The sequence below is a fragment of the Opisthocomus hoazin genome, chromosome 7, assembly GCF_030867145.1.
Source record: "Opisthocomus hoazin isolate bOpiHoa1 chromosome 7, bOpiHoa1.hap1, whole genome shotgun sequence".
Lineage (NCBI taxonomy): Eukaryota > Metazoa > Chordata > Aves > Opisthocomiformes > Opisthocomidae > Opisthocomus > Opisthocomus hoazin.
Window position 1 is genome coordinate 20,634,093 of NC_134420.1, and position 541,418 is coordinate 21,175,510.

General features: G+C 40.6%; 7 protein-coding genes and 1 long non-coding RNA gene across 28 annotated transcripts; 5 read left to right on the forward strand and 3 right to left on the reverse strand.

Moving 5' to 3' along the window:
• Nucleotides 1-2,186: 2,186 nt before the first annotated feature.
• Nucleotides 2,187-91,121, reverse strand: LOC142362097 (uncharacterized). 13 transcript variants are annotated; one of them, XR_012764660.1, is made up of 8 exons: nucleotides 90,950-91,121; nucleotides 90,705-90,827; nucleotides 65,961-66,043; nucleotides 54,767-54,855; nucleotides 51,826-51,939; nucleotides 35,235-35,407; nucleotides 34,922-35,084; nucleotides 29,829-30,103 (listed from the first exon to the last, which is right to left on the reverse strand). It is a non-coding gene; the product is annotated as an uncharacterized LOC142362097 (long non-coding RNA). The 13 variants fall into 13 exon arrangements; XR_012764657.1 differs by having other exon boundaries at nucleotides 35,235-35,410; XR_012764662.1 differs by lacking the exon at nucleotides 65,961-66,043 and having other exon boundaries at nucleotides 35,235-35,410.
• A 4,184-nt stretch (nucleotides 91,122-95,305) lies between these two features.
• OTOG (otogelin) lies at nucleotides 95,306-221,072 on the reverse strand. The gene is made up of 56 exons (XM_075425267.1): nucleotides 221,021-221,072; nucleotides 220,873-220,933; nucleotides 220,689-220,743; nucleotides 215,663-215,753; nucleotides 195,003-195,095; nucleotides 194,622-194,776; nucleotides 194,114-194,232; nucleotides 193,515-193,720; nucleotides 191,802-191,932; nucleotides 190,862-190,968; nucleotides 189,982-190,091; nucleotides 189,037-189,162; nucleotides 188,053-188,161; nucleotides 187,160-187,206; nucleotides 186,137-186,282; nucleotides 179,235-179,367; nucleotides 177,722-177,899; nucleotides 175,816-175,940; nucleotides 174,208-174,420; nucleotides 172,492-172,657; nucleotides 171,876-171,950; nucleotides 168,333-168,376; nucleotides 166,960-167,113; nucleotides 155,580-155,687; nucleotides 151,343-151,481; nucleotides 150,968-151,102; nucleotides 149,732-149,878; nucleotides 148,983-149,102; nucleotides 148,004-148,120; nucleotides 146,397-146,553; nucleotides 145,368-145,394; nucleotides 142,420-142,587; nucleotides 140,030-140,308; nucleotides 131,274-131,391; nucleotides 130,490-130,569; nucleotides 126,289-130,073; nucleotides 125,509-125,677; nucleotides 124,373-124,509; nucleotides 123,056-123,145; nucleotides 122,480-122,663; nucleotides 119,567-119,787; nucleotides 118,511-118,649; nucleotides 116,221-116,415; nucleotides 115,125-115,337; nucleotides 114,256-114,360; nucleotides 110,560-110,670; nucleotides 109,252-109,353; nucleotides 108,699-108,797; nucleotides 107,943-107,983; nucleotides 106,725-106,800; nucleotides 105,611-105,789; nucleotides 104,740-104,844; nucleotides 104,178-104,297; nucleotides 102,852-102,897; nucleotides 98,166-98,245; nucleotides 95,306-96,895 (listed from the first exon to the last, which is right to left on the reverse strand). The coding sequence occupies exons 1-56, from the start codon at nucleotides 221,070-221,072 to the stop codon at nucleotides 96,695-96,697; spliced, it is 10,689 nt and encodes a 3,562-aa protein (XP_075281382.1). The 3' UTR covers nucleotides 95,306-96,694.
• Nucleotides 221,073-224,222: 3,150 nt separating this feature from the next.
• Nucleotides 224,223-278,934, forward strand: USH1C (USH1 protein network component harmonin). 5 transcript variants are annotated; one of them, XM_075425272.1, is made up of 22 exons: nucleotides 224,223-224,305; nucleotides 228,025-228,092; nucleotides 230,023-230,166; nucleotides 230,660-230,798; nucleotides 239,808-239,916; nucleotides 240,018-240,042; nucleotides 240,792-240,849; nucleotides 241,622-241,725; nucleotides 242,956-243,040; nucleotides 243,461-243,520; nucleotides 243,803-243,859; nucleotides 245,714-245,856; nucleotides 246,464-246,529; nucleotides 251,589-251,713; nucleotides 254,938-254,987; nucleotides 257,845-257,997; nucleotides 272,909-272,950; nucleotides 273,259-273,312; nucleotides 273,460-273,559; nucleotides 274,894-275,003; nucleotides 275,714-275,769; nucleotides 277,624-278,934. In XM_075425272.1, exons 1-22 carry the CDS (start codon nucleotides 224,270-224,272, stop codon nucleotides 277,634-277,636), a joined length of 1,797 nt encoding a protein of 598 aa, XP_075281387.1. In that variant the 5' UTR covers nucleotides 224,223-224,269; the 3' UTR covers nucleotides 277,637-278,934. The 5 variants fall into 5 exon arrangements, with proteins under 5 accessions (XP_075281387.1, XP_075281383.1, XP_075281384.1 ...); XM_075425268.1 differs by lacking the exons at nucleotides 254,938-254,987; nucleotides 257,845-257,997 and adding an exon at nucleotides 254,115-254,191; XM_075425269.1 differs by lacking the exons at nucleotides 272,909-272,950; nucleotides 273,259-273,312; nucleotides 273,460-273,559; ... (1 more) ...; nucleotides 275,714-275,769; nucleotides 277,624-278,934 and adding exons at nucleotides 254,115-254,191; nucleotides 258,371-258,454 and having other exon boundaries at nucleotides 257,818-257,997.
• A 16,511-nt stretch (nucleotides 278,935-295,445) lies between these two features.
• ABCC8 (ATP binding cassette subfamily C member 8) lies at nucleotides 295,446-377,259 on the forward strand. Its single transcript, XM_075425083.1, has 39 exons — nucleotides 295,446-295,644; nucleotides 296,774-296,915; nucleotides 299,564-299,685; nucleotides 305,933-306,099; nucleotides 308,329-308,571; nucleotides 309,428-309,616; nucleotides 315,706-315,870; nucleotides 317,886-318,041; nucleotides 324,534-324,668; nucleotides 326,141-326,303; nucleotides 330,925-330,965; nucleotides 331,271-331,416; nucleotides 335,879-335,984; nucleotides 336,202-336,312; nucleotides 338,278-338,353; nucleotides 338,444-338,549; nucleotides 343,203-343,238; nucleotides 344,839-344,874; nucleotides 347,930-348,028; nucleotides 348,911-348,995; nucleotides 350,269-350,349; nucleotides 352,926-353,063; nucleotides 355,462-355,587; nucleotides 356,238-356,337; nucleotides 356,955-357,202; nucleotides 358,210-358,370; nucleotides 359,516-359,585; nucleotides 360,280-360,437; nucleotides 361,631-361,723; nucleotides 365,312-365,414; nucleotides 366,840-366,953; nucleotides 367,581-367,701; nucleotides 367,875-368,005; nucleotides 368,584-368,662; nucleotides 369,540-369,648; nucleotides 371,112-371,215; nucleotides 372,001-372,134; nucleotides 373,509-373,571; nucleotides 376,676-377,259. The coding sequence occupies exons 1-39, from the start codon at nucleotides 295,449-295,451 to the stop codon at nucleotides 376,811-376,813; spliced, it is 4,791 nt and encodes a 1,596-aa protein (XP_075281198.1). The 5' UTR covers nucleotides 295,446-295,448; the 3' UTR covers nucleotides 376,814-377,259.
• A 5,385-nt stretch (nucleotides 377,260-382,644) lies between these two features.
• Nucleotides 382,645-385,956, forward strand: KCNJ11 (potassium inwardly rectifying channel subfamily J member 11). Its single transcript, XM_009935319.2, has one exon. The coding sequence runs from the start codon at nucleotides 382,717-382,719 to the stop codon at nucleotides 383,917-383,919; it is 1,203 nt and encodes a 400-aa protein (XP_009933621.2). The 5' UTR covers nucleotides 382,645-382,716; the 3' UTR covers nucleotides 383,920-385,956.
• A 15,206-nt stretch (nucleotides 385,957-401,162) lies between these two features.
• On the reverse strand, nucleotides 401,163-431,316 carry NUCB2 (nucleobindin 2). 4 transcript variants are annotated; one of them, XM_075425488.1, is made up of 13 exons: nucleotides 431,083-431,316; nucleotides 420,583-420,723; nucleotides 419,834-419,941; nucleotides 418,407-418,533; nucleotides 414,944-415,047; nucleotides 413,055-413,240; nucleotides 412,333-412,423; nucleotides 410,724-410,782; nucleotides 409,121-409,213; nucleotides 407,994-408,083; nucleotides 407,247-407,417; nucleotides 406,847-406,928; nucleotides 401,163-405,001 (listed from the first exon to the last, which is right to left on the reverse strand). In XM_075425488.1, exons 2-13 carry the CDS (start codon nucleotides 420,721-420,723, stop codon nucleotides 404,889-404,891), a joined length of 1,365 nt encoding a protein of 454 aa, XP_075281603.1. In that variant the 5' UTR covers nucleotides 431,083-431,316; the 3' UTR covers nucleotides 401,163-404,888. The 4 variants fall into 4 exon arrangements, with proteins under 4 accessions (XP_075281603.1, XP_075281602.1, XP_075281604.1 ...); XM_075425487.1 differs by having other exon boundaries at nucleotides 419,834-419,956; XM_075425489.1 differs by lacking the exon at nucleotides 419,834-419,941.
• Nucleotides 431,317-454,087: 22,771 nt separating this feature from the next.
• PIK3C2A (phosphatidylinositol-4-phosphate 3-kinase catalytic subunit type 2 alpha) lies at nucleotides 454,088-510,886 on the forward strand. Of its 2 annotated transcripts, none has more exons than XM_075425427.1 (33): nucleotides 454,088-454,179; nucleotides 466,917-468,088; nucleotides 473,801-473,907; nucleotides 475,603-475,760; nucleotides 478,807-478,927; nucleotides 479,603-479,714; nucleotides 480,583-480,662; nucleotides 480,754-480,817; nucleotides 483,222-483,365; nucleotides 485,646-485,688; nucleotides 485,776-485,989; nucleotides 486,069-486,191; nucleotides 487,827-487,994; nucleotides 491,336-491,444; nucleotides 491,985-492,127; nucleotides 492,764-492,952; nucleotides 493,415-493,508; nucleotides 493,779-493,873; nucleotides 494,187-494,367; nucleotides 494,968-495,072; nucleotides 496,085-496,177; nucleotides 496,504-496,633; nucleotides 498,602-498,738; nucleotides 499,430-499,599; nucleotides 500,662-500,818; nucleotides 501,228-501,337; nucleotides 502,103-502,310; nucleotides 505,723-505,847; nucleotides 506,247-506,364; nucleotides 506,461-506,542; nucleotides 506,987-507,096; nucleotides 507,320-507,445; nucleotides 508,021-510,886. In XM_075425427.1, the coding sequence occupies exons 2-33, from the start codon at nucleotides 467,003-467,005 to the stop codon at nucleotides 508,201-508,203; spliced, it is 5,085 nt and encodes a 1,694-aa protein (XP_075281542.1). In that variant the 5' UTR covers nucleotides 454,088-454,179; nucleotides 466,917-467,002; the 3' UTR covers nucleotides 508,204-510,886. The 2 variants fall into 2 exon arrangements, with proteins under 2 accessions (XP_075281542.1, XP_075281543.1); XM_075425428.1 differs by having other exon boundaries at nucleotides 473,807-473,907.
• A 127-nt stretch (nucleotides 510,887-511,013) lies between these two features.
• Nucleotides 511,014-515,366, forward strand: RPS13 (ribosomal protein S13). Its single transcript, XM_075426694.1, has 6 exons — nucleotides 511,014-511,105; nucleotides 511,423-511,471; nucleotides 512,935-513,013; nucleotides 513,959-514,128; nucleotides 514,500-514,600; nucleotides 515,289-515,366. Exons 1-6 carry the CDS (start codon nucleotides 511,083-511,085, stop codon nucleotides 515,320-515,322), a joined length of 456 nt encoding a protein of 151 aa, XP_075282809.1. The 5' UTR covers nucleotides 511,014-511,082; the 3' UTR covers nucleotides 515,323-515,366.
• The last annotated feature ends 26,052 nt before the right edge of the window (nucleotides 515,367-541,418 follow it).

Consider the following 541,418-nt stretch of genomic DNA (forward strand, 5'->3'; position numbering starts at 1 on the left):
ATGGAAAACTGTATCTTATTCCAGTTATCTTTATTACTGTAATAAATGATACTGACTCTCTCTCCCTACAGACCTTATGTCATCTGTTTATATTGTTGGCATTTATTTTGTTTTGAGCTGGGAAGCAATGCGTACCTAGATACTGTAAGATTGTGAGAGGCTTTATGAGTATACCATTTAAAAAGAATTGGTTGTGCTCTGGTTACTAGTGTGAACTGAGAAAAGATACTTATATTTCATAGTCCTGAAAGCAGTAGCAAATTTGCTATAATACACCAGGTCAGAGTAATTTGCTTATAAACTATCAGTTCCAGAAAACTCCCACGTCTCTTGCACCTATTTTCTCTAATAGGTGGCAAATCCTTGGTACCTCCCAAAAGCTGCTCACAAGTCTATAGCGTGTGAAAGCTTTGCTTTGGTTTGTTTCTTTTTAAAGCTCAGTAAAAAATCATGAATGAGATAAATTCAGCTGTTGCACAGCATAGGCACGACTGATACCTGATAGTTCAGTTTTCAAAATTGGAAAATAAGAGCTATACTAAGAAGCCACTGTTGGTTTTAACACTATGGGATATTTCAAAGGTAAGTTTTAAAGAAAAAAAAAGAAAAACAGTCATTCACTAGTGCTGATACAGGAATGACAGAGGTTAATACCGCTGACATCATGTTGGAACTGTATAGCATTTTGTTAATGGTTATTAATGCCCTGCTGCTGGGAGACAGACAGTGCCAGCTGCCAGTTCGTGTGGTGCCTCTCTGCGGGTGTGCCTACGCCTCTGCTCGGGAAGGAGAGGGGCACGAGGAGGGCTCGAGTCTGCTCCCTGCCTAGCCATCTCTCCACTGGAACAGGAGGAGAAGAGTGCTGAGACAAGGTAGTTACAGTGCCTTCTCCTATCTCTGCTGACTTCACAACAGGTCTCAGAGAGTGAAGCAGGAGCAGCAAACATCTGCAGAGCCACATCCAGAAGGCACTGAGGACTTGCGTTCAATTCGGATCTTCAGGACTAAACTCAAGATACACATCCCTTGGAACAAAACAGCAAGAAATTCAGACAATCATGCAAGGAAATGATACCAGTAGACCTGGGGAAGAAGCCTAGGTTCATGTAAGAGAGCCTTAAAGCTTTGAACATCAGTGGAAAGAAGTCAGAAATGGTATAGAGTGAAGGAAAAAAGCCCTTGAGAGGAAGGGGAAGGAACTTTGTAATGGCAGAATGATGATGGATATAGAGCAATTAATTAGCTTTGACTACATCATATTCATTGTACATCCAGATTTATATGTTTGGCTGCCTCACTTGGGGCTAGCTATTACTTTCTGTAATACCTTTGAATTTCATCCACCATGAGGGAATGAAACAGATACAGAAAGGTGCAATACATCAGTGTAGCGTATCAAATTGAGAAAGGCATTTTTAGCAGTCTGTACTGAACACAGGTTTAAGCTGGCATTAGAGTACTCCTTAAGTGTATTGTTGTTATGGCAGATCTGAAAGGAGCTAAAAGCATTTCAGTAGATGAAAAAAGGAGACTTCTATTTCCTTTCCCACAGCTTGGACCCAAAATGGGATTGCCAGCCAGGTTTACACAGCCTGGCCTTGTACCACACAAGCACCCTCTGGTGAATGTGGGTGGAACATGTAGAGGTCAGTTGTGAGTCCTGTGGGAGGAACGTGCTCCCTTGGCCACTCCAAATCATTCAGCTTCCAGATCTCTTTAAATGCTGGTGTAGTGCAACCTGAATAATACATGGAGATTGTTTAGCAAAGAAATGCCTGATGGCCCAAAGACATTTTGATGATAACTGCCATCTGATGTGCCACACAGAATAGTGTATTCTCTTTCATGCTAAGAAAAAAATAGTATATCACTATTTATGAATGTTTTCTACAAGGGTAGATGAGTGTTTACCTGCATGTACCTCAGGTTTGGGGACACAATTTCATTTTGAAACCCACTAATTTTGCACACCCGTTAATTATTAGAAATAAATGGAAACATCCATGTAATATGGTACATGTACTCTCCAATTATGTAACCTAATATTCAAACACAATGATTTCTATGGACATTTGTCGTAATTCAACCTGGCAGCTGGCAACTACGCACTAGACAGCCGCTCACTCACCTCTTTCCTTCCCCCAGTGGGATGGGGAGGAGAAATGGACAAAAGGGGAAACTCGTGGTTGAGATAAAGAGAGTTTAATAAGGCAACAGAGGAAATACTACTAATAATAATGGTAATAATAATGATAATAATAAATATACAGAACAAACTATATACAATACAATATTTCTCACCACCTGACACCAATTTGCAGCCCAAAAAGTTTGAACTCCTGGCCAAGAGAGGATTCAAACTCACAGAAATGAGAAGAGCAGAGAGCCTCCTGCACCCCCAGCCAACCCCCATTTGTAAACTGAGCTTGACGTCTATGGTATGGAGTATTTCTGTTGGCCAGCTTGGCTGTCTGTCTGTCTGTGCTCCCTCCCAGCTCCTGCACACTTGCTCATTAGCTGAATATGAGAAACTGGGAAAAAGTCCTTGATTTCATAGCAGCAACTAAAAACATCAGTGTTCTCAACATTCTTCTCGTACTGAATCCAAAACACAGCAGCGACTGGGAGCAAAATTAACTCTATCCCAGCTGAAACCAGGACAACGTTTTATTTTCTCTGGCCACTTTTACAGATAGAGATGCCCATACAAATAGTTTTCAGTCTGTTGCCTTATCTTCAGTGCAACATACTGAGCTCCAGTAGCAGGAGCAGCAGATCTAGGGGAGCGGTTATTCCCCTCCACACAGCATCGTGAGAGACAGCATCTGAAGTATTGTGTCAATTTTGGTCTGCCCTGTAGAAGAAAGACATCGTCGTACTGGAACGGGCCACCAAGGTGAGGGGTTGCGGCCAGTGGTACACCAGGAGACTGTTGGGCTCGTTCAGCATGGAGAGGTGCTGTCCCTCACTGTCCACAGCGGCCTGCTGGGAGGGGAAATGAAGGATAGAGTGAGACTTGTCTTGGACAGGGTGAGAGGCAAGAGGGTTGCCTCTCACTTGCCCTATATGGACCAAGGGAAATTCCAAGTAAATGCTAGGAAAAATATTCCCAAAGAGCATGGCTAGGCTTTGGAGCAGGGGCCCAAGGAGGAGGTGGCATCTCTGTCCTCGGAGAGGCTCAGAATTTGCCTGTACAAGCCCTGAGCAACTTGGTCTAGCGTGGCTTTAATCACTAGACTAGAGACCACTGGAGGTCCGTGCCAACCAGTATGTGTCTGTGGTTCTGTGTAGTACTTTATGACATTAAAAAGATAAATGGAACTATTCACAGAGCGTATTTTTTTCCTGTGCAATTCATAGTGCCTTGAATTCCTTGTAAATAGAGAACTTTGTAATGGAGCTTGCTTTGTAAGCACTTCATCTGGCATAGAGTGGAGCTGGGCAGGAAACAACAATTGCAAAGCCAATAATGTAACTACATGTAATTAACAGTCCTTTCAATTTTTTTTTAAGCCTATTTCAGCTACAAGCATCTTCCACAGTAACTTCTCAGTGCCATCAGAACTGCAGTTAATTTTTTTGTCTGGTTTTAAGGATTTTCTTTAAGGGTAGCTAATTAAAATAGTTCATCTTGTTCTTCCCAGTAGCTCAGACTTCTATAATTATTTAAAAAATTTGCAAGGAAGAAGTTGTGTAATTCCAAACATGACTCTTTTAGAGAACTTCTGAACGAAAGTAACATTGCAATTCTTTATTTCTTTGAGAAAACGGACTCTTACTTTTTGACCTCTAATCTTTGATTACTCTTTTACTCTGTTGGTAAATAACATTCAGAAGATTTCAATTGCAGGAACTCAAACCTGACTTTTCATTTGCGTTTCAAATCTCTGCAAATCAAACCAAAGCAGAATGAATCTCGGGAAGCCTCCACTTGTCCCAACATAATCAACACAGAGCACTTTGGTGCAGGGTAGCCCCCACAACCCAATATGTTTCTAGGTTTTGCCTCTCTTAACATCTTTCTTTTGGGGAAGGTAGAGGAGAATTTGGCTTTAACAGTTAATCTCATTCCCAGTAAAATATTTTGGGGTGATCATCAAACTTGTATTTTTCATATTTATCTCTTGTTAGTCATTCAAGTAAGTGTTGTATCACAGGTAGTACTGGCACAAAAAAAGTAGCAAGGCAAAGGACACAGTAGCAAAACTGGAGTGTCATTATCCCTGAGCTTACTGCTACAAAAAAAGAGGAGCAACTTTATGTAGATCCATATTTTCTGTGCTAACTTGCAAAGTCCTAAGCAGACTAAAAAAACCTCAAACCCTACAAACTACGTTGTTGGCTTTTCCATTGTCTGTCGTCATTGTGCACTGAGCAAAGACAGCAGAAACAGTCAATTAGTCTTGTCCTGTAGTAGGGGATGTTACTTAGAATTAACTTAGCTACAGCTGATGCCTTTTATTCTCCTCTCCCAAATGTCTCACAGATTAGGTTCACCTGAACCTTCTCCACCTGGACACCTGTCTGAGGCAGTCCCCTGACTTGGTGTTTGATATCTCGATCAGTTCTAAGTCTGTGACTGTAACTGTAAAGGAAAATGGACAGATCAGGGAACAGAAACTGCACTGAGTGCTCTTTGCAAAGAGGTGAGATAGAGCTGCTCCGTGAGTTGTGTTTGTGCAGTAGGAGAGCACTGCCCCTGAGCACAGCCCCAGCCTCCCTGGCCGAGCAGGATTGCTGTGGCCAAGGTGAAAGGCACTGGGGGCAAGGGAGGGGCATGCCAGCCTTTTGGGAAGAGCAGTAGGGGAGACTGGGGCTTGTGGGAGGTGTGCTAGCTGAAGTGAACTCCACTGATGTGGAGTTTTTCACAGAGCAGCAATAAGCATCTAACAGGTGCTTTCATCTTAAAGTAATAATTGATGAGCAAAAGGTCATTTCTGAAGGATAAGATGGCAGTATGGCTGGGGAGGGGATTATTTTTTGGGGTTGTGGGTTTGGGGTTTTTTTGAGTGTAAGGAAATACGGTAATAGATTCTGATGCCTTTTATTATGCTTATAACACATGTAACTGACCCTTGAAGCTTTATTCATTGTTCTGGAGTTGTAGCTGGTGAAAGGGAAGTTAAAAGTAATTTCCAGATTCTGCTCTTCAACATATGAAGGTCTTACAGACAAGCAGTCAGGTATGTTCCAATGCACTGAGACTTTGGTTCTTCTTCTGGGTCTTGCATTATGAGTAAAGTAGTTTGCTTCTGCTGGGTTTTGACTATGTTGGCATTTCCCTCTGTTGCTAGAGTGGTATCTGTGTGGAAGTTAATCATGCCTTATTTGTGTAAACATGAAATGCTTGTCTGGAAACCCGGGTGGAATGGTTGAAGTCATGTGCTACACACTGGTTATCAGCATGTGTAACTGCCATGTACAGAACTGTACATCAAGTTGTTTCTGGCTTGGTCTCTTGTATTTTTTGAGCTGAATTCTGAGTCTGTTTATTAACCCTAATGTGTGTAGGGGTGGGTGTCTGCCCTCCTTGAAAGAGGACAGGGCTTTTAAGTTGGTCAAGACAGCAAGAACTAGTGAAGACTTCTTTGTGATGTATTATACCACTTGTATGCTCACTGTAGAGATGAGTAACTCCCTAACTTGAAATCATGCATGCCAAGGCAGCCTCTTCACTAGCTCTGGGAGAGCAGCGGCATAGAGCTCACTTAATTATTGAACAGACTTTTAGGAGTAAAGTCATTATACCTTTCTCCTAGAAACAGGTAGTATCCTAAATGGCTTGACTTAAACAACTCCAGGAGTTTTAGTCTGAGAAACGCTGAGGAGACCTTGTTTTCCTTCTTTTCTTCCACCCTTCTTACAAAACTGTGAAGGACTTGCACTCCTGTTACTTCACGGAAGGTGTGTTAATTCAGAATAGGCTTAAATATGAGAACAGGTGTACAGAGTCGTGTTGCCAAATTGGTAATATCAGAGGAAGGTGTAACAGCATAAGGAAAAAATAAAGCTGAACACCTTTTAACTAAAGCTGCAAAGCTATTCACATGATGAAGGAAATGAGGGGTATTTCACTGAGAGCTGAAGATGTTAAAGAAACACTTTGTGTAGAAAGGATCCAGCCAAACACTGGGGATGGGGCTTGACTGCTGGAGAAGAGGTGATGCTCCAAAGCTTGTTTTCTGTGGGGGTGTACAGCATAGGGTGAATGGGCTTATAAACATGAAAACTTTGGTCACGTGTTTCTAAAGAACATCTCTTCAACTTGTACCCGTTATAAATAAAGCAGATTAAAAGGGGAAGAGTTGAAGGACTTTCTTCAAGTAGTTAAAGAAATATCTGGAAACAGTCCAGTGAATCAGACTTGTCTTACGAAAAGAATGGTGTAATAAGTCAAACTTGTAGGCATAAGCATGCGTCTGAATCTGCACACATGGCATCATCAAATTGCAGAACAGGGTTCATAAGAACAGTGCAAGACTTCTGTTAGTAAGGCTTAAGGAGGAGGGCAGCTCCTTGTCTTCTGCTTTCTTTTTAAAAAGAGGGTTAGCTTCCACTGCTGCAATCCTGTGGCGTTTGGCAGTGCTTCAGCCTGATCTATGAACTTAAAACACATTTGATCTGTATGATGGTGCTTACTGCCAGGTCCTGCCACTCCACCTGAATAACTATAACATGCTCATAAATCAGGGGAGAGCATTCCTCTGTGACACCATCCCGAATGCCCTACTGAGCCAGAGCCTGTGTTAACCATCAAAGCCTCTTACATAAACATGTCATACTTTAAAGTAGGGTCTTACAAAAAGCACAAACAATATAGTGACATAGAGGGGCCACACAAAGTCAAGAGCTGTTAAGTAGGGGAAGACGAGGAGGAAAATCTCCTGATGATAAATATATCTCTGCCAGATACACGTGGAAAGAAAATAGCTAAGCCTAGTTTGGATTCCTTTCCAAGTGAAATAGTCAAATGTGGAAATGGCTGTGTTATTCCTTCTAAAACTCTGAAGTTAGGAGTCACCAGCAAAATAATGGTGCAGGAGACTTTGACTTCTGTTGCATTCCCTTCAGCTTGGTCAGTGACTTTACCCTGTGCCTTGTACAGTGCTGTTTCCTGCTTAACAAGACCTGCATGGGGGATCTTTGTACAAGATTAACTGTTCTTCGAATCTTAAAATGGTGTAGTTAAGAAGTATGAAGGATTTCTTTACAGGGCCACTTGAAGCCCTCCATTGCATGCCATGAGGTTATGTATCTACATCTTGAAGTAGTCTGTGTATCTGATCAGGTAGTGAAAAAAGCTGGCTTGCATTTGGTCCACTGTAGAAAGCTGAGTAACAACTATGACTTGGTTCTGTATGTGCATTCGAAACTACTTGCTGAGTGTCGCTTAGTCACCTTGTCCTCTGATGCCAGCATTGTGGCTGGTAGTTCCTGCCTACCTGATCTTAATCCTTGCACAAGCTGATGCCAATTTTAGGCACGGTGAGAGGAATATTGCGGAGCGTCTCGGGCACACCTTTGTTATAGCACACAGCTGACTGACTTGTAAAACTCATGTGTTTGTGTTGGTGCAGCCTTTGATCTGAATTGGTGAGGAAAGTGCTCCCCACAGCAGCAGCTGGAACACACACAGCCAAAAGTGACACTGGGCTGTAAACAGTGGCTCCAGCCGACCTTGTCAGATGGGTCACAAATCACAGGGGCTGACAGGTGCCTGTGCTGGTGTCCTGTGTGCAGGGTGTGCTGTGGTGTGGAGCAGCAGGTAGGAAACCTGCCTGGTGGGTGGCCAACTTGTGACTTTGGTACAAGTAACTCAGATCCTCTGCTCAGGAGCAGCCTGTTGCACAGCTTGGTGCAGAAATAGAAGCACTTGCTTTTCTCTGAAGTGAGCTGACTACTGCTTGTGCTCTGACTTTCAGGGTGGGTTGGTAGCACCAAGTAGCTGCACTGCGAAGAGGGATTTATTCTGCATGTCAAAGCAGAGCTGCTCAGGCAGGTTCAGCAGCCTTGGTCAGACTAGAATTTCTGTATAAACCGTAAACTGCTGTCTTGCTGTTTCCACTAGCACTTCCCTCAAATGTGTCTTAAACTTCTGCCACTAACAAGCTGGTATAGTAGCTTGTAATTAGTAACAAACCGTTACTTAAAAATGGTTCTACACTCTGAAAGTCATGATAACTGTAAGGTTAAGTTGTAGTGTTAAGGTAAGTGCTTTTTGTGGAACACAACTGAGCCTGCAGTTGCCCGGTTGCTGATACTGGGATCCTGCCTTCAGCACCCAGGTTTCTTCCCCAAGGATAGAGATCCAGCAGGCAAGAAGGGAGGCTTAAGTAGGCTGCATCACAGAAGGGCTTCAGAGTGTTTGGGCATGGACTTTTCTAAGGGATATCTAATTTATCCCTGGGAGAAATTTCTCTTTTCTAAATGTAGCTGGAGGAATTGATGAGTATTACTCTGCTGCGGGAGCCTGAACCATAGTTAATATTTGTGATGACCTTCCAAAAATGCACACGTGAGATGTAACACAATCTCTTTCTACTGCCTGCTTAGAACGGGTTTTTACTGCCTTACACTGTTACCCTTGATTTCTGTGCTGCGCTTATCCCCTCACCAACTCCTTCTGTATGTAATTTAAGGTCTTTAGAACCTGATCCAAAGCAACCAACCTGGAGCAGACTGCTGTTTTTGTCCTAACACCTTGTTCATGTTAAGTGCAAGCGACTCTCACCTTGTGTAGGCAGTGTAGTGCCTTGTGGCAGGTCTGTGCTTTTACATCCCAGCCTTCAGTGAAGCAGGCAAGCTTTTGGTCAGAGCGAATAGCTTCCACATAACCTTTTTCAGAACCACGAGGCAAAGGCTGAAACAGCAGCTCTAAACATGCGCTGCCCTCGGGAGAGGCTCCTTGCTGCTGTGCAGCTGTTATGAGAGCCGGGGAGGACGTGGGGCTCCATGGGGGAGTGCCACATGTGCTTAGGCAGCTCTTGGCAATCAGCAAGCCTGCCTCAAGTCAGCTTCTGTTTAGGTGTGGGTTGTTGTTTTTTTTTTTTTTCTGGAGAGTCACTTGATAGGGTGTAATCCTGTAAGATGCTCAGCAAAGAAGCTGATACAGTAAAGTATTTCTGCAGATGCTTAATTTTCGGTGAATAAGTGGTCCTTTTATGTGGGTGGGAGCACTCATGTGCTTAAATTTAAGCATGTGCTTAAGTGCTTTCCTGGGTCAGGGCCAAAATGCTAATGTGCTGGAGGTTCCCTTGCTTTCTCAAGTAACAGGCAGTGTTCAGGACCTTCAGGTGGACCGCTGGGCCTGCAGGATTACTGAAATACACCAGTGACTGGCTAGTATTAGACACTTATGTTCTTAAACTTTTCATTTTTAGGAAAAAATTCATGAGTTTGTGCTGTATTGTGACTTTTACACTTTGCGTACAAAAACAGTTCTTGACTAGGCCTGTGGCGGCAGACTTGAAGAAAAATCTGTTTGCTGACTTCAAATCAGTTTTATTTAATAGGTTACTGTATTTTTCTGTTTGAGAACAAAAAAAGCTTCCTGCAGCATCTTTCGATCTGACCCTGCTACCTTATCTTTAAACTCTTCCTGCCGCACTTTTGGAAGAAGGTAAGCCTTTGGCAGACGCCACTAAGATGTTAAATTCCAACTACTGAGAATCTCTGGTGTGATGTTGCACTTACTGGTATTAAGTCTGCTTTGATGACAGTGCTGGTAACGAGCCCAGAGGACACGGTTTGGGATGTGGCAGTGGTGTGCACCTGTCTTGGACAGGGGCCACTAGGTCTTCCCCTCCAGCAGCCTTCTCGGTGGCTGTGCTAATCACCAAGAGTGACACTCGCCATGCCCGACAGACTGAGGAACGTAGCGGGGTGTTGTGAGCCTGAATACACAGCTGCTTCTCAAATTATAATGCAAAGGTTCAGAGGTCAGTGCAGTAAAAGCAGATAAAATTATGCTTTCTACCACCACGATGCAACATCAAAATGGTAAATTGTTTGTTTTATGGTGGGTCTGTCAAGGTATTTGCCTGTACTATAGCAAACACATGAACTTTTCAGATCAGTTGTAGTGCTTTAAAAATAAAGGGGTTTGTTTTCTAAATATCATGTTAAGAGATTTGTTTTTATCCACTGTTGTTCTTTGACTGCTGCTGGAAAATAGAACTTCTTAGACTTTTAAAGTGTTTTCTCAGCGGCGAAGCCTCAACGGTTGACAGCAGGGTGAGGGTGTGGGGCCAGCAGTGCTGCAGGACTTCTGTGCTCCAGCTATGCTCTGTGTGGGCACAGCAGCCCACAGACTCTCCCTCAGATACCTGGGACTCGGAGCTGAGCTGTGGGCAGATGGCTGTACACATGAGGAGCCATCTAGGTTAATAACTTGGGCAATGATGTCAGCCATTCTGTGCATAGCTACTGCTTCTGTTTCTATTTAGCAAATAGGGCAGATCTTTATCTGTGTGCAGCGTCCATTCACTTTTCTCAAAGTTGAATGCTTCTGTTTCCAGTCACACCTTCTGTTAATCTTTTGCCATCAGCAATGGTTTTCAAGGGAGCTGTGTAAATTGTTGCTGTCCTCTCTTCCAAACTGTAGACTCTAAGTCTCAGCTGCTTTCCTCCAGAGTGGATCATCCCAAGGAAACTGGGTGATGCTCCTTGTTGATTTGAGGTGGTGCTCAGTGTCAGGGCTCAGAATGCTTCTGAATCTCCTGATCTTAAGGGTTTGTCCAAGGTGGACCTGTTGAAGCATTTGAATTTTGGGATAGTCCTCTGCCAAGCTGGTGCTGGACCCTGTGTTGTTTTTCATGTAAGGACCCAGCACTCATGAGCTCAGACTGTCTGCAAATCCACATGGCCCTCAGAGGAGTTTGTGGGGGAAATACTTCTCAAGCTGTCATCCCCCATCACCATAGGGCAGATGCAAATAGCTGGAGGCCACACGAAGTGCTGAGGGATGCTTTAAGCCCTGGGAGCACTGGGACTCCCCACAGGCAGTGGTGCCTGCCATAAAGCTGGTCATGAGCATGTTCCAGTATGAGATAGTGAGGATGGCTGTTTTTTCCTGTCTAGTTCATGGGGCAGTGTAGATGCAGCCAGAAAACCAGTTTGAAATGAGCTTGGTAAACACCTCTAGAACTGCTTGTGTAGTCACTCTGTATTCACTGGGACACTGAAGGGAAGAGCCTCTCTGGTGCCCTTTCTGCTCTGGAATTTGTGTTGAACAGGGAATGGGGCTTATAAGAAACTTGCTGAACTAAGAGCGAGAACCAGGCTGGAAAGAACAAAAGAATTCAAACACGTAGGGTATGTGATGCTTTCTCCAGCTTTGACTTTTTTGAGTTCCTTTTTATTGTGAATTGCTTGTTAATTTTTTTGTTAAATTCTTTGACCATAACTGTGACCAAAGAGAGGAATGCATTTGACAAGTGCAATAAAGCAAATGTTCCACGTTTATGGCAAGTGCTATACTTGCATGCTATTAATTCAAATTGCCTGGATTCTTATAAAACTGGGACAGTGTAGGATTACTTACCTTGCTGGAACGCAGTTGAAATGGATCATACTACAAAGTAGTACACATCTCCCTATCAAGTTTTAGAGGAAATAATCTTGGAGTCATAGGGTAGGCATATGTCTCTGGAGCACAACTGGTTTAGGTACATTTTTGTATCCAGCAACAGTTGGAAGCCTCTACAGAGAATAATCGAAAAATGGAATTAAGTAAAATAGTTCAGTGTAAAAAAAAAAAAATAAATAACAGTTGCACTGTATGTGAGGTAATGACACATTTTTTAAGTTATCTGTACACCAGCAATTTGCTGCAGTACTGTAAATAAGCAGAGAAGGCACTACTAGGTGACTGCAGTAGTCGGTCCTCTTCTGGAGGAAGAGCATTGAGAAGTGTGTGGGGAAGCTGTTGTAGTGTTGAGAAAACACTAGCCCTGAAGACTACGTGGTGAAGCTTCCTTTGAACGGACCTCTGCTGAAAACCAGAAGTGTGTGAATAATTGGTTATTTTTCTTCAGTTTGGTGGCTGGACAGGCAAGGAGAAATTATTTGGGGCCAGACAAACTTTTTAGAGAATGAAGAAGGCATTAATGTGTTCCAAGAACGCGACACTGCTTCAATTTCAGGGATTTTTAACCTTTTTTTCTTAAATAAAAGCGAGAAATCTGGTTTTTACAGGGTAGAATTCGGAAGTCACACATAGCCCCAAGATACCTGTGGGAGGGACCGTGGGGGACTCTGCCTCTTTACGTGTGGCGTGTAGGGTGAGCACGTATGTTACAAAGCTGCTGACGCTGTCCTCTGAGCCTGGCAGAGCAGAAAAGTGGTCTGAATTCAAGTTTCTGTATCCAAAAGTAGTTCTGACCACTGAAAGAAGGATTTGAAGTCGAAATGCTAACGAGAGTGACCCTGGTGAACAGTACCCGAGTTCCCAAGCAGATGTAACTCCAAAAATACAGTGTTTTCTGTAACAGTGTGGGGGAGGAATGGGGACGAGGCAGGACGGACACCCCCACATAAGCTGGGAAGGCTCTTCTGGTTAAACCTTTGCCAGCACTACTTGAGTTTAGGATCAGTTCAGATAAGTAATTAAATACTAACTGTTGAATTGAAATGCACTTAAGTACACTTGCATTTTCTTTGAAGCCTGGTCCTAAAGATTTTTTATAATGAAACAAAGATAAGCTGCTGTGCTGTCAGTGCCGCCTTCCAGGGAATGACTCTGTGCTGTGCTTTATCTGATCTTGGTGTCCGTGGTGCTCTCAGTCACTTCTGGTCAATGACTGCAACCCGGTAGCCAGGGCTAAATCTTCAGCGTCTGGTTGAATTACTCTAGTGAAAAGCACAGGGCTAGTCACCGTGACAAGAACAGCTCGTACTTGTATTGGGATCTGAGTGGGACCAAGGCACTTGGATTTCAGCGGTGGCTGCTTGTGTGGTGAAATGGCTAATCCCTCTTTCTGTCAGCTACTCATCTTTAAGGGAAACTTCTCTCCTTTGCTGCCTTAGTTTCCTTGTGGTGGGTGATCTGCGTACCTGCAGTATCTAGTGTGTTATTCTGAGCTCTGAGTACCTACTAAGGAGTTACTACACAAATGCAGGGGTGGCTTCTTGAACTACAGTATTTGAGACTTAAGTGTCATTTGGCCTTGAGGTCAGTGGACCTCACTGTTCATCTAGGACAGATTCTTTTTTGTACTGTCGGACTTCTGTTCTGGAGATGCACATATGCTCCTTGCTGTCACCCTCGCCAGTGACAAATATAAGGCAACCAAAAGGGACTTATCACTAATCCTGCAAAATTGATTTCCTAAGAGTTGATCACTGAACAAGCAAATGTAACTGGGAAGACAGTGTAAGATATCCTCACGTGGTTTGAGACAACTTTCTCCTATTAACAAATGCCAAATATTTTGACTTGCAATACTGTGCTTGAACTGTTGCATCTTATACCACTACCTTAATCACTTCAGTGCCACGGTGTTTGCTCAGGTCTTTAAGGTGACTTTTAACACTGGTGCCAGAAAGAACAATCCATTGATGCTTTGTAAGTATAAACTTGAGGTCTGTGGTACATGTTGGCATCAACCAGGTGTGTCATCCCCTGCCTGTCATGTTGATTTTTTTCCTTGTGCAAGAGAAGCAGGCTTGTGTTTGAGGTTTCTACCTGACACCTGTGTCCTCTTCTGAAAACAGTGTCCTTACTAATATATAGCAATTCTGTTCATCTAAATGGTTCCTAAAGAAACTTTTCTTCAAAAATTTGGGAGAGTAGAACTGGAATAGTGAAACTGCCTGCTGATTGGGCAGGCTTCCTTCCTTGCAGATGTGCCTTTCTTAGAGTCCACTGTTAGATGCACTGTGCAGCCTGGGACGAGTAGGTCATCACATGCTATATGTTATTCTATAGCTAATGCCAACTGTAATTTCAAGTGCTCTGCACTAATCTGTTCCCTTCATGTATTACTTCCTTGTGCAGCATTAGCAAATCACATACTGATCCACTGTTGCTTCATGGATTTAGAAAATAATCTACAGGCCCACAATGATGTAAAACATTAAATATTGTTTTAAGTATTGGAGGCGCCATCCTGCCTACACGGTATTTAGGGTGGGCAGCGTGCCAGCATGTTTGCTGGCATGTGGCTGAGAATCGGAGCATGCCCGCTCACAGCGAACAAAGCAAAGCCCAGGACAAGAAGGCAAGAATGATGACAGACAGGAAAGGGCTGGTTTGGGTGGTGCTATTTGACCGTTATATCAGCTTTGGAGACTATACTGTCTGGAGGGCTAAGAGTTTCTTTCTACACTCCTGCCTTACTGCCCGCACCTGCCCATCTCGGGGCAGGCAAGAATGAAAGGACACTTCCTAGGTCTTCCAGGAGCTTGTCCGTTGGTTATTGTACACTGGGTTTGCACTAGCTGCTTAATAATTGTTCTCTCACTCTCAGAATTGCCAAGTAACAGTGGGCTAAATCTATTTCCCCTAGATTGGCTTCCCTCTTTCTCTTTGCAACAGCAAAAAGCCTGAATTGTATATGCATGGGGAGAGCTGGGGAAGCCTGTGTGCTGCGTGTGTGACTGACACGGTGGGAGCCGCTGGCTGGTAGGAGCTGTGAGCCTAAGCGTGGGAGCTGGGAATAACACTTTCACTCCCATCTTGGGGAGCGCTGCTTCAAGGCTCTTCTGTGTGTGCGTGCAGGGAGCATGGATGGGGTATTGTCTGCTGCACCATTTCTGGAAGTTTGTGGAAAACCTGTGTGCAGTCACCTCTGAGCTGTGCCTTTTCTTCCTCCTTTGGAGGAGTGAATTGTCTCTACAGCCCTTCCTGGAGCGGCTCATCCTCACTCTGTGCTAGTTATTCTAGCTGGTGTGCAGGGAGGCCTGGCGGGCTCCTCTTCAGCCCCTGGCTTTCAGCAATGAATCCGTGCCTAGACTCACCGTTCGGACAGCACTAGCTAGGGGAGAGGGTCGTTTTTCTTTTCCTTATGCTGGCTTGAACCATGAGTATGAGTAACCACAGGGAGTCATCCTGTTTCCAGATAGAAAAGCTGCAGAACCTCTGATGGTGGCAAATGTAGTGTGTGTAACTGCTCACCCCACTGAGTGCAGCCTGCCCATCTACGTGCATCTGTCGGGCATAAACTGTGCTAGGGTTTTATGCTGTGTCCACTGCCTAAGGACTGGTGACCTTGTCCTTACCTGATGTTTTTCAATGTTGGGAAACCATCAGTCACCTTTAACTTCTGCGTCACTACATCAGCTCCTGTCTCTGCTCCCAGATTCCTTGGGAGGATGAGCACTCATCCTTTGCAAGGTGGTCCCGCGCTTCTGAACTCACGGCACAGTGAGTGAGGTTTTGGAAGGCAAAGCTTCAACTACTGTTGGAAGCATCTACCCATGAACTACTTAATATAGTTCAGTGTGTTAGAGTGTCTGTATGGAAGAGACAGGAGGAAAGGGCTGCCCATTAATATTATCAGTACTAATAAGCATGGTATTAATGCAGCCAAAGGTGTGGTCTATTTGTATACCCACCCTTTAACGCATGCAAATGAGCTAATTCTGTGACAACTTGCAAAGCCACAAGACATATGAACTTGGATGCCACACACTCCTTAATGCATTATTTCTCCTTTTTTTCTATACGTCCTTCTAACAACAAATGGCCCAGGAGCTTGAAAGTCATACCACAACTTAAATCTGTCCTCCACGCTTTCTCTTCCTTCAACATCTTGCTGTGGCAAAGCCAGCTTGTTACTGGCTCTAGATTCAGGCTTTCAAATATAAGCAAATTATGACAGTTCATGTTACCTGGCCCAGCTGGGCTAGAAATAGGTACCTTGTCTCATTAGAAAAGCAGGCATCTCTCTTCCACTGGACTCAAACCCCTCATTAGCTGTGGAATGTTTCTCACTGCTCCCACCCCCCAAAGCTACAGCTTATTTGGCCAAATCCATTAGTTCCTATTTCCAGAAACTGCTGTGTGTCAGAGGGCTTCTGAACTGATTACAAGTGTGGCTGTAATACAGGTAAGGTACCTGACCTAATTTTCCTGTAATTGGCACAAATTACTTCCTGAAGTTGCTTTCTCTTCTAAGAGATGAAAGCAAGCCTTGCAGATGTTTGTATTGATGTGCAGTCGTGGAGCATTTACAGGATACAGATGAGACTCCTGAGTTTTTTTCCTCAGATGCTGAAGTCTATGTTTGCTTAGACTCTTTCTTTTGGAGAGTTGCTGTAACTAGTTAAATTGGAACACACAACGAATGAAAAACAGAAATGCAACTTAGCTGCAAATGCCTAAATACGGTACTCTAATTTTTTACCCTAGCTGACTGGATGAGATAGCAGGTATGTAAGCAATGCTTCCCATTTCTGGCTGTCCCAATGTGCTGTTCCTTCCCTTGCTGGCCCTCAGCGGGCAATAGTCTCCTGTCATGTTCAGGGGCACAGAGGGTCTCTAACCTGAACTGCAGGGTACAATGGGCTTAGCTTTGAGTGTATGCGATAGTTTTGCCAAAATGGAAAGCAAAAGGAAGGTGTAAGGGTACACATGTTGGCTGTAAATGCAGTCTCTCACCTTCTCTTTTCTCATTGAGCTGTGAGTAATCAAAAGATCTGTGGTTATTTCTGAAGAAGATAGTCCCCCATTGAACTGCCCAGCATACATTGTTGTTTCAACCTGAGCATGTGTACTTTGCTTCTGGTGTATTAAAAACTGTGATTAATGTGTAAAACTGAAAATTATGTGGGAAAGACATGAAGATGCATGAAATGATGAAATTCCATGGGGAGAAGGATCTTGTTAAATGGACTTAGGAAATTCTCATCAATATCATTTTAATGTGGTTTAGTTCTCTTTTTTCCCCCCTCTAATATCTTATCCACATGATAACAAGATATTTGTTTCACCAACAAAATGGAGCATTAATTTAGAGTACTGGATTACTCATAGCACAAACATGGCTGTTACGTGCAAACTTTCCATGTTCTGCCAAGGTCAATTTGTGGGGGTTGAGACGAAACTGTTTCCTAAACTGTGAAAGTGATCCTGGGTACCCAGCCTGCTGGAATGTCTGGAGCTTTTATGGATTCCTTCTTCTTTAAGCCTGCTAGCAGGGTATCTGCTAATGCAGGCTCTCCTCCTGCCTGCATCACTCTGGGGAGGCTCACTTAAAGGAAAGCACTGCTTTGGTTTGACTTTTGTTTTCTGACTTCTTGTTTGCCTCCAGAAGGAGTGTTTGCAGCAGCCTTTTCTGTAGATAACTAAGGCAAGAGGGACTTCCAGTCAAAGATGAACGTAACACTCGTGTTTGAATATGACACCAGACCCACAATGGGAGCTGGAAGGTGTTTGGTTATACTCAGACCTACTCTCATAGCACCTGGGAAAGGTGCAATCTGCTGCCAGTGGTTCAGGCGTGCTCCGGCTGCTGGCCTGGCTGGGCACCGCGCCTGCTGTCGTGCAGGTGCAGCCTGTGGTGTTCTGCAGCCCAAGGGGAGGTGCAGCGGCCAGGCACAGCACGGCCCAGGGACCCTTGCTGCCTGTGACCAACTGCTGGGACTGACGGGCTCACGTGAGTAACTACCTGAAGCCAAGCCAAGAGACAGAGTTAAACCCAGGTAGCTGTATGTGACTGTAATCCGGCTCACTCCTTAGCAGAGAGCCCTAATTTGGGAAGGGCTGATGAAAGGTCTCATGTCATTTGGGTGATGGAAACAAAAGGTAGCAAAATAGGTTTTGGCCTGGGGGTGAGGATCTGCAGTGGGCTTGCTCTTCTCACCAGCTCAGAGGGGGTGTGCGCTTGCTGGTCCTATGACCAGGCAGGTCTTAGTGGTGCCTGAAGGTTACTGGAAAGACCACTCCTGAGGGTGCCTTCCAAAGCGCTGAATATGTTGCCCATGTGTCAGGCTGACTTTGCACTCCCCCTCTGCAGTTCCTAACTACTGCTGGTCTGGCTTTGCTTGCCCAGTGCTCCTGTGGGCGACCACAGCCTCAGCCACAGCTTCCACTTTCTGATGGCTCGGAACAGAGCATGCTCTGGGAATGCTGCATGTTAGAAGCATGCACCAAAATAAAGTTGTCAGAGTGGTTTCTTGAAGTCATGCGGCTACAAACTGAATCTGTTTATCAACATGCTTTACAGAAGAGTGTGGAAGAACCAATAGGATTAAGCTGATGAGCAGCTTTATCTTCCTAGGTGCTGCTTATGTACTGTTTTTTTCTATGTAATGTAGCCCCTATGGTTGTTTAATGCATCTCCTTGATGTTGACTGGGAACTAGTCTGGCTTAAATTCAGGGCTTGTGTGCAACTATGTAGAGTTTGATGCATGTTTTGGGACAACACAAAACCAACCTTTGCCTCCACAGAAGCAGCGAGCTATGCTGAGTGCACAAAGGTGGCCATGCTGGTGTGGCACTGGAATTGACTAGAGTGAGCCTAGAGGGTGGAGATAGTGGTCCTTCAAGGACAGGACTCACCAGACCTGTCTTAAATTGATGGTAGTCTTTGAGAAGAACCCATTCTCTGCCTGTGAGGCAGATCAAGTGGGAAATATGTGATCAGGGTGAAGTGGGGAAATCCCACTTGATGAATCAGACCCGCATTATATTCCTAAATCCTCGCTTCTGTGCCTTCTGATTTTTATTTTTTTTTAATAATTTGCTCTTTGCCTGTGCTATACAGGATGTTAATTCAGGGCTTAAATATCTAAGGGATGTCTGACTCTGCTGGGATTTCCAGACTTTCACAGTGTAGCTGGCAGATTTGGATCCTGGGAAGCGCTGTCTTAGGGCAGGACCTGAAGATGAAGTTTTTGTGTAAGCACAGAAAATAGTACTAAATTTCAATCAGACCTAGAAACAGTGGTGAGCAGAAAGATGTTTTCCCTCAGCTGAAGTAGTTGCTCTTCTCGTACCTGTGAGGAGGACCTTGCCCAAACTCCCTGAACTTGCTTTGAAGTACAGCTGAGATCTCAAGTAGATCTCAGCTCTAGCCTATTTACTGTCTGAACAGAAACACAATGCGCTACAGCCTCAGCCTAATTTTATCTGAATCAGCTGCCACTAGTCTGGAGCAGAAGTGAGAAAAAACAAAATTACTATCTGAATAAACAGCCCATTAATTTGATGACAACTGTTGTTCTCCATTTCGGGGGGGGGGGGGGGCGAGGGGTCCAGAAAGCAGCCCGGGCAGTGAGCTAATGAGAACACCAGAGCTGTGAAGACTTGGGGGAGGTGGGGGCTGGAGAAGAAAACAGAACAAACACTCTTTTTGTAGCCTGGAGCTAAGGGGATTCAGCCAAAGGTTAATTGCTTTCTACCCTAAAATGCTGTGAAGTGTTGCTGCGTAGTGTCATACAGCTGCTTCTTTCCAGCCTAGAGGTGTCCTTTTCAGTGGTGGGTGGCATGAGCCAGTATCCTTTTCTTAACCACACGGGGGTGTTGTGAGGTCTCTTGAGTGAAGACTTCCAAAAATCTTGCGGAGCTTCGCTGGTATTGTTCAGGGTGTTACTGCACCGTGGAAGCAGTGAGCAAAAATACCAAATGAACAGCCCCTGTGTCCTTCTTTCTCCCTCGCTGGCAAAAACGAGAGGGAGTGAGGGGTAAATTCTTGATGTGTGAGCCCCGCGTGGATGGGAGGAGCTGGGGACTCGAGGAAAGGGCCAGACCCTGCCACTCTGTGGTCACCCGCTTGTGCAACAAGCATGTTTTCTGCCTTCACTGCCAGTGGCCAACCAGTTGCTGAGTTCTGGGTCATTGCTGAGAAACCGGGGTACTGAGCTCATGTGCAAATCATCTTCTTCCACCTACCAAGCTCCCTCCTTTGCAGGCTTGAGGCTCTACAGTGGATAGGTAGTCGTAGTCAGCCCTAAGGACATGGTGGAAATGTCAGAGCATTTTGAGCAAAACAGTGGGGGTGCAATAACAGGCTGTGGGTGAGACCTGAGAGGAACCCCAACAACTGGGGCAGGATCCCCAGGCCTGCAGCCACCTGGTACACAGGAAAGGGGAGTGGAGCTTTTGTGTTCATCAAGTCTGCCTTGCAACAGTTTCTCTTGGCTAATCATCTCCTAACAACATGGAAGGGAGGTCTGTCTGCAAGACCTGACTGTATGGCCACCTTTGTAGCGAACGTCAGAGTTCTTTTATTTACCACCTGTGCTTAACTTGGTTCCAGTAAGTTGCTTCTTGCTCTTCAGCAGGATTTTTTTTTTTTTTTTAGGGGATGCAAGTTCATTGTTTTCTCTGGTTCATCTTTAGACTATCAAGTAAAAGGTACTACAGGATACATACAGAAAGGAAGTCTGGGATAGACTTCCAGAATTGGAGGAATATAAAGTCGTTCACGGAAGTCATGGCCATCTAGGGATGGTGAGACCAAGGGTTAGACTCAGTCACTGAACCACAGGTCTCTGTAGTGAGATCCTTCAGGGTCCCATCGTGGTTGGCCTGCTACAGCAACCTGGGAGTGTTTACTGTATTTGTATATTCTCATCTTACTGGAGCTCTACTTCTGGTGCATGTATCTGGAATATGAAATCCTGTTGGTTTCCAAGTACTTTCAGTCTGAGACTCTGAAAACACTTGGGGTAGACCTCCAGTTGTGTGAAGAGCACTGAACCTGTTATCTGTTGTGGTTCTTCCTAGACCCTGGTGGCTGCTCTTGGTTGTCACTGTGTATGGCTGAGAGACCCAGATCTAGGAGAGTCCAACAGGAAACTTCATCTTAATGTCACATTTGTCTCTTAGCCAGTGTTTATTGTGAACTTTAATTTTTATGCTCAAATCTGTTATTCCTAAGACTTTTTTCCATGAAAAATCCTCTCTTCCATGCAGCTTCCACACTGTGCAGGACTTCAAGCGATAAAATAACTTTCTACTACATTGGGACTGTTGTGACAGCTTGGAAGTCTCCTGTTGATTGGTGGGAAACAAAAATTCTCAAAAAAACAGGAAGGGGAAAAACTTGTACTGTACTGTTCTGCAGACCTGTGGCACTGACCAGGTTTCCTTGTCTGGAGATCATAATGGTAGAAGAGAATTAGAATAGAGTATTTCAGTTGGGAGAGACCTACAACGATCATCTAGTCCAACTCCTGTTGATACTTGTGTGGTTAGATGGAAGTGGAAATGATTCTGGTCTCTGACCTGTCTGTAGAGGGGGTAAATTTCTGACTTTAGTGTTTATAGGTGAAGTACCAATACTGCAAATGATTCTGCTAATAGCACTTCTGTGACCTTCTTGTCACTGTTTCTCCTACTTGGTCGACGTTTCCTTTCACTTGTGCTTTCAATACCTCTTTCAGTTCATGACTTAAGTTTATCATATGTAGAGTTTAAATTCATTACCTGTTTTTCCTAGCTAGTTTTAAGACCTTCTCTAATTGGATTCTGATGATTAAGCAGTGCCTAGTCCAGACATAGGATGGGAAAAGCTTACAGGTTTGGTCCATGCTGAAATCTGCCTGTGGATGAAGGCAAATATATCGAGGAATAATGATTTGATTAGTAAAACAAATGCTTATAGCTCGGAACTATATACCTGACCTTCAATTACACTACAAAGCTGCATGAGTGGAGAGGTTGTGTCGTAGCAGCCCTTGTGTGAAAGGATTTTAACTTCCACTGCCCTCGCTGAGTAGGTGTGAGTACAACACTTTCCACCGTGGTGTTTGCCATGGCAGTTGCAAAGAGCAGCAATAGAAACTCTCTTCCTTGAGAAGGTTGAGAGACCCTCGATCTGCTGCAGCAGCACCTGGTTCCTGGCACGGTGTGCAGAGGTGAGTTTCTTCCCTGAATGTGTGTGTGGAAAGTACTTTCACTGAAAGTCTAAGAAATCTCAGTATTCTCTCCTGGCTCCCACACAGTCAGGATAGCATCACTGAAAACTGTTTTGCATGAAGTTCAGTGCAGGGAGACTATTCACTACCGTATCTGATTGTCTAGCTATTATAACCTTTAACTCAGTACTATGCGTACGTTGTAGCAAGGGCTCGGAGTATTTGTATGGCTCTTGTAACTGGCAGCAGATGTTGCTTTCAAGAATAAGCTTTCTGCCATGAAAAACCTGTCTTTGATGCCTCTTGATTGAAACTCTGCCTTGAACAAAGGAGTACCACAGTGAGATTCTCCTTAAGCTCCATCTTGATCACTGTAAAACATGACTCTCTCTTAAACTTGCTAATGTTTTCTGATTGAAACTGGGTGCTAGTATAAAAGCCACCTAGCCTATTTCTGTACTACTAACTTGTGCTTGAGCAAGTGTGTGCCCATTTAATGTTGGAGCTTGACTATTTTCAATGCCCAGCTCAGGTAAGGCGAAGTTGTTTCCTCTGATTCTTATCTGGAATGACAGGATGGGCTGAGAAATCCCTGGAGGTTTTATCAGTGTCTCTTCCTATCTCAGTCATGTGTGCATGGCTCACCTTGCACAGTGCTGTGCACCCAGTCTGGTTCCACCCAACTGCAGAAAGGCAGCGTGTAGGATCATAGCATTGTTCCAGATAATCAAGCTGTTCCCAGACTTAATCCCCCTCCCTAAGGAGAAGACGCAGGCAATAAGGGAACTAGGCATAGGCGTGATTTGGGGTCTCATTTGCCCTCCATGTAGATCCCTTTCCCTCTTTTTCCAACACTGAAAGAGTTGGCCTCAGCTGGTCTAATTCTAGAGAACAGTCTTAAGTTGCATGGTGCTCAGGCAGCTAATGATCAGATCTGGAGCCCAGACAACCCTTGGTGTTTGGTAGGCTGGATAAACTGCCACGGAGTAACTTGCTGCTTAGCTGACAGCAGTATGCCTTGAAGCCAATAGTATGTCTGTCTCCTTAGAAGGCAGAGCTGCTGTTCTTATTACCTCGTGTATGTAATCCTATGGAGCGCTCCCGAGAGCTGCCCTAGTGAGGGTTTCTTCTGCGTTACGGGGGGAGGGAAGGCTGGGGTAAGCAGGCGCTGGGCTGTGGAGTGCCTGTGGAGGAGCTGTCCTGGGTCACTGCAAGGGCCGTGGTCTTCCAAGCTTTCTGCCCTCTGGTTAGCACTTGCACCCCTCCCTACCTCTGTTTTGAAGTGGACATAAAGCGAGTAGGCCTTTGCAGTTTTACTATATGTAAAGTGGTTAAAGAAGCTTTTCAACACTGTTTTGATACATGTTCTGCTTTTGAAGTCTCCTATTGCAAATAGGATGATGTACTCTGTTGTTGACGCTGGGTTTGCAAATAGGATGAGGCTCTCTTTCGGCATGTCAGTACAATAGAAAACTATAAGTTTTTCTAGGAGAAACTGAGTCAGCAGGATTGCCTAAACGTTTAGAGAAAACTACAGCCCATGCTACCAGTGGTAGTTGCATGGTATTACTCCTGTTTTCTTTTCCCTACTTGCCTTCTTGGCCTAACTGAAGTTGCTGAAGCTAACTTGTTAGTTTGAAACGTGAACAGTCGCTGAACCTGTAGCAGGACTAGGGATAGAGTTTGTAATATTACTTGCACGGCTCTATTAGCAACACTTTGTATGAGTAAGTTGGTAGATAGTGTTGTTATGAGCCACCTGCCTGCATCTGCAGTTGCTCAGCAGCCTGAAAGTACGCTTTGACGTCAGCCCTAGTAGAGCTGACCCTAGTAAGTTCTTGGGTTTTATTCCCAGAATTGTTGCACAAACTTAACATGAAGTGCTATCTTGGAGGCCTAGCTCTTGTCAGTGAAGCATGTGGGAAGCCTGGAAGATTTTGCCAGGTCTGAGGGATCTCCAAAGCAGCTTACAACTTTTGTGAATATTTCATGGGAGATTAATCTCTCCTTGGTTTTTTTGTGTTTTGTTTTTTTTTTTTTTTCCACTTGATAGTAGTATTAAACTCATTTTCTGCAAACCTGCTTTTGACTGTGTGGCTAATTTATACTGGAAGTAATTGGACACGCCTAATGAAACGCATAGTGGAATTTTGCTATAGACTGCAATGTTCTCTTCAAGTCACTGGTCTCTTCCATCTGATAATTGTCACAACAGCAGTTAAGTAACCTGACTTCTCCCCTCCCCTGACAGTACAGTGATGAAAGCTTAAAATGAGTCTTCAGAACTGTAACTCTTCTCTAAAGCGTCCTTAACAAAATGGCATTTATTACTGTTTTAATGTCTTGCTATCTAACATGAGGCTGCTGCTCAGCCTTCAGAGTGCTCTCACCGGAATAGTTAACCAAGGTAAGGGCTTTAGGCACTTTAGGGCTACTGCTTATCTTTGAAGAGTCCGAGAGGATCATGGTGATCCTGTTTGCTTGACTGCAGTCTTCTTGTATAGAGAACATGTTCATCTACTCTCAAATCCATAAAATATTTGTATTATGTGCTTGTCTGCTCATTCCATAACGGGATCCTGGTCCATACCTATAACCGTACCATTTCTGGGCAATAGCAGTACTTGTTCTGCTGTTCTGGTTGCAGCTCTTCCTAGGGTGCCCCTGGCATGGCAGGTGCCACGTGTACAGTGTGTGGAGTTTCCCCCCCTCCTCTTCCACAGGGTTCACTGAATACCGCCTTTCTTGTGCCATGTGAATGGATCTCAGTCATGTAGACTTTTGCAAGGTTGCGGTGATGGGTGAAAGCCCATGGGTGACTTTTGAGCACAGAAGGCACAACAGAGCTGTTAGTGAGCATGTTGCTGGTGTCTACCAGCTGGCATAAGGAGTTCCCACCCTGTTTGGTGTGTGCTGTGAGTTTGCCCTAGCTCTGTGGGGATGCGTCTCTACGCTTGGGTCCTTCTTGTGATCCGCTGATAGAAGAAAGCATGTGTACTGGTCACTTCATGAGCCTAAAGCATCTGAGTAGTCAGCCTGGAGCTGTCTGCTAGGGCTGTGTCCAAAACAACCTTTGCACTACTTCCATCTCCAAGACCTTGGTGTCTTCCAAATGTCCATCGGGTCTTTCAAGCTGATGGAAGAATCTGAAGCACCAAGGGATTGCAGCTGGGTTTCGCATGGGCTTGCCAGGCAGTGAGGCCAAGTCACTCCAATCTGCAAGGGTAACTGCAATGATTGAGTCTGGGGAAGAGCAAGAGCTGAGCAGCAGATGTGCAAATGCTCGGCAGCCTGTGTTAGGCTGCAAAACCCTGCTCTTTCCAAAACAAAAGTTCTAGAGGAGACCTATTCTGAGGGACTGCATACAGCACCAACCCTTCAAAGACTTAGTAAGTGGCATTGCTTGTTGTTAGCTCAGCACTCTGTGCAGCCTGCATCTCTGACCTCCTATGGCTGTACTCTCTCTGCCAGAAAGTGTGGAGATATGCTTCCAAAGAAAAACTTGATTTCTCCCTTTAGAGGTGTGAAGTTGGGCCTTGATATGCTTTCCCCGTGTGGCTGATGTATCCCTGAATGGTGCAGGCATTACTGGCCTCCCAGTCCTTGAGGCAGCTGAAGCAGGGCTGAGAGCTTCGCCAAAGTGTTGTCTTGTGTCCAGAATCAAACTCTTGAAGGAAACAGATGCCTCATCTCATCTCTGACAGACAAACCAACTTTGCCTGGAGGTACATGCCAAAAAAAAAAAAAAAAAAAGGCAAGCCAATGTGGTTCTAAGGTTTTTAAACAGTCAGTATCAGCGTAAACTTATATGTGGCAGACTTATGTTAAAGATTCCTGTTCCAGAAGGCTTTTTAAGGCATCAAGAGGGCTGGAAGGCATTTGGGCTGCTATGGGATAGCCTACTCTCTGCAAGAGCTTCTGCTCCACGTTTGGTCCAGCAAGGCTCTTAGCCCATCTGTGTGAGAATAGCTGTAATGCTATGAATTATTTCTTGTGGAAACTTTAGCTATTGTGCTTAGTGGGTTTACAGGAGCTTTTGAGTCTGCTTTTAATGTATTTGTGTTGGTGGGGATTCTAAGTGGAATTACATGCCCAGGCTTTCAGATAACTGCTGTAAATACACAGATCCACTCTAGTCTCTTACTTCATAGTAGCAGCTGCTGCGGTGTTACAGAAACTTCATAGCTTTGACTGCATCTTATTAGTTCAGCACACTATTAATATCCCAGCAGCTTTTTGTATTAGTTTCCACACTTAATATTGGTTCTCCTTCCTTCTTCCCTGCCCCCCTCCCCTTCACACTCGGTGATTAAACTAAATTCATCTTGGGGCTGTTTCATTTAAGATGCCCTTGCTGCCCACACCAAGGAGGGGCACCAGACTGGAAGGAAAACAATTGTGCTAACAGTCACCAGGTAAATTTAGTGGCAGTGTCATCTGACATGCATTTATTGCTCAGAACTAGCATCTTTCCGCTTCCATATGGAGCCTTGGTAGGGCTGGCAAAATCTTTCCAGAGAAACAGCTGCTGATTGGCTCTTCTTGTCTATTTGGGGAAGGATCTGTCCTTAAATACTTAGTTATTCTCCTTGCTAAAAATGGCATCAAGCCCTTGGCACTATCAGGATGAACTTGAAACTTCACTGAGATGTACTGGCTGCATTGCACCAAGACCTGGTGAGTCCTTGTTGCCCCCCAGAGAAATGACTGCACAAGTACCAGTAAGGCAGCTAGTGGGTGTAGGTACATCTTGGGCAAGTCACTGTATGGAACTCTAAAATGCAAATTACAGCCTTCTGGAAGGTTTTAAAACCAAGTATCACATTCTTATGGTTAAGGGGCTCTTGTGAAAAGGCTACAAGACTGAGGTGTGTCTCAGCTACTATTTATTCTTAAAGAAATTCCACCGCAAATGGCAGCAATGACGACTCTTTGTGAGAAGCTGTGTCTCAGCAAGATGGAGATTGCAGTTTGTCTTCTGAGTAGAGACTGGGAGCCACCTTGCCTCTGTCGTCTGCCAATGACCAGAAACAGGGCAGGAAGGAAGTCTCCGTCAAGCATTTGGCCTGACTTTCCCAGTCCCCAGGTGAGTAAACGGCTGATGGCTAACTCTGAGCAAGGCACAGGTCCTAGGGTGGGCAATTCACCAAGGAGGTGAGAAGTATTTTACCCCTTTGGCTGAGCATAAGCAACTGCAACTTGTCCCCAGAGCTCACAAGGTCAGAAGAACATGACCTCCAGACAGCTAGCAAAATGCAGAGGGATGGGTTTCACCCCAGAGCCCAGGGGGTTTGCTCCCCTCTGAGCTCTTGCTGTGACACCTTGCACAACTGTTAGCAGCAAGTGAATTCGCGTGGTATCACCTTGAAGCAGAAGCTGGCATAGGGTAGTCTGAGGGTCTAGGACACCAAAATACCTTCCTACCCAAAATAGTTTGAATTAGTTGGTCCGCATGGCATGCTGCTAGCATTCAAGGAGAACTGGGGAGGCCTGGCTACTGGTCAGCAGGCTGGGCAATAGGAAGTTATTAATAGCTGCTCTACCATGGAAAGAATGAGTTTGGCTTAGATGTGATGTAAAGCTGCTGGCTGGTACGGCAAGCAAGTGCTGGACGTCTATTAACATTTGAATGAGCAGGTTATGCCCGATAGAGAGCTTTGAGCCTCATGGCCTGAGGTCTCCTGGTATTGCCTTTGAATTTGAGCTGTCTGGTCAGGTTCCGCAAGTGCAGGTCTGAAGAAAAGAGGCTGCCAGCTCTTGGTCAGCCTCAGGGTATGGAGGGCGTTTCTTCCATTCCTCAGTAAACTTAGGTTTCCTCAAGTTCCCTTATGCTCCAGGTCTCACCTGTAAGAGTCATCTCTCTGCCTCTGAAGTAACTTAAGGACAGCAAAGCAAGGAAGATGCTTTTCCATGCACCAATACGTTAGTAAAGAAAGATTATCTAAAAAACTAAACTCAAACGTGACCAGCGTGGAGCAAAGGGTGGAGGAGATCTGGAGAAGTAAACAAATAAAAATTCCTCTCCCGAGTGGAATGGCAATGAGGAACTCCTTACAGAGGATTTAGCTGGCTCAAAGGTTGCAATAAAGTGCACAAGTTTAATAGATTAGCTTTTCCAAGAGTCATGCATACCCGTGGAGTGTGAGCACATTTATCTTTATGAATTCCCTTAACTGACTGAATGTTAAAACTTAACACCCTGCAAGGTCTGGAAAAGCCACTCTTTCTCAACTGAGATGAGAGTCCAGTTTTCCAGTTGCTTTGGACATGGTTTGCATACAACTTCACTTGGAGCCTGATGAGGAAAATGCCATAAGGTCTCTGTCCAGATAAAAATCCACCTCTGAAAGTGTGGACATGCCATGACAACCTCTTGCCCAGCTTTGGGGACAGCTGAAGCCAGATGAAGGTTTCCGGTGTGCAGTAGCTATAGTACACTCTAGCCCTCTGGGATGGGACCAGCTCCCACTGGGAGAAGAGGAGGTGGCAGAGTATTTCATAGAAGGTGCCCTGTGAGCATCTTGGTTGTAAATTGTACCAAGAGGTCCTCTCCTTGAAATGGCTTTTGGGCAAGCTACGATCAGAGTTGCTTTAATGACATCATGGCAGGTATCTGTTGGGTTTGTTCTTGTGCCTTTGTGGTTTTTTGGGGTTTTTTTGGTAAGGTGAGGGCTAGGAAAATAAAGTGGTATTTGTCTTCTGTCTGAGGCTTGTATTTCCCTTTGTATCCCTCAGTTCTCTTCAGGAACAGCTACCACTTGCAGGAGACTAACGCCAGGCTCTGGCTTTAATACAGAAAGGTCTCCAGGCCAAGCCCTGTTTTAGTGGGACTCTTGTTATGTGTCCTTTGTAACAACTGGTGCTTCTTAAGAGAGCTGCTATCTCCCTGAATAACTCCGTGGATCAAGTTTTGTCCTCTCCCTCATCTTAGAGCCCACGCTTCTGATTGTCCTGCTTAGAAAGAGGGTTGCCAACAGAGGAGGAGGGGCGATGAACAGGAGTTCATGGAATATCCATTTCTTACTATTAAAAACAGTCCTTAAGAACATAGTTCTTGTCCCAGCTCTTGCAGAGAGGCTCTATTTCCTTGGTCCTTGTTGCTGATCTATGCTCTTGTCTGTTTGAGTTCTGCCCTGGAAAACAGGTGTATAGATGCTATAAGTAGCAAGAAGCCTAATGCACGCAGCAAGTTCCTCGCAGACTCTAAATTACAGTTTTCCTTCCTGTGCCACAACCTCAGGTCCCTGACCTGCAACTGCAGCATATTTTCTGTGACTAACAGCTGTAATTCCCTAATTACCATGGTCTGTCCTCCTGCTGTGCTGTAGATTTTGTTACCAAGGAAGCAAACCAAGTTTCCTCATTCTTACCCTTGCTCTGTATACTTCCAACTGCTTTAAATCCACCATTTGATGCAGCCCATAAAGACAAATTACTATCTCTTGTTTCAAATATTCAAAGTCTCCAGAACATGTTACGTGTCTACACGCTGGGGAGGAAGAGGGCAAAATAAGTATTTCTGGCCTTTCTTTTAGTGAAGGCAGCTGGTCCAAAGCTATTCCTAGGTTAGAAAAAGGACCTTTATTAGCTGTAACCATCCTGTGTGGAGTGCTGGACTAAAAGTCGTCTCAGACAGTGGGTCCAAGTGAATGGTACTTCTGTGAAGTGACTGACCAAACTTCAGTGAAACCCCGGAAAATTAAGGTGTGTGTTTAAACTCTGACGGCAGGCTGTATGTGTGTGGTGTTATTAGCCTACAACCCTCATCGTTTGGGGTTGACTGACATCGTAATGGGGCCAATTGGGTCATTTTCTTTTTGTTCTCTCCATTTTTGAGTTTGGGGACATATGATTGCGTGCCAGACAGAAATGAGAATAAACCTGTGCTAATCTGATGATTAGAGCAATACAGCCAGACTGTATTGTGACAGATAAGCGACTAAAATATTACAGAAACACGTTAAGGAGCAGGAAAACCTTCTGGTTTCTACGAAAATATTTACCGAAGTACACAAAAGTACACTTGTCTACTGCATGCACGTTAGACTTTATTGGATGATGCCCATCACCATCCTCCTGCAGGATGCTCACAGATAAGCTTAATGCTCTGGACAGTTGTCAGTTTGGACTTGATGCGTCTAGTGTGGCGGTGTCCAAGACACTTGCGTAAAGCCCCTGTTGCCTTTGGTGGGAGTCGGTGACAAACAGGAATGCTTTCCGCAGGCACAGCCTCCAGTAATTAATATTTCATGTCTCACTCCAGAAATATCATCCAAGTTGCAACATGAATGATGACTCCTAGGTCAGAAGATAAAAATTACTGACTCCAGGGGGATTTGCTGCTTCACTCTTCTGCCTGTTAAGCTAAGATAGCTGCTCCTTCCTCTGGATCACTGGAGTTAAATCCATGACTGGGTCTAGAAAACATGACACTCAAGGGGGGGGGGGGCAATAAAGGAAATGATCTGTTTGACCTCAGTCAGAGAAGGAAAGATGAAATATAGCTGCTAAAGAAAAGAAGTTTAGACAATACAACAGATCTCCCTAGAAATTAAGACTGCCCAGCACTACCCTATCTACAGACTTCACAAGGAGCTTTATAGAGTGCATTATATAGCTGGCAAGCATGCACTAGAGAATAATGGTGGGAAGAACTAGATGACCTCTGAAGATGCTTTTGTTCAGTTTCTGCAACTCTGGTCTTGTGCAGAAGTGTGTAAATGTTAAGTATTGTACACGGTAGTATATACTATATATTAGTGTGACATGGCAACTTGCTTTTAAGATGCACAAAACTCAAGGTTAGAGGCAACAGAATCAAACTTTGTACTGCATAGTAACTCAAGTTATGGTGGTAGCTGGGCAGCTGTTTTGGCACCATGATGCGGCATTATGCTATAATATGCTGTGCTAGATTGTAAGTGTAACAATACCTTATCTGTGCTAGCATGCAAAGTCTGAATAAAATTTAAAGCGTTTTTTTTTTGGCAAGAACTGTAGAAAACCACTGCGTTTGCAAACTTTTTTAGATTAATTCAGTTTTACTCTAATCACTGTAAATGTTTGAGCAAGAGTGTCACTTGCATGAGCTCTGTGCAACAGAGGATATCATAAACGTGGAAGAAAAATATGCAATGAATAAATAAATAATTAAAAAAACCCCTCAAACCGAGGGGGGTGCTCAACTGTGTAGGACAGTGAGTAACCTGGTAAATGATCCCAGGAACGTAACTAATGTGGTAGCTCATTTGGAAACCGCTTGTCTTAACATAAGCTTTAGGAACCAGAATGGGGGTGAGGGACTTGACTGGTGCCTTACGGTAGTGCTCCCTCACATTGCGGAAGCATTAGCTATCAAGTGCTATGGCTGGCACGTGGCTACCTTTCCTTCATAAGAAAAGTCTTGTAACTGAAACTCATTCTAGATCAGCAAAATGTAATGGTTTTGTGACTCCCTCATAATGTGGTCCCTAACAGGGACGCTGGAGGCAGAAACCAGCTGAGTGCAGAGGGAAGCATCCACATCTGCTCATAAACCTGGAGGGCTCCAGTGATGGGGGCTTGCAGCCCTGGCTGGGAGGCAGCTCCTGGAGCGTCTGGCTGCGTACAGCGCTCCATTGCAGAGGTGGGGAGTGGGTCCGGGTTTCCTCAACACCAGCACAGCAGGACTCAGCCCTGCGCCCTAATGCAGCAGCTTGTTGTGCTTAAATGGCTTTGGGCTCTTTTTAAAGTGCAGGCTTCCACCACAGCAATCCTGGGGCTTTACCCAGGCTCAGTAAAAATGTGGCTCTTGGTTTAACACCACCAGGAGCGGTTAAGATGGGAGAAAGCTGGGTGTACCGAGCATCTGCCTGCTGTGCACTCATGTGCCCCCAGAGAGCAGGAAGATGTGGGGCTGGACTGGGAGTCAAAGCTATGCCTGGCAGCATTCCTGCTGAGGCAGCACATCTGCAGCTGGAACACGTGAGCTGGGACACGGGGAAGTTGGGGCGCATAGAGAAGCGAGCAGACTCTCGTGGCTGAGCATCTGCTGTGCCACAGGACAAGCACAGGCTGCGTTGCCTTGCTTCTGGGGAGATAACGTTAGCTGAGAGTGCTGGAGTGTGGCTCTGGCTCTCCTGAAAGGGGGGGAGAGGGCGCGTTGGTAACCAGCTTGCCCAGGTGAGTGCTTTAAGTGTCTGTATACCTGGCAAATAGACTGAAGCGCTGACCAGAGAGGCGTACTAAGTCAGCCAGTCAAACTGAAGCCCAGACAGCAGAGAGATGGCTGCTCTATGATAATGCTAAGGTATAAATGCTTAGGGGGGTTTTTTTGCTGGTTTTTGGTGTTTTGTGTTTTTTTTTTTTTTCCAAATGTGAAGCAAAGCAGATACTTCATTGTCATTGAAATTAACCACTGTCATTAAATAGTTGATGGGAAACGAGCATCAGTTGCCAACTTCTACAGCCGCCTTGTGCTGTGCTATCCAACTGTAGCTTTAGCACTGTGCATGGCTTACAAACTGGTACCAGCTACCATACTGCCTCAAGTGATGCTTGAAAGCAAGCTGCTGTTGCTGAGGGTCACAGTGATAAATGCCTTGGGAAAGGTAAAAGACTGAGATGGCAAAACGAAAACAAAGGACCAATGTTATGGCTATTCTTGTGTAGTTAAAGGTGACGGGCAGAGGAAAGGACTACATCTGCATGGAGCTGGCTGGATGCTGCCTTCCCCTCAGCTCTACTACCCTTGCTTTACTTCTGCTGCTTATCAGTCCCACCAGCATAAGAAAGCAAGTAGCTGGGAAACCTGAGCTGCATAAGCATCTGCTAATGCACAGTGGGATTTGATGGGTAAGTGGCAGGGTGGGCTGCTGTTTGGGGACAGACTGTGTGTTGGTACAATGTGCAGGCATGATAGGTGAGGTATCTGATGTGAGTAAAGGGTCCAATAATAAAATAAACATGCATTAAAAAAAAAAAACAAAAAAAAAAACAACAGGGGCAGGGGAGTCATAGAATCATAGGTTGGAAAAGACCTCTAAGATCATCAAGTCCAACCATCCACCGAATACCACCATGCCTACTAAACCATATTGCAAAGTGCCACATCTACACAGTTTTTGAACACCTCCAGGGATGTCCACTCCACCACTTCCCTGGGCAGCCTGTTCCAATGCCTGACCGCTCTTTCAGTAAAGAAATTTTTCCTAATATCCAATCTAAACCTCCCCTGACGCAACTTCAGGCCATCACCTCTTGTCATATCGCTAGTTAGTTGGGAGAAGAGATGAACACCCACCTCACTACAACCTCCTTTCAGGTAGTGATAGAGAGCAATAAGGTCTCCCCTCAGCCTCCTCGAGACTAAACAGCCACAGTTCCCTCAGCTGCTCCTCACAGGACTTGTTCTCTAGACCCCTCACCAGCCTCGTTGCTCTTCTCTGGACATGCTCCAGCACCTCAATGTCCTTCTTGTAGTGAGGAGCCCAAAACTGCACACAGTACTCCAGCTGCGGCCTCACCAGTGGCCAGTACAGGGGCACGATCACCTCCCTACTCCTGCTGGCCACACTATTCCTGATACAAGCCAGGATGCCGCTGGCCTTCTTAGCCACCTGGGCACACTGCTGGCTCATGTTCAGCCCGCTGTCGACCAACACCGCAAGATCCTTCTCCGCTGGGCACCTTTCCAGCCACTCCTCCCCAAGCCTGTAGCGTTGAATGACAAGGGCTGGACCATGTGTGTGAGTTACAGTGTGGATGTGGGGCACAGGAGTACTGTGTGCAGGTGTGTTGGGTAAGCGTGCAGTGGGCATGTGGCATGTGTTCAGCGGACTGGTATTGTGGTCTGTGTCCATGAGTGCAGTGTGGGTGTGTATGCTGGCACATGCATGTGGAATGTCCTGTGTGGCTCATCGTGCAGGCGCAGTGCTGTGTGCAGTATGGAACACGTGTTTGTGGTGCCATGCCTGCAAGCACTTGTCTGGTGTGTCATGGGCGTGCAGCACATGGGTGGTGTGGTATGTCACGTGTGTAGGGTGATGCATGTGCAACATCATGTGTAGCGTCCTGTGTGTGGTATAACAGGTGTGGTGTTTCATGGGTGTGCTGTCATATGTGTGGCATCATGCATATGGGCTCTGACATGTGCACCATCATCCCTGTGGTGTGGTGTCGCTGGTACGCGGCAGATGTGTGGCGCATTGCACATGTGCAGCGTCATGGTGCGGTGTAGCACACGTGGTGCTTCATACGGGCAGCAAACGTCGTGGTGAATGAGCGTGCAGTCCCTGAGCATCTCACGGTGCAGAAGTGTGCAATGCAAGCGTGTTGTCACGTGTGCTCACAAATGTGGTGTGGTGCAAGTGGCACGTAAGTGGTGTGTGTGGCACACACCAGTGTGGTGTGGTGCACGGGTGGCTCTTGCGCAGCACACGGGTGTGCAGCAAGCACAGGTGCTGTGGAGCACACACCAGGCACTGCCCCGCTGCTTCGTGACTCGCCTGTGCATTGCATGAGCAGCACGCAGGTCCTGTCTCCAGAGTGTGTCACCAGCGTGGTTTGTATCCCAAGTGTGCAGCACCCACCCACTCTGTTTTTCACTTGTGCGGTGCAGGAAGTGCTGTGCACTGCTGGGCTTTGTCACCTGTGGGTATTTTACATGTTCAGGGGGGTGTGTTTTGTGTCTCAAGTGTGGCATGCACACGGGGCATGCACAAGTGATTGGTGTCTCGTGAAAGGTTTGTGTGGCGCACGAAGAAGATTCCCTGGGTGCCACAGAGGTTCCCCCTCGGCAGCTGCCCTTGAGCCCGCGCTGACCGATGGCATCCCCCTCCCTCCTGCCCGACTCGGGCGTTGTCAGGGCCGGCTGCAGCTGTCTGGGGACGAAGCGCCCTGCTGGGGTGCCAGCCAGTCTGGCTGCTGTGCAACAGGAGCCTGCCTGCAGCCCCACTGGCGTGTTTTCAAGGCTGGAAGGGTTTTGTGTGTCCCACCCCCCCTCGCCCCCCAGCCCTTCTCTGTAAGAGCTGAAGCCCTGTCAAGGGAGGCAGTGGTGTAACATCAGCATCTAGTCAGGAACCAGAAACTCGGTGGAGCTTTGGCTCCGCAGGTGTGTGAGTGCTTTTGACCATTTACCTTGTGTTTTGATGCAGTAACAGTTGATCCAAACACAGAGGAACATCCCTGGGAGGCATTACGTGATTGTTTTCAGCCCCCTCACCTTGGCGTCACACCTCTGATTTATACCTTCTTATCAACTGGACCACAACTCTTCTCTGTTTTTGCTATTTTAAATTAGCTGAAAGAAAACCATATATACATCATATCATGTTGAATGTTAGAAGTACTTGTTTTTTGTTACTAGTAATCTATAATTAAAATACATAATAATAAATAGATATACACAGCAATAAATGAAGGAAGGACAGACAAGGGATGCTATTCGTACCTTACTTAAACAGCAAGCCAAACCACCTGGTACCGCTTTCCTTCCCTCCTCTGTAGCCCTTTAGAGATCTTCCACTGTTTCATCATCCACAAGGAAAGGTGAAGTTGGGCTGCTGGGCAGGGGCAGGGGGGATTTATTCAGCGAAACTCCTTGCACAGAGGCTGTGGGCTCAGCTGCTGATTAAAATAAGCACCACACGTTACAAAAGCTGCAAAGCTTTGCCCCAATGGCAGCTGCATCTTCTGCAGTGATTTAAAGCACTTTTAGCCTGGCAAGAACATCAGGCATTTGATTTTTTTATTTTTTTTTTAGTATGTGCATGTACATAAATGCTATCCATATATCCACACAGAGCCACATCTAAGTGCATATATATTTATTTACATGTATATACGTATAGAAGTTGAAGATGGATCTATGCTTGGCTAACAAAGACTCTTGGAGTGGCCAGTTAACAACCAAGCACTCCATTACCCAGTTCAGCAACAGGCTGCAATCCAGCTAATAAGTTGCAGTGCAACATTTTCTGTTTCAGCCTGTGTGACAAAGGGCCAAGTGCTCACGCTGAGGACCAGAAGCAGGTATCCTGCCACTGAGAGCCATTCCCATCTCAGCAGATGAAACTGTGGCCAGTGATATTTCAAAGCCCCTACATAACAATTTTTAATCAGGCAACAAAATGAGGCTGAGGGGGATGAGACAGCAGGAAGGGGGGAAGCTGCGTTTCCAGAGACATAGTGGTTGCCAGTGGCAGACATGATCTTTCCAGCTCCCGCTCTGGGGCAAGGATTCCAGGCTCCAGGGCCTCCAGGGACATGGGTGATGGCTCATGCCACTCAGATGAAGCCTGGGTCAGTGGCCCATCATTTCTTGCCATGGTTTGTCCCATCCCAACATCTTCCCTTCCCTGACCCCATCTCTGGTACTTGGCTCCTGGCTGAGACACAAGCATTAGGTCAGCTGCTGTGCATTTGTAGTTAAGGTGTTTTCAGCACCTACTGAAACCGCTACAGCCCTTTATATATATAAATATAGGTATAAATATTACATTTATATATAAAACCAATATTTATGTGTGTAGATATACCAAAAATATAAAAGATATAAAAAGACCTTTTATATACACTCATTTTTTTTTCCCTGACCTGTACAAAGACATCTGCCATAACCAACTGACCAGCCAATACTACCCAAACAATCCTGTCACCGATGGGTGAGTGGAGCAACATGCCACCACAACCAAGGCAACGGCAAAACCAGGCGCAAACCATGCGGAGTAGGGTCCTACAGACACAGCGAGTGCGTGCACGCCACAGCTCTACCTGTTAGCCTGTTTCTTGGAAGTGAAAGCATAGGGTAGGTTACTCTGCAACATGTATTTTTTCATGAGAGGAAAGCATTCCAAATTTACAAGACAATTCTATAGCTGTAACAGGAGCTTGTACTGTACATGCTGCCTAATGCGCCTTGTTACTAGGCTCGTCCTACAGAGACTTCACTGTTATCTGCAGGAGACTTTGTCTCGCTGGGCATTTTCTGCACCAAGATTTGCATTCCTTCCCTTGTCTCCAACCATCCTTCCCTAACAAAGCCTCTCTTTTCAGGAGAATTAAGGCGCGAATCGTCGTATCTGTTCCAAGGGCAGAGTGTGTCAGCCTTATTTACTCCATGAGGAGCGCTGGCATTCATGGGACGCCAACAGCTGGATCTGAGCATTTCCTTTAATTGAACAGGTTTGCAGACTTTCTGCGCTGAAGCAATTCTCCACATCACACAAGCCTGCATACCAGAATAAAATGAAAATTTAAGAGCGCTGGCTAACAAGACCAAGCAGCTCATTGTTTAAACAAGAGGCTGATTGTCTGGGTACTCGAGTGCCCCATTCCTCCAGCATTAAACCCACACGAGGGACAGCAGCCTAATCCACAGCTTGCCGCCAGGTGGTATAGAAATTAATCTTCCACTTACCCGGGCTGTTAGTTGCGGTATTCATAAAGGTTTGCAGCCCAATGAGGCGAGCGGCTGAAATTTTCTCCTTGTCATGGAGGGTTGTGGCAACGTGGCAATATGAAATATCAGCCTCTGGGAGTGTCCCCCAGGGAGAAGAAAGTGTGGACGACGCACACTGTGGGGACATGGAGGGAAATGGCCCCCAGCGTCTTCTGATTCAACACATACAGCCCCGGGCTGTCTAACTACACGGCAAGTATGCTGGAAGACAGGGGATGGACTTGGAAAGCCCAGGCTCGCCAAGGACCTGAGTATGGTCCACCATAACATGCAGGACTGAGGAATTTTGGTGTTTATGAGGAAAGGAACAAAATACTGATTTTTCTCACCTTTTAGCAACACCAAAACTCCTATTTCTAGTCTAACAGGACCCCTGGGAGTGCTGGACACACAACACAGGGACCCTCGCTAAGTCTCCCAAAAAGCTCAGGGACATGCTTCAGACCTGCTTGCCAGGACATTTAACTCATCTTCCTAACGGGGTATTAGCAGAACAGAGGAGAAAGAGAACTCCAGTCCTTTGTTAGACTGCTGCGCCATTGAAGTCCAAGGAGGAAAGGCAAAACACTCAGCAGCAAGCAGGTGATCAAAACAAGGACAAGACAAGCTGGCCCACATAAGCATTTGGAAAGGTAAAACCTCACAGGTGTTCAGCATGATCGCTTCCAGTTTTCATCTGCTCCCATTTCACTGCAGACCTCATTCTTCCCAAAGCACTGCCAATGCTTTTCACAACACCAAGATACATATAATTGGAGCAGATGATATTTATAAATATTACAACTCCCCAGCAGCTTACAATCCCATCTGGGTACGGCTTTTCTCACTGCCCTCTCAATGGCTTTCCTGGCCCCAGGAGCCCGCTCTCATGCCACAGGAAGATGGCAGCTTCTTGCTTTGCCTGCGTGCGATCAACCTACTTGCTGTGCAAATGGAAAAGTGAACGGTCAGGGCCAAGTGCAGGTCCATCCCTCGTCACGTGTTTGTGCATGACTGACCTGGTGCCTGGGTCTGTCTCCAGAATGTCCCAGGTCATTCCCCATCCTGGAGAAATACTCTGCAGAACGCAACAGCTTTTCCCAAATGGTAACGCCACAGTCCCGCTTTGCTCCATGTATTCTTCCTGCCCGTGTCCTCACATGGCAACAATTTAACAGTTTATCCACCATCTTCTTCCATGTCTGCTATCAAATTCCCAGCTACACAAAATTGTTATTTTTCCAGGGTTTAATTAGGCTAAAGGTCCAAATTCTGCAAGATAATGGAAGAACTGAACAAATCTGAAAGGCTTTAATGCAGATTTTTATGGATCCCATGAATAGGAGCAGAGCTAATGCAGAGCTTGGGCTTAGAGGAATTTGAATCCGAATTATTTTTGTTCCTCATTTGGCTTGCTTTACAAAACATACAGCAAATAATTCCACAGCCTCTGTGAAACTGCTTGCTATAAATAACAATTTACCATTGAAAAGAAATGCAAAGGGTCAGAGCTGTGCTCAGAGATTCACTTATCACCCACAAAAGGAGCTTCCGAGGGAGCTGGACACAGGCTGAAAAGTAAATTTCCCAAAATGGGAGACAATGGGAAGAACCGAACAAATAAGGTGTTTAATTCTTTCTGATCCTATATCTTTACTTAACCCGGTGTTAATCCCAGCTGCAAGCACTGCCCCAGGATGAGTCACTAGACAGCCACACAGCCTGACCCAGCGTCCAGCCCAAACCTGAAAGGCACAGTGGACAGAAGCAAGTCTGCAGTCCCACCGCTAACCTCCATCCTTAGCTGGCGCTAGATCTAGCCTTTGGTAACTCATTCTTGAATCAAAACTAGCAAACCAGTTACAGGGACTGCTTGGGGTCCTGGCAGTGGGAACTGCAAGGCCGGCTTGACGTGAACTGTTAATAATGAGATTTCTCTTGTTTCTCAAATTGGATCTAAAGAAAGCTTCAATTCTAGAATTAACCTCAGCAAAAACAATACCAAGCACCAATAATTATTGCTTCATAAGGCGAAAAAGGTATTACATTAAAACAATACCAGTGTTCACTCTAGAAGAATTAACGCCACCAAATACACAAGTAGCCCTACTTTTTGGCCCAAGGAAAGCCCTTATCCTAAACCCCAATCTAATGCAAATTCAAGATTTACCTTGGAAAAACTTTTCTCACTCTTACCAGATGAAAATGCAGAGAAAAACCCTTATAGCTAGACACCTCAAAACCTCTCTGTAAGACTAATTCAAATTGTTAGTGTTCACTCACTTGAATTGTAGTTACAGGTATCATAGTATGTCCCAGACCGTTGCTCAAAGTTTTAGTTTATAATAAGAGTAGCACGGACTCCCGGTCTGGAACAGCAGCCACCTTAAGCAGGTACCCATTCCCCCAGATGAACAACCTCCTAATCACAGTCTCTAATTTTTTCCATAATTATTTTAATAGACACTGACTACTCCAGGGAGGATCACAGCTTCTGTGAAGCAGCAGTCCCTAATACTGTTACCTTTTGAGAGGGTACCAGTATTTCTCTTCTATAGCCTACTGAACTCTGGGGCTGTAACAACACTACAAGTTGCTTCCTCCTAGAAAATTTTGTTACTCAGCATGAGAAAACTACTTTGTTTGATACTAACCTTTACTTGAAAGTATCTTTGTGTTTTACAAGCACTGGAAAGTTAAATAAGTTGTCTCTCTCTATATCAGAAATATATAATTACTAACTGAAATTTATGGCTGGGTCCATTGTCTGGTAAAAGCAAGTCACCTCTACTACTTTATTTCTCTTGAAACACATAACTGAGTTACATTTCCCACCAGTGATTTGCTAATCTTGATACATAAAGCCTACTTTCTAAGGAACACTTTAAAAATTTGTACAGCTCCATCACAGTCCTAGATTAGCCATGTGCTACTCTGTGCTGATGGAAATTCGGGTCGACGCGTGTCCAATGGTTTACAGGAGTGACAATCTTTATGAAAAAACATTAGCCGCTCACGGGCTTTGCGCAGTCATTGTTATCGAATACGACTGAGCAGAGGACTGTTTACATATAGAGTACTTTACACAGAGTGCTTAAAACACAGCCTCATGACTGCTGCAGGCACCACAACCTCAGAGGAACACTTTGAGCCAAATTCTGCTGTCTTAGAAATCCTCTTCCACAAGTATAAAACTTTTGTGGCCATCTGTTCTGCAGAAAATCAGCATCATTTGCTGGGTACATCCACCTCCTCAGCACCCTAGAAGTCCCAGCCTGGTAAGCGTCTCCCCTCTTGCACCCTGCTAGCATCCGTTAAGGGCCATTATGACTTTTTTTTTTTTTAATCTTATAGTGCTCTCACTTTCACACTGGTGCTTCTGGTCCCATCTTCTAAAATCTGGTTCCAGTCTTGAAAACGTGAACTCCTCTCCACACACACTTGGTCCACACGTGATAAGCTCAGCAAGAGCTCTTGACAGATGACTTCCCTGCCGCCACCCCAGCCAGAACCTCCCCTTCTCTTTAAACCAGTTTTGAAAATGCAACAGCATCTCCCAGCGAGCTCTCCTCTAGTGAGGACAAATCAGAAGAATATCAGGTGTCCATGTGTTATGCTTACAGGCTGCAAGATGCTCAGCAACTCTGAGGACCAGGGACGTGCAACGTAAACATCTGCAGCTCTCCCTTCACCGCCAGGAAAAAGCAGCGGCCAGTTGAGGGCAGGACTCACCCAGCCTACTGGAGGTACCTATTTCAGGCAGAGATGCGTTGTTATTTCTGTCCACTGACTATCACAGAGGAGCAGCTCCAATGCGGCTGTCTCTTCAGTGGTTTAGGAGAGCCCATCTCCCCCCTCCCCACATGGGAAGTGGCACTTCAGTGGGACGTTCTAGTGCTACAAAAAGCTAAGTGTCTATTAACAATTACCAAAAGCTGACTGTCCCCAAGTACTAAGGCATTTGCGGAAGTAGACACACGTGAAATATTTACCATTGCTCATTCTTTGTGTGAGAAATAGGAAGCTCTTCATAGTCAATATCTAGCATGTCTTTTCTAGATTTGTCATGTTCAATGTGGATTGCAGAAGTCTTGGTTTTCTCATAACGTATATAAGTTTGGGTACAGTAGAAAAGAAATCAAGCTTGGCAGAGCCTGTTCAGTCCTGTAGGCAGGAGGGGGGCAGGAAGCACATCATAACTGAGCCATCTTTGACATTTTGCCCAACTTATGCAATGCATTTTCATGGGAACATAACAAAATCAACTACTAAATGGAAATGTTTAGTCTTGAAATACAGAAGAGCTACAAAAGTCTCTGGATAATATGTCTGCTCATAGCTGCTTTGGGCTGTGTAAGGCACGATTCTCTAGAAAATAACATTCATTTTCAGGACACTAGAAATTATCGTGAGAGAAATAAACAAAAATGAAATACATTTTTTTTTCTTTATAAAGACTAGGGATTTCTTCTTACAGTTGTTCTCCATCGCAGAATATTCTTTATGTCCTTCATCAGTCTTGTGCTTGGTTACAGATGGAAAATATTAGCTCTGGTTTACAAAACATGGCCTCGTTTCCTGTAACACGGCACAGGTTGGACAAATCTGTCATTTGAGTAGTGTGTCTATTCTGTGGCCAATTCTGTAATCTACAAGCAATGTGATCCTAAACAAGGAATCTCATGTTAGCAGCCAAGATTGGAAAATCCCTGTTTAGTGCGATTGCTGCCAAAACCATCTCACTTGCTAAGGACAAACTAATTTTCAATCTGCAGTTTGGGAGCTGTTGCTTTTCCTTTTTAGCTCTTTCTTTTAATAAACAAAATGTACCTCACTTTCTAAGATGACACAAATACATACTTGATTTTAGAAACTGCAAAACTGACTTAGGAAAAAGTTTAAGGCATATGAGAAATATCACACCCTCTATAAAGAAGATTATTTTATTTTTGAATACAGTTTGAACAAATTCCATTTTGCAAATTTGAAAAGTTGTATTTCAGAACAAACAGCACCAAGACTGTTGTGTCCAAATAAAAGAAGAACAGCAAGGGAGAAAAAAATATAGGGTGTTACAAACAGGACACAGATGGAGGATACAGCTTTAATATAAAGCTGTATAAGAAAATAAGAACTTGACCTCAGTTTTCAAGATGGATCAGGGCAATATAAATAATAGCAATGAGGATACGAGATGATCACAACTAAGATGGAAGCAAAACTCAGGACATTTAGTATTTCCTGGCTGGCAGACAGAGAAGTGAAAGGCAGGCAGAAGAAGCTATATTAAGTATTTATGATAAGTTTTCCAGGTCACAGATGCTTCCAGCTGATAACAAAGGATATAGTGCCAGAATACAATGCTGATATTTAAAAACAGAGCTCAGAGAACTTAGAATTATTAGATTTGAGTATTTGATGCTTTTGAAGAGATCTTGAAGGAGAGAGAAGCTTGACAAGACAAAGGGGAAGAGAGTGTATAATGTACACCAACTTACTAAGTATTGCGTGTACCCAATTAAATGACTTTTTTATTCTAGAAAACTTTTATCAAAGAAAGCTGATGTGAGAGATCTCTCATGTTTGGACATTAAAAAACCATTTGACATGGTGACACAGGGGAAACATTACTCAAACGAAGATTAAAGATTAACAAGAGAACTGTAAATTGCATGAGAAGCTGAGCCAAGACAAAGTGGAACTGAGTATCTTTGAGGAGTATCAGGTTGGAGAAAAATTACGGGCAGAAATTGTCAAGAATAGCTATGAGACAGATCTTTAAGTATTTTCATTCGCTATCTTGAGACAAAAATACAACATCTTTCAACGAATTAAGTTGAAAAGCATTTCCAGCAGAACGGAATTTGGGGGCTGCTATATATGAGGAACTGGCTAAACTTTAGAAAAATTGAAAGTGAGGGTGACCTTGCCATAGTGTAATGCATGAGACTAATTGTGAGTGTTTATTTTTACACTTTTGATAGCTCATTAAAAGCTGCAAATGATTGAGAAGCAGTTGTGTGCCTTAGCTGATCCTGCAATAAACTACTGGCATCAACAAAACAACTGTATCACAAGAGGAGTCCTCAGCAGACGTGGGGAACTATTCATGCCCCTACACAAGTGTCAGTGGTATCTCCTTCAGTATATTGGCTATGGTTCAGCTCTCTCAGTACTTAAGAAAGAGGAATTTCATCTGGAATAGGTGCAAAAGGGTCACAAAAACCATTCTGAGCCAGACCTGACCTCATTTGGTAACATGTATCTTTTCTAGAGTTCAAATTCTTCTTTCTTTGCCCTTCCAAATGCTCCTTCTCTAGTTTCCTATGTGAAGGGCTTCTTCCTGTTTTAAGAAAGTTGTGATAGGTGTTTTTGGATTATTTATTTTGCTGGTGTGGGTTTTTTGTTTTGCTGGGTTTTGGGGGGTTTTATTTGTTCGTTTTACAGTTAAATGTTACTAATGTTAACTTTTCTTGCCTTTTCACTTCTTGGAGAAATCTGAATTTGTACACATTACAGGATCTCACACTCTTTTCCAGCCTACTGAGCTCAGGGGGTTGAGGGCTCATCTTACAAAGCGGGTGCTCAAACAGGAGGAAGAAGGTGAGGAAAGAAAAGGAAGTTGCACTGTCAGAGCAACCAAAGTCTGGAGGAGTTTCTCACCGAGACGTGTACGAGCCAGACTCAAGGCTCTAAGAGCAAGCTTGGTAAGGTTAGGAGCAGGACTGCCTCACATTTCACACGACAGAAGGCTGTACAGGACAGGAATCCCGATTTTCTATGTGCTGCTGACATGGCATCCTCGGCACACTGCAGTCCGTGTGCAATCATCAGTGTCTGTCCAGCGGGCCTGTACTTTGCCACGTGCCTTCAAATAAAGGGTTACTGTGGTCCTGCCCAATTTGATTAATGCAACACACAGAAAATAGTTCAGTTTAAATTCCCTAAGCTGCCTCAGCTCATGACATTTTTATCTCTTATCCAGCACACTTAACTGGACTGAAGAAATCCCTTTTCGCAAAACCCCACTGCAAGCGTCGGACTCAGCTGTGGGATTGCTCAGCCCCTCTCTGCGTCTATCACCCTTCGTCGCTGTTGTGGCAGACCGGCTCCTGCTGGGTAATACCAGTCCTGAAAGCTGGTGTGTGGGAGATGGGTACAGGAGCCTCAGGGAAATGTCCCTGGCCTCCTAAAGAGCTTCTCTCATTCCCTGGATCTTCTATAGCAGAGTGCAGGAGCTAATAATACCCCTCTGCTGCTGTTATATAGCATTTCCTCCCCTTTATTTTAACTTTTACTGGTCACATTACCAGCTGTTCCTTTGCCTCTACCAGATGACTGAATGTCAAAAAAGAAGCCATAAATGAGCTTTTGGTATTTGTCAAATGATGAAATCGACACTTTCTACCCCTGTGAAGGGCTAGAATTTTAAAATACAACTTCTAAATAAGATTTTACTTAAACTTTAAGATTTTATTGTTTTATTTCATATTAAAAAGATTTTTAAAAGACAACACAAATCCAGCTTTCTTTGAAGAAGGCATGTACTGAGATTTCTTACGAGAGTTCCAGTCACCAATTGGCACAAGAGGGACAAAGCCACAGCTGCACTGGGGGCCAGAGCCCCAGCCACGACAGGCAAAACCAAGTGCTGTCACACCCATGAAGACACGCTTGCCAGGGAGCTAGAGCTAAAGAGTAGGATGGGCTCAAGGGCACTGGGACCAAAACCCCCGAGTCAAACTCTCCATGTATCTCACCCTGACATTCCCCTGCATCCCAGTCCCTCACCCTGGTGGTGGTTTTTTTTTTTTTTTCCTGAGAGACAACAGCCAGCACAGCTCAGAGGTACAGAAAGCAACCTCCTGTCCAGAGCATTCCAGTCTTACCAGAGACACAGAGCCAAGAAGCCTCAGTACAAGACAACCACCAGGGAAATCGTGAATTTCCAAATAACATTTTTGTGATCTGCTGTATGTTTTTCTTCCAATGACTATTTCTAATAAAACACATAAGGTATCAATAGAGGTATTTATTGCTTCCTGATATAAGTGCATCAATTGCACATTAAAACAGAACAAAGTATATATTTATGAATGTATATATGATTTATAAAATTCACAAATAGCTGTTCTCTTAAAATTTATATTAAGAGGCTTTGTCTAGATAGTTTCCTGAAATATTTGCTCAGCAACAGTGGTTAGACTTCAAACATTAGATACAAGCAATTAATGACTGACCAGGGCAGGGTGAAGCTAAACATCTTTTTTAATTCAGCAACTAATTTTGAACAACTGAAATATGAGCTGTTTGTGTTCATCTAGGAAATACTAACAGGAGTAACTATTTGTTCTCTACTAGCAATCCATCTTCAGTTTCTCCTGAATGATAATCCAGGCTGCTTTTGCCTTAGGAGCCGAGGGTTATGTTTCCCACTGACCTTCTACAGCAGCTACCAAAAATAGGGAACCATGAGAGGGACAGCACTGATCGCCTGCAGAGTATAGGCAGCTTGCAGCTCCAGGCTTTAGTCTTTCTCCAAGCTCCGAGCTTGCACCAGGGATGCAAAGGATTTCAGGTTTTGTTGTCTTAAATGCTTTTTCACCTTTTCTCTACAAAGATGACCATGAAAACACAAATGAATGGAAGTCAAATGTTTTTTCTTATTTTTTTTGTTTCCATCAAACAACTCATCTTCCAAAGAAATAATTTTAATATACTTCAACAAACACTCAGGAATGACATTTGGAGCTGTCAGCTAAGATCCATTTTTTTAGGTATTCATTTTATCAAGGTACATATAAAATTTTTTTAAATGTAACAGTCAGAATCTAATGACATCCATGGAATGTGCAAGTGTAACAATGAAGTGACTGATACACTGCAGTCTTCCGCCTCCCCGCCCTTTGGAGAAATAAAGACTGAACACCTAACTCAGCAAGTACAGGACAAAGTGAACTAATATTTAATATAAAAGCTTGTGTGGTATCCCCTCTTTTACAGTTCCTTTCAGCTAGAAGAAAAGTAGGAATACAGACAAGTTGTTCATTTGTAAGATGACTTAACTCCATACTACTTGTTTTTGGTTCTCAATCAAATATCCAAATGGCATTGCACGTTTTGTTTTGCTTTTAAAAACCAAGCAAACCCACATAACTCCTTGTTACCATTCCTGTAAAGCAAAAGCCTTTCCTAAGGAATACTACAATAAGTGCAGCTTTGCAATCGATGCTTGCTTACAATGTTATTCCATCTTTAATTTTGGGAATGAAAAGATGTGTCAAAGTCTTTGACAGTACATTTTCCATTTATCACACATTCTGTTTTACCACATTTGTTTTTACTCCTGCAATATGCTTTTTGCTAAGTAGACTTCAGGAGGAAATATTAATTGTTTTAATTGTTTGGAATTTCATACCCTGTGCAGGTGTGAAAGGCTCCGGTGACGATTTCTCAAAGTGGTGTACATTTCAGTGGTAAAACACCACTAATTATCTAGGCATAAATTACACTTTTCCCTTATTTTTATTTCATGAAAAACCCCAACACACAGTCCTGAAAGGGTTTTATGTAGCACTGTCATTTCTGACATGTTATTACAGTAAGTTTTGTATTTTTGTTTCCACAAAGAAAACTTCACAAGCAATTTTATTCAGATACCTGCTTCTTTAAGACATTTTCACATTATAGACCCATTCTACTCAACAAATAATAGATTTAAATAACATAACCTTTAAGAGCATGAAAATAACATTCAAGGCGCTAAGAACTACTTAGAAGTCATAGTTCAGCTACAGCCCAGCGGTCTGTCAAAAACCTCAGTAAACACATAAGTCACTCAAAACTCTTTCTTAGAGCCTCATTAAACTGTGTTTATGTCTTACCCTACAGACTTGCATAATAAAGCTATAAACAATGCTGAAATCACCCATGCTGCCAGTCGGCTTGGCACAACAGACAAGCCTAAAAGAAACCTTGTCTAGATACAGGGATGCACGTTCCCATCCCAAGTGGGGGAACATTTTCACCCTGCCACCCATCACAAATCTCCTAGAGTTGAATTTACATTACCTTGCTGGATTTCCCCAGAGGCACACACCAATCTACAGGTAATGAACTAATAATTTATTCCTCTGGGCAAGGAGAAACAATGTCCTGAATAACGAAGGTCTTAAAGTCACTCAAAGATACAGCATTTCAGACAGTAAGCCAGGAGCTTTATCAAGAGCCCTGCAGGAGCCACAAACCCAACAAGAACAGGAGATTTCTTGCACTGACAAGCCACGAAGAGGAGCTGGGGCTCACTTGAGCAGTGCCTCTGTCACCCCTTTGCAAATGCAGATAACAGCACTTCCTTTGTTAATATCATGATGGTGTGATGGTGCTAGATGGCATCAGTTATTTACTTTACTATTGGTATGCCAGTCTCTTGGGTGCTCACGAGGATAAAGAAGAATCAGATGAATATGTTCTAGAATACTTCTTATTGTTCCCCCCAAATTGTGAACACGATGTTGGAAAGGTCTATGAGGTGAAAGTGATTTTATACATAATATGATAGGTAACACAGCCAGTCTCCATCCTTCCCAGCTACTCCAAAAAATGTTGGAACCTCTTTATTTTACAGAAGAATTGAAATTAAAACAATTTGCAGTTTTCTTCCTCAAACGTCCAAACATTCTGGGTAACTAAGGTCACATCGTTGATAAGTTTTATACCACTTTCCTTTAAAATTCTCCTAAAGCTCTTGCTACTTTTGATGGTACAGCGAATAAAAGTTTTCTTATCACTTATGGAAATTATTTCTCAGCATCATCTATCAAACTTGTGTGTGCTACCAATGTACAAGTTTTCCCAATAAATCTGTATATGTTAAGCATCAGCTGCCTCCGAAGTGCACCACAAGATGCTGTTTAGATAGAAGGCAAACTCTACCAGCCTGGGTACGCAACAGAGGCTGCCACTAGGAAAAAAGGACAGCATTGCAAAAATGACAAGAAAGGTCTGAATCTTTGCTAATTTATTTACAAACACATGCACAGATTCATATTATAGACAAATCTGCATTTAAATCACTACATCCATTTCAAGACAATGTGAATACACTTTCTTACCTAGTGTTTGTCACAATGTTACAGAAAACTCTTGTTCGGAGGAAAAAAACCCACTATTTTGGTTCAAATTATTTTCAAAATATTTTGGCAATTTTCTGCATCTGCCTGAGCCTCATTGGACATTGGGATTGTACCAATTCTGTTATCCAGATGTGGAAAGTACTGTTACCAAGAAGTTGCATACAAACACCAGTATGTGCAAAGGTGTTTTATAGTGATGAAAAAAGCATCACTTCAAAACTAAAACTAACAGCAAGTTAATTAAATTTACTTTCTGACTAAAATAAAACTGAATGTACAATATCAGGACATGCAAGAATGCAGCTTTGGAAGAACTTTAATCCAAGCAGAGGATGAGACTCCCAGGGCATTTGTGTGTGAAAGGTCACCGACAGCGTGCAAGGGATAACTTCATGTGTACATCATCTCCATGAGGCAGTGAAGTACTTGACATTGATGTCATGAAGACAACAGAGCTTGATTCAAAAATAGTCTAACTGGCAGTATCTCACAAAGAATGTAGTCTATATGTGTGGAAAAAGTCAACTAATGATGAATTTCATCATGCTTTTATATAAGCAATCATCTGTAACTTTCTAAAAACAAAGCAACACAAACGTGAGCTGACAGAAGAAATTTAAAAAATATTTTCTTCTAAAAAACCCAATACTTGAAATCCTAAATGACAAGATGATAAAGCGGCAGAGGAAATCAGAATTAAGCAATATATTTTTTATATAGTTTACATAAATAATTATATATATGTTATAGAGATGAGAACTCCTAAGTTCATACACAAAATTACAGTCACTTCAGAGTCTGTTATTATTCTAGGCTGAGATTTTAAGAGTTTTAGTACCCCTTCTGTCAATCTACCAAAATCTAAGCAGCAGGATGAGTGACAGGAAAAGGAAGTGAGGATGAATGAAAAGAAATCGTTTTGACTTTGAACAAAACTCTCATTGCACCCGGACCATGCCGTTTCCTAACAGGCTGCAGGGTGACCTCCTGTCACTCGCACAGCTCCTGTGGCTGTGTTTGATGACAGGATGCTCTTAAATTTAAGAGCAGCACACAAGAAGTTGCTGTCAATTTGTTAGTATTACTGGTACTACCTAACAGGGCTCAGTGAAGGTCTTCTCTAAAAATTTGCATAGTTTAAATTATGTATGTAGAATTCACAGAAGTGCAACTCGTATCTACCCACTGGGAATGATTTCACCAACATATGACACTTTTTCAGTCCCCCAAGATCAGTGTAATAGGCTGAGTTTCCACCACCATCTTATGCTTTCACAGCTTGTATCTTCCCATTACAGTGTTACGAAAACAGTTGCCAATACTGACATTATCTTTAAAAAAAAAATAAAAATCACTCCTTTTGCATAAATAGGTGCAGCATGTAAGAAACCCCTGCAACCACAGTCTGGGTCCAGACCAGGTCTAAAACTTTCATCAGTTTTTCTTCCAGGTCTCCTCAAACCCTTCACCTCACAACCGTGCTGGGCCGAACCCTGCCCTGCGCCGCCAGCCCCGTATCCAGTGCATTGGTCCCAGTGCAGGGGGACCTCGCAAGCTGCAGACCATCACTAGCTGTCAACAGCCTCAGCAAATCTCACAGACATCTGCAGCTTATCAAGCCAGCAGCATTTTTCCTACATTAATCTCCACTAGGCCTGCCCCAGCTTTCATTTCAAAAGGCTTGGCATGGTATCTTCAAAAAAAAAAAAAAAAAAAAATTTTAAAAATCACTCCATTTCTTCAGATGCAGCTGGTTGGGAGGACCGCCTTTGAAATCCGAGCACATGGCAGAGATGTTGACATGCTTGTTGCAGGCAGCCTGCAGCACGGGGGACAGCCCTAATAACACAAAAGTCTTTTCGGTTCTGCCTTGGGGGAGCCCTCCCCTTCCTCTGGGGGAGTTCGGGGAGTGCTTTAAGTAGCTGTTGGGCTGGGGGGCTCATCCGCATGCGGTGCACGTGTGTTGAACAGCCATCAATTCTGCTGGCAGCTCTCAAACACCATCCAGGAGGGCTGCAGTACCTGCTGCTGGTCACCAGCTGTGTCACTGCACGTGTTCTCCAATGCTGGTGTTGGGGATGGTGCCCAAAGTCAGACAACAGCCTTCACTACTGATGTTATGTGACGGAAGCTTGAGAAACTGCTCCCCTACACTCCATGTGTCCACCTTGGACTTCCCCGCCCCATTGGTCATTCCTCTTCCCACGACCCTGCCCATAACGTGGTCCCCATCCCCCTGCCCTGAAGCTCGGGGACATCCCAGTCTCTGCAAAAAGGCTCCCAAGGGCACATCTCCTCTCTTCCCTGGAAATGGCTCCTGTTGCCATTACATGTCAGCTCATCTTACACCATGTAAGACAAAAACACAAAAAAAATCCACTGCAGCACTCTTACTAGACACTGAAATTCATCTTTGGTCAACAGAGATTAATTACTAGAGATTAAACTCCTGTTAGGACCAGATAGCACCAACCTGACCACCTGCCTAGTAAAGCCCACAGACTTTTCTCAGAGCTTGATGAAACAATTTGTGTTAGATCCAAAGCATCTCTTTATGGACAGCAACTAGGTCTGACTTTTTTCTTGTCTTTTTTTTTTTTTTTAAATATTAACCTGAAGGATCTCTTACAACTTTTCCCTAAAAATCTTACAGCATAAGCAGTAATTAAAATTTTCAGTTAATATTTGCACAGCCAAGAAATATTAACACAACCTTATACACACAAGAGTCTAGCTGCCTGCAGTTCTGTTTACCTGACACCTTTCAGTGCCCCTGTGGTGTGCAGGTGGGGCAGGTAGACTGTCATCCTTATGGGTCTAAAAGCACAGGAGAAGGGACGGCTGTGGTCCACACAGATGGGGGGAGAAAAGGACTAATGGTGTTTATAGTTACAGCCTGTCTTCAGCTCCAGCTGTCTCAAAGCAGAGTGAAATAAAACACAGAAGTTGATTGTATTTCACAAGAGCATATTCATATGTTTTCATATCACATTAAAAATGTCAAAATATCCTTCTGTCCTGAATGTGCATGCCAGTAAAAGTGTCAGAGCGGTATTTTCAATATTAAGTGCGTGGTGCCCATCACAAGGCCAACTCCTCTCTGCCACAAGCATCTCAAACTGAGTTATCAACAGCCCTTCTCCTTACCTCTACAGCAAAGCAATGACTTTAAAAGCAGAAAGCTTAACAAACTTATATACATACACACGCACACACAGAGTACTACTTCATCTGAATCAAAATACATCTAAAAGTATAACCCAGAGTTTAGATCAATCTTAACACACATCATCTTCTCTGGTCAAGAGAATGTTAAAAATTTAATTTCTAGTTGCTCCAGAAATTCAACTAAGCAAGTACATTGTTAGCGTGTTCGAGAAAAGAACTGGTAGCTCACTTACCTCTTTATAGTGGTCTACATACATTCAAGCAAAGATTTACTGCATTGCAGGCTTAAAGTTACTCACACTGAAGCAGCTTGAAAGCAGCTTTCAGTATCACCGAATGTCCAATGGCTCCATTAAACGAATGGGACACCAAGATGTTCGGGTCTTCACAGTGTCAGGCAGAAAGAATTGTGACTAAAAAACAGGACTAACTTAAGATATCTTTTTACATGAAACTTTATGGCTGATTCATCCTAGTCCTGAAGTAGCTGAACATTTATAGCTCACTCACTGCCTTGAGGCAGGGTTACAGTGAGGAGAAGTTGGAGTCCCATCAGCTTTGACACAGGAATTTGTTACATTCAGAGACCAGGAATTTAATAAAACCAGGGTTTTATTAAGAGGCCTGCCAGAAACAACCAACCTCATGGGAACTTTGGTCTAGGCTCAACTCAGCAGCAGTCAGAAAAATATAACTGTGCACCAATTATCTAACAACAAATCAGAAAACAAAACAAATCTGCTTGACGGTCACATTTCTTTAAAAATTAGATTTCTATGTAACTAATGTGATGAGGACTTAAAAAACCAGGGAACTTCAGCCCTCTACACTGAGTTTACAGAGTGTCCTGTCTCCTCTGGGTGACATATCCAAAGCAGAAGAAAGCCTTGGGACACTGGGATCAGCACCCCAGAGATCATGCACTCTTCTCCAAATCCCATAATGCAATACCACGGGTTCAAATTTGATGATAAATTTTGTGTTTCATTTTCAGTTGTGGGGGGGGGGAAGTATTTCTAAATTAAAGACTTCCTTCCCTCAGCTAAATAAGTAGTTCCCCACTAATAAACCGCAACAGTCTATTCTTAAGAGACGAATTTGAAAGAATTACACCAAAATCAGTACAGTTACATTACTGCAAACGCTAAGCTCAACCCTAATTAACTCCTTACTCTACTCTTAACATTACCCTTTCTCTGAGCTACTGTAAATCTTGATGGAGATATGGGGGATCCATATCATTGTCCAGACTACCAATTGGTATAAATTGACATAACAACACTGAAGTCACCTTTCTAGGACCAAAATCATGAACCATCACTCGTTTAACGCTGTCTTGATCCTAAAGGGAAGTTGTGAACATCAAAGAACATAGAGCTTCACATTTAATGTGAAGTGAAATGCAACTCCATAGAAAGACACTTGACTGCTCTTAACTGAAGGTTTGTTCTGTTGTGGTTTTTTTATTTTGGTTTTTTGGGTGTTTTTTTTTTTTTGTTTTGGTGTTTGTTTTTTTTTAAACATATTTCATCCATGCTACCTCATCTTGACTTATTTCTATCTTGAGCGCTGTTATTCCCAGTGTTTTGGTCTACTAGAGACCAGGCTGTCATTTTTTTTCTCCCCAATATCCATACATGTCCAACCATAGTGATCCATCAGCTGTTTACCATGAACTGGAGCCATTTCTATTTCTTATTTGACATAGCCTTACCCATGCAAATAGGCTCGCTCTTGTTACAATTATATATTTATATATATAATCTTATATATATAAAGCAGATATTTTAGATATTTGGATGACATGTTATTTAGATTTTATTTCATCAAATCTTCATGTAACTTAAGGATTTCAAACTGAAGCGGTACTGTCTATTCAAGGTTGAAAAGCCTTCCCACTTACTATCAGCTTCCGTATCTCTGCTCAGGCTGCTGAGCACTAGCACAGCCATGACCTTGGCAGCTTTCCTTGGCACTGGCTTTGCCTGCCACCAACTAAAGTATAGAAAAAATAATCACGTTTCATGTACCTCTCGTCTGTTCTCAAGCTTTGTTTTAGGACATGTTTTAGTACCTCTGCTTCTCGCTCATAATAGCTTTTCCAAATAAATCGGTAGGGTTGTTAAGCTGTTAGGCTCATGCTTCCTCCAGGCTTCAAGTTGACTGCTAAGTTTTAGGCTTTATACAAGTGTTTGCTTTTGTAACAGTAACTTACAGCACTCCTCACTATGTCCAATAATGGTCTTCAGCCCTACTGCACTCACAGTACTCAGAAGTGCTTTATTGACATCATTGCTGTAGGTCTGATGTCACCAAACAACAGCTCCCATACAAAACCAAAAAAAGTTTCACACTTTCTTTAATTGCCCCAGGCCCTTAAAGCCTCTTTGCTATTCTTATCAGCCTCAAGTCTATAATTCTTCTGTTTGCTTTTACTTTTTGTGTCCTCTATGTGTCCCACCTATTTTCATAAAAGTTTTTAATTAATTAAAAACAGTAAAGAAGAATAGTTTTGTTGTTGGTTGTTTCCCCCCCTCAAGACAAGTTCTTTTTCCCCACATTAAATTGCATAAGACTGGGTATGCCCAACACCACCAGGAACAGTATGGGTCAACATCAAAGCAGGCTCCTACTGACATACTAATTCCCTATCACCTCAGAGATTTCATGTGCCAATTTCTTCAATAATTAGGCTCTGCTAGCAAAGAACTGAAGTTATTATTTTAATATTAGCCTTCCTTTTATCTTTAAAAAAGAGCATTTGTTTTGGCACTATCAAGACAAACCTTAATAAATCGACTGGCAAACAGTATGTTTAGCAATGAAAATGATACCCAGGCAGGGATTACAATGTAAGCAATAAGAGGGAACAGGGAGATTTAGGAAAGGATGTGATTTATAATGACTTTAAGGAGGATAAGCTTCTACATCTGCGATTGCTTGATTCTATAATATATTAATTGATTATCAGAGCTAACAGGTTTATTTTTTCATGTGAATAAAAGCTGGTTTACTTTAGCTTTCTTTCGCATTTATTTTACAGCCTATATTAGCATGGACTTTCTCCATGAATTTTGGCTCCATCATGGTGTACTCATTCCATGGGCTTAGAAACCTAAATCAGCTTGGGCTGGGGGAGGGAGTGGGAAAAGCCTGTGGTTACACCTGTTACTCTGCACAGTACTGGAGGGGGTTTTCAGGATTTTAGATCAAAACCAGTATCACTCTGCTGTGACTCACCCTCCTTTTCTTTACTCTCTGCCAGCGGGTGCCCCAGCAACTACCACTCCCCTTTTCAGGTCAGTTTTCATCCATGTTAACAAATTCACCTGAAAAAAAAAAAACCACCCAAAAAACACATTCCCCCTGCAATTCAGGAAGACACCTGAACCAATCGCAATGCACATTTTTGGCATCCTGCTGAAGGCAATAGGTCCTAAGCTCGTAACTCACTCTCCACACCTTTTGCTGAAACGAGGTAGGGTTGGTTGTTATTTATTTCTCTATATACTAACCATTCTCTCACCAGCTCAAAATTCAGGAAGATGTCAGGTGCTGGCAAAATAGACAGAAACGCACAATGCCACTCAGACTGGGCTGCTCTCATTAAGTGGTTTTAAGTCACCTTTATGAAAAAAGGTGGGATTTGGAAATATTTTCATGACAATTCCATTATTTATAGAATATATGGTTTATAATTATTTATAAACAGAGTGTAGGAGTGAGGAGGGGAGCACATCCTGAGCTGTTCCTGCTCCCCTTAGCAACCTGCATGGGGTGGCCAGAGGCATCTGCACCTGCTTTTTATTTAGTGCAGATCAGGCCCCCAGCAACATCTAAGGCAGGTAACTAACACATGCCATCTGAATTGCACCCAAAAAGTGCCTTTTCCTCTCCACTGACTACAAGCTAGCTTAGATACAGTTTGTAGGTATCTAGTGTTAGGCAGAGGATATATAGCATGGCATTCATCTTAAGTCAATTACAAAGCTTAGAAATTCAGAGGTTTTTAAATTAAATAATCCAAATTAAATTCAGAATTAAGGACTTTTTTCCCAGTGGCACGTTTTCCCAAGGTCTGTCGTCAGGCCACGAGACAAAGCAATGATGAGGAGCAGCCACTGGATATGGCCAGAGGACTGCTCAGCTCCAGCCTCTGCCTGGATATTCATGTCAGCAATATGAATATTAGGCACTTGCTTCTGAGGCTTATAAGAAGATTTTTAGCTTTTGTACACTCCCTGTTCAGCATTTGGGGACAGAGACAGTACAGCAGGACAAACTGTTCAGGACATGACAAAACAAGTCCTGGGGCAGCCCTTGGTATGCAGGTAAAAGCAAGAACAAGCTCCACAGCTTTAAGTACAAATACTAGAAAAAAAGATTTACATATTTTCTGCCACTCAGCTATAGATGTCTGTCAGCAATGGCTTTCAAATCTAAACAGTGGTGAGAATTTGAAGACTTGACATTTAACAACTCTTATCTCCTTTCTCAAAAATGTAATTATTCATAAAACTACATTTTCATGAAAATCGGGCCATATTAAGCTATTCCTGTGTGTTTCCTAGTCAACATTTCCATCCAAGATTTTAATAAATTTTTTGTTCTCTTAAACGAGTTTTCAGGAGCTTTTCAACATAGTTTCTCAACAGAAAGCCCTAGAAGCCAGTAACCTGGGGAAAGATCTACTTCAGTTAATAAGTACCTATGTGAGAGTGGACTCATCTTGGGAAAAAAAAAACCCAACTAACACCACCCCCTCACCCCTTCCTCCCCCCCCCCACCCCCCCCCAAAAAAAATAAATCAAAGTCTACATGTAGATACTAAACTTCTAAGTAGTGAGCAACACAGATATCCTAAATGAATAAGTAAAACATAGGTTCAGGTCAGGAGGGTTCCTGTTTCCACGGTGGAAGGAAGCAAGAAATACTGCCACTTCTAAGCCTACAAATTATTTCAGTGACATTTGTACATGTAGACCAGCCTTTATATCTGTCAACATTTAAGCATAATTAAATACACTCTTAAAATTCAAGATGAAATAACTGCTTACTTGTCTCTCCCTACAAATCTTACAACTCTTATTGTGCAATTTCAAAGGAATTTAAAATTTATACTTTTAAAGTATGCAGTTGAATGTGATTTACATACATGCAAAACATTTCCTTTCATTAGAACTGTTCAGAAGAAAAAAGATCAGCCTTTAACTGGCCACTGCATTAGATTTTTAAGGCAGTAAACATTAAACTAAAACAAAGGTCATCCATTAAAATGTTACACAGCTCAGAGCTAAGTCTGTCCGTATGAAGATTAGTAGGGATTTTGCATGTTTCACCTGTACAAGACACTTACAGAGAGCCTTGCTTCTGGCCCAAGACCTATATTTTTAGTGTATTGCAGTGCCAGTTTTACCTTCCAACACTTGATGGAGCAGTTTCCCTGGATTTCCGTTTTGCCTGGGTCCCACTCCAGGTCTATCTGCACACTACCTCAACCCGTCAGGAACGATTCCTACCAGCTTGCTCCCTTGGTGCTATTGACAAAACGAGCCCAGATTGAGAGCTTGTGGAAAAACGTTCTACCAAGTGTAATCTTACATAGAATAGGAAGTCAGGAACTTAACATTCAATTCCTTACATTCATATTGTTAATTTTTAAAAATGCTGAATTCCTCTGTTTAAGTAGAGGCATTACAATATATTCTGACTTGAGAGAAAAAAAGAAGTTAAGTAGGGATTTGGAGAACAAGCCTTAGGGCTCTGTTCTGGAATGTCTTCCAGAAAAGAAACTGGATTGCATGCAGGCAATGTCAGGTACAGTCAGTGTCCTCCAAAGGAGACTGAAGTTTGCTCTTGCCTCAGTACAAGAACAGACTTCAGCACAGGTTTCCCTACTCATGTTAACACTGTCAAAAGTCTGGTTCTCTCTCACAGCAAACTTTGTAGGAAAAAAGAAAAAAAAAAATAACATAGAGAGCTACAGAGATAGACCAAACTAATTCGCTGCAGCTCAGCAGTAGGACACCTCACATTTCTTATGAAATAAAGGCTCCACTTTGTTAAAGATATACAGTTACAGGCTAACATAGAAATAAAGATACAGGATGCTGTTCTGAAGGCTTTCAAAAAAAAAAAAAACAAACACCACCTCTGTAATCAATATATGGCAAATTACAAGTTTAGCAGCAGCAGTTTGGTATACGGCTTATTTCCTAATCCTTTAAGCTTGCCTGCTACAGCCAAGCCAACACTGCCAACAAATGCCATGCCATAAAAGGTGGGTATTCTCACATACTTTCCTATGCTTTGCATGATTAGAGCTTAAATCTACTCATCACGAACTTCCTGAATGATAATGGGATTTGGGCAAACAGTCAAGATTTCATGGTGACACTTGTGAACTGTAATCAAGTCTTTGACTGAGAAGCATCCCTTTAGGATATCAAGAATCAACATTCTTCCCTTTTCTGTTTGCAAATTTTAGCAGTCTGTCTTTGTGGAAAGATTCTTATTTCTTATTTTTAATGTAAGGATTTGTAGAGCCCCAGCAGTAACCACTAATAGACCTGATGCCATGGGTGACCCATGGCTTGCAACCGAGCAGTCAGAGAACTGGGGAGACCCACATACAAGATTGCTGACTGCTTGCCTAGATCTATTTTAAAGAAAGCTGCCATAAATTTCTTGCAGTCTTGTACTGCAAGGTATCTATTACACATTTTTGGTTAAGAGAAAGACATCCTAGGAACAGGCTACTGTCAGTTCACGCCTCAGGAGTTGAGCCAAAACTTCTTGTATTTCCACTGGAGTTGACATTCAAGAGGAAAACAAAGTCAGGGACGCAAAAAACACCCCAACACCTCTGCTTTCAGTCAACCTCATGCACTTCCAAAGTTGACAAACAAAATGTATAAGAGCAGCAGGAGAGGAAGGAGGGGGAAAAGAGAAAGAGGCAGCCCTAACACAGATCCAGAGCTGATGAGCGTTAAGAGTTTTTGAAAATAAAAGTCAGAGACACTTACTCCTATCAATGTTTTAGCCTGAAATCTTGGGCCAAGTCCCCGACTGGCATAAATCACGGTAGCTTTGCTGAAGTTGCCTCTATTTATAACAGATGGGGACCTGGCACTGCAGTCATGCAGAAGTTAGAAGAGCTGCTTTGTACATGTGTAGCTCCTACCAAGCTCACAGCCAAGAATTGTACCGGAGGCAAACTTCATATACCATTACTGTGTCAAAAATCAGTCCCTGCTTCTTCCTAAACCACTGTAGTAAACTGTCCAGGCTACTCTGGAGAAAACATATAGTTTCCTCCTTTGCCTCCTACTCCTACAGCTCTGGCACTGCAGTCTTCCAAGGACACTTTCGAAACAACTTTTGTATCTGAGCTAAGCTTAGAAATTACTCTGGTCCAGGACGATAGCTGGGTTTCCTTTTTGTCTGACACATGGTGTGACTAAGACAACACAAGCATTTGTCCCTCAACTCTCCAGGGCTTGGCAGGGCCCAATACAGTGTCCCCCACTTTTAAGTTGAGCAGCACCCCATCAGCTAATTTGCTTTGTTATTTGGCTTAAAGAAAAACAAAATCCCCAAAACAGAAACAACACTGTGCAGAAACAACAGACCAGTGAAGTTTAAAGCAAACAAAAGCCAGTTTCTTCCCCCACCACTTGCCAAACTCGATCAGGACAGTGGCAAACTCCTTGAAACTACTTGGCTTAAAGGGTTGTAGTAAAACTAAAATCAAAGATCGCAATCTGGGAGGGCACCCTATCCCACTCTGCAGCAGGAGGGCAGTGACACCCAGGCTCCTCAGGCTGTACATCCAACCATTCTAAAATTCCTGCTGTCATAACCCAAACTGATTTTTTTTCCCAGCTTTACAATCTAACTGTTCATGGTACTTCTCCTGTGTTATTAATGGATTTCCCTTTTCCAAGCAGAAACAGCTTTCAAGCTCATTACTGAGCAGACCTTATCTGAAAGGCGCTGCTGTGCCTCAGGAATGTAGTGGAAAATATGAAATCACAACAAAAGTTATATCTGGAAACTTTGCATGCGATGAGCTGAAACTTTGTTATGGGAAATATGCTGCTTCTGTTCAGCAACAACCTTGGCACAGTTAATTTTTTTTCCCAGAAATCAAGTCCCACATTGCTATGTGACAAAAGTAAATAATGACTCATTAAATGATCCTAAGAAAAAAAATTGAAGGCTTGCTCCTCTCGGAGGTATTTGCACTGAGAAATTTGATAATGTCACCAACCACAGCAGCAAACATTACTTGAAGGTTTTCTTTCTCTCTTCATTAAGCCAGCCAGCAGCATGCTGAAAACACTGCTCTACGTGGTTGTGCAGTCACCTTCACAACAAAGCTTTGGTTTTCCATCCTCAGCCAAAGATCGACACAGAAAAAAACTATACATTAAAAAGGCTGTGTGTAGAATTAGACAGAAATACTGCCACAGCTGGCCTTCTCAATGCCAGGCACACTGCGCTTGAGACCAACGATCTCACTGGAAAGCTTATTTTAATTCTATTTAAGTCTAAATACTTCAAAAACAATTCCTTTAACAACCATTACCACAGTACTCACAGCACTTGTACCAAACTAAAACTCGTGCAAGACTCAAAGACAAGACACAGATTCACATAATAAAAAAAGGAAAGCATGATACAGAACGTGCGATGTGGAGAGTCTATGTGAAGTGTCTTGACACTACACAAACCTGCCACAGAGCAGGGACTTGAAGCCAACTCCAAAGGCCTATTTAATTTTAAATAAATTATTCTTCCCTTCCATTTCACAGCAGCTAAAGCACCAGCACTGGCACAGGTTAAGAAGGCAATTCGTTTACTCCTCAAATGTTACCTCATCCATAGTAAGCTGTCTTGGTTGGGGTTTTGGTGGAGAAGAGGGAAGGGCGGGTTGCCTTTTATTTGCAACCACCACTTTGACACTGTGAGGTCTCTCTGCAATACTCTTCTTAGCAACCTCTTTAGCACCTACAGGAATGGTGCCCTGACTTTTGATACAGACTACAGGAGCAAAAAGTCATATATACGAGATTGAAAAATAGGTAAGTTCTATTTAAGAACAAATTAAACACTTTTATGCATTTCTGTAGCTAAAATTCATGACATTCAGACCTGGAACCTTAGTCAAGCCATTAAAATTGAAAAAATTAGATGTAGCTGTCTTCAGTAATGACTTTATTCGTATCTGCACCTTGATGCTCAACTGTATTGACTTGAATTTTTTTTAATAAATTTCTATCCAACTAAAACAGTACATAGAATTACATGAGACACAATGTTTCTACAATGATTTCTTCACACTGTAGATTCATAGCTATATTCCTTTTTCTTTTAATGGTCATATCTTTCTGCGTGCAGTCCTTTGGTATATGTTGGCATTGCAAGGTGCTCCTGTCACTGTCTGCCACTCCCAGGAGCTTCCCACACAATCCTGGCCATGCCCAGCCACAAGCCCAGGTGCTATTCCAGCCAAAGACTGTTCTCCTGAAACAAACCCTGCATGCGTTAACTTTGGGGCAGTGCTCATCATCCTTTCCAGTCTTCATCTGACAACAGGACAGGGCTGTGTCTGTCTTCGAGGAAGAAAGTTTGATACCCACTGAAGAGGCATGGAGCTTCATGTGTAACACTGGGCTAGTGTTATCTTGACATCAGCAGAGGCAGGTTGATTCTTTCTAACTGCTTGCCATGCACTGCTCTGGGCCTGGATAGCATTTCCCAAATGCAAAACCTCTGCCTTTGTCCAAATTTCACAAAAAGTAAGCTTTTTATATTTAGGACCCAAAACTTTCAGAAAAAGACTTCAGTTCCCACGCCCAAAAGTGATCTTGGACTGAGGATATTTGTTTTCTTTTCAATACCAAACTGATTGACTTACCTTCTCCCACAATGCATGACCACCTTGTGGACATGTAACACATGTTTGTATACCGTATTTATTGCAAGAGGCAGAGTGGTGGAGTTTTCCTCAGTTTATAAATATGGACATGCTCTTTAAGCCTTCCCTGACAATTCTGGAGATATGGAGAGAGCAGGTTTTGTGTCTACCTGTAAAGCCTTGAGTTTGCCATTTCTAAATAATTCCAGTAAGGAAAAAACTAGTGAATTTTAACAGTTCAGCAAGCACCATGGTGTCACATACAAATACATTTTCACGTTCTGGACTCTAGCTCAACCAAGCAACAAAATTTTTTCTGATAATTAAAATTCTGAATGTTGCCAATGCCATGATCTTATGCATAAACCAAGTTGCTGCTCTTCTATAGCTCCCTGGCACTTCAACAAGCTGTCTTTATCACTGCTGCAACTTCTTACACACATCTAGGCTCAAATAAACCAGTGTCAGTACTGCAGACAATAGTAATTGCTTCTTTACGTGTAAAACACTCTTAAAAGCTTTGTGGTTATTCTCTTTTTAGTGTGTAGGCAGTCATTTACATAGTGGAAATGCTTTACCATTATCAGTGGGTTGGAAGCAGATAATTTTGTGGCAGTTCCACAGCCTCAGCAAATTTTTTTTTTTTTTTTTTAAACTGCATAAGAAATATGGTTATTTTAGTCCCCTTTAAATTGGATAAAACTGCCACCTTTTTCATCAGTTACAAGCACATGATTTAAATACAATACTCAGCTCTGAAAGTGTCTATCTTTCATTTTCTTTTTCTACTCCCCACCTTCTTCCATGTGGTCCATCTCCTGCTTACTCACATCTGTCTGACAACACTCAGAATATTTTAGTAGGAAAAAAAAAAAGCAGGAAAATTTTAAGATGCACTGAAAGCCACAGCAGCATTCTCTTGATGTACAAGAGTCTTGTCTCTGAAGTCAGTATTTCATGTGAATAGCATATGCATATCACAATTAAGAGGCTGTGCCCACATTCACGTCTCATTTCTAACTCAGCCTTTCCAGCCAGGTTAGCACAAGGTAGAGGATGCTGTGCTTCCACCCCAGCACATGGCAAGTGATGCCAAGTATCTCCAGCTCGCTGTCTTCACTGCAGTCATTTCAGGCCTAAAGCCCTAAATGACCCATACTTGTTACAGAGCAACCTTTCTAGGGGAAAGAAACAGCTCTCTCATGCAACAACAGCAAGCACAGCCGCTCACGCTTAGCAAATACCGTGTACAGCATACCCTCCTGAAGCAACACCCAGCAACATTAAAGGAGAGCCTCCAAATGCAGAAATTACTTGAGCTCTGCTGAGATGCATGAACTGGTGACAATTATCTCCACCTGACAACCTCCTGCAGAGGACATCCTGCTGTACCAAGTTATGTCAGCACATACATTTGAACCACTGTGGACTATTTAAGGAAAAAGCTAAAGGAACAACTCAAACTCTTATCAGTGGCTGCTCTGGCAAGAAACACCCAGTCAGGAAAGGTCAGCAGAAAGCATAGGGCTGTCTGACAAAGACACTACCAGAATTCTAGTAAAGGTCAAAACGACTGATCTTTCCAATGAGTAATCCCTAACTTTCATCTGCAGATGGCTGTTTGAGTGGATTTTTCCTGAGCAGCTCAGGCATGCCCCTGCACTGGCCTTCTCCCAGAAAGCTACTATCCGCTGCGGCGTAAGGGAAACCAGCTCATCCCACAGCAGGGTGGAACTATTTTAAGTAATAGTGTCTGATACTAGAGGAGCACGAAATTCAGTCCTGTCATAGCTGAAATACCTAAACGTTCCTAAAAAAAAAAAACCTACTGCAAAAACCACCCTCCTAGAGGCTTATAAACTGAACTGTAGAAATTGCTCTCGAGTCATAAGCCAGTAAAAGTTAAGTTCTGTAGCTTACAACTTACTATTGAAAAAAATTAAACAAATAAATCTATCCACAGCAAGTTACACGGAGTTTTAACTACTGCTTAAGGATTGAGTTGTAGAGATGAGGTTTCTTACGTTTATTCTAAGATCCATTATTGTGTATACAAAAGCCACCCGCATAACAACAATATGTAATTAGCAGTAGTGCTGGCTGATTTATACAACGAAGCAGAAGATGCAGGGGAGAAAATGCACTGTCACAACAAATACCTGTAGGCATACAGCCCCTCACTTCGTAATACAAAAACTACGACCAAAGAGTCCCACTGATTTGGCTGCAGTCAAACCCTAAAACATACAGGATTCCATCTAGAGAAATTAAATGCTACTAAAAACATAGAGAGAGGAAGAATAAAATCCAAAATTATTCTTGATGTTATCTTCATCATTCCACATAAGCAGTAAAAAAAACCCCAACAAACCTGTACCAAGAAATGCTTAAAGCTTGCATCTGCTGAGTTTCCTACTAATAGTCTTCCCCTCCCCAAGAAAACCACAGACAGTGCAATCATGGGCAGCCCAGGTTAGCCACACTCTGGTGTATTGCCTTTTTTTTTTTAAAAAAAAAAAAAAAAACTATTGCAGAACTGGAAAACCAGACTCAAGTGTTAGTTGAAAAGATCACCAAGAAGAAAAAAAAAAAAAAAGTGATTTGCTTAATCATGACAAACCCAGCACCCAAATGCCCCAAAACTAGACTTTTAGCCCTCTCATCAACAGCATTTCCACAGAGCCAGAAAAGTGAGGCGTTTCCTGTCTGCCTGAAGGCAGAGACGGACAGCCAAAAAGAAGGTGGCCAGGGGCCCAGCACCCCAAAGGGCCCCTTTTCCCTGGCGCGAGGCCAGAGGGGCACCTCTGCCCTAAGCTTCTGCACGTTTCGCCCATGTCGTAAGCTGTGGGCTATAAGATTTAGGAAGAGACCACCTCAAGCCCAGGCACAAAATCATGGAATCATGGGTGGGGGATTTTATTATTTTTTGGTGGTGGGTGTTGGGGTTTTTCTCTCTTTTTGGTTTTGTTTTTTGTATGTGTTTTTGTTTGTTTGTTTTATACCTGGTCCTTTTCTCCAGCTTCTTCCATCATTCTTCCTGATTTAATACGCAAATTTAGCTCCCTGTGTCATGGGTTATTGGCACACTCAGCCCTTGCTCAATAGTGTAAGCGATCTTTACGCTCTGCCCTAGCCTACTAATTTCCTTAACAGATATACTAAAATATCTTCTTAAATGCATTTCTAGTGAGTGTAAATAAGTCATGAAAATATATAACTCAAGCTTTTTTCCGAGCTGGTATTCAGCCGATGTTACTAATTGTAATTTGCTGCACTTTTCTGTTGCAAGCAGAATGCTTAGTCAATGTAATTTAATAGTTGTGGAGGAAAGGGCAGGCCCTTTGCTAGGTTAAGTTGTCAGAAATGCACTGAAAAACACAGAACCGTAGTGAGACACCAGCTGAGTGTTTGCCCTTAAACACAGCCCTAGCCATAAGATAGAAAAATCATTTTACTGAATTGTATCTTTGCATGATACCATTCGTAGTCTCATAATGAATAATAACACACACAAAAAAAGGGGACCAGGCAAATTTTGGCACATGGTTGAGAAGCAGTAACATTGCCAGGGCTCAACAGATATTCAGCAAATACGTTAGAAGTACAATTCAGAACAGGAGGAAAAGCTACTCCGATCCATCAGTATGGAGTAGATTTTACTCCCATTCACAACCTTAGTTATCAATTAGTGGAAAGATAGACCTGAAAATCATACAACCACTTCAGAAGTGAGGAACATCACTTCCTGGCATACTTAGTCCTCTTTTGAAAAGCTTAATGATGTCTAATACTGAACAGAGTCAGGAGACCTGATGCCAAAGCCAGCAGCAGAGGACAAAAGCACTGTTATAACTCCAGGTTGCTGAAACACTTGCATACTAATATGAAAATGTGAAAATGTTCTACATATGTAGCACTGCCTGTCTTATTCAAATTTAAAATAGTTTAAAATTTGTATTCCTCTTGAGGATAATACAGAAAGGCAGAAATACAAGCAATAACCAGTGGGAGAAGGTATTTCTAAATATTACTGTCACAAGTTGAGGTATTTCTCTACTCCACTTATGAAAATAATAGCACGTGTCACTAATACTGACTACAACTGAGGCACATATTAAAGCCAGGTTAAGGCAGTGACACACCATACTGAGCTTTTAAAAACTTTGGCTTATTTGCCATTTCCTCTGTTTCTCCCTTGTAAGTGCTCAAAGGCTGAACCTGCGAGTAGCTTGTTCCTCTAACACCCAGCATCCACTCTCCCTGCCCATTCACACATCAAAGGTAAACGCAAAAATGCTGCCAGCAGAAAAGTGCACAGCTTCTAAGGCAGATGTTTAACACACTAGTAAATGGTCATTTTGCTGTCCACGTGTAATATTTTGGGATGTTAAAACTTCCATGTTTAAAGGAGGAGCAATGGATAAGTGCACTCTGAAAGGTCACGAAGGAGAAAGCACTTCTTTGAAGCTTAAAACAAACTTCAAACTATACCAAAACAGTGGTGGCACCTACCTGTCCAGTAAGGGATCAGGGGACTACTTTGCCAGACACTATACAGACACACTTTCCTTATATTTCTTATGAACGAAGAATCCCTGTTTAAAAAAAGTAAGCACAGCTGTTAAGTTGAACACTGGGCTCTTCGAACGTTATGTGACATCTTTAGAAGGAAAAACCTAGAACTCTATCCACTGAAATGTGTTGCTTATGTAAGTGATGAAATAGAGAAAAGAGTTGAAGGATATATTTTTTTTTTAACTGCTTACACCATGACTAATGTGAGTCTTCTTTGGTTACTTTCCACTGAAACATCAGAGTGTAAAAATATTACCTACCTATTTGGTGTCTGTTCGAGTAAGTCACTTTGCCTGTGCCACACTATAAATAATGATATTAGTGGCAGGGAGTCAACTGCTCAAATACTAGCAGATCCCCAGCACTTTACTTCTCTGGGCAAGCAAACACTTCAACTCCACACATCTTCTAAAAGAGTAACCATTGGCCACTAATTCTTACACTCATACTTTTGGGTTGCGTTTGGTTTTTTTGTCTGGGTTTTCTGTGTAGTTTTTTCTTTGTTTTTAAACAGTTTCTGCTGTTCAAGAATGCAGAGGGAAGCACAACCTCCCATAATAGCTATGGTGTTTTAACCATTTCCTTTTCCTTCTGAAGGCTACCCCCCAAGCTTTCTGCTTGTATTTTGTTTTGTAACACATTTGCAACTGGATCATGGGTACAAATAATTTATTATGCCAACTCCGTAATAAAAAACTCCAGAGACTTATCACTATGAGCACAAACAGGGCAAGTCCTACAAAACCAGCAAATGTTGAAAAACACGTTTTAGAAACTGTCTCTATTGCTCACCAGTTTTCTAATAATGGGGAGAAGAAAAAGGTTCTAAAGGTGTCCATAGCATTCAACCTGGCTGCACATTTAACCCAGATGTTACCAGAATTAAAATGAATAACATTTTATGCATTTGGAAAGTTAACTTGACAATGTTTTTGACAAGAGCTGCAATACGGTCCTTCTCTCTGTCTATGTAGACATGTTCAGTGAGAGCTTTTAAGCCCATTAGGGCAGTGCTGTACTTCTGCTGTGAAGCACATAAGACATCTAGGAACTGCAGAGCACTTGGTAGCATTAGTAGCATATGCAGTTGCATGTGACCCATTTTAATGGCACACTACAGCAATCCTTGGATAAACCTTGTTATGAGCCAGAAGGGCACTCTTGTGCCCAAACATGTTTAATAGATTTTCTCCTCTGGTCCTGCAGTGTTTTTTCTAACCAAGGATGTAGCGCAAGCCCCATAAAACCAGGGCCTGCGGTGCTTTTTGAGCCTGTATTTTATCGTACTGGCATGTGTGCCAAACAGCTGTATGAGAGAAGCTACACCAAGCCACCACTTTAGTTAGGGCTGACATCTGTTATCTGCACCCACTTACCCCAGGGAGATATAACTCGGTACCATTTTTCCCCCAGCATTCACAAATCAGAATTTAATAACAGAGGTAATTGTTTATAAATGGATGGTTTTCCAGGTCTAACAGAGGAACCGAATTTGAATGTTGTTATATGCCCCTCACTGGGGGCTTCACCAGGCAGCATTGTTCATCTTCCCTACCTGTACTCACAAACATTGCTGATTTCAGAAGGGGGGGGGAGAACAAACCAAACACACAGACCCAAACCCCACATTTTCACCATGTTGTGTGTTAACTACTCCTCAAACTGCTAAGTCCAGAACAATAGCCTTCATCTGAGATCTGTTTAGATGTGCTAACACATGTAATGGAAGTTTCTCCATCTTAAGTTTTAATTCATTGAATAAAAAACCAACAACTTCTCAATCTTGTTTTGTATCTTTCCTTCAAGGGGGGAAAAAGTTGCCATGAATTGTTTTCAGTCGCATCCTTACATACTAGGTTTCACAGAACGCCTTGCTCCAGGGCAAGAACTTGACTGTCTCTCAATCAACAGCTCCTCATGCAGCACAACTGCTGCTTTCCTCTTGCTCAGACCTTCAAGAAACACTTTGGTCTCTACCATTGGCTGGAAGTAGCACTTCATCGAACATGTAATATGCAAGTACGGAAGGAATTTTTAAGGATCTAACGAATACAGCATTTGCTAGGAACTGTTTCTGGGTTCATACTCCTGGCTGTTTTCTCATTAGCATCTAGAAATAGAGGAAAAATGTTTGAACATATGATGCAGCACATGAAGGAAATTCTTCTTATCCACATGCTGGCCCTGCTATCTCATCCCAGCACATCAAACCAAGAGTGTGCGATGCATTACTTCAGTGCCAGTTCATGCAAAAAGCACCACCACGGCAACAAATATAATTTCACAGAAGACACAGAAATGCCACATACTATATTACTAGAGGCAACTAGTCTCAAAAACAGCATTTAATACTGTCTAACAGGCTACAATCAGAATCAATGCCAGAAACACACAGTTTGCCCATACTCCAGCCGTAGCGTACAAGGCAGAGAATCAGCATGAGGAAACGAGAGAAGTCACCGAATATTAGCTGCTCTTAACAAAGGAAATAACGCAAGCCCCTGCTGGCAACTGAAATAGAAACAGCAGCCTACTTGTATTTCATCAGCAACATTTAGCAAGGATCTGCAGATAATTTATGTTGCAATTAAAATAATTCCAGATGAAGCCTTTTGTCCTATTGAAAGACAATATTTCTAATAAAACTTCTATTTTACATAAATGTTTATTTTTAGTTAAGCTTTGATTTACCTAAACCCTTTTGGTTTAAAAGCCTCCAGTTGCTAATTTTCCACAGAAGAAGGGGTGCCAGATTTGATTAGTCTAATCTGTACTCCCTGTTGTGGGTGAGGATGCACGTTTACTCAAAGTCTTGAAGTTGTCAACACTCACTGAATATAGGAAAAGAGTTTCTTTTTCAGGCTTCACTGTCAGAGTTATTTTTATTTTCCTTTTCTTTCTGTACAGCAACTTGACTATCTAAAACACGATAAAATGGGATGAATAACACGCTTGGATAAGATGTGCATCAGCTTTATAGTGATGGTCACCCATCCCACCAGACTCATGCAAATATAGTGTACAGGACAGACTCCACACTGCAATTAGTCCCCCTCTACAGTCCCTGCATTTGGCTCTGAATTCCTTGCTGAGGAAACTGCCTAGTGCTGCAATACAACTAACATATCGCCTCAGCCACTGCTCGCTATGATAGCAAAAAACAACCCCAAATCAAAACACACCACAAAACACAGAAACATTAGCTTCTGTCCAAAGAAAGGACCTAACCTCAGCAGTGACTTACTTGAAACCACGTAATTTCTAGGTTTCAAGCTGAGATCAGTTTTATGAAATAAGTTCATCATTTTAGTTGGTATTAGTCTTTCAGAAAAAAAAGAGAAAGAAACATTTGCTTTCTCCCTCAAGCTGAAGAAAGTGAATTATGGGAGAAGATTAAAAAAATTATCTGAGTGAGACTGGCCAGTTTCAGTTTCCAGATTGAATTGAAACTGCTATTTTTGTTGTTTCAGCATCATTTATGAAAATTTGAGAAGCCCCTTATAAGATAGAAATAATGTGAAATTACCACTATCACACAGAATTATTACTATTACATTTCACAAGCTTACATTCATTTCTCCACTACAAAAGAGATTTTAGATATGTTACTGTGAGATGTTCTTAACAATGTATCAATATTTATAAACAAATCTAATAGAGTTTTTAAAATCAAAGATTGATTTAAATATTGAAAGGATCATGAAAAAAGTTATGGAAGATAGGATAAGAAAATAAATGAGGTTTCTTTTGCCTGCTACTGGAAAACACAGTAGTCTGAAGTGTCTCCATGCCTGCAAGATAAATTGAAAATAAATCCATTGGTTTCAGCCTACAACCATACATCTCCTGCATTTCAGAAGTGACTACTCCTAGTCATGAGGCGTTAAAACATTTTTTGTGAAAGAAAAAAAAAAAAGTCAGGCTCAGCCCCATCTATCTAGCAAAGTGCAACACCAGTCCATGCCATCTTCTGGAAAAGTAACCAGATATCTTCGCTAGGGCACGGAGAGATCATGTTTCATGGTCTGTGACTTGTGAAAGTACTGATCTTTCCTTACAGCTGAAGGAGGCTGGCCAACATTGAATGCCTTATTAAACACGGATGTTTCCTCCCTGACCCACACGGACGTGTGTCAATCACCCAGCTTCATGTCTGCTCCAAGGCTGCAGCTCCCTCACAAGGCTGATGCTGAGACGGGGTAAGGACAAGGTTTTCCCCATGACCAGTGCTGCCCTATGCACTTTCCCAAGTAAAGCAATGAGAGAACATTATTTCAGCTCCTCTTTTCCCCCTCCCCCCAATATACCTCTCCCCACCACCAACACAAGCTATGGCACTTCAGACTGCAGTCAGGGCTGTAGCACCTTCCATGGTTTGATTTTACTGCAAGAAAATTTACTCCTCTCTGTTGCTACAGGACCAGGGAGATACAACACTACAGATTAATAAAGGAATTGAGAGCATATGACCCATTCACCGCTACTGATCTCCTACGCACATTGCCATCGCTTGCTTTGAGCAGTTGCTGGAAGAGCTGCAGCCCCGTTTACACAACACAAAGTTACAAGACATCTTGTTAGGGAGACTGGAGATAGCCGTGAACTCTCTAGTCAGTCACAAATCATTTCCACCCTTCTGTGCTAGCCATCAGCCCCTGGCTGTGAGGCGCTGCCACCCATGAAGCAGCACGGGCATTAATTAGTTCTGCCCCATATCCAGAGAGCACTGATACCACAGCCTGGCTTCCTGCGATGGCGACCACCAGCTGGTTTCTATTTGATGCTCATTGAGGGTCCACCAGGCCACACTGAAACTTCATACCCACTCTGCTCTGCCCCTGAGGGGAGGGCGCAGCGTGCCACCCCAACAGCCAAAATGACTCTGCCATGACCTGACCCTCCACTCTCCCGTTCTGCAGGTGGCCCTGTGTAATCCCCAAATATACTGAGGCATCATCTGCCAAGGAAGGCCACCCCTGTACCCTGTGAAGCCCACTGTGCCGCAGCTGAGGCAGTCTGGGAATGCCCAATAAATACGAGCAAGTCCTTCCAGCAGCAAACATCTTCCCAAAACCCAAACCGAGCAGGTCGATCTGATGACCTACACTGAAATCAATTCTTTTCTATCAGAGCTGTCATTTGTAGTAGAACAAAATGAAGCCCAAGAAATATCTACACAATATCCCAATGGCCATGATGTGGGTATATATAAGTTTTGGGTATAAGCTCTTTGCACAATGTAGAAGGTAACAGAGAAGTAAAACCCATGCTCTTGTTCACATGGAAGAGTAAATGGGAGCAAAATTCATGACATTTAGCAAACACTTACTAAATGAACAGACAGAATTACAAGATTCAGGCAAAGTTAATTGACTTTTTTATCCCTAATTTTTTGAAAACTTTAGTATGACACAAAGTTTATAACATGGCCCCAGAGGCCACATGTCAGGTGACATATGGAAGGGTAGCCAATTCAGGCCCAAGAGCATCTAACATAGCTCCAAGAGGTAAAAGTTTTTGTTAAAAAAGTGTTCTCTCCATGGGTAGTTACTCCTTTACCCAAGTGCATGCAGAGGATACTTAACTGGACCTGCAGACATAGGTAACAATGGACTTACTATTACTCTACATAATTTTTTTCCATTTTACTTTTTATACCTCAATCAACTAAGCAAAAGTCCTCCTTCTGTAATTTTTTTTTTAATTTCTACCATTTAATAGAGAAAGTTCCAGTAAAGAATTGGAGGCATTTATTTTATATACCCATCAGGCAAACCATGAGCCATCACATAGTTAAGCTCTTTCTGGTGTTCATGAGTTTGATATTTCCACTGTACAACAAAGATCTGTAATGCCAGCTCTTGTGTAGCTGGAGGCATATAAGGGAGCAATGATCAAATAAGTGAATATAAAAAATATGTTTGAAGAGTTTGAATTTTGATCTTGAATGCAATAGGAGCCTGACACATGTATACGTGCACATAGTATAACTTTCTGTGCATAACTTTTCATATCTTTTAATCATGCTGGAAGAAATTCTGATGGGAACATATGTAGTCCAGCAGCTAAAGGGATACGGTGCCCATATGCCTCTGTGTGCTTTTCGGTAAGTGAAGAGCACACTAGTATTTCTGCATAGTCAAGGAAAGAAGGTACACATTTTTCAAACTGATCAACAGGACTTTAACAGGTGGAGAACCTTAACATCATATTATGACTTCTGTTGACAGGCTAACCTTGAGTCTCAAGGGAACAGAGCACTCAGCAACACAGGCTTTGTTGCACAAAAGTGTAAACAGTTATTCTCAACCTACCTGAACATTTCTAAAGAGTGTTGAGCTACTTTACACCCTATTTAGGCATAAGAGTAGAATTCGGTTATTGCTATAACAAAAATAAACACTATTTCAATTACCTGGAATAGTACAGAAGTAAGAAGATCAGCTGATGTGAAGGCCTAGGAGATTACTACATTCCTGGGTTAAAAATATTGCAGGCAAGCAAGCCTAGCACCAATCCCAAGGCCCCACTGTGTGGCAGAGGTTGGACAGCAGAGAGGTCTCACACCAGGTCCTTGCACAAGCTGCCAAGGACTCTGGTCAAGTTATCCTGTCTGTAGACTACTGCCAGTAGCCCTTTGGGCAGCCACATACCCTGGATGACGATCATCGGTCACGGAGGTTAAACTGGCATTTGTAGGGGAGAAAAGCCCAGGGCTCTGCAAGCACCACAGCAGGTAAGAGGACTTGAGCTCCTGAGATTTCTTCTGGTGGCTGAAGTAAGAGAGGACTTGTTAGCAAGGGATTAAGCACCACTGCTCAGGGAAAGTACCATGACACATGCGAGAAGTTCTAGGAGTATCCAGAAGGACCAGTGGTGATTGTGTTTGCATAAAGCATTAGTAGATGTTCTCCAGTTTCAAGCTACGAACAAATCAAGAACTGCCACGTAACTCCTGTGGTCACACTGCCAGACCCAAACCCAGGTAATGGCTAAACATAACAGCATAAGCAGTATCCAGGAGAACGACCAAGAAAAATTTTCAAGAAGCCAATGAGTATATCACTTCCTTGATTTCTGATCATTTTTAACAAAAACAGATAAAGAACTCAACAAGAAAGAAAAAACTACTTCTCAGTATCTGCTAGTGCACAGTATTACAACAGTCATCTATCCTTATTTAAATACAGAATAAGAGGGTAGTCACATCTCAAATTAATACCACTGACTTACAACACATCAGCTTAATTTTACTCCTCATATATGTGCATCTCATTCCCAACAATAAGCGAAGCCAGGCATATACAGAGGAAAAAACCCCTCTTAAACCCCATATCCTAAATCCAGAGCACAGATCAAGTCAAGAGCATCAGTACAGCATTACCTGATCCAAAAAAGCAGCAACTGACCTGAAATACTGAAAAAGCTAAAAAGATATTACAACATGGGGTTTTCCCATTTGTTATTCAAGTCTATCAGAAACAGAAAGAGGGAATAGAGTAGCTTTACCAAGTACAGTGCACCTCTAGTTATTCCTCTAATTTGACTGTTATAAAGAATTAGATTTTTTCCTCTATTAATGTTAATCCTTAGAATATTGACTATCATGTATCAAAAATTAAGAAAGGATATTAAATATTAGTTAAGTATTATTTTTCCAACATTAAAATCTGTGTTATGCTTAATTTAATTTACCCCAAATAATAAAATCCAGAGAGCCTTATTTTGGCAGTATATCATACTTTGGAATAATTTAATTAATCTGGTCTTAGTAAAGCTTGGAATCAAAGTACAGCTGTTGAGCCATAATGATTCTTGAATCCCTGGTATCACGCTGAAAACTCTTCCTTTCTTGCATTACTGCAAGATGGTCTGACATTTGGGGGAAGTTTAGAAAAATAGCATTGCAGTCAATTAATATTTGTCATAAGTCTTGTTGCTCTTTAAAATATTGATAATCTGGACTGAAATAAGCTGCCTTCCCTGGTCATATGCTTTGGTGATCAAAGTGGTGCCCGATTTGCATGCTTCTTTTAGCGAGAGTCCAGATGGCAATTACTAGTGCAAAAATAAGTGTTGTAAGGGCATTTCAGTCAACAGTCTGAGGTTGTTTTTCCCTCCTACTCAACATCCCTCTTCTTGTTGCTGTTTGCTTGTGGCTGATGAAGTTTGACCGCACCAATAACAATCCACACTGGAAGCCAAAAATCACCCAGAACACAGCCCACCACTGACCACCTTTGCTTTACACTTTAATTCTCTCTGCACAATCCCTGCATTACAATTGCAGGCAGAAATGCGTTTCCTTTACAGCAGCTTTGAAACAGCCTTCACAGTTTATCTTTACGCTTAATTCCCCGCAGCTGTCAGGGATGGTGGTGGGCACTGGCCGCATGCAGGACCCCGCTGCAGCGCCCCAGAAGCGTTTTGTCATTTCTGCTTTTCTTCCCCTAATCCCCTTTGCTGGCTGCAATCCCACCAATGCCTCATGAAAAAACAGATGGCAGTAACTGATATGCTCTGTAATTGTGGCCAGTTAATAGCAGAGGATAAGAGTGAGATAAGGACCAAGCGCTGGTGGCCAGCTGCTGCCGAGTTAACCCTTCCTGGCACCGCCTCGGCAGGGCTCTGCTGCTTGCAAAATCCCAGGGATGAATTATGGTTGTTTCCAGTTCCCCCCCTCTGCTTTTTGCCATTTTGTTCATTTTGGAGATTTTGGGCCTATCAGGATAATGAATTTAAAGCCTAATTCTTCCCTTCCACCTTCCAGTCAAGGATCTCAACAGCCCCTACCATTACTGAATTTCTTAGTGGAGCAGGTAACCCTCGCTCCATTTTAGAGGGGTCAAAGAAGAAGAGAGAAGCTAAGCGACTTCTACAAAAGCTCTGGACCAGATGTACACTGGCAGAGACACCCAGCATAATCAAACTTAAACAAAGGAGTTTCTCTGTATTTCAATCAAATTCAGCTCTCTCCAGGTAAGCATAACCAGAAATTCCTTATCCCAAGCTATGAATGCCAGGCTGAAAAAAAAAACAACAAAAAAAAACAACCCTGAAAAATAAGCCTCAAAAGTAAGATACATGAAGCACAGCCATTTAATGCAGCTTTATTTTCTAGTCATGTGTTCCCAACCAATAAAAAACACAAAAATAGATCACTTCATGAGGTACTCATCACACTGCTCATGGCAGCTTCTCACTCCACGAAAAAATCCCAACTATTGCTAAAATTTATTCAAAAAAACTTCATCTTGTCTAACTCCCATTCAAACTCATGGGTATTTTAAAGTCAAGGCTTTTAGGGAGGGGAAAAAAAAATGTTACTGAACACAGAGTGGGGGAAAGATGCTAAAACTCTATTCACAAAGTATCTTGTTTCAACTTTCTTCAAAAGAGGAATACCTAGTTTTACTTCAAAAGTGTTTTGGAACCTCATTTTCTCATGCAAAAGGGCAGTACAGGCCACATTCAACAGTAAACTTGCCTACGTACAACTCAGGGTAACTATAAACACACACCAGAGGCTTATAGAATTGGTATTCTAGCTAAAAATATTCCTATTTTTAAAAAAGTAGATATGAATTAATTTTACTGTATGATGTAATATGTCAATATTTTAGTCTAAAACCTGTGGTTTATGAAGCTTCTCCACCTTTTTTAGCAAATGAGGTTGAATCACCATTGCCTCACTTGTAGGTCATCCCTGAGCACTTGCAGACTGTGCTCCAGTAGCACCTTCCCAGTCCCGTGCCAGTTAGTACACTAGTGTAGTAGCTAGCAACCCCTTAGGCAGCCAATGCCATTTTCACAGTTGTCTCAGTTCTGAATACACCTTAAAATAGAAAGGAATTAGAAAGTTCCCTTCTCTACCATAAGCACTAATAGATGAACCCCTTCATACCCTCTCATATGGTCTGTATCTCTCTACAAACAAGGACCAGTTACTGTTCTCGAGCATCAACAGTAAGGAAAACCCAGATGTTGGCCCATATGGACTTTCCATTTGCTGTTCTGTAGCATGCATAAGGCAGGTACAGTCTCCCATCTCAGCAACTGTGCATTCAGGGGCATGTCCCCTCCTCTTATTAGTATTACCAGCATTCAGAAAGAAAACAGGCCCCAGTTCAATCACAAAAGATGGTGTGTTACAATATAAACTCATCACCAAAACAACTTCAGTAGATGCAGCAGCAAGAGGTCATGGTGGGATCGCCCTATGCAGGTCAAACATGGAACAACAATGTAGAGAGCACACACTACTATAAAAAGCATCAACTAAAATTTTATCCACCACAACTACTCTAAGATTCCACCATTTCCATTCACCTCGTGGAAAAACCTCCAAAACTATTTTAGAGTCTTCAGCCTCTCCTGCTTAATAGGAAATTCCTTGAGGGTTTCTCTCCATTGTGTCTGCTTGGGAGGCAGAAACATGATTCATGCTAATATAGACCTCTGTATGATGTTTGGGCATCCTGTGCAAATAGAGTCAGACAGAGTCAAAGTTTATCCTGCAAGACAAGTGGAACTGCAGAAATCTAAAACATTACATTTAGCATAACATAATACAAATACAGAAGCAGTTTGGTGTCTCTTAAGAGGTGTTAAAAAAAAAAAAAGGCAGAAGACTTGGGTAACTCAACTGTTTCGTTCGTCAGTTAGTAAGGATTGAAGGTACGGTTGCATATATTACTTCCACCCTCAACTCTCTTCAGGCCACTCAGACATCTAAAATGCAGCTTTTTCTTTCAGCTCAGACCAGAAGCGAGTTTGGTCTCTAGCTGTTAATTGCATTCTTTTCTATTTTTACTTTTACTTCTTTGTGGATAAAAGATATCTGTTCAGAGAGTTGGATTTACTGATTAGTTAGATTTTTGTTAATAATTTTATTGAGAATCATTCCCAGATAGTAATCCTTAAACTTGCCACTTGCATTGTGGTGGGTCTTTGCAGCAACACAACAGAATAAGTATCTCCTGAAAATCACAAAGCTAAACTCTGCAGTGCCGTAGAAGTGTTTCTTAGGTAAAGCATCCCAATGACTACGGCTTGAACCACATGGAGTGTATGAAGATTTCACCCAAGTACAGACTTTGGTGGGATTAAGCCAAATATGAGCCACACCAGCAATGGAAGAGCAACCGTCACCCGATGCTGTATAATGCAGGGATTGTAATGATTATACATTTTCTAATCCGGCTTCCTTCTGGCAAAACAATAGATTTACTATGACTTTATAGCCACTGTATGTCAATCAGTTGGGTTTCCACCACCAGGATTCCTCCCTCACCACTGACACGTTGCTTCCACTTGGCCGTAAGCCACACACTAAACCCTTTCATGCCATGGAGTTTGATTCAGGCAGGAGGAACAGCCCAGCTCACGTGCCCTCCTGCAAGTGCAGAAGGCTGTGGTTGAACATCATGTTTTTTCATTTGCTATAGACATTTGTTCTTGCAGCTGACCATGTGCAGGAGAATTTGCTCATGTTCCAGAAAAGGACAGCTGCACCACAAATTACCTTAAGCCTCCTTGCTCCAGGGATTATCTGGGTACAGTGAAGTGTGTGTATCCTAGGTTAAGGGTCTTATCTTACTGTAAACAGAGTTATTAACCTCTTATTTACCAGAAGTGTTTATAAACTCAGTAATGGAGACAGTTTTGATATCACTAGTCACTTCTTTCTGGTAATGATTTTTTTGGACGGTCCATCAGTCTGCACTCACAGGCTGGTTTCCTTGACCACTGCTTTTATTGTTTTCCCTCATGAATTACATCTACTACTAGCTACCTGTACTTACGGGACAACATACACCTCTTGGGGCTGTGGGCATGCAAGACTGGGGGCTATAGCCCCTCTTTGCCACATTCCCCTTTTTGGATCCTGCTACAGTAACCTCTCAGAGGTCTTCCATCACCCTTACTAAACAATCTCTTTAGTAATTACACCAAGCATCAGTCTTGTCCCTCAGCATCATTAATCTTGGCATTTACCAGAGGAACTACAGGAGCAGAAGGAGCATCATTAAAGCCAAAGACAATCCAAAAAAACATCCCCATCTCTAAATTTGTAAGCATCACTTCAGCAACACCACAACTACAGAAATAAATCTAAATGTAGGCAGCGAGCACTGTCATCAGTTGACTACTGTTCAGCATCAGGTAAGGAACCAGTCAAGGGATAGGCAATGACAAAGCTGTTGATACAGGTCCAGTGAGACTACCAACTTTTCACCAATCTAAGTAATAATGAAAACATAACCATATGGACCTTCACGACATAAAAGCATTCTGGCTATTTAAAAATCATTCCTTTAGTATTCTATTTTTCTCCTTTTATGTTTGTTTTGCATTAATGCAAACATGTTCATCATAAGGAGGCTTTTTACGTGTTCTTCACATAAAAATGTTTAGCCTCCCTCTGGCTGAGATCAGTGTACTGCCTCTTGACTCCTGCTCTAAAACCAATACCTCCACTTTGACACTGCAGCAAATTCCTTGCTACTGCAAATAGCCTCAGAGAAGTCCTGTGCAGTTCCAGCAGAGGCCTTGGCTCACTGCACTCAAAGTTCTTCTGCCCTCTATTTAAAGCTTCACAATAGACAAGAGGTTGACATATTTAACACACACAAACATTTGTTTCATGAAACATCTATCTGCAAGCAATGAAGCTAAAACAAGCATGAAAAAAAGAGGGAGCTTAACAGGACCTGTCATAGAGAGTTCCCTGTTTTAATATCAACGATGCAAACATATGTGCAACTAAAAATCTGTCTTCAGTCTAACTTCAAATAGGAACCAAGTGGAAGTGCCATGCATTCTCCAACTCTTCATTCGTAACTGGATGCCAGCTAAGCGATTTGGAAACACATGTCAATCAAACTCCTGGACCATAAGAGCTAACATGCTAATAAAAAAATACTAAAACACACTTTAAGCAAGAACTATTTCCTCAATATCATTTTTTAAGAGTTACTGCTTTGTTAAGCACAGCTGTCCAGCTGCCACAGAGCTCCAGTAAGACACGCCATGCAGCATGTTTACTAGGCCTGATAGCAGTATACTCTTGTCACTAGCGGTTAACCAGCTACCTTGTGGCTTCAGCACATAACTTTGGACTAGACAAGGTGCAGTGTTATCTTTCACTGCGGTTCCCAGGTACTAAACCAATTTGCATCAGGCAGTGAACCTGCCAAAATGACAGAAGGCACCATGAACCCAGACGTCCTGACCCCACATGGCGGTGCTTGCTTCATGGCAATTCTCAATTTTTTTTTTTTTTTTTATTTTTCCCCTGAGTTGATCCAAAATTAAGTCTTTCAAAATTTCTACAAGCTGTAAAATTGAGCAGAAGTTCATATTTGAGGCATCCCTTTCAGTGTGCATGTTAATGCAAGTTAGATTTTTAGACAGCTAGGACCTCATGTGTAAATCTAGGAGAATGTCAAATGCAGGATATATTCAAGGAGACATTTTTTACATGCAGAAAAAACACCAGCAATATCCTCAAATGTAGAAATTAGATTTCAGCTGTCAAGGCAAAAATTTGCAACAGCTTTTTTTTTTTTTAAAAAAAAAAAAAGTTGCTTAGCTTCTTACCAATAGAAGAAGCCCTCTAAAGTGGTTTTCAACATTCTTAATCATAAACTGCCCTCATAAAAATACTATGACCCTTGATGTTCAACGTCAGAATGTGATTTGCCAGTACATTGGCTGTTATGTCTAGAGCCAAACATTTCCTAGATCCAGATAATGCTGTATTTAATTTTTAGGCCACACTCCCATTCACAATACTTAGTAGAAACAACTTTGATCTATTTACATATATCTCATAGATTCAAGATCTTCTGTAGTAAAAGTAAGGATATCACTACCTATTAATTCAAAGCTTCTACAAGTACAAGCTGTAGCATCTTTCTAAGAAATTGTTCCATTTGTTCCAAAACTTTCACTCTGATTCCAAGTAGCATTATCACCGTGCTGCTTTTATCTAGGATGTGTATTGTATTACACTTCTAGAAGTCAAGGGTTAGATATTGCTGGGAAAACTATGCAACATGAATTCCTGAAGCATACTGGCAGCCCACAGCGACATCAAGACCAGTCTAAAAATAAGTCAATTTGCTCTGGTCCAGAAAGAAAAGTACCAACACTGACTCCTTGAAACATTCTTCCTTCCACCATTACCAAACAAGACAGAATCACTGCCTGTCAAAGAAATCCTGGAAGGAAGCACAAACTGCTGCTCTTTATTGTAGTAGAAAGTTATGAGCTTCAAGGCATACTTGACAATAAAATGTCAGTGGTACCTCTGAAATTAGATTTTCAGCCTGTTTTCATTTCATCACACAGTCCTCCCTCTCAGCACCTTGTGTCTGCAGGCTACATTCAGATCTCAGTCTTAAGAGATCACAAAAAACCAATCTGGCAACCAAAGACAAAATAGACTAGAAATTTTTTTTCCCCCTCCAAGAGACCAAGAGATGAATACATTTGTACTAGTATTCTTCATATATTCATATAAGCTACTTATCAAACATACATAAAATTTGTACATGTTCCTTTTCCAAATTAAATAAAGGTGGCCCGTCCACCTATAGTAAAGACCAGTGATTTCTGTCTTTGTTGAGTATAGAACGCGTCATGATTTCGAGAACCCGATGTCATCCCTACATACTATTGCCTTCCTGGCCGTCGATGAAACACCACCACTCTAATCATCCTTCCACTTTATCGAACAAGTATACACTCATTTTATTTACAATTGATTAACATGATACAATATTAAGCTATAACAGTCAGTGTTTTACTCGCAAATATGTGTATTATGTCCACGGAGGTGAATAATGCTCGATTCGATAAACAGCGAGCAACTTTCTCAGGTCAGGAAGAGGAGAGGCCCAAATCAGTCAGTAACTCATAATTGCCTTGATACCATTTTCCGCGTGCACCGAGTGGGAAACCCATGAATTTAATATTAGTTGTATTTGTTAGTTCCTGAACTTGATTTCTCAGATGTTGATATTTCTTTACTTTTTCTGTTGCCGCATCTGCCAATGAAGTTGGTTTACTCTCATATTTACCATGATGTCCACCACCAATGCTTGGTCACCTTTAACAAATACCAAGTCCGGTTTATACAATTAGTTGCTGTCATCCCTAAGCAGCAGCTCTTGGAAAACAACCCACTCCTTTTTCTTCGCTTCATTCGCCAACATTCATTCGCCTACCCGGCTTGATCATATTAATGGGGGTGCTGTTGATTGTCCAGTTAGGGCAATTATTGATCTTATAAGTCTTTAGTTGGCAGGATGAAAAAGCCATGGCACTTTTCCCCTTGTGTTTTGGGGCCAGTAAGATCACAAAAGGCCTCTAGTATTGTAATATTCTTTCATCTCATCCCATGATCCACTCAAGAGTACCAAATCGTCCGCAAAAGCCATGGCTGTTATGTTTCTCTTGTAGTGCTGGAACCAACTACCTTCTGACTTGAGCTTACACAGCAGAGGATCAATCGATAAGTTAAATAAAATAGGGGACATTGGATCGCCTTGTTTAACCCCAGTGTGTATTCTGATGGGGTCCGACTGATCATTCCTCAGGTGAATGCGAGTATTCACATTTCGGTACATGTTGGTAATCAGGGAGATAATATGATCGTCCACTACCTTTTGTTTTAAAGCCATCATGATATGATCGCGGCTCACAGTGTCGAAGGCTTTGGCTAAATCGACAAAGACCACCCCCAAGGGGCGATATTCCCATTTTGCGCTCCGGATCAGAAGTTGTAATAATTTTAAATTCTCCATGCATCCTGATGATTTAATAAAGCCCCTCTGTCGTGTGTTAATGGGACACGCCTTAGATAGCCTTACGGTCAGGATCCTTGAGAACAACCTCAAGATAATCGATCCGATGGTAATTGGGCGCCAGCTATTGATGTCCTTTTGGTGCTCCGGTAAGGCCGATTTAGATATTAAAACCGTCCGACACTCTTTCATCATGTCCAGTATAACCCCTGTTGCCAAACACATTCAACTTTACTCATCACTGCTTTCCACTACAGCATTTGGAGAAGTCCAAGACACTGGGAACTGCTAGCCCTACCAGCATTTCTCTGTAATAGTTCCCTTTTTCCTGGAAACTATGGAACACCAGCATCTTCTGACCTGGTGCCTATGTACCCACCACCCTTGCAAAAACTGCCAACTCCTTTCTTCTACCAGCCAAGCAGAACACATCTGCAGGGAGATCAAGTTGTATCCTATTCTGGCTTTTATCTTTTCAAGCCTTTTTCTCCTCATTGGCATTTCATCGATCTAATAAGGATAAACCATTGTTTGTCCACCAAAAAAAGTCTAATCCTTACAGATTTAGTACAAACCGGCATCTGGGAATGAGGAGGACAGTATAAGCAACCTGGCAATCCTTCCCTGGTGGGTCAGACTATTAGTAAAAAAGTAGAATTTTGTACTATAACGGATACATCTGAACTGCAATCAATAGGGACACCCAAGCAAAGTGTACTTTGTACCATATGTTTGCAGACTAAGTTTTTCCAAATACTACATTTTATACAAAGACATGGTTCCACTAGTACTAGAAATATTTATTGATCAGTCCACAGTCTTCCACAAGTGTGTGGTAGAAAAACCACGCATCTCGGAGAAAAATGAGCATATACATCTGTCAGCTAGAACATGTGAAAGCATGCGAAAGCACACTTTCAGTTTTCCCTGTCGTTCTGCACCAGAAATGGCACCCCAAACAGCTAGTACAGACTCCCCTTTCCAGGTATCTGTGTTTCTTTATGGGGTCCCAAAAGCAGGGAGAGGGCAGGAATGCCTCCCTGCTCCTGCAGGATGGGAAAAGGCTGAATTCTGGCACGGAACACTGCATTTCCTCCACCTGAGCCTGAAAGGGAGATGAGAGCTCAGCGGCTGCAGCGAAATCACTGCACCTGAATGAGACTGGAAACCTAATGAAAAGCATTTGGCTTCCTTAAAGTCTTGTGGGGTGAGAAGGAGGGAAGTGATGGAGGTTTGGGTTTTGTTTTTTTTTTTTTTCTTTCCTGGAGACTCTGGAGGTAAGAACACAGTAGTTCAACTGGGATGTGACAGAGCCTGAACTTAACGCTTCAGGCTCATTGATTTCATTCATAGGCACTTTCATATTTGGGGAGCGGAAGATATAGCATGTATACGGACTTTTGTTCCCAGGAGGAAGCCACACAGCATCAGGATGTTTACAGCCTGCACAGACGGCTCTGGTGGAAGGCAGTGGTAGAGGCTCTTCACATATGTATCCACAGTGAGCAGAGCCCCTGCAGCATCCTCCACGCTGCAACTGGGGCAACCAAGGGCAGAACTCACTCTTCTCATCTCCCCACCGTTACAGCATCCACATGACGTGGCAAAGCATAAAAAGGGGGCACTTACCGCTTCCGGAAGAGCCATCTGAACACAGCCAGAAGCATATCCTAAAGTCCATTTTGAAATATTTAGCTTTCAACGTGCAGTCACACTACTGCTATGAGCATCATTCAGGACCTTTTTAACTACGGGACCTTTGTGCAGAGCACATGAGATGCTACCAGGCTGTTCAAAGACAGCAGGGCACCCCAAACTCTCACAGCAGATCCAGTACATTTCAACATGACAGATCTGGGGCTTCTTTTCTACTGCTCTCAAAGCATTAAAAAACCAAAGCCCATGCTTCCATAGCATTAATTACATTTTTTTGTATCAAAATAATAAAATATTCCCCACTTGCTTTTTACGTTCTTTCAGTCTTGCTTAACATGCACGAGTTAAGGAAAGGCGGCAGCATTACTGAACTGAGTGACTCCAATTTTTACACAAAGAACAAAACCATCCCAGCTTGGACGTCTTTTCAAAGACAGTGTTGGGATTTTTCTAAAGCAGCCTTATTTTTTTGTGCAAGAGAACTGAGGCAAATACAACATCCCGCATCAGAAAAGGTGCACATGGAAGACCATGGTTTTCCTGCCATCTCGTGTCAAGCTCCACATTGTCCAGTGACTGACGCACTACAAAGCATCTAAAACCACAAAAGATATTCCTACCAAAATAGCATCTCTCAGCTTATATCTCCTTGTCATCATTAGATCTAAAACAAAGATCCATTTTTAAATGTTTAGAATATCTGAAGAGAAAAAAAGAATAGAGCTGAAAGAGTTAAAGACCTTATTGTGCTTTTACACATTTTAAGAGATCATCTTTCAACAATGGCAGTAAAATCAGCATGTAGCCTTAATTTTCTATGGTTGAACCTTGAACGTGAATCATTATATTACAATGTACTTATTGATTTCAACAGGAAGAGGATTAAGCCCAGAAAATCAGGTTAGGAACCTGAGACTGGACTGAGGAAAATGGAATTTTTCTGGTACTAAACCACTCTTATGTTATGTAAAATACATTAGAATTTTAAATACAAGATTTGACCATTTGGAAAATATTCTTAACATCTCGAAACCCCACAGAGATGTGAAAAGGTCAGCAAACTGAAAATGTGATTAGTAACCAGTGCTTTGAATAGTAACTCCTATTACTACACATATTATACCATAATATCTGATTTTACCTACTTGCACAAAACTACATATATAAAATGAAAGGTGTTTTAATGGAATATTGAACAGGTATAAAGAGAAGACATCTGTGACCACTGAGTGCTGTTTGTTGGCCACCAGTAGCACATTACCACATTTCCATTGTGTGCATACATATAATATACACGTGCAGAGTATAGACCGTGTATATATTCTTCAAGTGCAAACGGAAGATCAAAAAGTGAAACCATTTTCAGTTACCTGTTTATTGCAAGTACCAGGCTGACTTAGCCACAGGTACCAGCCCTTGCTCCTGTGTCTCCTTCCCACCACCACCTAACTTGCTGTAGAGCAGGTAACACATTACAGCTGCACAGCCATTAACCCTCTGTGCATTACTATTATTTGCTAGAGCTGGTGGCAGCACCCCCCCAAATAATTTACCCAGAACTCTCCCTTGTAAAAATCCTGATTTTGGACGTTCACAGTTTTGACAAGCAAATAATTTGGACAGAAGTTTTCTGTAATGGCCACATTCCTCTCTAAGTTTGCTATGTGTGCTATCAAAGGTCTCAGCTGAAACAGTTATTTGCTTGTTCCTATAATTAAAACACATATATATATAGGGAGATATATATGTCTGTGGAGTCATTTGCCTGCAAGGTTTCTAGTACTTACAGGCTTTGGAACAGAAACGTGGCAAGGGCCAGCTTGAGCGCAAAGATGGTCCCTTTAGCCAGTAAAAATTCACCTAGTTTGCCCAGATATAGTTGTTTCCCCACACCATAGTTAAGGCAATCCCAGCTCAGCCACACTCCACCATCCTCTACCTCATACACACCAGCTGGACCACAAATAAAACAAAACACTTGAGAGGAAGAAGAGAGAGAGGGGCAGGCAGAAGCAGAGAAAACTGGCCATGACAAAGCAGACTGCTATGATTATCTGGTGCTTTTTCCATTGCCATCTGTAGTACCACAGGTTTCAGAAAACACACAAAGGAGATTAAAAATTAAAACAGAAAAAGATACCCTTTTTTAGTATGTGTGCCACTCTGCCGTGTCTGTGCTTTTCTAACCTCTGCTGACAATGGCAGTCCAGCCATCTGGGGACATGGCACATGGTTTCAGCAGACCCACTGCTTGCAGCAAGAGAACTGGGTAGCGGCTTGAACGCTGGCACAGACTGGCACCCTGGCAGTCCCCAGGCACTTTTTATTCAAACAGTTTAGGATAAATTTTGCCAAAATTCCACATCCAACAAACATTTCTTAAAATGCTCTGGACGAGGATTTCCTTACACAGAGAAAACAGTATCTCATTATAAAGAGCATGCTGCAAACATCTTCAACTACTCTGAACTTCAAATGACCTAGTAACAAAACCAGACTGTAAGCAATGAGCAAGTTGCATACTTCAGTGAGTAAGCACCCAACTCACTGAAGTTTCCAACTTATTACAAATACTGAAATCGGAATTAACTGTGTCGGAGAAGGCAGAAATTCATTCGTTAAACTTCAGCAGGAGGCCAGGGATGCTGGTAACACAGGAGTGCCCATCATTCCTGTGGTACTCATTTTTATTTGAAGCAGCTTTAGGCAAACATTAAAGGCTGATAAAAACATTTTGGTCTGTGCAAGCTAGCTTGAACTAGAATATGGAAGTACTGAAAGTAACATACCTTACATCAAGCAAAGCAAAAAAACAAACAAAAAATCCCCGCCACACAAAAAGCCCCTATGCAGCAAGGCTGGGAAATTAACTCATATTCACAACCACAAGGTCTCTCTCTTTCTACCCTCTGCTTCTTCCTCTCCAGCCTCCCTCAGCTACCTGCACACTGGTGCTGTTTGCTGCCATCAATGCTTTGATCTGCCCTCAGTGGGTCACAGGCTCTTCTTGGTCACCATGATGACTTTTGTCCAAGCTAACTGACTCTCTACCAGGTCTCATACAAGTGTAGAAAAAAAAAAAAATCTACTCAGTTCCACTCCAGTAGCGCTTCACTGAAGCTACAGATTAAGAGAAACGGTACATACTGCCTTAACAAACACACAATGGACGATGGTGCAAGTCCAGAGAAAGCAATACTGCTAGAGTACTCCAAGACACAAGACAAAAGGAAGATTTCTTGTAAAGCTGCAAATCTTACCTTGTAAGAGACCAGAAAGCACTAGGCTGGCACAGATGGCACGAAACTGTTTAAGGTAAATTGCAGTCTAAGGTAAATCTGGACAAATACTTTAATCCTGTTTTAAATCATTCCATTGTTAATGGAGTTAATTGCATGATCACTTGGGAATAAGCCCTTTGCAATGAATTCAAAGGTAAAAAATTGCCTTATAGAAAGAAGCAAGCACTTCCACTAAGTAACTTTAAGTTTTTCCAAAGCTAAATTAAAAACATAACCAACAAAACCACCATTCTCTTCGGATTTTGGCTCTCCAAGTGTAACATGACATGTTTCCAAAGCCCTCAGGCACCATGTCTCTCTTTGGAAGCTGACACAGAGCAGTGCTGGAGGAACATCAGAGGAGGCAAAAGCCATGAGCACCCCAGCACCTCTGCGCTAGCTCCAACATGGCCAGAACGGAGCAGGGAAATGGGTGTTGATCAGGAGTCCTGGTATCCAAATTAAGGACACTCATTGTCAAAATGAAGCTTAGTGTAGAGAGTAGAACATCCAAGCTCCACAAAGGCAGAGAACAGGTTATACCCAGGGCATCTCACCTTTCAGCACTACTAGCGTGCACTACCTAGCAGTGGCATGGCTTACACTCAAGGTAAAAGGCAGCAATAATGGAGTTTACCACCAATTATTCAGTCATGCATGAAGTGGAGCATCTGAAAAATGTTGCTGCATTCTGGAAACATACTGCTCTTATTTGATACTGCTGTATAAGCATCAAACTATTTTGTTTTAAAAGCCATGGTAAATTTATGAATGAAACTGTGCAAGAGGGGTTTAGTAAGAGATCCATAGCAAGTGTTCAGTGGTCTGGACGTTGCCTGCCACCAGGGAAGCATGAAATCATTTGATAATTAGACCATGGCCATGCAGGATTACCACACCATAAAAATATAGGGCTGCATTATTTTTATTTATATAACAGATGGATGTTTAAAAAAGTCGTGCATTTTTAATGAATGCAACGTCACACCAGTGTTGACAGAAGATATAGAAGTGCTACAATACAGCCAAATCTAAAGCCTAAAAATGTCATCTTCCCTCCTCCACTAGTCATAGAGACGAGAAACAAATCTGCCATAGTGCTGTGAATTTCATTCCAGAGATCAGCTTAAGTGCAGTATTTATAGGGCACTAGGTTATATTTTCTTTCACTTCATATCCATTGTAGGTAATGACAAGACTCCCATTACTAAAGCTACCTGAAGAGAGAAGATAAAAGAGCAACTACTACTAAAAAAATATGTTAAAGTGCTAAAACTGTATTTTTTTTAGCAGAGCAATAGTTGAAAAAATTTCCATTAAATACACATTTGCAGAATATTTCTGCATATTTAAAAAAAACATATAGGAGAGAGACGTGGTAATGAAGTACCAGATCCTGACACTGTAACTGTAACGCTTCCTTGCATTAACTGTGATCTACAACTCTCCATTTCGGTGGGCAGCCCCAAGCTTCACAGCCAAGCTGTAACAGAGCATGACCTTTGCGGCCTTGTGCAGCCACTATGTTTCCATCACTGCCTACAGACAAGTCCCAAACCACAGCCCTGATAAAGGATGGACACAGTCAGATCTGAAATAATTCACAGAGCCAGAACCCTTCATCAAAAATCTCACAGGCATTTGCTAGGGAATACAGCAGCAGTCTTCAGACTCAGCCTCCCTGGCTTGCTCTGACCCTGTTCTGGCACCACCAGTAAAACACTTGGGCAGTTAGGGACTGGATACATGTGGCAAACCTATATTAATACTACACCAAGGGCTGCACTCAAGCCCATTGCTATTAGCATAGCCACAGAGTATGTTGGTTTTCCTCTATTATCATGAGAGGGTGTCAACCCCCACCCTCCCCCCCCCACACACACTCCCTACCACTGAAATTCACAATAGGCCCCTTAGGTACTGATTCCTACCTTTCCCCATACAACAACTTCACAAGAATTGGGTTTGCCAGTCTAATTTGAAGAGATAAGCTTCTGTTTTCCCGAAAAAACTCATCCCTCATCTCCTTCTCCCCCTCTTCCAGAAAGGAGGGGAAATGGATGAAGGTCACGATCTAAAGTACTAGTATTCCAACAAAATATTTGAAAATAAGGAGGCTGAAAACCATTTTTAACATCTTAGATATTTTAATCACAGTGGGCTCCACCCTCAAAGTTATTCCAAGCAGACACAATAGGCTTCCCCCAACCCCCCCCCCCCCCCCCCAAGCCAGCCCTTTTGTTAGGTCCCAGTTTTCTTCTAAAAAGTTTTCATACAGAGCACTTTAAGTTCCAAGGAATTATATAAGCAGGAGTGTGACATGAAATTGTCCTCCTTTCTCCAGAAGATTGGTCCTGCCCTGGGTGGTACTACTGCAATCCTGTCAGACTGGCAGTGGAAAAACGCTTATAAACAACAGGTATCTTAAACAAAAGCACTGGGAGAGGCCAAGGGGATTTCCAGGTGTAGAGCCTGAAACAGCCAGAGGTGAGGGGAAGCAGCTATTTACCAAACAGAGCACGAACACTCCATCAGCAAAATCTGCTTCCAGTGCGCTCTACTCGCCTGCGCACAACCTGGCCTTAAAGAGGGTTATGGTGAACCTGCGCGTAAGAATAAATGGTACCAATAACCAGGGCCTGTTCCTCTCCCATAAAGTGAAAACCACCTAACTGAAGTCACATGTTTCCTCACAGCATCCAGTTGGCCTATGACATTAATGACAAGGAAATATCACTGAAAGTTTTTTTATGATTCATAAGAGTTGGGAGACTTTACTATTACAGTGTTGGACAGCCTGTCGGTATTTACCTAAAAATACAAGTTTCACATGCAAAATTCTAAACCACCTTTTTTTATTCCAAAAACACTAATTTAAAATTTGCTCCTTCTTGCAGTTTCCTCAGAGGCAAGAGGCTGGACAGAAAACGTTGTGCTACACAAACTACCATTCCAATACGAAATGATGATCTTCACGTGCAACTGACTGGGTTATCTGGTAACCTCTCATCACTTCAGCAATATTTAACAAGAACACTTTGCTTTATTGGTTATCACACAGCTAATTTTTGCCACTCACCAAAATAACATTGCTTGGGCAAGCTGCAGTTCTTTGAAGGGGGAAGGAGAAAAAAAAAAAAGAAAAGGAAATACAGCAGCTATCTTCTCATAGGAAGTAGAGGAGCACATAATTACTGATGCTCCTGTTTTACAATCAAAGGACACCACCCTGCATAGAGCCAGGTTAGAGGTCAGGCCTATTAGACATCTTGATGCCCTCATCTTAGAAAGACCTCCTCTGCTTTTTTCCCCCTATTTAGTAAAATAAAACACCAACATAGAGCTTAATAGTGAATACAATCCAGAAAAGACAGTTGAGGGATTAAGAACAGGCATCCTTTCAACATTAGGCATTACTCCAGTTATTCTCCCTCTGATATTTCAAATTTAAGATTAGACTGCTGCATTATTAATCAAAAAGAAATTTCATTAAAGTGCTCTGCTATAATTTTTTTTTCTTTCCAATCTTCTACTACACAAGGCACTATTGGATAAATCTCACATATTCAATTCATGAACTAACACCAGTCTTGAGCAAAAATGAACACCAAGTCTAATGTTCCTTTCAGGTACATTCACTGAGGTCAGAATTTGCTCCTGGGCAATCATATCAAAAAAATCAAACAGTCAGGAAAGGCCTGTGTATTGAAAAGCCTCTCTGCTGCCTCAAACTCAACTCCAGACACTTCAAGGAGCTAAAACACAAACATATTTTGTAGGTGGGTTTCCTAACTTTCTGAGGAATTGCATTACCTTGAAGATCTTAGAAGCCAAAAGCTGAGAAAGCAAGATCAGAAATCACCCACAAGACTCAAGCCAACACCTGCACAATAAAGTGTCTATAAAACAGAAGTACTTTAAAATTCACTCACCTTATAGATCTTTTCCAGCTAATGTAACATCTTGTCATAGCAATAAATGCATCGCATCTTCCCAAATTCAGTTACACTTTTCCATCTTGACTATTTGGCCGATGACATCATCTTTCTTCAGCTCTAGAGATACAAGGATAGCTTAGGTATAGCTGTCATATGAAATAAGTATACTTTAAGACATACAGGAAAATCTATACAAGACAAATTACATTACATTCAGCTTCATGCAAATCAAATATTACCATTAATCACCTCGTATGAAGAGGTTGGATAAGATATGCCATACACACTACCAGAATAGCTGACTTTTGAGTATGTTGAGATATCATCAACCTTCAAGAGTGAATTTCTTTCCAATTAATTTTAACCACCTAAAAACAAGGTGCCTAACCACATCTTGCCATCCAGATTCTCTCCACAGTGAAAAGGAAAGACGATACATCTGGAGGATGATTCATCACATTAATCTTAGACACTTATTTTAGGATGCGATGAGTCACTCCCTGGATGCACCTCTCTTTCTTTGGTGATGGATGGAGCCTGGACACCTGAGTTAATTCAAATATCCATGTTTGAAACAGCTAAAGTGAGCTCATGTGATCAAAGCCTTGGTCAAAAGTCCATACAGAAAGTAGACCTGAGGGGCTGGTAGTCTGTCAGGTACTATGTTTTCATCACAGAGAGGGGAATTTTCCAAAAAAAAATCACCATCTGCATAGCAGCTGTTACCTCATTTTAATTATTCATGGCTAGCCACTTGCACTGGGGAGAAAGGTGATGGTGTGGGCAGAGATAAGAGTGAGGACGAAATTTTTTAAATTATTTTGGTCTGACTTCATGGACTGCATACTTAAAAGGCTATCTGAGGAGATGCAAGTTATTTAACTCGTGACTAATAGATCATGCTAAACTGCAGACCAACAGATGCCAATACTTCAGATTAATTTACTAAACCACCAGGCAGCACTATTGCTAATTAGAGGAAGCATTACTCAAGAGGCTGTTATCCTGAGACCAGATCATGTACTAATAACCCAGACAGTGAGAGTCTAGATGGCACAATTGATATCACTATATTTCTTTTTAAAGGCCTTTCTTAATGGCCAGTATCCATCATACTCAAGGCTCCATCTGCCAAATCATTTATATCTTCCTATGAATCACGGCTGGGTAAAGCTTGCTCAAGTTAATGAAAGTAAAGTGGTTTTTAAAGGAGGTAACAATGAGCAATCAACACCGTAACAAACAAGCAATGCTTCCATACTGAAATCACTGAATATTTTATTCAAGAATAGGAAACAATCCAGCCTTGGAAAGATTTTAAATCCTAGTTTTAACAAGATACAAGCCTGTGATGCTTCCGTACCTATATTAAAAATCACTTTTGTGAAGAAATTCCACATATGCAAACAAACATGAGGAGAACATGGCTCTCGGGGGGGAAGTAAAGTTTTAAGACTTGCAAAGAAGTGTAACAGGCCTGTGTTTCAAGCAGATCAGGGTTTCACTCCCACAGCATTTTCATTCACATTAGACAAAAAAAAGTTACTGTGATGTTAGAGGTCAAGAAGAAGAGAAAAACTAGCCCTGCACACTTTTATCATACACCTATTTCCCCCTCCCCAAACTTCTCAGTCTCTTACCTACCTTCTGAAGAGAATTTTTTAAATTTGGTTTCTTTTATTCAGGACAAACAAGTTTACCACACACTCAGCCCTGCAGAGCTGGGCTGAGTCACAAGATGTCTGCCAGAAGAGCACCAACACCATTTGTTTGTTTGCATATTGCTCACCTGAGCACCATTTTTGAGTCTGATCTAAATTAATCAGCCTCTCAAAGTCAATTTCTGCAGATGGTCTTGAAGCTAGCAAAAGACAAGAAACCAAGAGAACATTAGGAGCCATGTTTTCCCCTGGCAATCACCACAGTTTCAGGCTCACAGACACAGGCAGGTCTGCTCTCCAGCCAAGAGTCACTATGCTCAGCAGAAGCTGAAGAGCTGATTCAACATGGCTGCAAAAGCACAAAGGCTTCCAACACCACCAGCATTTTCATTGCTTTCTTTGCCACTTTCACCGCCTGGAAGTCAGCTTTAACACAATAAAAGATTACCTTTTCAAATCTTTCTCACAGCCACACCAAGATAGGCACAAAGGGAAGATAAGAACTTCTACCAGAGCCTTTAAGGCCACACACCTCCTGTCCCTCATTTCACAGCCCACAGAACCCACACCAACCAGCCATTCCTCTCTTCCAAAACAAAGAGCTAGTTCAGGAAAATAGAACTTACCTCACACTTGTACCACCCCTCCATGCTGCTTTTATTCCCTCCGACACCACCTCCACCTTTAGGGCCCCACAGAAACAGGCTTAAGCTGGTGTAAACTGCCTTTTCAGCTGGAGGAGGGAAGGAGGCCTCCCTTTAACCCCTTCGGGCTTCCTTTCCGAGAGGCAGCAGCAGCAGGGCAGCAGCATGAGGGCTTTCTCCTGACCTGTCCCTGTGTCTGTGAGGGACCAAAGTCTCTGCTCCAGCCTTCGCGCTGGTTGCTGCCCCAGCAGTCGCTCAGCTGAGGCGGCTCCCCAAAGACTACCCAGTATCTGCTGGATAGGCAGCTTTTTTGTTTCTCTTGAGGTCTCTTTGGCTTCTAAAACCAGGTTTTCTTTTTTTTTCCTTTTAACTCCCTAGGAAACACTGTTCTTCTGCAAAATACTGCATGAAATCTTGGCTGAGCTCAGTGAGCATCCAGCCAGGGTTTTCTCCCTGAACTGCACGCAGAGCACTGCTGCAGCCGGGAAGACTGCAACGACGCAGCGTGTCATGGCAGCAATGCGTTTAGACAGTGAGTTTCCCTCCAGTGACTTGTTTTATGTGCTGAATGCAGGATTTAACTTTTGCCACTATGAGAACTTACGTGAAGGCTCCAGTATTTCATTAGCTCCAAGTGCGTGTGTGACTTTAAGGGTAATAGGCACAAACAAGGTGGTGATAGTAAAACGCATGCATTTTAAAGAGCATAGTTTCAGTGTTGTATACCGTTAGTATTACACCTATATATTCAAGGAAAAGACAACTTCTTAGCAAAAAGAAAGTAAATTTGTTCTAGGGCTCGGCTATTGTTACAGTCCAAGTGCCTCCTGCGCGGGAGGGTCAGATGAAACCCACAGCTCACTGAGGTCCCTTTAGTTTCTGAAGACATGGAAGTACAAAGAAGGCAAAATCTTTTCGCAGCTGAGCTGCTTTGTGCAAACACAGCGTAAGGTAAATACACGGCAAGGGCTCTGCTGCTTTGAACTAACCACAGACAGACAGGCTAAGCATCTGTGAAGGAATTTAACACAGCATTAGGGATTAAAGGAGCTTCCCCTGTCAAGCCATAGGCAGCTTGGGTCTTTCCCCTTGTTTCTCTCAGCATAAGCCTAATGTTTACAAAATCAGAAGTAGGGACTTAACACAACGTTTATTATTTTATTCTTGAAGTAGGACTGCAGCAGCACTCTTTCGTTACAACTACCGGATATGCTACGGTCTGCTTTCTACTTTCACTGCCAGTATTAACTTCCTGTTCAACCAAGAGTCGAAAGTTTGGGTCTTAAACTGTTTTCAGAGTAACTGCCCTGTGCTGCTGGAAGCAATGAGGACTTTGCCATTAGCTTGAGTGGCAAGAGGAGGGGCCATGCCACAGGTGAGGGAAGCATGGCGGCTGGCCCAATTCCTGCTCTAATTCTGTCCCTCATGTTAGTGCTTGGCACTTCACAGCAAATACCATCTTGCTCAAGAGCAAAAGAAATAGCTCTTTTTAGCAATTCTTACCCTCTAGGATGGCATTTGCCGGCTGGCACTAAGGGAGAGTGAACTTCACCTTTGCAAATGCCAAAGCTTGAGGTTCAGGCACTTGGGCTCAAGGACTTTGCTCAGTGTCTTGCAAACAGCACTTTTTTCCTGTTCCTCAGTCCATGGTTTTCCAAGGATGCACTCCTCCCAAACTCTGTCCTTTCTCACTATTTGGAAGTTGTCTTTGAACAAGGAACATGTCTTACTAAATGGATAGGGATGGCACATATTACTGTTAGATCTTAAAGACTTACCTGGCCCTAAGTACTGAAGGGTAATCATCACTACACAACTATATTGCAATAAAATGCCTATACTTACTCAAAACAGAGCCTACTCATTGCAATCAATCCTGAGGGACAGTTTAGGAATAAGTTGTGGAAAGGAAATGTGCAGAAATTTACTCTTCTTTTTTCCCTGTTTTTCCAGAACAAACAGTCTATCTCACATTTAGTGTCAGAAATGTGTTGTTCTACTTGGATGAGCAACCGTTTTCCGACTTTTGTTTGAATAAAATGTTATAGTTGAATTTTGCATTTCTGAGAATGCAAGCAAACTGTGATGGAATCAGAAAAAGATGCAGATTTTAAAAAACCCATATGCTGGTCTTCCTTGATGTAGTATTAGATAATTAGTACTAGTGATAGCAGCAAACCCTAAAGTTAACCCATGTGCACTGCTGAAAAAGAAATTAATAAACTCTGTGTGTTGAATCACATGACAGTAAGCTGCTTTAACAATGATAGCAAAATTAATTGTAACAAAATAAGACTTCCTGTTGTTTATTATATATTGTAAGAATGAAATGTACAGTATACAAAATTAATATCAAAATGTTCACATGATTGATTTTAACAACATATTTTTCTTTGGATTAACTGCAGACAAGCAGCTTTTTAGGAAGTTATGCTGACATCTATTTTCTATATAGGATCTCAAGCATATCACTATGTGCTATCTACAGTTTTAATCTACAAAATGAAAGCTGCTGAATTTTTGCTGAATCTTCGTGGCATTTGTTGGAAAAGAATAGAACAGCAACATTGTCTTAGAGTAGAAAAAAACGTAGTTCATTACCACAAAATGTTAATTGTTCAAGTTCATAAACAAAATTGCTTTTGAAATTTCAAATCCTACAATTGTACACTTTCAATATCAAACACTTGGCATAAGAAGTTACATTCTACGATACTGGTAACAAAGATTTTGAATTTTGTTTTTCTTTTAGACAGTGACATAATCCTGGTTTTCTTTTTCCTAATGAATCTTCACATCTTTAAAATTATTGCTAAACAAAGTTCATTCTCCTAAAGAAACAATTTAAGTATGGTGCACTTCATAACTGAATGTTTTAAGGTATATCTATATAAAGGAATGTAAAATGGTTTTCATTTGTTAAATCTGTGTATTTTCAGTTTATGTCATATTGTTTAGCAGAAAGATAAATTAACTACTAATGACTAATCTAGACAGCCTAAAAACAGTCTGTCTGTTCCATACATTACATGTCTGCCATAATGCTTTTCACTACAATATAAAGTACACTAGAAAACCTGAAATTATTACCAGGGAACATTACATACAGTAATCAGTATTGACAATGTTTCCCTGATAAAAAAAAAACCCCAAACTTTAATTGAATTTCTCATACATGCTCTACTTTGCAATAGGAACATGATTTAAACTGAAAATTCTTCTCACGTTGTCCAAAGAATTTTTCTTAATAGACATTGAATATATTTGCACAATTGCAATGCATTCAAAATAGCAAACTGCTGCCAGATAAGCCAGTCAATGATTTAAAACAAGAATGGGTGCCTGACAAAGAGTGGGCCAGCTTTCCAGAACAACATAGACAGTGTTCTTTCTCTTGAGGTGTCTCTAACTGAAATCACTTCACCTTTTAAGTTGGCACATATCACAAGAACTCTTAAGGCAATCTCTATGAACAAACATGAAGACAAACCACAATACAAATGATGTAAAGCTATTCTTCAGAAATTTAGAAGAGTCCAAAAGTATTTTTATTCTTTTATCTTTTAGCATTAAACTGGTAAAATTCAGTAGATTGGGTATTGTATTTTTAGCAGATAAACTATTCAAATTATCTTGTGCTGGGAACAGCTGGTCTTGCCATTTTCTTTCCTTTTATGTTTTAAGACCATTGGCAAGAACAATCTGTAGGTTCTTGGATTGAATAGCTGACCCAGGTTGAATTACTGGTGCAATACAATTGCACAATTCGTCTCTGTAGTCCGAGCTCCCTGCAGCATTTGCAGAATCTTGCATATGTGTTGATATTGTAGTTGTAAATGCTTGCAGACGGGCACTTTCCATCACACGAAACGATGTTCACCTGGTAACAAACAGGAAGATAGTCAGCAAATTGAAGCAGCTAGGAAATGAAGTTTGGAGCTCTCTGGAAAGTCCAGAGACATTAGGCACCCAAATCCAATGGCAAAGCAATGAAAAATTTGGACGTATTTCCTCTAGCCGCTTACAAAATCCCACTATGTCTGAGTAATAAACTCGTATGTTGCCGAGAGAGGTTACAATTTTAATCTTACTGAGATTAATGATGACTTTCCTGTCAATTTCAGTAACAGCTGACTTTGGCTATTAACAGACACAAAGAAACAATTTCAGTTTTGAATTTTAAATTATTCGTGACAATCTTACGTTCTGTCCACAACTCCCCACAGTATTCATTTCACGTATACACTGATGCAGTGTTGCTATACTAGTATCAGTAAGGAGAAATATGAAGAATCAATCCTTTGGGAAGCCAAGGGGAATTACTACTAATGACACCAAAACTGTAATACTGACTGTAACAGAAACAGCCATATAGACTGTTAATTTTTTCAATTTTAATAGTCAGGATCTACATTTCTGTTCAATGAGACACCGAGACTAAATTTCCTGGCTGCTCAACAGTTTACTCCACAAAACATAGTCTGAGAGTCATTTTAGAGGTCACAGCTGTTTCCCTATAGTCTTTTATTACAGCTTTTTCAGGCGCTCTTACACATCTCACACAAGACGTCTGTCTGCACCCTTGCTGCTGCTCACACTGCCTCACTGCCCAGCAGGACACCGTTGGTGTTCTCCTACAGTAAATCCTTTGGCAGGCACACAGATAGTGCCTCTTTCTTCCTAAACATTTCACAGTATGCTCATGCTGCTGTCTAAAAAAACCTTCAGGATGCAAGATTCCTTTCTTCATTAAGTTGGCATTTAAATACTTTCTCTAGACAGATGGAAAATTAAATACATCTGCAGGCATTTTAACTGTAGTATATCACTGGCAAGATTCAGTTATAGCAAAGTTTATTTGCATATAATAATTGCATTATAGGGTAAACTGAGACCTTGGATTTGCATTCAGTCATCATGCATCTAAATGCATACAAAAGCAGAAGTCACATCCCCCCCTTTTTCTTATTACTTGACAAGATGATTGCTGAGAATGTAGCGAAACACTAAAACAGCTCTATGACACAGAATCCTCTGTCTCCGAGAGAGACAGATGAAGACAATAGCCTTGTGGAATTTGTGTTCCCTTTCTTCCTTCATTTCTCTTTTTTCCCTTCTATTAAAAGAAATCATGATAGTTATTTACTTACTGGTGTGTTACTCCTGCAGTCATTCTTGCGGATAGTCATCCTAACAGTCACCTTTTTACAGAATTTTCCGTCTTCCTTACCTGCAAAATGGGCATTGATTGAAAAATATCAGCTCAAAATTCTAAACATTTCAGAGACAAGAACACTCCTGAATGCTTTATGGGGTCAAGAGACACAAAGAAGAAAATACCCAATACATCACTGTACATACAAAACTTTGTCAAAGTGACATTCACTATATTGTATTGCTTTTAAAACTATTCTATTTCATGCATTAAAGCATCCATTTCCGTATAATTTCAATAACTATTATAAAAGGTTCATTCTTCAATCAGAAGCCTTTTAAGAGTACTGTCTTTTAAAAAAAAATTTTAAATTGATCAACCAGTCCTGTGAGAAGGCTTGTTAATAATGCATAAAATGCATTTTCTATGAAATAACTGTAACAAACTTTAATAGCTGCAATTGCATTCCAATGGTATAAACTAAGTTTAAAATGAACACTTAACAGCAGAATCTGATGAACAATAGGGCTTCAGGGGGGTTTACATTTCTGTATGTTTTTCTTAAATAAGAAAAAGAACACCAGTGAACAAATTAAAAATTTTATTTACATTTTCATTAGCATTATTTCCACAATTTTTCTTACAGAAATATGTACAAAGTATATGGATGAAATAAAGATAAAAAGAAATCATTAAATGAAATGAGGAGCTAAACTTAAGAAGGGAATCCTGAGCATTTGAAGAAACACAAAGAAGTTCAGAATAAAGTTCAGTTGTTAGAGATCACAAAGCACATTATCTTCTTACGATGATCCTCTCCACGCTGAAGAAAACACATCACATTGCAGATCTGTAAGAGAAATGGATAGTCCATTCCATTATAACAGCTTCCACAGTTTCGTAGCAGATTTTACACACCGAGATGCAGTCCCACATGACTCTCCACTTACAGAGCTGCATTTTAGTTTCAGCCAAGAAATCCAAAGATGTTGAAAAAAAGGTGAACACTGTTAGCTCCAGAAAAGCAAGAGCAATAAAAGACTCATTGGTTTGACCAATACCTAATACTGAACTGTGACAGAGGTTTATTCCATCTTGATATGCAATGTCCAGTTCCCTGCTCTAATCACTGTTAAATCAGGTAATACTGCTTCTCAAAGAGAAGCGTTTTTTTGTGTGTTTGTTTTGGTTTTTGTTGTGTTTTTTTTTAAACATAAAATCCTACTACTGTTTCTAGACATAGCAGAAGTTTCTGGAATATGAAGAAAAGGACAGCAATGAATCGTCTTGAAAGCAAATAAAAATCTACAACCAGAAATGGCTGGCTACTGCTCGACAATCATTGAATTATCTTTGCCTAGGGAAAAAGTAAATTGAGAAATGAAGAAAAAAAATTTGTTTTTTTAAATAAAAAACTCACCATTATTTCATGTTTTCAAAGTCCTATTCACGTCCTTTGTTCTTTTACATTATACATGGTGTATAGGATGGAGAATTCAGTGCAGCTGTGGTTATGGCTTCATCCAGGCTACAGTGAAAGTACATCGTATCTCAAAGAAATAAATATGTAATGTATTTTCATGCATGTACTTTAATCTCCAGTGGCTCTTAATGAGTTCTACAACATAACATACTTTTCCATGAACAATCTCACAAAACATGTGAGCATCTTATATCTGTGGTGTTACAATGAGATTCTTTTTCACTGTATGGTCAAAAATTCTAGCTTGGTTTCTGGGTTGATTCGTACCACCTTTGTCATTTACAATGATGTCAATATGAAAGAGTAATATAGATTTCAGAGTAGTACTTCTAGGGTCATGAGTGTAATTTAATGAAGGATGCATCACTGAGTGACGTATAAAATTCCAGTCAACATAATTTCTCTTACAGAAATACAGAGAGATGTTTTCACAAAATAGATGCCAAAACAACTGCATTCATACTATGTTACAATTCAAAAAACTATCGTGCTCTACTAAAAAGAACAAAGATAATTTCCAGTTTTCATGGAGTAAACACAGGCTTGCTATTTTCAGTATACTGTCCTAAGAGTGAATAGGAAAAAAATGACCTGCTTCTACTGTGTATGCCACTGGAAGCAAAACTATATGATACATCATCTGCAAAAATGTTGTTTATATAATAAGCTTTAACAAGCAAAGCCGTTAGTTGCTATGTTCTACAGCACTGTGAACATAATGGAATTAGCTTACATTTTTAAACACAGCCATTTTATACATGCATCAAGCTAAAGACTACGCAAGTGCTTACTACCAACAGTACATTGTTGGCTAACAACAATGCACTGCCCACACAGTGCAAAATGAAAAACAAAACAAAACCAAAATGTGAGCCACTTGGGACCATGAGCAGTTACACTACACTGCAGCTTTTGGCATAATTGGGTAACATGATGCCTGATGCTCCTATCAGGAGTACATTGTTGGAAATCAACAATGAGGCTGTTTGGGTTGGTTGTACTTATTTACAGGAAAATGTACCTGTGTTACAGCTAGCATAGGCTGTAGGAGTGACTGGGCTAACAGGGAATGGGAGGAACATTGACACTGAAGAACCTGGCAAGAATATTACATATTGAACAGAGTGCATGTTACAGAGGATTCCCTATGAGTATGAAACATTCTGGAGTTATTAGATTTCAGCATATTTGAGAAAAGAATTCAGCCTGAAAATGTCTGTAGATTACAGGATCACAGAACAGCTGAGGTTGGAAGGGACCTCTGGATGTCATATCGTCCTACCTCCTTGCGCAAGCAGCTCAGGACAATGTCCAGGTATTACTTGCATTGCTAAGCCTAATGTCAAAACCAGGAAGAATCTGTCTACGTTGGTATAACTAATACAATCTGGCACCCTAAATTTAAGTTGTCTTTTGGGGCTACAGGAAAGAAAAAGTATAATTTCCTCTGAGCAGTGTTTGTAAAAACACTCTAGGTTTTGATGAAAGTCCTGGGACTTCATTTTCAAATACCACTTAAAACTGAAAGCAAAAATCACAATGGTTTCTAATGGCAAAGTACTTCAAAAGAGAACAACAACCTGGTAACTTTTCTCATAAAACATCTCACACAATTAAAATTGACTAACTGCTCTCAGGCCAGATTTTTTCAGAGTCAGAATGAACTACATAATTCATAGAGGTACTGTGTTGTCTATAAACAGGTGTGAAATCAAAACTGTATGAATCTACTTGTAAATGCATCTCAGAAATCACTGGATTTTTCAAGGGTTTAATTTGACTGTGCAATGCATGCCCCAGATTAATAACCTGCTTTTGTCTTAATTATTTAAGAGTTTGGTTATGATCTTTCTTTCTTTAAGTATAGTAGCAAGATCTTACGCCTTGCTGAAAACTATCTTAATGGATTTTTAACAGCCTTAATACATTTTTTGTTCAGAAGCTGGCTCATATGGCTGCTAAGGCATTGAATGTAATGTCAGATAATCAAAAACTAACCTCAAAGAGCCTATGGAGAATCAGCTACAGAACTAGGACAAACACAGGTCCATCAGAGTGAAAAAGCATGAAGAGATATTAACATTCCCTTACAGTGATCAGGAGCAGGAAAAAAACAGATAAATCTTCCACTTGTACTACAAAATGTAATACATAAAGAATAACATCAAAAGGTACCTCCCAGCTGGCAACATATATCCCACGCTGCAGTAACTGCACGTAGTACCATATCTGGTAGTCGAGATTGTTCAAGCCCCATCCCCCCAGAAGGAAAACCTGCATTTTTCTCCAGCTCTCTCCCACACTTTATCTCCTACTGTCTTTAGCTTTTAGGTCACAATTCCAGCCACTTATGTAAATGAAGTAAAATTTTTGCACCTTTTTAAAGATATTCTGATACTGTCCAGTATAAAATCTAATTTTCAATTGCTTATAATTGTCAACTTCAAATATTTGAGCTTAGATTTTTCAGGTTAGGTGTCTTCCTCAGGCAAATTCTTCATGAAATCAGCCAAAAAGTTTCAGCTATGTACCAGCGTGTTAAGAAAAAAATGTACTTAGCTCTTGATTTATATTAAGAATTAGCATATTTTTCCTTAGATAATTATTTTATTTTTTACAGAGAACCTTTATTAGCTCTCATAGATGTCAAAACATATCTTGGTAATCAAGTAAGGGGGATTTTCTTTAATTTTAAGTTCTTTTAAAAGATATTGCCTGAAAGCTTCTGAACTACATCTATTAATGGAACCTAAGACTTTATTACAGTCAGTTAATTATTTACAGCATTAACTTACAAACTGTATAGATCAATCTTCATTTTTACCAAATATGAAGATATGAATGTAGATGAAGCATGTTTTAAGGTGCCTTCCAAAACACACTACCTTTTATTATACTAAATGCAGTAACTAATATTTTGAGGAGTTTTACATGAGAACTACAAATTACTCAAGGTAGCAATTTTAGCGACATGGCCACCCACAATTACTATCAGTGGAGTAAACCCTTCAATGTTAAACTACTTTCTTCTGATTTATCTCCACTAGTTTCACTGGTATCCACGTGAGTAAAACTGGGAAAAGCACAGACTTTGAGATGAGTGAATCAAGCTTTCATGCAGGAAAGAATCAACCTTATTTCTAAGGTTACAACGAATCAGACAGACTTGTGAGGCAGGAAGTGTCATTAATCACTTACATGTTTTGCAGCATCCTTCTAAGAATGGTACAACGTAGCCTCCAACCTGACCAAGAGAGAAATAAAGAGGAAAAAACTTGATTTTTTCAAACATTAATTCCGTATATCTGCACTATTAGAAATATCTTCCGGATGAAGCTCTGCAGTGTTATTCAGGCAGATGCACTCCAGTGAATGGATAAACGTTTGGCTGTAAATGATCTAACTTGACTGTTCTAACACAAGTGCGTATTAAGTGGTTATCACTGAATGCGACTATACATCACCAGCTATCAGAATGCCACATTTGGAGAGACAATGACTGTGTTAAGTCACACTCCATCATCTGTTACTTAGAACAAACCCCTGACTTCTTGTAGAGACCATACTGACAATCACAAAAAACTGATTCTGAAATCAATGCAGGAAGAAATCCCATCTAAATGAGAAGGCACCCACTCTCCATAGTGGAGAGTCATGGCTGCCTTCAGTGCTGTGGCATGAAGCACTCCCCAGAGTACTGTGGGAAGAATAGCACCTTAAAGGAGAGTTCAATTTTTCATGTCTGCCTCGGTGTCTCAAGCTATGATGATCTATCTCTCTGCCTTAACTTTTTTAGTTTGCCTAGAACACCAAAAGGCCTTTCACCAGCTGTGCAACCGAGACTCTCTCCAAAGAATAAATCCATTGTTATCTGCAAGGAAGAACTACAGCTTCCTAGTTCCTTTACTACTGTTACCTGCTTGTGTACCATCATTCATTAAGGAGAGTATCCTCCCATCCACATGTAAATGTAGAATTAAAGAGTGCAATACAAGATTGCTCCCTGCATACATTTCCTGGCACTTAATCTAATCTCATTTTGCAAATTTAAACAGAGCTTTTGCTTCTCCTGCAAAACTAGTCCACAAAACCTCATGTCTCACTGTAGAAAAGATTTTCCTGATACTTAGACAATCTTTGCTTTTCTTCAATTTTTTGACCCCTGTGATGAATCACGTTGCTATATGCAGAAAATCAGCTAGAAAGGAGAAGTCTAACCCAGAAAAGCATCTGAATTCAGACAGCTGTATGAGGACTAGTTTGATATTAACAAGCCTCTATGGAAAAAAAAAAAAATCTGTAAATAAGAACAGGTCTCTCCAGCTGTGTAACTGGCCAGTCTGGTGGCACGCTGTATGTGTATAGTTAGAGCTTTTCCCTTTCAAATGTCTAGGCAAAAATGTAGGCATTGCAAGAATTTGTAATTTCTCTCTTCTTGAGGTAAAACCATCTTTTGTCAGTATTAATCTTTTCGTGCAAACATTAAATCATAGCTGGAATGCAAACAGTGAATTGAACACTGACCTTCACACATTCAGTTTCATTAAAGGGTGGGCAGCCAACTGAAGAGGAAACCAGAACTGGTCCTACTGCAGTGTTAGTGCATTCGTATCTGATGCAGTTTGAAATCCAAACAGTACCAGGCTGTTAAAAATTGTAAAACAGAATCTTTACTCAGCAACTCAGCCAAAACAGTATCATAAGTATTTAAAACACAATTCCATTGAATGTGATCTTGTCTGAATCAAAATTAATACTTAGAGCAAAACATAATTTATACACATCTTACATTTCTGTTGAAGTACAGAACTTAAAAGTCCACTAAATATATAGTGTTAAGCAGGTTCTAAAATAGTCAAGTTGATAATAATTCTCTGATATATCAAAATCCCTTAATCTTTGTAGACAGCTATATGACTGATTCTTCAAAAAACTGATGTCATGTACATGCAAAACTATTCCTAGTATTTGGCCAAATAAAGCTCCTCTTTGCACATTGTATATGGCAATGTGTGTACAGTATCTCATAATTTTTTTTTGTTTACTTCTAAATATTTTGAGGGAAATAAAAGATGTATAAACTTACCTTGAAATTTGACACTGTGCCATTGCTGAAAGTGTGGAGGCAAGACAAGTTCTTACAGCTACCACAGCAAGTTGTTAAATCTTTTGGAGGCTGATAGACTTGGTTCTGCCAAAATCAAATAGATTATTCCTTGTATGAGACCATCTTGCAGTTCAACTTTTTACTACTGTAATGAGCAGATTTTTTTTCAGATACCTGATTTTAGTGACAGGTTTTAAATAACTTTCAAAACCGCACAGGTTACATTTGTACACACTGTACATTCATGAAGTTTTTTTAAAATAGCTTCGATTTTAATTGAAGTAAATAGGGAGAAGTTCCAACTCTGAGAGAATGAACTGGTCTTTGGACCATTTTCAAATGTAAGTCTGACAGCTTATTTCAAGAACCACTGAAATTTTAACCTTTTTACATGAGAAGAAAGTATATAATTAGAAAAAGTAATTTATATAATGTTCCCATGGTACTGTATTATACTTTGTAAAAAGATAAGGTATCATTTGCTTATTTTATAAAGCTGTTTTCACCACATTTAGTATTCTTCTTCTATTTATAATTATTCTCTTCCCAATTCTTATTAAGGTAATGTCTACCAGGAATTTGTGCGTAATATAGATAAAGCTATACAGGGATGCAAGGTGGCAGTATGCTATATACATTAGTTTGTGTAAGATTTACATGGGGCAGAAAACAGTGAAGGGAGTGAGACTTTTATAAACTTCTATTAGAAGTGCAGTAGCACATCATTAGAGCGAGATCTTAGTTACGCTTTCCATCTTGTTGCTATGACTAATCTACTCAATAAAACCCAAGGAAATGTAATTAGGACCACTAGTCACAATATACATGTCCAAAATTCTGAATTTCTTACAGGTTTGCACTTTACAGCACAGTCTATTGAAGATGTGTTTATTTGGTAGTATTTAGTGGAGGGATCAATCATATTTGTACAATAAGAAATACGGCAAATGCCATCCGCACTGTGTTCCATGATTGACTGTCCAGGAAGCAGCACACCTCTGTCATTACTCAGGCAAACTTTGTCTCTCACTACAAGAAAACACAAAAATAAACAGCATGCTCCGGACAATCATCTTGGTATCAAAAGTGTGTTAAAAAATGTATCAAACAGTAAAACAGGAATGGAGAAAGCTACTCTGCCGCTTAAGAATCATGGGTCAGATTTTCAAATATAAACTGTTAATAGTAGCCTAGTGCTTCACTACAACCACCAAATTATTTCAGATATAACCATTCATGAAATCTAAATAAATATATGATACTCTTATTAGCTGCACCACCAAAATGACAGTGCAAGCTTCTTCAACTGATTTGTTCTATAAGTCTACTTCAAGATAAGAAATGCACCTGAGAAATGTCTGTTTCTCCCCACTGATTACTAAGGGTGTAGAGGATAATCAGCAGAAGTATAGATCTTTGTTGTAAAAATCTAGACAAGGACAATCCCACTCTACTGGCCAGCTGGGTGCCCCACAGGGATTGTTTCTTCCTGAGTTTTCCCAGATGCTATTGGGCATGCTCTGAGATGAATTTGCATGGTGCTGAATGCTATCCTTGATCTTGGAAAGAACATAAGCACGTCTACCAGCTCCTGAGTAGTCCCACAATAGGTTAGTGGGACTTTTCTTTACGTGGACATTAAGTGTGTGTTTTAGCTTCCTTACGCCAGCTCAGCAATATACAGGCTGCTTAGTCACCACCACCCAACTTCCCCAAAACCCTGCTATTTCTCTGCACACACCTCCTGCTGCAAGAACTAATAAAATACAAGGACAGGCCATAATGAACTAAATATTTGGTGAAGGCTCCTATTTTCTTGCGTTTTCTTACACTATTTGTGAATTATGTCAGCCAATTCTTTCTTCAACAACACCATGTTCAAAGTGAACATCCAATTTATAATTCCTAATGTGCTTTAGCACTTGAAAGGGTATTTCTTTGAATTAAATTCTTTTCTGACTTACCACATTTGTACTTAACACAGTTACAGATATTTTCTGTACTGTTCTGAAATTGTTCATCTATATGAAGTTTCTGCCCCTAAGTGTATAAAAGCAGAAAAAAAGAGAAGTGAAATGACAGTGTTTTCTTATCTGTGTGATCTTTTTCTTTTAAACCACTTTCCTTCAGGATTTGAGTAGCAGTATCTTTTGGCCATAGAAACCTATTTTGAATCCACGTTCATCGCCCACAGGGACATTTAATTTAGTAATGATAATCTAATGGGAATTTTTTTACACATGAAAAACAGGAATGGTTGTTGGTGTCAGTACAGCAGACATTTAGGACAGAAAAGACTAAGGCAGGCCAACAATGAAATGCAATGGCTTGCCTTTGTACAGAAATCTCCATGCAGCGTGGAGCATATTCTATCATGGAATAACTTTATGGATATAAATAGTATTGCAGTAGCACAGATGTACTTTCTAATTTTATCTTTTATTGTTTATACGTATGCATATTAAGATTTTTCTCCCGGTTTTCTGCAAGTCCTGATTCCTTATGGCCAAGTTACTTCATCTATGAAATGAAAGCACTAACAACAACCTCACTTACAAAGTATTTTGAATTTCCTCTATAAAAAAAGAGTACTATTTCCAACTCCTTCCTAGGACTCCAAATTATAATTTCTATAAATTTTTCCCATTGTAATATTATTTTCTGGATAAAATAATGAGAAGCAAAATCAAAGCCACTACTGACTGAGAACCTAACACAGCAATGCTAATAAGCACTTTTGTAATGCTGAGTAAGTCACAATGAAATACAGTTTAAAACTTCTGCTTAGTCTGCTCCGAGTGCATGGATCTATGTTCATATATTGACTAGTACAAATAATATTAACAAAACACTGGTGCTTTAAAGCATTTAATTTTTACAATTTATAAATAAAATTTTATCCTCGGGTGCATGAAAGCAGTTCCACTCTACACATAGTTCCGGGCAGGATATGGTCATAAAAAACTGCAGAAACATCAATGATGTACAGCTATTTTATTCTGCAAGATCTTTAAACTTAACTGCCTTCTTAAAAATAGATATATCTTATTGCAAAGCAATTCAAAAAAAGAGAATGACATGGCATTACATATTTCACTGATAAAACTATTAGTAAGATACTGATAAATAGATTTATTAAGAAATTAATAAACAGATACTGACAAAGAAGTTGAATTTCATACCACTTTGCACTGAGGTTTGGGGATCATTTCGCATGCACATTCTAAAACAAAATATGATATCAGAAACAGTAGTTTAGAAAGTTATATGCCATTTGCTTAAAGCAGAGCATCAGAGAGAAGAGAAATTCCAGATTTACAAGTAATCACTGAAGAAGTTCTGCTGGTTTTTGAAATATACCCAGCTGGGCAGTCCAGAATTATGTTTGATTTCAATTCCATCCAGAAAACTCATACCAGCTTCTAAGACAACCTTTACTTACTACAACAATTTAAAGCATTATATCAACCACAGCCCACCTGAACACATTAAAAAAAAGTGATCGTTCTAGCTACTAGCCTTCTTGCAGTGATGACAATCATTACAATCAATATAAAGCAACGGAGAATTATGTGTAAGGCATCACAGAGATGTACGATACACTACTGTCTTTGTTGACTGGCAAATTCCTGATTTGTGAACCTAACCTTTTTTTTTTTTTAGCCATAAATAATTTACTAGCTTTTACAAAATTTTCAAGTAAGTCACCCAGTTTGGATGGGCAAATTCTACAGTATGCTATCACCCTTGTGAAGCAAGAAAAAACAAAACAGGCAGATTAAGAAGTTCTGCACCATGAGATGAATTTTCTATATCATTTGTTAATGAGCAGATCACAATGCTATAGATGGCTTAAACCAGACTTAAAACCAAATGGCCAAAGCTCTTGCCAGTGTATTATTATCTAAGGCAACTAAAATGAAAATCAGTCATTTTACCACATGTCCGAAAGGGGCAGCACTTCTCTGGGCTCCACACCTCCACCAAAGACATGCCTAGCATACATTTGAATTCAGGACAACGATGTATTTCACAAACTAAAATTAAGGAAAAGAAAGTCCAATAAACACAAGGTTGTCATATTTTGATGAATGGAAATGTGAATCAAGAGACAGTAAACTACTTATAATAAATACTTTTAGAAAACATATTACTTGAAAAGACTAATAATCAAAATTTAAGCATTAGCCATCAGGTAATAGTAGCGTGGAGTACAACTACTCTAGCCAAATATTTAGAACAATTTTAAATCTCCAGAATTTGGGGCCTGAAATTACTCATTGGTCTCCATGATACTTCATGATATTCAGATAATGCTTTAGGCCCATGAAGTTTTAAAAGTAAAGATTATTTGCTCAGGACTACAGATGATTGCTTACCTATATGCACAAGTGGAGCTGTATCTCTAATCCACCATTTCTGGCACTGAACATCCACACTACAAAATTTGACACATTATTTTTCAAAACATAAAAATCAAGTCAAACTTACTACACTGGTACGTAGGGCAACACCTCTCTGTAGTGTTGCCATCCACAACAAGAACTTCTCCTTCTTGACATTCGGGTATTTGATCAGAGCAAGCCCCGCATGCTGGAGAAAAAAAATATTTAAATCCAAAACATAGGAAGTAATTTTACTACTGCCTATGAAACATGCCCATAAGTTTGTCACAGACGCATATGAAAGAGAACAGAGATACTCTGCATTCATTCCTTATAGTCTCTATACAAGAGGCTAACTTTCAGTGAAGCTTGCCTTTTCTTTGTCCCCTGCTATAAAGAATGAATACATTGCTTGAGTCAGATCACAACAAACAGGATTTTCTCTCCCTTTCTGTTGTAAAAAATTTGGCTGGATTCTCTCTTCTACCAAGTCATCCTGTTGTTTTCAGGAGTGCTCCTCTGCCTGGATTATAGGATGTTTTATCCCCAGTAAAGGGCATCTCCTGTGATCCCAGTGTTACCCTCCCTCTTCAACACATATGAAAACCACAATGGGTACTTTTCAATATGTACAGTGCAAAGACTCATATATCAAAAAGGAGACAGAAGTATGCTGTGTGGACAGCGAGAAGAGGCAAACACAGCACATAGCTATCACGTGATCAAACTGACCCCCTGATTACTGTAAATGACAGAAGTGTAATTCAAGTTTTCTATTAAAACTTAAATTTTTGCATATGGAAGAGCTAATCAAGACAACTTGGCCTTTAATTCACAGATATCTATGTGCAAAAACAGAGTAAATTCAACAGGACCACATTATCACTATTGTACAGAAGACAAGCATATGGCAACATCAGAACTCCTATATTGATGCCGAAAGTGCAATTTTATTATTGACTTAAGTCATTAAAGGCCAAACTCCAAAAGAACTGAACAAATTTACATAATGCTTTCACACAGGATATTTAGCATCAAATGAGATGGGTCATAGCTGATACAATAGGATACAGGGAGCAAGAGCATACATAACTTCAGTCTTCTTTCAGACAAAATATTCATGTGGCTAGTCCGCACACTGTACATGGACAGTCTCTCAAAAGCCCTCAACTCCCTCACCCAGGGACTCCACCACCACTCCTCTACATAACCCAAGAATCCTACTCAGTTGCACAAAGCTGTTTTGTGACTCTTGATGGTTGTTGCCATTTCTTATGTTTTGTAAACTTAATGATAATTTTTTTAACCACTTTCAAGCCTTACTATGTTGTGAGAGCTAAAATGGGCAAGATAATAGTAGACATGATTACATATGCAGAAACACTTATATCCTCAACCAGCCAGGATACTTTACCACATATATAGGAAATGCAGCAGGTACTCTCCACTCGAGCAGCAATTAGTGTTTGATCGTCTTGACAGCTTGGCATCTGCTCCATTGGTTCACATTTTGCTGGATCACATTCTAAAAAAAGTACAACAAATATATTTATTTATATGAAGTATAGCATTCCTCCTTTGTTATGCTATATCCCTAAGAGACCACAGAATCATAGAATGGTTTGGGTTGCAAGGGACCTTAAAGATCACCTAGTTTCAACCCACCTGCCATGGGCAGGGACTCCTTCCACTAGACCAGGTTGCTCAAAGCGCTGTCCACCCTGGCCTTGAACACTGCCAGGGAGGGGGCAGCCACAGCTTCTCTGTGCAACCTGTTCCAGTGCCTTACCACCCTCATTGTAAAGAAGTTCTTTCTTATGTCTCACCTAAATCTACCCTCTTTTCGTTCAAAGCTATTACCCCTTGTCCTGTCATTACAGGGCCTGGTAAAAAGTCCCACTCCAGCCTTCCTGCAGACCCCCTTCAGGTACTGGAAGGCTGCTATAAGGTCTGCCTGGAGCCTTCTCTTCTCCAGGCTGAACAGCCCCAACTCTCTCAGCCTCTCCTCGTAGCAGAGGTGTTCCAGCCCTCTGATGATTTTTGTGGCCTTCCTCTGGACCTGCTCCAACAGGTCCATGTCTTTCCTGTGCTGAGGGCTCCAGAGCTGGACGCAGGACTCCAGGTGAGGTCTCACCAGAGCAGAGCAGAGGGCCAGAGTCACCTCCCTCAACCTGCTGTCCATGCTTCTCTTGATGCAGCCCAGGATACGGTTGGCCTTCTGGGCTGCGAGTGCACATTGCCAGGTCATGCTGAGCTTCTTGTCAGCCAACATCCCCAAGTCCTTCTTGGTAGGGCTGCTCTGAATCCATTCTCTGTCCAGCCTATATTTGTGCTTGGGATTGCCCCAGCCTGTGTGCAGGACCTTGCACTTGGCCTTGTTGAACTTCATGAGGTTCTCCCAGGCCCACCTCTCAAGGTCGCTCTGGATGGCATCCCTTCCCTCAGGGGTGTCAACTGTACCACATAGCTTGGTGTCGTTGGCAAACTTGCTGAAGGTGCACTCAATCCCACTGTCCATGTCACTGACAAAGATGTTAAATAGCGCTGGTCCCAATACTGACCCCTGAGGAACGCCACTTGTCAGTGGTCTCCACTTGGACATTGAGCCGTTGACCGCAACTATCCAGCCAATTCCTTATCCATTGAGTGGTCCATCCGTCAAATCCACGTCTCTCCAATTTAGAGACAAGGATGTCACATGGGACAACGTCAAATGATTTGCACAGGTCCAGGTAGGTGACACAGTTGGCCTTCCTTTATCCACCAATGCAGTAATCCCATCATAGAAGGCTACCAAATTTGTCAGGCATGATTTGCCCTTAGTGAAGCCATGTTGGCTGTCATCAATCACCTCCTTATTTTCCATGTGCCTTAGCAGCGTTTCCAGGAGTATCTGCTCCATGACCTTGCCAGGCACTGAGATGAGGCTGACTGGCCTGTAGTTCCCCAGGTCTTCCTTTATACCCTTTTTAAAAATAGGGGTTATGCTTCCCCTTTTCCCATCAGTGGGAACTTCATCGGACTGCCACAACTTCTCAAATATGATGCATAGTGGCTTACCAACATCTGCCAGTTCCCTCAGTACCCGTGGATGCACTTCATCGGGTCCCATGGACTTATGCACCTTCAGGTTCCTTAAATGGTCACGAACCTGATCTTCTCCTACAGTGGGTGGTTGCTCATTCTCCCAGTCCGTGCCTGTGCCTCCTGCAACTTGGGCAGTGTGGCTGGAGCACTTGCCAGTGAAGACTGAGGCAAAAAATCATTGAGTACCTCAGCCTTCTCCATATCCCAGATAACCAGATCTCCCGTTTCCTTCCAGAGGGCCCACATTTTCCCTAGACTTCCTTTTATCATTGATGTACCTATAGAAGCTTTTCTTGTTGCCGTGGCCATCCTTGGCCAGATTTAATTCTGTCAGGGCTTTAGCTTTCCTAACCTGATCGCTGGTTGCTCAGACAATTTCTCTGTATTCCTCTCAGGCTACCTGTCGTTGTTTCCACCCTCTGTAGGCTTCCTTTTTCTGTTTAAGCTTGTCCAGGAGCTCCTTATTCATCCATGGAAGCCTCCTGGCATTTTTGCCTGACTTCCTTCTTTGTTGGGATGCATTGCTCCTGAACTTGGAGGAGGTGATCCTTGAATATTAACCAGCTTTCTTTGACCCCTCTCCCCTCCAGGCCTTTATCCCATGGTACTCTACCAAGCAGGTCCCTGAGGAGGCCAAAGTCTGCTCTCCTGAAGTTCAGGGCAGTGAGCTTGCTGTACACCCTCCTCGCTGCCCTAAGGGTCGCTGGTTACTGCAGCCAAGGCTGCCCTTGAGCTTCACGTTCCCCACCAGCCCCTCCTTGTTGGTGAGAACAAGGTCCAGCATAACACTTCTTCTCATGGGCTCCTCTATCACTTGGAGAAGGAAGTTATCATCAATGCAGTCCAGGAACCTCCTGCTGTGTTGTCCTGCCAACAGGTACAGGGGTGGCTGACGTCCCCCATGAGGATCAGGGCTTTTGAAAGTGAAGCTGCTTCTATGTGTCTATAGAGAGCCTCATCCACTTGCTTTTCCTGGTCAGGTGGCCTGTAGCAGACCTCCACTATAATGGCACCTGTCCCTGCCTGCCTTTAATCCTGACCTACAAGCTCTTGGTCAGCTCCTCATCCATCCCCACACAGAGCTCCACGAACTCCCGCTGGTCACTCACATAGAAGGCAATACCCCCTCCTCATCTCCCCTGCCTGTCCTTCCTAAAGAGCATGTATCCTTCCATTCCAATACTCCAGTCATAGGAACCATCCCACTACATCTCTGTGATGCTGATAAGATCATAGCCATGCAGGCATGTGCATGTCTCAGACTCCTCTTGTTTATTCCCCATGCTGCACGGATTTGCATAGAGGCATTTAAGTTGGGCCCCCAATGAAGCCGGTTTACTGGCTGGAGTCCCTTTGTGCAGCCTTTCAGGTGCTCTCCCACTGGCCTGTGATCCTTCTCCATGCTCTGGGCATCTACTGCTGGCACTGGCATCAAACTGGTAGCAGTGAGACGGATTAAGGTTCCCCTTCCCCAGCAACTTTAGTTTAAACCCCTCTTCACCAGCTAAGCAAGCCTATGACTGAAGCTTTTCCCTTTCTCTGTCAGATGGACCTCATCAGCCCCCAGCAGACCAGGTTTCTCAAAGCGATTCCCATGGTTTAAGTAACCAAAGCCCTGGCTGTGGCACCAGTCCTGTAATCATTTATTGATTTGCCAGATTTGACTGGTGCTTTCAAACTCCTTCCCTTTGACTGGGAGGACTGATGAAAAAACTACCTGCGCTCCAGAGTCAATGGCAGTGTAGAGCAGAGGAATACAAGACACTTTAGAAAAACTTTTACGTTGTATCACAGGAGAGCAAAGACACTTTCTCTCCTGATCATTAAACACAAGACTCCTTCATCATTGTATCTGCTCAAAAGGAGACACAGACCAACCCTGAGGTTTTGGATGAGAGTTTTGTAAATGGCCATACTAACAATGATGTCTACACTAACTACTGTTTTGCTTCAAATTTATCTATCTAGTTTGCCGAATGTCTTCTACAGGGTGAACTTTTTTACCTTTTCAAAAGAAACCTACCACAAACATAGTTGGGACAACAGGATTCTTCACTGTAGTAAGTGACCAGCTTTTCCAAGCCATTACACTCAGGGATTAGGGGTTCACAGAGGCTCTGATTACAAACTGTTACATAAAGGAAAAAAACAAAAAACAACCTTCTAAACTATCATGCAATTACAAGTCGATTAGAGCAGTGGCAAGCAGTATTTGCAGTTTGATACCCCAAATCTCCAAATAACAACATGCATATGAAAATGGCAACAAACTAGCAAAAACACCTGAGGCAATATTCAAAAATGTCTGGCATTTGCAACACTCTCCATGGAGGCAAAATTAAACTAGAGCTCAGTCCTTGTGAGAATTTAAAAAAACAACAATAAAAATTCCTGTGGAAAACTCACAGCAACATCATTCCAGGTGGTTAAACCATGAAAACAGCTTGCAATTTCTTTTTAAAGATGGACTTTCTAAACTAAATAAGGATCAAAACAAAAGCTTTTATATCGTTTTTTACTGCTCACTTTGTAAATTAGATAAACAATCATCTTATCTTTTTTCCTAGTAATTAGTTATATAATTTATTTGCATTTTGATATTAAAGATAAATCAGTAGCCTGTACAGCTGAAACACAATTCATATCCAAATAAACAGAGCTATTTCAGTTCTTATAACCCTTGTCCCCTCCCTCTACCTCTCCCCCAAAACCTACTGGATACTGAGACAAATAGTACAAAATTTCTACAGTTTTCTAAGTAACCTGTAAGTTCAAACTGAAGCAATTTCCATTCACTTCAAAAGTAGGATATGTAACAGGAAAACAAACCACAGAGAAAAAATATCTGCATATTCCAGCGGGCAGTATTCATAATCGTTGAGGAATACTTACTACAGATCTTCTGAGGACAACATGTCTGATCACCAGGAACAAGTAAGGGCACTTCTGCAAATCGCTGACAGTCTAAATTATGGGTATCCGAACAGTTGTACTCCACTGGAATAATGGTCTCACTGTCAACACATTTTTGCATACAGCATTCGCTCAAAGAAGTTTTCCAGATCTCACCTACTGCATGAGGTGCTCCTGAGCTGTCTGTACAAGCTAGATCAGGACAACAGAAAACGGAATTAATTCGTTTTTACTTCAAATTTTGACCACTATTTTCTTCCACAGTGGGTGTGGAACTGTGAAGTATAAAAATCCCAGAGTTTTAAAGGCAATACCTATTCGCATCATCCCATAAAAAAGGAAAGAGGAGACCATCTAAGACTGAGTTTGTATGGGAAAGCACAACACTCAATACCCTCCAGAGGATCAGGGCCTCCACTTCGTTTCATGTCTCCACTGCAAGGCTACTCACTTCAAATCCCAATCCAATCCTGTTTTTAAAGCAGTGATCTGAAAAGAAGTTACTTTTGTATTCCACATACAGCAAAACTATTATTAATTTACAGTGCTTTATGTAATACGATTTATAATAAACTGCAACTTTCAGGTTTGTGTTGTTAGTGTTAAGTATTGGTCCACAATTTGGTGTAATCAGGCAGAACTGTAATGAAAATAAATATCAATGCTGGCAGAAAACATAGGACGTATGTATGTATAATTCAAAATGTGTAATTAACTGTTGCTGCATGTCTTTTTTATGCTATTTAGTAGCATTACGTTGGATCCCTTGGCAAAGTGCTAGGTGAAAAGGAGGCCAAGACTAACACATACTTAAAATACTAGAATGCAGAAACATAAGCAAAAACTTCCAATTTGAAGAGCATCCTCTAGCTGAGAGGTGAGCAAAATTCTACGTCACAAGGGCATTCCCTGCTTGCTCACCTGTACAGCTCATGTTTACTGAATACCTAGACTCCTCAACTGAATGACATATGCAGAAGACACACAATGTCAGGCCAGAACTCAGCTTTCTACTAATGAAGTACCTAAACACCAACTTGCAGATAATAAAGAAGAAAATCGCATCCAAACATACCACATTTTTCTTCAGGGATACAGACAGCAGTGTGAGCTCGGTGAAGGATGGTGCCTCCAGCACAGACGCAGCCTTCCGTCAACCCTGAGCAGGAGTCGGAGTCCAGAGAAGCAACCTCATTATTCTGACAACTATCTGCAACCTCACAGGCAGCTATACAAGCCTGATAGGAGAAGTTTTCAGAGCAGGGGAAGGCTAGGACAGAAATAAACAAATCATTCATTCTGAAGTTGTAATCATGAGGCGGTACTTAAGAGAAGACATTATTGTTGTCTTGTCAGCTTCCTGTGCTTGCCAATTCAGTAGGATTTACCAACCAAAACCACCGATACAGACCAGTTACCTTCTACATGACAGATTCAAACAAAAGGAAGTTATGAGCACTTTCACTTCTCCTCTTCTTATAGTAACATTTTCATCAGGCTTTGGTTTGCATTTTGGCAGTAAAGATATCAAAAAACGCAAGTGTTGACACAAAGTAATTCAACTACATAGATTAATACACTGTTCTGAATCATTCTGAATACTTTGCAGTGGCTAAAGAAAATGCAGTGATTACTAAAGGCGAAGCTTTGCCAGTTACAAAAATACACATGTAATGGCAAATTCAGCATTGTTTTGTGTGGAATAATAAAGAATAGGATGAACTCATTACTATATTTAATAGATATCCACAGTAATTACTCTCTTGCACGTGTGTGTTATTTTTAAGTCAATGAACGCAGTTAAATTTAACATTCTTTATTCTACTAATGTAAATTCATTGGCATGTAATAGGTGCAAGAACAGACAAAAAAAAGTATCTCATTTTGATTTCTCTTTTGCTGTTGAAAAGTTAACATGATCTTTCACTGGTTCAAAACAGTGATTAAAGCTGCATAAATATGGCAAATAAGAATGACTACAAATGCCAACAGTGCGATTCTGTGAACTACTAAAATATATGATCTTCATCATGTAATGATACCTAAATCATACAGCAACACCATCTCGAATCATGGTAATGAGACAAGGTCCAGTTCACAAAGGGACTGTCTACTCAAAAATGAAGAAGGTTCCAGTTTAGACTTTAAGGGTTAACTGGGAGAAGAGGTGGATTTTATTCAGTTCCTCACTACTAAAAATGGCCATAATGCCCCACAGGAAATATCTATTAGAGCCCTGTAAATAGAGGAACTCAGGCTTTTAATTATCAGTCTACAGCATATTGAACTTAGTGAATCCAGATGGGACTTCATGGTTTTTCCTCTCTAGGCATGCACCACCAGAGGTCACTGAAGTATAAAAATAAGGAAGTGATGTGGCCCTTCACAATAGATGGAATACATAACTATATTTACAGATACATTTCGTAAGATCTCTTTTTAAGCAGTTATTTGCTAGTAAAATCCACACAAACTGAAGAATTTTTTTAATTGACTGGTTTTAATCTTTAGACTCCATGACTATTATTTGCAGGGCATTAGTACATGCCTGCATGATGCCTGTAGACATGCACCCATCTTAAATCATTTAAAAAAAAAAGTCACTTATAATTTCTGCATACAGTGAGTTCTCTTACTTTTGGGGATCACACTTCATCAATAAGTCTTTCTCTTTTCAAGCACTGAAACAAAAGACCTCCCTATGTTATTACTGCATAGGGCTTTTCCTAGGCGATCATTAGCAGCATAGAGAGAAGCTGTAATCCAAATTTTCTATTTTCTCTACTGACAACTACAGATCCCACTTGACCTTACATTTTAGTATGTTGCTACGGGAGATGTCTTCTGCCAGGATACTCTAGCTCTCAGGTTTTACTCCTTACTTTCCATCTACTCTCAAAGGTGTTTCATTTCTCCAATCCTTTCTCCAAAGACACAGCATCAAGCAGACATTGCCAATTCAAAGTACCACAGAACTTTCTTTCTGTGGCTTCCTCCTTTCCACAATCAATTCTGTTGTGTTTTGGTTATATCGGTGGCAAGTGGCTAAGAGAAATGAACACTACATTGCAAGTGAGAAGATTTGACTTCTACAGTTAGGTACATTATAAGCCAGAGGTAGGCTTCTGAATAAGTTTCTTCAGCTTACTTTTTCCATCTGTGAAATGACTATAATGATCCTGATTCCTTTTGCACACTGCTTTGAATTGTATCATAAAAAATGCTGAATTTATTATCTTAATAACGACTTCCAAAGTATGTGAGGACTCGAGGAGCACTGGTACTTTCAACTTACAGTAACTCTTATATTAGGCAAACTTTGTCTCTGTGAACACTAGAGGTACGCATACATAAAGAATACTTACGGCAGTAATCAGAGCTCCTCCATTCTATACAAATATTAAATTTGTTGCACATTGCCACATAGGCAGCTAGTGAAATGCATGGATTTCGAATGTACTCAGTGTCCTGAACCCATATATCACAGAATAGCTCAGGTGGAACCTAACAAAGAAAAAACAAAAAATATTGCACCTTCACAGAAACCCTGCCAGGTAGGAAAAAGACTGACCTTTTTAATTGTCAGCTACAAACAATGAAGCCAAAAGTTCTTGGTTCACAGTAAGCAAGAGGCCACCAGCCTTCATTGGTCTACAAAGAGACTCTACTAGTATTTAAAAGTACAGCTTCTGGAATGTTGACAAAATACAAGACATCCTTAGATTCCTTAGTTTCATCTCTTCTAAGTGCCAAGGCAAGACCTAATACAGTTTTTCCAATAGAATGCATAATTACTTACTGTTCCTCATTCTTCCTTACCTCTCTATTTTTGTCTATTTTTGACTTCCTCTTCATCAAACTCAACAATATACAGAAGGTGAAATGGTAAATGTACTCATATGCGCACAAAAAAACACTTCATTTGCACACTGTGAGTTTGTTATTTGCTTTAGCTTTGCTTTAAACGGTCTGTTCTACCCTCTCATCTCTCTAAGCTGGAAATCCCTGTCTCTAGAGCCTTTGAGAATGCAGGCTCTCAGATTACCTATTGCGAACTGGAACCTGTTGAATTACTGAACACTTAAGGATTAATTAAATCCTACAACTATTTTATTTGACATTGCTGTACAACATATTGATAAAATTGAATTAGCTGGGACTGATTTATAAATCAGATGGTATTGTCAAAACTAACACAGATATATTATGAATTTTAAAAGCATTAGTTGCTTATTGCAACTCTCCTATCAAGTTGCCACACTCTTCAATTATTTTTACCTTGCAAGTGTAGATACAAGAATGTATCTCATTCCACAAATGTGGTTACATGTAGTTTCACATTAATGAAATTATGAAGTATGCAAAACTATATCAGAACTGCATCTCTCTCACACTGTAAGCTTCCAAAATAGTTAACATACATAAGGATGACAGCTGCTGAAGGTGTGGTTCAACACCATTCTTAAGCACTCTGAGCAGTCCATGACTGAGCAATTAGTTTCCTGATGCCTGTCTTCTCCAACATACTTTAACGTGTCTGGCACTTGCCAGCTGTCTATAAAAGTCGATGGAGCATTGCTTTTGCTTAAAACTGTCCTGTTGGGTAGCATCAGGTCATTTTCCAAGCTTCTATCGCAAAAACCTGTGTATTGCCAGAAGAAAAAAGCAGGTTAACACCACATGGTTCATTCTGAAGTACGTCTGAAGTGGCATAATCAAACAAGTAAAGAGCTTTTAAAAACTTTATACAACATGACACTATCACAACCCACAAAAGAAGTAGAAAGACTCTGATAGGATCACAATACACAAAATTCAGACAAATTAAGCAAAGCAAAAGTAAAGATGCATTCATGAATGCAAATCTACTGCATATCAAAGAGCTGTTCAGAGAGCCCAGCTATGGCACACAAACTTCACCCTTCAGTTCCATGAGCACAAAACAAAAATGTATTTTGAAAAAGGTTACAAAGCACCTCCATGTATAGCAACAAATGAAAATTGTAAATATTATCAGAAAAACAAAGTCCCATGATATGCGAAGATGCTTATCTAATACTGTACTTCACAAATACTGTACTATTCTACTTATGCTTCTGAGCAGTCTTAAGCATCTATTGGCTTAAGAGTTACCACACAAGAGCAGCTTTTGGCGCTTCCAGGCAGCATCACGTTTTGTTTCTGTTTAAACTAAGGTAGTTGGCAATTTTGAAATGGTTTGGAGCAAAGGAAACAAAGTAATACATGGAGAGTGACTCTGGTCAACACAGATCATCCAAGTATTGCAGTAGTCTCCTCTGGAAGGTCCTTTAGGAGACAGCAGATACAAAAAAGCAGAGTGATGGATCAGTCCCCCATTCTTTCTTCCTAATCACAATTTCTGAGACTTTTGTATCAGACTTCTAGAATGTTTTCTGACATCTCCACAAACTTGCATGGCAATTCTAAATCTTTATCTGTTCAAAAACTATTTGTGGATTTAACCCTTTTCTAAAGAACTGATCTGGTCTACCATTTTTCACCAATTCTTGATGACATGAGCAAGCCATTGACAATCAGTGATACAGCAATTGGCATTCAGAGAGTAAAACAGCTTTTGAAACTGTAACCATTATTTGAACAAAAATGCTTCTGGTTGAACTTTTTGAGGTTGTGAGTCTTTGCAACACAAGTAGGAAGTACTTGGAGGTTCTGAGAGACTTCAAAGGATTGCTGTCATGTCTGGGATACCTTTTTCCACCACTTCTCTTACACATTGACAAGGAGACTTAACACAGCAAAACTAAGACTTCACATATGGCTTGGTAGGATCTGGTTGCAGCTAAAACTGACATGCTTGCACTCTCTATGACAAGTTTTGCTATAGAGATGTCCATGTTCCATTCCCACATCCCTGATCTCCCATAGCATTTCTTCACCAGTTGCCACGTTTTTCCAGTATTCCATTGTAAAAGATACTGTTGTCTCCAACACAGATCCTTCCAAGGGATGCTTGCTGCTACAAAACTGTAATGGTGACTTCCAGTTTTATCATTTCCATGAAGCTGAGAAATTGGCATCTACCAATACTGCAATTCAGCCAAAAGACATCTGAGAAAGCTCAAATACAAGAAGCAAGCTAACACAGGAAGCACAGGAGATCACGGTAGACTATTTTATCCTGAAAAGATGTAGTACAACCAGCCCACTTAAAGCAGGCTCTGGTAACTTGCATCAGACAGCACTGCGCAGGCAGATCTATGCAGAGAATCCCGATCAGAGATGCATACCAGAAAAATACATGCTCTGAAGAAGTTGTACTTGGAACACCACCCAGAAATGTTCCCAGTTCTCACTGTCACACTAATCAAACAGGTAAAGGCAAAAGAGATTTTCAGGACAACTTGAATCAGGCTTACTAAAATATACCGTCTTTACTTTCTTGTTTCTGTTTGATCTAATTACAACAATAACTAGCCAAACAGAGTAAGAATGATGTTAAAAACAAAAGTTAGGGCAAATTACAGATAATAATCCAAGTCCAAAATGGCAGTAAATTCAAACTCTCTCCCTTCGTGAGAAGCACATTACTGTCTGCAGGACTTGGAACTGGACTGAGCTATCACTGGTATTTGATACTGAGCTACAGGCATTTGCCCTTTCTGAAATTGGAAAGATATCCACTGTAATTATATGAACTCTGTAACCCTGGTTTCCAGCTCCAATTTACAGCAGATAAATTTACAGATTCAGGTGTCACGGCAGGGATTTACATCAACAAATAAATGCTTGCAAAAGCTATAGCACCAACAGCTTATTCAAGGCTATGCTTTTAGAAGGAAACCTAGCAGACTGCAACATGATGGTTATTTAACCCATTACTATTAAGAAATTCCCTCTGAACTATTTCCTCCAACAGATAAACTGAGATTAGTTCTCTCAAGTTAACATTTCCTGTGAATTCTGACCTTTAGCAACTGAAAATAGCACATATCGCTTCCTATCAGATTGATATCAAACACTAAATCTGTAAATGACCTTGTATGACATCACGGATTTATGCCTGTCTTACTTATTTGGGTTTGGTTACAGCAATCATGCCTGTGATTCAAACAGATTACAGTCAGAAGCAACACTATGGATAAAAAGTGATTACACAGATAGGTATCAAACATCATTTCAACAATTAACAAAAATAATAATAATTTAATTTTAATACTATCGTAAAGTTTGCAATGATCTGCAACAACTCTTTTGGGCCAGATCCTGCAAAAGATAGTTTATATAACTAGGAAAATGTGCCTCCCTAGCAAAGCATCTGCATGCCTTTATTTCTTGCAGTATTCTATACTTACCACATAGTCCCAAAGCTCTTGGTTCCCTGGTACTATTAGAATCAATAATCATCACGCCTGTGTTGTGAAACCATTGAATTCTGATTTTTGACGGTGTCTCAATCGCATACTTGAAGCCTGAATCCTCGACTTTGTATCCATATTTTCTAACAGTAGGCCAAGCAAATCTTGAATTTACTGTTATCTAAAATACATGCATAAAAGAGTTTAAATGTCAGGTACAAAGAGTTGTAGGTAGAAGAACTAAGGTTAGATTCTCGACAGCTTAGGACATCTACATCATAACGAATGTCAAATTAAGTCAGGCTCATCTCCACAAAGACAATATAGGCACTAAAGAGACTAACAGTTTATGTGCCTTGCTCTGTGACTTAACTCATTAACTGTCCTTGTATCACAGTTTGACTCTTTGAATTTACAAGCAGTTTACTAAATTACAAAGTTGGAACAATGAATTATATGACCTACTGTGTTTTGTCCTACTCTAATCTTCAGTATCCACATGAGAAGGCAGTTGATTATGGAAGAAAGATGCTATCTAGAAGGCAAAGAAAAACAAACCGTCAAAATACTTACTTTTCTACTTAAATGATTGATAATAATTTGGTTTGATTCATAGGTTAGATTCAACATTGCCAGGCACAAGGAAGTTGAATTTGAATTACTCTGTGAAGAAACCAAAAAGACATCAACCATAGTCATGATGTGCAAAAACTTTATACATCAGCTGCTTATTGTTTTTAGGTACTGGGATATTAAGGATTTTTGGGTGTTATATTTTTAAGAGAAGAAAACTGCTGCTGATTGCAATTTCAAGCCTGGAATACAAAGTTCATCTGGATAGCATTCTAGCAAAATAAACAAACAAAATATTACGATCTCATTGTGTTCAGCAACTGTGTTGTATCACCCAATCTTGAAATTACAACAGAAATAAAAGTTTTCAGAAAAAAAAAATATGGTCCACTAGCTGTTTGGACACCATAAAACACAAACATATCTGAAGGTGAGCAAGAATAAGACTGAGAACGATGAATCTATATGATTTATTTACAGTACAGAAGTAACAGATCAGAAATATATGCATACTTTCTGAGCTACAAGGTGCTGAACAAAACAAAAAGCTCAGAATACAGCAGAAAAACAAATCTGAAAGTCACAAGCAGATGTCCTTTTTCATATCAATCCTGTTGAGCTTCTGGAATCAACTTCCATAAGGCACTACTAGGAAGGAAACTTTGTGATAGACATTTATACAGACATCAAAATTACCTAGTTTTCACAGAAGAGATTGGAGTTTAAAGAGTTTTGTAAAGGCTCACAAGAATTAACTCTTTGTGACATAAAGCCAATCTATACTACCCATTAGGCAGGATACCCATTAGGGTTTCGCTCATCCCACACTGAAACAGTAAGTATTTTCCCCTGTCAGAGACTTGGAATGCACAGGGTGGTCTAATTTAGTCTGACAATCATAGTCTTTTATGGATCTGAAGATTGATGTTTCCAGTGCAAATTTCTCCATATGAACATAGATAAAAAACCATGCTTTGAAATACACTGGTACACTATGTTGGTACTTGATGGCATTCACAGAAGTGACTAATAAATGTACGTCCAGTTACTCTCTCCCCACCTTGTCTGTTTTACACATAGAAGAACACAATATGGACCTACCTCTTACCTTCCAGACATTTCAGAAGGAACTATGCATATAGAGTCAGGTGATAAAGTGCTATACAATTTGTAAGTATTGTAAAGTGCAAATAAAATTCATAGATATTGCACAGGAGTAATTAACCACAACTATGTACTATTACTACGCCCTTTCTTTGAAGACACATCTTATTAGCAGTACTGAACACGAATTATTAGCTGATAAATGTTAGTTACCATTCTACAGTCAAGGATATGGATGGTTATAGTTTCATCTTGAGTTTGACTAACAATATAAGATGCTGCTTTGAATAAAGCCACATGATTTCCATCATAGGTTACAATGCTCAAATCAGTGAAAATTGTGCAACGACCTAAAAAAAAAAAACAACAAAAAAGTTTTTTCTTATTTTATAATTTCTGTAAGTACTACAAAATGTGAAGATAAAACAATAAATTGTGTAAGATTAACTAGCTTACTAGTTTCATATATGCAGCACAGCACATATTTTCAGCTATATTTGATACTGTTGCATCTCTGTGAATGGACAGCAGAGTCAAATCCTGTATATTTCAGTGGGACAACCTGCAGACCTCCACAATCAGTTATTTTCCTACAGTTCTTGCCAGCAAAGGTTTGTAATTTTTACAAACCCCCAAATCAGTAAAAACTGTGAACGACAATATATGATGCTGGATTCTTAGTTCCCTTCTAGTCTTGTTCCTAAGGCAGGAGCTCATGTGGAAAGTTTCCTTCTTCCCAGTCTTACTGCTAAAGCTTTTGTGTTTCAAAGGGTTTGGAGTTCTACTCCTAGTTATTTCAAACTCTAGAGCATAAGCAGACATTTGCATTACTTATCTCTGCATCCTTTTATTGCTGCTATGGACTAAAGTGATTTTTTTTTTTAAGGTTTGGATTCTTCCTGCCCAATTCTAGATAATTGATGGTAGTGACTACAGTACAGTTATGCTTCCAGGGTCCCCAAACTGTTAACAGACCTAGTTAACAGAGTCTAAGGAATCTTCTCATCCTTAAGTAGATATAAAATGAACCAAAAAATCCACTGACTATATTGACTAGGTGTTCTCTGATTAGACAGATGACAAGATGGGTTTAACTCAGACCTAGAAGTGTCCACTGCAGATACCTAAAGCTAGGTAAGAGGAATATCCTATATTAAATGGACATTTTGATTCAATTTCCCTGGATGTAGAACTAGAACTATAAATTGCATTAGACAATAACTAGCTCACATAATACATATCTTCTATTTCTATGCCATGATATAGAAGCATCGGTTCCCAGCCTTCTTGCATATGCGTTAAGTTGCTACATAAATTCACTTCAAAAGTACTGCATAATTAAAACTTACATGCACATTCCCACTTTGGGCAGCATTTGTCACCATTCGTTTGAGTAGCAAATCCTAAAACTCCACAGCTGGGTTGAGTTGCACTGTATGGGCAGTTCTGTGACTTATTAACTTGGATCAGTTGTCCATCCAAGCAAATGTGTTTTATGCACTCATTCTCTGTGATTGGCTGAGGCATATTTAATAAAAGACATAAGTTACCGTTCTTACCAAGCTAGTATCACAATATTGCAGAGTATTTGCTCAAAACCAGGGCTCACACTCTTCAGGTACACAATACTTATGAATCCCTGTGACACTGATGGAAGCTACAAGTGAAGAGCACCTTTGAAAACCCAACCATTCTGAGGACAGTTGAAAACTACTGTCCTGTTGTAACTTTACGTCAAAAGAAGTTGAGAAGCAAAAGCATGGAAGGGCACAAGTAGAAATAATAACAGGGACCTCTAGAAAGATATGCTTTAAGGAGGGCAACGTGACAAAAAAACCACCATTGAAAATATGAAGCACCGTATTTTGCCAAAAAACCCCATTCTTGTAACAGTTGCACTCGGAAAACTGAGGCCTGAAACACAATAAATTTTAGCACTTACAAAAACCATTATGCACAATGAAATCATCCAAAGTTTCAGATATAATTGGGAAAATAATGGGGCTCCCTGTTTCATACAGATATTTTAAATCCTAAAGATCGAAGTATGGCTCACAAATTTTTTTATCTGTATGCAAATGTAACCAAGACATACCCAAAACCAAACATAAATATTTATAGTTACTCACTGTACAAGTTTGAAGAGTTGCTGTTTCTCTAGGTGGCATAAAAGCTGATGCTGTGACTCCTGACACAACTTCAGCTGTTGCCAGTCCACCAGAAAATGTTGTAGTCAAGCCATAAAGTGGTTTGGTAGATAAATAGACAAATGAGGAAACTGAGGAAGCTGTTGTGTCATTTGGATGGTCAGATATCATTAGCAGTGGACTCAAGGAAGGCGTTTGCACCTCAGATGATATTTGAAGTTTTGAAGTTTGAGTAGTACTGGCTGACGACGCAGCTATAGAAGAAAAAGGTTTCGGTTCAGAAGATGAACGTATAGTGGACAGTAGTGATATGCTTACATTAGAAAAAACTGCAGTCGTGTTTGTGAAATATGGAGAGTAAAATGTCTGAGAGGTTCCTGGGGTAATGGTAGCACCTTGAGCATGGACAGTTTGGACTTTTGTTGTTAATTCCGGCTCTTCAGATTTTACTGTATCGGGAGGCATAGCTCCTTTTGCTTCTGAAGTAACGGAGAAATAGGTGGGCTTCACAGAGCTTGTGATGGATTCTGTTACTGCTTCTGCTTTGCCTGAAGTTGCTGATACAGTATTAATATTTTTCCCAGTACTGCTTATCGTTACAGGGCCTGAAGCTGCAGCTGATGAATGGGCCATAGCTGACAGCTTTGTACTTGCTAGGAATGCAGAACTGTAAGTGGTGGTTGAAAGTGTGACTTGCTTCGGCAACAGCACAGTTTTCTCTGTACCACTTTTGCTCATTGATGTGAACAGCTCACTCCCCATCACAACAGGAATTTCTCTTGTTTCTGGTAACAAAACCGATGACAAGGTTGACTTAGACTCTGGTGAAGCTATGGTTGTTTCAAGTGTTTGACTTGATTCAAGTGATTCAGTAAATGAGGCCGGCCATGTGAATTTTAGACCAGTACCTGCCTTTTGCGTGGAAAATGAAGGAAATACTTCTTTTTTAATTGTTGCTAAAGAAGAGGAAGCTGAAAGCACTTCTGGTGAGGAAGGAAGAATTCTGGTGCCAAAAATCAAGCCAGCTGTTGTTCTAGTTGGTACTGTAGACCCCAAAGCAGAAGAAGTTCTCGATACATATGGCTGCGTGACTGAATCAGTTAAATGCAACTCTTTTTCAGCTGGTAAAATAACTTGTGTAGGACCTCCTGAGGTAGGTAATATACTTGAATGAATGCCTTCAGGTAGTGAGGTGATTAAGGTGTATGAGGAAGTCAGTCCTACTGTAGCTTTAGTTGTGCTAAAGACACTTTGTGGCTGAACAGTGGATTTTGTTTGAGTTTCTGCAGGGTACTGGTAAACTGGGGTACTGCTTTGGCTTGTCAACAAAGGCTCAGAAGTCTGACTACCAAGTTCCATAGCCTTCTGAGTAGAAAAATGTGGTATAACCATGGTCTTTGTGGTCTGTACTGAAAGTTTATCTCCTGAAGATGTCTGCCAAAAGAAGAGGCCTACTGAAGATGGAGAAAAGGATGGCTGAGCTGTAGCTGCTGGAAGTTTTACTGTGTCTGTTGTACTTTGGACTGTAGATTTCATTGCAGTTTCTACTGGATATTTTGGTGTGGTTGTTACTTCCAGTACCATTTGTGTTAAAGAAGGTAAAGAAAGTGATTTATCGGCTAGATACCGAGAGGTGGAGAAAGTGTAAGACGACTTTGTTACTGGAAGTAAAACAGAAGGGGACAGAGTTGATTTTTCTTTGGCTGTCATTACTTTTTTGGTTGTTATGAGCTGACTGCTGAATTCAGAGGATGGGGAGAGTGTGGCATAAGTGATATTTAAAACGGGTTTTCCTGGTGATTTGTTGTGTGATACTATTGTTATTGGACTTAATTGTTCTGTTATTGTGGATAAAGTAGAGAAAGTGACAACTGGAGAGGTCTTTTCTGTTGGTAACATAGATTTTGCTGTAGTTGTTCTTGGATGTAAAGAGGTTGTTGCTGTCGATAATGCTTCTTTTCCATATGAGGGTAGTGAAGGAAGAGAAATATTTAAAGAGATTGGAGAACTTGATGGTGAAAAAGGGAAAACAGATGGCTTTCTAGTAGAGGTGCTAGTAATTCTTTCCACTTGTGACGTATCAGGCTGCGTTTTCAACAATGTGGTTTCAGTTCCACTAAAGAGAGTAAGCGGAGATCCAGTGATGGATGTTGTTTGAGCTGACTCTCTTTCTGTAGCTATGAAAGGAACTCTGGTGGCTTCTTTTGATGAGATAGAGGTTTTCATTGCTGATGTGGTAACAGTACCTGAATACGCTGAAGTGCTTGTCTTCACTGTGCTTGAAACCAGAGTTGACTTGTATTTGGTAGATGTTTTTCCAGAAAACAAAGTTGACTTTGCTGCTAATTCAAAAGGGGATGTTATTTTGGATGTTACCTCAGCAGACAAAGGTGTCACTCTCATAGCCTCAGCCACAACAGGATATTTAGTGTATAATGTAGTGAGGAACTCTGTTGTGTTTAGAAGTATGTATGAGGGATATCTTGTAGTTGAAACAGTTTCAAATGTTTTTTTTATCTCACCTGAAACTGGAGAAGCAGGAGTAGGAACAGACATTGAAGGTCTTTTTGTAGAAAGAGTGATGGATTTTTCAGTTGTAGAACAAGGATGTAGTGAATATGGAGGGACATAGTAACTTGACGTATGTTCCACATGAGATGTTGTTTTGGGAGTTTCCTTCTTATGAGTTGTAAATGATAACAAAGTTGTTCCTGATGACCTCTCTTGAGTTTGCAGAGTTGATGTCTTTGGACCTAGAGTTGTAGTGAAAGGTACCTCTGTAGTACGAGCCAGGTGTTGAACCATTTCAATAGGAGGTTCTGTAATTGCCTTTCCTAATGAAACAGGTGGTGTGGATGTTGGTGAAGATGTAGTCTTCATGCTTTGTTCAGTTAAAACAATTGCTGCTTTTGTTGTTGCTGAAGAGGCTGGTTTTAACAAAGTAGTAATCACAGGAGAAAATGATATTACTGTAACATTGGCTACTGTGGTAAAAGACTGTCCTATGCTTATTTTTTTCCCTTCTGAAGTTGCTGTTAGGTTTACTGGTGGTGGTGTCGGAAACTGGGGCAGATACACAGTAGTTTTTTCTGTTATTGATTCAAATGAACTGGGTGTAAATGTGGTAAGTCCTTCTGGTTTTACTTGTGCTTCTTTTGTGGGAAATGTTCTTGTGGCTATTTCTGATATTTCCATTATTTTAGTTTTGACTGGCAATTCTGTTGTTCTAAGTGTAAGTGCTGTCCCAGTAAAAAAAAAAGGAGAAATAGGTTTGCTTTCTGATTCTGTGCTTGTAGTCACTGCGTGTCTAGCAGTTACTGTCTGAGGTTCTGTAGCCCTTAATAGTTTAGTGGAACCACTACTGATTGGTTGTATCTTTGTGGAAGTTTCAGAACTGACCTTAGATGGAAACAATGGGGAAATGTCAACAGGAGAAGACAAGCTTACATTAGATTTTGTTGTCTCAGACATTGTTGTAGTAGTTTTCCCAGATGTCATTTCTGTTGACTGTGAAGAAGTATTTGATGATAAAGTTATTCTTGGAAGTGTTGTATTAGATGTAACGGCTGAAAATTCAGTTTTCCCTGTAGCTGCAGTGAGTTGCAGCTCTGAAGCAAGTGTTGTTTCAATGTCCTTTGCTTCAGGTACAGGAAATGAAGTTACCACTTCCCTCATTGCTGCCAAACTTGTACTTGGTGTTATGTGTGAAACTGCTGGTATTTGAGTGCTGGGTGGCAAAGGTGAACTATCATCTGCAGGTTCAATGCCTGAAATCAGACACAAGTAAATAGTAGTCTGAAATTTATGAATAAATTATAGTCATGAAGCTAGCACAGCTAGAAGGAAATTATGTTAATTCATGTAACTCTGATCTTCTCAATTCACTAAACTTCTAGAATTCATAGACAAATTAAAAAATAAATTAATTAAATAATTTACTCCACATCTAAAGCTACTGAAATGTTTTATGAAGAAAGAACATCCTTCTTAGTTTAAAATTTGTCTCAGATTTTTGAGGAGTGAAATGATTTTAAATAAAATGTATGTTCACTGAGCTCACGATTTATATAACTAAGGTCATAATTACACAAATTTAAACACCGATATTTGAAAATTTGACTAAGGACCTAAGAAATTAATGTTAAGTATCATATATAATATAGATATAATTTCTCAAACATACAGTCTTCAAAATACACGCATCTTTGAGTGATTTCGTCCAGCAACATATTGAGAGGACAGGCAGGGATGCATCCTTCCACTCTAAAAGAAAAACAATTAGTATTAACCACTTGAACAGTATCTTCCAGATAAACCATTTCATTTTAGGAAAACACAATTTATTTACAAAATATTTTTAAGTAGAGAGCCTTGTTCTATCTAAATCTCATCACTTCCGTGCACTTCTTCAAAATGTCATTGCCACAGCTTCCATTTTCACTCAGATCTCAGTTAAAGCATGAACTCTGTGATACTCGGCCTCTGAAATGAACAGTTGCAGCTTCAATAGTGAATGCTATTGCTTAAGAAATGCCAAACATTTTTGCAAACCAAAATGCAAATGCCAGTTTTACCAGGCTTAGCAAAAATTCCAACTGGAAGGAAAAGGCGAAGACAATTTTGGGTGTTGCAATGCCATAAAGAAAAAGTAGGGGCACAACTATTTGAAACAAACTTGTAATCGCCTCTATTAATACTTTATTATACCCCACCCCCCCACCCCCCCGAAAGTTACAAATACAGCAGTCATTTCAGATTCTGACAATACTTACCTAACAGCTGAAATGTCACTTTCATGTAGCTGCCACAGCAGGTTGTATTCCATTTGTTTTCTCATTCACTTATCTCCTTATATAAGAACACTCTCCTGCTATACTGAGCCTACATCTGGTCCCTGATATTCTTATTATGCTCCATAGGTATATTACCCAAATTGCATACTTTTCCATAAAAATACAGATACTTACTTCGGTACTGCCTGACAGGTTTTTCCCAAAGGGTCCCTGCATGTCTTGAAACAAGGGCTTGTACAGGCATCATAATGCCATTCACATGCAGAACGGGATAGAAATTTAAATTTGACATCTGAAAAACAACCAAGATCTGTTAATCTCGTATATTTCTAGAAACTCACACAGATACATATCCTTAAGAGGCATGCCTTAAGTTCACTGCAGCTCTAAATGTCTTAACTGTTTCTACCTGTATTCTCTACAGGTAAAATCGCTAATATTTTCTTAATTACTAAGGCCTTTAAAACATAGAAAAACAGTTTATGTTTATGCAGAGTATATTAAAGAGCGCTGGCTCTGCAGCCTGTTTTACTCTTTGTAGTATAAAACATAACATGGAATTAGCCACATCTACTGCATATTACAATCACTTCAGAATAAAGCCAGGCAAGTTAGAGCTGTTGTTTTTAACTTTTAAAAACTGTATCAACAATGAAGATATGTTTGGTTATTCAAACAAAATGTAAAATTAACATTATGTTGATTCAGTACAATTATTGCTGTTAAAATCAAAATTAAAAGCACCAGCTGAATACGCTGATACTCTTTCTAACATAATGTATCATAACAGTTTTTTACTTCATGTGTAAAATTTGCTGATATAGCACAAATGTGTACATAACTTGTGTGATACAATCATATTTTAAAAGCCAAAACAAACACCGTTCCAAATAAAGTAATGAGAAATCATGCCAATTCAGATTCTTTAAAGCAATATGTATGTTAGCAGTTGATCTTCTCAAAAGCAGTATAAGATAGCCACGCCAAGATAAATTAATTCAAACCTCAAAACATTTTGAATCTGAAATCTTAACTGCTCCTACAATGAACAAAGCAACTCAGATGAGGTAAGACATATAGTCTTGCAAAATTTAACTCAAAATATACTTCACCAGACAAAATAGTACAATAATGAAACACTACGGCAAATTTAAAAAACAAACAAGCAAACAACAACAACAAAACGAAACCCAAAACCCAAACTGCCTGCAGAGTATCTACATAGATAGTGTTTGCTGAAGGATTCAGATTCACATAATTAAAACCCAAAGTACAAATAGAGGAAGATTTAAACTTCAAAGTGAGAATAACCAGAAATAACGACCAGCCTATACTTCCAGTGCTTACTAAATTATGCAGAAACTTTACAAAATTAATGTAAAGAAGAGACAGACCAACTGTAAAATCTGAGAGAAACAAATTTGTGGCAATCTTCATGTGGGTGACATGCTTGCATGTTCAAATGTGGTACCACGCTTTCTTTTTTGCTACAATCCTGTCCCCTCTGCATGCAGAATGGTTTCTCACACAACACTAGATTAGTCCAGTGGCTCTTCCAATGCCTGCATGACTTAGGCAATATATCTGGATTTCAGTACCTCAACTACAACAACCCGACCCAGCTCCTTCCTGTAGCAGTCAGGGCAGGGCAGTGACACTTCCCTTGCATTTCTGCCTACAGAAAACCACCATCATGACATGTGGGTCCCCTCTAGACTGGTAAACCTGATCTTAGAGCTATGCTGTTCACGGCCTATGAAGAGTAACTGCTATTAAACAATGTTTACATTAATGACCAGAAAGAAAATGCTTACTGCCTAAAAAAAGTTTCCATTTTTGGTCTTTTGAAGTCTTTCTGCTTTTAAGTTTTGCTGATCTTTGCTTGACTGAGATACAAAGAGAGCAGCTCTTTTACATCTTCTTGGAAACAGTCAACTTTTCCATGAAGATCCCAAGAAATTGTTTTTCCAGCAATTTAGGGACATCTGCACTTACAAGTAATGATCTCTCTGCCACTATTAATCATTATTCTTTTCTTTTAAAATACAAATAATTCTTTTAAATCAAAGCTATAAATCAAACTCAAATGGAAGTGTGTATGTTGCCATCTAGTGTTATCCTTTTCACATGTCACCCGATCCAAGCACGTAACTTGTCACTGCTTTTGAAAACACAATTCTTACGACAGTAACAAATGCATTCATAAAGTTACATTCCCATAAAAAGCTAAGTATATGTCACCGAATTCTTCTGTCCCCCCTTCTAGTGAAACCAACTTAAGTTCCTTAAAACTAATGGAGGAGGGGAATTATTTCCATGCATTTTGCAGACTGATATATGGGATTTTGTATGCACTGACAGGTCAGAGGGGTAAAGTTTAAGGACAAAAGCAGAAGATGTATGACAAAAAGGCAGAACGTATCAGACACCTGTTGGCACAGGCAATCACCAACAGCAATAACCAGCAATAATATTATATCCAAGTGGAATCTAGGAAATCTCATTCAGACTACCCTAGATTAAGTACAGAGACAGATCCCTAACATTTAACTCTTGCCATAAACCTCACCATTAATCACAGAAGAAGTTTCAAACACAAGTAAAGGCACAAGCTTTGCAGAAGACATACTGTAACCAGATGAAGAATGTTAGTTTCTCAGTTTAGCAGAACAGTGATGGTGAATTAACACTTCGAAGCACTGTGATTGACATAGCATCTCCCATTCTCTAAAATAAACTTATAATTTTATGAAATAATTGCCACATTTTCCTCAAGCTTTCCTACAGATGAAGTTCACAGAGTTTGCTGGTGTTGCAGGCCTTGGTAGGAAATAGGGCAAACTTCTACATAAAGGCATAGCATTTGTGGAGTGGTTCATAAACATCACTTTCAGGCAAGAATGAACAAAGTCATGCTTATCTGCAAACTTTATCGCTACTTCTGCAGAAAGAAGTATGGACAACAGATGAATTCATGAACCTGGTTGTAAAAATCGTTTTCAAAGAAGAGCTGTAGAACCAATGGACCTTTAATTTTCCAGTCAAGGTATTTTAGAGAATTGAGTGTGCTGGGCCAAGCTGTATTAGGTTTTTTAGTGTGTAAATTACGTAAAAGAACAGACCAAATCACCACAGAAAGAGTTGAATATATTGCATGAATTGGTTTCCAGTATCTCAAAAGTTTTCAGTATGTCTCAGTAAATCCATCAGATATAGTGAAATCTGTGCTTTATTATGAATTATGGGAAAATGCCTTTCCAGCATCAGGAAAACGTCAGTTCAGTCATTCATCATATTTAAAGTTTTCGCTACTGGCAGCATCACTTTCAGAACGCCTAAGCAGCCCAAGGACCTAGCTGATTGTGCAAGCCACTACAAAAAACAACACAGCAAGATGTAGTTACTGCTCTAAAAAGTTTACACTAAATTGAGATTAGACAGAAAATGAAGGGGAGGAGAAACAGAGGCACAGAGCCATGTTCTGAACTAACATGAATTCAAGACTAAGCCAAGAGAACAATGAAGTATCTCTGTACCTAGCTAAAATAATACATTGTTTTGCCTCTTCTTAGTACATCTGTATATTAGTTATGACCCCAATACCCACTATCATTAGGGTATAAGGAAAAGCAGCCGCAAAGTGCTTTAAAGCCATTTAAGCATCCCTCTCCCTAAATGGAGGAAAATATTCCTTTCACTCTCTGCATTGATTTTAGACATTAACTTCCATGCCAAACCAATCTCAGCGTTATTGTTACTACAGTGCTGCTATTCCCATGACAGAAACTACCACAGCTCAGAAACTGTGGATTTCACCAGTATCATGGTTTTAATGCTTTACGCTAGCCAGGATGCTCATCAGCCACCTCCACCACCTGCTTTCCTTTTTTTTTTTAATAGTTAAATTCCCTGTCCAGCAACCAGTAATACGAGCTTACTGTACTCTGTGCAACAGTACAGTTCACTCACAACAAAAGAACGATACACAATTTACAGACAATGAGTCAAGCTCCTTATAGCAGGCATGTGTTCCTCAAAAGGATTTGTCATGGCATTTGAAAGTAACCATGTGTCTCCTGGTGAAGTCTACCAGCATTTGTCTTTCGTTCAGTGACACAGCAAATCCTTCATAAAATGGTAAATTATGCCCTGGATGACAGTTGCTCCAGCTGACATGCCAACTGAGTCCACAGTTCAGTTACCTAAAAGGAGCTGAGCATATCGACACATTACAGTACTACAGAAAGCTTTTGTATGCAGGTATATGTGTTGCCAAAGACAACCTATTAAAACATATTCCCCAACTTCATTGTTCTCTCACTTGCTTGAACATCAGAGAAGCATTTTGTTCCCCGTAACTTACGTCTTTCATTCTTCGTGGCTTTCAAAAATATTTCTGTGATAATGAGAAAAGTTGCTACCATGTAATGAAGAATTTTAATTCTTTATCACTGATAGACTGTGATGTTCTGTTAAGTCACAAGAACCTTTCTTAGGAATCTGGCCACTTTTTTGCGTGTTGACAAATCCTACTGTTCAGAAGTCCATCCTGCCTTTTTTTTCTGACTTTAACCTCATATGGACAAAATCTCCCATTGTCAGAATATGGAATCTGGCCACTATTTTGCATGTTGACAAATCCTACTGTTCAGAAGTCCATCCTGCCTTTTTTTTCTGACTTTAACCTCATATGGACAAAATCTGCCATTGTCAGAATATGTGTATTATGAATAATTTCATGCTATGCTCAAATAATGGCTATTTACTTTAAAAAATCCTAAAATGTGAAATGGTCTAATGTCAATAAAAGGTTATATTTAAAATAAAGGTTTTAAAAATAATGAAAAAAACCCTAAGTATTTGTATTTTCATTCTCACCTGAAACTTTTTTCTGTTTTGCTCCTTTTCCCAAAATTTAAAAAAAATCTAGTAGGAACAAAATTTGCTTTAGAATTAGTTCTATTTATAGCGGCAGCAAAACTCTGCTTAGTAACGCAGATTGCCTATGTCCTCAGTTACAAGTATAGAAACATGAAATCCTATCTACCCACTTAACACACAGAAACTACTAACAAACTCTGCCCATGACTTCTAAGTTTCTGCAATGAGAAATGTAAGCAAATATCACTGCAAAAATTGAACTTTGTTCCCAGTCAAAACATCACCATATAATTATCCACTTTTGTTTTAGTTTACTATTACAATGTTAGATTAACGTAATCTTATTCAACTATTTAATTTCCTCCTATTTATTCAGTCAAAAATGGGAGGTCAAATGTTTGTGTTTGTTGTATAAATAGGAAAGACATTATAATTCTGCAGTAACTTGAGTCTGATTCCAAGAGCTACCGAGAGGATGTGTTCAGTGGCATACCCAGGATTTGCAGGTAAAACAGCAGTTGCTCAACATTATCCAGTCCGAAGCCCCACGTCATGATCTTTTGGACTGACAAAGCATACAAGCTCAAATTAAACCTGAGCAACTCCTTATATGTAAAACAGGACATTCTAGAAAATTGATTCTACTGATGGAAATGGATAAGAGTAAGTTGAAGTTAAAATAGTCAACCACATAAGGTATAAATCTGACTTAAGATGCAAGATGATTTTGTAAAAAAAAAAAACTTTTTCATTAAAATTAATTTCATTTTCAGTTTTGTACTGTTTCTGAATGTGTTTCAGTTAAGATACAAACATTAAAAGCAACCAAAAATGCCCTGTATCAAACTTAAACGTTGATACATACCTCTGTGCAGTGTGCATATATTTAGTGTATCTTGAGATTTTAATTTTAGCTGAGAAATCTTTCTAACATAGGCCTTATATTTACAGCAAGTTAGCTGTTAAAGCACATAACTGTCATCATGAAGAACTTTGCTGCAGAATTTATATAGAGCAAGTCACATTTTTAGAATATATATAAAATTAACTCAAGGAGATCTTAAAGAGGTGAACATATTATGATAATTCTATGAAAGGTAAGCGGTAACTAGTTTGAGCACATTATTTTTAAAAAGGGTAAGAGAACTGCAGGTATATCCACAGAAAGATCATCAGTTTCCTACATCCACTAATTTCTCAACAATTTCAAATGTGAATTGATTGCTGTTACATGACACCTCTGTGCCTGTCCATCTGATAAGACTAAGTGTATTCTTTCTTTTGACTGAACGAATACCAATCCATTGCCGATAAAAATTCCTGCACAGAATGCAAAAATGTGTTTTCTTGTGAGTAGGTATACTCTAGAGATTCAAAATTCAGTTATCAACTCAAACCCTCAAATGTAGGTGGGAACAGGACAGCAGACAAATCTAAGTATAATGAAAATAACCCAATTTAAAAGCTGGAGTACCTTCTCATGGAAAAAACTTTGCAGTGTTAGCCCATCATATCTGCGCAATTGATAGTCAAACTATTTCAATGTGACAATATTTATTGCTATGATAGTGGAAAAAATGACTTGTCAGCTGACTTTAAACAAACATGTATCTATGCTGCGGTGATCAGGTCATTTAAAATTCTTCCTTTTGAACGTGCGTCACAGAGCATAAAGAAGTCTCATGAGGAGCTTTCTGGCCAAGGGGATTTACTGGGCCTATTATTCTGCTCCCGATATTTATCCTCTGATTCCGCAGGAATAGCTATTCCCGGTTCAAGAGTTTCTGATCTAATATGCAAAGCATTTACAATAGTCAGCAGGAAACTCAATACGCTTTTGCCTGTGCACTCTGGAGCTGGTGTAACTTTTCCATTAACTTAAACAAATGCTGCTGTATTTTTAGACCATGTAATTACCCTACATCAGCAGGCTGGCCCTTGTGAAAGTACACTGGAGAAAGATTCGAGCCCTATGTTTCTCTGCTTATAAAACTCTGAAACTCAAGCCCTCGGATGTGGTGATTAATGAAATGCTTCTTGATCATTTGATCTGATCCCACTTGCTGAGGTAAATTGTTTTAGTTTTCCATTGGCATAGATAAGATTTTTTTGGTATAATGACTGGAGGGTTAAGACTTCACACTTGAAAAGACATACCACTTTGTGTTAATGGACGACCACTGAGAATTGGAACATGTTTTAACCTTCTTTATTCCTCCCTCAAAGATAAAAGACTAAGGAGATATTTTTGTTACGTCCAAAGAAAGATCTTTGCTTGAAATGCTGTATGAACATACTGGCAATAGCATTAGCTCTATAATTCTGCTGTTCAAAAACCTCAACAGCTCTGTGACTACAGCATTTGTCAAGAGGCAACAGGCATTTGGCAATGACAAAATCTGTCATTTTTTCTGAAGTTGGAGTGTGCCAGTCAACAGCTGCATTAGGCTGTCAGCATATTTCACCACAAAACATCGGCAGATTCACAATGCCACCATTAACACTTTAATTCAATGTTTTGATAACAAGAATCTCCATGAGGCACACAGTTGGCCTCTTCTGTCATAGAAGTTAGTGCTTGCTTCAGATTTGTCTGAGCCGAGATTCAACATGGTCACTGTAAAACATGGCCAGGCCATGCTTCATTTGCTACAGTATTTCCTTTTCTTTCCCTGCTTGTAAAGCAAATTTTGGTTTCAGAGAATGAAGAACTGATTTTAAAAAATGGTATTGCCAAGAATACCTATTAAAATACTTCTGTCACCCCAATAAATGAATTACTACTGCAATTGAAATTACAGCACAATGAAAAGCTTTAGAACATAAACACTTGCAGTGATTTTGGAATTTTATATACCACATAAAAGCCAGTAGTTTCAGCAAGTAGTAGTTGTTGCTGAAGTTCATAAAGTCATACGAAGGTGTCTGATGTATCTGATGTATTGAGACAAGCACACACGAGAGTGGCTTCATGAATAATCTGCTTTGTTTTATTTTATAGGCGAATATAACTTCTCGCATCTTGTTCTCGAGCTGCAGGGCCATCTTCATTTCAGCACATGGTTCCCAAGTGTTTAAGAATATGTGAAACCAGTTATTATTTCTTTTCCTTACTAGTCTAAAAAAATAAACAGCTTAATTTATTAGTGATTTTTTTAATGTGTGTTTTTTCTCATCAGTTCTTGTAGAAGCATTGTCTGGATCCAGCTCCTATGAAAGGTCCTAAGAATATCTCCTACATTTCTGATCCTTATGTCTTAGTGGATCGGGACTAGTATTGCAGGAATGGGAATCTCTCAAGTAGGTAGGAACACTCTCACAGCAGTCTACGCTGTGTATTCAAGAGCTGTAGCTGTCCGAGAAACATTAGAGAAACAGACATCTAGAGACCCAAGAAGAGGCATGTATTTCCACTCAGATGGCACCAGAAACATCAGGCGATAACATCCCAAAAGGCAGACCCTCTGTCAGTGGGTACATGGATAAAGGTCAAGGTGCTTCTCAGCGGAAACACAAGTTTTGGGAGGTGTAATCTACAGGCAATGTCCTTAGCACTGGGTGGCATAACCTCTGAGGAGGCCACAAAGCTTGCATTGAGAAGGCACTGTACAGAAGACTCTCTCTTGGCAGCAACTGAAGGGAAAGGAAGCTAAAACATCATCCACAGACCTTAGCTTTTAGAGATGTGTTCAGTTTTCCGTTCCCTTTGTGAATCCACTATTCATCAGCATGAATTTTCTGCTCCTCTGTACCTACAAATCAAGTATTGCCCAGAAACTATACACTAAGCCATGTATTTCCAAAACCAGTTGGCAAAGATAGCAAAGTTGTGGTTTAGGCTATTTAATGTCTTTTGACAAGAAAACAGAATCTCATCCTCACTACAAAGCTCAAGGAAGATTTTGAGCCTGCATGTCATGATTACTCACAGCTCCCAATGATGCAGGGAAGTAAGCAATCTCATCACCTTTGAAAATATTAATACCATTTAGCCTGTATTTTCACAGGGAGCAAACTGCTGTTCATAAGATACAACTTTAATTACTTACCTACAAGCTTAAAAAGGGTTGACAGTCTGAACTCCTCTGAATGATGGTACTTCAAAAGCTCAACTGAAGAGCCTGAAATGTGGATGAAGTATCCTGGTTTCGCAAATGACTCAAAGGAACTGTATCCCGAAAGCCATGTATTCTTGTGAATGACAAATGTAGATCTGTTGTGAAACTCTTCGCTTTTTTCCCATTTAGAAAGAAGGAGAGTATTATTGAAGGCCAACTGAAGAAAATAGTTTGGTCTCTCAGCCACTTCAAATGAAATCAAGTTGGAATCTGAAAAAACCACACAGAATTCATTTACTTGCTGATATATGCACACTAAACTAAACTCATTCAAATGTACTACTACTGATATTAGTAACATGAGCAACGGAAAACTGACTTTGGCCTTGTCAGTGAAAATAGCTTGAATCTTGTAAGAAAACACACACTATATGGATTTCAGAGTGCTAGATTCTGATGGATATTTAGTTTTCTAAATATCCTATAGATTTCCACAGGATTACAAGCAGATTAAAATATTTGCCCACAGCAGGATAAAGAAATATAGGCTCACAGCCAAGCAGTTTACAGCCTTCACTCAGCCATTTATTTAATATAAATTTAAATTTCATCTAACTAGCTTTACAAGTAACGTTTGCCATCAGCAATTTATAGCGTAAGAGCTCAGTCTTTCATTAAAAATAAATTACAAAAATGTATATTTTGCATTCACCTTACAGATACATCTTCATTTCTAAGCGGTCAGCTGTCTAGCCCTTCCCCTAAGAATGTTAACAGCAAAGTCTGTTTTATGGCAAATGTACCCACATGACACCTTACTCTGAAAAGAGTTCAAGCAAGTCTCTGTACAACCAATTGCAGAGTAACAGATCTGGAGCCTGTTACAGGCATCTGTTGCTCGCAGAACTACTTCATTCTATTTTGCTGTAAACTCTGCTATTCTCTTGAAAACCACCATTGAACTACTGTAAAATCAACTAACCCTCCATGCCTGGGTAGCATTTATTGAAAAAAAGAATGCATAGAAAACAAATGATCTCAAATAAACAGATATACTACCACGTTCTGGTAGAACACTTCTGGGAGACCAAGTTATTTTCTGAGCATAAAACCATTAATTAATCTGAGAAACATGGTAGCACTTGTGAATATCTTTTTATTAATGGTCTGTAACAAGTACCTATTTGATAAGTAACAGTGGACAGTCAGTGTGACTTATGATACCTGCCGTATAGCCAGTCATTACATCAATGCCCAGAACTTTCCATTTGTCTGAAACTGATGAAACACATCCATTTTTTTGAGGTACCAAGGAACCAAGAACAATGATATATAAATGAAGGCACAGATATGAAAAATATTGTATTGACTGTATAAACTCCTCCACAGGCAAATGATGAAATGCCATTCACTCAAATTGGACTAGAAGGCACAAATTTCATTTGCCAGGTTAAATTCTGAGCAAGAGATTTTTATATGTGAATAGAACAGTAGGACTGACCTTCCCTTTCCATAACTAAATTGAATGCAATGTGCAAGTGTCTCAAAACTATGACTGATAAAAGAAATCTAGCCCTGGATATTCTGTTACATGAGTTCTCATGTCAGTTCTACAGACAGCAGTATTACTAATCAAATACTTGTCGTTTTTTCAACTGAACCTTATCCCGTCTTTGGTCACACAAAGACGACAGCCACCTTCAGGCTGTCCAAATCAGGGGACTTTGGGGACTAAAATTGTATTAACCCAAGTGCTCTGTAGGCATTAAAACTGCGTATGCAGACAATTCTAGCATTCAGTCAATGTCACAAAGTGCTGAATATATTCTTGTAAGCGTCCTCCACCTGTCTGAAGGTGTGCAAGACTTCTTCTGTCTGTTGAATAAGAAACGCATTCCTTTAGTGGAAACTTAAGTTGGGACCCGAAGGAGACAAATTTGCAGTACACACCGTTACACAGCTCAGGTTAGTGCCAATGGGCGTCTGTACAAGTGGGCAGACAATGAACAGTGGCAAAGAGAGTGAATTAGGAAGTACTCTTCTTGTATCCTTTCAGTCCCATTCTTCCCCATGTCCCAACTCTGCCAGAGGAAAGGTGGAGGGAGCAATGCTCATCTGGAGTACCTGGCTACAACACTGATTTGGTGCTTCTGAAAGTTGGGGCGAGGGGGGTGTTGCTTTTAAACTAGAAGTGTCTGCTTATAAAACTACAATCATCTACAAACCAAACAAAAATTTTGGCAGACAACATTAAGGTACACAATCACCTGATAGATAAAGAAAAGATTTTTTTGACCCAGGTCTATTCTTAAATGTAGACTTGTATTTAAGGGCAGAATTTACTCTGTCTTATTTAAGCCTCTGGGTTACAGTGACTTTACCATGTGCTTTGGGTTTATAAAGTCCTGAAGTCAGCATAAAGCTCACTGCATGTTCAGGAAAAATATCTTCTTCTCTCACTGGTAAAACAACACCATCCAGCAGTTTCACTGCCATTACAAATTCTCCATCCAAATAGCTGACCAGTTTGTATGGGCCCTTTCCCAGAACTGTTGAGAAAAAAAAATCTGAATTACCTTTTATGTCAAGTGTCACAATACTTGCGGTCTAAATACTATGATATGGCACATAAATGAAAACACATCTCTCCACTCTGAAAATAGCTCTAAATGCCATGCACCAAATTATAATGACAATCAAAACCAAGCCAAACTCTTTTAGAAAATACCTGTTCTGAAAACTGTCCAAAATGCCTAGATTCAATTTTCAAGGTGCATAATTAGCTTCTCCTTTTCCTCCCTCTTATCCACGTGGGTTTCATAGTCACTTTATTAAAGTTAGCTGACTCCTAGGTTATTTGATTTAGAAGTAAACAGCTCTACAGATCACCCTGGCATCCCTCCAAATCGTTTATCTGGGTTGAACTGATTATACACCTCTTAGTATTCTTTAAAACTTATTTTATTAGTGTCCAAAGTGTGAGGCTTTTTACAGGCAACAGAAGTTTGTCATCATCAAGTACCAAAGAACTCCCAGAAAGGTGTAGATACAAACGTAACCACTGGGAAGTGAGACAGGAAGAAATCAGCATCATAAGCAAAGGAATGGTCATATTTTGCCTATAAGTAAGAAAAGCCAAAAGGACGTGAAGTTCTGTTTTTACAAATCTTACAATGTCACACCTCCTCACTTCCAATTTCACTGCAGAAAAGTATTTTAAAGTTTATTTTTAAATGTTATTTGAAACTATTTTTGTAAATGTCTCTGTTCATATCAGGCATTTTGGACCACACCTGAGCAATTCATCTCAGCACCACTTTACCCACAAGCCAGGACATGGCAAGCATACATCTAAGGCAGAAGTGTCCCAAAATTTCTCAGCTGACAGTTGCACCTAATACCACTGACCTTTAAATCTGTTACAACAGGTTAAAAGTTTGGACTTCAATTTGCAGCCCACCCTCATACTCCGGTTCTCCCTAACCTTAAAATTCATTAAGAGTTTTGAAATATTAAGGAGGCTGCACTACAACCAGAGTTTTAGATTCAAATGGCATAAATAGGTGGCCAGTTAGGACACAGGCCCATGCCTACCTAAACATGTACAGTGATACCTGGTTACCTTCAGTGCAGGGAGTTGAAAAACATTTTTTAAATTACTTAAAACAGCTAGTGTTCTGGAAATGTTACTATATGTTTAAGTCTCATATCTCAGGCCCACCCAAAACTTGAGAAACCACAGCTACCAGCTGAGAATTTCCCCTTACCAAAGAGAAAAGGCTCCTGCTTCTAGTAGGACTGGAAAGATTTCACTCTAGATTCATAACAAAGTTACATAAAGAAAACCCTTCTCTGGTCTAAGACAATTTCTTAATATTCCTATCTCCAAAACTAAGTAATTCTGGGGAATGCTATATTTGAGGTACAGAAGAAAATCCTCAGCACAGTGATGATTTTTTTCCCCATTGGCAGCTCTGAAACATCCTATGCTGAATACTGATGAGCTGGATTAGCAAACAGTCGGAAGCTATGAAGTGACAAGTATATGATAACTGTATTTATTACAAGCTTGTCACATGCACAGCTCCCCACTATTTTAACTAATTTCTGTCAGTGAGAATTCAGTAGCAAGTAAAACTAATAACATACTTTAAAAGTATATGTTATCACCTAACTGCACTTCACTACAACCACAGATGTTAGAGGCACTACATTCTCAATCTGTTACAATTGCAGTAAGATCATCTAGTGTCAGACTGTATTCCATTTATAAAACAAAGCAAACCAAAAAGGAAATTTTAAACTGCAATCACTCACCTCTTATATTCAGCATTTTTAAAAACTAATTTAAAGGCTTAAATAGTGATTTAGATAAAATTCCACTGCATTAGCAATTTGACCCCACTCAAAATCTTTTCAGCAGTCAGTATACCAGAAAATGTAAATTGCTTGGCCGTACCGTTTGGGCCTGGCACACATCTCTTCTAATTTAAACTTGGTCCCTCTCCGAGATCTTTCTGGGGGTGAGCTGCTGCAATATGGGGTCTAACAGAAGACCAAAATATAAAAAGACATCTGGATTGTCAGGCTTCTACATGAGGTTGATAAGCAGAGTTACAGAATAAATAGCAGGAGTCCTGACCATTCCTCACATCAGGCTCACTTGCAGTGCTTGTATGTGTACCATGTCTAACTATGCAGACACTTGCAATATAACTTTAAAATAGTCTGAATACAGATTCCAGTGTTTACACAGCAGTAGAGCATCCAGTGCAGAGTCAAGGTTTACCCTAGCACCTCGTAGAGGTCTTGCACCTCTCTCCGAGAGCCATTCTAATGCAGTAGCAACGCTTGTAGCTCAGAAACTTAAAGCTAGGTCAGACATACCTATACGGAGAGTTACTCCCTATCTGGGCACAAGAAGTTGAAATATCTAAATAGCTACCTCCCTCTGGAGGCTGCACAGGACAGACCCACCGGGTATCCGTTCTGAACTGCAGTATGTCTTAAAACAACTAGTGCCACTAGTACCGTTGAGTTGAATAGTCTACAAATTACTTAACGATTTCATTCTTTAATCACTATCCATAAATGCAAAGAAAATGAGTTAAACACGTATTTTTGGGAAAAGCCCAGGAATAAAAAAGTTCATGAAATTAAAAGCCTTTGAAAAAGCAAAATAAGCCAGTAAAAGAGAATCTTGGCTATTTAAATAGTATATCATTCACAACGATTTTCCTTAACACGATTATTTTTATACTAAGTACTAAGACTTACATCAAGAAATCAAAGCTTCTATTGACATTTTATTAGGTCCTCTAGGACTTACCTTTGTTGAAATATTCACAATCATAAGCTAAAATATAAAAAGAAAAGAAAAGTAGTTGTAGACATTCTGCAGATAAACAGGTTTTCTATCATCCTTTATGATTATAAGGTAAGCCAAATGCTTTGCCGAGTTAGATCATACACAAACATTTATTAAAAAAATTATTGCCAAATAATTACTGCTTTAAATAAAATACTAATTTAAACTACTGATTTATATTAAATATTACTTTCCAGCAGGAAATACTAAGCTTATATACGCACAGCTGTGTTTCTGTGACCTCTAGTGGTTAAGACTAAGCTTTGCTGTCTTTTCATGCTCTCATTAAAACACACATACCATTTCTATAAAAAATTAAAGAGTAACCCTCTTGCTCTATGGCAGGTTTGCTGTGTGACTTTAAGCAAGCTGCATACTCTCCCTGTGCAACTGCAAAGTTAGAACAACGCTTGATTCCTTCCATTCTTTCTATCTTGCCCTTTTTTATTACATCATTGGGGAAATAACTGTCGCCTGTTAGGCATTTGCACTAGGCGCCATAGAAATAGGCCTCAGATTTTTTTTACAACTTCTAAGTATTGTTGAATAGGGATACTAAGGTAATGACAAAGTCCTGCTTAAAAACCTACTTGTTTTTCTTCAGAAGGCCTTTACATTTCACACTTGCTCTGGGGGCAATAGTAAGGCAACTATGTTTCCTAGACGCTATTAAGAAGCGAAGTCCTCCTAAAGGTGGAAATTACTTGAGCTGTTAACTTTCTACCTTTGGTTTGAGGGACGCATGCTGTATGCTAACATAGACTTCCCATGACTTTTCCTTTCACATCATAGGACAAGGAACTAAGAACAGAAGAGTACCACCCAAATGAACACAGAGGGCAGTGAGAGGCACCCACTCATCTTCCTACCACTGGGGCTTAGTGATTCAATTCATGGCCCCAGGCAACTTAATGTGATTGATTTTCCAGGTCTGGGTCTCACAAATGCACATGGTGGCAGCCACTGGCAATGCCAGTTAAGTAAACTTACGACACACTCTAGGGGACCTCCAGTCTACAGCAACTCCATGCTGGCAGCACTGATGGGCATATGCCGATACGCTTGTACAGAAACACTCACAATCACCTCCTTGGTTACAACCACATGTATCTGCTAAGCAGTTTGAGTAAAACCAGGTGACATCAATCTGGAAATATAAATATCACTTATCAAAAATATTCACATATACTCTGGCAACAATCACCTCAACAGAAAGCTATGACTGTTTCAAAATTTAATACAGAAGTCTTTGAAATATTAAAGATTTTAATTTAAATGTTCCCTAAAACACAAGAAAAAGTTTGTTAGAACACATCATAAAATCTTATACAGTACTTGTTAACACAATTAAATCAATGATCCATTAAGAACACGCACACTAAGATGTTGATGTGAGCTTGTGTTTTGTAGTAGTTTTTAAACCATAATACACTATAAAGAAGCTTATGCAATAAGAGAAACTCTCTCTAAACTGATCACAAATAAATAAATCTCAGAAGTGTTAAGAAAGTTAAATAAACATAAAATGTAAGAAATAATAAAGTAGACAGAAAACTCTCCATGTGAGAGTGGTTCATTCTTTTCACGTTACTGGACAATTTCACAGGTGCATGCATGATTTTTCCCTCAGATTATTCTGAAGTCTTCAGTGACAAAATTTCAAAGAAAAGTGTTAATTTGCTTATTGAATTGTTACACATTCTACATGGATTCACACTTGAGTAATACTCACATGCTTACGAGAAACTTCATTGCTACCTACCTTATACAATGGACTAAACTGACATTACATTAATACAACTTTAACATCAGCTTCCACTTTTTTCCAAAATAATATACAAAGCAACACTGCAAGATTCCTGGTTGTCTTTCATATGAAATCTCCTTTCTCCCTAGGAACCATTCTGACACTTACACTCTTTAAGCCATGCACACAGTCTCAACACCTGAACATTCTGGGATATGTCATTATCCATGTAAGACCTAGCTTTGGACATCAGTCACACCTAATTCTCCCACTGAACTTGAGCCTGTTGACTGTCAGAACACGTTGTACGGCTCATTTATTTCCTTAGATGGTTGCCTAAGTGAGGACATATATGAATTTTTTTTTCCTAGTAAAGAGTTCTTTACATCTGATTCTGCGTAGAAGAAACTGTCAATTTATTTAAATATTCCTGAAAAATGTGCATGCTATGTAACACATCTGAGCAAAGTGAAGTAAGTGGTTATGCTTATGCAAACTGTACTTGGGATGAAAAAAAGAGATAACACAAATTTGGTATAATTTTGTCTGCATTAATTACAAAAGGGACTAATAGGACTACCCGCATTGTAGAATGCTAAATGGGTGCCAAAGTGGCTACTGTCTAGGTCAGCTAAGTGCAGATAGTCCTTATAACAGGTCCAGTGAAACATTCACATTTTAGAATCAGAGTAGGTATGGGTTAGACTTTCTTCACGTTCCTTTTTGCTACAGTAGTCAAAACTATGATGTTATGGATGACAACGTGATGGTTTTAAGTGATGCAAGTTGAAAAGCTTCTCTCTAGCGCTATGTTCACTTTCACATCTTTCTATATGCGACCACAACTCACCACTGGATGGCAAGCTTCAAATGCTTCACTTAACAGTATTCCACATTCCTTCTTGGCAAATGGCTCTCGAAGGGGATTCAAACTGCAGGGATTGCGAATGTCAGAGCTGTCAACACACTTAACCAGAAAGCAAAATCAAGGTGAGAAACTTGTTTCATAACCACTTTGTGCTTGAACTCATAGAGCATGGTTTTGTTCTGCTTTTTAAAAAGAGAGATGTAAAACACAGAACAAATGCATCATTTATGAAACTAAAGCCAGACTAAGGTATGGAATTAAAAGGGGATGCTAATCTGCAGAAAACAAAAAGTACACAATCTGAATAAATGTTTCATTTGTCTGAGAGCAGCAGAAAAACCACATATGTACATATAGGTCTAAACAGAGCTGCCATGCAGTCCCAATGTGCAGTCCTTACACCTGAATAGCCTAGCATACATAAATAACAAAGTTCTCGGACAACATACATTGAAGTGTCAGAAACCAGATCTTTTTACTCTAACTACTAGGAAGGAACACTCCTAAGAACACCACTAGACACATGACGACAAAAAAAGCCCAATTTTTAACTTTACTGCATATGGAAAGAACATTTTTTTTCTTTCCATTGCTATAGTTTCACAGTTAAATATTTCCCAGCTATGAAAAATCAGCTAAACTGACAACACAGTCTAAACTGAACCCACAATTCTTCCACTATGCAAAAAAAGGACTACTGTTCAAACAACGTCTTCAGTGACACTTGTAGATTCAGAATATCGTACAGCACTTTTCTCTAAACTATAGCACTGTGTAGGAAAAAATATGATCATTTTCTTCTCCTTAATGGATTATGATATCTGTAAGAACCACTGATATTGCCATTTGCATTGCTGCCTGATTGATACTTCCAGAAACAAATTTCTGATTTCATTCAAGATAAATTATGTGATGTAAGAGCAAAAAATCTACTGCCAAACACATTCATTTTACTATGTACCTCTACAGCTGTCCAGCTGTTTCCAAACTCTTGTGAGTTTGTTAATTCAAAATTATCTGGAGTCCTCAACTCATTTACTGTCTTCAGATCAAAATTTCCACATAATCCAGTCAATTCACCCTGGTGAAAAAGGAGATATATATATATATAAAAACATATTTCCACATGATACAAAACACTACCAGCTGCAACTGTTTTCCAAACTTCCTTCTTAAGTTCCTGTCTTCAGTTGCTTAATCATAAATTTGCCAGGTTTTGATTCTTTCCAGCTAAGTTTCAGCCAAAACAGTTCAGCTCTTTGTGATAATAAAGCTATGGAAAATATTTTATTTTGACAACATCAGTATTATTCCCTTTCAACTACGCATCTCCAAGCCTTTGAGAAAGGAGCTGATCTTTCATTCAGAGAAGTGACTTGTTTGCTAGCTATGTGCTTTTTTATACTTCAGTAAAACAACACCTGCTCCAGTCATATAAGGAATGAGTACTGAAGGAAAATATTGCCTCGAAGAGATTTATTTCTGTTGTTACAGAACATAGACAGTAAATAGTGACTGAAAAAAAAAGTACATGAGAATGAATATTTTAATTGACAAGGTAGTTGAATGCTGCTTTCCTTGACTCTTCCACTGAGTTCCTATATGATTTCTGACACATTGTCTATTCTGAGTGAGGATAACATGTCTTACTTAGTAAGACTTACATAATTCCTAAAAAAAATGGCAAGAAGAGTGTTGACTTCCACTTACCTGCCACTGATGACCCATCTGTACATGAACTGTTGTTCTCTGATCCCAAAGAATTGTGATGTGCTCATTAGGAAAATGAACAACAGTGAAAAATCCAGCTTTCCATAACAGTATTTTTTGCAGTTTGTCTATGTAACTAGATAAGCTCTGTTCAAAATAAAACAAGGCAGCTTATAATGTAAGTAAAGTCTTCACAAAATGTTCACTTGACAGGATACAAAACACCTAATTAAAATGAATGACATGGTTCTCAGACTGAAGTCCAAAAACTGACAGAAGGCCACATGGGTAAATGCTTAAACAAAAGTAGTCTGGATTTTGATTGTGAATAGTGTTGTATTTTTAGGATTTTTCCTATTTTAAAAGTTGATTTTATATAAAATTTACAGGATGAGTAACAGCAACTGGAATGAAGATTAAAATGTTAATGGTTCATCTGTTAGGCAATTAGTCTTAAGGTTCCTGGTTATTATTTTCACTTAGTTACACATCATTGCATTCAGAAGGTCTTAGCCACATGCTTTTCTTGAAAAGAGATAGGTAGAATGATGCATGGAGCTTCTTCTTGAAATAAGGAATCGTCTGAATGTGTCCAGAGATTGCCACCTTACTTACATAAAGCATTCTTCTCTCCATTCAGTAACAAACAGATTCCAAATTATTTGTAGCATGCACTAAGATGTCTAGTTTAATTACACAATACTTCATACAAAGAGACATAACTTCCTTTGTATAGTCAGTCTAGAAACTGTAAATAGTACTATTTATACTAAAATTACTAAATACACTAAATATTTACAGCAATAGGGTTTAAAGTTTTGCCAAAACAAAATTTAAATTAAGGCTGTGGAGGATATACCAAGGACTGCAATTTATTTTTTTACAGCTGTATAGGAATATTCCTCCTATGCATTCCACACCAGACTAAACTCTCAGTTCCAGTGGAATTAATAGCAAAACTCCCACTGACTTAGAAATATCTGGATTTTTCCTGAGACACAACACAGGAATTAAGTCTAAATAAAAGAACTACGATCCTCTAATCTAAGATTTTTGGGAAATATAGACAAGATTTTGTTGAGGGACTGACCAATCCAGATGTGATCAGCACTTACAGTAAAGATATTTATGCCTCTGCTACTTAAATGGCACAGTAAGTTTTTGCTAACGAAAGGAAAAAACACCCAGAGAAGTATATATTCTACCTTTTGATCAGTGTTAAAGACTGAAACTTACGGGATTTCCAGTTTCATCATCCAATATTAAAAAAGATTTTCCAACATTAATAAAAATGTTTTTTCTGCAAATGATTCCAGTATTAAAACAGTTAATATTCTCTATAATAACAGAAAAACTGGTTGAAGAAGTACCCTGAAGGAAAAAAAATAAATGGACACTTTTAAATATATTAATATAAATACATATATTCTTACGTAGTTCAATTAGCAGATACCTCAGCGTATAATTATTATGTCATGTGCGATTCAAAGTGTAAGCAAAATCAAAGCTTAAAAAACAGTATGTAGGACCCAATAAAACATACATATAGGAAATAAATAGATGCATAGTTTTTAAATCCAGTTTTACAGAGGCTTTACAAAAACATCTCACCTTAACTAGATAAACCTTACAAGTTCCAACAAAATCAAATGTTAGTCCATCAAATGTTCTGTAATGCCGATCCCCATACGCTGTGCACATTGATGGGCAAGGATGGAAGGTGCATTGAAATGATCCATGCTGGCAAATGCTGAAAAATGTAGGACAATAATAGTAATATCAACTGTAACCATGGACAAATGATTACAGCTATTGCACTGAGAAGCAAAAAAAACAAAAGCCATGCAAGTATGATGACTGTGGACAAAAGAATTTTGAAATGTTAACTAGAAGCAGCACATATAAACTGATTCTCTGGAAAAAAAATGTACATATTGAGCCTGTTCAGTCTGTGTATCTTCCTTTTAGAATTTATAGGTTCCAGAATATATAGACATCCAAAGGGCATTTCTTTTGCTGAAACAAGAAAACAAAGCATGCCACCTGAAGTAATACAATTTATTCTCTAATAATTCACATCAATAATGTGCCACAAAGTTAAAGCTTTCTTTTTCAGCTTCTCAAGAACACTTGTTTCTTTACAAGCTGAATCCTAGAATCAACAAGCAACATGTCCTATTACTACAGTCTTTATTCACACTCTGTTTGAATGAGAATTTCACAGAATTGCAAAGGAAAAATTTCAGTAGCCTATTTTGGTGCTTAGTAAAAGAACCATGTTTTGGATAGCTGGGAATTTTGGGTTTTTTCCAGATGCCTAGGTATTACCATCCCCAAACCCTAGGCCTAACAGTTTAGGGGCTTCCAGAATAGTTCAAGTTCTGTCTACGGCCACCTTAAGTATAAAAATGCTTCCTTCAAATATATACTAAATGACTGTTCAGACCTTTCTGAAATACGTTTGCCTTGTAACTGCCTAATGGCGAGGCTTTGCAGCACTGGATAATATGTCTCTTTCTGCATCACCCTCTTGCAATCTGAATAACATTTTCAGAAATTACATAAGATTTATAAATAATAGATAGAATTTTATCTCCTGTAGCCACAAGACATTCTTAAAATTTTGTTTTTTTTCCTGTTTCTAAATAACCTGGACACTTAAAAAGCTTCACTCGAAAAAGACAGCAGAGCTGGTGCCCTGGTATAGTTTTACTACAGGTATACTTTAAAATACAGGTTAAACTAAATATAGCATGTGATATAATTTCAGTGCGTGTCTAACTTTATTTTCAAAATACTGAATTTTCAATCTCCTGATTAAATGAATGCTTCACATTTTACAACTAAAGTATTAATCCGAGTTTTTTGTCAGTGTAAGTTTTCCTTTTCTGTTCATATTGCTATTATATATGACAAGGTCAAAACACCACTGTTTCCAAATCTATGCAGCTCCAATTACTAGTAGCATCATGTTTCCTTGTGTTCTCTCACCACGTAAAACTTGCACCAACCTGGAGTAATTTTCCAGATTTTCCAAGACTCCGCTTAGCCCATCATTGATTTAGCCCACTGTTGCGTTCTGTGTAACTACATACACAAAGTAGTGGTTTATATAAACACATGGCTAAAGTAAGTTAAAAGTACTACATGTGAAAAGTGTTTGCTGTACCAAAGCACAAGTAGATGGCAGCAGGACTCACCCAGCTAATTCTAGTCACCTCAAAGTGGTACCTAAGGCAGGAACTAATCAAGCCAATGGAGAGAGAGGCAAATAGAATAAATTGTATTTGGACTGAAAGAAGAACTGCTGCTTCTTGTGCCATCTGTGAGACATTAGGTTTTAGTTTTACTCTTGGTCTTTTCAAATCCTGCTCGACATGCTGATCTGTTCAGGGCTCATACAGAAACATTTCTTAGCACGTAAAGAGTAGGGAGCTCCTTTGCACGCTTTCTTTTTCAGGAGTCTTAACACGTGTTATTTACAGTCAGAAGCAAGGGCTTAAGAGGTACACAGTGTCTTTAAAATCCTCTGCACCAGTCTTGCTTGACGCCAAGTAAACTAACATTTAGTTATCAGAATCTAGAGAGTCCTAGCTGGAAAAACAGAGCTACTAGTGATCTGCAAACTTTGACTGCTTTTTAAAAAAAGTATTTCCAAGAAGTATTTGTTTAAGAATACGGAAGGCCCAATTCAGCAGTGCACAGAAACTAACCAGCATTTGCCGAATGGTCTCAATGTTTGACAGCAAACCAGCATAGCTAACTGCCCACCCATCTTGCCTTGCACAGCACAGCACCAAAATACTGTCCTGATACCTTCAGTTAGTGTTATAACCTTTTGTGTTTAATCTCATCAGCACATGTAAGCAATATCAGGCAGTTGCACTGAAAACCAAACTTGGGAAACCTAGAACCGCAGTTCAGACAGACCCCAGAGCTTGGACTGAAAGTTTCTGACACTCCACTAGTAGTTTTGCCAATTTAAGAAATTATTTTATTTGCCCTTTTACTGTTCAATAGTCAAATCAGATTAATAGTTATGTTGCAAATACTATATCAGATATGAATAAGATTATATTTAGTATCAATGCACACTATTTCTTTGCACTAAGTAACACTGAAGTTGTTATAACTCCTATGAGTGCCTAAGTGGGTTTGTTTGCACAGGAGTATTCTCATGCTTTGCACAAGCAAGAATGCACATTTCCCTTGTCATACCAAACACCCCTGCATACACATACAGCAGCCTCAAAGACTTTCTACACTTTGTGTCAAGCAAAGCTTGTTGCAGACTTCCCATCTGTCAGTGAACACTTGATTGCCAAAAAGCCGTTATCACTTAATCTGTCTTTGCTTCTGGACATGGAAGACTAGAAAAGCCATGACAGCCTTCAGGATTTGTACATGAATTAACGGACCTGGCCTCAGAAATAAAGAGGGAAGGCTAAACATCCAGTGTCTTTCTGCCTGTACTGCTGCTGCCTTTGGTGAAGTCTCATACAGATTAAATGGGATATAATAGTTCTCTCTGATGCAAGCAATCCCACACCAGGTCCAACTGGAGAGCCGTTTGGAAATAAGGGGGTGAATAACCCGGGTCGCTTTACCTGCCTGCCCAGTGGAGATGGCTTGTAAGTCGCTTCACCAGTCGACCAAAGGGCTACAAATATCTTCTAGAGCAGATACTGAGGACCTGACAAGAGGCAGAGGTAGGCAGTCAGCACAAGGCTGGAGGGGGCAACGACATCCAGACAAGGCAGTGATTAGAGCTGACTGGACAAGCCTTCACTGCACTAGGCTATACTGAGCTGTGCAGGCCAGGAGAAGTAGTTTACCAGGTGACCTCAGTTAAATGCTCCTGGTAAGCTATAAGTAGGGGACAAAAGGAAGGAACTGCTCTGCTGGAAAGCTGGAAGCTACACCACTACCATAGTATCTTGATGCTTGACCGTACAGCTGATTTTTCTGAGGCTCTAGTAAGACAACTAGTGCTGATTAGTGTCAGCTTGCAACATTCAACAGTGGTCAGAGAAGACAACAGACAGGGACCATCAGGAAACAAGTTTGTTTCAGGATCAGCCAGATATGGCATATTTTCACATCTTAGCTCTTTTGAAGCTTATTGAAATGGTAGTGCACTACCTTATAACGAGAGTTCTCAAAGAAACTTCACGGAGTAATGTAGCTATAGGCTGTGTGCTGCATTTACAACACTGGATAGTAAAAGGAGTAGGTTTCTGCATGTATTTGAGGGATCTTATCAACCTTTGTCTATTGGAACACTTCCTTTAAAAGCCGATTGATTCATCAGTTATCCACACACGCAAAATTAGCAACTAATTTGTCTGCTACTATGCTCAGTGTATGACGTGGCTCAGTACTCAATTTATCATTGTATCGAGCGTATGCTTATGGTCACATGGTTATGTTTTGGGTCCTTAGACTGCTCAGATTCAATGCTAAATATGAAAACAAATAAGTAAAAAGCTTTAACAAATGTCACTCAAGTGTAATCTTTGAAGAATTTTACCTGTACTTTTGGAACACTGGCCAAGGAATATTAATTTAGATTGTCTTGATAAACAAAACAATGGATTTTTCTAAATTAAGCTTTTAAAAAAAAAAAAAATCCAAACAGCTGTTATTTTGTTATCTACAAGTTCCTTGAAACAACAAACCCTAAAAAAAGATGTCATTTTAACAGCTCATTAAACAAATGTAAATACAAAATTAGGGCAGATGATTTACAAGAATCTGGTGTGAAATTTCTTTTTAAGAAACATGAAGGAATAGTCAATCCATAAATAAACAACTAATGAAACAGTCACCTAACTAGATCTCTACTTACCATGTATGACAGGAAGAAATGACTTTGTCACCTGGAAAGTATTCCTTTCCTTTCCATGAACATGGACATTCATCTGTTTCCAAGCATGCATCCCCATGTTTAACAAGACTATCAAAAAAAAGAACCAAAAATATACCTTCAGCAGAAGTACACCTGGTCTCTATATACAAAAAAATTTTCCTAAATTTTAAATTCTTAGCATTATTATTGTTGAAAAACAAATAATATTTAAAATATTCTGAAATTGAAAAGGCACAGTTTTATTAGTAATTGTTTATGAACAACTTGGTAATTTCCTTTCAGAGGTACCTGAATACTTTATCTCTAGTAAGTGCTTTGGGCACTAGTACTTCAACCACTATCTCTGTGAAGACTTGTTCGTTAATGTACAGATTTCAAGGTCAGGGAAACCAAGATTTTCCAGACCTTCTCTAAATTTCACCAAATTTCTTTTAACTCAGCCAATTAACTTATATTGAACTAAAGTCAAGAGATCTTCCAGGATACAAGAGAGCCATCACGCCCCTTTTCTCTAGTGGTACATGCTCTTACTATCAAAAATCTGTAGCTGATTGATTCTAAGAATTTTTAAACGAGGACTACTTCTTCTCCTCTTTTTTTCACCTGATTTAAAAAGCTTTCATTTGCTGCATAGTTTTCCTATAGCTGTAGTTACATCTCTTGCTCTGTGAATAATTTAATCAATATCAAAATAGCTATCCTGTTTGCACAAAATTACTCGAGTACATATTTCTGTATAACTGGCACCTTCATGCAACCAATCACAAACAGACTTCATTTTATTAGCAGAAATATCCTCACAGACTTCAAAGGAGACTTTAATGATAACACAGATAACCATATGCATAGCTATTTACAGTTTGAGACTATAAATATATATAGAGAGAGACTATAAATATATATAGATAGATATAAATTTGTGCTTATAATTACAACTCCTAGAGCAACAGATAAAAACTGAAAATTTTAAAAAGTTGTGAAAAAGGCTTCATTAACAGAGAAAGAATAGAGGAATTCTTGCCCGGCAAGACAAAATAAAGCAAGTAGTCTACATTTTAAAGTAAAATATTTGTGGCTTTTAATAGTATCAAGAAAAAACTGAAATATGAGAGTTAGGTAAAGTGAGATCTCAAACAGATTCTACAAATAAATCTCAGGAAATACACCAGAAATATTGAAAGATTTTATTTAAAAAGCTATCTTTTCACTAAGCCCAAGAAAGTTGTACTTCTTCCAAAGATGGATTTATTTTTAAAAAATACTGTAATGCTACTGTGTAGGCAAACAGATATCAGTATGTGACCTCAAGTCTAATAAGAGATAGAACAACACCTTCGATGACAAATCAATCTGCCAAATGAAAATTATGAAATGTAAACTCTTGATAAGCTACAGCAGTGGCTTTCACTCTAACTGCTGTAGCTCCAACTTGTTTTGGATTCTGTATCACAGAATCTGTATCTATTCCTCTAAAGGATCCTGTTCAATACAACATAAGAAGCTGGAGCAACTAACATGCAAATTACACAGTAAAAGAATTTCTTACAGGCACCATACAATCTACAATTATCCTTGTTTCTAAATGCTAACTTTTGAAATCTATTTGCATTGTGAAATATACAGTCTCTTAAAAAAAGGTGCTGTTGGGCTGATAATCTTTTTTCTTTTTCAAGTTAAGTTTGTCTAGAACTCTAGTACCTCTCTGTAGTAATACATGTTTTATAAAGATTTTCCTGTGTTCCTAACAGTTTTCTGAAGAAAACAAATTTGGTGTTTCTGATGTTTAGCACTGTAATTTGGGCAAGACATTGCACCATGGACAAGAGATCATAGGTGTGAGGCACATCCATGACAGACAGGGTGATGACACTGTTTTGTTTCCCTAATATCCAAAAGAAATGAAATTGTGAAATCTTTCATCATGGAATATTTTATTTACTTATATTAATGAACTGGTAATTTACATACTATGACTTAGATACTTCTTCAGTGTGTTATTCATCAGATGGAAATTTACAACTCTGTAGCTTTTCTTAAAGGGAACGTGTAGATATCATAAACCCCCTCCCCCTATTAAACTGAAAACCTGTAATTTTTCCCCAGGATATGTGAAGTGTTCTTTGTAATCCATACTTATTTCAAATAAGTCACTTCAAGACAATCAACTGTGAGACTGAAATTCCCACTGGTTTAAAGCCGCTCAGGACTCAACAGGGCACATTCAGACACAAAGAGCATCACACTCACAAGGTAACACTAAATGCAGTTTTTTCTTCTCATTATTACCCTGGCTAAAACAAGTGATAACAGCTTTCTCTCTTGTGAAGCCAAGCAAATGGATAGATTTCAATGATCTAAGAATTTCCCACAAATACCCTACAGAGAGGCCTTGCACAGTTCCCCTTTGAAGTATCAGGCATTTTTCTTGACACTTATATGTACTGTCCAACCTACAACAAACTGCAAAGATACAATGACAGCTATCACACTTCACCACGTGGAACATTCAGTTTTGTTACTATCTCATGATTGTCTATAGTTTTGTTCATTCACACACACACAAATATGTAAATAGTCTTAGTAAAGGCATCATTATCTCCTGTGAGTCAACAACCACTTCTTTGCTGCTGCAAAGCCCACAAATCTGGCTGCAAATTCTAAAAAAGCTCTCTTGTAGCCTCCACTGGGGTGGTTTTCAATGGGTTGTGTATTGCATAGCTCTTCCCCTCCCTTGGGCAACAGCCTACTGCCAACCGATTTGTGCAGCCACAAACACTTTTGCCCCAACAATAAATCTGCTCTCTGAGAGTTTCACAAATCTTCCTATAAAGGCCTGCAATAGATTTTAAGGGAGGGAAATAGAAAGAAATGAGCAGCCGGTAACATTTCTAATACCAGAATTCCACCACCACTCATGACTTCCCTAACCAGAAAACAGGATAAACAAATTTTTAAAAACAGCAGATGCTGATTACATCACTGTAGCACCTGGCTTCATGGTAATTCACTCACTGTCTAGTTTTCTTACTTGTTTGGGGAGCTATTTATAGTCTACCTCTTCTTCTGCCCATCCCATCCCATCCCCTCCCCTCCACCCCAGTTTGTTATAAAGAAATACTAAGGATATTTGCCAAGCACTTAACATTTTGCAGAATGCTTAAAGGGTTTTTAGTATCCTTGCTGTATGTTTCTGTGCAACAATGGATTTTTGTCTGCAGTCAGACCCCTGCACTTCTACAGTTTCACCCTGTATTGGGAACCCCCTTTACATTCAGCTCTACCATTAGCATCCTACTGGTGCTAAGCAGAATGGGCCCCAAAAACAGAAATTCACAGAAACAGTAGTAGCAACTTAAATACCAAAGGTAGGTGAGGGTCAGAAAAACAAAAGCTAGAAGTAGAGTGACAAGGATTCATCCAGATTTCGATACTCTGCAACCTTTTCCACAGAGCCCTCTGAAAATTTGGCTCATTCATTGCCTGTGACTTCTCTGAAGTTTTCTTGAGCAAAAAGAAGCTCCTTCCTCTGCACACCTTCTACTGATCGTTGTGGAGAGAAGAAGGTGAAATTTTCTCACATCACAAATGTAATAATACTCAGAGCTGCATAAAACCTGGGTATGGGTTTTGCTGCATCATCAGAGCAAAGCATGCGAGGGACTATCTTGACATCTGTCATTTTAAGTAGAAAAATACTATGTAATTTAACCAAAGTGACTGAAAGAACAAGGGTAAGAACAATTATTAGCACTTTTTTTTTTTTTTTTTTTAAGTGCCTGGACTATCACTGTATTGGTGTGATGCTTGATACATTTCTGTGTCATCTCAGCTGCACCTCATATCTACCAATGTTACTTCAGGCCTATGACTCAATTTGTTCAAAGTTCAAATATTTTTACTTAAGCACATTGTATTAAAGCCTTTATCTACACGCCTTCATATAGTACCCTTTTCTTCAAGAATACCGAAATGCATTTCAGTAATAAAAATCATGTAAGGCAGGATGCCAAGGGAAAGTGAGATACCAAAAAAATCGCCATTTACAAACGGCCAAGAGGATAATACTAGCTATCCCTGCTCTACCATTACTGGTTCTTCTGAAAAGAATTGTACACTTTGGGGGGATGAACATCTTTTTTATTCATTATGCTTTTCGTGAATGAATGCATATTTGCAAATACATGTCACAATATATTCCTGGTCTCCAAATTCTTAATCTGTAGTAAAAGATGATTAATTTACATGGCAGATGACTTAACAGTTTTATAGCTGAAGCAGTTTTCAATGTGCAAGATGAAAGTGGATCAGTGGACTTGCTAATCATTGTCAGTAAATAATATCACCAATTTTTTTACAATCAGATCAAGTACCTACTTGAATTGTAGCAAAGATCAAAAACGAAGAAAAAAAAAAACAAAAAAGGTGGCTTGATTGACTCAGGATCCTCAAGTCCTCTCAAAGAAACCCGCAAGAAGTGAAATACTCCATAAGTACACTAATGCTATTTTAGTATGCAATTTTCCTGTTTTAATGAACAAGTTTAAACAGATAATGCACTTTTGTAATGAAAAGAATTTCAGAATGTAACTCCAAATGTAACAGAAGTCTTCCTTTCAAGCCAAATGACAGAAAGCTCGATGATTCTCTTAAAAACAAGAAGAAAACCAGAAGGTAATATGAAAAGGTGCTGAAAAATATGAATGATACTTGTGAAGTTTTACTGTGAAATTAATAAAAGTACAGGAAAAAAAAAAGATATATTTGTTTGCAGCTAGTGTAAACTAGAAAGTAGAAGACCAAGAGGATAAGCAGCACTGAAATACATCATAGAGTCTGCGGAGCAGAAGAGGATGGAAGAGAACCAGGTTGTCTTGTTACGGCACTGCAATGGAGGTATTCTTTGGAAATTACCTCCAATCCAATACCTTTAGCATGCTGTAATTCTATAGCCATCAGAAACAGAAATCAGCATAAAACCCAGTGTGGAGAAATATCAGTTCCTGAAGCACCCAAAATACAGGAATGTTGATGCAGTCTTTGTAACAGAACTGTATTTTCCTGAGGAAACAGCAGAGTGCATAGTCACAATGGTACTCCCATGGCAGGTAATCTTCATTTACCTGGAACACATTAAAATCTTCCTGACAGACCTCTCCAAAACTCTGCCTAAACCAGAAAAAGGAAAAAATTAAAAATACTGAGCATGACAGCAGTGGCAGGGTCATCCAGAATAGAGGTTTGAACAGAACACTGCTTTTGTTTTCACACTAATAATAATAAATTCTGAGCTTTACTTAAACTGAGGAGCAGTAGGTCTTTTCGAAAAACATACTAACACATACCAAAAGGACAGGACTTTGAATTCATCTAAGGAGACATTTCAAGACATGATACAGTTAGCATAATTACTTCTAATAAAAGTTAGTTTTCTAAAAATATTTGAAACTGAATTGCATTCTTCCCCTAATATTAGGTTTGTTTTTCCACAGACAGTTATAAGATGACAAAATTCAGTTTTCTTTGTGCAAATTAGAAAGTGATGAGTTTTACCACACTAGGGAACATTGCAACCAGTCTAGAAAGGCCACGTAACTCCACACCACTTGTTCAAGAGAGAAACTGGGTGCATACTGGAATACTACCATCAAAACCTGGTCCCACAAATGTCCGCGGTGTCTTAATGACGATAACTCTGTGTGCCAACATTGAAGTGTTTGGAATCTGGAAATCTTGGTTTTCACAGCAAGATGGAATTAATATATAATACACATGGAAATTATTAAATATTTCTGTTAATGAAAATGTGAATGGATAACTCAATCTAAAATAAATACTAATGTATATTATTAAATAATTCAACTAAGTCAGTCCAAAGAAAAGCATCTGTCTTCAAAAAGATTAGCACAGGTATCAGACATCACTGGTTGCATTCAGTGTGTGCCGCTTAGCTGGACTGAACTAATATTGTTTAGTTCATGCACCCCAAGAACTCCACTGCTCCATGACGAGGCAGGGCTCTTCATGTTACTCAGCGTTATAAGTACTAATGTTTTTATATATTCAAAAAATTGACTACCGTGGTTATTCTGAGGGGCCCTCTATTAAAAGAGGGGGAAAACGACTTTTTAAGAGGCATGGAATTCATTATATCCAGTAGAACCTGCATGTTCTATATCACAATCCATGACACAGGTAAACCTGTAATATTGACATATTCTGTCTCTCAGATCAATTAATCAATATTTCAAAAGCATTGTGAGGTAATCCTTTAACAATGAATTCTGTGTAAAATTTTCAATTCTCTTTCATTTCTGTGTGCCTCCTAGGACAATGCACAGGGAACATCTGCAAATCACAGGAATCCTTGGCACTGCAGTATGGAGTTTGGTTTGTTCCTGCAGCCCCAAGCATCCCATGAATCCATCACCACTACTACCAGATCACAGAAGAGTAGGGGGGAAGCTGCTCTAAACTGTTGCTGTACTAGGCAAAATAATTACATATGCAACATGATTGTGGCCTCTCTGCTGCAGTGATATGGTTAATATATTCCAAGACATACACTCACACACCACAGTACCAAGTAGCCACTAAAAGTCCAGCTAACCTTCAACTGTCAGTTTGAAAAGCTATATACATTGTATATATAGTACGGGTGTTTTATATTGTACACTATATAAAGTATGGAACCGCCAAATCCAACTCATGCTGCAGTCAAGGGTAAAAATAACATCAATGTGGAAAATGAGAAAACACAAGGAAGCTTCTTCAGGAAAGCAAATGGCTTTTTTTTTTACAGCAACAATACGAGCAGGCTACAAGGAACAACGAACAGAAGCTGGCTGTTTCAGAGATCATTATTGGTCTGACTAGGGACCATGGGAGAACTTACAGAATAGGACAGGCACAAAACAATATATGTCCATTTGTGGTAAAGATGTCACATAGTATGCAGAAATATAGGAAGATACTACTGTGTTTTCTCTGTTTCTTCTGCAGTCTGATTAAAGACTGTGTCTTCATGTCAAATCATGCACATTTGGTACACTTAAAGAGGGAAAAATCAATTGACTCATAGCAAACCAGAAGCAGAAAATGTAATTCGAATATTGAACTTGAAAAATTAGAAACTGCATTGTAAACAGATCACTTATTTTTCTGGAATGTAGCATAGAAATATAGGAAATTGCCATTTGAACAGTGACAGATAAAAAACAGTAAGAAAAACCACAAATAAAACCTTAAAAATTCACTAAATATGCCAGCAAAGCAGGGTGGAACAAGATTAGAATCTGTGTTCCAGGAGAATTAGTGTTCGACCTCAACCACTTCTAAAACAGAGGGGAAAGTATACGATCAGAATTTTTATACTGTAAGAACTGCAACCCATAGAATTGGAATGATATCCTGCAAATTTAAATATTCACAGCATAGTTACTTGTATCTGATTTATTCACTACAGATGAAAAAGGAGGTCAAATGAATCACACTCACAGACAACTGCTACTTTTCACTATGATTTACTTATTTTGTATTTAATTTCCATTTCACATAAGTTCCACTAGAATGTACTCTAAGCACAACAAAGAAGGAATACTAGAAATAGTGAAGTATTGGAAAGAATATTTCAGACTCTCTAGATAATAAAAAAATAGACTGCAAAATAAAAATATTGCCTTCTTGAAATCTTAACACCACTTTCAGCAAAAACTGGTTCTTGTCCTCTCTTTCTGTGTTAAATATTTTTCATGGTATCATTGAAGAACAATTATCCCACTAACAGATTGGAAAGATCCTTCCTTCTGAAAAAAATGTAGCTTCCTATACAGGTTTCTTAACTGTGACATATCCACTTTTCTACACCAACTTTTTTTTTTTTAGTGCTTAAAAACCAGTTTAGCTTACAGATAATGAATCAAACTAAACTGATGCAAGATCTGTAACAGGAACAAAAGCACGAATAAGGGAATGAAACTAATCATTTCATATAAAGAACTAATGTTAAGATCAAAGAAACCCAATGGCTGTTTTACCCTTGTAAACTGGACAATGTCACCTCAGTTTTATAGTTCACCAGTAAGAACTGATTGCCTAGAAAGGTGATTTTGAAGTTGCACAAATTCACAGTGCACTTGAACCCTGCAGTACTTGAACTGTCATGAACATAGAATATGGTACTGTTTGAAGGTAATGATATTTGTTTCATCTCTCTTCCAATAATTTGTTTTTGTCTTTCCGTGTTGCTCTGGCTCATGTGGTCTGCAGCACAAATCATTGGAGTGCTAATTCAGTGACTGACTGAGAATATCAGGGCTATTCAGATCCAACAGCTTCTATCTAAAAGCAGCTATTACTAAACCAACTAAAACATTGAGATCCATTGTCTAAATAGAAAACCTGATCGTTAATACATAGCAGAAGTCTCTTGAGTTTCCAAAAGCACACCAAAACCACATATCTTCAGGACCATCTTAATTCTTCTTACAGCAACCTCAAATAAAAATGTAAATATATATACAGTATAGGACCACGGGCCCTAAATATTTAAAAGATACCAGATTTGACTAGCTTGCAAGTAACACTATAATGGAAAGAACTGAACTGCATTTACAGTGATTCTCAATTTATTTTAAAATAAATACACATGATTCTTGGATTACACCTTATATTCCAAACCACGCAGTTTGTCATTGCAGAAGGCAAGGTGCTGCTTTCCCATGAAAGGATTGGCAGAACCTAGAAACTTGTTCCCTTGCCTTCCAAGGAAGTGTCCTTCAAATACAGCATAAGCTCTTCCCCGTCAATCAGAACCTAGCACTGTATATTAAATACACAGACACAAATAGATACTTTGTCATTTCTACTTCATTAGTACAGACGGATTACCCTGGTTCAAATGCTAGCCTTGTGACAGTTTTCTAGCTCTGCCTTAAGCACTGAGGATCAAGTCCCACAAACAAACAAATCTATCTCTCCTTCCCCCCCCAAAAAAACCCCCAAAAAACCACAAACAACAAAAAGATTTCTGTCACAGAATCACAGAATGGTAGGGATTGGAAGGGACCTCTGTGGGTCATCTAGTCCAACCCCCCTGCCAAAGCAGGGTCACCTACAGTAGGCTGCACAGGACCTTGTCCAGGCGGGTCTTGAATATCTCCAGAGAAGGAGACTCCACAACCTCCCTGGGCAGCCTGTTCCAGGGCTCCGTCACCCTCAGAGGGAAGAAGTTCTTCCTCATGTTCAGACGGAACTTCCTGTGCCTCAGTTTGTGCCCATTGCCCCTTGTCCTGTCACTGGGCACCACTGAAAAGAGCTTGGCCCCATCCTCCTGACACCCACCCTTCAGATATTTGTAAGCATTTATTAGGTCCTCTCGCAGCCTTCTCTTCTTCAGGCTGATCAAGCCCAGCTCCCTCAGCCTCTCCTCGTAGGGGAGATGCTCCAGTCCCCTCACCATCCTTGTAGCCCTCCGCTGGACTCTCTCCAGTAGCTCCTCATCTTTCTTGAACTGGGGAGCCCAGAACTGGACACAGTACTCCAGATGAGGCCTCACCAGGGCAGTGTAGAAGGGAAGGAGAACCTCCCTTGACCTGCTGGCCACACTCTTATTGATGCACCCCAGGATCCCATTGGCCTTCTTGGCAGCCAGGGCACACTGCTGGCTCATGGTTAACCTGTCGTCCACCAGGACACCCAGGTCCCTCTCCGCAGAGCTGCTCTCCAGCAGGTCCACCCCAAGCCTGTACTGATGCATGGGATTGTTCCTCCCCAGGTGTAGGACCCTGCATTTGCCTTTGTTGAACCTCATCAGGTTCCTCTCTGCCCAACTCTCCAGCCTATCCAGGTCACGCTGAATGGCAGCACAGCCTTCCGGTGTGTCTACCACTCCTCCCAGTTTGGTGTCATCAGCAAACTTGCTGAGGGTACATTCGAACTCTTCATCCAGATCGTTGATGAAGAAGTTAAACAAGACTGGGCCCAGTACTGACCCCTGAGGGACACCACTAGTTACCAGCCTCCAACTAGACTCAGCGCTGCTGATGACAACCCTCTGAGTTCAATATCCCTACAGACAGTGTACACCCACAGGAGAACAAAATCAAGTTTACTGAAGTTACGGTAAGTACAGAACTTCCTAATTTTGTATTTTTGCCTTTAGGAAATTATAAAACTCTGTCGCTTGTAACTATACAAACCTATTATCAGAGCTTTGGGATCACCAATACGTGACACTGAGCCTTCCAATGCTAAAAAACGTTTTTATTGCTTAAATTCCAAAACTAGTTTACACCAGGAAGCAGTAGAAAAGTTCACAATCTCAGAGGTCATACAGAGTAAAACAGAGCATATAAACTTCCGTTCTCTGCTGAGTTGCCTGCCATACAGTGCTGCTGAAGGCAGTCATTGGCTTTGAGGGGTATCAGCGAGGTCCAATAGGATGAGTTTTTGCAATTCTGAAAATGTCTGCTTCCAGTTAATTTCAAAATCTTATCCTTAACACTGCACTTTTTGACCATGGTACCATATTGTGAGTTGGACTAACTACAGGTTCCATTTCATGTGAACAGTTTGACATTTCACGCTTCAGAATGTTAAAGTGAAAAACAGAGTTTGAGTAGCAATCTTAAGACAGAGAAAAATCGACATATAAATGAACATGAGTCCATAGACTAGTTCAACCCAGTTTGAGGATCTGGCTTTCACTCTTTGTTTTGAGAAGGCTCTCAAGGCATAAACTGTAATTTTAGAGTGACGATATTCAAAAGCATCAAGCTATGTGCTTAAGAGACTAAATACCATCAAAATCAACATAAATTAAACACACAATTGCTATTTTTATATTTAAAAACCTCTCAGCAATACAGTGCTTGATTCTAAAATGCTACAACAGCTCGCCTGCACATTTTCAGCATAAATCCCTGAGACTTAAAATATTCTTCTAAGGGAAAGAATACTGAAAATAATGCCTAGGAATGAAGAAACATGCCTCCCTCAGTGAAAGGTTCAAATAAGAGGTCAGATATCTGAAAAAAATTATCTAGGCAAATACGATTCTGCTGTAGTGTGGGGATTGGATCAAATTATTTCAACGCCCTTTCTATATTCCTGTTATTTTGTTTTTATTATTGTCAGCTATTAGACCTTTGGCTCCATTCATCTTTTGGTTTACCATTTCTTATGCCTTCAATGGCCCATATTGTTGTGTGGTAAGCCTTCAGAAGTTGGATGCTCACCCCCTGACATCTCAAATTCTCCAAGTAGAAGTGTGGTATGTCCTCAGCAGAATTAATTACTCAATCCTACTGAAGGTAGTCATCTATGTTTGTGCACCAAAACATGCAAATCTGCCTCTACTCACCCTGGTGGGCAGACACAACCTGAAACACAAGGAAGGTGTCCTGAAAAAGTGAGGTTTAGCAGCTGATTCTCACAAGTCCTCTCTCTGCTGAGTTCAGGATCAACTTGTGGATTACTGCAGTTAACATAAATCTGTCCAATTGGGCAGCTGTGCACTGGTGGGGGAAAATTGACAAACACATTAGTCTTCACACCTGAAATTTTGTATTCGATAGATGTATGCAATAGATTTAGACTGAGAATATGTAACACTAAAATGTAACATCCAGTAACTCCAGTAACATAAGTAACATCCAATTGCCTGTCTCTCCTGAGCATAGTTAACTTCACAGAACCCCTATAAATCTCATACACAATACTACAATTCATATATTCATTGGGTAAGTGACATGACTTTCTAAACGGTTAGTCAGGAATGAGCCCTCCAACACAGAAATGCAAAGTACTACCAACAGGGAAACAGCAATCAACAGAAAGCAAAAAATATCAAGAAAAGGTCTGAGAGCTAGGCGTGACTTTCCATGCTGGAGCCACTGACTATGAACAAAGGACTCTATTGAACAGCTGCTTTTGAGTTGCACTGAGCATACTGTGTATATGTAACAAACACCCGCAGTGGTAGGAGTGTTCTAAAGTGGTTTTTGTTGTTTCATGGGATTTGTTTATTTGTTTATTAGGGAGAGAAGTTCTGGATAATCGTCAAATCAGTACAACCACCACCCTCAAGTGCTTGGGGAACAGATTTCTGCAAAAGGCCAAAGAGCTGGCAGTTGTAGAACTGAAGAAAAAAGACTGAAATACAAGTCTTTCTCACTGAAGCAAAGGGAGCATCATAACAGAGTATGGACCATAATACCTAATGACATATAAATTATACCGTAATAGAAAAAGTACTTGTTACATTCTTACGCTTAAGTATGACAAAAGAAATACTTTTTTCATGTTTCAGTTACTCAGTGTTTGTGGAGGGAAAGAAAAAACATATCTGTGAAAAATTACTGCCAGTGTTAGCTCCTACAACCATGTTTTATGGGGTAAAGCTAACCTTTGTTTGTCTTACTGAAGTTCTGCTGTTTGTCATGCAGTTAATCTTACTTACATTTGCAATCTAAAAAAAAATAGAACTTTAAAGCACTGGTAAAAAAAGTTGCTCAGTTTTAACAGTATTTCAGACAGTTATGCTACTGCTTTGCACCAGCCTTTCTTTCAATCACACAAATACATAATTCCTAAATTACAGGTTTGCTCCTGCTAGTTGTTCATTTGTACATACCACACAATCTTCTACTACAGATAAGGGGGTTTCCACAGAGATTGGAGGATACGTATTCATTGGACTTGAGGTATCTTTTACCCTTCTCTCTCTCCACTCACCTATTCTGTTGTTATCACAATTCATTACTCCATCCCTGCAATGGCTGCAATAAAAATACATGAAGATGTAATGAGAGCCAGGAAGATCTAAAATATTAATGTTTGCTGTTTAATAATGAAGCATGACATATGAATCAATGCAAAACAATTGTATAAATGTTTGCATTGAGCATTACAACTGTGGATCAAGTGCCTTAACACAGAACAAACATTAAACTTGAAACTTCTGCTTTCTGTATAATGTTACCATGAGTTAAAATGACTGGGCAACATAAAAGTACATACAGCAATACACCGCTATACTACTCCCAAAGACATCAGTGCAGTAAGAATAAACCAAGCCCTGTACATAACAGAATCATCATTACCTAAAACAAAAATGCAACTAGCAATAGCAGCAAAACAAAACCCTAAACACACATACTTATATGTTACAGCAAGCTCTGGGTTTGTACTCGTATATGAACATTCTTAACACGATTATAAATGTTCCATTTTCCTCATCACCAGCTTACAAATCTGCTGAAAAGCAAGCTATTAGTTTATGAGAAGATCTTGACAATACCAACAGTTTTTAAGTTATCCCACAGTTGAAGGTAACACAGCAATGTTGATTATAATACAACCATAAGCTATAGTGACTGCAACATGTTTTTGTCCTGAACCGGAGTGATTTTTCCCCAAGCAAAACATAGTAACAGTAGATTGGTAACTTTGTCTTTTCTCAACCACTCCTAATATGGATCATGAATAAACTACCCATCTGAAAACACCTCACAGTATCATGAATTTCTATCTCATTTATAACAAAATGTTTCAATTATTTTAGTGTTCTTGGCTAACAGGTGAAAACACTGATGCAGTTACTGATTTTTAAGCTCTTGCTGTCTCAAACTAATTTTGCTTCAGCAATATGATAGGATTCTGGAAGAGCAACCTACTGTGACTTATCAGAACCAACTAGAACTACAGTTCATAATCAGAACCTAAAACAATTCAAACAACTCTATGCTAATCAAGATTCAAAATAAAAATTTCAAGTTAGCATATCATAAAGCTTGTAGTATGTATACCCATTCAAACATGCAAAATGTTACACAGACAGGAACTGACACAACACTTTTCCATAACACAGTTCAGGAAAGAAACAAGCAAACTACATAAAACTCAACCCTAACAAGATATTGTAATGCAGGGAACTATCAAGCAATATGATACTGCCTGCTCCTGTCTAATTCCAGGCAAAATAGTCTAGTACTTCTATAAAGCGGTAGCAGATCTGATAGCAACACATTGTCAGAGAAAAAAAACATAGCACCACTGGCTTCGTTTCAGGTCCTGTGCTTCACTAGGGAACCTGAGCCCATGAAATCCAGCACTATTCTCCCATTCTTTTGCAATGGTTAAGAGGGGTCCAGTACACCTTCTAGTCAGCAGATCCAGAAACAAATGCTGTATGTGCTACAGTCACTCTGCTGTCATGTTTGGAGTTGTGTACGTACCCCAAGGCACTGCAGCGAAAAGTGCCCTAGCTCAAGGACTTCACAGTATAACTCAGCCAACAGGCAAAGCAGTACCAAAGGGAACTGACAGGAAGGCAACTCAAATGCTGACATAACAAAATGAAAATATTTTACAGAACTGGTCGAAAACAACAGAGAAGAAAGGCTACTCTGTAAACAAACATGAGAAGAAATTCCAGTTTGAAAACGGAAGTTCAAAAGAGGAAGCACTTGAGAAGAAAAAAGACAGAGAGAGCATCAGACAGTGGGATCGAGCACACCCTCAGCAAGTTTGCCGACAACACCAAGCTGTGTGGTGCGGTCAGCACCCCTGAGGGAAGCCATGCCGTCCAGAGGCACCTTAACAGGCTTGAGAGGTGGGCCTGGGAGAACCTCATAAGGTTCAGCAAGGCCATGCGCAAGGTCCTGCATACGGGTCAGGGCAATCCCAAGCACAAATATAGGCTGGACAGAGAATGGATTCAGAGCAGCCCTGCCAAGAAGGACTTGGGGGTGTTGGCTGACAAGAAGCTCAGCATGACCCGGCAGTGTGCGCTCACAGCCCAGAAAGCCAACCACATCCTGGGCTGCATCAAAAGAAGCGTGGCCAGCAGGTCAAGGGAGGGGATTCTGCCTCTCTGCTCCACTCTGGTGAGACCCCACTTGGAGTCCTGCATCCAGCGCTGGAGCCCCCAGCCCAGGAAAGAGATGGACCTGTTGGAGCGGGGCGAGGGGAGGGCTACAAAGATGATCAGAGGGCTGGAACAGCTCTCCTATGAGAAAAGGCTGAGAGAGTTGGGCTTGTTCAGCCTGGAGAAGAGAAGGCTCCAGGCAGACCTTACTGTGGCCTTCCAGTACCTGAAGGGGACCTACATAAAAGCTACAGGGGGACTTGTAAAAAGGACATGTAGTGATAGGACAAGGGGTAGTGTCTTTACATGAGATGAGGGTAGATTCAGATAAGGCATAAGAAAGAACTTTTTTACTATGAGGGTGGTGAGGCACTGGAACAGGTTGTACAGAGAGGCCGTGGCTGCCCCCTCCCTGGAAGTGTTCAAGACCACGTTGGATGGGGCTTTGAGCAACCTGGTCTAGTGGAAGGGGTCACTGCCCATGGCAGGGGGGTTGGAACTAGATGATCTTTACGGTCCATTTCAACCCAAACCATTCTATCATAACAAATATCATAATTGTTTCTAATAAAAGGAGTGACAAATAAAAATCCCAATACATTGTATGTATTTTTTCCCAATTCATCTATACATGCAGTCCTACATGATTCCTAATATATTACTTAGCACAAGGTAATTCAGAGGAGCTGACAGTCTTTACCTCCATGGTTGAAAGCCTTTCCTCTGAACAGATCTATATACAGACTTGTTAAAATGCTGCAAGCAGAAGCCATTAACTCAATAGGAGATACAGATCTCTTATTTTACCTTAAAGACTAGTAGTTGTAAGCCAGTAAGTATATTTTAATTAACACATTCAGATGAAACATAAGCTGCCAGATCCCAAATAACTCCACTGAAATCAACAGAAAAATGATCTTCACCTGTAGTAATTTCTAAAAAAATGCATTATGGGTGATCACATTATCAGTGTGCATTCAGACAAAAATCCACCACAGTACTTAGCATAATAGCTAAACTAGACCCTTGAGGAGGAAGATGAAATGAAACAAATCAAAGAAACTAACAGGAGAAGCCTCTTCCCATGATTGCCAGTGTTGCCTGGCACATGTGCTGTGAACAAAAATATCCGGGAAAGCAGGCAACAGTGCACCCAGACTTTGCACAGCCCCATATGCAGAATGGGTTGCCTGGTACTCTCCAGGGAATCTGCCCTAAGGCAGCACTGTCCAAATATGCACAGAAAACCGGCATATGTTTATTCTGCATGTTTCATTAAAAATAAGAAACCAAAACAAAACCAAAACAACAACAACAAAAACCCAACAGGCTAGCCAGAATGATTTGACAGAGCTCTTAAAAAAGAGACAGTGCTTAGCCAGGTGAAAAAACGCAGTTTTGTACCTTACCATCTGCCCAAAGATGTCATAATGTTTTCTCCAGGGGGATAGTCAATTCCTTGAAAATAACACGGACATTCATTTCTGGAGTAGAGGAAAAACAAGTAACTGTGATTAACAACTTACTTAACTTACATCTTTACTAACTGTGATTAACAAGAAGGCAGAAAAAAAATTCCCATTGCCTGAATTGCTGTTCAAAGTGCAATTGGTTGCTTTGTTGCTTTTGGTGAGGTTTTTTGGTTGGTTCAGTGGGGGTTTTGTGGGGTTGTTTTTTGTGGGGATCAATACAAGAAATTGATCTCAGTATTGTCATACAACTTGAGCGCATTCCAAACCAAATCAGTAACAAAGCAGAACCTCTACACAACAATGGACACATTTTATATCTGCTACATGCGAAAAAACAGTCAATATTAACAGCTAGCTTCAGTGATGTTGGATGAGTGTTGGTATTAGAGATATTTTTGATCACCATATAGGTTGTGTATAATTCTAAGATCCCACCAAGTTTACAGACGGATAATATCTATAAGGTCACATATTTATTAGCTTTTCAATCTGACTTGCAAATGCATTGGTATAAAATAGTGAGAGCGACTATCAGAATTGCAGCTTTACCTACCGCTGCACACATTGTTCAGTCTTGGAATTCAAATACATTCCAGAGGGACAAGCACAGCCTTCAACACAATCACTGCTGCATGTCTCTGGCACAGACAGTGCTTGGCAGGTTCTGCCACAGGTAGATACGCAAGTACTGTACTCCTTTGTATCTTCACAGAAAAGAGCTGTCCAAATGAAATAAATCTCTCAAATTACAGTGCAGGAGACTCCAGTACCTCCCAACAGTTTTCTGATAAACATCTCTTTTCTTTTATTCCCAATCACACTAAATTCCAGTAAAATTGCTAACTTGGCACTATGCTGTGTAAACTACACAGATGTAAATCTGCAGTAATAACAAGTACAATGAAGCCTGCACAGTTAATCCAGATTTACATTGGGGAAACCGAACAGTTGAAGCTTTTTTCCCCTCTAACTCTGAAAATGCTTGGCTCCTGTGCATAGGCCTTGAGAAATGCACATCTTCAAGAAAACATTAAAAGCAATAAATAAAATGTGTGTACTTTGCAGGTGTTGCTATAAAGATCTACTTAAAAAAAAAACCCTGAAGTTCTTGAAATACTAAAAAGTTTCACATATTTTAAACCCTACAATTGTGACTTCTTAAATATAGTCTAATAAAACTACAGTTGCTTCTAGAAAAGTAAAATAAAATTAAATTGTTCGACTGATTCATTCAGTCATAGCGGACACAGCCATTCACATTATAATGACTGCAAGCAAGCCGGTCATTTCAGATATACATACAGATACTCCAGCATGAGATACTTAAGCTGGACCAGCTTTCCAAAACTCTCTTCATCATGCATTACAGCATGGATAATTACATGATGTGATGAAAACTACCAGATGTTAAATTCTTAAATGTTCCTTCGATAAGATTTTCAGCCTTGTTTATGGAGCCAAACCTACTGAAACATCAGAGGTGTCAGTTTAGGGTTGTTGCATAGGGTTTCCAATAAAATTGGAATTTTTAAAATAAAATTTTAAAAAGCATACATGTCCTATCAACATCTTTTGCACCAAATAAAGTTCACATAAACTAAAGAATTTAATTACATGATCCCACTTCTCTACTTGTGAGGCTTTATAGGGCAGACAGCCAAAGGTGAGATTTGTTATCTCCACACTATCTATTCATTTTAAATTAAATAGCAACAATACCAATTCTCTAGACTCATTTCAGTACTCTGTGTATTTCAGTGTCACTGACAGTAAGAGAATAAGCTAACAGAGATTGTCAGACAGAAGTTGACAATAATCCAGCTAAAATTGCTAAATACATCACCATCATTTTTCATCTAATTCATTTAAAGGATTAGATAAACCTAGCATCTACGATAAAAGACCAGATCTACTTACACAGCTCATGAATAATATCAACATGGGTATGAGATATTCAAAGCCAAAAGAGATACAGACATATTTTTAATTCTGTATACATTTGAAGTCCTCTAACTATTTTACAAAAAAAATCTTTGCATTGTTTAAGTCGAAACAACTAAAGAAAGCCAACTATAAAGGAAAAATCCTCTAAAAAACACTGGTACTAATACTGTCTTGACAAAAAAAAAAAAAAAGAACCTTGTCCTCTACACAAAAGACCATGCTAGAATTAATCCTCTTAAAAGATTATATTCATTTAATTTTATTTTCTGATTGTCATTCTGAAGTCCTCAAAAAATAATTATTTAAAACCATAAGTGCAACTCACCACAGTCTGGGACACCTCTTCTGAAATCTATTGTGACTCCAAATCTTCGGCAATGGTGAGCATAATGGGCCAGAGCAGAACAAAAACAAGTATGTCCGCATTTGCAAGTGTCTTTTCTGCACTGCTCAAAATAGGGAACAGGACTCAAATAGGGGTAGCACGGAGCAAAAAGTTCTTTCATAAGGATGCTACAGGCTTCCGCTGCATAAGAGGCTACACAAATAACAGATTAAATACTGTTTCAGTGAGGGAGTTTAAAAAGACTTGGAATAAAAAGCGTCTTCTATACAATGCAACTGATCATGGCTAGATACTACCGCCATATATATATCACTGTCTTTGATATCTATACAATTGTATGATAGAACAGAAAAGAAATTAGCTGCTCATAGTTTTGAACTTGTTCTGGGAATGATTTTAAGGTATTCAGAAAACTTTACAATATGCAGACAGTGCCTACATAGAGTCTCCTATCTTTAAACCAACTCATGGATGTGGGTTAGGCAACAGATACTACACACTATCCAGTGCCTTTCATAAACAGCGGATTACACACCTCTTCAGTTTAAGTCATTCCCAGTAACTACTTTAATAGGTCAGTATTTTAAAGAATAATCTGTTACCCATTGTTTCAGCTGCATAAAACTGCAACCACACCCACAGCTGCCAGCCTGGGGTAGCACTATCGAGCAGGAGAACAAGAGCTGTATCAAATATTTACATAAGAAGCTTCAAACACAGCACAGTGGTCAAAAGAAATAATATGCTATATTAGCATACACAGAAAGAGGTAACTTTGTATTTTGTGGGAAGTAACAGATGCATATGCTAGGACTTCAAAATTCCTTTTCCAGAATCTCTGACTTCCTCTACAGGCCACTTTTTTCTACATCCATGTCCAAACCCATTACCAAAAATGCAGCTTCTTAGTGCTGCATGTTGTATAAATATTCGGAATACAGGATGATGCTGCAGCAGGAGATGTGATGATTTCCTAGCACTGCTGAAATCACAGGCAAAACCTTAATATTTTACCTCTGTATCTTGCCTAAAAGCATGCAGAGTCCAAGAAAAGAAGTGGTAGGAAGCGTGAAATGGGTATAACTGACGATCTACGAAGTTCTTCATTATTAAAGGATGTCTTAGTGACCCTCTGTGGTCCTCATGGCATCAGTCACTAGCATATTTCCCCAAGTGAACCCTTTCAGCTGAATCTAAAGGCTGGCAGTGCGTGTCTTTCTCCTACTCCATAGCAGACAACTAAATCAAATGTTTCATTTTTCAAAAATGAATACTGCAATACTTTTGAGTATCCACCTTATCTAGCAGCATCACCAATACTACCCCCCTTTAATGCCTGTCTAACTTAGCACATTGTAACTGCAAACCTGAAACAAAAAGGGGGTATTTCAAGTGCCTCTGCAAGTATCTTAAACAATACACTACACGATTTGTTAGGGGATTGAACTTAACAAATGCTACCTATAAGTATTCATTTTTTCAGTGGGTAGGATTAGTTATTACTTCACCTGATCCAATTAGGAAAATCAGTACAGATGTAATAAGTAGAAATGCATTTGTCAGTAACAATTGACCTCCACTTCCCACCTGCCTGCAGATGAATATCACACGGATCCATTTGCGAACTATCATGCACAAGAAAGCATGTTGATGAAGTTTTCCATGTGTTTCCAAACAGCTCTGGAGTGCTTTCAGTTACTCCAACTGGAGATCTTTCACAAAACAGAAGTCAGTCACAAAAGATACAGTAAATTTACAGAATGGTCTCAGTTCTACCACCCCCTTCAGCAGAGCCGATTCAAGCTCCCCTTCCACTGTTGTCTATTCTCATGCACTCTTCCATAAATCACTGTCAGCTTAAGCCTCAGGACTTTTCTCTTTCTTTCCAGGCAAAGGTCCAGATATGAAAGAGGAGATCTGCTCTAGAGCCATTACACGCTTTGTAAGGATGGACAGATCAAAACAGACCAAGTTCCATTTTCAGAAGAGAGAAGGAGGGAGCACCACTGCCCTGAAAGTCTGCACTCTCATTCATACTTCTGCCTCCTCAGTGATATCTCATCCACTTTTCTCTCTCCTCTACCTATAATTTCCTGTCTGTTCCTGGGTGGCTGACTTCCCAGGCTGTATAGTCCCTGCAAGAAAGAGAAATGAACAGAAATCCAAGGGTCCAGAGACGTAACTGCAAAAGCAATTGAATAGATATCCATGAGGCCCAGCTAAGCAGAAGTGCAGCAGAAGCTGAAAGACAGAAAGACTTTGATCAAAATAACCAAGGCACATGAATATAGGGAGAATGATCAAAACTGTGCATTTAAATATGGGATATTACACTCTAGGGAAAAGATTGCATTAGGCATACAACCAGTAGTATTACTTCCAGTAAAGTAGCTGGGGTGGAGGTGTTGCAAGACACACCACTGTCTATAGGAAGTCTCCCAAATCTAGTGTGCATCAGGTGGTTTTTGTACATGTCAAGATGCTTGTGTATTATGGTTTGTGTCGTCTCAGCACAATTCATACTTCTTCACAAATACCAACTATAGAACAACTTCTAGCTTATTTGAGAACAAGTCCAAAGACTGTCAAAAAATACACAAGACTTACTTGCTTCAAGCAGAAAAATATTTTAAGTAGTTTTAAATAAATAGTATCTCTTCACTGAGTTCCTGTCTATGTATTTCCTAGTCTTATTATAAACGATATCCTGATAATGCTTTTTAACCTTTAAGACAGAAATTGTTCAAAAATCTACTAGTGTATTTTTTTGTGTGTTTTTTCAAATGGGAACTATTATGGGAAATTTTCCCTTTTTTCTATTTGTTTTGGTTTAAAAAATTCTAACTGTTTTGAGAGAAAGAAGTTCGCCTACTCTTTTTTTTTTTCTTGGTCAAAGAAACATTCTGTCATGCTCTAAATTCCTGTTTTCCTTTTCTCACTTCCATTAGGCTGCTCAGTCCTCTGGAAGCAAATTTGTTCTTTAGTATGTGCAGGAACTATGCCACAAAGAAGCTGGACAAACAGCAATCTTGACTGTGGTGCTCAGACAGCTCTGACCACCTTTCACTGCATCACAACGCAGCGAAGCTCCAGCAACAGCCAATTCCTGTTGCTGGCCTGCAGACGCTGAACAATGGAGGCTCTGTCAGAGAGAGCAGATTAGAATTTGCAGCAGAAAATAGGAGCTGGAAAGTGACAAAGAGTAGCAGAGAGATGGAAAGTCCCTTATACAGGCTACTCCATATTTTGGACAAAACTTTTCAGATAAACTAGCACTTATGAGCCAATATTTTAGGCAAAACCTGGCTTGATATCCTATAGCTGAAGTTACAGATTTTCTGTTAGCAAACTAAAACCTACAACTATCTCACTAACACAACTTCAAAATAAATTATTCTTGGTATCTATCCATTCAACTTCAGTACACACTCCATCTACCACTAACTGTAGATATTAAAATATTGTCAAACAGAAAACTTGCAGCTATTCATACAAAAAATCATCCTCCGTATTTCCATTGAAAGTTCCACAAAGGCCCACAGTATCATCTTTCCACCGTCCATCAGCTTGAAGGTAAAGCCTCAGTCCTTCTCTGTCGTACAGTATCTGTAATCCAATGTGTGTCTTTACTTGAAGAAATACAGAGGAGAGTTTCCTTATTTCAAATAACTCTGGTGAGAAAAAATAGAGATTGTTGAAAGTAAAAAGAAACCTGCTTGTAATTTGCATTTTATTTCTTGTCATTTCACTCTTTTTGTTTTGTATCATTTTTATGTAAGTTACATTTTTTCGTATTAAGGCCCTGTTTTTCCCTAATCATTGATTTCTCATAAAAGGTTACCCTTATTCAGGCCAATAAGCAAACAAGAAACTTATGACAGTCACTACACTTTTTAAAAACACATCCAGAGTTCACTGGAATATTCATAAAGGTCGACTACAAGCAAAGTAGTTTAAAGATACAAACATTGCGGGTAACATTGCAGACCATTTGCTTTAGACAACCTAATCCTAACACCAGCAACATCCTTCCTGTATTAAAGCCTTCTTTGGGAAATTCCCAAAGAGCCAAGGCCCCTGTTATAGTTTGGCTGTGGCCGGCAACAAAAGGGCCACGCGGCTGCTCTGCCGCCCCTCCTCCCGCTGGGGTGCGGAGGGAACAGTAACAACAACGATACAGAAAAGGAGAATACACAAAACAAAACCGCAGAATGCACACCGCCACCTCGAGCTCCAAGCCGCGACTCCTTCCCGCCGCCCAGCTCCCCACAACCAGAACTCGGCATGGTGGCACATGGTATGGAATACCCTGCTCTGTTGGGCCAGGTTGGGTCAGCCTGCCCGGCTGTGTTCCTTCCTGGCTTCTGATGAAAAATTAACCCTGTCCTGGCCAAATCCAGGACAGCCCCAAAGACATCAAATGTACTAATGATTTGCATATAAAGCTCTCATTAAACCTAACACTGAATCTCACAGAACACAGTCATATATTTTTATGTAGAATACTTAATAGTATCTTCCAGAGGGAGAGATTTAAAAACTCAAAGGAAAAAGAGACAAAAGAAATTTTTTGTCCAAAAATCTGTAGCTTATCTCTAAGGGTCAAGAGGGTTCCTTCCACTTACATTTACTCAAGTTCCTTATAAAAAAGGGAAAAGTAATTATTCTGTTCAAGATTCAGAGAAAAAAATTTTCCCTCAGAAAAGAACTAACCAACCTTATGAATGTGAGGGATGGTATTTGGACTTATTAGAGACAGAACGTACTCAATCTTAACATAAGAGGCACCAGCCCAATACAGCTACTGTACAACTCCTATAGTTAGTGTAAAAAGTATATTAGCAGTTAATTTGTGAAACATTTCATAAAAAGTTAATAATGCTGATATTAACAATATACCACTTCAGTAAGTCAGCAATATTGACAGTATCACAACATACACATGTGCCATTAAAATACTGCTTTAGTGCTTGGTAAGAGCTATATACTTATATATTCCTCCTTACCATCTGCATAAGGCAGGTTAATTTTGTATTGGTCATACACCAAAACATCTCCTGAATGAGTCAGTGTCACTTGCCTCTTGGGGTCCTGCTTAAGAATAAGGCTGATTGATTGGATACATGATCCATCCTGGTTCTACAAGAGCAAAATAAATTAAAAAAGAAAAAAGTAGAATAACTGTTAAATAACAGTGCAAGTAAAGCTATAATTAGCAGGGAATGGAAAATTTTCAGTAGTATCTTGTACATAAAGCATACAGCTAAGTAAGAAAACTTACTGTTTTGAATGCTTTCACACGCATGTTAAAATACAGCGCTAACCTGTTATGCAAATACAGCTTAAAAGCAGAATTTGGAATGAGAAACTTAAACAACTCTTGCATAGCTTTGTACAAAGACACCTGCAATTCATGAGACCCCCTGATTAAAGACCCACTGAGGCTGAGTTAATGCTCACAAAACAAGGCTGCATTACACACATAGCAGTGCACAGAAACACAAATTTGTACTTTAAAGTGTTTTGATACACCCAGGTTCTTTTAAGGCATATTTAAGATACAAAATTATTCTAAAGGCAAACAATAATGAAAGACAGAACCATCTTGTGAATCATTATTTAAAACAGCATTTAAGTTCGTTATTTCTGAGAGGAATTGTGGAGAATGTTCATAAGCTCCCTGGATGAATATTGATGAAAGAAAGGCAGCATCGTGATAGCATACAATATCACAACACCCAGCTGGCCCAACTTGCTTATTGTTGCTACCATTCTTATTTCCATTTCAGTTCTCTAAGTCAAAATGTCATATAGAAAAAAGATGAAAAGGAATACTGCATTTCAGTCTGGATGAAACATATTCAAAAAAATTCTAGATCAACCTCATCTGCTTTACCTATGCCCACCCTCTTCAGTGGCACTTCATTGTCAACATTACCAAAAGCAGCTAATCAATGGAAATCCTAAAAAACAAAGTACTGAGGCTCATGCTAAATGCTAAAGTTTCACAACATAAAGGAGGTACATGGCTTGCACAAGAAAGTTTCACAACAATTTAAAGATCAAGAACTGAATTCAAGTTAACTGTTTTCATCAAAATGGAAGTCATCTATAGTATGCTTGTTCTACATTAGTTAGGCTGAATATTCTTTTTTCCATTCAAGCAAGTCCTGAAACTAGTTGGTACCTAAAATGAAGTCCCAAACTACTTAATATTCCTACATGGTTTATGTCACTGTAGTGATCTTTGACTAGACACCATACCACTCAGGTAGAAAGCAGCACAAGCCTGAGGGTGACTGAACATTGAAAGTTTTCAATGTATCACAGTAACAAATACACCTATACTAAATCACATGGATACTAGTGAGAGAGATGATTAACACTAGTCAGTTCCTATCAAAGTTTCCAGGCCAGGACTTCCACCTTTCAGAGTAACTACAAGTACTTTGGCTTTCAACGCCAATAGGAAGAGAATGCTTATTAAAGCATGCTTACTAATCATAGAAGATTGTCAGAATTTTCTTAACAGAATTAATTCGATCACTGCTAAATTTCTTAAAAAGAAAATCATTCTACCACTGAGAATCAGGCACAGAGGTGGATCAATCGATGACTTGAACTTTACCATGTCAGCATCCTGTAATTCAGCTTGCTACATGCTGAAAGACACCAGAATCACAGTCCACCTTCTGTTTTCTCTTTGCTCTAGGAAGGAATTAAGTTCTTGCCACTCCTGCTATACTCTAATCTCTTTACTATTGCTTCTGACACATCAGCTTATTTACCTTGGCTGAATGTGGCTGGATAAAGTTAAGAGACTGTCTATTCCCTGTCATCTACAGAGGAAAGGGGGAGGCGCCCAGCTGCTGTTTCTTCTGTTCAGCGTCTCCTTCACTACAAGACCTTGTAACCATTTAAAAGGTCTTCAAGAACAATGACAAAAATTGGGTCAGGTGATTATTGGCACACTACTAGTTCATTTTACTCTCATTTTGATTGTGTATCTTTAATGTCTCGTAACATCTTACATGCCAAAACATGTCTGAAATCACTTGGTCAAAGGGCAGCCTAGGTCTCACTGCAGGAAAATTCTCATTGATTGGATCTGGCCCTGAGCTGCAGTCTAGAAGTGTCCAGTAGAGTTGTGGAAGGCTGTACTTTTCAGTTCCACTGCCTACAGCAAAGGTATAATAGACGATGAATTAGCAAAATGTTCAGCACCTTCAGTGCTGAAAGAGGCACTGAACAAGATTTAGTTAAAATCCAGGACAAGGGGCAACGGGCACAAACTGAAGCATAGGAAGTTCCATCTGAACATGAGGAAGAACTTCTTCACTTTGAAGGTGACGGAGCACTGGAACAGGCTGCCCAGGGAGGCTGTGGAGTCTCCCTCTCTGGAGATATTCAAGACCCGCCTGGACAAGGTCCTGTGCAGCCTGCTGTAGGTGACCCTGCTTTGGCAGGGGGGTTGGACTAGATGACCCACAGAGAGGTCCCTTCCAGCCCCAAACATCCTGTGATTCTGTGAAAATATCCTTACCTTTGGACAGTCGCACTAACAGCAAAGCTCTGCTGTGAATAGCGCTATTCACTGAGCAGATTAGGATGTCCAGTTCAAAGATTTACACTTCTATCCAACTCTCGCTGACTTTCACTGGGACTTGCTTAATACAGCGCAAATGTTACCCTGCTTATTGAAAATGGTTACTAGAGCTGCAATGATCTCTGAACGCTACCATGTGGCCTTGATGCATGCTGAACTAGCACAGAGCAGACCATCTGTCAGTCCTTCAAGTACCATGGACACACAAGTACACACAGAGGTGAGTAAAGATTAAAAACTACATTCAGAATTTCCCTGTCTCTAAACAATACTGCAACAGTGACCTTTCACCAACAGTGGAAATGATAAAACAACACTTAAAAATGGCAGATTATAAAAGCAACTGTACTTCATCAGCTCAACCAGCTCTCCTGGACTGACAGTGAAGACACATCTGCATTGTGAAGGCACGCTCTTGCAGCTTGTCTTGTTGTCTTGCCTCTTTACTAAGCAATTAGGTTTCTGTGCATATCATTCAGCAACTCTGGCTATAAACTGAAGATTTTGTCAACCTTTTAAGAAGCTGAAAATAAAAGAATAACACAGCTGGTATGCATAGCAGACCAGAGCCAACAGAACAACCTTGCACAGTATATACATTACTACACAATATTGACAAAAGCTTTATTATTCCTTCATGCTGAAACTAAAGGAGAAATTGTACCTGACAATTATTCTCTGTTTCAAAGAACTGTGTCTTTCACAGCACTGCCCCTGTCAACTTTCAGCAGGTGTTTCAACAGGAGTGGCCATGTCTCTCACTAGACACTTAAAAAAAATTTCTATATTCAGAAGACCTTCTCCTCACACAAACTACAAAGACAGTGAGGTTGTTACCTGAAACTCAGATAAGGTTAAGCTGTGCTGATCACTTGACTGATTCTCCTTCCAAAAAGTGCTTAAACAAAATTTCACATTGTTTTGAAGCAACTTCTTGCTTGATGACTGTTTATGTCACCAGCTCTAAGGCTCTAAATGACTGGATTCTTTGTGATTCCAAGGGCTAAAATCTCCCTAGGTATTTTCTTTCTACATTTTTTAATCTGCTTGAATGAGATGGGACCGATACTGGGTTTTTTTTTTAAACAAGCACATAAAATCTCAAACCATAATGAAATATGAGATTCTGCACTACGAATCTTTTAGTTTTCCATTTCAATTCATTAATTTTTATAAATGGGAAAAAGATAATGGATGGCGCCTAGGGAACCATAAAGCAGCTCTTCTGCCAAGTGATACCAGCTAGCTGATAGCTAGACACTTGAATAGCTGCACTGAAACCTCACATTCTTGCATTATACTACACAAACTGTTCTCACTACCTACCCTCCCGCCACTTGTACACTGATAATTAAATTAGCAGCACATAGCCCTGGAACAGACCACATAAGCCTCTGATAACCCACTTGGCTGTTAATGCCCAGAATGCTTCACTCAAACCTCTGTAAAAATCTATACCTATCAGGTACTGATCATGCTAGCTTTGTTAAAGGTTAGGTGAAATATGAAATTCAACATGTAGTAAAAGCCAAGAGAATCTGTTTTTCACCTACAAACCACTTGGACACAGAAAAAACATTAAGGAAAGTTCCTAAGCCAGGGTGAAGAAGATGCAAGAATTACTGCAAGGCTTTGCAGTCTCACAAGTGCTGCAGAAAGCCAACTAATTTGATTATCGCTTTCCGCAACAAATGTGTCACCACAACAATAAACTAAAAGGCACATTTCTGTCTGTTTTGCACAGAGATAACTGTTCTGTAACACATAAGGGAATGAGACCCATAATACATACCCTGCACATTACCATAGCAGATATTTGCTCCAGACCTCTGTTGTCCCTGGATGGGCTTTTCAACAGGTCAGGCTGAAAGATATCTCACTGTGGGCTTCTGCAACAAGTCAATCATGCCTCATTTTTCATTTGATAAAAAAGTTGCCTGGAGTGTTTCTTTGGGGATCCCCTTTGCTTATCTTCAACCATATAATACAGGACACAGCTTCAATATATATTCAACCTTTCTCAAGCTTCTTGGAATCTGCGAAGTTCTGAGAACATTATGCTGACTGTGAACAGATTTATGTGTATGTTGAATGGCTATGTTGTTTTGTTTCACAGCTATGCTATTTTCTTCAAAATTATGATATTGACTTAACTTCTCAGGATCCCAAGATTAGCACAGAATGAAGCCAACTGAACTCCTTAAAATCAGAGTAAGTTAAATCCAATACACACTTGAAGTGGGGAATTGTAGCAATGATCAGATATATTGCATCTTGAAACAGTCTCAATCTTCCTATCAACAGGAAATACTAGCAGGATCACCAGATTCTTCCCAACCCAAAGGATGATGCACACAGAGGTTGAAGGCTAGAAGGTTTTTTTAACATCCATGCCCTCGCAAAGATCTCACTTCACAGCCCCCATCGTAACTCTTCTATCTCAAGGAATAGCTAGATGCTATTAGAGCATAATAAAGCAGTGTTATACACAACACAGGCATCTTCTTTTTCAACACTGGTAAGTTCTATGCCCTGTCACATACCTCACCTGACACACTGACACTTTTCTCCTAGGAACCGCAGAAGACATAGTGGGACATTTATCTGTAGATCATCCAGTTGGAAAACATATTTGTTATCTACCCACTTAAGCTATTTTTATCTCTCAGCTTTTATCACTGAGATGAGAAGGGGACTCCATGCACTCAGTCTCCCATCTCTTACCTGGATTGCAAACTATTTCTATTATAACAAACTTGTCAATGCAGCTTTAATATGACTTCCTTCTGCTTCAAGGTCTTCTCTGTCATACAGAGTTTTACAGGTTTCAGTGCACAAGGACAAATGACTTTACTGAAATACGCTTATAGAAAGTGTGGCATAACAACTTATATGATCATTTTTCTTCCCAAGATCTCAAGTGCATGAACAATAAAAGCTGCAGAGAATAATGAATACAATCATTAGTGTAAAAAGATTTATAGAATCATACACTTATTTAGAACACAAAAGAATACTATAATGAAGAGCAAGTAGTTACCTCCACAGAAGCAGAAAGTAATAGTGCTAAATCTGACTTTATGCAAAGTATGTAACTGCAATAATATGGAAACTCACTATGCTAAGAGCTACAGTTCAGGCCTAACATATAGTACATTGTCTAGAAACACAGCAAAAAGTCATATTTAAGTCTATATACTCTTCAAATGCCCGTACAGTTGCTCCTAGGTAATAATTGTTCCATAAGACCATTGGAGACAGAAAGTAAATCTGGCCAAGATACAAAGTTTAACATCTTGGCCCTACAGTAAGTCCACCAGCTTAGTAAGCAGGCATTCACAGTAGCGTTATGACCCTAATATGAATGTGGGCCAAATTCTGCCCTTACATGCATATGTAGAACTGAGAATCAGTGAGAAACAGCCCAACTCCAGAAGACAGCTCAACTCAGTCAACTACACTTCTCACACCACCTATGTTTAAGATCTACTCTAACTTGCCTTAACTTCCTCAAAATTACAAGACCCATGAACACTACTAACATTTAAATGCTGTAGTGAAAATCTTAACCAGTGTTCCTTACCTCACACGTAAAATGTTATAATACATGCTCAGAAATCCGCTTACACAAAGGAAGGAGAATGGGTCTTGGATGTAAAACAGATTAAATATTTGGTTGGCTTCTGTGTACAGTATCAAAAACTTTCATACATAAAGTATGAGCACTCTTAGTATCAGCTATATAGATGCACATGCATGTTTGGCTGAAATCAATTGTAGAGGATACCAGCTTAACAACAGTAACACCGACGTATACATATAGCCAAATCCGAGAGCTGTCCCAAAAGCTACCCAAAGTTTTTCATATCAACGTAAGTAAATTTCAAGCTGCAAAAACAAAGCTGAAAGAGAAATCTATATTCAAGGCACAAAAAAGTCATTCTTGCTTCTAACAGTTGTAAGTAGGACACTTATTTTGTACTGGCCGCAGATCCACAAAGATGTACTCAGAAAGCTCAAAAAAACATGCTGCATGAACCACCATATTCCGTTGAATGACATCAGTGAACGCTGAATCTAAACGCTAGCATAATCTTTCCTATTTATTGCAAGCCAACGTGAGAATTTATGTACGGACTTCTCTGCACTTTTGTTGTTCAACTATCCAATCATTAAGGAAAATTATTGCTACTGATTAATTTTAATATATTGAGTTGCAGGTATCTTTCATTTTTAATCCTTTTTCCACCGATCAATAAACCCTTCAGGATATAAGCATTATGAGAAGATTCTAAGCCTTACCTGTCCACAAGGAGCATTTTGCAAGGATATAGTAAACGCTTCAGATGTACGGCTTTTTGCTAGAATATATTGGCAGGTAGCTCGGAAAGTGTATTTGCGCCCATCAAAGGTCATGAAATGGATGTCTCCTGAAACTGAGCACTCAGCTGAAAAACATAAATAATGTATCTAAGTACGTAGAAAAGTCAGTATACTCTCAACTGTTCTTACTGCTGTAGAGTTCATACACTCTGACAGATGCTATAACTTATAAAATTGTATTCATATTATAACCATATACTAGGAACACAGTTAGGAACTGAGCCTCATCCTTGCTTTTGTTACGGAGTTCTTACCTGATGACGGGCCAGGATAACTAAATAATTCTTCCCCCAGAAGGAGGCAATAATATGTGTGATCCTTACAATCTGGATATTTGATTTGTGGCTCTAAAAACCAATTTGCAGAAGCATTAATCACTCCCACAGTTAATCGATAACTCTAAGACCAGACCAGTGATTGAATCTATTGGCAGATACAAGAACCATAAGGCCATGGATACCTTTAATACGCAAAATCCTTTTGACTTTAATCTCTGTAGTTCAGATGCCTGTCTACGAAGTGGTAATAACACCCCTCATTCCACAAACATGTTATGAAAATAATTAACTGATATTTGTACAATACCTAGATACTATATCACTAGCCAGCAATACTGGGGGGGAAGTAGTCTCGCCATAAGTCTGTCAAGTAAAGATTGCATATGGAACTTCAGTTAAATGACAAGGGTGACCAGGTAGTGCCATCTACCAGAGACACTATAGTGACATATAGGGAGACACATTCTTGCACTAAGCTGAAAGCCAGCTGCCTGCTATTCAAATCCTTTTAATATTTAATCTGCTCTGTGTACAGATGTATTTATATGTAGATAGAATTAAAATTACAAATTATATAGTGAAATATCATGTTAAGATCTAACAGTAATATTTTACCCCAAGTAAAAATTCAGTTATTAAAAAATTATTCAAGACTTTCACATACCTGGACACGTAAGATTTGTACAAATCCACTTTCCTCCAATGCAAGTGCTGAAATAAAACCAACAAGGTTTCATGCTTTTTTTGGTGAAGTATATATGGCTGTCCCTCAGTTGTTCTTCCTGGATTCCTTCTCAATGAAATGAACACCAAGCATCTTTAGTCTCAGAGAAGTGTACAACACAGCTATCACATTCACTATAATGCCTGGAAGCTGTGGCAAGAGCTTGTCATGAGGATATAATCAGGTGAAATTTCATCCATGTGTTCAGTAACACCTTTCTTTTTAGGTCCTTGATAACCATTATAAAAGTTAAGGATGATTAAAATTCAGAAGAATAAACACAAGGAATTTGAATCTTATTACTTAAAAAAAATAGAACTGTTGTAAAAAAAGAAGTTGCACTATTCAAGCTCACCAGTTTTCTTCAATTAAGTTGATCCAATAAAAGGCATTATCTCTTCCTACAAACTTTCCTTTCCAATGTAGAAAATTAACTTAGAAATTCCCAAAACCGCAGCTTAGTGTCACAATGACATGAAGCTCTTTGTGTTCAAGGGAGACAACACAACCAGGAGACAAAAAGTCAAAGTAATTCTCCCGTTAAGATTTTGAAAACTAGATTCCTTTTAGTTTGAGGCAGAATTCAAGGTGAAAAGAGCATTAAATATTACAGTGTTCTCTGCAATATCTGTCATTTGTTCTTCTTAGACATTAATAGCTCTATAGTTTCTTTTACCTTCATTGCAAAACATACATGAAACAACAGGTTTTGTATGTAGAAACAGTAAGGACTTACCAACTTTATTTATTTTTTAACTGAAATAGACCTTACAGAAGTTCTCTCATGACCACAACAGGATTAAGTCCACAGTGTAAAAAGAAAAATTACTAACCAGTTATTACATTCCTCATAAACCACTGAACCCACTTCAAAGAAACTTCCATGGTAGTCACAAGGACAGTCCATAGGCTTGACACACACTTCATTTTCATAAATTAAGCCTAGAAGAAATAAAACAACAAGAAACAAGTGAAACACCTGTACAAATGGCTGATGGAGTACTAACAAGTATACCCAAGAACATCACAGTCATATATGATAATGAAACTCTAGACTATTTGGTAGTCATTTTTGCAGAACAAGTGTGCATTTGAACTATATTAAATAAATTACATTACATGGACCAAATCCCTAAATTGCTTGAGATACACTAACAGTAGTATAAGTAACAGGTACTTAATATTGGGGGAGAGGGGGAGGAGACCACCCACACAAAAAAAACCCAAAACAACCACAGAAACACCAAACCATGTTGCTTTGAGTACCTTTGAGTTCTCTTTTGACTCCTTTACAAATCTGTGCCTCTGTATGGTCCTTATTTTAGTATAGTGGATTTTTGCTTTGTTTGATTTTTTTGTTTTCTTTTGGTAAGCACCTGAACTTGCAGATATTCTTCAGAAAAAAAAACAACCACCAAAACAACCCACCAAAATATCCCTCCCTCATCCTCCCCCCCCCCAAAAACAAACAAACAAACAAAAAAAAACACCAAAAAATCAGCAACTACCAGAATCAGGAGGATGGCTGCCCTGTCAACAACAGAGTAAACCACATTTTTCACTCAAGTTGTGGAGCTCTACAGCTAGAACATGGATCTGTGCTGAAACCTATTCCCACTTCTTAGAGAGAGGAAAAGGCTCTTGTCAGTTATGAGGAAAATAAGGTCATTCATCTACACTTTGTTGGCATGGTGTTTATGAAGAGCTCCTGTGAATGTCTTAATCTAGCCAGGCCATATACGTATTATAAACTTGGTGGAGACCAATCTGAAAGTTATATGGAATCAAATACTATCTATTTGAGAATCAAAACTTACCATCTGGACAGTAGCATCCATCAATGCAGGGAAGCTCACTGTCAATGCACTGTGATTGCTGATGACATGAAACAGGGCAACAGTTGATGCATTCATTGTAGGTCAAGGGTTCAGCACAGGTAATCACTGAAAAACAGAAACAGACAGAGAAATAAAAACGTATTGTGCTACTGCCTCAGGGCTTTACTTTTTGGTAAAATTTCAGGTATTTACTTTTTGGTAAGTCAATTGAGTATCCGTTGTCTAGAACAATGAAACAATGTCTTTCATAACACACACACACAGACAATACGCATATATTCATATTCTGTCCATTAAAGGTGCATTGACAAGGAATGATCTTAAATTGCACCAAGGGAGACTCCGGGAAATTTTCTCACAGGAAACCAGCATAAGAAGTGGTAGAACATGCATTAATAAACATTTTTTGAAACGCAAGGAAAATCTTCTGTCATGAACGACAAAGCAGTTTTGGTCCTGTGTTCCAGACAGGTGAAGAAATTAGATGATTTGTTTCAAACTTCCTTTCTGTAACTCCTAAGATCATGACTTATGCAAGTGTAATTCAAATTTCATTTTAACGCTCATGACCCACATTTTATACATCGGAAAGCCATGAAGACTTTGACAATATTTGAAAGAGTAGCTCTATGGAAAAAAAAATAGTTAATCATCTTAAAAGAATCTCTGATATTTCAGTAAGCAGGTTCTTAAAACAAATTTCAATAAGCTTAGTGCTTTCAATACATTCCGTAAAAATTGCACATATAAAAAAGAAATTCCACTGCATTTAACTAGCTTTGAAGTGAGTCCATATTTACGTTTTCATTGAGAACTGAATGAATTCAAAATAGGAGGAAGGACAAAGAAGTAAAAGTATAAAGAGCACTCTTTTCAAAATACAACTACTAAGCAGTATTTCCAAGTACGAAAAGATCTGCATACCACACTGCTGAAAGTGCATTCGCCATCCATGAAGTGGCTTTCCTGCTTGGGCGCATGCTCTGGCATATTCTGTTAATGCTCGACACCAAGTTGCATTACCAACCGCTGACCTTACACAAACAAAAACTGAAATATTATTTTCCACCTACATTCAAACATGCAATTTTAACCTCATGAATGCTGCTGCATGGCATACAACCACATTGTTTGAATCTAATAATTTTCTGAGGTACTGTGTTGTTTGGGTAGGTTAAAAGTCTTAAATGGATAAGACATTCTGCCACACTTGAAGACAGGTCATCAATACATTCGAGACCTGACGCTAATTGCCTGAATAAGTCCATGAAAGCCAGAGATATAGCAATATAAATAGACTTGAATAGAGGTCTCAATTTTTACAAAAGGAAAAACATCCTTCAGAAAACTCACAAGAAAAAAGTGTAAGATTTCCATCAGTGAGTCACTTCTCATTGGATTAATACTCATTGGTTGACCACCTTCATTGGATTAACATGCGCCTTGAGGATGCCAAACAGACTCACTATTACTTTACTTTAAGGTTAGAAATACTAATGAAGTTGCACATTCAGAATCAAAACATATGCCGTACTCAAGGGAAGGTGCACTAATAAATTATGAAAATATCTAGGCCTGATTTTGGTCATCCTTATACCAAAGAAAACACGATCTACTCTACAGAGATTTCTGGCAGTAAATCTAGAACAAGCGAGAAGTGCAAGAGAATAGAAGAATGTTACAGAAAAACTGATATGTAGAAAAAGACACACATTGGTTATGTTAACATTTACAATTCGTTTTCATGATAGAAGGACAATGTTTTTTATAATAGCTTTGGAATGACCTAAAAACTTTCACTTACATGCAAAGATCGTTGGTGCAGCTTGCCATAAAAGGAACAGGACTCACATATTCATGACATTGTTCAAACGGGGGATGTAACAGGATGTTACACAAAGCATATGCCCTCTGAAATGAATGAGATAGCTGTTGTGAAGAGAAGGTTTTCAAAAATAAACCTAAGCAGAATAGAATACTACAGAAAATCAGAACTGACATTTCAGTCTGTGACTGGGAATCACTCTCCTCTTATCAACTAGCAGCAGTGGCTAGCAACATAGTACTCTCCACGACATTCAGAATATTGAATCTTTTATCTACGGTCATACCAATAGTAGTAAAAAAATACCCCTTCCCTTAGAAAGGCACAGACCACGTTGCAGCTAAGCCCAGATCACCTGAAACAGTCTTCATTTTAGTTAAATTGCACAGTAAAAGGCAACAGAAATAAAACATGCCTGGCATCAGCTTTAGTTTGAAAGCACTTCATTTCATGGTTATATCTTGAAAACATTACTTAGAAGGAAAAACTACTTCAATGTGATGGACAAAAGTAATAACAATTCATTTTTTAAACAGTGGCAAATTAACTGTGCTCTCTTTCTGGTTTTGCCTCCCTGCCTTTTTCTATCCTTCCTAAGGGAAGGAATGTGAACCAGCTCTAGAACGCACCCCTACTTTACAACTTTTCATTCATTTAACCTCAGATTCGAACAATTCTATTGGCTGCTATACAGACAATATAATATTTGAAAAGATCAAGAATTCAATTTAAACTCATACAGAAGAAAAGTGGTGGGAAAAGGAGGGGACAATGGAAGCTCTGCTGCAGCAACCATTTTAATCCACCTCTCCAAAGCAGAGCTGAGAAAATTTACACTCTCCTTCAAAGCGTTAAGCCAAATTCTTGCTCCAATTAGAGTCACCAAACATTGTAATAATCCTGTTGTGTTGATCCAAACCTCTAGAGATTCATGGCTTTGTGTCAGGCAGGGTGGTTCATTGAGAAGAGATTTATCCCAATTGGGTGCTCCTTGCAGAGGATTTTCCTGCCAGCTCTCTACGAATTCTGTTACATCATCTGTCAGTTTTCCTAAACAAGACACACACACACGGAGTCACACAGCTAGTTGCAAGAATGACAACATTTCTATAAGGTTCCCCAGGGAAACATCTCAATAATCAAAATATCACATGAAGCAGAGAGAGCCAAACCATTCCTACAACTAAATGAATCAGCTATTAGTCCAAAGACAATCTGGTCCTTTTCAGAAACAAATATACTTTTAAAATGGACTACAGCAGAAAGGCTTCAGAATGGCAGAAAGCAGCATACTCATGCGACTTAGCAAGGAAGGGCTTTAGCGAGCAGGACTGTGCCTGCCACAGTAATTGAATGGAAGAAAGGAAAGGAAAGCTGTAATAAACTGTATCTACACAGGTCTACGTTGTTACTTTAAATGAAACAGAGAGTCTAAAATCCAAGAAAGATGAGGCATTCCTGGGTCACTGCAAGGCTACAGAATGATTGTATACATCAACCAAGCAAAGACATGACTTTTTCACTTCAGTAGAAATGTCCATGCTAGCTTTAAACTAGCTAAGAAAGGTATTATCCATCATAGGCAAGTGGCGACTTTACTTACTACTTGGATTACCCATGAATTAATATCTTGCCATATCTTTATTACTACTGCTCTCCAAGCTAATTAGATACAGCTAGTATGCAGCATATCTACTTGTGCTACAATCACAGCTTTATGTGACTGAGATACCCTGAGAAAGGTGAGAGGGTAGAGGAAAGTCTCTGAAGGCGGTGAGGACAATGAGCTATTGATCTTTGTATTATTTTAAGCATTTTGATTCAGTGAGTGAACTGTTCAACGGGGATAAGAGCTGGTATTAGTGCAGAGCTGATGCTTTCTAAAAATTGAGGGGCACACTTAAGAGAGCAAATCTACTACATAATGTACTCTGAGCTTTGAGGTAGTACTCTACAGAAATATCCTCATTTTAAAGAGGAGGAACAACGATTTAAACAGTCCAAAGCAATGATTTCCAGAAGTTCTTATCACCTGAGATCCCTTTCAAGGGGCCCGATTTTTTTCCCCAGTTCTTTTTATTTTATAGAGGTCTTCACTCAATATTTATCGAAGACTCTTCAAAGTATCTGAAGTTGGCATCCAAGGATCACTGGTCACTTCTGAAAGTGTTAGCATAAATGAAGTGCCAGATCAAACAAGATGTGGCAGTCTCCATGAATTTGATTCACTAATTAAAATTATTGCTTTTTTTCCCCAAGAGCAGTATCTCAGGCTTCCACAGACTCCTATATAAACTAGCTAAGAGGGCAACGCACATTTAGAATTAGATTTTACTTTTGAAGTGCTAGGAAACTGAAGTACAAATACCATTGTAGGTAAAGGAGTAAGACAGCTTTTTGTCAGGCTTTTTAAAGATCTTCCTCCCCAGAGGAATATTGAAATATTGAAATTGGCCCTTTTCACTAACAATATAATCTACCAGAACCATTTCCATATCACATTTTGCAATTAAAAAGTTGCCGATCTTATATTCAATTAGCATTACAATTAAAAACTAAGCAAAATAACATCTATTTAACCTGAAAAAAACAACCTGTATTAACACAAGAGTCAGTATTTTTAAATACTCACCATAACTAGTTTCAAGATCATCCTGCAGGATAGCATTATTGTTTCCACACAGTCCATGTGTTTTGCCCAGGTACTCTGGTGCCATTTTGATATACACTGCAGAGGTACCATCCCAAGCCAGAGTAAAGGCATACTGGTGCCTGACTAGGAAGTATCCAGCTAGCTTCTGAATGTGTAAGTTTCCAATAATAGAAGGTAACTGTACTCTAATAAATGAGACAGAATCAAAAACAACTTTACATGAGAAGGTATCACTACTAAAAGTAAATTACTTGCTGATTTAAGGACTTCCTCCTACATCTGAAAACCTGATATAAATATTGAGTAATCCCACTAAAAAAGATGAAGTTGCAAATAAGAGCATAAATCAAAGGATTAGTGTCAATGGTTATGCTTCTTAATACTATGTACCGCTCATTTAGGTATCACCTTCCTCAGACGCTACTCTGTGAATCAGGAGTAATTATTACAGTTGTGGTCTGGATAGGCTTTTTTTAAGCTACCAACAAACAAGTCATCTAGTTTACACCTATTATCAAATTGGTATCATGAGATTAGTTCCAGTGTAACTACAGCATCAGAAGCAAAGGAGCTGTTACCCATATCCTTTATAGGTGACTTCACTGCTCATCTTTATCTGTTCATCTCCAGAAAAGAATAAACTAACAGACCTTCTGCAGGAGTAAGGAGAAGAATGGCACTCAGGATCATTATTCACCTGTCAAATAAAATCACTAGCGTCAAAGTCAAGATTTTATTCAAACTCTTTGTAATCCACGTTACACAACTAATACTCCCAATCCCACCTTCAGCATGTGAACAAGTAGTTTGGTCCCGTTCTTCCCCCAAAACATGAGTACAATTAGCACTCTTCTTAGAGCAGTCTTTTCACAGCAGCAGCAGGTTTCGAAAGTACACACATCAGTTTCCTTCCAGCTATTTACATTTTGTGCTATAGTAACTGGTACCCCACATTACATTAGAATTACATCTAGATTACACTCTAGAACCCCATACTATCATCACAAGTTATTTTTAATCTCTAAATATTAATGCATTATTAGCAAGCTCAACAGCTAAAAGGAACAGTGAAGGGCAGTCCCCTACCTGTATGGAGAAACTCTGTTCATCTAATTCAGTATGTCTCACAAGCGCGTATGTGGATTTGCCAGAAAAATAATAATAGAGTCCATCGAAAGTTTCAAAATTATATTGACCCCATGTTCTGCATATATGATCTCTTTCAGCACCTGTATTATACACTAAAAAAAGGAGAGTCACTTGAGAAGTACCACTGATTTTTGGATTCAATCTGTAGTTGATATGTATGTATGTATGTATATTGTATTCTGTGAAATACCACCACAGAAAAGAAAGGCGAAAATAATGGGGCATGAAGGAACTTGTAGGCAGAGGGTAGTCATTCTTGTAGTTGTGGGAACTTGTGTACAATCCCAGAAACACAGTAAGTTTTCTCTCTTTACACACCTGTCTGGCATCTTGGTCCAGTTGCATTAAATCGACTGCAGTTGCACAGCTCTCTGTAGACACACTCACCTCCATTAAAACATGTAAATGAATCTGAGTGGAAAAAACAAGGCATGTTAAAAATAAATTATGATAATTTTCATTCTTAAGATGCAGTACTGTCACCAAATGTAGCTCCAGGAATGACAGGAGATGCTGGCTTAGCATTTAAACATTCAGGAAAATCCCACAGGCCTCTACAAACAGGAAACATACTGCTAAAGCTCCACCTCAAAAAATATAACCAGATGAAGTAAAACTATTGCACATTTAGAGAAGCCAAATAAAAATGGCTGTGATATCCGTTAGTCTGACATGTTTTTAGTCCCCTAGGCAATGAATAGAAGCAAACAAGTAAGACACAACAACAAAGCATGGTGTCTATATCCTCATGTAAAAGACTGCCACAAATAACACTGTATGGGTAAGCTCTACTTGTATGAGACCATACTACCCAAGAAATGCAGATGTTTAGATCCCAGCTGTAACTCTTTCAGCTGCCTGCCCTCCTTCCATCTTAAAAATTTTAAGTATACCAACCACGAACACTTTCCATAAAGACGCAGACCACTGCTCTTGTCTGTCTCTAATAAAATTAGAAACTTTTAAGAAAGGAAAAATTTAATGTTTAAGTGTAGCAAGCCCACTGTAGAGAAAGTAAACTCCCTAACTTGCAGTGACAGGTTTGGGGGAGGGAGAGATGTTGAGTTGAGTTTTAATTTTTCCTGGAAAGATCCCCATCAAAATCTGACAAAACAAGTTTTCACAGTCCAAGGGAAAGACATGCGCAAGCAGAAACAAAGCTTTTTCTACTAAATTTAGACTTCTCTACTAAATTCAGACTCTTTCTAGCAATTGTGACATAGTCACTTATTTTGCCAGTATTTGATCTTTCAAAGTTTATGTCTCTTTAGCAAAGCATTTGAATTTTAATAATTGAGTATTATGCAATCACAGTAATTTTTGTGTTTGGAAAACACAAACTAAGATTCTATTTGTTGCAGACAAGTTGCTCAGAAGAAAATATTTCAGACAAAATGAACACTCAGCCTTCTTGTTTTCTTTATAAACATTCTTGAAAAATAATCTTATATATGAATCTTTTAAGTGCCGTCCTAAAAACCAGAATTCACAGAAATAATGTCTTTTCTCCCACTTCAGTAAAACCCTTTCTTACGAAATATCTAATCATCAGTAGTATACACAGAAGTCCTATGTTATGATTTGGCTGCGGCCGGCAACAAATGCGCCACGCGGCCGCCCCTCCCCCCGCCAGGGTGCGGAGGAGAATGGAAAGAAACAGGCAGAAACTGGTGGGTTGGGATAAGGGCAGTTTAACAGAACAGCAAACAGAGGGAACAGGAACAACAATGATACAGATAAGGAGAAAGGACAACACAAACCGCACAACCCACAGAGCCGGTCTCTCCCGGACCGCTGCCGCTGCGCGCTCCCCAGCCACGAGTGAGTTCCCGCCGCCCCGCTCCCCCTCACCGAACCCAGCGTGACGGCACATGGTATGGAATACCGGGCTCTGTTTGGCCAGGAGGGGTCAGCCCACCCGGCTGTGCCCCTTCCTGGATTCCAGTGAAAATTAACCCTGTCCTGGCCAAACCCAGGACATTATCCACCCCTTATTCCATACCATCTACGTCATGCCCAGGTCCCCCATTGTCCAGTTGATCACCACCACTTCTCCTGTCTCCAGATATCGTTCCCTTAGTCTATGGATCATCACTCTACAGTGTCCGTTGAGTTCATTTAATCCATGACTTTGGGCTCCATCTGTCGTAATGGTCTTCCGTGGCAGGAGAGGTGATGTGTGGTGATGGGCGGTCACTTGCTGCATCCGGAGCTCATCGCTGATGTATCTGGTGCGGCCCATACCCACAGTCTGCAGGAGATGTTGACCTTGATGAAGCTGTCGGGTGCCAGTTGTTGAAAACCAGGTCCAGTCTCATCATCGCTGTGCCCTGCTAGGTTTCATCAAAAAGTCCATCCTTCTTTAATCTGGAAGATTCTTACTATGATACTACCGATATAACATATAACAATTATAACAGTGATAAGACAGTGACAGGGTTATTTAACAATTAACTTTATACAATTTATTTATGGACTATTCTCACCCAAAATCAAATCCCCATGAGGTACACGTCGGACTTCACCATCCTTCCGCATTACCCACCAGGTACACCCAGGTCCTTGCGCAAAAGCAATCCCATGGACGGGCTTGCCTTTGCCCGAGGCAGGACTAACCCAAACCGTCTTCCCTAACATGTTCCACATGTGCACTACAGGGACTTTATCCCCTTCTACGGGGCGCTGAGGTTTTGACTGGGCAGGACCAGGCCGGTTGATGGATGATCCTCTGGTGTTAACCAACCAGGTGGCCTTTGCTAAATGGGTATCCCAATTTTTGAAAGTCCCACCCCACATTGCTCTCACAGTGGTTTTTAGCAGCCCATTGTACCATTCGATCTTTCCAGAGGCTGGTGCATGGTAGGGGATGTGATACACCCACTTGATACCTTGTTCTTTGGCCCAGGTGTCTATGAGGCTGTTACGAAAGTGAGTCCCATTGTCCGACTCAATTCTTTTGGGAGTGCCATGTCGCCACAGGACTTGTTTTTCAATGCCCAGGATGGTATTTCGGGTGGTGGCATGGGGCACAGGGTATGTTTCCAGCCATCCGGTGGTGGCCTCCACCATTGCGAGCACATAGCGCTTGCCTTGGCGGGTTTGTGGCAGTGTGATGTAGTCAATCTGCCAAGCCTCCCCATATTTATATTTTAGCCATCGTCCTCCAGACCACTGAGGCTTTACGCACTTGGCTTGCTTGATTGCAGCGCATGTTTCACATTCATGGATAACTTGTGTAATGGTGTCCATGGTCAAGTCCACCCCTCGGTCACGAGCCCATCTGTATGTCGTGTCTCTTCCTTGACGGCCCGAGATGTTATGGGCCCACCGAGCTATAAAGAGTTCACCCTTATGTTGCCAGTCCAGATCCACCTGAGCCACTTCAATCTTGGCAGCCTGATCCACCTGGTGGTTGTTTTGATGTTCCTCAGTGGCCCGACTCTTAGGGACGTGGGCATCCACGTGACGGACTTTTACAACCACCTCCTCCAGCCAGGCAGCAATATCTTGCCACAATGGGGCAGCCCAGATAGGTTTGCCTCTGCGCTGCCAGTTGTTCTTCTTCCATTGCTGCAGCCACCCCCACAAGGCATTGGCCACCATCCAGGAGTCGGTGTAAAGACAGAGCACTGGCCACTTCTCTCGACTGGCAATGTCTAAAGCCAGCTGGATGGCTTTCACCTCAGCAAACTGGCTGGACTCACCTTCTCCCTCGGCAGTTTCCGCGACTTGTCGTGTAGGGCTCCATACAGCAGCCTTCCACCTCCGCTGCTTCCCCACAATGCGACAGGACCCATCCGTGAACAGGGCATACTGTTTCTTATCTTCTGGCAGCTGGTTATACAGTGGGGCCTCTTCAGCACGTGTCACCTCCTCCTCTGGCGATGCTCCAAAATCTTTGCCTTCTAGCCAGTCCATGATTACCTCCAGAATTCCTGGGCGACTGAGGTTCCCCATTCGGGCCCGGTGTGTGATCAGCGCGACACACTTACTCCATGTAGCATCGGTGGCATGATGCGTGGAGGAGATCCTCTCTTTGAACATCCAGCCCAGGACCGGCAATCGTGGAGCTAGGAGGAGCTGTGCTTCAGTGCCGACCACTTCTGAAGCAGCTCGAACACCTTCATATGCTGCCAGAATCTCTTTTTCAGTGGGAGTATAGCGGGCCTCGGATCCTTTGTATCTCCGGCTCCAAAACCCCAGGGGTCGACCTCGAGTCTCCCCTGCTGCTTTCTGCCAGAGACTCCAGGTTGGGCCATTCTCCCCGGCTGCGGTGTAGAGCACGTTTTTAACATCTTGCCCTGACCGGACTGCACCAAGGGCTACGGCATGAACTATCTCCCGTTTAATTTGTTCAAATGCCTGTCGTTGCTCAGGGCCCCATTCAAAATCATTCTTCTTCCAGGTCATGTGGTACAGAGGACTTACAATCTGGCTGTAATTTGGGACGTGCATCATCCAAAAACCCACAACACCTAAGAAGGCCTGTGCTTCCTTTTTGCTGGTTGGTGGAGACATAGCTGCTATTTTGTTGATGACATCCATTGGGATTTGACGGCGCCTATCCTGCCATTTTATTCCTAAAAACTGGATCTCTTGTGCAGGTCCCTTGACTTTACTTCGCTTAATGGCAAAACCTGCTTTCAGAAGGATCTGAACTATTTTCTACCCTTTCTCAAAAAATTCCTCTGCTGTGTCACCCCATACAATGATGTCATCGACGTACTGCAGATGTTCTGGAGCTTCACCCTTTTCCAGTGCAGTCTGGATTAGTCCATGGCAAATGGTGGGACTGTGTTTCCACCCCTGGGGCAGTCGATTCCAGGTGTACTGGATGCCCCTCCAGGTGAAAGCAAACTGTGGCCTGCACTCTGCTGCCAAAGGGATGGAGAAGAATGCATTAGTGATGTCAGTTGTCGCATACCACTTGGCTGCCTTTGACTCCAGCTGATATTGAAGTTCTAACATGTCTGGCACGGCAGCACTCAGCGGTGGTGTGACTTCGTTCAGGCCACGGTAGTCTATTGTCAGTCTCCACTCTCCAGTAGATTTTATCACTGGCCATATGGGACTATTAAAGGGTGAGCGAGTTTTGCTGATCATTCCTTGACTCTCCAGCTGGCGGATCAGCTGATGAATGGGGATGAGGGCGTCTCGGTTAGTACGATATTGTCACCGGTGCACCGTTGTGGTCGCGATTGGCACCTGTTGTTCTTTAACCCTCAGCAATCCCACAACGGAAGGATCCTCTGAGAGACCAGGCAAAATGGACAGCTGTTTAATTTCTTCTGTCTCCAAAGCAGCTATGCCAATAGCCCACCGATATCCCCTTGGGTCCTTGAAATACCCTCTCCTAAGATAGTCTATCCCAAGGATGCACGGAGCCTCAGGGCCAGTTACAATGGGGTGCTTCTGCCACTCCTGCCCAGTGAGGCTCACTTCAGCCTCCAATACACTCAGCTCTTGGGACCCCCCTGTCACTCCCGAAATGCAAATGGACTCTGACCCTTTGAACTCTGATGGCATTAAAGTACACTGTGCACCAGTGCCCACTAGAGCTTTATACTCTTGTGGATCTGACGTGCCAGGCCATCGAATCCACACCATCCAATAAACACGGTTGTCCCTTTCCTCCACCTGGCTGGAGGCAGGGCCCCTCTAATCCTGGTCAGAGAATTTGCTGCTCACTTGCTGTAAGAATGACTTGGAGGTCCCTTCCAGAGGATCGGAATCAAGATCAAACTGTCTACCTGGTCTGGAGAGCTGGCTGCTGGAAACTGGAGCGGCATTTTTCCTAACAGAATCCCCTTTTGTGATTGTTTTACCTCGCAACTCACGCACTCGTGCCTCTAGACTTGAGGTGGGTTTTCCATCCCACTTCCTCATGTCCTCTCCGTGGTCACGCAGGTAAAACCACAGGGTGCCCCGTGGTGTGTAGCCTCTGTATTCTCTCTCCTGAGCAGAGAAACGCCTGCCCCTAATAGCTAAGATGCTGGCCCGTACAGGTGGGGAGTAGGACATATTCTTTTCGAGTCGCTTGACCAGTTTCTCCACGGCTGAGACAAGGGAGGAAGAGAGACTTTCCTCACATTGCCGGAGTCTGACAGCCACCTCATCCACTGTTGGTGCCTCTTTACCTTTCCAGTCTACTATTGCCAGTGAGTAGGCATATGAGGATGGTGTGCTCCGCACAAACTTCCTCCACATGGATTGTGAGCACTGGACTTCATCTGGGTCTGTGGCTACCTGCTCATCGTCTGTGTCATAGTAAACCAGCTCCCGCACAGCTAATTCCCTCAAGTACTGAATACCCCTCTCCATATTGGTCCACTTGCCAGGATAGCATACAAAATCATCACTGAAGGGGTACCTCTCCCTCACGCCTGACAGAAGTCTCCTCCAGAGGCTGAGGACTTGGTCCTTTTTCTCAATGGCCTTGTCAATGCCCCCTTCCTGGCCAGGTATCCCAGCTGCTTGGCTTCCTTGCCCTCTAATTCCAAGCTGCTGGCCCCGTTATCCCAGCACCGCAGCAGCCAGGTGACAACGTGCTCGCCTGGGTGGCGGCTGAAATCTTTCCGCATGTCTCTCAGCTCGCTCAGGGACAGGGACCAGGTGATGATCTCTATCTCCCGCGATGACCCTGGCTCATTGTCATCCCTCCCGGAGCGATCTGCTCTCTTTGCGTCTTTCTTTAGTTTTACAGGGGCGACTGCTACCAGCACAGGTTGGTCATTGGGCTCAGCCGCAATGCCTGCGGCTGGAATTGGGGCTGGAGCCGCCGCTGTGCCTGCCGGACAAACCGGGGCCGCCCCTGCGGCTGTGGCAGCGGCAGCCGTGGTGCCGGTCAGGGGGGCCGTGACCGCCTACTGGGCTGGAGGGGCTGCAGGGCCAGCTCGGGGGGCAGCGCCAGTCACAGTGCCTGCCGCTTCGTTGCCCCTGCTTTCCCCTTTAGGGCACTGAATCAGGTTGAACAGGGCTCGGTAGGCCTGGGCCAGACCCCAGCACGTGGCGGTGATTTGTGTCTCTCTGGAGTTCCCAGGGTGGCAGCACACTTTTTGCAGATATTTTACTAGTTTGTCCAGATCCTGTACTTGTTCAGGGGTGAGTTTAAAAAACATCGGGGGTGCCCACTGCCCTAGGTACTTGCCCATGCTGTCCCACACACCCAGCCACTCACAGCTATCCAGCCCCAGGGCAGGTCTCTGCATGATGTTCTTAACGACTTGTTTAACCCTAAACAAAACCTGAAACCCATTCAGGAGGCAGAACAATAGGAGAGTGCTGGCCTGAGCATCCCACGGGTACTCGAAATTCTCAAAAGCCATTAGGACCAGCCTGAAGGAGAGGGGGGGGGGGCGAAAGAGTGGGGGAAGGTATCCCCTTCGGTTTTCCCCACAGACTGGGTTTGATTATTCACAAATTCTAAGACGTAGGATCCGAGGTATGGAAATGACCGCAGTGCCGCAAGCAAATACAAGCCTAATCTCATGCACAGTGATGTTATCATGTCATAAATCGACATCGTACAGTACAGTAAAATCATAATCCTGATCCTTTTCCCCGTGATGATGAACAGCACCACAGGGAACACGTACAGCAAGTACGGATTCAAAAACCACAGCCATCTGATCAAAGTCAGCAACATTTTTACTGGCAACTGTTTAACTAACTTAGTAAATGCGTATGATAAATTACAACAAAATCTAAGAAAGCCGTTTTAACACATGCTGCTCAGCCCTGCCGTTATCCCCACCCCATGCTTGGGCGCCAAATTTAATGTTATGGTTTGGCTGCGGCCGGCAACAAAAGCGCCACGCGGCCGCCCCTCCCCCCGCCGGGGTGCAGAGGAGAATGGAAAGAAACAGGCAGAAACTGGTGGGTTGGGATAAGGGCAGTTTAACAGAACAGCAAACAGAGGGAACAGGAACAACAACGATACAGATAAGGAGAAATAGCAAGACAAACCACACAACCCACAGAGCCGCTCTCCTGGACTGGACCGGCGCTGCGCGCTCCTGAGCCGCGAGTGAGTTCCCGCCACCCAGCTCTCCCCCACTGGTACATGGTATGGAATACTCTGCTCTGTTTGGCCGGGTGGGGTCAGCCCGCCCAGCTGTGCCCCTTCCTGGATTCCAGTGAAAATTAACCCTGTCCTGGCTGAACCCAGGGCATCCTAACATACCTAGATTGCCTTCAGGCTTTTGAGAAAGCTTTGCTAAAGAGGGTTTGAAGCTTTGCTGATGAAGACAAAATAAAGTAAGCTCCACCTCTAATACTCCAAATAAACTCTACAATTGCTTTAGTCTTGACAGAATTAGACTTCAGAGGAAAGCTTTTAAGGATATGGACTACTGTTCTACGATTTCATGGGTCACACCATCTTTCGGTTTGTTCTCACTATTGGCATTCACATAATCACAGAATGTCAGGGGTTGGAAGGGACCTCTGTGGGTCATCTAGTCCAACCCCCCTGCCAAAGCAAGGTCTCCTACAGCAGGCTGCACAGGACCTTGTCCAGGCGGGTCTTGAATATCTCCAGAGAGGGAGACTCCACAACCTCCCTGGGCAGCCTGTTCCAGTGCTCTGTCACCCTCAGAGGGAAGAAGTTCTTCCTTGTTTGTGCCCGTTGCCCCTTGTCCTGTCACTAAACATACATGAAAAGCACCAACATTAAAACAAGATTCTGAACTACTTCACAAAATGGTTAAAGTTTGCTGGGTTTTCCTGTTTTGTTTTTTAAATTGATTGCAAGGAAACAAATGCTTTCTAACAAGTCAAGAGTTGATCATTGACATCCTACTGCCGTTGAATGGATGCTGAATTCTTGATTCCAGCAATGGCAACAGAAAATAAGTCTATTTCAAAGGGTGTTTTTTCCCTACCTAATTTTTCCTCTCCTCTTACAGAAGCTCATTTTATTGATGTTTTACCAATACCAATTTCCTACCAACATCTTTTACAGCACATATTTAGTTTGTTTTGCCAGCAGAAAACATCAACAGAAGCACCATTGCAGAAGCCAGTGAGCCATACCCTCTTACTAAAAGCTTTAAACACACTACAATCATCCAAAAACAAGCTGCACAAGGAGGGATGTCCTGTGAGTGTATCCCAGCAAAAAACAACTAAACCTCTGTAAACAATCAGAAATAGCATTTTTAACAAGGTGTGACATTCTCCAGCTTCCTTTTAAGCCCCTATTTTAGCTTGAGGAAGACTTCCCAATACCTCTTAAAAACCTCACCTGGTTTGCAAGTGTATCTACCACACACAAATTGCTTTCAGAAGTACACACTAAGTAACTGCATCCACATTTAATTCACATGCAAACTCTTGTCAGAATTCATGGATTGAATGCTGTTAAGACTTTGCCTGTTCTGAGGCTACCTCAAACATTGTCACCAGCTGCTTTACCAAAGTGTGGTCAACTCTGTTTTGTTAGATCCTAGAAACTTAGAAAAAAGAGGCTCTGTGTTCACAGCTGGCTATAATGCTAGAATGAGGAAGACTTCAATAAACTTGGTTTAAAATATGGTATACCATAATTTAAAAAAGAGCTTAGATGTTCATCTACTTCAGGCCATGTGATTTTACAAAATATTATATTCAGTTACAAGTTTACAGAACCCTTGCTTACTAAGTTGTGCCAAAATTTGTCAGTAGAGTTTATGGGTGTTTATATGGCCATTTGCATACACAAAGATTTTATAAATACTAATTATTTATATGCATACTTTTAAAATATCCGAACAATTAATTTTGATTTTTTTGTTTTCAACAAACACCAGCAGCCCCTTCCCCCCACCCCCAAAAAAAAGTGGTCGTGCTGAAAAGAGCAAGGCAGGTAGACAAAGCAAAGGAGAATGCTCCTTTGCCTAGCTAGCCCAAACATCTAGCTCCTTTCCCTGCCTGGCCAGCATGAGTTCAGTTTAAAAACTAACAAGCACCATGTAGAAAGGTCCCTGCTTATTGTGACTGAGCCATCTCATTTACATATTCACAGTGACCAACCTTGTCACTAATGCAAAAGCCTCATTCCTCTTGTTAAGAGACAGATACTGATCTCTTTCATCTCGAGTGTTGCAAGACCTGTGTAACCAGAGCTCAGGTCTGTTCTTTGCTTCTCTAAGATTATGCCCTATTGCCTGTCCAGTTACAATAATCTGCAATTAGACTGCAAGTCATGTTCCTCTTCACTGTAGAGGAAGTCAGCCCCCTTTTGAGGTTTCCAGATGAATGATTCCCCTTTAAGCATGGCTCAGGTAACCTGCTTCAAGCCACATTTATTCAGACTGTGCACACAGTCAGCTGATCTGGGGACCCTTGCTGTCACTAGGAAAGACCTCCCTTGCACCCTTTCAGAGAGAAAGGGACTGAGTCAAACCTGAATTGGAAGTCAAATGACTTAGCGATGAACATTTTCCTTTTTAGTAAGTTCTCTTCTGTCTGTGCATATATGATTCTAAGAAGACATGATAAACACAGCTCTTGTATTTGCTTATATCCCTTTTTACACCACTGTAGTATCTTTCCTTAGACTACGTAGAAGAGGTCTGTGTGCAAAGATTAGCTATCCTTAACCAGGTAATGAGAGGAATAAAGTGTTGATTCAGATCACTTTTGCCTACCTTACTACTGCAAACAATGCGGCTTCCTTTAAACATCCAGTTCTGCTCAATTAACACAGAAATACTTCCTCCGGTATTCTGAATAAACATCCTATAACAAAGGGTTCACTCTGATTTTTGTTGTTAAAGGAATATAAACTCCCTAAATAAGTTACCCCATATGCTCATATCACAAGTTTAGGCCTCTCCTAGGGACATAAGAAACACTGTAACACCTGCAGAAAGGGGATAAACATCAAGACTAAGAAAAGGTTAAAATTACTCAAGCTTATGGAACAATATTGTCTTCTTCATTTACCTGAAAGTGACCTCTATTAAAAAGTCCTTAGCTCCTCTTTTTCCTTTGACATTATGCCAGTGGAGTGCACTGGGTTGGAATTTGAAATTGAAAACTGGTGAGACTTCTCTAGCAGCAAGTGGTAGGCCTCAGTAACGTGATTCAACTCGCATAAGTAATAATATGACTTCTAACCAGTGATACCATTACAACCTGCAAGTCACTCTGGTGATACGACCATTGTTGCCACGAAGCAACTTGCCTCGAATTTCTTCTGTATTGAACAGGGTACAGACTTGGGATCATCTTATAACACAGGTCTGTTTGCATTTCATTGCAAGGGTTTCTGGAGATAAGTGTCCAAGCTTCAGAGGTGATTACTGCTTTTGCTCTCTTAAGAGATAGCAACATATAGACATGACAAAAGGAAGTTCCAAAAATCATTTTTAAATACAGTACAGTCTTGCCCAACTCTGGTTGTGCTTTCAAATGTTCTTCACCTGAGCTCCAAGCACAAGTTCTGCCAATTTCACGGTAATTGTTCAAAGGCATCTTCATCAAAATAAGCATTTATTTTGAAATATTATTATGGACGCAATATATTTTGTGGGTTTGTGTCTATGATATTGTGCCCACTTAAGTTTATTATTCTTTCTTACATTACTACTTGTCTAATGAGCACTTAAGATCTCTTGAACTTAATTCAATTGCACTTAGCCTTGTTGAACTTCATGAGGGTCACACAGGCCCACCTCTCAAGCCTATCAAGGTCCCTCTGGACAGCATCCCTTCCCTCCAACGCATTGACCGCACCACTCAGCTTAGTGTTATCATCAAACTTGCTGAGGGCACACTCAATCCCACTATCCATGTCACGAACAAAGACACTAAACAGCACCAGTCCCAATAATGACCCCTGAGAAACACCACGTCCCCGGTCTCCACTTGGACATCAAGCCATTGACCACAACTCTGAATGCAACCATCCAGCCAATTCCTTATCCATTGAGCGGTACACCCGTCAAATCCATGCCTCTCCAATTTAGAGACAAGAATGTCATGCGGGATAGTCTCAAATGCTTTACTCAAGGCCAGGTAGATGACATCAGTTCACAGAATCATAGGTTGGAAAAGACCTCTAAGATCATCAAGTCCAACCATCCACCCAACACCACCATGCCTACTAAACCATAGTGCAAAGTGCCATATCTACACATTTTTTAAACATCTCCAGGGATGGTGACTCAACCACCTCCCTGGGCAGCCTATTCCAATGCCTGACCACTCTTTCAGTAAAGAAATTTTTTCTAATATCCAATATAAACCTCCCCTGATGCAACTTCAGGCCATTTCATCTCATCCTATCAGTAGTTACTTGGGAGAAGACACCAACACCTGCCTCTCTACACCCTCCTTTCAGGTAGTTGTAGAAAACAATAAGGTCTCCCCTCAGCCTCCTCTTCTCCAGATTAAACAGCCCCAGTTCCCTCAGCTGCTCCTCGTAAGACTTGTTCTCTAGCCCCTTCACCAGCCTTGCTGCCCTTCTCTGGACACACTCCAGCAACTCAAAGTCTTTCTTGTAGTCAGGGGCCCAAAACTGAACACAGTACTCAGGGTGCAGCCTCACCAGTGCCGAGTACAGGAGCACAATCCTCCTGCTGGCCATACTATTCCTGAGACAGGCCAGGATGCTGTTGGCCTACTTGGCCACCTGGGCACACTGCTGGCTCATGTTCAGCTGGCTGTTGACCAACACCCCAAGATCCTTTTCCTCCATGCAGCTTTCCAGCCACTCCTCCCCAAGCCTGTAGCGTTGCATGGGGTTGTTGTGACCCAGGTGCAGGACCTGGCCTTTGGCTTTGTTAAACCTCATACAACTGGCCTCAGCCCATCAATTCAGCCTGTCCAGATCCCTCTGCAGAGCCTTCCCACCCTCAAGCAGATCGACACTCCCAACCAACTTAGTGTTGTCTGCAAACTTACTGAGGGAACATTCAATCCCCTCACCGAGATGATTGATAAAGATGTCAGACAAAACCAGACCCAAAACTGAGCCCTGGGGAACACCACTCATGACTGGCCACCAGCTGGATTTAACTCCATTCACCACCACTCTCTGCACTCGGCCATTCAGCTAGTTCTTTATCCAGCAGAGAGTATACCTGTCCAAACCATGGGCAGCTAGTTTCTCCAGTAGAATGCTGTAGGCAACAGAGTCAAAGGCCTTAGTAAAGTCCAGGTACACAACATCCACAGCCTTTCCCTCATCCACTAGGATGGGTCACATGGTCATAGAAGGAGATCAGGTTGGTCAAGCAGGACTTGCCTTTCATGAACCCATGCTGGCTGGGCCTGATCCCCTGGTTGTCCTTCACATGCCCAGTGAGTGCACTCAGGATCAATCACTCCATAACCTTGCCTGGCACCGAGGTCAGGCTGACCTGCCTGTAGTTCCCAGAATCTTCCATCCGGCCCTTCTTGTAGATGAGCGTTAACATTAGCTATCCTCCAATCATTTGGGATGTCCCCTGTTATTCAGGACTGCTGACAGATGATGGAGAGTGGCTTGGCCAGCTCCTCCGCCAGTTCCCTCGGCACTCTTGGGTGGATCTCATCTGGCCCCATAGACTTGTAAGCATCCAGGTGGCATAGCAGGTTAACTGCTTCCTCCTGGATTATGGGAGGTTTGTTCCAGTCGCCTTATCTTCCAGCACTGGGGGCTGACTACCCTGGGAATAACCAGCCTGACTATTAAAGACTGAGGCAAAGCAGGTGTTGAGTACCTCAGCCTTTTCCTCATCCTTCTTGGCAATATTCCCCCTCACATCCAACAGGGAAAAGTTGCTCTTCCCTTATCCACCAATGCGGTAAGCCCATCACAGAAGACCACCAAATTTGTCAGGCAGGATTTGCCTTTAGTGAAGCCATGTTGGCTGTCACCAATCACCTCATCCAAGTCAACACATTCAAGAACATGCTTGACTTCTCAAATTACCATGCACATCAGCTTCAAAATACTTGATTTTTGTTTTAACCATCCCATCAATCCAGTTGCTCCAACTGAATTTTTACCTCACTGTAATACACCATTATCACTAATACACTATCAATTCTTGAAGATTGGTGACTGTTGTAGACTTTTATAGGTATTTTTCTGTAAAACATTAAGCATTTCCTAGTGTTGGAATTCTGTATTTCTTTACTTTAAGATGTTGTATGAAATGTTTGTTTAACGCAAATCACTGAAATCACATTTGCTTTCAGGATATTCATTATTAGATTCACTTGAACAGAAAAGTTGAAGTATGAAAGCTCAATTTTGAGATCTGAAAGTTAAGTTTTACTTCAGCTAGGTAGGTACAAGGTCGAGCCTGTTCCCTCAGTTCTTGTGATTGTACCTGTTTACCAACATTGGCCGAAACAGTTTCAGATATCCAGAGTTATTTGCAGAAACAGACAAAGACTTTATAGTTTTCAGGCTTCTTTAAAAGATGACACATTTCAAAAGGTTAATGCAAAGGTATAAGAGAGTTCTGCCTGAAGTTTATCAGACTACTAAAAGGACTAATTATTTAAGAAAATAGACCAGCAAATTTTATTCTGAAGCAGAAAAGTGAAAAAACAAAGCAGTTTGGGATAAGAATTTGCAAGAAACATCAACTAGGACCTACAGTCATGCATAAAATCATAGAAGGCATGCTTAAAATTGAATATTTAAACTTTTGCTGTCAACATTTTTGAAATTTCCTATTTTGTAACTGCACAATTTCCATTGCACTCTTTCTCTAGAAAGTTTTCAGGTGTCTTTTTGACTATGGGAGAAGTAATACAACAACTATTTCTCACATTGCATTTTATCCTTCAACTTCATAGTCTTTGAATGCATCTGCCTGTCAAGGCAAGAGTTTTCCGTGGCATACAGCCTTCCACAGGATGCAAGACAGCTTTGAAAGGAGGACAAATCTCTCACTGCACCAGGACATAAAACCTTCCTTTTTGAGCTTCTGAGCTGAACGAGTAGGATGTAATTTTAATCCTCCAATATTAAGACCCTTGCTGTCCGCTGCAGATTTTCTGCTTTGGTGCATCTCTTGAAATCAGCACAGATATTGTAAGGGACAAGTATCTTCCATAGTAACAGTGATTTTAAAGATTAAAGGCTCATGCCTGCTACAACATTTCAACACAAGAGAAACTGAAGTGTTTAACCTGTTAAGAATTTTCAGCAGTTGTTTGAAACTTACTTCCAGAAATAATTTGTTTTGCCTGTCCCAGGCTCTTGATATGCTTTAGCTCTGGAGGGGTTTTTTTGTTTGGTTTTGTTTATTTTGTTGTTTTTAACTTCACATAAAAAACAGATTTGTGTGGAAGGAAGTTACAAGTTTAACAGCTATGTAAACTAAATGCTAACTGCTGTCAGTTATTCTGGTAAACATTTCAAAACTCAAATCCCACATTCCCTGGGTACAAGAAACTAACAAGAATCAATCTCTTGGTGTTTACTTGTACTATACCAACTTCTTTATTCTGTTGACATACAAGACATCGCATTGCTTTCTAAAGCACTTTCAGGTGACTAATACAACACTAAGGTAAAAAGATCTATTGCTCCATAAATCATGCACCCATCATACAAACATTCCACATAAAACATGTGTATACAGAGTTACAGGAAGACAGAAAAAATGTTATTGCAACAATTGACTGTAACAGGATGAAATATAAGTCCATTATAGTCACAGTTTTCTAAGTATGTCATAGAATAATTTTCATAGAGACATCACTGAACTGGAGAAAGAAGATGATAACCTACTTTGCTTTTTTTTTTTTTTTAAAAAAAAAAAAGCAGCTTTACTATTTCTTGTATCCCCAGATTGGTTCAAATCCCAGTCCATGAGCAGAGCTACATCAGTTTGCATCTCTCTAAATACGACAGGCCAAAACAAAATTACTGTTCTAAGTATTCAGAGCGTGTTACCAAAACTCTTGCACAAAAGCAGATCAGGTTATTCTTTTGTTTTCAATATGTCTTTTGCACACAGACAGCAATGGATTCCATTTCCCACACGGAGTTTACTGGGATTTAAACAGGAAACTTCCAAGTCTAGGTATACATCTGTTTTAAAAGTTTAATAATCCTGATTACGTTTGCCTTCAAGCATAGGCAATTGTCAATAATTTTCAAAGCATCTCTCCAACATTGTCTTGCCAAAGCAAGTACATCAGAAATAGAAAAATCTTATGAAATGTTTTTGTCCCATAGAAATACGAGTTAGAAAGAAATCAGGAACTTTATCCTATTACATCCGTAGATGGTAATGAAACCTAATTCTTGCCACCATAACTACATTCTCCTTTAAAAGCTTAGACATGTGACGAGTTAGCGTGAAATACTTGCCACCCATTTCATTCTCCCTCCTTCTAGATTTGTTCTTCCCTTTCTTAAGTATTAGGCTTATTCAATAAGCAATAAACTTGCACATAAACCCTTTTGAAGAGTTCTGTTAATGTAGTACTATGCATCTTCAAAGTCTTTTTTCTAGCTGGTTGCACTGAAGAGGAACAGAAAATCCTTTAGTGCCATTAAAGGAATTTTCACTTGGCAAAAAATAAACTCAGGGAACCAAAGAGCTAATATGGCAACAAATTTCTTGTTACAATTTACATACCTTCTCTTTGGAAGCTGCTTTATTCAGTTCAAAACAAAAAAATTGAGAGCCAAGAAAAGACCTGCTTCTTAGTCAATAAGTTGGTGCAACCCTCAGAAGCAGACAGAGTTTTACTGGTATAGAATGCTGTATTTGTAGAGCAATTTTATCATACACAAAATATATATGAGATTTTTCATATTCCGGAGATGCTCATAGATAATAGTTTTCATTTGAGTAATATCATGCTTCTCTGAACACTTCTATTATTCCTCCACATTTAGATACACACTTCTCAAAAGCTTCTGAAAACACATTGTATTAAAAAAAAATAAAAGCTTTTGGAGATGACACAACCCTTATTACAACTGATAAGAGTTTAGTTCACACATCAATCTTGCATTTTGTGCTATAAAGCCAGAGGATTCAAACCCATATTCTTTGCTATTAGGTGGGTCCCACATCCAATGTAGCTGATCAGGCTAACAATACAAACAAGGTTTCGCATCACTAACTAAAATTACTCTGAATTACTTTGCCTCATGCTTCCCCTTTGTACAAGAAAAACTTGACACAGCCTCCACAGAAGTGCTAACACAGAAGATGTTGATCCTTGAACAAAGAGATTTAAGCCTGTCCACTGCTGAATCACAGAATGGTACGGGTTGGAAGGGACCTCTGTGGGTCATCTAGTCCAACCCTCCTGCCGAAGCAGGGTCACCTACAGCAGGCTGCACAGGATCTTGTCCAGGCGGGTCTTGAATATCTCCTGAGAAGGAGAATCCACAACCTCCCTGGGCAGCCTGTTCCAGGGCTCCATCACCCTCAGAGGGAAGAAGCTCTTCCTCATGTTCAGACGGAACTTCCTCTGCTTCAGTTTGTGCCCATTGCCCCTTGTCCTGTCACTCGACACCACTGAAAAGAGCTTGGCCCCATCCTCCTGACACCCACCCTTCAGATATTTGTAAGCATTTATTAGGTCCTCTCGCAGCCTTCTCTTCTTCAGGCTGAACAAGCCCAGCTCCCTCAGCCTCTCCTCGTAGGGGAGATGCTCCAGTCCCCTCACCATCCTTGTAGCCCTCCGCTGGACTCTCTCCAGTAGCTCCTCATCTTTCTTGAACTGGGGAGCCCAGAACTGGACACAGTACTCCAGATGAGGCCTCACCAGGGCAGTGTAGAGGGGAAGGAGAACCTCCCTCGACCTGCTGGCCACACTCCTCCTAATGCACCCCAGAATGCCATTGGCCTTCTTGGCAGCCAGGGCACACTGCTGGCTCATGGTTAACCTGTCGTCCACCAGGACACCCAGGTCCCTCTCCACAGAGCTGCTCTCCAGCAGGTCCACCCCAAGCATGGGGTTGTTCCTCCCCAGGTGCAGGACCCTGCACTTGCCCTTCTTGAACCTCATCAGGTTCCTCTCTGCCCAACTCTCCAGCCTGCCCAGGTCACGCTGAATGGCAGCACAGCCTTCCGGTGTGTCTACCACACCTCCCAGTTTGGTGTCATCAGCAAACTTGCTGAGGGTACATTCAAACTCTTCATCCAGGTCATTGATGAAGAAGTTGAACAAGGCTGGGCCCAGTATTGACCCCTGAGGGACACCACTAGTTACCGGCCTCCAACTAGACTCAGCGCTGCTGATGACAACCCTCTGAGTTCTGCCATTCAGCCAGTTGTCAATCCACCTCACCAACCACTCATCCAGCCCACACTTCCTGAGCTTCCCTAGGAGGATATTATGGGAGACTGTGTCGAAAGTCTTGCTGAAGTCTAGGTAGACAACATCCACTGCTCTCCCTTCATCTACCCAGCCAGTCATGTCATTGTAGAAAGCTATCAGATTGGTCAGGCATGATTTCCCCTTGATGAATCCATGCTGACTACTCTTGATAACCTTCTTTTCCTCCACTTGCTTATTGATGACCTCCAGGATAAGCTGCTCCATCACCTTTCCCGGGATGGAGGTGAGGCTGACCGGCCTGTAGTTCCCTGGGTCCTCCTTCTTGCCCTTTTTGAAGATTGGAGTGACACTGGCCTTTCTCCAGTCCTCGGGCACCTCTCCTGTCCTCCAGGACCTCTCAAAGATGATGGAGAGTGGCTCAGCAATGACATCCGCCAGCTCTCTCGGCACTCGTGGGGGCATTCCATCGGGGCCCATGGATTTGTGGACGTCCAGATCGCTTAAGCGGTCCCTCACACAGTCCTCCTCGACCAAGGAAAAGTCATCCTCTCTGTAGGCTTCCTCTCTTACCTCCGGGGCCTGGGATTCCTGAGGGCCTGCCTTGGCACTGAAGACTGAAGCAAAGGCAGCATTCAGTAGCTCTGCCTTCTCCATCACCAGGACACCCGCCTCATTCAGCAGCGGCCCCACATTGTCCCTAGCCTTCCTTTTGCTGCTGATGTAGTTGAAGAAGCCCTTCTTGTCGTATTTGACTTCCCTTGCCAGCTTCAATTCCAGGTGGGCCTTGGCCTTCCTCGTCGCATCCCTGCATGTTCTGACCACATTCCTGTACTCTTCCCAAGTGGCCTGCCCCTCTTTCCACATTCCATGGACCTTTCTCTTCTGCCTGAGCTCCGCTAGAAGCTCCTTGTTTAACCATGCAGGTCTCCTGCTTCCTTTGCTCACTTTCTTTCTCAGTGGGATGCACAGCTCCTGAGCATGGAGGAAGTGACATTTAAACAGCTAACAGCACTCTTGGATCCCCCTGCCTTCGAGAGCCCTGGCCCATGGGATTCCTCCCAGTAGCTCCTTGAAGATGGCAAAGTTAGCCCTCCTGAGGTCCAAGGTTTTGATCCTGCTTATCGCCCTGCTTCTTCCATGCAGGATCCTGAACTCGACCATTTCATGGTCACTGCAGCCGAGTCTACCTCCAGCCTTCACATCCTCAACCAGTCCTTCCTTGTTTGTTAATACAAGGTCCAGCAGAGCGCCTTTCCTTGTTGGTTCCTCCACCACTTGCATCAGAAAGTTATCATCGATGCTCTGTAGCAACCTCCTGGATTGCGCCTGCCTAGCTGTATGGTCTTCCCAGCTGATGTCAGGGTGGTTGAAGTCCCCCATGAGAACCAGGGCCTGGGACTGTGAGGCTGCTTGCAGCTGCCTATAGAAGGCCTCATCAACCTCCTCCTCCTGGTCAGGTGGCCTGTAGTACATACCCACAGTAATGTCACCTGTATGAGCCTGTCCCTTAATTCTAACCCACAAGCTCTCAACTTGTTCCTCATTTGCACCCAGGCCAAGCTCAATGCATTCCAGTTGCTCCCTCACATATAGAGCAACTCCACCACCTCTCCTTGCTGGCCTGTCTTTCCTAAAGAGTCTGTAGCCATCCATGACAGCATGCCAGTCATGCGAGTTGTCCCACCACGTTTCTGTGATGGCGACCAAGTCGTAGCCGTCCTGCTGTATAATGGCTTCCAGCTCCTCCTGTTTATTGCCCATGCTACGTGCGTTGGTATAGACACCCTTGAGCTGGGCTGTCAATCTCACCCCTGACCCTGGCACGCCAAGCCTGGGCTCATCCCTCGTGAGCTGGGCGGTGTCCCCTTCCCCCTTCAAACCTAGTTTAAAGCCCTCTCAATGAGCCCCATCAGCTCGTGGCCAAGAATCCTTTTTCCCCTTTGAAACAGCTGCACTCCGTCTGTCGCCAGCAGGCCCGGTGCTGTGTACACCTCCCCATGATCAAAGAAGCCAAAATTCGACCGATGGCACCAGTCCCTGAGCCACCTGTTAACCAGGTGAGTTTTCCTGCCCCTTTCAGTGCTGTTCCCTGCCACTGATGGGATGGAGGAAAACACCACCTGGGCCCCTGATCCCTCTACCAGTCGCCCCAGTGCCCTGAAGTCCCTTTTGATGGCCTTGGGACTTCTCTCTGTGATCTCGTCCCCGCCAGCCTGCATTACCAAGAGAGGGTAAAAATACGATGAACCAAAAGAACCAAGATGCAAATTCCTCAAGCAAATGCACGCCACTGCAAGCTGGTGGCTAAGAGTACCTCATCCTGCCAACCCATATATTGCACAGACAAAAAGCATCCATAGATTACCTCAGCAAAAAAAGTAACAAACAAAAAACCTCCAAGCACAGAAGAGACGCGGGACAGGTAATTTAATGGCATCTAGGCAGCAGTCTGTGTCTTTAGGTACATCACTACAAGAGGAGATCACCCTGCTGAAAGCTGTTAGAAAAAACGCAGTTAGAGACAGTCTTTCAAGCGATCAAATCAGAACCCGGTGTAAATTAAACCAAGGTCAAACCCCGTAATAAATTGTCATACTCCTGCAGTCCTTTGAGACCAATCAAGACATAGTCCCCTTACCCTTAGCTATATTAGTTATTTTAGTTTTTCTTCATAAAAATAATTCAGTTATGCAGAATACAACAGACAATTGAAGTTATATCATGTAAAAACATAAATAACTTACTAGATGATCCACATTTCATACTGCGAAGACTCCTGTTCCAAGATAAGGATACTGTAGTAGATGAAGCATTATAAACTGCCATTCCAGACTCCTTTCAGAAAAAAAACAAGAAATTGGCATCTATAACCAAGACACTTAAAATCTTTTCACAGGTTGTCAGCAAATTTACTCATTTTAGTAAGCTTACCTCTTCATATCAGCTTACTAAAAAGTTATCAAAAAACACCATTATAAAGTAAAAAGTATAGTCATTCTACTCAAGACTCTAGAAAAGAAGCAAAGTGTATTACACCTGAAGACAGCAGGCAGATTTTAAGCCAGTTAAGCCAAAATGTCTACAACTCCATATCCAAGCTGTCCTCTATGCTTTTTTCCATACCCCTTTTACTCTCAGTTACAGGGTCTATATCATCATGTGTATTTAACTTAATTCTCAGTATAAACATTCTGCTGTTTTGCAAAATCTTATCACACAGCTACAGTTTTAAAGTCATTTTAAAGTATAAGCATACATAAATTGCTAAACACCACCATAATAATTAACAAAATGTCTTACAAAGTCCTAAATGGTTACTACTTTCCAAGAACCTGATCCAAAACACAGCAAAATCAACAGGTTTGGTTTGTGGTAGTTTTTTGTTAAAAAAAAAAAAAATCATAAACACTCAGGTTAGTTTTCAAAACATTTCCTACCATCTTCTCCTTAATCTTTTCCTGTTGTTCTAATATTCAAAAATGTACGATGATAGACTAAAGCTTTTCACAGAATAATTTGGGTTGAAGGCACCTTTAAAGGTCATCTAGTCCAATCCCCCAGGAATGGGCAGGGACATCTTCCACTAGACCAAGTTGCTCAGATCCCCGTCCGACCTGACCTTGACTGTTTCCAGGAAGGAGGCATTCAGAGCTTCTCTGGGCAACCTGTTCCTGCATTTCACTACCCTCATAGTAAAAAAGTTTCTTCCTTATACCCAGTCTAAATCTGACCTCCTTTAGTTTAAAACCATTACCCCTTGTCCTATTGCTACAGGCCCTACTGAAAAGATTGTGCCCATCTTCCCTATAGGGCCCATTTAAGTGTTGAAAGGCCGCTATAAGGTCTCCCTGGAGCCTTCTCTTCTCGGGAAGAACATCCCCCTTGCCTCTCAGCCTTTGCTCATAGCAGAGGTGTTCCAGCCCTCGGATCATCTTTGTGGCCCTCCTCTGAACCCGCCCCAACAGGTCCATGTCTTTCCTGTGCTGAGGGCTACAGAGCTGGATGCAGGACTCCAGGTGGGGCCTCACCAGAGTGGAGCAGAATTGCCTCCCTTGACCTGCTGGCCATGCTTCTCTTGATGCAGCCTAGGGTACAGTTGGCTTTCTGGGCTGCAAGCACACATTGGTGACTCATGTCCAGCTTTTCATCCACCAGTACCCCCAAGCCCCTCTCAGCAGGGCTGCTCTCAGTCACTTCACACCCCCCCCCCCACCTGTATTGATACCAGGGGTTGCTCCACTCCAAGTGCGGGACCTTGCACTTGGCCTTGTTAAGCCTCATGAGGTTCACGTGGACCCACTTCTCAAGCTTGTCACGGTCCCTCTGGATGGCATCCTGTCCCTCAGGCATATTGACTGCACCACTCAGCTTTGTGTCATCTGCAACCTTGCTGAGAGTGCACTCAATCCCACTGTCTACCTCACTGATGAGAACATGAAACAGTACTGGTACCAATGTGGACCACTGAGGGACACCACTCACTACTGATCTCCATCTGAACATTGAGCCATTGACCACTGCCCTTCAGATGTGACCATTCAACCACTTTCTCATCAACCAAAAAGTCCACCCATCAAATTCTTCTAGTTTAGAGAGAATGATGTTTCCTTTCTCATAAGCACTTCTGTCTTCAACAGTCAGCAGCAAGGTATCTGGTATATATTTTCTTATATTAACGCTCAGTATTGTGGTGAATGAAGCTTTCTTTTTATCCAATAAATTCGCCTTTGGAATCCCAGTGTTTCTAGTCTATTAGACTTTGTAATAATTTTTATAAATTGGTATGTCATGATAACGTTGACTCCCCTCCTCATTCCTGCCATACCCATCTATTAATCCAACTTCCACTTCATTCTTCCATCTATCAGTGGTGCCAGTCACAAGCCCTTCACTCTTTCCAAACTCAAACTATTTACACAGTGGCACCTGTGTCACTTCCAAACCACAAATATACCAGAGTCTCACCAGAGTACCACAACAACCACTCAAATCAATACTTTGGAAACAAAAAAAAAAAAAAGAAAAACAAAAAGACCACCAAAAAAAAGAATAAAGAACCCATAGGTTAGTAGTTAACAGTTCAAAAGTCAGTCATCATCACTAGTCATCTGACAGCTTCTAGGTAAATCGGAGGGACAACACTTTCACACCGTTTTACCCAAGGGTGGTGGGTAGTTTAGGTATGATGCATGAACATGAATTTCTTCCCACCTTCTGGCTAGGGCAAAGTTTTAGCGCTTTACTTACAAATTCATGACCTTGCCTACTGCATTTACAGAGGAGTGGGACTAGGTACAAACCCAGTTAATTTACACAATGTAGACAGTATTTTGGAAATTGCTCTTTAAGATGCAGTTTTCAATGCCCATGTTCAAGGAAACTGGTGAACAAAGACAATCCATCTTAAAGGGAGCATTTTAATGATGGAAAGAAATAGGACAACACCTGAGCATGTATAACTTGTTTAATAATCGCCACGATTTTTCTTTGAGAGGAAACAATATCCAAGACAATTTATGTATTACTTGGAAAATAGTTTCCATACCAGCTGTTGTAAAAAATAAGAAAACAACATTAACTTGTAGGTTTAGTTTGCACAAAACAACCAGTCCTGTAAAATGTACTACCATGCAGAAGGTAAAGTAGTATCAGCATTGATCTATAAATATGCCTTAAAGAGTTCTTCAAAACACAAATACTTAGATTTCCTTTAAAAAAAAAAACCAAACGAGCAATCTATCAAATTATAAAAGCCAATTCAGCCTATATTATCTACTTGAAAAAACAAAATAACAGACCTGCTTAGCGAAGTTACAAAAATACGTTGATATTTTGTCGTGATGTGGTTATATTGCCATACTCATGACAGGTAGAAGTATATCTCCTATTTAGTATGCCTTTGTTAAAACCTCATAGCTCACCTTCTCTTTGACCTCCTATCTTTGTTCTAGAACCACCTACATCTAGGCTGAATAACACTTTTCTCAATTAAGCATAAACTTTTTGATCCTCAGAAGCCTAGTAAGTTTTTGCTGTATTAGTGAAGCATCTAATTACGTTTACTTAGTTTACTTAACATAGTAACACAAGTGTTAGTCATATCATATTATTTCTTCACCTACTTCACCTCATGAAAAGCAGCAGCTATACCCTCCAAAATGTTCGCATTTCAGTGACACATTAACTATAGTTTTAATTAACAGAAATTCAGTGACAAATACAGCAACTGTTAATAAACAGCATTAGCTACAATGTATGATGTCTACAGTGATAAAAACTGAGCAAAATATTTCCAAAATAACATTACAAACAACATCAGCTCTGTTCACATAACATTATGTAAGGACTTAGATTTCTTGCATTTAATTTTCATGCCTCAGAGTTTTATCACTCAAATTTTTCAGTCCTGTGTATGAGTCCGTAAAGTATTTTTAAAATAGCAGATGTTCTCTGTGTTCTAAATACTTACTTAGATATTTGACTAAAAACTGATCTCGGAAACTGTCATTAACTTAGTTAAGACTTAATGACAAAAGTCCTCATGGACATAAAATTCCGTAGAGGGCTCAACCACCATCGCTTACGGTTGCTTCCTCTCGAGGAAACTTATTAAAAGCAAGAACACACAAGAAATACATTATTGTTAGCTTTAGACAGTTCATATATATAAAACTACTCTTCAGGTTCTTACCTTTTTAAAACTAATTAATTTTTTTTCCTCTCTCCTAAGCATGTTTTGTACTGAAGTTTTCTGCTCAGTAGGCTAGCACATCTTGGGGGGGACCTCAATAGACAAGCATTTGCTCTTATCAGTGGTTGATTTTGTTACCTGTTCGCAGTTATGTGGCACATTTTCTCGCTGCTAAGCTTTTTCCAGCAAGAGCATGGAGAAAGAAGAAAGGCGGCTCTGCTGCAGAGCCACGAACAAGGTCTACAAAACAAACTTTCCTTTTCCCACCCTCAAACCAGGGAGCGGGAACCACACGCCCTAATTACGTTTCAGCAACATGCCACAAGTGACATAGTTGAGTTGCCATGCTAAACCACATCCAAAATCCAGTACCGAATTGTAGCAATCTGATACTGCCAGTTCATTTACTCTTACTGAGAAGTGAACAGGCACAAAGCGATTACTGCTGGGTGAGCCAGACCAGACTTCAGCTTTCCATGGAGCTAGAATGCTTCATACAAAATAACTATTTCTGAATGAGCTAAAGATCTAGGTACCACCTTCCCTCGCTACTTAAAACACTTTAAGCCCCAAGTTTCCTTCCATTCATGGCTGACACTCCTTACAGCTGGGGTAAAACACATTCAACACTGTTCAAAAGACAAGTCCTGGAGAACGACAAAGGGTAGAACATCCATCAGAAATACCGATGGTATCATGGTAACATACAGCTATATTCAGGTAAAAAGTGAGAAATGCATTATCCTGATGACAGCTGGAACACCCACCCCTCAGACCGGCGCCGACAACCACCCCTCAGAAGGGTCACGCCAGGCAGCGGCGCAGGGCGGGAAAGCCAGGCGCCATCTTAGGTCGCGAGCGCCCTGGTCCCATCGCGGGTCTTCAGCCCGGGTCGCATCGTGGACCGAGATAGCCGACAGCGGGAAGGGGCTGCTCTCTTCACGGGGGGGCTCCTCAGGAAACAGCCGCAGGTCCCGGTGGCCTCGCCTCCCCGAGGAGCCGCCGCAGCCCTCTCCCCCGCGCCCAGCCCCGCCGTGCCCGCCCACCGCCCCTCGCAGCGCCCGACCCACCGCCCCTACCTGTGTTGCCGCGGCGAGGTCGCCCCCTCCGCGCGGTCCCGCGGCGCTGCCTCGGCTGAGGGCAGGAGAATAAGGCAGGGTTTGCTCGGCCCGGGCAGCCTACCCCGCCTCACGGCTGCAGCCCGCCCGGCCGCGCACCGCGGCGGCCAGAAAGGACCCCCGCTGTGCCCCGGCCGGCTCTTACCTGGTGAGGGGCAAGTCCCCGCCGACGGGGAGCTGCGCCCGGGCGCCCCATGGCGACAGGGCTGGAAGGCAAAGGCGGCAGGTTAGTGACGGCCGGGACTACCCCTCCCTCCCTGCCGACCCGACGCCCTGCCCGGCAGGGGGCTCACCCGGCGGCAGCCAGGCGCACAGCAGCGCCCCGAGAAGAAGCCGGGCCTCCATACGGGATGGCGGGCTGCAACAGCAGCTTCCCGCGGAGCTACAGCCCTCAGCGACAACCGCTACCTGCGCTCTGAACTCATCACGCCCTCCCGGGCGGGGCAGCCGGGGGTTTATCAGCCGCCCGCCCGCCCTCCGCCCCCGGCCCTTCCCCGAGCACCCACCCCGGACACCGCCCCTCGCTCCGCACCGGGGCTGCCGGCTCCCGGTCGAACGCTGTGCCTGCAGCCGGGGCGCCCCGCTATCGCTTCTGCCCGGCTGCCCGGGGCGGGCGCGGACCTCGCCGGCTGCTCACGTCCACTTTACCGCCCTTGCGCGGTGTAGGAAGCGATCTGTGCCACGGCTTCTCAGCAGGGCCGAAACCGGCGGCGGGGCGCGGTGAAGGCTGCGCCTCGCTCCAACGCGGTCAGACCGGTGGCTGCGGCTTCGCTGGCCCTGGGCAGGGCGCCCGGCTGAGGGCGGCGGCCCGCGCCGGAGCCTCCGCGGTGCCCGACGCGGGGCGTCGGCCGCCACCCGCCGAAGCAGTGTGGGAGCCCGGGCAGCGAGGGGCACCCGTGAGACGTGCGCTGCATGCAGCACGCAGCTAACGCGTGTGGATCCTTTCCACAGCTTTCTATAACTTTTTTTTTTTTTTTAACTATAAATTCACACTCTTGAATTTGGAGCTCTCTGTAGTTGAGCTTTTCCAGGTTTATCCCTTTTTTTTTCCCTTGTGATTAAATTTGCTGTCTGTCTGACCTTCCTTCCACTGTTTTTTCTTCCCTTTTCTCTCTTCCTATCGCTGTTAGCTTTTTTCTGTTCTTTTCCCTTTCCCATCTGCTGCTGCCTCTCTCCCCGTCATTCTTCAGGTTTGCGTATCTTATGACAGAAGCTTTAGAAGCTGCCCACACAGGTGAGAAACTGTCTCGGATGAAAAGGGGCCTTTTCTGACTGCTTTGGGAAGTCTGTTAACAGTCATTAAAAGGATCTCTTTTCTGCCTTTGTAATTTGTCCCTGTGTATTGTGTTTCTTGCTGCAACAAGTGTTTCATTTCTAATGAAATGATGGAAAGCTAGTGATGTTTTCACCGAGAATTCTGTTCTCTTTTGTAAACGTTGGAGGGAGAATGTGTATGAAAGAAGTGAGACAGATAAGACATTTTTTAACTTCAGCACAGATTTTTAGAATTACACACTAGCCCATCTACTCTGAATGCAACACACACTTGGTTTTGGTGCGCTTGCTCTGATCCAGATTACATTAAAGAAGGTAGAGAAAGTAGATCAAAAGCAACAGGAATCAGTTTACACAACACACATTTTAATGCATTTCTTTGCCTACTAAATGGGCTGCCCACTTTCTTAACTTTCCCTTAATGCCACAAGTAGCAAACAATAACTGAAACTTATTTAAAACTAATTTAGATGTAGTTTGATTTCTTGCGATGAAAGATTTCATCATCCAAAACTAATAAACAGTCGTAAATGTACCGTCTTTTAATATGACAAATTTGAAGTAATGGAAACTTCAGAACCATATCATAAATCTTCTGATTATCACCTCTCCACTTCTGGAGCGTGGGATTGCTTTGTATTTATGCACAGTGGAGCACAGGAATTTGTGTAACAGCAGACTAACAGCCCACCAAGTTCGTTGTCCTTTCTGTGGTGTGTCCTTTACCTGGTGATTCAGGGCAGTTTTCCATCACCAAATGAAGTTAACTCCTGGAAAATTTATCTATATGATAAAAAAGTTACTTTCTTTCAAATGGACATGACTTTCAACTTGTAAAAGATCTATTCCTGTAAAAGTCTTCTAAAAGCGACTGGTAGGTCTCAATGAGTGTTAGAGTCTATATGTGAATTTAAGGGAAATATACGTGGTATTTTATGTCCTTTAAATTTCGTGTATCTCCTTTCTTGTCTTTTCAAATATAAGACAGTTTTGCATATGCAGGGAAGAAATTCTATACCATGTGTTTAGTGCTTGGACGGAATAGCTTTTCCATATTGTGTGGTACTGGAACTTCTCTTAGGTAGAAGACAAACTATTTGTGTACTGGTAGCTGCACTTCTAAGAGAAAACTGTTTTCTGAAAACAGGTTTTGTATTTGTTTGTACACAGGCTTAAAGTGCACTTAAAGTGCATTCCTCTCTTGTTCCTGATACCTGATATGAGAAATAGGTAGTGTACGTGCCGTAGAGATGTTCCGATACAGCAAAGCCATCTTCTGAAAGGGGTAAGAGCATTTTCCAAAGGAGCCGGTGTAGCTTATGAAGGTTATCACACAGAAATAATAAAACAGATTCCAGTTTGCATGTGGCAATGTGGAATTTTTTTATCATGCCTTTCTATGTATTAATAGAAGTTTCCACTCTGCTGGCAGGAGGAGCAGGTAAGCTGCCCGTGCTGACGTAACCCCTCTTCTCCCCGGAGTTGCGTGGGCAAAGCTAGCTCTGCGGTGGGCTGAAGTGAGCAGGCTAGCAGGCCTCCTCCGCTTGCTTCCAGCCTGGGCTGCAGAAGGCGCTGTTCTTGTGCACTATGTCAGGGAAAGCGGGAGAAGAACCAGCCCAAGACAAAATTAGCTAAAAGAGGTTCATCTGGAAAAGCGTCCTTTTCAGGTGCGCGGAGCCTGGTCCTGACGCAGTTACCCACAGCAGGCGCATCAGAGGCGGTGTTTGCGAGCAGCCATGTTCTGTTCGTGGGAAAGGCTGCTGGAAATCAAGTTTAGGCAGCGATGCATCCGGTTCACCCCGCTTACCTAAAAATAATTTTAGAAATGAGATTATTTTGCAGTAGAGCAATTTATTGAAGTAAATTCTTATCTTTTTCCCCCCTCCCGGCGCTAGCATGCGTTAAGTTTCACACCCTGGCGCTTCCCGTGGGTGGTGGGGCTGCGACGTGGGCACCCACCAGCGCAGCTGGGGTGCGAGCTCCGCGCCGTGCGGGAAGCGCCGGTTGCAGTGGCGGGCCCGGGGAAGCGGCGGCGGGGGCGAGGCCCGGGAACGCACTGGGGCGGGGGGGGGGGGGGGGGTAATTTCACCTTTCCTTCCTCTTCCCCTTCGGCCTCGCGCCGGTGGAGCCGCGTGCGCCGGGCAGGCTGCGGGTGCCCGCCGGGCCGTCCCGCTCACGCGGCGGGGCACGGGAGCGCCGGCGGCGCGCGAGGGAGCGGCGGGCGCGCGCCTCCCACCGGCCCGGGGCGCGGCCTGGCCGGGCGCAGCATGGAGCGCCGGGTCGCCCGGGAGTTCCGGCACAAGGTAGGGGAGTGGGGCCCGCGGGCGCCCGGGGTCGCTCCGCCGGGCGATGCGAGCTGTGGGTAGAGCGGTCCCGCCGCGGCCCGGGATCGGGGGGGCGAGGCGGCGCCGGGCGGGCCCGGGCCGTGCTGCCCGCGGGTGTGCCGGGGGCAGCGGCGGGGAGCGGAGCGGCTCCGCCGTGCCGGTGTCGCGGACGAGCGGGTGGCAGCCTCCAGTGGGAAGGGGGCTGTGAGGCTTCAAGGGTTTCAAAAGAGGGCGAGGTGGGGAAGAAGGTTCCTCGGTGCGTCCGCGGGGCCCGGAGCCGTCGTGTGCGGGGACCGGGTGCGGGGCCCGGAACCGTCGTGTGCAAGGGCGCTCGGCACAGGGAGCCTCCCGCCCCGCCTGGCACGGCGTTTCGCCGTTTACCCCGTGAAATGAGTGCTCGGCAGAGCTCGGAAGGGTATGGGCAGAGGAAGTTCAGAAAGCCCTGTTCGAGGAAAGGAGGGGAAAATCCTTTCGACGTTGAAGACGTGTTTTTGCGTAGCCATTTAGGACTCTCTCCGACTAAAGTTTTCAGTACTGTTTTGTGGGGGAGGTTGTGGCTGGTTTGGTTTCTTTTTTTTTGGTTTTGTTTTTATCATGTAGGGAATGGAATTTCTCCGAAGTGGTGTAACGTTGTGTTTTATAGAAGTATTGCCAGGTAATAAAGCCATTCACTATGGAGTTGTTAGGATGAAGTAGAGGGGCTGCAAAAAAAAAAACCCTCTATGACAAACTGAAGTTCAAAACCATGACAGACCTGGATACTCCATAGTGATGACTGTAGCCATCTGGCAGGTTATTTCTGCCTTGCTGCCTGTTACTGTATAACTCCACAGGGGATTGTGCAACGTATCTAGAAAGACTCTGGTTTCTAGGTGCGTGGTTGCCATCTTGAACTTTAAACCTTTTCCCTTTCATTGCTGCTATAATTCATAAATCATTCTAGTCCCAACCCTGATAATGTAAGATTTATTGTCAGCGTTTGTCGGTGCAAATAAGTAGGATGCATGTCTGAATGAAAACTTTGAGTTAGAGAATACTGGAACAGGTCTTTTATTTAAATTATTTTGTATCACTGTGCTTCTAGTAGCCTCTGTGGCAATTTTAATATCTTTGATACTTTTTCTGTGTCAGAATAGTGAAAATGCACAGCCATAGGATCTGAGTTTCCACAATTATTTGCCACTTCCATACTATTTTTTTCCTTAGTAATTTTAATCAGTTCTCCCTATCAGCTAAGCAGCAATGCACAATATATAATATGTGCAAATATATTGACTAGTTCTTCCATTTTCCTGAATAGTTTTTCAAGGGCTCTGTAGCTTCATTGGAAATTATTCTTTGAAAGCTGATGGATTGGGCTAGTGCTACTGTAGTGCATTACTGTAATCTGAACTCTTTCCACATCAAGAAGTGCTTTTTTCCCCCCACATTTTCTATTCTGCTGAATAAACTTATATAAATTTGTTGCCAGATTTTATTTTTCTTTCGTATGTAGGTGTCATTTTTGTGATGACTCCTTATTAGTTTCTATGCAAAACAGTGCAATTTACACAGTGAGAAACAGAGCATAAGCAACTCTTTGTTTGTGTTCTAGGATCATATATTACACAACTACTATGAAGATACTCGTAAATAATTGTAGATAAGTTGAGGTTGGAAGCAACCTCCTGAGGTCATCTACTCCAACTCCCCTGCTCAAGCAGGGCCACCTGGAGCAGGTAGCCCAGGACTCTGTCCAAATGTTTTTTTCAATATTCTTGGTTTAAAAGATGTGAAATCATCTATCCATATCTCCACAATTACTAAGAAAAAAGAGAGATACTAAAATAATTTTCTGATCTGAGTTACACTCTGTCACCACTGATTTTTTTTTTCTCAACATGCAGTGACATGATCTTTCAGGATTTATGAAATTAAAGTCAGCTCTCAGAAGCTGTTAATGAGCCTAGGTGAAGTGCATGTCTACAGTAAGACTCTGTCCCAAGTAGGTAATGAATTAGGAAAATGGTAAGAGGTGCAGGTGACTACAATGAAGTGATAATTGGTAGAATAGAAGGCAACAGAAGAATGACCTAATTAGAGAAATGGCCCAGGAAGATTAACCCAGCTGCAACATTTTGAATATATAAGAAGTCACTTGGGTGGTTGTTTTTGCCAAAGGATGAGGAATTTGCTGGTGCAGCATGGGAAGTGCAGGAAGCAAACATGAAGACTGAATGTTGTGTGAGAAGAAATGGCAGAATTTAGATATGGAGCTCCAGTTCCTGAGAGGGAGTGGGAATATGTCCATCAACTAGCGTATCAGAAGAAAAATGTAAGGTTGTTACTAGTTGCTTTCCCAGTCAGAAGAGATGATGATGATTTTGCTTCTTGATGTGCTTAGACATTTAACATTCTTCATGAGACACCACTCATAGAGTACCTTAGCTAGCACTAGGGATTGAGTTTTTTATATCAGAACTGAAGCTGATTTATACGTTGTATTTTTCCTGATGGGGAAGGGAAAAAGGGGTGTTGGACTTAAGTTTACACGTATCACCTTTCCCTGAGTCTGTGTACGGTACTGGTGAACCAGTCAGTTTTGATTGCAATGATTTTATTTGCTTTTAAGGCAGACTTTTCTTTCTGTGTTTTAAAATTCAATGTGAATAAATTGTTTTACTCTCTAGCATTACTGTCAAGCAATCTTGTTCTGCGTGTAACATCTTGGCCTTTAGGTGTTTTGAAAGTGTCTTTTTCCAGAGGAGACAAGTAATGGAAAACCACCTCTATGTGGAGTCTTGCTGGCTTTAGAGACCCAAAAAGGACCAAGGAAATATGAAGCATATATTTAGTTTAGAATATAATGCAAACCATTGCAAACCTAGAAGGAAGGGTCTTTCTTTAGGCATGCAAATTGGTTCTCAGGCTTCACGTCACAGTAATATTAGCCTTTAGGTCAGTTGTAAATTGTTTTCCTAAACATTAAGCTTGTCCAACTGTAAAACTAATGTGATATGACCTTTCACTGCAAATAAGATCAGTGGGGGTCTTGCTGTTGCTGAATGTAAATTGGACTCCTCACAGGAGAATTCTTGGTGGTTGTTTTTTTTTTTGCTTTATTTTACTGTAATTCTCTAAGAGCAGGCATAGTAATATGACACTGGTTTAAGTAAAGCTACTATTAGTGGGGGAGGAAAGAATAACTAGCAAGTTGTATCAGTTAAGAGCTGGAGAGAAGAGAAACAGAAGTGTAGCAGTTTGCATAATGTTAGAAGTGAAATCCTGAAATCTGTGGTTTGGATGACAGAACATAGATTATATTCATCTCAGTGTGGTGATTTTATCTGTGGCAGCATGTGCTATATGAATGAATGGCCAAAAAGGTTTCTGAAAACATTTATTCAACAATATAGTGATTACCAGGTAAGGCAAATATGATGTTATTATAATATTACTGCTGAGGGGAAGTCTAGCATACTAAATATGTCTGTATTTACCACCTTGTCCAATTGTTGTAATACTAATTTCAGAAAGTCTTGTTATAATCTTCACATTGTGAGGTAACTCTATTGCAAAAATGTTTCTCTAAAAAAAACAAGAAAGTCTTTCCCTATTGAAATCTTTGCTCTATGGCTTACGAATTTGTGAAAGCCGTGTATGTTCAATATTTGTGGCTATTTAGTCAGACATTTACAATAATGTCCTTGGGTTTTCAGGTTAATCTACTAATTGACAATGAAGCGGAGAAGGATTACCTTTATGATGTGCTGCGAATGTACCACCAGTAAGATCTAGCTTTATATATGTTTGTGTAGATTTTTGCTAATGTTTTTAAATGTAAAGAGTGAATATTCAAGATTTTAAGTGGCCTTTCTATATGCTACTAGAAAAGTAGTTGAAGTAATAGTTATTATTCTGTTTAATGAAGTCTTATACTTTTACAGTATATCCTGCAGACAAGGAATGATTCGTATTGGGGGGGAAGCAGTTTGATGATAAAACTGTTCTTGGGAAATGGGAAGAATCACAGAATGGTAGGGCTTGGAAGGGACCTCTGTGGATCATCTAATATTTCCAAATAATACTTATTTATTTGCAGCAGAGGTTTTCACTGAGTTTACTTTCCAAATATTTTTGCTAACTATTCAGATAAAAATTTGCAACTGTTTTATCCGAAAAAATTTAATCTGGGAATCTGTTTGGCATGTTTAACAACTCTGGTTTATTACGATGTAATGGGAAAAAATGGTAAGATGATAGGCCTATTGCGAATCCTTTTGCTGAACTGATTTAAACCAGTTGCTTAGGACCTATATCATTGCAAAGATGACCAGCGTCTGATCCATTGTTTTTCAGAGAAGATGAGAATGTATTTTCCACTCATCGTAGACAGGTGGCTTTGATAGACATTGTTTCTATTCATATCTTAATACCACCTCAGCTGAGTGAAATGTAGATGTTTCCATCTGATGTTTGCACTGAGCTATAGTTATAGGTGTATTCAGCTGCATATCTGATTCGGTTTCACTCAGGTCTGTCTAATTGCTTTTCCATTCATAAAGACTGTTGTTTGGAAAGCTGGTTGATTCAGTAGCTCTTAATTATTTAAAATCTTCTTGCAGTTACAAAATTAACAATGCATATAGTAACTTTTCTTCAATTTCCAAAATTGCAATGACGAGCAAAATTTCCAATATCTCTCTCAACATATGTTGATCATGTATCACTTTTTTAGAATGCATTATGAAATATTCCAGGGAAAAAATAGGTGCAATTGCTGTTGGAGTTAACATTTAACGTCTGCTTTGCTGTGAACAGCATTTGTGAAAGTATTTGACCTCTAATCCCGTGTAGTATGTATTCCTGATGTGCATTTTCAGTGCATACGCCTCAGAAACATTGTATGCTGGGGAATGTAAAATACTAGAAAGGGAACAGCAAATAATCTAGACAAAGTTTAACTAGAAGTTGTGTAGGAATAGCTCCACTGAACCTTAGGGACCTGTTACTCCACTCTTGCAGCTGGGTGATGAAGTGTGTTTTCTAGACCTGTAACTATCTCAGTGTTGACAATATCAGGGAGACTACTTTGCATAGCTCTCTCAAAACAGATGTTCACAGCAGTTTAACTTCTGTAGATTTTTATTTATTTGTTGATGGCCCTTCAATCTTGATTTGATTAAAAAAACCCAAAAACAACTTAAACCCAGCCTTTGCTTTAGCTACTGAGTGTTGTGATTTTTTTTCCTGGATCAAAACAGTTTGTCAGTCCTCTAAGTTCAGGAAAGGAAGGAGTTTGTAGCCTAGATTCACTGAAAGAGTTGCTAAGAAGTAAGGAAACGGAAGTCTAGTAGGGAGGTATATCTATCTGGAAAGTTATTGCCAAACAGTTCCATAGATCTTTGGGGGACTCTGAGAATGAAATTAAAGATGTCATCTACAAAAGCAATGAGAGCGACCTTGAAAGATAAGGGCAATATATAGGACATGTCAGTTACTTTGAAGTAGGTGGTTGTTACTCCTCTTTGCTTAGAGAAAGCTTGCTTTCTCAGAGGCTGTCTTGATTTGGTTAAACCAATATTTACATAAACAACTTTTTTAGTAGGTTGAAGGGACATGCAAGTTTTGAAGCCACATGTACAGCAAGTTATTAAATGATGCGTTGTGTTGGTGTGTTGATTACCTGTGCTTGTTTTCTCACTGTGTTTTTGTAGATCTATGAATCTCCCAGTGCTTGTGGGGGACCTAAAACTCGTGATTAATGAACCAAGCAGATTGCCTCTATTTGATGCTATCCGCCCACTTATCCCATTAAAACACCAGGTTGAATATGATCAGCTTACACCCAAAAGATCACGGTAAGCGAATGCAGAACAATGCAGCTAACTTAAATGCAAGCAGGAAATGCTGAATGAGTTTTCAGATAAATTGCAAATGAAATATTGGTCACCTGTGTAGAGCTGGGCATAGTTTTTTTACTGTTGCTGTATTTTCTGGAAGTACAGTTTTGAGCTACCTGAAATTGTTTGCAAAGTAGTAGAAGCAGGGTAGAGGGGTAAAAAATAATGCTTTCTAGTTGAAACAGTCTTTTCTCATTTTTCCTGCATTTAATAACAAAAAAATTCTGATAGTTCTAACGCTCTAGAAGCAGACAGCTTCAATGATTGCAGATGTCTTTTCTTATGAAATATACTTGACAGCTGTAGCTAACACACATCCGTTCAAACTTCAGTCAACCTGGTTTTTTTCATGCCTGAAGTTGAAAGAGAAATAATGTGTAACTTTCATATGAAGCATTATTGCCACAAAGCGTTACACAGCTGAACAGTCCAGTATCTTTCATTTTTGCAGAAAGCTGAAAGAGGTGAGATTGGATCGTTTGCATCCTGAAGGACTTGGAATAAGTGTGAGAGGTGGAGTGGAATTCAGCTGTGGCCTCTTCATCTCCCAGTTAGTTAAAGGAGGACAGGCAGACAATGTTGGACTTCAGGTAAGAAAATTATTGGTGGCTGCTGTGCTGCAAAAAGTCTTTTGCTACAATGTTAGGGAAGCAGGCAGTAAGAATTGTTCTTTAATATTTAGAAGTAGCTATTGCCAAGGCGCTCTTTGTCTCTTGTAATAAAATTCACTAACTACGTAAGTCAATGTCATAGTAAATATCGGTATGCCAATGGTGACTGGAGTGGTTAAAATTGTCAGTTTCTTTTCACCTACTTTAATGATATGTAAACTTTTTTTTATATTTGGGATATGATAATTTTTGAAGATAAAAGGGCTTTCTGGAGTGTTTATACTTCATGAGTAGCAACAGTTGAATTTAAGCAGACGGAAAGAAAGATAACTAACTAGACTCTGGAGGAGTGTTTTAAATTGCCAAATTCTGAATGTAGAGCAGAGCATATAACTACTAAAAGTTTTAATTTCACCTTGCACAGATATAATTTGTGTGAAGAAGTATTTATTTGAACTTCACGTATAAATTGTGGGGGTTTAGGTTTAAGAGATGGAAGTACATAAAAGAAATAACCTATTTTTAACCTTTTCCAATATCCTTTGTGCTGTCTAGAATTGCACTTTTGGTGATTAATTTTTAGATACATGAACTGTAACAAGGTTGGCAAAAATAACTATGTATAAAAACACAGTTTTTTCTAAGTCAGTACTTAAGCAATTTGCGTTAATGGAGTTCTAGGTGTTTGGGTTTTTTTTTGTGTAATTTCTTGCTCGTGTATACCTTAGTGAAGAGAGAAGTAAACAATTGCTGTGGCAGACATCTGCATCTTTCTGTGCTTTCAAAGCTGATAAGGTGTATTAAAGGTCTGTGTTTCTGAGTAGCAAGGCTGATATGCCTGGTTAACTTCAATTTGTCGAGTGTGAATAGTTGCTGCAAGTATTGATATTTAAGGATTATATTTAATACTAGTCCAAAGTATATTACTGGTATAACTCAGTGCTTAAGTAAACTAATGTAGCATGTAGAGATGTTCAGTGTGACCCGATGACTCTCTTAGATTAAAAAAAAAAAAAAAAGCTCTGTCGACAAGGCAGTCAGTCAGTGTCCCATGTTTGTGTACTTCATGCTGAGAGCTTTTTAAAATTTAAATAAATGTTCCTCTCTGTTTGTATACATGCACGTGCCCTTTTGTTTGTGCTTTCTTACCTACATGTCCCATTCACTAACTCAGAATTACCATGAAATTAGCCATATCTTCTGTCAGTCTGCTCTGGACAGGCACATCACCAGCTCCCTGAAGGCTCGTTGAAGTTCTTCCTTGGAACAAAACCACAAATTCAGGGAATACACTCCCCCAAATTCTGTAGTTAGTCTGAATTGAGAGAGTGGCATAGGGCACCACAAACCCTGTGCTGGATGTGTTGGTAGGCTACTTTTAAGCATGGGATTTGCCAGTGACTAACTCCAGAAAAGGGCATTGATGCACCTTCCCAGAGCTTGCACTACAAAAGCTCACATACCTGTTGTGCTACATTACACGGTGAGAATGGGAAGTGTAGACAACAGAGTTGTTCCTGGATTGTGATCAGCTCAGTAAAGAGATTCCAGCTGCATCCTTCCTCCACTGCTCGAAAACGGAGAAAATGACAAAGACTAGTCCCTTATATGGCTATATATGTATGAAAACATCTCCTGGAAAATACTGGAGGGCATTAGTGATTCTGAGCAATAAAGGACTTAGTAGCCACTGTCTTAAACTGTCAGTCTAGTACATTCATCTTGCTGCTGTGTTGCAGCTCTGCTTGTTTCAGACTAATGTTGTGGCACAATTGATAGATAAGGAATTATGCTTAGTTGTTGTGCTGGTGTAAGGATCTCAATTTTTGTCTTTTTCTCACTAAGCAAAAAGGCCCCGCTGGCTTTCTGTGACTGAGGCCATCATACATGTTGGTGACAGTGAAGGGGGTTGTACAAATTGTACTGTAATGTAACTGTCTGACTTCTTTTTTTTTTTGATATATGATGTTAAAGCTCAGCCTAAAGTGCTGTCATAATAGGTGGCACTAGGCACTTTCTGAACCCCACTGAATAACAAGAGCTGACAGGCAGTCCATTGTTCTAAATTACTGCTTCACAGTAAAGCCAACTGCTTCTGAAATTTCACCCACCTGCTTTATTTAACTAAATCTCTACACATTTTCTGTTCCAATAATGCTGTCTGAGAAAGGTATAATGATCTCCTATTATACCATCAGTTTTACATCCTGCAGCTTTTTAAAAAAATTCCGATTCATTTTGCATGATTTCTTCTTGAAGTAGTTTCCAAGTTACATTAAAATGATTGAATAATCATGAAAGCTTACTGAGGCATTTGTAATTTTGACCCTTTTTCTCTAAAAGGCAAGTGTTTTGTCCTTTCATGAAGAAATGTAGTTAATCTTTTTTTTTTTCTTTTTTCCTTCTGCTTTCTGATACTTGTGTCTGTGGGGATTCTGCTGAATACAAAGAGATGGAGATTGCTATGAACGATGAAAGTGGAAGAAGTATACAAAATGAGAAATTTGAAACAGTGATGTTGTTATGTAAAAACCCTTCAATTTCCTGGAAGCACTAAATATTATATCCTCATGTTAAATTTACAAATAATAGGCATTTTACTTGGGTAAAGTTAGGTTTGCAGCTTTTCTTTTGAAAGTCTGTCACGTCCCTGTTTGATAGGGACAGGGGAAACAGTGTTATATAATAATGAAATGATTGATACTCTTCTGCTCTGCTCAATCCTGCAGACTTTTGTCTCTACTGCTTCTGATTCCAAAGGTTGATATACGGTGATACTACTACAAAAGCAACAAACGTGTGAAAACAACTATTAATTACTTCAGTATATGGACACTTTATTGCGGGAAAAGCTGTTCAAGTGTCTTAAAGAGAAGCAGTTTGTTACATGCCTATATGGCTCCTGTAGCTCAGCCTAGACTGGAGTATTTCTAAAGTACCATCAGTCATACGTTGTCGTTCAGTAACAGAAATGCCATTAGGATGAGTGAAGAGTATTAGACTGTCTTTTCGTTTTGTTTCTGGAGCTCAGCAAAGAGGAGTTTTTTGGGATGCTTCTGTTACGGCATTGCAGTTAATAACTGTAGGTTAGGTTACCCTTTTAAAAAGCTGGGTTTGTGCAAACCCGGGTTCCATGATCTGTTATAGCCCACATGATGTGGAAGATGTGACCAAAGGAGGCATCTTGAACTAAGCTAAAACCAGATATAAAAACCTCACCAGCAACAAAAATGTAAGATCAACAGAAAAGTCTAGGTGGATCGAATGAGGTCAACATTGCATACTTGAGGCTAAATATTTATACACAAAATTCTGGTATTTTTGCAAGTGAGTAATCGAGAGATGGGAATGGAGGCAGGTTTTCGAGCATTTTATTATTTAGGAACACAATGTTCCTTTGAAAAGCAGAGGTCACTTGCTTTCCTAACATTTCCTAGAATAACCAACAGAATCCTAAACAGGCTGAGAAACTTTATGGTTTGTCTTTATGCACAGTGCCACATGTCTGACTTATCTTTGAGCCATTTTGCTTCTTGGCAGTACAGTCGCATTGCCAGTGCTTATCCCAGTCCTAAAAAGGCATTATTTGCAATTAATTTCCTGAAGTGTCAAGGGGAATGGAACAGCTCTAGTCTAAATTATTTGTTTTGGGGTGGGGAACTAGCTTAGAATTTAACAGTGTGTTTGCAGTGGAAGAGGAGTGCAATGGCATGGCTGACAGGCCTCTGGGATGGGTGTGAGCATTTGGAACAAGCTGGCCAAGTGAGTGCTCTTTCATAGCGAGAGCTATCGGTGTGCGACACTGAACTGCAGACCCCGTGTGCTTCTGCTTGCCAGATTCTGCATTCTTACCACTGGTGGTATGCTCAAAAGCCTTCAGTATTGACCTATTTCCTCTCTTATTAAAGATCATATTGAAAATCTGTCTGGCTTAGATGAAAACAGCCAAGCGCTCTGGAGTGCTGCAAATGGCACGCAGCCCTGGGTGAGATGTCCAGCAGGTGGAGCGGCAGTCCCGCTGGTTAGGGGCTGGGGACCGCAAACCTGTTCTGCCTCTGCAAAGGCGTTTTCTCCTGCAGGACAGCCACATACTGCATTTTCTTCGCTCTTGTAGTCTTCTGGTGCTGTGTTGCATCAGATAAAAATCTTCAGGTTCACTGGAGAGGAAACTGTGCTACATGAGCTAAACTGGTACAGTGGACATTTGTTAACGTTTTGTGTACTATTGCAGAGCATGTGGCACCAGAAGAAGTAGAAAAGTCTGTGAAAGAAGCGAAGATAATAAGCAAGTGGTTTCTTGTTTTGTTGGCTTTTGGGTTTGTTTTTTTAGCTGAACAGATCACAGTAGGAAGATTCGGTAACACTTATGAAAAATGACTGAAGGTGATGACATGCCCGGTGTCCTGTCACCCAAGGGTGGACCTGTCACAGTGTGTGTTAATGTGACACTCTCTAAGGCACAGACCATACTGAGGAATTTCTACCTCCAGTTCCACTCCCTCCTCTCACATAAATGTGGTGATGCAAATTTAGGCTTTTGGTGCTGTGCTGTGCAGTGCCAAAGTAGGAGTCTCTAGCTGTGCCTATTTTTTCCCTAAAACTGTTAGCAAGGTACAAGGAAGCTAGTCCTCAATGAGCTAAACTGTGATGACTTCACTTTTTTTCAGGAACAGATACTCCCATCAAACTTGTGTGATGGAGAAAACAGTGGGTACACTGTATGATTTAGTCTGTATGGCCACAGCAGATCACTTTCTTAGTCTGACTAAGACTGGTGGCATTACCTTCTGTCCTTCCAGTGACAGTAAAGCTGGAAAGTTTCTATGGGGGAGAATAGAAGTATCTGGCTCAAAAGAAAAAAGAATACAGAATCACAGAATCACAGAATAGTAGGGGTTGGAAGGGACCTCTGTGGGTCATCTAGTCCAACCCCCCCGCCAAAGCAGGGTCACCTACAGTAGGCTGCACAGGACCTTGTCCAGGCGGGTCTTGAATATCTCCAGAGAAGGAGACTCCACAACCTCCCTGGGCAGCCTGTTCCAGTGCTCCGTCACCCTCAGAGAGAAGAAGTTCCTCCTCATGTTCAGACGGAACTTCCTGTGCCTCAGTTTGTGCCCATTGCCCCTTGTCCTGTCACTGGGCACCACTGAAAAGAGCTTGGCCCCATCCTCCTGACACCCACCCTTCAGATATTTGTAGGCATTTATAAGGTCCCCTCGCAGCCTTCTCTTCTTCAGGCTGAACAAGCCCAGTTCCCTCAACCTCTCCTTGTAGTGGAGATGCTCCAGTCCCCTCACCATCCTTGTAGCCCTCCGCTGGACTCTCTCCAGTAGCTCTTCATCCTTCTTGAACTGGGGAGCCCAGAACTGGACACAGTACTCCAGATGAGGCCTCACTAGGGCAGTGTAGAGGGGAAGGAGAACCTCCCTTGACCTGCTGGCCACACTCTTCTTGATGCACCCCAGGATCCCATTGGCTTTCTTGGCAGCCAGGGCACACTGCTGGCTCATAGTTAATCTGTCGTCCACCAGGACGCCCAGGTCCCTCTCCGCAGAGCTGCTCTCCAGCAGGTCTGTCCCAAGCCTGTACTGGTGCATGAGGTTGTTCCTCCCCAGGTGCAGGACCCTGCACTTGCCCTTGTTGAACCTCATCAGGTTCCTCTCTGCCCAACTCTCCAGCCTATCCAGGTCTCGCTGAATGGCAGCACAGCCTTCCGGTGTATCTACCACACCTCCCAGTTTGGTGTCGTCAGCAAACTTGCTGAGGGTACATTTAAAAAAAAAAAAAGGGGGGTTACAGAATTACTTGAGGTAGCACAGTCTCAACAAGCTCATTAAAGGTTACAATATTTATTGTAATACTGTTGTGAATATTACAAATAAATCTTTAATTCTGTAAGCAGATAGTGGTTTTTTGCACAATGGCATTTTTTTTTTGCACCGGCTGAATGAAGCTTCTCATCCCTTCCTCTTCCTGGTGAGTCTCCTGTGCCTCCTGCATTCTGGAAGAGCTAAATCTTCTGATCTTCTGCAGCAGCCACTGAAAGTGTGTTCACAACTGATCTTCGTACCAGGGGCTGGTGCACTGGCAGTTCCACAGCAAATGGACGAAAGGGAAGTTCCCCCCAGATCAGAACTACTGTAGCGAGAGTCTTTATATTAACTAACTTTCACCAAACGTGTTATGATGAACCTGCCTCTTCCCCTAAACCTTTTAGTCAATAAAGATGTTCACTAAGACTATAAAAATCATGCTCTTAATTCGTAGTATAAGGATCTTTTCCAAAGTTAAAGTGAAACCACAGAGCCTCTCAATGAAATAATTGTAGATTTTTTTTTAAGGAGTGTGACAATGCATTCCACCCAAATTTTGTTGTTTAGAACTAGTTGCGTTAGCTTTGCTGAAACTTGAAATCAGCTTGATGCAGAGACCACCATAGAAAACTTAAGCCTAAGCTGAAGTTTGGCAGCTTCAAACTTGAGTATTTAAGTGGAAAATGCTAGGCAATCATTAACTAACAGGATAATGCTGCCATGAAAACAGACATATTTGTGAGGAGGAACACAAAGTTTTGTTGATTAAGAACAAAATCCTATTCTGTTGACATTAAAGAGAAAAGTCCTGTCAACTATCAGGGTAGCATTTTGATACGTTTTATGTAATAAATACAGTAGTTCATAAGAAATGCTACTGGAGAGCAGTAAAGCCAAAGTATTTGGCTTTGTTCTTGTGGAGATCAAAGTACAAAGGTATGAGAGACTATTGTTGATGATTTGTTGTTAAAGCCATTTCCTGGTAATCATTTGTATATCCCACTGTGCAGAGGGTTGATTTGCATTGCCTGAGGGAAGACACTATGCACTAGTTTTCACACAGCCCTGTCACGTGGTTCACATTAGGCAAAAGTCTTTGCCTATGGTGCTCTAGCCAAGGTCTGGCATTTTTCAGTGTTACCTTCAGCAGCTAAGAAGATAGAACCTTAAGCGAAGTGGGCAATATCTCCATCACTGATTCCTTCTCAGTCTACCTAGCTAAGGGGATCATTAGGCAGAGTTCAGAGAAACTTGGAAATTTCTAGTCGATGTCATATCACATCCAGTTTGGATTTATATTAGAGGAAGGGAAGCCTTTTGAAATAAAAGCTTTCAAATGATGTACTGTCAATTTATCACCAAATAAACATTAGTTCTTTTGTGTATTCTGATAAATAAGATTTGAAATTTTATAGAAGCAGCTGAACACTTACGACACCTTGTCTATTCCAGACTAGTGAACACTGTCAGGGAATATTCTTGGGGTGCTGCCTTTTAACTGCTGATAAATTTAGTGTGGTCCCCAGTGTGGCCTTTGGTCTATGCCAGTGAGCACTCTCAATCAATTCCTTTGCAATTCAGGTGATAACACATACAAGGGGTGATTCCTAGAGAGCAGGTTACATGCACCCACCATGCTTTGGAGGAACTGTCTTCAGTGCTGGAGAATGGTCCTTGTACTTCATTTATATACCAGGACATAAGTAGTTTCTGTCTAAAGCTGGGCTGTTTTAGGATCAGACAATGAGTCTTGGAGATAAATTGAATGCACTGTGTCGATTTGTTTCTCCAGTCTTTTGCTTCCAGATATGTTACTTCTTTTTGGTGCAGTATACTAGTATAAAGACGGATACTGGAGGATAATTCAGTTGTTTTTGTATTTCTGCTCTCATTCCTTCGTGAAGGATGATTTGTATGATTTGTTCAGAACAATACTGAGCAGTTCTGAGGCACGTTGTACGCACTGGCAGTGAGGGTTGTTTTTTACACTAGTATACCCTAAGTTATGTAGTAGTATTTTTTTCTCTGGAATACTTGTGGGCTATTTTTCTATTAGTAAATCCCTTACATCTTTTCCTACACAACAGGCAATACTTGGGTGGAAAATTCTAGTCAGTTTTCAGTCCATGCTACACCCAATTTGCGAGACAAAAGGCACCTAGGTTTGGAAGATAATCACAGAGGGCCTGTATCTGTGCAGAGACTCAGAGCCAGTCCTTCAGCGTGGAGGACAGAGTGCAAATTACTGCTCCTTTCAGTCAAGTTATCTTCATCTAAATTTGCCTTGAGGGTAACACTAGTTTTGTATCCGCTATTCAGAGTGCGTGTTCTTGGTCTGTTCTGTAGCTGAATATTCTCCCTGTCACCTATGAAGCCCAAATATATATATTGCATACAAATGGAGGCCTGAGTAAGCTTGGGAATAAGTGATTCACTTGCCTTCTATCTGGTGGGAGCTTCCTTCCGTGCTTGTCTCAAGTTTTCTCACTTTTTTTGTATTGTAAAATGGGGAATGCCACAGCCTAGGGACCGTAGTAAGGTGGCAGTACCATCTTCTCGACAATAGCGTATGATGGGTTGCTGCTGTGAAACACTTGAAAATCTGTCACAGGAGTAGCATACAATTTAGTAACTAGCATAGAAGATCCAAGAAGACTTAAGCTACTGCATCCCAGAATAAGCATTCATTATGCTAGTACATATAATTAATCAGATGTTGCACCTGAAATGGAGGTAAATGCCATTAAAATAATGCGTTGTTCTGAATCACATTTAGTTCCCTATTGATCAAAATAGTTAAGATATCTTGGAGAACATATGGTAAAAGCAAACTTAAACTGCTGAAGTATAAAAGAAAAAAGTCACTCCAAAATTATTTGAATTAAAATATAAACACTTATATTTGAAGTAATTTGTGGACTCATTTTTATGCTTTCCACAAGATATTATTTGTAAAATTTTTATTTGGCGATTAATTTGCCCTTTTGGTGTTAAAAGTTAAGTTCAGACAAATACAGGTAAATCCAATCTGGACATTACCTGAAATTCAAAAAGTATTCAGGACTCAGCATTCTCAAACTTTTGCATCAAAATGATTTCCGGATTGCATTGTTGCATAAAAAAAATTTAGCATTAATTAGCAATTTATTTTTTTCTTCTCCCTTTCATTTTTGAGGTTGGAGATGAGATAGTTCGTATAAATGGATATTCCATTTCATCATGCACACATGAAGAAGTCATAAACCTCATTCGTACAAAGAAAATAGTGTCCATAAAAGTAAGACGTAAGTAACATAAAAATCATTTGTATCACTAAAGATTGCTGTTAATAGATTGCTAGTGAGCTGTAGAAAGTGTGATTTAACAGACTATTTTTCTTTTTCAGATATTGGCATGATACCTGTCAAAAGGTAATAGTACTTAATTTGGAAACAAATTGTATTATTCATTTTTCTGTAGCCTCTTCAATATCCAAAGAACCTCTGTGTTTATCTGTATATTTGAAAATGTGTGAATGGGCATCTCTATAGTTGATTAAAATGTCACCTCCTTTGTGATAAACAGGAATATGTCTTGATGTCTAGTTTGATGAATCTGACTTTTGATGTCAGTTGCCTACTTAATTCAGCCAGTTTCTATTTCCTCATTATTCATGGATATTACTTGGAAATTTCATTATTGATGCACCAAGCTTAACAGAGAGCTCCACTGCTTCTCTGTGCATGTAACATTTGAGGATTGCTTCAGAGCTTAGAAAAATTTCAAATTATTGTCGTCTTCCAATTTTTGTTGAAAAGTTGAAACTTTAAGTGGAATGTTTGAGAAATGTTAATCATGGGAGATCTGTCTCTGCGTAGATATTTATATAAGCTGTTCAAGTTGTTATAATTATTTTTACAGCCTTTCTTAGAGTTTCCCAAAATTGTTTCGATTGAGGAGGAGGTTTGCTCATTTTTGTGTTTGACCAACTTCACTAGCCTAAATAATTGTGTGCTTGTTTGATGTTCTATTTAAATTGCTGAAAAATGAACCAGTTGTTGTGAATGGTAACCAAAGGAACTTGTGAATGCAAAATAGAAGGCCACATTTTTAAGTAGCTTCTTGAATACATTCACATTTATTTTGTCCCCATTATTTTAAATTACTTTTTTCCTTCCAGTTCAGCAGATGAACCACTTAAATGGCAATATGTCGACCAGTTTGTGTCAGACTCTGGGGTGAGATATTAATATTTTATTAAGATATCTTTTGGGATATTGGTTTTAAAACACTTTATACTCTGACCTTATCACAGAAGTTATTGTATGTATTTCTATGATGTAATATCTTGTTACAAGTGTTCTGGGAGAAACATCTTTTGTGATATGAAATGATTCTAGTTAATCAGATACCTAATGTTTCATTAGGCAAGGAAAGGGTCAGATACAAATGAAATATCTTTTACTCATTAATTGGTACTTTATTTTGCTTGAGCTTACGAAGTTACCAGGCTATAGTTCTACTGTATGAATCTTTAACAGATCATTTGGCCTAGCGTAGCTATATTAGTGGAGGAATAACAGGTATGAATGCAAGTGACTTCTCTGGGTTGCAGCAATGAAAAGAGAGAACACAATTACCGTTCTTTTGCTTTCAGGAAGACAGACTTAGTTAAATAGTGAGCACTATCATGTATTTTTCCAACCCTTTTGTCAAGGAAAATTTAAGTTGTTATTTTGCCATATCACTTTCCTCTAATTTTCCTTCACCCTTTTCTGAAGACAAAATTGACTATCTAAACAATCTTCTCCAAACAGAAAGATAAGTTCAGTCTTTCACCTCAGCTATGCAGCTCCACTGAAATGACTGTACTGCACGTCCATCTCCAGCAGGACCTCAGAGGAATCATATCTTGATATTAGCAGAGGGTTTGATCCTGGTTTTTGTAGTAGTTTCGATAAGACTTCAGCCCAGAGAAACATCTGCAGCATTTTTTAATCCCCCTAACAGGAAGGAAAGGGCAGTGTTGCTGGTCTTGCTTCTTCTGGAGGGAGGAACAATAAAGAAAAGAAAGTCTTCATTAGCTTGATTGGTACAAAAGGCATGGGATGCAGGTGGGTACATGTTTCTCATTTAATGTCACTGATTTGTTGAGACAGACACCCAAGGCAGTTATTTCCATCCTTCATTGATATGGTATCGAAATATGGAGATCTGCGCTGGATCAGGGAGGCAAAATGGGACAGAAGGATGTATGTGGTGCATACTATCTATTATTAAGCAAAGCACAATTACCCGTGTTACAAGTTCTGACTTCAAACCAAAAAAAGTCTTTTAAATTTAAAAATAAGAGCAGGCTGAAAGTGACTGTTTAATACAAGTTGTTGTGGGATTGGATCTTTTAAATGTTTCTACATTTTAAAATACTTTTAAATGCTGGTCTGTGATGTAGCAAGTTCCAGCACTGTCCAGTGTCAAGTTCACTTCCTGAACTTGGACTGCTTTCCGTGAACCTTTTCAGAACTCAGAAGCCATCACACAGCTATATCTGGTTCTTAAAAGTAAAGTTGAATTTGAAAGATTTTTAGAAATATGAACAGAATCTTCTTAGACTCCTGTCCTTGCAGCTAATTTTGGGGTAGAAGGGATATTGTAGGATTTCTTATATATTTAGGAATATATAGTCGAAGATATCAAGATTGAACTGCACAGAATATTTTCTAAAGCATAAGTTTTTTCATATTATGTGGAAGATCGAAAGGTTTAAAAAATATATTTACAAACCTGCAGTTGTGGTTCAGCATCGCCTGCTGGATTTATTATCTATGAAAATTATTGCTGTGTTTGGGCCTAGCTTAGACTGCCGCTTAAAGTTTCCAGGCTAGATGTTGGCTCCTGGTTGAAACATCCTTCTTGCTTCTAATAAATAGTCCTGAAAAATAACATTGTGTTATACATGTAGTATATTGTGGTTCAGTGCATACAAGTGCAAGTAATTAGCAAATTTTCATTGCGTTACATGCTTGCTTTCCAATGTCGTTAGTATCCCCGTTCCTTAGGCAGTGTAGGTCAGTGTACTGTGTTAGTCTCAACATCTAAGGAAAAATCCAGAAGCTTGAATATTTTTCTTTTAGCTTTTTCTTGAATCACAGTTTTGTGGTGTAAAGGATAGAAAAGTAGGATGATAAACTATTGTGTGTGTACTGGCAAATTTTGGTGTTTGTTTCAGAGGAGGCCAATATCACAAAACCATTACTTAATCGGAAACAATTATGATAAAACACTTAAGACTTCACACGATTCCTATATTATTCTACAAATGTTTGTTTTCTATGTTACACCAGTATTTCCAGTGGTCCAACACAAAAACCAGGCATTTTTATCAGCAATGTTAAGCCAGGTTCTCTTTCAGCAGAGGTGGGTCTAGAGGTAAGTATGCCACCTTCCAAGGTAGGTACCACAAGGAAATCTTGTTTGTTATTTACTACTTCAAGGATTCTAGATCACTGTAAAGTCACTAACTGTGGGGATTTTTACCATGGGAAAGAAATACTGTGTAGTTACATTTCAAATAGAGGGAGTTTCCCAAATTTCAAGAACTTGAGATGTGCCCTCCTGGGGCAGACCAGTAGCCCATCGAGCTCAGTGTTTGGTCCCAAACAGTGGCAATAGGAAATGCTAATATGGGAGGATCTGCAAGCCTGGATGATTCCTGGTCTGTTCCTCTTGCGCTCTGCCAGTACCTCTGATTATTGTATTAGGAATTTTAGAAAGTATATCTCTTTCTGTTTTTATTTGATATATATACTAATTTAGCGTCTGTACTGAAACTTGAATTAACTCCTTTAGGTTGGCGATCAGATTGTTGAGGTAAATGGAGTGGACTTTTGTAATGTGGATCATAAAGAGGTAAGATTAAGACTTCCTAATTGACCAAATACGTAGTTGTCAACTTATGAAGCATGGGTCTGATTTTCCTGGCTGCAAAAAATATATTTTGATATTGGGCTACTTAACCAAAGAGGTTGTGTATTGAGCATGGGAATTTGGAGATCTGAATATCTGCCACCCTGTTTAGTTCAGGTAAATCTTCTAGAAATTCTCATCTTGACAACAAGCATCTTTTATCCTATATATACAGGCCTTTTATCACTTAAGTCAGGCTGATTTTTGTTTTGTTCTAATTTGCAGGCTGTCAGAGTGCTCAAAAGCAGTCGTACTTTGACTGTCTCTGTGGTAGCAGGCGCTGTAAGTAGTATTTTTATAAAAGCAGAACATTTGTGAAAGTTACTGTATGGGCAAATAAATGGTAAAAATAAATATACAGAAAGTAAAGCTGTGTTCCACTATAATGTCTATACCACTAAATTCTATAAAACTAGGGCAGTGTTGAGTGGCTTTTGATTATTTCACTGATGACTATCCACAGTATTCTCAAATAAAAAACAGTTTCATGACTCTGGCCCAGTGCAAAACTGTTCCTTTGACAAGGAACGGCAATGAACTTAATCATCATGGTTTCTCATGTTTAAGAGCTTCTATTCTAATAGATAGCCGCTTCTGCTGAAACATGAAAGGTGAATTAGATTGGAATCAATTACTTTTTCCTTGCGAATAGCTGATTTCTTAGTCTTATTCCAAATTAATTCCTGGTGTAGCTGCTTATCTGATCTCTTTAGTGTATCAACACATTGAAAATTGTTCCATTTTCCATTTCCACTGTTTTGTACAACAGAACTATATGCCTTTGGGGCATAATCTAAAGCCAGCTGAAATGAATTAAATTTTTCCACTGACTTCAGTGTGACTTTCAATAAATGTTTTAATGTTTTTACTGCTTTAATCCTTCTTATAGTAAAGCATATAGTAATATACAAGAGGATACTCAAGTTCAATAGACTAATCAAAGATGGTATTTTCTAATTGCCTTGCAACTGAATTAAGTAGGGAAAACAAGATTTAATAAATCATTTAAGCTACTTCCTAAGGGCTCATATATACTGTGTTATTCCTATCTTAAGGAATTATGGTTTAATCAAACTACTCTTACAGTAACAAAGATGCAGTTGTCCAAAGGCATTGTAGACATTGTTTAAACAAATGCTCCAGACTAGTTGATTAAGCTCCAGGAACTCAACATCCTAAGGACTTAGTTTCAACTCCCAGGTATATTACCAACTGTTAGAAAAGATGGGATCTGTTCCAGCATGTACCGCTGGGATTGCGTCCTAAAATGATGAATTTTTGCTATGGAACTCTTCTGCTCCACCCTACTTCACCTTGCTTGTGTCTCCTTTCCTCAATATGCATCTTTGTACTAAAGAAGAGATTGCAAAAGGAAACAGCTTCTCTAGTACTGTTTTTCTGTCGGCAAGGATCATGGTGCAAAGACATTCTTCACTGCCTGTTTTTGTTTGAGCTTTCTAATTTGAGCCTTAGACACATCAAAAATTCTAGTGGGATTTTAATTTCAGTAATGAAAAATAGATAAATGTTATCAAAGTGTTCCACAAATGGCACCATGGAAATAACTTCCTTGAACAGAAAATAGTGCTGGTGTCTTAACTGTAAAACAAAAGAAACAGGAACAAAAACAACTGAAACACATTAACTATATAATCTTTTAGCAATATACGTTCCCTGTATTTGGGCTCCCAGAGTGATGCTACCTTTCCATAGCAGCCACAAGAACTTTAAAATGCAGTGACTATATTCTTGTCTCCCACACTGGGATTTGTTTAATGTGCTGTTCTCTAGCATTGCATCAGTCAATTAGATTTCAAGGAAGTATAACTTGGAGTTTCTTCTGGGTGACACACTGAGCATGTCCTTGGCATAACACCTACACTATTGTTGCAGACTGTGGTAGTTGCATGCCTCTTCTAAGGTGTTTAGCACAACATAACTTTGAGAATGAAACTGTAGCAGCTCTTTGGAATGAAGTGGTGAGATTTTTCAGGGTCCTTCAGAAAGCATTCCTTAGAAAAAGTAATGTGAGGAAACAGCAGATGTGCTAGTATGAAATAGTTTTTTGAATTATTTCCTAGAACCACATTCATTACACTTTTCGACAACTAATTTGGGTGGTGATTCTGATTGCAGGGAAAGGAGCTGTTCATGACTGAAGAAGAAAGGCAGAGAGAAGCACGTCTCCGTGAGCAAGAACGCCAGGAGTTAATGCATCAGAAGCGACTAGCGCTCGAGACTAACAAAATTATCAAAGAGCAGCAAGAGAAAGAGAGACTGTAAGGACTCTGCATAGGATGTTCTGAAAAATTTAGCCTGGGTTTGGAAAGGGCATGGAAGACAGGAACAACTGTGAGGAGGTTCCCGATGTAGATGAACTTAATTTTTCTGTTGCAGTCCTTGTTCATAAATCCTTATCCTGTGGTGCTTTTGATGTTCTAGGTTTTCAAAGCTGATATCATTCAAATACGTCTTGAGTAGAAGGGTCACTTTGTTCCCTGACTGTCGTACCCCTGTGGTTCAATGTGATATTTGTTGTTTTCCTGATGCATTCCCTCATTCTTTATTTTTAGCAGGCCAGTTACAAATTTTATATTCTTACAATAACACGCTATGGAACTGTCTCCGAAGGAGACAGTGACTTACGGAGTTAGATAGATGATATGCCCTTATTGTCCAGATGGTCATGAATATCCTCAGGGTTCCTACAAAAGTATATTGAACCCTTGATATCTCAAAGACAGCTTTTAAAAAGGAGCATTTTTCCCCATTGCATATGTATCTACCATCTATATCTTTTACTAAGTGTATGCTGGCACACTTTGTGCAAGTTCTTACTCAGAAAATACTATTTTAATTATTGTGCCCTAATTCCTTTTATTATAGAAGAAAACTGGAGATTTCCCAGAAGGCTGCAGAGGAAGAAGAGAGATATCGCAGAGAAATAGAGCAGTAAGTAAAAACCTTACATAGGCTGCCTGAAAAAGGGTCCCTGTATATTAGATCTGGCTGAAAACATTCCGCAGGTTCTTTTCTAATAAAAATGTGTATATTTCTACTAAGCTAAATATAGGTTCCAATGAATTTGAGTAAGTACACCACAGTTACAGAATAGGAAACTGATCTGAAAATCAGCACCTGGAACACATGGGGCTTATGATGATAATAAATTCAATGTGAAATTGAAGTTGAGTGTGTATTTTTAAAATGTTATAGATGTATAGAGATACTTAAGATCAAGGAAGTTCTGAGAAGCAGAACGTCCTTACTCTGATGTCACTGAACCACTACGTTGAACTCTAACAGAGAAAAAGAACTGAATACTGCAAGGAACTAAATCAGGGAGGAAACACAGAAGAATGAAGATTTGGAAAATATGGTTGTACTTGGGGACTTGATGACATATCCACTTAGCTTATATTTAAAAAAAATAAGACATGGGTAGTTTGTTCATGATCTGCAAGACAGTACACAGTGTGGAATTTAATAGCCTTTTCAGTCTGTCAGCTCTGAAAACAAAAGCTATGTAGATTTAGACTAAAATAAGGACTACATGTGCTAATTGTCTTGAGTAGAAGTTTCAGTCATCACAAATTTTAAGTAGGCTTTTGTTTTTCTAAGGAGAGAATTAATTAAATTAAAACCGTGGCACCAAAAGCAGAAAGTTCTATAATCTATTTTATTCAGGAAATCTGATTTTGATTATCACAGTCTATTCTGGTTTTAAAAATCTGTGATTCTAGGAACTAGACACGTTCAAAGATTGTATCGTAGTAAAGTCACTACTATAAATGTAACTTAAGTGTTGTTTTACATTTGGAACTTTAAAATCAACCAGTATAACATGTTGTTGTTATCACAGTGATTAATTTCCCTTCTAAATGACGTTGGGAAATTGCATGAAAGATAGTGTGAAATACCTGTTTTGATGCAGTGTTTACTCACTTGGGAAGGACTTTAATGATTAGGCTGCCTTGAGGGCTGCTCATTTTAAGGTCTAGCACATCTTTGTACTTCCTTGCATAATTTCCAAGTGCTGCTTGGTCACATGTTAAGCTTTTCCATATTACAATCCAAACTGTTAAGTCAGTGCCAATCTCCTTGGTGTAGAAGAGGGAGGATGCTAGGAACTTAGATTTAATCTAAAATTTAATTTTAATAAGCAATTGCAGCCAGGCAGTTTCACTAGAACTGTATTAACAGTATGTGAAGATGACCCTTTGCTACATTTTAAAAATCCTTTCTTCAGGAATCATAGAATCATAGAATGTTAGGGGTTGGAAGGGACCTCTGTGGGTCATCTAGCCCAAACCCCCTGCCGAAGCAGGGTCACCTAGAGCAGGTTGCACAGAACTGCGTCCAGGCGGGTCTTGAATATCTTCAGAGAAGGAGACTCCACCACCTCCCTGGGCAGCCTGTTCCAGGGCTCCGTCACCCTCAGGGGGAAGAAGCTCTTCCTCATATTCAGACGGAACTTCCTCTGCTTCAGTTTGTGCCCATTGCCCATTGTCCTGTCACTGGGCACCACTGAAAAGAGTTTGGCCCCATCCTCCTGACACCCACCCTTCAGATATTTATAAGCATTTATTACGTCCCCTCTCCACCTTCTCTTCTTCAGGCTGAACAAGCCCAGCTCCCTCAGCCTTTCCTCACAGGACAGATGCTCCAGTCCCCTCATACTCCTCGTAGCCCTCCGCTGGACTCTCTCCAGTAGTTCCTCATCTTTCTTGAACTGGGGAGCCCAGAACTGGATGCAGTACTCCAGATGGGGCCTCACTAGGGCAGAGTAGAGGGGGAGGAGAACCTCCCTCGACCTGCTGGCCACACTTCTCTTGATGCACCCCGGGATCCCATTGGCCTTCTTGGCAGCCAGGGCACACTGCTGGCTCATGATCAACCTGTTGTCCACCAGGACACCCAGATCCCTCTCCAGAGCTGCTCTCCAGCAGGTCCGCCCCAAGCCTGTACTGATGCATTGGTTTGTTCCTCCCCAGGTGCAGGACCCTGCACTTGCCCTTCTTGAACCTCATCAGGTTCCTCTCTGCCCAACTCTCCAGCCTATCCAGGTCTCACTGGATGGCAGCACAGCCTTCTGGTGTATCCACCATTCCTCCCAGTTTTGTGTCATCAGCAAACTTGCTGAGGGTACATTCTAACTCTTCATCCAGGTCATTGAAGAGTAAGTTAAACAAGACTGGGCCCAGTACTGACCGCTGGGGGACACTGCTAGTTACAGGCCTCCAACTAGACTCAGCGCTGCTGATGACAACCCTCTGAGTTCTGCCATTCAGCCAGTTCTCTATCCACTTCATCTTGCATACGTTTTAGGAAAAAAAAATCAAATTTGCCTAATTGACAGAGTCCCTTATCTCTGTGTACTTCAAGTTACGTTGTAACCTCATTTTTTTTTATTAAAATGAAATGTGGAAACAAATCTAAACGTTCTGTCCAACGTTACCTGCTATTCAGTGTCCTCAGCTGCAGATACAATATTGCTTTCACCACATGTGGATATTTTTTAAGTTTACCTCAGCTGATTTAGAGGTGCTCTTTATACTTGACTTATCTTTTGAATCGTATGTATCTAAGTTTACCAGCTCAAGACAGACTACAGCCAGGAATAGATCTTGGATCACTTTAAGGCACCATATATGAAGCTACAAGCTACTAGGTTATACAGCAGTTCTCTTGTGACCTGCTTGGGATTTGCTGAATTTTCCATCAAAATATCCATTGTTTTATCATGGTGCCTTTCTAAGTAATTTACTTGTTTCACGAGCTCCTTTGTCCTGAAGTGTGAATTTTTTTATTTTTTTATTTCCTAGAATGCTGAATTTAATGTGGTTTGTGTCTCAACAGTATTTAGTTCTTTTTGGGAAGACTCACTTTTTAGTGTAGCCTAGAACTATGTGTTTAGGAAGTAATCATCAAAATGGAGATAAGATATAGAAATCTAACCAGGTTCGGGACCTCCTGCAGAACCTAAATGTACAGAAGTCCATGGGACCTGATGAGATGCATCCCAAAGTCCTGAGGGAACTGGCTGATGTAGTTGCCAAGCCACTCTCCATGATATTTGAAAAGTCATGGCAGTCAGGGGAAGTCCCCAGTGACTGGAAAAAGGGAAACATTGTGCCCCTTTTCAAAAAGGGTAGAAAGGAGGACCCTGGGAACTACCAACCTGTCAGCCTCACCTCTGTGCCTGGGAAGATCATGGAACAGATCCTCCTAGAAGATATGCCAAGGCACATGGAGGCCAGGGAGGTGATTTGAGACAGCCAGCATGGCTTCACCAAGGGGAAGTCCTGCCTGACCAACCTAGTGGCTTTCTATGATGGTGTAACAACAAGGGTGGACAAGGGAAAACCTATGGATGTCATCTATCTGGATTTTTGTAAAGCCTTTGACACGGTCCCCCACAACATCCTTCTCTCTAAATTGGAGAGCCATGGATTTGATGGGTGGGCTGTTCGGTGGATAAGGAATTGGTTGGATGGTCGCAGCCAAAGGGTAGTGGTCAACGGCTCAATGTCCGGATGGAGACCAGTGACGAGTGGAGTCCCTCAGGGGTCCGTACTGGGACCGGTGCTGTTCAATATATTCATCAATGACATGGACAGTGACATCGAGTGTACCCTCAGCAAGATTGCCAAGCTGACTGGTACGGTTGAGACACCAGAAGGACGGGATGCCATCCAGAGGGACCTGGACAAGCTGGAGAGGTGGGCCTGTGTGAACCTCATGAGGTTCAACAAGGCCAAGTGCAAGGTCCTACACCTGGGTCGGGGTGATCGCCGGTATCAATACAGGCTGGGGGTTGAAAGGATCGAGAGCAGCTCTGCTGAGAGGGACTTGGGGGTACTGATAGACGAAAGGCTGGACATGAGCCGGCAACGTGCGCTGGCAGCCCAGAGGGCCAACCGTGTCCTGGGCCGCATCAAGAGAAGTGTGGCCAGCAGGTCGAGAGAGGTGATTCTGCCCCTCTACTCTGCTCTGGTGAGACCTCACCTGGAGTACTGCGTTCAGCTCTGGAGCCCTCAGCACAAGAAGGACATGGAACTGTTGGAGCGGGTCCAAAGGAGGGCTACAAAAATGATCCGAGGGCTGGAGCACCTCTCCTATGAGGACAGGCTGAGAGAGTTGGGCTTGTTCGGCCTGGAGAAGAGAAGGCTGCAGGGAGACCTGATTGCAGCCTTTCAGTGCTTAAAGGGAGCCTATAGGAAAGATGGGGACAATCTTTTTAGTAGAGACAGCAGTGACAGGACAAGGGGTAATGGTTTTAACCTAAAACAGGGTAGGTTTAGGCTGGATATAAGGAAGAAATTCTTTACAATGAGGGTGGTGAAACACTGGAGCGGGTTGCCCAGAGAGGTAGTGGAGGCCCCATCCCTGGAAACATTCAAGACCAGGTTGGACAGGGCTCTGAGCAACCTGATCTAGTTAGTGGTGTCCCTGCTTGCTGCGGGGGGGTTGGACTACATGACCTCTAGGGGTCCCTTCCATCCCAAAACTTTCTATGATTCTAAATAAAATGTGTACTTTTTAGGTATAATTTACCATTGTAACATCTGATCTAGGCATGTGATAGATGTTCTGTCACTTATTATTTCAGTTAAAACTGATTATTTTTCTAATAGATACTTCCTAGTTCTAAAAAAGAAAATTTATTAGGTGAGATGTTTTTTAGGTTCAGTTAAGATGACAGTCAGTTTTGTAGTGTATCACTCTGGGCTCAATATCTGTGCAGGTGTTTATGTAACTCGCCTTTGAAATCTCAATATTAAATAAGACTATTTTACTCAGTTACATTGTATTTTACAAACTATCTTAATAGCTTAATAAATTAAACTTAGATTGATGAAATGCATTTGGTTTGGGGGAAGGGACAGTTTATTATGCTTTATATTAAAGAGAAGAAAAACATACTGAAAATTACATAATTGTAATGAATTTATATTGATGCTGTTGTTTTTATACTCAGAATTCCTAGCTGAGGGTTTTTTTCCTGTAGGATAACAGCAGAGGAAGAGAAATTTAAAAAGGAGTGGGAAGAAGACTGGGGTCCTAAAGAACCTCCCAAATCTCTGAAAACTGTAACTGCAGAAGTGCACTCTGCCCCTCGTTCCAAACACAAAAGTAAGTCATTAATTGCAATCTGCTTCCTAGGGAAGGTATTTGTTTCAGATGCATCGCTAAGCTGTATGGAATATATCACCATTTTTTGTCCAAGCCAAGCTAGCTGTGACTTCGTTATCTTCAGAAGGCTGGAAGCATATGATAGATTAATTTAATAGCTCTTATTTAACAAGTACCTGCCTCACAAAATCTACATCCACTCAAACAGTCATGGTTTTTAAAAATCAGCAGCAGGAGAAAGAAAAAAGTAAAGCTCACTAAGGAATTGTCTGAAGTATCAGCCTCTTTAGCCTGGTGTTTTGGTGCATTGCTTTCCATGTTGTTTCTGTTCAGTGTTTTGCTTGTCAGTCTTTTCACAGAGCAGTTTTTGCATCAGTAGACTATCCACTATATGCACAAATGGAATTAGTACTGTGTTTTTTGTCTGATACGCGATTATGTTTTTATGTCCATGTGGATAAGCTGATATTCAAATGCTAAGTTGTATACATGTGAATGCTTGCATCTCAGTGAAGACAATATTACTTATAGTAATAAGTAATATTTAAAGTTTTATGGGCATTTTGTTACTGGGTTTTGTTAGTCTTGAAAATGAAGGCGCGAAGAAGGGGGGGACAAGTGTTTGTTTTTCTTCTTTCATTTGAAATTTGCTTTGAGCTTTCTGCCTTAACTGTATCAGCAAATAACATTGTTTTTGTGTTTGAGAAGATATCTTGGGAGATAGCGTCTGAAGGTAGACAACTAGTACTAGATTTGCAGTCTCATTTGGAATGAATGAATGAATGCACTTTGTGTTACTCATATTGTTACCTTTTTTCCTTGTCCCTTATTCTAAATCAGTGTGGAGATGGTTTGGAGTATTTTTGTCTGCTTGCTATTGAGTAGAAGAGACACATATGGAATCCCTGCTTTTGGCTTGGCTGAAATTAATTCAATGTTTAATTTTCAGAAAAATCTAACCATCTTTTCCATCGCCTCTTCAGCAGGACCTCAGTCCTCTCTTACTTTGGTGGTCTTTGGGGGCTGTAGGAACGTCTTGGAGCTCCCTTGCTTCTCTTCCATGAGGAAGAGTAAACAACTTAATTGAGTAAACAAAGTATTGAATGTGGTAAAAAATGCAACTTTGTTGCAAAGCAACAGTAAGCCACTAGACAAAGAGAAAAGTCGGATTCTTAAAAATCAGCAACTTCTTTTAAGAGTTTTTCCAAAACAGATTTTAACAAATCTGTATCCTGCCAGCATGCCTTTCGCAGATAATTTGTTTCTTCTCAGGCTAAAGTATTTACCACATCGTTTTTCTGCGTATCATCTTCTTCAGTGCATGCCCTTTTGACAATTATCTTGAAAATGAAATTATGATAGTAGCAGATCTGTTAATATCTTAAATAGACCATCTGTCAAGTAGAAAAAAACCTCCTGCTTTTTCAAATGTGGATTACCTGTAGACTTTGAAACACCTTTTCCTTACTTTTTGGTTTTTCTGTTCCCCTCTTCCTGTGATTTTCCTTACTGAATCTGTCTCTTTTTCCTCCCCTGTTCTGCTTTTTCCTGTCTTTTTCCTCTTTTCATCCATTGATGATGAAAATTTATTTGATGTCACTGGGCAGTCTGCTTCAGAATTAGTCGAGGGACTAGGGAGGTACTGTTTGTACACGGCAACTTTTCCATAAAGAATTGCCCTGAAGTGTAAGTCTGACTTAGTTGTCCAAAGGAATTTAAGATGCTTGGAGCTTAATTTGCAGTTAACAAGCTAAGCTGGGAGCTATAGATAGTATGTGGAAAGTGTACTAAAACGGTATTGGACAGAAGAAAAAGTGGAAAGTGCTTGTGGACCAGGTATTGTATAACTTAAGGAAGACCTGGGTTGGTCCCTAACCCGCTTACGTTATTTTTCGGGTGACTTTGGGGAAGTCACATAACTTTTCATGGATGAGAAACTGAGACGGGGAAATGTTTGTTCCGCAACCATCTTTTGTCCATTTAGTTTTCTGATTCTTCAGGACAGTGTTTTCTCTGTATAGCATTTACCCAGTGACAGCGCAGTAGAAAGCTGATGTTTCTTTTTGAAGCTGGATATCCCAGAACTGCTGATGGTTTAATTACAGGAAAAAACCCTACCCCTGCAGGCTTCCCTTCATAGCAGAGCAGACTACTTGGCCATATTTAGATCCTAACTGCCCTTGAGGGTTGGAGGAGGTTGGAAATTGATTTGATTTAAGCAGGATCTCAGTTTTGGGTTCTTCTTGTTTCCAATTATGTGGAAAAATATCCTGTTGCTAGCTTCTTTTTATTTCATGGAAACTTCTAGTCACACATTGCTGATCTCTCTTTCATTTCATGTGAACCTCTAGTTAGACTGTCATTTCTATCTCCTCACTCCTTCCCTCCTTTGTTTCTCTAGTGGATTTAAAGGGAGTTGCACATGACCAACTTGAAACAGATGACATGGATGAAATGATCATGAAGCAGGACAAACAGGTTTGCTGCTCAACCTTAACTTCCTATCCTGATTCGGATTCTTCCTGTGTTTTCTTTCGTCCTGACAGTCAGTCTTGACACTGATCTGATCATTTGGTTTTTGCTAGGGCAATATGTGTGGTCCTTTGGTAAATGATGAAAAGTTATAACACTGTTGCTGTCATTGCTTTCTGAAGATACCTTGATACAAATACAAAGGTGGATTGTACAGAGAGCTGTGTGTTATCAGTGTTTCTTGTATAAAATTATGGTAAAGGATTCTTTTATATGTTTTTGCTTAGCAATGTGGGTTTTTAATATTTATGCACTTGGCTCGAAATATTTTAGCCTAGGAAATGTAGCTTTTCTTGTCTCCTCACATGCCACCATGTTCTGCCACAGGCTTGAATGAGTATGAATACCTGTTTCTTTTTAAGAAGGCTTGTTAAAACTAGTGTAAAGTAGGACTGTGACCACAGAAATCTTCACAGTGCAAATGGCTGTATGGTTCTTAATGAAGATTACTTGTTGCATTTGCTTTGCCTAACATAAAATGTGTATCGGTACAATAAGGGAAACTTGAGACTAAATGTACTAGCACAATTGATCAAGAAGTTGTCTTAAGAATTTGCCATGTAATACCGAACTCTTGGTGTTGCGCCTTCAAATAAATTTAAATCAGTTCATGTATCAGTATGGATTGATCTGTATCTGAACCAGTCCTTGACTTTTCTTCAAAAAAGAACTTTTCCTTTACCTTTTCGTAGCTTTTGGATGGTTTTATAGGTATGAAGGAAAATTTCCCACAATCCGCAAGGTACAAAGTTTGTACGTGAATTTGTTTGCTGTGCATTTTAATTCCTCTTTTTTCTTCTTTTCTGTTTTTACTAGACATTCTTTATAGTCAAATGCTTCTTTTAATGTGTGCATAGATTAAGATGTGTTTGGGATGCCAAAAAGGACAATTTTGTTCTTTTGAATACTTTCGACTTCTCAAGTCCTGCCAGCTGCAGTGGGAAGTGTATGTCAATACTTTGCAGAAGGTGTTGGGTACAGGTGGACAGTGCATGTGTTTATGTTCTCCAGAAGTCCCCATAATAATGTGTAAAAAAAGAAAAAAAAAAAAAAAAAAAGACAAAAATTCAATGGGAACCAAGTATGCAGTTCCCAGTTATAGCTTTACAAATCTCCCAATAAGAGGAATGCTGAAGGCTTTTAGGCACGTACATCATACAGAATGAGCAAAAACAATTGAAAATCTTCAAGCTTGATACAATCTGTAGAGCTGCTGCTGAAGTATTGCAATTTCAAACTAAGAGAGTTTCAAATCATACTTTATTTCTGCTGTTGCCTTATTGTCTTTCGTTCTTTCAGTGCATGTTAGCCATATTATAGCGAGTGTGTGGTTGCATTGTGTGGTTTGTTTTTTTTCTTGTAATGGCCGATGGTAATTAACTGGGGTAGAAGTATCAAGGAGAGTTTGTATGTGTATCTACTGAGAAACTGAGGTTTCTGAGGTGGCCAGGGTTGTATCTGGTAGGTGAGGTATTTGTGTCACCATTCAGGACTATTACTTTAACCTTCTATGTGGATAGGAAATGCCTATTCTCCTTAACAGAGAACAGGAAATGATGGTACATTTTGTACTGCTAGCAACTGTAAATAATCATGGAGCTGTAACTTGTGTGGAAGCCAGTACAGTTAGGATTTCTGTCTGAAAGTATAATTGCATGTTCTGGAAACTCAGTCCGGTCATACAGCCTCCCTGTCCCGCAAGGCAAGGGGGTTGGAACGAGATGATCTACAAGGCCCCTTCCAACCCAAACCGTTCTATGATCTTCTGTATTCTTGCTGACAAAGGTAGTTTAGACAGCTTCCAAATACCTTTTCATATAGTAATGAAGATCTTGCCCAGTTCCTGTTGAACTCCACTACACAATGTGGACTAGAAGCTTGAAAAGATCTATTTTTAATCTTTTTCTTTTAGAAATATCTTTGAATCTGGAAGTGATGAATTTTCATCCTACTCCAAATTGCTAATTGCTGTTTTGTTTTGTTTTAAAACCAAAATTTCATTCTGTACTAAAAATCTTTAATAGGAAGTAAACTGAATCCACGGGAAAATGGAAGTAAAGGATCACTCATCCTGTTGTATCCAAATGCAGTGAATTAAGCTAAGATTGTCTGATATATATTTATATTCTGGATCACTTTGGCATGTGTACTGTGCCTTAAACTCAGTAATTTTTCGAATGTTGATACCTAGCAGGTTGACCTGCCAGATGTCACATTTAGTAGACAGTATTAAAGTTATCTTCTAACTTATTAGAGGGTAAGATAATATCAGCAATTGTTATTAAAGTTACAAACTAGCCTTGAATAAAACACATCACCAGAATTATATTTATGTTAAAACATTAACCTGAAAAGCTAGATTTTTTGAATTAAATTTTTCAAAATTTGTCTCCGATTATTAATTTTTCCTACGCCCCTCCCCCCCGCGACACCACCAGCACTTAACCAGGAAGCAATAGACAACATCCCACTGAACTCAGCAGTACAAAGTTCCAATTAAGTACTTGACTGGGAGAATTGACTTTTGTAGCTGCCAGGGAAAGTGTCTGTTTTCCAAGACTTTGTTAACAATATTATATGTAAAAGATGAAAGGAAGACAAATAATGCTATGTAAAGGGAAGCATGTGCTTGCTTTGAGTTCCCCAAACCACCATGAAAAGCCAGTAGCTGACGATAATGAGCAGAGCAAAATCAAAACCGAAGCTTAGTCTCTCTGGGCACTGGCAGTAATTGACAGTAACTGGCCAGCTGCTCCTCCTTTTTGATGAATAAAAGGAGAGCGTGGGCTTTGGAATATGGACCTAGGCCCTACCAGTAGAAATGGGAGAGGGTAACAGAAAAGTGGCATTGTTAAAGCAGAAATAAGGAGCAGGGTGTATTTCGAAGACAACAGGAACAGAGGCTCCAGAAAGACTATGTAGCTTTCCCCTTTGGTTGTACTCTACATCTAAAATTTGAAAGTTGCTTTGTGCTGTAGTCATCCATGTGAGCAGAATTTATCCAGTGCTTGTAGGAGCTACTTGGTCTTCACAACGCAGTGTTCTTTCCTGGGAACAATTCAGTTTATGCACTGATCCAAGCCTTTCCTTTGTAATTGCTTATTTCAGTTGTATTAAGGCAGGCAGTGCTGGATTTAGGACATATGCATGAAGATGTTTTATGCATAGAATATTCACATCTACCTATACATGAGCATCTGTCATCACCTGAAAGCGGTCAGTCTTGCTTTTATATAAAAATGCCAGAACAGAGAGATGGCAAATCAAGACCTAACTAGAACTGTTTGAATATTCAGTTTTGTGGTGGGACTGTGCCCCCTAATATTGTAACTTTGCAGAGAAGTGAAAAAGTTGAACTGTCTGATCTTGTCCAACTTAAGTTATGTGCACAGGCCCTCCAAATAAGGTACAATTTCCTGCAAATTGCTGGGGAAATGGACTCTAGATTTTCTTTCAAAAGACCATCTCCTAACTTGCACAGATTGTAATTAAATTTTCAAGGCAGGCACTCATGTACTGAGCTTGAAGTTTGTGGTGTTTTAGCTGATGTAAAAGTCTGTTTAACTTAAAAGAAAAACAAAACCAACAAAACTTCTCAGAAAGGGAAAGAGCGAAAGAAATCAAAAAGTGACAGTTTGTGTGAACAGAAGAAGAATAAAAAGGAAATGGAGTTTGAGCAAAAACTTGCCAAAGAGAAAGAAGGAATGTTGGAGAAAGAAAAACAACTGAAAATAAATCGTCTTGTGCAAGAGGTAGGTTGTGTTCTCCTATCCAGTGCAAAATTATATTGAGAGAAAATGAGCTGAATCCTTAATGCAATTATTTTAGCAAGACACTTTTTGAATTATGTCAAAGATAATGAGATTTTTAAAGAAGTGCTGTTGCACTGCAAAACTCTGTTCAAGTTTGCTTGTTTCTACTTTTTTCCACAAATGTGGATACCTCTGCAGTTAATAAGTGTCCATGTTTAGTGATTAATTTAATGACAAACAGCAAAATAGGAAATCATTCTCAAAATCATAGTTGGTTTTAAAACTAATTTAAATGAAATTTCATACTTTTGGAACATATTTACATTGTAACTATACCTATAACCTTTTTTCATGCACTGATGTTGTGGTTAAGGTATCTGAGACAGAACGAGAAGACCTTGAAGAATCAGAAAAGGTGCAGCACTGGGTGGAAAGACTTTGTCAGACACGATTAGAACAGATTTCCTCTGTGGAGAATGAGTCTCCTGAGGTAAAATCCTGGCTTCTCCATATATTGCATGATCTCTAAACAACTCACTAGTTGTCTCCTAAAAGCAACAGGTTTTTACCAGAGAAACATCAGTCTTTATCTTCCCCTCTCAGCCTTCGTTCGAAGGGGGGGGGAAATGTCAGTAATTGATGACTTAGTCTGTAGCATTTGCTGTTCCAGTATTTTACAGATTTTTTAATTATTATTTTAATGAACTGGTTTTATTTTGTACTTGATAGTTTTATTGGCTCATGAGCTGTTTGGGCTAGGTGGGACATGCTACCAATAATAAAACTGAGACTAGTATACCCAGCCATATGTTTTAATGTCCTATGCAAAGAAGAGCAACATTGACAATGAGCTCTTGGATGCTTCCTTGTATTGCAAGGAATGAAGGTACAGGTTAAGAAATTGGCAAAAATATTAGAAACTCCCAAAGAACAGGGTTTGAATTTGTGTTTGAAATTGTCCACTTAAACGAAGGGAGTTGCAGATAGTGATTGTGCCGTAGATCCTGATGGTTCTAGATATGGAGTGAGGCTTTCCCACCATCCTGCTGCTCTGGCTCTCTTCCAAGCACAGCTGCTTTCAAGAGGAACACTGCAATCTGCTCAACTCCCCTGGGATCCCCGAGAAATTGCAACCACAGAGGGGACCCTTGGGGAAGACTCTCGCATGAGTTTCCTTCAGGTCAATATGGAGCAGCTCTGAAAAAAGCATCTGGTCTTCTGTTCTTCCTGGCCTCAGGCTCAGATCCATATGGCTCTTCAGTGCAGGTCTCTAGGACAGTGGATTGATTACATTAAGTTTTCTTTACCTAAATTTGACTGCCTATGTTCAGCTAGATCTTTGTCGCCCTTACTTTGTAAAGTAAGAGGGAACATTGCAGATAAAAATCACTCTTGTATTTCCAGAGCTCTACCCTGATTTAAGACAAGCACTCTGTGTTGTATTTGCTCCAAGAATTCTTCCATTACATTTTATATATATATTCTATTACAATTCTTCTATAAAACTACCAAAGCAGTTAAACACATGTAAAAAACAAAACCAGAATGCTTCCGAGGGATAAATGCAGCTTAAAAATGTTCAGGTACTGCAGGCTTGAACCGCCACTTGGGTACGAGAGCAGTCAAAATCTCTGGACCTTTGCCAAAGAAGTACCTGTTCTTTAGTACCAAAGCGTGAGCATGATGGATAAGGAGATCCCAAAGAATGTCAACAGAGATACCCACTTGAGGGAAGTATTGTCATATTAGTCTAAGATGCATATGTCTGTAGGACAGCTCATCTGTAATATTTCCTCAGCTGAGTATACAGAATAGCAAAATGAAAGAGTATCAACTGGATTTTCTTAAATACTTCAGTTTGACCACTGATAAAAGAAATGTTACCAACTCTAACAGCATATGTAGAAACCTTCTTCATGCACACAAACTTATTTTTGGGTGAGCTGTTCAAATGCTGGCGATTTAGTCCCACAATGCATCTGGTGTTCATTAACAGAGATTAGAACGTCCAGAACCTCCTGAGGATCCAAATTTTGCAGCACCCTAAACTTTTTGATAGCTGCTTAGGTTTACGTCCCCCTCTTGTATTAAAGTCTGGTTATGTTTACACCAGACTTTAGTCCCTTTTCCTTTTTTAATGGCTTGGAATTTCAAGGCCCATGTTTAATTACTCTCCTTTTATATAATCACCTTTGCAAAAGGCAATTCTTGCTTTCTCTTCGTAAGAGCAAGAGAGGCAAAAGTTGTGTAATCTCTGATTTGTCCTATGATTTTGCCTTCTGAAGACTCCATGCAGTTGGGTTTTTTGTTTTGTTTGGTTTTTTGTCATCTACCCTTCCCCAACAGCCGAGACTACTGTCACAGAACACCCATTTTTTTCCTTTTAAACAGCAGTCCCAAGGAGTGCTTCTAAAAAGGCTTTCAGAGACAAAGTTTATGTATATTCTGTATGGGAGAAGCCAAGAGCTTCCTATGCTGAGTGATGTGCTAGGATTTGCCATTAATTTCTTCAGAGCTGTTGCTGATAGATGAACTGTTAAGGCAGATTTCTGTTCTGTTACACATAGTTGGCAAGTGGACGTCCTTCTGCTTCCCCTTCTGCCACATCTATGCGGCGTTTTGCTGGTGGCCTGCAGCTTCATACCACAGATCTTGATGATATAAACTTAGATGAAGTTGACAAGCCGAAACAATGTGTGGCACCACCTCCACCCTCACCCGCCACTGTTACTCCAGCATCATCAGCTCATCCACTTCCTACGTCAAATGTTCCACTTTCAAGAGGTCCAGCCCTGGCAGTAACACCAGCCTCCCAGGTGACCTCATGATCTGTTTGCATGCACGCATGTTTGCCATCCCTCTGCCTGGCCTTGCTCCCCTGCTCCATCACCCACTTTATCCACTGGATCTACCCATCTGCCACATGCAGTCTTAAAAGAAGGAATGAGATTATTTTATTGTCATAGATGTGAATGCAGTGCAGAGGTAGTTTGGTTTTTTTTAATTTAAGTCAAAAAGGTTTTGCTCTCTCCCCCTGACGTGCATCGTAACCCTCCCACATGCAGGCATCTTGGGCAGAATGTATCAGTTAAAAAGACTATTTGGACTTGAGCACTTAAAGATTATAAAAAAAGCAATAGCAAGCAGCAGATTTAACTCGTAGTTAAATTTGAGAAAAATATCTGTGTAGTGAAAATGACTTGTGAGAATGTTTTTAATCTTATCAGATTGCTTTGTTAGGTGAGAAGAGTGGACAAAGAAAATTAGCTTAAAATCAGACACTTAGACTTTTAAAATATCAACACAGTATAAATTACCAGTAAAATACTTCTAAATTTACAAGAGCTCGTAGTCAGGTTTGACTTTTTTTTGCACTCACAGGAGTGTGTTTTCTTTGAGAAAACATTCTGACTTTCTCCTTGTTACAAATCTCAGTCCAAAAGAGGATCAAATATTAGAAATCTTGTGTCAGATCTCACTTTAGGAGAGAAATGGCATCTGTTTCATCTTAATTCCCTTTGCTAAGCACTGTAGTCGGATTCAGGCACTCATTTATGTGGCAAACAGCAGAAGAGGATCCCATATGGTCACTTCTTTCCTACACAGTTTTCTGCATGGATTGACTGATTTCATTGTTGGTTTTCTTTTTTTTTTTTTTTTTTTTTTGCATGTTTTCTTGGAAATACTAGGCCTCAAGTTTGCATGATTCTGGTCAGGGTGGGGAAGGATATGCAAGTTCATCGCTTCTCTGGGGAAACGGGCAGATTATTTCAATGGGAATAATTGCCCTAATGTGAACTATGAATCTCTTCTTATAAGCTTAAGTAGACCTCTGATGGCGCTTGATCTATGCGGTTTGTATGTTTGAAGTGCCAAGAATATGCTAGATCCACTGAAATGGAGATGTCGAACGCTGTTGTGGATAACAGGTTTCCCAAGTTATTTGTGAAATAAAAATTATGTGAATTGACACGAGTGTACAAAATACTAGTGTTCAGAGGAGAAATACATTCTCCTAACGCTTATAGAAAATATTCAGATAAACAAGTTAATCAGCCATGCTCATCTGACCCCAAATCCATATATTCCCATGTTTGTTTCCGGCAGTTTTTCACTGCTAGATATGTTAGAGAAAAGAGGTTAATAATTAAAGTAAGATACATCAGGTAACAACAACAAAAAAATAACTTAGACTTCAAAAATGATGACTATTTTCACTGAATATAGTTACTGTATGTGAGGAAAGAACTAAGCTCATAGTAAAGTCTTAATACTGATCAAAAGCTGCTTTGTTTATAAGTAGTTTTTGGTTTAGTAGGAATGGTGGTGTTGGGTGGATGGTTGGACTTGATGATCTTAGAGGTCTTTTCCAACCTATGATTCTACGACTCTAGATAACCCAATATTCCTGATGTGGTTTCAGAAATGGAAGAAAAATCAGAAACTGGAGAATTTATCCTTGCCGCCTTTTAAAAAGCCAGTTTTTAACACCACAGATAAGCAGAAGCAGTGCGTTTATTTGGCTTCAGCGATCAAAGATCTTGTGTTTATGCCTGCTAAAGCTGAAAATAAGACAACTGTTGTTGTCCCACAAGCTTACTTTTCTAATATCACTGAAACTGGTAAATCTTCTCTATGTTGCCAAGTTGATTTTCCCCTCAAGAATGAAATCCTGTCAGATACATGCTTGACAACTAACTGTTAAAATATCTGGTATAAATTGATCAGTTTCTCAAAGTTATTATTAGTTGTATACTTTGTATGAACCTGGTACTAAATCTGTTACTGTTTAGGTTGTAAGAAACACCTCCCACATCGGCAAAGTATCTTCTGTGTCAAGCAATCCACTGGTATGTTATATGCTGTTAATAATGACTGTAGTTTTATGAACTTCCCATGTAATGCTAATGTCAAGGGTTTGACTCTGTGTTGCTAATTTCTTTAAAATTTAGCACTTGCATTCATATGTGTGGATCCATTGCTGTGTTACAAGATACCTAATACCAGGTAGTGGAAGTGACTCCTAATGGTCTGAGGGCGTCATGTTTCAACAATTCAGCAACATACGGTCCACATTTGCAAGTTCTGTATGTCTGTATGTCATGGAGTGTATACTTTGTTCTTCTGTGAAGACACACGAAAGGAGCTAGGACCAAACTATGTATTAAACATAATGGGTATTAAGACGCAATTTTTCTTCTCGGAACCACCAACATTTGTTTGATAACTCTTTGCACCAGTTTTGATTCAGGATGGCCAGATGTCGGGTGTCCCGGTTCTGAGGCACTCTAGAGAATTTTGTCTCTAAATTGTGCAGCTCCAGGAGAAATCATCCAGTTCCAGTGCAACTTTAACAAGCTGATATCTGTGAACCTGATGATTCTTCTAAGATCAGAAAGCTTAAGAATATGAGATATTTTGCGGTGTGGAACAACATTAGTTGAGGGATATCCACAGGGATTTTCAAAGATCTGGTTCCAAATCTTTTTTCTTAACTTATTTTTAAAAAGGGGAAGAAAGAAAAAAAAAAAAGACAAACAAAAAAAACCCCATCCTCAAAATTCCTGTATTAAAAAAAAAAAAAAAAAGTGCCCTAGCCAATTTGCTGGAAGCAATTCAAATAATTTCAGAGGATACAGTTTGTACTATATGAATGATATCTGGAATACATCACATTTTCTATGAGAAACACTGACAAGAGTGTGCTGAGAGTCGCTGGGGTTAAGGCAGAAACTAAACCCACAGGGCTCAGTTTTGAACTCTTTTCTTGAATAAAACTGCTTGACGTCAGTGGGAGTTTGGATGGAGTAAGAAGTGTACAATCGGGTTAGTACGTGCTGGATGATTAGATCTTGGATGCTTCTGGTTATCTGTACTTTGTAGAGCCAAGGATAGGTAATTAGTGTAACCCGTGCTCTGAAGTCAAGATGAGTTAACTTGAAATTCTTTATGGAAAGCTGATCACTGCAGTCGTGGTGAATTTCATCTTAAAAGATCTATTTAGCCATAGAGTAGTTTAAATCTCATTTCAGATTCACTATGTTCTTGCACTCCACCACCACCACCCCCACCCCCCCGCAATTTCTCATTCAGTTCATTGCCTTTATGGGATAAATGCCAAAAGCAGGGATGAGATTTTTCCATAATCTTCCTGGTGAAGTCAGAGTTTAGGGGAAACAGCTACCATTTGGATGCAAGAGAAATTGTGTTTTGGTTGGTTGATTTGTAAGTCTTGGTTAAAACAATTCTGTAAGCATTTTGTTGTATTAGTGTCATTAAATTTGTTACCATAAACTATTTGAATTGAAGCGTCTTGGTGAAATAATTGATTTGCATAAATTACATTGTGAATTGTAATTTTGTTAAATTAACCCATAGCAACTTGCTCCAAGTCCACCTAGCCAACGACATCCAGGGGTACCAATAGTCTCTAAACCAGTCATGCTGCATCCTGACCCAAACTTTATGGTCAGGCCAACAATCAAATCAGAGGCCCTGGTAAGCCTTTTAATATTCTTTTTCTAAGAGCTACAGTATGATGGGATTTGTGTTGACTTGCCTTCAAAGAATCAATGCTTGTCTCATTTTCTGCTAACTAAAATTGATGTAGATTTTCAAGTGATCACTAATGGTAAGTACAGAAGAGTATTTTTCCATTTTTTTTCCATGATCTGAAAGTCACTTTTAGTGACAGTTTTTGCATTGGGGTGCATAACTCCAGAGCCTTAAACTCTGTAGATCATATTTTTCATTTATGCATAGTGATGATTTTTTTATAAATTCTGAATTCATTTGTCAGAAATGAAATAGTAAAAATCAATTACACTGTATTTTTCCCTTGTAAATAGTTGTGAACATACTTGAAATGTAGATATATACCTCATCATTTTATTTCCAGAAGAAAAAAATGTGTGTTGTTGTATCTTAGACTCCAATATACTGGTCATGCAGTGTTACTGCAAAGTTGACTCACAATCAGATTTTTCTTATTTCTTTTCCATTTCTGTTTCAAATGTATATGAATAAAAAAACTCTTAGGCTAAGTATTTTGGGACCAATCATGTGGCATCCTTGGGAATTGTGGTATATGAGGGAAGGTGAGGCATGGCTTACTGAAAAGGAGTACTGCTTTGACAGGTGAGAACTCCCAAGTGACAGCCCTGAAAATTCATCTGAAATAGCTGGTGGACCGATTAGTAGCATTTATTCTTGAGGGTGGTCATGGCCTATTAGAATTAGAGTTGTGTGTCTGTTACATGCGTGTGCTTGTATGTATGTGTGTATATATGTATATGAGCAAGGCAGCGTATTGCAGCATGAGCTTTCTAAGTGATGGAACAAACATCATATTTGCATTTCATTTATTTAACTACAAGCTTATGCTATGTCTGACAACAAATGATGCACACAATATTCCTAGCTGTCTTTCATCAAAATGCAATGTTGTTTTTCATCATTTTCTGCTTTAAAAATTTAGATACTCTTGTTCCATTATTTTCTCAGTTACAGTTTGAACAAATTAAACTGATACTTAGTAACCAGTTTTCCCACAGACATAGTCATCTTGGAACTTCTATATTATAAATTGATTGAAATGATAAATGAAAGCAGTTTTTATAAGTTGCTCAATAGAAAGCAGGTACATGAGCTAAAAATAAATTCAGATACCTCCAGTGTAGATATTTCCTTCAGCTGTATGCAGCGGAGATTTCATTTTGATTGTGTTCCGTAAGTCAGCATCTCTAAATGATATGAAATTCCTTAGGGGAGGAATGAACAAAGTAAAATCATAATCTGCAGTTAATATATTTTGCTCTTGAAAATAAATACCTGGTGTGCAAAAATAAACTGGTTTGCAAAAGGTTCACAGAATCACAGAATGGTAGGGGTTGGAAGGGACCTCTGTGGATCATCTAGTCCAGCCCCCCTGCTGAAGCAGGGTCACCTACAGCAGGCTGCACAGGACTGCGTCCAGGCGGGTCTTGAATATCTCCAGAGAAGGGAGACTCCACCACCTCCCTGGGCAGCCTGTTCCAGTGCTCCGTCACCCTCAGGGGGAAGAAGTTCTTCCTCATGTTCAGACGGAACTTCCTCTGCTTCAGTTTGTGCCCATTGCCCCTTGTCCTGTCGCTGGGCACCACTGAAAAGAGTTTGGCCCCATCCTCCTGACACCCACCCTTCAGATATTTGTAAGCATAAATTAGGTCCCCTCTCAGCCTTCTCTTCTTCAGGCTGAACAAGCCCAGCTCCCTCAGCGTTTCCTTGTAGGAGAAATGCTCCAGTCCCCTCACCGTCCTTGTAGCCCTCCGCTGGACTCTCTCCAGTAGTTCCTCATCTTTCTTGAACTGGGGAGCCCAGAACTGGACACAGTACTCCAGATGAGGCCTCACTAGGGCAGTGTAGAGGGGAAAGGGGTGTTTTTTGTACTGACTGCGTACAATTAGTTTGAGAAATTGGCAATAATAGCCACCTCCATAAGGAAATTTCTTCTTATTTGTTATGCGTACATGCACATTTTCCAAATCATGTCTGCTAAAATGCTTCAGATGTCAATAATTTGTTCCCAAACTGCCTTTTATTAGTTGGAAGATCACACTTTCAGTGGGAGCAATATTCTGATAGGACTTTGAGAGAAACTTCAGTCTATAAATTGGTTTTGTAGACCTGTTGCCTCCTACTTCCATTTATGACTTAATGCAGTAAAGTGTATTCATCCTTGCAGGAAGGAAGTCACAGTAGTATGTGGAGTAAGACTTGCATGGATACCGAAGTAAAGGAGGAGACTACTTAGTTAAAAAACCAAGGTGGCCAGTGTATGACAAAACAAACAAGGAGGTACCTGCCTGTCTCCACAAATGCATAAGAATTATAACTTGATTTCATGTGGAAGGAATGTTTTTTGGTTGGGGGTGGGGGTGGATGATGGTCATGTTCCTTATTTAAGTCGCTGGTTTAGATGCAGGACTCATTCAGCTTCTCTCAGTGAAGGGAAGTATCACCAAAGGCAAAATATCTTTTGCTACCCTATTTCTTGTCTTGCTAGATTTTGCACACCTGTGCAACTCCAGTCTTTATGTCTTCATATGACATAAGGCACATAGTTTCTTCTACCTTGTTTTTATCTGAATTTAGCTGTCCTGAGTACCAAACTCTATAAACTCATCTTGATGGATTTACTTGATTCAGACAGTTCAAGTGAGCCTATACTCAAGTGATTCAGTAGTAAAGAAGATGAAAAGCGTGAACATAAGAATGAAATAAACATGCAAGAATGGGTAAAACATTCCTGTTATCTGGAAGGTAGCTGGGCCAAATAGGAGCAGTGTGAAGTTTCTGTTGTGACTGAAGTTTTCATATTAATTATTAAGTCAGAATTCCCAGGTCTTTTAACAGTTCATGAAAATGAAGTTCTCACTTATAAATAGGGAAATGATGGATAAGGATCAAACCTTGACTGTAGTCTTGAATGCCAAGGGCTACTCTCAGTCCAAATCAGCATGAACTGTTTGTCTCTGCTGTACTAGAGTGAACTGGAATACCCTCATGGCAAGGCTAATCAAATTTTGGCTCAGAGAAGGTGAGAGGATTGTTATGATGTGGTGGGGTTTTTAGAGAAGCAAAAGCAACATGAACATTAATCTCTGCTCTATAAACTATCACAAACATCCTGTTGTGTGAGCTAAAAGGCTTTGATGCACTTGCTGCTACTAAAGATTTTTTTCCTCCCTCACTCCTTTGTGGTTAGATGTAGTGTTTCTGAAAGTAAGAATAAATATTTAAGCTTTCCTATAATTTGCAAGATTTGAAGCCTGATTCTGCGTAGCTGCAGTCAAGGCACCTGAGACGGCTGCTTAGATAATGTGTGGTAAGACATGCAATGATTGGAAACTTCAGTTATTATTGGCCATAGCTATACGAAAACCATCTGTGTTGAAAAGGAATTCTTTTTTTTTTTTCAAGTGGATAGGGAGACGTTGAAGAGTTTTGTGGAAAATCTTGCCAGACTTGCCCAAAAGTCCTTCAAGGCAAAAACTCTGTATTAATTAAACGCAGACCACAAATCTGTCATTAACTCAGGAATAGATACATTTTTCCAAGTAATGGTGTGACTATAGGACACTGATAGAATCAGTAGTGAAACTGACATGTAGTCATTTGTTTGAAAGCAAATTGAGTTTGGAAATGTAGATACCACAGTTTAGTCTGTAGAAAGTGGTCCTTGTTTCAGAATACTGAATTGTTACCTGATCTGATGCAGGGTTTTGAGTGGAGGCTGGAGAGGCGTGAGGAGTGTTTTGTATAATTTTTTAGCCTTTTTTATTTTTGAAAATTTTTGTAACTTAAGAGGTTTTATATTTTAAGTGATTCCAAATGACAGTGTACTGTTTTGTTAATGCACTGAAAGTGAAAGAAAAACAAAATCAATACAGGATTAAAATCACTGAATCCCAACACAATAAAATTAAATTAAATTAAATTAAAATAAAATAAAATAAAACCCAGTGATTCTTAATATTGTGACATTTCTTGTAGATATCCAAATTGAAGGAACAAATAAGTCAATTAAGTTCAGGAGGAATTTTTCTTTAAGTAGAAAACACCTGTACTAGTAATTGGTATTTAAGTAGTTCCTTCTTTCAGGAAGAGCCCAAATACACATATATTTTCTTTCAGTTTATCAACTTCATGAGGAATTTAATAATGGAATGAATCTTTCAGTGTAGGAAATCCCTGGTAGGAGAGTGAATGTTAAATGTGTAACATATATTTATCATGACTTTTCAATATTTTGGAAATTACTTGTCTAGCATTTTGTCTATGTTTTTTTAATTATTTTTTTCGAAAATCATGGAGAAGAGATCCCAGCACTATTCTGTAGAAATCAGGGATAAAAGGAGTCATGGAAAATATTGTTAAGAAATCTTGTGGTATGGAAACATGCGTTATTTATGTAGTTTCTCCAGAATTCTTTCCTCTTTTGTTTTCAGTACTATTTCACCACGTGTGTTCTCTCATTTTGAAATGATATGCAGAACAAGCACTAACAAGTGCAAGTGTGATTCTATCAAAACACAGCAAAAAACAGTGAGATTATTTGTGCATGATGCTTATTTACAGCAAAAATGTAATATCTGGTTTGGCAATTTTCTTTCTTTTGCAGCCACAAGAGATGTTTAAAAGGATGGTGGTTTACAATTCATCATTTAGATCTAACAAAAAACAAGTAAAACAACGTTTTCCATGTTTCGTGTGGTACTTCTTGTTTTGACTGATCATAGATTTAAAGCTTTCCTTTCTAATCTTGTTGCTCAGTTTCTAAAACAGAGGATGCAAGACAGCCCTAGTGCATGAAAACTGCTAGTCTTTGTAAACTTTCAGTCTGTGCCTGTGGCTCCTGCTAGTCTAGACAGATGAATAATGAGAGAATAGCAAATACTCCAGGTTGAACCGTCTGTAACTACTTATATGGTTAGTGCAATATTTAAGATAGGTGAACACTGATAACTGATCTGATCCTGGCAAATTACTGTTTTGTGAGGTTTTTTTATATTCCTAAGGTTTCCTTGCTTCTTTTAGTCTCCAGCTGCAATGCTTTCAGTAATAAAGTATTTTCTGAGTTTAGCAAATAGAGCTCTTATCGTAACATAGTTATTGGTAGGAAATCAGAGGAACTGGTGGTGGAAAGTCCTTATTCATATAACTTTTCTGTGTTGTGTAGGATTTTTCCACCAAATTGTTACTTTTATTGCTTTCCTCTGTCATAGTGATGAAGTTTTCATCTTTTCCTCTTTGGTTGACTGGTGGTTCAATAGGTCGTCCCTTGAAGTAGTAAACTTTGTGCTTAAATTCTCTGCTGCTGTTAAATGTCCCAGTTTCTGTGTAAAACTCCTTTAAAGTTAGATGCATTGCTTTGTTACATGAAAATATTAGCATGTAATTGTGAGCTCACAGTGTGAGCTTTTAAGTGGTAAACCATTAAGATGAATAATCAATTTTTTTCTTTTATTCTAGTCTAGATCTAGAAGGGAAAACTGGATTTGACTGAGATAAATCAAACTTTGAGGTTGTTCAGTTGCCATTGAATGTTAGTGTGTTCTGTATGTATAACAGTTGTGTTCTCAGAAAATATGTTTTTTGTAAAATGTTGTTATATCTGGTCACGAGTTCCTCTTTCAATTTTTGTTTGTTTCAGTCAGGTCTTAATTGCTATTGACTATTGATGCTAGAAACTCCAGTGAACAGTACCATTGGCTTAGGTGCTTGTGTTTCGTTTCTGGTGTGATTTTTTTTTTCTTTTTTCAAGTAGTAACTTTAGCTTTCATCTAGAAGTCCAGACAGATAGATGTTTCAGTGCAATCAAACTTTTTAATGTTCCAGATTCTGCTTATGTTCAGTCTTTTGTTGTTGTAAGTCAAGAAAGGATTAGAATAGTCTTAACTCATTTGCCTGAGAATTGCTGAATAGTCGGGGGGTATGCTTAGCACTGTGGTTTCCATTTGATGTTACTTGGTTTAATAGTCCCCACTTAGATATGGAGTGTGCTCCCTGACCTCCAAATTTGATGCCCATTTCTGGGAAGATTTATTACAGTTCAGCAGAGGTCTTCATTGTATTGTAGCTGTAGATGTACATTATTGGATCCAGACCATATCACGTCTTTGCTTGCAGGTTTTTTGTTGTGGGGTTTGGGGTTTTTTTTCTGTTTAAAAATTATTTTCCCAGGAAAACTTTCTTCAAGGGCAACATCTGTTTTTCATGAAGGTGACCTGGGAAAAAGAGAGTTCAATGACTTCCTTTAGATTACATAATGAATTAGTGACTTGGCTGAGATTGGAGTTCTTTCCTCTAAGTTGCTTGCTCCAAGACCATAGATGTCTACTTGTCTAGCCATGATTCCCAAGGTCAATACAAATTCAGCTATTCTAACTATTAGTTGTTTAGGTAGCTGTCATTGTAAAATGTTTCTCCTACAGTTTTAGTAAAACTATTCATAATATTAATACACTTTGTAAATAAATGAATGATTGGTTTTTTTTCCCCAGGATAAAATTCTACCATCACTGAAGTCTGTGATCAAATTCTCATTTATTTTGTTCCTCAAAGTTAGAAGTAAACAAATGTAAGGCAACCTAGACTAAATTAAATGTGAAATAAGGTCTCTTATGTTCCTATTCCTAAAAGATACGTTTAATACATATTTCCCTAAAAAAACAAAAAAAACAAAAAAAAACAAAAAAAAAAAAAAAAAAAAAAAAAAAAAAACCAAAACACACTACTTGTGGCAGTAAGCGTAAGTTCTGCGGCTGTGCCCTGAAGATTTAGCTCTCTGGAGCCTGAGGAGACAAAGTTGTGCTTCAGCCCTTGCAAATGTTTCTTCTGTCTCAGAAGAAACACAGAACAAGGACATGATTTGCTTAAATTGGCCTTTTGATCTCAGGGAAAAGGTGAAAAGAGAGGCAGCCTGCAGGAAAGTGAGGTTTCATGCTGTACGATTCAGTGTGCCTGTGTGTGATGGCTGCCAGTCCGCACAGAAGGCATCAGCACCACTGTTGCGTGGTCTGTGTAAGCGTGGTTAGACAAATGGGCAGCACTGGCATACATTTAAGGATCTGCTAATGCGGAGCTGGGTAGTAGTACTCACTGACTTTGTCAGAGGCAGTGGTGGTAAGGATGAGATCTGACCCCAGAGGATCATTCATAGCCATGTCAGAATTAGGCAACTGAGAGAGATAATAAAGAAGATAACATGAGAAGGCATGAGTGTTTTCTGCTGCAACTTTGTCATTTAATAGCCAGCGCTTAAAGATACCAGAGGAACCTTAAGCTGTGCATTTGATTTACAAGTGGAAAAAGGCTTAGCTGAGTCTGAGAGTGGAATAGTGTCATCAGATGGATCCAGTAGAAGAGGGCAATAATGAATATATCAAGCCTGATCACGCACTGAACCGCTGGTCTGCGTCACATAGTGGCTTGCCTGCTGTGTCAGCAAAGAGCTGTGTGGTTCTGCGTTGTTCCCATATCCCCAGGTTATTGCAGCTTGAAGACAAGAGAGTGAGACAGCATTTAGGTGTCTCAATAAAGATTCACCCATACAGTCTCACCTGGTAACTAGTAATCCTCCTCAAGAACCACCACCCAAACACCATTTATTCCTGATTGTTCACTCAGGAACTCTCATGTTTGCAGAAAAGGTAACTCCTAATTTTTCCCTGCAGTGCTGGTCTGACAAAGTTAATGCGCTAGGTTTTGAAAGTTTAAGAAGGTGTGTGTCTTCTCAAAGCTTAAAACTTGTCCTACCTAACTGCAATATTATCTTCCCCATTTCAGACACTCCCTGATAAAACTTTTAAGTCCTCCACAGAACCATGTGACAACAAAATTGGTTGCCCTACATTTGCTTGTGGTATGGAGCCAACTGCCTGAAACTCCATGGAAAGGAGGAGAGAAGGGGGCTGGAAGAGGGTGCTGCAACCCAGACACCGTAGTGTTGCTGGCAGGCGAATTGGAGCCTGTCATTTCTGCCTGTGTTAGATAGTGCCCAGCATGGTGATAGTCCCAAGAAATGTTGCTCAGAAGAGTGTGGCAGAACATACCTGCCCGTGGTGCTTTCAAGATTTGTTTCTGTTGACAGGTGTAGAGAGGAACTGCGGAGCTGGCAGTGGTAAAGTATTTCTCAAAACTGCTCCGTAGTATGACCAGCTCAAACTGCTGATCTGTCGTAAGGTTTTGAAATGTCTTCTGACTGTCAGGATGGACTATCTGCTGCCTCTCTGTGCTTTTCTCCGTTTACTGTCTTCTTTCATAGCTTACAGAATTACATGTTCTCTCACTAATAAATAAAATGGAGTTTGTGTGTTCAGTGTGTGCATGAGCCTGATGTTTTTACCGTTAAGTATCTTTTTATTCTCAGGGCTTCCAGAAATATTTGGAAGATTTTGATCCGTATTCAATGGTAAGGAGAGAATTCAAATATGTCTCACTGTTTAATATGAAATACACTGGAAAAAACACATCCTTGATTTTGAGGGCTGGGAGGGTGTAAGATTCTTGCTTGTTGGTTTGCTGGGGCTTGTGATTACCCTTTTCTAGTCATGTTGAGAAGGAGCTTTCTTACAGCAAAAGATGATCCGGTGTTGTGATCTTCCTCTAACACTATTTTGAAGGAGGGAAAGATCCCTTTTCCCTTGTAAACTACATAGATCAGCCTAATTGTTTTGTGTTTCCAAGGTGGAAATGACTAATCATTATATCTTTTCGCAGTTTACCCCAGAGCAGATTATGGGAAAAGATGTACGGCTATTACAAATTAAAAAGGTAAATACTATATTATTTGATTGGTATCAAAAGAGTTCACGTAAGCATTTGATGTACAGTCCCATTTACTGGGAAAAAGGAAAGATTAAGCTTCTGTTGATGGCCAAAGTTCACAGCCTTTCCTGAACTAAAACTCTTTTTTAATAGGAAGGATCATTAGACCTTGCAGTTGAGGGAGGAATTGATTCTCCAATAGGGAAGATAGTCGTGTCTGCCATCTATGAGGGTGGTGCTGCAGACAAACATGGTGAGTAACAATGGGAATTTGAATGCTGCTACAAAGTGGCTCCTTACGCCTGCTCAGAGTTGTTGGCTGACTGCATAGTTATTCCTAGTACAGAGGCGCACTTTGATTGTCCAAGGCAGCCAAGTTCTATCTCAGCTCTAAGGGCAGCTCAGAGAGAGGCTTATGGTTTGAATGGTGCTGCTTAAATTAATAATTATGTAAAATTTGTAAATAGTGTTTAAGAAGAAATGGTTGCTTCTGCTGTATTATTATCATTACAAAATTTTCAGTAATGTAGCCTGAAAACTTAGAGCTGTTCTCTTAATGACTCACCTTTTCCCAGTCCGATATTAAAAAAAAACACCACACCAAAAGAGCCACAACTGATTATTTCACAATTTCCAAGCAATTATATTTGTCGTAATTTGATGTGCAAAGCAATTACCTGACCATGACTACACTACACTGCTTAGTTTAGTTCTTAATGCTACTTTCAATAGTAATTTGTTTTGTAAAACACCTGGCTTTACTCCCAAAATCCTACCAAAGGCCAGACCCTTCTGGCTAACAGCTTATCTCTCCGGAAGGCACGTGAATGTGCATACCAACACATCCAGGCTTTGCTCCTGGTGGCTAGTATCTCATCTTTTCCTTGAGAACTCTGATGATGACCAGGTAGACAGACAGGATAATGTCTCCTTATGTTGCCTTTGCTGACCTTGTCCCAACCTGCACCCAAGTTCAAGTCACTCTTGCTGTGAAAACATCTCAGCCACTTGATGTTTCAAGTACTCTGTTTCTCTGATTCTTCACTGCTGTGAGGGTCTCTTACATAGGTCAGGCTGTCCCCTTGCCATCTGTGTTTTCCCCTCTTCAAATCCAGTCCCAGTTAGCTGATTGTGTTTCATTCCAGATTCAAGTGGAAATCGGTTCTAAGGACTAAACTTTACACATGGTCTTGCAAAGGAATGACAGTTTTGCAAAACCTTGACAAATGCCACTTACACCTTCAGGTCTTTAATGCTGCAATTTTCATAGTAGTAACAGCCTTCAATCAACCACAGTTTGTAAGCTCTACAGATGGATTACCCAGACAGACAAACTGCTGCTAGTGAAAATCTTTATGAAATAGTTTCTTACTGGTCATGATCAACAAGAGATTAGTGTGGCTCTTCCATGCCTAAATATTTCATTTGCTTTTGCCTATAGCAAACTTTCTTGTCTATGTCAATTTTTAGTGTAAGCCTTCACATTTAGTGAAGACAGTTTTCGTTATACTCAGTACTGCATAAATATGGCACACATAGAATTTTTTTTGCTTACATGTATGTACACTGTATTGGTCTTTTCACCAGGAGGCATAGTGAAAGGAGATGAAATACTAGCTGTAAATGGCAAGATATTAATTGACAGCAGGCTGGCAGAAGCACAGGCAACTCTAGCAAAAGCTTGGAGCATGGGTGGGGTAAGTAACCTGGAATATTTCTTCACACTACCTACAACGTTCATACGAGGTATACTTTTATTTCACGACATTGTCACATCAACATAAATGAGGCTGCAAACATCAACAGTAACAGGTATGCCATGTACTACCAAAGTGAGCTGAAATCTGCAGAAGATACTGGTGTACAAGCATCTCTGAAAATCACGCATAGAATTTACTGCGGAAGTTCATGGCGTTTAGCCGCATGTCAAGATTGGTATTTAAACACATTGCATTTTGAGTGTTTATAGTATGTTTATCTATAGCATCTCTCTGATACTGAAAATGACTTGCAAGATGATTGGAATTTTATGATAATAGATTATCTTATCTTTGATTTCTTAATGTACAAGCAACACTGCACTTCAGCACAGTGAGTGTTTTCTCAGCAAGAACTGTATTAATTGCTAAGATGACCAAATTCAGGATGATTCTTAGAATATTTATTTTTAAAAGCTTGTTGCAAGACAAGTAGTTTTTTGTTTAATTTCAGGATTCAAATCCAACAGCTCAATCTTGAAATGGTGTTCCTATAGAAGTCTTTAACAGTGATCTTTCTGCTACTCCCTGTGGTTTTCCAGGAGTAGATTGCCTTCTTGATTCTCTTTGTGATATTCCATGGTGGGACACTAACCATCTCTGAAAGCAGTATTTAGCAGCACAAGTTTGCCTGTGCATTTCTTTTCCAGGATTGGATTGACTTAGTCATCGCAGCATCACCTCCAAAGGAATATGATGATGAAATGTAAGTGTATAAGCATGCTTTCTCTGGGGATTAAAAGGCTAGTAACAGTAGTCTATACAGTTTGCTTTTTTTAATCAGACATATTTCAAGTATTTACTTGTGGGTTATATAAACTTCTATATCACTTGGTTGCTAATTTGATAGTTATAAGTAGCTATCATGCATTACAGCAGTGGTTCCCAGACTTTTCAAAATTCTAATTCTCAGAATTGGTTGTACGTGACTACATGCTCATGCTTCCAGTTTAAACTTTGAGGATTTTGGTTGGGTGGGAGTTTTTGGTGCGGTGGGTTTTTTTTGGTTGGTTGGTTGGTTTTTGGTTTTTTGTGGGTTTTTTTTTAAGACATTACTTACTTCAGTCTGGATCATTTAGTGTGATCCCATGGATCACAGTTTGGGGAAAGAAATGCCCATAAGTGTTCTTTATCAGAACCAGACATTTAATTCTGGTTTGTGCTTTGTTTGCGTGTTGTTTTTTTTTTAAATTACACTGCAGTTACTATCCTTGTCTAAGTCAACCGAAGTGTAAAATTTTCAAAATACCCAAGTGATTTGGGTGTCTTGGCAATTTGTGACATTCACAGAGTTTTTTTTTTTTAAAGATAATCAGCATAGGTGTGAAACAGAAGAATCCATGGCTTAAAGTGTGATAGAGGTATCAAGTTGATACAACCTGCTTTACTTTGGACAAACAGTTTCAAAAGCGAGACCAATGTTTTCTAGCTTGACTGAAGGAAAAGATTTAGGATATCCTTACTACCAAGTAAAATGGCAGAGAAAAGTTTTGTAGTCACTGTTAATGTGGACTCTTGTTCTATGTAGAATACTAGAGTATTCGTTGCTGTAAATCAGTATAGCTTTACGGGCTAACGCCAGCTGAAGACTGCTGTAAAAATGTGCTTAGTACCTGTGCATAAACAAGTGAGGAAATAACTGTCACTGTTATTTTTGTTTTCATATCCTGTATATGTAGCCCTACTATTCCCTCATCAACAGTCAGTCCCAACACACACAGAAAGGTTTTTGAAGGCAGTGCACTCGTGTACAGACAAGGGTATCTCCTGCAGCTGTAGCCACTGCAGTGTTTCCTCATGGTGAATAGCCAGACCTGGGTTAACATGACTGTCCATTGTGAGGCTGCGTTGTTTATTCAGCATGCGCCTGCCTGTGCATTGCATGCCACAATTGCTTTTGTCCCTGGCATGCTGGAGTGTTCTTTGGGCTTTTGCCATGCCTGTCCTGTTAAAATACAAGTATTTAGTTTCTGCTTCATAATGTTTCTTAGAGATCCTCTGCAGATTTGGTTTATCATCTGCCAGACTATAAAATAAATAGGCCTTGCCTAAACGAGTAGGATTAATCTTATTTTTTTGTTTGTTTGTTTCTTATCTGTGGACCACTGCTGTGGCTTTGTGAATTCATAAGTATATAAGTAACTACAAATTACTTCCTTGTTAAGGCTTGTCCAAAGAACAGGTTTCCATTTGTATTATATGACAGTGTGCCTATAAACAAGTGTTCATGACTGGTTTTCACTGAAGTTTGCCTGTGTTAATTTGTCACTGTACAATGGGTTTGCCCCCAGATTATCCCTATATCACAAACTCTGTTTACTGCGTATGGCTTCTCTATGCTGTAATTACTGTAAGTAGAGTCATAGATCTCTAGAACAACCACAGTAAGATTTCTTGTTGCATGTGGGTATTTGCGGTCTTCTCAGTTATTACTTGCTGTACAAATCAAAATGACTCAACTGAGATCCAGTTATATAAATTGTGCTTACCAGAAAGACTAAAGGTTGCACTACAGCTAACAGCACCTGTTTCACTATCTCTTTTTCTTTTTTTTCTGCAGGACATTTTTTTAAAGAAGGCTACACTGGAGAAATGAAGTCTCTCCTCTATAGAAACCCTTTGCTCTGTAAATTAATAGGAAATCAATAACCACATGAAATGCATCTTTATTTGAAAGAAATGTGAGCAATCAGACTTGTAAATTGAACTAGAGACTTCAGGTTCTTTTGATAATTTCAAGTCATTCTACAGATGTACAGCAAGAAACTTCTGCAAGGTCATTGAGAAGGACTGTGAGCATAGTTTGGTCTGTGAGAACTCAGTCTGTTTTGGGGGGACCAAATTTTGAAAATTATCTTCCAGTTTTCCTGGAAATAGACACTAAAATGACAAACGAAGATAGAACACAGATGTCTGTTCCTATATGCAACACTTGTGATTACACGTTCACAGGCCAGTTTGGGTGCGAAAAGGATTATATTTTTTACTCTGTATATGGTGAGCTTTCCCTGGGGAAATGGAAATGTGTACAGATAACTTCTGTTCTCACTCATATTATTGTAGATCTCTTAATGTCCATTTCTGTTGCTCAGTTGTGAGTTGTTTTGAATATAAAAACCCTGCCAGTGGAAGAACCAGTAACACCAGGAGTGCTAGAATTATAAGGAATAGTTTTGGTGATGCTAATACATATAAAGAATCTTCTCTACCGGCAAAGTAAATAGCTAGCAAGTAGTCCAGATAAAATCATGTGTAGTTGTAGTTATACTACCGAGTATTTGTATTGGTGGCAAATGGGTGGATAATTTGGGTGTGATTCACAGTTTGCAGTTACGTACTTTGTTCTCAGTGAGGCTATATATGTGACTAAACTGTGCAGGAAGTCACGAAGTGTAACATTTCACTCTTGCAGACTATATGTCTTCTGTTTAAGTAAATTCCTCAAGACCATAAAACCTGTACTAACCTGTCTTTAAATAAGTATGATTACAGTTGTAGACTTAGTGCTTTCTTGATGTTATCAACGTATCTCCGTAGAAATGTCATTGTCATCTTTCCTCCTTGTGTCTGCCAGTGTGTATCGTTTTTCATATTGTGTTTAGATTTTTTGTACCTGGACAAATGGAAGCTAGTTTATAGTTCTTTGGTGTATCAAATTCCCTAAATTCACTAAAGTCTTGCCTTTTCAAGGTTTGGAAACCCTCCTTTCTGTAACACAGAAAAATAACAATTTCCTGAGAACTCTGTGCTGATATGGAGATGATTAATTAAGTTGTCTTTCTTAATTTCCAGTATTGTTATAGTATGCCAATTAATGTGTCTGGCAGGGTACACATTTTAGAATGTTTAAATTTTTAACTCTTATAACTAATCCAGAAATAAAATTGCCTTTGCCTAGTGGAAGAAGTATTGTTTCGTCTTTGTCTCTGAGTTTATACCTCATAGTAATAGTTCATCTGCTGAAGTACACAGATTTCTGAGTTGACCTTTAATAACAGACCCATTTGCAATAAAATGCCACACTTGTGGAATTCAAAAGAAAATTCACTCTGCACAGTAGGGAATTGTTGCTCGGTCGAGCTGCCGAGTTTTTGTGGGCAAATCTGATCATTTGATAGCTGGCAAGCTACTGAGTGCAGCTGCTCCAGTTACTTCATTTGCTAGGTCTTTGGTTGCATCTAACCAGAGCTGTAGAATTCCTAACCAATAGACTAATCTAAGCGCATCAAGATTAGCCCTAGAGGGAAAATTGCAGCAAAATGTACTCCTCCTGCTCCCGCTGCTCTGGTTCCCAGTTGCCTACATACTGCAACCATCTGGACTGTATGACAACGTAGATAGATGAGTGATGCTATCAAATGTTCTCTTAAAGGATGCTCTGATGCCACGTACCAGCAAATAGAGAGCCAAAGTAAAGCACCAGTAATGAACTTCACCCTGCAACCAGTGCTTGTCTGTGCTAATCAGCGCCCTAAGAAACATAACACAGAAACTTAAAGGTTAGATATTGGAAAAATTTTTACTGGTATTCTTTTTCCACAGACAAAAGGAGCACAGAAGACTGAGCTGGGAAATCTGTGGGAGTACAAACAGTTGAGTTCTAGCCTTGCTTCTTAGTCACAGAACTATCTTTCTTCTTCCTGTCTACCCTGTTGACTTCATTTGCTTGGATACAGCTTAAAATGCATGAGAGGCATTTGAGGAAATAGTTACTGCTCATTACTTCATGTATATAAGAAAGTGTTACTTTGTGTGTTTAACCTGTGTTAGGATGGCAGAGTTGCTTTAGGCAATGTAAGGAGGTGGTGTTGGAAAAAAGGAGGCTGACACTTCTGAAATCTTAAAATGATCTTAAGCCATCAGTCAGATAGTTTTTTACTTTATTTCTGGCTTTTATTGTCCTGGGACTTGATCACATCTTTCATTTGCTACCTAGCTGGAGGAGTTGGGGAAAGATATGAGAAAATACAGTTTTCAGTCAACTCCCCTTTCAATTACTTTGGTGTGTGTGAGCAGAGAATCCAAGATGGAAATCATTTAAACAGGCGCCCGTTTGAGTTGCTACTGCATTTTCTGATGGTTGTAATGGTCACTACGTGTGCCCATGCCTCACCCCTGTTCAGTCAAGCCAGCTGTGAAAAGATAACAGTAGGGTAAATGGGACTTTCTCTTTTTTTCAGCCAACGCATAGTTTCCTTTGGAAGTATGGAAACTCTGACCTGGTGCACAAAGCAGGACGAAGTCCAGCTACTTCACTGACAGTATCATGAATGCTTCAAATCACTTTTAACATAAGACGGTTTTTTGTTTTCCATTCGCTGTAATCTCAGAGGGACTGTGTCTAGTTTCTCAGAGCTGTTTGTTTGGTTAAGACTGCTAAAACCCACTATCTCTCTCTGTGGGATAATAACCCAGAGGAAGAGTTTCTCAGAACTGTTAACAATCATTCTTATTCTCTCAGGAATTTCTTGGCTGTGTTAGTCACAGCGTAGTCTTTAGCATACCCTCACAGTTGCTGAACTGGAGCATGAATTACGTTAGGGACTTGTGACTTTCACATCTGCTCTGTGAGCCTGTGCGTGCCTGTGTGCAGGCAAAAAAAAATGTGAAGGCATATGGATCAGAACCATGACATGCATTACAGGATAGGAAATACTATTGTGTATTACTCATGTGGATATTAGCATTGGGAAGGCTTTGATCTATTTATTACTGCCATACTACTACTTTAATAACTCATAATTTAGCCATTATTCATCATATGACCATGGCATCTTTTAAAAAGTTTAAGTACGTTTCAAAGAAGTTACGATTTTTAAAAAATGTTCTATTCATAAGCAATTTTATATACCTAAAGGAGGGATGTATACCTGTACACACACCAATAAGGTTTTTTTAATCAATTTGAGTAGCACACATGTACAAATAATCTCAGCACTTCACAAATATAAGGTTTAACCTCCAGATATACATAAGTTGTTATAAACCGTCTTGCCTTAAGAACAGGACTGAAAACCATTGTTTCACATCGAAGGGTGTAAGGAGCTTGGTACGCAGTAGCTGATACATGTTTTCTGTATGCTTTAGCTGTATGTTGACTTTGATGAAGCAGGGTCAGACTCATTGTAGCTGTTGTGCAATTCTTAACCACCTTTCACCAAAGAAATGTCCCCCTGGGAATCCATGCTGACATGAACAAACTGTCACCTTTGCAGCATCTGCGGACCAGGTCTAGTGCAGAGAATCCAGCATCTTACCTGTAAGGAGCTGACCCTTAGGATTATTGATCAGATGAGTTGAAAATCCCTTATTATAAATTTACGATAAGCGATGAAGTGTTTGATCCTGATACTGAGTTTCTCCTCCGGTGTTTTTCTGCCCATCTGCCCATTTTATCTTTAGCCATTGTTCTTGTTCTCAGGAGTTGTCTGTTTTTTTTTCTGACCTTCAGAAATTTCTGGAGCAGATTCCAAAATTCTCTTCTTGCAGACCTGAAACCTGAAGAGGGTCCAGGTGGGCTACTCACAAGTCATGCAAACTATTTTTGGTGATTGACCAGGATACTTTCTTTCCTTCTTCCTAAGGAAGGCAGCAAAAAGTTTGCCCGTACTGGAATACTGGGGGCCTCTGCTGGAATACTTCTTCCTGTATCGCTAGATCTGCATTTGTTGCATTGTTGGAGGAGACAGATACAGTACAGCACTTTGATGGGACTTGGGGCCTATCTATATTTACAACAAGGTTAGTTGGGCTATTTTTTATCTTCACTGAAAGCAGCTAAGATGAAAGAGGAAGTGGAGACCGACATAGAAAAATCAATCAGTAAGATTTGTGTTCTCTGGAAATGAACTTTTTGAAATGCGGAGCATGTTCAGCTTTAAGAGGATAATGGATTACAGGTAAGAAAATAAATGTTCTCTGGACCGTGATGCTGGATGTGTATGATAATGTCCAATGAAAGTGCTGAACTATTTAACAACCACTGGAAGGATGTTTCAAGGAATTAATTTCGAACAAGTACATTGCAGACTGGCAGCTCTTGGATACTTAAGTCTGAATGGCTGGTGTTCAACTCAGATATGGAAAAAATATGGAGTCTGAGGTACTCCAGATAGCTGCTTCATCCAGTATCACAAAACCTGCTGCATGATTAGCAACGGATATCCCTTACACATTTGAGAGGTGGTTGTGTTTGATAGGTACTTCCCACTTATGAGGTAACCATAGACTAGAACAAACAAGGCTCTGATCCAGCAAAGCACTTCAATACATGCTTAAATTTAAGCATATGAGCCAATCCCATTGACATAGGTTGAGTTCAATAATACTACTTGGTCTTAAGTATTTTGCTGGATTTGGGCCTGAAGTAAAAGTCTGAAGGCAAAGGGTGCCTTAGCCCTGGAGATGCTTATTATGGAAAGTTGTTATTGTTAATGCTGAGGTTCTGGTATTCATACTGAATTTCAGTCTTCTTCATATTCTCAAATAATCTTTAAAGGTTATTCCTCCCACCAGCCCCCACTGCCTATTTTCTTGGCTTGTCCTCCTCTTATCTTTTCTCACTGTTCCTCTTCCAGACATCAGTAGGACTCATCAGTCTTCAATAGCTATAACACAGTCTGTTTATATGGTGCTTAAAAGAAAGTTTTAGGGAGAGGGACCGAGACCCTCCTGACAGAAATAGAGTAAGATAGAAATCGGACAGCTTTTTTTGAGGACAAGGACTTTTTTAAACAATAGGGAAGCAAGAGGGAAAGTTGCTAACAGCTATTCTTTATATAAAGCTACCCAACCCCCCACAACAAAAAGTTTCAAATTAATTTTCTCCAAGTTTTTAATCTCTTCCCTCTGTCTTTCTCTTAAGCAGTTCTGGATGCTTTAGAAAGAGGACTAAGACCTCATGTTCATGCATGCAACAGCTTGAGGCTTTTGAGCATTGATGTCACTTAACAGAGGGACTGTAAATAAGACTAGATGCAAAACATTTGATTAGAAACACTGGGAACAAAATTAAGCTTTTATTAAAATCTTAAATATTTCCTTGACAGGATGAAATAGCTTTTCAGGGTTATCCTTTGAAACTAAGTATAATCTACTTAGTAACAACGGTTTTTTTGTTGCCCTCCTTCCCCCTCCCAGCATAAAACCTAAAATTTTCAGGAGAGACGCAGAAGAAGCAATTCCAATAGCAAGGAAGGACAGAGAGAAGCAGAGATGAATGTTTCCATTTTGATTATTTGCAAAGAATTGTGGTGAAGCAGATCTTTGAATGTGAAGTATCAACCTGGTAGGCCAGAAGAAATTGCATACTGTTCCTTAGTGAAAAGCAGGCAGGTCCATCTTAGTGCAAAAGAGTGCCATGCATAGCAGGAATCAAAAACTGAAGAGTTCTTCAAGCTGGGTGAGAGAACTCCAATTCAGAGCATTCAGACATATATATACATTTAATAACAGACATCAAGCCATTCATACAGAGATTGTAGCTGTTAGGAGAACAGAAGAAACTGAGATGACTGAGGTGTGTTCATTGTGCTCCTGACTCCAGGTTGCTTTTTCTTCTCATGGGAAGGCAGCTTCCCCATCACATGTGTCATACATCTGGGTACAGGCAAATTTTCTATTTTCAAATAAATCAGCGTTGTTGAGAAGCAGTCAGTGCACGTGGCATGCTGTGGTCTACAAATCATGCAAATGATCAAGACACAAAGTCCAGCCTGAGAGAGCGACTACAAAAATGGGTCTGTTCTCCAACCAACGTAAGTTTCTCACTACTCATTTTGGCATTAACAGATGGGTACAACGTATTTTATAATGTTACTTTTCTTCTTGGAGTCGAGACTTTGATTGCAACAAATTTGTGTTAATAGTCATAGGACAGAATAAGACAGGTGGTCATATTTTGTGGTTGGATTTTTCACAGGAAAAAGTTATTTGACTGTATTAAGTTGCCTGGCTTACTTGTAATGATTTGTCCTAGTCTGTACTGCTGCAGGAAAGCTGTGTGTGTGGTTGTTTTTGGTTTTTTTAAAATATGTCAATATTCACATTTCTGTGTCCCTAGCCAGACAAACAGATGCAGAGACTTTTTTTTTCTGTTGTGTTATTGAAGTACTTCATGAATTACATAACTTCTCAATGATAAAATTACTCAGTATTGCCTTTTCTAATGTTATATTTAAACCCATGTGTGATTAAAATACCATAGTAAATAGATGGAGAAATGTGGATAGATTTATAAATGACAGAAAGGGACAAAATTCTTACCCTTCTTTACACTAGGACAATGTAAGTGACTTTTATATAAGGCATGTCACCATTTTCCTAGAAAGCAGATTACACCTGAGGATTAAACGTCAACTATTCTTTCTTTACTATTGATGTAGTCTCTTAATCATGGGGCAGTGACCAGCATAATCAGCCATGTTCCCAACAGTAGAAGAGAGCAGAGTTTTTATCTAATTCTAGCATGATCCACTCCTTATTTTACAGTATCGTGAGCCTCCGTGGCTCAAAATGTAAGTAAATGGGGAAATGGCTAGTGCTCTTTTATGGTGTGGTGATACCCTATTTGAAAGAAGAGGCAGTTCAACATCTGTTAAAGAAGCCATGGCCGGTATCAGGATTGGTAATATGTAGAAAGCAATCTTACTTTTTCTGCCCAGTTATTCTGAGCATGTGCTGAGGATGTATCCCTGGCACATGTGAGAAAATCATCACTTGTCAGGGCTTTCCAGCTGGATGTGGTTGATTTTGTTGTCTCCATTACATTGCTGTTACGCTGTAGATGAAAGACAGACAGCAGATGATTGTATGTGAAAAACTTCCACAGCTGAGCCTCAGCGCATGACATCCCCCTTCATGTTTGGACTGCTAAAATGCAGACATGCAGAAAGTTTCCACTAGCTTGTATGCCTTCATATCACGGAAGACAAATATAGCCTCAGGAGAGCATTCTGAGACAGGCTACTTACAACCATGAGAAAAAGAGAGAATCAGGAATAATTGCATATAGGAAGGAAGGTTAGACTCTGGGAATTGCAGCCTGCATAAGTGGTTCTGACATGTCAACTTGTGGAATCAAGTGAGTAGACAGTGTTTGTGCTTGCACATGGCTGCCCAGGTCCCTGCTGAGGAGCCATGGACTTAGGCTGAGAAGTACCTGGGACTGTCATAGGACATCAGGCTCCTACCAAGGAGACCCTGCAAACTATTTCCTACAAATTCTCTCCAAACTAATTCCTGTAAAGTAAGGCATTTCTCTTTACTATGTTTTATAAACTGGTCTCATAGGCTATTTATTATAAAAATTATAAAACCAGACAGGGTGTTCATCAATGTTGATTGTTAATTCACACTGTGGCCTCAGCATGATTTTATCTCTGTCAGTCACAATTGTGTTCAACTTTGAAGCTCTTCTACTGTTGTAGCACACTGCAAATCAACTGTTGTGCTTGCGAGTTAGGGTTGCTTTCTTGACTAATGCCATAGAGTGAAACAGTGGAACGTATGTTGTTATGAAAAGAAAATGTTCAACTTTGAGAAAACAGATTTATGTTTTTTCAGAAAATATACAACAGAAGAATAGGGCTTCTCTTTTAAGAAGAGATGTACAATACAAAGAATTATCTTTAGCCTTGTGTTACCACCAGTCACCAAAAATGTAATACATGTGCTGAGGGGAGAATTACTTTTGAGGGAAAAGAATCATAGAATTATAGACTCATGGAATCATTAAGGTTGGAAAAGACCTGTAAGACCATCAATTCCAGCCGTCAACCCATTACCACCATGCCTACTAAACCATGTCCCAAAGTGCCATATCTACACATTTTTGAACGCCTCCAGGGATGGCGACTACACCACTTCCCTGAGCAGCCTGTTCCAATGCCTGACCACTCTTTCAGTAAAGATATTTTTCTTGATATCCAATCTAAACCTCCCTTGATGCAACTTGAAGCCATTTTATCTTGTCTTATTGCTAGCTACTTGAGAGAATAGACCAACACCCAACTTCGGTGCCTTTCGGGCAGTTGTAGAGAGGCTAAACAATCCCATTTCCCTCAGCTGCTCCTCACAGGACTTGTTCTCTAAACCCTTCACCAGCTTCGTTGCACTTCTCTGGACACTCTTCAGCACCTCAATGTCCTTCTTGTAGTGAGGGGCCCAAAACTGCACACAGTACTCGAGGAGCGGCCTCACCAGTGGCCAGTACAGGGGCACGATCACCTCCCTACTGCTGGCCACACTATTCCTGATACGAGTCAGGATGCTGTTGGCCTTCTTGGCCACCTGGGCACACTGCTGGCTCATATTCAGCCGGCTATCGACCAGCACCCCCAGGTCCTTTTCCACTGGAAATAAAAGGGACTATTCTCTCTATAACCATTGTCAGAAAAAAAGCAACTTCCCCAACTTCTTTTAGCCAGAACATTTTATTTAGGTTTTTTTCATTAGAACATGAGTTTTCATATTCAGGTGCATAATACTCCTACCACTAGCTCATATTTCCTGAGAGCAGTTCTTATAGACATCTGCAGCTGCTTTGCATCCTGCAGTGAAGTGGATACCTAGAGTTGTTTGCTGCCATTTGTATGATAATAGTGCACAGAAGTGCCACAGCATCAGACTGCTGATAGATCTCAAACATGGCCTCAGCTCTAGATTTCAAGAAATTTTAAAGAGACCACAATCCTACACAGGAATAAGATTCGTTGTAGTATTTTATTTTAAATGCAACCAGAAAGAAATCTGTCTTCACTACTTTCAACCCATTGTCTTCCACACTAAATTTAAAGGGATGTTGTAGCTGTACAAAGCCCTTCTTTCTATTATTCACTCTTTAAACAAAAGTAACTTGTAAGTGCTGTACATACTAATATGTAACATATTAAACATATTAAAACTAACCTGAATTCTTCACTACTCCCACCCACCCCTGATTTCAGCCACTTAAGGAATGCCAGCCATATCCTGGGCTGCATCAAAAGCAGCGTGGCCAGCAGGTCGAGGGAGGGGATTCTGCCCCTCTACTCCACTCTGGTGAGACCCCACCTGGAGTCCTGTGTCCAGCTCTGGAGACCTCGGCACAGGAAAGACATGGACCTGCTGGAGGGAGTCCAGAGGAGGGCCACAAAGATGATCTGAGGGCTGGAACACCTCTGCTATGAGGAAAGGCTAAGAGAGTTGGGGTTGTTCATTGTGGAGAAGAGAAGGCTCCAGGGTGATCTTAACAGCAGCCTTCCAGTACCTGAAGGGGCCTACAAGAAAGCTGGGGAGGGGTTGTTTATAAGGGCCAGTACTGACAGGACAAGGAGTAATGGCTTTAAACTAAAAGTGGGTAGACTTCAATTAGATATCAGAAATTCTTTCCTATGAGGGTGTTGAGGCACTGGAACAGGTCGCCCAGAGAAGCTGTGGCTGCCCCCTCCCTGGCAGTGTTCAAGGCCAGGTTGGATGGAACTTTGAGCAACCTGGTCTAGTGGAAGGTGTCCCTGGCCATGGCAGAGGGGTTGGACCTAGATGACCCTTAAAGGTCCCTTCCAACCCAGAGCATTCTATGATTGTGTGATTCTATGAATTCCAAGTTGTAAGAGTGGAGGAAGAGTTAAAAATATCAGGGCAGGATCCCTGAGGTATGTCCTCTGCTATTCACAGCCTGGGGGACCTGTAGCCTTAGCTTGAACAGCTGAGGTTGCTTTGACATTATCAAGAGACTCTGCCTCCCTGGCTCCCAAGGACAAATTTTTGATCAGGGACTGGTGGTCTGGGACCTCTCGGTGAAGCCAGTTTTCTGTGTACTGACAAGATTGCCATGGTGTCATGTGCTGGGCAGTTGCTTTTGCTCCTATTTAGAGTTGTCCCTGGTTTTTGGTGGGTTTTTTTGCCACAAATACTTTCAAGTAGTTTTAGCCCCCTTGATGCTGCATTATTTTGCCCAGTTTAAGGATATTTTTATAGCGCACACTGATTTGAGGGTCTAATATTCAGTTTGTCTTACTTATTCTTGTAACAAATTTGTAGGCAGGATCTATGAAAACTTAATATTAAAAAAAATATATTTTTCTCCTGCTGTAAAGGGCAAAGAGTATTGCCAAGTTTCATGACTGGAGAGAGCTGTGAAGCTGTCTTCCTCCCCTCCTTCCCCTTTTACAAAAGCTACTTCATATCTCCCAAATACTAACAGTACAAAGAATCCAAATCCAGAGTAGAGGATCTCTGGCTGGTTGAAGGCTGAGGCTGTGGACCATTTTCCATAAGTGAGAACATTCTGGATTTACTGCTGCCACGTAACAGTGTCACAGACTACAGTTACTTCCATGAAAAGCTTCCACACCTATGAATGCAGGTACAGCACTTTGCTAAAACACAAACAAAACTATGCTATAAGATGTAATGAGCTACAGGTTAAAACTGTCATGGAAAAAATGCAAAACAATGGGGAGGGGGAGAGGGAAGTTCCCACTGGCTAAGAGTTCAATTATTAAGGAGGAAGACAGTAAATTAATTGTCTTTGTATTTTGTATGTGTATTGATTGTTTTAATTCCCTTGAGCCTCTGAAAATCCCAAATGTAGTCTGCATGTGGGCTGAACTCAACAAGCAAGCTTCCTGAAATAGGCCTTTAACAATTAATTAGTTATATGATAATTCGCAACAGGGAATAAACAGTCTTGGCTATACAGGGCCAAGCTTTTTGTGCATACTTGTGACCTCCTTTTTTTTAATGAATCCACAATGTGATTTTTGTTTTGGTCATTGTTTTATTTTAAGAGCTAGAATCAATGTCACATTGCAATCTATTCAAAATAAATTGAAGAAAAATTTGTAATGCAAAACCTCATTAAACTGTAACTCTCTCTCTTTTTGAATTTTCTGTATAGTTTTGTCCAATAGTGGAACAAGCAAAATACATTCCAAATCTAAGTCTGAACCGATAGCTTTAAGTTCTCTTTAATTTAATTGTTGTGTCAATTTTACCCACTGGATAAATTGAGAATAACCTGGAACAATTCCCGGGTGGTGAATAAACAAATCAACTAACTACAACTCTAGTGTGCCTGAACAGAAAACTGTTTTCTATTCCAAAAAGGAAAGATGGTAGCTTCATTTTGTTTCTTATAATGTTTAACAAACAATTTAATTCTTAGTTTTCAGTCTAGGTTCTGTTTTTGGAAGAGTTCCTAGAAAGGCCAGTGACTTTTATCCATGTTATCTTTTAGAAATTAATGCTGGTTATGTGTTTATTTGTTAGTGCGTGTGATTCCTGTAATATAAACAGGCAAAATAATCTTCTATATACAGGAGGCCATATACAAGGCAAGCACTATAAAGGCACTTAAATGAATCAGTAACTAAAATAACATTTGCTGAAGGATACCACACTGGAGCCAGCATGGGAGGTGTTTATTGGCATGAATTAGTTCACAACACTCAATTTATTCTCCTGAGGAAAAAACAACACTTGTACTACAAGTACTACACAGGGAACACACAAAATTTTAACCATTTAAATGCTGGAATATAAACTAAGTTAGAGCATGATCAGTGAGCTCATGCGGAGGTTGTAAGAGAACATCTATGTAGGATAGTCAAGAGTGAATACAAATTTGGTTTAGGCCTGATTTTTAAAAAATTACTGCTGCTCTGGTTGCCTCAGTATTTCTCAGCTCAATGTAAAATATTTTCAGGTGTTGAGCACCAACCAAGCTAACTCAAGCTGGGGTAATAAATTACCTTCCAAAATCCTTGCAGGATGAATCAGAGCTGTGGATGGAGTAAATAAGTGTGCAGGTAAGAGGAAAAGCCAACCTTTTACTGAAAAGCTGGCTCTTTTTTTGGGATGAGCCATGGGTGCCAAGAGGAGAGAGAACTGATGAGTGCGACAGTAGCCCCCCTAGTGGGAGCAAGATGCAGGTTAGTATCACTCGAGGAAAGATCTCTACCTGGAGAATATTGTCCTCATTGTGAAGAATCCTGGTGATGCAGGAGAGCGGTGGAGCATCAGGTGCATCCAGAGGTCAGGCTAGTAAGCGAAACACCCTGCAGCCCTTCAGTCGATTCACCATGCATTTCGACAGGCATCACCAAATGAATGAGTGGGTTTTTTTAATGCTTCAGAGGAGAGTGAGTGAGGAGAAGAGCAAGCTTTTCCCCCAGGTTTCAAGTGCCATGTGGTATGGCCAAGTCAGCACTGCTCTGGCTGTACTGAACCAGGAAGCCAGTGCTCAGCTGAGGAGCTAGTTCAAAGCAAGTATAACTGCCCGCCGGAATGTCCAGCTGTGTGTTGGAAAATGTGCTTTATAAAATGACTGAATGATAGAGGTCACGTACGTAGCTGAAGCCACAAGATGCCCAAAGAGTATTCAAGGGCTGAAGTACTGTTTGTCCTACAACAATAGAGTGTGGCTTCCTTAATCATAGGTGTAAATGACAATGGTATTCCGTGAAGATCAAGTAGAGAAAAGCAGCACTGCTAACCATTCTTGTCTTGTAAAATATGGGAAATAAACTGAATGTTTGAATCAGTAATATTTATGCTGCTATTTTTAGTGGTGTAGAAAGTGGATGCTGATGAGTTCCCATTCATCAGTTTCAATGGAACTCCGTGGCACGCACTTAAAAATAAGCTGTTCTAACCTAAGGCACTTATCTGAGTGTTCGCCTTAAAGATCATTGTCCAACAAAGAACTTGTCTTTTGTTTCCACTCTAAGATAGATCTACTTACTCCTAAGTTCTTTCTTCATTACTAATGAGGGCCAGCAATTAAAAATTAATAAGGTTTATTTAGAGAAAAACAGCCATTTCTGTGATCCTCTGCACTATTATGCTTATAGCACTATTTTTAATAGTAGTACTGTAGACAATTTTTACAGAGAAATTTAATTTGCTTTGTCAAATGGTATCTTCTATGAAATTGTAGAATGGAGTTCTTTGTTCCACAAGAAGAAAATAACAGTTTTCTCTGGAGGTGATTTCCTCAAATCTTTTCCTCTCAGCCTTTCCCAATGTGCTTTTGAAAGGGACTGATAGTTTCTTCCCATTCGTGTGAATTGCTTTTCCTCTCTACCTCTAAGAGCAGAATTTGATAGGAAGCTAAAGTCATAGGTCAGTACATCTTGTTTAGCAAATTCTGAATCACCATAAGGCTTTGCTTTACTAGGCTTTTTTTTCTGATTAAGGTTTTCTCTTGATACTTGGTCCCATTAATGACTTCAAAATACACAGGAAAGTGAAATTTTCGTGCTTAATGCCTGAACTTATATGCCTGACAAACTGATTTTGAATATGGACTGTGGCTGTTCAGAACTTTCAAAAATTTATTTTTTTCTTTTGTATCTGTGTTTCTAGATGCAAACAAAAGCAAAAACCTGCTGAGTGATCCATAACAGCAAAACACGACTTTCAGCGATAGACCGTTTTCCCTACGTAGCACAGTTGAGGAAGAGAGGTCAGTGCAGAACAGCTGAATAAGAGGAGCAAGAAACACATGACAAAGGTAGGACACAAAAAAAAAAAAAACTTCCACTTAAGTGAGCATTCTTATCTGTTAAAAACAACTATGAAGTTTTACGTCCTGAAGTGTCACCTGGACAAGCTGGAGAGGTGGGCCTGTGTGAACCTCATGAGGTTCAACAAGGCCAAGTGCAAGGTCCTACACCTGGGTCGGGGTGATCGCTGGTATCGATACAGGCTGGGGGATGAAAGGATCGAGAGCAGCCCTGCCGAGAGGGACTTGGGGGTACTGATAGACGAAAGGCTGGACATGAGCCGGCAACGTGCGCTGGCAGCCCAGAGGGCCAACCGTGTCCTGGGCCGCATCAAGAGAAGCGTGGCCAGCAGGTCGAGAGAGGTGATTCTGCCCCTCTACTCTGCTCTGGTGAGACCTCACCTGGAGTACTGCGTTCAGCTCTGGAGCCCTCAGCACAAGAAGGACATGGAACTGTTGGAGCGGGTCCAAAGGAGGGCTACAAAAATGATCCGAGGGCTGGAGCACCTCTCCTATGAGGACAGGCTGAGAGAGTTGGGCTTGTTCAGCCTGGAGAAGAGAGGGCTGCAGGGAGACCTGATTGCAGCCTTTCAGTGCTTAAAGGGAGCCTATAGGAAAGCTGGGGACAATCTTTTTAGTAGAGACAACAGTGACAGGACGAGGGGTAATGGTTTTAAACTAAAACAGGGTAGGTTTAGGCTGGATATAAGGAAGAAATTCTTTACAATGAGGGTGGTGAAGCACTGGAACGGGTTGCCCAGAGAGGTAGTGGAGGCCCCATCCCTGGAAACATTCAAGACCAGGTTGGACAGGGCTCTGAGCAACCTGATCTAGTTAGTCGTGTCCCTGCTTGCTGCGGGGGGGAGTTGGACTAGATGACCTCTAGGGGTCCCTTCCATCCCAAAACTTTCTATGATTCTATGATTCTAATACTTTACTGCAAATACCAAAACCTGTCTGCGTCCCGTAGACAAACTCAAATTCCAAGGCAGCATAAAAAGTGATTTTTTCCTTGAAATAGAAATATTGCCCTTGTCTGTCTGGAATTAAATTTCAAATAATCAAGATGCTTCCAAAATATTTCCAGTCACCTACTGAATGTGCTGGTGGCCGCCAGGATCTAACTTGATTTCTCCTTTCTAATAAATGTGCTGAAGCAGAAAAATGACTTCTTGTGATATGGAAATAGTCAGAGAAGAGTGAGGGTAAACCAAGATCTAATAGGACTTTTGAGAAAAATTAGGTTGCACTTGCAAGATGCAGATAAACATAGCTGTCTACCTGTTGGTCTCTTATTGTTCCTTTGCCTCTTCTGTACTTTGAGAAGTAGTTCTGTTCTCACAAAGCTTTACAAAATGCAGCTTTGAGAAAAAAACTATTTCTCTGTGACCTGCTCTGAACCCACTGGACATAGAACTAGCAAATGTACTCTGGGTAAGCAGACTCAGTCCTTTGACATTACAGGCAATAACTTCTAAGCTTTTCAGAAAAAGATCAACCTCTGTCTTACAACTGATTTGTGAAGTCAGAGAGTAGCTCTTTCGTCATTTGTGAGTGAAAAAGAAATGGTCATTTAATGCTTTAGTGAGCAAAACCAGTATTCGCCCAAATTCAGCCCCCTCATGATTTCATCATTACAGCAGGGACAAAGTTGTGGCATTGTTGTTGGAAGTGTGAGCTCTTCAAGGAGTTTGTGTGCACGAGTGCATTTATTGCTTAGAATGCTCAACTTGCCAATCTCAGTTTACCAAATGTTTTGATTTCTGTCAGTGGGGTTTTTTTCAGTATTTCATTAAGTAGTTAGTTGGAATCCAAGAGTCTTCCCCATTTAACCCGTCACCTTTCTGTTCAGGCTGCCAACGCATGTCTGGCTCACCTTTAGATCTGTGATGGGTGCAGAACAGAGACTATGAGTTTTAAACCACTGCATTAATGACGTAAGCTTGGCTGCATTTGAAAACCATTGAAACGATAAATTTCAAATTCCAAACTACAGAGTCTCCTGATGTTTTGTTGTTTGAGAGATACGTTCTTTAAAGTATTGTGGTTGATACTCTGTAGTAAAGGAAGATGGTCTCAAGGTTCAGAAACTGTGCAGAGGCTGGGGATGTGAGCTCAGTACCCAGATTCCTTTGGAGACTTTGGCAAACTTCAGTTTCTGTGTTTCATCCTCTGGCGACAGTGAAGGTGATGATGATTCCTCCCCCAAACCTTACCCCATGATTTCAGTCTTTAGAGTGTAAACTGTCAGAAGTTCTGTACTGTTGTTTATTCATCTGTAACACAGAGGCCTTGTGTTACTTGGGGCCTCAGGAGACACTAAAATATAAATGATTTTAAAATTATCTCCATGTAAACTGCACATACTGTTTATTAAATAACTATTAGGATAACAGAGATGAGCTTAACCAGAAGCTCAGATGAATGCTGAGTTCTGTCCAAAACTTAAAATAATTATAGCCTTTCCAGTGTGGGTGTAACTTCAGCATTTGAAAATACTTATGCACAGGATTTGGCTGGGGTTTGTCATTTAATTCTTAACCACACTGCTGTAGCCCTAAAGACCCTATATAGGAAATAGTATGTTGCACGCAGAGAATTACTTTTTGTTTCCTCCTGTCTGACAGCAAGATCAATAAAAGCAGCATGACTAAAGTAATTTTCAGGTCTATTTGTGGAGCTGCCTGCCCTAGAAATCGAATGCCCTCTGTTGTGTTGAGCATCCATAGTTTGATCACTAAAGGAAAAACAAGGAAATTATTCATTTATGGGGTTATTTCCCTGGGAGGTATTTAGCCAACTTGCCGCTTTTGTGATGTGAAGAGTTAAGCCTGGACATGTGGGCATTTCGGTTTGTAGGAGGTGGCAGGTTGTGTTAAACACTCAGCTGAGTGACAGGTAAGCGTGACTGGGAGGGAAAGGAGCTCCCAGGTTTGGATTTGGTTACGGATCTTAATGCTGAGTATTTCATGGCTATGTACCAGAGACATTTGAATCTCAGGCTTTGACTCTGCTGGTGCCTAGACAGGTAAACCAGGTGCAGCCCTCTGATGCACACCATGTTTTACTTTCCCATATTGTCCCCCAGCATGGAGGTATTTGATTGGAGTTGTTGTTTGGCTTTGGCTTAGCTGAGCCTGACTTCTGCTCAGGACAAAAGGGTTTGAACAGCTGGATCTATAGATTATTTCGGTATAGGTAAAATTGCATGGGGAGTGAACTGGAACCCACTTAAGTTAATGGTCTGATTCCCACAGACTACAACAGCCTCGGTGGGGAAGAAAAAAGTTAGGCTTGAACTCGTTTGAGGGATAAAAAAAGGTAAAGCACGGATGTAGGGGCTGTTCAGTGGATGGTGTTGGGGTCTCCCCTGAGGACAGGGTACAGCCATTTACACCGTTCGATCTAATAATATCTCCATCGTAGCGGAGAACAAAGCACAATGCTGACAAGGCTAAAAAAATATGCTTCTAGTAGTCTATAGTTCCTCTGTCATCACTAATCTAGTGCTTTTATCGTTTTTTTAACATTGTGTCTTATTAACGATGCACAAAACGTCGAATGGCCGAGCCCCCAGAACCCAGCCACGCGGTTTCCCCTGGCTCGAAGGTGACCGGGGGCTGTCGCGGTGCCTGCGCACCGCTCTCCAGTCGCATCAGGGCCCCGGGCCCCGGCTCCGCCCGGGCCTCCCTCACCCCCGGGCCCGCCCGGGCCCCCCCTTCCCCGCCCCTCTCCCCGCCGACAGGCGTTAGGGCGGGGCCGAGCGGTGGGGCGGGGCCTAACGGGGGGCGGGGCCGAGCGGTGGGGCGGGCCCGCGGGGGGCGGGGCCGGGGCCGCCCGGCGGCAGGTGCGGAGAGAGCCGCCAGCAACGCCGCGCGGCGCGCGCCGGCCCCGCCTGGATGTGCGGGGCGGCGGAGGCGGCGCCCGGCTGCGCGCGGGGTCCCGCCATGGCCCTGGCGTTCTGCGGCGACGAGGGCAACTCCACCGCCTACAACGTGGACCACGGCGTGCTCAACAACGGCTGCTTCGTGGACGCGCTCAACGTGGTGCCGCACGTCTTCCTGCTCTTCATCACCTTCCCCATCCTCTTCATCGGTGAGCGCCCGCGGGGCTGTCGCCTGCCGAGCCGCTCCGCTCTCGCTCTCTCGGGCCGCGTCCCCGTCCTCCGCCTCGCCGTGCATCTTCTCCGCTCGCCCGGCCTGGCCCTCGGTGCGGGGCGGTGGGAGGTGGCCAAGGGCGTCCGGGCGCGGTGCGAGCTCCGGGATGCTCCGGGGACCGGCTCTTCCCGGTGCCTCCCCGCTGCTGGCGGCGGTGCCCGGTTGCCTCTGCCGGGGGCTTTCCCGTGCGGGGCAGCCTGGGGGGAGCCCCGTTGTTGGGGGCTGGGTGGGTGCCGGGGGAGGCTGCGGGGCTCGCCGGCGGGTTTGGGCTGGCCGCGCAGGCGGCGAAAATGAACGCGCTGTTGAAAGCCGGGAAACCCGGCGAGTCGACCCGGCGTTCCCAGGTAGTGCTCCCTGCGGGTACTGGAGAGCGGCGGCAGCCGGGCAGCCCTCCCCTCCTCCCGGCTGCTGGCGGCCCGCAGCGCTGCCCGGCTGCCGCGCCTCCTGCCGTGTCTGCAGCCGGCCGGACCGGTAACGGGAAGCGGAGGTTACCGGCGGCTGGCACCGCTGCGGCCGCCGCTCTGCTCGGCCTGGGCTGCCCCGGGGGCCCCGAGCCCCCCCACTGCGGGGGCAACGGCAGCGGGAGGGCTGCTTGCGCTTGGCCGGCTTCTCTCAGTGGGGCCGATTTTTATCTGGATCAAGGGAATGAGTTAGTTACTCTAAGCTGAAAAAAAAAAAAAAGGTAGGTTAAGGTGTAAGTTCTTTAATTAAATGCGAAGAAGTGAAGAAAAAATAGCGCGTTGTAGTGTTTGTGCATACTTGTCAAAATGTTCGTTTAAACTTAATATATTTTAAAAATATTTAATGCATGTAATGTCTTGATAGTGAGTTGCTGAAAGCGTAGGAATTTGAGGCTGTGTCCCATCTGCGTTGTTGATTTTATTCCGTACTAAGTGAAGCAGCAAGAACACGGTTCTGAAAATACCAAAATGCGCGCATGTTTAGCGACACGGCTCGGTCACCGCCAGAGCGCTGGTTTTTTGCGTGTGGGCTTTTCTGCATGCGGGAGCTTTGTGTGTCGCGCTGGTTGTGAAGAAAGCTCTTCATAATTTTCTTTTCCTGTTTAGGATGGGGAAGCCAGAGTTCCAAAGTACATATCCATCATAGCACATGGCTTCACTTTCCCGGCCACAATTTACGCTGGATACTGACTTTTATCCTTTTGTTTGTGCTGGTGTGCGAAATTGCAGAGGGCATAGTGTCTGATGGGTAAGTGTGTGTCTTCCTTCTCCTGGCAGAAGTGAGCATCTTAAAGGTTTCAGGGTAGGTATTTTGTCTCTGTCCGAATTCTCATCTAGACCATATTCCTTGCAGTTATAAACATGCAATCTGTGTTCTTGGTGATTAACCTACCGACCTTGTTTCAGAAATTCCATAGACCTTGCCAAGTTATGTACACACACACGACTGACCTTAGTCATTTTTAGTTCAGCTTAATGACACTGTCTTTCCAAAGAGTAATCATAGATAAATCCTAACAATTCAAGCAGATGGTGACATTTTTGTCATATGTTTTGTGTCCCATAGCCCTTACTCGGGCAGAACTCCCATGTGCACGGTAGGTCATACCATTCCCCCGCAGACTTAATAAATGGAGTGGATCTGCCGGGCCTTATCTCACACCCCACAGTTTCTTCTGATGTTTGCGCAGTACAGCTGATCTGTTACCTTGAGCAGAGCAGCTCATGTTATATGAGCATGATGCATCATCTGTTATTCAATGTAGGATGCCTTTAAACAGTGATGTTTGGGGGAAAATTGTTCTAAGTCAAATGAATGATACAGGAGAGCGATTTATCACAAAAAAAGCTAATATTGTATAACAAGGACTATGATTGTCTTCCTCTAAAGAAAGGTCTGATTTTTGTAACTATTACGAATTTGCAACTTAAGGATTATAAAGTTGAAGCGCCTCGTTAAATAGAACAAAACCTCGCTGTTTAGTCATCTATATAACAACTATCCACCAACCAGTGTGAAAGGCACTGCAGTATTCTACTGTAGAAGCTATCATCATTATTATTATAACTTCTCTTAAGCATATATAAATAGGATGTTTCTCAGTGCCAGTTTTTTAAAAAAAATTTTTGTCATGCTTGCTTGGAGTTATCAGGGTGTAGGATGCTCAGAGCAAAATCTCCTGCCTTGAGTTTTCTGTTTTGTTTTGTTCTTCAGCAATCCCTCTCGTTATGTTTATTTGCTATTTAACTTGACTCAGAACGCTGATGTTAAGTAATAAGCGTCACCTGATGAGAATCAAAGCTCCTAGCTATACTGGGGGAGTGCCAACCCACAGCTGTGCCTCCTGAGCACTCAGCAAGCTAGCGAGTGCTCCAGTGAATAAAAGCAGATTTTGAGACTCATCAGCTTTCTAAGGCCAAAATGGATCATGTTGATAAGTCCTTTCGACAGAAACTGGATGCCAAAGGCTCTGGCACCTCAACAGTAGATGCACCCTATTGGAGATATGGTTCTGTAGGGGAATTCCATCAACTTCTGTCTATGAAATAAATAAATTCTAAAAAAAATCCCTCCCACTCTTGCAGTGTTACCTACTGAAGCTTAGGCTGTCTGAAGACATCTGTTCCTATTTCTTGTATTTCCTTGCTGAGAATTCAGCCATGATGTACAAAAAGCCCTGGCATTATTAGGAATTGAGACACTGGAGACTTTTCTGGTTTTGTTGTATACAGGTACAACTCATTGGCAGTGAGAGGAGTGAAGTGTTTGTGCTGCAGGTGGTCAGTGTGGCTCCAGCCAGCTCTGCAGAGTTCACCACAATGTCCCTGGGAGGGAGGGCTTTCCTTTCCCAGTACGGATGCGGGAAGTGGTCCTCCTGAGCTCCTGCGGATCTCTTGGGCATTTGGGATGTTCTGTTCTCAGACATGTGATGTCCACTTCCCTGACAGCACAGCCCCTTTGTCTTTCCAAACTACACAAAGGTTGCTTTTGCTGCAGCAGGAACAAACCCAGAGACACGAATTTATTTTCAATGAGATTCAGAGGAGAAGATGTGAATTTCCCTGAGTGTTTGTGTCCTGAAGACTTCCTCTTGGTGCCTCTTCTACTGGGGCTGGTTTGGAGACAGAGGAAATTGTATCTCTTGACAGCACAGGACACTCCATTACGTATGTGAAAGAAAGAAAAGGGGAGGAGGAGAAGATGGCAAATAGGAGGAAAGAGGGGGGGAAAACGTGATTCTACCCACTGCTGCACAAACCAACAACGTTGCCGAACAATTCCCATATTCCCAAGGGGCTGTATCTGGCAGGACCCCTCTGCTGCTACCTGAAGCAGTGTCAGGAGAGTTTTGCTTTACGGGATAAAACTTAAGGATATATGATTCTGTTGTTGGTTTTGTTTGTTGGCTTGCGGCCACTGAAAACAGAACTCACTGTAAGTAATTCCTGTGCTGTGATGCTGTTCCTTCTCCCAGACTGGAAGAACAAAATGAACCATTTCCACAAAATGTTTCTGCAGAAAGCGTTAATCTGTGCTGTCAGTTGGTCTTATCTGCATACTTTGATGGACAGCTCCCAAACTAGTTTAGCTTAAATTAACTATATTCATTGTGGAACTGAGCTACTTATCCTAATTTAAAAAATGTTCCAATTGATTTCAGTAGGAAATAGGAGTATATGCGTTTCATTTTCAGCACAGGGAAGGAGTTTGAAATCCAGCTATCTGATTTAGGAGCATAAATCCAACTGAAAATCGGAGAGCTCTACATCCGTAATTCATTCCAGAAAATCCTGTGTCAGGGCTGGGTACAGGATACAATTCGTAAATTAGAAGGGAAACATTTAAATAGCAAAGAGGGTTTGATTTTAATGGATGTTCGCTTTTTTCTTTTTAAGGGTTTCAGAATCACGCCATTTACACCTGTATATGCCGGCTGGGATGGCATTCTTGGCGGCCATCACGTCCGTTGTCTATTACCACAATATCGAAACATCCAATTTCCCGAAGCTGTTAATTGGTACGTCTCACAACTTACAGGACTTGGAAATGTGGCTGTGGTGCTGTGTGTCTGTTCATTCTGTGGCAGGTCTTTGCAGTCTCAGTGCTAGCTCGTATGGATAAAGCCACACCTGTATTCTGGTCTACTGGTTGCCATTGCCAGACTCAGTTCTGAGTTTTCCTGAAACAGTTCATTGTTTTCAATGCTTTTAACTTCTAACAGTATTCTGTATGTTGTTCTCAGGGATCCGATGGGCCAAAGGCTTCTCTAGGGAAAAACTGGGTTTGTGGGAAAAGAAGCACATCAAACTCTTAACTCCAAGAGCTATCCAGATCGCCGTGCTTCTCGGCACGTTGCACTGAAGCATGATATAAGATTGAAGCCATCTTCGTGTGTGTGGTCTGTTGAAATATGCAGGGAGTCGAGGGAAATGAATGACGTCACTGACTTTCATTATGACCCTGGATGTGTTACTTTGCCTGCTTGTTCTTGATTCCTGTTCCTAAAACTCCCTTTGTAAACTGCTTTAAGACCTTTTGAATGGAAGATGCTATGTATGAGAAATACCTAGCATACTATATATTTTCTGCAAGATTGTAAATAAGCTGTAGCTGGCTATAGAAAATCCATTACTGCTGACAGTCAGGCAGCTGGTGATGTGTTCTCCACTGTTTAAGTAGATTGCAGACTGTGGATGTCTACATGTTTAGTCATCCTGTTAGCTGTTATTTTTTTGGTGGTCTAGGCTCATCAAATTTTGTTTGAGCTGGTTTTCTGTATTAATGGATCCTGCTAAGGTTTGTCTTGTGTCGTCGTAGGTCTGTGTATCACAGTTCTGTTCTAGTTTTTGTCAGGTGGTAAAAAGTGAGTAACAGCTGGATTTGAGAAAGCTTTTAAATATTAATGACTATTATGAGCTGTGTGTTGTGGTAAGTGAGCATCCTCTTCTGCAGAAGGAGCCTGTAACTCCAAAAAAAGTCATTCATCTTCAAAAACTTCAGATTTCTGTCCAGACTTGGCAACCTGATGTCTTCTCGCTTGGGACTGCTTTTCTTCTTGTACCTTTCTTTTAAACAGGATTGTTTTTGTCCTTTATAACCAGGTGGGGTCATTTAGTCACTGTTTTAATAAGTCAACACAGTCTATTTAATGCCTTCCCACGGGACTAGATGTCCTGTCTCAGGAAAGCATTGCTAGCCTGTTACAATCACCTATGGAAAGCAAGCAGGGATTTTCTTAGGGGTTTTTTTTTTTGTTATTTCGGATGTATGATATAGTGTTTAATAACTTAGTATTGCTGCCACGTTTCTACTGTTAAATCATTGAGAAGGGTAGCACAAATTTACAGCTGGTAGTTGATGACCCATTTTTGCATAATCCCTTCTCTGTAGAGATTTCTCTTTTGTGATTATTTCGTTCAGTATTTAGAGTGCTGATGTTGGATAAGCTCTGGACAATATTTGAATACTAAACAGTGATACCAGTGAATGCCAACACTTAAGTAAGTGTTATTGATACTGAAGTTTAATAATTATGAGTTTTCATTTTGCAAGAATTTCCAAGGAACAGACTCCTTTAGAAAAACCTAATCTTAATAGCTAACTCTTGGGCAAAAAAAGGAAATCGAACTACCACAGTCTTTCCCACATAGTTGGTCTGATTTTAATTTTAATCCAAAGTCTTCACAAGCTGAGGGTCTTGGATTTTGATTTTGGTTTTGTTTTTCTTTTCATTGTCCTATGTTTGTGAGAGAACCCAAGACAGACATTTCTAGAAGTCTCCATCCTTTATTCTTGACTGCACAAATTTATTGTTGTCTGTGAGGATTGTCATCTTTCAATGTTAATTGCAGCTGCTCTCTAGTGACAACTGGGACTAGGTGATGGTAACTTTATGCAAATTAGCCCAGTATGAGATAGTTAAATTATACCTATGCTCAGCTATCAACCCACTAGAATATAGCGTGGCCGTGAAGCAGCTTCCTTTAGAGCCTAGTACAAATGAGGTAAATGGGAACCATGAGAAAAAGCTGAAGTTGGTGATAAACTTTTGCTGAGTGTATGAGAAAGGAAACCAAAGGAGGGCTCTTCATTAGTAAAATGTTGTAGAGGAGGTCTAATATTATATACACACCCACAGAGTAAAGTAAATGACCTGATGTGGCATCTTCTGTTTCTTCTGAGCATCGGAGAAGTTCCATCTAACTGCAGGGCATCGTCTCTCTCAGCTGCAGGAGCAATGCCTACACTTGAAAGAGTTGGTAGCTGTGTAAACCAAAGGCTAACAGAGCCTTACCCAAAAGTTACTAAATCCAGTGGGGAAACTCTTGTTGATAGAGTGCAGGAGACCCTTAAAGGTCTGTTCCTTAATTCTGAGCAGGATAAAATTTTCCAATCCTGTGAAACTTTGAGATGTCTTCTTTTTTACATCTTTTTCACTCTGTACCTTAAAGAAACCAAGTCTATTTGTAGTTTGTCATAAACAAGCGGGAGGCAGACACCATAACAGATCTGGGGGTTAGCACGTTCCCTCAGGGTATGCAAGACAAGGATGTAAAGTTCCTGCACTGATCCTGCCTTTCAGCTTCATGCCCAGGCTGTGGGCTGTTTTGAAGCAGTCATTACCTCTTTTCAAAAAAAGCTGAACAAATTTGGAATGTTTATTCTCTGAAGCTAATGACTGAGTCCAGGATCTCAGCTGAGTCTCCAAACTATTGAAACACTTTGGTCTGAATCTGTCTTTCTCTGTATGGTTTTGACCTGTAGTTATAGTTCACCAAACATAGCTTTTCCACTGTAGCGCTGTGTACTAGGTGGCTCTCTTAATGGTGCTGATTTTGATGCTCTTTGCACAGTGTTGCAGGATGAATGCGTAACAGTCGTACAGTTTAGCAGGACACGTTTTAGAATAGTTTTCATACTGAGTTGGAGAACTTGATAGCTTTCTTGACATTCATAATATGTAATTGAATGATAGCACCTGATTGCACTATTTTTTAAGTTAATATTTATTTTGTAGATAAATAAACCTCAGAAATTAAACAGTAGGAGAAGATTATGAAATAACAATAGGACTTTGAGTTTTTAACCTGAAAGGTACAGGAATATGTGTGAAGTTGTGGGGGTTTTTTAATTTAAGAAAATTGATGTTGTTTTAACCAATCATAATTATAGGACTGCTTCACCATTCCTGACAGTAATCTGATTTCCTAATTTAAACTTCTTGTACCTTGGCATTGTAGTTAATTCCCTTGGAATTAGTTTATTGTTTAAACTGGAACTTCCTGTTATCATATAAATATGATGCTTACTGCTTAGTACACAAAATTTCTCTCCAAACAGGCACAGGTTAGTTAATCAATCCCATCCAGTTAAGTGTGTCATTTTATTAGATCTTGGGCTTAATCCGGTAAAGGTGTAGCATGGTTTCAGTTCCACACTGCTTAATTTTCAGCAGTTTGGCCTCAGGTGAGAATCTATACCATGGTATTGTGGGTTGAGGTTGCTTACACGGCCCAAGAAATAGCGAAGTCCTTTAGGCTGCAGGTACCTGGAACAGATGTAAAGTGATCAAGTAAATTGGAGCATGCCTCTGTGGTCTGATCAGGAGGCACTTCAGGCTAGTGGAAATGCTTGGTAATGATTTCTAGAAACGCTCAGCCAGTATACGGTCACCAGCCAGAGGATAAAAACACAGCTTAAAAGCAAGTGCCATAACTGTATTTGCCAGGGAGTCTTATCTTGAGGAGCCTGTAAACATCCACCAGATTGGATCATACACACTTGTAGTCAAAAGCAAGAAACTAAAGAAGTTCAGGTGCTGCTGGGAGGTATGACTTGAGAGATCACTTGTGAGAGAGTATTGCATTTGGCACCTTCTAATACTTCTTAGATAGAAGATAAATGAATGTTCTGTAAACTTTTTTAAAAGTCATATAGATCCTTATTTAAGTCCCAAATGGGAGAATGGCTCTGCTAGTTCTTTTTTCTTCTTCCAAGAGCTCTACGTAGATACCAGTTTGGTTTGGTTTTCGGGTGTCCTCTGGTGGTGCAGATTTTCAGCGTGTGCTGTTTGTGTAAGTCCTCGTTACTGTGAAAAAGATGCATTCTCAGCCTGTTGTGAGAAGAATGAGGCAAAACACAAGGATTAATAGATCAAGGTGGTTAGGAGTAGCATAACATGTTCTTGGATGAAGTGAGATTTTGGAGTCAGATATATAGCAAATAGGAAGGAATAGTGCGTCAAAGGTAGGAAATAGTCTGAAGCAAGATGAAGAGGTTAGATCTGATGCAGTTTAAGTTGGGAAGATGGTAGGAAGCCTCACATAAGAAGGCTATAGTTTTATAAGAGGTGTTCTGTAAGTATGTCTCTTAAATCATCTCTGCATCAGCCACTAAAATACAATGCCGAAATACCTGACCTCTTAGTGCTTTCTTTTTACATCTGGCCTATTAATTTTAGAGGAAGATAGACTCTCTTGGCAAAGATCCTAATGCCCAGTACTCCTGCACTGTTCCATTTACTGTCCTCATTTAAATGAGAGTTTTGAAATTGATTTCTGTAGAAGCAGGATTGGCAGCCCCAAATCCCACACACACTCTCCGTGTTGAATTTAGTTTTACTCGAAAGAGTAGCCCCCCACTACATCCCCACAGGGCTTTCTAGGGTGTCTCAGAGTAGCTGGAACACCACAAATTCTCTGAAGTTTGTGCAAGCTCCTGGTGGTTACCCATCCTTGTAAGTTAGACTTACAGAAAGCATATCTGTGTTTCCTTGGCAGTTAGAGCACATTCCAGCTGTTGCTCCATGGCAGATACAGCAGCAATGAGAGAGTCATGTGAAAGAACATAACCCTAAAAGGTATTTCCTTAAGAATGGAGGGCAGAAGCTGGCTTATAGTGTGGTGAATGACATGGAGTGTGTTTTCAAATCACCAGAGCTTACTACAGGGATTATTTACCCATAACTGACAGTAGCACTTTTAGACAAGAAGTTCAGTAGAACTCTGAAAAGTTAAAAGTGTGTTCTATGAATGCCAGAAAATCCTTCCTTGATGTGCCTGTGTATCTGCGTTATAAATTACATATATGGAATTTAATTTGAACAATAGAGCAGCAGCAGTTCAGAGAAAATATTTTAATATCTTTTCCTGCATACATCCCAGAGATTTATAGGGGGAATGAGATCAATTTTCCTTCAAGCCAAATGCATAGCAGTCTTTTAGCATTAACAAGATTTGAAGAGGATCATTCACAGCCACCATCACTTGTCAGGCAACTTCCTCCCTTGAACTTATCATGCAGATGCATATTTCCAACAGATGGAAATTTTCTTGAGCTGACTTTGCTTTGTGAGGCTTTTTGATATCACCAAATCTAATAGGAAAGCAATTTGGAACTAACATTATCTTAATATTTCGTGTTCATGGGTTTGCATTAGGCTTCTGTTTTGACATGAGAATGGCTGCTCTCTGGTTTTATATAGTATTGTTGCATTCTTTCTGAATGAATGAGCAGCTCTGCGGAAAGACACCTGGGTGTCCTGGTAGACGACAAGTTGACCATGAGCCAGCAGTGTGCCCTGGCTGCCAAAAAGGCCAATGGGATCCTGCGGTGCATCAAGAGGAGTGTGGCCAGCAGGTTGAGGGAGGTTCTCCTTCCCCTCTACTCTGCCCTAGTGAGGCCCCATCTGGAGTACTCTGTCCAGTTCTGGGCTCCCCAGTTCAAGAAAGATGAGGAGCTACTGGAGAGAGTCCAGAGGAGGGCTACAAGGATGGTGAGGGGACTGGAACATCTCCCCTACGAGGAGAGGCTGAGGGAGCTGGGCTTGTTCAGCCTGAAGAAGAGAATGCTGAGAGGGGACCTAATTTATGCTTACAAATATCTGAAGGGTGGGTGTCAGGAGGATGGGGCCAAACTCTTTTCAGTGGTGCCCAGTGACAGGACAAGGGGCAATGGGCACAAACTGAAGCAGAGGAAGTTCCGTCTGAACATGAGGAAGAACCTCTTCACTTCGAGGGTAATGGAGCCCTGGAACAGGCTGCCCAGGGAGGTTGTGGAGTCTCCTTCTCAGGAGATATTCAAGACCCGCCTGGACAAGATCCTGTGCAGCCTGCTGTAGGTGACCCTGCTTCAACAGGAGGGTTGGACTAGATGACCCACAGAGGTCCCTTCCAACCCGTACCATTCTGTGATTCTGTAATACTGCTATTGTATATTTTTGCAACTGTGGAGCTGATTAACTTTTTTTTTTTTTTCCCCTACAGCTTTGCTCTTCTACTGGACTTTAGCTTTCATAACTAAAACCATCAAATTTGTAAAGTTCTGTGATAATGGGGTTGGATTTTCTCAGCTTCGATTTTGCCTCACAGGACTCCTGGTTGTTCTATATGGAATGCTACTAGCTGTAGAAATCAATGTCATCAGGGTGAGGGTAAGTTAGTATCATAAAAGTCTCCTTCTGTGTTGTTTGTTTGTTTGTTTTTTCTTTATTCCCCTTTCTGGGTACCTAGTGAGAAATGCATTTCTAAAGCAGAGAGCGAAACATCCAGTTAGAAATATAAATATTTTTGAGAATCAAAGGTTAATCCAATTTTATTAGGGCAGATGAATCCATATTTTAAAAAAAATGCCAGACTCCATTGTAGTTAAATTAAGATGAATTTTATTTATCTGTTCAAGTTTGCTTTAAAAATGTCTGTTATGATTCATATTTTCAGTTATCAGAAACAAGTATTTCTGATGCAAGGAAAGACTAGGTGAAAAGAAATTATCTGTTCTAGCAGAGAATCTCTTAGACACACAAATAATATCCCTCATTTTGTGGGAGACAATCACAGTAAGTGATATGCTGGGGCAACTGGGGTTGCTACCTAGCCTTCCAGCTGCATATATACATATATATATATTTCTCTGCAGTGTCTGCAGTCATAATCCAAACTGAGATGGTTCTTCTCTTCACTTGTCCCTCGCTTGACTGTGTGTACAAATTAAACTTAGTCTCAGGAAGGAAAGAAACTTTTCCATGTACATTTCCTTGCTGCTTCCCTCACAGTAGTACGTGAAGTCTTTGCAGTAATGCATTCCGCAGTGGGAGTTGCATCTATCACCTATTTGCTCTTTTGTGATTTGCTTGGGGAATTTTGTGTCTCTGTATGTTTAGTTGATAACTTAGGGCAAAAATATGTCTAAAAGCAGCCTTTTTGGTAACATTTCTGAAAGAAAGAGTGATAAAAACTTCGATGCTGGACATGCAGTATTTATATCATACGTGAAAAATACTGGATTGGCTTGTGGGAAAAGTGAAATTCAAATGTGACATTGGAGGGACTTGCTCATAAACCTTCTCGTAATAAAACTGCATAATTAAATGAGATTTAATCACTGTGGAATTATAGGTTACAGGGAAGAATAAAAAATGGTCACTGCCTATTGTCGTCTTTTATTATGTTGTATTTGTTTGGTTTTTATTGTTAAAGGGTGTCTTTGATGCATAGAATGAATTAGCCAGCAGTATGGGTTTTTTTTTACTGCCCATTGTGTCCATGGCAGAGTTTGAACAGCCAGACTTGTTGCTGCAGCTGCTGAAGGGAGGGATTGGGATGCATGGAGAGTTGGCCACTACTGAGGTGGAGGAGGGGTTGGGGGTAAGGGAGGAAAAGAAAATTAAAGTAAGGGGAGAAGCCTCTGTGCTAGCAGAAACAGCAGACATCGGCCTCACCTTTTTTCTCCTGCCTTCCCCCATCTTCTTTCAGAAGACAGAAGATCGACTTGTTTGACTTTCAGTCCCAACTATACCTTCTCCCTTCCTTCCACAGTTCCCGCTGTTCCCCTAGATGGCCTTTCCCGGCATAACGGCATAATCACCATTTTTGTTTTTTAGGATCTGTGAATTATTTCTCCAATTACAGCTGGAGAAAAGATAGCAGTGAAGCATATCCAGAAATCCAAATAAGATTAATGGGATTTAGATATAGTCATGAATAGAGATTGAATGAAATAAGTGATTGAGTACTTTTCAGAAAGGAAAGGTGTATTTTTAAGAGACTTGTCTTTTCATTCCCAAAAATGAGCAATGTCTGAAAAAGTTTTGTCTTGACAACAGGAAATCATCAGCAGTCTGCCCTCGCCCTTTCAGCATTTAAGCCAATAACAGCATTTGTTGGTGCTGTATGTACTCGTTCGTGGTTTCCCAGACCCGTTCAGGACAGCGCAGGTAGCCCCATGATCCAAGCTAGGTGTGAGGCAGTATGGTGTGGGAGGCGAATCAGTGTGACAGCCACAGGGCTGAGCCTAGGCTGGTATGTATGTCCCGTGTTGCTCTGTCTGGAACTCAGAGCAAGAGAATGGGGCTGTACTATCTGAAATACAAGGTGAGTATTTTTTTTTTCTACAAGTATGCAAATTTGTATGCCATAAACAAAGTAGTGAATGTTTAGGCTGATCTGTTTCTAGACTGGATGCCTCCGATTTTCCTCAGTACCTGAGGAAGCTGGGTTGCTGTATGGGAATTTAGGCATTCAAATTCAACCTTGAGTACTTTTGAGAAATCAAGACTGATTCATTGATTATCAGCTACGTCCTTTATCTCTTATCTATTCTTTGCAGACTTTTATTTTCTATGCGTTTAGTGTGAATCTTATGGTATTTTTCTGAATTTCAGAGGTATGTTTTCTTCAAAACTCCTAAAGAAGTTAAACCTCCTGAGGATCTCCAGGACCTTGGCGTTCGATTCCTACAGCCATTTGTGAATCTGTTGTCCAAAGGAACGTACTGGTGGATGAATACGTTCATCAAGACTGCCCATAAAAAGCCAATAGACTTGAAAACCATAGGCAAGCTTCCCATTGCTATGAGAGCTCTGACCAATTACATTCGCCTTAATGAAGCTTTTGAAGCACAGAAGGTATGCAAAGCATGGGATTATGTCCGTCTGCTTACTCAGTGCTTACGTTTTTCGTTACGTTTTGTGCTAGGAGCAATATATAAAATTATATAAACAGACATGATGCAAACAAAGTATCCATTAGCATAGATCTCCATATATACAATTAGATCACATACTCAGTTGTGCCTCATACAAACGATGGAATTTCTCTACCTAAACGTGCATGTCAAACACACTGCTGGTTAAATGCGTCTAATATCCATATGGCCTCTATTTTGATGTAAAAAGTAATTAGGGGCTATATTCACTGAACACCATTATCATTCTTCCTAATAAGACCGTGGAATCATTCAATTAGAGAGTCAATATTAACGAGGCCTCGCAGGACTATTTTTTCCATGTTATTTCTGTTACAGTTTGTCTGCAGGAGAATTCAGGGCTGAAACTACCTCAGCTCAAATTCTGCTTGACTCTCTGGTGGGAACTGAGTATATTCAGGATTTTAAGAGAAGTCTTTTGCATCCTGTCTAAAAAGAGTGTACGTTTCCAGTCTCTATGTTCTCAAAACCTGTCAGTTCCCTCCCTCTTTTTTTTTCCTTTCTGCCCCAGCAAGCCACAAACACCACACTTATTTGATGCCTATTAAGGGCACAAAAGAAATAATGGTTCTTTTTGTGAAGTGGAGGAGAGTACAGATTAATGCTTTGTTCTGACTCTAAAAACAAATGAAATAATAATTGTCATTCCTGTGCTTTTCTGGCTCAAAGATTGCAACTGGTTTTCAATGATTTAAAGCAGGGATAAAAATACCAATAACTTATCAGACCTGAGGCTAAAAAGTAATGTAATCCTTACTATTTTTTTTTCTGATCAGAACAAAAGGTCATCATCTCCACAAGGATCCAGATCAATATGGCGTGCTCTCTGCTGTGCTTTTGGAAGACCCTTACTTCTCAGTAGCACCTTCCGTATTCTGGCTGACTTGCTTGGATTTGCTGGTCCGCTCTGCATCTCTGGGATTGTTCACAATGTTGGAAAAGGAAATAACACCATCCGCCCACAGGTACTGTCAAAATGTCATAAAAATAAAGGAGTCAAAAAAGTAATGCTATGACTGTATTATTTGGCCTCAGTAAAGAAAGTGACTCTGCAATGTATTTGTGAATGCTAGAAATGACAGTATGTATGTGCTGGCTGTTAAGCACATTTATACGTCGATGGGGAGGAACATGTTACCCATGCATCTAGTCTTTGGGGAGATTGGTTTTGAAAGATCAACTGAAACATATTTTTAAAGGCTGCTACTTAAATGGATGATCCCCAAGAAGGAACAGCCATGCTTCTTGATTAACTAAAAAAAAAAACAAAAAAACTCAGGAAGCATCTTCTCATTATAAGGTGAGGTCACTCAGGCTGGATTTCTATGAGAAAATCAGTTTATTTCTGCAGCTTGCTCATTGTTTGATAGAAGACTTTATTTCCAAAGTTTGTTGAAACTAATGGAAATATACCCATTCACTCAAGTACACTTTGGATTAGGTACACTGTAAATATTGAAATACATCAGATGCATTGCAGAAAATTTAACAAAGGCCTCAGGCTAAAATTAATTGTTTCTCCATTTTGCAATCCTTATCCTAATATTTGGAAACTTTAATATAGCAAGTAGATTCAATGGAAACCATTTAAAGTAGGAAATGAAAAAATTCAGACTGTAGGGCTGTGTTGCAGCAAAGTACTGTGCAAGTTTTGGAGCTCTACTTCTTGATAATTTGTTTGGAAGACTGTTTCAGGTGAAATTATACTGAATCACAATTTACAGATTATCCTATTTAATTTTCCTATTGAAGTGTCAGCTAGTGCCCCTCTGACAGAAGCTCAGATAGGTCCAGATAGGGCCAAATCAGAGCCTGAGGCAGCCTTGACATCCTCGCTGTGTCTAGCTAAGCAGTAGCGTCATCGTTGTTGTCATTTATACCATGTGGGGATCACCTAACAGCAATATTCACTGATGGTGGTCCATGAGTGATACAGCTTCCCTTCTGCTTTGACCTAGTTTATACACATTGTTTTTCTGCTAAGAGGCTAATTACCTTTACGTTTGAAATTTGCTTTTGCTGGATTTGATGAAATACCTTTCTAAAATGTACAAAGGCTTTCTCTTCAAACCATCTGTGTACAGACTGGGGTGTTCTGGAAAACTCCCACGTGTATGCACATACCCAGCCAGCTGGGTCTACTTTTGAAAAAAATTATACCAGCTGTACTGCTGGGAGTTCTATATCCTTACTTGTAATGAGTCAAAACAGGAGAGCCTTGCCTTATTAATTGTTTGCTCCTGAGAGCTACGTAGCTGTGGGAAATAAGCCTTCTAAAGCACTGCTTCATGAAGGCAAAGAGAAGTTGGGGGGAAACATTGTTTGTGTCTGATGTTCTATTGAGTCTGAGGGCGCTGGAAAGACTTGTCATACAGTGGGACAGAATCGGACAGGCAAAGTGAGCTGTGAGTACGGCTGAGAGCGCCTTTTACCCATCCCTTAAAGTGACATTTCTTAATTTTAAGTAGTTTAGATTGAGGAGATGGTGTAATGAGTCAACTGTATCTTTCAAACAGAAATTCTGATTGTGAAACAAGGCAAAAAGATAAATCCTAAGATACAGTATTTGCTCTATTCTTCAGACCCTTTGTGACAGGTAAACTGCTGTGGAAGTGGAATTCTGAGATCACGTAGGTGTCACGGGCGGTATGAACTGCTTTAGTTAGTGCCACAGAGCACGACAGTGTCTTAAATTCTGTCACGCACTTCATGTTTATTTATAACTCCAGTATCAGTATTTATGGCCATCCCTGAACGTTCTCATGACATGAATTTCTCTGAGTGTTAATCATGTCACACCAAAGACGACTGACAGAATGATAACCTTTATATTTTGCTGGTAGCATCTTCCACATTGCAATGTTAGAATTAGCAGTTCCACTATTAGGAATATCTGCTGACAGAACACATTCAGACTATACACCAAACCTACTGACTCGTCATTTTAAAAACTGTAGAAGTCATAGGTCCTAGTGTAGCAAAAGGCCCAGTGTTGACATTTAAGACTGTGGGAGTCTAGGGCCTTTAAGTATTTAAACAGGGGCCTTTTTGTTCAGCCTTTTACTGGTTAGAGCTTACTGGCACTTTCAAAAAGTGATATTATTGTGAAGTCCTCAAGAAGGTGGGAGACTGAATGTCCCCAAAGCCATTTCTGAAAACAGAACATCTAATTAGTTCCATGAGCTTCTCAAACAAGGTTATTTGCCTTATATGCAAAAGGCTCAGTAGATGTTCGGTTATCTCCTTGTCTTTTCTGCAGGCTGACAATTGCACTTAGATAACTGTTGCAGTATAAACACACAGATGCTCAGTGACTTTGTAAACCATAATGGCCTGATAATGTGTCTGAGATGTGGCAAGTATCTTGGTGCTTTCACCAAGTGTGTGTGTGGTGTTTATGTACATATATTTAAGTCCTCTTTTTCTCTCAAGTGGGTACTAGAAGAAATAACGAGAATATTCATCTCGCTTTTCCTCCTTGTTTATCTGTTACGTAATGTTTTGATGGAATCAACATTGCGCCAAGATCTCATTGCTAGAAAAGCATGATTTGTCAAAACCTAATTGTGTAAAAAACGCGGTTCTTTTACATATAGTAAAAAGTGCTGTTAGCTGCAGTAATTAGCAGTACCAGCCAGTTGTATAGGTAGGACAGCACTGAAATCGTGCTGCTTCTGTTACTGCCTTTGATATAATACAGCACGATCTGTAACCTTCATGGTTCGTTATTATGGTATAATACTTTAGGTCTTTCTCTTTGCTGTGATGTCAGTATCTTTGACAATCACGACCTCCCAGTGTTGCAGACTTGTATGTTGTTCTAGCTTTGCCTTTGTAAGATTTTTTTTTTTTTAGTTTTTAACGTGTTAGAGATCCCAGTTTTTCCTAGATGGCCCTGTGTTGAAATAAAAAGAAATCCCAGTGAAGAACTGCTAAAATAATAGCTGACCTGAGAAAGGGTAACTTGAAGGAAAGATTCTCACTGTTGCAAGTTAACAAGATATGTGAGGTGAAAACATCACAGATGCGAGTGATCCTGGTTTTCCCAAAATGTGCTTTTTCTTTTTCTTGCCCTTTTTTTTTTCCAAGCTTTGCAGTTATAGACTGTTTCGCATTCTATTTTGTGCTGGAGTATATATACACTGCACAGGAAATGATAGGTGGCTCTGAAACTCGTACAGTTCAGCAGCAGGGGCACTTCTTCCACCTTCCGTGGGCCTGATGCTTTATGCTTGTGAGCATAAATATTAGAGAGGCTGAAAGATAAATTGGATGCATCTAACTGGCCATGGACTTGGCCAATTTCTGAGTTTCTCTTCTTTTTCACTGTCAAGGCCTTAAAGGTAGCACAGGAGAAGACTTGGTTGTATTTGCAATTTTCCAGACCTGTGGTACATTTTCTAAAGCTTCCAGGCTAAATGTAGAGCCTTGGGTCTTCCTTTTTGTTCTTCAGAGTTACAGCAAGAGTAAATGTAGAACCACAGTTACATCTTGCAAGGGTCAAAGGCAAGTTAACCCGATTTGAAAAGCTGAACTTGTAAGGATGTAAATGATCTGAAAGAGATACTCACTTTTACTATACCATAGATTTTTTGTAGTATATAATGCTGCTGTAGCCTATTTGAATGACTATGGAATAAGTGATAATTTAGGTCTTAAAATCTCTTTAAGGTACAATTAACTAAAACTGCAATTAAATGTCTCTTTATCTGAACATCATTGCTGATGTACTATAGTTGTTCAGCGTTTTGCACTTGATACAGATTTAAAGAAAAAAGTATGCCCAGCACACTTGCTTGCATACTATTGATTTGACTTTGACCCCATATGCTTGAATACTTTCTCAGAGAGCTTCTCTGAGGGTTAATTCCTTATTTAGTTCAGTGGCCCTACAGACTGCAGAAATGTTTATGTGCATCGCATCTGGTTGAAGTCAAAGTACCTAGCTGAATTGGAAAATATTATTGTCTGACAATTTGAGAGCAGGAAATAAATTGCTGGATGAGATACTTTTTTTACTCCATGTTTTCCAAGCATGAAACTCAGCACTGCTGAGTGTCACTGATGGAAATTTTGCATGTTCTTGTAACTACTTGTACTGTACACTTACATAAAAGTAGTATATGACTATCAAGATGCCTCCTTATGGAAATGAAGAACATTTGCATGAACAAAGATTTATAGGAATGAAATCATAATTAATTGTTCTTCCTTGTGTCCAGCCTTTGTTTGAATCTCAGTAGCTTGTAACAAATGCCACAGAAATGGGAAAAGGGAGTAAACCTGAGAAATCCACTCAAGTCTGTCTGTGTTGCGTAGTAGTAGACAGAAGACCTTTGACAGCTGCTTCGCTTGGCCAGTGTTTGAAGAAGAGTTGACCACAATTCATTTGGAAGTGGTCAAATATTTATGGATAATGATTCTTTGGTGTTGCTGAATGACCTTCCAGGCACCTCAGCAGATGGTTAAACTGTTGCGTGGGTAGATCAGACTAGTTTCCTCTCATGAAGGAACTTTGCTATGTGAGGTGGGAGGCACGGTGTCGGGAAACTTGTAGAGGATGTGTTCTTGTAAATGTGCACTTTTCTCATGGAGTAAAACAAAGGATCCTTTCAAAATCTTATTATATGCTTGTTATCTTGTTTTCTTGTTTGCAAAGGTAAGCAGACATTTCTTTGCTTTTAATCCTTGAAATTACCCTAATGGCAGGAGCAATCATGAATGTCAAAAGATGGAATAAAAAGAGATGGAAAAAATACCCTAAGGCTCTTGTTCCTCAAGAAGATGAAGTGACCTATTGGGTCACCGCTGCTGGAAGGACTTGCTCTTCCTCCTTTCACATTCCTTGTCACCCCTGCTCCTGTTCCCTCCTTTGCTCTAGCTCTGGCACTGACTGGACACTTTTGTGGTCCCATCTGACCCATTAAACTCAAAGAAAAGTAGCAAATTCTTTTTTCCTGGGCTGATTTTCATCTGCCAGTAGTTTTAATTGGCTCAGGAAGAGATCGAAGCATGCAGCTTGGAGCAACCCAGGTGCAGTTGGGAGTAGGGAGAAGTCTGTTCATCTTTCAGCTGGCTCAGCCTCATGTTACAAAAGCACAGCTTTAAAAACTGAGTTTAGCCTCTGTATTAACTTGTCATGTGGGGTTTCCATAAACAGTTAGCTAGATCTAATAAAATGTACAGACAGAGGCTGTGAAATATAGTTTATTAAGTGTTGTGGCAGTCTTGAAAACACCAACAGCAAAGAAACTATGTAGGCAAGAAATGTGCTGAGCAAGGAATACAACAGGAGTGTAAATGACAAGAAGTCCTCTGAAAGCAAATAGAGACCTGTTCCTAATTTTGCCTTTAATGGCAGCATAAGCCAGCAATCAGAGTTTTGAAGGAGCCAAGGGGGGGAAGAGGAAGGCAGAAATATCTTAATTTCAGAAGGCTTCTCAAGGTGAGCCAGCCTCTCAACTAGTTGTGGCACCAAAGGTGTCTACTTGTTAAATATGATCTAGAATAAATGCACTGCTTTCCCAGGAAACTATAGAAATGCTTCAGAATGCACTTTGGTGATCTCATGAACTTGCTAGGAGGTAATGACCTTAAATAAAAATGCTGAACAAGATGCTGCAAACCAAGATAATGTGCATAGTTCCAGGAGTTGGATGGATGTGTTTTTGGCAAGCTGTGAAGTTTTGCTTTAGTGTTCAGTAACCTGAGGTGCTAAAATAGGAGACGAATTTCTCCAAAAGGACACTAAGTAGTCCTTTCTGACAATGGGCAGTGCACATCTTTTAGCAAATGACCGTATGGAGCTACTCAAAGTGTCCTAGAGTTTTGGAAGGATACCAGAAATCCCATAAATGTCATTCTGCTTTTAAATAAAGCTTGCTGAATAGGTGTGTTGTATGACTGTTTCCTTGAATTGATAATCTGTGAGGTTTCAGATAAGGTTGGGAGCACTTTCAAAGTAATAAAATGTGGCTATTTCTGCTTATTAATTATGCAGAACTGGTAATTAAATGATGATTGCACCTGATTTCTAACTTTATTTTTTTTGCAGACTAAAATTCTTGGTGTTTTCTTTATCTCATCTCAAGAGTTCCTGTCCAATGCTTATGTTTTGGCTGTACTCTTATTTTTTGCCCTTCTGTTGCAAAGGACATTTCTCCAAGCATCGTACTATGTTGCTATTGAAACAGGAATCAACTTGAGAGGTGCAATACAGGTAGCCAATATATTATTAATTAACCTATTTTCATACAATCTTACATGTATTTGTAAATACAAATTATAATTATAGTTGTCAATTCTGAAACACTTTTCTCCTGAAATATATTGAATGTAACCATTGCTATTAAAGATTGTATTAACTTAGACCTGCGTTGTTTCATCTGCATCTTATTTGATGGTTTAATAGAAACATTTATTTGTAATATCTAATGCTGTATTTTTTCTTACCTTTGGACTTAAATTTCCTGACAGTAAAACTGAATGTAACTTTTTGAAAAAATTTAGTTTGTGAATTACACCTCTGCCACCTCAAAGGCGTGTTTTTATAACATCCTATGCAAATAATACAGCTTTGAAATGTCTTGTGAATATACTTTGGACAAAAGGATAGGTTGTATTCCCAGTGCATAGAGCAGTGTCTTATTTCATGGGCCATGCCACAAAATCTGCCAAGCATTGCAAAGTCTGTAACTACTGAACAAAAGTAAGACTGGTAAAATGGAGTCCATAATCATTGTAGAACTGTGAACAGCAGATCAAAGTTTTATGCAGTATACAGAGATCTGTGCGTGGAAATGAGAGAATCGGGTGTAAGATTACAATGTGATATTGCCAAGTCCACTGGCTGAAACCTACCCTCTGCTGGTTTAAAAGCCAGCCTGATAAGTTACGCTATTTATCCTCTGAACTACATAGATCCTGTGAGAGTCGGTGTGATAGACGGATGCTTTCAATAGCAGCGTAATTGTTTAATCCTCTTTTGATCTTACACTTGGAAGCACTTGTTGGCTGCCAGGCATCTGGAGTCCATCCACTGGTTTTCCCTTATTAGAGTGAAGTAGAAGATTCCTAAAGAAATAAAAATTTGACCCAAAATATATATAAAATAATTGCATATCTTGTATTTTTCAGTTAGTTGTAGCTCTTCTGCTTGATACATTGACCACAGCAAGTGTAAAAGGGGAATTGTTGGAAAATTATGCTACATTGATTTTGTTTAAGAAAAGCTTTGTGTTCTCTGCACTGTATATTACACAGAGGCCCAGTGACGCCAGCAGTCAGACCATTCAAACTGGAAAATTTCTAGCCATCACTATAAGCAGCAGAATTAGTGTTGATCGCAGTCTCAGTGCCAGTATTTTTATACAGGTTTTTTCCGATATTTTTTCATCTTTCTTTAAACCTTTTATCTCTTTTCCTCCCCTGTGTAAACCTGCACCTGTTCAATGTGCCCTATATGACTTTATGCTTCGTGATGGACAGCTGGCACTTGATCCGAAGGCTCTTACTGAATCAAGGTGCCTCCTGTCGGCTAAGTCTCATGACTGCAGAGCATCACTGTGTAGCCTTTTACCAAACCAGCTGGTAAAAGTACACTTTCATTATTGTGTATTAAGTTATTTTTAGACGTGGTGCCTGAGTCTGCACTGAGGCAACTACTGAATTCAGTATAGAATCGGACCTGTTACATTAGTTGTCTGTGAATTAAACTTTGTAATGGGGCTGAGCTTTCTAGCCAAAATATAGCCACATTCTCAGCCAGGGACATGATTTGGAGGTTGGATGGGACCTGAATCAATTTCCAGAGAAAAACAACAAGGATTATAAGACAATCACTATTATATATTGAATGCAATAATAATTTATCTGCAGTAGTTACAGCAAGAGCATTCCATGGAGAAGCTGGAGGTATAAATCATGGTCGCTAATGTGGTTCTTGGGCTTTTGGGGCAGTAGAGGTTTCATTCTGTCACTGATCCACAGGGATGCAAAAAGGGAGTACTTAGACAACCATTTTGTACCTAAGTGCACTGTGCTTGTTGTGGGTGAACAGTAAGATGTTAGCTTAAAATTTTTCATCATAACATAAAAGGCCAAACTTTAAGGTCTTCATTCACGTTACTGGGAATGTTGGTTTCCCTCAGCGTGCTGGACTACACCTCTGTTTTAAATGAAGCTAGAAATCTTATTTTATTTCTGTATCCTAACACCTTTTGATCTCTCTTCCAGACAAAAATATACAATAAAATTATGCAGCTTTCAACTTCTAACATGTCTATGGGGGAGATGACTGCAGGCCAGATCTGTAACCTGGTTGCCATAGACACAAATCAGCTGATGTGGTTCTTTTTCCTCTGCCCTAACCTTTGGGCTATGCCAGTACAGGTAAGAAGATTGAATGCACATTTGTTATTAATGTGCATCAGTCTGTAGTGATTGATTGCTTATTAATTTTATAGATATAAATAGAGATATTAAAGAATAACTTGAAATAAGAATTCAAGCTATTAATATCTAGAAACATTTTACATAATATATTTCACATCTGTTACAGGTCTCTAGGTATTGAGGATTGTATTAGAATCTTGACTGCTGCCAAAAATGCTTTGCATTTATAACAAGAATTTATAGGATGCAGCAGGTTGTATTATTCCAGGGCATTCATCTGTTACATCAGGGGAGTTAACTGGAATGTATTGCAATCATTTGTCTTCTGAATCCCAGCAGAAGCAAGAGAAGTAACAGTTTATTCAAAAATATGGTCGCTTGGAGATGATCCTTTGGATGTCCCTTAATACTAGTGCTGCCTCATGGATGACAAATTCTAGCTTACGAAATTCCACCGATTCATTTGTGTATGTGAAACGGTTTTGCTACTTTATCACCTCTGGTGTCCTTGGTCTCCTGTCTCTAAATACCACTCACATCCCTTCAATCTCCTTCCCCACATGCATGACACGGAGCAGATCACTGTTCTGAGGCGCACTCAGTTGTCTGGCGACTCCTGGTTCTGTGCCTCGTAGCCTTGTGTAGTGCAAAGTCTTTAAGATGAGGAAAGCAGAGTCCCATCTCAGAGTGTACTTTCATGATGAATTTAAATTAATCTTAAACCTATTCCTTGTGGAAAAAGGAGTTCGTATGCAATGCCTAACATGGAAACATGGTGTTTTTACCTCCTTCATTGTTCCAGCTCTGTAGATTGTGCATTGCGTCACATGAGCTTGTAGAGCTACCAAAAAACTAATCTGATCAAACCTAGTCTTTTTTCAGTGAGGTGGTGTTCCTCTGAGTCTGTGAAGTGGTGAATCTCACTGGATGGCCATGTGATTAATATAAGTTTATGCTAGCAAGAGGGTAGAGCAGACACAGAGTAGTAGGAAGCAATCTCACTACAACCTTGGATCACTTTTCAATGTTCATGCTTACTGAAATGATGAAGTGCAAATTGTTTAGTTTGGAAGAACCAGTACTTAAACAAAACTATAGAAACCTCCCACATTTCCATTTAGGAGTTTTCTGAGAAGGCTGACAGTAAAGCATATAATTTCATCTGATATTAATACAGTACCCTGCAATTCTTTCTGCTTTCTTCCAGCTACTTGGGGTATTATTGTTGAGAGTGCTTCAATGCTGAAAGTAAATACAAACAAAAGAGGCAGCGGAGTTTAAATTCACTCAGTATTTTCTGCAAGTATTGTTTAGTTTCAAAAACATGATGAAAACTCCATCGTGTTCATGTCACAAAGGTGGTCTTGTTCCAGGACTATGCAGAAGCTGATGTGGAAGTCAGAAAGCTGGAAGTAACCTACCCAGCAGCTTTGCATTCTGGGCTGCCCACTCTTGCCTAAAAATTAAATAATTTTCCTGAGACTGTATATGGACTGCCACTGGCAGATTGTATTTCCAGTCAGGTTCTAACGTGGCTTTAGGAGTGCTGCTTAGGAGTTCCTGTGCCCATCAACATCTGATACCAGTGATTTTCTTCCATAAGATGCTGAGCATATAAGACTATTACACTGAAAAGTTGGGAATGGGGAAGAAAAGCCAGCCATTAGTGTGATTATATAAATTATATGAATGTCCTCCAAAGAGTAAGGTGCTAGGCTGCTGGCCGTCAGGAGATCTAGATTATTTTCTGACAATAAAGGTGCATGTTAGTATCGAGTGGATTTTATGGTTGTTCCTGTCAAAACCAAGATGTTTTAGTCAAGCTGCTACAGATCAGATGGGGAAGTCGTCCTTTGTGATGGTCTTCAAATCATCTGATTGTATAGTAAACCAGATTAACTTCTTAACCTGAGGAAAAAAAAAAAAAAAAAGGTTTAACTGTTTTCCCTGGATTTGTCTTTTTCCTCACTGGGGAAAATACTGGGGAGCAATGCAGGTCCTACTTCATTGTCAGTGATAGTGAGTTCTTGAATGCGTCTTGTGTCCTGTTGTGTAGTCTCGGTCTCTGGGGAGTATGTTTTCTGGAAAACCAATTAGTGGCCTTTTGAAATACTCTGAGAGTCTTCACACTTTTGCTGTATGTCTTTGAAACCTGGTGTGTTACCATATGTCTTCTAGTATCTCTGTGGTACTGAGGGGTAGATTGCTTCCAAGACTGCAGTAGGATGTGGAGGTAGAGGAAATCTGTCTGAACCTCTGGTAAAACACTTGTTAACTCCAGTGAGAATTTTGTAAAGCCTCAGGTCAGGATAGGGAGCACATTAAGGTGTAAACAATCAGCAGCTTACTAACCGATGACTTCTTTTAACCATGCTTTTGTGCCTAGGATTTGCATTTACTCTACATGTGTGAGCTGTATGTAACTATACCTGTTAAAATATTAAGATATAAAGTGCTTGTAATCATATTTATACAGGTCATAGTGTGGCTGCATTCATACAGTATAAATGCATTTGTCTTTCTTGTGCAGGAGGAACTGCGTTGGGGTATAGACTAGTATTCCCGATCTACTCTGGAGAGGCTTAAATGCCAGTTAAAAACATCCTACTTTGTAGAATTAAAAAAGGGTGATGGATATGGCAGTTAGCAGCAGGAATTTTTCAGAAAGAAATTTGACTTATTTTGTAGCATCAGGATGGTTTCCCTGAAATTATGAGGGGAAAAAATGAGAATCAGATTATTTTGAAGTGGGGGAGAAAAACCAATGACCAAGGAACCTGTGCTAATACAGATTTCTAACTGCAAAAGAGAAGAATGAATGATTTGCTATCTTCTATAATGAAAAGAAACTGATGTGAAATACCATATTGAATAGAGTTACAGGTTGGCAGTTTGTTAGTAGTAATTTGGATATCAAAGTATTTTTTGTCCATTTACTAGAAGTACCCTGCAGTAAGAAGTCAGTGATTGTATAGTGCTAAAATGATGTTGCTGAAAGAGCTATGAGGCATTAAGAAGAGTCCATCCCTTTAATGATAACCTTTAGTGTCCAGTTATCCCCTAGGCTTAGTTTCCATTGTAAGTCTGTTAGTAAAGCAGGCTATGTGAGAGGTACCAATTTCATGTACGCTTTTTGTAAGGCCATTCCGGCAGCTTAGGGTAGAGAGAGCTTTAGTGCAACTGAGAATTAAGCCAATTACATTACATATTCTGTAACAATATTTTGCTCTAATGTGCCAGAAGTCACAGACTCATAAAGATTTCCTGATAGTCTTCTAAAAATATGATTATGTTTGCATTAAAACTCACCCTGCGTTGCTCCTTAGCAGATCAGGACAATCAGTGTCAAAGCATGCTTCTGTTTTGTGGATGATGCACGCATTGCAAGGCGCAAATCGTTGAGTCACGAGGGTCACAAAGGTTTCTCCAAAACATGTTTCTGCAACATTCGTTCCATACCTTTTTTTATGAGGCAGTGAAAGCAATTACTGGATGCTTGAGAGATGGCTAATAAAAACTTGAACAAGCTTCATTATTATTTAAAACAAGTTTTTAATTGTTTTGTAGCTCTTAACCTAACAATCAGCATTTCAGCATCTGCTGTGGATTTTGTAATTATCTTTGACATAGAAGACCTGGCCATTCATAACAAGTTAGGTGTTCTGTACAGTCCAGATAATTTGAGCCCCATCTTCGCTCTGACTGGAGTCAATAGGACCTTCATCATTGCCTTAAGTTATTGTTTGAAGGCTATTGAAATCCATGAAAAGAGGCCTGGTGATGCCCATCAGTTGAAAGATGCCGTCAGTAGGTTTGGCTCAAACCCTGGGAGCAAAATGAGGCCCTATAAAGGCTGCCCCCACCCCCGCCTCAATTTTATAAACACCCTTGTTTGATTTCATTGTGATTATTAAAAAATCCTGTATTCTTGTATCTCTGGTTCATTGGCAGGGATAGCTTACAGCTGTAATGAAAGGATGTTTGTCTCTTTCAGAATTGGCCACAAAGCAATTTCTGGCTGAAAGTATTTGCTATCTTCAATAAATAATCAAGACAAAATAACCAGAGCTATTGGTGAGCGTCTTGCTCATGGTATATATCTCTGGCAGTTAAGAGCTTTGGGATTTTGATGAAAGAGAGGCAAAGTGTTTCATTACACAGGTGTTTTTGTTTTTTTAAAATATGATCATTACTGTCTCAGAAATATTAAGGAGAGCCTTCCCATCTGCCAGATACTGTCCTGCAGCAGTTCAAATATTATATATGTACTGTTTATTCTTGACTGTGTAGTGTGTGGTATGATAAATATAGAATTACCTGCAATAATGCTTACAGATTTCAGCACTTTTCAGATACAAGTATTCGCATACTTAAATCGAGAGTGTATTTTTTTGTCCCATACACAACGAATATATTTTAAAAGTTAATAGTATATCACAGTATAAAGAAGATGAAAAAGGGATTGTTTTTAATTTATTGAAAACACAGAATTTTTATTGCAAAGGCTGACCATTTCAGTAGCCAGGATGGGGGCAAGGGAAAAGCAGCTGTGAGATAGCAAATCCCTTGAGATCCAAGAGCTGGAATAACTTTCCCCTTGTTTATGTGAGAAGCTGGGGCTCTGTTCCTAGAACCAGCCAGTCCTATAACGTCCTTGACAATCAATCAGTAGTGGAGGAAAGCAGGGAGTCAGTGTTCTGCTTTGACTTTGTATTTTATAACATCTCTTAACTGTGCTCAGTTCAACGCTTTCCAGTATTTTGCATGCCTAGATCGTCTGCCCAGGAAGAAACAGTTGGGAATGAGTATCTTGATCTGTGAAGACCAAACCCGTTCCATGTTTTGGAGGGGAGCTCTGCCAGGGCTATTTGACAGAGGCTTTGCTTGTTTTCCTTGGTTTCATACCCTCATGGATTTCCTGACTTCAGATGGAGGCAGATTGCTCGCTTACTCGTCACTAAAAAATTTTTAATTTACAATTTAACCTTTGCTTTTCGTAGATTTGTGGCATATATACAACAGGACTTTACTTTCATGCTGCTGCGTGTTTCCTAAGTAAATACTGTGGCTTATTCTAAGAGTCACGTCTTAGTTAAGTTCATCTGCGGAGAAGCATCAAAGGATTGTTAAGAAAAAAAAAAATCTCTATACTCTCTCTATGTGCCTTAAGTGAATGAAAATGTCAAGATGGAAATGTGGAAACTAAGAACTCTATTTTTCTTCATGGAAACACCCAATTCACATAAATATGTGTGGGAATGGATGGCTGCATGATTACTGAGCTTTGAAATGATGAAAGATAGTTTTTCTGTGAGGATTGTGAGAGTATGCAAATATAAAGAGTAGTAGATAATGCTTTAAGGAAACTTCCTTTTTTTTAGTGAAGGGAAACGATATATGAAATTCACTTTCTATCAGTATGTCTTCTGATTAATTTATCAGCTTATACTGATAAATATATAGAGTGGCAGTGCTCCAGATTATTCAGGAGTCAGTCATTAGAATAGTGATAATTAACATTGGTAGCTTATATATCTTGTTTGCGTTTATTGAGCTGCTTACAGTATTCTTTTCCATCCAGACTGTGGCATTCTCTCTAGATTCTTATTTATCCAGAGATAAATCTTTTTTTCCTAAGCTATTTCTCTAACCTTTTTCAGCATTCATTGTCAGTCTGGTACTGTGCATCCTTAAAACAATTCCTTGCAAGTTTATGTTAGAGTTTATTTGAAGTGGAGGTTCTTAGTGATATGATTTATGATGTTCCTTTTTATATGTACTGCTCAGCAATAATGTCATCTTAACAGGTGCAAGATCAGTTGTATTTTTAATAGTATTTCATACTCATTTCTACAGTAAGCAAAGAAGCATTACTTCTTTGTAAAAGTCCCAGTGTTGTAGACTAGTGAGTTCTGATTAAACTGGGAGATGTAATTTCTTCCCTGGTGTAAAAATGCTTAAATGTCAAAGAAGAAAAAAAAAAAAAGTAGAAGTCAAGGAAAATGCATGCCATGTTATCTGGCCAATGGGGAAAAATATTTAATAATGACTTGGAAGGGAATAACTCGTGTTACTTGGAAGTATTTTAAAATAACTTTCTATTTGAAGATTTTTTTATAGATGTATTTATTTTTAAATAAAGTTTTTTTTAAATAGCTGTGAGAGTTACATCATAAGAGGTACACAAATCTGTACAACCTTCTTCTACTGTTCACAATGGGGAGTCCAGGAAACAGAAATACACGGAATCCACAAGCTGGGGAGGGACACTAGGTGGGTGTGTTTGGTCCCCAGACAGAATATCCTGACTGATCAAACCCTCCAGCACGGTACCAGCGATGCAGAAGGTACTATGTCTGGGGGAAGGGCTAGCTGCAGTGGCTGTTGGTTTTGCACGGGCTGTCCACTTACCCTGTGATTGGTCTTTGTGGCGCATACCCAAAGCGAAGCCATCTCAAGCCTGCCCCTCACATTCTTTTCTCCCAACAGATAATTGTAGGAGTTCTTCTGCTCTATTACCTTCTTGGAATCAGTGCCTTAATTGGAGCAGCAGTAATCATAGTCCTTGCACCTGTTCAGTACTTTGTAGCAACAAAACTCTCACAGGCCCAGAGAAGCACACTGGTAAGTGTCTTCAGACTCATACATGATATAAAGATTATATCTGGTAATTATGCATTGCTCTGTGTTTGGAGTTACAAAGCTAACCATGGACATTGAGCGAGAACTGATTCTCAAACATTTTGTATTGTTCAAGAATGTCAAGTTCAAGAATGATAAGCGTAAGCAGTAAAGATGCAGTTTTGGGGGTTTATATTTTTTCAGCAAGTATGTTTCCCTAAGAGCAAAAAAACTCAAGATTTTTCTAACTTGCAAACGTAAATGGTCAGTAATCTTTGACTGAAATGGCTTTGTGCCATCAGATGGTGCACAAATAAAGGAGTCATGCAGGGCAAGCTGTCCAAGGGGAAAGGAAGTAGGAATGCTGCGTCCAAGCTCAGACCCCGGATCCATCATAGACGTGGAAATCTACCAAACTGATTTATTTAAATAACCTCTGGACGGTCCTAACTCCCACAGCATGCTCCTCAACTGAGGAGCTCAGAGGTCTGCGAAGTCACAAGCTGTTCCTTGATCCCTCACTTGACTTGTCTATAATTTAAATCGCCTACATCACTGCCAAGAAAGTTGCCTTGGTTCGTTGGAATTGCCATGCCCAGCTGCCCTGAAACTTATCCCCACTGTCAGCAACTGTTGCCCTGCCAAGGAAGCCGCGTGAACCTGTAATGGAGCCAGACAGCTTGCTGAAATCTCTTCCACCACAAATCACGGGTGGTAATGGGAGTTATTTGTGCACCTTCCTGTGTGAAAAATAATGCCTTCACATCAAGAGTATGCACCGTTCTAGAGATGCAGGCAGCATTCATCCAAGCAGACAGTCAGCATCACCTAGAAATTCCTGCAGATGGGAGCAGTGTGTCTCCACTGTGCAACGCAGAGCTGTACAAAGATCCTTGAGCTAGCCTGAAAACTGGAAGGAGTGTAACTTCCAGTTATGCTTTACTGGGAGTATAACTTTACCCGTGTGTTACTGTGCCCGAGCCAGCTGGCCCCGCGCAGGGCCAAGGCTTCCTACGGGACCACAGCTTCTTGCTGGTGTGGCCTTGCTGCTTGGAAGCCTGGCGTCGTTGTTCGCATGTCGCGTTGGCTGGGCAGAGCGGTGTGCCCAGTCGTAGCTTGTCTGCGTGTTCTGATCTTCCCTGCATGTTGCCAGTGTGCTGGTTGGAAATCCAGCCAGCGTGCTGGGCAGTGGAAGTCACGAGAGGCTACCTTGCAAGTGATCAGAAAGCTGACAGAGGAGTAGAATTTTCAGTCTGAGCTATACAATTTAGGAGTGCAAACCAGCAGCCTTTTCACTTCAGGCTCTGGGGAAGCTCACCTGTGTGAAAAACAGCAAAACGCCTGAATGGACAGAGCCAGTGAAGTATACCTGGCTGGCTACAAGGGGCGGCATACAATTTTTGTATGATCCTTATGTTTAGGGGACAAGTGCTTTAACTGTACTTTTAAAGTAAATGTGTATGTAAATGTTGCAGGAGTACTCCAACGAGAGACTGAAGAAGACAAATGAGATGCTTCGAGGCATTAAGCTCCTTAAACTCTATGCTTGGGAACACATCTTTCACAGCAGCGTGGAGGAAACCAGACAAAAAGAAATGACTAGCCTCAAGTCTTTTGCCCTTTATACCTCCATATCCAGTAAGTTTCTTCATTCTAATCCCCTTCTCAGCTGAAGGGCTACTGCATTATAAGCTACTGATGAGTTTACCATTCCTCTGTTGAGATTTTTGCAGTTGCTTTGGGCTCTGATCCGTACTTTTCACTTTCCATTTAGTCAGACTTTCCATTTAATTCAGTAGAATTTTGCCTGTATGGGAAATACACCTGACAGAGAAAGTCAAGATTAATGCTTCGTAGTATTAACTTTTCTGGAGAAAAGCTTTTAAGGGACAAGTGTTTCACTGGCTGCCTTCAGCCATCAATATTCTCCTCTGTAACACAGCATTCAGGAAGAAGCCTTTGTGGATTTTTCTTTTTTTCCCCCCTGCATTTTGCACGATATAGGGTATCATAATATGTGACAGAAGTTGTTTTTGCATGGAAGCTCCATCAGATGGTACTTACACTTTCTTACTCAAAATTGTGATTTCTTATAAAAATAAGTGATTCTTAACACCATTCCTATATCCTGGAAAGGAAAAAAACCAAGAATCCTGGCAATTTCATCATTCCATATCCAGATTCTTCTGTCTCATGTTATCTTTCAAGCTGCTTTAAGACATTTATTATCCTTTTAAAAAGAACTAGGACCAACTGAACTCCGTATTTCAGGAGATCATATGCAACACCTATGTAATTGCTACTGTAATCTTCAGAAATAATTGCTAAAGTCATACTGAAGAAGGCTGTTCATATAATCTGTAAGTTATTAATGAAATGGAAACTTCTAGTGAGAAGTATTCCAATGCCACAAGGTACCTGTACAAATACCTTCTAGACTAAAGAGGAAGACTACTCCCTAGGAAAAGAACTTGCAGTCTGGTTAGTGTTGTTTGATTTCATTCGCCCAAGAGACACGCAGCTGACTTTCTTCCCTGGCAAATGATCACATAGGTAATGTACTCTGAGGGGAAGATCCTGATCCCACTGATTTTAACTGACATTAAACTGAGGTTTTCACTGACTGCTGAGAAGAGGATTTCTCTCTGGGGATCCAGAGCTCTCTGGACTGTGAAAGTAGTTTCCGTTTTGACATAAAGCCGAATTTAGCTGGAGTAGGTTGTGTGCCCTGAAACTCCGTCCTACACCTAGACCAACACAGATGGGCTCCCTTTGTCTGCAGCACTTCAGGTGGCATTACAGTCTATTTATAGGCAGGGCCACAGGTTCAGCTGTAGGACTGACGGAGCTGTGGAGGCTTATTTGATTTTAAAACCTCACAGTATCATTTGTAACAGCTAGGAAAAGACGTATTTATCCCAAGGGTACGGACTATTCTGTAAAGAAATTGTGACATAAGTAAGATCCTGTATTATTATAAACAATTCTAAATATTTACTGATGCTTTTTGGAACATTCAGTGTGTGCATTTGCATTGCTGTTTTGTGTGATGTGTGACATTTATGTGTATGTAAGAAACAGTAGATAACTTCTCAGCTGGAGTAGACCAGTGCAGCTTTTTTGTGTTGATGGTGCATATCATTTTGGTTTATAAAGGGTTCCTATAGTTTCAGCCTAGGAATTCCTTACACACTCTGTCTTAAGCAGAAATTACACTGATCTTTATGAACTTGCCCTTGAGCAGACTAAAAAGGGAACACAAATATAGGAGAACCTGCCTTTTTTCTTTCCGTAAGTATAATTAGAATGACAGGCATAATCAGCACAAAACATGTTTGCTAATATTATAGTGAATATATGGTTTCATCTTTTAAGAAAGAAAAAAAAGAATGAAGAAGGCAGGAGATGACACACATTTTATGTATTATTGATCAGGAGGAAGGCAGACACTTCCTAGAGCAGTAAGAAAGCAAAAATCAGATTTTTATGTATACTTTTTTTAATGTACAGTTTTTAATAGACTCTGGAATTCTTTTCTAAATACACTTAGCTATTAACATGAATGAAAGAATGTGTTTGGAACTACATCTGTTCATGAGGAATAGATTTGCATTGGATTACAGAAAATATACCTACAAGTTTGAAGGCAGTGTTGGCTAGACCTCAGAAAAATTCCATTTCGAGACCACATGGAAACTGGATTTCATCTGCCTCACCCCTGTACCTGGATCCAGTGTGTATGTGGAAATGTTCATGTGTACTAAAAAAGCTGTTATAGAAATTAGCTCTTCCTGTAATTTTAATGAAATGTACCCACCAGAATCAAACCTGGGTTGCAGAGTTGGTAGTGACATCCTTTGAGTTTTGGCACTGTAGTAAAGAAGATTCCTATGTAATTTTTTTCATACTGATTAGTAGGATTATCCTATGTTCAGTTTTACATGATTTCGTATACGCTATATATTCAGGAAAGACAGAGAAAAAAAGGAGTGGTTTTCCTATTTCTATGAGTTTTTGTCTAATCTGCCAGAAGCAAAGTAACTCCAGGCTTTCTCACAGGAAAGTAACGGTAGTTACTATCCTAAAATATTCAGAAATGACTGAAAACATTTTTCCCAGTTTTCAGTCTGCCTTTTTCCAGTAACAAAGTACCTTTGACCCAATCTAACTAAACCAAGAATCTTTGCTGGAAAATAAATTTATTTCAGAAAACATATTATTATTATTATTTATTATTGTTATTATTTAATTTATACAATTCTGCGTACTTGAAAAAAATAAAAATAAAAAAGAAACAACTCCCAGACTGCAGTAGCTCAATAAGCCCTTATTCGTTTGCTTGAAAGAAGCAGCTTAAAGTGAAGACCTTGGATGTGTTTGTGGTCTCACATAACAGCAAATTTCCGATCAACTTCTTGGGAGCCAGCAAGTGACCGTAGCTGTCTTAACTGCAGCGGTCTCTGTTAACCCTGCAGTATATTTAATCCATCCAGCTTCATATTTGACAGGCATGATCTCGTACTGTAGACAGCAGAAGAGCAGGATCCATCTTTGAGAAGCTTATCAGCTTTGCTAGATTCTCTGATCAGATTAATTCATATAAAAGCAAACTCACATACTGCAGCAGTCTCAAAGGCAAATTGCAAATGCAAGGATTTAGTAGAATTAAGAAGTCCATAGCTGCAGGCAGCAAGGTTCCTTTTTTCAAAGTTTCTATGCCATAACTACCTCAAGTTTGTACAAAGCGTGACAGCTGGGCGGGAAGTAGAATCATTAGGAGAAACAAGAGTCTGGACTGAAGCTGCTTTTGTATTCCAACACAGAAAAGAACATTTTCCTCAGAAAAATATTTTATTTTCCCTAGAACGAGGAGTAAACTATGAGTTTCTAGACTTTAATACATGTTCGTCTTTCAGAGGCTAAACTTTTATTTTGGAATTATATACACAAGTATACCTATATTTTCAAATGCTCCTCTCTGTCAAGCATTTAGAGCTGCATAAAATAACACTCCACTTCAGGTGAAGTATGTGGGGAGCGCTTTCACTGTCTGAGCATTGGCTATACCTGGTAGGAAAAAAGGACAGGCATAGGTCAAACAAAAAAGTGGCTAGCCTCTTTCTTTTCTATTACACGTGTACTGATCTTTCAATTCTATTTTAACTATAGATTCTATATTCTTTCTCTGTATTATTTACTTTGTGAAATGAAGTCGAGCAAAGGTCAAAATGAAAAGGTGATGATTAAATAATATCTTCCGGTTGCAACAGAGGGAACAGACGTGCAGGGTAAGACCGTAGCTCTGGTTCTGACTGAAGCTCCCAGATGGGTAACTGGTTATTATTGCATTCTTAACCCCTATTCCTGCCTGACCTAAAAGAGAATCCTACGCATAAGTGGTATTTGCTTGCTTCTCCCCATCCATCTGTTTAGTAACCTCTGAATGATATACTGTATGAGTTGCTATAGTGGGGGAATCCAGGGCACCAAGACAGACACTGGCTCATTGTTGGCATTTTAATAACTCAAGGCCGACATCAGAGCTTTACCACACTTAGGTACCATTAGAACCTGTACAGAGCTGCTGAGCACATTCACAAAGTAGCCAAGCCTGACAAAGCAGGAATAATTATGACTAAATCCTCCATAAGCTAATTCAACGATACTGTGCAGGGTTGCCAATCTTTCCTTAGCTTTTGAACTGCATTCCAAAACCTGAGGGTGCCGCAAAGCCCTGTGCCTCAGAAGCAGTGCCCCAGGAGCCGGTCACAACTTGGCGTAGGTGCCAGTGGCTCTCCCAGGAGGTCGTGCTGTGGGACAGGGCAGAGCTGGGTGCTCATGCAGCCCATGGAGCAGTCCCAGCGCCACAACCTGTGCTGCTTCTGATGGCTGTCTTTTCCTCTCGCTGTCAGATATTCCAGTCACCCGCCAGACCTAGTACCAGCTTGGCCTTTCTGCCTGTGACGAGACGGAACCCACAGTGCCCCTCGCCTGAACTGCGTGTGTGCTAATGGCAGCTCCAAACCAGCGAATGGGCCATCTTGTTCTAGGGTGCGCCGCTGGGTGCTGTCTGTGCTGGTGACGTGAAGTAAACTGTAGGCATTTTAAAACAATATACTGATGTGTGTAGATGCTTGCACATTTTTTGCTATCTTAAGCATAGAAAATACCATTGTAAACCCATGCTAGTAGTGTTTTAACATTTACCATATTTGAATGGAAATTGTTTCTAAATGTTCCTACGTGTTTTCCTTCACAGTCTTTATGAATGCAGCAATACCAATTGCAGCTGTACTTATAGTAAGTATGGACTTTTCTAAGTGGTGTTAATTACAACTGCATTTTCAAGTAGAAGTGATGTGGAAATGAGAAAGGAGAAGGACAGGATGCAAACCTGCTACGCATTTGCAATTCCTCTGGGAGAGAATGGAAAATGCCCACTTGTCGTCTGTGATCAGAAGCAGCCCGGAGTATGCAGCACTCCCCCAGACTGTTAGAAGAGTATAAATTAAGATTCTGTAAATGAAATGCTTGTGAAATATGAAGTCTTTGTGCCTTTCCTTCTTTATGACAAAACGATGATGATGGTGTCTGTCTCTTTGTAGACATTTGTGGTCCATGCTCATCTGACAAGAAAGGCTGACTTTTTCCCATCGGTGGCGTTTGCTTCCATCTCCCTGTTTCATATTCTTGTGTCTCCTTTGTTCCTGCTCTCCAGTGTGATTAGATCCACGGTCAAAGCATTAGTCAGGTGAGAACTGTAAAATCAATCTTTGCTACTACCTCTCTGATTTTTGAGATTGTGTCTATTGCTCTCTTTACAATTAAAAGTATAGAAATAGTGTGGCGATTATTGACCTGTTGTTGTTGTAAATTGCTTCCCAGCTTTTTACCTTGCATGGTTCCCTTGGCTGTAGCATGTGGGCCAAGCTCTTTGCTGATACAATTGTCACAACCAATATGTTGTGGTCCACAGCTAGTGCTTCGTTTTGTAGAACAGGTTGAGCTGTATTGGTACAGCACGCAACATATATGTGGTAACAAGAAAAGAAGTGAAAACTTACTGAAGATTTAGTTTTGTAAGTCACCCAAATGTTTCCCTCCATCAGCTATGCAGGAAGGGAAAATGGTAGTTGCAGAAGCGTATGTGTTTCAGCTTGTATCTCCTGGGCTGTGCTCAGCCTCCACTCCTGTGCCTGCGAGGTTGCCTTTTGGTGGAGAGTTAAATGAATAAACAAACAAACACACACCCCATACAAATCACCGTTAAATGTAAGAGTAAGTTAATGACTAAAGTCTACTCCAGACTGGATGAATTTTTACTTTCTTATGAACGTGTCAGTCTGAGTGTTCAAAACCTGAAATAACAGCCAGCAGAACTGCTGTTTCACAGGGGTTTTACTTTGAGTATCAATAGAATTGTGTAAAAACCTCTTAATGTTTTTCATATGCAGTGTCACTTGACCTGACTGATAGGAGAGGAAGAGAGAGTTTGGGCTTCGTGCTTTATTAGGACCTCTTTGTGACCTCCAATATAGCTGTCTTAAGAGCTTGTCTAAACTACGGGACAGATACTGGACACCAGCCCTTGCTTGACTGCCTTTGTGTCGCTTTTGAGGTGGAAAGGATACTACAGCAGGAGGCTGAGTGCCCTCGCTGTTTTGAAATTCCCTGACAGTGCAAAGTCACAGCTGTGTCCTCTCTCCTAGCAAGTGTGAAATCTGAGAGCATCAGCAGCTGGCATGAAATGTTTTGCAGCCACTGTGGTAGTCCCTACAGTCATGGCAAGTTGTCGTGCGAAGATTGCAGCCAGCAAAGTATCTGGGGGCTCACACTGGCACTGGTAATGAGCATTTATTTTGGCTTGTGTAAGGATTTCTTTGTAAATTAATTGTGTGCCCATTAATGCTGCAGGAATGATTCTAAAGCAATTAATATCAACCAAGTATTAACTGTTGCTAGCTAGGAGTTCCTCATGTGTTATTCTGTAGTAACCTTCTTGTTAGCAGGCTACTGCTCTGCCATTTGTAGTGTAGACAGGACTCCTGTGCTTCAAACTCTGCAACAAAGTTGACAGGATCGTTGTCTTCCTGGCTGTCTGTGTCCCAGTAACCCAGGTTCCAGCATTGCTGGTGCTACTCTCGATGTGCCTTCTGAGTCCACCATCCTTCAGTGCAGCGGTTTGGAAGCGTGTGCCGGATATTTTCAATCCATGAAAACACATGCTTGATTAAATAGATTGGTAAATGTGAAAAAGCAGACAGTTGGAAAGCTGTGCTTGTGCCAGCTGACTACAGCTAATGTTTACTTGGCTCTAACTGTGTCCTGCTGTTACACCTTCCTGCTAATAAGTAGCTGATCAGTAAGATCAGGTAAAGGCAACCTAACTTATAAAGTTGTACTTCAGCTTCCTTTAGGCTGAGATACTCTAGTTGGTTTTTGCAAGTGTACAAGACAGCTTCTGTATAGCGACAGAAGGAAAGAAGTGAAGCAGAAGATGATCCAGCAGTGAAACCAGCACATAAAGGATACTAAGACGGTGTTACTGGCTTTGAATCTCAAGCACTTCACAACCCTTGCTCTGTTAATATTGCCTACAGTCTCTGGTGCCAGACGCTGTTAAGGACAGTAGTCTCCACAAATAAACTTGTCTGTATCTTTAATCATTACACGTGTGCCCAATTGCAAAGCATCCTCATGGATTGTCATTGACACTATGAGAACAACTGTGTGATTGATTCCAGTGGTAAAAGAGATTTAAAGCTTCTGTTCCACATTGGGCCCCTGCAAACTTTCCAAGTTATGGGGCTAGGGTGTTTGCTGCTGAGAGGGGGAACTGTTGAAAGACTTTAGGAAGGTGAGAAATTCTGTTATCTCTTTGAAAAGTTTTTTTTAATATGTGGGGTGTTTGTGCTATTGAAAATTAAAACTGAGCAGCTAATTGATGTATTTCTTCAATGCGAGGTCTTCAAGGACAAAGGGTACAGTGTACAATTTTCCATCAGCAAAGGTCAAGTAGCACGAGTGGCATTATGTATCTTGCTGGGTTTAATATGAAACCGCTTTTTCAGTCACCTGTGCAAATAACCGTATTTTAATCAATACATCTATTCTGTGGCTTAAAAATAAGCTCCCACGTGGAGATATTGGAATACTAGTGAAACTGCAATGTCAGGGAGAGCTCTGCAGAGAATGTACTTTTTTTTATTCTTTATGAGTGTAAAATGGTGTGGCATCCTGAAATATGAGTTGCTGCCATTAACAAAAGATTTTCTCACAGCTATACTGTGTTTCCTTGGTAATTGCTACAGGAGCAGCAATTCCAGAATTAGGCACAGCATTGGGCAGAGGGCTTGCAGGGAGAAGTCTTGGCACTTAGAGTACAGACACCTTGATATGCAACCAGAGAGGAAAATCATACTGTTGAATGGCTTAACAGAGACATGGTCTGGTTTGGGTATGCATGGTCCAATGTATGTTTGCTGTCTTCTCTTCCTCCCCCTCTAGACCCTGGAACAGATACGCAGGGGATTTCTCTATCTGCTCTTTATACCTTCAGAGCAATTACTCAAATGCCAGTGTCATTTTCCTGTGGAGAATGCAGGTGCAGCTGCATACCAACTCCATATAGGTGGCATCTAAACCATCATTTGGTCCATTTAGAGACATTTAAAATGTTCTTTTTAGACATCTGGTTCACTGAACAAGAAAAAGTAAGATCATTCCTAGCCCTGTTTTCCAGAACTTTGTCAGACAGATGTAAATATCTCCAGTGACAGTGCTTCTAATTTCTTCCTTTGAGGTAATAAACCTTGCCATTAAGGAATTTTGGTCCAACATTGAGCCTGAATTAGTTATTACTCCTCTTGTCCTACCCCAGATAGTTATTCTCTCCGTTTGCAGGTGCTTAGATTGTAGTACCTGCTCTAGCTAAATTCACCCCACTGTATGTCTCAGTCCTCAGCTGCCCTTAGCAAGTGGGGAGGTTGACAGAAAAACTGTAGAACCAGTTCTCTCCTAGGGAGTCCCCGGTTGGCTTCCATCTCTACTTGCAGGACAAGTGCTAACGGTACTGGGAGTCTGCCTTGGGTAGTGCTGGAATGCCTTGGTCCAAGCACTGTTTTGGCACCAGGGGGTATCTCATGAGCTTCTTAGAGGAAACCAAATCTCCTTCTGAAGAAGAAATCCCTGGCAGTGGAATGCAAAATAAATGCTGGGGGGTTATTTTTATTTTTTAAGATTTGCATACTAAGAGATAGCCACGTATCACTATGCTGCAGTGGAATCGTTTGCCTGTTTCTCCCCAATTAGCCTAAGGCTAAATATTGAAATAATTTTTTTCAGTCCGTGTCCATAAATTTATTTTTAGGAACAGAAGGCTTTCTGGCACTTTACCATTTCAGAGACAGACAGTTAACTGATTTCCAGCTAATTGAGCCCCTTTGATGTTGAGTTCATTATTCAATCCTGTTCCTTTACAAATTTCATTTGCTGTGCCTATGAGTAGATTAGATGTACATTTTATAAAGTCAGGTACAGAGGTAAAATTGATGTCATGATCTGTTAAATGTCATAATAAATGCACACTATTTCTTACCTAATTAAATCTTAAGCAGCTTGTGAAGATTTTATGTCGCCTTCTTTGTTGCTGGTTGCCAGGATTGCTTTTAGATCTCTGTGTTGAACACTGTTCTGTTAAGGTATATTGCTTTATCATGTTACCTCGTACACTTCGTCTTTCATCATAGCTGGTTGAATTTAGCTCACGGTGTTCGGATTTCATCAGACTGCTAGCGTTCCAAAGACTGTTCAGTAGAACTAACAGTGTAACACTTCAGTAGCATAAATTACGTTAATTCTACTTCGGCACGTGGCTTCAAACCGAGCTACTGTGGTAGCTGGTCTGCATCCCACCAAATCTCTGAAAAAGTCTTTTGTGTAATCTCTCTGGTGGTATCAGAAAAGACAAGACTTCAGAAGCATCTGCACAAACCATTAAAATATCATAGGTGTTGACAGACCGCAGGGCAGGTTTTGTCAGCTTCCTTGCGGTACCTTCTCATTGCACATTTTCATATGCCTGTAACAAAATGAAACAAACTATGCAGCAGACAGTGGTTGAAGTCCGAAAAGGGATGCTCTATGATAAACATTGTAGTCAACAAAAGTTTTGTGTTCCAGATTGAGGTGTGATTCTGTTTTTTCCCTTTCAGTGTGCAGAAACTCAGTGAATTCCTGTCAAGTGAAGAAATTGGAGAAGAGCATGATAAATCTTCAGAGCTAAGAAGTGCAGATAATCACAGCAAATACCAGGCGGTGGTAAGTAATGCTGTTTAATTGCAGGTGAAGTGACTGGAGTAATTTGTACCCAGAATAATTTTTTCACTTTTCCGTTTCCTACTGATTATTTCTTGCAACTGCAAAAACTCTTTCTGATACCCTTAGTACGGGTCATAACACAGTTGCTTGTGTTCAGGACGTTTGGCTGGTACTGCCACCAATTACTGCTTATTTCTGTCTTTCTGGTTTTGCACAGCCCCTCAAAGTTGTTAACCGCAAGAGGCCTGCCAGGGAGGACTGGAACAATTACAGCTCTCACATGAGAAGACCCATTAACATCACAGAAGCAGATGATTTTTGTGTAAAGGTGATATGAAGGTCACTCTAATAACACTTACTATAGCTCACTAATAGTCACTTTTGTGTTCTGATGGCAGTTTCAAATTCAAGAACCAAGATTTGATGTGAACTGTCAGACATTTGTGCTCATGTCAGAGACTAACCTTCACCTCTCTTTTCTATGTCTTCCATTTTAAGAAATGACTACTGACCTCTGTGTTGTGATTAGCTATGCATATCTCTCTAGATTTCACTCTGCAGTTCTCGGTTTGAAGTGTGTAAGTCATTAGGTCTATTCTCATGACAAAAATTTCCAACTTAGAACATAGAACAACCCAGGTTGGAAGGAACCTCAAAAGATCATCTGGTCCAAACTTTTGTGTATGCCAGACTCTTTCTTCCATTTCCAGTGCCTGTACAGAAAAATGATATGAAGAAAATTGAAAATAATTTCTTTTAGATGTTCCTAAAATAATCTTGTCATGGATCTTTCCTTCCTCTTTTGGAATTCCTAGTAGCCTTTCAAGATGAAGTTAAAAAGTAACCCATAAAGACCTAACTTCTTTGAAGAAAAAATTAAAATTGCCCGTGCCACTTTGAAGACTGATGCTTTTGATTTGCTATGGAAATGGCCAGAAGTAATAAAAATCCTGATGGTTGTTATAGTGATGATGCTGTTTATTTAGGAAGTCTGCTATTACATTTGCATTTCCGGCACAAGAGAATGACTAATTCACTTTCATGGGACTAAGTAGGACAACTGGTAGTGTTTTCAGGGTTTTTTTTAGAGGCTGTCATCTGACATGCTGCTTTGGTGCAGGATCATTCTTGAATATACTTCCAGGAAAATAAGAGGAATATTTGAGAGAGGGTTTTGGAAGGGCAGTGTTGGATCAAAAGCCAGCTTGGAGTGACAGCGAAGGAGTTTGTCACAAAGGAGAGGTTAGAGCAGTAGCCTCTGTGAGGACAGGATTTATAAGGTCTTGAACGGAAAGCCAGGACCAGCTATAATCTTTGGCTCCATCTGCTGACATCGTTGTCACTGGCGGCACCTGGGTGAGGGAACTTCTGCTGTTACTAAGTGCTCTCCCTCTGCAGCTCATTGCCCATGCAGGGCATTTTTGGAGAGAGGATCCTCTGGCTGCCTTTGGTAATCTAGAGGGAGGAACACTGTTTTGCTCATTTTTTCAGGTTGTTTCCAGATGAGAGCATCACTTTTTTTCTCCAGAGTAGGATAAAAGTCCACTCTTGTGAGATCAAAAAATGTTGTACCTTGCATTGCTGAAAGGCTTTGAAGGCTTCAGTGGCTCTGAAAAAGTGAGAGAAGAGGGTCCTGTATAAATACAGGCCTTTTAAAGCTGTCTCCTGTTTCCTATTTTTCACAGTATCCATGGAAATATCCTCCATTTGAAGTCCTGAACAGGCTTTGTTTCTTGCTTTTAATCTTTTTCAGTGAAAAGATTTCTGTATCTAGCAAAACCTAGGTTATCTGAGAATCATATCAGAAATACAAAGGGAAATACTGTAATAGGCAGCAACATCTGATTTCTGTGGAAAGTTCTGCAAATCTGCTGGTAATTTGGACCGTCTAATTGCTGTGTATGCTCCAGTGTGTCTAGAGTGACATTCATTGCTCTGCAGATAGCAAGCCACGACGCTGTATATAACTTAATCGTCAGAATCAATTCCCTTATTTCGTGTGCCCACCTTACAAACAACAAAACAAAAGGAAACCTAAACAGCAATTTCTTCTTCCTCAGGAATTTTCCGTAATTTTCTAATTGCTGTGCTTGTTTGAGTTCTGAGATTCTTGCACATCAGAATACAGGCCTTTACAAAATCAGTCACTTGAAGATCTGTTTGCTGCACTGAGCAAAGGCTAACTCTGTTCCTATGCTCAGGGTAGTGAAAAGAGAAGTGTCTCTGATCTTCAAAAAAGAAGTCAGCTCTAAAGCTGGTTTTCTGTTTCTTATTTCTCTCCATCTTGGCATAGATCACAAATGGATTTTTCACTTGGACACCTGAAGGTCCTCCAGCGTTGTCCAACATTGATATTCGAATCCCTCAAGGTACTAAATGACATCAGATATACAGAATAAGATGTTTTTCCATGGGCATTTGGTAAATCAAAAGCTTATATATACCTTCCTCTCTCACAGGTCAGCTAACAATGATTGTAGGACAGGTTGGCTGCGGTAAGTCATCTCTCTTGCTAGCCATACTTGGTGAGATGCAGAAGATCTCTGGGAACATTTTCTGGAGCAGGTAGTGCTATTTAAAAATTCAAGCTTGAGTTGAGTAGTAATGCAGAAAAAAGCCAGAATCTATCCTGGGAACCTGTTTGCTTAGTCATGGGTTTTGTAGGTCAAGATCAAAACCTTACCCTAAGTGGTAGGGGAGCACATCAGAAAGAACCCCTAGCCAGGGCCAAACAAGGTGTCTGTTGCATTAACAGGAATAGATAACCGTGCTTGGACATTCTGCACTTCAGCAACATAACCTGAGTGAAATTGTAACTAATTTGGAATCAGAATTAATTAGCCTGAAGTGCTGTGCTGCTACAGAATGGCATTTGCACTTTCAGGCCTGAGGTCATGTCTTTGAATGGAACTAAAAGAGTTACTGGCTCCCTAGGAGTAGTCCCTGGCTGTGCTTTTAGATGTGTGCTCCATCCCAGCACCTGAGAAACCAAAGAGTTTTTTATAAGTGGCAGTGACCTTGGGGTGCTCCCCCCGTGCATCCTGCCTGATTTGACAAGACGGAGATAGCCGTGTCCTTCCCTTCTTTCCCAGGGGGACGCAGCAGCTGCGCTCTGACAGCCAATTACAGATTATACTTGTGTCTAACTGTTGTACTGGCCGTGAAGGGAGGAAGAAAAACGCTACTGAACTCTGACAGCTGTACTGTTAGGGCTTGGTGTCTTGGCCCTCCAACTAACTGGCAGATGGTACAATATATTACAACTCCTGTGCGTGGTTTCTGGTAAATCACTGTCATCTCCAGAACACTGTCTGATCAATGTGTGTCAACATTTTTGGCTTGTTTATTTCACAGTACTAGACTTCCTAGCCGTACAGGCTACACTTTGCCTTTTGGGATACAATTATTTGTAGATGAAGCTTGACAAATTGTAGAAGAACTTGGAGAAACAATTCATTTTATTTCCATGTGATTGGGAATGAAGGAACAACAGTGCAACTGTAAGTCAAATCCACACGCTCTGATGGACAGAGCGTCATTGTTACCTGGTGGGTTCTGCACTGATTCTGTGAAATAATTCACACAATTTCCTTGAGTGTTTGTAGATAGATATTATTTATATCCATCCAGCCTTCATGTGTAAGCCAGACACAATACGCAGAATTTCACATGCTTTAATAGTAATAGTACAAGGAAGGTTGGTTCTCTGTTTTATAGGTGGGGAAAATGAAACATAGGAAGGTGACCCTTTCAGCTGGTGGGGGAGACAAGAACAGAAGCCAAAGTTCGAGAATGTGGTGATCTATCCATTAAAACATACTTCCCTAAGCAGAAAATCAGTATGGTGAGGAACCATACAGAATCACTGCAGCCTCATTAGGTGAACTAATTTCATTTCAGTAAGGCCGTAATTTTTTACAGATGACATAACATGATTAAGAAGTGTAATTTGAATGTCTGATGCTAAACTAAAACAGATGACATGATGGTTCCGATCAGACTGTGTTTTTAAATAGCACTTGTTTAGAAGTATGTACTTCACAACAGTGTAAAGGTCAGAACTGGTTTTAATGTCTTCTATACGTGCCAGAGTATCACAAGGTAAAATTCAGTTGTTATCACATTTGCTTTGCTATCTGTCAGATACGTATAAAGGGGCTTGTGGCTGAAACAATCTTAGCACTGTAAGTGCTGGCTGCACTGGGACAGATTATGTTTTGTCTCATCTTTCAGAGCTGCTACCATGTGCGCTGGTCTATTCAGAATGATAGATGCAGTCCGTGTCGGCTGCACACCTGTGTTGCAGAACTATCAGATGAAAGCTCCCTTAATTTGATAAGAAAATACTAATGCCTGACCAGGTACATGCAACATTATCCCAGGTTCACAGAGAGTAGTCTTATCAAGTAATCACCAGAGCTTGTAGCCTTAGCTCAGACGATAAAGTGCGTCACCAAAATCAGTAAGATCCTTGTTACATCTTGCTCTTTGGGATGACATGAATGCTTGGCTTCAGTCACTCATTCATCTTACTGTATAGTCCTGAATTATTTCATTCCAAATTTCCTTCCCCTTCCCTTCCTCCAAGGTCACAGCTATGAAGATGAAGGATACATACATCCTGCTGACATGTCACTCAGTGCTCAGGAAATCTGGATTCTATTCCTGGCCCTTCCCTTAGTCTAATGGATAACCTTGCACAAGTCATTTCCCTCCTCTGTGCCTCCATGCTGCATTGATAAAACAGGATAAACTCCATATTATCTTTATTTTCTTTCTATTAAAATTATTTGTTTCAAAACCTTGAAAACTAATGTAATTTATTCCAGGGCTAGGAATCAGCGGATCAGAAGTGAGCACTGGCTCATTGGTGACTTTATTTTGTTGTTTGTATTACAGTGTGTGCCTGGAAGATCCAGCTCAGATTATTGCCCCTTGTCCAAAGCAGGCTGAGAGCATGTCAGCATAAATATTTTATAATGTGGTTAGAGATTAACAAAACCAGAGAAATCATTGTTTACAGCCTGAACAGATGGTAAATAGTATTGATTTGACTGGTTATTGAGTAAATAATTACAGTGGATGCCATGCTAATTTCTTCTGGGCAGTATCTCACTTTAAATAGCCCCAGCTCAAGTCCAGGGAGCAGTCTATAGTATAAGTCTCTTTGGAGTAAATAATATCAGAAAATTGGCCTAAATGAGAAATAGCTCGCGCAAACAAAATTGTGTGATTTGTTTCTAAACAGGACATACATACTCTCATGTGAATCTGGAGTCTTTATAATGTGAAGGAAGTGCTAGATTTTTTAAGGTTATTAACAGTAGACTTTCTTCTACTTGATGTGGAGCTGATTGTTGTATCAAATGATGCCTAAAAAGTACATTGATTTTTATAAACATGTGTTCCCGGGAGTTTTCAGAAACATTCAGGTGCTTAATGATTTTAATTTAAATTGGAAATAGAGATTTAAAGACTTGAAAATCTCAGAAGTGCATATTTGTGTTTTTAGACATTGCTATGCCTTGAAAAATTCGATCTAGATCTCATTATCAAACATACATTACTTTGACATTTCAACACTGGGAGAAGATAAATGCATCCTGAATTGCCAGGAGTACGTAGGAAAAGGGGGAAAGGAGGGATAAAGCGAAGTCAAAGTGCCAAAAAGTGGGTTGAAACTGCTGACCTAAAACTCCAAATGGAGAGCTACTTTTTCCAGCTACAGAACAGAACCACAGATCAGGGAACTGATCTACCGATACCTGCATATGGCGCGTATGTGGCTGTATGGCACAAGAACACGGTTAACGGGGGAAGATGGGACGTTGCTGCGCACTGCTGCACCCCGTGTTACTCTGAGCATCGTTCGTGCCCTGTGAGCATCGCGCTTTGCCCTGGCTTCTGAGCAGCAACTGCAGCAAAGCTGCACACCTGCAGTAAGCGCAGGTAGATTGTGCTAGCCACCAGGGACCCTGGCTGGTCGTTGCTTCTTCAGCTACGCTGGTGGATTCCATGAGCTGCACAGCTCTCTGCCTGTCTCCCAGGCTGCTGTAGGAGTAGAAGAGCGCCATGGAGAGGGAGTCACTGTCATGCACAAGTACTACCTGTCACAGGTTATTAAGGTGTTCCCTGGTAGAATGGACGCCTGGCTGCCTTCAGGGTGGTCCATGTTTGTTCAGGTTCCTTGTGCTGTGCATGGAACGGCTGGAACAGGTATTCCCTATTTCAGCCCCTTGATAGTTTCTGTAAAAAATGTGTTGCTACTTAATGATATGCAGCAGGTTCTTGGGTTTTTAGAGATGATGTCACAGAGTTCACAGAGTTGCTGCAGACCAGTGGAGTGTGAGGGGGCTGTGGAAAAGCTTTGTTCGTGTGCTGACCTTTGGCATAAAGATACTAGTGGTGCTCTCAAATTTGACAGTAAATTGAATTTAGATATGGTCATTGCTTACTGTGCACTAACTTTTTGGAAGTGTCTCAAACCAGCCTTTTAAACTGCAGGTATAGCTTTCTTTCCTGGATATTTATAAGCAGGTGGTGTTAGCTTAAAGTTTAATGAGACTCTTCTCTTTAAAGCGTGAAAAACTTTGTTCCTCGTTGATTTTGTTTATGCCGCTTGACACACAGATATTTCATTCTTTTCAATGGAACTGAATTTAGCGTCAGTAATAAGTATGGCCAGTCAGCCTGTCAAAACAGCTCTGTCAGTGAACATCTTGGTACACATTCAAAAGCAGCAAAACCAAAACCTGTCTGTCCCTCAGACCTGCCCACACTTACTTATACAGGCACATCCCCCCCAGGACAGCGCTGAATACAGCATGTTGCAAGTCAGCTGAAGGTGAGATCTGGGGTTCAAGCTAACCTGTTATATTCTGCAAAGGTGCAGTTACTGCCATGGAAAAATACAGTATCACTGCATTCTTATTACACTAGGACTTTTCGGTTCTGTTAGCACCTCCAGGACAGAGTGAAGGTGATTTCATTTGTTGAGTCAAATTAAGTGTTTATAGGGAAAAAGAAACCGTCACCAAATTTTTTTTGACTGCTAAAATCAAGTCAGTTTGTGTAGAAGGAACAGATGCTGCACTGCAGCTCCGTGATAAACATTGTTTGCAGTCTGTGCACTAAGTGGAATTTGATAGTTTTTCTTTCTGGGGCAGATTGCCTGTGCTTACTTGAATAAACAATCTTTGCTTTCTGTTTGTGATGCAGCTGCACTTCTGACAGTGAGACAGGGGACGATGTCAGGTATGGTATTGTATGCCATGATTGGTCTTCCTACTAAGTTGACTGCGATAGAAGGAACCAAAGGTTTCTAAAATCTTTGCCTATGATTTTCAGAATCAGAATTCTGTGAATCAGTGAAACTTTCACTGTATTAATTAGCTTAGGATACAATTCTTGAAACCACCTATGTGAAAAAAAAACCAAGAGCTGGGTTCTCTTTATGAAAACACTGCTGTTTGGTGATTTTGAAAATCGTATCCTAACTTTCCTATATGTATTTGAAAATCCTTCTCTTAAAGTCTGAACTACATTATTTCCTAATGCTATGCTTTAGAAAATAGTATCAAGTATTGCTTTAAAGGTCTCACTTATTAAAGCAAATTGTCCCTGTTACTCTTCTCTTCATTTTTTACATCCTGTCATGAGTTTATTTTCACACCTAGCGTTCTTCAGGTGCACGCAAACCGAGAAGTGTGGGGAATAGCAGATGAGCCCATCTGTTGGCAAGGGACACTGGCGTGGAAATTAATTTTACCTCATTAGCATAGCTCAGCTTGGATTTTGGGAATATCCACCCAATCAGCTGAGAACAGAGGTTTCTGACATGGCTGTCAGTTTAGCATGGCACACAAACCTCCAGAATGGTAAACCTTTAGAAGTGATGATCCTATCCCTGCTGAAGTCAGTGAGATCTTTGTTACTGAAGTCAGCAGAGGAAAAATGTCACATTGATGTCCCTTTTCTTGACTTATGCTAAAGTGTGTCTTCTACTGACCAGCATATTTTTTTGGTTCTGTGACACACCAGCTATTCTGCTGTCTTCTCTTTAGATTTATCAGCACCTTCTCTCCCATTTAGCTTATTTCTCATACTTGTTACCTGGGTGTCAGACTGAGTCCTGCAGAACTTCTCTCCCATCCGTTTGTAGTGTAAGAGGGAGTTTCATGTGTCGAACAACTAAACCTCATGGTAAAGGATACTTGGAAGTCTCACAGTTCTTTCTCTATAGGAGAGACTGCAATTTCAAGGCTGAGTTAAAGTGAAACCATTTGAACCTGTTAAGACACAAAAGAGATATGATCAGAATTAGACATTTGTACATTTGAAACTGTTGCGGGGATGGGCAGCAAACAGTAAGATAACATGCACAACAGTATGGCAAGCAGATTAAAAAGTAGGAGAAACTGTATGAAACAGTTGCCTGCCTCATCATAGGTTCTGCGAATCCTGGTTATGTTAGGTGAGTGCTGTAGGAGTATGTCTGGTGGATTTGTTGCACTCGCATTCTCTAGAATATGTTTGGTGTTCTCAGAACAAAAGAGTATTTTCAGCCAAGGTCTTGTGAGGTCTTGAGCATTTGCTCATGGGTGTTGAATACTTTCTACAAGGTTGTTTAGTGCTTCTCCAAACTGAAGCTTTAACCATGCTTTTTTTTAGGTCAATATCACATAGTACAGAATTTATAGCATACTTAAGAGAGTTATGTTTCTGTTATGCAGTCATTTTGTTGTATTTTTAATTATACAATAGTGATAGTAATTTAAGGTATTTTTTGCGTTGTCTAAAATAATTGACGTAAAAAAAAAATTTTAAAAGACACCATTGTGTTTGTTTTCTGCAGCCCCGAGAAAGAACTTCCTGTTGACATGGAATTCAGGTACAACACTTTAAAAACTGATGGGAACCTCCAGAAGTCCCTTCCAACCTCAGCCTTTCTGTGACTGTGAACATTCTTCAGAAGTGTCTGCACTTAATGAGTTGATCCTCCTTAGAAGGCAAAGGGGTTGTCTCTGTATGCAACTACTGCAAGGTTTAGAAGTAAAAAGAAGAAAGTGACCCTTGCAGTTTAATAACAGCAAAAAAGTATGCTCCTGAATACTCAGGACTGACAATATCAGAATGTGCTACTACTACCGTCAGGCTGAAAATAATGGAAGCATATTTTTTTGTTCATGTAGTACTAGTATAGGACAGGACAGTCCACATTTCTCTCATGTCTGGAGAACATTTGATTTTGAGTTGACTGATACTAGAAGTTCATGAATTGTGCAAAATAATCGTGACAACACTGTGGTCAGCAATCCAAACACACAGGGAAGGCTTTGCAGTGTATTATTTCCTCTACCATTATAATCATAACTCCATTGAATTTTAAGTGCATCTGTTTTCTTTCAAAAATTGCCAACATTTCAGACTTGATAGGTTTATTAAGCCACTCAGATTCATGTATGAATGTCCCTTAACTAGTCTTATTTTCAGTGATCTTGAAAGCACACTGAGCCCGCTGGACTTAAAATGAAATGTGAAGATAGAGTTAGATTAATAACTTTAAACAAACAATCTTGACAATGTTGTTTCTGTTTCTAAATTCATGAATAGGCTTGATCCCATATTAGCCAAAGTCCAAGGGAGCTCAGGGAGGATTTTCCCTACTTATTGTAACGTTGGATTTTGCTGTCTGCCTAATAAGAGGCTACGGTTAGTCTGTCTTGCGTTATCAGAGGAAAAAAATGACACTCCACTGATGAAAATGCAAGTTTGTTTATGCAGTCTGGGGGCAGGAGGCAGTTACTTCCACCTGCAGATTAAATTGCTTGTAAGTCTTTGTCTGCTAAGCCATTTGTTTGCATTCAGTCTTTGAAGTGACAAACCTAAAATAGGTTCAAGGCTTTCAGAGAAAGTGTTGCACGCTCCATTACAGAATATTTTGTTCTCTGGATTTTTGGCCACGTTTCTCACAGTTTCAGTAAAACTTTTGATTGCCTCTTTACTTAAGCAGCACTGTAGACACCCAATAGAGGTCTTATATCATCAAGCACTTGCAAGCTTTTTCCTTATGTCAGAATATGCTCTGCTGTGATATGTCATCCTAGTGTCAATTTGCAATTAAAATTAATTTAGAGGGGTCTACTAAATTCTAAGTCCGTAATTAATTTTGCCAAACTCAGTGCTTGTTCCCAAAGTCCTTGCAGTAATTACTTCTCACTGATGGCCTAAAAGCAGAATGTAAGCCAAACTTGAATGGTGTTCCCAAGCATTGTGCTGGCTCCCAGCATGGAGTGCGTCCTCCTGGCCATGCCTGTATCTGCACTGAACAAAAGAATGCTTTTTACAGAAGTTGTAAAAACATTCCTCAACACTTTGCTACTATGTTTCAAAGAATAAATGAGAAGTGACTTTTCAGTCACATTGAGAATTAAAAGCAGCAAAGGCACAGTTTCAAGCAATGAAAAGGAGGGGAAGGGTATACATGTTCATCTTGGAATGCTCAGGCCATTTTTTTTTCTCATCATTGGGATGAGATTTTCATACTAATAGAAAAAATGCTTCCCTCTCAAGGCACAACTGAATGAATGCTCTTTGAATTAGATTTTGGGACTGTGAGCTGGGCTGTGTAGGGGATTTTTTCTTTTTTGTTTGTGTATTTCTGCTTCATTTTCCAATAAAGAGAATTCAAAAAACATAATGAAATTCTAATGAGCCATCAGACATCTGAACTTGGAAGCATGGTAGCAGGGTCGTGTAACTGTGTGTGTCCTTTGAGGTCATCAGAGAAAACTGGATCCTATAATGACTTCTAAGCAAGCTTGGTAAAAGCCTGAAAAAATGAGCAGGGCAAGTGACAGTAACTGCTGATAAAAAAAACATAAAGCACCTGGTGTATTTTGGCAGCTCACAGTTTGAATTGCATTCTGGGCCAACCACGCGGTGGCTGCTGTAATGGCTGTCCAGCAGGCAAAGGCTACATTTGGCTGGGAGGTCCTGTCTTTTTATTGGCTCAGCTGATACAGCTGGAAAGAAAACAGATATGCTTTTAGGCATATGATCCTTCTTTTGGCCTTCTTCTGGAGAAACGGTCATATGCCAATGGGTTTTCCAACAGTATCAGTTGCTCTGATAAAAAATATTGCCTTTCTTCCAGCTCTGTTTTACTGAGGTCCTTAGTCCAAAACAGCCACAAAAGCACTACTACTTGACTAGCAGGCAGATACTTTTATTTTAAAAGAGTAGTAATAACAATCCTGATGAAATAAAATATGCATGGTGAGATCCTGTTGACCGTACCTGGTAAGTTGTCCCTTCTGATGGTACTTTATGGGGGCAATTCCACAGGAGGAAATTCAGCAAATTTTTTTTTGCCTATGTTCCTTTTTCTTGTCTTTATCGACATAGAAAAATTTTACCTGTGGCTACCCATTTACTTTATGACTCAAGTTCTTTTCTTAAAATGGGGAAAATAAATGCCTTTGTGCATGTGTGGGGTTTTTGTTTTTTTTGTTTGTTTTTTTTAAACACAGTATCTTTTTAGAACGTCACTCCAGAAATGTGTTGCCTAACTAGTGATCTGCTGTGCATTTGTGTTATTATTCTAGCCAAACAGACCTGGGATTCAGACTTTGGTAATTTTCTTCCTGCCATCCGCACTGCTGAAGGGGCAGCTTTACTGAGCTGACCTCTACAAAACTCCCCTCACAGCAGAAAGAGGGAACAAACTGAGATTCAGTTAGGTGAACAATTTCAGTATTCTGTTGAAAATTTAACATCTCATGTATTTCCTTGATGGGAGAGCTATTGATTGTCCTAAAGAACAGAAATGAAAGAGCGTTTTGGAAGACTTATTACCAGTGTCTTCCTTTACAAGAAAATATTTTCCAAAAACACCTGCTGCACTGGTAAGCTGGGAACTTATTTTTTTTCCTTTTCTTTCCCAGGAAAAGAGGATCAGTAGCATACGCATCACAGAAGCCTTGGTTGCTCAATGCCACAGTGGAAGAGAATATCACGTTTGAAAGCCCTTTTAACAAACAGAGGTAACAGCCGTCAGCACTGTTACGTGCTTTACTCCCCTTTTTGCTAAAGAACGGAGTTGCATAGATTGTAGTTCACCCATGGGTTCTCATCCCCCTGTAGTAACAAACGTACCACACCTGCCTGAATGTGAGAAAAGACCTGGAGTTCTGTGCAGTCCCCCTCTGACTGTGTTTTTCCTGAAGGACACAAGGGACAGAGTTCAGTCTCACTTGAACTGAAGTGGAGAAGTGTTTTCACTTCCAAGTGCCATGTCTGAGCAACATGCAGTACTCTCTTCTTATACCTAATTGACTAGTTTAACTCTCTTAGAAGGACATTAGCTGTTTGGGAGTGGGAATGTTGTTTGTTACAGTTTCAGTGTTAGGTACATTGTGAAGGATTAATGGGCTGCCTTTTTATTCAGTATAAAAGCCCACCAAACTTTCTAAAATATTTAAAAGTTCATGGCTGGTATTCCACCCTCCAACCCCTCCACCCTCCACCCCCCCTCAGAAGAAGTGGTTGGCTATGTATTCTCATCCTACACACATTTTTTCTGTCATCCTTGGATATCGAAACAAGAAACAAAGGCCCTGGGCACGAAAAAAGTTAAATGCTAAACATTAACAATATACCATGGAAGAATTTGTGCTTGTTTTGCCTGGGTTTAACTATTAAATCTTTTTAATTGGGAAGCTGACCTAAGATGCTTTTTCTTAGCTGCAATATTATTTACTTGCCTGTGATTGAAAGAGATCCCATTAGAACAATTAGTGGCTAACAGGTATGTTTTCCACTGTGTGATTTTTCCAGCTGGTTAATTTTTGTTCCTCTGCAGGTAGGAAATGTGCTTCTTTAGCAGTATCTGTGTGGATTTGGTGTTACCTCTCTTGTTTCCGCAGGTACAAAGCAGTAATTGATGCTTGTTCCCTCCAGCCTGATATTGACATTCTCCCTCATGGAGACCAAACCCAGATTGGAGAGAGGGTCAGTGAATGGCTACAGGCTTCTATTTTTGTTTTAAAAATGTAGAGGGTTTTTTATTATTTTGTTGTGTTCTTAAAATCTTACTGGTTATTTGGCAACAAAGGTAATCTTTTAGTTAAATGTACATTTGGGTCATTAGTCTGAAAGCTCATTGCTCAGTAAATGTGGAAACCGTGTCACATATGTGAGATGCAATGATTTAAATCTGCTGCTATCAGAATATTTGACTAATTCTGTGGCCGCTATCTCAGATGTCCTGACTTCACAGTGCATTTTTTGGTTTCTTTAGGAGTAACGTAAAAATAAAGAATTCATAGATTTTTAGAGCATCTTCCTTCAAAAAAGAGCAGGTGTTTAATAAACAGCAAACTAAACTTTATCACATCGGAGAAGGTTCAGGAGTGACAAGAAAGGAAACAGAAGTCAGAAATCTGTAAACAGCTTACTCTGGCAGATACTGACACTATCACAAGCAAACCAACCAACACAAACAAAAAAACAACAAAACCAACAACAAACCACCCCACATAAGGAAACATTTTAGGATACGTTTCCATGCCTAATCTCCACACTGGCTACCATGTTAATCTGAAATGGATTAGTTCCTAACCCAATTCATTGTGTAGCCGAACAGATGTTCTGTGAGAGATGGAGGGAAGCGGAGGGGAGGGGGGAGCTGGGGTGGTGTCTTTTGGCAGCAGTACTGACTGATGATACCTTCAGGTGTTTGTGAAACTGCAGGTGGATCCCAGGAAGGGTCAGTCACTTAGAGCAAGGTGGTAGCAGGGCACTAAGGGCTTAAAAGAAGTGAAATAGCAACCAGGTAATGTTCACCTCAGCTGGGTCTGATGTCCCAGCTAGCAGTTACTGATTACATACAGTGTGTAATGGAGCTGATAGACTACGACAGCATACAATTATAAAAATAAATTAAAAAATAGGACACAGCCAGACTCATAGGGCTAGCTTTTGAGTAGAAGTCTAGTTTAGACTGCCTGCAGAATAGTTGTGCCACCTACACCATTATATCACCACCAACCATTAAAGGTTTCCCGTCCTTCTGGTATGTATGGAGTACAACTCTGGACAGAGTGCTCTGGCTTTTCTAAGTATTTGTGTACTGTGTCCCCAGCTGAATTGCGGGCCCACACTTCTAAAAAACTTCTCTGGGTTTCTTTGTCTAGAATGTCTTCTGTGGATAATCTGATCAAAATATGAATATTCAGTTGACATTTTATAACTGTCTGATTGTTTTTCTCCTGCTTATCTCCAGGGTATTAATCTGTCTGGAGGGCAGCGCCAACGTATCAGTGTGGCAAGAGCACTCTACCAGCAGACAAATGTTGTGTTCCTGGTGAGTAGGTGCCATTATGTTTGTGCTGCAAACAGAAGCATGAGATGTGAGCATTTAGAGTATTTCATGGGTAACACACACGGAACACTGTGCTTCACTGACCTAAACCAAATGTGCACTGTTTATTTTATATCTGTTGTTAGCTAGCCTGTAGGTAAGAAGCGTTTTGCAAATGCTGCAGACAGACAGGTAGATATTAAGATACAAATTGAAATGCTAATGCTTCCCCTCTCAGTCTATTGGAATTTTTTTTTTTTTACCCTTGTGTTTATCTTCGGTACTTTTGGAAATTTAATAGTCTAGGCTGTATTCATGAAATTCCTAAGCTGTCTCAGGCTTAAAATTAATGCTGTCCTGTGTCTGGGGTGTTTCCTTTCTGCAACAAACGAAGCTGTCTGCCCACCCTGAACGGCTTGTTGTATTTCCTGTCCCAGCTTCAACAGATGTGCTGTGGAAAAAGGAGTGAGAGCAGGCTCTAAAACCTTGGTAGGTGGGAAAACGGATGCATCCCACACATTCGCTAGTAGTGAGCTTGGTGGCTTTCCAATTTAGGACTTCCTTCTTAAGCTCAGTTTTAAAGGAACTTTGAATCCAGGTGTTACGACAGCCAGACATGAGTCTCATAGGATTAGAAAAGCTGTGCACGTTAGAGGCCATCCCTAAAAGTCTGGGAGGTTACTTAGACCTTTGCCTGTAAGCAGTCTGATCAATACGTGCTGGCTTCATGTGCAGGGCATTTCCAAGCATTGCCGGGGATGCAGGAGGGCGGAGAGCAGTTGGGCCAGGTGCTGCAAATCAGCAGATCCAGAATTGGGCTGTCACTTGGTTTTGTCACTTTTGTCTTTTTGTGCAGGACACTTAATAATCTCCTAATAGTAGCAAGTTCTCTTATGGTTTGATAACGTAAAAGCGACTACAAATAAACTTTTTTCCAGTTATTAATCTCTTAAAAATAATCAGGAATCCTATATGTTAGTATTTGCAAACACACTGTTCTTTTAAGATTGATTTTGTAAACAAATGCTTATGAAACTTCTCTCACAAGTGTGCACCTCATATTCAATAACCTTTCATATTCCCTAAACTTCTTGTGGTCATTGCAGATACGAAAAAAGTTCATGTGTATTTTATTCTTAATAACATTCATTCATTCAGCATGCTTTATTTGTCGCATGTTGGACTGTTCCTGTAACAGGAACTGATTTTTTTCAGGTGTCTTGTAATCAATGCATCATTATAACCATACATGGTGAGTGTGGCCTAATAAACAGCCTCGCCGGACTCCACAGTGCAGTGTCAGGCTCTGTGAACTGGCACTTACAGTTCGCAGAAGCGCGGCATTGCATACGAGGTGGCTGTGCATAAACTTGGGACTCGGAATGATGCGTAGGTCTGTGCCAGATCGGAAGAGTGCAGCTGACAGCGTACAACCTTGCTCAGCGAGCACAGTGCACGCACAGTGCACACAGTGCTGAGAACAAATTCTGTCTGAATTTACTGTGTTTCAAAAGCACTTTTTAAGTGCTGTGCTCTATGTTATGATGTTCTGATTTATTAGAATTTCAGTGGCCGTATTTATCTTACTGTTGGTTTCAGATATTTTTGGTTTTGTAGAAACCAAAGGATTGTTGCACGAAAGCAACAATACTGAAGTATCTAATGCAGTCATAAGAGAAATGGTTGCAAAACTGAAGGGAATAAAAGTTCAAGGGGATTTTCTAAAGAATTCACCTTTTTGCTTATACCTCTCCCTAACTAACTGGTGGCAATGATATAATTCAGACAGCAGAATTAATTCAAATTCAATCAGCAAACATCTGCACAAAACAAATTCTGATTTTTAAGAAATCCTAGTTTTAGTGTAATGTCATAGTATGAAATAATACTACTAAGTAAATCCTACAGCCAGTATCAGTAGTGCAAGCAGAAATAATAGATTCGTAATTCCATATTAACAGGATCAAGTAAACAAGTCCCCCAAAAGATAGTACAGATTATCATATGTCTAAATTAATTGCATAGAATTCATTGATTCAGTAAGATAATCTAGGCTGTAAATCAAGCACCTGAGCACAGTCATCAAACTCATCGGTATTTCTCCTTTTGTGATTCTTTGTTAATGGAGTTTTGATTTATGGATATTAAAAAAAATCAGAAGGCAATTAGTGCAAGGGAAATTAAAATGTGCTTTCTGTCACTGTCCCTGGAGCAGTTTGTGTAATCTATGCCAGAGCCATACATTGCCGCTTTGTCTTCAGTCTGACAGAAACACCGTACTGCAGTTAGGCAGGCGATGAAACGCGTCTGTTGGGAGCAGTTCCCAGAGAGCCTCAGGAAATCCTAGCACTTACACCGCTGACGTTACTCTATGTCTGAGTAGCCATTGCAAAAAGACACTTCAAATTTGGTTGTTATGCAATTTAAGAAAACTGTTCCTCAGAACAATTTTGATCTTCTGATGGCCTTTTTTGATTGTCTATATTGATCTCACTGGTTTTACTGATACTAAAATCTGTCAGTTTCCTTAAATCCCATAAATGCTGGCTCCAAAAGCTGACCTCTTTTCCTCATGACAGGATGATCCATTTTCTGCACTGGATATCCACCTAAGTGACCATCTCATGCAAGAAGGGATCCTGAAAATGCTGCGGGAAGACAAGCGGACCATTGTGCTAGTAACTCACAAGCTGCAGTACTTACCCCATGCTGACTGGGTAAGAAAGCTCTTCCCATTTTTTCTTAGGAGGGAAGAATGTGTCATGACTGTGTCCTGCTAAAAGCAAGACTTTTGCTTCATCTTTCCACCAAGTGGTAGTTTAGTGAGAAGAGACATAATAAAGATCTTTTGAAAATTAGCCAGTGAGTTTCGGATGCCAGAATCATCTTAGAACACCTAAATAGGCTGGATTTTCACAGAGCTGATACTTAATACTCTCATGAAAACAGGCTGCATTTAAAGTATATTGAGCATCCAAACCCATTAGTTATATGGGAAAATTTTGTTCATTTTTTGATCTCAAAACAGTGAAATGTTTGAGTAATGTATTTGTCCATGTCTGGGATGTTACTAGGAATTTGTCTGTGTGTCACAGAAAAAAGTGGGTTTATGGATAATAAGGTGCATGGAAATACAAGGGAAAAACCAGTATTTTCTTGCAGTTAGTGCTAGTACATAATGTACCAAGAACATTTTTATCCTTTGCATGCTGACAAAATTTTAAGAAATGTGTAGCATTCAATTGTTTCGTAGGTTTTTTTGATTAATCTTGTAGTTAACAGAAAAAATCAAGGTATGCTTTCTATAACAGTTTTCAATTGCAAATGTCAAAGATGAAGCAAATCAAGGTAGGGTAAGGAGGTTTGGTTTGTTGGAAACTTTTTTTTTTTTTAAGTTCATTGCTTCACACTAGCCTTGCATTTAAGTTCTCGTACAGTTATCCATCTGCAACATCATGGGTCTTCTTGCCCACGAAGACTGATGACTACTGCAGTTATGCCTCCTAGCAGGACTCTCATTTGCAGCTTGCACAGACTATAGCAGCAGTTACTCTGTCTCAAGAAATCATCATATTTCAGCTGCTTTCTGTTCTTCATGTTGGCTTGCTATAAAGTTGCAGATAGACATTAATCATGTTTTTGGTGGGCAGCATTTATCCTTTATGGTGTCTGCTGTGACCTTGTCCCTCAGTTGTACACCTTTAAGAATTACTGCTGTTCTCAGCATAGTTCTGGTTTTCCAGTTAGCATGTCTCAGGATACAGGAGATTTCTGCCGCCTTCTTCTCCCTATGAGGTCCATATTAGCTGCTTCTTTTTCAGTTGTTATATATTGGCATTTTTTTTTAATATGCACAGCTATGGCCTAGTATCAGTATAATCTTTTTAATTTTCTTTATGAATATTAGACTCATTTCTAAGTGTTTGTGTTTTATGAGATACTCTGAGAATTGTTTTATTTTTGTTATCTTCTAGTTGGGTTTCAGTAATGTTTTATGAAATATACTGTTCCAAACAGCCTGGAGGACAGGAAGGATTTCTGTTAATGAAGTTTATAATTAAAAAATAGTTATTAAGAACTAGTTCATTTTTTTTTTCCTAAGCACAAGTCTCATTAAGCCTTAGCAAGTCTTACCCAGTGGAGTGCAGCAGGAATATTTATTTTATTAAGGAATTTTAAATCTGAAGAGATTTGAAGTATACCTGATGGCTCTCCTGAACCTTTGTAGCAAAACCCTTAGAAGAATTCAAGGTCCAGCCCAATTACAGGTTTCCTGAATAAATTGACCACTAAAAGATCCTTGTTTTCTTTATTTTTCCCTTCTTCTGGTGTAAATTCTTAGCAATAAATGGAATAGATTATTTCCCCACCCCCGCCCATGGAAATTTCTAAGTTTCCAGGGAGAGAGAAAAACAAATACTGCATTAACTATTTTCTAATGATGTCATGTGGGTTTACAATCCACATGCCTCATTTTCCAATTCTCCTTGTCAGATCTAAAGTGAAGGTGATTACACTGTGTATATAATGTGGTTACACTGATATAAACCTGGAAACCACACCCTTCAGACTTTGTCTTGCATCTATGAATTTTTTTTGAGGCTATGTCCACTATTTATGCTTTTAAAAGCTTTAGGGATTCAAATTCCCTAGCTTTTCCTTATCAGGTCCGTGATATCAAACAGACGGTGGAGTCAGCATGCTCCTATCTAATTGCCTGAATGAGGGCAAAACATGCTGCGCACAGTGTGTTGCTAAAAGCTTTTTCCTTTTAGAAGGTAGGAGAACTCTAAAATCTTACCTTGCTAATGACTTGTATTTAGGAAGAGTAATGCACTCTCCCGTCTGCTGACGGGGACTCCGTTCTTTCTTACTTAAAAGCAGCCTTCCTTTCTGAAAGCATGAAGCACAGGAAGGTACATGCTGGTTTTGCAGCAGCTTGAGTAAAGGGGAGTTGAGAGAGAACTTCACTGTCTTTTAAAAATACAGATTTGTTTGCAGAAATATTCTGTATTTAAGAAAAGAGAAAATTCTGTCCAGGCACAGCAACATAGCTTTAAAATAAATAGAGATACAGGGCTATTTATCTCACCACTTGTGTTTCTAACTTTTTAGATAGTTGCAATGAAAGACGGTAACATCCAGAGAGAAGGAACACTCAAGGACATTCAGAAATCAGAGACTGAGCTCTTTGAACACTGGAAGACGTTAATGAATCGACAAGACCAAGAGCTGGAGAAGGTTTTTGATGGGCAGGGCAATGGACATTTGCAAAAAATTTGACAGGTTTTTTTTTTAAGGTTGAAAGCATGAGCAAGGAATGACGTGCTGTGTGTGATTTCTGATTTTTTAGTGTGAATGTAGTATCCCAATTACCATTATTATTGATCTATTAAGTGAAGATCCTTCATCTGGACATCTCATACTTCCTTGATGCTGTTGCCTCTGACCCATTCTTGTTAGTGAAGCCCTATCAAAATATTCTTGTCTAAGGAATATTAAATTGGGCCATTTTAGGGGAAAAACCTTATTAATATGCAATACTGACAACTGCTTCTATAAATATGCCTGAAACTACTCACACATTTTGTCTTTAATACTACAACACAGGAAGAATGACATATTAATCTTAGTTCTTTTTAATTCAGCAATATCTGTCCAAGTTAAGATTCCAGGAGGGTTGGAACTGATAACCTGAAATTAAGGTCAGACATCTAATTTATGTCCTGAGGTTTTACACAGAGGTAGCAAATCCATCACTTAGGACTGCCTGCTCTAAGACTCTCACTTTTATTTTTCTCTCACCTTCTGATTGGAAATAAGTTTTGTCACAGATAGTAATTTTTTCATCAATTATCTGATTGAAAACATACAAACTGTCCCTTTTTTAGGAGACTATTATTGAAAGAAAAACTGTTTTGGAAAGAACAAATCTCCGGAGGACTATGTATTCCCGTGAAGCTCTGCTGAAAGATGATGAAGAGGATGAAGGTAAAAGGGCACCCTTTGAGCCCAGTACCACTACATTACTGTTTCACAGTGAAATTATTTTAAAATGAATGAACATAATTAAAACTGGCAAGAGAATAGTAATTTTTCATGTGGGTCATGATTTGTTGAGAATGCGGTTTCCATTGAGTTTATCTCTAGACTACAGTGATTTCAAGCATCCAGAAGTCATAGCTTCCTCCAAACTTTTGAGGGTTTTTTTTTCTTATACTTGAACATGATTTGATAACAAAGGAGGAATAATATTGAATAATTTATGCTGGGTGAGCTTCAAACCTGTCAATAGCTAAGCACACTTGCTTAAGGTTTGACCTAGGAAAAAATTGCAATTAATTTTTGTCAAGCTAGTACTTTTTAAATCACAAAAACATGGCTGAAGACATTGACCACCTAGTGCTAAGGTTTTTTGCATCTTTTTAGCATGCGTTACCAGTAACTTCAGCAGGTTAATACATACGTGCCTGAGCAGGTAATTTCACCGTAAAGCCACTATTTCTCCTGTATAAGATGATCTGTTTTGAGGCTGCCACTTGCCAGGCTCTATGTAAGGTGTGTACGAGTAAATCAGCATGGCTGTACTTTTGTCGTGTGCATTGCAGAAGAAGTAACAGAAAGCGATGATGAAGACAACCTGTCTTCGGTGCTGCATCAGAGAGCCAAGATGCCCTGGAGAGCCTGTGGCAAGTACCTCAGCGCAGCGGGAATCCTCCTGCTGCCACTGCTGGTTCTGTCCCAGCTGCTGAAGCACACGGTGATGGTGGCCATCGACTACTGCCTGGCGCGCTGGACCTCAGATGCCATTTCTGGGAAGACAGAGCTAGAGCTGAAAAACTGCTCTCACTGCGAGGTACGCAATGCCTTGTTCGCCTTCCTGCTGTGATTTAACCGGTGGTGATCTCCCACTGTCAACCGCTGCTCCAAGACTGGTATGCGGCGTGCTGTGTTTCTAGCAATAGAGCCACTCCAGAGTATTTTGAAGGTTAATGCATTTTCGGGTACACAGTGCAAGCAAACTAACAGTTAAGTTTTGTGTATTGTTGTTCTCCTTTGCTAGATTTATTGTATTTTCATCTAGGTGATTTGCCTAAACCTTGGTCTCCAAAATAATTCTGATATCGTAGTTCTTTTTTCTTTTTCCTGTACTGTTGTATTCTCACTGTAAATAGGGCTTTCAGGTTTTGCAACATATGGAAAACACAGATTTTTTATTTTTTTTTTTTTCTTTTTATGACAAGCATGCTTTTTTGATTGATTTTTATGTGAATTCCACATGGAACTGACCACAGTGTTACCTAGCAGGGTACCCTGTATCTATAAAGCAGTAGTGGAGGGATTTTGTTAGAACTGGGGTTGTTTTCTTTATTGGGATCTAGTGCCTACAAATAATCCATATTAATGTTCGGGAGGCGCATGTATGATTTCACTGGAGTCATGCTTTCATCTCCAAAAGATGCATTATTGATGCTGGGTTTTAATATTAAACTAGTATTTCAAAATAAAAACTATTAAATTCTGTTCCTATTAAAAAAACCAGACCAAAACAATGAAGTCATAATAAATGCTTTGAAGATGCTTTTTTTCCTTCACATTAAATTATCAAATATATCTTTTCAGGGTTTTTTGTAGTATTCTGTGATTTTTAAATTACTGATTAATCTCTTATTTAGATGCAAACACTCCTCTCTCCAAAGGATAATAAATTGTGGTTTACGATGGTTGAAAATCATCAGCAGTTTAATTTAGGGAGGAAAAAGGATTCACTCCTTACATTTTTTTCAGTCCTGTGTTTGTGTTTTTACAATAAATTTTAAACATAATTTACCGTGAATAATTTTGCTGCTCTTTGTTTCTTAGGATTTCAACCATTCTCCATATTCAAAAGTTTTCAGCATTCTCTGCTGTCTTGGGATTGTATTATGTCTTGTTACATCAATAGCGGTGGAGTGGACTGGCTTGAAAGTCACCAAAAAGCTACACTCTTCTCTACTAAATAAAATTATTTTGGCTCCAATGAGGTATCCCTCTGATTGCAATACAAATTGTCTTCTAGTCATTTTGTGTATCTTACTTCAGGGCAGTCTTCTAAGTACAGTTTTTGTTAAGAAGTGACTGTGAATCACTTTTAATTTTTTTCATGTGTCATTGAAAATCACCAGGTATCGAACTACTGAGCAATTTTTGAAGGTGGTACCCGGGCTGCTGGGGTCCGTAGACACAAATCAAATGCCTCTCCTGCCTGACTGTGACTTTAGAGATTTACTTCCCTGAATGTTTAATTTTTCTCTTTGCTGTTTTTAATTAGGGAGAAAACACAATTATTGATCAATATGTTTCACAGTTCATTCATAGTGTGCATTATAATAATTGGAAATATTTGCTGTCAGGCAGCCATTGTGCAAGCCTATGAAAGATAATGAGCTTAGACAAGTGTCATCACAGGCACCATTAGAGCACACTGGGATGCACAGATACCAGTAAAGGCCTTTGTTGTCCTGCATAAATTTTCTTTGTAATGCACGAAAGGGAAGTTGTAGCTTGATTCAAACCTGCAGCTGTTACTGAACATCAGGAAAAATACCTTATTATTTTTAAGCTGACTGTATTTGACCTAGAAATCATGGAGAACTAATATACATGGAAAACATCAGATATTTTTTTTTAAACTTTTTTTTTCAGGCTAGAATTAGCCTTAAGGTTCAACATGAGTTATGAAACAGTTAACAATTACAGAGCAATAATCAAGTTTGCATTTTGTGTATGTAAATATAAAGGAAAGGTCTTTTAATATATTATTCCAATAGTTGTTCTTAGTTATGCATTTCTATTCCCAGAAAAATGCAAGACTTGCAATTTAACTTTGCATTTTTCGTGAGTTGAAGAGGCCTCAAACTGCGAATCTGAAAGCATTTTTTAAAATTGTGGTCATGTGTTTTGCATAGCTTAGGCAGTAGAGGGAGCTGAGGACATGCTTGCTGCTGTTGGGTTACATTCAAGACCGCCATTTTATTGGAAAGCCATAGTTACGGGGAAAAATGGGAGACTTTACTGTGGCTGTCAATTTATTTGCTTGTGTCTGTGATATAGTACCTAGCTTAAGGAAATGTTCAAAACTATGGTGGTATCAGTGTTGTCATCTTTCCCATTCCTTGTCTCATTTTAGGTTCTTTGAAACAACACCTCTGGGAAGCATATTGAACAGATTTTCAGCTGACTGCAATACCATCGACCAGGTACTGAATAAATGTATTCAAACTCCCAAGTTATCCTATCTTTCCCAGTCTGAAAGACTGGGTTTTCATTTATTGTAGACTCATTAAGATGAAGTTTACTGATGATCTATTATTTTGACTACTGTATCAATTTGCGTCAGGATTTTCTAGGCTCATAATGAATTTTTCATCTTAAATGCACATTGAAAAACCATTTATTTGATTAAGATGCCATGTATAGAAAAGGGAAGCAAAATTAAATCAATAGTGATATCCCCAAGTTAAGATCTACTTTTTTTAGAAGTGGGTAAACACATTCACTTGACACATACGAGCAAATGAAATGAGAAAAAGGCAAATGCTGTTGCCCAAAATAGAAATGACTGAAGTTCACATTATCAGTATTTACCCCAGACTGCACTGCCAGTTCATAGGATCGATGCAGATGCTGAAATTGTCTATTACATCTATCTGTAATCCTCTGACATAAGGAGTGTGGCCCACAATGCAGACACGTGAAGCAGCCCCACAGAAATCCCTTCAGACTTTCCCAAAGCTCAGCAGTCAATTCAAGAGCAGACCTGTATGCTTAGTGCTTCAAAGCCTCAAAATTTTTTTCCTCGTTTAAGTAGGAGAAAGGAATATGAAATAATGCTGTTTTAAACTTGATATGCTATGGAAGATTCTGTGTGCTTATTCTTCTTTATCTATACAGCACATTCCAGCTACCCTGGAGTGCTTGAGTCGTTCCACTTTGCTGTGTGTATCTGCTCTTGCTGTCATCTCATACGTCACACCAATGTTTCTCATTGCCCTGGTTCCCCTCGCAATCATGTGTTACTTCATCCAGAAGTACTTCCGAGTCGCATCACGGTAAGAGCATAAACCAGTATCATTCTGGCAATAGAAACATCTTCTGCAATGCATGATTGCATTGCAGAATTGCAGTGCTGAGGAACTTCGTGTTTAATTTCGGTCCTGTCAAAGCCATGGCCCTGTCTGAAAGTGAGCCAAATCCACTGTAGTGAAAATGCATCATTTTACAAGTGCCCTTGTCTGCAGCTCTTCAAGCAGAACTCCAGGGAGGCATGAAGGGGGTCTTTGTCCGTGAGCAAAGTTTCTTTAGAGTTCACAAACACACAAACAAACTGGATTCTGTCCTTCCCAAGGGCTGCATGCTGGCTAGGTCCAAGCAAATGTGGTGACAGAACAGGAAAATTGATGGCTGCCTATCCAGATGGAAGTGGAAATCTGTAAAGACTGGAGAATGCAGTACAACCATGGTGGTACTGTTGCCCATTATGGATCCAATACGCACGCTCTTGTTCTGGGTGCCTTTTAGTTTTAACAAGTTGAAAACTTTTAGCCATATCTGTGATTTTTTTCCTTCTACGGTCATAGAGCTTCCCCCTCGGTGGCACCTAAGAAGCGTTTGCAGCTATGCTGCGTTTATCCCTTCATGGATGCATGGATGGAGAGGGCGTCTGCAGCCAGTTTACTTCCTGCTGGAAGGAACTGAGACTAAATAGAATTTCACCCCACATGTGCTTCCACTGATTTGATGGCTAAACCTGAAACTGAGAAGCACAACCTAATGATGAGCGCATGCTCTCATTTACTGAGTGTATGAGTTATTCTGTTGGCTCAGTGAGAAGTTGTGCTGTCATCTGGGGAGAGAGAGGAAGCTGCATTTTGCCTTCTGCTTAACTCAAGCTCTTATTTGCAGTATCCCATTAAATTTATATTCAGCATAGAGCCAGAATGGTGTTTAAATGAATAAACAGTTGAGTATAAGAAATAGAAATGTAGGACAAATGAGAGAAGGCAGTGAAGGGAAAAGACCCATTCAGAACTCCAGCACTGTTTGTATGAAATGTTAAAAGAAAAATCCTCCCAGGGTCTTCATTCACTGCTTGGAGACATGCAGCACTGCTTTGCAATCTATCTGAACCTTACATATATAATTATTGTGATGATATTCCCTTTGACTCCTCGGGTCTGTTTCAAGAGAATAACTGCACAACAAAGCTGGCTTTTTACAAAATTCTTTTCATAACCCCCTCTAGGGACCTGCAGCAGCTGGATGACAGCACTCAGCTACCATTACTCTCCCATTTTTCAGAGACTGTTGAAGGTCTTACCACCATCCGAGCCTTCAGGTATAGGTTTTTAAGAAACATACATTACCTTGCTTTTGAATATCTGTCTCTGATTCTGTTCTGCATTGTGCAGTTATAAGTACTTGTTATTTGGATCATCTGGAAAATCCAGAGTCCCCAGAAACACTGGTCAGGGGGAACTCCAGAACATTGAAGAACTTTAAGCATTTTGCATGTGAAACTGTAAAAAAACAAGCTAATCTGTGTCAGCTGCCCTGCAGTAACTCTCCATACACTTGCACGCAGCCTGAAAAAAAAACTTGTGGGCAAATGTGATTTAAGAAGCTAAATTAGCTTGCAATTACCACAGCATGCAGTGTGGCAGACTATGCGCTTGGACAGTTTCCATGGGACAACTAATATGCACTAACTTGTTATGCCAGAGTAATTTGTGTATGAGTCGATGTCCTGGTGAGATAAGCTGTGCATGCTAGTGACTTCAGAGGATACAATAGCAGCCTAAGTTATTTTTCAGGTTGCTAGCTGAAAATGTGGTTGTTTATACTGATTTTGAAAATACACAAGCTGGAGACAGTCACCTGTTTTGATTCATTTTTCCGTCCACATAAGCTCACAGGAGAGCAGCCCAGGAACACCTGATAACGTGCCTGGGTTGCGTATCTGTGTTACCAAAACGGCAGTCACGCTGATACTAGCAGAGGTACCAATAAAACTACTGCTGAGCTTACCAGCTGCTTTCCCTGCACTAGTGCTATTCTTGTCTTTTCCCAGTTGACTCAAATGCAGTCAACCGTCTTCCACACCCATCTCATCTAGATGTCTGCATGTTCTGTCCGTGAATTATTACTGTTACCATTCTATCTTTGAAACCATAGTGCTTATTCCTCCTCACCTAGAATGGTAGTTTTACAACAGAAGTAACGCACAGTTAACTTTTTGTGAACTGTTCTAAGTAGGATACAGACAGCTCAATGAAAGAACAACCAATTTGTTTGTTTCTTTTTGACTGAAGGTAGCTTCCCAAAGAGTGGTAGAACTGCATAGCATTTTCTGTTATTAATTACTGTTATTGGATATTTAATTCATTAAGTGCCAACAGTGTTCTCTAGTTTGAAGCTATTTCTATGTTCAGTTTTAAGGAAATTCAGTTTCTCTTTTAACTGTCGCTTTTCTCATCCATATATTATTCTACTTCATCAACAGGATCTTTAGAGTATTATGGCTATATATTTTCAAGTGTTGATGCAATAAATAATATTCAGTGCTATTAAGCTAATGATTTGAGCCATTTGGAGCATTTCCTCTTGATTCTTCCTATCACCATGAAATTAATTCCTCTGCCAAACAGTTGTGTTTGGTGCCTCCTTTTTCTTAAACCCTGCGTTAACTGATGTGTGTCTGACCCAACAGCCACGTGCATTCAGTAAGTTCTGTATTCCATCTGCCTGCCAGCCTCCCGCGTCAGCTGGTAACCTAGCTATTTTTAGGACTGTGTAGCTTTTCAGCTGCCTAACATATTAGCAGGAGTGGAGTTTAGACTTGCTAGCTTGAGCATCCCTAAAAATAACACTAATTCAGGAATCCAGTCGTAAAGTTAGGGAGGTGCCAGTTGTTCCCAGAGTGTTCTTACTCTTGGTAACTCTGCCCGCTGCACTTACTCAGAATGCACAAGGAAAGAAATGTACAAAAAATCTAGGGGGAGATCAGAAAGACAGCTGCTGCTGCAGCTATAAATTCACCTTCAGCAGATGTCCTGGCCTGATTTATAGTTTGCTATCTGGCACTTCAGCTAGTGTTGGTGCTAAATAATCACTAAAACGTAAATCTGAAGGCTTCTGCAAAGACTGCTCTGTATTCTGAGAGGCCTGGTAGTCTGGGGACAGTTTCTGAAAAGAAATTCTGATATTTCTGCAGTACTCCACCAACAGCAGTAGCTTTGTCTGCATCCCCGTTCCACATGCATATGCATGACTGACTCGTGATGCATACCTCACATCTTCTAAGGCATATCTGCATCACATAATACCTCATGGTATAGAGATATGAAAGTTAAATGTGACTGAACTGGTTCCAGAAGCAGTAGAGCCATCTCTGTATGGTAGGGCACTGAGAGTAATTAGTCCTGGGGAAAGGCGGGGCTCACTAGTTCTGACGCTGCATGATGCTAATGCTCGCTTTCAGGGACAACCGTTCTGGGCTATGCAAGCACACCAACATGCTCAGAGCCAGCCCAGGCCATCCTCCACTGCGCATAGCAGACATATCTCTTATGTCTTGGCACATGGCTAAGTTGTGAACAGCGAAATTATTTCCACAAAGTGGCACTTATTTCTTTTCCTCAAAAGCATAAATGATTTATGTAAAGTCATAACTTTATTATACTGTACTCAGAAGAAGGATTAAGATACCCTGCAGTGAACAAATTTGAAGGCTTCTCTAAGCCATGTCCTTCATACCTAAAACATCGTTGTATCTTTCTCTCATATCAGTATAAGGAGAGCTGAGTCTATAAATAAGTAGTGCTTGTTGCAAGCATAATAGCTAAAGATATAAATAGGGCAAAGTTTTATAGGGGGAGATTAGCAAATTTGTTAAACTTGCTAATGTAATAAAGAGGGGAAAAAGGCAAGCTTTGTGTGCTTAAACTAGATCTGCAGGCCTTCAAGTTTCTGTTACCAGCCTGGAAAAAGCTTTTGTGCCAGACATCTCCTTTATTATCAGACATAATTATTGATAAACTTTATTATTAACAGCACATTAATTTACACCTATACAAATAAATAAGCCCAGCTAAATGGATGACTGGCTGACCCCGCTCTAAATAGGTGCAGCAGGGAATGATCTCCCAGAGCTGCTGAACTCAAGGCAGAATTAATTGATGCAGCTATGCTGATGAGTGGGTGCAGATCCACTGCAGTAAACTGTAAACAGACCTATTTGCCACTAATCTTATTTTGTATTCTGTGGCTAATTCAGGGGCGGGGGGGGGGAGGCAGGGCCAGGCACCACACTTTTTTCCAGTCTGTTACTTCTTGTTGCACCATGTACTCGGACTTTTGTTTTCCAAAGTGCTCCATTTGTTTAGTGACAAGGACAAAGATGTTTGTCTAATACTTGAGCTACCATGAGTGGAGGTACTTTGAATTTATACTTTATAAATTATTACAATTTCTAGGCACTACAATAATATAAATTTTAAAACTTGAGCTTATATGATTGAGAAGAGGACCTGCATTCTGCAGTGCTAATACTTCTTTTCACAAGTACATGCATGATTATTTCTTTCATATATTTTTTTAATTTTTTAGTTTCAGAATTGTCTCTCTTAGAGTAACCATGTAATAAAATACATTTAGAAAATGCCCAGTGTGATCTAGAAGTCCTACGTAAAGTTTCATCAATGCAATAGCATCCATTTACTCCTGAAGATATTTTACAAATAGTTTGCATGTGTCTAATGCAAGTCTACAGATGATGTCACTCTGAACTATTGATAGGCTGATTTAGACCCTGTGTCAAGCTATCCATGAGCATATATACCCCCAGAAATTAAATTTTACTTTTCATTTTTCCAAGACCCCAAGGCCTGACCCTTTTTTCTTTTTCCTTTTTTCTTTTTTTTTCAAGGTATGAAGCCAAATTTCGACAAAAACTTCTTGAATACACAGATTCCAACAACATCGCTTCCCTTTTCCTTACAGCTGCCAATCGCTGGCTGGAAGTTCGCATGGCAAGTACATAGTTTTTGTGTATGAAAATGAATTTATCTGCCTTCATTCCAAGCAATCTGATGAGGCATCCAACAGTTATCCAGCCTCATCTGGGTTTCAAAGCTACACCTTTACCCTTTATATCTGTATCTCTCTGTGATGAACATGTGCCCAACCCATCCTAGAAACTGAACGGAGCATGAATTTTCCCCATAGCCTGCAGCTGTTTCTTGAAGACAAGAACAGTTGTTGTAGGTCACATTGGCTCCTCTGTGTGTGAAGAGTGATCAGAGCTGGTCGAGCTGTGCCGCCAGCCAGGTTGCCTTCATGGGACTGCGTTAGTCAGTGTCGGCGGCCCTTGACTTGTGGCTCCACAGGAACATTTCAACATCTTGGAAGCTCTCTAAATAAGCAGAAGGATGTAGACAGGTTTGTGCCTGTTTCAGGTCATCTGAAGAACACTAAAGATATTCAGGTGCCTGTTTCCTTAGAGTGCTCAGTAAAATGGCCTGGCATGAGAAACTATTAAAAATAATGCCTTGAGAAGCAAATCAAGGAATTTTATGTTGTTATATTAGTATCAGGCTTTGTTAGACCACGGTGTAGTACCACGTTTGCAGTAACATGGGCTCCTTTTATATGTGCTAAATGTATGTTAACTCATATGTCATGTCACACTCTATACCTCTATTTTGGACTCTATTTTAGGTGGTGCCTTTTGCTACTTAAATTCAGAAATTGAGTATAACTTAAACAAAATATAATTACCCTTCTATATGTTCAGTACTAGAGCATATCAAGTCCCTAATTCTGATCATTGCCTGTATCACTAGTAAAGAGTACAAACATAGACGAGTGACAGTTTCCCTCCTACAGGGTTCATTTTCTAGTGTTACACAATTTTACTCAAAGACTTATCTTCAGGAAGTCAAATCATTAATGGTTTAAATTAAAGCAGCAAACACCCATCATGGGCGGACACAGTCTGACTAATAGATACATGCTGTGCAAGAACAGCTTGTTTGAACAAATATGGATGGTAGCCACCCAGCAGCCACTGCAGTGCCTCCCTGCAGTCAATCATCAGCCGCAGAGAGGATCCACTCACAGAAGGGATCACACAAGCATTTCCCTCCTACCCCAGGTAACATCAGCTGCACAGTTTCAGCCACCTCCATTACATGCTTAAGATACCTGTGTTGACTTCTCCAGAAGAATAGGAGTGCTGGTGCAACTCCTTCTGTGTACAGCAGCATTTCCAACCACCACAGCCACACTAAAGGCAATGAGAATGGGTTCCTAGGCAGGGTCTGTATGGAGTTCTGTGGTATTTTCGGCCGGTATTTCAACCTGTGCAATTGGTTTGTTATTTGGTATACAAAGTTATGAGAATGTTTTAATCATTTGTAGACTTACAGTGATCAAGCTTATTCATATTCTTTCAGGAGTACATTGGAGCATGTGTGGTACTCATAGCAGCTGTCACTTCTATTACCAGTTGCCTGTATAGTAAACTCTCTTCAGGACTTGTAGGCTTGGGACTAACCTACGCTCTTATGGTAAGAATCTCAGCACCCTTTTTGTCTCTCCCAAACTTTTTTTGTAATTCTGCAGGGCACAAAGATGAACAGGAAGATTGAAGGTGTCTGTACATCTATAGTGGGTACTGTAACATCCCTAAAACTATGTGCTAACTTCAGTTCACATTCAGTGGTTGACATATTTGAGTGTATGCTTTCTTCAGTTTTTAGATAAAACATTTGTTGACATGTTAGTACAAATATGTCAACAAAACATGGCCAAGTTGCATCATATTTTTAATATTGTCTTCCATTGTGAAGAATATTTTTTCAGTTCAACTTTAGAATGATGTACCGGGGCATAATTAGACTCTCAAACCTTAAGGTACCAAGAAGATGGCTTTTCACCTTTATTTGCTGTTCCCTTCCCTCTTTCCTGCTGGTGTAGATCAGATCTCCAGAGTACCACAGTATCTGTGCACTGCAGCTAGGGAATCTAACCTTTAGTCATTGCTGTCCCCTTGTTGATGTGTACTATACAGTTCATTCACAACTTCAGCTTATTAAGGCTGAACAAGTGTTACTGTGGAGGAATATAAACTGCATGCTGGTCAAATGTTGCAGACTAAAAATCTGGAATTTAGGAGTGTATTTGCTTTACACCAGGTGTCTAACTATCTGAATTGGATGGTTCGTAACCTGGCTGACATGGAGATCCAGCTGGGTGCAGTGAAAAGAATCAATGGCCTTCTCAAAACAGAAGCTGAAAATTACGAAGGGCTCCTTTGTAAGTGCAGTTTTGTGCAGCATGCAGAAAGAGCTTGCTGAAATTTTAACAATTTTGCAGTGTATTACCATGAAAAACATAGTAAATCACTTAATGAGCTGATTAATTTATTATGAGATGGTTGATTTTTGGGGTTTGTTTGGGTTTTTTTTTCCCCTGTGCTCCTGGTACAGCCTCCTCACAGATTCCCCAGAACTGGCCAGACAGAGGGGAGATCCAAATCCAGAACCTCAGTGTCCGATATGACAGCAACTTAAAGCCAGTGCTGAAGCACGTCAATGCCCATATCTCTCCAGGACAAAAGGTAAAGAACTGCAGTGCTTCTGAGAAGCTCTTTAGACTAGCACATCATAGAAATCACAAAGTTGAAATAACATATCACAGTATGTTTTGATGACTGAATTACAGAAAATTTTTTCTCTAAAATAACGTAGCGCACTGGAAAGGAGTCTGTGAGTTTCTTAGTTTGGTGTGTTTAGGCATAGGCTAGGGTGACAAGTTAGAACTACACACCACTTCTCAGTGTCCCAGTGTCCTGCTGTCAGCACACAGTGCCAAAAGAAGCAGCAGTGACCCCTTACTTGGTTAGACCTACTTTCCATTATTCCCATGTAGCTCTCTTGCTTTTATTCCCATCATTGCCACTCTCCTCTTGTTCCTGTATATAGGACTGGCTTTGATTTATCCCTAAATGCTCAGACCCCTAAAGAAAAAGAGTGAACTTAGGAATTCTGTTATGGCCAGTTCAGTTTAACTGAACTGTCAGGAGGACATGAGGATCATGTGGATCAGAACAGCTCCTCCATCTGCTCATCTTAAGCGTCAAATACAGACATTATCTGTCTCCGCTCATCTGATGTTCATCTGCTTTCTGTGTCACAGATTGGGATCTGCGGCCGAACAGGCAGTGGAAAATCCTCCTTCTCTCTTGCGTTTTTCAGAATGGTTGACACTTTTGAGGGTAAGACTACATTTTTGCGTATTAGTCAAGCTTAGATCCTGAAGGTGCTTTGATAATCCTTTCCTTAGCAGCAGCAGCAGCTTTGAAGTGCAGTTTTTGAATCTGCAGGACACACTCTCTGGCCTTGTTTAAATATGGTATCAGCTGTCACCTAACAGGTGTGCCATTGATAAGCTGGATTGGTAAAAATTCTACTTGACAGAAGCAAAAGTGCTTTTATGCTGTTAAATCACAACAGTAGGAGCAAACCATAAAAGGAGAAGGTGTTCAAGTACAATGAAGGATTCACATACAAGGCACAGGTACGACCCACCAGGCCCAGAAAACTCAGCAACCAGGGATTTCAGTTCGACCTGCTGCCCTGGAATTTCTTGCTATATTTTCTGCTATGTGTGCCATGTCGATGTGCCTCACAGAGTGTCTTCCTGTGCACCTCAAAATATTTTAGCCTCAGTTTCCCAGCCACATCACCCACAGCGCCCTTATGCAGAGCCAGACGGTTGTACTTGGAGATAAAATTTCAACATGCTCAATAGTAATTTGGCTTTTTGAAACGCTTGTTCCTCCTGATAACTAGTCCCTGGTTGAAGTAACCTCTTACCTTCTTGTTTGATAGATGTTTATAATTGTCAAGCAGGTAAGTAGCATGTCTAATCATTCATAAAATATTACAAGTATACTTCATATTCCTCCCAGCTGAGGCTTAGCCTGAAGACAGTCATGCTTGCTGCTTAACCAAAACTTGTTTCATTAGTGAATTCAATTCAAGGTCTCTTCCTGCTGTACTGTATTTCAAGCTGAAAATGAGCCATGTCTTCACCAGCAGCTGTGTAGCACGATAAACAATCTAGCAGACTATCCATTTTCTTTTGAATAGGAAGGATTATCATCGATGGTATAGATATTGCTAAGCTCCCTTTACAGACATTGAGATCCAGGCTGTCAATCATTCTCCAAGATCCTATTTTATTCAGCGGAACAATCCGGTAAGAATTAAACACTAGCAATAAAAAAACATATAATGATTTATATGCCATTATATATTATAATTATACCGTATAATGATTTTTACAGAACTGCTGATAGAAAACTGTTCGAATTTTGGTCTCCTCTAGTTGGAGTAGGGATGATCACTGCCTTCTGTCTGTGCTTTTTACCTACCCCTGCCAGGCTACACCTTCCCCGTGCCAGTGCCTGAGCCTGGTCAGCATGCTGTCAGCAGAAGGTGTGCCATGCCTGGGAAGTATGGAAAGTCACTATCATTCCTCTAGCACTGAGTAATCAGTTTAGCGCTCTGATCAAATATCCATAACCATCCAGCACTTCTTGAAACCTTCTTTCTCCTACATCTGTTTTCATCTGTCTGCTTTAAAAACTGAGATAGAAAAAATGGAGACTAAAAAATTAATGTAGAAAAAGAGGAAGCAATAGAACAATATGAGAAGTACTGGGGGACATCTGGCATGTTTTATCCTGGAACCTCTATCCATGTTGCTCTGCTAGTCTTCGAGACATTCTTTCATCTGTGAGAATCTTTTTTCTCTGGAGGGGATGATGTAGTAGAAACAGTGTCAAAAAGCTCCACAGTTTCCAACAGATGTCCTTCCCTGTGTCTGTGGCATTTACCTTGGAAAGGAACAGCACAGTACTCAGTGCAGAGTTACCTCACCTGCAGTTACAGTTTCTACATAAGTCATTACAGTTCACTGAAAATGATACAAGCTTCTGTGGTTTGCTGACTCCATGCTAATACAGATCCCAAGATTATCTCCCGAATTTGCCTGAATAGAGCATGATTCATTCATGTCAGAAGATGAGGTGACTGTATACCTTTATTACTTAACCTATTAAAAAGTTTATTTAGGCCAGCATCAGTCATTCACAACACATACAGTAGAAGTAAAAAGTGTAATGCACCATTGAATCTTTTATATCTGATTAACATTCTCTATTTTAATATGATGAGATTCACATTTGTTGCTATCATTTCTGGTCTCCAGCAAGCTAAAATAATATTCATCTGTTCATAAACCCAAGATTTGTTCAGTTGTAGTAAAGACTTGCATTTCATAATTCAGTATGAAGCTTGATTGTTCTGTTTAGTGTTTCTATAGCAGTAAAGAACAAAGAGACATTGGATTTAAAAGGAGAGATGGTAGAATTTTGGCCTTTGTTAAAAAATGGATGTTAATTTCAACTGATTATAGCCACAGCTTTTTTCCTTCAGAGATTTTTCTAGTAAAACATGAGTTTCTTTATTCAGAACAAAATAAATTCTAAAACCACAAAGATATCTGCAAAACAGTTCAGTGGATTTATACCAATCATAGATCAGATCTTTAGCATATCATTTTGATTATTTGAAAGTTTGTTTCTAAGCACACTAAAAGAAGAAATACATTGCAGGAGTTTATATTGACTGATATTCTTGAATTACACATAACTGTAGGTTTAACTTGGACCCTGAGAAGAAGTGCACTGACAGCATGCTGTGGGAAGCATTGGAAATAGCACAGCTCAAGCATGTGGTGAAAGCACTCCCTGGGGGCCTAGGTAATAAGACTTCCTTCTTGAGAAGGTTTCTTCCAGTGTTCAACAACGTTGTTGCTTCACTTTTACTATTTATTAACAAGGTAGTTGCTGAAGAAAAAGCTTTTTGGGTTCATGCAAGGTGACAAAAAGTGTTTGCCTGCAGGCACAGGTCCTATAACCATATAACTGCCTTACCAACTGCACCTGTGGGGCAGAATCCTGTTTCTATTCAAATCAATGGTAAAATTATTATTTTATTTCAGTATGTCTTTGTTATGAACCATTGAGGTTTCTGGGTCTTGTGAATACAAATAAGGTGTCAACAAGTCAGATGTTATCTAGAATATGTTCTTTTGTATTCTCCAATAGTCGTGTCCAGGAAGGAAGATTTAAAAAGTGTAAAGGTGTGAATCATTTGGCCATGCGGGGTAAAAAAAAAAAAAAAAGTCACCTTAAAAATGCTAAAGCCTTAGGGTAAAGAAATGATCGATGCCACTTTGACAGGGGGATGCAGTGTCCTAGACTGCACATGTTCCAGATAAACTCGCTCTTAAACATCCTTAGCTACTCTGATGTCTAATAGATATAAAGAATATAGTGAGACAGAAGTACTGGTTGTTTTGAACAATGGAAATAAACAGGCAAAACTGGGTCACCAGCTGTAGACCTAGGGAATGTTACTTTAAAAAACTTTATGCTGAAAGTAAGTCATTATTTTCCAAGCACATGCTCTACTCTGATCTGCCTCTCTCATAAACACACACACGCACACTGCATAAATACTGTTTTTGCTATATCATTTCCAGATGCTATCGTCACAGAAGGGGGTGAAAACTTTAGCCAGGGCCAAAGACAGCTGTTCTGCCTAGCAAGGGCTTTTGTGCGGAAGACAAGTATCTTCATCATGGATGAAGCCACAGCATCTATTGACATGGCAACAGTGAGTTTGGAGTGTTTCTGATTTTTTGCTTTCCTTAAGGGGAGACAACTGCTAATATGTGAAGAGAAAGGTGGAAAGCAATTCTATCTACTCTGTAATATGCTTACACCATATTTACTGCAGACATGTTTACCAGTCCAGGTAGTTGTGAGTCATTGCTAAGTAGTCTAAAGAGCTTTTAAATCATTTTACTAGAGGTGTCATAGTTACTCCAGCACTGCTTGCATTAGGAAAATGAAGCATGTGATTTTCATTGGCAGTTTGATTTCCTAAAGTAAACATAGCTTTGGAAGGTCAGCTGGGATGGTCAGTGAAGGGTAAATTGGCAAGCAGACAAATTTCCCCAGCATGGTGGACAGGACAAGTCAGAAAGTTGGAAGGTTTGAAAGTAGAGTCAAGGAAATACAAAGACGTATAAAAGACATAGTGGATTATTGCATTAATTGCCTGAAATTGCTAGACAGAGGCTAAACCTCTATATTACACAATAATAGTGCACTGACTGGATTTTAGCCAAATAGAACAGTACATTCTTAGGATTTTTTTTTCCTCTGTTATGTTGTTATGAGAAATGTTTCATTCTTCTTAATTCTATGAGTAAAGAATATAATTGGAGGGGTGGTTATTATAATAGCTACAATTTCTAGGTCTGTAAATGTTAGTGTATTGGGTGTCAGTAACATTGGGAATTATACTGTACACAGCTCAGTTAAAACACATTTTGAATTTTGACACATTGAGGATATAGTTCCTCCCTTGAGATATATATCTAAAGGGCAGGTAATAGCAAATAAAGGTATCTGTGCTAGTGACATTTCTAAGCACTTTAGTACACAGCATATTTCCTAAATAGCAAAGGATGAGTACTTGTTGAGTAACAACTATGTATGTTAAGACCACTGTAAATATCATATCCACTGTTAAATATGCCAGGTACAGCACACTCCCTTGCTTATCCCTGCCACCTCTTGCTGTTAGATGTCCCCAGGGTGCTGGAACATTCCTGGGCTTCCAGCAGGGTGAAGAACGCACTGCAGAGGCACCAGCACACAGGCAGCCTGGCAGCACCCTGAATTCACCTTCGATTTCCTCACTGTAAAACTGAGGTCAGGATAGCAGAGGTTTGGGGGCCAGAGCACAGCTCTAGTGTGTGCTGAAGCCCAGAGCCAGTGAGGGTGGCGGGAGCGAGCAGGGCTGTCTAGCTGGAGACCAGGCTCTGACTTAGTTCTGACAGGTGGTTAATTTTTCATTTCTGCAATGAAGGATCAATAAAAGCATGGAATAATCAGTGGTTACTTAAGCCTTCTTAGTGTCTGTGTGTCTATCATGTAACTTCTGTTGTTTGAAAGGCAACAAATGTTTTTCTTCACATAGGAGAACATACTTCAGAAGGTAGTCATGACTGCGTTTGCTGACCGTACTGTGGTTACAATAGCAGTAAGTACAGTCTCTGCTGCCGTTCTAGTGCAGACAAGAATCACAAGTGCCACATTAGTCAATTCTTGTAAATGTTAATAAATGTGTTAATTCGGCCATTAATCTTTTTTTAATGCAGTGTTTAAGTGTAAGGTTTCTTTTCCATTTTAAACTACTTTCTTATTTAAATACTTAACAACAGCTTCTTAAATGTGTTGCGTGACGCTAAGTCTGATGGCCTGTAAAGGCATGTAATCTAAGTATATAATCATAGAATCATTAAGGTTGGAAAAGACCTCTTAAGATCATCAAGTCCAACTGTCAACCTATCATCACCATGCCTACTAAGCCATGTCCTGAAGTGCCATATCTACACGTTTTTTGTATGCAGTCTATTTTTTGTTACCCATTTAGGCTAATTTGAAACATAATATGACATTGACTACTGTGAAATCTAAGAATAAGTTTCATCAAGCCACAGTAATCGTTTAACTAAGGACAAGTAAAATCGTGTGATAGTTCTGCCACTGGATAAAGCAATTGTTTCAGAATTTAAACAAATAAACAAGAAACTTACTACCTTCTGAAAATAAATATTCCATCCCTCTTGACAGTGAATGAATTTGCATATTCTTGAAGTGATTATACAAAGATCTCTAGTATCTATGAAAAAATTGTTTATGAAAGAGATTTGAGCAGTTGGTTCAACAGATATGTCAGAAGTAATACATATCCTTCAGTCCTCTATTTTCTAAAAATACACATATTTCAGGGAAGTCTAATAAAGTCATTATGCTTCTTAACATAAAATCAAACACAAGTTAAGAAATCTATGCTCAGGAATCTTACAGCACCTTTTTATTTTCACCTAGCAAATGTATAGTAGATAAACCTGATTTATCATATGGTATCCATTCAGTGTGTCGTTATAAAAAAAGCAAAGGAATCGTAACCATGAAATTTCCTGATTTCTCTGCATGAAAATTATGACTTGCACCACATTTCGCATTTATGTATCTTTTTCAGTTTGGGGATAGTCTGAGAAAGTTTTATTAGTCTTTCACTCTCTTAATGAGTTTTAAACTGCACAGTTCAAACAAACAGCATTTTGGAATAAAATCACTTTGAATGTTTTTACTTTCAAATGTAAATGTGGTTTACCGCAAGCGGATTTGTATTTAAAACACTCTACAACAGAAACATCACATGGATTTTTTGGGGGGAGTTGAGTAGTGGTTTCGTTTGGTTTTGTTTAGTTTTTTTTTCAAAGACGTATATTCCTAATTTGTGTTTAGGAAGAATAGGAATGGGAAGAGTGTAGTATTGGGTGTATATTATCATCTGTGTTGCTTCACCAGGACGACAGCACTGATTGTGTCATACTGAAAGAGATCAGACAGCAAGTACATGCGGAATGTGATATTTCAGTCCCCTCCCCCTGCCTGTGGACTGGATAAATGTCACAGAAGGACTGCAGCAGAGATGTGATTTGTAGATGCCATCAGTGATTATTTCACAGAACATCTGGCTAGGAAGCCACAGAAAGGAATAGAAGAGTTGTTTTCATACTGAGGGTGCCTAAGATCTGATTAGGAACCTTATGGGCGAAGAGTGACTGTGTAACAGGGACCCCACAGTATTCTGACATTAAATATCCCTGCAGGAGTAATGCAGACCCAACAAATCCAGTGCAGTTACGCTCAACTTTAAAAAGTGGAGTTCTGTAAAAATGAGGAGGCTTGCTAAAAAGAAAACCCAAAAATAAATGGGAGGAAAAAAAAACCTAAAAGAGGAAACGAAGAAAATGGAATCTATAGGGATCATGGAAATTACTGAAGAATTTTATTCAAAAATCCCAGAGCCAATGCATGCTATTTATTAGGGAAGGCTTGAGCAAGGATAGAAGGAAGCTGGTATGGCTAAACAAATGAAAAAAAGACTATTAGTAACAAGAAGGCATTCTTTTAAAAGCTGAACTTATAGCCAAATACAGAAAGCATAAATGATCGTAAGTTCTGGCATGTTACCTGTGTGAGCAGCTTCTAGAAGTCATCAAAACTAATAATGAATCCATGAATCCCTGAAACACATCGGGAGCAAGAAGTCTGTCAATCTGTGGGGCCATCTGATGATTAATACATGAAAGGAACGCTCAGGGAATATAATGGTATTGGAGAAAAGCTAAATTAATTATTTTTAGTATTCACTGTGGAAAAAAATGGGGAGGTTTCTTCCTAATAAAATAAATGAATCAAATGTCAGGACTTACTAGGAAAAGGGTAGAGAACAAAAAAGAAAACATCATACCACTGTGTAAGTCCATAGTTCGCACATATCTCGAATATTGCATGTAGTTCCAGTCGCCTCATCCCCAGAATGACACATTACAACTGAAAAATGTTGAGAAGCACAAGGATGATCGGAGGTGTGGAACTGCTCCTTGAGGGGAGCAGCTGAATAGGCTAGGGCTCTTCTGCCTGGAAGACGGACAACATAAGGACATGTGAGAGAGGTCTGCAAAATCATGAGGCAAGGGGGAAGAGGCATCAGACGAAGCTCTGAGCAGCAAGGCCCAAACCATACAAAAGGGGATACTTGTTGACGCAGTGGGGAGCAAGCCTGGAAGAATCTTTTCCAAAGGATGTGGATGCAAAACATTTATGAAGGCTCAAGCGAAGACATGGGCAAGATTTTAGAAGAGAGACCTATTCAGTTTTACAAATAGACAAACCACACCAAGCCAAGGAACCCCCCTGATCTAGATGCAGTCCAGGACGGTGAGAGTACCCGTATGCAGTACCGCACTCACTTGCTCTATTCGCACTCTTCCTGGCTGCCTTCTTGTGGCAACGTTTGGTGGCAGGACTCTGGGCTAGGGACATTGTAGTCTGAACTCATATGATGATTCACACTCAAGTACCTACGTGCAATTTAGGTACTTCAATATCCATGTGGCTTTTGGTCTGTATATTTATTTGCAGTATTTGCACAGTAAATTAGGATGAAAAGTAGGATAAGTAGCCTTACTCGAACTTGATAGGAAAATTAATTTCTGGAACTCTGTCTTATCCTGGAATGTATTTGATAGATACACTGAACTAGCATTTTGTTTATTTGTTTTTCAGCACCGCGTGCACACAATCCTCAATGCAGATTTGGTTATTGTAATGAAGAGAGGAGTTATTTTGGAATATGACAAGCCTGAGGTCCTGCTAGAACAAGAAGACAGTGTGTTTGCTTCTTTTGTACAAGCAGATAAGTAATAAAAATAAATGAAGCATTTTAAAGTACAATTGTATTATTTTCTAAAAATGTAAAATACCTGTAAATAAATATTATTTCATAATAAATTGAGGATTTCCTTTTTTAATAAAATAAGCCATTTTTCTCCATCTGAAACATTAATGAATTATCCACCTACTTCCCTTTTTCATATAGTACTACTTTTTTTATTTGCTACCAAAGAATCGTGAAATATGGTTGAAACAAACTACATGGGTGAAATATGACAGGATAGACATCAAACAAACATAGCCAGTGTAGAGTTTTTACGTAATTCTTAAAGCACTCCTGTCATTTTATTAACGTTATTTTTTATGCATCATAGCCCTACTGTAGATAACGTTCATGACTGACTATGTGCAGAAGGGAAAATTATATACCAAAGGTATTTCTCAAAATCTTGTATCTCTTTTAATCATATGACTCTGTAAAGCTTTAATATCTAAATATAAAATCTATAAAACTTTTTTTTATATTGTGGTTTATTGATAGTGCCTGTGTCTCTTGGTCTCTCCTTCAATACTTTCTAGAAACTAATCACAATCTGATTCTTTTAGTCTTTGTTAGGCTGCCTCACCTCCACCCCCACTAAATCATATTCTACTGATTCCAAACAGGATTGAGCCAGACTCCGTCCCAAACTGTGAGGAAGCAAAGAGGAGGCAGGCTGTGATAAAGTATCAGTGTTTAATGCACGCTATTTCCAGACCAGTACAGATGTACCAATTCATCTGGAAATTATCCCTCCAAATCTGATAAATAAACAGTATTAAACCTTTCACTGTAGCTAGGAGCCATGGGAGTTTGACTCATTGTCTCCCGGTCTCACATATTTCACCCAGTGTCACACTGCTTCTAGATTCACTGTGATCCTTACCAATAAATTATGTGTACTTATTAAGATAAGTTGTGGCCACTGAAATTATCCTAATTTGGCTGGACAACTACTTACCCCTACCCTGTTGATTCACTGTGACAACGATTCCAGGATTTATTAGTTGCTAAGGGGTCAGAATGTCAATGACCCAATAGAAGGCTACAATGAATTTTTCACTGTTACTCTTTTTATAGCAACTTTGGCTTTACATCCATTTTTGTTCTCTACCCCTTTTGGAAGAATTCCTAGTGCTTGGGAAAACTTTCTCTTTTTTTCTTTCTTTAGCCTGCTGAATTAATTTGGAATCTGTTTTTTTAAAGACTTTGTTTTCTAGAAAAAGACATCTCAGTGTTCTCATAGGACGTGATATTTTTAATGCATTACTTCTCTTCTAGTACTGCAGCAGAAAGCAAGGAAAACTGAAGAACTGTTGTTGCTGTTTAAGTAGCGTTACCAGTTCCACAGGGGAGTACTTGCAGCATCTGCCTGCTGTTATTTGTGCAATACCCAAGGGCATTAAACTAGGGCCAGAGAACATATAGAGAGAGTGTAGGATGAGCAACAGTAAATGTGGGGAGGTAGAACACAGTTACACAGGTGAAAAGCATAAGCTCTGTTATTGCCTACTACAGATGAAGAGAGAAAATGGGCACTTGAGAGATACCTCCTCCAGGGAATCATTTTACTGGGCAGCTTCAAAGAAAATGTAGCTGCAGAACTATTGATGTATTTTCACCCTGGGATACCAGGCATCCATTAGGGCTAAGTAAGAAGAAATGGGAGCCAGGTGACTGTCCTTCCAGGGTACCAGAAGGGGACTGTGAGCACAGAGCAGGTTGCTACTATAGCTACTGTGTGTGTTGTCTCCTAGCTGCCCAGCACTGGTCTAAGGCAGGATCTCAGCCTGTAATGGCTTAGGAAAACACCGCTCTGCAGGACGTCACAAACTCATGCTGCAGAGACTGATTCTCAGAAGCTTTGCAACCATCTGTGGAAGATCCTAAATCCTAATGGCAAGAGGAGAGACACAGAGAAGTGAGGTTTCATATGCTTTTAATAAAGTGCCTGGGATTTGACACTGCAATTTGGACTAGCTCCTATTCCACAAGCTTCTGACAACCTTACCTGGAAAGGAATGCAAGGGAGTAAAGGACACAGCATAGCACTAAGATGACTAGATTTTATCTCACAGTGTTAAGAAATAAGAACTTAAAGTACACGTGTCATACAGTTCCATTGTAAATGGGGGCTTATATTTCACAAAGCAGCATTGCAGGAGAGTAGGGCCAGTTGGTTCATATCCAGCTATTATATATCTTCTTAATGGTACCACGCTGCTGGATAAATATGTGTGAACAGGGAGGCCTCTTAGCTACCACTTGGGCAGAATGCCCTTCACATTTCCTCAGCACATTTTATGTGGTCTTGTTTATATGGGGCCAAGTCCCAGGGAGTTTCTGCCTTCTAACTCCAAAGGGTGGAGTGACTAGAGGCAATACCCAAGAAAATTGTTCTATGGTGGGAGGGTGACTGCCATTATGATTAGACCTATTGCCTTGAGATAGGTGTTCCAGAAGTCACTATAGAATCTGGCTCACAAATGTATTTTGCATGGCAATGAAGCATTGCCAAGCGAAGTGCTGTGCTAAAATGGGTGCAAGCAGCCCCAGAGCAGACATGTGGAGCTGCCGAGCAAAATTGTCACGTCCAAACTTTCATTTCTCCTCTGGGATGGGTCTTGGCTCAGTCCAAAAGGTGTTAGTGGGATAGGCTGCCCACAGAAATGCAACCAGGGTTTGTTTTGTTTCCTTTCTATAAATGCTCCCGTTATACAAAAACCTTTGTAGCATTTATCCCCTTATCTTAGCGTGGCCATTTCACCCTGTTCTACGTATTTCTAAGGGAACACTGTTGCCTTGGGAGGCTAGGAAGCACAGCATGCCTCCTACATTAGCCCTCATCCCAACTCTGCTCATGCCTTCCCCTGGGCCTTTGCATCATCAGCTCCGATCTCTTTTCGTCTGTCTTCCCACTCGTACAGCAAGGTGATTTGTGAGGCTTAATTCCTGCTAGGCTAACACTGTGTAGCCTTTGAAAGAAAGGTCTGCTTCTAAAGGCAGAGTAATACCATGGTGCCAACTAAATTTTAATTTCACAGTTATAGTAATATCTTCTTTGATAGCTGTTAAAATGAGGATAAATCAGGGCAGGGAGGAGTGTTGAAATGTAAAACCTATTTTGTGGGTGGAAAAACTTACCCCTCATGGTTCAATACTACAGAGTGCGATTATTCATTCCTGTGAGCCCAATTTGTTCAGCAGCTCTTAACACAAATATGTTGGCTCACTCGGAAGATCTGTCACTTTTTTCTTTTAAGTATCTGTCACTTGATCCACAAAGACAGGGCTTCTTTTTGTTCTGCTCTAGAAATTCTTCAGCAGAAGCCACTTGCTTTGCTGTCCCGTCTCAGCCAACAAGTGCTCAGAGGTGAAGGAAAAGAAGTGGCAAATGACAGTCCCAATAAAGCACAGAGGTGGAAACAAGGAAACACCCTTCTAGCTCTAAGGAGTTTAGGATTCCTAAAGCCAACATGGGGAGCGTGTTCATCCCACACTCTCTGCTGTCATAGGCTCCGTGGGTCACTCCTAGCACCTGATTATGAAGCAATTTACCTTTCCCTTTAAAACACTCCTCCCCGACCTTTTTTTTTTCATTCTACATTCATGTAGTTACTGCCCTCTGGAGGAAAAGGTACTGAATAGTACAACGATCAGAAAAGAGTAAGGAAAAATGGCACAAAACGAGTGACTGCTTCTTGAATACCTACGTCCATCTCTGCAAAAGAGCGTGAAATGTTACCAATGAACTGCGTGGTGTTACAGAGCCTCTTTAGGCTCACTTCAAAATGCTGGAAGTAACATGAGCTGCCAGCAGCTGGAGAACCACACCTTTGACAAGTAAATCTTCAAACTACTTCATCTATTTGGGGTTTTTTAAATGTTTAGGAAAAAAAGTCTAAAAAATACAATATTTTTAAAGTTAAATTGTATATATAAATCATGTATTTAAAGTAAAAGCATAGGTGCAGGTGACATTCACAGCAACCACACAGAAAATGTACAGCAAAGTAATACAGAGAAAGCGGAAGTATCTTTGGCTAAGCTCAGCAGCCTGGCAGCCAGGTGCCAGGAAAGCTTGTTGTCATTTCAGTTTTGTTTATCAAAGCAGCAAGAAAGATGACCCAGAACACCTGAAAGAGTGGAGTATTGGGAAACTGACCCCTCCAAAAGCAATGGATGCGTCCAAGCACATTCATACAGAAAAAGTAGAAATAGTCTAAATAGTAGTCATTTAATTACAAGACCTATAATGACTGCTTAGAGAGCTCTGAGTGGTTACTCAAAAATACTACTCCGAAATTCCAAGTAAAGTAGCTGTAGGTGGTGAAAGCTGATCTCAACCCCAAGTGGCTGGCTCCCAGCCATCAACTGGGCAACTGCCTTGCCCAGGCAATCGATGTCAATGATGCTTGCAGTGTGTACCAAAGCACTTAGGGCCAAAACTGAAAGGAAAGCCCATGGATACGTACAACTAGAAAAATACAATCATAAATCCACTGGCACTAAACAAAATCCTCTTACCCAGAATATCCTAGGATGCTTTAGCAACTCTACAATTTTGTTGTTTAAACTGAAATAGAAACAAAATATTTAATCAGAGTAAGTAAATATGAATGAGAATATTGCTATTTAAACAGTGGAGCAGCCACATTAGAGTGTTTCTAAATAACACGTTTTTGTCACAAAGATACATCCCAATACGCATGCACACAATATGCATTCATAGGCACCCAGGCAGCATGCTGCCACACACAAGTTCTAGCTTCCTGCCTCCTTTCGCCATCTCTTCTGGCCGTTTTGATGTGTCTGGAGGTTCGCAGGACGGTAGGTTAACCATTGGCAGGCAGATCACCTGTTTCCAACATTTACTGCTATTTGGACAGTAGGCATTTTCCTGGGCAGTCACAGCTCGCATAATTTCATGAGCTCCTTCTTTCGGAAAAACCCTTCCTGAACCAAGTCTGAGTAACTCTCGCAAACTTTGTAAGTGGGATTGAGGCCCTTTAGTTCCATGTCTGTGTTTAACCACTGCGTCCTTGGACTTGGCCACTTCAAGCAAATTTCCTACCACGCCTGCCCGACTCACTAGATAAATGCTTTCCTCCTACTTACAGAAAGACGTGCAGATTAATCTCAGGAATTTTTTTTTTTTTTTCATTAAAGATTTCCCTTTAAAAAAAATCCCGAGCACCACTTTGTTTTCGATTTCATGGAATAATCCCGTGAAACCACCCCTTCCTGCGAAGCAGCTGTTGTTAATGGGAGCCCGGTACCGGCAAGGAAATCCATCCTCAGACAAGTATTTACAGAAAGCTGCTCTGGGGAATGGGGATCCCTCACAGCACCGCGGCCCGGAGCCCGACCTCTCCCCTCCTCAGGGAGAAAAAAAAAAAAAACGACAAAAAAACCCCCCACAAAACTGAGGTAAAAAGGTAAAGAAACGCAGCCGGCGCTCACCGGGCAGCAACCCGGGACTCGGTTCCCCCCCTTTCCCTTCAGGCAGGGCGACGGTGCAGACCCGCGCCCAACGCTTTCCAACCGCCGCCCGTCGCTGCCGTTGCCCACCGACCGTTAGGCGGAGGCGCGCGCGGCTCCTCACGGGCGCGGGAACGCCTCAGCCCCTCGTCCCTCAGCTTCGGGCTCGCCGAGGGTCCGGCACCGCCTCGGGGACCGCAACGCCGAGGCCGGGAGTGGCCGAGCCCGGCCTCGTCGGCGCCGTCTGGCGGCCGCCGCCTCCCCGCCGCAGGCCGCCGCCGCGCTACCGGGGCCGGCTGCGGCGGGGGCTGCGGCGGCGCCGTGCCGCCCGCTCGGCCCCCGCGGCGCGGCCGTCCCCCCTCCCCTCCCGCCTCCGGCGGAGCGGCGAGCGGCGGAGCGGCGGCGGGGAGCCATGCTGTCGAGGAAGGGGATCATCCCCGAGGAGTACGTTCTGACCCGGCTGGCGGAGGATGTGCCGGATCACGCCCGGTACCGCGCCCGGGAGCGGCGGGCTCGTTTCGTCGGCAAGAACGGTGCCTGCAACGTGGCCCATAAAAACATCCGGGAGCAGGGGCGCTTCCTCCAGGACGTCTTCACCACCTTGGTGGACCTCAAGTGGCCCCACACGCTGCTCATCTTCACCATGTCTTTCCTCTGCAGTTGGCTGCTCTTCGGCATGGTCTGGTGGCTCATCGCCTTCGCCCACGGGGACCTGGACCACAGCACCCGGCTGCAGCGCGATCCCGGGGAGGGGGCGGCCAGCGCCCCGGCCGGCTTTGTGCCCTGCGTGACCAGCATTCACTCCTTCACCTCCGCCTTCCTCTTCTCCATCGAGGTGCAGGTGACGATCGGCTTCGGGGGACGCATGGTGACGGAGGAGTGCCCGGCTGCCATCCTGGTGCTGATCGTGCAGAACATCGTGGGGCTGGTGATCAACGCCATCATGCTGGGCTGCATCTTCATGAAGACCTCGCAGGCCCACCGCCGGGCCGAGACCCTCATCTTCAGCAAGCATGCGGTCATCGCCCTGCGGGAGGGCAAGCTCTGCTTCATGCTGCGGGTGGGCGACCTCCGGAAGAGCATGATCATCAGCGCCACCATCCGCATGCAGGTGGTGAAGAAGACCGCCAGCCTGGAGGGGGAGGTGGTGCCCCTCAACCAGATTGACATCCAGATGGAGAACCCCGTGGGGGGCAACAGCATCTTCCTCGTCTCCCCGCTCATCATCTACCATGTGATAGACAAGAACAGCCCCCTCTACGACATCTCACCCCTGAACCTTCACCACCATGAGGACCTGGAGATCATCGTCATCTTGGAAGGGGTGGTGGAGACCACCGGCATCACCACTCAAGCCAGAACCTCCTACCTGGCGGATGAAATCCTTTGGGGCCAAAGGTTTGTGCCCATCGTGGCAGAGGAAGATGGGCAATACTCTGTGGACTACTCTAAATTTGGCAACACAGTGAAAGTGCCCACCCCTTCGTGCACTGCTAGGCAGCTGGAGGAGGACAGGAGCATTATGGACACCATGCCGTTGTCCCCTAAAGGCACAATAAGGAAGAGGTCTGTCAAGCTAAAGCCCAAGTTTACCATAAGCGGTGAGCCTTCCTGATGCCTTTTGACTGGGAAACTCTGTTAGGGCTTTGTGTCTGAAAGATCTCATAAACTCAAAACACTGAGGTGGCCTCTTACTTTTTTTAAAATTCAGGTTGGTAGCACAAGGTATGTTCTGGTGTTATTTATTGTGTGAGAAGTCTAAAGTTAATTCTATTTTTTTAAAGGTGTGAGAGGTTTTAAGCAGCACTGGCAGTAGGAAAATCATGCTCTACGGCTTTAAATTTCAATTCAGACTGTCATATTTAATTGCACGATCATGTTGCATTGATTCATCTGCAGGTAATAACATATTTTCTCAAAAAAATAAATGTATATTTATCCTCAGAGATTGCAGTACGTAGGGTCTTGCAGTGTCCTAAAGTCAGTAGTTTTTAACTGGTTTTTTTTCTAACTTGAATGATCAATATAGCAAAATAAAATATTAATAATTAAGTAGGCTGGATTAACATGATAACAAAAAGGTCAGGCAATGTTAGTATGACACGAGATCAGATCTGGAGGTGTCTGTGTATTATGCTCTGTATCTCAAAGAAATTAACTGCCAGATTTGCCTCATCTGTATTGTATTGTATGAAGCCAGTCCTACCACATGCAATACGAAATGTATTTGAATATTTACTTTTGTTTATTTTGAAACCCTTTACACTTCCAAAATAAAACATTCAGGAATACATTTTTGGACTGTACATTTCTGATAGTAAGCAATGCTTTGCCTTTAAAAAGAGTAGCAGATAGTACACACCTGAAATTAATTATAAATTGGAAAAATTCTGTATTCTGATTTCTAAAGGAAGAGAAGCAGCATCCCACACGCACACACAGAGCCACATGGCAATAGGATACCAAGGAAAAAATTAATCTTTTGCTTAGAGTGAATTCTGTTAGATAATCATAATCAGGGAATATAAATAGAATTAGATATTTTAAATGAAAGGGCAATCCTGAATGCTGAAATTATATTTGCATGCAGTACACAAAACCTTTCACTCCTTTCCCTTTTGTAAAAGAAGATGAGGTTTTTGTGCTTAGAAGAGGGATGTGTAAGACAGCGTCGTCACTTCTGGGATGCTGTGCTGCAAAACGTACCCCTGCTGATGAAACAGTTCCCTCTCCATTTACATCCTGACCTCCCTACATAGCTGGGGCCTGCCTTGGTTTTTAGCTGAATTCACGGTCTGGCATTTACCGGCAACCATGAAGGAGCCATATTCATCCCCTCAGCTCCACAGTAACAATAGGAACAATTGCCTTTAGCACACTCCTGGGAATCCTCTATCTGGGGATATGACTAACAGCAGCAATGTTATTTCTATGCTGGGTTTTAGGAGATAGCAGGATTATTAACTACAGCGTGCTATTAACAGGGCAAACTGCCAGTCAAGTGAAAAAAGATAATTTTGTCCAAGTAAAACCTAAATAAGCATTACAGAACTGATCCAACACCTGGTTACACAAGCTGTGCAGAGAGGCAGCAAGTTACTTTCAAACTTTATTATTCAAAGAGCTGCTAGTATCAAGTTCTTGTGTGTTACGTTGTTCATGACAGACATCTGAAATAGTTTGTGGTGGCAATAATAGGGCATATATTTGATGTCTTGTCAGGGTAACAATATGACAAATTCATTCAAAAATGTGACAAAACTTCCGTACTGACTATGGAAAGTTTTCAGGCATCTGTAAGGAAATAATGTTTGGGGAAAATAAAAGGTTGTTTTAAAATGATAAAATAGTAGTTATATTTTCAATATTTATGTATTTCAGTTTTATGAAGACCTGTATCAGCATTTTCAGACTGGCAGTTAAGACAACAAATGCCTGTTCAGTTTCCAGGTTCCCAATACATCAATACTATTCTGTCAACAGCTCTAAAAATATGGTATGTGTTTCACAATGAAAAGACAGTCAAACTAGCATTAACAAGTTGTCAGCAAACAAAATTTGGAAAGGCATATTTTACATTTTTAATTGTAAAAAATCATATTTTTTAAAGTAGGGAATTATTAAATGCCTTTGATGATTAAATTTGTTCTGTAAAACTGAGTCTAATTGTCACATTATTTTCCAGCTTTCCCTATTACTGCCTCTGTTCCATCACCATTACAGCAGAGCTGTTTGCATCTCCTAGACACCTTTGTTCCTTTGAAAGTTCATTGTTCTTTATCACCTGTCACAATACTACTGCTCTAGTCTTACAAGAGTCAGGGATAAAATATTAGATTCAGCTTTCCAGTGACTTGAAATTGTTGGCTTCTCCTTGGCCTCCTTAGTGCCTCACTTCAGTATGTAAGATGTACCTTAAGGTTCTCGCGTAAAACCTCTTCAGCTCTGGTAGCATTTTAAAGCTCTTGTCAAGATTTGACCTAAATGTGAAGCAATTTCAGCAGCACTACCATGCAACTGTTTTCAGGAACTGATGCAAGGCTCTTTTTCCCTCAGGGAAATCTGTGCTACAGAAAGGCAGAAAATTCTTTGTTCACTGTGAGGTGGGAGGGGAAAGACGGGATGAAACAGCTTGCGTTCACTGGGCTGCTTTCAGGACGACCTTTTACATCACTTCTTTTACAAGAATCTGCCTAATTTTCTGAAGTCTTGCAATAAATAGGCATCATAATATGAGGAAGGCAGGATTTGTACTATTAAGATCACCGTATTGAATTATTTCAGTCAAAGTGTTCTTGATTTTGAATCTCAGGGCTCTTGTAATTTTTAATTCTTCTGTTCTATCACCATTTAAAATATTCGGAAGTACTTCAGGGACAGAGCATGGAAGAGTAAGTGTGTTTATTTTGTAGTAGAGGTATTACTTCTTTGTGAAGATCCTTTAATTTTGTCATTTACAAAGTGTTTGGGAACACAAATATCTGAAATTGTTCTTAAAGTTGTACTTATGCTGACCGCCCCCATTCTCTGTAGGAACGTTCTGAAGAAGGCGTCAGTGCTGTCGTTTGATGTAGACAAGTCCTCATTCTTAGCAATGAGCAAACACTGCTTTTTCTATAACTGAAGTCCAAAATGATTGGGCTTTTGAACTTTCTTTCTCAGCCTATGTCTACTTTTTGGTAGGTGGTATCGCAGTTGGGATCCTGCTGAGTGGCTAAGGGGAGCGTGCTGTGGCTCCCACTGCTGCTACCTCTCCACATGACCTCTGCATGGAAACCAGCGTGAAGGAAGCTGGAGGCCATGTGCCTGGGGCTTGCCCTGAGCGGGGCGGACATGGACATAAGAAGTGGGAAGCTGTAGGTTTTGTAGCGACCCATTGCTGAGTTTAGGGTGTGGAGGAACCAGCTGTGTCCCTGGGAATTGCCTTCCATGTGCTTCAGAGTCTGGAGACAATTATTGGTTTATGCTCATAGTTCACACTTTCTAGTGCATTTGAACTGGAGTTTGTTAAGATGTTTGGATGGACAGAAGGACCACAGGGCTTATTAATCAGAAACAGACTGGAGTTTTAAAATACTTGTAGTGACTGCTGGTGAGAACATAGCCACTGGGCATATCAGTTTATGCTGCATTTTCTAATGAAATGAAGTGACATATGTATACAAAATTAGAGTAGGACAAGGTCTGACTTTGTCTCTTTATCCCCCAAGGCACATGATAAGTATAGTATTACAGCAGCATACTTCGGTAGGTCAGTGTCCCTATAAAACAGGTACAAACCAGAAGTGAACTCCAGAGGCTGCATATTAAGGCAAAAGAGGGTCGGGGACACAAAATAAATGCATTTAAAATCCCCAAGTGACACAGTGGGAAAACAATCTCAAGAAGTAATAAACTATTGTCTTTTGAAGCCCTTGACACCAGCAAAGGTGTGACAATGCTGAGATGAGAGATCAGAGACGAGAGACTGATTTAAAAGTCTTTAACAAGGCAGCACAGATCACCAACCGGGTCAATGTCAAAATTCAGCCTGCCCTGTAAGGCGAGATGCAGGCTGGGCATGATCAGTATTTCTCAGTCTGGTGGGTAAATACTGCTGCAGGTTGAGCAAGGTACAAGTCACAACAGAACCCTGATGGAATCACTGTTAAGAGGGCTTTGTGACGAGTGATTCTCATGGTTAGTTATTTATTAATAGCTAATAATATCAAACTAATGAATAATCAATAGTTCTTTGAAATCTGAATTTGCTTCCTCATGTTTTCCTTCCTCTTCTACTCTTTCTTTGTATATCTGTCACCCCTGAAGGTAATTATTGTAGGTCTGCTGGTACAGATTCTCTTGATTTGGGTTAAAGCACAAGAGTGCTTCATAAAATAAAATACAAAAATAAAATAGATATTAGAAACACAAAAACCTCTGTGAAACTGCCAAGCTTGCAAATTTCACAGTGATTCCTTGTACAAAGCATGGGAATATCTATTCATAGGAATGGGATATTGATTAACTACCATGGATTGTTCCCTGTTGTTAATTTTGCAGGTTCCTGCAAGGGAAGGGAAAGTGGTTTAGTTCTTCGGGTTGAAGGAAGAGAGAAGGAGGTTCAAAATCACTGCATTTTAGGCTCCCTGGTTACACCTTTCTCACTCCCCATACTCAAAGTCATACTGGTGTTGCAACTAAAAATGGGTGGGATCAAGGCTCTTTGCAGTGCATGTTCCTGTGTGGCCCTGCATTCATCCAGGGTCAGCTGCACCATGCCAAGATGGATATCTCAAACCCCAACTGCCCCCCCCCCCCCCATTTCAGTGGATTTTTGGATCAAACAATATAATCTGCAAACCTGCTGAACGCATGGGCTGCAGCAGAAAGAGGGATTTAACCAGCGCTGCAGCCCTCACTCCAGCAAAGCTGCTGCTTGAGGTGAGAAGACCCTTGTGTGAAGGAGGCCTTGGGTAAGTGGGACTAGGGCGGGCAGTGGGACGTGCGCTCAGTGTGGCTGGTGACTGTCTAACTGCCTGTAACAAATGACTCAGTGTACTATTTTTGATTCAGCAACAGGAGAAAGATACGCGATACAAACCTCCACACCCCCCCAAGGAGAACTATTAAAAGAGCAGAAGACATTCTTGAGAGGCTGCAGATACCGCTGCCTCCATCCTGCTCTTAGCACTGCTGGGTGCCTACAGAGGACAGTATGCTGCATGTTTTTCTGGCTTACACCCCAGTTTTAATACATAATGTGACTCTGAAGAATCATCACAGGGGAATGACTCAGTTTAAAAGAAATTTTCAAAAAGCAAAACCTGCAGACCCTCTTTGCCCCTTGCCCCTGTCAGCCTTTGTGCCTGACAGAGGGTGATGCTGTGAGAGGTATCCTAACCAGCTCCCGTACGCCAAGCTGAGCGACCAGTCCCACCTGAGCCCTGGGGATAGTGGCCTCACAGACAAGCATGTCCCCTCTTTCCTGCCCTGGCAGGAGGCATCGAGCTCCCCGTCCTGTCCCTCTGCCCCTGCTGCCATCAGTGAGCTTCAAGTGAGGCCCCCATGTTAAATCCTGGGCCTTTAAATCCAAGAGAGCCTGCCAGGGAGTTCATTAGCACCAGGATTCCCTTCCTAGGGTTGGGCACTATTAGTTTAACAGGGTGGGCAGCTGACCCAAATAGTCCCTGATGGTGCCTTTGCTGCAACAGCGATGCTGTTCGCCATGTTTTATTTTATATGTCTCCTTCTGCGTCAGTGTTTTCTGGAAATTTCTTCCTGTGCCTTGTTTTATTTCCTTCTCTCTAGCATGAGAGAATATGGCCCTTGTGCACATTGTATAATCCTATATGCTGAGGCGTTTGAATGACTCGAATGTTTATGTCGTGGTCTGAGGTCAGCTTGCCCTGTTTATCAAGTACCTGAAAGGACGTTGTAGCGAGGTGGGTATTGGTCTCTTTTACCAAGTAACAAGCGATAGGATGAGAGGAAACAGCCTGAAGTTGTGCCAGGGGAAGTTTAAATTGGATTTTAGGAAAAATTTCTTCACTGAAAGGGTTGTCAAGCATTGGAACAGTGTGCCCGGGGAAGTGGTTGAGTCACCATCCCTGGAGGTATTTAAAAGACATGTAGATGTGGGGCTTAGGGACATGGTTTAGTGGTGGACTTGTCAGGGCTAGGTTTACAGTTGGACTCAATGATTTTAAGGGTCTTTTCCAACCTAAACAATTCTATGATTGTAAGTTCTCGTTGTCTCCTGGTGAGTGCATACAAGCAATGGCAACAATATTTTCCACACCCTGCCTTTGCCCCAGGTGCATTTTTCCAGTGTAGTTAGCTCTACTTTAGCTTTGAAACTAGATGAAAAAATTTAGCAAGATAATGCTTCTTTTGTGGGATGGGTGGCGAACAGCAGTGAGATGAGCAGGAAGATCAGAGTGTTCTTCTTGCAAAATGTATGGAGTTTGTTGGAGCAGAGTGCCCAGGGTGCAGCTTCCTTACGTAACATGGTGGTAAGTTTTGACCCTGAGGGTAAAGAAGCTGCCCGACGCAGCCATCCTCGGTGATGTTTCAGAAGATGACTAGCATGCTGTGGGTGTGCCGATCACTGAATACATGAGGGTGGCTTGATTTGAAAGAACTAATGGCTGGCTTCACCACCCGTGGAGAAAACTCACGCTTGCTGAGAATTTATCTAGAATCATAGGCAGTAAACAGATATTTTTCCAAAGGCAGTATCTGTCTTTACAAATGTCTCTGTAGGAAGTAGCCATTATTTTCTCACAGATTTTCTTCTATCAAGTGTTGTCTGGACATACATAGCTGAAATCTTTACACTTAGAGTCTACGTGCTTTACTAAATGGATGCATTGGATAGTGATATTTGATCATTCAATTTGAAAGCTTGATCTTTTGTGTTTACTTTTTTTTTTAATTGTGGCAAAGCTGTTGTTCTTTTATTAGATTTTTTTTCTACTTATTTTGTTCATACTGTACATAGCCTGAAAAGTATGTCACTTCTGTTGTGTTCTTGACCAGCATCTATTTCAGGAAAAAAGTAAAACAAAAAGTTCCATACCATGTCATAGACCTGTGACCCACAGTGAGAACTCTTAAATTGCAGTACTATCGTTCAAGAAGTTTAAATGGTATCCCAAACGTTTCTACTGTCATATGCAGATCTGTCTTCGCTGAAGACAGTCCGTTTCCTTTGTTAAGTGGAGCTCAATCAAGTTTTAAAACCCAGGTTCCCTCAAAAGTTTCACCTTCAGGAGAAACCTTGCATCTGATCCTACATTCTTCACTGTGCTTTTCTGTTTTGGAAGTTACACAGGGGATGAAACCAGATCCATCCTCATAGTCCTTATTTTTGATTTCTTCCTCAATTAGGAATAGTTCCTTAAACCAGGTAACTAAACTCACCCTGCTCCTGTTCCTTCCAGCTGCACAGCACTGAAGTGTCCCATCCACGTTAGCCTTTGGATGTGCAGTAAAGCCCTTTATCTTCGAAGTGCTAGTTGCTTCTTGGATAGATGGATCAGAATATTTGGTTTTGGGGTTGGGTTTTTTTTAACAGAGAAGAGGGTAGAGGTCTTGGCACCAAAGCCACTCCAAAAATACGTCGTGTTGGCTGAGTGGTTTGTGTTCTACTATTAAAACTGTAATTTTGACATTTCACTGATGTCCCATTACATTAAATAACTACCTGGAGACTAGTAGAAATAGTTTTGTTCTGTTTTAAAACCACTAATACTTTAAGGGTTCTGTGTGGCTCTGTTTTGCAGTCAGAGACGGTTTATTAGCAGCCCTGTTAGAGTCTTCTACAAAGTAGGCAGAAATACAATTATTTACAATAGTAATATACTGACCTACTGTAAAGGGTGTTAATGTATCCATACAAAAATCCACTTGCATTAAAAAGTATTGCCAAATTTGCACCAGTCCACAAAATTTTTAGTAGTATGTTCATATTCAGCCATCACTGGTTTTCACATTGACTTTCAGAGAAACTACTCCAAAGTGTGCTAAATTCAACAGATGTCTTCCTACTGACTTAAAAGCTGGCTTCAGTTAAGAGAATGACAAACTAAAATGGTGAGCTGGCACTAATGTTTCATTCATTTTTCTGAAACAGTTTAAATAAAAAAAAAAAAATTACTGATCAGCATTAGTTGAGAGGTTTGATTTGATCCTTAGTGAGTTACAGGGGTAAAAGTCTGTTAGGTCATTTTTAAAGTTTACAATTTCTGACATATAGAGATACTTCCTGAAAGACAGAATCTCCTTTAGGTAAGACTCCAATACCTCTAATAACTTTGTGTGGTGTCTTTTTCCAGTATTCAGCCACACTAAAAGAAGCTGAAGTACTTGCAAGCTAGTATCCAAATTTAAACTTCTAAGAGATAAAAAATAATAAGATAAAACAATACAGTTTACCTGCCATCTCGAGTTGAAAGGTTTGTTCTACACAGTGTTGAGCTGCTGGATGAAAAACCTCGCATCTTAGTATTTTGATATTGTCAGATGCCTTTGGAGAGAACTGTAGTTTGCACATACAAAAATATAATCCATTTGCTCCAATATTGTGTTTTATTTCTTGGTTGGCTTCAGGTAACTCTGTCCACTCTTTGTGGCTCTGATAGAGATATACAATGCTTGATGTCGTCAGGTATGAAATTTGATATGGAAAGTTCAAGACAGACAGTCGCATTGACTGCGGGGGGGAGGGGGGAATTTCTCTTATCTCGGAGACAACAGGACACTTTGCTAAAGCAAGAGAGAAAGTCTTCCATTAAAAAGCCGATGCAGCAGAATGCACCTGGGATGCTAAACCAAGAGTGATTTATTACAGACAAAAGCATTGCAACAGAAAATAAGTATATGTCTGCTGTTCTTTGAGTGCTCTGTACCTGGACTCAGTAAGACACTGCACTTATATACATATACGCAAAGTGTGTCAAACTGCGCATCTTAAAAGAGAGAAGAATTGTTCTTTGTTAAAGGCTGTGGGTTTTTTTTTCTGGCAGCAGGAATAAGACCAAAGTATGATTCCTATCAGCCTGATAGAAATTAAACACTTGTCTTCAGCAGGCTGCTTTCAGCCCATTCACTGTCACTGCCACCAACAAAAATGTTTTGTTACTTTGCTACAAAAGAAGAGAAGATCTAAAGTCTGAGGACAACCTAGTTAAGAAGTGAAACCCAGACAAGGGTTTGATGCTAACACTCCTCAAGTATGAAATCTAAAATCTATATTGCTTTCTTGCCACTAGAATTTTGCAGCAGAGTAAATATGAAATTACATCCTGTTGTTGAGAGGGGAGAGGGAAAATGAAATTGCTCCTGTCAGATGTGGTGTCTCCCGGAAAGCAAACTGGTGGTGGAATGGCTGGATTGAAGATAACAGAACCTAAATTTTTGGCTTTTTTTTTTTTTTACCAGTGACTTTACTTTTTAGCAAATTTCATAGTGGGGAATATAATATTCTTCACTCATTTGAAACAAAACAATTCAAGGAAAGCAAAAATCCAAGTTAAATTCAGCCTTTGTTTATACCAGTTTGTTGGGACTTCTGTAGTGACTCTCAGTGGCACAAATAACCTGCCAAGTGAATATATCTACTGGAGAACGGTGTGGACTAATTCGATAGAAAGGTACCGCCAGGGTCTCCTGGGCCTGAATCATCCTTGCACTGTGACTGGTGAGTTACAGCTTCCTGTTCCAAACGACTCTGTACACCTGAAACAAATTCATTTTCACCGTCAAGTTACATCCGATAGTGCTCCGTACTGCTCTTAATGTGAAGGGGCCCATAGATACATTATACATACCTGAAAGCTTAGAAATATCTGTTTTGTGATGGGATTCTCCAGGCTTTGTACAGTACTTTGAAAACAAGTTGTTTGTCAAACATGAAGGCTGTAGGTGTTACCTGAAGCACAGATTATAGGTAGAAGCAGTTGCCTGAGTGGCCCAGTAGCCCTAGCCTGATGTTATCCTTGATTACATCCTCCTCCAGTAATCACTGGATTTGAATTGCTTCAGGGCAGAAGTCACTTACTCTGCACACACAGGCAGATGATATGGTATTTGCTGATGCTAGATAAGCAGATGAAGATGTGAAAAGGAGGTCAAAGAAACTTGATTATTTGGCTCTTTATAGCCTTGGTATTTATATATTTGGTTATTTATACAGGAAGCAAGAGGGATCCAGTCTAAGGAATACAATAAGTATGAGAAACAATGTTCTTTTGACAGCTTAAACACAATAAACCTCTAGACCTCTGGATATGAAAATGTACTTATTTGTAATAACTTAGTACTTGTCCAGCTACAGGGCTTCTACAACAAATGTAACATGTAATTACATATTTTACTAAATATTCCCTGGCTTATGAAGTTCCCATCTTCCCCTTGCTAGTCCTTCTTGCGGTACCCAAAACAGCTGCTCCAGCACAGTTTAAAAGGTGGTGAATTACAGACAAGCAGTTTCCCTGCTGCAGGAGGAACAATCTATTTACCTTCTTGTAAAGTGTCAGTGTTACCCTATTAAAAAAATACATCCTCGGGAAAGTACCTCACAAACTTCAAGAGCTATTCTTTTCCCTTTTTTGTCTCTTTGTAAGAGTGTCTTGAAACCTTCTAAGAGGTAGAGACCACAAAGTCTGTTCAACAGATTAGGCTCCCTGATATCCAGTCGGATAGGCAGGAATATAGATGCTGTGGGCACTTCAAATTTCTCAGGGTAGCTCTGTTTCTCCTGCTGAATCTAGACCTCAGGCTAGACTTAGACCTGTATCTGGAACATTTTTGTTTCCCTTGCGTGCACTGGTTTGCAATTGCAGCGTTATGTAGGTGTCTTACATTGGGACAAACAATCGGGTCTGGGTGGGATTCTATTTTTTTTTTTCTAATACTTTATTAGGATAGTTTGTGACAAAGCCTGTGAAATCTTATCAGGAGCAGTACTTTTGTTGCTCCTTAGATTCATCCCTCTCAAAACTCTCTCCTTCTGGCATGTCTAAGCATATACAGCTGGATGTCCAGGACACAGTTGCGCTGATCTCACTCCAGAGCAGGCTCTGAGCGAGTCTGACTCATGGCAGAGCTAACACAGGTTTAAAGGCCATGTGTCCCCTCCACATGTTTTCACGTGGACCAAAGAGGAAAGGATAAACGGACTGCCCAAAGATCACAGGATAAGAGTCACCTTGTAAACTGAGAGGACAGGATTTCCTTGTAGTACTCTTTGAAAGTCTGGTGTTAGCAGTGAACTGCACTGCGTGGTCATGTAAATGTAGTTCGGTTTTCTTTGCAATACAATTTTGTCTTCATCACCAAGAGATGCTTTGTTTTTAACTTCAGCATCTGTGAAGGATCCTTCTCAGAGCTACTCATCATCTTTACACCTCAAAGGTTCAATTTCTTCAGGAAAGAAGTAATGGGCTCTGCAAGTTAAAGTGAGCCACTCCACAGCAGTTGGCATGTCCGTTAAACATTGCACTGCATCCAGCCCTGGCAGGGCTAAAAAGCAAATCACTGGACTCCTTCACATTTTATCAAGATATGATACAGCACCGCAAGGTCCCTCTCCTCACTGCCTCCCCCCAGATGCTGAGCACCAAAAGCCCCAGAGAAAGCTATGCTGGAAGCCCATAGTGGTAGCCCTACCAACTGTATGTCCAGACAGCTACCATCTTCCAGAAATTAAACCATACCCTCACGGCATGGCAAAGCAGGTTTTTTACCCATGACAGTCAGTGGTGTTGTCTACTCAAGAGGATGCCACTTATGAGCGTCATAAATGATTTTGATGGAAAACTCTGCCCTGTCACACTTGCATACATTTGGAGACACATGAACAGTGTGTGGACCTGTGCGAGTGCCATTGTCTTCTATGTGCACCTGAAACCAAGAAGCTTTCAGATCCTGCTGGTCCTTTAGCAGAGTTGCTTGCTCTTGTCTTGCAGTGTTACATTGTGTGTTACATTGCATGTTACTCCAGAAGAGAGTTTGTACCTTTCTCTCTTGTGGATAGTTCAGATAAAAAGTTTTGTATTAATGGTTTGGGATTAAAGCCCACAATCTGGTAATTCAAAACAGCTTCTTCCAAATGCTTCATTTCTATGCTTCCTTTGAACACTAGTATTTTTTGAGGAACTGTAAGGAAAAAGGGATATGCATGTTTCTAGATGTACGTTAAATTAAAAAAGAGCAAGAAAAAGAAATAAACACTAATTGTTCCCTCTCTCCTGCATGAGCTACATAGTCAGCAGTATGCATGCTCTCAGGAGAGGCTTGGGATGGTACACGGCTTGCTTCTCCCTCGCTGCTGTCCAGGCATGTCCAGAAGGATCTTCTCTGCTGCCCTGGAGACAAGGCAGGAGGCTGCCCTTCACATCGCAGGGCAGATTTGCCCCTTCCTTGCCAGCTGCGGGCAGGTGATGCCCTCCCTCTCCAGGTGTGGGAGTGCTGGGAGCCAGTGGTGGGAGCTGCCCGGGGAGCTTGCCTTGGGCGTTGGACAGGCTGCAGCCAGCTTCTGGGCAGCGTTGAGGAGCCGTGCACCAAGGAGAGCAGCTGTGCGAGAAGTGAGCTGCACTTACGCAGTGCAAATGGCTGCCTAAAACAAGCTTGAGTTAGCTTTTATTTTTTTCAACTCATTGGTTCCTTACTTTATATAGATTTAGATATCATATTGTGATAGAGTATAGAAATATTTTGTTGCTTTATTCCTTAAAACAGGCAATTAAATTCTCTTGATTGAAGAGCTGCAATTGTTTAAACAATGTTTAATCCACCACTGTTGCCAGATACATGACTGTACAGTCAGCTACAGCCAGCCAGCCTCCAAGGTTTCTTCCACATTAATTTGTTTGCGAAAAGGTTATTTAGATGCAGTAGTTTGTCACTGTTTCTTTTTAGTAATGAAGGAACCATATCATCAAGGAGCTGGGAGTTACTGCTTTGAAGTTCTACCGATGAAACATGCACATCAAGCATGAGCAGGATGATCTGTATTAGCCACTTTCTTTTCTGACTCAAACTGCTTCTTTTCAGTTAGTCCTTTGTGGCAGTATGTGAATGCATTGCATCTAATCCCAGCACTACTTTTTCCCTATTTCATAACTACTATGTTGCATTTTAAAATTTTTTTTTAATAAATAAGAAAAATGCTCTGTGCATGCTCAGTGCCACACTGGTGCAACCCTGCCTTTGTCCTGAGGATCCTGAGGGACATCTGAAACATTTAGGATGTGTCTAGACTGAAAGATGAGCTACGACAAAGCATGTATAAGCTGGTAGAGATAAAAATGGATACGATGCCGACTGGTCATCCCTGGCCCTCCATAGGGCTGGCACCGTGTAGGCAGTCAGGCAGCTGCAGGATCCAACCTGAATCCAGCCAGCGCAGGTCTGTGGTGCCACGTCACAGCGCAGATGGCTTAGCAGTCTGCAGCCACAAAAGTACCAAATGAAAACATTGCTTTTAAGTAAATGGGTACAAAAGCACATGAGCGTTGCTTTTGGGAGCAGTGGCTAAAGATCACAACAGTGGTAAGGAGTGTTGCAGTGCTGGCTATAGTAGCTCATCCTTCCTAATGGCCTTAGAATAAAATCATTTACAAAAACAATTTTCAATGTAGAAATTGTAATAGAATCTAAGTAGAAATTTAGACCCTTGAAACCACTTACATAGTTTATAGTGCTTAATGTACAGGAAAGCAATCAGTCCAACCAAAAGACAGGCTGCTGTTAATCCAAAGACTGAGCCAACTAAAATGCAACTTGGAAGCTGTAAATAATTAATAGATAAATTAATAAAGACTATTCTGATGATACTGTAATTACCTGTAGATTGAGCTAAACCTACCCATCAGGGCAGATGACTGGCTGGTTATTTTTCTTGTCTGAGTATTGTAAACATAGTAGAAAGTTAAAATACAGATGCTTATTTAGACTATGAATAGCATATCTGATTTGTTAAGTTCTTGATAATTTTCTAATAGTGAACACAAATAAGTAAACATTTACAGCACTTCATTTTCCTCTTTCCTTGCTAAAACATAAAATATGTAAAGAGAGAGTATTTAGACTAAGAATTATAAAACTATTGTAGTTGAAAATGAGCTGTGGCTTTACGTGTAGTAAGCAGCAAAACATTGAGCACAGACAATTAAACTAGAGATACAGGGAAACTCTGATCAAAAACTTAAGGCATGCCTTGATGACAGCACGCTATTCCTTTATCCCAGTTCTCATACTTAACATCGTGATTTTTATCAGTTTGCTTGGCTGTTCATTGGTAATCGTGCTTCCCTGAGAGCTTCAGCAACTGAATGAACCAGCATCCCTAAGCTGGCTCTGATATATGCAATTTTTGCCTTTAGAATTCCTGGGGAAAAAAGCTAATCTAAACCGATTTATCAACTATCTCCAAAGCAGTTCTTCCTCGAGCAGCATCAGGAGTGACAATGAGTTGGCGTCTCTATAATCCTGTGGCATCCAGCTGTGTTTTTGCCAGAAATAGTACAGCATTGCCTTTTTTCTATTTCACTAGCCCATAGGATCCTACTCTAGCAGGACTGTGGTTTCCAGCTATAAATGTAAACAGTACCTTTTCCTGGGCAATATCTTGGGTTTTTAAACACCAAGTGATTCTCATATGGTTGTTATCCAGCTGTGGTGTACTGTGCTCAGAGATCAAGCACGGTCTGGAGGTGTCTGTATTCAGGCAGAGCGTCGTTAGCTTTGTGCTCATTTGCACTTTCAGGATCTCTTCCAAAATGAAATGGCCTAATGTAAGAAATGCATTCTTGTAAAAGAAAAAGAAGAAAAGCCCTTTTGAAAGACGGCAGCTGTTGTTTGGCTTTTGAGGGCTCATTCAGTTTTCAGCATCCTATTTTATTATTCCACCACTGCTTCTAGATTCGCCTCTGGAAGTGCTCGGTAATCCTTGTCTTGGGCTCCCTTCAGTGAAGAGACGGACCGCAGCTGTACGTGCTGAGCCTGCGGAAGGGCCTGTTCTGTTGCAGATGTCGAGTCACTTCTGCTCGGTACTAAATGCCCTGGCAAGGTCTGCACAGCTTGTAGAATAGACATGGGCTCAGAGCTTCACTCATTGCTACCAAAGCACCTAGTGTCTTTCTGTGACTGTGGAAATGTCCGTATATACAAGTTCATATAGGACTCTGCTCCATGGCTGAATAACTCATCCTCTCCACCTAGGTGTGATATCAGGGATAAGTCTTTAGGTCACAGTAATGCTTAGGTCGTAGCGATATAGGGCAGAAATGCTTAGGTCGTAATGACATTGTTTCATTTAGGCCTGATTACTTTCTATAAACAATGCATGCCTTCCTAACAATTATGCCCTGGAAGAGGAGCTAACAGACTGATAAAACGGGCACATCCAGCCCGGAAGATGCCAAAAGGAGGGTGACTGCTAGCGAGGCATGAAGCTAACACAGAGCCAGGGGAACTAGGAAAAAGGCAAAGGCAGCAAGGGGAGATCGTGACCACTGACTCCATTCAGAACCAAAAAGACCGCACCCCCCCAGCATGCGAGCGTGTGCAGTGAAGGAAGGAAGGAGCACGCCTCTAAGATAAGCGTGCAACGTGATGAACCAGTCGGAATGTAGTGACTAATTTCTTTGGTTTTGTGAGAGTATATAGTCCTTGTGGCTCTGCTAAGCGGTGTGCTAGCTTTGTGGAATTACCACCCAGCACCCATATCTGCACAAACACACCTCGCAGACAATCCCTCTGCTCTGTGTGTCTGTCGGCGTATCGCACACCGGGTCAACGATCCCACCTTTGGGACAACAGGTGGGCTCTGGATTCACGCGGTGGGGTAGCTTGGTACGATGCACAGTGGAGGTGGACAGCTGCTTGCACCTCCATCCTGCTTCCGCCACTGTCACTGGTGGTAGGAAGCACAAAAATTGAAGTCCTCTTTTCAATGTAGCATTAACAGCCATGATATGCTAGTGGGAGAGGGTGTGAAATGAGACATTAGAGGGGAAACTCTGTACTGTATGCACCATCACCTTCTGTTAACACTGAAATGGCTCTCAGGGCAGTTCCTTAGAAGATACCAGCTGTGAGCTGTTATGTGTTAAGGAAACGCACGTTTGAGTAAAGAACAAATTGTTTGCAACAGCGACTGAGCAGCAGTTGCTATGCAGTCATTCAGACTACCACCTTGAATTGATGGAAAGGGTGCCACGAATGGAGAGGTCAGCTTTGCAGTGCTCCTCTGTCACTGCATTTGTCACTGAAAAGTATACCAGACTTAGAAACTTAAGTATCTCTGAAAAAAATTGCTTTCCCTCATTGATGCTGTACTTTACTACACAAGCAAATATGCAGGCTGTTATTGAGCATAGTATTGGATAGCATAATTATAAAAACTGTTACTATTGGATACAAAGTGATTCTGGCAAGTAGAGCTCTTAAAGCACTAGAAAACATTAGGGTGACTATAGATGGTTTTGATATTTGCTGTCAGTGGATGCGTAAATAATAGGAGTCAAACTAGTTCCCTATTTTCCATTAAGTAAAAAAAAAAAAAATCATTTTTATAAATGTAATTATACTACAGTGACTGTTGCTGCGTTTTCAGATGGGACTCTCATTTCGCTACCTTGGTACAATACCTCTTCATTTCAGTAAGTAATAGACACTTCAGAATCTAAGCAAGAAAGTACTTCTGGAGCCAACCTTAGTGACAGCTCCTGCCTACTTCTGCATAAATTACCAAAGGACAATTCATAGTTCAGAGCTTCACTTCTTCACAAAATGCCACCATGCATCAATTTTTTTCTTAATCCAGATACATTTACAAATTGGAAAAGTCTAATGTGGCTGGATATGGCATCATGTCCTGTGGATCTCCCCAAGAGACACATTGCCACAGCCATTCTGACATCCTGAAATGGCGGAGACCTGGCTTTAAAGGCAAAATCTGTCAGCAAAGAGAAAGCAACCTATAGCAAAATCTATTACTATACCTTTGGGTGCTTCACCTTCTCTGGGATTTCTGTTCTGAATTTGAAAAGTCAGAGAAATGTGTGGTGTTGTCAAGAGTTTGCAATGCTGTTGCAGTTGCATTTTAATTAGTTGGTTTTCTATTTTTATGAATATAGAAAATTGAGCATTCAAGTACCTAATTAGTGAATAGCTTTTGCAGTGAGGCAGCTGGTGCCAGGGAAGAACACAGGATACTTACAGCTTTTTATAAATTCCTTTTTGCATCTTTTGGAAAGCAAAAACTGGAGGGCAAACAGGAAGGACTTCTAAGCAGAAAAACAAAGTTGTGCACATAGACAAGATCTAAACCCACTTCTTTCCCACCTGCTTAAAATAAAACACTAGACGTCTGTCACTGCGCTGAGTTTCAGTTTAATCCAGTTAAAAACTAATCTATACAAAGTACAGAGCGAGGCTTTTTTTTTTTCCTATGTATATTGCACTGGAGGATATGAATTTGTACAACATTAACAAAATCTTACCCCTTCATCCTCCTACCGAAATCCTAGCCAAGTACAAACCCAAATCTCTGCATCTTTGTCTTGGAACTGGTGTCTGTATGAACTTACACTTTTCTTATAATCACTTCCTAAATGAAAAGCAGAGTACAGGTGAAAGCACTGATGCCAGCAATATGCCAGTCTCTTATTTATCTGTGATTATAGCTTTCTACTTCCTCACTTAGCTGTAAGCTTAGTTTAATTTTTTTTTTTTTCCGCTTTAAAAAGCTCCTGAGAAATGAGTAACATCGTAGAAACATGCTTTTAGTGGCTAGTATTTTTAGTCTCTTTTATGGAAGAGAGAACCCAATTAAAAGTAGACATCAGCATTGAAAACAACAAACACATTAAAAAGCAACAAATCTGCTAAACATTTCATGTGTAAGCATGACTTACGCACATTGCATAACCTCTAAGGCAGATGTTCCTCATAGTGAGGTAACTCTTCTTTAAATCACACTTCAGAATTGATCACAAAAATAGTTTGGTGATTTATTACACTCAGATGGAGACCTCTTTTAGCCTGGGCCTGAAGAACGATACCTTTCCTCTACAGAGGAGGACGAGATAGGCAGTACTGGGTGAACGTTATTTGTCAACAAACCAGACCTGACAGACCATCTTTTGAAAGAACATCCACTCAGTCCTTGCTATCTTTGTGGACATCATGGGATACAGGTACCCATGCATATTTGAATTGGGTGGACGAGCATGAAGTTGTAATTTGGGCTCTCATCTCAAAAACATTTAGGCAACAAACTTAAGACATGTTCAGCAGGAGTTCCATAACTTAAGTGTTATTGAGGACTGAGGCTCTGACTTCCACATAATTTAGGGCAAATAATTGTCAGTTTGACTAAATCCTCATTATTGTTACAGATAAACACAATCACCAACTCTAAGGTTTAAAAACCTGCCTGTTTGCACTTCTCAAAAATGAGCAGAAAGTCTGTAGTATATTGCTAAACTGCAAGCCTACTAATTAAACTAACACTGACTGGAAAAACATTTAGGTATCAGACAGCAATTAAAGGAAAGATGCGCACTGTTTTACACGGAACACACCTCAGTGGCTAGTTGAAATGCAAAACAAGGAACTTTTGCTAATGCTAACTCGTGATGAAATGACAAGTGAAAAGCCTGGCTTTTCATAAGCAGCTTCCTCAGAGTCACCACTGATACTACACCGTGGCGTGCAGAAGCTGAGTTTAGCACCCAAGTTACGACAGTTCTTTAGAAAACTCTGGATGTTTCAAAGTAAATGGATAAGGTGGATATAATGCCCATCTCCAACAACAGGGAGAGTCAGGATCTCACTATCAAAGTGTAAGAGGTTGCACTGAAACCAAAGCTTGAGCATTACATTACAAAGCATGTCATCATTACATGTAATGATGTTTGTTAAGAGGCAGAAGTAGCCTGAAGGAATGACTTGTATGGTAGAAATGCCTTCATACCAAAGGTTTCAGTCCTTGATTCTCTACAAATGTCCATGGCTGTATCATTTGTCCTCTGTATATTTTCATGTAGGATGGGACAATCACAAAAAAAAATTCCCCTCACCTTTTCCACAATGTTTGAGTAATTTCCCCTTTGTTTCCCTCCTCACTCTGCCACCCATTACCAAGCTACAATCCCAAAGCCAGGGCTGTGCACTGAGAAACTCTGTTAGTCTGGATGTAGCTGTAACTATGTCTGGGCCTCCTAGTGAACAGATGAAGTTGTTGCAAGGTATTCTAGTCTCTTGACAAAGACATAATCAAACTGATGTTAGAGTTGCATGGAAATGGCAAACAGTGGAGACAGTGGTTTTGGAAACTAAATTAAAATGTTAACCACTTGCATAGAGAACAACAACAACAGAAAAGTCCAATTGTTTGAGTAGTATAAATGAAGGAAACGTGACATGAAAACTAACAAGATGAAACAGATAAGGAAATCTAATCTGATCCAGCACTGAGTTCTATTATATTGTGTGGAGAACAAGAATGTGCTCAGTCCTGATGAAAGAAGCCTTAAACATGGAAGGAATATGACTAGCTTCTATCAATCAAAGTTCTTCAAAGTGAGAAACTTCCCATATGTCACTACAAAATGTTAGTAATTGCCTCCTGTCTTTTTTGAGTTTGCCTGAAATACTCAAGTCTTATCCTGAAAGTAACATCTTTCTATAACAGAGGCTTCCCTCTGTTTCTTTGCTCAAAACCCAAACGATCTCCTTTAATGACCCTGTCAGCCACAGAATAGGAAGGACATGCAAAGGATGCTTGCCAAGGTGGGTGTGTATCAGTTCAAAGTCAGTATTATACAATCAGAACAATCCACGGTTAAAAAAACCCACAAAAACCCAAACAGGGTTTACACTTTAGGATACTTTCAGTCTGAAATCAATGACGAGCAAGGACAAACACCTAACTTTTCAATATTATAGTAAAACCCACAGGAAAATTAACTTATTCTTGTAAAATCTTGGCTCACAATACTAGGGACCTATCCTGGTTCAATACCAGTAGAATACAATCAAGTAGCACCCCTGTCTTAGGCCACTTCATAAACTGACACCAACTGCTGAAAGACTAATAAGAGTTAATAGTGAGACTCTTAACAAGTCAAAGATTCATGTCTGAGAGGAGCTTTCTGAAGCACATGGTGCCTTTTGAAAAATCTGGTATTATCATAGGAGGTAGCATAATCTATACAGAAAAAGACAGTGAGTCTTGCTCTGTTTTGCACAATATTTCCATCAACGTAAAAAGCTTACTTAGTAATATGCAAAATTTTGATATCAGCTGGCACCTAATAAAAGAAACAGGGAGAAAAGTACTGTCCCAAGATCCAGCTGAGTATTCAACTGCTACACAGATTAATCTCAACAAGGAGGACGGTTCAGATCAGTACACCAGAAGTACAGTATTTCTTTTGAAGGCTTACAGTGAAATTCTTAGGCTTGTGTAAACATGAAAAATATTCACTGTTCCACATAATTCTTTACTGTGTTTAGATTTTAGAAAGTGCAAATTTTCTCTGGTTAAGGATTAGAAGTTTGATTTTTATTTGGTCTCAAAGAAGCAAGGGTTTGGTAGTGCTGGAAATGGTAGGCCTTTATCTATGGTCTTTGTTTCCCCATATTTTGCTTCTCAGCATTTCTGGAAAGAGTTTCTACATAAAACTAGACCTAACTTGACATTCAGGCCAGTTCCCTGCTTCCTCTCTGAGAAGATTCTGATTTGTGCCTAAACACAGAATGGCAGACATCTCCTCCCTTTTTGTAAGAGAAGAGTTCAACAGCTCAGTCCCCTGGCCATAAAAACCTTTAGTATTAATAGTTTCCTTAATTCCCTCCTGCGTTACAGCCTTTACATGATCTCCTTGTTATGTTTCTTACTGATGCATTGGAGAGAAAACTAGAAAATTAATTTAATTTATGATTCAAATCTGATTGATACTTCATCTCTAATGTTCCCAATGATTTTACAGTCTGGGGAAGAAAGTGGTGAGTTCATGTTTCACACTGATTTCCTGCCCCCTCCCCCCCCCCATTAATAAAGATGCTATAAAGTTGAGGCACAAGTGGTTAAGGGTGAACTTGATCACTTCTAGCAACTGGTTCTTGGACATGTCCTGGTGGTAAAGGCTGATCACCTCCTGCAGGATGTTTTGGTGCATCTCCAACTTTATGTTCCCCAGCTGTAAAATAAGAATAAAATAATTTGTAACCTTTCAAATAAATTGGCCCCAAATGAGAAAAGTCTCTAAAGGAAAATTTCTAGTGTAGGGACAATAAAACAAAACCTTCTATTTTTTGGTTTGTAAGTGGAATCAAGAATTTTGCATGTGACCAACAATGAAATCGGATTGAGATTACCCAACAGACTGCATTATTACAATATTCAGAGTTTCCTCTTAGATTATTTGTTGTTTCTGTTTTCTGTGAAATATTTTTAACCACATAACACATTGGTTCTTTGGGAGATTTTCTTTCTGAAATATATTACATGTTCATGAAACCTTTCATCCCAATACGGGAAGCTTGGAAAAAACCCCAGCTTGCTCCTGTATTTTACTCCTCACTGTGTCACCCATACTTAGAATATTCTCCCTTTGCCTACCTTCGAACAATACTAATTTTCATAGTTTGCTGAAGATTTCAGAACTTGCAGCTGCATTTTTACGATTGTTTTTTTCCTTAAATTACCCTTTGTAGCTCCAGTAGCCTACAGATTAGAAATATCATGTACTTGGATCTCCTTAACCCAGTCAATGAGTAGTGACTAGTTCTGGCTAATATAATGAATTCTTATGACACCTGATTAAATGACTTTGCAAAAAGTTTTTATAGAAAATATGTGTTAAGAACAATATCTGCTACAGTATTGTCAGTATTGAAATATGTATCATTAGTCTAACTCCCAGTGTGTCTGCTATTACACGATGTTTCTACTGAAGGTGAGGGGAAGTGAGGCACTCAGAACTAAGGATCAAAAAATGAAATTAACCCACAGGCAGTTTTGAAGCAAATGAAAGACAAAATTTAATTGGTACTGAAATTTCCTTATTTCTCTTCACAGAACTGGGTGGCTTAGGGATAGAATTTCAGGATACTCCATAAAGTAAGCTGTAATCACTAAATATAGCATCTAAGGTTTGAAATCCCACTGTTGGCCCTGCAGGAGCAGTGAAGAGCTTCCAGTATTCAAAAGGTTGCCTGGATATAATCTGAAGTCTTACATTTGAGATTAATGTCAAGAAGTTCTTGAGCTCTACTGACAACATTATCACACGAACATGGAAGCCAATAAAGCCATATTAGTTCCAACCTTTCTGAGGGGGAGAAAAACGTAAGTTAGGATGTATGGGAGAGTGGAGCCCCTTTAAAGCACAAAAAAACATGAACAATGTGTTATGGATAAGTGCTAATATATACCTGACCATTTTGTTGCCACCAATGAGCAAATGCAATGATTTATTGTAACATCATCTTCTTGTGAGGGTGTTGAAGCAATTGGTCGTTCATTCTGTCTAAAACTAACTTGTCATGTCACGTGATGCCCAACTGCTAGTAAGTTGGAAGGTAGACTTGTTGGTTACAAAGGACAGACTTGTTGAAAACATTTAAATGCTTCAATTTCTTCTGCAGTCTGAGACTGGTAATGCATCTGTAGAACATCAGACACACCTGGTCATTTGTATGTCCCTGTTCTTCTCTGGATGCTCAGAAATCCTAGATATTCTAGATCTCAATATTTTTAGACTGACAGGTACAACACAATCCTACTTCTCTACCCATATGACGCATTGAGTTAGAACTCTGGTTTTTTACTATGGGCTTAAAAGCACTGAGATTTCAGGAATACTTTAGAAGAGTTACATACTTCCATCTTACAGACAGTTTAGTGAACATATCTACAGAGATCATTAAAACCACAATATACTCACAGTTTCAACAGAAAATGTAGTTTTAATGACTTTTACAACCTATTTTAATCTTGATCTTGATCTTATTTTAAAGTTTCTATACAGAAAGATACATACGAGGTTGGAATTTCAGTTCTCCAGCTGGTCCTACAGGAGGATTTCCTTGCTGTAATTTCTTTTGTTCCATCTGTTTTACGACCTGGTGAAAAATAAAATACCACAGTGGAAAAACTTAAATCTGTCAACTTTCTCTGATGTGACATAAACGAATACACCTAAAACAAATTTTGCAGCCATTATGTAAAGTCTTTGTTAATGGGTATACTACTGAGTTGAGATGCTTGCATGGTTCACTATAGTCCTGAATACTAGATTACGTGCTGCTGTGGTAGCATTAGTTTAGAATTCAGCTGGGACTCATATGAGAAATCAAGGGAAAGAATGCTCCAGAGCTGGAGCTATTGTAACAAAAGGATACAGAAAAGGAAAAAAAAAAATTCTGTTCTCCTAAGTGTACCTGCTGAAGCTCTTGTTTCTGAGCCTGAAGCTGGTCGTGCTGCCTCTGCAGCTCTTCTTTCTGCTTCTGAAGATCTTCTGCCTTCTTTCTAAGTTCATCTTCCTGCTGAGAAATATGACTTTCAAATTCCTTCAGCTCATCCTCAGTGAAGAGCTGCTGTTGATCTAGTGTCTGCAAGAAAATACATATGAACATGAATACTTAGCCAGGAATGCATATATGTATTTATTATCTTCCCTCTGAAATTATTATTAGCTGAACTGTACAGTTCACTAAACTCTCAGAATTTTCATCAAAATACCCAGACATGACACTGTAAAGGGTTAGTACACTCACTGTAAGAAACAGCAAAATAGCTGTTTCTCAGCTATTTTTCAGAAAAATTCTACTACAGATTTAGAGGTAGGAGAAAAAAATCCTCTTGCTTCCAGCTGAGGTCTTCTCTTCCCTTTAAAGTGAGTCATAAACAAAATGTCCCATTTTCTGTTTGAAAAACAGGTGGGAAAAGCTTTTCCAGAATCCACAGGGTGGCGCAAGACCTTTTCGCTTTGTGTGGGGACCACAAAGATTACATCTGCAGTATATTATCTGCTACGTTCTGTACATTACATTTAGCTAAGGCACTTAACCACAGACATACCAAAACAGAACTGGAAAAAAGCAAAGGTCAGAGACATTCCAATTGGTTTCCTGGTTAGAGTGAAGGTAATAGTACAGTGTGTTACACTTGGAACACATTCTCATTACCTCCCAGCTATCGGGCTCCAAAAATTCTTTTTTCTCTGTAGCCCGCAGGAACTCTTCCAAAGTCACTAGCCGGTCCTTGTTGATGTCGACCTATTTGAAGTAAAATATTAAAGGACAGGTTTTGGTGGAGCTAATATTTAATCTCATCATGCAAATACCTTAAAATATAACCCTTCTATTTTTAAATTGTCACATTTTCAAGTGAGTGCCTGCAACATCTGAAAACTTCTCTCAAAAGCTTATATGGCTTAACAAAAATGGAAATAAAAAGTAAATACCTTTTACTTCAAAATTCATTGGCTTTATTGGAAACATTATTTCTGGTCACAGCCCCAACACTAATAGAGGCATGTATGATTTTTTTGAGAAAAACGTTTTTTGTAGCTTTCTGGGAGTAATTTTGTAACTGTGAGTCAGAGTACTCTCCACTGTCAAGATGGTGAGGTTTTAAAACATCAAACAAACCCCAACTGAATTGTGTCAGAATCCTTTAAGGGGAAGGGAGGAAATGCTTCTTTTTATGACTAACAGAAGAGCAGGCTTGCTTCGTTCTTCAGGCTTAAGGAACATAGTTGAATACAGAAAAGATACAAGTGAAAAAAAACCCATGGTGGTTCAAAACATCCTCTATCCTGTCCTCTGTTTCCTAAGCTGTAAACCTAGCAGAACTAGTAAAGGTATTCATTGTAATGGGTGATACTTTGAGCTCTGAGCCCTCTTCTGAAGGGTCAAAGGTGAGCTACGTGAAAGAAGACATTGCTCCACTCCCTCTTCTCACACCTAAATCTTACCCGTTTGCCAAGTGCAAAAGCACATTTAGAGTCTTCCCCATTTGACACAAAATTCCCAGAGAATTTCCACTGAATCTCAGTATCTGCAAAAGATGGGAGGCTACCGCACAATTCCTTCTCTGGAACTTCTTAAATAAAAACTAGTCAGCAGGCATTTACATCAGAATATGGGGGCAGGGCTTGAGAATTGTAACTTTATGTGAATCCCAGCACAAACAGCATTCAGTGTGCCAGGTCACCCCTTTCTGCTGTATTTGGACAACCCTTCATGTTAGGATGACTGTATTTCTGAAACATAGAAGGTAATCAGCAGCTCTGCTGAACATCAGTCCCCACCTCATTCATTACATGTTCTCTCATTCTCAGCCTTTCTTCTTCCATTTCAACCATGTCATCCTCTTCATTTTTGGGATCATAAACTTTTTCTAGCTGAAATTCAAAATCAGCAAATGTTAGTGTGGAGAAAGGGCCGCTGATTCAAATGACAGAGCATATTTGGAACAGCAGCATGAGATGTTGCTAAAAGCATGAGTTCACCATTTTTCCAATAGAGTGAGTGTGTGTGTGTGTAATTCTCCTCTTTTAGCATAGTATTTAAGCAACAAGTGAGCCTTTCATTGCTAAGAATGAAGTTTTCAGTTAATTCATGTTGCCTGTTGTAATTCAGTGCTGTGGACATTACAGTAAGATTGACCTTGGCATGCACAGTCTAATTCTATGTTTGATTCAAAGCAGGCAGAGTTTCCACGTGGTTTCTGGAACAGGAGAGGGTAGCTTTTTTACCAGAGCATGCAGCTGATCCTGTAAGCATTCAGGATACCACAAGACAAACTGAGTGCTTAATTTAATGGTACATTCCTCTTCTTGCACAACACCTTTCTGGTGAGTTCATGCTTATTTGCTTCTACTTAGATTTCTTAGTCATTTAGCTTTGCTTGCTTACCCATAGGTAATTTTAAGGCCCTGACTATTTGTTCTCAAACTACAAAACTGCAAAATGGTGGAACACATCTATCAAAAAAGACTGCCATATATCTTTGTTGTATTAGAAGGGATTATAGCAAAGTGTTGTTAGAAATCTGTATTTGCAAATTTAATTTCTTCAAAAACTTAGTTACTTGAATTTATAAGCTTCTATATACAATGTGTAGCACAGTTCCTCATTGACTCGTGAAATCTAAAAAAAATTGTAAGACTAGATATTGACAGCCATAGTACTGGATCTTTGAATGGGAAGTTTAGGGGGGTTTTCTGCTATACCTAAACAGAACCTACGGGAAAAATGAAGACTAAGGTCTTTTGTTTATTTATTGATTCTGCAATTCCTATCGCTGTAGAATTTCAGTACATTGCTATCATTACCCCTCTGGAAGGCAAAGAAGCAACAATATTTCCGTTTTCACAGACAACAGACCAAGGCTTATAGAAACTAAGAGCCTGTCTACTTTATCAGATGTACATGTGCTCTAAACTAGCTAGATATAAAGTATGTGAAATTTGTGTAGCCACTTCCACAACATACTGTCTTTGAGCCAATTCGCACGAGCATGATTCTTTATCTCTCAACAAGTCTCGACTTGTTGATTAACACTGAATGAGCTACCCAGCTTCAGAACCTCTACCAGGCCACGAGTGCAGTGCTCTGCATTGAAATTTATACAGGCATAGCTATCTTGCAGATTAATTATAAAATCACAAACAAGCCTGTGGCAGAGAAATACATGAGCACTAGATCTCTGCTGTCTGAGTCCTATGCTTCGACTACTTTATTCTCCCTGCTGGTATGTTTTTACACTTTTGTAGAAGCACTAAGGATGCACAAAACTTGGCATGAATACCCTCATCTGTAGTCCCAAGCTCCCAAATACACTTGGAAAAAATACAGACACCCCTGTAAGCATTCACTGAAACAAGTGAAGTTTCTCAATTTTTTCTTTACCTCTTTGGTAAATAGGGCTTCTAATTCTTGCTCATCCAGGAAACCATCATTATTGACATCTACAAAAAGAAGTGTTGAAAATACAAGTTGAGTACATACAGAAAGTCATACACGTAATAGTTCTCCATGAGATAAGTATCAGCATTCACATGTCATGTGGATTACAAACCTCATTTAACAAGACGCTGGTTACATAGGTTGTTTTTTTCTGTTTAGGTTTTTATCAGGCATTGCCTGAACTGCATTGCCATTTTTGGTTGATTGGACAAGTCTGGAGCAATATTCCTACTTCTTAGATTAGCAAACTGAAATATGTCACAACAGGATTGCACCGAGTGCAGTTACCAAAAAATAATGCTGAAAACAAGTTATCCCAATTTAACAACTAGATTTGTAAATAGATTCAGAGCAACAAAAATCTGCAGAAAAACTTTGTTAACCAACAGTAAGACTCTCCAAAAACCCTAGACTTATGTGAAATCTATATAAGTCTGTAGCACTTGAGAAGAGATCACTGTAAAATGACTTTTCGTGACAAATGTGAAGAGAATACTTTATCACTAATGATCCATCTCGTATCCTACATGCTACTCTGAATATTGTTATACTGCCTCTGAAATTGAAAGAAAATGTCTACTTCAAATGAGTGTTATTATGCAACATTTTTGTTTAATTACTTCCAAGTTTTTTATATACTAAGCTCTAAGGCAAAACGTTATTTCACCTATTTCTGTTTTGCTAAAATTTGCATAAAAAATGCTACCAAAAATTTTAGAAAATTATCTACCAAGACCTCTTTCTAGAAAGAAGAGAGAAAGTTTAATAATACATATTTATGTATTTTACAAACCAAGCTAAAAGTTCAGACTCAAGCTAGAACACTTTTCTTCAGCTAAATTACCATCTTTGGGATGAGTCAAATTCTATGTACTGTTCAACCAGTCACAGATCAGTGCCAGGCAGGATCTGCTTAAGGGTACTTTATCATCAAGCATTTAACAATGTCAGAATATAAGGTTACACATTATATAATCACATTTGAAGCAAAATGCTCATTCAGATTCATCCTCATCTCTGCTACTATTTTATTGTTTCTAGCTGCACACTGCTCAGAAATACAGAGGCAGACTTGGGGGGTATTTTGGTTTTTGTTTTACTAAGGGAATCTCGCAGCTTCTGAATAGGCCTAGCAATTCTATGACCATTCCAGTGATAAGGGATGTCTGGCACTTACCTGCAGAGATGATGAGAAAGCAGGTTTTCCCACACACACCTCTGAGGATTTATTCCTGGTACATAGTGTGTAAGCAAAAATATAGATATGGACAGCCTCTAAGTACCCACACTTCCCTGAAGAATCACTACTGGTTATTGGCTGTATGATTTTATGAGCAGTTAAACAAAACTCTGTTTTCAACTTTTAAACCCCATTTAAAACTTTGTAGTACGCTTACAAACAATAACATAAATATTTTCTCCTCTATACTCTTCAGATTCATCCAAATCGTTTGAGGTGTAAGACTTCATCCTAGCATAAGACAAACTTGCCTTCAGCTGAAGGTAACAGAAAGTCACTTCACTTTTCATTAAATTAAACTAAACCTCTTACCGTGTAATTTGAAAAATGTTTTGGGGTCAAATTCATTAGGATCTAGTCCATCTGCTTCTTCCCACACCTCTTTCAGTTGATCTTTGCTTCCCTAAAGATTGGTTACAAAGAAAAACTATTCAGAAGATGATTAAATGTATTTTTTCTGCATTATCCTTGCATTACAATTTCTCTGAAAGGCCTTATTTTCTGATTAGTTGTGTTGCAAATGGAATCAATGGAATTTTCTTTAATTCCCTTTTGGTCAGGTGTAATACTTTCATTAGACAGAAAGGCCAAGGGAAAGAGGGAATGTCAAGGAAATGCGTATTCTATGGAAAGGAACAACTGCAATAATCAGTCATGGTCACGCAGACTCATCTAGAAATAATAGCTGAAGGGAGTTAAATTAGTTTGCCTTTTCTAGAGCAAATGGTACTGTGAGGCAGTTCCTTGCAGGCCAGGCATACCATGAAGGCATCTCTCCAGTTTTGAATACCATTCTGGCTTCTTCTTTGTAAATAAACAATTCTGCCAGCAAATAGCATACTTGTACAGAAATAATGGGGGTATATATAGTGGGTTTTGTAATGTGCTCAGCATTGTTCTTGCACTCTCCTCCCATGTCAATGAGAAAAGGCAAATGCTGAGAACAAACAACATATACCCTGCTCTTTATTAGCTTTTTCCTTCTGGAAAGGAAAGCTTCCACCCAATCACGTAAGAACAGACTGTGGCCTTACAGGATGGTGAACTTTAGGGTGATCTCCATGTTTCTTCTTCATCTCCTCAAATTTGGATTCTTCTCGCTGCCTCTTTTCTTCGTCCAGTGTTTTTAAATACTCTCTCCTCTCATGTTCTTTCATCATCTCATATTTCTTGAACTCCTCATGGCGGGTCTTATCATAGTTTTCCAGGTCACTTGTAGCCTAAAAATATAGATATACGTAGATATATGTTTACACCACGTGGTTACGTTAGCACATCTGACATTAAAAACACTGTATTGTGCAGATATGTGGGCAAGGCCGGCCATATTGTCATTCTCCTTTTAAACATGAGGTAGAATAGTTGGGGGCTTTCCTTTCACATGACAGTGATGCAGAAACATCTCTCCTCACTTTGATATTTTCACAGAAATTAATTTGCAAGGGTTCAACTGCTAGACAATTTTTGCAACTGCACTGTACTGTAAGAAGGCATCAAGATGTCCTTTCTCATCAATTAATAATAAATTAACTCAAGTTAAGTAAATGCCATATTAATTAAGCACAGCTTCAAGTAGTACCATTAACTTCTTGATTATTTCAGAACAAGAACATTTGTAGCGTATCCTACAGTTTAATGAAAAAAGTACCTTCATTAATAATGGGAGTTAGTTTGCAGTAACTTAATATAGATTAAATCAAAAAACCCAATTATATAGAAAGAAAGGGTGTGAGGGGAGAATTTCTGACAAGTACTTGTGTAGAGTTGAGAGATGTATCATTTTCAGACAGCTCAAGGTATTAAAGGATGTTTTGGTAGTGCTTTTCAAAGTAACATGTTTATAGCTGATATAGTGTCTCCATTATATGCATTTTAGTTCTCAGATTCCCTGTACCTTTTCAAAAATAATTCCAAAGCAAAGACCTCCTAAAAGGCCCATTACACTCTGTCAATATCTCAGCTGAGAAATGAGAAGAAAAAAAATATATACATATAATAAGAGAAAGAACTGCCCCATTGAGGATATGCTTCTCTAGCCAACCAGAAGTTTCCCAGAAGTGATGCTCAGAAATAGCAAGGAACTTCATAATATCTATATAAAAAATAATTTTACAGAAAAATGAGATAAAATTTTCCAAAGGCAAAAAAAGTCCACAAAAAATACAGAAAGCTTAAAATATACCTTATCTTTTAATTTATTCTGAAAATACAAAAACTGTCAAACTCTCATGTCAGACATGCAGTGCTCTCTAAAGCATATCTGAGATTAAAGTCTTTTTTCCCCTTGGGAAACATATTTTTTTCTAGCAGCTGAAAAAAGCCATACCATGCTTAGCTTAGCTGCATCCCCTTCATAAACATGCAGTGAAAAAAAACCCCGCACCTGTGATTGATACTGAATCTGCTTAAGTAGACATTGAATGCCATGTGCAGCATATGCAATTTCTAATATTGATATCTTAAATTCTACTCTGCTGTGGTTTTGCAGCTTGGCATATACATAAAATAGATTCCAAAATTCAAATGGCTAGGTTAGGGATGATTATTTATGTCATTCTGTGAGACACCTAAACCATTTACAAAAAGAAATCAGAAAATACACTTGGGAAAAATGTATCCCTATCAAACTGTATTTAATTTAAAGGATCCCAGAAAGGCGTATTTTATTCCTGAAGTCAGTTGTACTGGCACATGAATACAAGTCCTGTTAAGATGCCACTCCAAAATTACGGGCTCTTTAGCATAATGCACACTGACCAGTTTCCCTGCATGCAATGGAGGCAATTGACTCTTCTCTGAAAATGAAAATTGCATGTAATTTATAAAGAAGTAGTATATATAAAAGGATTTGCCTTTACCAGAGAAAGAAAAGCATAATAATTAATAACAAAAAAACCCACAGTAGTTTATATCTAGCACTCACTGCTTTGATCAACATATCTAAGTCTTTAGGTTCGAACTTGTCAGGATTCTGATGGTTCAGGTGCTCAAACTGTTTAAGGAGAGCCTGATGGTCTATGCCAGTGTCTGAAAGAACAAGGTAGAAATGTAAAACATTAAAATAAGCTTGAAATCAAGTGAGATCAGGAAGTTAAAAACTTTCATATGGGAGCTTGTGCCTTGTAAGTACCTGAGGCTCCCTGAGGACTGGATAATTTTTTCACTGTTGGAGGAAGCTACACCAACACTTCTGAAGTTGCTTTTCCAGAAGGAGATCAGCAAACCTGATAGCAATTTGCACTATCTTCCTTCTGATGCGTCAGTATTGCATTGCACACAATAATTTAACATGCACAAATTAAGAAAAATATTTTATTCTTTTTCATATAAATCAGATAGTTGAGGTTACATGCAGTATTAAAGCTAACAAGTTGCATCTTTTTCCTGAACTGGGAGAAGTCTTACTCTTCTATTGCCCTGTACAAACTGCAAGTGACTTATACCTGGCTAAAGATAAGCAGATATTCAAATTTCATTTGTGCAAAATGAGAAATGCAAGACAGTGGAGAGTCAGGTCCTGTGTCTAAAAGCTGCAAATATTTCTCCTCCTTATGACAGGAATGATACCCAACAGTATCAATATACAATGCACTAACAACAAAACACATTTCTATGACAGGCTTTTATAGTTGTTACCATAGTTTCTGACTGCTAATGCTAGATAATAATGCTATCTTACGCAGCATATACTTTGACATGTTACTTATAACAATTTTGATAGCTTTTACTAGATGGCTTAGCAAAGGAAATTTTATTTTAAAAAAAAATTGGAAAACACAATTTTGAACATGTTATTCTTTGACAAACTATCTGTCTCACACCCAATGCTGTGTTTGTATTATCACAAACACCAAACACTGGCTGGGGCAGATTTCAAGCATCATTCTTCCCGGGTGAGATCATAATCTCTGTTGAAATATATGCGCTTTCGCCTGTTTTTGAAACATTTTTAGAAGTGTAATAATAGGCTTAACCCCCCCCCCCCAGAAATCACAACAAAATAAACAAACAAAAACCCAGCCCCCGAGCCCATTTTCCTCCATTTCTTATATTTATGGGAAAAGACTCATTCTATTTGAGAGTATTTACTTGCCACATTACTGTATCATCTGCGACCTACCCCTTAATATTCTTCTGTCCTGTACTGATCATTCTAGTAGGATCTTGGTGAAAATGTTTAAAAACACATCTGGATAAGGACTGAATATATGCAGAATATAATATCAAGCCTGGTTTTTTTCTTTTAAACCTGATCTGAGAGGGAGGAAAACAGGGGGGTTGTGTGATTTTTTTTTTTTTCCTTTTTTAGATCAGATAGAAGACTAAAATAGTGGTATTATATGGAAAAGATGAACAGACCAAATAAAAGGAAATCAAATAGCTCTGCCTGCTCTTACTATAAAATGCTCTTTTGTACGTGTTCCAAGGTGTTGGATGGGGCTTTAAGAAAACTGGTCTAGTGGAAGCTTTCCCTGCCCATGGCAGGGGCGTTGGAACTAGATGATCTATAAGGTCCCTTCTAACCCAAACCATTCCATGATTCTATGATTCCACATTGCCTAGGTGTACAGATGCAGATGTATTTCATAGAAAATCTGGCCATACTTATTGTACATGATGTGAAGTACTCACTGGCAGGGCTGATTATAAACTTTACAAAATATTATCCCACTCCCCGTGTTTTCACATCTTAGTAGTCATCTGCATATTTTGAACTGGAATAATCTGTTCTTGTTCTTTCCCAAATGTAAGATCTCACACTTACACTGTAACAGATCTGATCTGTTGGGGGAAATTATTTTTCTAAAGCACACTCTGTTTGTTACTCTTGATTTACGGAATTAGAGACAGCTAGAAGTAATCAGTCCATTAAACTATTAAAAAATTTCAAAATACACAAAATTACTATGTACAGAGGTATCATATGCTGCTGTCAGCTAGCTCACTGTGAGTGTCACCATGACATTGCTGGACTGCTTGCCTGAAATAGGAGCATGAGACCAGGCTTTTGGCAGCTTAAGAGCCATCTGAGGAAGACAAACAAGGGGTCTAGCAGGTATGTGAGGCAATGCACTGACTCCTGCGGAGGGGCTACTGCTGGTCTGCGCTGTCTAGCTACCAGTGGACCATACTCTCTGGACTAGAACTTTCATTAAAAGAAAGCAAAGGACAGAAAGGTGATCTGACTCCCTCAGGCAACTCCATATTATTATTCATTAATTATACTGTGATAGCACCTAAAGGCTTCATTGGAAAGGTACCACATTGCAAATATCTATTTTTACCAAATTAATCTGATGCTTTCCTGACCCTAGTAACACCCCTGTAAACGTGTACTCGCATATGCATACTTCTTCAGCCTACTTGCCACCTCTAAATTCGGCTTAGCCTAGAAGACAGATCCTTATTCTTGGAGTAGTTTAAATTGATACGTTACCTCTTCAATTCAGTGGGATCCCTCCCCATAACTTGCAAAGGTTTTTAACAATAAAATCATCTGCATAGGCAAATTAAGCCCTTTTTATTAGAGCTTATTTGTGAAAAACAGCATTTCAGAAACAATATAATTTAATCCGTCATTAGGATCTTGTTTCTGAGCAACTAATTCTCTTCAAAAAGAAACCACTAATAAGAAAGTTACAGAATTAGTTTCAAATGCAAACTTAAAAAATTCGTCAGTAATAAGAAATAAAAAGGGACAGCACCATTTCCCAGACAAACATACAGCAATCAATCATTAGAAACCTGTATACTTTATTCATTACAAGAAATTGCCTGAGTTTGTATGATTTCATTAGCACTTAAGAAAATGCTATGGAGAATTTTTTTCACTCCAGTTGTTTTTCTTTATTCAGGAGCTTAAAACTACCCCAGATAGAAGTAAAATAATCTTCTAAGATGGAATGTTTAATATTTGTTATAAATCTGTACAATAACTCTAATTGGTGGAAAGAGAGTTTAAAATGAGAAAAACTTCAGTGTTAACTGATTGTAAAAAAAAAATTTCTTTTTCTACTCTGTAAAGACATAAAACGCTATGTCATGTTGTATTCTTAAACACAGTCCTACTATGTTACTAGTTCTTAGTGAGTAATCTATAAATTGATGCACTACAAAAATAAAAAAGAGGTTGAAAAAGGATTAGAAGTATCTGAAAAATCCACTGCCAGAATCAAGTTTAGTTATTTATTAAATACAGATGGCTTTTCTCTTGTCCCTGATTTTCCATAAAGATGGGTCTTTACTGACCCTAGGCCAGCTCAGAAAGGACACTCACTTTCAGCTTAGTCATTATCGTTGACAACAAAGCACAACTGATGAACTTTGGGCACCCCTCCAACACAATCCCATCTGTTAACTCACCTAGTTAAATTTTGTATTCTTACCTTGAACAGAATCCATTTTAGCTTTAATTAACATCCTTAATCTTGCCAGCTCTTGTCTTTTTAGTTCATCCAGCCGTGTTCTCACATGGTGGCTTACTAAATCAAGCTCTCTGCTTAGTTTTCCACTCTGTCAAAAAACAAAAGTTATGTATAAAAACTAGAAGAAAGTAGCCTTTAGGATTCCCATTAGATACGAGCTGCAAGACAGCAGACTAGTGGCAGTCTTTGGCAATACTGTAGCCCACACTGTAAGAATCTCAAATTTTTTTCAAAGAGGAGATTCAGATTATTTTAAGCTTGTGGTTCTAGAAACAGAGAGGAACCCTAAAAGCTTTCTGAAAAGAGAATTTCTAAGTATGTTGCTCCTCCAAAGAGCGAAAGCATGACCTTGAAGCAGCAATATCTAATAATGTTTGAGAAGTGATAAATTTGTTGATCAAATGTTCTCATATTAGTTCAAAAGAACTGTGAGATGCACACGAAGTGCTGTGTTCTTCATCCACTTGATGACAGCTGTAAGACTTGAGAGAAGGTACCAGCACAGCAACAGCCATCAATGTGTATTGCAAGGGTATTTATTAGGAACTGGAAATTGATAGTAACCTTCAAGGGCAACACCAGATGTAGCACAGAAGAAAAAGGAGGCAAAAGCTGCCAACGGCAACACAAGCGATAAAGGAAACTCAAAGGCAGGATCTCCTCTTTAAGTCTATCACTTTAGACTGTTTCCTACCTGTCCCTTGCTGAATTTCTAGCTCATAAAAGGGAATGCAGAACAGCCACCACCTAGAGCCAGGAACTAAAGTAGAAAAGACAAGAATGTGGTGAGGTTTTAGAGAGAGTGCTATGTGGGTTGGCACAAAAGAAAGGACAGCAGCGGAGAAAGCCGGAAGTCTATTTTATTTCTATATACACTGACTTCACTTCTAACACAACTCCTCAATTTCCCCAGACTTTAAAATCTGACTTTCTTGTAATTCTCTTCCATGTCATCATATACATTTGTGACACACTACCTTAATTGCAGAAGGCAGATATACCTCTATGTTCAAAATAGTGTTCCAAATTACTTGGCAGGCAACAGTGAGTAAGAGCTACTCTTGCAGCTGTTTTAATGTACATGAAGGTTCACCTACCTGTATGAAGTCTGAAACTGGCTTTTTAGTAGATAGGCAGAAGGCAGAAACTATGCATTGAAGTATACGTTGTTGGGGTTTTTTTATGCTATGGGGTATTCTCTAATGAACAGAAGTTCTGATCTCGCTTGACTAAAGACAAACATCTAGTACATATATAAAAATGAGAGGAAACTTAAGCTCACACAAATTAACAGGAGTATGAAAAAAAAAAGGAAGAAAGAATACAACATACAAGGCTCATGATTATGGATTTAATTAACCTTAACTGAACTCTTTTTTTGTACCTACCTTTATTTCCTCTATGTCAGCAGTTTGGAGTTTCTCCCTGAAATGCTTATCTGTTTCCAAGACATCTATTACTTGCCTGAGATACTCATCATAATACAATCCTGTATCCTTCAAAAAAAGAATCTGAAGTTGAGAAAAGAATATAGTACCAAACATTCCATTTTGTTTAAACTGAAACTGAATTCTCAGCAACACAAGCATTATACTCTCTCACATATCTTTTTTTTTCTGATTTGCATCATTGCCGTATAACAACTTGTGATGCATTTGTTTCAGCAACTGACAAGGAAGTGGAGAAAAGTGTTTAAGAATCCATGTCATATACAAACATCTGTCATGTTAATATAGTTGTTGTTTTTTTTAAATCAGTGCAATTCATTCATTACTGTTCTATTTGAAACACTGAACTGGAATCACTGAGTGGAATTTCCTAAGCGACCACTCAATCACTTGAAAGAAGTCTCTGTAGAACAGTAAGCAGTTCTTCCTAGCGTAAGCTGGAGAATTCCTTCCACGTGCCACCTCACCTTTAGCAGCTCATGGCGGGGGCGGGGGGGGAAGTGAACAAATTTAAATGGAACCACACCATAGTAAATGGTAGACTCTAAGACAACACTGGCTAATATTAGTATCCTTCCTGCAAGTAACTCCAGTAAAGAACATCTAAATTTCAGGAAGTGAGTTTGCTACAGCCAGATTACTAACAATTAGGCAAAAATACTTAATTAGATAAATTTCATTGCACTTACTGGATTTTCTACCTTCTCTCCTTCTATGTGGCCTTCTCTAACTTTCGTCTTATCTATGTCTATAGGTACAGCTTCCAAGGCCATGAGGAGACATGTCATCAGCAAAATACACTGTTGGGGCAGGACAGATAGCCACTTCATCTGAAATGAGACCAAGTCACAAAAATTAACATAAGTGATATTATTGTACTGTACTGATTAGATTTTTTTTTAACATTCCTACATAGACACCTGTAATAACTCGGTTCCCACGTTTACTACTCTCAGTGAACACTAAAACTCAAAGAATTAAATACATATTTAATTTTTCAAGACCATTATTACACAAGCAGATTTCCTCAGATTATCTTACAGTTGTGTGACAAACCTAAGTTGTACTGTAAACAGTGAGTGGTTTTTAATGTGTTGAAGTATTATCAATGGCTCTGCAGAACAAGTGGGAACACTCAATGTTCATACATTTGTTTAGGATGTCCAAGTCTTGCATAACTAATACTGATGTTCCTACTCTGATCATGTCTTTGCTGAAGTTATTGGCAAACTCCTAAATATAATCATGGATACTGAATCAGATCTTGGTGTAGTATTGCCAGCAGTTTTTATGTTTCAGCAATGGAGTAGTTTGCCTAATTTGCAGTCAAGATCCCCTCCCCTCCAAATTTATTTGCAGGAAAAATATTTTACAATCCATGTTACATCCATGTTTCAAGTTGACAGAGATTCCTGAAAAAAAGTGTTCACGCTATCTGAAATTATTGCTGAGTCTGCAGCTATATTAAGCCAGTCTTCCCTAGACTTTCTTTGGTGTCTTGTATAGGGCTAACTAGCACATAGTTTGATGAGCACCTAGCACTTTGAGAGTTCTTGATCTCTGTCATCTCCCTCTCTACCAAATTTGGTTGAAAATAGCTCAATTCATTCAGAAACTGATAAGACGGAATACTTAAACAAGGTGAGTAGAGGAAATCCAGCTGAAAAAAGTAGTAACGGTTATCCAGCATCTGACAGCGAAGTCAGGGTTCTGAGACAATTCATCCAATTCAGCCTATGACAGTCCACAGTTTCTGAATATTCTATAAAAACCTTGAGCAAACCCCAACATTACATTGGTAATATAAATCACCTCCTGGAAAGTGAAAGCTGCCAGTCAAATACTGTCTAAAATTAGCTTAGATATGTCAAAGAAAAAGACATAATATTCAAGAAACGTGCAAACACATCAAAAGTATACCTGCTACAAGGAGAATTTCTGCACAAGCGCTTTAACTAGTCATGCAAGTAATTCTATCCAAAGTACTCACGTCCACCAGTAGCAAATCTTTTTGGGGGGGGGAGGGGGAGAGTGGAGGGAAGGGGCAAACTGTAATTAAGGTGTCGGTGCCAGTTTTCCTGACTACATGCTCTGGTATGCAACAGTGAAACACTGCTTTTGCTTGGATTAAGCTGGCCCTTTACTAATGTAATAAATGTAGATAACAGTACCTACTTAATATTAAGCATTGTTGACACCTTTTATTCACATAACTATTACATAAAAGACTCTTATTAAGAAAAAAATGGGAAATGCATAGAAGATGTGCAGAGATATTCTTTCTTTACTTGGGGATGAGACAACAGCCGGAGATAAAAATATATCCACCTATCCATCTTTTGCTTTATATCTCAAAGGCTCAAGTATGAAAAGAATTCTCTGAAACTGTTTTTTCTTAATCACATCTTCAGCAAGAAGAGCCTAAATGGATTCTGCTCAGTTACAGCAAATACCTGTTACTTTCATTTAAAAAAAGACTAACATCTGATCATTACCAGATGGGAAAGCAGAAGCTATTGTTGCTGCCATATTGAGCGTATGAGATTCAATGTCAGCACTACTGTCAGAGCCACAACAGCAAGGCTGATTAGCTTGGCCTAGGTCATTCCTTTAAAACAAGCAAACACACAAACAAACAAAAAAACCCCCAAACCCAGACTGATTTGCTGGAACTAGTAAGTTAATTTCTACACTTCTACACAAGCTGTTGGTTTGCAGTGACTTAATAGAGCTGATGAATGAAGAAGTTAGTTATTCACTATTACTCTTAAAAGTGCCAAAGTTCCAACACTTCAGACATTTTAAATTACTGAATATTGTTGTACAAACGCTGAGTCTAGGTTTGTAATTTCAGTAGGATTTAATCACAGGAAATGGTAATAATGAAAAAATACTAGGTTTTCAAGTCCCCTAATTTTGATGTAGATGCCAGCAAATTTGGGATGGGCAACTGGAAACTTAAACTACTTCATCTTAAACTACTTCTGCAGCAGTCAGCACAGCTTATCTGTCAAAAGCCCTAATCAAACTAAGTCTCACTGGGTCTGCTGACCTTCTGTGGGATTTGTGCTCATGGACAATTTGGGTTCCCTTGGAAATACCAACCTTTGTAATTACATGCTGTCATATGTAATGTTAATGACTGGATGACATCACAATACGTTCTTGACATCTACCTGATGTAATAAGCTGCTCTGAAAAGTAGGTGATCTACTGCCCATCAGGCAGTTTTGCTTCAGGTTCTGCACAGGGTGTTTTTATTGTACCCCTGTTGATAAAATGGGCCAAAAAAATCCACAAGTACCAGGAAGAATTAAAAGCAGAGAAGACCAACTGGATAAGCAAAAAAATATCTCTATCATTGCAGCTGACTTTGCAGGCTACTATGCTTAACATAGGATTTCCCACAGTATTTTGAAGAACCCAACTGTTTACACAATCTGTGCTACAACAAGTAAATTGGAAATAAATTTACTAGAATAAAAATAATTACCTAGTGAAGACAGAGTTACTGTATTTAGGTATCTCTTAGTTCAAGACTATATTCATCATATTTCCCTCAATAAAAGTAGGTGACTAAGACATGCCTCAACCATTAGAGTGTGACAGTCACGACTGAGTCACTGAGCACATTCTACTCTGATGTGCATTAGAAGAGAGAAACCAAGCCCATTGCAAATTCTAACATTACTCAGCTGCAAGAAAAAAATCAGCATGATTCTAAAATTCAGCAACTAGAGGGAAGAGTGACAAGAGGCAGGATGAGAGGAAAACAGCGGTTCCAGTTTTTATTCCACTAAACACTTTACTACTAAGAGGTCATTCCACTCTCAGCCTGTTACCAGGTAACTTCAAGTGCTCCTGACTTTTGAGAATCCCATTCTTAGATACCCATCCCTTCCCAGGCATTTTGGGGTGAATATGCGTCTGATCCAGGGATATGGTTTCTTCTGTAAGGACTGGGAGCCACCAAGTCAACAGACAATCACTGTGCTGCAGAAGATCATTGTTATCAGTGGTACACAATGCATGGCATACATCCTTCTGCCCTGCCACGGGTGCATCGCTTGAGCCTATTATTATTAATATTCTTCCTACTGCTATGTAGTTTAACAGAAATATAAATTGTTGTGAATCTGCCCAGCTGACTGGTTACTTTCTTAAAAACAGATGGACAGAGCTAATGTTACAACTGTCATCCAAAAATGAAGTTATTTTAGTCAAAGACATGTAGCCTACCTAGACAAAAAGTAGCACAACTCTAATCTGCTTGTATCAGAAACCAATCTCATCTTTCCTAGAGGGATAAACAAACATTTCTACTTGTCATAAATAAAGAGAACTAATCACAAAAGTAGTGCTCTAGAACTGACAAATACTATAGTTTATAAACAAAGCCAATATCCTAAGCTTTCAGGGAAAACAAAAAAATAAAACCTCTCTGAGCATTAAGTATTTTAAAAAACACGGAATGACATAGCAGAAAACAGAGCCACCAATGTACTTGCATGAACAGAAAAATACAACTGGAAAAGAAAAGATGCAGGCTGTCTGCCAGCAACCTTGATCTTGATCCCACTAACGTTAATCACAAATTCCTATCAACTTCAGTGGAACAGGACTGGATATTTGAATTATAAAGAGCTACAGGCTTTGAAAGATAAGTACAAAATGCAGTTTCTAAAGTTTGTTCTAGCAACACTAACACAAGCAGCTAAACATGGCATTAGCACACCTATTTTACACAACTGCCAGGCGTTTATAATATAAACTTGAAAATTTACTTTTCCTTAACACGTATTGCCCAGAAAACAGCATAATTCTGGTACTCCATCACCTTCCTAGCAAAGCGCAAATACTTTAACGATGTAACACCCAATGTCAAATATTCTAAAACTGAGATAGGCAAAACCATGTAGTGAGTGTACAGCACATAGTGTCTGCACATGTAGCAGCTCAGAGGATGGTTACGAAGCAAGATAGTACAACACTGTAAATGTCATCTTGCACATTTGCACTTGCCAAACCCATGCATACCATGATAGGCAATGTAATCATAAATCTAGACTAGTACACAAATAAGCCTACTTATTCACAAAATTTCACGCACACCTGCTGTATCTGATATGGAAGTAATTAAACCTGTATGAGAAACAGTGCAGACATGCGGGTTGATAGCAATATTAACTACAGTCATGACTGTACTGTGTCTTCCTATTTTAATGCTGTACATTGGAGAAGTGAACAATCTTCATATGCAGTGCTGCATTAAAAAATAAACAGGAAAGAGAGAAAATAAATCATCTTTCTAAGGATATTCTAACCTCAGTACTAGAATGGGAATATTACAAGTGTTATATCTGAACCATGTAAAGTACTCCTTCAGCAGTTAGAGCAAGCCATCTAGCATCTTGAATCTGTTCTCACCTCTCTGAAACAGTGATACACCTGTCTGTATATCAGAGTTTAAATAGAGAATGTTTAATTCCATGAGTTTTTCCATTTCTTTAATAATTACTTACAAAGATACAAATTGATTAGCTCATAAAATCTTAAAAGTATACATTAAATGTTTGAAATTAGGCAGAAACAGATTAGTCTTCTCCCATATTTTCTGTCTGGAAACACCTGAAATATCAGTGTTAGCTCCTCCCTCTTCTTTCAGGACTTGCTGCACAGACACTGTAAGCTATCATACCTTAACCAATGACGAAAGTCAATGAATCTATAGTTAATGTATCTTCTCCACAATGTTAGTCCATGAGTTAAACTGGTATTAGCATGACTAAAATGTGGCAACAATTTTGAGAAGCAAGTGCAACAACCTGTTTCAGCTCAAGATGCTAAGAGAAACCTCTGGCTGTGATGAAGATGTCTTTTCACTAGGTCACCAGTCCTCTAGATATAGATTTCTCATTGAAAACAGGAGCAGAAAATGATGTGAAAAGGGAAACGGCTACAATCTGCAATAGTTTTCCCCTTACAAGTTATCTTTCAAAACATGGAAACATCTGCATACTTTTCTTCCAAAATGAGAATTCATCCTTTTAAAAGTTAATACGTAAGCATCATTTTTCCCTCTCTCCCCTCTTTGCGTTAGTGTCCCACCCACACAAGCAGCAACAGTTTTCCTCTCATTACCCTTCAAGAGTTTGTTCTATTCTGTCAAAGTTGTCCATTAACCCCATGATTCTGATGTTCCTTCTTTTCTTCTGACCTATATCCAACAGGTTTTAACTTGGACATGCTGTCCTAATCTTTTGTTACAGTACATCCCACTTCGTTCTCTGCACCAGGACACATTCCTTATTTTCTCAGGAAGCATTTTAATACTGTACGTACATATAGGTTTATATAAAACAGTATTATTTAAGTACATAAAAGCAGTAGAATCCCTTCCTCTCATCCTGTTTACTTTTCTTAAACTATTTTCTTTTGACTTGTATTTGTTACATTTTTCTCACCGCACTTTATCTGCTTCATTCTCTTTACAGTTAAAAGTTGGCTGATAGAATAGCTTCTTTTTTCAGTTTATCAGAAAAGATGGTATGTGTGTAGTACAACATTTGCTGACAGAACCTTTTTTTTTAAAAAATACACTTCAGCTGTTTTATCAAATGTCACCCAAATGCTGAGGGATACTGTATAGTAACACAAACTATGAATGCTCAAGTGGGAAAGAAGTAAGCACTATTTACAACGCAACTGTATGTCCAGAAACAAAGATAGCATAGAAGCAAAACATACGGCTGCTGCTGCTACACATGCTTAGCTCTGTTGTAAGTTTGAAAACTGTTTTTCCTTCTTGTTGCAATGTTAATGGTTCATTATTTAAAAACCTGCGTGCACATACACAAATACACATACATATTTATAATACTACATGCCTCCAAGGAACCTCCCTATCATTGTTTTAGAAAAGTAAGTATCAGTGCCTAAAAAGCTATCTTACTAACTGAAGAATGCTGAAATACTAGTCTTGTTTTTAAAAGGAACTTGCATAACTTTATCAATTCTTTCCAATAAAGTTGGCTCAAAAAAACAAGAATTACGAAGCCAATACTCAAGCAAAAACTTGTATTGAATTCAATGTATACATCATAAAACTCTTCTCCACTTCAAAATCCAATTTAAAAAAAAAAAACAAACCACTACAAATACAGCTTCCTGTACTGTAAATTCAGCTCCCATACAGAACAAAATACAGCAGCACAACTGGAATCTCACAAATTCATTTTATATAAATGCAAACAGCAATTTTGTCAGTGCTGCCGTAAAAAACAACTGTGTTTCAAATATGCTACTACGTGCAACCAAAGTATTTACTCAAACCCTCATCTCAAATCAAAGAGTATTTCAATTATTTTACTAATATGCAGTTTGCTCTAGTCAACAAGAAAGGACGATGCTAAAGTAAATCTTGAATAGCCTAGGACTTCAAGGTACTTTTTCTCCCCTTTGGAAAGAAAATACAAAATAGCTAACAAGAATAAATCTAGATCTAATTATATGGAGCCAGATTTTAAAATATTTAGGCATTTAATGATAGCTGCCTAATGAGATTTATTTCCATAATTTGCTAATTCCCATTGATTTCTACTTGCTATGGGATCCAAATATGCAAACATCCCACTCTTGTTTTATAAAGAATATAAAGCATAATAAATGTAATCATGAAAAGGGTCTATATATTTCACAAATTACCTATGATGAAGGACAATATTTACAACTGCATATGATTAAAACGATTGTAATAAAACACAGTTGCTTTCATGGTTCCAACTGTTAAATCATGCATAGCACGTAAGAGCAAAAGCTGTGGAAATTAACATGAATTTTGCCTCTCATTTAATTCGATTTGGCTTAAGTACCTGGCCTTGTTTTCAGCTACATACAAGCATATCCCTACCCAGAAGGCTTGTGTCTACTATGGATCTAACAGGAAATTCTCAGCGATCTCTTCTGCTTACTGAGCAATCAAACAGACAAGAGAACAGCACCTCGCAAGATAGACACCTTTGCTGCACAGGAGTTCAAGTCAAAGCAACACTATACGAGCTTTTAACTTAACAGTGAAGGTAAAGGATTTTACTTGTCTTCTGTGAAGCGCATTTGCTTAGTCAGTGTATCACTAGAAGCATGAGGCAGTGTTTCCACACGTCTCACATTTGAGTCATTACAACAGTAATTTACATTTTCTATTATCTCAGAGAACCACTGTTCTCCCCTTTCATAATTACAGTTTCCGTTATATACGTATCACTTGGGGGCAACTTTTGACACTAAACCTTTAACTTGCCTTATATGAACCAAAAGTTTATGTTCAGCAGTACTACCATTACCACACAGCCAAGTTATGGAAACTTCTCCTTAGTCTTATTAAAAAAATCATTCTTTTTGCGTTGTTTAGTTTTTATTTGCTTGGGGGGGGTTTCTGAATACAGTTTCAGATATCAAATAATGGTACCTCAAGCTATATTATAGCATTGAGTCACATGTAAATTTACATCAGATGCCTACACTAGATGCCTTTGCATCCAATAGCTAACAGAAGTTTTAAGCAGACCCAATGGGCAATATTAATTCGTAATTTTGTTTTCCCCTTTTTCTGTTATGTTAATTACCTGGGTTAGAAGTGAATGATATTCATACTGTTCTATTACAACATAATTTATTTAAAGATAGACTTACATGATTACTTTTTTTATATATAACTATCTTTCTTATTCTAAAATAAAATATTGCCACCGTCCAAAAGATTACAGTAGTGAGTAAAGGGAAAATACATAATCACAGTTAAGAGGTACTGTATGTAATCAGGTTAATAATTTGTGGCCCATGGTGGATGTTGCACTGTGACTGTACAAGATCACTGTGTAGTAAATAACAGTAAGAGATATAAGCAGATCTTTAGTGCTTACAGAAATGTGGGCTTCTTCCATAAACCTTTTGAGTCTGAAGCAGAGGCCCATAAAGGTTACAACAAAACCTGGTTTCAAACAATTTTTGAGTGGCTCTTCATCTCCTATCCAGCCTTTAATGCTGGAATCTTTCTGGTACTGCTCCGTTTAGTTGAAAGGGGCAGTCATTTCAGAATTTGGGGTAGAACTGCACCAATGCTGTGTCAAATACGGGACTTTTCTTTAGAGTGCATGTGTTGGCTTTGCACTGCAAGGTTTTGGTAGCAGGGGGTCTACAGGAGTGGCTTCTGTGAGAAGCTGCCAGAAGCTTCCCCCACGTCCAGTAAAACCAATGCCAGCCGGCTCCAAGACGGACCTGCTGCTGGCCAAGGCTGAGCCCATCCGTGACAGCGGTAGTGCCTCTGGGATAGCGTATTTCAGAAGGGGGGGGGGGGAAACTTGCTGGGGAACAACAGCAGCAGGGAGCTGAGTGAGAACGTGTGAGAGAAAACAACTCTGCAGACACCAAGGTCAGTGAAGAGGAGGAGGGGGAGGTGCTCCAGACGTCAGAGTAGAGATTCCCCTGCAGCCTGTGGAAAACACCATGGTGAGGCAGGCTGTGCCCCCGCAGCCCATGGAGGTCCACAGAGGAGCAGATGTCCACCTGCAGCCCATAGGGGACCCCACACCGGAGCAGGTGGATATCTGAAGGAGGATATATGTGACCCCGTTGGGAGCCCGTGCTGGAGCAGGCTCCTGGCAGGAACTGTGGCCCCGTGGAGAGAGGAGCCCATGCTGGAGCAGATTTGCTGGCAGGGCTTGTGACCCCGTGGGGGACCCAAGCTGGAGCAGCCTGTTCCTGAAGGACTGCACCCTGTGGGAAGGACCCATGCTGGGGCACTTCATGAAGAACTGCAGCCTGTGGGAAGGACTCACGCTGGAGCAGGGGAGGAGTGTGAGGAGTCCTCCCCCTGAGGAGGAAGGAGTGGCAGAGACAACATCTGGTGAACTGACTGCAACCCCCATGCCCTGTCCCCCTGTGCCCTGTGCTGGCGGCGGGGGGAGGCAGAGAAATGGGAGTGAAGTTGAGCCCAGGAAGAAGGGAGGGGTGGGGAGAAGGTGTTTTAAAATTTAGTTTTTATATTCTTATTATCCTACTCTGATTTTGATTGGTAATAAATTAAATTAATTTTCCCCAAGTCGAGTCTGTTTTGCCCATGACTGTAATTGGTGAATGATGTCTCCATGTCCTTATCTCGACCCACGAGCCTTCCGTCCTCTGTCCACCTGAGGAGGCGGAGTGATAGAGCGGCTTGGAGGGCACCTGGCCGTCCAGCCATGGTCAACCTACCACAGTGGGAGAAAACAAGATGACAAACAAAACCCCATGCAAACCTCCGCATTCAACTTGATACCGTGGTGTACTGGTTCTTCATTGTGATTACTGTGATGGTCTAATTTTGAAAATACTGGACGTTATTTCTCCACAGCAAATACTTACAACTCAAACAACAGAGGCTGACTCAAGTGTTGCCACACTCAAAAACCACAGCCACTTTCATTCCAGAAAAAAAAGTCACCTCTGTATAACCACGTTTCAACCTCCTCTTTTGGGTTATTTCCTGAGCACACCGGCTAGCCTGACACTAGAGTATTTTACCTCGCTCCTCCAGCGCTACTACGCCAAGCACAACGCAGAAAAGCTGTATCCTTCCTAGGGAAACCAGCCGAGTCTCCTGCACAAAGCAGCCGAAGTTTTTTTGCGGTGGTGCAACTACCAGCCAGCCAGGGCTTCTCTGCCGCCGCTGCCAGGGACGCATCCATCCCTCCGGGACTTTCAAGCCAGCCGCTCACGCATCCGCCAGCGGGGCCGCCGCAGTGCTGCTTCCTGACAGGCCACCGACTCCGGGGGCCGACACCCGCGCCCGAGGGGCGCGGGGAGGGAAGGGAACCCGGGCCGGCTCCTCCCCGGCGGGCGGCGGGACACCCTCGGTCAAACTTCAGCTGCCTCCCCCCGCCCCGGCGCGCCCGCCGCCCCGCTTCCCCCCGCGTTACCGTTATTCCTGACAGGCGGGAGGGCGGTTAAACCCCCGCGAAGGAGCGCGCGCCGCCCCCCACCCCCACCTCCCCGAATCCCGCGCGGGGCGGCCAACGGCTCCCCCTGACAGGAGCTGCCCCGCCACCAGGCCTCCGGCCCGCACCCCGCCCGCCGGGCGCCTCCCGCCGCCCCCCTCCGCCGCCCCGGGAGCACCGGCCGGCCCGAGGGCGGCCTGGGACGGGCCATGCTACCTTTCCGTCCTCCTGCGGCGAGAGAGGGGCCGCTGCTTCCCAAGGGGGAGGTGTCTCTTGCCCGCGGAGATGAACGAGGCGATCACCGGACGTCCTCCTGAGGATCTACGGGGCTCGGCGCCGCGGCGAGGCCCGGCACGGTACGGTACGGCACGGTACGACACGGTACGGCGCGACTGCCCCACGTCGCTCCGGCGGCCCCGGTTCCCGTTGCCATGGGGACGGGTCCCGCCCCTCGAAGCGTGGGGATTGGCCGGGCCTGAATCCCGCACGGACGTCGCGGAGGGCTCTGATTGGGCAGCGGCGGACGCCGAGGCGAGATTGCTCGAGGGGCGGGGCTGGGCTGCCGCGACGGCCTCCTGCGCCGGGGAAGGTACGTGGCGGTCGCCGCGGGGGCGGGCCCGGGCCGCGCGCCTTTGGCGTCACGGGGGAGGTGGGGACGCGGGCGCGTACCTGGGCGGCGCGGCAGGGCGGGCTGCGGCGCGGCCGTTAGCCCGGGAGGGGGGCGGCCGGGCGGTCCCGGGGAGCTGTTTCAGCCCCGGGGCTCTGTCTCGCCTGCCCCAGCCCCGCGCGGCTGCCTGCCGCCGGGCCGCGTGTAATGCGCGCCTCGGCTAGTGGCGGGTGGCCCTGAGGGGAGCCCCGGCCTGCGGTTTCTGTGGGGAGAGGCGCCAGGCCCGGGGGCTGGGAGCACGGGGCCCGGTTCTGAACACCCCCGGCTGGCCCCCGGCCTGGCCGTGCTGCCCCTTGCTGCCTGGCGGGGGGGGAGACGGGGGTTCTGCCGGCGCGGGGAGCGGCGGGAGGTCCCTGCCGCCGGTGGCCGGAGCTGTGTCGCGGTGGCTGGTGTCGCTCCGATGTCCCCCGGGGAAGGCTGACCCTCCCGTTGGCGCCTGGTGTGGCAGCGCACTGCTGGCACCGCCTGGCGTTCGCTGCAGACCTGCTCTTGGCTGCAGCGAATTGTTACTGCCCTGTCCCGTCCTGAGCTGCTACGCCAGAAGCTGAAAACGCATTTTCAGGCGTCCTCTGCCGTGACCGCTCCTTATTTTTGCTAGTTCTTTTTCACTCATTTCAGCTTTCGTTTTCCCTTCTTAGAAGCAGAGGAGAAAAGGGGGGAGGGGGAATCTTTACTATGCCGATTGAACAAGTTAGGAAGCTGTTTTCAGCCTGCGCGTTTGTTCGTGCTTGGTGTAAGCGTGGGGTTTCATTTGTGGATTTCCATTCCCACCCTGTTTTGAAGTGCGGTACCTGTTTGGTTTTTTTTCCTACTAATATCCTGTCTGTGGTCTGGGCAGTAAAAGTGCTCATATGTTATTCAGAAAAGTTATTTTTAGTGGACGGTTACTAGCTATAACAGCAAGTACTCTATAGTTCCTATATAAAGAACTATTTCTGGAATAAGCAGAGATTGTAGTTGTAACCTGTTACATGTTTCAATACTGTGAACCTGTACTCGTATTTAAACAACCAGGTATAGACATGTACACATTCTTGAAAGAGTTTTATCGCTGTGTATCGTATTTCTGTTATTCTGATTTACAAGATAATTAAATGTCGACAAGTTATTTACATTTTGTTTAAGAAACTTTTGCGATAGTTTACATAAATGAGAGAAAAAATAAATTGTTGAGGGATTTTTGCATTCTAGGCAAGATACTCAAAACCATCATGGTGTTTTGAATACTTAATTATAATGAGAATTGGAGTGCAAAGTGGTGATTGAAATTGTAGCTTCTGGGTTGTGCATGTGAAAGAAAAATGGGAATGTAAACTGTCTGTAATGACATCTGTGGTAGTAGAAAGCTATTAAGGTAATAGAGCTGACAGTACTTGAAGCTTTCCCTCCCAAGGAAATTCTGTTCAATACTATAAAATCATTTTTCCACAGTATTTTTCACTTCAGAAACAGAGGTTTGTGGTCAGTTAGCATTCTTTACTAGTTAGTAAACTATCATTTCTGGGACCTGGAAGCGCTTGAATTTAAGTGTAAATTCATATGTACATGTCAGTAATCACAAACAACTTACAGCAAAAAAACAAAATAGCCATTCTGATGGGAACAGTTGAAACAAACATACAATGATACCTAAAGTTCAGTTGAAAATGTGCAAAAAGAACCTGTAAACTCACAGCTCTGCATTTTATCAGAGTATACCACAGCTTTGCACAAGGAGAGCTGGTTGTGACCAGACCTTTTGACATGTCCCAGGCTCCACAAGCATGGCTCGCTTTAGGCAGGGAGATCATGCTCTGCCTGTGTGGCAGTGACCCAGCGTCCTCACCTGTGCCTTGTCAGCAGCCGGTTACATGATGTGTGCTGTGGCAGGAGGGAAAGCCTCTAACGCTCTGGGTGGTGTTTGGCCGTAACTGACTTAGTTGGCCTGGGAACACAGTCATCCTCACCTTTTGCAGCTTACTTTAAGGTTATGACCTACCTCCTGTGGCTCTGCCATACTGGTTTGTCTTCTGCATTTGAACAGGCGTTTGCAAGACTGCAGGATAGATCAATTTGCTGCAGAGTGTTGAAAAGGTAGGCTTTTTTTTTCTGCCTGTGCAAGCAACAGTGAAGAAGGGGATGAAGCATGAGGTAGAGATGGAAATTCTTTAAATAAGTATTGACGTCAAGAGGAGAGAAGCTATGTGGAGCTGTGCCCTTGTTGCTAATGATAAGATGGGACATCCAACGTTGTTTTGCCCAGTCAGGCACAATGTCAAGCTCTTCAGTGTAAACATCCATGGCCAGTTTATGCAAACAGCCTGTAAATTGACAGGGCGCCCAGGTAGTAGCACAATCGCTATACTGACACTGATCAATACATGAGAAGCCCTGGCATGTCTGAATGCAAGAAAATTTGTCTTGGTGTATACCACGAGATTAAAATACACTCACTTTAATGCATTGACAAGATTTGTTCTGTTATGATTTCCTGCTTTATTTCTAAATCAGTTTCTAAATTTCTAAAGCAGTTTTTTTTCTTCTGCTATTCAGCTACAAGATAGTGTTATGCTTATTGAGATTGACTGTCCTTTTTCAGGCTCTTACCTGCCCCCCTCACCCCCCCTTAATTGCTTTGGGTTTGTGTGTGGGTTTTTGGGGTCCGTTTAGCTCAGATCTCCCCTGGGTTCAACCATACAGCTTCTAAAGCTGTTTGATTGCTGTTTTGCGTTGTTTCAAAGATACTTTTTGAATTCTTATATGTTACTCCGGTTTCAACATGCAGGAAGCTGCAAGGTTTGAAAACTGCTAAGGATTTCAGTATTGCAAAGGAAGCAGTTACCTTAATCTAAAATTGCAAAACACTGTTCTTAATGCTGGACATATCGTGGCAGAGTGGAAGAAAGGACTGTCTGTGGCTACCATTTTCTTACACTGTTCCAGTACATTAGTAAAAACGGATAGGATTTTAACAGGGCTGCTCTATATCAAAGTGCCTTTGATACTTTTTGCTGTTATTTTTATTTTGTGGAAGCTTATTGATACTAAAACTCCTGTCAGCAGAATGTAGACTTACGTGGTCAAATGTCTCTGAAGCAGTAGTCCTAAACTCTGGCTCCGAAATCTCCCTCTTCTGCCTCTCTGCTCTGGGAAACAATGATAGATGCTACTTCTGCCACTGGTGGCAGCAAGCCCTATTTTCTTAGAGTAAAAGTGGATGGAAAGGCTAACTTATTCACTTTAGTTTGTGTTTTAACCACAGAGTAAGCTGATAACTTCAAGGCTGGTGCTACAGTACTTCTTCCCGCCCACAGTTCTGTCCATCAGAAGCAGCAGTAGTGACAGAACCCATATTATAACTTGTTTCATTTGAGTCAGGAAAAAATACCTAGAAATGAGAACAGTTTATTCTCCACGCCCCTGTGGCCATCGCAATGCTGATATTGAAAAACTTCATGCTTAACTAGCACAACGTGTGGTTTCCTGTGACGTGTACAAGTACTGCTGGCCAAGGAGCTGAGATTGCTGAAGTCATTTGCTGCGTTTCCTAACAGCAAATGAGTTCATAGACGTAACCACAGACCTGAAATGGAAGTAAAATAGTGGTTGCAAAATTAGGAGTGTCATGGTTAAGTGCCTAATTTATCCAGTGTGGGAGGGCTGTTAACTTCATAGGAAAGTGGCAGGCAGGAATGCAATTAATTCACTGGTGAGAATTAAGCTGTGGCTTATGTTTCCTTGAGGAGGCATTGATTTCAGAGGAATGGTGTATGACCCGTAAGTTTTCTTTCTCTAGCAGACCTTTGCCTGGAATCTTGCCCCAGTTTGAACAAGCTCATGTCCTCCCTTCCTCCCTGATTAATACTACCTCCTTTTTTTTTTTTTCTTTTTTTTTCTTTCTTTTTTTTTTCTTTTTTTTTCTTTCTTTTTTTTCTTTTTTTTTTTTTTCTTTTTTCTTTTTTTTTTTTTTTTTTTTCTTTTTTGGTATATGTAAGCAGTTGGAAAATCTTTAGCCAAATGTAGTTATTGGTTCCATGAGCTTATCAGTCGTGGCCATATCCTGGCTTTCAGGAGACTGTTCTGTACCAGAGTTACATATTTTGTGGGCGTTGTCTCCTGTTGTAACAAGGTTAGGTTTTCTCTCAGTAAAATTACTTCCTCACATTTAAGCCCTCGTACGAGTATCCTGAGTAAGAAGGGAGTAGAGAAATTATGCTGTAATTTTTTAACTGCGTAGTCTGTCTTTTCTGCAGGGAGGAATATTTGCCTCAAAGTTTGCCAAATCTTCTTCTGTTAACTCATATGTAGATGGTCTTACTCTAGTAGCTGACGTATGGGACTGATTTATTATTCCTTGTTCAACTGAGACGAATTCACTGAGGCAAGATCCATCTTTCTGTTGTAGAATTGCAGTAGCATTGTATATTACTTTCGGCTGGTACAAGCCTTGCTAGGAAAAAAAACTTAGAACAAAAGACTTTGGATAGAGCTAATCCAAATGTTGCAGTTCAGAGCTGAAAATTGCAGTCACTTTTAAGAACCCCTTCTAGAGTGGGAGGCGGGAATATTTCTAACCTGTTGTTTTGTAAACAAAGAGTATGAATTCATTAATAAATTGCTGTGAATTAAACCACAACATGCTCTTACAGCATGGCAGCTGTTCTATGCTAAACGTGAGATACCTCTTCCCTTAGTAGAAAAAAAAAAGCAATAAGATTTTGTAGTTTTAGAAACAAATAACTGGCAGCTGAAAGTTAATAATATCTTTTGGTTTTTTCTTCTCGCAGGTCCCATGATGTTGTAAGGCCTGCTGCTTGGAGTAGAAAAGATTTCTATCGTTGCTTTGACTATTTCAAGACGGTTTTCACCTTCTTTCAAGACCTCTCATCTTTGAGAGGTCCTGGAGGACAGGAGAGGTGCCCGAGGACTGGAGAAAGGCCAATGTCACGCCAGTCTTCAAAAAGGGCAAGAAGGAGGACCCAATGAACTACAGGCTGGTCAGCCTCACCTCCATCCCAGGAAAGGTGATGGAGCAGCTTATCCTGGAGGTCATCAACAAGCAAGTGGAAGAAAAGAAGGTTATCAGGAGTAGTCAGCATGGATTCACCAAGGGGAAATCATGCCTGACCAATCTAATAGCTTTCTACGATGGCATGACTGGCTGGGTAGATGAAGGGAGAGCCGTAGATGTTGTCTACCTAGACTTCAGCAAGGCTTTCGACACAGTCTCCCATAATATCCTCCTAGGGAAGCTCAGGAAGTATGGGCTGGATGAGTGGTCGGTGGGGTGGATTGAGAACTGGCTGAATGGCAGAACTCAGAGGGCTGTCATCAGCGGCGCTGAGTCTAGTTGGAGGCCAGTAACTAGTGGTGTCCCCCAGGGGTCAGTACTGGGCCCAGCCTTGTTCAACTTCTTCATCAATGACCTGGATGAAGAGTTCGAATGTACCCTCATCAAGTTTGCTGATGACACCAAACTGGGAGGTGTGGTGGATACACTAGAAGGCTGTGCTGCCATTCAGCGTGACCTCAACAGGCTGGAGAGTTGGGCAGAGAGGAACCTGATGAGGTTCAACAAAGGCAAATGCAGGGTCCTGCACCTGGGGAGGAACAACCCTATGCATCAGTACAGGCTTGGGGCGGACCTGCTGGAGAGCAGCTCTGTGGAGAGGGACCTGGGTGTCCTAGTGGACAACAGGTTAACCATGAGCCAGCAGTGTGCTCTGGCTGCCAAGAAGGCCAATAGCATCCTGGGATGCATCAAGAAGAGTGTGGCCAGCAGGTCTAGGGAGGTTCTCCTTCCCCTCTACACTGCCCTAGTGAGGCCCCATCTGGAGTACTGTGTCCAGTTCTGGGCTCCCCAATTCAAGAAAGATGAAGAGCTACTGGAGAGAGTCCAGCGGAGGGCTACAAGGATGGTGAGGGGACCAGAACATCTCTCCTACGAGGAGAGGCTGGGGGAGCTGGGCTTGTTCAGCCTGAAGAAGAGAAGGCTGAGATGGGACCTAATAAATGCTTATAAATAACTGAAGGGTGGGTGTCAAGAGGATGGGGCCAAGCTCTTTTCAGTGGTGCCCAGTGACAGGACAAGGGGCAATGGGCACAAACTGAGGCACAGGAAGTTCCGTCTGAACATGAGGAAGAATTTCTTCCCTCAGGGTGACGGAGCACTGGAACAGGCTGCCCGGGGAGGTTGTGGAGTCTCCTTCTCTGGAGATATTCAAGACCCGCCTGGACAAGGTCCTCTACAACCTACTGTAGGTGACCCTGCTTCGGCAGGAGGGTTGGACTAGATGACCCACAGAGGTCCCTTCCAACCCCTACTATTCTGTGATTCTGTGATTCAATCACAAGCTGATAAGTACCATAGCCTAGCTAGTTATGCTACTTATTTTTCTCTCTCCACATACCATGTGGCTACTTCATTTTGGTCTGGAACCTGCTTTAACTGAAGTGTGGAGAACCTCTGGGTAGCGTGGATACCTGGCTTTCTGGGGTTGTGTCGGTACCCCCTCCTGTGATTTGGGGCACATCTGGCAGTGTGACCACAGTTGTGCAGTGGGATATGTGCCTGTTTGTCACTGGGAGTGCCTGCAGCTTGGTCCCTTGGTGGATCTGCTTCTGGTCATGTCATGTGATTAATTGGAATGAAAAATTAGATGGATTGTTCTGGTTGGTTATTGAGACTTTGTATTCCTGTTTTGGTGTTAGTCATCTACTCAATGACATGTAACAAGAGCCTATTTATTGCATCTCTTGAGGAGAATTCCATTACACTAGTTAATTTGGAGAGGTAGGGAAAAAAAAAAATCCATTTTCTTCTAATGTTGACCAAAACCCAAATTCTGGAGTAAAGATGAGTTATCAGTGTAACTGCAACTATTTATGTTGCAGAAGCAGAAACTCCAGGTCGCTTTTCTATTGGCTACTGAACAGTTCAGACACAGCACAAGAATGTTCTTTGTCTATGAAAGTTTGTAAGTCTGAAGCTATTCTGTATTATCTCTCATCTTCTCCCTATCCTTTCTTGGGTGTGTACGTAGCTGGCCTTCTGCTGCAGATTTCAGAATGATGTATTCATTTTCAGACTGATTTTCTAATTTTAAAATGACCAAAAATAATTTTAATATTTCTGTATATTGCAAGTGAAAGGAAAAAGAAAATACACTGTGAACTTAGAAAGGGTTGGAAAACATGAGGAGAAAGAAGTGTTTTCATAATACAGAATTTTATTTACTGAATTTTAGTAAGGTGGCTAGAACAAAAATAATAAATCTTCGTCTGAACAGAGGGTTCTGCTTCAATGGGACATGTTTTATAAAGGTAAACATGCTTAATCAGATTCAGCTTTTAAATTCAACAACTCTTAAACAGAAATTTATCACCCAAATAACTTTATTTGGAAACAGGATTATGTAGGCCTCAGTGCAGCAAAATATTTAAGCATATGTTTAGGACTATGCTTACTTTCTTTTGAATATTTGTTTACAATTCTGTAAGATTTTATGAAATACATGTTTTCTAAATGAGCAAGCTAGTGACTCGAGACTTTAGGTTAGAGATTGGAGAAGGGAGGCTTCCTTGGAAATTTCAGCCTACACTGATTAAAAAAGGAAATACACAGTTTTTATTCCGTAGAGGAAGATTATTTACATGCACATTTATCAAAACCTGTAAAGATGAAGGGTGCTTTAGAAACAAAGAAAGAGATGTGGTTGAAGAAACAGGTGCGATCTTGCCTCCAGAATACTCGTAGTTAGAACTGAGGTAAGGCCCATGGTATGGAAGGAAAGAACATAGTAAATTGAGGAAGAAAGTGTAGTTTCAAAAAAAAAAAAACCACCACAAAACCCCAGGTTTCACTGTTTTGAAGTTGTAGAAAACTATGAGTACTGGTACAAGACACGAGGGTAATTTCAGACTTGAAGCAACGTGGAAAAGTTGCAAAGAGAAGACAGAAGAGGAACTATACCTTGCGTAAGAACGAGGTAAGGCATCTGTGTTGGTACAAACTGTTTTGGTGCTCTCAACCGAAGAGAGGATGGCTTGGAAATGAGATAATAACGAACAGCAAGAAAAACATTAAGTAAAAGGTAGGGTACTGTGGTTGCAGCATGAAGCATATCACTTACAGCACTTTTTTAGCTTCTCATTTCCACTAATGGAAATACTTTTAAAAGTAGAAAAAAAGGCTTGTGGTAAAGGACATACATGTGTGTATATCACACAAACCTCATGCGGATCAAGAAGTACCATAAATGTCTCATTAAAGGAAAATGTAGCACTTTATGCCTGATGCAGTTTTTATTTGATTTCTCGTGTAAGTCAATATTTTATTACATATTTTTTCTGGTCTTCTGCAGTTTATGTAATACCACTGTTGTCATAAAGCGGATGAGTAGCATCTGAACATCAGGCAAAGGTGAAGTATCTCCCAGAAGACTGTGGCAGTAATTTAAAAAAATGCCCATCTTTTAAAATTGTGTCTACTTCTGTCATAATTATATGCATGTGATTTTTACTCAGTTATTGCCAGGGAAAAAAGGGGATGTCAACACAGGGGTTTTGTTCTTGTGGTGTTTAGGTTTTTTGCTTTATTTCTTACTGTTTTTTTAATAAACCTTGGACTAATGGAAGAAAGTCAGTAGTGATGTTTGCCAGGAATTTGTACCAGGCCTCTGTGCTTCAGTATTATCATACATGATCCCAAAGGGGGCACAAAATGATGTGAGAAAGTTTGCTGAAGACAGAGAATTATTTAGTGTGACAAAATTGAAAGCTCACCTTTTACTCTGCAGAGTATCTCATGATACTCAGTAGCTGGGTGATAAAGCAGCGAATGATATGTTAGTACTGTAAACTGATTTGCATTGAAGAAAAGGCAGTCTTGTTTTTGGTTTTTTTGTCCAAACTGGCAAGTTCTGGCCTAGCTCTCTTACTGCTCAGATTGTGGATGTGTAGTAAGAGAGTTCTGTGAAAATATCAGTACAATGCTCAATGTTGGTCAAAATAGCAAGTATTAGGAATAATGGAATTGCTAGGAAAATGATAGCATAAAATGCAAAGTTTTGTTATATTACTGCATAAATCCATTGTACACCTGTATTGTAAATATGACATGCACCTCTACTCGTGTAATGTATTGAGTGGCATACTGGAGGAAAATAGAGATAGTCACTATTTCTTGTAATACAAGAAAAAAGCAATCGAATCAGGTGGTGGGTTCAAAGGTGTGTGCTGAACATTGCTGCCTGTCCTCTGCAATTTCTCAACTGTCTTCTGCTCTGGGAAGTTATCCCACCTTTTGGGCTGGATTGAAAATCAGAGTTAAAGTAAAAGGTTTTTAACTGCTTTGTGGAGAAAGATGTGGTAGGATCTGATGTATCTTTGAGACATTAAAGTTCAGAGCACACTTTTCACTTTCCTATCCATGTTGTGAAAAGTACAGTTGTGCTCTTTGGGCACTGTGGATAAAAAGTGCTGTTACCTCGTGTTCTCGGGAATTGTACAAACCAAAGGTCTTCATTTGTCTTTAGGTTTTTAAATTACAGTGTTTAGTTCCTGGTGAGAATTTATCTTTAATTGCAGACAAAATAATAATCAGAGCCATTAGCAGAACTTGGTGTTGAAAATACAAAATGCATAGCCAAAGAATGAATGAATAGTTTTCCAGCAAGAAAAATCTCAAAGCGGGGGGGGGGGACAGGACGTTTGAGTGCGAGGGGGTGCAACTGTGTGACCAAGTGGGTGTGCGTGTGTACACGTGAGCATGGGCGCGAGACGGAGCAGGAGTCAGTGCGTGTGAGCAAATGGGCGTGTGGGAGGAGTGTGGGGAGTGTGAAGAGGCACCAGTGTGTGTACATACTGGTAAGTGTGAGCATGCACAAGCATGAGCAAGCATGCAGATGAATGTGCATTGGACACTTTTTTCAGGAAATACAAAAGTGGAGGATTTAAACCAGAATTTACAGCTTTTTCACTTTTGTGCTCCACAGAGGTGTTTGTGAGGTGGCTCTCGCACCCCAGTCCCCTGCCTATCTGGAGTCTAGTCGTTTTTCCCTGCTGCTTTTCTGTGGGGAATGTGCTGAAGACCAAATTTTCCAGTGAAAGGGTAGCAAGAGCATTTCTGGTCTGGAAACTGTTTCCCCAGCCTTTGTAGACTCTCCACAGCATGAAGCACCCTTTTGACCACTGTTTCTTCTGGTTATGATGAAATGAAATAGGCACGTTTGGGGACATCTGTAGAATAGTGCTGACAATATTTACAGTTCTGAAAGTTGAAAATAAAACACACAAAAAAAAGTGTCTGTGCTCATTGGAACAATGAGTTACAGAATGGCTGTGTATTTGTTTCCTCACACTGCAAAAAAAAAAAAGGAACAGTCTGTAGCAAAAAGTATTGTTGGTGTCCTTGTTGGACCCCAACATTATCTTGTTCCTGAAAAACTTGCTGAGGAAATTTGAATGTTACAAGAATGGGAGGATATGGTTGCAAGTTCTGCTCCATCCTGTCTTGTTTTGGACCCTGGCCATTAGGAAACATTTTGTCTATTGAAGAGATGAAACACTTTCTCTTCAGTAGTAGTATTATGAGCAAGATGTGTAAATAATCTGTGGCAAGGAGCAACTTTATTACAGGAAAGGAAATAATCCCAGCTTTGCTTTTCTTTGATGAAATTTTAAAGAGATTTCTACAGAAGATGTGCCAGGGGGGAATTTGCAGTTTTTGTATTGACCTACATAAAGCCTAGTCAAACATAGAAGTAGCTCAGAAGTTGTTTCACTCTGTCACCCTTTATACTTTATCAACCATTGATCTTTATTCTTTGTCAATTCATGCATGTTTAACACTGTATTGCATATATTTTTCCTCACTTCCAAAAATATTCATAAAAATAAGGCTGGGTGAGAATATTTGAAAAAGCATTGTTTGTAATTTGCTTGCCTCTGCTGAACTGTGTGTCTAGAAAATGGAAATACAGGCTTCTACCTACTGCAGAGGAATGGAAATAAATCATAATACAAGCTCTTTCAAAAGAAATTACATATCCTGGAGTAGGAAATATGACAGAGCAGTATAACATTTTGTCGCATAGCTTGAGCTTTATTTCAAAAGATGGACTCTATATATAGACATTTGCTTTGGCATCTATTTGGTAACTTTACCGAACTTAGCTAATTTGGATGAAAAGTTATGTGGTTGACCTGAATGACTCATGTCACAGTGTAGGGGGAAGCAGGGGAAGGAGAGTTTGGAGCAAAGGGTACAGAAAACCTTGTGTAGAAAGAAAATCAAGATTGCTGCGTGCTGCTGTGACTAACACTCACTTTTAAGAATACGTTTTTGCAGAAGCAGGAATTAAATAGTGACATGAATATAAAAGTAATACCTTTAAAAAAAAATTTTGAAAGGCCAATATCCAATCAATTGTGCAACTAAATGGCCATCACACTGTAACTGCTTAGACGCTGTTTCTTCTTACAGGCAGTTTTAGTATGAAATATTTTACAGTAGTTAGTGTTTATACTTATTCTGTGAAATAGGTAAATATTAAGCCAAGAGTTTCATAGATTGTGAAGCAAAGAAGTTATTGATGTTGTGGAGCAGCTACCACACTGGAAATAAAAAACAGAAGCTTTGGTTCCAGTTCCGTTGATACAACTTAGCAGTGGAAAACTGCCCTGTTAACCAACACCTAAGAGCTGCCTAGAACTGGTTAGCTGCATGGTGCCTACTTTTCTGGTGTTGACATTGGATTAAAGGTATAAAAATATAAATATATATAAAAATATAAATACTGCCTTTTTGTATGGTACTTGCTGCAGTTGCTACAGGTGTTTACAGTTGTCAAAGGCAGTGGAGATGGGAATGTCTGAGAGACAGACTGACCTATAAAATAGTTCAGGACAACAATTCTTCTGGACCTTATTTTCTTTGGTTCTGTTGTCACTTCTTCTGGCCTCACTCCCAATTCCTTCCATATTCCATACCCTCCACCAATAAAAATGTAACGTACAAAGTAAAAGCTTTTATCAGTCTATCTAAAAGCACTCTGTGATTGTTCCTTGTTTCACAAAACCACAGGTAGATAACGTCCATTTTGCAGGCTGGTGAACTGAAGCCAAGACAAACTCGATTGCCTAAACAAACTGTATCCATTGTAAAAGCATTATCATCTAAGAAATGGTGCAGGTTCAGTTGCCTCATTACCGGGGGATTGGAAGGCCTGTCTCGCAACACATCCATTTTGTCCGTCCTCCTACAGCATGTCTGAGCCTCTCCCCAAACCTTCTTGTGCAAAGGGACCTGTGGAGCCCCTGCAAGTTGTGAAGAGTCATCCTTCCCCAACCTACCCAAAAATCACACAGTCTCTGTGTGCTATACTTGCAGAGATGGAAACAAATATTGCTTCCCATGTTATTTTTAAATTAATACTGTTTTCTGAGGTTTTAAGGAACTGTACCAACTGAAGTGACTGAACAAAACATTTTTTAAATACTCAAGCACAGTTTTGAGGCTTTAACATCTGGTCATAAGGCAAAACTCCCTTCACATTAATGACTGCAGACACAGGGTCCTTCATAGGACTCAAATTTTGGGCAAGAATTGATGTCTTGCATCAAAATATTCTGACTTTTGTACCACTAAGGGTTAGTAGTCAAGTTGTTTAATCATTTAAGGGTTTTCAAAGCTAGTAAAAATACCAGCATCAGATTTTTTTAAATCCTCATTTACGACAACAGCACAAAACATTCATCCCCAGTGCTTAATGATCGCAGAGGGACGTACAGTTTAAGCATGGGTTTAAAAATAAAGCTTTCAATACAAGCTCTACCTCTGTCATCACATCTGTCTGCCTTTTGGCAGTAGGCAAGCAATGTATTTATTTTTGAAGTCCTTTATTTGCAAAGGTGCTAGTCATGCTCCATTAGTACTCTAATCTCCGTGTGTGCACTTAATTGAGAACGTAATACAACATTTGTCCTTTACTGATGAACTGATCGTTTCTAATGAGTTGCAGGGTCTTCAGTGTTGTGAAAGTCTGCTTTGACTGTAAATGACTTGGGCTAAGTCACTAGAATGCTAGGTGGTGAAATAACCTAGCGTGCTTGTTTGAGCTCACTTAGCCTATACACTTATTTAAGAAAGGGAAAAAACAAGAAAGAAATACAGCAGTGGAAAAATGTTATTGGTGATTACACTCCAAAAGGTTAGTGAATTCTCAGAATTGTGATATTTGACGGGAGATTTTAAAAATATGAGTATTTTTAAAGTAATGTAGTGTTAAAATGGACTTGCTGGAAACAATCTAATAGTTACGGAAGAGCCTCTGGGAAGCTGGATACCCGAGTTCTCTGGTCTTAACCACGTGCCACCGCATGGCCTGGTTTTTAGAGACTGAGTATACTCCAGGGTTTGCTGCAAATCGCCCTTATTGAGGGGTCAGATAGAATCTTAACAAATTACATTATGATACGCGCTGTCACGGAAACAGATAGTTTCAGCTTTTTGCTCTGGTTTGTTCATTCGTTCTTTCTTTCTCTGAATTAACTTAGTAATAGCTTTTGGGACTGCACGTAACAGATTCCAAACCTCCAGGGAATGTTTTAGTTATCCATGAGATCAACCCTGTTAGTTTTGGTGCAAGTAGAAAATGAGAAAAGCTTAATTTCCACTAAAATCAGATTAAAGAAAGATTCTTTGAATGCTTTCAGTGTAAGCCCTCTGCAGCTGTCAAGCTGTCCTTTTCCTTAGAAAACTGTGTGGTGACTGCAAAGCTCATGAAACTGCTATGAGAAAAACTAAGCATGTAGAAGTACTATAACTGAGAATAGGATTTTTAGCCTGACTATTCCAAACTAGGGTTTGTGATAGCAATAATTTTAGAAAAAAAGAAGAAAAATGTCAGTTTCAAATCTGTATCTTCCCCCTTTAGTGAAAGCTGTATGCATACTCAAAGATATCCAGGGAATTCTCTAAAAGCCTGGGAACGCTTCTTATATTTTCAGGGTTGAAAAAAGTCCACTTCTGTCTGTCTTTAGAACAAGCTATTGAAGTCTTTCTCAACCAAAGAGAGAGATCAGAGATAATCAGTACTGCGTATTCTCTGCTGCTTTAGGAAAATGTAGTAGCCAGGAACTGCATTTACAATACTTCACTGCATGGCAGGGCCATTTTGTAAGACTAGCATGTTCATCTTTATTCAGGTTTTAAATCTGATGAAGACTACTTTGTTTTAGAAAGTTCTGGCTTTTCTGACGTAAAGCGTGTGGATTTTCAAAGGTTTTTAATATTAGATAGGAGATGGGCATTTTACTTCACAATCTAATGACCAGTTTAGGGTACGACTTGTTGGTAATAATGTGAGACTAAGGAGAACAGGATGACCTTGCTAACAGAGTATGAACAAATAGCTGGAGGACGTAGCTTTTCATTAGTTTGGTATTTTAATATGCAGTCTCTCACAGGTCAAGGATTCAGCCGAGTACCTTTGGGGGGGTGCCAAAACATTGCAGGTGGATTCATCCGTTGGTTTTAGTGGGATGAAGCAAAGATAATTTTATTATTTTTAGGCTATGCTTTTAGTGAAACCAGAGCAAAACTTCCATTGATTTAAATACAAAACCAAGATCATGCTTAATGCTGCTGTGATGTGGTTCCTGGAATTGCTGCTCTTCCAAAGGACTATGCAGTACTCTAATGGAAGTAATATTTGCAGGTGACATATGCAATGTAATCCATTTTTTCTGAAATGCTCGAGATTTAGTTAAAATGAGGTAGCTAAAGATTTTTCCGTTAAGAGGTTTCAAAGAGTCACTGGACCACGCTATACTTTCACCACACACATGCATAAACTTAAATACTTGCTGCGTTATGGCAGATTAGGTCTGGTATCATAGGCAGAATTAGCCAATTACACTGTACGGAAGTGCCGTTCCCTTATCCGTATCCTCTTTTGTAGCCCTCAGCTACTCTTGAGTGTATTTCCCAAACAAAGGACAATTACTATTTAAAACATAGTATTACATTTATATTTGGAAAAGAAGTAATTTTCTTCACATTAATACTGGGTTTGCAAAAGCTTCAATACTACCCGAGCGCTGCTCGTAGTTAGGATGAGTGCTGTATTTCTCCATGGCATGATGCATCACTGCTTCGTTGTAGAAGGATGACTGGATCCCGAGAAGGTTTGCTGACAGGTGATTTCCCTGACACCCTGGAAGATGAGAGGTGGCATTCCTTACCTGTTCTGCATACCCACACATGGGTGCGTAAGCCTGATCCTGCAGAGTTCCTGATACCCCTCACCCATCAGAATAATTCCACCAAATGTATCCACAGAGACAGGGTTTGTAATGAGGCCAGAACTGTGCGGTGTGATTAGCTGTCCTCCACCTTGAGGTTTCCCAGTGGGCAGTGCATACATGAACGCACACTACTTTTTTCCTCCCACGCACACAAGCTTTGCATCAAGTTAAGTGAGCTGTATTAAAGCTGTTGGCTTCTTTCTGCAGAGGGCTGACTACTGTAATCCTATCTGAAAAGTTTTCCACCAGACTTGGAGGTAATTTTCTTTAAAACAGTATCCAGTTTCGTCCCTCAAGCGTGGGTGTCTTTCTACTTGTGAATGTAAACAGCAAAGGCAAGAAATGAATCCCTTTGAATTATGTGCCAGTACTCTACTCTTACATAACTGTCACTCCTAAGTTTATCAGTTAAAGCATCTTGGCAAGGATTTCAGGCATTTTCAGTTAATTCTGCTGCTTCCAGAACATCTATTAGATAAAATCTGTTGAATTTGAATCATTGACCCTTAACCTGAAAGCGAGTTTTACAAATGTCCTCCAGGAAACACATTGTGTGCTTAACTTCCCCTCTGAAAACTACAAAAGTCTGTATACTAAAAAACAAGGATAAAGGGCTGGAGCTATGACAGAATTAGACTTGGACAGGGATGTGAAACCTGCCTCACTGAATGTACTTGATAGGATAATTTCCTCTCAGCAGCATATACTGTGTGACTACAAATAAGTGCACATAAGGAATTGTTCAATTTTTTTTGATAGTAGAATATTTCCATTGACTTGCAATGCTGAAAGAAGGACTATGAAGTTGTGTTACTGATGAACGTAGGGTTACTACAAGAAGCATTGTGCAGTTAGCTCATACTAGAAAGGAAATCTCAGATTTTGTTGGTGAGGGCTTGGGTCTTCCATGGAGCTGCTGGAATTTGGGCAGCTGGGAGAAGACCCTGTAGCCTCTTTCTCAGCAGCCTGCCAAAGGGATCACTGTGGAATTCTCTTGCTCTAGGATTCCTACTGGTAGTACTGGTTTTATTTTGTTTGTTTTAATTCTTCAGTAGGGGACAATTCAAGTGAGTAGTCAATATGGAGATTTATCATCTTCTGCCTTTGGATGTCTGATTAAGCATGACTCGCTGTGATTGGGATTTTAAATACCAGAAGTCTTCCCAATTACCTCAATTACCTTTACCCAAGGAATGATTGCTATTTCCAGGTACGCATCCTGCCACCTGCAGTTTCTCCCTCAGGTTTTTCTGACATCATCCCTACATTAATAGCCCTTACCAAAGCATACTGTAGACTAACAACTATCCCACGGTACCTCCTGAGTATATTGCAGCAATGACACAATTTTTAACTCTTCCACTCCATTTAGAAATGTTCAGAAGATTCATTTTATTTAAGCCCTTCAAATGGTAGAAATTGTGCATACCTGCATAGAGCACATCCTATGCAAAAAGCATTTCTTATAATTCTTCACTGATTGTATAAATCATCTATAAAAGGAAGTTATATGAAAAAGATATGAAGTGAAAAATTATTGCAAAATATTTGCAGTAAAACAAGTAGTGAAATCTGTTAATTGCTTCTGTTCTTCATTTCCCTGGTCCGGTAGCTCTTCTGGACATAATTTATGCCAAAAAAATGGGGTAAATACAAAAAATATTTTATGAATTTCAAATGTATGACCTGTCATGCCATTTTAAATAGAACGTTGCCTAAATTGTGTGGGACAAGCCTTAAGTTTCTGTGCCAAGATATGTAATAGTATTTTGGCTTCTAGTGGCTAAATTCCCATTTACTGAAACAGGACCTGGGTCCTAAGAAATTAACCCAAGAGAAGATTTTACTTGCACTTGAAACTGTTGGCAGTATTTTTCGATTGCAGAGCAGAATTTTTTTCTTATGTTTGGGCCTTAAATATGTAACTCATTTATATAGTCAGCTGAAATTATTGTGTAGATTTTGAGAGCCATGTGCAGACTTTACACATGCTGAAAACACGTGCAAGCTGTTGCATCACAGTGAAACAATGAAAACATAATCGTGGCCTATTTTTCTCTTTCATTCATTACTAACACTGAAATCCCCTTTCTCCCTGAAAGAAAGCAACAATGAAATATTAATAGCAACATACTGTTGAATAAACGTCTGCAGATGTAAGCAATAGCCATTTAAGCTTGAATAAATACTCGGAACAAGAAAAGTGAGTATTAATAACGAAGTTCAAAATTACCAAGAACAGGTATTGGGAGACTAATCTGGGAAATTATACTGACTTTATGGAAGGTATATTTTTGAGTTAGTAATATTATCTTCTTCTTTCTTCAGGAGTAGAAAAGAACCTGTCTCCCTCTGGTGGTTTTCAGAGAAAAAAAAAAAGTTTATAGAGACCGAAAAAATCATAGCTAAAATTTTGATACAAATTACTAGTTGTTCCAGAATTTGGGCTTAAAATTTCTTGCATTTAAATACATAGTAGGTACCTTGAGGACATTAGAACTACCTGTCTTGATTAGCTGAGGAGTGGTAGATTTTTGTGGTAGTTGCTCTGTTTAAGGTAATAGTTTCTCAGTATGTTAAACACGATTTCTTTGTATGTGCATCTTTAAGAAAATAAAATAAATTCAAACTGTTTAGTCTTTAATTCAGGCATCACTGAATCCTGTAGCTGTCCTGAAGAGCAGCCTAGTATTGGAGTCGTAAATGTAGATGCATAATTTTCCTTTCCTGCATAGGCTGAGTAAGTGTACTTCATCATTCATAATAAGGCTTTTTCTTACGAATGTGAGTTTCTAAACTGCTCCATAAATATAAGTCACAGGCAATAGGGCTTTTGAAGGCCACACACACAAGAATAGCTGCAGTGCTGAGCGTAGCTCACTAGCAGTGTAGCTGCCTGGGGTTTCTTTGCCTTGCCCTGGGGCTGTGATGCCGAGGTTGGCTGCTCCAGGATGGGTGCTTGCGCTGGGATGGCTGCTCGCACTGGGCCAGGCTGCAGCATTTCCCGCCCTGCTGAGCTGTGAGCCCTGCCGTGCCGTTCCCCCAGACTGCTCCACGAGGCAGTGAGACACCCACATGTGGTCTGGGCCAAGGAGAGTGCATCAGCAGGACAGGAACTCCATGTTGCAATCCCTACCCTGGTGAATGGACGTTTGGGAGTTCCTGTGGAATAGACATGCTGCACGAAGTAGGTACCACATTCTGGTACACGCTGTGGTACCTGCAAAGGGGGTTTTGTCCTTGGTACGATGTGGTCCATCTTCCTATTGTCAAAGGAGACACATTTGTTCTTTAATAATCCATGTGCTTCTACTAACAATTTCTCATTCACAAAAAGGGTATTCTAACAATCTGATCTTTATTCCTTCCAGTTAGTTAAAGGCAAGTAGCGATTCAGGTAGTTAAATTAAGGCATTCGTCTGTTAAATTTGAAGGACTTACATAAATGCGTTTTCAGCTGAGGAGAAAATTAATGCCATTTTTGTTTTAAAGTGATTTATTTTTTTAACTTCCCATGTGTTATCTTCACCAAAACACATCTGTTATGCTTTGTTACGTGTAGCTGTCCTTTTGATCTGGGTATGCATCAAGCTTCCTTGTATCCTAAGTATTGTTTTAAAAGGCATCTGCCAGCTGCAGTTTGTCATATTTCCAGTTAATACCAGTGTCGGTATAGTTGGTTACACAAGTTGATTTGGTCTTTGCATATGTGGTGTTGGATATCTTTTTTGAAGTTTGAGTATTGGGACAGTGAGCACAGCACTTACTTTCTCCAGATATTTGACCACATTCTCTCATGTTTATTCTGCTTTTAGTATACAATTTAAATTTTAATTTAAATGTTACTTAACAAAATTGTATGCATTTTTACTGCTTGTCTGTCTGCAATGCACTGGGGTTTTTTTACAAGACATAGCTTTAACAAGCTCCTGAAAACTCTCAGGGCAACTGTGGCATTTGGTCAGTGTATCACAGACAACACACAGAAGTAGCAAGGTAGGGAGGCTGCTGAGACAGGCACCTTATGCCTTGTATTTACATAGATGTATGAATAACTTCCTGTATAAGAAATACTTTGAAACTGACATCATGTTTTCATGCCGGAATGTGTAACTTGTAATTATCCATTCATAAGCAAGTCTGCAGGCTATGTCATTGTTCCCTGCATTGACTCAACTGTCTGGGGGATCGTGTCCTTTGACCCAGAAGCTGGGCTGCCAATGCCAGGCAGTTATCTCTCCTGAAGCAGAACTGTTTTGGCTGCCAGGCTGTGGAGAATGCCACGTGGCATCTGATACACAAATGCCTTTTCTAAAACTGGCTGGTGCTGCTTCTAGAGCGCACCTGGTACTCGGTATATATTTAATGTAGATGTCGCTGAGACACTGTGAAAGCAGAGGCAAAAGTATCGGTGTTGGAGTTGCTCTGCAGTGTAATGGGTGAGAGCCAAGGAAGGAATAGCATATTCAGATTGTAATTCCATGTGATAAAAGCAAATCAGTACCTATTTAACATGAAGTGGAATTTGGGGTTTGTGCAGTCCTTCATAACGTAGAATATTTTGCAAAAATAAGATACTGCTAAAAAGGATGGGCTTAGGTTATTAAAATACATGCAAAATAGCAGGAAAATATCCTGACAAGAAAGAAATAATTTCTAAGGAATGGCACAGGAGGTTCTTACAGTTGTCATGGGACTGATAGGCAGGCTTGATAATAGTCTGAAATTCTGCACTAATCTGTAGGATGAACCAAATCATCTTTCCTATCTCAACTTTTACGGTTCATATTTGACCTGGTCATACTGTCATATGTTACGTGACATGATGGGGGTTAGTCAATCAGATAGTCATGATCTTGTTGAAATGGTTGAACGTGGTAGCCGCCTTTTATTTAGGCTAAGCAGGTTGATGCTTCTTGGCTTAGTGATGGATGAGACATAGGAAAATGGTTGTCCTGGGACTGAACCCTGCGGCCAGTGAGTCGGAGGTATAATCCCGAGGCGTTGAACGTGGCCCGTGTGCGAGAGGGGAAGCAGCGCAAACACCGCGGGAACTGTTTGGCAGCAGGAGGTGCTGGTCCGTTGGGATCCTGGTGAGACAGGCACTGCGCCTCTGTGAAGTGTCATTTAAACTGCTGTTTATTAGAGCCAGCACTACGCAGAAAGAGAGGGTAACGTAGATAATCCTGCACCCCTATAGATGCCGGGAACCCTCAGCTGTGCAGCGTCGAATGGCTGCAGCACGCTCTGCAGCAGAAAGGGTGTTCACATGGGAGCCTCTTGCTGCACTTTTTGATAAAGGCAAGGACGTGCAGGTGCTGTAATCGCCAGTGCCGAGTGGGAGCTGCCTGCAGATTCCTGTTACAGCGAGCCGCAACGTTTCTCCTGCAGCCAAGGGACACGCGCAGCACAACACCCGTTGTGCAGGCAGTGTCTGGTGGTCAGGTGGGTCGCTAAGTCCTCCGCATGGCGCGGGCTCCTGGCCAGGGTCCCTGCAGGAGCCCAGCAGAAGGGGGCCAGGAGCACGCACTGCTGGGACGAGAAGCCAAAGATGCAATCCAGACACGAGGTGTGTTTGGACAGACAGACCACTATCTGGAAAGAAGCCTGGACCTCAAAGAGCTAAGTAGATGTCTCCTGCCGATGTTCTGTCCTGTGTTCAAAACTGGAACAGAATTGGCTTATTGATTGTAAAGACTAGGATGGCGTTACAAAGGATTGATTTCTCCTCTTAGTAACTGACAACTTGAAAAATTCTTGATAGCTTACACCGCAAGGGTAGTAAGAACTCTGGTAATTTTTGTAATCTGCGTAATTAAAGAGTCACTCCTGTGATGCTTCTACATGAACACATTTTGTGTCGGCCCTGCAAGTCTCCATTTTGCTTTTGAAGTTACCTGTGAGGGTTTTCATTGACCTTAGTGGTGCTAGGTCAAGATTTATCTGATAGAAAATGCCTAGATGCTACAATGGTGGGGGTTATATACAGTCACGCAGAAAATGGCACTGCCAGTAACGTATTTACAACTTTGTTTTGTTCCGTCTGAACATGAGGAAGAACTTCTTCCCTCTGAGGGTGACGGAGCACTGGAACAGGCTGCCCAGGGAGGTTGTGGAGTCTCCTTCTCTGGAGATATTCAAGACCCGCCTGGACAAGATCCTGTGCAGCCTACTGTAGGTGACCCTGCTTCGGCAGGGGGGTTGGACTAGATGACCCACAGAGGTCCCTTCCAACCCCTACTATTCTGTGATTCTGTGATTCTGTTTTTGTTAATTCATTTATTATTGTAGCTTCTGAACTGACACTTTTTCATGTGTCTTGTGTGCTTCACTACTCATCTGGTGTTTTCTGGGGCTTCAGTGTGCCAAAAGGGCTGAATAAAATACCAATGGTCATAAACTGAATTCTTTGATTATTTTAAGTAGTACCTCCTGAATGTCTGGAATATAAAGTTGCTCTCTCAGGAATTCTTTGCATCTACATTAAAAATCATACTGTTACTTTTAAATGCCCGTTACCACTTTTAATTTGATCTGATGAAAGGCCCATTGCCTAAACTTTGTCTGAAATCCCACGTGCGATACTTCTGAGCATACTCAAAACATGACATTGCTCTGAAGCTATTGCCGAGGTCAAACCACAGTGCTGTCTGTCTGAAACGCGGGGGGACGGCGGGAGGGCTGGGGCTGACAGCAGGGACCTGCGCGGCCGGCGAGGCAGCCTCTGAAGGGACACTGGGCGGAATTCCGTTTAGTGGAACTCGCTGTCCCAGGCCGCGGGAGCCGACGGCTGGCACGGGGCGAAAGCGGCTCTTCCCGGTGGGCGGGCAGCGCCCGCGTCCCGAAGCGTCCCTCCCGGCCCTCCTCCGGCGGGCTGCCCTGTTCTTCGCCGCCCAGCCAGCCGGCCGGCCGTTTCGGGCGCGTCGTGCAAGCTTCCCTCCATGCCGCGCATTCCTAGGCAGCCGGGGCGATGAGGGGAGGAAATGACGGAGAGTCACCTCAGGGCCACCCTGGCCCCGGCCGCCACAGCGGCGACCGTTACAGCCGGGCCCACGCCGGCCGCTCACGACCCCTCTCCCCGGCTGAGGAGGCGGCGGCGGCGAGGGCGCAGGGGAGACGGCGGCCGGCCGGCCGCCCGGGGCAGGGTCCGACTGAGGCGCCCGGCGCCCCGCCCCGCCCCGCCCATCTCCTCAGGGCCGCGCCCCTCCCCCGCGCCAGCGCCACGGGCCGGGGCCGGAAGTGAGCGCACGGCGGCGGCGGTGGAGCGGCGGGAGGGGGCTACCTCCAGCCTGGCGCGCTGCCGGCGGCGGGAGGGAAGACGGGAAATGGCCGTTGCCGCGGTGCGGCGGCGCTGCGAGGTAGGCGCGGGGAGCCCCGCTGCTGGGTCTCGGGGCGCCGGCCCGGCTCGGTCCTCCCTGCCGGTGTCCGCTCGCTCCCCACCCTCGCCTCGCCCTCTCCTCCCTCAGGGGTCACGGCGACGCGACCCTCGGCCTCGGCGCAGCTCCGGGGCGGCCGGGGCGGTACCTGCGAGTGGCGGGGCCCGGGGCTCGGGCCGCGGTGGCGGGCGGGCGGGCGGGCGGCGGGGCCGGGGTCAGCGCCGCCCGCACGGCTCGTCCGGGCTCTTGCGGGCCGGGGGGCGGCGGCGCTGCCCGCGAGAGGCGCTCAGGGGCGGCCGGCGGCGGGTGAGGCGCTGGAGCGGGGCCGCGTCTGGCGACGAGAGGGACGCGCCGGGGCCCCGAGGGGCTCGGGGAGGCTGTGGGGAGCCGAGGGGACCCCCCTGCCTGGGGGGGCCGTGGCTGTCGCCGCGGAGACCCCCCGGGTTACACGCCTGTTTCGTTCGCCATCTCCTTGGCGTTTGGAGTGGGTTCACGAACCTCGGGCTGGTGCGCGTTGCCGCGGGTCCGGAGAAGTTGGCTGGTAGCAGGGCTGGTCCTCGGGCAGCTCTGCTCTTCCCTCCGGGAGCTCCTCGGGTATTAGTAGCAATGCTGGCTTACCGTTCACGACTTGCTTGAGTTTATGATTCTGCATCAATGCAATAAAAAAAAAAAAGGTATACGTGTATCTTGGTTAGTACGAGTAACCTCCTACCAACAGCTATGCTGTTACTGGGGAAAGAATATGGTAGTAAGATGCACTCAAAAAAAAAGAGCTTGGAAGAAAAGAAAGATTCTGATGCTCTTTCTCATCCTTGTATTATTTACTGCTGATGTGGTCCTAGAGCATAGTGCAGGTAAGCTGATTTAGGGCAAGGGAGAGATGCAAAGGTTTTAAGTAACAACCTTGCATGCTTAATGCAACTCTTTTTCCAAAGGGAACTGAAAACTCAAGAAAAAATGTGTCATGTTTGTAAAAGATGTTGTGCAACAACTACTTAGGATGTAAACTGTGTTCAAGAGTGATAGTGATGGATGATTTATCAAGAATACAAATGGGAAGCAGAAATGGGTCTGGAGGAATGAAATCTGACAGATGAAAGTGTTTTGTTAGCTTTGAAGGCAGTTGTGTCCTTCATTCCTCCAACACTGGGAGTGGGCCTGGAAAAAACTTTTTATGCATTTGGGAGGAAGAGAAGTTGCTTAAACTGGGCTCCTTTACTGCATGGTGGGCGTGGGAGGAAGGGACTATAATGCCCACCAAGTTAACTTTTAATTTTTTTTTTTTTAAAACTGAAAGCAAGTTGAAGCAAAAGTAAGAAGAATAAATGGCCAGTGAAGGGAGGTTGCATAAAGGATAAAAGGCAGTGGGAGAAAACACAGGGAGCAGTAAAGTAACATATTTGAAGTTAAATGGCCTTTTGTTGGGGGGGGGGAAACCAAAGAAGTAATAAACTATTTAGAGTCCCATCTTCTTAAATGTCCTACTGTATTTGAACAGTCTTTTACATGAAGATGCTTATTTATAAAAAAAATGCATGGAAGGTCTCAAGAACAATTTAAAATTCTGACTGATTTAATAAAATAGATATGTCCTACTTAATTACAATGTAATAGTAATCCAGATGTAGAAACTTTAGGGTCTTCTTTCCTTTTGGAGTATTATTGTCATCATTAAGAACTCGGACATAAATGTTCATCAGTACAGATAATCAGTGTATATAAATTGATGACTTAGTTATTTTATCTTTTTTTGAGTAGCTCTCTATGTAGCAACAAAGAAAATTGAATGCCATAAATGTAAAATGATACATTTCAATGTCAAGTAAAAAAATCTTTCCTGAATTTGTGTTGCTCTGTTTCTTACTTCTCGGACTAAGTTAACTTGAAATTGCTGATATTTCTTATCAAGTGCTGCTACTATATCTTCTATCTAGCTGAAGAAACTTGAATTAAAACATTGCTTAAAAAAAAAATGCTGAGGTGATGTTTTGTGGTTGTCCGTGTTATTGCATTAAGCTTTAATGTGGGACCAAAACCATACCAGTATGGGGCTGTCTAGAAAAATGAATGCTAGATTTGAGTTTGATTAGAGCAGGGTTGCATATTGTTTGTCTTTAAACTCTTGAATTATCATAAGGCTATTTTATGGAAGCTGTAAAAATTGCAATAAATTAACATTGATAGGTAGAATGGTGTAAGCATTATGACTAGAATTTGTAAAATATAGTGTGTGTTTTCCAGTCAGGCTTAATGACATTCTTAGAAGTATTGCCTTTTAGTGTCCACAGTGCAGAAATTACTGTGATATTTATTTATTTATTTTTAGAATAGTACAACAAACTTAAAAATGACAGAGTGTAGTGCAAATGTAAGTAGTTTGCTTCGTGGAAGTGTAACTGTAAACATATTCCTCTATGTTAAGTAGAAGACATGGATGTGTAATTGCTTACCAGGACCACAGTTCAGGTTTTATCAGCAGTGGTCAATAACTTCAGTCATTTAATACAGCATTCATCCAGCCCCTTTGCACAGGAGAAGGTTTCTGTGATGTCAGTTGTAGTGGAAGAATGTAGAAATTGTTTCCAGACTGGATAATTAAGTGAAGGAGGAAATGTTTCAGAGCATGCCAGTCATGATAAACCTCACTTAATCTATAAATGATTTAGAATAAAATGTTTTCCTCAAAGCTCTGATATATGCCTTAGTATAAATGCAACATGAAATTATTGACTTAAACTAAGTTTAGTTTGTTACAAGTGGTGGTCACTTCAGAATGCTTTCGTTGAGGAAAGTAGAGAGAGAAGGTATGTCTGCATCTTTTATGTAACTTATAATTTTCAGGTGTTACAAAGTTATAACAAAACATCACTTACAAAGAAACAGCCATGACTGGGAACTTGCAATGTGTAGTGTATGAGGACCTCATGGTATTTAAGAGTATGTCACTAGTTCAGATCTAGAGGTTCGTTACAGAATGATGACCTAGATGAAATAATTTGGTCCATTTTGTAGATCATAGGTTTCAACATTGTAATCAATGTTAATAGTTGTAGGAGCCATGTTGAGAACAGGTCTTTGATAACTGATATGGTCTTCTACTTGGATTGTAGTCACAGCAGAAAAGCAGAGGGTGGTGACGGTGCTGAGTTTATTATAAGGCAGGTGCAGAAAGTTTACATGAGTTCAGTATGCAGCTGGACAAATCCCTGGAGCAAAAAAAAAAAAATCTATCAGGGGTCTTAATATTAGAGAAGTTACCTCAGAATTCAGGAAGTCCTTGATTGGCAAATTAGTGGAGACTAGAAAAGTATTTTGAGGAAGTGTAATTACATGCTTGCCTTGGGTTAGCTTTTTCCCAGTTACATTGTGAAGGACGAGATGAAGCTTTGGTCTAACTGAGTATAGCCATTGTGTTCGGTTCTCTACCAGCGTAGTGGTTTTTTTTGTTGTTTTTTTTGTTGTTGTTTTTTTTAAAAACTAATCGTTCACAGAATCACAGAATGTTCGGGGTTGGAAGGGACCTCTGTGGGTCATCTAGTCCAACCCCCCTGCCGAAGCAGGGTCACCTACAGCAGGCTGCACAGGACCTTGTCCAGGTGGGTCTTGAATATCTCCAGAGAAGGAGACTCCACAACCTCCCTGGGCAGCCTGTTCCAGTGCTCCGTCACCCTCAGAGGGAAGAAGTTCTTCCTCATGTTCAGACGGAACTTCCTGTGCCTCAGTTTGTGCCCATTGCCCCTTGTCCTGTCACTGGGCACCACTGAAAAGAGTCTGGCGCCATCCTCTTGACACCCACCCTTGAGATATTTATAAGCATTTATTAGGTCCCATCTCAGCCTTCTCTTCTTCAGGCTGAACAAGCCCAGCTCCCCCAGCCTCTCCTCGTAGGGGAGATGTTCCAGTCCCCTCATCATCCTCGTAGCCCTCCTCTGGACTCTCTCCAGCAGCTCCTCATCTTTCTTGAACTGGGGAGCCCAGAACTGGACAGAGTACTCCAGATAGGGCCTCACTAGGGCAGTGTAGAGGGGAAGGAGAACCTCCCTCGACCTGCTGGCCACACTCCTCCTAATGCATCCCAGGATCCCATTGGCTTTCTTGGCAGCTGGGGCACACTGCTGGCAAATCGTTGAATCAATACATCTAGTAAGCTTTTAGTATGTTCTAATGTATAAAGAAGAAAGGTACATGTGAATAGTGCATTTGTTGTGTCAACTAATAATCAACAATTCTGCTTAATACTTCTGTAAATACTAAGTTTGTGACTAAAGCATCTGCTGGTTATAACTGAAACTGTGCAAGTTTCCTGCCAGAGGGGAAACTCCTCTGCTGGAGCAAGTGGTAGAAATAATTTGGCTACTGCAGCAGAATTGCATTTGGTTAGACTGATAGGTTGATACTAAGACAGTGGTATAGAGTTAAACTGGGGGCAGAGCTGTGGTTACATGGTTTTCTCTCCCTATGCTGGTGATGTTTTGTTGAAGGTGTCTGCTGTGCACAGGGAATAGAACAGGATCTTTGTGGGGGAGGGTTGTTTTCATCTCCCTGTGTTAATAGCCTCTGTACGTTGCATCATAAACTTCCGGCATTTTACTGCATTTTGAATGTTTTGTGACATTTGGAGGATATGTGGAGGGCTTACTTCAGGCATAGAACTTAAGAAAATTTGAGTTTTTACCATGGTCCTCTGTTTATGCTGTAGAACATTGTAAAACTATATGGAAGGTGTTTGGGCATCTCTATTCAGGTAATTAAAGCAGATAACACAAATGTTTCGTTCCTCTTTTCTCTGTCCTCCCCACCCTCTAGACACTCTCTGTATTTTTGATTGAATTGGATATGTAGTTTAAAATGTCTACCTTCTGCTTAGTACCACTGATATTGGGATTAGTGGAACTACTAGTACATGCTGCAGATAATTTGTCATGCTCTGCTGTGATCAGGCCCGCACTGTACAAATAAATAAAATTTTGTCTGTGATATTGCTGCCTGGATAAAGCCCTGAGCACCCTCACCACCTTCTCATAGCTGACCCTGCTGTGAGCAGGTAATGGAACTCAAGGCCCCCTTCGGCCCTTTCCTGTCTTAATTGTTCTGTGAAAGTTGTATTCCAGAGTAAAATTATTTTGCAAATTATGGATTACTGCACAAATTCTTGATCTGGGGAATCAAAATATATGGAGCAATGGCGTTACTTAAAAAAATAAAAAAACCTAAACCCTAAAACAGTAACTGATGTTGATTCTCTGTGGAATATTTTGTATTGCATGCGTGTTTCCAAGTACCCTTTGAAAAGAGGGATGGATGAAAAAGTGCGAATCATAAGGGTGACATGGAGAAAAGCACAACTTCAGAGGTGGCTGAAAAGCAAGAGAACCAGTAAAAGGTTTTTAAATGCAAGCTGCTGAAACAGAAGGAGTGGATACGAAAGCATTATTCTGTGCAGAGAAACATTGCAACAGAACTAAAATTCTTAGCCTTTGTCAAACAATGCTGGTAATAGGCTTGGCTGTAAGGCATGGAAAAAAAAATCTTGGCCAAGTGCATCAGAGGGAAACAGCCTGAGATGCCATCGGTTTCATTATTGCTTTTTCTGGTATCTGCATCCAGAAAATTCTGGGCAGGAGCAGAACAGCAGGTATGCTGTTAGAGAGCTGAGAAGAAAATAGGGAGAAATATGGAGATGTGAAAGTTGGTGAGTAGTTCTACAGCTGATGAAACCGATGTCAAGTTTCCTGTTGATTTGTGTCTTCAGCTGATTGGCTTTAAGGACTCCTTGCCATGATTCAAGCATTTATAAAGATTAACCTGGTAATAAATCAATGGTGTCTGATGATATGAGCTCATGCTACTGTTTTGTTTTCTAGCTCTGACACCCAGTGTTCTTGGTGGTGTTGGGTTGCTTGTTTTATATGAAACTTATATGGAATTTAATAATCTTTAAAACCCCTGTCTTTTCAACAGACTTAAATGGTGATAGGGCTCAAAATTTGCAGGGAGGTCTATAAAGCGCAAACGTGCTGAAGAAGCTTGCAAACATACTGTACCAAATCTACTGGTAGAGTGGCTTGCAGTAGCTGATGGTGCAAGCTACTGGCTCAAGAAGGGGAAGGGTACTCCGTGGCAATGGAAAACACATGATCTGTAGGTAGCTGTAGCTGCCTACTTTAAGATTTGGTTGGAACATTGTGACAGATGCTTCCACCCTTGGTCTCTCTTGCAACATTGATCAAAAAATCAAGATTTTACAGTTACAAAGTATAGCATATCTAGTAACAGTCTTCTGCACAGTGTCATGGATGAAAATTGATTTAAATAGAGAAGTTCATAGGTGATTTACAAGCACTGAAACAGTTGAGGCTGAATTTTTTCAAGGAATTTGTTACCAATATTGAAAGACCTTCAAGCATTCCTGGAGGCTTCCTGTTCTAGTGCTGGAAACGCCCTATTCTTGCCTAGTTCTCAAAAACAGAGGTTTTGTGATGAAATTGTGCTTTTTAGATGTAAATGAATTTTCAAAATCAAAGTTGAGATGCAGGTGCTGGTCTTGGTACAGCTGTTTAAGCTGAATGATTTGAACAAAACAGAAATGAGCGCTGGTTTGGAGCTTGTGCCCAATTAAAAAATTGCACCTGTATTTAAGCTGGTGGCATTGTCTCTGAAGATTCTGTAGGTATGACCCGAAATGGATTCAATCGTTTGGTTGACTGTGTTAATCTCATATGTAAGGATGCACTTTCTAGTTTTGCTATGACTGGCTTAAAGAAGCTACGAACTTTTTAGTAGAAAGATAGCCTGATAGAACCATATGCCTGAAACACTAGCCTTTCAGGACTACTTATGTACATATTGTTGAGAAACTTCTGATTTAAACCTAACAACATTTTAAAAGAATACTGGAATTACTCATGACGACTTCTTGAAGTATCTGCTCAGTTGTTTCTCGATTTTGGCAATCTGAATGCATCTGTCAGACAGGGCTTTTGAACATCAAAGTTCTTCTGTTTTCTTGCTAAGGAGTTTTCCTGCTGTGGCAAATGTCTTGCTATGAATTCCTTTCCAGATGATTAGTACTTTCCATAGTATATTACTGCTGTCTTATTTTGCTAAGTTTTCCCTGTTATCCCATAAAACTGCTACTGTCTCTGGTATGCAGGCAAGATTTGTTAATTCTTAAATTAGCTATCATTCAGTGTTAGGCAAATGCCTCAAATACTTTTTTTAATTAATGGCAAAATAACCACAGAGTTATTGTGAAAATTACACTTATTTTGAGGAAGCTCTGGCTACTGGATGTCAGGGCATTACTTTATAAAGGAATGCAGGAAATGGTCTGACTTGGTATCATTGCTACTATATTTAGTGCTTGGACTCTAGGGAATTTATGTGAACTGATTTGTGATAACTGTAAAGTATTTCTTCAGAATGAATTGCCAAATAATAAGTTCTGTGCTTGTTTAGCAATAGAACAAATTATAAATGGAATGTTAAAAGCCGTGGTTTTTTTAAAAGAAAATAGTTGTGCAATTCATGTTACATAGAGAAGGATGTTAACATGTACATGTGCAGATGGTGAGATTATCTCTGCTTAAGGTAACAGGATTTATCTCTAGTAAAGTCATCCTTTGCTCATTAAGATAGGAAACTAGTTTTGATTTGGGGAGTCTTTGTCAGGAAACTAGTTTTGATTTGGGGAGTCTTTGTCCTGGTAGAGATGTAATATCGCTTATTGATTCTCCTGAAGTTTCTCACCATAAACCTATAAATTCCCCATTAGAAAAAAAAATTCCTCATGGTTCAGTTTTATCTATTTGCTAGGGTAATGCATATGTAAATATATTTTGGTTTTCATGTAAGTCTCAGTATGTGAATATCTGTTTTGAAATTAGTTTCCATTCCATGTAGAGGCTTGCATCTGAAGGAGGTGGTCAGACATCTTACTGTTTCTTCGTTCTTAATATTAATAAAATTTTGTTGCTGTGTATTTTTTAAAAAAGAGTATTTTGCTCCTTTGAAATAATGGCCAATATTCAAATAAAATTACATAGCAGTGTACAGGTAGTTGACTGAGCAAATGAGCTTTAGACTCTAAACACGCTTATTCAAAATTGCCACCAGGGAAGCATTGCTGTTAGGGAAACTCTGCTAGACTGGAGCTAGAGAAAGAGGTCTGCAGACTCACGTCTGATCACATCTGGTTGAATACTTAAAGCAAATAGTGCTTGAAGTTAACTAAGTTTCACTGCAGGAAACAGATTACCTTTCATCAAGGCTATAGGTAAATTGTGTGGTTGAGATTTTTAGACCTGCTTTTAAACAAACCTTGAAACAGGCAGTATTTGTGAGTTACTGTTGGGGCAGTGTAAATATGGTGACTTTGTATAAAGTATGAATGTGTTCATTTAATTGCAAATTGAGGGGAGAGGTAAATGCTGTAGGAAATTGTTCTATCACTTTCAAATTTCTGTTATAATTCCTTCAGTAGCTTCTAGTTTTCCTTTCTTTTTATTTAAAGAAAGAAAGCATTTGACCTATTTAAGTGTTTGGGAAGCGAGTTGTGCTCTTGAAGGTGAACAGATTGACAGTTGAAAACTGATAATTACTATTATCTAAAATAGTGTGCAGCAGTTGAGAACAGGCCTGACTTTAAGGGTTTCTTCTGGGTCTTCTGGTGACTTCCAGTTGTTTCAGACTGCTTGTGGATTCCTATGGTATGGTCAGTAATGGTTCTGGTATCTGTTTTTCTAGTTTCTGGGATTTGACTTGTAACATTCTTCTGAGTGTCTGAGAGGAGTTTCCTGCTGACAGATGGTCCAAATGGAATTTGCCCTTCTCTTGGTAAATGTTAGAGAGGTTTAGGCCCTGCCTTTGAACTCGGATGGCTACAAAGTCAGAAGTTCAAAGTGAAGTTAAACTTCTTATGTGAAAACGTTAACTGATGTGATGTAGTTAGCATTTAAAAGAAGGCCTGTCTTTATTTCAATAATGCTTATGCCTAGGGATGTTTCATCATGTGAATTTACTGCTTATAACAGGCATGCAGTAATAAAGTTTTGCTAAAACTATTGCAATTTTATCAGACTTTTTAATCAGTTTTAAACTTCAAACTATTTGAAAACTGCAGTCTGCTTGTAAATTTGACAGAAATGTGTACACTGATTGGACTTTAGAAGCTTCCCAAGGACAGGACTTAAATGCAGGGATCAAATTAAGTGTATGTGTGCCGACGAGACTGTCTTGCAAAAGGAAAAGTGGAATTCAAGTTTTAAGATAAGCACTTATAATAATACTCTTCTGAATACTAGAAGTCAGTGGATTTGTCAGTGCAAGTGTACAATCATGCACTGAAATGTGAAATCGTAAAGCAAATTATTATTGAGTGATTTGGGTTCTCTTGATGTTACGAATGAATGTGCTGCAGTAACTGCACCATGTTTCTGAGAATGTATGTTTATCTGCAGTTGTGACTTCTTGTAAGTAGGAGAGCGCTTGTTGAGTATGAAGATCAAAGCTTTCAATTTCTACAGAAAAATAAGGCTTCCTACATTTTTAAGGAGCTGGAGTTGTTAGTATAGTTACTTTGACGACCCCGTAATATGGATACTTTTTCCTTAAGAACATTCACTTGCTGCTGTAATTACCAAGCAGCACCAGAATTCATAGATAAGCTTCAAAGTTGTAGCCCAAACAGTTCTGAATAGTCTTACAAAGTAGTATGATCCTATCTTAGCTTTTTGAATATAATTCAGGAAAAACATCCTGCTGCTATTTAGCATCTTTAGGAGACAGCAAGATTGTGAAAACTGCACTTACCTCAGGCTGCTGCTGCTTCTAGGAAAAGCCAGGTAGGCATTATTGAGAGGACTTCATAACTCAGGGTGTTCCTGCACCTGAATATTTGACATAGCGACTTTTAACCAACTGCAACTTAATAGAGACATTGAAGCCTGCTTGGGTATCTAGGCAATCTGAGCAGCTGGTGTAAAGTATATTAGGCTTCTTGTTAGGATGTTATCTGTGGCTAGTAGGCTTAGACCATCTACAAAATATTCAGTGCATCTTTAGGAGAAGGTTTAGAATGACTGTCCTGCTAACAGGAGGGCAGTAAATAAGCGAATGGCACTGAAGGCCACAGCTGTGCTTAAATGGGACCAGGTTACCTGCACTTTCTATAAAGGAACCCAGCAAAAAGTTTGGGGTTTTTTTTTATGGGGGTGGGGTGGTGGTGGTTTTGCTTTTTTTTAATCAGTGCCCCCATCAGGTTCAACACTTGACTGTGCAAATGGGCAGTAGATAGGACAGGACTACTTCCTAATGGCAGTAGTTGTGGCTTTAATGAATGTCAAACTCTGCAGCGTAATATATTGTATGGAACAGGATCTGGTGTCTGCTTTTTGCTGTAGGTCATCTTTGTTGAATATAATTATCTTGTGGAATGGATACATTCTAGTAACTTCCAAAGCTCCTCCTTAGGGTTTTGTTCCCCAGGACTTTAGTTGTGTGATTTTCAGGGTTTGAGAGCTTTGTTATTCTGTCACTGTTCCAGTCTTTCTGAAGACATCCTCTTTCATTTAAATCTTGTCTCGGTACCTGTAACATCAGTTCTGGCTTAATCTTGCTTTGTGAAGGGTGTCACTGGAATTTATGTGTTCAGACTTAACTGAAATGTGTAGAACCTCTTATAAAGATGTGTATCCTTCACAATATAAGCCACTGAAATGAAGTAGATAAAAGCTTTGCCACAGTCTTAAAGAATTTAAAGAATCTGTTAGAAATCCATTAAGAATCTTGCTGTCTATGTAGCACGTCCACAGTACGATCAGTTTGTTTAAAGCACATATCTCTGGTCTGATACAAGGGGGAAAAAAAACCCCAAACCCACAGGCATTCTGATGGGTATGAATAGCAAAGGAACATAAAGACAGTCTTTCGCGTTATCGACATTATTTGCTGCAGAGAACTCTTTTAATTTGTAGATTGCTGCATGGCTTAAACCCAGGATGATTTACATCTAAAGGGCTCCTCTAGTCCAGTGGAACTGTTTTAATGAGGATTGCTGTTTATGTAACCCTCCTAGCAGAAACTCATTATTCATGATTTTATCTTGCTGCTTGATATGCAGACTAGCTGTTGCTGGAAGACAAATCTTGTCTCCTGGACTCAACTCTAACCTGTCTGTGTGTAAAAGGTGTAGAAATAATTCTGAAAAATAACATAGTCCTTGTGGTAATCTCTTGGAAGATTAGTAAAGAGGCACAGATATTGTGGTGGATACAGAAAGTTGTGTAATAGTGCTGAGCACAAGATTGGAATTGAAGAAGTGTAAGATGTTGTTTTCTTGGTGGTGGCCTCAAGCAAAAGTGACCTTTCATAGTTTCTTTCCTTACCTGGTAGTGAATGGCGCTTCCTTTAAGGGGCTATTAAAAGGATTAGTCAGCTGCTTGTTTTGCTTGTCCAAGATATAGCATTTCATAAGCACTATTTCTCTTGTTAAGAGGGTAAAGTACAGTGATATTTTCTGAAGGGAGGTCCTTCAGCATCATTATCACCAGCATAAGCATGGTACAGCAGTTTGATAGGTCTATCGTTTCTGCAATATATTGAAATACACTGGAAGTCCTATTGATAATGTGCTTTATCAATGCTAGATATTTGTGTAGTCTTGTCCTGGGTTTGGCCAGGACAGGGTTAATTTTCACCGGACTCCAGGAAGGGGCACAGCCGGGTGGGCTGACCCCACCTGGCCAAACAGAGCCCGGTATTCCATACCATGTGCCGTCATGCTGGGTTCGGTGGGGGGGCGGTGCGGCGGGGACTCACTCGCGGCTTGGGAGCGCGCAGCGCCGGTCCTGTCCGAGAGAGCGGGTCTGTTGCGTGAGTTTGTGTCGTATTTTCTCCTTATCTGTATCGTTGTTGTTCCTGTTCCCTCTGTTTGCTGTTCTGTTAAACTGCCCTTATCCCGACCCACCAGTTTCTGCCTGCTTCTTTCTATTCTCCTCCGCACACCGGCGGGGGGAGGGGCGGCCGCGTGGTGCTTTTTTTTTTGTTGCCGGCGGCAGCTGAAACCAAAACAAGTCTTTAGAATGAACCTGGCTAAGTATGCAGAATTGCTCAAACCTGAAAACAATTAGGTACCTGAATGCAGCTTTTCTGTGTCTTAGGTTTAGTGGTGTAAAAAGAAAGCAAGTACTACTCTACCTACTGGTAAGTAGAGACAGCAGTGACAGGACGAGGTGTAATGGTTTTAAACTAAAACAGGGTAGGTTTAGGCTGGATATAAGGAAGAAATTCTTTACAGTGAGGGTGGTGAAACACTGGAACGGGTTGCCCAGAGAGGTAGTGGAGACCCCATCCCTCGAAACATTCAAGACCAGGTTGGACAGGGCTCTGAGCAACCTGATCTAGTTAGCGGTGTCCCTGCTCGCTGCGGGGGGGTTGGACTAGATGACCTCTATGGGTCCCTTCCGACCCAAAACTTTCTGTGATTCTAAGTACTAGTGAGAAAAATAAGTGGGTCTCGTGTAATTCAAAGGCTGTGAATTCGATTGTGTGGCTTCACTCTTTCAGTTTGACCCGACCCCCCAAAAAATTGGTCTCTTAAAGATTTTATGTCCTGGGTTTCTGAAGGACGTGTGCAACCTTGTCAGTTAGTGCTGTATGACTTAGTAGTTCTCCACATATGATTTCTTTCATGTGTTTCTAATATTTAATTTCCTTTTCAGATCTGCTAAATCTGTTCTGAAGCCAGAGGTGGACAACCAGTACAAGAGAAGTGTTGCGTCTTTAAGTGGACGTCCGCTCTTGCGGTATGGCCCAGATATCCAATAGCAATGTATTTAAACAGCGCTCATCACCTTCTTTGGCAGCCACGAGGTCAAAAGATGTGGACAAAGAGGAGGCATTGCAGATGGAAGCTGAGGCATTAGCTAAGATGCAGAAAGAAAGAGGTGTAGCTGGTAATAAACAAACTTTTCATTCTTTAAGCAGCACCAGACAAAATGTACAGACTCATAACAAACAGGACCATGATCTTATGGTGTTTCCAGAGTCTGATGCGAAGAGCATGGAAGATAAACTCAGTACCATTGACATAGAGAAGCTTACTCATGCTGAACTAGAGAAACTCCTTCTGGATGACAGTTTTGAATCTAGTAAAGTACCTACGTTACCAGTAAGTCCTATTTTGAGCCCATCTGTGTCTTCGCAATTTTATCTTGGGCCTATGGGTCAGAGAAGACCGTGGACGCCTGGGATACCAGCACCTGTTACATGCACTTTACCTCCTATTTACCCCTCAGCTTCTTACACAAAACAGACTGGTGTATTTCAGAATGGATTCCACCCAACTATGTCCTCCTATCACTCTAGAGAACCTATTTATCTTGGTCTTCCAAGACAGTCGCAATACATTTCATACCCATTGGCAGCTACTACGCCTTTCCATCCACAAGGAAGCCTACCTATATATCCGCCAGTACTTACACCAGAAATGGCAAAAGTGTTTGACAAAATTGCAAGCACCTCAGAATTTCTGAAAAATGGAAAGTCAAGCACAGACTTAGAAATGACTGCTATAAAGTCTGCAGTTTCTAGCCTACCAGCCTCAGAAAGCTGCAGGGATGTTAGTAAATTTGATTGGTTGGATTTGGATCCCCTAAGTAAACCAAAAGTGGATAGTGTGGAGACTTTGAATAAGGCAGAGAATGATGGAGAGAGGGCTTCAAGTATGACTGCTGAAGATCCATGGGATGCTGTGCTGTTAGAAGAAAAGTTGTTAGTAACTTGTCATCTGGAAAGAAAAGTTAATGGGAAATCTGGAGCAACAGTTACAAGGAGCCAGTCCTTAAACATGCGAACAACTCAGCTTGCAAAGTTACAGGGCCAAACATCACAGGTAGGTAAATCAGTATTTTAAAATTGCAATATAATGGTAAAGATTAATCACAGTATTTAAAGACACTTTAAGGTCTGGATTTGTTTGTTAAATATTACTTTGCTTGGGTGGTGTCCAAATAATGGGATGCTACTGGTGTATGTATGTATTAGTGTTATTTAGAAAATTGAACATTACTACTGAACTAAATCTCAAAACAACTCTGACCTTGTGTAATGTTTCCACATTTACTGAGGAAATTGTTGTTTTTCAACACACTAAGAAAAGAAGTGGAACAATTTGGAACAATTAAATATTTAAATCATATTGATCAATGAACAATTGACATGATACTACAAAATAAAAAGATGACAAGTTAGACATTCAAAGCTTTATCTTGAGCAGCCTTTATCTTGGATTTTGGAAAAATCGTTTGTTTGCCTTATATCTGAACCAGTCAGCTTTTTTTTTTTTTCTTTTAAAAAGTAGACTAGAAAGGTGGCATAGTCAAAACTATTCTGCTCTCTCAGTATCACTTGCAGTCTTTTATATGACCGCTTTCGTAGTTAGACATCTTTCCTTCTGTGCAGGAATGTTAGTGATCGTAGCCGAACCTTTTGGCTATACTGTCTTGGAAGGTGGGATGCCTGTTAGGTCAGAAACACCGTACTTCTGTGCTGGAAGAAGGAAAATCATCTTTGTGTGACGTTACTTTTATCAGGCACGGCAAAAGGGTGACTTCTGCTCTAGGATCAGGATCACTTTCATCAAAATTTCAAGATAAAAATGCCAACAGGGGCTTTAGTTATGACACTCATCTTTTTGGACATTGAGCACATGCAGTTTATATCAAAACTAAACTGTACAGCAGATGATCAATAGTGTAGCTGTCCCATGTGGTTAACTATGCCCTTGTAAGTGCATCCTACCCTTTTCCAAGTCCAGTAAATGACTGTAAATTATTTAATTTTTCCTATCTCTTAAAATTCTTCCTATGATAATTCCATCATAAAACAAGACATCACATATTAAAATAATAGTCACCTCAGCAGAAGGTAAACGTGAACACTTTTGTATTTTTATTTTCTGGTAGAGAGAGTACAAAGACTGAAGGAGAAGCCTTCAGTGGAAAAGTCAACACCGTGGCAAGAGTGATAATGGCAGGAAAAATCATATTTGTAGAAACTGGCTGGGGAGGGGGGGAGTAAAATATTTATTTGCCTTGGAGACTTTGGATTGCAGCTGTTTTGAATCTTATGTATTGTCTTTCTAGGTGTTTTTAATAGACTAGGGACATGCCATAAAATACAACTCCTATCAGTCAAGGATGTTTTCCAAATTGCTCCTTAGTTTTCCCCTCCCTCAGACTGAGGGAGTTTTTTTTCTCAGAAGAAGAAAGATTTACTAGACTTTGACTTAAAGGATTGTGTAAATTTCCACTCAAGTGAAATTTTTGGCTACTCATTTGAAGGATTTCCTGTTTTTTCTGGGCTAGTTGTCAGTATTCTGGCAAAAGTTTAATAGAACGCCAATGGAGAAGGAGCAAAAAAACCTGAAACCCAAAAAACCCCCTTACCTCTGTTTTTTAAGGGATCGCATTTTTAACCTTACATGTGTGAAGATCTTGGGTCTAACTTAATTTTATTTTTTTCCACTCACTGCTGAGCTGTGACATGTGAGCTCAGTTATTTCCTAGTCTTTGGAGAGATGTGTGAATTTGGGCTCCTTGGCAGTTTGCTTCTTCAGTTTGTCATGTGATGTGTTTGTCAGTTTTCCAGTGATGTTTGGTGGTGGTAATTTAACTTTTTACTGCAATAGCTATACTATATTGGATCAGTGCTTCTGAGATGGTGTGTGTAGAAAGTAATATTTGACTGTTGCTGAATGAAATCTGTTTTTATAAATTCCAGGGTTTTTAAAGAATGCAGGATTTAAAAAGGTCTTTTGTGTTCCATCAGGTTCCCATGCTATTTGCAGATCACATGTTAACTGGTTCATAAAATGCTCAAGCTCTGCCCTCACATGTGGTCTTTTCCTCCTGCTGCTTTTTGATTTAAAGGCTGATCCAGACCTTCATTGTCCTTATCAGTCATCTGATTTTCAGCAGAAATGTGTTCATAACTAGCTCTTAGCAAATGTTGGGTTTTTTTAACAGGGTGGAACAGCAGGTTTTTAAGATAAAGAACCTAATGTTTACCTCAACAAGTTATAAGAGACAGTAACTTTCTGTTAGCTTTCATTGTGAGCTCTATGATAGCTTCTCTTTCCTGTCACTTTCTTTTTTCTCGGAAGATGGCTTACGAGAATTTTAGTTCTCTGTGTGAGAGCACAGTGTACCGTGTGCCTTGTACAGTGGCATGAATAAGCCCTCATTACAGGGAGGGGCATCCTGCTTGATACACTTCCGTTGCATTTGTTTTATTCATGATGACATCACAACAGCACATATTGATCCTATAGTCAATTAATATATCTGATTTTCTGAAGCCACCATCGTTTCAAACAAGTTCTTAGTTTTTATCAGACTCCTGCAGTGAATGCCCAATTTAAAGTTCAAGATTTATTTTCCACTTGTGTTTCTCCAGTCTGTGATTAACTAGTTTTGACATAACACTCCTATTCTAGTCTGTATTTTAAAGTTAGCTGATGATACAAGACTGTAAATTCTTAGCAGGGGTGTTTCTGCTGCTTGTGCTGAGTTATTAAAGAAGATAATAAATAAATCTCAAGACGAGTGTCTCAGATATCCTTTCAACATAACCTGTGGCTTTTCCTTTATCCATCCTGTGCTACTACTTTATTTTCTAGTTTAAATAATTTTTCTGTCTGGTATAGTAGGAAGCTGAGTTATTTAGCCTCTATTTTTGGCAATTCTCTTGTATTTTATCCAGATTACCTCCAGGTGTATATTTCCTTCAAAGTATATTCTGAAGTCTTGCGTCCTAACTGGTCTAGATAATTTTTTTTCCCCTGAATAACTCATAGTGTCACTACGCTGTTAAACAAAATTATTAGTAAAAATTTCTAGTCATACATTGTGATTCTATCATATTAATTCCTCAAATCAATAGATTGCTTTGAGTTTTACTTCATATTTGATGAAGTATCCACATATTTGGTATTCTCCTTCTAGATACTTAAATGTTTGTCACTTCTTAATGAAAGCAGAGGCAAAATCATCATTTTGTCCTATTTTAGGTGTTCTCTTCCTTTCCTCTCTCAGAGCTGAAAAGTCTTGTGGCTTTATGTACTCATGGGATTTAAACTGACTTTTGGTAATTTACTGGATTAGGGGTTTTGGTTTTTTTTTATTGTTAAGAGTAATTGTATTTGCAGGCTGTGCTGGTATGAACTATTTATCTAGTTTGGCCTGAAGTTGTTTCCTATCTGACTGATAGCTTTTGCACCTCCTAGACTTGCTTATCTGGAAGTTAAAGAAATTAAAATCCTACTTGTTGCTCAAAACCCTAATCATCTGAGTCCAGTGGATTTTAAATAGATTTCGTAGTTTATCAGAGCTTATCTACTGAAATGATCTTCCAAAAGATGATCAAAAATTAGTATTGAAATTCAACTGAAAAAGGCAAGGAGGTACTTAATGTTCTTAATCTTCCACCAGGAGGTAATTTCTAGCGATACATATTTGAATTAACATTAGGTTTCTGTGCTTAGCCAGATGTGACCCTGAGGTCAACTATGTATAACCAAATAAACTCTTTTTTTTCTTTGCTCATTACGTTAGAATTTTTTATTTACCCTGGCTAAGTTTGCATGTATAGAAATGTCCTGAAGTTCCCTAAATTTCTTTGAATTTAACAGCAGAATAACCTGCATGTTTTGCTGTAAATGATTCAAAAGTGTCACATTGTGCCATGAAGTGGCAATGTTACATCACTGTGTGACTTTCAGTAATCTCCTTGTGTATTGCTTTTATGCTCTGGTTAGACTTGCAAAGTGCTTTGAGTACTTATTTGTATTATTACCTAACTTCCTTAAAAAGAGTTCTTAAATAGATAAAATTTAACATTTTTATAGCCAGCTTCTTGTTTGAAATGATGGAGTGTTGTGCTGAGTGCTGACCAGCAATTAGCTGAATCTTTATCAAAGGTGTTTACCTTTCACTTGGTATGTGAACTTCCTGTTTCCTGGTATGATTTTTTGTTTTGTTATTGTGTAATTGCTTAAAGAATATGTGTACTAGATACAATTGCACAGGTTTGTCAGCAGGTCTTGTGCAGTTGCCTGGAAGTATTTTCGTGTGATGGAACTCGTCTAAGATGTTAGAGTGAAAGAATTTTTTCTAAATTTAAGGTATTATACGTGCACCTGAATCTTATTCCAGGTTTCATGGCTTTACAGCTTCTTGCTCTAATTGCTTCCCATGGTATGGCTAATCCCCAGTTATATAGAATTTATCCATTTGAACTGGTTGGTGTTCATAAAACCAGTATTTTAGCTGAAATAACTAAGTTTAAATGCAATTCAAGTGGCAATTATGGGTTGCGTATATTATCCTTTCGAAGTTTATGCTATACTGCTTAAACAAGTTAATTTGAAAACAGCTTAATAGTCCCTAGCTCTGCATGTTACAGATTTGACCCCTTTTCTGAGACAGTCTAATTTGACTATTTTGTCTGATATGTTTTAATGAAATTAGACGCTCAGCTAACTTTGTCAGCTCGTAATAAATAACACACTTATTAAAATGGTTATTTGCTATTTCAAGTATGAATAAATTGTGATGATGTTCAGAAAAGCTATAATGCAGTCTACTTTTTCTTCTGGACTCCTGAGTGGATTAAAGGTTTCTATAAGCATTGTAAATGGATGTAAAGTGTCACTAATGGGAAGGCTTTATCCTCTGTGTGCAATGTCCCTAGGTTGGACATGAGCAAACTCTTCAATATCAAGTTATTCCAGGGAGTATCTGGCTGGAGTTTCATGCGTGCTTCAGGCTAGTGGTGGCTTTTAGACTACAGGTGATGGAGTTCCACCTCAACCCCACTCATTGTTCCAGCTGCTGTTTGCTTACACTAGCTAGCATTTGTATGGCTGTATTGTGAATTGGATTAGAAACAGATATGGATGAAAAACTGCAGCAGTTTTGGGATTTTTTTTTTCTGAGTTTATTAGATTTTGTTGTTTGAAACTGCAGTTCTATTTTAGCAATTGTTTTTTAGATTGGGTACTTCAAAGATTGTGGTTTACATTTTTGGGAGCTGGTGGGTGCATATGGCATAAGGGATTAAAACAGCCATAACTTGATACCACGAGATTAGTTCGGAGTTTAATACTGCTTCCTTCCAGTGTACAATTTATCTTTTCCTGCTTTGTAGGAAAAGGTGGTCATGAGCAGAACGGATGTGTAATGGCTCTTTCTGGGACTATACTGAAGGCTGAATCGCGGAAATGGAGTAAAAAGCATTTGTCTGTCTTCCTCTGGTTCAGCAAAGCCAAATTCTAATGCAACAGGTCACTGCTGAGAGCTCAGGAACTGTTATGCTTGCAACTTAACTGATAGTGAAGCTGTCAAATAAATTACCTTATGTAAAGGAGTCACTGGTCGAGTAAATCTTTACTTTTCAACTTGTAATGATGAACATTTTTCTCCTTATAGAAGTAGACATAAAACTAACAGTTAACCTCAGACTCCTGAAAATCTATCATCTACACATGGCTTTGCTGGCTGTAGGAATATGTTTGCAGCTATTTAAATACTGTGTTATCTTTGAGTTGCAGAAAGACAATGGGACCACTGGCATGCTGACAGAAAACATGCTTCTCCAAGAAGTTGAAGGGCAGAATCAAGAGCTGTCAGCTTTTTCTCAAGCAGTTACGAAGTAAGAAATTACTGATCACAAATTAGCTTTCAGAAGGAAAAAAAAAGTTAACTCATTTTCGGTTAGGTTGGCAGGGCCAGTCCTACATTTTTTTGCTTGATGGGATGAATTTCATATGTGTCCTTTCCCTTTTCTTATCCCTGTTTTTCCTGATTTTTGTCATCTTTTTTCAAGAATGCAACAGAATTGTTAAGGTATTCAGTACTAAGGCTTTTGAATTACCATATCTCCTCTTTAGTCTTTTTGTCCTGTGAGTTTTCCTCTCGCTTTTCTGCTTGTTCTTGTAACATTTTTTTATCCTCACTATTTTTCTGTATTTCCATATATCTGTATCTCCTGTGTATTTTTTAATACAATTTCTTTTGAAAGAGTTTGAAGCCTTTTTTTCTTAGTTGATGCACCTCACTAAATCTTGTCACTCAGTGGCTTTCTAATCCTTAAATGTTGTCACTTCTATTGCTTCTAGAACTGGAATTCTGTAACAAATAAAACCTTCAAACTTGTTCCTGCTTTGATCAGGTGGTGAAATTTCTTAAAGGTCAGAGCAAAGAAGATGGGACTTGATAACCCAGAATGCTCTTCTATGCTTTTGCTTACTGCCACAATTCAAGGAGATTGTTTTTGCTTGCTTCCTACAGAAGACAAGCTAGGAGTCTTGCCTTTTTACCTGTCAAGATCAAAATCCATGAACTAATGAGGGAAATAGAGATCTTTGAATCTGAAGGGTAACAGCTGCTTTTTAAAACAGGAATCTTAATGAAATGCAAAGCAAACTCCATAAAACCCTTGAAGTCATATACCTGTAAAACTTACTGATGAACAACATTAAGACAAAGCTCACACACAATAGATTTGTTGCAACAGTTTCTGGTTAAATCTAATTAATGCCCTTTCTTTCGAGACCCAATGTTTAAAATGCTCATGGATTTTTGACTGGACAGCTCTTGCTAGAGGGATTCCTTTCTGTTTTCTTTCCATTCATGCTATTGTCAGGAATCAAGATGATGAAATAGATGATAGTTATAGATGAGTTCTGTTCTTAATATTGTATAATACTACTTTAATGTTGGCAGAAGGTTAAGGTTAAATTGTTTTATCTATGTTAAATAGCAGAAAATAAAAATCGGCCGTCAAAGTATAGTCTATTTGTTATTAGGTGACCATTTTATACTGTTTGTGTCCTAAAGAAAAGCCTTTCCCTTAATTTAGGCCTATTGCTCAACTTCCACAGCTTGAAATAACTACCTACTGCATAGTATCTAAGTTCAGATTAGACTTCCAAAAATTAAAACATGTAAACAGTTTTATAGTGTTTTGTACATAAAAGAAATTGTCCTTTTTTAAAGTGATTTTTAGCAAGTACTGTGGATTAGGTTTTTTAAAACTGTTTTAGACCTTAGCTTCTACAGAAGCTGGGTATGTCCTGTAAGCATTGACCAATTAAAATATTTTAAGCTGTGTGGAGAACCTGCCTAATTAAAGCTAAGGTTTTTCCCCTGTAACTTGTATATACACAATTATTGTGGGCAGTGTTCTGTTGAGACTAGAAAAAATAAATTGTGGTTTGTACATACAATTTACGCAAAGAGGAAAAGGTAGTCTTTACTGTGCTGGCTTGTGGTTATTAACGTGGTGTTTTGCTTTAATCTTAGACTTATCCATTGCAATGTTTCATAAACCTTCTCTACTTTTCAGATTGAGGACCAAGTTTCCTTATACCAGTCAGCAAACAAATCCAGGCTTTGCACTGAGTCCAGTTATGCTGCAAAGAAATATAAGTGGGGAGAGCCCCAGTATCAAGGTTTCTATAGAAATTGAAGAGTTCCAGCAACCAGTAACTTTCACGTGTGATGGTATGTTTCTGCTTTTTTAATTGGAGTTTGCTTGTAAGACTTGGAATGGTGGGTTAAGACTGTACACTTTGTCTAGGCCAGTGGCTTTCATTTTTGTAATCACTGGGTCTCAGCTGTCTGGATTGCTTGTGGAGAATGTGCAAAAAAGGTAAGAACAAACCTAATTCTGGGTCAGTGCCTCCATCAGAAAAAAATGTAGAAGCTGAGAAAGTGAAACTTTTTTTTTTTAAAAGGAAAGCTAAGAAAACCAGAATCACTATTCTGTCCGTGGCTGGGAATGTTAAAGCAGTTTTGTGGTTTTTTTTTTCCCAAGAATTTGACCTACTTCGTGGTAATTGAGGGGACAATAACACCAGGACTGAGATTCTTAACTTTTGATTTAATTTTTTATTTAAACACTCTAACATATGTTTAAACAAACTCTTGCAGGCTGTCTAAAAATTCGGACAAATTGCTTTGGGGAAGTAAGGATATATGCTGATATTATCTATTACTTGACTTCAGTATATGCTTGTGAACACAAACACTAAAATAATACTGGCATGATGTGCCACAGCTATCTGGCCCAGTTTTGTGGGTAATCAGGAATATCAGTTTGGGATGGAACTTCAGGTTTGCCTTGTTCTTGTACATAAATTTGTATTCTCTGTACAGTCAAGACTGCACAGCATGTTTGTATTAAAGGCTGTAACTGGATGTTGTCAACTTCTGGGAATTCTTGGTGATAAAATAACTGATAATAAATTACCTCAGGAGCAACTTGCTTTTTACCCCTCTACTGCTGTTGTCACTTAGCCCTTGTGAGGGTTCCTGTTCCCAGACCGTGTCACCTGGTAGTGGATCTGTTCTGGGGTGGGTTTTTTATGATTTGATTCTCTATCTGTAACAGTGTAAATGATTTGAAATTGGCTGTTCTCAAAAGATGCGAAGTTACTCTATTACTCACTTAAACTAGCTGCTTTATTGGAAAACAAGCTCTTAATGCGTGTTTTCATTCTATAGTATAATTTGCTGGGCCTTATAGTTATTCTGCTGTGATTGAATACTCTTCTGTTAAGAAAGAGGTGGACGAAGTGTAGCCTGGGAAGGGTTTCTGCTCTTCATCCGTAAGATTACACTTTGCTAATATTACAGGCTTAATCCTTTCTATAACTAAAATATTACGGTTTCAGGTCTTCATTTCTAGAAGTTTTGTGAATACCTTGGAATGTGTTTTGCATTCTAGCCCCACATATCTTACTCTTTGTACTTTCTGCTCTCATGCTTTTTCTGATGCTGAAACTAATCATAGTTAAACTACTTGTCTTCCATAGCTAGTGAAAGATAGGTATCTGTAGCTCATACGTGACTAGTAATATGTGTATTTAAAGTCATTCACTTCCTTGAATTCCTTCTGTCCTTGGTCTAATTGTTGCATACCTTAGCTTCCTACCGTTAGAACTACTGTAGTATGGCTTTCAGTCCTGCTGAGAAGGACCTGCAGGCTTTCAGTGTTCTCACAATTCAATGTGTAGAAAGGACCCCTAGGAGGGAAACGGAAGAACTTTAGAGTTTATTTGGGTATACCTATTAATTTTGCATTTGTTATTAGACTTTACATGGAAGTACAAGTCTACCTGAGCAATCATTGTGTGTCAGCAAGAAATCAATGTCTTTCAATAAGATGATGGGCAGGAAAAAGGTGGTAACGTTATCTGTGCATCACCCCACTAGGCTCTGCAGGACTGACAGACCTTCACCAGTGCAGCCTATGACTATAGCCCATAAATTGTTACTGCGTCTTTTTTCTCTTATCAACCACTGCATTCTCTGCTGAAAGTAGTACAGCAATTTCGCTCTAGATTAATACCATCTTAAATAGTCTTAATAATGAGTTCAATAGTGTTTCTGAATTCATACTTCTTACCATTCCTTGTTCTTGAATTCCACATACTCATTCTTCATATGCTATGAAATGCTCTATGTTTGCAGTAATTAGTCATCTGTTAATGAGATGAAGCACTTACATTGTCTTGTGGAAAATATTGTTGTGCCATTACCTCTCTGGTATCCACCACAGTAGTAGCATTTCTTTCATAAAAAAACAATCGGGAAAATGAGTAAGGTCCCTAGAGGGGAGGAAAAAAACACTCTGAAGGTGGTGATGAAAAAATAAATTCTTTCATACAGTGTTTTTTACAGAATTTTGGGGCACTTAATGACATTGTTTGCAAACGATTTAAAGGAGAAGATCAGAAACTAGGTAGAGGGGGTAGACATTTAGTATTTAGTACTTAAAACGTTTGTGGTGTTAAAACATATCTATGTATTTTTTTGTCAGTGACAGCTGGTGGCTGTGGGGGAATGGATTTTGGGTTTGACTGGAATTATTTCTTTTGCTCTGTAGTTGCTGGATGGGAGACAAAGACTTCTCAGAAAAGCGTTTGGAGCCTGATGTGAAAGTATTGGTGGTTAAGAATAGTTTTTTGCAAAGGCTTAGTGATGCCTACTGAGATCTGATCTGTAAAATGTGGAAACTGTTCTAGACAAATGGAAAGGAAAAAGAAAAAAAAAAAGGAGTTTTGGGAGGATTTCCCTCTGCTACAGCTGCAGTACTCGCTTCCTCAAAAGCAGAAGAAATAGAGAAGTTCCATCTCCCACTCCTCAGATAATGATTTTTAAACTTTAAGCAGCTCTGGGATCACTTAGTTATATGAAGCCCTAGCTAAATAAGGCAAATTTATAATTAAAAAAAAAGCTCTCCCCAAAAACTTTTGGAAAACAGACTGCAGACTGTTTTTGTACTTTTGGTCGAGTGACTACACTGTATCCTAATCTAAAAAAGGATTTATTGATTTCTTAAACTACAAACAGGTTTTATGCCTTTCTTTGCAGGAGAAAAAAAGTGAAGATCTCAAACTATGAAATTTAGGAAATTATAGATGCATAAGAATCTTACCTCACAAGTATAAAAATAAATTCCAGTAACTACAGTTTGAGTGAACAGTGGTTAATATCACTTGCTATAGGTTTATATTTAACTTCTAGATGTAATTTCTTTAAACAGTGAGTTCCCCTGTTGAGCTTATAATAATGCAGGCACTTTGCTGGGTGCATGATGACTTGAATGAAGTGGACATTGGCAGCTATATCCTGAAAGTCTGTGGCCAAGAAGAAGTTTTACAGAAGTAAGCAAACTCTTTTTCATCAATATTTAACATTATGGTTTTTCATGATACAGTTACTGGAAAGTATATCTTTCACAATCAAATGTGTGAAAGCAGAAGACAAAAATATAGGAGTCACATTTTGCACAAAGATTAGAAGTCTTTAGAGTTACTCTGGGATACAGCAAGGTAGGTTCTCGACAGCTTCCTAGAAATCTGTTCTAATCTGCCATCTGTTGTGTTGAACACACACAGGTTTTTTCAGATGCAGATTTCTAGTGCATTTCTGTGGATGGATGTTCTAGTTTCCAGCTGCTCTTTGAATCCCAGCAACCAGGAAAAAAACATCTACTGATGATATCTAATAATCTGAAATAATCTGTGGTGGTGTTTGTGTGTTTTCATTGTTTTCCCCAAAAGTAATGGTTTACAAATCTCCAGTTGCTTTCTGGGTTAGAATATTTGGTTTCATTGTTACCCACAGTAGTTAAGAGCTTTAGCAGAAGTATGGGTACCTGTAATAGTATACTAAAACTTCTGCAGAAGTAAAAGTCGGATCAGGTAGTATGGTGTGGAGGTTGATTCACCGCTTCCTTAGTTTGAGCCAACAGGTTGGTTGTATTAGATATTCCATGTGAGTTTTTTGAAAAACACTGCATATTTTTGGCGTAACTATAGCTTTCTTTTGTTTAACAGTAAGCACTGTGTAGGAAGTCATGAATATATTCAGAACTGTAGGAAGTGGGATACAGAAATCAAACTGCAGCTCTTGACCCATAGTGTAATATGCAGAGATCTGGCACGAACAGTAAGTACCTCCTAAACTGCAGCAGCGATATAAATCTTCCAAGAGGTTGGGAGTTTGCATCAGAGTTGATGCAATCTGAGGTGTAACCTTTTTGTGTCATTAACAAATTAGTATTTCTGCTTGGTGTCGGGAATTGTATTCTCTTACATGGAGTACTATACTTCTACTTCTCCCAAGTAACTAGCAATAGGATGAGAGGCAATGGCCTCAAGTTGCATCGGGGGAAGTTTAGACTGATATTAGGAAGAATTTCTTTACTGAAAGAGTGGTCAGGCGTTGGAACAGGCTGCCCAGGGAAGTGGTGGAGTCACCATCCCTGGAGGCGTTCAAAAACATGTGTGGATGTGGCACTTCAGGACGCAGTTTAGCGGGCATGGTGGTGATGGGTTGACGGTTGGACTTGATGATCTTTCCAACCTTAATGATTCTATGATTCTACGAAGTGAAATACATACTGATTTTTTTCAAGGCAAATAATATAAACGTGGATAATGTTTCTTACTAGACCAAGTACCATAGCTGGAAAAAGTATGCAAGCGTTTGGACTAAAATTGAGGCCTGAAAGAGAAGCAGCAAATTTCAGAGTTAAATAAAAGTAGTGGACAGTTTTTGAGTTTAATTAGATATGTATCAGACTATCAAAGAGGAAGGGAGGAATGTTTGATATCTGCATAGTTAGGCACTCAATTGCTGTTTCTTCCCTTTGTCCCAATGTGTACACATTTCATAGGCTGTTGATTAGTTATTTCTTTTCACTTTTGAAGAGATCACCTTCTACTCCACAGATATTAGTAATGAAGCTTCTAAAGCAGTATTACAAATCATAGAAAGGTGAGAACTGGACTTAATATCTAATATTTTATTGCAGGAAGATGATGACAGAACACCAATAAATCTAACCAAACACCTCTACAAAGTAGAAAAGCCTTTCAGAGAACCTACTATAAGGTAATTTTGGTAATCGAGCACACTGCTGAATTGCTGACCAAGATTATGTTATGCTCTTGCACTTACATTCAGTAATTACTATTCCTTGCAGGTCTTCTATTGAAGAGCTTCTTGATACGTATCACAAGCAAGTTAATATAGCTCTTAAAAATGAGGTAAGGGCATCGTAAATTATTGCTGAATCAAAAGTAGCATGAGAAAGTTTACTAATGAGGTAGTTGGAAAAAGACTTGCAGGTATTCTTGGGGAAACAGATCTGAACAGGCTGTCAAATGTAAATTTGGAATCATAGATTTTTAGATTGCTTTTCCTATTTTCTTTCCAGCTTATCTTGCAAACTAATTACCTAATTGTCACAACTAGAAATGTACCTTCCAAGTCCTAGGGTGCAAAATAACCTTTTCCTCAAAAATGCTGGAATAGATTAATATAGGGGAATAGGGAAAAGGTCTGAATCCTGACTATGTCAGTTGTCAGGCATGGATGATATATTGGTAACAGATAAGAATCTACACAAAAGTGAGCAGTAATAGTTGTGTACAATGGGAGTTACAACTGAAGCATATTTGGAACATACAAGTAAGTTCTACACAAAGTGCATCTTACTCTGCAGTATTGAGTTAATGTAAAATACACTGTCAAAACCATTGTCTATGTCAGTGTATGATAGATAGCTTAAAACAGCTTGCATGCGGAGTAGTTTGCAGCAATTTCCCAAATGCAAAAGCTAGCTGAAGACAACCTGCTTTACTCATTTTAGGTGGAGGAGCTTAGTTTAACTCCTGATAGTTATGTGACTTGGAGTCTTAAATTCTTAAACATTAGAGAACCATATTTCTTAAACAGTTTCTCTAAGAACAGTCTTGAAATGAATTTTTCATTTCTACTGTATTTGCCTCTTCAGGAATGCACTGATGTCCACTATTTACGTATTCTCTGAATCTTATTTAATTCCCTTGATGGTGATTCGCCATGTTCTCAAGGGTAATTTTGAACACAATCTTTTTGTAGAAGAGTGAGATGTTACTGCTCATTGATATGGTGGTGTTTTTGTTGCTTTGCTCTTGCAGCCACTTCAGCTTGCTTGTTTAACTGTGTTTTCACAGGCTGAGGTGAGGAGTGCAAAACATCTCAATTCAGACTTCTGTTCTACTCTTTCTATGTTTTTTTTGAGGATGGGAGATGTAGCTTGTAGGTGATGATGATCACTTCCAGAAGTGAATTCCTGTACATATTCAGTAGTTGAAGTTTGCTAATCAAAGTGAAACAAAGTAATCTGTAAATACCTTTGATTTCACATTGCTGGACACTTTTAAAGTTAACTATTGTCTTTTAATTGAGATTAATTCGAGAGCCTACAAGGATGATAGCAGTTAAAATTTTGCTTTTTGTGTGCCAAAACAGCTGTTATCTTCAAAGTGTTAATTTTGAAAGTATGGCTTAAATATTTACCATGTCTTCTGACTTTGTCCTGGTAAGAAAATAACCATTAAAGTTAATTGTTGCCAGGTAATTCCCCATCCCAAAACTTTTTGATTCAAATGGCTTCTTTGCTATCGACTTGTAGGAAGGTCGTGAGAATATGTCTGGGGGGATGGGGACTGGGAATCAGTTTACATCTTACCAAGAGGATTACACTAGTCCCTCTTTTATAGTTGTAAGTGCTCATAAGTGGTTGTGAAAGAAACCTGTACGTTAAGCCTTTTAAAAGTGAGTTATTTTGAAGCAAATATTTTCATTTTCTATATGTATTCTTTAAAATGGGATAAAGACTTTGCTTATATTAAAAAAACAAAACCCAAGAAATCTGGGATTATTTAGATTTAAATTAAGTGGATTTTCTGCTGTTTGAAGAGGAGGAGGAAGGGAATATTAGGAGCATCTTGAATTCATCTTAAACAGCTTACAAACGTTTTCATTTTCTGATAAGAAGCTGATCTATTCCTATCAAAAAAGATTCCTGTAAGTGTGCAATTGCCCTTCCTTTCCTTCTCCAAGGTGACAGTTTGCAATTGCTTGATCTGGCATCACCATTTAAAATAAGTGATATGTAAGACAAAAGCTGCAACAAACTTTTTCGAAAGTACATTAAGATGAAGTAAAAAAGATAAAGTTCCAGTAGGGAAACTACTGTAGTGTAAGTGCAGTTTGAACCTATGTGTTTGTTTTAAGAGGGCTGAAATTGAAACACTGCTTCTTTAGTGTTCCTTCCTCGCACTAATTGAATATCTGTTTTGAACTGCCTTTTTTTTTAATGCTATGGGGGAATTTGAGCTTAATATCTCATTAGAAAATACTTGTCTGCCTACAACTTAGTAGAGAAATCGTTGGAAACGTCAAAATGTTTCCTAGGACGCCGTTCTAGAATCTGTACTAAGGAAGTTCTCAATACTGAGGTTTTTGTTTCACCAAATTGTTACACCATAGTTTGATGTAATTGAGATGCATCTCATAATGACATTTTCTTGGCAATTCTGAAAAAAATAACAAAAACTAAAGCAATACTGGGTTTCACAGCTATGATCAGATCAATCTGTTCTTTCATACATTCCTTATTAGAACCAGCATAAAGCAGTAGAGCAAGTAATTAAGATTGTCAGAAAAATCTGTTCTACGTTGGATTGTGTAGAGACTCCTGCAATAACGGAATCAGTAAAGAAGCTAAGGAGGGCTGTTAATCTTCCGAGGACTAAAAATGCTGAGGTAAACTTTCACACTGCATTCTGAGATACGCTTTTTAACACTAATAAATACTATTTCGTAATCTTTGGTGGTTGCAAATACCAGCAACAGTTCAGTCAGTTATGACTGTTTTGTGGTTGGAAGAAGTGGCCAAAAACTAAAAGAAAAGAGTAGATTGTCAAGTAGAAAATTACATGTATAGTGCTTTTATTCTATTTTACCTGGTATCTTCCATTTATTTTAACATCTCTTTGCTGTTAATGCATTGATCACTTGCTCTTGGAATCTTTTCCTGTTCTAAATAATGACTTTTTTAAAACTAGTTTTAGAATACTCTTTTCTGGTTATGTAATTACGGATTTGTGTCACAGTAGATGCTACTAAATCTGAGGAAAACCGACAGCTAGCTCATGCTGTCTAAAATCAATGCAGCTGTGCTTAAAGAGGGAATTCACATCATGTATTTTCTGTGCAGTATTTATGTGAATTGCAATAGCATCTTAACTCTTAACAGTTCTTGCTCCTGCATTCCTGAGCATATGGACCAAAATAAAAATCTCTCAGATGGCACAGACTTTGATAAAACTGCCTTATAATGAACAGTTCAATTGAACAGAATTGGTCTCAAGTCACGTTGTCAAAAACAGTCATTAAATGGAGAAGTGTGCAAATAAAAAAGCTAAGTAGTCTTGTAATACTGTTTCTGTTGTCCTGCTGCCTTATTAAAGTGGCGATTCATGTGCTGCTCTATACACTTTTGGCTTTATCAGTTCAGTGATGCATTTGTAATACTGAGCTGAAATCTTGCAAAATGCATGGACCAAATAAATATGATTGTCACAAGAACTAAATTTGTGGCAGGGAAATGCAGAAGATCTAATAAGAAAACAGTGAAATACAGCATATCAAATTTCTGCAATGTTTGTTTTTTGATAGGAGAAAGCTGTAGAATTAATTAGATTACGGTGTAAAAATAACTTTTAAAAAAGTACCTTTTTCACATTCTACTGGCATAGTATTTTTTGATTGGTAGAGCCCTGTAATTCTTTTGTGATGAACATTACGGTTTAAGGCAATGTGTATGAAGGCATACAGGATTGCTTTCAGAAACTAAATTGCTGTAAAGATTGAAGCCAGTTGCATCTAAACCTTATGTAAGATAGTTTGGGGATTCTCTTTGTTGTGTGTGTTGTTTGTTTTTTTTTAAGTAGTTGTTTTGTGGTTGGAAGAAGTGGCCAAAAACTAAAAGAAAAGAGTAGATTGTCAAGTAGAAAATTACATGTATAGTGCTTTTTCAACAGTTTTGGCATCCTGCCATCCAAAAGTACTTGCACTACTTGCCGTATATTTCCATCATACCTGTCAGCTTTCCTGAAAGTGGAAAATGGTGTGATTTGCCCCCCCCAAGTTTCTGCACTTCTTTATAAGAAAGTGAAGGGGTTTGGTAGTTAAAACTTAATGTTGATGAGAAGCTCAATGAATACACTAAAAATGTAAGGAGAGCTTTATTTTTCTGCAGCAATTGTGGCAAACGGGCTTTCTCTGAAGTATTAGGAATTCACTGGGTTCTGTTTTTAAATCACAAACTTACTTTTCATTAAAAGTTTTAGGCTTGTTAGAAGTTGAATTTGGCATGAAACCCTTCCTTACTAGAAGGGAGTAAATTCCCATGATTTGTTTGTCACCTGCTGGCTGCAACAGTGTCCTTGTTGAGACTAGACATTGTTGTAAGACTCTATCATGTTTAGACTTCATGTTTGGCAGAACAAGAAGCAAACACAGCAGACTGTACAAAGTGACAGTACTTGCTGTTCGGTTTTCTCAGTTGTTGAATGTTTTTTTCTATTCTCTGCATTTATAGTAACTTTGCCTACAAAAGATACCTTAACAAGTGCCACAAAGAAAACAGCTGTTCAGACAGGTTACTGGGTAATAGAGCTAACAGTTGCTGTTTTCATGCATAGCAGCCCTGACAGAGTTTTTTCTCTTCTCGAAGAAGTCACAGTATCCTGAGCAATATTCCAATGTACTGTGTCTTTTAAGAGTTCATAAAGGGTGTCAGAATAGTTCTGACTTGACAAAACATGAGCTTTTGACGTTGGTGAATAGTAGCTGCATGATACAGAAATTGTGATGCTGTCAGTTAACTCTTGAGGAACTTTGAGTAAAAAGATGTGTTACATAAACCCAAACATGAGCGTAATTCAGATGGTTCATCATTTCTGTGCAAGATACTTAAGAGCAATAGAAAATTAATATGGGTTTCTTGGTACTGAAATTTGCTCTAACTTTACTGTGTAGGTATCCTTAAAATGTGGTGATGACACTAGCAAGAGCTTATCTGGTGAGTAAAGGTCTTCAATTTTATTTGAAAACTACTTTCAAGTGGTTGTTTTAGGAAGATATGCATTAAAGATAAATTACAATTTAGGTTCACTGCAGCCTGAAAACCCTTTGACAGTGAGTGTAGACCAGCTAACAAGAGCCGTTGAGGCCCTTCTGCAACTCCACGTGAATTCTTGTAGCAGTTCTGCAGCAATTTCTTCAAAAGATAGTAAGAGTACTAAGGAAGCATGTACTGCCACAGAACATCTCCAGTTCACAATATTTGCTGCACATGGGATTTCTCCTGGTTGGGTATCAAAGTGAGTAATATTTATTAATTGTAAAATTCATCCTTTTGTAGACTTTTTTCATTTAATTTGCTTTCTTTTCCTTGTCCAGTTATGAAAAATACTACTTGATTTGTTCTCTGACCCATAATGGAAAAGATCTGTTTAAACCTGTTCAGTCCAAGAAGGTTGGCACATACAAGAACTTCTTCTACTTGATTAAATGGGATGAACTGTAAGTGACTTTAACATGCTAAAACTCACTATAATATTTTGGTTTAGCTAGTGCCTACCTAGCTAGCTGCTGAATGCAGTCATTCAAGCAGCTCTTGCCTCAGATTCCATTTGAAGTTTTGCAAGAACAATGCCTGATACTTACTGACCAAAATCATAAATACTTTTCCAAATGGTATTTCACCACTCCTCTTAAAAGTGGGAATGGAAGTGCTGGACAAGTGCCTGTGCTAATGTGTTTCTAGTATACAGTTATAAGGAGTTGGGAAGGTCATAGCATCCCTTGTAATGGGAACAGCTTGTACTGCCTGAAGAAGGATGAATTAAGCTTATTTATAAGCAGTGCTCAAATAATGCAAATGGGGAGGAAAAGCAACTCATTTTTACTAACGTTAATGCTGAATCGTTGTTTGTTCCAAATACATTGTAACAACCTTGTATCTGAGTTTAAACATCTAATTTAGGATTATTTCTACAAAGAGAGCAGATGCAGAAGTGCTTAAGAGTATCTGCCTATAGCACGTGAGACTGTCTGGTTTGAGCTAAGAAAGTTCAGTTTCTATTTATGGAGCAGGGGTAGAGGGTAGAAAGGAAGAAGGAAGGGCACGCAGAGAAGAAATAAGGAGAGAATAGTGGGTGATATCTGATAACTGAGAAAGGAAAGTATTTTTCATTATCTATGCACAGCTTACTCTCTTCCACTTAATAGCTGTGAGGCAGCCTTTCATAACTGGAGCTTCATGTGAGCTCCATGTTGCCCTATGTCTATTTTCCTGACTGTTTTTAAAGGTCAAAGAGATAGATCATGAGGAATACCCTGAAAGTCTACAGTGACAAATTATTTCAGACCAGGAATGAAAGTTTCAGGTTCTAGAATACCTGCCTTCAGAGAATGCTCCTATCATTTTTTTTCCCTGATGATGCAAGGGATTGTCAGATCGTTTGCTAGCAAGTACTAGTGTATAACAGTGAAAGATGTGATAAATTTGCTTACAAGCTGCTTGATATAATTGTGGTGTTTTATAGTGTAACTGGCTTAGTAATATGCTGTGATAACTTTTAGAATGATATTTTGGCGTGTTACAGAAAATCAAACTTAAAGCACATTTTAAGCAACAAAAACAGTGTAAACAAAAATCAGAGTTTGAATTGCACAGTGAGGTGTGTAGTCTTCAGCTGCTTTCTTTATGGATGCTGGCTTTGTACCATTTGAATTTAGCTTTCAGTAGTTCTTAATAGATTCTTTCTTTCGGATGGGAAACTATTGTCAGCTGACTAAATGCGAGAGATTAGGAGGCAGCTAACATGGTAATGTGTGTCTCCTATTGAAGTAGAGTGGGAAGACTGGTTATGCTGGATAGTGTGGTTCTGAGTAAGGAATGTGATTTAATTGACAAAGATTCAAAAGGGTTGTTTGAAATCTGACTACAATGCAGAAGTGTAATTTAGCAGGTTTTGCACACTATTGGTATGGGAGATAAAAGTGGAGTGAAATATAGTTGCGTGGAAATGTAACACTTGTTCTTCAATGTTAATTAATTTTTTGAAAGCAGGTTGGGTTATATGGATAAGCCTGTAACTTACTAACAACTGTCTGTCTTCTGACTGAGTTATTTTTAATATTTTTATTTTACAGAATAATTTTCCCTGTCCAGATTTCACAGCTGCCTTTGGAATCAGTCTTATGTCTGACTTTGTTTGGAATCTTAAATCAAAGTAGTGGGAGTTCTCCCGACTCAAACAAGCAGAGAAAGGGCCCAGAAATTTTGGGTCAGGTTTCTCTACCTCTTTTTGATTTTAGGCGGTAGGTATCGGAGATATGGGTAAGATTATTAGTACAACTTACTCTATATAAAGCTTACTCTATTCCCATAACTAGAGAACCTGCTTCTCTGTCACTGAATGTAGTAGGCCACGATACAGGTAAGAATTGTAAACTGCGTTGTTACGGAAATAATACTTGAAGTTAAATAGAGTACAAAACACTGTGCTGTGTTGCAGTATTTCCATCTAACTGGCTGAAAAAACTTACCTGCTCGAGGAAATGACTGCTGTTTGGATGAAAGTGACTTTATTTGCAGTTTATCTGCATAGTAATATGGGCCGAAAGTGGTCATGTTAGTACCAACTGTTTGCAAGTGTGCAGCATCTGAGTATGTAAGTGTAACTCAAGTTGTCCTTTGGGGAATCTGCTGACATTCAGGTGTTGCCCTGTAAGTCATATGCAGTTAAAGTATCTGCAGGTATCACTGTCTACTGAACTGATAGCCTCACTGCTACTGAAGGAGTATGGTCTTGGTAGGTGGCATTTCACAAGTTCTGATATCTGGTTAGAAGATCTAAAAGCACATTATATTGGCTACAGGCAGTTCAGTTAGTATTCACATATATTCTAGCAGACGAAGTGTAAACAGCCAGTTCTCAGCCAAATCATAAGCCATGGTGACAGAGAATGCAACTTGTAAAAGAAAGCGTTTGCAGCAAGTCAAGCCTTGGATTCAGCAGGAACAGTGTCTAGTGCAATTCAGAACAGAATCCTGACAGCAGGTAAACAATGTGCTATGCTTCCATCATGTCACTTTTGCCTTAAAACATTTTTAAGATAGGAAAGAATAGCTCTTACCTTCACCCAATCCTGTTTGTAGAGCAAAACATGGTGATGGCTCAAATTTTTAGAAACAAAAGACCTTTAATTTAAGGTCTGGAGTATTTCCAAGTATTGTTATTCTCTAGAGGCATCTTTACCTTGGTTGCAAAATACTCAGTGCTGCATGTTCCATAAGTTTACAGAGCCAAACCGGAGAATTTTGGATATATTGATTTTTTTTCTTTAATCCTTTTAAAAATTCCTAAATCTGAAAATAGGGTGGTAATATATAAGCCAGCAAGAGAATAAAAATAATATCTTGAAATTTAGATATATTTTAAAATACAGATGTATTTTCATAGATAAGAAAAAAAGGTCAGTACTTCTATCAGCCTGTTAGAGTAATAGAGATCCCAGGATGTTCTGAAATTACTCCTTTTGATTCAGAGCTGGATTTATTTAACAATTTAAAATTAAAATAAAGAGATAATTAACAACTGTGTTAAACTTACGGCGTATTTCTAGTATGAAGTGGCCTTCCTTCATGTACAGCTGCTGGATCCTGTTACACCTTTTTCACTAAGAATGAAAAGCCTGCTGTAACTTTCCTCGGTGAAGTGTTCCTGGATTTGTTTAAGTTTCCTTTGTCTTTGAAATTTTCATTATGAAGTGTATTCCAAAATGCTTAGCACTTCGGTACCTATTCAGTGAAATGTTAAGCAAAAGACTTGAACCATGGATGCCAGAATTAGGCATGATGTTGCAGAATTGATCACAGTGTTGCGAAATAGCTTCAAGACTTATGCTTAAAATTTCCTCTTTATATGTGTGTCTGACTTCTAGGTCTTACTGGAAGCTTAAATTATCTAATTGCCAACCAAGGCTGCAGAAGGACAACCAAGTCTTTCCTGGAGAGTTACTGCTATGTATTGCTTTATGCCTGTTCCATGTGGTTTGCATCCTCTGGTTCTAGATATGGGTCTACTTGTTGCGCTTCCCCTTTTGTATGGTGGCAGTTCCAACAGCTTGGGGGTACTTAAGAGTTTAGGCTTTCCTGCATTGCAAAGATGGCCCGCAGCTGCTTTCAGTCACTGCTGAAACTTGGACTTCTTTTTGTAAATGATGCTTATTTCAGCCTTCTGTTTAAATCTTGCATTTCAGTCTCCTATCTAAATATCACACTTCACAGTATTTGATTGAAAACATAGCTTTTGTTTTTATTTGAATTTCAAATTTATCTTGACTACATGCTGCATGGTGTTCTCATAGTAGTTTGGGGAGAAAACTATTTTCTGTTTGTGCGGAGTGCTACAGTAGAATGTGTTGCACCAGGGTTTACTGAATGGTCTGTATGTGGCAGCTGTGAGATGCTAGTGGTCTAATCCACTTGCAGCCTACAGAAATTAAATCCAAACCTAGGTAATTCAAGATACTAACCAAATACTCCAGTTTCAGTTGAGAATAGCATCAGTAGCAGGCAGGAGCTAAAACTTGTAGCTAACTAAAACATAGGAAGAATAAAAGGTCATGTATGTGCTTTGGAAGAATCCATAGTCAAGCTAAAATCCCTTCAGATGAAGTGTGTGGAGTGCCTGAAAATATCTTTACTTGTGGATGAGACAGGAGGCTGTGGCACATGTATTAAACTGGAGAATTATTAAGAAGAACAAGATGTTCCGTTATGCTTTAGTGGCATGATTAATTTTTATTGGCATCATAAGCTCCCAGTTAATCAATATTTACATGAAAAGAACTGTTCTTTTATTTAAACACATATAAACCCTAAAACATCTTTCAAAATTTACTAAAGGCTGGGCCATCATGTGGTCATTTGAAGACTGAATTTTGATTTTTAAAGACTGATAGAAGTTTTCTGGACCTAACGTCAGCACATAACCGATTTATGAAGTAAATTAAAGTACTGCAGCTGGAAATGGTATTAATAATTGGAATAGACTGGCAAATACAAACATCGTCTGATATGCGCCTGCAGGATCTAGTAAGCTAGAAAGTCCAGGCAACTGGCGATGTCTGTAATGTTCGTATGCCTATGGCTTTTTTCTGAGTGGGTAAGAAGGTACAGGTGTTCAGGTTATTCCTCAGAGGCAAAAGTATTCCTGTTCTCCCTTAAGAAACAGGGAGCACTTAATCTAGCTCGGTCAGCACTGGACTTTTTCCTCTGCGTTTTCTGCCTTGAAGTTGTATGCAGTGTTTTAAAAGACTTAAAGTACAGGAGACATCCAGTGAAAGAAATAAATTCATATGACACTTTGATCATAATTTTCGTTTAAGCTCTGAACTGTATCAGCTAGCACAGTTTGATTTCCTGTGTTCTTTTCTGAACGTCAGTAATGAAATACTCATAAGATATTTTCTTATCTCTGCAGTAGAAACACATACTTTGTTTGAACTATCCTCCTATACCACGCTAATACTTTGGAATTGTTTCCTTGTAGTGACCATTGGTCTTCTCCAAGTAGTATTTTAATAACTAATATCTTGTTAAAGTAAACACTGTGACACTAATGCCTGTACATGCTTTTTTTTTTTTTCCTCAGATTGTTAGCTTCTGGGACAAAGCTCTTGCAACTCTGGACCTCATCACATCTTCACCATGCATCAGGGATGGCCAGTAAGAAAGGAAATATGGAAAGAATAGTATTGCAGGTTATATATACTTTTGACTTGATCTGACTACGTTTAGTTTGCATGTTGTGACTTATAACTCTTATGTTGGTATGAGGTCAGTTGGTGGTAGTAGATCAGTTAGTTTTTTGGGGAGAGTGTAAATGTTGCTAAGTCATATTTGAAAGCCAGTATAGAATAGTGATTACTAAGCATGAAGGGCAAAGAATGGGAAGCTGCTGTAAGTGTATACGAGTCGGTTAGTGAATCACTGTCTTGAAGTAAGAAAATGGAGATGCCTTGGTAGTACATGCTGTCAGTACTGGGAGAAGACATCTTTGAAAAACATTCTGTAGAAATGTGTGCTGAGATAGGAGTTGTCTAGGCCCAAACAATAGCAATTCCGGTTTCTTTACAGAACATGAGCAGCTCTTATTGTAAATTCAGAGTCCAAATTTCTCTGTGGAGAAGGCCGTGTTACATACGACAAGAACCACCTTGTTACATATGGTTTAGCAGTCCCAAAACGTGGTTGGTACTGTGCTTAAGGGCTTCCATCATGTCTGGTTTTTTTTTTTTCAGATTGACTTTCCATCCCATGCTTTTGATATTGAATATAAAATTCCTCAAGCTGCAAAGACTACCGTGCACCATTCCATAGAAACATTAGAAAAACCATTGAGAGAACGTCTCCTTGCCATTCTCTCAAAGGATAACACTGTTGGGTATGTTCATCTCTTTCTGTCTATGGTGTCTTTGTATGTGACAATTTGTGGCTAGGTTATGGAATGCTTATTTATTCTTAAATTTCTTTAATATGGTTCTAGTATATTTTGAAGACCTTTGGAGACTTATAACAAAAGACTGAACTAAACTTGTGAAATAATGATGCTGACCTAGTGAATTTAGTTGTGCTTTCCATGGCTGATGTCATAATATTCTCCTGTTACAAGATTGCCACCCTTCTGGCTGGCTGCTATAGATGCCTGTTCCTGTTTGGCAGTTCTTCAGTTACAGGGAGCAGTGGCAGTTTCAGCAGTAGCTGTTCATATGCCATGGAAGCTTTTCTGGCAGGCTTTCCCACTCATCTCCACCAAACTAACATTAACATTTTGGTTTATTTCAGATTATACTAAAACTTATTTTTGTCCTGCCCAAATTATAACTTTGAACAACTGTTTCCATAATGTTGGAGGTTTTATTTTTTTCTCATCTTGACTTTTGTGGAGGAAATAGCCATTTTAATTTCATTCCATTTTGTATGTTAAATTATCTGCAGGTATACAATGACCAGTAGCATTGGGGTTATTCAGGTGATGGTCTGTAATGTGCATTATAAACTGAAATGTTTTTGTCTGCAGGCTATCAAAAGAAGATAAGGAATTTTTGTGGGAGAAGCGACATTATTGTCATAGTCATACTAGTAGCCTACCAAAAATACTGGTTAGTGCACCTCATTGGGACTGGGCAAGTCTTCCAGAAATATATTCATTACTTCAGCAGTGGCCTCCTCTATCACCCTTAGCTGCACTGGAACTACTTGATTCAAAGTAAGAATAACAATATAAATTACTTCTCTGTGTGTGTTGTGCATTAAATGACTCTTCTTCAGTAGAAGATTCTGAATGGCGTTCTTGTGGAAAATATTGCTGAATTTCTTGTAGCAAAAGAAAGTGATGAACGCATGCTTACTTTATTCACGTAGGCTTAAGCAAGTCGTGTAATGCAAGAATAGCAATAGTGGTTAGGATTCCAAAATCTAATTTTGTGACAGGAGAGCAAGACAGCCAAGCTATCAAGACTGAAGTTTTGAGAGATTGGTGTGCTTGTCCTGAGCACACACATGTGTTTGCATCTTCGGCAATGGAAGGGCCTCAAACTTCTAGGTCCTTAATATTGAGCTATTAAAGACTTTTTTATAGGTCCTTATGTATCTAGCTGATCTCAAAAAAGAAAAAAACAATCCTACATGAGCAGAATAAACTTAATGTGGATTTGTGGTGACTTTCTAGGTTTGCTGATCAGGAAGTACGAAATACAGCTGTGAGTTGGATAGAGACATTAAGTGATGATGAGTTAACAGACTTCCTCCCTCAGTTTGTGCAGGTAAGGTGTTCTGCCTGCACTGAAGTTTGAAATTTTTTTTTTGCTCTTCAAAAACCAAAGGAATTGCTGATTACTAGCAGCAGAAGTGCTGTTGTATGCTTCTATACCTGATAACCTTTATGCATGGTATGGAAAACAATTTGAGTAAATAGTTGCTCTGTGACTGTTCTGTGGAGTTGTGGCAATTCTGTCTGTGCATTAGTCATAAAATTTTAGTCTTGATCTGGAGTTAAATCCAGACCTCATTTAGTTCGTTTTCTTTGTATTTAGGCATTGAAGTATGAAACCTACCTTGACAGTGCTCTTGTCAAATTTCTTTTGGCTCGAGCACTGGGAAGCATTCGAATAGCGCACTACCTGTATTGGTAAGATGTTCTTTGTTCCATTGTTCACGTAATGCTTGCTATACGATTAATATTTCCAGAAAAAATATTCTTAATATCATAGTTCATAAGAATTAATGTTATGAATGGAGCATATGCAAAGTGTAGATCCTGGTTTTTTTATGAAAAGGCAGATGGTGCTTCAACAAAGCACAAACTTACTGTCTTTTATACCTGTATATCAGTAAATTCAGATATAACAGTACTGATTCATTAAAATATTTTTAAGGTGTTTGTATTGCATTTTTTTGCAGTATTTTCCTTGGGAAAATTTCACTTAAATTCTTTATTTCAGGCTTCTTAAGGATACACTGTATGATACAAAGTTTGGTGTAAGGTATGAGCAAATTCTTGGAGCTTTTCTTTCAGTCTGTGGAAAAAGGCTGAGGGAAGAGCTGGAGAAGCAGACCAGACTAGTGCAGCTTTTTGGAATGGTAGCAGAAAGAGTAAAGCAAACAAGTGGATCTGCTCGGCAGGTGTGTATGTATTTTTAATATTCTTTAGGAAGATTAGAGTGAGTATACCCTCAAAACAATCCACTCAATTGCCTTTTTAGTCTAAATTCAATACAATGTTATATAAAATATATAGGAAGCTGTATGAATGTAATGGTCTGCATTTTAACTTAACAAGTTAATGGGTTAATGAAGTTAATGGGTTTTGTCAAGTTTATTGTCATCTGAAACATAAGATTGTCAGAGGTGATGAGGTAAGTAAGTAGGATGGTTTCTGTATATAATAAACTGGAATTGGATTTAAACCTACTAGTGCTAAAGAATGATCCCATTATGCAAAAGAATGGGTTATCTGTTTATATGCTAATAACGTGAACTTACAGTTTGACGGAGTGGGATTCTATCATCTGGATCAGTAAAAAAATAACCACCACAAACTTGTGTGATGTTAGTGGTGTACTGCTAGGCTTATGTATTTTTAATAGCTAAAACAATTGTAATTTCTAGCATTCTTTTGGCACTGGGGGCTTAAAACAGTGGCTTCAGGATAACTTTGTCCAGAAATTTTCTGTAGATGCTCCAGTTAGGAAAATGTCAGCTAAATTCTTTTTTTGTCTGCAGGTTGCCTTGCAAAATGGTATGGAACGTGTGCAGTTATTTTTCTTGAAGAACAAATGCCGTTTGCCTCTCAATCCCAGTCTTGTGGCAAAAGAGCTAAACATTAAGGTACTGCACATTCAGAGTTTCAAAACCTTTTTGTAAAAATTACATATAGGCAAAGCTTTTACAAATACAAAAAAAAAAAAATCAGTGGAGCTCTTTACGCTAGAGGGGAGAAGAGGGTTTTATTTAAAACTTCTGATTGAAAAGGCAGTGAAATTAGCTAAGCAAAGAAAATTTATACAAATACCAATGAGGGTACTTGTATTGGGGGGAAAAAAAAAAATCTGTAATAACTTGCTGTTTCTCCTGAGGCTGTCTTTTGAGACAAGCAGTCTTGCTTACAGTGAAGCAGGGGACTATCCAGAGTACACGAAAAAGCCCCCTTCGAAGTAGTAATCAAAAGAGAACATTGAGCAAGGCTACGAAATTGAAACAAGGAGTAACTGTTACTGATTGTGTCCAAGAGATGCACTGAATCCAGGAAAGCAGGCAGTAGCTTTTAATTTATTGTGAAGGTCCAGCAAGTAATAATGTAGGAGAAGCAGGTAAATTATTTTTCCAGAACTCTGCAAGGTTTGACAATATCTGGTCAACCACAGTCTTGGTTATATTATCATGCATGACTGAGAACCTAGAGGTCTGTGAATACTGGATTTAATCTTGTGTGGAGAGACGGTTCGTCTTGCTTTCATTCTCTACTGTAACTATTAACTCATTAGTATGTACTTGAAAGCAGATAGATGAGAAAATACTGTGAAACGTGCAAATACCTGTTTTTTAATAATATCTTCTAGGCTTCAAAAAAAGCTGCTGATAAAACATTTATCCATGTTTTATTCACTCATCCCTTCAAAATGTATAAAAGATCACTGGCAGCACTATTGGCTTTTGTACAAGAATTCAGCAAATAATGGCCAAAGGGCTCTTTATTCAAAGGAAGCACATACTGGCTATAATCGCAATGTTAAAAGTCTGAATAGGCACATTGTGTGTCAAATCCACTTGTCAGAATGTCTTGTTTTCTGGGCTAGCAGGAATAGTCCATTTTGAGTATTAACATGAAATCTACTTGTAGGCATGTTCTTTCTTCAGTTCCAATGCAGTACCACTGAAAGTTGCACTGATAAATGCAGACCCTCTGGGAGAAGAAATTAATGTGATGTTTAAGGTAGGCCTTATATGCGTATTGGAGAAAAAAGTTGAATGATAATCACTATTTCATGGGTATCAATTAACTTTAGCGCAGACCAATAAGCTTAGTTATTTTGCGAGTTTGCTTCTGTGTGTCTAGAAACCATTGTCTGAACAGGTTGTAAAATGTAAGTCTACCACATTTGAAAGCTTAAATTTAGCCTATTTCTTTCTTTAAGTGCATAGCTAGGAAGTATGTAGCATAATGTATCACTTCCTAGAATTGTAAAGCAATTATCTGTGAAGTTCAGTTTTGCTGAAAGTATATTATGTCTCTAGTTAACTTTTATTTTTCCGTTTAAGGTTGGAGAAGATCTGAGGCAAGATATGTTGGCTTTACAGATGATTAAGATTATGGATAAGATCTGGCTGCAGGAGGGACTGGACCTACGGATGGTGATCTTCAAGTGTCTCTCAACTGGAAAGGACCGAGGTGCAAAACCAGATACTGTCTGTAATCTTTGCTCCCTGGCTTCAGTTTCTTGTCACACTGATAGTGAAAAGCTGCTGTGAAGAGGCAGGCCCAAGAAAGAGTGGAAGGCCAGAAGCCTTCTGTGAAAGGAACTTCAGGGCTCAGGAGTATAGCAGGTTAAATTGTTCTGCATTTCCTGATGGTGGAGCTGCATTTAAATGTGTTTCTTCTTGAATCCTGAGATTCTTATGTGTTCTGTTGACAATGAACAGTGGTGCAAACAAGTAAACACTAATAATGATAAAAGCTAAGGTTTCTCTTCGTGCCCTTACTGCAGTGCAAGAAAAATAATGGTGCCATAGCAATCCTGATTCTGGAAGTTTAGTTATGGTGAAAGAAAGTATTCAAGACAAAACTGAAATTCTAAAGAATTTGGAGTCTGCTGCAGTTGAGTGTACTGAAATGTGCGAAAAGAAGAAAAATTTAACACACATACACACTATCCCCTAGAATTAGTGTTACATGCTGGTAAAAGTTCCTTGGGAATCATAGAATCGTAGAATCATGGAAAGTTTTGGGTCGGAAGGGACCCCTAGAGGTCACCTAGTCCAACCCCCCCGCAGCGAGCAGGGACACCGCTAACTAGATCAGGTGGCTCAGAGCCCTGCCCAACCTGGTCTTGAATGTTTCCAGGGATGGGGCCTCCACTACCTCTCTGGGCAACCCGTTCCAGTGCTTCACCACCCTCATTGTAAAGAATTTCTTCCTTATATCCAGCCTAAACCTACCCTGTTTTAGTTTAAAACCATTACCCCTCGTCCTGTCACTGCTGTCTCTACTAAAAAGATTGTCCCCATCTTTCCTATAGGCTCCCTTTAAGTACTGAAAGGCTGCAATCAGGTCTCCGCACAGGCTTCTCTTCTCCAGGCTGAACAAGTCCAGCTCTCTCAGCCTGTCCTCATAGGAGAGGTGCACCAGCCCTCAGATCATTTTTGTAGCCCTCCTATGAGTCTGTCTTTTAGGTTTGAAACTAGGTCACAGAACTCTGAGTGTAAATACTGCCCTGCACCTTGAAACATGCATTTTCCTAGTTTTCAGTAATTTCCTAGCCAACAGGAAACACAAGAACTTTAAGAGGATAAACAATAACTTAAATATTTCTTTAGTCAGGTGCTAGAACAGCATGATGAAAACTCTTAAATACATGGAAAGGTTGGAAATTTGAGTTGGCAAAACTAATCAAAAAAGCTTCTGTTTATGTAAGACTTGATTTTTTGAGAGAAACAGATGGCTGTTCTTCCTACTTTGAACAATGACTTAATTGCATAACATGTTACACTTTTTTTATTGCTGCTAATATTAGTATTGCTAAAGTACTTGAAGGACTAAAGTGAAAAAGAAAAATGGATGTAAATTACAGATTTGCTTTTAGCTCTTACCAAGATAGAAGTAAAATTTTGTTAATCAAATAAATTGTTTCCTTTTATGACTTCGTTATACAAGTATTTTTAGTAAACTGTATCTCCAAAATAAGACCACATGTGAAGCCCACTGCCTTATTTCTGGAGCAAGTCTGGTCTGTTTCAACACTTGACAGCAGTCAAAGTTACTAGATTACTTAAGTGTCAGTGTATGAGAAATGTCAACATCAAAATATTTTGCAGTTATTGCTTATACACCAATACTAGTTTATGTAGTAGAAAGTAATTATTCAAAGTATAATTTATATGTGCATTCTAGCAACTGTAACTAATTGTAGTAAAGTAAGCCTAACTTGGATTACTACATGTGTTTCAGTATGCTTTGTAATATAGTCTGTGGAAATGCTTAGTAGACTAATAGCACTATTTTAACACGTCTGGGTTTTGAAAGAAGCTAGTCTTAAGATTATAAAAATCCATCGTTGTCAAAAAAGTTTCTACTGAATAATGAAAATACAGTATGACTTAAGGAGCTGGTTAAATACACTTTGTTATATTTTATATAAAGGCATGGTGGAGCTTGTTCCTGCTTCAGATACGCTTAGGAAAATTCAAGTAGAATATGGAGTGACAGGTTCTTTCAAAGACAAGCCTCTGGCAGAATGGTTGCGAAAGTATAATCCTACAGAGGAGGAGTATGAAAAGGTAACTTTTTTCAGTGTTACTCTTTTCTGACGATCTTTTAAAAGGGATAAATACCATCTTACAAAAGAATGAAATTCTTAATCCGTATCTTCCATTGAGATTTTTGTTTTATATCTTTAGGAAACTTAATTTTTTCCTATACTTGAAAAGAGCAAATTAAAATCCTGTATATAACTAAAAAGGAGCTAGATGGATTCTTGGGATTCTCATAAGGAGTTTTTATTGGATATAACAAAAAAACACTTCAAATTAAAGATAGGAAGGGATAGTGGCTGCTTTTAATTGTGGTTTAGGAGCAGTGGCATCTTCTCGTACAAGCACATGGGATTCAAAAAATAAAATGTGTTGTTCTGGCTACAGTGTTGTTACAACACATTGGAAAAACAACTTGTACCCTTTTCTTTTCTCTGCTAATATATTTATATCTTTTTGTGATTTGTTCTCTTCTTTTCTCTTTCATTTACCAAAAAAAAACCAAAGCCACAAAACAACCATTTTTGCTGGAAAGTGTGATATCTAAATATTTTTGCAAAGCTCTATCTGAAGACTGCTGTTTTGGAAAAAAGCAAATTTTAGGGCCTGTCTTCTGTCTTGGATTTTACCCTTGTCAAGACTGACTGCTGAATGCATGAATGCTGTTTTCCCAGTGGTATATATTTAATCTTAATTCACTTTTTTCTCTTCCTTCCAGGCTTCAGAAAACTTCATCTACTCTTGTGCAGGATGCTGCGTAGCTACTTATGTATTGGGAATTTGTGACCGCCACAATGATAACATAATGCTCCGAAACACAGGGCATATGTTTCACATTGATTTTGGAAAATTTTTGGGTCACGCACAAATGTTTGGTAGCTTTAAAAGGTATTTTCTGTTGCTAAGCAATGTAGAGGATGAAGTGATTTTTTGTATATCTTTATAAGGATTATAATTCTAAGCATTAACTTTTAAACTCCTGTTATCTGCTGTTCTCATTATGAAGCCAGTATCTTCCCATTTAACCACAGAGCTTCCAGAATGCTTTCAAATTTGCCTGTATAGAATTAATGTGGAAAAGGCTCCAGCTTCCTGTTTCCATATTGAGATCTCTGGAACTGTTTTAAGTCAAAGCACATAGGCATAGTTTCCAAATAAAATTACTCTTCTAGCTACTGGTAGATTGAAATAGGGAGTTTGGTCTCCTAAACATCATTTGGCAGCAGTGCTTCCAAACTACATTCATTCCTTGAACTTTGTGCTATACACACGTGGCAAATCTCAATGGGAATTTCTTTACAATAAATATGAAAGACAAGTATTTTGGTACAGGAGAAGATTAATATAACACTTGATAGTTGGGAGCCTTACATGTAACACAAATCTTGGTGTCATACTTTTCCAGGAGTATGGGATAAAACTGTAGTGTAGTTTTGCCTTTTTTAGCTATATTAATGCAATTATGTATTGCATGCATGTTAGGTAAACTTTATCAATGAATAAGAAATTGAGTGCCAAAACCTGTATGTCATCTGAATGTCTTGAGTGTGAAATGAGAACATACTCTGGCTCATAAAAACAGTAGTGGGAAGATAATCTATATCCAGGATAGAGGAGTTATGTTTTAGTCAGGTGATAATATAGTCACTACATTTGTTTTAGTGTGTTACGGCTTCCAGAAACAAGGAATGGAAGGCATTGTAAGGCAGCCCAGCCTCCAAGTGTTGCTCCAAGGGATCTGCTGTAGGTCCAGTACCATGTCAGTGTGATGGGAATCTGAGAGAGCACTAAGCAGCTGAACCCAACCCAAAAAAGTAAAATGGCATTAATGGGGCATTAATGGATTATTTAATATCATTACCTCGGGGTGGGGATGCAGGCAAGGAGGAAGCACATGACAAAATGAATAGACCTTATAATTAACTTATGAATTCTGTGCTTTTTGAACAGGGATCGAGCTCCTTTTGTGCTAACATCGGACATGGCTTATGTCATTAATGGTGGTGAAAAACCCACTATTCGCTTTCAGTTGTTTGTGGATCTCTGTTGTCAAGCTTACAATTTGATAAGAAAACATGCAAGCCTCTTCCTTAACTTACTTTCATTGGTAATCATTTTATTAAATTCTGTTGAAACTTGATAGCTCTCATGTTGGATTGTATTAAATGCTACACTTTTTATGCTGCAGAAATTCTTAATGCATGCTTTTAAAAGCCAGAAACATCTGAAGTACTTTTTAAGAAAGTTGTATCTGGATTTTTCTTTCAAGCTTTTTTACTACCTACCTGTTCCTTGACAATTTAAAACTAAGAAGATACCATAAATTACACCGACAAGTGTTTTAACTGTTTTTAACTCAGCAGAAATGGTGAAGGGAATAACTGCTGATTGTAAGCAGTTGTAGGCTATTGCTGTTAGCATTTAGCAGCTTCAAATGAATTTGATGGTCTAAGTTTTAATCATTTCAATGTAAAATTATATTGGTTTTATTGTATTAAAACTGTAAACTCCTGCAGATGCTTTCTTCTGGGTTACCAGAACTAAGTGGGGTTCAGGACTTGAAGTATGTCCAGGATGCTCTCCAGCCCCAAACAACAGATGCAGAAGCTACCATTTTCTTTACAAGGTACTGGATAAGTGAAAACTAAAATAGCTACCAGCATCATCCCCTTAATGGGAGCATTCTGCTGTGAAAAAATGTACTAAGGATGTTCACAAACATGTCTGTAGAAGTTGAACAGTTCTGCTATGCAATCATAAAATACGGGTTAACCAGTGGACTGCTTAAAAAAAGATCAGTTTCATGTAAGATTAATGCTTGTGCTAAAATACTTTGCCTTTAAAGAGTAACCTTGTGCAAAAATTTTGTTTGAAATATGAAGAGCAGATAATTCTGTTTGGCTGTTTGAGGCTTGCATTCTGAGTGTATCCTAAATTGCTTAATAGCAGTGTATATGATGGGAACCTTATAATGCATGCAAAGCCGCTCTCTCTGGAAGTGCTTTTGCACACTGGGGAAAGCGGGATGATGCTCCAGTGCAACAAGTAGGGGGGTGTGTATATAGTGTAACTGAGTTGTTGCTATGGGTTACAAAATGTGTTACTGTACTTCGTTTTAAATATATGGGGGAAACTGCAGTGGTACGCCAGCTCTGGCAAAGACTTCAGTTCTTGGATAACAACCCATTCCAAAGTTTGGATGATGAATCTTCTATTAAATGCTGATATGATGCTATTTATGTAGCCCATTGATCACTTTTAGTTTAAAAACTATTTCTCTGTCAGTAAGGAATTGGTTTCTATTTTTCTTAGACTCAAGTCTGATTCATTGACAGAACTGCTTTTGTGCTTTCTGACGTGCTCTAGTATTTGACCTTTTTTTTCTTTCTAGGTTGATTGAATCCAGTCTGGGAAGTGTTGCCACAAAGTTTAATTTCTTCATTCACAATTTGGCTCAGCTGCGTTTCTCAGGTCTACCGTCTAATGATGAACCTATCCTCTCATTTTCTGCTAAAACTTATTCTCTTAAACAAGATGGCCGAATCAAACAAGTGTCTGTGTTTACATATCAGAAGAGATATAACCCAGATAAACATTATGTAAGTATGTGGAATCTGTTTCCATTTAGTGAAGATACTGTGCATTTTCTTCCAGTAAGATACGTTCTCCTTGCCATAAGTTCAGTACTTGATCACAGAGAGTTAGTCCAGGGAAAGCTTGCCTTGTTTAGCCTGAAGTAGCTAGCTTTGAGGTAGACAACTACATTCTCTTTATTGACAAGAGATTTAGTAAATACAGCTATGAATACTTTTGGGCTGAGCTGTAGAGTTTTCTGTGGTCTGACTGCATTGATTAATGGGAGCCTAGAAACCCTCCCCAGTGTTGAGGCCGAAAACTAAGCCCCAGTGTGGATCACTTGAAAGTAAGAACAAAATCCATAATTGAAATCTAGATGGGAATGGGCCTGTCTTCTTGCTTCCTGGAGACAGAGTTGTGTTGGCTCTGGCAGGGATGGAGTTACCTACCTTCTTAGCAGCCCACACAGTGCTGTGTTTTAGATGTTTAACTGAAACTGTATTGATAGCACACCATTGGTTAGGCTGTTGCTGAACAGTGCTCATGCAGTGTCAGGGCTTTCTTTCGTTCTTCCACTTTGCTCCTGGCCCCCCCACAGTGAGTAGGCTGTGGGTGGGCAAGGAGTTGGGAAGGGACACAGCAAGGACAGCTGACCCAAATGGCCATAGAGATAATCCATAGCATATAATGTCAGGTTCAACAATAAAAACTGGAGGTGGAGGAAGAAAGCAGGGGGTGGGAGCGTGTTGTCTTCCAGGGTGGCTGTTGCTTGAGGACTGGCTGGGCGCAGATCTGCTTGTGGGAGGTGGTGAGAGATTGTCTTTGCATCACCTCCCCTCCCAAGGACTGTCTTTATCTCAGCCTACTGGTCTTCTTGCTTTTGGTCTTATCTCCCCTGTCCCATTGGTGAGGGGGTGGGAGTGAGCAAGCAGCTGTGTGGGTGCTTAGCTGCTGGCCAGGGTAAACCAACCACAGGAGTGCTACAGTACAGATTAGTATTTATAGCATCCAATAATATTCTTCAAAGTGAAGACACTTTCTGAAAAGGATCTAGAAGGAAGCAGAAAGGACAGAAGTAGTGTTTGCTGAGATTTTAAAAAAATGGGGATTTGAGTCATGTTTATGCGCTTATTTAGCTGCCTTCTGTAAAATGGCTCCTTCCTGAAAAGAAGTTAAGTCAAACATTTTCTGTTTTTCTTCTGACCTCCAATCAAAGTTGTATTTGCTCCTCCCATGTAAAAGCATCATTTCCTGCATTAATGCACTTGCCCTCCTAGTTAGTCTTACTAGAGGCAGCAAGCATTGCAATTTGCCCTCAGCATTTTGATAGACCTGGGTTATGCTTTAAATGCTGTATTAATATTTGTATTCCTATGCAGATGTGCAACTGTCTTCAATTTTTCTTTTTTTTTTTTTTTACTTCTCTACTGCTGTTTGTTGGCCTAGAATAGTCAGCTCAAGTTATGTTTTCCTCAAGTTGTTTAAAAAGTGAGCTTTAGTGATATATCACAGAATGGTAGGGGTTGGAAAAGACCCCTGGGGATCATCTAGTCCAACCCTCCTGCCGAAGCAGGGTCACCTACAGCAGGCTGCACAGGACCTTGTCCAGGCGGGTCTTGAATATCTCCAGAGAAGAAGATTCCACAACCTCCCTGGGCAGCCTGTTCCAGTGCTCTGTCCCCCTCAGAGTGAAGAAGTTCTTCCTCATGTTCAGACGGAACTTCCTCTGCTTCAGTTTGTGCCTGTTGCCCCTTGTCCTGTCGCTGGGCACCACTGAAAAGAGTCTCGCCCCATCCTCCTGACACCCACCCTTCAGATATTTATAAGCATTTATTAGGTCCCCTCTCAGCCTTCTCTTCTTCAGGCTGAACAAGCCCAGCTCCCTCAGCCTTTCCTCATAGGAGAAATGCTCCAGTCCCCTCCTCATTCTTGTAGCCCTCCTCTGGACTCTCTCCAGTAGTTTCTCATCTTTCTTGAACTGGGGAGCCCAGAACTGGACAGAGTACTCCAGATGAGGCCTCACTAGGGCAGTGTAGAGGGGGAGGAGAACCTCCCTCGACCTACTGACCACACTCCTCCTAATGCACCCCAGGATCCCATTGGCCTTCTTGGCAGCCAGGGCACACTGCTGGCTCATGGTCAACTTGTCCGCCAGGACGCCCAGGTCCCTCTCCACAGAGCTGCTCTCCAGCAGGTCCACCCCAAGCCTGTACTGATGCATGGGGTTGCTCCTCCCCAGGTCCAGGACCCTGCACTTGCCCTTGTTGAACCTCATCAGGTTCCTCTCTGCAGCACAGCCTTCCAGTGTGTCTACCACACCTCCCAGTTTGGTGTCATCAGCAAACTTACTGGTGGTGCACTCTGTCCTGTCATCCAGATCGTTGATGAATAAGTTGAACAAGACCGGGCCAAGCACTGACCCCTGGGGCACACCACAAGCTGCAGGCCTCCAGCTAGACTCTGTGCTGCTGATGACAACCCTCTGAACTCTGCCATTCAGCCAGTTCTCAATCCACCTCACTGTCCACTCGTCTGTCTCAGCCCCACATGCAAATATACATCTCTTTCCAACTTGCATTTGCTGTAAGTGTCTTAGTCTGGTAAGACACCAGCTAGGGAGGGTAGAACAAAACTTGAAAAACACAGAAGTGAAGAGCTTTGTACTGAATCACTATATTCTAAATGTATTTGAGCACTCCTGGTCTAAGCCAAAACAGCCACTCATCTTTGAGGAAACTGTTCAGATGATGTAGTCTCCTTCTGTCTAGATTTTTTTAAACCTCTTCCCAGTTGCACATTTTTTAAATCTATATTTAACTCATCTGCCCTTAAAATTAGTCCACTGGATTGACTTTCCTGTGCAGTTTCTCAGCATTCATTTCCTTTTCATAATAATGTGAATGACTGCATCTTGGGACTGTACCCCCAGTATTTTTAGAAGTTGCATTTGTATAATGCAGTGCACTTGAATCTGCCCATCAAATTACCACTTTAAAAGTGGAATCCTTTAGAATCTTGAGAGAATTAAATTGAAAAAAAATTAGGCATTGGTTTCCTCCATAATCTGCACCTGAAAAGTTTTGTGGTAGTTATGGCCCTACAGATACATGTCTAGATGTAATCCTGCACTGATGTGTTAAAATTTTGTATATCTGCAATACATGATATGAACTTACAGTGAGGCTTAAAAGGGAGAATGTGGACAGCTTAGCCTCAACTTCTTTTATCCCGTTGTCAGATGTGGATCTACGTTATAGGAAGATCATGGGCTATTTATAATTCTAACTACTATAAAATGCAAATGCTGTTACTGGGATATGTATGCAGGAGAAGGATTACCATAGTAGAAACACTTAATTGTTAAGAAAATTATACTGTTAAGTCAGTTCTATAATATTGTTACTATTATCTTTGCTTTTTTTGTGTTTTGGGCAGATCTATGTAGTGAGAGTTTTGAGAGAAGGGCAAGTTGAGCCAACATTTGTTTTCCGAACATTTGATGAGTTCCAGGAGCTCCACAACAAACTTGGCATTCTCTTTCCTCTATGGAAGTTACCAGGGTATGTTCCTAACTCACTCATCCCTGTTATAATTGAAGCAACAAAACTGCTCCCAGCTGGGTGGAGGAAGAAATGGCTTGAAATGAAGACAAAACTGCTAAGGGGCAAACTAGACTTCAAAGTTGGCAATTAAGGGAGAAAACTGTTGTCTCGAAGTTCTAAGGAGGAGAGCTAGAGGAGCAACTCAGTGTCTTTAGTCTCTGTGTTGTATCACAACAATTACCTGTAAATGTTTCCTTGCCTTTCTGTAATGTCATTACCTTTTAGTGTGCTGTGTTTCCACTCATGATTGACATAAAAAATGGATGTCAGCACTTCAGGGTGGAAATGACAATGAAATCTAACTGCACTTACTTCAGAGAAATTAACTGAAAACAGCATCTTGTTCTTCCCTTCTAGCTTTCCTAATAAGATGGTTCTGGGAAGAACACATATAAAAGATGTAGCAGCTAAAAGAAAAGTGGAGCTCAACAGCTACATACAGAGTCTGATGAACAGCTCTTCAGAGGTGGCAGAAGTGAGTTCAAGTAACTTAAGCAAATCCAATGCAAGTTTTCAGATTTTGGTTCTTGTTAACACTTGAACTTATATGTAATGTTTCTTCCAAATTTAGTGTGATCTTGTTTATACTTTTTTCCATCCATTACTTCGTGATGACAAAGTGGAAGGAATAGACGGAATAGCCAGACCTACAGGTAGGTAATGTTTCTGGGGGGTGTTTATAAATTGGATGGCTACAGTATGGCACCTTTACAATGTGATTTATTATTTTTTAAATCTTTTTTAATTAACTATAGTTTTCCCTCATTTAAAACTTGGGATCACTGTCTTGCCAAAGGTGCCTGTATACAGTTTCAAGGAAATAAAAGCATACCAAAAATTGTAACAATATATGTGATCACTTGGGCTTGCTTATGGCTTGAGTAAATTATTCAAGTTTTTACTCTGAATCTCCAAGTAGGTTCTTCCAGGAGAATGCAAAAATATTTAAAACTTACATCTTTGCCCTCTTAGAGAACTAGAAATAAATCAGAAACTAAACTTGGTCTAAGGCTTGCGTTTTTCCCCCATATATAATTAGTGTAGTACTGATGAAAATGTACAGATATTACAGAGGAAATAATTGTGTATTTTTTCAGATGCAAGTCCATCAAGTCCTACCTCAGGCAAAGTGGGAGGAGAAGTGAAGCTATCCATATCATATAGAAATAGCACTCTATTTATCATGGTGATGCACATTAAAGACCTGGTAAGTAGAGATACTGAGCTCACTGCCGAAAACTGTAACCATTTTGTCAATTACCTCCTTGTCTTAGGCTGGTGTAGGACTGGTGGAACTATCTCTCTTCCTGCAATTTTTCCAGCTGCCAACTGAACTGCTGCTTTTGTGCAAAGTGTAGATACTTGAAAATAAATATTTGAAGAAGTGTTCACTAACTAGTTTTCTAACTTGTCTTGATTTTGGATTGTAGGTTACAGAGGATGGTGCAGATCCAAATCCCTATGTAAAAACATACTTACTTCCAGATATGCACAAAACATCCAAACGCAAAACCAAAATCTCCCGGAAGACAAGAAATCCAACTTTCAATGAAATGGCAAGTTAAAATTTACGTAGTAACTCCCTATGGTTTGCTATTGCCTCTTTTTCTAAGTGGTAATTAAAATATTGTCTAAAAAAAAATCTGCAAAGATATATAAATGGAAAAAGAACTTGTTTGAAAAACTTAGTGCCCTGTTTTACCAAAAAAACCCCAACACTCAAACTAAAACCAAAATACCCGAAACAACTTGAGTAGGTAAATGTACTATTACAAGTAAGCAGAAATTTCTCAGACTGACTCTGAGAAGTGATGAGGAGGAGAGGCATCTTAAAACTAAAGATCCTCCTGCTCTCGATTCGATGGTTCATAATGTGGAGAAGAATTAATTCGGAAGTCTTAGCATGTAAACAGTACTTTGATGTAAAAACACTGGTCCTTTTTAAACACTTAACATTGGAAGCACAAAATAAAATACAGATGTACGTCAGCCCATCCTCTGAGAAACAGACATACTGAACGGTCATAATGTGCGGTTAAGACATCCATCAGTTGCTAGGCAGTCAGTGGAAAGGGCAATCTGTGTAACTTCATTTGAATAACCAAAAAATTCTTGACTTCTTACTTTCTAGCTTGTGTACAGTGGATATAGCATGGAGACTCTGAAACAGAGAGAACTTCAGCTAAGTGTGCTCAGTGCAGAATCGTTACGTGAGAACTTTTTCTTGGGTGGAATTACACTCTCACTAAAGGACTTCAACTTGAGCAAGGAGACTGTTAACTGGTATCGACTAACTGCTGTACCCTATCTGTGAACTCTTTTCTACACCTGAGTAAGACCAGAACTGTTGCATTCACTTGTGCTTTGTGCGTCTTCTTACTTGAATATAACATGTACATCTTAAACTAAGATTCTGCATTTCAGCAGATATGTTGGACCAACGTTCACGTAGCCGAACTTGGAGGATTTCTAGAAAGCCTGGTTTATGCTTATGCGATGTTATTGAAGCATCATTGGAAACGTTTGTGAGTTGTGGGTGAAGGAATGGGTTTTTAAACCATCCACGAAAGTGAGATGAACAGTTTGACCATGCTGGTTGGTTAAACCATTACGTAATCATTAGGCCTGTGGATATAGTGCGTTTTTGCTTTTAATTTTTGTTACCTGTGTTTCATCCATGGCGTAATGCTGGAAAACATCAGAGAAATTACATATTTTTAGGGTTACATTCCCACTACTAACTAGACATCACAGAAGCAGCGATGGGTAAAATTTTGTTTGCTTCGGACACACCTGTAGAAATGAAGGTTGAAGGGCTGGAAAAATTCCTTAGTGTTGCATTTAATCTCAGATTCATGCTTCTCTGGAGTGAGTGCCAATAATGGAAGTTGTAAATAATGGTGCCTTATAATTCAAATGCTTCTCTTTTACCTCATTTGCGGTATCTAAATACGTGTACATGTTAACTTTCAGCTCCCTAAAAAGGGGAAATGTTCTTGTATTTGACAACTTGCAGGTCCTACTGGAAGTCTTTTCCTGATATGTGCTATTTACACGTAACATCACTTATACTGATCTTCACGGTTTGTGCAACTTACATAAATTCTTTCTACCCCATCTTCTACCCATGATCTCCAAAAGATGAGTGAAACTGGCTGAATGCGGCGCTGTGGGAAACGTGCCCAGCTTCTCAGTGTTTTGAAATGTTTTAATTTCTACAACTTTTAAATACTGCAGTGATCAAATGTGGAACAGATTCAAACACTAAATCCACAGTGGCATTTGCACCTAAATTACTTGCCTGTGCCTCCAGGTAAAGGATGGCCTCTAGTCGAGAAGCACAACTGCTGGATGAATTGCAGGCCAGGAAGGAGTTGCATTGACAGAGCTTTGAGAGAGGAACTTGGTCACTGTTTTTTTAACAGTTCACAGCAACACTGTTTCTCACTGCCAGTAAGAATAAATTCCACTAAAAATACTTAATTCTAAGGAACATTAGATTTTGAACTATACAAAGCTATAAAGTTGCACGCTTTTCTTTACTACTGGATCTTGAAGCAAGACAGACTATCACCACTGTCTGTGTCTAGAGTGAAATTTTAAAGTAAAATATGCAACTATGAATGAAGACACAATACAGGGAAAGCCTTCAATATTCCCCACACTAAAAACCTGTTTCATAATTTGTTTTTCCTTCCCCTGCTACTGACCAATCTCCCTTCAATACAGAAGAGAGAAGTAAACTTGAATCTCCTGGTGCCTAAAATACTCACGGTCCAATTTTGTAGGAATTGTTACAATCAAAAAGCCAAGAATATCTTGAATGTTAGAAACTGGGTTGATACTAATGGGCGCTAACAAATCCTAAATCTCAGTTTTATTAGGCATCTTCTGCGTATTTTTCATTTAGTATGTAGCCTGTAAATAATGAACTATAGAACTAACTAGATATATTTCCTGCTCACTTGATGCTTTTGAGACTTACTCCATTCCATCATTAGAATCACAAGTCACTTAAACACAGGAAAGTAGACTACTGTTTTTGTGAAACGTTCCATTGTGAAATAAAATGAAAGCAATATGTACTGCCTTTTTTGCAGTTTGCTATTAAAGCACAGTGTCTTACAGCACAAAATACAAATAAACTAAAATCATTTTAAAATGATTTGTAGTTTTAACAGTTGTCTGGACTCTGAAAAAAAAATGTATAGTACTGTATTATTGTTAGCACTTGTCCCGACTTCTGATTCAATCTTCTTCATAGCTTAACTCATTTTGTGCCTTTCTTCCTTTTCAAAATAGTCACTGGCTGCAGCTTTTTATGATTGTGGGTTTTATTTTGTCTGTGGGCTCTGGCCTTCACCTCTCATCACAGCTAGAGCAACAGCAGCAAGGTTGCACCTCTTTGCACTATTTTTAATAAAAAAGCGATTGTTGCAATAAGACTTCAACCTACTACATTAAAAAAAAAAAAGTGAAAGACAAAAATCTTCAATGGGGGTGGAACTTACCAGTACAAAAAGTAGCTTGAAAATAGTTTTAACAGCTTTTTATATCTTGTTTCAGGAAAAAAAAAACTCTTTTATGCAACAGGAATATAACTGTCTATACAGAGCTTGTTTTGTAACAGCTTGCGCCGGGACCTCTTCCTCCTCTCTGTTAACCTGGACCTTTGCACTGAGTTTCTGCCGCTGCCTTTCTCGGCCCTGCCGCTCCCGGTCCCTGGAGGCGCGGCCGGCCTCGGCTCCTAGGCTGTGTCGCCGGTGGCAGACCCCGCCGGCAGCCTCACCGCGGCGGCCGCTCCCGCCGCCCCGCGACCCCGCACTGTGGCGCCGGCAGCGCCAGGGCTGAGCGTAGTTTGCCCCCCTCTGTCTGCCGCTCTGTACGAACCAGACGCTTTAACCGAAGGAGCTCGTTAGTAAAGACGTACAGCACCGCCCTCGGAGCGGGTTCCTTGTGCCTCTGTAACTCTCCCGTCAGTACATTAAACGCCATGCTGGGGAAAAAACGCAAGCGTGCCGCTCGTTACTGCTCGCCGCCCCTGTCACCTCACTCCAACAGCTCGCCAGCCCTCGCGTGGCGGCGCGCGGGAGGGCGCGGGGCGGGGCCCGGCGCGGGGCCGCCCCTTCCTGCGGAAGCGGGGCGCGAAGGGCGGCTGTCTCGCACCGCCCCGTCTTTTCGGCCGTCGCCATCATGGGTCGCATGCACGCTCCCGGGTGAGCGGCCGGGGCGCGGGGCCGCCGCGGGTGCTAAAGGGGCGCCGCAGAGGGGCGGGAGAGAAGCTGGGGCAGCGGGGCGGGGGCGGCGACGGAGATGTGGCGGCGGGGCGGCGGAGGGCTCGGGCCGGTGCGGAGGCGCGGGTTCCCGTGGCCGGCCCCGGGCAGGGGAATGCTTGTGGTCCCCGGGCGAGGGGGGCGGCCGCAGGCCTCGGCCGGGCGGGCGGCCCGGCGGGAGATGCTGCCGTGTGGTGGGGCCGGGCGGCCGTCTGCCCCGTCCGGCCCTGCTGAGCGTGTGCTCTGCTTCTTCCCCACAGAAAGGGCTTGTCCCAGTCCGCCCTGCCCTACAGACGCAGCGTGCCGACGGTGAGTGGCTTCCCCGCCTCCTGCGCCCTGCGGCGGGCCCGGCCCGCGGCCTTGCGGCCTTCCCGTAGCGCGGCCTGGCAGTGCCCGGGAAAAGAAACGCGATGAAGAGACCTGCATCATCGCTTTGAAGTTACGGCCTGATAAAACGCTGTCTTAGCCTGTGGTCCTCAGCGTACTGAGGAAGCGAGTGTCATTTTTGGGCCGGATGACGTCGCTTCGCTTTGTGCCTCCCTTTATTTAAGTGTTACTTCACTTACTTTTAGGCTGTGTGCTAATAATTCTTAGAGATTAAGTTACTTTCTTCACACTCGAGTTTGGCCTTTGCCGTTGTGGAACAGACCAACTATTTTCCAAACTATTTACGACAGTAATTTGCTGGTCAGAGCACTAACTTTAGTAGTTTCAGTGTGCCCTTAGTTCATTCAGGGTACTTCGACTTAGAAGGCTTACCTGTCAGCTAAACGAGCAGCTGCTCAGTCTGTCTCGCTTCGCAAGACAATGTTTTGGAGCATCTGTTTGTTGGCAGAAAGGTCAATTTGTGGTGCGCGTGGAAAAGCTTGTGCTGAAAACCAGTGAAGTGGAAGCATGAAATTAAAGCACAAAATACGAAAATAAAGATAGGCAAATTGAAGTAAGATAACGTGAATTAATGATCAGGATGCTCAAATGCTGTACTTGTTTAAAAAAAAACTATGGGGTTTTTTTGCTTAGTTTTATTTGTATTCTGTTTTGAATTGTAATCTATAGAGCACTTACAAATATATTTATTGCTGTGTTTTTCTGTTTCATACTGTGACAGTATTAAAAAAGAAAACAAATCAGGAGCTTTTGTAGCTCATTGAAAGAGCAAGGATGACGTAGCTTGTTGGTGTTGTTTTCCCTTTGATCACGGAAGTAATGGCTTTTATCAGCACAGTTTAACATAGAAGTAATAGAAAAGGTGCAGTCCTGTCTGAGTAGATACATTAGTTTCATTTTTTAATTATTTTTTGTACTTGAAAGTCTGATTTTCACTAATCTGTGTAGGTGCTTTACTAAGAGATGGCTAAATGGCTCTTCACTTCGCATTTCTGTCAAAGGCCCAATTAAAGAGTTCCTTTCCAATCGTGGTGATTTTTATTCCTCTGTAAACTTGTATTCATGCTTCTGATGTGGCAGTTGAAGTAAACTGATGATAAAGCAGCTGGTTGGAGGCTGTATGGGGTGTTTTAAACAGAGACTTTCTTCTTTCACCTCTGACTTCTCCCACCATATTTCACTAGCGTTATAGGTTCATAATATGTAAAAAAATTTCTATATCATTAGAAGGACAATTTCAGTTCTTGGTTGCTTTTTAAAGCATTACGAAGCATCTATTTCTACCATTTATGAAAAGCTTTCATATAGCTAGCCTATGCCTCTGTATTAAGTGGTGTTCATCAGTTGTTGTTTTGTGTGGTGGTTTTTTTTCTCATTTTCTTTAGTGGCTGAAACTTACTTCTGATGATGTAAAGGAACAGATCTACAAGCTGGCTAAAAAAGGCCTGACTCCCTCGCAGATCGGTAAGGTTTACGAATCGCTCCTTAATGGAGAGAAAACATATTTTTCTGACTGTAATAATGTAATGGTTCCTTCAACCTATATTAAATAACTTGCTAAGAAAATGCAGGGTTTCTGATGTACCTATGCATTCACTGTGTGGATACCACTAAAAATATAATACGTCAATATGTCTCATTCTTGCAAGAAGCATATTTGGTGAAGTAGTTGATCACACATATACACACACACCCCCCAGCAGGGAATGTGAAGCATGTGTTTAATCTTATAACCTGTCCTAAAGAATGGCCACCAACAGATGTTGTAGGGAAGTCTAGTCTGCCCAGTTTCTTGGAGAAGAACTTGACATCTCATCTCAACTATGGGCAGCTATGTTTAGGAGCTTACTGAGCTGGGCACTGTAGCTGCATAGTAGACTAGTTCTCAGTAGTTGGGACCCCTCTAGAGCTCTGCTTAAGTGAATGCATGCTGCAGCTTTATACGGTCATGAGCTATGCAGTGATAATTGTGTGTTGTGTTTGTTTTTTCATTGTAATCCTGAGAGCATTTATGATCCCTATGGTACAGTACAGTTTTTTTAGAGTAAAGATGTCTATGACATCTTTGTTAACCTCAGGGAAAAGGGTGATTGAGTATGTAGCTTTAATGAGTCCTGTTGAATATTTCCCAAGAATATTTAAACCCTTAATGTGTTGCCTGCCTGAAAGTGATCAGTGAGTTAGTTGTCTGTTAAGTGCTATCCGGTAAAGTGTTACAGCTACTCTTAAGTTGCATTTTGCTCACTCGTGGTTACCATTTGTTCACAGTTTCCATCAGAAAGGTTTTCAATTTAGAGCTGTTTATTTAGAGAATATCCTTTTTTCGGATATCTTGTACCTGTAAGGTTGGTTTCACAGGATTTGTGTAAGGTTTTTCTTTTCAGTGTGAGATGTAAACTTTTGTTTCAGGTGTGATCCTGAGGGATTCCCATGGTGTTGCCCAGGTTCGCTTTGTTACTGGCAACAAAATTTTGAGAATCCTTAAATCGAAGGGACTGGCCCCAGACCTTCCAGAGGATCTTTATCACTTGATTAAGAAAGCTGTTGCTGTTCGCAAACATCTTGAGAGAAACAGGAAGGTGAGTGCTAATTTTAAGTAAATAACTCTTTATGTTTGTTATTTCAAATAATATGATATTTTATTTACAGATTGATGAGGCAAAGACTGTTGGTGAACTTCCTGTTAGCCAACCCCTTTGAGTAAACTTCGGGGCTTGGGGAGGCATTTTGGTAAAGGACAATGGCCTTTGTGAAAAGGATCTTAAAAGCGTTGCTTAAACAGCGTATTTCTGATCCTGTTCTGATTTTACCAGATTCATCAGACTTTGGTCATGGGACGTGGAGTTTGTAGCAGTAGCTGTGGATTTTTTACTTTATTAAAGCTCATCTGAATTGTACATCTTTGAGAAGTCAAAGTAGCTCTTGGTTGTAATGGAACTTTCTTTTCAAGGATAAAGATGCCAAGTTCCGCCTGATTCTGATTGAAAGCAGAATCCATAGGTTGGCTCGCTACTACAAAACTAAGAGAGTGCTGCCGCCCAATTGGAAGTAGTAAGTCTTCTCTTATGTTACTGTTTTCACTGAAATCTTGTAGGTTTTGTAAGCAATATGGTAGGGTTGTTATTTAGAGGGTGAAGAGTGCATTATGATCAGGCATGATGGGTAAACCAGGCAGCAAAGAATAGCTATTTTTATAAATATTAACAGATAAATTAATGAAACTTATTGCTAGGTAAAATGATTGTCACAACACTTAGAAAAAAAATTATTGTCTCAGTGAATGAATTCACTGTCTACTAGGAAATTTTTACAACACTATTTACAAACTGCAGTCTTTGTTCTCACTCATACTTTTATAGTTCATGTTGCATTCAAAATTTATTGAGAAATGGCTTAGTAGCTGTGGCAACAATGAAAGTAGTTTGTAGGGTTTTTGTCTGGGAAAATTTACCCAACATAGGAGAATCCCCATAGATGTTAAGTTTAGCTTCTCTTTTCCTGTAAAGACTAAAGTGCAGCTAGCCAGGTCTTTGAATATACAGTTTTGTGCTGTTATCCTGGTATTTGTATTTTAAAAGGAAGAGTGGTATCTTTATGCCATAAAAAAATTTAAACAGGTGGTGGTTAAGCTCGAGGCTGGTGATTAAAGCGTTGAACTGAAGCAGTATTTTTGACGACTAGTTTGAAAAAACGGCCTCTGCAATTAATATTTCTGTCTTTCTTTTTTCTCTCGTTTTAGTGAATCCTCGACAGCTTCTGCCCTGGTCGCATAAGAGCTGGCTATGACTTACTGAAAGAATAAATTTTCATTAACGAAGTTTGTTTGTGTTATTTCTAAATGGTTGGTGCCCTAGAAACTTGTGCTTGTTTCAGGAGGCTGCATGTGAATGGAAAGGTTTCAGGGCGGAGCAGACGTGTGTGTGGCCATGGTTTCCATGTTGCTAGCCTACAGTATCAGCTCTGGGTAATGGTTGTGGCTGTTCCAGACCAGCTGTATGGTTTGTGTCTGTACTTAAACTGTTTTTTTGATCTGAGCCTCATGTTAGTAAAGTGACTTAGTCATTCACAGCAAATGTATCTTATTCATGTGTGGCTGTGCTTCTGTGCATCCTGCAGGAAAAACTGGGGAAGAAGACAGGAGGAAGAATTGGAAATTCAGAAAATGTAGAAAGGAGGAGGCGGGGGGAAGAGGGAAGCAAAATTGGAGAGGTTGATTAATTCATTGCAGATGATGTGGACCTGTTCCTTGCGCAGAAAGCTTAAGCAGACCTCAACCAGTTCCTGACAGTAACTGTTGCTGTCATTTATAAGTAATTTTAATAATAGTCTTTGAGATTTGGGTAAATACAGCCAACAGTTTAGCTCTCCTCAGATGTTAGTCTTTACTGAGATAATTTTCCATAAACCCAAAGGGCAGTAGCTATTGTACAGTCACTATTGCTGAGGCTGTGTCTCCACATTCTAAATAGCTTTGACCCCAAGAATCTTCTTTCTGCTGGAGAAATGTGTAGAACAGACTAACAGCTTTTTCCTTTTTAAGGAGGAAATTGTAAGTGGAGTTGTTCTGAGCTGTTGTGACTGTTGCTTTGAATTGTAGTAGCTACTTTCTAGATCGTAGCCAGTGGAACCTGGTAACTTCTGGATTTCGTTTTGCAGAAAGACAGGATTCCTCTGCCCTGATTATGAAACTAAATGTAGATGTGTGATGAAGACAGCTTTAAAAGAAAAGCACTGCACTCCAGTTGAACTCTGAAGTGCTGTTGTCTGGTCTGTCTTAAAAGTTAAATTACCAAGCCTCCATATGCTGTCAAAGTACTTTCAATTTTGAAAGCTGCTGGTGTTTATTTGCCAGGTTGTTACAATGACAATTAAGTGCTCTGGGATGTAGATGCAATAAAGCACTTTTATAATATAAAAAAAAAAAACCAAAAATAGTTGCTGTGAGTCCTTGGGGTTGGAGGTATTGCCAGCTGAAAAGCACACGGACACTTCTCGTTGTTCTGAAATAGCTATGTGTAAATAATGAAAGTACCAGCAGATGGCACTTTGAAACATCAGTGTTCTTAAGTTGTATCGTGCAAGTGGTGCCACCTAGAGATCGGGTGTCAAGGCTGGTGGTCCAAGTCAGTGAAAGCTGATGTCTTTAGAATTGGAATACTGCTATATGTGTGGTGCCAACTGATACAGTGGTTTTGAGCACAGTCGTGTTGAAGCTTACGCACTTCTTGTATTTCATGCTGCGGGCGTGTTTCCGTCTGAACGCGGTCTGTATTGTGTCTTTTCTGGCATGGGTTTGCTAGAGGGGCTGGAAGCAGGCTGTGCTGTACTGGTGGCGTTTTGCCCATCCAGTGGCCCTGAAAGCGGCTGACCTTCGCAGAAGAAGAGGGAAGGGCAGGGGTTGTTACAGTGATGGGCTCTGTCACAGGAATGGAGGAGACGGAGAGTACTATGTGAATAACTGCCTTGTGGTGTACTATCAGGAGTTAATTACCTGAGGACAGATCCTGGGCTTGCAGTAAGGACAGATCCAAGTGTTGAAGCTACTCAAAAGAGCAGTACACCATATTTACTGCCTGTAGTAGAACTTTTCAATCTCTTGTTGAAAAATGTAATTGTAATTGTATTGCAATTACTGTTATGTACATACATTTCTGCTAAAGATTCTGATTTTCCTGTAAATCACGTGGGCTAGCTTAAGTAAGCTGTCCATTCTGATGAAGATTGTCAATCCCTACCCCTTTGATGACCAGAAGTAGTACACCATCCGTGGAGCTGATTTGCCCCAGGGCAGGCAGGTTTTCTGCTCCGCAGGGGTAAATCCTCCCCTGCGTGGACCCCTGTGAAAGCTGATGCAGAGCAGTGCGTTTGGAGGACGTGGTCCTACAGCATGTGTCTGAAGAGAGGAGGAACGTGGTCCTGTGCAAGCATGAGGTAAGTTTACCATTTGGGTCTGTGGTACAGGACTGTGCCTGGGTGAGAGTGAAATTCTTCAGGTGGTCTCCCGAGTCTCCTACCGGGTTAGCTGAGCACCAGGACTGCACCAGGCAGTCCTGGTCTTGTAGTCCAGCTGCCCAGGTTGTGGCCTCCTGGGAGAGTTAGTGGAGTCTGCTGCTCTGGGTAAAGGCACTATAACTTCCCTTAGCTGGAGAGGTGTGATGACGGGAATAAATCCAGATCTGCAAACAGTTGCCCAAAATTAATTCTTTGTGAAGCAGCACACGCTGCCTCTGCCCCGTGGTTGTCTCCAGGCACCGCACCGGCTTCCCTCTCCCCAGCAGTCCGGGGTGTTCTGCAGGCTTTGGGCCCGCTGGCCCCTTGCTGTCGCCCATCACAAGGTCTTGAATCTTCGTGGGTTTTTTTTGCCTTGACTTCGCCATCAGAAGCTATGTTCCTGTTTCTGCCTCATTCCTTGCAGCCTTTCCTGAATTGTGTTGCCTTTTCCTTCTGCAGCATTTTTGGCTCCCCCAGCGGGTACAAATCTGAGCGATGATTAGTTTTTTTTTCCCTGTCCCAGTGTGAGCTTTTTGCTGCGTTGTGCCAGGGCACACATCAGAGAGGAGCTCACGGCCTCCCTTGCTTCCAGTTCTCTTGGCCCCTCTGGCACAGTGAAGCTCCCTGTCCCTTCTCCAGAGGGGTGCAATTGCAAGGCTTCTGGCTCCGCAGCGAGCCATGGCAAGTGGAGGCCCCCTCGGCAGCCACACGGCCACGCTGTGCTTTGCTCCTCCATACCAGGCTTGTCCATGCAGTGAGTTTGGTTCACAAAAGCCTCATGCTAGGCTTCAGTCCTTGCCAGCTCTGCAGGCCTTCCAGGGCTACGGGGTGCATGGCAGGGGCTGCTTCCCTTTGGCTCAGGAACAACTGGTCTTGAAGGCTGGCTGCTGAGGCACCTGTTCCTCTTCTGGTAGCCATGGTTGCCTGCCCTTCCCCAGGAAGGTTTGCCGTGGGGTTTTAGGAAAAACGATGATTCTTGCAGTCGCTGCTGGATAGCTGAGGGCGGTGACAAGAGAACTGGTGTCATTGAGGTCTGAAGCATCGAATTCTCCATGGGACGTGGCACAGGGAGATGGGACAAGGGCGTTCTTTGGGTTGTTTTTTCCACGCAGATTCCCAGTCCTTTCTAATCCATGTTTTCTTCTCAGGAGCATGAAGGTCTTCCGTCTCTTATGTTCCTTAGGCCTTGGCCTGCACCTTCTCCCCACCCCACCTCCGTTTCTGTGCTCTTTAAGTGTTTGCCTTGACACTGCTGGCTGTGTTTCTGAGTTCCTGTTAAGGAAATTTCCCCCCTTTTTTTTGCAAATCAGTTGAGCCAATTTTCTTCCGTTCCTTTAGGTGACAGGAGTTTAGCTTACCCTGATCTGAGTCAGCTAGGGAAGCATTCAAATGTATGAACACGACCGCATGTTTTCTTCACTTCTGCAGTTCATCCTGGAAGAGTAAATCCAGAAAGGTGAGTCTTTATTCCTGTGGTTGAATCAGTAGGTGATTGATGTCACGTGCATTCTACCTTCATTTTTAGGACAGAGTTTGAGGGGTGACTGTTAAGTATGGGAAAGGATAACCCTGACAGGGATTTAAGGGAAAGCTCTGATTCAGTCCTGTCTGGAGGACACTTTGAGTGCTAGATACCTGTTCATTCTGAAGGATTTTGTGATGTGTGACTGGCTCCCTGGTGGAGGCAAATAAACCGTCTTTTACCTCTGCGAATCTTTCTAATCAACAGTTCCTGTTTACAAGTACTTCTGTGAAAAATAAGAAACTTACAGTAATTTAACTCAAGTAAGGAAACTTAAACACCAGTTATTCTGTTGATAGCTCATTACTGCTGCTGGGAACCATGAATTTCTCTAGCTGAAAAGGGGGGGGAAATCAGTGAAGCTATAGTAGTAGCAATCAGAAAAGGCAAGAAATTATATGGGTTTATAAAAATATGACTGCTCTTCTTCTCCCAAGTAACTAGTGATATGACGAGAGGCAATGGCCTGAAGTTGCATCAGGGGAGGTTTAGATTGGATATTAGGAAGAATTTCTTTACTGAAAGTGTGGTCAGGCATTGCAACAGGCTGCCTAGGGAGGTGGTGGAGTCACCTTCCCTGGAGGCGTTCATAAAACGTGTAGATGTGGCACTTTGGGACATGGTTTAGTAGGCATGGTGGTGTCGGGGTGATGGTTGGACTTGATGATCTTAGAGGTCTTTTCCAACCTAGGATTCTATGATTTTTTTTTTTTTTAAAACTGCTTCTAAAGTATGTTTTCAGTTGCATTTTTTCTGCCAGTAAGCGTTGTACAGTTTTCAACTCAAAATCATTGCATGTAAGTTAATCCCAGATAGCAAAATGCAAATGAAACGTGTACTCTGATTTTTCTGAGCAAAGGTTTGCGTGTCGCTTTCTTGCACTGTTTTCAGTGTTACTTACAGATCACAAAAAACAATGTAGTTAAAAAGCGCTGCACGTGTTTCTGAGGACTCAAGGGCCGGTTTCTTTCCCTGTTGCCATTTAAATGGAGAGCAGCAGGGCCTACCGAGTTCACCACAGGCAGGTTTGGTACTCCCATGGCTCTGGGCGAGCTGGTGTTCCTGGCTTAGGCCAGTGCTGCTTCACATTCACACAGTTGTTTTGTTTCCTTTTCAATGCTGGGATCAAAGTAGTGAAAAAATGCGCGCTGTTGCTGGGAAATCCCTTCAATAACGCTGCGTCATTTGCATGACAATACGTCGCTGTGCCCTGGTAACTCCCTCCGCCAGCACGTACCTTGGCAACAGGAAACGCTTCAGCAATGCTCACTGCACAAATGGGATGTCTGGGAACGTCCTTTTGCTTCCCAGGGATTTCTGGACATACTTGCAGTTGGCTAAATGGAGACTTCCCTCTTTCCTTTCCACCCTCGGCTGCTTTTGGGATAAAGTTTACTTCTGGTTAGAAATCTGTAACCCTTGTAATGAACAGTGTTGCTGACCAGTGTGAGTTCTTTCCTGTCACCACAAGGTTTATTGAAGACATTAACCAGCACAGATGCAGTAACTAGAGCTGAATCAATATAAAAGGTTAATGTTAATGGCATAGCAATAGGTATTGGATATGGCAACGAATGGTAGTGTTATCCTACAGGGCTTGGTCACTAGAGAAGCAGTACCGGGAGTTAATTTCTGGAGGCTTGCCTGATTCTTAGGACAAAAGGAAGCGAAGTTCAGGCTGTTACATCAACCCACGAGCTTGAGATACTGTGTGGCAAGTAATTACCTTGGCTGTGCCTGAGGCAAGAGCTGTACCTACATTAAAAGATCACCTGAGTTTTCTAGTGGGTGCTGGTTTTACAGGCTAATATTTCATTCCCTTTGAGGCTGCTCACTCAAGACCCCTTTTCAGGTCAGAATTCTCCTTTTTCAGAGCCAGGAAGGGGCTTTCAAGTTTAGTGCAGCTGTCAGGGATCAATCTGTTTCACAGCTCCTTCAAGTTCTTTATGATGCAGATGAATAATTTCCGTAGATCCTGAGCCCTGTGTTATGCCAGAGTAGGAAGAGAGTGGCTGGCGTTTTGAACTGTAGAAGTTGTTGACTGACTGGGTGAAGTAACCCGTGACAGCCATTAAAAATTAATCACGTTAAATGAACTTGGGAAGGATCCAAATCTCAGAGGATCAGTTCTGATGGCGAAGGCATTTGAGATTTGCAAGAACAGGGGGTGGAAACATCTATCAGTAGAATATATGTTACTGGACACTGGGGCACACCAAAAGCTGTTGTGAAATACAGGCAGTAAAAGAACCTGTTTACTTGTAAGGGTTTTTTTCTGTTGGGGTATTTTTGCTTGTTTTTATGGAAAAACCATAACATCTTCCTCTTCCTTAAAATAAAGTCCATTCCATCTAGCTCAGCTCTGGTCTCGGCAAAACCGGGACTATAAATTGATAAATTTTCAGAAACTGCTGATACAGTAATACCTGTCTTTTGTATTGGGTATTCCATTTACAGCTCAAACTCATGCTACAAATATTCCTGATAACTTTCTTCAGCAGTAGAATCAGCTCTGGATTCTCTTTTGTTTTAGTGTTCTGCAATCAAGCCAGACTGTATCTGGAAAGCAATACAGGAATAATATCTAAAAGTAGTATTTAGCTAGTTTCAATCAAGCCAGGATCTCAAAAACACATATGATTAACAAATAAAGCCCTCATAAACAAATAACATTGCTGGAATGTGCAGGGACTCAGTGTTTTAGTGGCCCCGAATTCCAAGTAACATTACGCTTGTGAGTGTTGTGTAATGACCTAGGAACAGACAGTTGCTGGAGAAAGTGTTTAGTTTTCTGGAATTCACCAAATGCGAGTGTTGCAACTTTAGTGCTGCAGGAACACCCTTTCACTGATGTCTAGCTCTTACCTACTACTTTTGACCCGTAAGTCTCAGTGGCTTGTGTGAAAACAGAATGGACTATCCCCCCCTCCCCATTCCAGGCAGGCAGAGGCACAAAGCAGTGAAAGAGCTTGCCTGGGGCAGGAGCAAAGCTAGGCATGGAGCTCCAATGTCCTAAATCCCAGCCCTGTGTCCTACCTGTGAGCCTGTAATACAGTTACACTTTAAACAAAGACGGATGTTTATATGCAAATGGCATGTGTGGGGAGCGGTGTAGAGCTGAGCACGGGAGCCGTTCGCAGAGGCATTGGGGGACACAGGGAGCCGTTCGCAGAGGCATTGGGGGACACAGACAACGGCACTTACTCCTGGTGCAGGGTACCATAGTGTTGACCCTCAGTGGACAACAGCGAGCGGTTACAATAATCCCCTTGGGCACTGATGTATGTGCAAGGCTGAGCGTGGAAGGAACTATTCCCCAAGCTCTTCCTGTCCAGAGTGCGGGGTGGGCTGGGCCTGCCTGTCTTCCTCGATAGAGCACCAGGGAAATGGCACCAGAATTCAGCTTGGAGCTTTGTCTACCTGACTGTGCTCTTGTGGGGCACATAACTCTATACTCCTACCCACTCAGAGCATGTAGCCTTGTGGTCTCCTACTGTTACCTTGTCTTTCTGTGTATGGCAACTTTCAATATAGCAAAGGAGGTTATAAAATGCAGGAGTTTGGCTACATTGTACAGTTGAGACACTGTCAATTCTCAGTTTTGAAACTTCTTGACTCACGAGTTCTGTGGTGAACTAGTGCACAGTAATCCCCACGATTTAGCTGCCCAATACACAGGATTCCTCTTAAAGCATAGGTAAAGCCTATGTTTCAGTGATGTCTAGAAATTGTCTTCCCTTCTTAGCAAACATCAATACCTTCTGCAGCTGTGTAATAAAATTCTGAGGGTCAGAAATTGATCTAGAAAAAAATTCTATTTCAGGTAAGGATTCCTGTCAGCCTTGGTTTCTGGTCTGATCCAAACGAATAGGGTTGAATCTGAGCAGTTTAATGAAGCAGTGTCATTTAAGCAAAGCAATCGCGTCCTGCTGCAGTGTTGTTTGGCATTAAAGAGCAATTAGATTTGTCTCCCCAACAAAATTGAAAAGCTTGTCTGAAAGCAGCTGTGATGGGAAATGTCATACTGCAGATACCAATGATAGATATGGTTTAACAAAACACAGGCTTTTGGCTTCAGTTCACCACAATGATGGATAATCCCATGGCATACAGCAGTCTAGTACTGTTTATGTAGCTTGCAGTTTAGGTTGACAGTATTCCTTTCGCTGTCACACACACGCTTGTATTTTTCTTTTTCACTCTAGAGTGCCATGTGATCAACAACCATGTTAAACTGGAGTATTTTGCCCGTGCCACTTACCTTGTAGTGAAAGTGAAATGGCATTTGGGATGATGAACCTGAGGTTTACCCAATGGTACTTACTGTAACAGCACATGTATCGAACTCCAGCCTGAGCTTTTTGCCATCGCTCGCTCTGTGGAAGCACAAGGAGCTCAGCAGCAGCTTCAGAAGGCTGCGGTGGTAGTGGTAAGAGTCGTGCAAGAGTCAACACCGACAGTAAAACAGACGTGCTGAGTTGCTGATTAGGGGGGTGTTTGCACAGACTTTAGAGGTATATGGCTGGATAAAAAAAAAAAAGCCGGCCATCAGTATATTTTTAGTCTTAGTATTTCTTCTCATGTGAGCTGGGAGGCAGCAGGAAATTCCCTCCTGCTGTGTATTTTTGATGGGAAAATATGAGCACTGTGAAGAAGTGATAGGTGTACTGTTGTCCTGGAGGTCTGCAGCATTCGCATCACTCCACATTTTTATGTCCACAAAAAAAGTGACAGACTGTGGGTTAGATTGTGCTGGGTATTTCAAGCAGCAGCTTTTTTTCTGCTTCCTAGTCACTGAGTACTCTTGCACTCATTTAAGTGCCGACACTCATCAGGGAATATGTTAAAGTGCCTGGAGTCCTGATATGCGTTATTTTGAGCTTTCTCTGATCTGCGCCAGATAGCTGGGGTAGTCTGAGTACGGTCTCCTCCACCGCTTCCCTTCCAAGCCAGCGTATCCTGGTGATCTGCTAAAGACACCTCATTGCCAGGCTAAAAATCTTTGTCAGAAGGAGCGGTGCCTGGCTCCATGTTACCCCTGCCCCGAGGGCACGAAAGGTGGCCCATCCGGTCACTGCAGTTCCCATGTCTGGTGGGCACACGCTGACACCTGCATCATTCATACATGCAGCGTCCTGTTTAAACGCAGTTTCTCTTGGTGGAGTCCATTCAAGGCACACATTATGAGCCAGCTTAAACAGGCACTTTCCACTCATTTGAACTGCAGGGTTTTACTTCTCATTGCCAGGAAGTCTGCTCTGCTTTCGAGCAAGAAACTGCTATCCATTTTGATGCAGGGCACAATGAATTGCAAGCATCTCTCTCTGTGAAGGAGGAAGGGGAAACAGATTTGCCATCTGGCTTTTTGCCTCAGTGTCCAAAGCAGGGGGATGGGCTGCCTTCCAGCTATCTGCATCCAGGCTGGCTTCTGGTGGTGGGAGCCTTCCCCGGTTCCATGCCTGGAGAAGAGCGAACCTCATACATGTTGATGTAGACTTCAGCTTGCTCTGGGGGTGAACATCCTGTGAAGAAGAATACCTCTGTATCTGTGCACTTCAGATACGCTCCCTGTCCCTCAGGTGCAGGGCTGTTTTCTGTTAACTGATCGTCTTCCCCCTCCTGCCACTGACGTCTTTGACGCCCTCATTTGCCATCGCTCTGCCAGGAGGATGCAAAGATCTCTCGTTAGCTGTGCAGGATGCAGTTTACTATTTGAGCAATGTTGGTGTATTAGCGTGTTGCTGCTGAACGTACAATCCAGTCCGCAGTTACTGTTGCAGCTCAGTCTGCAGACACGAGATCTGACACAAGGGAAGAAGTAGTGAAGGAGTGGGAGGCAGAAAAGGATCCCTTTCAGTGCACAGCTATCTGGTAAATGCTCTTTACTGTCATGCCGACTGCAGAGTTCGGCTTTGCCTGACAGCTGGCTCCAGGCAGCACGGAAGTGAGTGGGTGCGGGGGTCACACTGCCTGCTCTGTGCTGGAGGAGGCTTGGCACACCAGCAGGCTTTCAGTCCATCCTCAGTTGGTGTCATCAACCCAACAAATCTGGGAAGCTGTGCCTAAGATGGGTTCCTGTGGTCCCAGTAGCAGGAGGCTGCTGCCACCGATGCCTTTTCTGGGAGACTCTCTTCCCCTCCCTGCTACGTGACCCACATGGGTGTGCGATAAAAAGGGAGCAAGCCAAGAGAAAGGAGCTGGGGCCCAGAGACATTGCCCTCGCGTGCCCTGTGCAGGCCACAGCCCAAGCAGCCCTGAGAGGGGCAAGTCAAAACCCAGAAAATTAGGGTAATTAGCTTTATAGGTAGCAGCATCACAGTTCTTCTCAGAGGGGACCCAAAGCAGTTTGGAGTTTTCTTAGTAGAGTGGTTTTTCCCCTTTTATGACTGTTCAAATGTTTCCTCCCTCAGTCTTGAATTACTCTGCTTTTCTTGTGTTAGAGGTAGCTCTGCATCTTTATGCTTAAAGGTGATTGAGCAGTCATTGGTTTTGCTTTTATTTTTTCCCTCCTCTTGGTGTTTCAAATATCTACCAAGCCATTGTCATCTTTAAAATTAATTTTTAAAAAACAGTTATTTTATAATTCAAGCTTGCTACAAAAGCAAGATTCAAATTGCACTGTACTCTATGGAGAATTATGAGTGTATTGGGTAGGGCTGCAGTTCCTGTGCTTAATAAAATAACTCTAATAACAAAGGCATCTTTCTTTGAAGTAGCTTCCTTCAATTACCACTTTTTTTTTTCTTTGCTAATGTTAATAATTCAGTATGTGGAAGCAAAGCCTTGAAAGGGAAATAAACACTTTGTGTCCTGACCGATAAGATGGACGTTTCTGAGTTTAAATTCCCCTGATAAACGCAGTCAGGGGTTTGTTGCTGGGCTGTGGTGTGGCCTCAGTAGCTCCGGAGCATTAAGTGCAGCTAGATCATGCTGCCTCGGGAAGCCCGCGAGAGGACAGTGCTGTGTGTCAAGCGCCAGGGCTTTGAGCAGTTTGTCTTCACTTTTTAGATTCGTTTATCCAGTCCCCTGGAAAAGCTTTTTACTACTGCACTGTATATTATGTTGCCTGCTTCTCCTGTTAAGTAAAGAGTACTCAGGGAAAGCAGCAGGAGATTTTGCACAACAGCAATTACTTCAGGCTACAATACCAGGGACCTTTTGACCTAACTGCCACTCAGGCCAAATCTGTCATGTTTAATCCCTCACACCCCGTCCATCCCTGGGAGCCTGCAGAGGTGTCCCGTTCCTTGGCCTGAGCCAAAGAGCTTCTGGATACTTACATATGTACAAGGTCTAAAAGGTAAAATTCACGTGCTGCTTCATCTTGAAGAATGCATTGAACCGGTTCAGGAATTACTTCCACGCTTTGAGGAAGAGTCATGCTTTTGTTGGGAGGTTTCCATCACCAGTGGTCAAAAGGACTGAGATTAGGTATTGTTTCTGTTCTGCCTCTGCCCCTGCCTTGCAGGTGTGCCTGGAGCTGGTTGTTAATTGCTGAGCCTTTGAAAACAATTGTACCTTTTGGCTACGTGTTTCCTCCAGGCTAGCTCTGCTAAAATCGCCCCGTTTAATCATTGTTAAGTTTTTCAACTGAATGATCCATGCAGGTGTGGGTAGCCAGTGGCTTCATTTCTGGTTGTTGAAATGAGGCTGTTTGGTTTGCCACGATTCCTGATTTCTTCATAAATTCTGGGTGTAGAAGTACAGGCATGAAAATGCAGAGTATTAATTAAGAGTCTTTTGGCCCTACTATTTAGTTTGTCCTTGGATTGGCCCACTCCTAATTACTACCCGGTTACTATTGCTATTATTCTTGTTTAATGAGATAATCCAAATAATCTCATTTCAGTTTCACAGATCATTAGATCCAACACACTTATTAATAAGGCATTTGTGAGCTCTTTATGTCCACTCAGCTGTTTTCAGTCCTTCTCTTATCCTCCATGATGGAGGGAAGAGATGTGCTGAACATTCTGTAGTTGGCTATGTTTCTTCGAAGCATTAGCACTTGTCACTGTATCTTGTTTAAACAGCTGCTGCTTGGTGTTAATTGCGGTAATAAAAATGTTGTGCATCTTGGGCAGAGCTGTTGCCTGTGCTAGTGAAGGGTGGCTCTCACAAAGAGGGAACCGCTGCTGAAGAGGGTCACCTTTCCCACGCAGGCAGCAACACGCAGCAGACGTGGGGCCACTTCGCTCCACTGCCAGTCGGATGAGAGCGAGCGGGGACGGTCTCACGCCGACTTCCCAATGACAGTCAAAGGCAAGGAGGCGCTGGGGGACCATCTAGTTCATTGCTTCCCGATCCTTTTAGCCAGCGTATTTACCCATGCGGCCAATGACGTGTTCTTCACAGGTGTCCCCGGAGTGTGCCAGTCACAGACGCGTGCCCCATGCCTCATTGGCTGTTTTTAAGTTTCTCGGTGGTGAGATGTGCCTCTGAAGCAGGGAGCGTGGACCAGGTACATCTGTCGGGATGGCAGGGAGCATAGGGGTGCCCTTGGTTGAGGTATTTGCAGTGTCCTGTTACCCCACACATTTGTTGATACCAGTACCTACACGTGCTCTCTAATGCTGTGGCTTGGATTCTGCTTTTGCTTAGAGCTGGTAGAGGGGTGCTTGGATATTTGTATGTTTGCTGGGACTGTGTTATTTAAAACAATGAAAGGTCTCCAAAGAATTGAAGTAAAGAGGTGTGTGTGGCTGTGCTTTTGTGCCAACAATGAAAAAAGCTCCAGTTTTTATGCACACATATAGAATTAAATGCAAAGGGTAACAAATGCTTCACTGCTTTCGATGGCATGAACCGCTGTGTCTCTGGAGGACCTGGGCTCTGCTCGTCGTGTCAGCTGCCTGTGACAGTGCCAGCGCTGAATCTGTCGCGCTTTGCCCCTGTGGTCCGGAGACAGGCACAGTTGCTGGCTCTGAACAGCGATCAAACGTCGAAATGACAAAAGGAAAAGGGTGAGGAAAATCAACCCTGTTTCACCATTAAACAAACTGGCAGCGACTGTCCGAGCAGCTGAGGTTGCCACCTATTCTGTGAGGCCCTTCTCGCTGCTGACGTGTGTCTGTGGTGTAGATGGAGAGAGAGCTGCTAGACACGACCGAGGGCTGGAGGCTTTGCCCTGGCAAACCATGCCTGATGCGTAGCCCACGGCCTGTGGTTCTTCTAAAGCTGAAACTTGCTATAAAGGCAGGGTCCAAACCGCGCTGTGCTGAACAGCTGATGAACTGTCCGTGTCCAGGAAAGCTGTTCTTCACGGGGAAAAACTCCGTCTGCTCCACTCATGATCACTGTGGGGCTGTCTTCACCACTACAAGGCTTAGAAGCTCAGCTCAAAGCCTGTCCTCTAATGTAGCCTTCATTCACGTACAAAAGTCTTTAGCCCGATTAAGTGTTAGCTCTTTGTGAGGAAATGTGCCTTGAGGCTTGCCTAACGCTGCTGCAGCGGGGACATCGCAGGCTGTGGATTTCTCCTGTGATACCAGCCCTGCTTAAGAAGGATTTAGCAGTCTCCTCCTCGGGCTCTGCTTCCTACCCTTCCTCTCCCTCTGCTGTTGCCTGGGCAAGGTTACTGATACAGCAGGGTGGTGAGTAAGAGTCAATATAATTTGAGAAGAAAAAAAAAAATCATAAAAAGAGGTGGGGGTTTATTTGATTCATTTAAATTTTATTTTTTTTTTAATCTTTTCTCTGAGTGGGCTTACTGTGCTGCTGCACAAACAGCTGTGTCAGAGAGTGGAGAGGGAGGAGCAAATCTCTGCCCAGAAGGCGACAGGGATTGCATAAGGTTTGTTTTCATGCAGGGCCAGCCACAACGCTGAGCTAATGCCATCTGCACGGACGTTACGGTGCTGTCAGCCCCGTTACGCCAACGCGGCTGGCTGCGGGGTTGCGCTCAGGGTCACCCGGAGCAGCTCCCCGGCACAGCAGGCGTGCCTGCCGGTGCTGCCGAAACCTCCGCGCAAACTGCCCTGCTGCGTGGGGCAGCCTGAGCTGGGCTTCTGGCTCTCCTTACGCACTTGCTTGAAGAGCAGGCAATTACCTTAAGGGTGGATAATCCAAGCTAACGCTGCAGTGAAAACCAGTCCCTTACCTCAAATACCACCAAACACTCTTCTGCCCTCCCAAACCTCTGACTTCACTGTCCTTTAACAGCTGCCAATATTCTCCTGGCACAGACTACAGCAGGAAAAATTAATTGCTCTGTAATGACAAGCCTCCTCTCAGAAACTGGCCTTCTGTTCTATGTGAATGGACAGCAATCTGTAGCCTATCAGCAGACCATTTGCTTTGGGGAAACAGCCTTGCGGTTCTCAGATTCCCCTTTACGCTCCTGGCTATTGGCAGCTCTTCCTACCTCAAGATCCGCTACGTTGCTGCACATTTTTTTTTCTCTTTAATTAATTTCTTTCAGCTCTGTCAGGATACAGGGTAATTAAATGCTTCAGTATCTTGTCATAAAAATGCCACTTTTCAGAGGAATTGTCTTAATGAGCCTGTTTTTCAGTATAGCAGAGGCTCATCTATTAGTCCAGTGTATATTTTTAGAGCATGGCATTAGTCAGAACAGCCCATTAGATCGTTATACAAGTGGCTGAATCAGCAAACTGTATCTGCTGCTACCCTGTCAAAGCAGTAACGTTAAGATTATCAAAGTGATTAAAAGCCATTCATTCATTTTGCATCTGAGTTGACAAGTTCGTTCCTGTAGAGCCATAGAATAAGAAGCTGTAAGAAAAGAAATCTGAAAGCTCATCATATCCCTCAACCTAAAGATCTACCAGTGTGTGACAGATGGAATCAAAACACGACAATTGAGTGAAATATCGGATGCCTGTGTTCTGTCCTATGGCGGGTTGTCCCTGGCAAAGCAAAATCAGTTTTAGCCTGGGACTCTTTAAGGATGCGCATCTTTATGCGGTGAGTTTCAGAAGTTGGGTGTGCTAGAACAGGGCAGGGTTTCCACGAGAGATGTTGTCCTTCAACTCTGGGTCACCCTCCTGGAGCTTCAGAGCAACGACACTGCTTGTGGGTTGCGTTTGGCCAGCGGGTTCCCCGGCTTGTCAGTCCCCCATGGCAGCTGTCGAGGGCTGGGTACTTCAGCTGCAGTTCTCAGCCTTGGCAGGGGGGTGTTGCTTGTCCAGCTTTATACAGAGCAGAAGTTACAGGAAGGGTAAACAAGCATTGACATCGCTGTCATGACTGTTCTGAAGAAGCTGAGTGGACAGAAAGGTCCAGTTCGTAGGGGATGCCCTGGGGAAATGGCTTGGTTCACTTGTGAAAGGCGCAGCATGCGCAGACCCTTCCTATGGATGGGGCGCGGCTGTGAAATGCGTGAAAGTTGGGAGAGCGGTCCGTGTGTCTGAGGCTGGAGAGACAGAATGCTTGCCTACTGCGAGAGGTTTGCATGTATGGGGCTCTGGTTTCCACTGACAAATGCAAAGCAGCTTCGAGCTCTACAAGTCCAATTGTGCATCGAGGGTGGGAAGGGCAAGCCATTCCTTGGTAAAAATGCAGCACCTGCTGTCACTGGTGAGCCCACCTGCTCAGTTCCGATCAGTACGTGAATGTATTGAATTGCATTCAAATGAACCGCCCAAGAATGACCCGTCCAGTTCGCACACTGCAGTACACGCCCTTAGCTGGCTTTTTCCCCCCGTTGTGGATTGTCTTAATGCTGCTGCGGTCAGTGTGGCCCTGTCTTGTTGATTCATTTTAGTGCCGTGAATCTGTTGTAGTGAAGTGTCGCCAGCGCTGTCTGTCTGTCTCAAATGAACGTCTTGTGATTGCATCTGTGTGAATGTGAGGGTCAGCCTTCCACACAGCGTGTGCTTGTGCGTGCCTGCTCAAGGATTATTTGCCTTTTTAATGGTTGTTGTGCATGCTATGCATAATTTATTCTTTTCCTACCACAATGAAGAAAAACAACTTTTTTTTTTTTTTTCATTTTTAATGTCCAAAGAAAAAAAGTAGCAAACCTGCTGGTTGACGTTTATCCAGGCAAGAATTGCTCCAGTAGGACATCAGTGGTCTTCTCAGAGCCCATGAAGATAAAAATCCACAGAAACTGGGGGTGATTTAGATGCTTTAAATATCTAACTGTGAACTGCAACCTGGGAATCTCTTTTCCCTTTGGTGGGCACGTACTTTCTAGTCACTTAGCCACAGAGTCCTCCTGCTCATTGAATTTGTGTCCTCATCGGCACTCTTCAAATCAAGAAAATAAATGCTTGAAGCTGTTTACTTAAGTACCTTCACTAGCTTGCTAATATGAGTTATGCCTGGGAAACAATAATTTTTACTGATTTTCAGGAAAAAAATGAGGGAGCGGCTGACTCACAGATAAATGGTGAATTCAAATCATCAGATAACTGTGAGGGTTAAAAGATAAAAATGATGTTTCATTTTGAGGAGCGAGATTTGAATTTCTGAAAGGCATTTGAAAATGCACAGAATGGTTGCTAAGTTTGGTCTGATAAATCTATCTCAGTAGCACAGGTTAGAAAAGAGAATTGAGATAGTAGCAGTGCTTTCTGTGCAGAATTGATGAGGATGAACACCTGAATATTTTACATCTGAGAAGACAAATCTAATGATCTGTTATTGCTTTTAATCTCTTTTATCTGCCAAAAATCTGAGCATCCATTTTTATTGGTGATTTGCTTTGTATCTGCCCCTTGCCAACTGGATTGCATTACAGCTAAGCGGGAGTATGTAGAGCGCAGGAGATCAGTATTTCACTTGAAGTGTCTGCCACAAGAGAGCAGTGTTGGTGCAATAAGCTAGGAGAGTGTGCCTCTGGTTGCTTAATTCCTCCATCAAAATGTACACTGAAGTACTGCAAGAGAAGCTCAAATATAGTCCAACAAATCTTCTGGGAGCTCAGCAGGATTAAGGGATAAAAATAATGATCGGTGCCTAATTTCAGGTATAGAGTTTTAAGTTTCTTACAGACGTAATTGATATTACTGTGGAATCTTTGCAAAATTTCAAGGAGTTACTATAAATTTCATCACGCTACTGATAATCTAAAGTTGTTTGTTCCCATATTTGCCAGTGTAACTTCACTGAAATCAGTGCTGTTTCACTGGTACACTGGAGAGTACAGTCTGGCGATGGGTGCGTACTGGTGTATGGTACAGCCGGTTCTTCAGACCCATAGGAAACGCAGCTTCCACGGAGTGCACTGCAAGGTGAGGCTGCTCCAGACTGTACAGAGCTGGATCAAAAATGATCCAAGGGCTGGAGCACCTCTCCTGTGAGGACAGGCTGAGAGAGCTGGACTTGTTCAGCCTGGAGAAGAGAAGCCTGCGCGGAGACCTGATTGCAGCCTTTCAGTACTTAAAGGGAGCCTATAGGAAAGATGGGGACAATCTTTTTAGTAGAGACAACAGTGACAGGACGAGGGGTAATGGTTTTAAACTAAAACAGGGTAGGTTTAGGCTGGATATAAGGAACAAATTCTTTACAATGAGGGTGGTGAAGCACTGGAACGGGTTGCCCAGAGAGGTAGTGGAGGCCCCATCCCTGGAAACATTCAAGACCAGGTTGGACAGGGCTCTGAGCCACCTGATCTAGTTAGCGGTGTCCCTGCTCGCTGCGGGGGGGTTGGACTAGATGAGCTCTAGGGGTCCCTTCCGACCCAAAACTTTCTATGATTCTATGATTCTATGATTCTCTGATTCAGCTCTGTGGAGGCACAGGCTGGGAGCGCTCTGTCGATAAGTTGTATGCTGGATTGGGCTCATTAACACCCAGAGTTTGCTTCATTTTTAAACGTGTAGCTCAGTCTGCTGAACTGCACGCTGTTGGAGGAGCTCAGAACTGCTGCTCCACTGCAGATGCCCAAATCCCAATTATACTAATCAATTAGGACTGTGCCAGTAGATTCACTGCTCCCTACTCTTTCCTGGCTGGAGACCAGAGCTACAGCAGTACTTGAAACATATTGCTGCCAATTTCTCCTCAAAAAAAAATTTAAACTTTTATTTGGAGAAATTTGAATGGATTAGTTTGGAAGTAATGACCCTTAATTTGTGCATGGTTTCTTAATGAAAATCTGTCTCAATATTATGAAAAATAACTGCATTCAGATCCTGATCAAAATTACTTATTTTCACTGAAATGTGTTAAAAATCTCTTTCTATCAGCAAAACTTGATACTAAATTTTTTAAAGCATGTGCCTGATAGTTCCTGACTTGAAAGCCCAGAGTCTGATTTTAAAAGTGCCACTTCACTTGGTGCTGTCAATGATCTGTTTCCACGTGATAGAAAACTCGCTATCTAAAAATGACAAGGCAAGTGTGTGTCAAAATGAGATCCAACAGAAGCCAAACTTAGGCCTAAGAAAGCAGGATGGATTACTTTGAAGACGAGATGTGTTTAAAGGAGAAAATGATGTAAATGGGGAGAAGCTGCTCAAAAAAAAAAAGAGGTAAAATGATCCAGTCATGGAGCAACGTTTCAAGCTTGAAATAAGTGGAAGAGATACAGTAGACTGTGTTAACTCTTGGTACAATAAAATGCTGAACTTACCAGCAGTAGATCAGCAGATAATTCGATCCATTTGGAGGAGACCAGCAAAAGCAGTTGGGTGAGAGAAGAGAAAATGATGGGAGAGCCTGGCTGTGCTATGTCAGACTATAGTGGACAGAACAAGTTGCTGGTCTGTCTCCAAATACCTGCTACTGGATGCTTAGGAAGGGGTAGCAGAAACGCTATGTGACAAGTTTATGATTACTTTTCTCCTGCTTTACTTGTTAGTTTTTGGAAGAGAAACAGGCAGAAGGGGTCACAGTATGCAGTATCTTGTAGGTGAGAACGAAAGCTGGAATAAAGAGCATCTGAACTGATTAGCCAAATTAGCACACTTGCTAAAGTAGCCAAAACCAAGCTTCGTTTTGACTAAAAATAATTGTCTTATCTAAATATGTCATGTATCTACTATGCCTTCCACTTCCGAAATGTTATCACAGCTGCAGTGTCCTGCAACCTAAATTTAGAACCATTCATCCTACTGAATTTTCCAGTACAGAAGATGGATGCAGCAACTTTTTTAGAAACAAAAAAATAGAAAAGGTCAAGAATAACATAATGCAGAGCTGTCACGCTGAAATACCTGTGCTTAATCTTCGGTAGCTCTTACTGTCTTCAGTTCAGCTCTTATTTTAAGTAATGATTATACAAAATGTGTAGGGTTTTTACAGTGTCTGAATTATCAGTGATGGTTCTGCTTTTTTCTAGCGTAGTGACAAGCATCCTTGACACCCCTTTTGTAAAACAGTGCATTTGACTGTAACCTGTGAGTCCCACAGGACATGAACAGTGCTGTCTAACTTTGCCTCAGTATGAGAGGTGAGGCTGCTTATTCCTGTAGGTCAAATTTGAATGTGAAATATATGCCAAATACGCAGCAAGATGAGAACAAAGATTTCCAGAGCTTTATAGATCTATGGCTTTTCATGATCCCTCACAAGCAGAGATTGCTTGAGATTTGGTTGTGGGTTTTTTCATAGGTCCAAGCAGAAACAAGGTCACAAAATCTTTTTTCTTCTACTCGTATACATTTGTCAGCACAGCAGCCCCTACAATGTCTAACAGCCAATACATTTTCACACTTTAGAACTTCCCAGAATAGCTTTGACTAGGTCCAGGTTTAAATTTAAAATGTGTGGTATTTGATTAGTTTCTGTTATTAAATGGTTGTAAACGCCTCCTTTGTAATCTGTCTAAACAAAGAGATTAAACAAATCTATTGATAGAATAGGGGAGTTAGCCTTTATGATTAAGCCTTTATGTTTAGATTAGTTAGAAGGTTGCTCATCGGCTGATAAACTGAGCAGAGCTCTTGATACACCCTGAATTGCTGTTAGATCTAGTGAAATGCATATGGAATGCTGAGTTTGTCCTAACGTTTTGCCAGTTCTTTTCTGACTATCACCTTGAAAATTTGGTAGTGTTATGTATGAGTTCATAGAAGAAAGTTGGTTTTTTTGTGTCTGACCAAGGACGCAGAAATCTTGAGGGGCTTGTAGGTTAACAGTAAAGCCATTAGGTGATAATCTTTACAGCCGTTTCCCTTTGGAAACTCTCTAAACTCTATTGATAGTGAGAACCAAGCTCTTAAGCTGGATTCCTAAGAGGACTTAGAACATAAAAATCCTATGAATGGTACAGGGGAAAGAACGAAAGGAGAAAAAAGGTATTTTCTGACAGTTTGACCATCAAAATGCAGCTCCTCACAGTGGCCAAGCCAAAGCAGCCTTTAGACTCCGCTGTGTGAAGTGAGCAGTGCTCAGAGTGGATTTCACGCTCACACATCCTCCTTTGTGCTGGTGAGCAGAGAGGCTTCTGCCCATCGCGGGGCGTTGGGACTTGGGTGCCATTCCCAAAGCCGGCTGGCTGCGAGACTGCCGCTCTCCCGACACTGCCTGCTCTTGGAGAGAGACAATTTTGTTGTCATCTGCAATTTCAGTGCTTTTTAGAGAGCTGCAGATTCCTTGTAGAAAAGTCGTTGCCATAAAAGTCAATTTTACAGGGAACGGTCGTAAGAGCTCGCAGGCGGGTTGCTATTTTAGTCAGCCAGGATCATGTGGGGCTCCTGCAACAGTGGGTTTGTTTGTGGGGTCTTTCTGAAATTCAGACTTCAATGTAAATTTTTAAAGTATTTCTTCTTATTTTTCAGTTAGGATAAGAAGAAAGAAAGGGAGTGGTGGACTGAGCATCTTCGCTAAGAAATAATGAATTTTGCATCTTAAGCCAAGTTGTTCTCATTAAAGCTGGATTTAATGATGATTTGCTTTCTGAGGGACCAGGTGGGTTTGATGCCTGTCTGAATTATCTTTTGAATCTCCAGGTGTAACCTCTGACCCTTCTCCTAGGCACCTCTTTGCTGACAAACCTGAAATCCCAGTTGTGAGCTACCTCACTTGAGTGGTTTTCAATTCTAATTCCTTAGCTTTTGGGTGAGCCAGTAAAACCTAGGTCCATTTTGCTGTTTTGTGTTGAGAAGGGCACGCTGCCATTTTCCAACAACTTGGCATTCTCAGGGAGTGCTGTTTTGTAACCACCCAGGCTAACACTCTGGAAAACCGATTTGGTCATTTCTTGCTTAAAAAGCAACTCAGTTTCTTACCACAATTACCTCAAGCAGTTCTGTGGCAGTTTCACACTTATGGCAATCGTTAGGAATGTTCATTATTTCATTCTTTATCGTACTTGCATTTAGTCAGACATTAAATACACATCACTCCCTGAAACTCTGCAGCTCTCTTTGTGCATTGTGTGACCCCATACCTGGACCTTTAATCAAGCTGTGGGAGTGCTCTTGTATCGCGCTTCCTGAGATGAAGAATAGGGCTCTGTAAGAGAAGGTGACTCAGGATTAAAGATTAATAATCACCCTTTCGTTGCTTTTGCCATTTGTCTATTTCAGCATAAAAGGCACAGGATCCTAGGGGGGGGAAGGTAGAATTTCAGGCAGCGTGATTTGTCCCTTACTGTATTTTTAGATTTCTTTAAGTATTTTAGTCAAAAAGCTAAAGGTTGCTAGAATAAGAGCCGCAGGATGTCTGCTCACAACTGGCTCAGATGTAGAAGTCCGTTTACTGTAGAAATGTTCCTGCTCCTAAGTTTGAGGTGAGCTTTGGTTCGGGTTCTCACCAGTTATTATTTGCATTACAGCAGTGAGGGGCCCTTGCTGAGATCCCAGCTTCCTTTTGCTAAGTAGTCCATATAAATTAAGAGACAGATTCACCATATGAAGAAAAAGAACAGAACAAGAGTGCAAGAAAGGAAACATTATTTTCCTTTGTATATTTGTAAGATGACAACTGAATCTGAAGGTTTATGAAATATTAGGGAACTGAACTCAGATGTCCCCAGGCCAGTGTTCAATCATAAGATATCCTTCCTCTGTTTTTTTTGTTTATTTACCACACGGTTGGGATGAGAGTAGAGTGAAATAAATTTTATGAAGCTACTTTGGGTGTGTTTGGCAACTCTTTCATGAGCTTCCTTCTGTATGTTTCTCTTTACCCTTAGTCCCTGTTCCCACACACTGAAATTTCACTGCTGCAAAATTTCAGTGCTCCACTAGCAAACGAAGATGTGCTGAAAAATGACAAGTGGCAGATGAAGTAAAGGGCTCTGCCTGGCCTTTCACCCTGCCGGAAGTCGTCATTTTAATCTGCACGTAAAATGTAAAACTGAGGGGTTTTCTTAAACTTTGTGCTCTGCTGTGTTAAAATAGTTCTTAGAATCATTTTGGCTGTTAGCTTTGTGGAATATAGTCCTGAATTGGATATTGCTAGTTTTCATGCTTTATTATGTATCTTACACTCTTCTTCCCCCCCCCCCCCCCCTTCCCTTTTTCTTAGCAGCGTCGGGTCATGCGATTAGGCCAGACTGCCAGATTTTGTCTGAAAATGAAATGCTTCCATTTCTCACTAGGGTGGTTAGTGTCTCAAGAGTGTGAACCTAGGGCTTGGAAAACAGAAAGCCCAGAAAATCAAGAACCCCAGATTTAAATTTCTGTTTTTTTAATTAAAAGATTTCTGAACTACTGTTGTTGGGTTTAGGTACTGGCCCAAGTTTGAATACGCGGGATTGGTAATACTGTGTTGTACGTCCGGTCTCAAAACAACGCCCGAAATACAGTGATGTGTGGGGGGCTGTGACCCCTTTATTTCACGGTAACACTGGGGGCACGAAGCAGGCGTTGGGCTCCACTGGCAAATGCCCTCGACACAAAGTGCTCTGCCACAGGGCACCAAACCCGTTGTAGCAGCTCGTCCTTCGCACAACAAGCCTGGGCTGGGTGGGCGAAGGAGTAGGAGAGGTGTTAGGAGCAAGAAGCAGCCTAGCTGGGGTATCTTGACTTTCCTATGCACAACTGATAAAGCCAAACTGCAATTTGCATCAGCCGTAGGGGGTGAAACTTTTGTCTAGATCAAACCATAGTGTTTGTATAAAAATGAGGGAAAGCTGTGAAGGAGTGTGTTCAGGGAGCAAATACGGGCTGTGTGTTTTGCCAAGGCAACCAAGATATCTTTTTTTCCTAGATGTCTTTTCAGTTGAGTAATAAAGGCAACCACAGGCAAATGGTTTCTGTTTCCATTCATCTAGCATACGTATTTTAAGACTTACTCTTGTGTAAGTTTTACCTGCTTTAATAATGTCTCTCTTATTGTTGCCTTTGTCCTCTGTGTCCTGTCACTGAGAGCAGCGTGCCAGGATAATGGGAACTGGGGCATGGATCCCATCACAGGGATCAGTGGGAATTATGTGCATGCATCAGAGGGAAAACTTCAAAATCTTAGAGACAGAGATATTCTTGATCTCCAGCACATGAAAGGTGCATTGTATTTCATTTATGTGGTCATCTTGGGTTGTCCTCGCATCCTCACAGTTTCAGTGAGGGCTTAAAATCTTCTTTCAAATTCACCAGACTAAAACCACAGTAGCTGTGCTGAAAGTGTATGACACTCGACCTAGAACATCAGCTAGTGTCGTGTTGCCATTAGCACAGTATGCAGCCTGAATGCTGTATATGACAGCAGCTGTAGGGTTAACAGCCCTGCAACAGGGGAATTTTGCTTGGAAAGCTTTAGGAAGTACTAGTCTTTTCTCCTGCTGTCTAAGACTTCCCTGGGCGCTAGTATCTGGGACTGCTGGAGAATGCTCTGCACGCATCTCGTGTAGGCCAGCAGGTAAACTGACTTAGTTTCAATGAATTGGCTTGGATAAGCCAGAAGAGCAGGCAGTATCCTTTGCTAACCTGGGAGCGGATCAGCATGGAAACTATGTATTTGTCTCAGAAAGTGTCTGATAACCCAAAATGAATTCACACCACCACCATGAAGTAGAAAGTAAGATCTTGGAGAGACATTCTGGGGGAGTCACAGGTAGGGTTATCCAGACATACCATTGACTGTCCCTCTAGTTTTATACACATATACCAAAAGCGGACTCTGTATCGCCTCTTCCTCTGACTTGGTGACACGGTCTCTCCAGTTACAGTGACATCTTCTGAACAGGACACCTCGGGAAGCCCTGTTCCCTTCGCCAGGGGTTTCCAGGGGATGCAGCCTGCCTGCCTTCCACAGCATTTACTGGAGGAGCCAGCAACTCTCCAGTCCCGCTGGTGTTTTTTCAGATGTGATGCACTAAGCCCTGCGAGGGGTGCACTCGGCACAGCGCAGGTGGAAGACTTCAGCAGAGGGGGAGCTGGGGACTTTATACTCGGTGGCACCAGGACAGCTACACCAGCACAATCTCCTCCCAAACCCAGGTGCCAGGGTTTGTAGGTGCAGACGAGTCAGGCCTACGTAACGAGCCTTGATGGTGTGTTCATGTTGTGAAGAGGGACGAACTTCCATGCAGTCCTAATGTGACGGTAGAAGTCCATGTGTGAAACAGGTCCACTGGCAAACAGAGATGTTACCTAGACAGCTTGTTTCACTGAGAGGGAGGGTGGTTTTCTGACATGAACACGAGCTCTGTTTTGCCAGTAGATCTGCATGTACACCAGAAGCGTTTCGCTGTGACAGTTTCCTGGACGAGTGAAGTGGTTCTGTTGTACAGAGAGCCATGAACCTCCTCGTCTCACAGCATGCAACATTTTATTTTTCCAGGAACTTTTTTATGAGTATGTCTCCACAGCAGTTGTCAGCTGCCTGGCTCTGGTTTCACCTCTCCCTTCCTCCATCAGAGGAGGTGCTAGGAGTCTCCTCTCCGTGTCAAACCCACTTCACCAGGGCAAAATTACTGCTGGTCGTAGCAAGGAATTTGCCGAGCGTGGCTGAAAACAGGCCTTTAACTAGGACACTAGCTCCGGGGTAGCTGATAAAAGTCCATGATAAAAAGCTGTTGGCCAGTGCTGATACATATTAGTGAGGCCAGACCATAAGCTTTAGCTTCGCTGCGTACCGTTCCTTTATACGATGCTCTCTCCGTAAGGGCTGGTGGTGCAACGAATCCGTACTCTTCAGTCATCTGATTTGCATGCCAAGTTTTTTCACATGAAGACCATTTTCCGCTGGCTTGTTAGAAGCTGCACTTCAAAACCTACTTGTTATGGGGGAAGAGGATGTAAAAATTAAAACTAGTGGCAAATCAGGCTTTCTGGGTTCTACTCTATAAGGGCCAGTGTGCTCCTTTAAAACAAGATATTGTAAACTTTGGGCATAGGAAACTGGGAAAAATGCCAGTACAGGATAGAACGAAGATTAATGCAGGCAGCTCCTAGGCAAGTTTTCCACATTTCCTTTACAGGATGTTAATATGCTAAGATTATTTATGAATTTATATAGGATATTATTATAAAGGCTGCCAGTAAAGACTCTGCTCCTTAACCTAAAGTGTGGCAGTTCTTATGTTTCAATGTGAGGCTTCTCCTGCACAGAGCTGCTACTGTGCTGAGCGGTGTTCATGCGAAGAGAATACATTTCTGAAGGGATTATGCTGAAATTGCCCAACTTGTTTCCCTTTAGGCTCAAGATAGATTGAAATTTTGGCTTGTGGATGTGAAAAACAAACACATTGATTTGCTGAATTGCTTCCTGTTCCCAGGAAACATTTTCAAATAAAGATGAAATCCTTTTAACGCTCTTTGCTTACACCCCTAAATATAGGGGCGAGCTCCTAAGAACAGAGACAAACCTGCCACATTAGGACAAATATTAGCACCTCACACGTACCATGTCCCAGTTTCCTACGGATGCTCCAGTTTTTCCATTGTAGCCAATTATGTTTGAAACTAGTGGTTTGTCCCAGTTTCACTAAAATAACACATTACATTTATGAAGTGCCTATTATCTCCAGTCCTTGCAGCATTTTACAACGGACAGAAATATTTCTTAATACCTGTACAAGCTGGTGGGAGATGGAGGTAGCAATCAGAAATGGAACTACAAAGACAATAATACCGATAATAAAAACCAAAGTATCGTACTTTGAATTGTTAGAATTAATGAATAAGTTTGAATCTACTTGCGTTTTACAGTGTCTGAGTTGAAACACTGAATCAAAGTCTACAAGAGCAGAAAATGTTAAGATTCTTTCTTTACATTTCTGTCAGAAATACCTTTGATTTCAGGGCAGAAAAACCTGATGAGTGTTGCCAGGATTACCTGTGGATTTCTGTTACGTCTCCTAGTAAAAATCCATTGTTCCAAAGCTTTTTAACTACGGGATTTCTTCACTTTTGGTCGATTTTATCAGCTTAATAAGAAAGCTACTGTTCTGTCTTTATTTGGCAGACTGTGTCTGCCAAATGAAAGTTCCTCAGAAATTAATTAAAGATCATTTCCTGCTTTGCCTGGCATTCCTCAGTAATAATGCCATTTTTT

Coding starts and splice junctions, on each gene's coding strand:
- OTOG (XM_075425267.1), bottom strand. CDS start 221,072: ATGGAGGCCCGGCTTCTTCTCGGGGCGCTGCTGTGCGCCTGGCTGCCG. Junction 140,309..142,419: donor TTATAAACCCAAAGCACATG/GTAAAGTCACTG, acceptor TGGTTTTTTCAG/ATTCCAACTTGATTTCATTT. Junction 110,671..114,255: donor TTGTCCCAACTATGTTTGTG/GTAGGTTTCTTT, acceptor TACTTTTTTTAG/AATGTGATCCAGCAAAATGT.
- USH1C (XM_075425272.1), top strand. CDS start 224,270: ATGGAGCGCCGGGTCGCCCGGGAGTTCCGGCACAAG. Junction 243,521..243,802: donor GTAATGTGGATCATAAAGAG/GTAAGATTAAGA, acceptor TCTAATTTGCAG/GCTGTCAGAGTGCTCAAAAG. Junction 245,857..246,463: donor CAGCAAGAGAAAGAGAGACT/GTAAGGACTCTG, acceptor CTTTTATTATAG/AAGAAAACTGGAGATTTCCC.
- PIK3C2A (XM_075425427.1), top strand. CDS start 467,003: ATGGCCCAGATATCCAATAGCAATGTATTTAAACAGCGCTCATCACCT. Junction 479,715..480,582: donor GCAGAGATCTGGCACGAACA/GTAAGTACCTCC, acceptor ATTTTATTGCAG/GAAGATGATGACAGAACACC. Junction 491,445..491,984: donor TGGAAAGAATAGTATTGCAG/GTTATATATACT, acceptor TTTTTTTTTCAG/ATTGACTTTCCATCCCATGC.
- KCNJ11 (XM_009935319.2), top strand. CDS start 382,717: ATGCTGTCGAGGAAGGGGATCATCCCCGAGGAGTACGTTCTGACCCGG.
- ABCC8 (XM_075425083.1), top strand. CDS start 295,449: ATGTGCGGGGCGGCGGAGGCGGCGCCCGGCTGCGCGCGGGGTCCCGCC. Junction 331,417..335,878: donor ACGGTCAAAGCATTAGTCAG/GTGAGAACTGTA, acceptor TTTCCCTTTCAG/TGTGCAGAAACTCAGTGAAT. Junction 360,438..361,630: donor TACTTCCGAGTCGCATCACG/GTAAGAGCATAA, acceptor AACCCCCTCTAG/GGACCTGCAGCAGCTGGATG.
- NUCB2 (XM_075425487.1), bottom strand. CDS start 420,723: ATGAAGTGGCTATCTGTCCTGCCCCAACAGTGTATTTTGCTGATGACA. Junction 412,424..413,054: donor ACCCTAAAGTTCACCATCCT/GTAAGGCCACAG, acceptor ACCAATCTTTAG/GGAAGCAAAGATCAACTGAA. Junction 410,783..412,332: donor AACATTTTTCAAATTACACG/GTAAGAGGTTTA, acceptor TTCTTTTTGTAG/ATGTCAATAATGATGGTTTC.
- RPS13 (XM_075426694.1), top strand. CDS start 511,083: ATGGGTCGCATGCACGCTCCCGG. Junction 511,106..511,422: donor GGTCGCATGCACGCTCCCGG/GTGAGCGGCCGG, acceptor TCTTCCCCACAG/AAAGGGCTTGTCCCAGTCCG. Junction 511,472..512,934: donor ACAGACGCAGCGTGCCGACG/GTGAGTGGCTTC, acceptor CATTTTCTTTAG/TGGCTGAAACTTACTTCTGA.